At 43.7% G+C, this 576,716-nt stretch overlaps 3 protein-coding genes across 5 annotated transcripts; 2 read left to right on the top strand and 1 right to left on the bottom strand.

The window, feature by feature from the left end:
* Positions 1–102,397: 102,397 nt before the first annotated feature.
* LOC126228348 (F-box/LRR-repeat protein 3-like) lies at positions 102,398–449,088 on the top strand. 3 transcript variants are annotated; one of them, XM_049942297.1, is made up of 9 exons: positions 102,398–102,592; positions 201,088–201,160; positions 409,477–409,589; positions 420,710–420,849; positions 421,823–421,995; positions 435,824–435,959; positions 438,805–439,048; positions 443,405–443,610; positions 446,933–449,088. In XM_049942297.1, exons 3-9 carry the CDS (start codon positions 409,583–409,585, stop codon positions 447,377–447,379), a joined length of 1,353 nt encoding a protein of 450 aa, XP_049798254.1. In that variant the 5' UTR covers positions 102,398–102,592; positions 201,088–201,160; positions 409,477–409,582; the 3' UTR covers positions 447,380–449,088. The 3 variants fall into 3 exon arrangements, with proteins under 3 accessions (XP_049798254.1, XP_049798253.1, XP_049798255.1); XM_049942296.1 differs by having other exon boundaries at positions 409,421–409,589; XM_049942298.1 differs by lacking the exon at positions 201,088–201,160 and having other exon boundaries at positions 409,421–409,589.
* A 50,243-nt stretch (positions 449,089–499,331) lies between these two features.
* LOC126228335 (transmembrane protein 185B-like) lies at positions 499,332–520,352 on the bottom strand. The gene is made up of 6 exons (XM_049942286.1): positions 520,195–520,352; positions 519,904–520,080; positions 519,557–519,764; positions 519,206–519,466; positions 518,977–519,100; positions 499,332–499,722 (listed from the first exon to the last, which is right to left on the bottom strand). Exons 1-6 carry the CDS (start codon positions 520,230–520,232, stop codon positions 499,484–499,486), a joined length of 1,047 nt encoding a protein of 348 aa, XP_049798243.1. The 5' UTR covers positions 520,233–520,352; the 3' UTR covers positions 499,332–499,483.
* A 366-nt stretch (positions 520,353–520,718) lies between these two features.
* LOC126228334 (40S ribosomal protein S3a) lies at positions 520,719–555,115 on the top strand. Its single transcript, XM_049942285.1, has 6 exons — positions 520,719–520,872; positions 535,482–535,585; positions 540,446–540,642; positions 540,731–540,856; positions 541,168–541,329; positions 554,930–555,115. The coding sequence occupies exons 1-6, from the start codon at positions 520,811–520,813 to the stop codon at positions 555,068–555,070; spliced, it is 792 nt and encodes a 263-aa protein (XP_049798242.1). The 5' UTR covers positions 520,719–520,810; the 3' UTR covers positions 555,071–555,115.
* Positions 555,116–576,716: the final 21,601 nt, after the last annotated feature.

Below are 576,716 nucleotides of genomic sequence, written 5' to 3'. Positions count from 1 at the left end.
TCCCTCGATGTCTCAGAACATGTCCTACCAACCGATCCCTTCTTGTAGTCAAGTTGTGCCACAAACTCCTCTTCTCCCCAATTCTATTCAATACCTCCTCATTAGTTATGTGATCTACTCACCTAATCTTCAGCATTCTTCTGTAGCACCACATTTCGAAAGTGTCTATTCTCTTCTTGTCTAAACTATTTATTGTCCACGTTTCACTTCCATACATGTCTACACTCCATACAAATACTTTCACAAACAACTTCCTGACATTTAAATCTATACTCGATGTTAACAAATTTTTCCTCTTCAGAAACGCTTTCCTTGCCATTGCCAGTCTACATTTTATATCCTCTCTACTTCGACCATCATCAGTTATTTTGCTCCCCAAATAGCAAAACTCCTTTACTACTTTAAGTGCCTCATTTCCTAATCTAATTCCCTCAGCATCACCCGACTTAATTTGACTACATTCCATTATCCTCATTTTGCTTTTGTTGATGTTCATCTTATATCCTCGTTTGAAGACACTGTCCATTCCGTTCAACTGCTCTTCCAAGTCCTTTGCTGTCTCTGACAGAATTACAGTGTCATCGGTGAACCTCAAAGTTTTTATTTCTTCTCCATGGATTTTAATACCTACTTCGAACTTTTCTTTTGTTTCCTTTACTGCTTGCTCAATATACAGATTGAATAACATCAGGGATAGGCTACAACCCTGCCTCACTCCCTTCCCAACCACTGCTTCCCTTTCATGCCCCTCGACTCTTATAACTGCCATCTGCTTTCTGTACAAATTGTAAATAGATTTTCGCTTCCTGTATTTTACCCCTGCCACCTTCAGAATTTGAAAGAGAGTATTCCAATCAACATTGTCAAAAGCTGTCTCTAAGTCTAGAAATGCTAGAAACGTAGGTTTGCATTTCCTTAATCTTTCTTCTAAGATAAGTCATAAGGTCAGTATTGCCTCACGTGTTGCAACATTTCTACGGAATCCAAACTGATCTTCCCTGAGGTCGGCTTCTACCAGTTTTTCCTTTCGTCTGTAAAGAATTTGCGTTAGTATTTTGCAGCTGTGACTTATTAAACTAATAGTTCGGTAATTTTCCCATCTGTCCACACCTGCTTTCTTTGGGATTGGAATTATTATATTCTTCTTGAAGTTGGAGGGTATTTTGTCTGACTCATACATCTTGCTCACCAGATGGTAGAGTTTTGTCAGAACTGGCTCTGCCAAGGCTGTCAGTAGTTCTAATGGAATGTTGTCTACTCCCGGGGCCTTGTTTCTACTCAGGTCCTTCAGTGCTCTGTCAAACTCTTCACGCAGTATCGTATCTTCCATTTCATCTTCATATACTTCCTCTTCCCAATATTGAAAAACAGGGAGAAGAAAGAAAGCCTTCACCTGACGGCAAAGCCACAGGCCAGACCAGTTTCACAAAGACCATAGTACTGCACCCAGCAGCTAATGATTGTCAATAGCAGTCATTATAAGATGACATCTACATTTACCTGTTAGTATTGGCATTCACAGTCACCAGTACAAGGAACAGTAAAATAGTGTCTGTCAGCCTGTGGTTCCACAATCAAAGGCACCATTCCCTTCTGCCCTTGTTTATATGCCTCCCTACCCTAATGCACCCTTCCTCGCACAGCTTTAGTTTATTTTCTGTTTTCATCTTCCTCTGGTCATGCATGGTCACTTTCCATTTAATCATGCACAATCAACTCCATCTTTTTTCTTGCTTCCCTCTCTTCACTTGTACACCCGGCAAGTAATCATTGTAAAAAATAATTTAATGTGGTTTTTTTAACCAAGATGAGTGATTTGTGTTTAACTGATAGAATAAATGGTGTCTTATTAAATATGAAAAACGGTACTGTAATTTTAATGCTCTTCATGGTGAATTCAAATGCATGTCATTTTCCTATATTTAATGTTGGAGAACATGATCTCATCTAAGTAATGGTGAATACTATTGTTGCTCTTCATTGCATTTTTGATGTTTGTAAATTTTAAAATTTTTATTGTACTGTGACTTTGTTAGTGCAGTGGCATTATAAGTCAATAAAGATAAATATGTCGAGCACCCTATGCTCCTCCACTATCCTCCTATCCATTCCAGTGCATATTCACCCACGCTTCTTCCTATGCCATCTTACTCATCGACTGTAGATAATATCATATGGAATACATATGTATATACAGTTGCAATAATTTAACTACATGTTTATGCACTATGAAGAAATTTCATGTTATTATGTATTCTTGCAACACCTAGTACACTTGCAGTAGGTCTCCCATCCTATTTTAAGTTTGCCAATGCTAGATAGTGCTGGCTGAGAGTATGTTGAACTCCTGCCACTGCCTCTCTCTTGTCCTCATTTTCATCCCTTCCCATCCCACCATCTCTTGTTCATACCACATGTATTCTTAGTTTTCGTAAAGGAAATAACCTTTAACATGGTGTACAGTTATTTTATGGTTTTATTGTTCATTTTGTTAACTGCCCATCAAAATTTGACACAAGATCCCAGCATCCCTACCATCATGCTACCAAATGGTATGTTATGATAGCTAATTTTGTAAAGGCACAGCACTGTCAGCTGAGCACCAGTGTTACAATTGATAATACTTGACATGATATTCTGAAGTAAGGTTTTTCTGTGGTATGTAAACTTGTCTGTTGATGAACCCCTATGTTTGCTCTTCATATGTTGTACGTAATTTGTGGTTGTATGGCAGCTATGATGTTTTTTGACAGATATTCTGAAGATGGGCATTGCCTAAAATGCATTAATAAGAAAAGTTCAATAACAATTAAGCTCTTGTTATTAGTGACTTAAAATGGTAATAGGGACATGCTCAATCACTCACATAATCGTTGTGGGCCTCTTGTGTGACTTTAGTTTGAACATTTAATCAAACATGGCTTAGAAACTGCAGTAACCTATCAGGATATTATAGGGATGGGATACACTTATTGGTCGAATGCAATAACTATCCCCATTAAATTCCACATAGAGATATATTTCACAGTTAGTCATAAGCGTGTACACAGCTTGAGATACAGAACAGAACTAAAAATTAACGTGGAGGCTCAGCGGAGCAATAAGAGTCCAAAGATGGTGTTAATCGTGGTCCATTCAACCTATCGACTCCACAGAGACCCCCCCTCCCCCCCCCCATGCAGTATGGAGAGTACCACCCACCTGCGAGGCCTGAGTGGAGGTCATGTGGGTGTGAGTGTCGGTAGCAGTCATGTGAGGCAGCATCCGCACAACCGGGATTTCCATCTCGGCCGAGGTGGGCTGCGGAGGCAGAGTGATTGCCTGCAGGTCCGCCTCGTATTCAGTCATCCAGCAGGGCAGACGTCGCGTCAGCTGGCCCGAGAGCAGGCGTGTGGAATGGCCCGCGGTGTGGTGCACGCGAGCCCGCCCCAAATGCAGATCGACTGTCTGAGGAGATGGACACGCAAATTTCTGACGGGTTGCACTCGTGGGGGAGGGACAGGCTATGCACTACACTGACATTGGGCGAGGCTGCGGTGTTTGTTAGGAGCGTAAGCACACTGTCATCGAAGGTGACAACATGTCGTCCACGTGGTGTGGTGGCACGTTGCAGCTCAGGTTGAATGTGGGAGAGCGAGTCTCCGCATTCGGGGAAGTGGTGGCGAAACCCGCACGTGGGGTGGATGGTGACGTGCCTGGAAAACCTGAGAATGGCGATGACAAATCACGGGTAGAAGAAAACATTGCCTTGGGATGAGACAAAGAATTTTCGGGCTTCGTGGCAGAAAAGTCGTCAGGAGGGTCCGACTGAGACGGCAGAGGGGCGTCGGAGTCCACGAAAGTAGGTTTGAGCGTGTGCAATGAAACAGTTTGAGGACGATCTTTAACTGTAATGTCGAAAGTTGTCTCGCCCCGCCAGAGTACTTTAAAAGGGCCGAGGTAGGGTGATTGCAGGTGTTGTCTAACGGAATCATCCCTGAGCATAACGTGGGAGCAAGTGTTGAGTGCAGTTGTCATATAAGTTTCCGGTGGGGAATGGCTGATACGTGGGTGTAGCTGTGCATGTTTGAAGTGAGTGTGCATGAGACAAATGAAATCTGGGAAGGGGGAAAATCCTCGGGTGCTTGAGGCAGGATAAGTTCCCCTGGTAGGACTGGGTTTTCCCCGAAAACGAATTCAGAGATGGTTCCCTGTAAGTCTGGTTTAAAGGTCGAACAGAGTCCGAGTAACACCCAAGGAAGCTCCTCGGACGAGAGGTCACGGAACCTGAGGGCAGTTTTGAGGGTGCGGTGCCACCGTTAAACTAATCCGTTGCTTTGCGGGTGGTAGGCTGTTGTATGAATTTTTTTATTGCTGCGGATGTTACATAAAATGGTGAACAGGGCAGACTCAAACTGCCAACCTCGGTCGGTGGTGATGATGGTCGGGCAACCGAACCTGGCAATCCGTGAGGAGACGAAACTCTTGGCCACAGTTTCAGCGGTGATGTTGGCTAAAGGAACAGCTTCCACATGGTGAGACATGCCGTCGATTGTGGAGAGAATATATCTGTGGCCCTCTGACGGTGGTAGTGGGCCAATAAGGTCGATATGTACATGACGAAATCTTCCTTGCGGAATGTCGAACTAGCCTAGTGGAGGGGAGGTGTGGCGGCCGATTTTCTTGCATTGACAGGAGACGCAGCTGCCTGCCCAGGTCTGACAGCCCCGTTTAATATTTTTCCAAATGAAACACTCGGAAATGAGCCAAGTGGTGGTGCGGACGCCAGGGTGAGCGAGGTTATGCAAGGTGTCAAAGGCTTGCATTTTGGGAGGGAGCAACAGCCACAGGGTGCCGGTAGTAGAATCACACCACACCTCATCCAAAACGCCCGGGAACTTGGCTTTGGTATACACAAGAGATGTGTGAGGATCTTTGAGGACAGCTTGAGATTCCCCGTCGGAGACCTGGAGAGTGGCCGGGTTGCATAAGTCGATGATGCGTGAGACAGTATTGATCTGCGAGAAAACTGATTGGGGATGTTTTCTGTGCCTTTGATGTAGCGAACGCCTATTGTGAATTGAGAGACTAAATCAAAGTGGCGGAAACGCCGAGAGGGTGAGTACTTGCGAGGGTTGTAGAAAGCGTTCGCTAGTGGTTTGTGATCAGTAAGGATGAAGAAAGAACGGCCTTCGACGTTGGGGCGAAAGTGTTTGATGGCGTCATAGACCGCCAGAAGCTCCCTATCAAAAGTGGAATATTTCTTCTGAGCTGTAGACAGTGTTTTAGAGAAGAAATGAAAGGGAGAAACCATGTCGTCTTTGCATTACTGTAGTACTACCCCCATTGCGATGCCACTGGCATCTATAGTGATAAACAACTCGGCCAACTGTTCAGGATTAGCAAGCATCATGGCGTGAGCTAAGGAAGATTTTAGAGCCTTGAAGGCCTCCAGCATAGGTTCAGTCCAGCAAACTGGTTTAAAGGCCGATGTCTGTTTATCCTACAGCGACTCTGTCAGCAAAGCTGCACGGCAGTGGCAGAAGGCAGATGCCAGCGGTAGTAATTTATTGTACCCAAGAAACGTCGGAGTTCGTTGTAAGTAGCTGGAGGCGGCAGTGACGTGACGGCCTGCACAGGGGATTTGGGAGGCTGTATTCTGTCTGTGGAGACGGTGTAACCCAAAAATGTGGCAGAAGAGTGGCGCAATTGGAATTTGTCCTTGTTGGAGTTCGAGGTCTGGAGGACCTTGGATAAATGATTTTCGTGTTCCTCAGCCGAGTTGCTGAAAATGAATTTGTCATCCAGATATGCAAAGCAAAACTCGAACTGCCGTAAGATTGAGTCGATGAAACGTTGCCATGTTTGTGCCACGTTTTTCAGGCCGAATGGCATGAAGTTGTATTGGAACAAACCGAGTGGCGTGATAATAGCTGTCTTTGGAATGTCTTCTGTTGCTGAAGGAATCTGGTGATAGGAACGATTACAGTCAATAACACCGAAGATTGTGGCGCCCAATAAAGTATGAGCGAAATCGTTTATGCTCGGCACTGGGTACTTGCCCATGACAATATGAGCCTTTAAGCGTCTGTAGTCACCTCACATTCGGAAAGAACCGTCGTGTTTGGTGACGAGGTGAATCGGTGAAGACAGTTTCTGTCCGACGGTTGCAAGATACCTGCCTCTAAAAGTTCGTTAATTTGCTGCCGGGCCGTGTGCAACTTATGGAGGCTGAGGCGTCTAACCTTGTGCCTAATAGGAGAGTCGGCATTGGTAACTGTCTTTTGTGTCGTTCTGTCAGTGACGGAAGAAACTGAGAACTGCACACGAGACTGAGCAATGTCCTGACATGAAGTTTTTGGATGAGTGAGGCGCGACGAGGTGTAAGCATTAGCGCAAGTGGGAAAAGGCAGCACAAAAGTCACATGCCTATTACATGAGCGCGGCATATGCATGTTTAGAGAGGTCGGCTTTACGCGGAGCGGGTCGGGACGCGCAGCAACTGTCTGTTGTCAGCCTTGCCTTGGGTAACCAGTGCGGGTGAGAGAGGCATTGGCGTTACGTGGGGAACAGCAATGGCCACTGAGTCATGTGGCGGGTGCACGAGAGAGGGGAAACGTTTATCAACACGTGGCGTGGCTTCCTGCGCGGTGGGCACGGTCATATCACACACGTGACTGTCATTAGAAGCACTGTTTGAAACACATGGCACTGAACATGGTGAGCGCATCGGGGCGGTGCGGTGCCTGCTGGACGGGAATCGTCACAATCAGTTTTTGGACTAACCTGCTGAGTGTCTGAGCTGGTGTCTGCTGGAGAAACACGATTAGGTGGAGGTACTGTGGACTGCAGTTTCAGCAGTGAGGTACGAGACGCAACGAGCTCATTGTAAGTGAATGCTATTCATTGTTTCAGATCGTCATTTTCCCAGCAGAGTTGTGCCACCGATTCGTATTCTGACAGTAGGTTAGAGACGCAGGTCAGAATGTTGCCCGTGAGGGTGGAGCACTCGCATACTAACTCGCATGTTGCAAGAGAAACAGAATGTGAAACATAAGTGCAGGAGCACAGTATCTGAGTGTCAGTAGGATGGTGTAGCACTGCACCCTGAAACATGTTCGAAGAGAGTTTGTAATGTGACAAAAAAATCCACACCGAGAATTGGTTCATCGATGTCGGCAATGTAGAAAGTCAACAGAAAACACAGAGAAGAAGATAGGGGCACCACAACTTTGACAGAGCCTGGGGTTTGTAATGTTGATGCGTTGACAGCTTGTAGAACCGAACTTGTCGGTGAAAAGTTGGGAGGAGCCAACTATGTGGGTACAATACACACGTCAGCACCTGTGTCGACTAGGGAGACAGCCGTGACGAAATGTCGGTCACGTACAAACGACCGTTCAGCCGGGTGGACAAGTGGACAGAGTGCAATGTGTGAGGACGCCTGTGAGGTTCCCCGCAGGACTCGGCATCTTCTAGGTACTGCTGTAGGCGTTTGGGTGCTGGCAAGATAATTGACATTTCTTAGTATCATCACCGAAAATCTTGTGGTACCGACAATACGGATGAGCCGGGTGTGGTGATGGTGGCGACAGTGGCAGCGGAGGAGGCTTGTCCTCATTCATTTGTTCCAGGAAGTATACTGGCACGTATGGTTTGTGAGCGATTCTTGAGTGTTCAGCTGGAGGAGAGAGTGAGCAGATACTGCCAGGTGGTGTAGATGGCGCAGAGGTGCAGCGAGCTCTTCCTCTGCCCACAGATGGCCAGTAAACAGGAGCAGTTGTGCCAACCAGTAGTGAGTGATGTGCTGGTTGGTGTTGTCGTAGCAGTGCATACAGCTGGTCTGTGATGTGAAGACGAGAGCCAATTGACTCGAAGGAGTGTGGTAGCAGATGAATCTGTAGGTCGGTAGGTAACTTGGCCGACAGTACCACCCACAGAGTAACGTCCAGCACTGTATGTTCACTCATAAGTAATCGAAGGTGGTGCCAGAGTTGTAATGGAGTTCGATCCCTCAAGTGCTCCTGGTACAAGATCTTGATGATTAATTCTTGTGGTGAGCAGGTGAGTCGGTCTAATATTGTTTTCTTTGCAAACACATACTTCGGTGGAGCTGGTGGCGAGAGGAGTAGATCACAAATTAAGCCTAAGTGATCGTGGAGGTGCGTGACGAGACATAGGAATTTAGAGTTGTTGTCAGACACATGATGTAAATCAAACAGATGCTCCATAAGTGCAAACCACGATACGGAGTTGTCCTCGTATAAAGGGGGCAGCTTCAGCAGCCGGCCCGGGGGGTGGGACGAATGCGGCTTCGGTGTATCTTGGAAGGCCTGCTGGTCTGTGGTAGGAGGGGCCGGACTAGAGGTTAGAGGTACAGATTTTAAATTGGCTACCTCAGAAATAATGCATAAGGCCGGCGTGGCAGACACAGGCGGAACTACGGGAGAGCTGAGCAGCTGAACGGTCGGAATTGGGGCCCCCGTGCAAGTGGGCGGAGGGAGGAGGGTTTGGTACTTCGTGCAACAACAGTGTGAGTTTTCTGTGCACATCAGGAACACAACCCGTGTGGTCGGACTATAAATTACTGGTGAAAAGTTCCTGGAAGGCGAAGTGCCAAAAGATGTGCTTGAGCCCACATGGTTGAAAAACTGAGCAACAGGTCTGGTGGGTGAGCAAGGGGAATTTGGTGTGTGAAAATGTCCATCTTTAGTTTGTGAGTGAGGCAAAACAGGAATATGTTAATAGCGGTTGATAGCGTGTGTGTTTTGCACAAATGGCGGCGTTGCACACGGCACTACTGTAACCGATGTTGTGGCGCGTTGAGAGTCAAAGTATGTGTGCGAATGTAGATCACTTTGAACATTACACAATCGATTGGTAGTTACACAGTTCTGAAAATTATCCACTTCACATTTCACATGTTGGCGAGCACAGTTCGGCGACATGAAACCTGAGTCCATTGTTTGAGTTAATGGTGTAGCACTCGACCGTTGTAGAACAACAAAGTTTGAGGTTTACTTGGTTGGAGATCGTGAATCACTGTCGATTAATGGAGAGCTGGCCGTTGGCGAAGGATTGGAGTGGCCTGCTTGTCGTAGTTGGGCCTCCACGTCTTCGAACAAAGCATTGGGTGGGGTAGCCATGGTGTCATGCTCATAACCTGTTCATTTACAACACCTGGTGTGGAAGTCGTGGAAGACATAGAAACTTTAGGGTTACCAGTATGGGAACGGTATATGATTATTGGTCAAATGCAATAACTATCCCCATTAAATTCCACATAGAGATATATTTCATAGTTAGTCATAAATGTGTACACAGCTTGAGATACAGAACAGAACTAAAAACTAACATGGGGGCTCGGCAGAGCAATAAGAGTCCAAATACGGTGTTAATCGTGGTCGATATGACCTATCGATGCCACAATATCTTGGCTCTCAAAAGAGCTGCTGTGTTCCAGTTACAATATTTAGCTGTCATTTACCTGTTATTGCTTGTTTAACATTTAGTCAAATATCTACACCAATGCTTGGTGATTCAATCATTAAAATTTTACATTCCACCCTGTTGCCTTGTGTATTTATTTAAATAAAGGAATAATTAAAAATACTCCCAACTCAGAAACAACAGTACTATGTTGTTGGAAAACCTACCATTAATTGTTATGTTTCATGATCCTGCCATTGTTTCACTTTTAACCTTTTTTTAAATTGAATCATTTTACATTTTTTGCTATCTTTAGTGTATTTAAAAATACATGGCAGATGATTCATACAAGCCATTGAAATACTAAGAAGAGGTGAATCACAGCACTCACAGAAATTTCATGGAATGAGTTAATACTGTGTTTAAGATCACTTTACCAAGAACTCTCAGAACAATCATTTAAACTCTGACGTTGCAGTTTACACTGTGTTTGTTGAGATGCAATGACTATTAAAAGATTCTGGCATCTAGAATATTTTTTATTGAAAATGTATCTACAATTTATGCCAGTGTTTATTTAGGCAAATTATTATTTATTTGACCTGAAAGTTCAGTGGTTTCTAGAATACAAGAGATTTGAAAAATATTCCAATTCTTTGACAAAATTTATTTCCTGTATTTGGTTCTCAAGTACATCTTTACTTCAAAATTATACTTACTCTGTACTTTCACTTGGTTCTTTTATTTCACTGTCCCAGTTACCTTCCCAGTACTTTATTGTTTTGACAAATGCCTGCCAAGTCATCCGGCCTAACCTGTTTAACCTGTAACTGGTATGGTGGGGTCTTGTGGACTATAGGAAATTTTGTTTTCCATTTAGTTTGATGTTTGTAACACTGTGACACTACAATCTCAATCTCAGTACCTTTCAGTCCATTTGCTCTGAATTGTTGAACAGATTGGTCATGTTTACAGCACGATAGATTGTGACTACAATTTTTTTTTTAGTTAAGGTGAGACTGACACAATCCTACTGCTTAAGAGATTTCTCTCCTAGACTGAAGTGGTGTTACATTCTCTTAAACAAATGAAAGCAAGTAAACAGTTTGTTAATGTATGAAGATACAAACATATGTGGCCATAATGTTCTGGCTGATCAGTGTACAAATTTATAACAATTAATACTCCAACTTTAGGTAATAGAGCACAGCACGAGTCTCTTTGTTCTACACAACAAATTATTGTTACAGCATTATTCTGTAACTGTGAACACTTATGAAGATTTACTTGTGGTTGGCATCCCATATTTTATACTAGAATACATTGACATATGATAAGCAGACCACAGCACGCATATGTTGTGACAGTGTTTGATCCACATATTAATCGTATATATATTTTAAGCCTGTTTGCTTGCCAGAGAGTGAACATATGTATCCCAGTATTGTTATTCCCAGGATTTTTATATATTTTGCTTTGATGGCAATATCAGTTCCAGAGTGCACCTGAATTTCAAAATCTGTCTTGTGGAATTAAAGTTGATTACTGTTGTTATCTTGTGCTGACACTGAGATGACTTTCACTGAAATACTGAGTTATTTCATTTGTAATACAGTTTCATAGTATTTCTAGTTGTTCATGATCTTTATGTTTGCACGCAATGGATGTAGCATCAGCATACGGAACTATCCTTGAATTTGGGGAGCAGTATTTTGTCATTTACATACATCAACAGAAGAAGTCATCCCAGTAGAAAGCCCTGGATACCTTGTATTACATATCAGTTCACACAGTTCTGTGTGTGTCACTTGCCGTTCTTAACAGTGAAAACTGATTTTTGTTAGATAAGATTTTATTAGACTGTGAGCAGTTATCAGCATAATTATCCAGTTATTTTCCCCAGAGTATTTACTATCTCTCTCTACAAGCAATTGATAGAGATTAGCTAAAAAAAATCTGTACTTGCAGATGGAGGTCCGTCTATATTTAAATTGTGTATCCTTTCCCATCTATAGTTTATTGCCGAAAGTTCAGCGACACCTTCAACACTTAAAGAACTTACATCTTTGGGACACTAATTATTGCCACTTTTTGCAACATTGCCATAAGGCTTGATCTGAAAGATGAGCAGAAATTCTTTGTTAATGGGTGAATAATAAGATTCTTTTTTGGGATACCAGTGCTCAGCAATAACTGAAACATCTGGTTTATTAACACATGTTATGTTGTACACATCATTGTGCTTATCTCCCAGGCTTGTAAAGTTTTGGTGAGTAGCCTTGAACTGGTATTTGGACTGGTGTATCATATCTGCAGATTTATCTCCACCCTGAGTATTAACTAAGTTTGCTGGCTGCACTACCACCACTTTTTTTTTAGCCATAAATATCCTCATTAAGCAAATAAGATGTACTTGTCAAACTGGAAAGAGGACATAAAAAGGCCACACATGTAAAAAATAATAATAAAAAGAAAGATTCCAAAGGAGTTCCTGACAGCTAAACGTAAAACTTGATGTTGTGAAAATTATTGTTTTTCATGTATAAAGAGTATTTTGTATTTCATTTTTGTACTACAAATTAAACTGTTATGTTTTCTTAATTTAAGTAGCCTTTATTAACAATCTTTCGTAAAATAGCAATAATTAAGAATTTGTATTTGTAATGAAAACAGGAATTTTGTGCAATGTTGTTGTTCAGGTCTTCAGTCCAGAGACTGGTTTGATGCAGCTCTCCATGCTACTCTGTCCTGTGCAAACTTCTTCATATACAAGTAACTATTGAAACATACATCCTTCTGAATCTGCTTAGTGTAGTCATCTCTTGGTCTCTCTCTACAATGTTTATCCTCCACGCTGCCATCCATACTAAATTGGTGATCTCTTGATGCCTCAGTGTGCTCCCTGCTGCCGTTGGATAAGCAGCTGCCAGCAGCAAGTCGTATACTCCTAGCTTACTTATTTGTTACATAGTTTAATTCTTAATTTCTTTGCATGTTTTTCGGTACTTGCATTGTTTAATTCATAAATTTCAGGCGTATTATAGTATTTGAGAGTTGTAGCATCACGCTTTAGTACATGAATAGTGTAAATTCGCGTAGTCGTTTGCCTTCTGTTTTGGTTTTGAACGACCAGTGTTGGTTGGCCACAGCCAGTGTGCTCCCTGCCGCCGTTGGATAAGCAGCTGTGAGCAGCAAGTCGTATACTCCTAGCTTACTTATTTGTTACATAGTTTAATTCTTAATTTCTTTGCGTGTTATTGGGTACTTGCATTGTTTAATTCATAAATTACGGGCGTATTATAGTATTTGAGAATTGTAGCATTGCGCTTTAGTATCTGAATAGTGTAAATTTGCGTAGTCGTTTGTCTTCTGTTTTTGTTTTGAACGGTCAGTGTTGGTTGGTCACAGCCAGTGTGCTCTCTGCCGCCGTTGGATAAGCAGTTGCTAGCAGCAAGTCGTATACTTCTAGCTCACTTATTTGTTACATAGTTTCGTATAGGAGGTGTAAATTCGAGTTTTAGTTACTGTAATCGTAAATTCAGGCAGATTGAAGCGCAGTCGGTAGGTCAGTTCATACATTCTTTGCGTGTTTTCCTTGCATTATCTAGGCACAGACTCGTGTTTCAGTCACTGTTGTTCAGCATCGATTAGAATGGACAGGGACTATGATTGCTGTGTTCGGATGAGGGCTGAGTTGGCATCCCTTCGCTCACAGCTGCAGGCGGCACTGACTTCGGTCGCGCAGCTTGAGGCTGTTGCCAATGTGCACTACTGTGGGGAGCCGGACTTGGGTATCACGGGAATGTCAACCTCATCCCATCTGTGCCCAGATAGGTCTGCCGCTGTGGTTGCCCCGGTTGCTGCCCGCAGTGGGGCTGAGCCCTCGCCTGTGGTTGATTGGGAAGTCGTTCCAAGGCGTGGCAGGCAGCAAAAGACGTCCCCGGAGGCTGATCAGAAAGCCTCCCCGGTGCGTCTGACAAACAGGTTTCAGGTACTGTGTATGGGTGAGCCAGATGCAGCTGTCTGCTCTGTTTCAGGGGATGATTCTCAGCGTTCAAGGTCCGGGCAATCGCAGAGGGTGGGCTTATTGGTAGCTGGGAGCTCCAATGTTAGGCTCGTAATGGGGCCCCTTAGGGATATGGCGGCAAAGGAGGCGAAGAAATCCAATGTGCACTCCGTGTGCATTCCGGGTGGAGTCATTCCTGATGTGGAAAGGATCCTTCTGGATGCCATGAAGAGCACAGGGTGCAGCCAGCTGCAGGTGGTGGCACATGTCGGCACTAATGATGTGTGTCGCTTTGGATCTGAGGGAATTCTCTCTGGATTCCAGCAGCTATCTGATTTGGTGAAGGCTGCCAGTCTTCTTTATGAGATGAAGGCAGAGCTCACCATTTGCAGCATCGTTGACAAAACTGACTGCAGACCTTTCGTGCAGAGCCGGGTGGAGGGTCTGAATCAGAGGCTCAGACGGTTTTGCGACCATGTTGGCTGCAGATTCCTTGACTTGTGCCATAGGGTGGTGGGGTTTCGGGTTCCACTGAATAGGTCAGGAGTTCACTACACTCAGCTGGCAGCTACATGGGTAGCGGAGGCTGTGTGGCGTGGACTGGGAAAGTGTGCTGGGAAAGTCCCTGAGCTTCAAGCGCTAATAGAAAGCACAGAAGCTGAAATCATTATAGGTACAGAAAGCTGGCTATAGCCTGAAATAAGTTCTGTGGAAATTTTTACAAAGTCTCAGATGGTGTTCAGGAAAGATAGATTAGGCAGAATTGGAGGTGGAGTGTTTGTGTCTGTCAGTAGTGGTTTATCTTGTAGTGAAGTCGAAGTATATACTCCGTGTGAATTGCTATGGGTGGAGGTTATACTTAACAGCTGAACTAAGTTAATAATTGGCTCCTTCTACCGACCCCCAGACTCCGATGATTTAGTTGCTGAACAGTTCAGAGAAAATTTGAGTCTCGTAACAAATAAATACCTCACTCATACAGTTATAGTTGGTGGGGACTTCAACATTCCCTCGATATGTTGGCAAAAATACTTGTTCAAAGCTGGTGGAAGGCAGAAAACATCTTCCGAGATTGTCCTAAATGCTTTCTCCGAAAATTATTTCGAGCAGTTAGTCCACGAACCCACGCGAATTGTAAATGGTTGCGAAAACACACTTGACCTCTTAGCCACAAACAATCCAGAGCTAATGACTGATACAGATATTAGTGATCACAAGGTCGTTTCTTCCAAATCGACCAGAAACAAATGCAAAATAATTTTATTTAAAAAAGCGGATAAAGTGTCACTAGAAGCCTTCCTAAGAGACAATCTTCATTCCCTCTGAACTGACTACGCAAATGTAGACGAGATGTGGCTCAAATTCAAAGATATGGTAGTAACAGCAATTGAAAGATTCATACCTCATAAATTGGTAAGAGATGGAACTGATCCCCCATGGTACACAAAACAGGTCCGAACGCTGTTGTAGAGGCAACGGAAAAAGCATGCAAAGTTCAGAAGAACGCGAAATCCCGAAGATTGGCTAAAATTAACAGACGCGCGAAATTTGGCACGGACTTCAATGCGAGATGCCTTTAATAGGTTCCACAACGAAACATTGTCTCGAAATTTGGTAGAAAATCCGAAGAAATTCTGGTCGTATGTAAAGTACACAAGCGGCAAGACGCAGTCAATACCTTCACTGCGCAGTGCTGATGGTACTGTTACCGACAACTGTGCCACTAAAGTGGAGTTAAAGAACGCAGTTTCCGAAATTCCTTCACCAGGGAAGATGAATGGAATATTCCAGAATTTGAAACACGAACAGCTGCTAGCATGAGTTTCTTAGAAGTAGATACCTTAGGGGTTGCGAAGCAACTCAAATCGCTTGATATGGGCAAGTCTTCAGGTCCAGGTTGTATACCGAATAGGTTCCTTTCAGATTACGCTGATACAATAGCTCCCTACTTAGCAATCATATACAACCACTTGCTCACCGATAGATCTGTACCTGCAGATTGGAAAATTGCGCAGGTCGCACCAGTGTTTAAGAAGGGTAGTAGGAGTAATCCATTGAACTACAGACCTATATCATTGACGTCGGTTTGCAGTAGGGTTTTGGAGCATATTCTGTATTCAAACATTATGAATCACCTCAAAGGGAATGATCTATTGATACGTAATCAGCATGGTTTCAGAAAACATCGTTCTTGTGCAACGCAGCTAGCTCTTTATTCGCACGAAGTAATGGCCGCTATCGACAGGGGATCTCAAGTTGATTCCGTATTTCTAGATTTCCGGAAAGCTTTTGACACCGTTCCTCACAAGCGACTTCTAATCAAGCTGCGGGCCTATGGGGTATCGTCTCAGTTGTCCGACTGGATTCGTGATTTCCTGTCAGGAAGGTCGCAGTTCGTAGTAATAGACGGCAAATTATCGAGTAAAACTGAAGTGATATCAGCTGTTCCCCAGGGAAGCGTCCTGGGACCTCTGCTGTTCCTGATCTATATAAATGACCTGGGTGACAATCTGAGCAGTTCTCTTACGTTGTTCGCAGATGATGCTGTAATTTACCATCTAGTAAGGTCATCCGAAGACCAGTATCAGTTGCAAAGCGATTTTGAAAAGATTGCTGTATGGTGTGGCAGGTGGCAGTTGACACTAAATAACGAAAAATGTGAGGTGATCCACATGAGTTCCAAAAAAATCCGTTGGAATTCGATTACTCGATAAATATTACAATTCTTAAGGCTGTCAATTCAACTAAGTACCTGGGTGTTAAAATTATGAACAACTTCAGTTGGAAAGACCACATAGATAATATTGTGGGGAAGGCGAGCAAAGGTTGCGTTTCATTGGCAGGACACTTAGAAGATGCAACAAGTCCACTAAAGAGACGGCTTACACTACATTCGTTCGTCCTCTGTTAGAATATTGCTGCGCGCTGTGGGATCCTTACCAGGTGGGATTGACGGAGGACATTGAAAGGGTGCAAAAAAAGGGCAGCTCGTTTTGTATTATCACATAACAGGGGAGAGAGTGTGGCAGATATGATACACGAATTGGGATGGAAGTCATTAAAGCAAAGACGTTTTTCGTCGCGGCTAGTTCTACTTACAAAATTTCAGTCACCAACTTTCTCCTCCGAATGCGAAAATATTTTGTTGAGCCCAAGCTACATAGGTAGGAATTATCATCAAAATAAAATAAAAGAAATCAGAGCTCGAACAGGAAGGTTTAGGTGTTCATTTTTCCCACGTGCTGTTCGGGAGTGGAATGTTAGGGAGATAGTATGATTGTAGTTCGATGAACCCTCTGCCAAGCACTTAAATGTGAGTTGCAGAGTAATCATGTAGATGTAGATGTTGTAGTGCTTTGAGAATATATATGTAAATTCTGAAACCATTCGACTTTCTGCCGTATTGAATACGCGATAATTTAAAGATAAGTGTGAGAGAGGGCCTATTTTCTGTGCAACATGTATCTGTGTGTGCAGGATTGAAAGTTATCGTGGGAAGACAAGAGCTGCATCAGATGAGTGGCACCAATATGTGTTTGCCGGTCGCTTATGGAAGCTGTATTAAAAGAAGAAGGAGTGTCTGTGTAATATTCCATGGTTTTTTGGTACTGTGATTATTGTAAAAAAGACAAATGAACAATTGACCATAGACTTTTACTTACTTCATGTCTTAGCTTTGAATGAAGCAAGACGTATGTCATGTTCAAAAAATGATTTGGACACTTAACTGTGTGTAACGAATTCTAATGTTTGATGACTAAGTTGGCTTGCACAAGTTTAAATGTTTATACGAGAAATGGCAAAGTTGTTTTTTGTGATAGTTGAAAATGTATTGTGATTGAACTGAACGTATTCAGCGAGTAACCAATTATTTCAGAAATAGAGTCTTTTAAATTCCTATAATCAGTGAGAGTCTTTGGAGAAGAAGTTTTTTGGAAGATTGAGCTAGCTGATTATCCAGAGAAGCGGATCAGCTAGACGCATCAAGTAAGTCAACTGATGAGAGGGAGGTGTGAATTTTGAATGCAATCCAGTTTCGCAACACTTCTCGTGTCATCAAAATGTTAGAATGTCTACCAACTGATCCCTTCTTCTAGTCAAGTTGTGCCACAATTTCCTCTTCTCCCCAATTCTTTTCAGTATTTCCTCATTCGTTGCATGATCTACCCATCTAATCTTCAGCATTATTCTGTAGCACCACATTTCGAAAGCTTTCATTCTCTTCTTGTCTAAACTATTTATTGTCCACGTTTCACTTCCATACACAGCTACACTCCACACAAATACTTTCAGAAATGACTTTCTGACACTTAAATGTATACTTGATGTTAACAAATTTCTCTTCTTCAGAAATGCTTTCCTTGCCATAGCCAGTCTACATTTTATATCCTCTCTACTTTGACCATTATCAGTTATTTTGCTCCCCAAATAGCAAAACTCATCTACTGCTATAAGTGTCTCATTTCCTAATTTATTTCCCTTGGCATCACCTGATTTAATCTGACTACATTCCATTATCATCACTTTGCTTTTGTTGACGTTCATCTTATATCCTCCTGGCAGAATTACAATGTTACCGGCAAATCTAGAAGTTTTTATTTTTTCTCCATCGATTTTAATTCCTACTCCATATTTTTCTTTTGTTTCCTTTATGGCTTGCTCAATATACAGATTGAACAACACTGGGGAATAGGTTACAACCCTGCCTCACTACCTCCCAACCACTGCTTTCCTTTCATACCCCTCGACTCTTATAACGGCCATCTGGCTTCTGTACAAATTGTAAATAGCCTTCTGGTCCCTGTGTTTTACCCCTGCCACTTTCAGAATTTGAATGAGAGTATTCCAGTCAACATTGTTGAAAGCTTTCTCCAAGTTTACAAATGCTAGAAATGTACGTTTGCCTTTCCTTAATATATCTTTTAAGACAACTTGCCTCACATGTTCTGACATTTCTACAGAATCTGAACTGATCTTCCCCGAGGTTGGCTTATACCAATTTTTCCATTTGTCTGTAAAGAATTCGTGTTAGTATTTTGCAGCTGTGATTTATTAAACTGAGAGTTTGGTAATTTTCACACCTGTCAACACCTGCTTTCTTTGGGATTGGAATTATTATATTCTTCTTGAAGTCTGAGGGTGTTCTGCATGTCTCATAGATCTTGCTCACCAGATGGTAGAGTTTTGTCAGGGCTGGCACTCCCAAGGCTATCAGTAGTTCTAATGGAATGTTGTCTACTATCTGGGCCTTGTTTTGACTTGGGTCTTTCAGTGCATTGTCAAATTCTTCACACACTATCATATCTCCCATTTCATCTTCATCTACATCCTCTTCCATTTTCATAATATTGCCCTCAAGTACATGGCCCTTGTAATAGACCTTCTATATACTCCTTCCACCTTTCTGCTTTCCCTTCTTTGCTTAGAGCTGGCCTTACATCAAAGCTCTTGATATTCATACACGTGGTTCTCTTTTCTCCAAAGGCCTCTTTAATTTTCCTGTAGGCAGTATCTATCTAACCCCTAGTGAGATAAGCCTCTACATCCTTACATTTTCCTCTAGCCATGCCTGCTTACCCATTTTGCACTTCCTGTCGATCTTATTTTTGACACGTTTGTATTCCATTTTGCCTGCTTCATTTACTGCATTTTTATATTTTCTCCTTTCATCAATTAAATTCAATATTTCTTCTGTTACCCAAGGATTTCTGCTAGCCCTCTTTTTTTTACCTCCTTGATCCTCTGCTGCCTTCACTATTTCAACTCTCAAAGCCACCCATTCTTGTCAATCGTTCCCTAATGCTCTCTCTGAAACTCTCTACAACCTCTGGTTCTTTCAGTTTATCCAGGTCCCATCTCCTTCAATTCCCCCCTTTTTGGAGTTTTAATCTGCAGTTCATAAGCAATAGATTGTAGTGAGAGTCCACATGTGCCCCTGGAAATGTCTTGCAGTTTAAAACCTGGTTCCTAAATCTCTGTGTTACCATTATATAATTAATCTGAAATCTTCCATTGTCTCCAGGTATATTCCACATATACAACCTTCTTTCATGATTCTTAAACCTAGTGTTAGCTATGATTAAGTTATGCTCTGTTCAAAATTTTACCAGGCGGCTTCCTGTTTCATTCCTTACCCCCATTCCTTATTCACCTATAACTTTTCTTTCTCTTCCTTTTCCTAGTAATGAATTCCAGTTCCCCATGACTATTAAATTATTGTCTCCCTTCACTATTATCTTTTATTCATTATTAAACCTACTCCTGTATTACCTCTATTTGATTTTGTATTTATAACCCTGTATTCACGTGACCAGAAGTCTTGTCCCTCCTGCCAATGAACTTTACTAATTCCTACTATAGCTAACATTAACCTATCCATCTTCCTTTTTAAGTTTTCTAACCTACCTATCCACCTACCTCATTAAGGGATCTGACATTCCACGCTCCGAACTGTAGAACGCCAGTTTTGTTTCTCCTGATAACGATGTCCTCCTGAGTAGTCCCTGTCCGGAGATCCAAATGGGAGACTATTTTACCTTCAGAATATTTTAGCCAAGAGGACGCCATCATCATTTAACCATAAAGTAAAGCTGCATGCCCTCGGGAAAAATTACAGCTGTAGTTTCTCCTTGCTTTCAGCCGTTCGCAGTACCAGCCCTGCAAGGTTGTTTTGGTTAATGTTACAAGGCCAGATCAGTCAATCATCCAGACTGTTGCCCCTGCAACTACTGAAAAGGCTGCTGCCCCTCTTCAGGAACCACATGTTAGTCTGGCCTCTCAACAGATACACCCCCCCTCCCCCCTTTCCAATTGTCCAATTGTTATGGTTGCATCTACGGTATGGCTATCCGTATCGCTGAGGCATGCAAGCCTCCCTGCCAACGGCAAGGTCCATTTCTTGGAGTACTAAGGCAACATACGTAGGGGCTACCCTGGAAAAACAATTCTTTCTCCATAAGCATATAGAAGATCTCCGAAACAAAGCCATTGGAACAGCTAAGAAACTTTTCCCCTTTTTTAAAAGCTCAGACCTAGGCACCACAGCCAAATTATGACTGTATAAAGCCACATTCCTTTCAAAAATGCTGTAGGCAGCTCTGTTTGAAGTATGGCTACTCAAACACAGTTAAAGCCCCTCCAAGTAGTACAAAATATGATACTTCGATGGATACTTGGTGCCATCCGTTACACCACAATAGCTGATCTACATAACAAGCTCCACATGGACACTATAAATGAAGCACTTGATGAAATTACATAATAAAGTACACAATGAGAGGCTCAGTATATCATATACGAACATTAGGTTGGACAGTGCCACTCCCATGGTACAGTTACGAAGTACTATGATCATTAGTGCGATGAAAATATGAACTACTACATTAGCTCTGAGGTATCTTATGGACCAAGACACTGCACAACAATATTTGAGTATTTAGTACCACTTTATCATTTGATTCATTAATAAAAATATGCTAAAGTGCTTGCATATTATATGTATAATTTGCAAGCATTTTAGCATATTTTTAGTAATGAAATACTCAAATATTATTGAGGAGTGTGGAGCAGATGACGTTCTGTTGATTAAAACATCTATGTAACAAAAATATTAGCCATCTGAATATGGACATGGTAGCCTAAAACCGGTTATGACACTAAAATAAAATTATTATTATTATTCTGGATTTACAATGTGAGTACATTTTTCCAGCACCTATTCTAGATTACAGTAAGTCACTAATTATTGTTCTCCACTCTTCTCTATTTGTCCATAAATCTTCAGGAATGTTGTTCTTCCTCATTGTTGACTGAACTCCCTGTATACATGTATCAGGTGGTCGTCCCCTTTTTCTTCTTCCAATTGGTACCCAGTCGATTATGCATTTTGGTAGCCTTTCCTGTTCCATTCGTCTGATGTGTCCATACCATTTAAGTTGTTTGTGCTCGATGGAATCAATAATTGAATTTTTACATTTTATCTTGTCTCTGATTACTTCATTTCTTATTCTTTCTCGTCTTGATATTCTTGCTGAACGTCTCCAGAAATCCATTTCTGTGGCTAATAATTTTAATTTCAGTTGCCATTTTGTTGTCCACACTTCTGAACCATATGTAATAATGCTCCTAACTATTGTTTTAAAAATCCTTATTTTGTTATCAGTTGTTATGTGTTTGTCCCAGAGAATTCCATTCAATAAAGAGATTGTCGTCTTTCCAGAATTTATTCTTGATCTAATTTCTTTGTCCTGTTTCCCATCATTTGTAATTTTTACACCTAAATATTTATATTCCTCAGTAGCTGTTATTGTTCCCATCCCTTCTTCTAATATTAAGTCTCCATTCACTCCACCAATTACCATGTACTTTGTTTTATTCATGTTTACATTTAGACCTGATTTTTTATATTCTTGAATCAATTTTCTGGTCATATACTCTATGTCCTCATAGTCTTGGGCTATAATCAGTTGGTCATCTGCAAATTGTAGCGAGTATATTGTTCTATCATTTATTGGTATTCCCATAGCGTGACATCTTTTCTTCCAATTCTGTAAAGTTACTTCTGTATATATTTTATACAATGTAGGTGAGATGCTACATCCTTGACGTAATCCTTTTGTGGCTTGGAATCCATGTGATAGATATTTACCAATTTTTATTTTTGAAATAGAATTTTTATATAAATTTTGAATTGCTTTAATTATTCTTGGATTTATTCCTATTGATATTAAAGCTTTCCATAAACTGGATAAAGGCACACTATCATAGGCTTTTTCTATATCTATGAATACTAAATGTATAGGTTGTGCCCGAACCATTTTTGATCAATTGTTGATCTTCCAGCTCTAAAACCTGCTTGTTCTTCAGCCTCCTTTTCTTTGTATTATTGTTCTAACAAATATTTAATAATTCTTCCATATAATGTACTGAAGGTATTGGTCACTGTTATTCCCCTATAATTTTTACACTCATCTTTCGCTCCTTTTTTATGTATCACTGAAATATATCCTACTTTAAAATCATTTGGGACATCTTCCCCATTTAAACATCTTTCGAAAAGGTTTCTTAACTAAAATAAAACATTTAAAAAGTATTTGTGGCTGGTTGGGCTATTCACCAACTAATAAATAAAGTGAATACACATTCCTACTTGACAGGGACTTCATTTTATGGGGAAGGAAAAACGTCATTTGTGCACTAATAAGAAATACACCACTTACACAAATGGACATAACAAAGAGGACCACAAATCTCCGGAGAAATTCTGGGCAACATTTGAAGCAGTGATGGCCAAGATTGCAAAAAATGACATAAAAAGCTGACTAAGCTATGTCATTGCACAAATCTGCAGAAGAAAAATTATCAGAGAATCATGGGAAAGTTTCCCCTGCACAAGTGTACAAGCAGTGGTGTGACACTCATTGAACTACACCAGCACAACAACCAGAAGATTATGTCAACATCCCTCAGGAAATCCTTGTGAAAACAGAAAACACAGAGATCAACTATACAACAGATGGTACAATTCGAAATAGACCATTATATTTCTTACCCTGATATTCAAATCCCACAGAGGTGTAAATGTTAAGTCTGAACACTACCTATCTCAAATAAAATTTACACTGAAGAAGAGCCATTGAAAAATAGCACACATAGAAAAGTTTGACATGGAAGAGATCATGGAATCCAGTATAAAGCAGGAATGGGAAGGATAACAAACAAATACATGGATAGAATTCTATAGAAAGATCACACAAAAAGCAAATGAACCAGTACAACGGCAAGAGAATATTAAACGCCCATGCTGGGAATCAACATGTAGAAATGTAGTAGAAAGAGGCAACAAACTTTCCAGGAATACAAAAGTAAAAAATCCCCAGAAAGTCTACATCATTACAAAGTGTCCAGAAAACAGGCTAAAAAATGCATTATTAAACCAAGAGAAAGTGCATGAAGTAGCAACGACACTATAGGTGAAAACTCCTTCAGCCACAACACAATAGAATTCCACAGCACTTTCATGAGGTAGGTCTGTGGGTACACACTTCACAACTTGAGCCACAGAAAACAAGGTGGAAAACTCTCACTAACTAACCAAGAGAGCTGCCAGGAACAGGCACATTTTCTTTTCTGATCTTAACTGCTCTGAAATTCAAACATTATTTCCAACATGTACCTATTGATATTGTTTACACATGGATTAATGGTTAAACACTTTGCTGCAAAGGCAACTTTGTGCATATCAAGATTAGCTGCCAGATGAGAAGCTGGCAGAGTGCACTTATGCAGCCTGTTTTCCATCACACATTGTCAACACAGGGTATGACTTGTTAACTAGGGTACTTTCCTTCTTCTAATTATAAATGATGTCAAAGTTATGTATCACCCAGTGTTCTGGAGATCTTATCACCTTTTTTTTTTTTTTAATGACAGTCATTTGCTAGGTATGTGCCCTCATTCTTAACCTGCTGTAAATGTAGTTCATGTCTCCTGGTGAGTGATCAGCACCATCCAATTTACAAATACTCCAGGGTTTTGCATCATAATGATTCGGAACTCTTATTGAGTGTGATTAATGTACAGAAGACCTTGCTATTTTACTGAGTAGAATGCCATCTACAAACATGTAATTATTCCCTTTCTTGCACTGGTGCTAACTCGACATCACAATCTAGTCTCTGAAATTGCATTTGCAGTGTTGTTGCAAACAATTTTGATGAAACTGAATGTGGTTTCTTGACTCCCTTTAATTTTTAACTTTACCAACATAATTTGTGTTGCATTTTTCTTTCAGACATGCTTGACCATACTTGTATATTTATTGTTATACAAGAATATTTTTCAGTTAAGGTTTCAGGTTACATTTTAAGTACCAAAAATAAATTTCAAATACATACTATATTAGGGACACTTAAAGGTAAAATTTTGTCAATTTGCAGCCAACTAACAGTACCATCTGTATTGTTACTGCATAAAGTCAAGCATTGGCTTGCCAGTCAGGAACAAAAGAGAAGACATGGCTGTGAGAAGAGGTCAGACAATCACACAGTGAGCGGACCTCCCACCAGGACAGCAACATGATAGCAGTGGCCCCTATGTGAAGAGGACATAAGTACTGTGACCGACTGGTGATGCCGCAGTTCTATAGCAGCTTTGAGATTAGCCAGTTCAGCAGCAGCTCAGCACTAGCTTGTACTCTATATGTAGCACAGGCTTGGGGTTGTCTATACTGGAAAAGACTGATTATTTTGTATGTCACCCTTTGCTAGCGACACATCTGTGTAAATGCCAGAGTTAAGTACTGTAATTTTCTTTTGTAATAAAACTCATTAATACGACTGATTTGATTGATTGTCTAGTGATCCGATTATGCGGGCTTCGTAGACACTACATATTTGGCAATGACGAATTGAACAAATGCCATAGTGACAACCCAGAGCCTGGCTGCCACAGTTTTTTGTTGTGGGATTGTGAGTTTTGCTGGTGCCTTAATTCTACCGTGTCTTTTCTTTGCAGAGGTGTGTTAACATATTTCATGTGGCTCTTATAGTGTTTTTTCAATTCAGTGTTTTCAGGCAGGCATTGCAGAAATTTTCTTTGCTTGTGTGCTTATTTTTACTGCTTGCAATTGTCTGTTTATGCATTTGTCTATTCCAAAATGAGCAACCCACCTCTCCCACCCCCTGCTCAGGCATCTCATCTGCAAGCGATAGATGCAATGCAGCTAACACAGATATTTCAGTTTCAGACACGGCAGGTTGCCACCCTTCTAAACATGGCACAGCAGTTATTGGTGAACCAAACCACTAATGCTGTGCCACAGACAAGAACTGTAGCTCCGAGTGCCATACTGTCATTTTGCCAGTTTAATGAATTAAAAAGAGGAATGGCTTTAGTGGTTGCAACAGTACAAAGCCCACATTGTTACTCACAAAGTATCAGGTATTGTGAAGCTACATTACTTTTTGTCAATGGTAGGAAGTGTAGTCTTTCGCCTCCCCCAAGGCCATGCCGAGTGAACTTTCCTGTGATCAGGTTATAGGTTCTCTAACTAACTATTATGACCAACAAGTGAATGAGGTGGCAGATAAGCACCAATTCTTTCGTTGAGAAAAAAAGTCAGAACAAATTTATCAGGAGTGGGTAACAAATTTGCAGGAATGACAAGAAAATGCAAATTCAAATGTGCTTGTGGTGCTTTATATTCTGATGTGATTTGCATGATGTGATTGTGTGCAATGTAACTTATGTCAAACTTAAAGAACAGATTTTGAAACAGTCAGATCCACCATTTCATCACATAGTACAAATTCTGATTGAGGTGCCATAGTGGCCGACAAATTTGAGCAGCCACCAATTTGTCTAGTTGAGTTGTCCCTTGTTTATGACTGGCCCAATAGGAAGCAACAGCACGCTCTCGCCAAGCCACGTAAACAGTTCTCTAAAAGAGCAAACGGAATTAAGTCGTGCCCTCGGTGCTATTCACAGCACAAATGCTAAGACTGTTGTCCAGACAAGCATAGTGCTATGCTTGTGGCAAGAAAGGTCATGTACAATCTGTATGTTTGCAGAGGAACAAACATAAGAATTCTGCCCACTCATCAAAATCTAGTTACAATGCCCATGTAATCAATGCAGCACATTCAAAGCCTGTTGCAGGCATTAGCAAAACTAGAAAGCAAACAGTTTCTTCAGGGCAATGCCAGTCCAGCAAACTTTTTGTTTACTTGCATCTTAGTGGAAAATGTGTAAAATTTCAGTTGGACATGGATGCCTCTGTTACATTGGTGAATCATAACACATATGAACTGTTAGGCTCCCCATGCCTGTCCAAAACTAGCACACACCTGATGGCTTACAATGGACAAGACATTCCTATTCTTGGAAAATGTACTTTTCGTGCTGTAAATTCCAATGTTCTACAATCACAGAATTGTGAGAACATATTTAACCTTGATTCATTTGATTTGTTTAGGTTTCAAATTCAGGACAGTGACTGCATTCAATGCAAAAAGCAGAGTAGCTGTCTTGCTGAAAAAATTTCCTAAACTCTTTTCTGAAGGTTTAGGCAAGGTTAACAATTTTGTTGCCCACATTATTATGAAAGAAAATTCTCAGCTGAAATTTTGCTGGGCCAGCATTGTTCCCATAGCATTACAGGGCAAAGTGGCTCCTGAACTTAAAGAGTTGCAAGGTAACAGAGCTATTGCACCCAGAGAAGCTAGTCAATGGTCAAGTCCACTGGTTTTGCTCCCCAAACCTTCAGGTTGCATTCACCTCTGGGTTGAATTTAAGTCTACAGTCAACCCGCAGATTGTGATTTATACTTATCCATTGCTACGCCCAGAGGATCTCATGAACAGATTAGGCATTGGTCACTACTTTTCAAAAATTCATTTGTGCGGCGCATATCTTCAAAGATCACTAGATAAAGAATTTCACACCATGTGTGTTGTGATCAGTCATTTGGGCTTGTTTAAATATTTATGTTTGCCTTTTGGCAGTGATTCGCACTCACCGTTTTCCAACAGTATTTGGAACAGCTGACTGCTCAAGTACCAAACTATTCAAACTATGTGGATGATATTGTCATAGCAGGTCACACACCTGAAGAACACATTGAAAATTTGCATGCTTTGTTTCATGTGTTATCTGATCAGGACTAAAGTGTAGACAGGAAAAGTGCTAGTTTTTTTAAACCTGAGTTGCAGTATCTTGGTTATGTCATAAACAGTCAAGGTGTACATCCTCTTCAGTCACATTTATTATCCATATGTGAACTGCCAGTTCTTCACAGTGTCAAAGAATTGCAGTCAGTCTTAGGAAAATGCCCACTTCAACACATCTGCTGCATCACACAGCCGCATGTGTTGGTCTCCAAAGTTTTGCAAAAAGAAGTGTTGCAGTTATTTCACCAAGTACACTATGGGTTGTTCATATGAAACAGTTAGTGCATCGGCACTGTACTTGGCAGGGTACGGACAACCAAACAGAACAGATGATGTCACAGTGTCACACACATGCAGAAAGTCAGTCTGCTCCACCACAAAAATTCTCTGCTTCACCTAAGTCACAATCACCATGGCAACATGTGCACATGGAATTTGTAGGACCTTTTTGGAACATCCGTTGATTGATTGTGGTAGATTCTTCTATACTCTTTTGCTGTGCCAATGAACTCGACATCATCATGTGGCACAATTTAGGTGTTGTCCTCCATTTTTTGCCTCAAAGGCTTGCATGAAGTCATAGTGTCGGGCAACGGCCCTCAGTTCACATCAAATGAATTTGAAATATTCTGGGAATGCAATGGCATACAGTATCTAAGTAGTGCACCGTTCCATCCACAGTCAGATGGCAAAACAAAACGTTTTGGCAGAACATTCAAGCAGCGGAAACATCACACCACACACATCAGGGATCAAGCATTACAACTGTTTCTCACCTCTTATCATTTGAATCCACGAGACAGACCACAGCCAGGAGAATTGCTTCACGGCCACCACCATCGGACACTACTCTATCTGCTCCACCCTCCTCAGCATGCGGTGCCAAAGGAAGGCCACAAGAATCATTACACGCCACACGATATTGTGTTTTTCAGGGTATTTAGTGGCAGCAGACGGTGGGCGTGAGGTGAGATCCTTGGTGCATGCATGTATCTCATTGCAGGGCCGGCATCAGAATCAAATTTGCAACTGTCATGGGCAGGGTGATCCTTCTGTACCTCTTCCCCCAGATTCACTGATCTGAGGTCAGCACAGCCACGGCAGCTGCCAGAGGGTGTCGTCATGACACTATGGAATGACCTCATGGAGACGGAGCCTGCACCTCCTCCACCTCCCATCATCCTACTGATGAAGCAGGATCCGGCCACACCACAGCAACCGACACCTTCATCATTGTATGGGCCTCAGGAGGTGGATGCATACCCTTCTGGGCATTTTCTGGGGGACAATTGCACCAGTGCGAAGGCCAAAAGGTGGAGTACGACTGGAAGTCTGACATCCCCTGCAGCCACAGCTTCGTATCCAACAGAGAATCCACGCTCCTGCCTCCCCTGCCACTGTTGTGCCCCAAAAATGAAGTCAGTCCATTGCTTTGCGGGGAGGGGGGGTGGGGGGAAATGTTTCAGTGTAAAGTCAAGCACCAGCATGCCAGTAAGGAACAAAAGTGAAGAGACAGCTGTGAGAAGAGGTCAGCCAATTGCACAGTGACCGGACCTCCCTCCAGGACTACAATGCAACAGCAGTGGCCCCTATGTGAAGAGGACATAAGAACTGCAATTGACTGGTGATGTACAGTCTGGAACCGCACTACTGCTACGGTCACAGGTTCGAATCCTGCCTCGGGCATGGATGTGTGTGATGTCCTTAGGTTAGTTAGGTTTAAGTAGTTCTAAGTTCTAGGGGACTGATGACCACAGCAGTTAAGTCTCATAGTGCTCAGAGCTATTTGAACCATTTGACTGTTGATGCCCCAGTTCTATAGCAGCTTCAAGATTATCCAATTTTGTAGCAGCATCTGCGCTAGTCATTTCACTTGTACTATATATGTAGCACAGTCTTAGGATTGTCTATAACAAAAAAGATTGATTATTTTGTATGTTGCCCTTTGCTTGCAACACATCTGTGTAATTGTCAAACTTAAGCATTGTAATTTTCTTTTCATAATAAAATCCATTAATACGACTGGTTTGACGGTTTGTCTAGTGAGTTGAGTATGCAGGCTTCCTAAACCCTATACTTATGACAGAAGATAATGATTAGAAAAATAGTAGATATGTCATATCAGAAAACAGTAGCTGATAACACCAGCATATAACTTCGAAACTGGTGTCCTTCCCGTCTCTATAACCTATCAAGGACATGTATTGTTTAGTGTCACAATGCAGTCTACTATTTCTGTATTTATTAATTTGTGATGTGCAGCTCAATTACTACAAACATTATATGTAACCTTGATATTTTTAGAGCTTGGTCTGTCAATTGTATGTGTATTTTGTGGTAGTCTTGTTACAACTTTGGGCATAGTGCTCTCCATTATTGTTGCCTCATGTCCAACACACTGCATTCACTTCTCAATAATATATTTCAGATCTGTTCATACAATGAGCCATATATCTTTCCATTTGGCTGCTGTCTCCGTTATTCCTCTTATTGGCCAGAGATAATTTACAACTTGTTGTGGGTTGGCAGGAGAGCCAACACCTTAATAATAGAGGAAGCCGAAAGGCACGCGTTTTAGCTCACACAGGCTGGCGTGAGGTCTGGAACAGGTCAAGGAAATTAGACTTTAGCAAAAAACAGATGTAGCTGGTGGAATACTTAACTTTAATCCATAAATGGTGAACGTCGCTCTTGACTGTACATTATTTACAATATTAATAGTAACTGAACATGGTGCCTTGCTAGGTCGTAGCAAATGACGTAGCTGAAGGCTATGCTAACTATCGTCTCGGCAAATGAGAGCGTATTTTGTCAGTGAACCATCACTAGCAAAGTCGGTTGAACAACTGGGGCGAGTGCTAGGAAGTGTCTCTAGACCTGCCGTGTGGCGGCGCTTGGTCTGCAATCACTGATAATGGCAACACGCGGGTCCGACGTATACTAATGGACCGCGGCCGATTTAAAGGCTACCACCTAGCAAGTGTGGTGTCTGGCGGTGACACCACACAACTCATCAACTTCTCTCCTGGTACATATTTCTGTGCCACAGAGAGAAACTGTACATTGTGATTGTTGTCCAATATTGGGCTAAGTTCAACAGTGCCTCCTCCGCAACCACATTTCAAAACTATTCAAATATTGATCCTCTTTCATTTTGATTGTCCTTGATTCAGTGCTATACAGGGTGAGTCACTATCTATTGCCAACTAGAATAACTCCAAAAGTATGATAGGAACTGAAAAGTTTGTGAGATAAATGTTGCATGGGACCATAATATGACATTGGTTTTTTTGTTGAAGATGGGGTTGCTTCAGAAATATGAAGGTCAACTTTGTTCTTTTAAATGGGATGTTATAGTTTGGTACTTATTGTGGTGTCACCGCCAGACACCACACTTGCTAGGTGGTAGCCTTTAAATCAGGCGCGGTCCATTAGTATACGTCAGACCCGCGTGTCGCCACTATCAGTGATTGCAGACCAAGTGCCGCCACACGGCAGGTCTAGAGATACTTCCTAGCACTCGCCCCAGTTAGACAGCCGACTTTGCTAGCGATGGTTCACTGACAAATTACGCTCTCATTTGCCGAGACGATAGTTAGCATAGCCTTCAGCTACGTCATTTGCTACGACCTAGCAAGGCGCCATTACCAGTTACTATTGATGCTGTAAAACATGTACCGTCAAGAGCGATGTTCACCAATTATGGATTAAAGTTAAGTATTCCAGAAGATACGTACGTTTTTTGCTAGTCTCAATTCCTTGTCCTGTTCCACACCTCACGCCAGCCTGTGTGAGTTTAAACACGTGCCTTTCGGCTTCCTCATAGTGGGTTGGCTGTCTTGCCAATCCACAACAGTTTGGTGACGAGGCCAAATCGCGTTCGTAACTATACTGCCCTGATTTACTTGTGTAATGGCTTCGCCACAATCTCCAGTTGTACTGTCCGAATTTTATCGCTTACAGAACCAGCAGACGCAGGCCTTACTGGATGCCCTTGGACAGCTCGTCCAGGGTCAACGTGCAATGCAAAACGATGCGACAGCCACCGCTCCACCGCTCACGCAGCCACAACACGCAGTTGCACCACCTTTTCGTCCTTTTGATGTGGCACTGGAAAGCTGGATGGAATGGTCACGCCAATTTGGATTCCATCTCGCCGCCTACAGAATTCAAGGTAATGAGCGGCAGCCTTATCTCCTTTCGTCCATCGGCGTCCAAAAGTAGCGTGTGATAGTCAAATTATTTCCCCGACGTGACGTAGCAACTCTGTCCTACGACGAACATTTGTCTGCATTAGACGCATATTTCACAGAATCAGTCAATGTAGTTGCGAAACGGTATACCTTCTTTCGCACAAAACGTACGGCAGGTCAGACTAATAGGGAGTGGGTTGCAATCTTGCAAGGCCTTACTACGGATTGTGCTTTTGAGTGTCAATGTGGACTCCCTTATTCAGATAATATGGTGCGTGATGCAATTGCACAGAATGTTTCTGAAGTTCATATACAGGAACAGATTTTGAAACTAGTCAATCCCTCCCTTCAACAAGTGATGGACATATTGGATCAGCAGGACACACTTGACTTTGCTCAGGAATCATTTGAATCTTCGCCACCTGTGTGTCAGGTTAACCGGCCTGCCGGACGAGCTGCACGGAACAGTAAACAGTCCTCGCGCCCGGCCGCGCCAAAGCCGCCTGGCCCTCAGCCACGTGTACCGCGCCAGCAAGCAAATGCAGTGAAATCATGCCCGCGGTGTGCTACTAGACATTCGCGTGAGAATTGCCCGTCACGCCAGGCTATTTGCTTTTTCTGTAATAAAAAAGGACATGTTCAAAGTGTTTGCCAGAAAAAGCTCCAATCAGAAGCTCAAAACCATTCCAGGTCCTTAGCTTCGCGCCGGAATCGGAAGCGAACCGAGGATATTCAGGCTCGCGACACTTCGCCCATGGAAATTCACGTAGTTCATTCCACTCCGCCCAGTGCTACTCTCTCTCACAGTGACTGTGTTCATCCCACAAATAGTGTGCGTCGATATCACCGGAAATCCCGTCAAGTCGCAAGTGATTCTGTACCAGTGTCAGTTCACGTTGCACGAGACAGTCACTCTTGTCGTCAGCAGGACAATAAACTTTTTGTGGACTTGGACATTAATGGCAAAGTGATACCATTCCAGCTCGATACCGGATCTGCAGTTTCATTGATCAATCACGACATGTACAAACAGCTGGGCACACCTCCATTGCGTGCCGCACATGTTAAGCTAACTAGTTATTCCGGACAGAATATCCCTGTGTTAGGACAGTGCAGCCTCCTTGCAACATACAAGGGACAAACAAAACTTGTGTCATTTTACGTCCTACGTTCTTCTTCTGCATTGAACTTGTTTGGTTTTGATTTATTTCAGTTGTTTAACTTGTCTATAGTAAATCCGGTCCCATCAGTGAACCAGACTGTGCCTTCAGCCAGTGTTTCTCGTCTATGTGAAGAGTTTGCGGACATTTTTGCACCGGGCTTTGGTTGCACTAAGAACTATAAAGCACATTTGGAACTGAAATTCAACGCGCAACCGAAATTTTTCAGAGCGCACAATATTCCCCATGCAGTGCGTGATGCGGTCGCAAAAACATTACACGATTTGGAATCACAAGGTGTAATTGAACGTGTGCAGGCTTCTCTCTGGGCATCACCATTAGTAATTTTGCCAAAACCTTCCGGAAAATTGAGACTTTGTGTGGACTTCAAGGCAACAGTGAATCCCCAACTAGTGACTGCAACTTTTCCTTTCCCCGCCCGGAAGATCTTTTTGACAAACTGTGCCCGGGTAAATATTTTTCGAAGTTGGATCTAGCAGATGCGTACTTGCAAATACCGGTGGACGAAGAATCCCAGCGCGTCTTGGTGGTTAACACGCATCTTGGTTTGTACCGATTCAAACAACTGCCAGTCGGGTGTGCATCCGCCCCTGCATTGTTTCAGCAATAACTGCAAACTGTTTGTGCGTCGGTCCCTACTGCAGCAAACTATCTGGACGATATTGTGATCTCCGGAAAGACGGAAGTAGAAAATTTAGGCAATCTCAGAACATTATTTCAGGTCTTGTGACAAAATGGTCTTCGCTTGCGAGAGGACAAATGTGTGTTTTTTGCTCGGGGCTTGCCCTACCTGGGACATGTGCTCAATGCCCAAGGCATACATCCCAGTCCCGAGCACCTCCGTGCCATACAAGACTTGCCTTCGCCGCAGAATTTGAAGCAGCTACAGAGTGTGCTGGGAAAAATCACTTATTATCATCGCTATGTGCGCCACGCCTCTTCCATTTCAGCTCCGCTTCATCGCTTACGCCGTAAAGGTGTTCCGTTCGTCTGGACGACGGAATGCGAACGTGCCTTTCGCCAGTTGAAATCGGCGTTGCTTTCCAATACTTGCCTTACGCCATTCGATCCCCAGAAGCCCCTTTTGTTGATGGTGGATGCATCGGATTTCGGGATCGGTGCTGTGCTTGCGCACAAAGATAGTTCGCACGATCGCCCTATTGCCTTTGCATCCAAACTGCTCTCGTCTGCGCAAAGAAATTATTCACAGATCGAGAAAGAAGCATTGGCTATTGTATTTGGTGTTATGAAGTTTCATGATTTCTTGTATGGTTGTCACTTTACCATCTTCACAGACCACAAACCTTTGACATCGCTTTTTCATCCGACCAAGCCTGTACCTCCATGTACAGCGCAGAAATTCATTCGCTGGTCTATTTTCCTCTCACAGTACCGCTACGATATCTTGTATCGGTCCACTGCTAAGCATGGAAATGCCGATGCGTTGTCCTGTTTGCCTGTTGCTGGGGATAGAGCATTCGATTCCTCCGAACTTGCTTGCATGTTCATTGATTTGGAAACCGATGACGTGGTCGACTCGTTTCCGATTGATTTTCGTCGTGTAGCTACAGCCACAGCTGCCGACCCTGTCCTTGCTACCGTTCTGCGTTTTGTTGCTACGCAGTGGTCCTTGTCAAAGTCACGGATCGGGGATCCGTTGGTTCGCCGATTTTTTGCCCACAAGGAGAGACTTTTTGTACGACGTGGTGTTTTGCTGTTGCGTTCTGATAATGATAAGTCCAGGGTCGTGGTCCCACGTTCGTTACAGTCCTCTGTCTTACGGCTTCTCCACCAAGGACATTGGGGTATAGTGAGAACGAAACAACTTGCTCGTCAGCACTGTACTTGGTTCGGAATCGATGCCACGATTGCGAATATGTGCTCTTTGTGGTGTCACCGCCAGACACCACACTTGCTTGGTGGTAGCCTTTAAATCGGCCGCGGTCCGGTAGTATACGTCAGACCCGTGTGACGCCACTGTCAGTGATTGCAGACCGAGCGCCACCACACGGCAGGTCTAAAGAGACTTCCTAGCACTTGCCCAGTTGTACAGCAGACTTTGCCAGGGATGGATCACTGACAAAAACGCTCGCATTTGCCGAGACGATAGTTAGCATAGCCTTCAGCTACGTCATTTGCTATGACCTAGCAAGGCGCCATTACCAGTTTATATTGAGATTGTAATTATGTATCATCAAGAGCGATGTTCTCCAATTATGGATTAAAGTTAAGTATTCCAAGAGCTCCGTACTTTATTTACTAGAATTAACTCCTTTAACTGTTCCAGACCTCACGCCAGCCTGCGTGAGTTTAAACGCGTCCATTTCGGCCTCCTCTAGCAACACGGTGTTGGCTCTTCTGCCAACACATCACTCTTCTTGCATGGTGTGTGCCGAACAACGATCAGCACCACCGCAGAAATTCTTTGCATGGCTAAAAGACACTTCCCCTTGGCAACGCTTACACATTGATTTTGCTGGTCCATTCTGGAATGCTCGATGGTTGGTTGTGGTAGATTCATTCAGTAATTTTCCTTTTGTTGTCCGGATGTCTTCCACGACGTCATCCGCCACAATCCAAGCGTTATCCGCTATCTTTTGCATTGAAGGTGTTCCACAGAGTATTGTTTCCGACAATGGCCCACAATTCATGTCCGCAGACTTTCAGTCATTCTGCAAGGCCAATGGTATTCAACATCTGACGTCCACGCCATTTTCGCCACAGTCGAACGGTGCCGCTGAACGTTTGGTCAGGACTTTCAAGTCACAGATGTTGAAGTTGAAAGAGTCTCATTCTCGGGAGGACGCGTTATTGCTCTTTTTGTCCTCGTATCACTCTCAGCCCCAAGATGGTCCCTCGCCGGCTGAGTTGCTTCACGGTCGCCCTCATCGCACCTTGATGTCTTTGCTACATCCGCCGCATCAGGTTCCTGTGCAGCGGCAGACACCTGCTTTTGCTCCAGGCGACGTTGTCTACTATCGCCACTATCGAGGTTCACAGCGTTGGCTGGAAGGGCGCATTCTTCGGTGCCTCAGCCGCACGATGTATCTGGATTTGTGGGCCTCTGGTGAGGTGCGTCGGCATCTCAATCAGCTGCACCTCTGTCGTCGCACGGGATCTGCCACACCCGTCTGCTTTCAGCGATGGTGCCGTCCGGTCAGCGCCCTGGGGACCCATCTACTGGCTCGCCTCAGCCCCAGGTGTTACCGGCGCTGCCTTCCATTTTCCCCATGGCGACACGCCGCCACCGCCGCCTGTTCTCCCGCCAGCGACGCACGCAGTGGACGCGTCACTGCAACCACCGGGCGCCTCCCTGGGTCACGCGCCGCCGATCGCTTCCCATGACCAGTTGTCATCTGCCATGGAACTCTTGCCCGCTCCGGACCATATGTCGTCTTCGCCCGTCAGGTGCCCCGGCCCGATGGAGGTCGACCCTTCGGCCCCTCCTGTCTCTCTACGGGCACATACACCGCATGTTGGCGTGCACCCTGAAGCAGGTTTTCAGGCGTTTCCTAGCTCCCCTCAGTCTGAATGGCAGGGTGCGGGTGGCACAGCTTCGCCTGTTGTTAGGCTCCCCACCTCATCGCATACGCCAACATGGGGTCCTCTCCACAGCGGGCGGAAGCCTTGTGCCACAACCATCCGCCGATTTGCAGGGGAGGAATGTGGTGTCACCGCCAGACACCACACTTGCTAGGTGGTAGCCTTTAAATCGGCCACGGTCCGTTAGTATACGTCGGACCCGCGTGTCGCCACTATCAGTGATTACAGACCGAGCGCCGCCACACGGCAGGTCTAGAGACACTTCCTAGCACTCGCCCCAGTTAGACAGCCGATTTTGCTAGCGATGGTTCACTGACAAATTACGCTCTCATTTGCCGAGACGATAGTTAGCATAGCCTTCAGCTACGTCATTTGCTACGACCTAACAAGGCGCCATTACCAGTTACTATTGATGCTGTAAAACGTACCGTCAAGAGAGATGTTCACCAATTATGGATTAAAGTTAAGTATTCCAGAAGATACGTACGTTTTTTGCTAGTCTCAATTCCTTGTCTTGTTCCAGACCTCACGCCAGCCTGCGTGAGTTTAAACGCGTGCCTTTCGGCTTCCTCAAAATGGGTTGGCTGTCTTGCCAATCCACAACACTTATTTTCTGATAGTGGCTATCGAGACGAATACAATGTGTAACAGTAAGGTCCTTGAAGGTCACAAAGGTGGCATGAACGGCCATTTACAGAAGGTGTTCGAAGTAATGACCATTGGTATCAGTGCAGAGTTGCAATCTTCTTATCATGGATTGAGTGGTATTCCTTATCACTTCAGCATTTATTGGAGCACATGCTATGACAATTCTCTCTGGCATAGCATGCGAATAGTAAATATTCACTAAATATGGCGTATTCATCTAATGTGCCACTAACATGTAAACACCATTAGACGGTTTTGCAATACAACAATAATATGAACAGTAAGGCTAGTATCATCAAATCAGGCATATGTGAATAATGTATTCCTTCAAAGAACAAGTCAATATGCTTCTCATTTATAGAGAATGCCAACAAAATTCAGTGAGAACTATAGACTTATACGCTAAAAGATATTCTCAACGTACTCACCCTACATGTCGTACATTTAAATACGTGTTTGGTAAATTGAGAATGACTGGATCTTTAACACACTGGAAACATATCCAGCAAAGGAAAGTTACTAACAAGGAAATGGAAATTGGTACCCATGCCACTGTGGTTCGAGATCCTTGTGTTAGTTCATATCAAATCAAAAAGGAATCTGACATGAGTCAGAGTAGTGTTGTTCATGTTCTGCATCGCCATAAATATCATCCGTACCATATCAGTCTCCACCAAGAATTAACAGGTGTGGATTGTATGCATCACATTGAATTCTGCCAATGGGCTCAACTTCAGATGCAGATGGATGAAACATTTATTAATTTGATTTTATTTACTGATGAGGCTACATTCACAAACCACGGAAATGATTTGCATAACATGCATTATTGAGCAACTGAAAATCCATATTGGCTGCGGCAAGTTGCACACCAAAAACTGTGATCACTGAGCGTATGGTGTGGGCTTCTGGAGGACAGGCCCCTATCTCATCGAAGGAAATCTTAGCGGTAGGAAGTACACCACATTCCTGCAAGAAACATTAGATCTGTTATTGGAAGAAATACCTTTAAGAACAAGGAACAGAATGTGGTATCAACATGATGGGTGTCTGACACATTTTTTGCTGATAGCTAGAAATGAGTAACAGAGACAATTCCCAAAACGTTGGACTGGATGCAGAGGAAATGTGTTGTGGCTGGCTCGTTCACCATACTTGGCACCTCTGCATTTTTTCTTGTGGGGATTCGTAAAAGACATTGTTTATAAAGATGTTCCAACTACACCTGAAGATATGTGAGAGAGAATTGTCAGAACATGTGCTTCGATGAGTGCCAATGTGATAAGGAATACCACTCCATGATAAGAAGATTGCAGCACTGCACTGATACAAATGGTCATCATTTCTAACACCTTCTATAAATGGACATTCATGCCACCTTTTTGACCTTCATTGACCTTCAAAGATCTTACTGTTACACATCATTGGATTCATCTCAATAGCTCCTATCAGAAAATAAGTACCAAAATATAGCATTCCATTTAAAAAAACCAAAGATGACCTTCATATCTCTGAAACAACCCCACCTAGCAACAAAAAAGCATCATATTATGGCTCCCGTTGTCCCATGCAACTTTTGTCCCACAAACTTTTCAGCTCCTATCATACTTTTGGAGTTATTCTTGGTGGCAATAGTTAGTACTACATTCCAGATCTAAAATGACTTTTTTGCTAACCACAAACGTTTCACCTTTTCTGCATGTCTCTTATCCATACATCTTTAGCTTCTAATTTTCTCCACACTGGTTGCATTTTCTGTCATCAAACTCCCGAAATACCCAAAAGATTTTACATCTTCCGAGGCCTTTTCTTTCAAGGATATTTTTCCAGAGCCTTCATGTGTGTTGATTCTCATCACTTTTGACTTTCCTACATTTATTGTCACTCCATACTCTCTGCCCCAATTTTATGATCCTCTACATCATAAATTGTAGTTCTTTCTGTGATTAAGCCAACACTGCTTGATAATCTACATACTTAATTCTCTTTATTGGTTGGTTGGTTGGTTTTGGGGAAGGAGACCAGACAGCGAGGTCATCGGTCTCATCGGATTAGGGAAGGATGGGGAAGGAAGTCGGCCGTACCCTTTGAAAGGAACCATCCCGGCATTTGCCTGGAGCGATTTAGGGAAATCACGGAAAACCTAAATCAGGATGGCCGGACGCGGGATTGAACCGTCGTCCTCCCGAATGCGAGTCCAGTGTCTAACCACTGCGCCACCTCGCTCGGTAATTCTCTTTATTCTTTCTCTTCCTACTGTTATGTATTTTGCTTTTTCTAATACTTGGCCTGTTAGATTTTGAGCATAAATATTGACAAGGATTGTGACAAACAACACACTTGTCTAAATTCTCTTTCAAACCTTGCCTTATCTGTTTCCTCACCTTCCACCTTCTGTCCTCCTCGTGTGCAACAAGCTTTCAGAACCTTCAGCAAGATATCCCAGTCCACTGAGCTGTCAGCAAAACATTCTGGATTGTTCACACCCCCATTAACTTGTAGCCATTCTATGTCCTGTCATCCTTGTTTCGTAGCATCTTGTTCTCCATTTCCTTTCCTGAATCCTAACTGATCCTTCTCCTTGCTTTCCTCAGTTTTTCATTCTAATCTTCTGAATTAAAGATTACACATGACCTCTGTGATATGGCATATGAAATTGTCTTGTAATAATTGCATTCTTTGATGTTGTATTTCTTAGGGTAAAGGGAGTAAAATACTTTCGAGTGGATATTCAGGCCAGTGCCCTGATGTATCATACTGATGAGCTTTGTTAGTCTGGATATTGCTCTTCAGCTGGTATTTTATCACAGCCCATTGCTTTCCTCTTTCTGACGTCTTTAATGGCATTCACTTCACATATCAATATCTTTATTTCGTGGTTCAATTTGTCACATTCCAATTTGTGTCACATTCTTTGCTGTATATGCTCTTCTTGTGTGCCATATAAATTCTTCTTTACTGTTCCTTCTCTTGCTGTCATCTTTTTTATTTTTATTTAGTATACTCTTTTTCTTGAAAGAATCTATTCAGACTTCTTTTTTCCATGAAATTAATTTCCCTCAAGAAGTTCATCATGGCTATAAACTCTGATACAAATAAAAATATGCCCTGCTTTGTTTGGTCTTTGTTAAATTCTTATTCTTCTATACACTGCTTTTAATTACCTCTGTTTTCCAGTTCTTTGATTCTTAAGAGTGTTCTGTCACAAGAGTACATCTACACCACAGGCTGTGCTCACTACATCTTTTTAAAACACTAGCTCCTGCTGTGTGAAGTAATTGCTCCACAGCAAGTGAATAACTGGGTAATTTTCTCACCCAGATCAACTGTCATTGCTGCTATATTACTGAAACACTTTGGTAAAGGTCACTGGGCTCACTGTAACCTGTGAGACATGTTTAAAAGGTCACAACTTTGACACCACTGGACACTACCCTGTAGCAACCTGATTGAAGTCAATAAATTCTGAGATCTGAATATTTTACTATAAACATACAATGTTAACAATCAGGGGACAAGGAAGGAGCTTCCCTGAAGATTGTACATGTAAAGTTGGGCATCCCCTGGACAATGGTAAATACTGGCAGATCCTTCCACACACCGAGCTATGTCTAAAATGACATGTATCAACATCTGAAATGAAGAAAAGGTCCTTTTTAGAGCCATGTTTAACAGTCATCTCTCAACATTGAGGGCATATCAACTGAAAAAGAAGAACTTATATCCAACATATGTAAACTTCATTCCTGTGACTTCCTGTGCCTCCAGGAGACACATAAGGGCCATCACAACACTGTCCAAATAATCCTGGGATGACCTCGGTGAAGGAGTGCCCTCACGACCAATATGGAAATGCTCTATTCATTTGGCCTGGAATCAAAGTACCCAACATATAAGTTAACACCGTTAACAACACTGAAATCTTTTCTGTTACTATCTGAAGCATTATGGTGTCATCAATATATAAACCACCAGGGAAAGGTTTGCTTTCAGCCAACATGTCTATCCACCACAGCTAATGATGGGAGACTTTAACTGTCACAGTAGAGTGTGAGGCAACCAATACACAAATAAGGATGGAGAATTACTGGAAAGCTGGGCAGAAGGACATGAGCTGAATCTTGTCCATGATCGGAAACAGGCTGCGCCATTCAGCAGTGCAAAATGGAAGAGAGGGTATAACCCAGACCTCATATTTGTTTCCAAAACCTTGTCTGGGTCATGCAATAAATTCGTTATCAACCCTATCCCAAAGACCCAACACAGACCAACCATGCTAAGGTTTATACCAGTGATAGTGACACATAAAGTACCCTTTAAAAGATTCTTTATCTTCAAAAGGGCTAATTGGAAAAAAATTGCATACACCTTAGATGTTGAAGGCCAAGGTAGTAGCTATCCCAAAGCCAGGTAAATCAAGAGATGATGTCAACAACTATTGTCCAATATTGCTGCTGTGCTGCTCTTTCAAACTATATGAATGTTTTATCTCACAACTAGAAGCCAAATCATTCCACAACAAGCAGGATTCAGACCTGGTAAGTTTTGCTCAGGCCAGGTCCTCTCCCTAACAAAATACATAGAGGATGGTTTTGAGAAGGGAGAAAAAACTGGTGTGGTGTTTTTTGGCTTATCAGCAGCATACGACATGATAAAACGCAAAATCCTCCTGAGAAAAATTTTCAAAATGATGGGAAACTACCATCTTACTGAAGTTGTGAGATCACTGATCTCCAACAGAAGATACTATGTGTAATTTATGGAGAAAAGAAGTCGCTGGAGGAAACAGAAGAATAGGCGACCCTCTACTTTTCAATCTGTATACAAATGACCAACCAGTTGCACCGACGACAAGAAGTTTTATCTGTGCTGATGATATAGCCACTGCCTACCAATCCAGACCAGTCAGACTGAGAGAAACATAACAGATGCCTCGGAAGTACTAACTGAATATTACAATGGGAACCAGCTTCGACCAAATCCAGCAAAGACGCAGACTTGTTTATTTAATCTGAACAATAAGGAAGCTAACAGGGAATTACAATTGGAATGGAACTCAGTTAAACTTAAACACTGCCCAAACCCAGGTTATCTTGGAGTCACGTTAGATCAAACATTGTCTTATAAGCAACATGTAGAAAAAACTAGAGCGAAAGTCAACACGTGGAATGATATAATCCGCAACTTACCAACTCACACCAGGGAGCAAATCCTGAAACTCTACATGCATTATCCCTGGCATTATGCTTTGCTCCAGCTGAATATGCATGCCCCGTATGGAGAAGATTGACATGTGTCCAAAAGCTAGATTCAGCACCGAATGACTCGTGTCGATTAATTATGGGATGCCTGAAGCCTACAAATCGTGAACTCCTTTATATGTGCCACTAAATGAAAGTCAATCTACAACCAGAGAATTAGTTTGGAAAGAGAAATTGGATGAAGGCAGCCTAAAAAGTTGGAACATTAAAGAAAAACTTCCTGCTGGGTCACAATTGGAATGAAGAGTCTGGAAGAGCATAAATAGGCGTAGGTGTGAAATGGGAAGATCAAAGGATAATCTGTTCAAGTGGGGATACACCGAAGAAGAGCCGTGCCAATGTGGAGGAAAACAAACAATGACAAACCTGTAGACCTGTCCATCCTTGCTGGCCCCATGCACTTTCCAAGAACTGTGGTTGGCCAATGGCGCTGCAGTGAAGCGTGCTAACACTGGAGAGAGATATGAGCCTCGCTATAGACAATAATGACGACTTACGAAGATCGTGAATGTATAAATATTATTTAGTTGTATTTGTAACCTAGTATATACAGCCTGTTAATTAATTACAGATGTAGCTTAGACATGATTAAATAAATAAATGTTAACAATCTGCATAACCTCCACTTGGCACTTTGCAAATACCAGTGAAAATCTCAGTGAAAAGATGTCTGGGTATAACAGGGCTACAATTTGTATGACACAAAATCACATCAGAATCAAACACACTAGTTTCTACAGAAACATTGCAGTTTATTTCAACTTTAATAAACCTTTCCTAGTCAGTCTCCTCCTGCCATTAGCTGTCTGATACCTCCTCGCATTCGACTTCGATACTCCCATCTGCTGCTGCTACTACTTCTACAAAGCTGCTGCTGTAGAATCACGTGGAGTGGGTTTTTAAGGTGAAGTTACCCTGCAAAATGCATACCTGTTCATAACGTGACACTCTCAGGCTTTGCTTGACCTCACTTTGTTTCTCCATGAAGGTTTGGAGCTGATTCACTGAGCTCTATGGTCCAGAGCAACACCTGAAATTTGTTATATAGTTATGCTTCTTGATCCATCACTGCTGTAACCCAAAATGTTTGTCTTGCTTCTGGCTCACAGGTGTTCTCACTGGTCCAGTTCCCTCAACACTTAATAACAACACTACACTTGTAACAAAAATCAACACAAAGAAAACTGCCCTCAAGAGCTCAGCATTTGTTTTGTAGGCACAGGCTTGGCCACCCTGGGCTTCCTGAGATAAGGACTGGTAGTGAGGACTGGCAAGCATTGCAGGTCCTCTGTCAAAGTAAGCTCTGAGAAACCATCAGTGACCACTGTACAGTACAGCAGTGGAACATCGTGTGCTACAGGGAACAGGGACCTGGACTCGATTATCCAGATTGCTAGGGTGGTAAAAGCCTCAGTCTCAGTGGGTGCTCTGCACCAACGAGATGCATGTCTGTTGATGTGGAACAACTGTTAGCAGTCAACCTCTGGGGAAACTGGCTAGCTGCTCCTGGGACTGACACGGAACCCTTGAAATTAAATCCTTCCATTCCCAGCGGAATGGGTGCATCGCTTTTGAGTATCGACAACCGATCCGACGAGAGGATTCGTGTAGCCAGTCCTTCTGACCCAGGGATTTTCCAGAGTGCTTATGTTAATAGCATCAGAACACATGCTACTGGTCAGAATAGGACAGCTTCAAGAAAGTTTCACCTTTTTACATTCAAAAGGTTTTAGAGAACATTGCTGGAACTTCAGAATCTTTCAAGAGACTGTACAGTGCAACACTGTTGTTGGAAACATCTAGTTACCAACAGGTAATGCCTCGGGGAGTATACAATCGAAACTGAACTGCACAGCACCTTGTACTACAGCAAAGCTGTTATGTCATGTAGAGATCTGGTTATATCTGAAAGCTTTGTGGGCCAAAGAAGGCACTGTTGATATGGAAAAATATAATGAAAAGTGTGGATGTCAATCTGATCAAATCAGACTTGTTTATAATTACTTTCAACAATACAAAACTGGCAGAGCATGTCAAGGTAGGTTTTGTCTGCTTCAACATGCGGCCCTACGTCCCCAACCCAGTGTGCTGTTTTAAATGCAGATTCTTTGTGCTCACTGTGCTCGGTTGTGAGAGAGAAGTCACTTGTGGTAAACGTGGTGACGCTGCTCATGAAGGAATTCCTCGTTCATCTGCTTCAAAGTGTGTAAATTGCTCCCCGAATCATGCTCTCTGGAGTAGGAACTGCAGTTCTTCCTTGAAGAAAAGAAGGTACAGGAGGTTAAAACAACAAAATGCATCATACACGGTGAAGCCAAAAGATCTATAAGGCCGTGCAGCCCCCCAAATTCAATTACATCCTTTGTTTCAGCTTTAAACAGCCTGTTTAGAAAACTGCTTCTGCTACACAAGTGGAGGTTGCTAGTCAGCTCTAGTACCAGTGTTTGTCAATGCACTTGTACTGCTGCAGTTATTTCAAAGCTTGTAACTCCTCCCAAAATTTTGGAAAAGGCCAACGTTGCAGAGCTCCCTGCCCCTCCAAAGGTTCACCATGGTCCACTGTCCAGCAGTGCCACTACCACTGCTGCAGTTGGGGGCGCAAAAGCATCCCCAGGCCAAAAAATCAGAGGCAAAGTGTCAATGGCTGACAGAAACAGGAAGCAAACAGTACAAAAATGTCAATGTCATTCCTTCTGACATGTCTCATGATTCATCTTCAGAGCTGATGGAGCTTATTATCAGCCTGGGGCACTGATTCGCTCCCCCAGACTGAGCCTCCACGTACTTGGGCTCTCCTCCCCAGCTGAAAAGACTGGGTGAAAGTGCTACACCCATAATAAATGGGACCTGTACTGCAGTGCAACATTAATGGTTTCAGGACACTTGTGGTGGAACCACAACTGCTAGCACAGAAATGCCCCCTCGTATTTGCAGGAAATTCATTTTAAAGCATATAATGCTTTCTGTGCTACTATGGAGTTATACCCTCTGTTGCAAGAATGACCTGACTGAGTAATGGACCAAGGGATGGGTCACTGTGTTTGTCAGTAATACACACTACTCCTTGCTCTTCTGCTGGATACTGACCTGAAAGCATTTGCAGTTGAAATTCATGTATGTCAGAGGATCACTGTTTGCTAAAACTATCTAAATCTGCAAGATGTCATAGACTTTGAAGGTCTAACATATCTTATAGAACAATTCCCCTGACCATTTCTCCTACTGGTACCTTTGCTTGATCTCAGGGTTGGGTTTGGAGAGCCATGAGTGTTTGAACGCCACAAGTGTCCTGGAGTGGGTGGACTATATCACACAAGTGATCCACCACGCTGCTGACACCTCCATCCTAAGGTCCTCCGGTCATCTTTGGAGACAATGTTGGTGGACTGAGTGTGTGGCTGTGCAACAGTTTGAGTACTACCTAATGGTGTGAAACTTCACAGCCTATCAATTGGCAGGGGCCAAGGCCTGAAATGTCATTAATGTGAGCAAGAAAAGGTCCTGGGAAGCATTCCTGGTCCCTATTTAGTGTTACACTTGTTGTACAATTTAGTATGGGAAGACAGCAGATGGATTTCAAGTAAACACATTGTTTACTAATAGCGGCAGTGCTGAAACAAAGGTATCGCACAACACCATAAAGAGATATTGCCCAGACAATAACAGAGCATTTGCAGTGACGGCTGGGATCTGGCATTCCAACCCTACCACGTGTCTGTAGACATAGGCCTGTTGGACTTCATATCCAGCAATTCTAAGTCTTACAACTGCCCCTTCTCCATGGGGGAGCTCAATTCTGCATTGTCTGAGGCTCTTGATACTGCATATGGTCATGGGCAAATCTGGTATAGCATGCACCCTAGCCTATTGTGTCAAAGAAAATCCTCCTGAAATATCTTAATTTGATATGGCAGAGAGGTCACTTTCCCAACTCGTTGGGAGAGGCAATTTTGACATCTTTCCTCAAACCAGGTAAGGATCAAATCCAAACAGTAGTTATGAGAGTGTCGCCTTAACAAGCAGTGTAGAAAGACTTCAGAACGAATGTTTATCTGTTATCTACTTTGAACGTTAGAGACCAGGCAACTACTTAACCACCCTCAGAGTGGATTCAGGAGATTTCAGATCACTGTTGACAACTTGACACTGCTACGCATGGCTACCAAGCAGGCTTTCCTACATAAACATCATTGTCTTGCTATATTCTTTGACATTAGTAAGGTGTACAACACTAGTTGGACAGCTCCACCAATGTGGCTTTTGTGGCCTCTTCCCTATTTTCATGTTGCTCTACCTATCTAAGCACTTTTTTAAGGTCTGAGTAGATGACATGTTGTCAGATAGTTTTGAGCAAGAGAATGGTGTTTCTCAGGACAGTATTACCCTCTTTGCCACAGCCATAAACAGTATTATGTCTATGGTAAAGAGTCCTGTACAATCTCCTTATTTGTAGACAATTTTGCAGTTTTCTGTTCCTACCCTAATACTGCAACAGTTCACAGTTGCAATTTACAGGAGTGGGCTTCGAAGGGGGTTTTCAATTTTCTGCAGATAAGTGTGTATGTGTGTTCATTGTAATTTCTCCTCATATTTTTCCCTGACTTGCATATGAGGGAAAACATTCAACATTTTAAAGACTCATTGAGGTTTCTGGGCCTCATTTTTGACTCTGTAGCTAAACTACAGGTACACGGTGTATGGATCAGTGAGGTCTTCTTATCTGAAGATCAGTGATGCTGTCCACCATGAGGGGATGAGACTTGCCACAGGTGTTCACCCAACCAGCCCCGTACCCAGTCTCTGTGCTGAGGCTGCGGAACCACTGCTCACTACCCAGTGGCAGCTCCTCATTGTGTGTCAGGCATGCAAGTTTCTTGCTGATCTGAATGCACCAGCCTAGAAAAGTGTTTTTTGTCTATCTCGGGAACACTTTTTCTTTCATCATTCATGAGAATTAAGGTCACTTTGGATCTGTGCACAGCATTTGCTGGAATCATTTGGTGTGGAGGTAGCACAACCCCAAATCCAGGGTTTTAACCCTGTTTACTGTAGAGGCCCAGTATTATTTTAGATTTAGTGCAGTACACATATTTTAACACATTATTTTATGACATTTTAACTGAGCACCATAGCTATGTAGCTGTATTTATGGATGCTCCTAAACAATGGAGCTTTCTCAGTTGCTCTGTTGCATTTCTTGATTGTGTCCTGAATATGTGACACTGGAGCAGGTGCAACGTGTTTAAGAGTGCTAAATGCTTTCTCTGTCCCAACTTCCTGAGTGCCCTTCACACTCTACAATGATGTACCCAGCATATACTGTAGTCCACAATACCCAGGACAAAGTACTCAATCTACAAAGACTGGGGAAAGAGGTTCTTGCTACTGGATACCAGGGTGGATGGATATTGCAGGGAATGAAAGATTGGCTGTGGCAGCCAAGATGTGTGTTGTGATCCTCAGATACTCCAGTGTGTCATCCCCCTACATGCTATCACCTCTTTGTTAAGGTACAGACTCGTGCATGATGGGAAGAAGAGAGATTGGAAATGACAGATATTAAGTTGTGTCCAATAAATTCCAATAAGTGGCCATGGCCTACCTCCTTCCAGCCGTGCGGGCGAGATGAGACCCTTTTTACTTGTCTTCAAGCAGGCCACAGGCATATGACACATGGTGTGTTGCTCTGGTGAGAGGACACTCCAATGATCAGTGCTTGTGGTGTACAGACCACATTGCACTACATTTTACTAGGCAGTCTTTTATTTTAGGACCAAAGGGCAGAAACTTATTTGCTGACATACTTGCCCTCTATTTGCACTGACAATCAAATATCGTGTGGAACGACTTTTAAGTATTTGTAAGTTGTCCGACTTGTTACCTAAAATATTAGGGTGATGTTGTTAATGTGATAGGGTGGCTCGGTCACTCATGTTTCTCGGAAGTGATCACCCAGCCACAAATTCATTTGGATATATTTTAGTTTTTCTTCTCTTACTTAAATTTTTTTTATAGTTTTACATCATCTGAACAACTGTAACTCTAATTTTGATGATGTAGTCTAATGTGATTGTGCAGATGATTACAGGTGAAATGGGGTGAGAGCTAGTGGGATTTTATCTCAGATTGATTTTTATCTCTTTTCTCGCATTTTCTCTATTTTAATCACATTTGTTTCCTCTGATTTTATATGGACACTGATAACATCATTGTTGAGTGCCATAAAATATTATCTCTCTCTCTCTCTTACACACACACACACACACACACACACACACACACACACAAAGAAAACTATGCTTATTACAGCACATGACAGAAAAGATATGGAAATGAAAGCAACAGAATGTTAAACTGAGTATGTTGCACAACACAAATATTTGGGGAATATACTAACTAATGATGGGACGGCTGAAAGAGAAATAAAACCAAGAACTGCAATGGCAAAGCAAGCATTCCAGAAGAAGAAATGCTTATTATGCAACAAATTGCGGTTGGGGTTTGAAAAATATTACTTCAATAGTTTTTATGGAATGTTTTTCTGTATCGATGTGAAAGCTGGACATTGAAGTAGACAGAAAGACACAAAATGTATGCATTCATGATGTTTTGAAGACAATAGAGAAAATAAAATGGATGGATAAAGTGAATAATAGCGAAAGAGCACAGAGAAACAAAGAACTCTCCTAAACTTGAGTATGTAAAGGGGAGCAGACTGTCTGAGATATATACTGTGAGGAAAAGGAGTTATAATAACAGCTATTAAAAGTACAGTGGAAAGACTGGAGAAAATAGGAAGGAGGACATAAATTCTTGGTCAAGTAAAAATGGGGAAGGTTGTCAGGAAGCTGGTAATAGCTACAGCACCTCATCATGATGATGATGGTGGTGGTGAAGATGATTATGACAGTGGCAATGATGACTCGTAACCAAATTCTGCAAACTAATAGAGAGAGGTGATGTCACAGGAAACCCTATAAATCCTGCCAGCAGTGGGGGTATTTTCATTGCCACTTTGTGCTCAGGTTTGTGGAAAACGTATCCAAAGCTGCCGACAAAGACAGTTGTTCAGTAGCTTTGCTGAAGTCAGTGCTTGTCACAGTGAGTACAGTGATATGTGGCACCGCTATCACTATCATTCCAAATAAAATTACTCTCAAGATAGAAACTGGGATCAAATAATGACTCATATGAAAATCTGCCTCTGTCAAGAAAGAAGAGATGATTATAAACTCTGAAACAATGCATGGTTTTGTCTTGTCACATGTTATGGACACAACATATACTATGTGTAAAGTAACCGAATTTAAGCTCAGCAGTATGTTTCTATTTAGTATCACTATGATCATTTTTAATCTGTATTGATTTATAGACATGTTTCAAGAGTATTTTTGGTTGCTTGCATGCTCTGCCCCTCTTCTTTCCCTATCTTACTTTATGCATAGATCATTATATTTCTTACACTACTTATCCACATTCTGTAATTAAGGTTTTAATGTAGGGATGCATTGTACATCTTTGTAGGTAGGATAATCCACCACAGTAAATATAATATTTTTGCTACTTAGTAATTCAGCATGAATGCTCGTAAATGTTTAAACACATTGGCCTTATCAGAAAGTGTAATTTTTCAATTTTCATATACAACTAACTCACTTTACACTCTGAAAAGTCAGTGCCAGTAATAACATCAGACTGAAACCTGAGTAATGTCTGTACTTACATTAAGACCAACTGTAACTAACACACAGTGTTCTACTGAGGAGATGGAAGTGCTTACAAATCACCATTTTAACAACTTGAGGTGATGTAAAACATTTTACTGAATTCTAAGAACTAAACATACCATTCCTTGATTGTTATCTTGATTGGTCTGTTACATAGGTACCTTAATGATGGGACAGAAAAAGAATAAGACATCACTCTGACAAACCTGTGGAATAGAGACAAAATGCAATACCCACCCGAGAAGAATTATTCTCAGAATAGAACAATCATTTATTTTTCTGATCCAGAGGAGGCAGCTAATGTTGTCCAGCAGACATCTGGTGGTTTCCGGTGACTAAGGGTGGCAGTGTGGTATTGGTGTGTAAGACTCACACTCCCCCTTGGCTTTCAAACTTACTTGGAGTTACTTCGCCAGTCTTCTTTCAGGATAGTTCACTGTGATATTCTGCCCAGCTTCTTCTCTGAAGAACAAATGCTACTCTGGAGGAATTTTCTATACTTTTAAATAACTCAATACACTCGAGAATACTTTGAATTCAATCTCACTATATTTCATAACACATAACAGTTTTCATAAACTAAACACTTCCGGGCCGACAGAAGCTATTACAATCATCTTTCTATACATACAGTCTATAAATCTCTCCATGTTTAACAACTGTCCTGACTTTATGGCAGTAAATGAGAGAATGAATGAATAAAAGTGTCTTCTTTTCTTTCAACAACCTTCAAATGTTCACACCAATAATGTTTTATATCTCACAGAGTACGATGCATTTATTCCATGGGCAGGATGTGTAACTTCTCAGGTGGGCTCAGTGACTACTTGCTCATGCCGATTGTCTGTCCAATACACATCCGTCCTGTACACACATAATTGTGGGGCAGTAGACATAGTTCTACTTTACCACACTTATCTCTAAAATAGCATGTGTTCGAGACAGTGGAACCACTGGTGTCTCTAGAATTTAGAAATTCTCAAGATGCTACAGACACTGATGGTTAGGAAGGCTGATGTTACTCTGTTTCAAGCTCACTGGAATTCAGGTATATCTCTCATGGAAATGACAATCTTGATTTGTACCAAATGTATATTCCTGTAATATTAAATTTATTTTTTAGAAAAATTTTCACCATCTTCATACCCTGTGAAGAATACACTCATAGAAAAAAACAATGAAAATAATCAATTATTGATAATATAATGTAAATGGATAGATAAAAAATCTACGCACCAAGTGAAGGTAGGGGAACAAACACACAAAAGGATTTAATGTTTACAAGCTTTTGGAGCCAGACTCCTACTTCTGGCAGAAGAGTTGAAGGGAAACAAAGAGGGTTGAAGGAAAAGGACTGGAGAGGTTTAAGGAAAGGGGTACAGTTCATAAAAGTCACCCAGAACACCTGGTCAGGGTAGACTTACTGGACAGGATGAGAAAAAGAAATACATTGAGCAAATGGCTATTTACAACTTGTACAGTAACCAGATGTCAGTTACAAGAGTCAAGGGGCATGAAACAAAAGCACTGGTTGAGAAGGTGGTGTGATAGGTTTGTAGCCTATTGCCAGTGTTATTCTATCTGTGTGTTGAGCAGGAAGTAAAGGAAACAAAAGAAAAATTTGGAGTAGGAATTAAAATTCAGGAATAAGAAATAACAACTTTGAGGTTTGCCATTGACACTGTAGTTCTGCCAGAGCCAGCAAAGGACTTGGAAGAGCATTAATGGAATGGAAAACCTCTTGAAGGATATAAGATGAACATCGTGAAAGGAAAACAAGGACAATGGAATGTAGTCTAATTAAATCAGGTGATGCTGAGAAAATTAGATTATCAAATGAGATTCTTGGGCCACAAAATAACTGATGAAGGCTGAAATAAAGAGGACATAAAAAATAAAGAGGACATAATATGTAGGTTGCAAAGATGATAAAATTTTTCTGATGAAAACAAATTTGTTAACATCAAATATTGATTTAATAGCCAGAAAGAGAACAGAAGCTTTTGAAATATGGTGTTGCAGAAGAATGCTAAAGATTAGCTGGTTAGATCACATGAGGAGGTGGTGAACAGAGTTTAGGAGAAAAGGAATGTGCAGCACAATCTTACTAGAAGAAGGGATTAGTTGAGAGGACATATTTTGAGACATTAAGGGATGACCAATTTAGTACTGGAGGGAAGGGTGGGGAGTCAAAACTGTAAAGAGAGACCAAATGATGAATACAGTAAACAGGCTCAGAAGGATGTAAACTGCAGTAGTTTTCCAGAGAAGAAGAGGCTTGCACAGGATAGAGTAACATGGAGAGCTGCATCAAACCACTCCTGGGACTGAAGACCACAACAACAACAAATTAGTAAGAGAGCTGCTGCCTCCTCAATCCTACTATATTTACTGTTGTATATTTACTGTAAAGCTGCTCTACATCTACAATAATTTTAGTATTCATTTGACTACAGTGATATTTTAGAAAGACAATATTTAATTAAATCTGTGAATGTTGAGTCCTATTTACAATACGTTACTAGTTGTCATTCAGCTTTATGATGAACACTGCTACCTGCTATGTAATTAAAAGAACTTTTCAATACCCAAATATAGATATTGAGATAATTTGTAAAACTGGTGGATAATTAGTTATTGGTACACATGGCAATGACAGTTAAACAACTCTTTATTTCAATGTGTTGGTATCCAGTGCATTCAGTTTGTTTTATGTCAGTAGTGGGGCTTGGGAATTTTCATTTGATTTTCACTGTCTTTCAAGTTTTCATGCAGTTACAAGCTGTTTCTTTAAAAATAATTTATTGTTTGGATTTTTACCATCCAGAACTCTCACTAAAAATCTGGACAGCATCCTCAGCTGTAACTGTCTACTGTTGTTGTTGTTGTGGTCTTCAGTCCAGAGACTGGTTTGATGCAGCTCTCCATGCTACTCTATCCTGTGCAAGCTTCTTCATCTCCAAGTAACTACTGCAACCTATATCCTTTTGAATCTGTTTAGTGTATTCATGCCTTGGTCTCCCTCAATCATTTTTATCCTCTGCATTTCTCTCCAATACTAAATTTATGATCCCTTGATGTCTCAGAACGTGTCCTACAAACAGATCCCTTCTTCTAGTGAAGTTGTGCCATAAATTCCTTTTCTCCCCAATTCTATTCAGTACCTCCTCATTGGTTACATGATCTACCCACTTGATCTTCAGTATTCTTCTGTAGCAGTACATTTCGAAAGTTTCTATTCTCTTCTTGTCTAAACTAGTTATCGTCCATGCTTCACTTCCATACATGGCTACACTCCATACAAATACTTTCAGAAGAGACTTCCTGACAGTTAAATCTATTCTCAATGTTATCAAATTTCTCTTCTTCAGGAACGCTTTCCTTGCCATTGACAGTCTATATTTTATACCCTCTCTACTTCAACAATCATCAGGTACTTTGCTCCTCAAATAGCAAAACTCCTCTACTACTTTAAGTGTATCATTTCCTAATATAATTCCCTCAGCATTGCCTGATTTAATTTGATTATATTTCATTATCCTCATTTTGCTTTTGTTGATGTTCATCTTATATCCTCCTTACATGACACTGTCCATTCTGTTGAATTGCACTTCCAAGTCCTTTGCTGTCTCTGACAGAATTACAATGTCATCAGTAAACCACAAAGTTTTTATTTCTTCACATACACAAATCGTTCAAGGATTTAGTAGACCTTCTGTGAAAACAGAAGCAAGGGTGTTGGAATTAAAATTGGGATGAGGATTAAAATTCTATAAGAGATGGAACTCTAACTGTAGTAGCCACCAGAAAGATCGCGGGAGGCGCACATTGGCACGGCGCGTCACATGCGGTAGTTGCCGCAAGTAGAGTCCCGTCCACCAGAGGGCACGCGAGAATTCGGACGCGACCTCTGCCGGCGTAACAACAAGAACAACAACTACTACTCCAGCAGCACGGGCCGTGCCCAGTCAGTCAACATCGGGCATGCCTAGGACACAGTCCCGGTCTACGCTAAGTGAAGTGCGACGTAAACGTGAACAGTGTTGCTACACAATTGGCGACGAGTAGGGTCGTTCTTTCGCGTGTTGCGTCGTTGTTCCGGTTTCGCAGTTTCTCCACGGCATGGAGGATTTGGTGCGAGTTTTGGTTGCGCAGCAGACGGAACTCATGGCCACCATGAAACAAGTGCTTCCGGCGTTGCTCTCCACGCCGTCTGCTCCGGCGCAGTTCCCTCCTCCCTTTCCCCCGTATGACGAGACGGCGGAGGATTGGGACGCATATGAACATCGCCTTCGGCAGCATTTCCAGGCGTTTCATGTTGCCGAGGCAGAGGTATGTCGTGCTCTCTTCTTGTCTTGGATATCTCCCTCGCTGTATCAAGTTTTGCGGCAGCTAGCGCCGTTGCAGGAACCCTCGTCCTTGACTTTTGACGCATTGTGTTCGTTGCTGTCTTCCTATTATCGCCGCCGCACGCATGTTGTGGCGGCTAGGGTCGAGTTCTATCAATGCAAGAAACAGCCCCATCAGTCTTACCGGGCGTGGGCCACTACCCTGCACGGTCTTAGTCGCAAGTGTCATTTTGTCACGGAGCAGTCGCGAGAGTCGTATGCCCACGTTATGGTACGCGACGTCATTGTTCGTTCGGCCCCTGATAGGGAGGTCCGGCAACGGGCCTTGCAGTTAAAAGACCCTTCCCTCGAGGAAGTTCTGTCCATTGCTCAATCGTATGAAGTCTCTCACGCGGCAGGTCAACAGCTGGAAGCGTGGTGCGACGTCGCGGAGGTTCAGGGTGGCGCGGCCGCGTCCACTGTGTCCGGGGTGGACGACGTGCGAGCGGTACAATCCGGCCGTTACGGCCGCTCCCGCACGGCGCGTAAGCAGAATTCCGGCCGCCGGCCCCTGTTGCCGTCCTGTGCGTCGTGCTATATACATCACGATCGGTCAGAGTGCCCCCAGCGTTGGGCCGTTTGTCGCAAATGTAATAAAAAAGGTCACATTGCTAAAGTTTGCCGCTCAGCCTCAAAAGCATCGAAGGAAGCAAGTACAGAGGACATGGACGTTGACATTCAGGAAGTTTCATCGGGCCAGGCTCCCGACGCATCGGCCCACAAACTCTTTATTGAGGTGTCGGTTCGGTCGCGCCGGTTACAACTGCAAGTAGATACGGGGGCGGCAGTTTCGTTGTTGAATGCACAAACTTATTCCGACCTTGGATCGCCCCCGTTGGCGCCAGTTTACCGGCGTCTACGCGGTTATGGTAAACAGTTCATTCCCCTACTGGGTCAATTCACTGCCGACGTGACTTACAAATCAGTCACTCGGCCTATTACTTTTATTGTTGCCAATGTGCGCCTCCCGCGATCTTTCTGGTGGCTACTACACTAACAAGACTGATGAAAGATGGAAAGATTTCAAGAATGAAAGGAAAGAAACAACCAAGGCCATAAGAGCAGAAAACAGGAAATATGTCAAATATTTATAATGTCATCTTTCATATATACCATCTGTTTGTCCCATTACATGTCCACTCATGTCCATGCCATTTAATAATTGCATCTTTCACTCCAGGCTATTCTGTAATGACAGTGATTTACCTACTGCATCACCAGGCACAGGCAATTCACGGGACATAAACTTCCTGCCAATAAGCGTTGTGGATATTTTTCTATTGCTTCCACTTTGGTGGGATCAAGTTGTAACCCTTCTGCCACTGGTACATGTCCCACAAACATAACCTCTTTGTGGGGAAATTCACATTTAGCAACTTATAACTTTAAGTTTCCCTGGCACACATAATCGAACACCTCTTCGAGGTTGGCATTGTGCTCTTCTAGTGATAATCCCATGACTGCAATACCATCAAGATAAATGAACACTTTGTTTCATTGCACGCCCAACAGCACAGTATTCATTAGATGCCAGAAAGTGGTTGGAGCCATCTTCAGGTCCTCCACCAGTTTATTATATTCATAATGTCCCATTGGTGTGTTGAAAATTATCTTCTCTCTGTCCTTCTCGTCTATTAACACTCTATAGTAACATTTTTGGCAAGGTCTAGTGTTGAGAAGTACTTCACCTTCCCCAGGCTATCAAGTATCTCACATATTCTGGGCAACAGATAAATCATATTTAATGATATCTCATTTAATTTAGGTAATCTCCCACCACTCACCATTCTTGCTTCTCAATTGCATCTGGGTTCTTTGGTAAGATGATGAGAGGGAAATTCCATGCACTAGTGCTGGGAGAGATATATGCCATCAGCCAACATTCTCTCTGCCTCATGTTGCAGTGCTTCCTGCTGCACTTGTGGGATCTGGTAGGGCCTCTAGTTTTCTATTGTGCCTTCCACCTCTGGCACTGATGGGATTTTATGCATTACCAGTGCAGTGTAAGTGAGCATATCTGCCGATAAATGGAATATATCCTCCTCTAGTGCTACTCTTTCTTCGTGGTTCAAATATGTGGTACACATATTTTCATTTAATAAACTCTGGTGTGATTTTATTCTTCTTTCCCTTTCTGTTGGTGTATGTCAGACTTTATAACTGCTTAGTGTTGGGACTCACTTTGCAAATACTTCAGACATTGGTAACCTGACATCCTGTTCTCTGGTGTTCAATATACTTGAATACGCATTTGGTCTCGAACTGTCACTAGAGCTTTGGTTATATAGACCCCTCGTCTAATCTCCTGTCTTGAAATAGCCACCCTGCATGACATTTCAATTTTTAGGATCTTTTCTTCCTGTGCCCTATAAATACTTCACCATTGTTCTTAGGTGGCTGGTTAATCTTCAGCATCTGTTTCGATAACTTTTTGTCACTTCTCCAGTGCATAGACTGTTGACAGCTTTCTGTTCCTAACTCACTTGAGACAGCTCATGATAGTAAATTATGTGTTTGTCTGATGGTTTGACTCGCACATTTCCCCTTACGAAAAGCTCGGGATGAGCTGTTATCTGTGGGCAGCTGCACAGCTATCGCTTTTGGCAACTGAAGCCACACACTGTTGCTTCAGTTGCCTGAGACTGCAGTCGTGTGTGTGTGTGTGTGTGTGTGTGTGTGTGTGTGTGTGTGTGTGTGTGCGCGCGCCATCTATTTTTGACAAAGGCTTTATTTGTGACAGTCTTTTTGTTGTGCCTATCCGAAACTCAGTATCTCTGCTATATGGTGACTGGCAACTTTCCTTTTCATATTTTTTTTGATACCTATCCCTCTGTATTCATGTCATTCTTCCACCCACTAACCCTCCTGCTGTCCTCCATAAATCACTATGCATTGTATTTTAACTCTGTTAGTGCTCTTTTCATTCTTTGCGAACAAAGGTGCATCTCCAAACATAATTCCTCATTCAAGTTAATTCTACCTTTCCACTGCCGACTGAATTATTTGAATGCAACACTGAAACAGAGTTTTATTCCTAGCAAATTCTGACATTTGTGTAACTTTTATCCTACACCATGAAAACTATGTTGTCCTCTTGCGCGCGCGCGCGCGCGCGCGCGCGCACACACACACACACACAAATAGTATTTGTGACATGGGGTGAAAATAGACATCCAGTTGCAACTGAGCAGCATTTATGCTTCTACAGGGTGGCATACACATACACATGTGAGGGCAGAATGAAAATAAAGGGTCTACACTGCAAAGCATGGCCACCACATTTCATATATATGATCTCTCAGGTATTTTGGCGTGATAGTGTGATTCTAGCAGAACTCCCAGAAGTACAGTATCATATTTCATATTGTTGTTGCCAGTGGTGGTAACATAGAATACTTTAGTACCTGTGTGGAAGCATGGAAGACGGACATGGTGAACTGAAATAATATTTTTACTTGAATCCATACAAATAATTGCTCAGAATAGAGTTATGAGCCCAGTCAACTCTGTGTTTCTGTCTGCATTTACATATCAACATAATAATCATTGTCATTCTATGTCTTCAGCTTCTTTAGTACATCTGCAAAAATGATATTTTTCGCTTTCCACCATCGTAACATTCGGGAGGACGACGGTTCAATCCCGCGTCCGGCCATCCTGATTTAGGTTTTCCGTGATTTCCCTAAATCACTCCAGGCAAATGCCGGGATGGTTCCTCTGAAAGGGCATGGCCGACTTCCTTCCCCATCCTTCCCTAATCCGATGAGACCGATGACCACGCTGTCTGGTCTCCTTCCCCAAAACCAACCAACCAACCAACCACCATCGTAACATTTGATAAAGCATTTCCTGTGAATCATAAAAATGATCAGTTTCACAGCTATTAAAATGGAGTACATATTCTTAAAATGTTTCCTAACGTCTCACAAGTAATTGAAGAATAGAAGTAATTGAACCAAATGATGTAGTCAGGAAGGGAGTAAATCCTGAACAGACCATCTTGGGCTATGTTTAGTTTTGAAGCTTAAAACCAATTTGCCACCTACAAATTTATTTTTGATTATTAAAATTATTGTTTCATTATTTCATCATTCACTTGTGCTGTAGCATCTGATTTTCGTACGTAGCAGTTACCGAATTCCACAAATAACATCTGAGTAAAAAAATATGTAGAATCAAGTGGAATCAGTTTCTTCACTTATAATACAGTGTTCATATTTGTTCTGCTGTTGGCTCAACTTGTGTAACAGCTGAGGCAGCACATATGGTGGAGATATTTCTTTTGAAGTGTATATGTAGTGTTGATTTTTGAAGCTCACAAATAACGGGAACACAAAGAAAGCCACTGATAGTGCACGAGTAAGTGAAGGAACTTGTGTAACCTTCACTTAGGGCCAACATCATTTACTGAACACAATTAACTTCTGTGCTAGCAAATCAGACTTCTCTATTAGTTCACAAACCAAACAATAATAGTTCTTAGCAGTATATTCATCTGAGCCAAATAGAAGTTAATATGGAATTATTGCTGATTAATCGGAATAGACTCCAAGCATTGTGTAGCCAACAAGCAAGCATTTAGTAATTAAAGTTCCGTTAAACTGAGCCATGATGAAACCTCCATGAGCTCTTAAGCCATACCACTTTGCACACAGTAAATAGTCATGGCAGTCAGAATCAACAAGTGGAGCAAGTCAGACAACAGCAGCTGAGGAAGAGACTGCTGCCAGGTGGCCTTACATTTGGCTGCTACAGAAAATCTCATGACTGGCCTATGGTATCGGTCACGTTTCTTCTGCAGGCACCCTTCAGGGTGTTGCAAGCCCCTCTGCCCCTTCCCCTCGTCCATGTTCTCCATAACAAATAACAACATAAAAGATGTAATTTGACAGCAGCCAGATTTTTTGAAGTGAGACAGCTTACAAACAGACAATATCTGGCAGAATGCTGAAACTGGCTGTGATGTTCATCTAATTAATTGTCACACAAAATTAATAACTGGTGATGACAAGGTTCTTCTGCAACGAAAGACAATGTTCAGTGACGTAGTTCATTAATCTTCAAGTGCCTAACTTTGTCCCGCTCTATCTGCTTTGGTGTAATTCACAAATAAAAGTCAATTTATTCCAGAGAAGGTCAATTCATTCATGTTTGTTTAGTGCAGATCTAATTATAAGTATTGTAGCATCAGGTATAAGTTATTCTGTGTGCTAGTATCCACATTAATGATTGACATTCACACAAATTGTGTAAGCTGAGATTTAATACTATAAAATTACTTCTACTCAGTGTGAAAGATTATCCAGTTTATGTCTTCTAATTAACCTTTATACATCAAATAATATACAGGTTAAGCCAACCCCCCACCTTACCTTTCACTTCTCGGTTTTCTGTGGTTCTGTGATCGAATGTTAATGCAGCCAATCTTTACTTCTAGCTCGATACAACTACTGCCTCTGCATGCTTTCCACTGCCAGTGTTGTTGGCATGACATGACACTTTTCCGGCTGAGAGAAAAGATGCTTGAGAATGTTGAAAATTTGGAGGTAAGAGCAAGGTTTGCCAGCTAACATGTTGTGTGTCAAAGAGTAAAAGTGTTAGACACTGCCCTCTCGTAATGAAGGCAATGTTACACATACTGATACACATGTATCTCACTTTCTATACATGACAGGGTTGTTGAAGAAACATTCATTTAAAAAAATTAAAAATTAAATAGGCAAAGGTGGCAAGACGGTTTTAATCTTCAAAAAGTTTACTGCAACTGAGGACCAGTGCACAAGGTGATTAATGTTTTCTGTAAAGTCCATTAGTCATTTCATATAAATATTAGCATTGTTCCATCAGCAAGGTTTGGGCCAGTACTTCTTGCATGTGCTTGTCAGTCGGAGCCAACTGTTCATCTGTAATATAATGGCTCTTCTTCTTCCACTGGCAATATGTCTCAGGATGGGACTTGGCCTCCTCAATAATTTTCCACTTTTCCTCTCTGGACTTCACTGTAGACCTCCTATTACGGCAAGCAACTCGGGCAGTGACTTCAGCTTCATCATTCCATCTCATCCTCAGTCGTCCTCTTGTTCTTCTTCCTCCATGTTCACTGCAGCAGGCTTTCCTTGCAGGATCTGTCTCATCGAGTTGTATTACATGTCCGGCCCATCTCAATCTACACAACTTTATGAACTTGACCACATCATCCTCCTCATAGCAATGATAAAGACCATCATTCTTTCGCCTTCTCAAACTCCCATTTTCATACACAGGTCCAAAGATTCTCCTCAATATACTTCTTTTGTGTGATCTCAGTTTACTTTCACACTGCTTTGCAATTGTCCACGTTTCTGAACCATATGTAAGTACTGGGCATATCAATATTTTATAGAGATGGCACTTAGTATCTTGTGATAGGAGCTTGGATTTAAACTGTCACAGTATTCCAAAATAACATTGATTAGAAACAATATTAGAGAAGGAAAGTTGCTACTCACCATATAGCAGAGATGCTGAGTCACGATAGGCACAACAAAAAGATTCACACAGTTATAGCTTTCGGCCATTAAGGCCTTTCTCAGCAATGTACATGTACACACACACACACACACACACACACACACACACACACATGCAACGAAACTTGCACACACGTCTGCAGTCTCAGATAACTGAAACCACACTGCAAGAAGCAGCACCAGTTCATGATTGGAGTGGCGACTGGGTGGGGGTAAGGAGGTGGCTGGGGCGGGAAGGGGGAGGGGTAGTATGGTAGGGGTGGCAGACGGTGAAGTGCTGCAGTTTAGACGGAGGGCAGGAGAGAAGGTGGGGAGGGGGAGTGGGGGTGGCAGGAAGTAGCAGAAAGTAGAGAAATTAAAAAATTAAAAAACTGGGTGTGGTGGTGAAATGACTGCTGAGTAGTGCTGGAATGGGAACAGACAGGGGGCTGGATGGGTGAGGACAGTGACTAACGAAGGTTGAGACCAGGAGGGTTACGGGAATGTAGGATGTATTGCAGGTAAAGTTCCCATCTGCACAATTCAGACAAGCTGGTGTTGGTGGGAAGGATCCATATGGCACAGGCTGTGAAGCAGTAATTGAGATGAGGGATATCATTTTGGCAGTGTGTTCAGCAACAGGGTGGTCCACTTGTTTTTTGGCCACAGTTTGTCGGTGGCCATTCATGTGGTCAGACAGTTTGTTGGGTGTCATGCCTACATAGAATGCAGCACAGTGGTTGCAGCTTAGCTTGTAAATCACATGACTGGTTTCACAGGTAGCCCTGCTTTTGATGGGATAGGTGATGTTAGTGACCAAACTGAAGTAGGCTCACACCCCTGTAATAGACCTAGATGCAAGACCTGTCCCATACATCCTCCTAACACCACCTACTTCAGTTTGGTCGAGCCCCACACCCACAGTACCATGTAAAATGACACTGGTGGACAACAGACTGCCTACCAGTCAGTTGGTTGTTCATAGAGGAAGTACAAATCCCATGAGCAGGTTCCAAAGCTTTGCGTCTGCATATCAGCAGTCACTGATCCTAAGTCAAGCTTCAGAAATGTAATAGCTAAAATAAAAGGCTTGTCATGAGGTGAATCTCTGTAGTTGGTGAATCTCCTCTCAGTATAGAAGACAGTGTGTAGAGTTGTGTGAATCAGTACCGTACGTTGGTTCGCAGTATGGTAATTACAAATATTTCCTGCCCTCCTCTTAAACTACTTGCCAAAGAACAATGTTGAAAACAGTTTCTGCCAGCATGACATGCACAATTTGTTCTCCAAATGAAAGCCATTACAGAACTGAATTTCGTGGCCTCAAGGATAGTAATATAAGACTGAAAACAGAAAACATAGCATTTAATACCATTCTGGAGAGTCACAATTTTTTATGCTTCAACCTGCTAGTTGCCACCTTTTCGAGTACCCAGACAGTTTGTCTGTTGCTACCAAAGAAGGAATCTTGGTCCTTGGAAACTCACATAAGGCGGGCATTGGTTTTTCCCAATTTTTGTGCTGCATTCAAATGTTATTGTGGATACTTCTTGGTAACTGTATATTACTATGGCTGCAAGATAACTGTATTCAGTTTTAATATGAGTGAGTTCGATTTTGTAAACAAAATAAAAAATTCTTTGTTATTTCAAATTTTTAACATTTTAAATACATTAAAAAATTGTTAAATGCCCTTGCCAACAGGAAATTTTTATGTCTGAAATACAGTCTGACTGCTGCCATTAAGAATCTTGATAATGTGATTTGTGCAATGCTGCAGGACTTTTATGAAGCACTATTTCCTGTTCTGTCATATTTTAAACTGCTACCAGAATACCAAAATCAGTTTCTGCACATGTGGAAACAGGAGGCTTGGAGAGTGAGCAGAATATGGCAAATGTATTTGTGTATTGATGCCTAGTTTTGCTCTTCAGCTTTTTGCTTGTCAGTTCCCTTCTGATTGAGGTGAGTGGCTGTTTTGCCAACTCCTTTCTTGGTCACACATTATAAAGTTATTGTTATAGGTACTTAAGCAATGGAAAATCAAGGATGAAATGTAACAATGTAATGTAAAGGATAGTTGCTACTCACCATATAGCAGAGATGCTGAGTCACACAAAGGCACAATAAAAAGACTGTCACACAATTAACTTTTGTCCAACAAGACTTTTGACAAAATTAGACAAAACACACACACACACACACACACACACACACACACACACACACACACACATCATCAGTCTGTAGTCACATGTGTGCGTGATTTGTGATTGCATGAGTGTGGGCATGTGTGTATGTTGTATAATTATGACTGTGATCACAGACTGGAATACAGGATGCTGGTGTTGGGTTGGCACAAAGAATGGCCTTAATTGTTTCACAATGTCTTGTGGAGTGACAGGGCCATATTCCATGTGGGATGTTTTGTCAGCTGGCACAACTGCCATTACTGGGTGGCACATGAGACTGGAGTTAATGTGGAGAAGACGCATTCTCATCAGAAAGTGACCGTGTGGTGTACAATAACAGTTTCAAATACCATGGGCCTATATCTCCTGAGTGACACAGTGAACGATGAATGCTATCTTCAAATGCTTCACAATTACGTTTGGCCAACAGTATCTGGATGGGAAAATACCAATGACATTATCTTCATGCAAGACAGCACACCACCTCACTTTGCAAATGCCATGCAGATCTGGTTTGATGAGAAGTTTCCAGGAAATTGGCTGGGAAGATGTGGACCTCATGAATGGCATGCCAGCAGTCCAGACCTGACACCCTGTGACTCTCTTTTATGGGGCTGGGCAAAAGAGGAGGTATATTGGACAAAACCTCGCATACCAGATGAATTGGAAGTGTGGATTCAAGAAGTTGTTACCAACATCCCACACAACTGCCTCCAGAAAGATGTGGATTCCATCCCAGGTCATTTGAGGACATAACTGTTGCCTAAATCTAAATTTAATGGACTTTAAACACATGCAATCACATTCCTATATAAAAGTGTACATACTGTATTAATTTCAAGCATATAACTTTGCAAATTATTAGGAAAATGAGGCACTTAAAGCAGTTAGCAAAAAGGTGAATGGCCTTTCAGATCATGATGCACAAATTTTAAGTCTAAAAGATTTTTGTGCTGCAACACATGTTAAATATAGTTACCAACTTTTTAGGAAAGCTGATCCAGTTGCTGTACAGACTTTTTTAAACCTTATCAAGGAACAAGAGTGGCAAGATGTTTATAGTGCTGATACAGTAGACGATAAATATAATGCTTTCCTCAAGACTTTTCTCATGCTCTTTGAAAGTTGCTTTCCGTTAGAACATTCAAAACAGGGTACTAGCACAAACAGGCAGCCTGGGTGGCTGACTAAAGGGATAAGAATATCTTGTAGAACAAAGTGGCAATTATATCAAAACGTTAGAAACAGTCACAATCTAAATGCAGCAGCCCATTACAAACAGTATTGTAAGGTGCTTAAAAAAGTTATTAGGAAAGCAAAAAGTATGTGGTATGCAGATAGAATAGCTAAGTCTCAGGATAAAATTAAAACCATATGGTCAGTCGTAAAGGAAGTGGCTGGTCTGCAGAGACAGGTCGAGAATATAGAATCAGTGCGTAGTGGGGATGTCCGTGTTACTGATAAGTCGCATATATGTACAGTACTTAATAATCACTTTCTGAATAAAGCAGGTGAACTAAATAGAAACCTAGTCCCAACAGGGAATCATATAGTGCTCTTAGAAAAAAGTGTTCAGAGACTGTTACCTGAAATGCTCCTCCATGATACTGACAAGAGGGAGATTGAGTTAATAATTAAATCACTAAAGACCAAGAACTCTCATGGATATGACGGGGTACCTAGCAGAATACTGAAGTATTGTTCCATGTATGTTAGCTCAGTACTTAGCCATATCTGTAACTTTTCCTTTAGGAGTGGTAGGTTTCCTGACAGATTAAAGTACTCGGTAGTGAAGCCATTTTATAAAAAGGGAGACAGGGATAATGTTGACAATTATAGACCTATTTCTATGCCATCGGTGTTTGCTAAAGTTATCGAGAAGGTTGTATATACAAGGTTACTACAGCATTTAAATTCACATAATTTGCTGTCAAATGTACAGTTTGGTTTTAGAAATGGCTTAACAACTGAAAATGCTATAGTCTCTTTTCTCTGTGAGGTTTTGGACGGATTAAATAAAAGGTTGCGAATGTTAGGTGTTTTCTTTGATTTAATGAAGGCTTTTGACTGTGTTGACCACAAAATATTACTGCAGAAGTTGGAACATTATGGAGTAAGGGGAGTAGCTTACAATTGGTTCGCCTCCTACTTTAAGAACAGAAAGCAGAATGTAATCCTCCGCAATATTGAGAGTGGTAATCATGATCAGTCCCAATGGGGCACTGTTAAATGGGGCGTTCGCCAAGGGTCAGTGCTGGGGCCACTGCTGTTTCTTATTTGTATAAATGATATGCCTTCTAGTATTACAGGTGATTCAAAAATATTTCTGTTTGCTGATGACACCACCTTGGTAGTGAAGGATCTTGTGTGTAATATTGAAACATTATCAAATAATGTAGTTCATGATATAAGTTCGTGGCTTGTGGAAAATAATTTGATGCTAAATCACAGTAAGACTCAGTTTTTACAGTTTCTAACTCATAATTCAACAAGAACTGACATTTTAATCAGACAGAATGGGCATGTTATAAGCGAGACGGAACAGTTCAAGTTCCTAGGCGTACGGATAGATAGTAAGCTGTTGTGGAAAGCCCATGTTCAGGATCTTGTTCAGAAACTAAATGCCGCTTTATTTACCATTAGAACAGTATCTGAAATAAGTGACATTTCAACACGAAAAGTAGTATACTTCGCATATTTTCATACGCTTATGTCATACGGTATTATTTTTTAGGGTAATTCTTCTGATTCAAAAAGGGTATTTTTGGCTCAAAAACAGGCTGTTCAAGCTATGTATGGTGTAAGTTCGAAAACCTCTTGTCGACCCCTATTCAATAGTCTGGGAATTTTGACATTGCCCTCACAGTATGTATTTTCTTTAATGTCGTTTGTTGTTAGCAATATTAGCTTATTCCCAAGAGTTAGCAGCTTTCACTCAGTTAATACTAGGCAGAAATCAAATCTGCATGTGGAATGCACTTCCTTGACACTTGTGCAGAAAGGAGTGCAGTATTCTGCTGCATCCATTTTCAATAAGCTACCACAAGAACTCAAAAATCTTAGCAGTAGCCCAAACTCTTTTAAGTCTAAACTGAAGAGTTTCCTCATGGCTCACTCCTTCTATTCTGTCGAGCAGCTCCTGGAAGAGGTAAAAAATTAAGCAAATTCCAGTGTTACATTCTTGATTTTCTTTATTTAAACTAACGACTTGTCGCCTGAATATGTTTCTTATATTTCATTTCATCTGTTTCTACAATCGTGTTATAATTTCATGTATTGACTCATTCCATGACCATGGAGACTTCTCCTAAATGTGGTCCCGCGGAACAATAAATAAATAAATAAATAAATAAAATAAAGTAAAGGAGTTTTGCTATTTGGGGAGCAAAATAACTGATGGTCGAAGTAGAGAGAATATAAAATGTAGACTGGCAATGGCAGGGAAAGCGTTTCTGAAAAAGAGAAATTGTTAACATTGAGTATAGATTTAAGTGTCAGGAAGTCATTTCTGAAAGTATTTGTATGGAGTGTAGCCATGTATGGAAGTCAAACATGGACGATAAATAGTTTGGACAAGAAGAGAATGTGGTGCTACAGAAGAATGCTGAAGATTACATGGGTAGACCACATAACTAATGATGAAGTATTGAATAGAATTGGGGGGAAGAGGAGTATGTGGCACAACTTGACAAAAAGAAGGAACCGGTTAGTAGGACATGTTCTGAGGCATCAAGGGATCGCAAATTTAGCATTGGAGGGCAGCGTGGAGGGTAAAAATCGTAGAGGGAGACCAAGACATGAATACACTAAGCAGATTCAGAAGGATGTGGGTTGCAGTAAGTACTGGGAGATGAAAAAGCTTGCACAGGATAGGGTAGCATGAAGAGCTGCATCAAACCTGTTTCAGGACTGAAGACCACAACAACAACAACAACAACAACAACTTTGCAAAAATAAAATATACATCAATTTCAAATCCTAGTTACTTCCCATGCACCCTGTACATGTAAGAGTGCCACAATACTTGTCTCGCACACTGACAGGCTATTACACTGCCTCATGAGTAGTAAACATGCCCATTTCACAAATCTGGAAACTATTTCTTCAGTTAAGTCCTCAAGAACTGGGGCATTCCAAATCTGAACATGTTAGAAGAATTTCATCCACCTTCCTGGACTCCAGTAGCAAATTGTAACTAGTGAATGACAACAGCCCCAGCACTGATTCATTCATTCATTCATTCATTCATTCATTCATTCTGTTGCAGGCAGCTGTGGAGGGGGGAGAATGTACTCTTTGCAATCCCACTTCCATGTTGAACAGATTGGTGCCCTGTTGTGAAGGACATGCACCTTCATTTATAGAAATCTCTCTGTTTGTCCCAATCATTTTATTTGTCCAATCCTGGTTTTTGTATATTATGCAGAGGAAGGGTAGCATATGTGAGATTGGTTTCTAATATCAGAACTACGCGGTTATAATGCATGCAGCCATGTACTGATCCCAATATGCATTCAACAATTAGTGATGTATATCTGCTGCTGGAAGTCATTTCTTTGAAAGTGTTTAAATCTCTGGCTGCCATTTTTGTGCAAATCACATCATTAAAGTAATATTCTTCAAAGGATTTTATTATTTACATTCTAATATGTTATCAGCTACTCAGTGATATAGTAAGGTCTCATAATTTGTAATTGTTTGAGTTTAAGAACATTTATTACTTATGCACATTTCATTTTGCAATGCCAGATTCAATGCCAGCATAAAGCATCTAATTGCAATCCAGCAAGATGGTATGCAGATGTGCATGTGTCATGTGTAAAGAACGTCACAGGTGCCTGAATCACAATCTAGTCACAATATAAATAATATTTTATTACATTCCAGTTTTTGAAGGATATATATTTAGTTTGTAGAAAAAGACAGATTGCTACACACCACAAAGAAGACACATGAAGTTGCACACAGGCACAATTAAAAAACACTTACTTAAAGCTATTAGCCACAGCCTTCATCAGTAACACACATACACACACACACACACACACACACACACACACACACTCTCCCCCTGCGGGTCCGGGGTAAGAATAGGCCCGAGGTATTCCTGCCTGTCGTAAGAGGCGACTAAAAGGAGTCCCTCCCCCTCAAGGGGGTAGTTAGCGCCTGCGTCCGGAGACGGACGGTTCCACGACCTCTATTTGCGGTCATTTTGCTTTTTCACTTCTCGTTTCTTCCTTTCTTTGGTTGGTTCCTTTCTTTGCTCTTCTCCACCTCACTGTCTTCCTTACTCTTTCCCCTGCATAATCTCCTTGCCTTCTCATTGCCTTCTTCTCCTTGCCTTCTCATTGCCTTCTTCTCCTTGCCTTCTCCTTGCCTTCTCATTGCCTTCTTCTCCTTGCCTTCTCTGGTCTCCGCCTCGGCGTTTGAGACACTGTCCTCTCTCTCTCTCTCTCTCTCTCTCTCTCTCTCTCTCTCTCTCTCTCTCTCCCCCCTTTTTCCTCTTCTTCCTTCCTCCCTGTGCGCACCTGAAGGCCGACCCACGCGTTCGCACGCGTAGCCGGTGACGGGGTAACGCGTAATTCCCCGCCCTGGGTAGACATGTAAGGCACGCGCGTACCCCCTGGTAAAGGCCAGGCCCGGGGAGGGGTGATTGCCTGAGCTGATACCTTCTGACCATGCCGATTGGTCCCTCCGTCTGTTCCTCGGGAGGTGTGACCTGAGGTGTAAACATTCACCTAAGGCGGGAGTGCCCTCTGAGAGGGTCCCCACAAGGAAGGAGCGCGCCATTGGAGACGCTGGCAATCATGGGGGATTTCTCCGCAATGGATTTCACTCCATCTCTCTCGACTTCTGCCCAAAAACGGAAACGTGACCAGCTACCAGTGACAAAAGTACTACCGCCTGCCCCACAGTTCCTCGTCGTTTCTCGATCTGAGGACGGAAAGGATTTTTCCTCTGTCAACCCTTTCGTTATCCAGAAGGGCGTCGATGCCATAGCCGGATCTGTCAAATACTGTACCAGGTTGTGTAACGGTACCTTATTACTCGAAACTGAGAGCGCCTTTCAGGCACAAAAACTGCTTCGGGCCACACTCCTGTACGCAATCCCTGTCCGGGTGGAGGCTCACCGAACTTTGAATTCGTCTCGTGGTGTGGTCTACACTAGATCCCTCGACGGTTTGACTGACGAGGAGATTCAATCTTTCCTCGCTGAGCAGGGCGTGACGGCTGTCCATAGGGTCATGAAAAAGGTCAACAATGACCTTGTACCGACCCGGACACTTTTTTTGACCTTCGATAGTGTTCAGCTGCCATCGCGCATCAAAGCGGGCTACGAGGTTATTTCTGTTCGCCCCTATGTCCCGACACCTACGCGCTGCTACCAGTGTCAGCGTTTCAATCACACTCGCCAATCTTGTTCCAATGCGGCTAAATGTGTCACTTGTGGCAGGGATGCCCATGAGGGTGACTGTCCACCTCCGTCTCCTCGTTGTGTGAACTGTCAGGGTGACCATGCTGCTTCCTCCCGCGACTGTCCTGTCTATAAGGAAGAACGCTGTATCCAGGAAATTCGGGTCAAAGAGAAAGTGTCCACCTCGGCTGCTCGCAAGCTATTGGCTAGTAGGAAGCCCACGCTGCTCCCAGCGGGGAAATACAGTACTGTCCTCGCCTCTCCTCGGACTACCAGGGAGGTGGCAACCCAGACCTGCGATCTGACCTTCAGCACCACGGTCGTCCGTTCGGCCAGTGCTAAGATCGCGCGGTCGACGTCTCCTCTTCGTCCCATCACCCCACAGACACCAGCCCCTTCATCAGCTTCTGCTAAGACGAAGACCCAGAAGTCAGATGCACGGGCCTTCAAGAAGGAACCGTCCCGTGCAGACTTCCTACGTACCTTGACCTCCCAGCCTTCGTCCGGTACTTCCACCAAACGACCATCCAAGAAGGCTAATAGGAAGCACAGTTCTCCTTCTCCGCCACGGCGCATTTCTTCTCCTACGCCACCCAGCGGTTGCCGCCCCAGGCCGTCATCCCTTTCGCCTGGCCGCACTGCTGGTAGCCGAACATCTGGCCGTTCACCGGCGGAGGAAGCTCCCCCTCCCGGCCATCTTCCCAAGGTGGCCGATGAACCTATAGACCCAATGGACGATGACTGTCCGCCTACTGATAGCGGCGGCAGTGCTCGCTCGAAGCCAGGCCCTCAGCGGCCTTCGAGGTGACCCCTTCTTTCATCTTCCTTTTTTCTTACGATGGCACTTATTCACTGGAATGTTCGCAGCATTCGCTCCAACCGAGAGGACTTGAAGTTGCTGCTTCGCTTGCACCGTCTGCTCGTCGTAGCCCTCCAGGAAATGAAGCTACGCCCATGCGATCAAATTGCCTTGGCACACTACACCTCTGTGCGTTTTGACCTACCCCCTGTGGTAGGTATCCCAGCTCATGGAGGGGTTATGTTGCTGGTCCGGGATGATATTTACTACGATCCATCACGTTGCACACCGGCCTGCAGGCAGTTGCCATCCGCATTACTCTCCCCACTTTTACATTTTCCATTTGTACCGTTTACACTCCATCGTCGTCTGCCGTTACCAGGGCAGACGTGATGCAACTTATTGCTCAGCTACCTGCACCATTTTTGTTAACTGGAGACTTCAATGCCCACCATCCCCTTTGGGGCTCTCCAGCATCCTGCCCGAGGGGCTCCCTGTTAGCAGACCTTTTCAACCAGCTCAATCTCGTCTGCCTCAATACTGGCGCCCCTACTTTTCTTTCGGATACATCTCACACCTATTCCCATTTAGATCTCTCTATATGTACTCCCCAACTTGCACGCCGGTTCGAGTGGTATGCTCTTTCTGATACATATTCGAGCGACCACTTCCCGTGTGTTATCCATCTCCTGCAGCATACCCCCTCTCCGTGCTCATCTAGTTGGAACATCTCCAAAGCAGAGTGGGGGCTCTTCTCTTCAAGGGCGACCTTTCAGGATCAAACATTCCCAAACTGCGATAGTCAGGTCGCACACCTCACGGAAGTCATTCTCTCTGCTGCTGAATATTCCATCCCTCACCCTACTTCTTCTCCACGTCGTGTACCGGTCCCCTGGTGGACCGCAGCATGTAGAGACGCTCTACGTGCTCGTCGACGTGCTTTACGCGCCTTTAACCGCCACCCTACAGTGGCGAATTGTGTCAATTATAAACGATTACGTGCACAGTGTCGTCGTATTATTAACGAAAGCAAGAAAGCCAGCTGGGCTGCTTTCACAAGCACCTTCAACAGTTTTACTCCTTCTTCTGTTGTCTGGGGTAGCCTGCGCTGGCTATCTGGCACTAAGGTCCACTCACCAGTTTCTGGCTTGACGGTCGCGAATGACGTCCTTGTGGCCCCTGAGGCTGTCTCCAATGCCTTCGGCCGCTTTTTCGCAGAGGTTTCGAGCTCCGCTCATTACCACCCTGCCTTCCTCCCCCGCAAACAGGCAGAGGAGGCTAGGCCACCTAACTTCCGCTCCTCGAATCGTGAAAGTTATAATGCCCCATTCACCATGCGGGAACTCGAAACCGCACTTGGCCGATCACGGTCCTCCGCTCCAGGGCCTGATTATATTCATATTCAGATGCTGAAGAACCTTTCTCCTGCGGGTAAAGGTTTTCTTCTTCATACTTACAATCGCATCTGGATTGAGGGACATGTTCCCGCATGCTGGCGCGAGTCTATTGTTGTCCCGATTCCTAAGCCGGGGAAGGACAAGCACTTGCCCTCCAGTTATCGACCCATCTCGCTTACCAGCTGTGTCTGTAAAGTGATGGAGCCAATGGTTAACTCTCGATTGGTTTGGCTGCTCGAGTCTCGACGCCTACTTACCAATGTACAATGTGGATTTCGTAGGCGCCGGTCTGCTGTTGACCATCTGGTTACCTTGTCGACCTTCATTATGAATAACTTCTTGCGGAAGCGCCCGACCGCGGCTGTGTTCTTTGATTTGGAGAAGGCTTACGACACCTGTTGGAGGGCGGGCATTCTCCGCACCATGCATACATGGGGTCTTCGCGGTCGCCTCCCTCTTTTTATTCGTTCCTTTTTAATGGATCGACAGTTCAGGGTACGTGTGGGTTCTGTCCTGTCAGACACCTTTCGCCAGGAGAATGGGGTACCACAGGGCTCAGTTTTGAGCGTCGCTCTCTTCGCCATAGCGATCAATCCAATAATGGATTGCCTCCCAGCTGATGTATCAGGCTCCCTTTTCGTGGACGATTTTACCACCTATTGCAGCGCGCAGCGTACGTGTTTCCTGGAGCGCTGTCTTCAGCGTTCTCTTGACCGTCTTTACTCGTGGAGTGTCACCAATGGCTTCCGTTTTTCTGCCGAGAAGACGGTCTGTATTAACTTCTGGCGCTACAAAGAATTTCTCCCACCGTCTTTACGACTTGGTCCCGTTGCTCTCCCATTCGTGGAGACAACAAAATTTTTAGGTCTTACATTTGACAGGAAACTTAGTTGGTCTCCACATGTGTCTTATTTGGCTGCCCGTTGTACCCGTTCACTAAATGTCCTCCGTGTTCTCAGTGGTATGTCATGGGGAGCGGATCGAACCGTCCTCCTTCGCCTATATCGGTCGATCGTCCGCTCCAAGCTGGATTATGGGAGCTTCGTATACTCCTCTGCACGGCCATCCATCTTACGCCGCCTCAACTCCATACAACATCGGGGGTTTACGACTTGCGATCGGAGCGTTTTATACTAGTCCCGTCGAGAGTCTTCATGCTGACGCTGGTGAGTTGCCACTCACCTACCGGCGCGATATACTGCTTTGTCGGTATGCCTGTCTGCTACTGGCAATGCCTGACCACCCATCTTATCGTTCCTTTTTTGATGACTCTCTCGACAGTCAATACGGGTTGTATGTCTCCACCCTGCTACCCCCTGGAGTTCGCTTTCGTCGCCTCCTTCAACACCTTCATTTTTCACTCCCTGCCACCTTTCGAGTGGGCGAGAGCCACACGCCACCTTGGCTCCAGGCTCAGGTTCGCGTCCACCTTGACCTCTGCTCACTCCCGAAGGAGGTTACCCCCGACTCAGTCTACCACTCCCGTTTTGTCGAACTTCGTTCGAAGTTCATTAATGCGACCTTCATTTATACAGATGGCTCTAAGACCAATGACGGGGTCGGGTGTTCTTTTATTGTCGGGGCACAAAGTTTCCAATATCGGCTCCATGGCCATTGTTCGGTCTTCACAGCTGAGCTCTTTGCCCTCTACCAGGCTGTCCTTTACATCTGCCGCCACCGACATTCTGCATGTGTCATCTGCTCCGATTCCCTGAGCGCTATCCAGAGCCTCGGTGATCCGTACCCGGTTCACCCTTTCGTGCACCGGATCCAACGCTCTCATCAGCAGCTGGTGGACGTCGGTTCTCCGGTTAGCTTTATGTGGATTCCTGGCCATGTCGGTATCCCTGGGAACGAAGCTGCAGATGCCGCGGCCAAGGCTGCGGTCCTCCAGCCTCGGACAGCTTCTTGTGGTGTCCCTTCGTCAGATTGTAGCAGGGTAATTTGTCGGCGCATTGTCTCGCTGTGGCATGCCGATTGGGCTGCACTTTCAGACAACAAGCTTCGGGCCTTGAAAGCTCTACCCGTGGCTTGGACATCCTCCTCACGCCCTTCTCGGCGGGAGGAGGTAGTTTTGGCCCGGTTGTGAATTGGCCACTGCCGGTTCAGCCATCGCCATCTGCTGACGGCTGCGCCGGCGCCGTTCTGCCCATGTGGGCAATTGCTGACGGTCCGCCACATTTTAACGTCGTGTCCGAATTTTAACACCCTACGTCTCGATATTGGCCTGCCATGTACTGTAGAAGCCATTTTAGCGGATGACCCACGAGCAGCTGCTCGCGTTCTTCATTTTATCAATTTGACAACCCTCTCAAAGGACATTTGATTATGCTGTTTTCTTTTTTAATCCTATGCCTGTCAGTATGTCTTTCATCGTGTTCTCCGTTTTGTTGCTGTTTTAAAGTTGTGACTCGCGGTGCATTCCTAAAGTAGTCTGGGCGCTAATGACCGTTGACGTTGTGCGCCCTAAAACCACAAAAAAAAAAAAAAAAAAAAAAAAAAAACAACACACACACACACACACACACACACACACACACACACACACACACACACACACACACAAAGGACCTCAAACACACACAGCCACTACCTCCAGCATCTTGGGCCAGAAAACAGCATTACATGGGATGCAAGCAGAAATCTGGAAGGCGTGAGGAAGGGGAAGGGATAGCAGTGTATGAGTGGGAAGAGAGACGAGCAGTGTCTGGTGGAGTATGCAGGGACTAGACTGCCAACAGGCACAGTGTCAGGAGGTTGTGGGGCAGGGAGATGGAGAAAAAAGGAGCAAAAAAGGAGAGGAGCAGGGAAATACAGGAAGATACAATGGCAGAGGGCTGCAAATAAACACGGTGAAAGATGAGAATGGGGAGGAGATGACAGGACAGAGATTTTTGGGTGGAGGGCATGGGGACAGAAGGTTACCATAAGCTGAAGCTGGGAGGAGGAGGAGGAGGAGGAGGATATTGGTGTTTAACGTCCCATCGATAACGAGGTCATTAGAGACGGAGCACAAGCTCGGATTAGGGAAGGATGGAGAACGAGGGCAGCTGTGCCCTTTCAAAGGAACCATCCCAGCATTTGCCTGGAGTGATCTAGGGAAATTACGGAAAACCTAAATTAGGATGGCCGGACGCGGGATTGAACCGTCGTCCTCCCGAATGTGAGTCCAGTGTGCTAACCACTCTGAAGCTGGGATAATTACGTGAGTGGAGAATGTGTTGTAAGGATAACTCCCATCTGCACAGTTCAGAAAAGCTGGTGGTGGAGTGATGGATTCAGATGGCTTGGGCAGTGAAGCAGCCATTGAAATCAAGTGGGTTATCTTCAGCTGCAAGTTGTGCAACAGGGTGGTCTACTTTGCTCTTGGCCACCATGTTGCAAAATATCTTGGCAGAAGTGTCTGATTTAATAATAGTAATAAACAAGTTAATAATATCAAACAATGCAATTCCAGGTTGGAATATCAACAATGTAGGAAAAGACAGGTTGCTAATTACCATAAAGAAGACACATCAAGTTGCAGATGGCCACAATTAAGACATATAAAGCTTTCAGCCACAGTCTTCATCAATATGGCAAGCAGTATGCAGTCCCCAGGTATCTAGGCAATATGGAAGGGATTTTTTGGTGTGAAAGGGATGATAGCTGTCAAAATGCAGGTATTGTTTGTGGTTTAATGGGGACAGAGGTGCATATGAAGCCATCAGAGAGGAGGAGAACAACATCTATTTACGTGGCATGCTAGGTTGGGGAGGTCCACATGAAGCATTAAGTTTCCATTGTTTGATTATTGCTGAATGGCTTTCTTCCATTCTACAACCCTGTTACGTTTTCCTTTGTTACTATTGTCTATAGCATTACTCTTCTCAGTTCTGTTCTTTCTCTTTTTGCCTGTGATTTTTCAGTGTCTTCTAAACTGCATCTACTGCTGAGTCACACTGTATCAACGACCATCTGGGCACAATGCAGACTTCATGACAATGGAGATTGTTGATGCAACATCTAATGCCCCAGATTCTTTCCTCTGGTAGCTATAATTACATTTATTTCTATTGATCCCATTTTATCCCTTATCCTGATGTACTTTATGTTTTGTTTTCCACTCCTGCCTGTGCCACATGAACTTTTGATCCTCAACCTTGCCCATCCCCTCTCCCTCTCTCTTCGCTTATTGCAACACACACACACACACACACACACACACACACACACACGTCTCATTGTTCCTTTTCACCCATGTTTCTGTGCATTTTTAAAGTATTTGTGTGTATTTTTATGTGGTTTCAGTTATTTGTGCGTATTTTTATGTATTTGTCTGTATTATTATGTATCTGTGCGTGTTTTAGTGTGTCTTTATGAATTTTTTTAGCATCTTTGTGTCTTTTCTCTTATCCATCTTCTCTCACAACCATCAACATCTGTTTTGCCCATTTCTGCCTAATTCCTGTTTCCTCTACACCATTCTGCCACAATGGACCCTTTGGACCCTTGCTCCATCTTTCTGAACTAATTTAGAAAAGTATCCTGGCTAAAAGCCAGTCCCACACCCTGTATCTCAAATGCTGCCTAAGCCATGGAATCCACCTCCAACCCCCCCCCCCCCCCCCCCTGCCACCCCTTTTCCAACCCTTTGTCTGGATTCCATCCATCATTTCACAATGACCTACACCTTTTCAGATTCTGTCAGTCCCTGGCCCTCACAAACCTGGTGCTGCAAAACACATTTCCATGGCACAGGCATCACAGAACCATCTCTGCTCCCTCTGCAAGATGCTACTACTCTGCAATGCCTATGCCGTATGTCACATCTCTGAAATTTAATCGCTTGCCCCTCCAGCACCTCTAGGAGCATTCCAGGCATCGCCTCCATAAGTTATCCAACTTTGTGACATCCTACTGCTGCTGTGAAGCACCACTATCCAACCCCTGTCATATCCACAGTGTTCCTCCTTGTCCACACCTCATAGGTTTTCAACTTGTCACATCCCCCAAAACTCCCTACCAACACTCCAGAAAATCCAGAGTCAAAACATTACTGTAACACTGTTGTTAACCTTTCCATAAAAGCCCTCAGCTCCACAGAAGTTTCAGTTCTATCCAAATGCCTCACCTTTCACGCTACACCCAAATTTAAAGATGCTGGACTAGTCAAAGGGCTATTCTCCTTCTCCTGATCCCTACAAGGGAAGAACTTCTTTCCTGCCTGTTGTGTACATAGTTCCGCGTAGTCAGTGCGTACACAACTTTCCCACTAGAGCGTGCCCTGCTAAGCACAACAGCGCAGGCACAGCACTTGTCCGTCTCCGCACTATGGCGCTGCCATAGAGACGGACCAAATTCTGCTTCCGCCGATCCGCGTATTAATATGTAATGCAGCCAATGAGATTACTGCTAATGTAGAACCTTTTCTCCTCACGGATCACACTCACGCAGTGATACCTCAACGTGCGAGGTATTATAACGAGTGTACAGACCTCCGATTAGTCAGTCTGCACTAGTCTGCACTAGTCTGCACTAGTCTGCACTAGTCTGCACTAGTCTCTGCACTAGTCTCTGCACTAGTCTCTGCACTAGTCTCTGCACTAGTCTCTGCACTAGTCTCTGCACTAGTCTCTGCACTAGTCTCTGCACTAGTCTCTGCACTAGTCTCTGCACTAGTCTCTGCACTAGTCTCTGCACTAGTCTCTGCACTAGTCTCTGCACTAGTCTCTGCACTAGTCTCTGCACTAGTCTCTGCACTAGTCTCTGCACTAGTCTCTGCACTAGTCTCTGCACTAGTCTCTGCACTAGTCTCTGCACTAGTCTCTGCACTAGTCTCTGCACTAGTCTCTGCACTAGTCTCTGCACTAGTCTCTGCACTAGTCTCTGCACTAGTCTCTGCACTAGTCTCTGCACTAGTCTCTGCACTAGTCTCTGCACTAGTCTCTGCACTAGTCTCTGCACTAGTCTCTGCACTAGTCTCTGCACTAGTCTCTGCACTAGTCTCTGCACTAGTCTCTGCACTAGTCTCTGCACTAGTCTCTGCACTAGTCTCTGCACTAGTCTCTGCACTAGTCTCTGCACTAGTCTCTGCACTAGTCTCTGCACTAGTCTCTGCACTAGTCTCTGCACTAGTCTCTGCACTAGTCTCTGCACTAGTCTCTGCACTAGTCTCTGCACTAGTCTCTGCACTAGTCTCTGCACTAGTCTCTGCACTAGTCTCTGCACTAGTCTCTGCACTAGTCTCTGCACTAGTCTCTGCACTAGTCTCTGCACTAGTCTCTGCACTAGTCTCTGCACTAGTCTCTGCACTAGTCTCTGCACTAGTCTCTGCACTAGTCTCTGCACTAGTCTCTGCACTAGTCTCTGCACTAGTCTCTGCACTAGTCTCTGCACTAGTCTCTGCACTAGTCTCTGCACTAGTCTCTGCACTAGTCTCTGCACTAGTCTCTGCACTAGTCTCTGCACTAGTCTCTGCACTAGTCTCTGCACTAGTCTCTGCACTAGTCTCTGCACTAGTCTCTGCACTAGTCTCTGCACTAGTCTCTGCACCAGTCTCTGCACCAGTCTCTGCACAAGTTTCAGTGCCTAATAAGATTACCATATTCCTATGAAAGATAAATGTATAGACACTTTGTCAAGTATCAGAGATATGTGAGAATAAGATTAACGTACCAAGACCAAAGGAACTTTAGATTGTCAATTGTAAACAGCATCCAGAATCAAGTTACGTAATATCTATGTTTTTTATTATTTTAATAAATGTGTGTGAAAATTAATCAAGTTCTGTTTAAAGTTGGTCACCGTCAATCTGCTACTCTAAGCGTGCAAGTGGCATTTCTATCGTCTGACCTAATGGCAGAAGGTAAACACACCACGATAAGACCACGAGACATATTGCTGACACTCGCCTACTTCGTTAGAGCGACAAGTCAAATAATCTGATGGTGTGTGTACCGAAGGTCTTACAGTACGCACACCACACCGCCAATCCCTTCAACTGAAACCACCCTAATACCAACACTGAACTCTGGCTCTTCTAGTTCATACGACCTTCCAACTGCAATTCTCCCCTCTCCCACCTAACCACCCACTGGTCACCTACCAAGAATTCCTTACCTCCAGCTTAGCGTCACCACCATTCTCCAGGTCCCTTCCTCAGAACACCAACCTTTCAGTAGAAGAAAGAACAGTCATACGCAACCTCAAAACAAATCCTGAACTAATCACCCTACCTGGCAGAAGGCCTCCTCCAACTGTCTGACTCCTCCACCTGTAAACTTTGACAGATTGATCGCATTCCAGAAGTGCAACACAAACTGCAACCCCTGCTTAAAGCCTCAGGCTCTTCTCAGAACATCTTCCCTGAATCCATTTCCCTCCTCACCACTATGATGCCCTTCACGCCCACTTTCTAAATGCTCCCCAAAATCCACAAACCCAACAATCCTAGATGCCCCATTACAGCTGGCTATTGTGCCCCCACTGAAAGAATTTCAGCCCTCATTGACCAACACCTCCAACCAATTGCCAGTAATCTAGCCTCTCATGTCAAAGACACTGACCACTTCCCTCACTGACTCTCCACCATGCCAAACCCTTTACTTCCTGGATCCCTACTTATCAGTGGTGAAGCCACCTCCCTATACACCAACATCCCTTATGCACACAATCTTACCACTGTTCAACTGCACCTCCCCCAATGTCCTTCAGACCCCAAACCCAACCTCATTCCTTATATACCTTACTAACTTTATCCTAACTTGCAACTACTTCTAATTGAAGGGAAGGTATATAAACAAATCCACAGCACAGCCATGGGCACCCACAGGGCACCCTCCTTTGCAAACCATTTTATGGGTCATCTAGAGGAGACATTCCTAGCCTCCCAAAACACCAAACCCCAAGTCTGGTCAGGTTAATTGATGACATCTTCATGAACTGAACTAAGGGCCAAACACCTTATCTTCGTTCCTTCACAGCATCAACAGCTTCTCTCCCATCTGCATAACATGGTTCTCCTCATCCCTAATGTTGACCACCTCCATAGATGTTGACCTCTTCCTCACTGATGGACCCTTCAGCACCTCTCTCCACATTAAATCCACCAGTCCACCAACCACTAACAGTACCTGCATTTTGACAGCTGTCATCACTTTCACACTAAAAAATCCCTTCCATATAGCCTGGCTTAGCTGAGGATGGTGTATCTGCAGTGACAAAAATTCCCTTGCTCAGTATGCTGACAGTCTTACCATGGCTTTCACAGACACACTTTTGCCCAGACTCAGTCCACAAACAGATTCCGTGCCATTTCTACTCTCAACCCCAATCCTCCCACCACCCACAAGAATCAGCCACAAAGGAGTGTCCCCTTTATCATCCAGTACCACCCCAGACTGGAGCAACTGAACCACATCCTTCACGAGGGCTTTGATTACTTATCATCATGCCCTGAAATGAGGGACATCCTACCTGAGATACTTCCCGCCCCTCCTAAAGTGGTGTTTCGTCACCCACCCAATCTCCACAACATCCTAATCTATCCCTATAATACTCCTAATCCCAACCCCTTTCCACAAGGATCATATTCTAGTAGAAGAAACAGGCGTAAAATCTGCCCAATCCATCCACCTATTCCAGTCCTGTCACAGGTTTATCCTACCCCATGAAGGGACAGGCCGCCTGTGAAAACAGCCATGTGATTTACCAGCTCTGCTGCATTCATTGCACAGCTTTTTATATTGGTATGACTACCAACTAGCTGTCCACCAGGATGAACAATACTGCCAAACTGTAGTCAAGAGCAAAGCTGACCGCCCTGCAACAAGACATGCAGCTGAACATGACACTTTTGATTTAAATGGCTGCTTCACTATCCCAAAATGGTGGATTGGTGGCCATGTGTGTGTGAGGTGTGATTGTTTGTTTGTGTGTGTGTATGTATGTGTGGGTGCACGCACATGTATTGTGTGTGTGTGTGTGTGTGTGTGTGTGTGTGTGTGTGTGTGTGTGTATGTGGGCGCGCGCGCGCGCAGATTGCTAATTACCATAAAGAAGACACATCAAGTTGCAGATGGCCACAATTAAGACATATAAGGCTTTCAGCCAAAGTCTTCATCAATAAGGCAAGCATGTGCGCTCGCGCGCGCGAGCGCACATGCTTGCCTTATTGATGAAGACTTTGGCTGAAAGCCTTATATGTCTTAATTGTGGCCATCTGCAACTTGATGTGTCTTCTTTATGGTAATTAGCAATCTGTCTTTTCCTACATTGTTGATATTCCAACCTGGAATTTGCATTGTTTGATATTTTTTACTTGTTTATTAATATTATTAAATCAGAAACTTCTGCCAAGATATTTTGCAACATCCGTTGTCAAACCAAATGCACAATTGAAACATGTTGTTAATAACACTGAAGAAAAGTTAAAGGACTTCAGTAAACTTGACCGTGTTATTGTTCTGGCTGAAACAAATGATGTAGTATCAGATATCAAGGATTACCAACACACTGTGAACATGCTACTCGCAAAAAATTCGAACACTAAATTGATTCTGTGTACAGTACCCTACAGCTCTGACAGGGCAGACTGGAACAACAGAATATACAAAATGAACACCTTCTTGATGGAATGTCTTGCCCAATACAGTCACACTAATATACTGGATGTTAATCTGTTTTTAAGAAGGACTGATTATACAAAGCATGGACTACATTTGGTGCTGAAAGGAAAAGAAAAACTTTGCAGGAACCTTCATAATTCAGCCATGATTCAGCCCACCACACCGTCACTGATCTCTGTTAACTGTTTGCAACAGGCAGATCAGTCACTCACCAAAACTGTACACTTACAATATGGGAAAATAACAGAAGACAAAACCAAGAAATTAACTCTAAATATGCATATAAGTGACAAGGAAGCAACACAGAAGACATCATCACCACAGATACAAAAATAACAGAAGAAGAAACCAAAACGTTAACAGTAAATATGCCTTCAGTGGAATGAATAAATGGCAAGGAACCAGCACAGAAGACAATATCACCATGTAAAAGACTGAGGAGGAAGCCATACCAGAGTGGATAGAAGTTAAAAACAACAGATCACAACAAAGCACCAGGCAGAGCTTTGCATCCAAACAACATACAAATGATTTTTTATAGCCCAAGAAGAAACCAACCAAGAAGAAGTCCAGGACTCCCAGGAGGCGAAACTCAAGATAGAAATGAAATGAAGACTAGAGCCTACTCTTCAAAAATTAACCAGGCAAGAAATATATCTCTCATAGAACTGAATAATTCTTTAACTATCCTATATTGTAATGCACAGGGCTTAACCAGTAAGCTATATGAGCTAGAGATACTTTCAAGTGGTACACTGAAGGAGATTTCTATCTTGTGTGTAACTGAACACTGGCTGCAAGAAGTACAAAAATGTGCAGTTGGGATTTCAGACTTCCAGTTGATCAGCAGCTTTTGCAGGGAAACATGTAGAAGGGGTGGAACATATATATGTAAGAACAGGTATTAAATCAAAGGAAATTAGGTTTAAAAATGTCTGCTGCATTGGCAGAGATTTTGAATATTGTTTATGTGAACTAACAGATAGTAAAATTATAATTGCATTTTACTTCATATTTATCAAATAGGAAACAAAGAGTGATTGTCTCATCAAATGCAGCAAATTACTATTCAAAATGGAAAACGGTAGCCCAAGGTGTCCCTCAAGGCCCAATTCTAGGACCTATTTTGTTTTTGTTCTATGTTAATGATTTACCGAACAATATAAATGCTCCATCGATTTTATTTGCAGATGACACATCTGTATTAATTGAAAACCAGGAGCCAGAAAACATCCCTCTCTACATAATGAACACAGTGAACAAACTAGAAACATGGTTCCAACTGAGATTGAACATCCCCAAAACCCACATGGTCCCATTCAGAACAAAATAGTCAAAGCCCCAAGAAATTAAAATAACTGAACATTTGAGCAGGATAAATTTACATTTAGTCTTGTGTAGGTTAGGTTAGGTTAGGTTATGTAGCTGTCCTTCACAAAAGGGGGGAAAGAAAAATAAAAGTTTATATTAATGTTAAAATTCATTGTACCAATTAGGCCTAAGTTGTGTTATCCATATGGCAGCAAAAGTGAAAGTACGATAGACCAAATATTCATTGACAAATCAAAATGTGGCTTTAAATCTGAGGTATTGGATACAGGTTATATTGACTTCAGAGAAATCTCATGAGAAAAGTGACAACAGGAGATATATTGAGAGAAGATTAATTGATGATGACAGCATTAGCATCTTTAATCTAATGTAAGAAAAATGTAAACTGTAACATGGTAATGAATAGTTCTGTAGAGATAAAATTCAACAGATTCTTGTCAAATTATGAATACTGCTATGATATTTCGTTCCCTCTGAAGAGAATGAAAATAAACAAAAACTCAAATTCATGGACAACAAGTGAAATCAAAGAGTAATCAGAAAGTCTTAGTATGTGTGCAAAGGAAAATACTACCTTGAAATCATATGTAAAGTGTTATAGGAAAAAGCACAGAGAAGCTATAGTTGCTGCAAAAAAGAAGCATAATGGTTCATATGTCAGAAAGCGTAACAACGAAATGAAATCTATGTGGAAAGTTATTAATAATCACACAGGCAGACATGAAAATGCAAGTAATAAAATCACCATAAAACACAGAAATGAAATTGTGGATAATCAACTTCTAATAGTTAATATATTTAATGATCATTATATTAATGTAGCCCAAAACCTGATCACCACTAAATACAATCCAAAGACAAAGGTAAAAGCTCCAATAAATGAAAGGACAATGTACCTATATCCCGTAACACCCAAATAAGTACAAACGGCTATCAGCAAACTACAATATACTACTGATTATGTTGTCTCTCAACTTGTGGACATAATCAGTGACTCCTTTGGAACTGGTGTGTTACCAAGTAAACTTAACCAGTCAACAGCAATACCAGTTTACAAAAGTGGTGACAAGTTTGACATTAAAAATTTCACACCACTATCATTATTACCTGTATTTTCGAAAATAAATGAAAGAATAATGTATGACAGATTGTTAGACTTCCTAAAACCTGTTTGCAAAGCTATTGAGGACAAGGAACTGATCTGTGGGTTGTTTTTGGACCTTTCCAAAGCATTTAATCTTATAAATCATAATCTACTGCTGTTAAAACTGTATAATTATGGTTTCTGTTGCATTTCCTACAAGTGGTTCAAGTCATATTTAACTGATAGGAAACAAAGAATACAAATTTCTCAGGATGGAAATGTGTACCATTCTGAATATGAAAGAGTTAATTATGGAGTGCCCCAGGGCTCAGTTATTTGGATCATTGTTTTTCTTGATTTTCATTAATGACCTACCACAACAGTTTTCAACACCTAATACTGTTTTATTTGCTGATGATACCAGCTTCATTATCAAAGGGAAGAATGATTATGAGATGTAGCAAAAAATTGACAAAACAGCAGAAGTGGCAGAAAAATGTTTTAAATATAACTGTATAGTTGTCAATGACAAGAAAACTGTATGGATGAACTTCAACCATATAAGGAACAAATATAAGACCAATGTAAAATTCACATTATCGAATAGCCAAATTCAGCAAAAGAATCACACAAATTTTTTTAGAATCGTGTGTGGATGAGCATCTAAGATGGGAAAAACATGTAGAAATGCTTAACAAAAAATTAAGCAAGTACTGTTAGACATTAAGAGTGCTTACAGATTGCTGCAATACGGAAACGGTGTTAAGTGGTTATTACGCATACATGCATAGTCTACTGAAGTACAGTATAGTGTTCTGGGGAAATACCTCTTTTGCAAAGTAGTCTTTTAAGCTCCAAAAGAAAGCTGCAAGATTAATAAGTGATGTTGCTTACAGAGCACCAAGTAGAGCTTTCTTTAAGTAATTAAAAATGATGACCTACCTTCTATATTTATATTTGAAAGTATCTCCTTCATTAAAAACCATCAAGTTTCAGCTTTGAATAGCAAGCTCCACCATTATCAAACAAGAAACAGGAATGAATATCATAGGGAAGTACATAGAAAATCAATATATCAAGACAGTGCTGTTTACAAACAAAAATTCTTTACTGTGCATTGCCACATAGCTTCAAAAAAATACCAAACATTAATACATTAAAAAAAACTAAAAAATCTACTAAGAAACAACAGCTTCTACAGAATTAATTAATACCTGGAATTTTGCTCAAATCTATAGGTCTGCTTCATAACTCTCTGAACAAAAATTCATAATTATCAAACCATTCCTAGATGAAACCAAACTTCTTTTATCTATGTATTTATCTAATTATGTACCTAGCTTTTGTGCCATTGCTACTATGCCTAACTAACTAAAGTACTGATATTTAATAGTTTTAGTTCAATCAACCAAGGCATTTCACTAGCTTTTATTCTATCTGAATATACATATATAATTTTATAATCTAATAGAATCAGAATAATGTTTTTGTTATAAAGATGTGTTGCTATCAGTGATAAGATTTTGTACATGATTTAAATATGTAATTTTTATACTGTTCTGTACTTTGACAAGTCCAATATCATGAATTATAAGTGCGCTAAATAAAATAAATAATAAATAATTTTTCTTTTTATACAGTAACTTTTGTAGTATGAATAGGGAATTAATGTGTAGTTCATATGTACCATCAGACTGTTTTGCTTGTAATAGTGTGATAAGGAATGGATGTACATTTCATGTAAACATCAGACTATTTTGTTTCTACAGCAAGTGCACCAGTGGTGTTAAAAATGCATGTGATATTTTTCATGGAATATTTATTTCCAACATCCTTTTCCAAAAGTTGCTGTAAATATTTAAATATTGGCCTGAAACATTACATTCTTGTGACAGGAAATAGAATTTCTCTTTTAGCATCTGCAGAGAGAAATCACACAGTGGGATAACCGAAATGTCAAGTATTAGTCACTTTGGACTCACAAACAAATGTTCACAATACAGTCTGTAGGTAAAATAACAAAGGAATCTTGAAAATGAACAGGTACTAACTGGTTAGGGAACTGGCTGTTCGTGATGGACCAAGGAATGCTGTCACTGCAATTTAAGATTTGGAAGAACCATATTGACAGAGGGAATAAAGAGGATGGCAGGGAGAGACGAATTTGTTCCTACACACTGTGAACTTCATAGCAGAATGCCCTGCTTTCACCATATTTGGCTTATATCTGTGGCACAGGCACTTTCTCATCAGTAACCTTCAAGTCATGTGGTATGTAAAATATAAAGCAAAAATGTTAGTGGAAGAAGTGGTTGCAAAATTCTATCTGGCTTTGGGTTTTACATTTCATTGGTTATTCAATACACATTTGAAGTTGGTTGTTTAAGTGTGGATGAAATTTACCCAAGTAGTGCAATATGTGTCTAGATACTTCACCGCACAGAATATTCTGCAAGTATTACAGGTAGCAATGTCAATGTTTCCTAGATGATGTCCAGAACTGTCATGAGTATTCTTTGAATGAGCCTTGAGGTATCATTTTGTAGACACATTTCATCAAAAAGTTGTTAAAGTACACATAATTAATTATGGAAATCATTCCTATCATGTTGCAGACTTAATAAGTGCAGAAAATTTTGCAGGCTGTCCAATGTTACCACATTTATTGTTAGCAGTCATTTGTAGAGAAAGAATGGTAATTCATCTAACTGCTAAGACACCCTCAACCAGAGTATCTTTATTAATAGGTCAAAGTGAAAGGGCTACATATTATCATAAAACAGATGGTTCTCAAGCTGTAAGACGTGGGGAAGGTTTTGCGATTTTACATTCTCACCACACACAATGGCTACAATGCTGCTGCTTTTTCTGAGTACTCTGTAAATGTGAGAAGCAAACATAGTGTAAATTGCAAAGCAGTATCCTGAATAGCACTGATCAACTTAGTCCCATGTAGTCTTCTTGAACTGAAAACTTTGCTGCTGTTCAGTTGGCTGCCTCAAGGCTGCTGCACATCTTTAAAATCTCGCCACACTTCATATACAAGTGTGAGTCTCGCTTGCACGATATTCATGTTACATCCTGTGATTTGTCACAGGTGTTGACAGTATTTCACTATCCTGATCTTTATGGTTATAACAGGAAGACTGCGATAAAATGTCAGGAGGACACTTAAATCTAATTCCTTCAGGATAGTGGGACGTGTACAGAACCAATAAACCAAAAACCTAATTTGAGAGCAAGGGGGCCATCATCAGCAGTTTGGACTTTACAAAAGTGATTTGAAATGCTGCATATTTAGCAAATTGTAAATTAAATAATCAACTTTCATGTATGAAGTGAGTATGAAAAATTATAGTTAAGTACAAGCTCAGGCTAGTAACTAAGTAACTGGGTATTTGGCATGTTTAAGAACACTCTGGAACAATCATTACACTGGTGTGCAAAATGTAAGGACAAAAATAGCTTTTGTATGATGTGTCACTGCCAAATAACATAGCTCAATGAAACTTGACTGTGCATAGAAACAACTGCCACTACATAGCACTCAAGGTAACTGAAGGAAATACACAATGAGACAAACAGAAATGACAGTTTTGTTCCAAGATAATAATTACACTGAAATCACTGCAGTTCATGGTCACTGCAGAAGGCAGGACATAGTTCTTAGTAAGATGTGCCCTCACCACAGACAGAACTGCACGCTCTGCCATGCGCTCCTGTGCCGATCATAATTGGACAGTCATCGGTGAATGTGGACGTGTTGCAAAGTGTCTTCCCAACACATCCCACATGTGTGCAATAGGATTAAAGTCCAGGGGATGGACAGACAAGTCCATTTGCTAAATATCGTCCCATCTCTCATTCCGTGTTGTTTGGTGCAGTTGCACATTGACATCCGTAAATAAGTAGTCAGGGCCAAATACCTCCCTGAAAAGACACACATGGGGAAAGAGTACAGCGTCACAATAATGTTGACCACTGAGTGTACTGTGTTCAAAGAGTTGTAGAGCAGCATGCCCGTGCAACATAATCACTGCCCATATTGTAACACCTGGATCACCAAAACTATCACGTTCGACAATGTCAGATGTACCCTCATATGGCAAAAGATAGGAACACACAATGTATCCAGGAACTCTGTTGAACATCATTGTTTTGATGTTCCAGGTGTTACGATCTGGGGTTGGCATAATGTTACATGGGCATACTGACCTTGAAAACTCTGAACATGGTATACTTGCTGGTCAGCATTATTGTGGCAGGTGGAGCAGCTATTGGAACCAGAGAAAATTTGGCAAAGGGACTGGCCTGCGGGTTTCCCCAGCTTAAATTGTATTGGGCACATGTGGGACGTGTTGGGGAGACATATTGCAGCACGTCCACATGCACCCGTGCACCACACGCAAGCATCTAGTATGTCCTTACCAACATACTGACTAGTATAGGACCGTGTTGCAGAACATGCATCGCCATCTGTGTTGATCACAGACCCTATTGAGAACCGTGACCCACCATTTGTAATGTCGACAGAACCATCACGAATCGCAGTGACAGTGTAATCGATGTCTTCAAATAAGAGTGTCATTTCTGTTCACCCCACAGTGTTTCTTTAAGTTACCCTGTGTATTATAGTGTAGAAATTGTTTCTACATACAGTCCAAGTTTTTTCATGTTATTTACCTGGCACTGACACATTGTGCAAAAGATAATTCCGTACTATAGTTTTGCACGTGAGTGTACATGGAAACAAAATACAGAAATTCGTAATGTTCTGAACATCCCCACTCTTTATGAAAATTCCAAAATCACAAGGGAAGCAAGTAAATGACAAGCAAATTCCAAAATATTACCGGTCCGACTTATAGTAAATGATCAGATGTAGATGACAGCAGTAATGTCTCTACTTGTGGAACAGTGCATTCAGACAGAGTATGTTAAGTACATATATAGCAGAGTATAGATGAGCCTTAAAGTGGTATATTGTTACTGGAATGATATTCTATACTTTACCAGTGAATTCACTGCTCTTGACAAACTTACTAGATTAAAACTTTTATCTAGAACAGGCCGTGAACTGAGATCTTTGTTTTTTGTGGACAGTTCCCTATCAGCTGAAAATACTTCACAGCAAACTTCATAGTTCCAGCTTGGCACTAATTCCTGACTACAGACAGGATCTCCCACTAGGCAAGGAAACCGATGTGTTGGAGAAAGAGTTGGCTGGACAGTCACTCATCCTTAGGATGGGTTGAAATATTTGCCAATAATGACAGACTGGTCAAAATCATGCACAAGGTAAGGATTCACCCCAAATATTGGACTTCTGTGGATAATGTTGCCCCACTGAAGCTGAAACCACAACTTTGCCCTACCATTGCCTGAATGCCTCCAATAGGACATTTCAAATGACTCCAGTTTCATCTTCTGTTTATCCTCATGCAGTGCTGCATACCAAAAATAAAGTTTTGTAATTATACTTCACTGGAAACCGACAGTTGACACAACTGTATTTCTTTTGTAGAAAGCCTCTTTGTCTGTTTGAATTTGCTTCTTTTTTAAAAATATTTGCTGCTTTTCAAGTCTTGTACAATTTCACTTCATAGTTACATAAATTATTCTACTATTTCCTAGTTTTTTTCTGGTTGTTACTCCCTTTCTCTGCACTTGAGTTTTGTCTTTCTTCCTGTGGTGTCACCGCTAGACACCACACTTGCTAGGTGGTAACTTAAATCGGCCGCGGTCCTGTAGTACATGTCGGACCCGCGTGTCGCCACTGTGTAATCGCAATCCTAGCGCCACCACATGGCAGGTCACAAGACACGGAATAGACCTCGCCCAGTTGTACGGAAGACATAGCTTGCGACCAGACGTACGAAGCTTTCCTCTCATTTGCCGAGAGACAGATTGAATAGCCTTCAGCTTAGTCCATAGCTACTACCTAGCAAGGCCCATTTGTATCAGTGCTAATAGCGTACTAATATTCAAGAGAGATGTATTCCAACAAGAGAATAAAGATAAGTATTAAACGCATCTACGTACTTTTCCTCTTATTCATTAATAAGTCTCATGTTCCAGAACTTCAAGCCCGTCTGCGTTAGTTTAGCGTGCACCTAGCTACCTCATTGTGTCTATGCTGTATGAAATAGACACAACACTTCCCTTCTTTATTTGGTATTTTGTATTTAGCACAACAAACAGCTACTACTTTTATGTTTATTTTATCCATGTTTGAGATTTAGTGCTTACAAATCTGGCTGATTTTTAGACTGAGATCTGTCACCATTTCTCTTTTACTATTATTCTGAAAATTTCTTCCACACATTTAAAAAAAATCCCATTGACTTGATTTAACAAACACAGAGAGAGACAGGTACAAAACTTCCTGAAAGAATAAACAGTATGTTGGACCATGAGACAAATGCGGAATTGATATATTTGATTAGTCTCACAAATTTTTCTGTTTCAGTTTCTTACTGAACACATTCAAATTTGAGAATGAGAGTTTAATACTCAGGGTTCACTAATTTTAACTGACGGTCTCCATCTTACCCAGGTGAAGCAGTTACAGCTGTACTGTAAGAAAATCTGTGTCATTATTTGTTGATGAAGAATGTCCACTACATTGTTTCATCTTTATCATACCCTTTTTAGATCAATTATAAATACACCATGCAGTAGTTTCCATGTAACTAACAATTACAAAATAATTTTAAATGTTAAATGGTTTGTGCAAATATGATTGTTCCAGTTAATTATGAAATGTATTAGCAGTAAATTAAGTGTTGGCGTGGACGTGTTTAGGAAAATTAGTAAAATATTTTTCATTTCCAAATATTCACTTATTCACCTTTCAACATTTTACATGTAATTGCTGTCATATAATAAATGTCACAGATACATTGTATACACCAATATATACATATATTTGCAAGACAAATTGCCTACATAATATTATATTTCTAATTTTGTAATATATACACCTTTCACAAAATGTAGTCTGTATGATTGACTGATCTGGCCTTGTAACACTAACCAAAACAGCCTTGATGTGCTGGTACTGCGAACGGCTGAAAGCAAGGGGAAACTACAGCCATAATTTTTCTACATCTACATCTACATCTACATTTATACTCCGCAAGCCACCCAACAGTGTGTGGCGGAGTGCACTTTACGTGCCACTGTCATTACCTCCCTTTTCTGTTCCAGTCGCGTATGGTTCGCGGGAAGAACGACTGTCTGAAAGCCACCGTGCGCGCTCAAATCTCTCTAATTTTACATTTGTGATCTCCTCGGGAGGTATAAGTAGGGGGAAGCATATTCGATACCTCATCCAGAAACACACCCTCTTGAAACCTGGCGAGCAAGCTACACCGCGATGCAGAGCGCCTCTCTTGCAGAGTCTGCCACTTGAGTATGCTAAACATCTCCGTAACGCTATCACGGTTACCAAATAACCCTGTGGTGAAACGCGCCGCTCTTCTTTGGATCTTCTCTATCTCCTCCGTCAACCCGATCTGGTACGGATCCCACACTGATGAGCAATACTCAAGTATAGGTCGAACGAGTGTTTTGTAAGCCACCTCCTTTGTTGATGGACTACATTTTCTAAGGACTCTCCCAATGAATCTCAACCTGGTACCCGCCTTACCAACAATTAATTTTATATGATCATTCCACTTCAAATCGTTCCGCACGTATACTCCCAGATATTTTACAGAAGTAACTGCTACCAGTGTATGTTCCGCTATCATATAATCATACAATAAAGGATCCTTCTTTCTATGTATTCGCAATACATTACATTTGTCTATCTTAAGGGTCAGTTGCCACGCCCTGCACCAAGTGCCTATCTGCTGCAGATCTTCCTGCATTTCGCTACAATTTTCTAATGCTGCAACTTCTCTGTATACTACAGCATCATCCGCGAAAGGCCGCATGGAACTTCCGACACTATCTACTAGGTCATTTATATATATTTTGAAAAGCAATGGTCCAATAACACTCCCCTGTGGCACGCCAGAGGTTACTTTAACGTCTGTAGACGTCTCTCCATTGATAACAACATGCTGTGTTCTGTTTGCTAAAAACTCTTCAATCCAGCCACACAGCTGGTCTGATATTCCGTAGGCTCTTACTTTGTTTATCAGGCGACAGTGCGGAACTGTATCAAACACCTTCCGGAAGTCAAGGAAAATAGCATCTACCTGGAAGCCTGTATCTAATATTTTCTGGGTCTCATGAACAAATAAAGCGAGTTGGGTCTCACACGATCGCTGTTTCTGGAATCCATGTTGATTCCTACAGAGTAGATTCTGGGTTTCCAAAAACGACATGATACTTGAGCATGCAGCTTTACTGTATGGTTAAATGATGCTGGCGTCCTCTTGGGTAAAATATTCCAGAGGTAAAATAGTCCACCATTTGGATCTCCGGGCAGGGACTACTCAAGAGGACATCATTATCAGGAGAAAGAAAACTGGCGTTCTACGGATCGGAGTGTGGAATGTCAGATCCCTTAATTGGGCACGTAGGTTAGAAAATTTAAAAAGGGAAATGGATAGGTTAAAGTTAGATATAGTGGGAATTAGTGGACTTCGATGGCAGGAGGAACAAGACTTTTGGTCAGGTGAATACAGGGTTATAAATACAAAATCAAATAGCAGTAATGCAGGAGTAGGTTTAATAATGAATAAAAAAATAGGAGTGCAGGTAAGCTACTACAAACAGCATAGTGAACGCTTTATTGTGGCTAAGATAGACACGAAGCCCATGCCTACTACAGTAGTACAAGTTTATATGCCAACTAGCTCTGCAGAGGATGAAGAAATGGATGAAATGTATGATGAGATAAAAGAAATTATTCAGGTAGCGATTTTAATAGTCATGGGTGACTGGAATTTTAGAGTAGGAAAAGGGAGAGAAGGAAACATAGTAGGTAAATAACGATTGGGGTTAAGAAATGAAAGAGGAAGTCGCCTGGTAGAATTTTGCACAGAGCATAACTTAATCATAGCTAACACTTGGTTCAAGAATCATGAAAGAAAGTTGTATACATGGAAGAATCCTGGAGATACCAGTAGGTATCAGACAGATTATATTATGGTAAGACAGAGATTTAGGAACCAGGTTTCAAATTGATCATTTCCAGGGGCAGATGTGGACTCTGACCACAATCTATTGGTTATGAACTGTAGATTAAAACTGAAGAAACAGCAAAAAGGTGGTAATTTAAGGAGATGGGATCTGGATAAACTGAAACAAGCAGAGGTTGTACAGAGTTTCATGGACAGCATAAGGGAGCAATTGACAGGAATGGGGGAAAGAAATACAGTAGAAGAAGAATGGGTAGCTCTGAGGGATGAAATAGTGAAGGCAGCAGAGGATCAAATAGGTAAAAAGATGAGCGCTAGTAGAAATGCTTGGGTAACAGAAGAAATATTGAATTTAATTGATGAAAGGAGAAAATATAAAAATGCAGTAAATGAAACAGGCAAAAAGGAATACAAACATCTCAAAAATGAGATCGACAGGAAGTGCAAAATGGCTAAGCAGCGATGGCTAGAGGACAAATGTAAGGATGTAGAGGCTTATCTCACTAGGGGCAAGATAGATACTGCCTACAGGAAAAGAGACCTATGGAGAAAAGAGAGCCACTTGCATGAATATCAAGAGCTCAGTTGGAAACCCAGTTCTAAGCAAAGAAGGGAAAGCAGAAAGGTGGAAGGAGTATATAGAGGGTCTATACAAGGGCGATGTACTTGAGGACAATATTATAGAAATGTAAGAGGATGTATATGAAGATGAAATGGGAGATACGATACTGCGTGAAGAGTTTGACAGAGCACTGAAAGACCTGAGCCGAAACAAGGCCCCGGGAGTAGACAACATTCCATTAGAACTACTGACAGCCTTGGGAGAGCCAGTCCTGACAAAACTTTACCATCTGGTGAGCAAGATGTATGAGACAGGCGAAATACCCTCAGACTTCAAGAAGAATATAATAATTCCAATCCCAAAGAAAGCATGTGTTGACAGATGTGAAAATTACCGAACTATCAGTTTAATAAGTCACAGCTGCAAAATACTAACACGAATTCTTTACAGACGAATGGAAAAACTGGTAGAAGCTGACCTCGGGGAAGATAAGTTTGGATTCCGTAGAAATGTTGGAACACGTGAGACAATACTGACCTTACGACTTATCTTAGAAGAAAGATTAAGGAAAGGCAAACCTACGTCTCTAGCATTTGTAGACTTACAGAAAGCTTTTGACAAGGTTGACTGGAATACTCTCTTTCACATTCTAAAGGTGGCAGGGTAAAATACAGGGAGCGAAAGGCTATTTAGAGTTTGTACAGAAACCAGATGGTAGTTATAAGAGTCGAGGGACATGAAAGGGAAGCAGTGGTTGGGAAGGGAGTGGGACAGGGTTGTAGTCTCTCCCAACTGTTGTTCAGTCTGTATATTGAGCAAGCAGAAAAGGAGACAAAAGAAAAATTTGGTATAGGTATTAAAACCCATGGAGAAGAAATAAAAACTTTGAGGTTCGCTGATGACATTGTAATTCTGTCAGAGACAGCAAAGGTCTTGGAAGAGCAGTTGAACAGAATGGACAGTGTCTTGAAAGGAGGATATAAGATGAACATCAAGAAAAGCAAAATGAGGATAATGAAATGTAGTCGAATTAAGTCGGGTGATGCTGAGGGAATTAGATTAGGAAATGAGACACTTAAAGTAGTAAAGGAGTTTTGCTATTTGGGGAGCAAAATAACTGATGATGGTCAAAGTAGAGAGGATATAAAATGTAGACTAGCAATGGCAAGGAAAGCGTTTCTGAAGAAGAGAAATTTGCAAACATCGAGTATAGATTTAAGTATCAGGAAGTTGTTTCTGAAAGTATTTGTATGGAGTGTAGCCATGTATGGAAGTGGAACATGGATGATAAATAGTTTGGGCAAGAAGAGAATTGAAGCTTTCGAAATGTGGTGCTACAGAAGAATGCTAAAGATTAGATGGGTAGATCACATACCTAATGAGGAGGTATTGAATAGAATTGGGGAGAAGAGAGGTTTGTGGCACAACTTGACAAGAAGAAGGGACCAGTTGGTAGGACATGTTCTGAGGCATCAAGGAATCACAAATTTAGCATTGGAGGGCAGCGTGGATGGTATAAATCGTAGGGAGAGACGAAGAGATGAATACACTAAGCAGATTCAGAAGGATGTAGGTTGCAGTAAGTACTAGGAGATGAAGAAGCTTGCACAGGATAGAGTAGCATGGAGAGCTGCATCTAACCAGTCTCAGGAATGAAGACCACAACAACAACAGCAACAACAACAACAACGGCCAAACTTTCAGGAAACATTCCTCACACACAAATAAAAAAAGATGTTATGTGGACACGTGTCCGGAAACGCTTAATTTCCATGTTAGAGCTCATTTTAGTTCTGTCAGTATGTACTGTACTTCCTCGATTCACTGCCAGTTGTCCCAATTGAATGAAGGTAATGTTGTCTTCGGTGCTTGTGTTGACATTGACATTTTCTGTGAACGTTTGGGCAGGCATTGTTGGTGATGTCTTGACTGGGCCCCATGTTCTTCCACCTACCCTCAATGAAGCACGTTATCATGATTTCATACTGCATACTCTACCTGTGCTGCTAGAACATGTGCCTTTACAAGTACGACACAACATGTGGTTCATGCACAATGGAGCTCCTGCACATTTCAGTCGAAGTGTTCGTACGCTTCTCAACAACAGATTCGGTGACCGATGGATTGATAGAGGCAGACCAATTCCATGGCCTCCACGCTCTCCTGACCTCAACCCTCTTGACTCTAATTTATGGGGGCATTTGAAAGCTCTTGTCTATGCAATCCCGGTACCAAATGTAGAGACTCTTTGTACTTGTATTGTGGATGGCTGTGATACAATACGCTATTCTCCAGGGCTGCATCAGCGCATCAGGGATTCCATGCGACGGAGGGTGGATGCATGTATCCTCGCTAACGGAAGACATTTTGAACATTTCCTGTAACAAAGTGTTTGAAGTCATGCTGGTACATTCTGTTGCTGTGTGTTTCCATTCCATGATTAATGTGATTTGAAGAGAAGTAATAAAATGAGCTCTAACATGGAAAGTAAGCCTTTCCGGACACATGTCAACATAACGTATTTTCTTTCTTTGTGTGTGAGGAATGTTTCCTGAAAGTTTGGCCGTACCTTTTTGTAACACCCTGTATTTTAGTGACAATGCTCTGTGCTGCTTTCACAGTTGGAAGACCAGTTCTGAACCCATACTGTGTGGAACATAGCAGTTTATTCGATTCAAAATACTTGCTCATTTGCTGATGGATACAGTACTCTATTATTTTTGAAATTATGTGAACTAGCGAGAGGGGTTGGTAATTTCAGGTAAATCTTTGTCGCCTTTCTTATACACGGGAATTATAACAGAAATTTTTAAACAATCTGGGTAAACACCTTTGTTTCATATCTTATTTATTACCCTGGTTAAGGGGATTAGTATTTCTTCTCTTATATTTTTATGGCATAATTAGATAAACCATAGTAGTCTTCAGCTCTAGAGTTATTGAGCTTGGCTATTTATTTACTGACCGGTCTAGGAGTTACTATGCCCATTCAAATATATTACTGAGCTTCCTGTGTATTGTAGATAGCAATGCTTCTGCCTTTCTCTCATCTTCCTCTATCTTAATGCCACAGACAGCATTGGCAAATGTGCATTTAGTATATGTGGAGGAATTTGTATACTGTGTTTTTCTTTTGGCAGTTTATTTCTGTTTTAATGACTTTCCATGCTGCTTTGAATTTATTTGTGGAATTGAGTATGAATGTGTCATTGGCTTTGCATGTTGCTGTCTTGATTTCAGACCTATAGTGCTTTCTGGCTAGTTTTTACATATTTTTATCTGCTTCACTATTTATTTATTTTGATCCAACATCAACTGATTACAAAAAAAGGTTTTTTTTGTTCGTCTTCTGGAACTAACTAGGGTTACATATTATTGGCTGGCACTTTATCTACACAACTTTTTCTAAATTTAGTTGAGAGAACAGAGTTACATATATGGACTATACATAAAAAATTGTTATTGCCATACTTAGATTAAGGAATCTACAGTTTGTGACATAATATTCATATCCGACATTCAAACATTTACAGTTTGTGGCACAGTCTAAGATCTGAGATTACATATATTTTTAGATAGATGGTCTTCCATCATACGAGTTTACTAAATCTAGAAATTCATCTATTGAATATACAGGATTGTTTAGGAGCCATAATTTTAATTTTGTTTCTAGTTTTGTAATGGGCAATTTGGAGATATTAGGATGGAAGCAATTGAGTAGTTTTATGCCTGAATAGTGAGGGCTTTTCTCATAGAGTGTTGTCCTATGAGAGATGATGTGGGGTCTCTCTCTACCTCTAGTGTTGTGGTCATGTATTTCTTTATTAAGTGTTTTGTTACTGTTTACTGCCATAATGATTATCTTCAGCACATACAGGTTATGAACAATTAGTATTTTAAATTCTTTAAACAAATTTCTGCAGGACTTCCTGGCACATTTCTTTCCCATAATTCAAGTGCCTTCTTTTGTAAGATAAGTGCACTTTTCATATTAACTTTACTGCTGGATCCCCATACCTCTATCCCATAGCTTAGATGGGATTCAAATAGTGCAAAATATATTTGCTTCAGAGTGGCGATGTTACAAAAAGGTGTCAATTTTCTTAGGACATATATGGTAGTACTTATATTTTTGAAAATATCATTCACATGATCAGACCAGTTTAACCCCGCATCAAGTGTCAGGCCAAGAAATTTGGTCGAGTATTGTTTTTTAATGTATTCGTCACTCATTAAGATTTGGTTTTCATGAGTTTTTTGCCTCCCAAGATCAAATTCAATATAGACAGATTTATTTGTGTTTAATTTTAGTTTGTTTTCATTAAAATACTGCAGAATTAAGCCTGCTGCACTATTGGATTCAACTTCGAGCTGCGAATAGCTTGGATTGCAGCATATTAACGTGGTATCATCTGCATATAAGATAGCTGTTGCATGTTTTGTTATGGACTGAATATCATTAACATAAATAATAAAAAGAAGTGATCCTAATATTGACCCCTGTGGAATACCAAAATTTATGCTAATAGACACAAACTGCTTCCTATTTGTCAAGTAGGACCTCATCAGATTATGGGCTGTGCCTCGAATGCCATAGTTCCACAGCTTGTCCAGCAGTATGGTCGTATCAACACAGTCAAATGCTTTTTGTAAGTCCAAAAAGATGCCACATACATGTTCTTTATTGTCTATTGCTTGAGTGACACCTTCAATTAAGTTGGATGCTGCTGTAATGGTGGACGACCCCTTGACGAACCCATACTGCCCCTTAGAAATCAATTTTTTACATACCAGGAAGTTCCAGATTCTTATGTATATAACTTTCTCAAAGATTTTGGATATTATTGGAGGAACAGAAATGGGTCAAAAGTTTTCTACTAGATTCCTGTTTCCTTTTTTAAAAATAGTCACAACTTGAGCAATTTTCAACTCATCAACTGTTGATAAAGGTGATGCAATTTTATGTATACATTTCTTAAGAGTGTCCAGACTAAGACCATCATATCCTGCTGCATGGGAATTCTTTAAGCTACTCACTATTTTAATTATTTCTTCTTTACTTGTTGGCATCAAAAATATACTTCCTGACACTGGTGTTCCTCTGAATTTGTATTTATGTTTTTTAAGCTGATTTTTTATGCTAGAGCCAACAGAGGCAAAGTAATTGTTAAACAGATCTGCTATCTTATTCTGATCAGTTTCTATTGCGCCGTTTATCAGCAAGTGATTTTTAGTTGCATGTTTCTCAGATTTACCTATCTCTCTATTTACTAGTGCCCATGATGTTTTGGAGATATTATTTGAGCTTTGAATGACACTTTCAAAATGTTTCTGTTTTTCCGAAATTAGGAGATCTACATAGTATTTCTGATACTTTTTGAACTCTTCTTTTAATTTTTTATTGCTCAAGTCATTTTTAACTTACATACTCATACCATCTTAGTTTTTCTCTAGCCTCAGTGACTGAAGTTGATATCCAGTTTCAGGTTACAGCATGTGACTTAATTCTCTTTTTTATTAATGGGCAGGCTTGGTTAAGAATGTAGAATAGTTCACTTGAGAATTTTCCGTAATTATGAAGTGTCATTAGACCACTGTTCCAATCCACATTCCTTAGCATATTATTCAAATGAATTATATTTTGGTCTGTATTCATCCTAATATATCTATAGCAACTGTGTGTAGGAACCTTTTTTATAGGAACACTTAGTTCTACTGCATGGTGGTCTGACAAAGCACTAATAATAACAGAAGATGTAAGGTCGTAAAGACGAATACCAGTGATTATGTTATCTATTGCAGACTGGCATGTTTCAGTCTCTCTGGTTGCAGTGTTTATCAGGGTTCTTACATTATATTCAAGCAGAGTATTCTTGAATTGTCTAGTGTGTAACTTATCTGCTAATACATTTATGTTGAAGTCTCCTATAATTACTAACTTGTTCAGGTGTGATATAAAAACATTCTCTATCATGTCACAAAACTTTGTTAAGAAAACTTTGAAGTTTCCACCTGGCAGTCTATATAAACATATAACATAAATTTCATCATTTGGTACTTTTATACGTGCTGCACATAATTCAATTGTTCCTTCTAATGAATATTTACTTACATTTACAGAATTAAAATCAAATGTGCTTTTTACATAATTGACACACCCCCACCTCTGATAGTAGATCTGCAAAACTTATTAGCTAGTACCATGTTTAGAGGTTTAAAAACTTCTAATTTGGCATCAGATAGCCACTGTTCACTAATACCGAGCACAACAGGCATAGTTTCATTTACAAACACGTCTAATTGTTCATATTTCTTGCTCAAGCCCTGTACATTCTGGTGGATTAAAGTTGTAAATACCTTGTTGTATATTTCTCTGCTTTACCGACTTAAATAAGGTCATATCTCTGTGTCTCTTGTGGGCTTCCTACTCTTTCTGGTTTCCACTAAAAAATCATTTAGATGGGATGGAGGCAGTGGCTTCTGTCTGGTGTCTGAAGTTTTTTTAGTTGACAGTACTGGTTCTGCTAATGTTGGAGTTGATTCTGCTGCTATTGTGGATGGTTCTGCTGTTGCAAATGATGGTTCTGTTGCCTTTGCTGTTGATTTTCCTGCTGGTATTAGGGCTGGCTCTGTAGTTGATGGAGCTGTTACTGCAGCTGTTGTTAGTGTAACTGTTCTTGACGTTTTTCCTACTTTTGGTGGAGTTGGTCCAGCTACCACTGATTCTATTGCTGCTGCTGTTACCAGAGGTGGCTCTGCTGTTGATGTAGCTGCTGTTGCTGCTGGTGAGACTTGTCACGATAAATGAGCATAACTGTTCTTAAATTGTTTAATTGAGGTGTGTACTATTCTTTCATTCTTTTGGTTTTGTGGTGAGTGTTATTCTTGTGGGTTCTTTGGTACTGTTTAGGGCAGGTTTCTTCAAATATTTTAGCTGCTACATGTTGGAATTTAATGGTTGACTCATTAGCTTTTATAGCTTCTGTGATTACTTCATCCCAGTCTATTTGTTTTAATGTGGATTTTAAATACAAGAGTTTTTTCCATTTACTCTTATTATTGCTCTACCTGGCTCATCTGATTAGCTTCCTATTTTATTATGTATTGGAAGTTTAAGCAAAAGCCATCATGATTGGAAATGCCTAATTTAATTATGTTGATCTGACTTTCATTTATTTGAAAATTACTGATTATGTTGTCAAGACATGCATTGTGTCTTGTGGGTGTATAGTTTATGCAGTAAATGTTAAGTGCTCTTAATGTGTTAAATAGATAGTTTGCAGTTCTCCTTTGAATTCTAATGTCTATATTTATATCACTGAATATGAAAACTCTGCACTTTTTCTTCTTAAGGGGGAATACTATGAGTTTTTTCAAGATCCTGTACAAACAAGTCCTAATTTTGATTAGGGGTACAATACACAGTTACAACTAATACACCAATACTTGGAAACAATACAGCTGCTGCTTCAAAATATGTTTCAGTGCAGAAACTACTTATATCTATAGCTTCATATATTAATTTCAGTCTCTTACAAATATATATGGCTACACCAAAATGCTTCATGTTTGTTCTACAGTACCCTGTAGCTAGTTCATAACCATTAGGTGCCCTCAAATCTATTTCTGTATGAGATAGCCATGGTTCATTTACCATAAGCGCAGTACAATTAAGTTTTTCCAGCCAATATTGCAGTTCCAAGAGCTTATTTTTCATTGACCGGATATTAATATGCAAAAAGAGTAGACAATTTTCATTGACAGTTGGCACTGACTGTCTGTGAGTTCGACACACCTTCCTCATTTCTGACACATAACTTACCTTAGGCAACTTCTTCTGTTTGTTTTTCTTCTGGTTTTCCTCCCTATTCTGTTTCCAACTAAAAAATCACTCAGATGTTTGGGAGGCACTGTTTTCCGTTTGGTTGGCAAGGTGGTCACATTTTCATTTTTCACTGCTACTTATTGTAGACACTGTCGTTGATGTTGATTCTGCTGATGTACATTCTAATATTGCTATTGCTGGAGCTAATGTTGATACTGTTGTTGCAGCTATTGTCAGTAATGTTGGTACTACAGTTGTTGCTGTTGGCATTTTTGTTTGATCTGCTGGTTGAACTTCTGCTATTTTTGTTAGAGATGCTGCAGCTGAGGTTGCTGTTATCGTTTTTAAAGGTGGTGTTGCTGCCATCGACGTTGAACATGGTGCTTCAGCTGCTACTAAATTTTGATCTGACGGTGTTTCCACAGTCGGTGTAGCATTATACTGACTGGCTGGGTAGTACTGATACCAATTAATTGCCAGTTTCTTCTCTGATGTTTTATTCTGTTTTTCTAGCCATTTGATTGGCTACTACCTGCTTTCCCAACTTGTTTTGATGTTGCCAATGTTCTGTATAAAATCTACAACCAATATTGTTTATGTCAATAATTTGCATATTTCTGAAACGTTTGCAAATGCTCGTATATTGTTTATTTTACACTGTGATTTCACTATTAACACAGGACCATTGGGGTTGGTCGTACCTGTATGGTATATTGCAAACTATTACGTTTGTATAGGTAAGGTGGATCAGGTATCTTTCCAGATTCTGTGTAGCCTCCTCAGTTTCATTTTTATTTACATCGTTCGATCCCTCTAACAGAACAAAAAAGTCATTTTGATTAAGCTTTGCACACTGAGCAGATTGTGCTACCTTCCCTACTTCTGATAGTGAGGCATTTGGCTAAATAAAACTGGTTGCTTTTAGCTGTTTACACTGATTAAGAATATCCGCTACATCACGCCCGTGGCTGTCCGCCAACACTATAATTTTGATTACATTATTTACCGTTTTTTTTCGCACCAAGTTCTCTGATTTGTTCAGGACTGCACTTGTTAATTGCAGAATTTTGCTTGTTCAGGCACTTACTTTGTTCTTCGGGTGTGTTTTGTCTTTTCTGTTCTAATAATGATTCACACTGATGCTTTAAATTATGTATACTTGAATTAACACAGATATAATTTCAGATTTGTCGCGTTTCGCGTAATTCGACCCCAGAGTGATAAATTATTGTGGCTGTGCTGCCTTGTGTGTACATTATCGCAATTAAGCTCCACACTCAACAGAAGTAGATTGCAGATCGTTGTTGACTTCTTCACTGTGAATGGAAGTTACAGGACACGCGGTAATCGCATATATTCCATTACCGGCGGCGTCACATGTCATAAACATCAAGCAGTACCGCTTTTGTGCATAGTGGACGGATTAACCGCTGTGTTCGATAATGACGAACGGTTTTTATTTTCTTGCTGCGACAGGACAATAACTGAAAAGAGCGCCAGAATTTTGATTACTCGCGCTTGTCTGTGGACAGCTACCGCGCCAGCCGCTAGGTGGCACTGTCAACGCCTCCTGGAGCATTAATTGATATGCGAGTATGTCATGTCACGTAGTCTGTTTTGGCTGCGTTCGAGGTTTGTTGTGTCTCGGTTCGCACTACGCAAAAGTGAGCAGTGTTTGTGTTTCTAGTTTTGCCCATTGTTAAGCACCAAACTTGTCGTCGCAGCGCCTGGTGGATTAACGGCTTGCAACTGAGTGTGGGCCGCTTCTGTAAGGTAAGGAACGAAACACGTTAAACAGAAAGTATTTGACATTGGTGTAGTTACTGCTAATAGTATTATTAGAAAGATCCCCTTTCTCGGTGAACCTACACAGTTTTACCGAATTCATCAGATTCACCGCAGGAAACACGTTGCCTTGTAAGCGATGTGGCAAAGTACACTTCTCAACGTAAGAATTGAAAAGTCGCGGTGACAGCTGAGCAATAGCTGTTTATCCACACCAAGATTTAACATTACTGATCACAACCAACACAGTCCAGTACTTTCGTAATACAATCAAACTATCCGCCCAGTAGCATTTTTGAGCACTACAAAGTAAATGCAGTTCTGTTTACAGTTATTAGCAACATAATTTTGTTTCCGTGCGTAAGAAAACGGTGAAACACTGTGCGGAGCCGCGGTATCGTTTCACACGTGGGCTTTATTTTATTTATTTATTTATTTTTTTTTTCCAAGAATTACCGCATAGCGCTGCCTGCCTACACGTGACAGCCGCTCACGTGTGGCGGCTAAACAACAGCCAATCTGAGGCTCACCGCCCCCTATAGGAAAGCTACCGGGTTATTACAACTCTAATGTGTTAGTATTGTACGCACCATCTCCAGACATTGTAAAGAATAATTAAGGAGCATATTGCACGCGGTTGCTGCTTTCTTAATAATTACAAACTAGTTTCAGTTCGCTGCGAAAATAGACAATCATTTTCGGCACTATGTCAACTGTGGCGTTGCAACTTTGGAATCCGTGCATTTGAAGTGTAGATATGGTAATATATGTTCTCAGGGAACCAGTCTTCTTTCCGCCCTTCATTTGTGTAATTACATTCTGAATTCTGTGAAATGGTTGTTTACATACCGCCAGGTGTTTTGTATTTGTAGTGCTGTGTTAAGGGAGTGGTGTCTTCAAAAATAGTTAATCAGAAACTGATAACACCTAACAAGAACGAGAGTTTTGTTTTAAACATGTTGTTTATAAAATACTGAATTGTGGTCTTCGTTAATACCTTATAGTTTATGTACAGTAGATAATAAAAACTGTAATTGGGATACAGTGTAGAATGACTAAATGAATTCTTGTCGAAGGTAACAAATGTTTCACTTGTTGATTAATATTTACACTCTTTATTTAACTATTCATTTGACGATTTGCTCGCTTGTAAGTTCAAAATAATAACATTAGTTCCATGTTGTGTAAAGAAGTTGTTACTTATTTAACTGGTAAACATCGAAAAATCTTTAAAACATATTTGTGGCTGACTTCCACTAACTCAGACAGACCAGTGAAATCACAACGCTTGACTCCAACAAAAAAATTTTAGTCGTTGGTGTTCATAGTGTGATTGGTAAGACCATACAATCTTCATAGATTGTTCGTCTTCGTATTTCCACAGTACCTTGAGTTCTCATTTAAACAGAGCAAATAAACATCGTGGCCCTTTTAAAGATTTTTAGCATAGCTAATCTACGTAAACCGTTACAATTGAATATGCGCTTGAGCAGCGGTGGGGAGTTTCTGACGTGTGTAATGCCTTCGACATTGACGTCAAGTCCCGCTACGTGTATGGCGACGAGATACTGTGATTTGCAACTCAGATCAGTTGATTCGTAACGTATAGACTGCTAAGGTTATAGGAACCATTGTCTAAGGTTACCATATTTTTTTTTTTAAATATACAGTACACTTTCAAGGATAATCCAATATCGTCTTCGGGGACGAAGACGACCTGTACATCCACCAACACGACTTTTGGATCCTGTTTAACTGGAACCGAAAGGGGTCAACAATGTCTTTTTGACTGGAAAATGAATTATCATTGATATTCATGTAAGGAAATGGCATTTCAAAGGGGATAAACACTCATTATTATTTATATAAAACTAGTACAAAGTAGTTAAGACAGAACAGTCATATTTAAAACAATTTAACATTTCTCACAAATCTTTCTGAGATTCGACGATATGTCATATGAGATTCAACGATATGTCATATGTTTCCGTGCGCGGGAAAGTGAAATTACATTGTAGTATTGAGGAATTGGCAATCGTAGATTTCAATGTTACTCACTTTTGAAAAGATACGTTCCATGGGTGCATACGAGCTTGGAAGGCAAAGGATAAATTTTATAACCTTAGGCAGAATTGTTATTGCAATGTTTTTCTCCTTGAATACTGTGGACATTTTCACCCACCTAGCCTGTACTGCTACAGTGTTAGCATTCTATTGACATAATTTTTCAACTATAATTGTTTTAGCATACAAAATTCATCAAACAAGAGAACGGTCTAGCATTACATTAGCTATATCTTGCATTGTTGAAGGACTGGCCTCCACAACTGACGATTTTGATTTCAAAGTAGACCAACGGAAGTCGGTGTCATGTGGAAACTTCTCACTCATGAAACTAAATAATCATATGGTACACTGTAGAACATATTTACAGATCTTGAATATGGCTGCAAAACAGCAACTGCGTTATTCCGAATAGATTGAAAAATCAGCCAACAAATAAAGGTTTATTATCCGTTGAAAATGGCTTTAAAAAATAATTTCTTCAGAAGTATTGGCCCTGAAAATGTATACACCAGTTACAAAATAATTTTTTTAACAAACATTATAACATATTTAAAAAAAATATTTGTGAAGTAAACGTACTCACTTATTACATCACATGAAACCACAATAGATTAGACGAAACCGAGTGGCTCTTGGCATAAACGAAATTGATGAAACAAGAATTATTCCAAGACATGGCTTTAGACAGCGCCAGATTACATATATCATACTTCAGAGAGACTACTTATTCGTAAATGCCCACAGGTAGAGGCTCTTGTCAACATAAACGGTACCTTTCGTCAGAGACTAACCCCAACTGCTACAAATGTACAGACTCAGGCGACTAGGAAATACTGGGCTACAGAGGGCGCTGCATACCTGTTACAAATGCAGTGGGAGAAAGAAGAGCATATATAAGCTAAAACAATCTCACTATAGGAATATACTTCCGCTTAACACTACGGAAGCTTAAACGATAAGAAAAATGGGAAAGCAGTGGGCGTAAGCACTGCGTCCTGCTGGTGTTAAGCAGCATAATTTTATATTAAAGCAATATGACAGTTACTTATAAAAATCCGCTAACAAATGCTACATTTTTGGAGGAATTTTCGTACTTCCTTTATTACAAAATGCTGTTGTTCAGCACAAGCAAGGATTAGTTCTAAGCGCATGTATTTTAGCGCCTTATGTAGCTCAATTTTTCCTAGTTGCTGAGTCTATATTTGTAGCAGTTGGCCAACTCTTACGTAAGGGCCATTCCGTGCCAAGTGGTCTAATATCGAGAAATGTTCCCACATAACCCTCATGGATTTTGATGAAATTTTGTATGAACATTCACACATGTTCTCAATTAACACTGGTAAAGTTTCAGTTTCAGAAATTCAATACTTTTGGAGATACAGTCACTTGTTTAAGACCATAGCACAGCTTTCTATAGTGCGTCCTTGAATTTTCAGCAACTTTGAGATGAGATATCTCTGTAAGTATTTACATGAAAGAAACAAAACTTGGCCATCTTGTACAACTTTTAGAGCTCTTTAAAGTAAAATATTAAGAAAAGGATTTGTGAGCAATTTTCATATACACTCCTGGAAATTGAAATAAGAACACCGTGAATTCATTGTCCCAGGAAGGGGAAACTTTATTGACACATTCCTGGGGTCAGATAAATCACATGATCACACTGACAGAACCACAGGCACATAGACACAGGCAACAGAGCATGCACAATGTCGGCACTAGTACAGTGTATATCCACCTTTCGCAGCAATGCAGGCTGCTATTCTCCCATGGAGACGATCGTAGAGATGCTGGATGTAGTCCTGTGGAACGGCTTGCCATGCCATTTCCACCTGGCGCCTCAGTTGGACCAGCGTTCGTGCTGGACGTGCAGACCGCGTGAGACGACGCTTCATCCAGTCCCAAACATGCTCAATGGGGGACAGATCCGGAGATCTTGCTGGCCAGGGTAGTTGACTTACACCTTCTAGAGCACGTTAGGTGGCACGGGATACATGCGGACGTGCATTGTCCTGTTGGAACAGCAAGTTCCCTTGCCGGTCTAGGAATGGTAGAACGATGGGTTCGATAACGGTTTGGATGTACCGTGCACTATTCAGTGTCCCCTCGACGATCACCAGTGGTGTACGGCCAGTGTAGGAGATCGCTCCCCACACCATGATGCCGGGTGTTGGCCCTGTGTGCCTCGGTCGTATGCAGTCCTGATTGTGGCGCTCACCTGCACGGCGCCAAACACGCATATGACCATCATTGGCACCAAGGCAGAAGCGACTCTCATCGCTGAAGACGACACGTCTCCATTCGTCCCTCCATTCACGCCTGTCGCGACACCACTGGAGGCGGGCTGCACGATGTTGGGGCGTGAGCGGAAGACGGCCTAACGGTGTGCGGGACCGTAGCCCAGCTTCATGGAGACGGTTGCGAATGGTCCTCGCCGATACCCCAGGAGCAACAGTGTCCCTAATTTGCTGGGAAGTGGCGGTGCGGTCCCCTACGGCACTGCGTAGGATCCTACGGTCTTGGCGTGCATCCGTGCGTCGCTGCGGTCCGGTCCCAGGTCGACGGGCACGTGCACCTTCCGCCGACCACTGGCGACAACATCGATGTACTGTGGAGACCTCACGTCCCACGTGTTGAGCAATTCGGCGGTACGTCCACCCGGCCTCCCGCATGCCCACTATACGCCCTCGCTCAAAGTCCGTCAACTGCACATACGATACGGTTCACGTCCACGCTGTCGCGGCATGCTACCAGTGTTAAAGACTGCGATGGAGCTCCGTATGCCACGGCAAACTGGCTGACAGTGACGGCGGCGGTGCACAAATGCTGCGCAGCTAGCGCCATTCGACGGCCAACACCGCGGTTCCTGGTGTGTCCGCTGTGCCGTGCGTGTGATCATTGCTTGTACAGCCCTCTCGCAGTGTCCGGAGCAAGTATGGTGGGTCTGACACACCGGTGTCAATGTGTTCTTTTTTTCCATTTCCAGGAGTGTAGATAATTTGAAGCAAAGTTGGGCGAAAAAATAGCTGTTTAAAAAAAAATGCGAACTTTAGTTTTTTATATCTCCAAAAGTAATTGTGGGATGTACATTAAACTTTGCACGGCATAACTCACCAACACAAGGTCTTGTTGTTGTTGTTGTTGTTGTTGTTGTTGTTGTTGTTGTGGTCTTCAGTCCTGAGACTGGTTTGATGCAGCTCTCCATGCTACTCTATCCTGTGCAAGCTTCTTCATCTCCCAGTACCTACTGCAACCTACATCCTTCTGAATCTGCTTAGTGTATTCATCTCTTGGTCTCCCTCTACGATTTTTACCCTCCACGCTGCCCTCCAATACTGAATTGGTGATCCCTTGATGCCTCAGAACATGTCCTACCAACCGATCCCTTCTTCTGGTCAAGTTGTGCCACAAACTCCTCTTCTCCCCAATCCTATTCAGTACCTCCTCATTAGTTATGTGATCTACCCACCTAATCTTCAGCATTCTTCTGTAGCACCACATTTCGAAAGCTTCTATTCTCTTCTTGTCCAAACTATTTATTGTCCACGTTTCACTTCCATACATTGCTACACTCCATACAAATACTTTCAGAAATGACTTCCTGACACTTAAATCTATACTCGATGTTAACAAATTTCTCTTCTTCAGAAACGCTTTTCTTGCCATTGCCAGTCTACATTTTATATCCTCTCTACTTCGACCATCATCAGTTATTTTGCTCCCCAAATAGCAAAACTCCTTTACTACTTTAAGTGTCTCATTTCCTAGTGTAATACCCTCAGCATCACCCGACTTAATTCGACTACATTCCATTATCCTCGTTTTGCTTTTGTTGATGTTCATCTTATATCCTCCCTTCAAGACACCATCCATTCCGTTCAACTGCTCTTCCAAGTCCTTTGCTGTCTCTGACAGAATTACAATGTCATCGGCGAACCTCAAAGTTTTTATTTCTTCTCCATGGATTTTAATACCTACTCCGAATTTTTCTTTTGTTTCCTTTACTGCTTGCTCAATATACAGATTGAATAACATCGGGGAGAGGCTACAACCCTGTCTCACTCCCTTCCCAACCACTGCTTCCCTTTCATGTCCCTCGACTCTTATAACTGCCATCTGGTTTCTGTACAATTGTAAATAGCCTTTCGCTCCCTGTATTTTACCCCTGCCACCTTTAGAATTTGAAAGAGAGTATTCCAGTCAACATTGTCAAAAGCTTTCTCTAAGTCTACAAATGCTAGAAACGTAGGTTTGCCTTTCCTTAATCTTTCTTCTAAGATAAGTCGTAAGGTCAGTATTGCCTCACGTGTTCCAGTATTTCTACGGAATCCAAACTGATCTTCCCCGAGGTCCGCTTCTACCAGTTTTTCCATTCGTCTGTAAAGAATTCGCGTTAGTATTTTGCAGCTGTGGCTTATTAAACTGATAGTTCGGTAATTTTCACATCTGTCAACACCTGCTTTCTTTGGGATTGGAATTATTATATTCTTCTTGAAGTCTGAGGGTATTTCGCCTGTTTCATACATCTTGCTCACCAGATGGTAGAGTTTTGTCAGGACTGGCTCTCCCAAGGCCGTCAGTAGTTCCAATGGGATGTTGTCTACTCCGGGGGCCTTGTTTCGACTCAGGTCTTTCAGTGCTCTGTCAAACTCTTCACGCAGTATCGTATTTCCCATTTCATCTTCATCTACATCCTCTTCCATTTCCATAATATTGTCCTCAAGTACATCGCCCTTGTATAGACCCTCTATATACTCCTTCCACCTTTCTGCTTTCCCTTCTTTGCTTAGAATTGGGTTTCCATCTGAGCTCTTGATGTTCATACAAGTGGTTCTCTTTTCTCCAAAGGTCTCTTTAATTTTCCTGTAGGCAGTATCTATCTTACCCCTAGTGAGATAAGCCTCTACATCCTTACATTTGTCCTCTAGCCATCCCTGCTTAGCCATTTTGCACTTCCTGTCGATCTCATTTTTGAGACGTTTGTATTCCTTTTTGTCTGCTTCATTTACTGCATTTTTATATTTTCTCCTTTCATCAATTAAATTCAATATTTCTTTTGTTACCCAAGGATTTCTACTAGCCCTCGTCTTTTTACCTAATTGATCCTCTGCTGCCTGCACTACTTCTTCCCTCAAAGCTACCCATTCTTCTTCTACTGTATTTCTTTCCCCCATTCCTGTCAATTGTTCCCTTATGCTCTCCCTGAAACTCTGTACAACCTCTGGTTCTTTCAGTTTATCCAGATCCCATCTCCTTATATTCCCACCTTTTTGCAGTTTCTTCAGTTTTAATCTACAGGTCATAACCAATAGATTGTGGTCAGAGTCCACATCTGCCCCTGGAAATGTCTTACAATTTAAAACCTGATTCCTAAATCTCTGTCTTACCATTATATAATCTATCTGATACCTTTTAGTATCTCCAGGGTTCTTCCATGTATACAACCTTCTATCATGATTCTTAAACCAAGTGTTAGCTATGATTAAGTTGTGCTCTGTGCAAAATTCTACCAGGCGGCTTCCTCTTTCATTTCTTAGCCCCAATCCATATTCTCCTACTACGTTTCCTTCTCTCCCTTTTCCTACACTCGAATTCCAGTCACCCATGACTATTAAATTTTCGTCTCCCTTCACTATCTGAATAATTTCTTTTATTTCATCATACATTTCTTCAATTTCTTCGTCATCTGCAGAGCTAGTTGGCATATAAACTTGTACTACTGTAGTAGGTGTGGGCTTCGTATCTATCTTGGCCACAATAATGCGTTCAGTAAGCTGTTTGTAGTAGCTTACCCGCGTTCCTATTTTCCTATTCATTATTAAACCTACTCCTGCATTACCCCTATTTGACTTTGTGTTTATAACCCTGTAGTCACCTGACCAGAAGTCTTGTTCCTCCTGCCACCGAACTTCATTAATTCCCACTATATCTAACTTTAACCTATCCATTTCCCTTTTCAAATTTTCTAACCTACCTGCCCGATTAAGGGACCTGACATTCCACGCTCCGATCCGTAGAACGCCAGTTTTCTTTCTCCTGATAACGACATCCTCTTGAGTAGTCCTCGCCCGGAGATCCGAATGGGGGACTATTTTACCTCCGGAATATTTTACCCAAGAGGACGCCATCATCATTTAATCATACAGTAAAGCTGCATGCCCTCGGGAAAAATTACGGCCGTAGTTTCCCCTTGCTTTCAGCCGTTCGCAGTACCAGCACAGCAAGGCCGTTTTGGTTATTGTTACAAGGCCAGACCAGTCAATCATCCAGACTGTTGCCCTTGCAACTACTGAAAAGGCTGCTGCCCCTCTTCAGGAACCACACGTTTGTCTGGCCTCTCAACAGATACCCCTCCGTTGTGGTTGTACCAACGGTACGGCTATCTGTATCGCTGAGGCACGCAAGCCTCCCCACCAACGGCAAGGTCCATGGTTTATGGGGGGGGGGGGGGACACAAGGTCTTAGAATATAAAATTTCATTCTCCTATTGCTTTCCATTATTTCACAAATCTAGGGCGAAGTTGACGATTTTTCAAAAAGTGCTAAAAATGGGTATTTTTAGTCAAATTTTTCAAAACAGTGTTTACTCCAAACTCTTCTAAACTATGGTCATTAGAAAGAGCATATTCTAAACTATCTAGAAAAGTGGATTTGGTTTTGCAATGCAAGCATATAAGGCCCTAAAAAGTAGCATCATCAAAGAGGTGCACTAGAAGTTTGAACACATTTTTCTGGCACTCAAATTATACCTGAAACCTTTTATTATGCCTAATAAATGTGTATTAGTGCCTTGAATAATTGAAATAAAAGGATCTTGTAAAGAGGCAATGAGACTGTCAGAAAAACTTGAAAACTATGAGAAGTAGCCCTTCTGCTTTTGTCGTAAGTGTTCATCTGCATATAACTCTTCTCATTTGTAAAAAAAAAAAAAAAAAAAAAAAAAAAAAACTAAAAAAAATAGAGATCATAAAGAAATCAATGAATAATAGAAAATTGTTAAGGCTTTCGTGGCCACTTGTTGACAAACTGCCTATTGGCTTCTGTCTCGGGTTCTTCGGCCGACGTTCATCTAATGATTTTTCTGAAGTTTCGCCAGCACGAGTGGCTGGCATTGTCAAAGCTTCACCCTCCATTTCCGGTGGTGAACTGGAGGCGAGCTTTTTTTTTTTTTTTTTTTTTTTAAATAAAGGATGGGGCCCCTCCACGCCCGCACCAACGTGGTGACCAAACCAAAAGTTCTACTGTCACCTCCGTAAACATGTTAGTTTTTGAATCAGGCGTCACAGGATGCAGGCTGTGATGTTGTCCATGCGTCTGGGTAAGACTACTCATTAACATGGTCCATCAGGAGATAGAAGTGGTCGAAAACGATCGAAGGGTAGCGGTTTTTAAGAGCAGAGGAAAAAAAAGTGCCAAGGCCAGCGCCAAGGGAAAAAAACCTCTGCGACAGTAGGTCGGGTAATAAGGGCAGTAGCGGCTTGCTAGCTGCGACAGAGCATGCAAGGTGAGGGAAGGTTAGCGTGAGGTATCGTGCATCGTTACCTATGTGCTGCGTGGTCGTTAGCGGGGTCAGTCCGGTGCTGCGGCGGGGCTCTCTTGTAGTCTCCTGGGCCGGCCGCAGTGGCTTCCTCCCTGTAACATAAAAGTTCGGCGCGGCAACGCATGCGTTGCTGTTAGGCCCTCTGCTGCACCTTGTCGTCAGTGACTTGGTGCAGCTTCATCAGGCCGGTGCGGAACGACGGCGATTGGCTACCGTTCAGCGTCCTCCTCTACTGCACGGCGCAGGACTTCTGCACAGCAGCTTCGAGCAGCTCCGCTGGTTCAATGAGCTGCGCCGCTTCAGCGTCGGAGAAATGCAGGCCGTTCGCTCTCGCTGTCGCGATGAGGGTCGCTCCCGCGGTCGACGGCGTCGCCACCGGTTCCGCTGGGGCGGCGGTTGTCCTCTTTGCGCCTCTCACCTGCTGTGCTGCTGGAACAAAAGCAGGGATAGGCGCGCGAACGTCCTTCTGCGAGGTCGCAGGAGTGTTCGCAGGTACGACTGCGCTGAGGCCTTGGGCGAAAACTGCTCGCAGTTGCCTCAAGGCCTCTTCCTTCTCTGCAGCCACGGCGGCTGCGAAGGCAGCCCTCTCCGCCGCCATGACGGCTTTGAGGGCCGCTGTGGCCTCCTTCACGGCGGTGCCGAGTTCGAGGTCACATCTCTTCGCGGGAAGGCGAGCTGCGTCCTGGCTGCCCGTTTCCGAGCGGCCGTCCCTGCCCCTGGCAGGTGGATCTGCTGCTGCGCCGTCCCTCAGCTGCGCCGGGCTGTTCTGCGCCCTACGCCGTTTCCGACGTCGTCTTCTCTTCTGCTGCTGCGTCGGTGCGGCCGCGGCCGCTTCGCCGCCCCCGGCACGGCTGCGGCTTGAGAAAGCCGCACAGCCGCGCCAACTGGCGACGTGCGGGCCGCCGCACCGGACACAAGTCGGCAGAGCGTTGCTGCCGCGGTCGCAGGCGCGGCTGTCGTGCTCACCTGAGCACTTGACGCACCGCGCCGCGTAGCGGCAATACTTCGCAACATGGCCCTCGCCCTGGCACCTGAAGCACTGGGGCTGAGGATCCATGGCGGTCGGGAGAGCCTCCGTCGTAACCGGGAAGCCCAGCAACTTCCGCAAGTCGAAGATGTCACTCCCGCCGTCGACCGTTTGCACGGTCACGGCATAGAGCGGCGCCCTCTTCTTGTTGGTTCGGTTGTGCAACCTTGCGGCTGCACTACCAAACCCGGCTCGCAGCAGCCCTTCCCGGACCGCTGCCTCATCACAGCACCAAGGCAACCCCCTGAGGAGTGCCTTAGTCGTCTTCGTCCTTCCGACGGAAGGTGCCTTCTCTCGCGCCGGCGGCGCGTCGACGATGTGGTCGGCCACTGCGACCTTGATCGCCCTGTGGTCGGCCACGTTTGCGGCTCGAACGCAGATCAGCGAGTCTGTATCGACAGACTCGTAGACCACCTCGTTCCGAGCACAGCTCGTCATGGTGTCGAACAGCGCCGTCCACCCACCTTTGCACTTGACGTACAAAGGGGGGACAGGCCGCGACTCGTCTTCTCTGGAGTTCCTTGCACGGTCGGCAGACTCAGTGAGTTGCACAACCGAAGGACCCCTCGTAGCGGCAGGTTTCCCTTGCGCACGCTTCTTTCCCATGCTGCGAGGCGCGGAACACGACAATTTGCACGCGTCGTCAAAACAACGCACGACAATTTGCTCTCCGCGGCGCCCACAGCACGGAAAAACCTCTTCACGAGCTCTCAACGGCCGAGTAAGCGAAGCGCGCAACACCAGCGATGCGCTCACCTCGCCAGCTCAGTGGAGGCGAGCTAGCGGCCGCAGACTATATGTACCTGGCGCGCCAACGTCCGAGGGCTTCTCCGCGGTCATTTCCGGTGCGGTTCTCCTCTTGCTACCTGCGACGGTCGTTCGCTGCAGTACGGGAAGCCAGGATCCGTTTACCTTAAGGCTTCCCTCTTTCTTGTTGAAACTGTTCGCGTGTTTTTGGATTTCTACAGCTTCTCTGAACAAGCGCGTGTGATAGTGCTTCTCTACAGCCAGAACTTCCGTGTCGGCGAATTTTATTACGTGGTCGGTCTCATTCAGTGTGTGCTCTGCCACGGCCGATTTCTCCACCTGCCCCAACCTGCAATGTCGCTTATGCTCTTTGATCCTGGTGTTAATGGATCGTCCAGTCATTCCGAGATAAACTTTTCCGCATGTGCAAGGTATACGGTATATTCCCGACATTGCAAGTGGGTCTCTTTTCTCCTTCGCCGATCTAAGACACTCTTTGATCTTCCTTGTCGGTTTGAAAATCGTCTTTACGCTGTGTTTGCGCAATATACGGCCGATTCTGTCCGTCACTCTGGGAATGTATGGCAGAAAGGCCGTACCCGACATTCCCAGAGTGACGGACAGAATCGGCCGTATATTGCGCAAACACAGCGTAAAGACGATTTTCAAACCGACAAGGAAGATCAAAGAGTGTCTTAGATCGGCGAAGGAGAAAAGAGACCCACTTGCAATGTCGGGAATATACCGTATACCTTGCACATGCGGAAAAGTTTATCTCGGAATGACTGGACGATCCATTAACACCAGGATCAAAGAGCATAAGCGACATTGCAGGTTGGGGCAGGTGGAGAAATCGGCCGTGGCAGAGCACACACTGAATGAGACCGACCACGTAATAAAATTCGCCGACACGGAAGTTCTGGCTGTAGAGAAGCACTATCACACGCGCTTGTTCAGAGAAGCTGTAGAAATCCAAAAACACGCGAACAGTTTCAACAAGAAAGAGGGAAGCCTTAAGGTAAACGGATCCTGGCTTCCCGTACTGCAGCGAACGACCGTCGCAGGTAGCAAGAGGAGAACCGCACCGGAAATGACCGCGGAGAAGCCCTCGGACGTTGGCGCGCCAGGTACATATAGTCTGCGGCCGCTAGCTCGCCTCCAGTTCACCACCGGCAATGGAGGGTGAAGCTTTGACAATGCCAGCCACTCGTGCTGGCGAAACGTCAGAAAAATCATTAGATGAACGTCGGCCGAAGAACCCGAGACAGAAGCCAATAGGCAGTTTGTCAATGAATAATAGCTTCATATTTTTTTGTACTTCTCGAAATTGTAAATATTTACATGTGGAAAATAAAGACCTAGTTTTTGGATTCAATTGTATAAAACATTTTTCCAAAAAAGAATCGGTTTGCTTGAATCATGCATCAAGTGATGTAAATTTTCCAATCAATATTGCAGAGATTTTAATACCTGGGTGTTTTAACCTGTGAATTTTTGTCTTAAAGTTATTAGGGAAACATGTGAAATTGGTTGGTTAAACATCTAAGAGATTTAATTTTGTATTTAATTACACTTAAATGTAGCCTACTACCTTGGTAAATACGTAACCACTAGTTTCACAGAGAAAATTCACAAGATTCACTGTTTTTAGAAAATATAATGGCAACAATTACTTTAACAATCAGATTGTTTCATTATTGTGAGCCTTGTTTGAACAATCAGTGTTTCAGTGGTGTGTTTGCAGCATAGTGAGTGGGTTCTCTTGACTGAGTGTGGCTTGTTAAGTGATTCGTATGACCATCAAAGTTTGTAATCTAATTTACAAAAAATTTGTTTTGTTTGTGTATTTTATAGATATATGTCTTATTAGATTTTTTCATTGGTATTATACATTGTGTATAATTTCATTCAGTAGCAATTTGTCTGAAATTTAAGCAGGTTATAATTTGCACTTAGAGGCCAAATACATTATTTAGTTACTGATTAGAGATGGGTGCAGAAGGGAACAGCATACCTTCCTGCTCAATTGGGCAAGGAGATAGTGGAACAAAATGTCATGTCACTTTCTTTGCCAAAAAAGCTGCTTTAAAATGGTTTGCGGATTTTAGTGATGAGGAAATAGAGTTGTTGGTCCAGCGTTCTGAAGCAAAGCTGGACAATACCTCTTAAGTTTGCCTACACCATGAAGCCCTGTTATTGACATAATATGAGAGATTACAAAAAAATGATTCACTCCCTTTGGGAAGGGGAATCATAATGTTAAGGCAGGAATTCGCACTCTTGATACTGAAACAGCTAATAAGGCTTCTGATATGTTGAAGAAGCAGCTTGTTAATAACATAAATCCAGGTCAGAAAATTTGTTCAGCTTGCAGGACTACCTTAAATAAACACTTGGACGAAGCTTTATCAGCCTCATCATCACATTCTGATGAGGACTTTACACCAAAAGAAGAATTAAACAGTAGCTTATTTTCTATCAGTATTTCACCCCTGAAGAGAACAGTAAGCTACAGAGATAAGCCCCAATATGAGAAGAAGAAAATTCAAAAGGCTCAAAATGTGATTAAAAACAGAATTCTAATGCAATGGGAGTAAACTGACAAATTGAAGATGCTAGTGAAATTAAGGAATGTGGAAACTGTGCCGACTATGCACATTTGCTGACTGAACTGAAAGCCAAGATGCAGAATGCAATTCATAAAGAACAGATGCAAATTTTAACCCTGGCTCCTGTAAGTTGAACAGTCAGACATACAGCAGCTCAGTTCGGCGTGTCCGAAAGAATGGTGAAGAATGTTCGGAAGCTTAAGGCAGAGAAGGGCATTCTGGCACTTCCCGAAAATAGGCAAAGCAGGAAATTACCAGCAGAAGTTGGTAGTTGAGTGCGAAATTTATTTGAAGAGGATGAGTATAGTAGGGTGTGCCCTGTAAATAAAAGATAGTATTTCAGTTAGACTTTTAGATAGAAAGACATACATGCAGAAACGATTGTTACTTTGCAATTTACGGGAAATGTATGTTGTCTATAAGAATATAAATGGTCCAGAAATATGGTTCTCAAAGTTTTGTGAACTTAGACCCAAATGGTGTGTAACAGTAGAACCAGCTGGAACGCATGCAGTTCGCACCCGTGCAATTCACCAAAATGTTAAGCTTATGCTTAGCGGAGCTGGTATACATTAAAATTATAAGGAGATTCTCAGCAAGGCAGTTTGAACTCTAAACAGTGCATGCTACATCGCTGTGAAATGTGTCCTGGGCCCGAAGCTATAGCATCTGAAATTGCCAGCTATTTCCTAGTTCATGAGCCACAGGAAGTTATTGTGTTTAAGCAATGGATACATACCGATCGGGCCACACTGGACACTAAGCAAATGGTAGTGGATGAATTTATTGAAGATGCAAAAAATAAAATATGGAGTCTGTCATGCCATCATTACATTGCCAAGCATCAAAGCTCATCAAATATATAAAAGCACGGTTTGCACAGATATCCCACATTCATTATTTCAGTGATGGCTCCAGTGCTCAATATAAAAATTTCAAGAATTTCCTAAATTTGTGCTATCATAAGAGTGATTTTGGAATGACAGCCGAATGGAATTTTTGTGCTACTGGTCACGGGAAATCACCCTGTGATGGGATTGGAAGTACAACAAAGCGGTTAGCAGCAAGAGCAAGCTTGCAACGGCCACTTAATGGACAAATTCTTACTCCCCTAGATCTGTTTCACTTCTGCTCTGAAAACATTAACGGAATTAAATTTGTTTTCGTCAGTAAAGATTAAATTGAAAAAAATATTGTGTCACAAGAAGATAGGTTTAAACTTGGACAAACCGTAGCAGGCACTAGAGAAAATCATCACTTTTCACCTATTGATGAAACAACAATTCAGGTCAGCAGAGTTTCAAATGATTGTTCATATTTTCTAGCTAAAATGGGTCACAGTAATGAAGGAGGCATATTAATGTCTGCTCTCCAACCAGGGCAATATGTTGCATGCATCTATGAAATCGTGTGGTGGATTGGGAATATCTGTGAGACCTCCACAGAGCAAATGGATGCATTAATAAACTTTATGCACCCACATGGTCCAGCTAATTCATTTTATTGGCCACCAAGAAGTGACAAGTGCTGGGTTCCGGAACACCACATTATTGCAGTTATTCCAGCTCCATCAGTAAATTCGTCTGGCCAGCAATACACCATTCCTCTTGATATTCATCAGAAAATTAATGTAGCATATAAAAGATTGAAATAGGTTAGAGGAAACAATCTAAGGAACCCAAGAATGCCTTCTAATTTTAAACAAGGCACTTAAATAATTTTACTATCAGGCTTGGGAACCTGTGTAAAAAAACCCTTATCAGGCTTGGGATCCTGTGGTGAGGAAACCCACCCGCGGCTGTTGTTGCTAAGCTATCGGGCGTGGCCCCTATGGCAATGGGAATGCTGGTTTTCTCAGGTGAAATGAAACTAGCAGTAGTTAAGCCACCATGGACCATAGCAACTCATTTATACACTTCTTTTCCATCAGTAAGCTGGTGTTGTATAATAATTGTGCGTGTGCGTGTATGTGTGTGTGTGTGTGTGTGTGTGTGTGTGTGTGTGTGAGAGAGAGAGAGAGAGAGAGAGAGGGGGGGGGTGGAGGTGACAATTAAGAAATAACATTGTTTCTATTTTTATTCTTTTGCTATTCGGACTTAAGCTAGGTCCTATTCATCAGGACTTCTTATTTCACTTATCCCAGACATTAATAAACATGTATAAGGCAAAATAAAAGATTTCGGGTATAATGTGAGTGCCACAAAAATGTGTTCAAACTTCCAGTGCGCCTCTTTGATGATGCTACTTTTTAGGGCCTTATATGCTTGCATTGCAAAACCAAATCCACTTTTCTAGATAGTTTAGAATATGCTCTTTCTAATGACCATAGTTTAGAAGAGTTTGGAGTAAACACTTTTTTGAAAAATTTGACTAAAAATACCCATTTTTAGCACTTTTTGAAAAATTGTCAACTTCACCCTAGATTTGGGAAATAATGGAAAGCAATAGGAGAATGAAATTTTATATTCTAAGACCTTGTGTTGGTGAGTTATGGTGTGCAAAGTTTAATGTACATCCCACAATTACTTTTGTAGATATAAAAAACTAAAGTTCACATTTCTTTTAAACAGCTATTTTTTCGCCCAACTTTGCTTCAAATTATCTATATGAAAATTGCTCAGAAATCCTTTTCTTAATATTTTACTTTAAAGAGCTCTAAAAGTTGTACAAGATGGCCAAGTTTTGTTTCTTTCATGTAAATACTTACAGAGATATCTCATCTAAAAGTTGCTGAAAATTCAAGGACGCACTATAGAAAGCTGTGCTATGGTCTTACACAAGTGACTGTATCTCCAAAAGTATTCAATTTCTGAAACTGAAACTTTACCAGTGTTCATTGAGAACATGTGTGAATGTTCATACAAAATTTCATCAAAATCCATGAGGGTCATGTGGGAGCCTTTTGACCACTTGGCATAAGGTACATGTAGTTATGCAAATATTTTATATTGTGACGCCTATTACATTTATATGTTGACAAGAGCCTCTACCTGTGGGCATTTACAAATGAGTAGTCTTCCTGAAGTACGATGGATTTAATGTGGCGCTATCTAAAGCCATGGCTCGCAATAATGCTTGTTTCTTCAATTTCGTTTATGACCAGAGCCACTCGGCTTCATCTAATCTATTGTGGCATCATGTGATGTAATAAGTGAGTACATTTACTTCACAAATATTATTCTTTTAATTTTTTATTATGTTTGTAAAAAAAATTATTTTGTAATTGGTGCATACATTTTTGGGGCCAATACTTCTGAAGAAGATACTTTTACAAAGACCGAAACCATGGTCAAGGGATAATAAACCTTTATTTGCAAGTGGTTGGTTGATTTTTCAATCTACATGTTTACAAATGAATAAAATCTATCTTGAGCTGGTCCGTCACACTCATACAATTTCAGTAATATGGATTTAACTTGGACACTCAAAAAATTCTCTCTCGTATTTGTTACCTTTGCATTTAGTAGCTCATAACAACCTATGCTCCTGCATCACAAATATTCGGCCAAGAAATTTCTAGAATGCTTGTTTGACTGTACGCAAATTATAATCATAATTCGTGCTGCCGTAAGCCAGTACATCTACATCTACATGACTACTCTGCAATTCACATTTAAGTGCTTGGCAGAGGGTTCATCGAACCCAATAATACTAGCTCTCTCTACCATTCCACTCCTGAACAGCGCGCGGGAAAAACGAACACCTAAACCTTTCTGTTCGAGCTCTGATTTCTCTTATTTTATTTTGATGATCATTCCTACCTATGTAGGTTGGGCTCAACAAAATATTTTCGCATTCGGAAGAGAAGGTTGGTGACTGAAATTTCGTAAATAGATCTGGCCGCGACGAAAAACGTCTTTGCTTTAATGACTTCCATCCCAACTCACGTATCGTATCTGCCACACTCTCTCCCCTATCGTGATAATACAAAACGAGCTGCCCTTTTTTTGCACCCTTTCGATGTCCTCCGTCAATCCCATCTGGTAAAGATCCCACACCGCGCAGCAATATTCTAACAGAGGACGAACGAGTGTAGTGTAAGGTGTCTCTTTAGTGGACTTGTTGCATCTTCTAAGTGTCCTGCAAATGAAACGCAACCTTTGGCTCGCCTTCCGCACAGGATTATCTATGTGGTCTTTCCAACTGAAGTTGTTCGTAATTTTAACACCCAGGTACTTAGTTGAATTGACAGCCTTGAGAATTGTACTATTTATCGAGTAATCGAATTCCAACGGATTTCTTTTGGAACTCATGTGGATCACCTCACACTTTTCGTTATTTAGCGTCAACTGCCACCTGCCACACCATACAGCAATCTTTTCTAAATCGCTTTGCAACTGATACTGGTCTTCGGATGACTTTACTAGACGGTAAATTACAGCATCATCTGCGAACAACGTAAGAGAACTGCACAGATTGTCACCCAGGTCATTTATATAGATCAGGAACAGCAGAGGTCCCAGGACGCTTCCCTGGGGAACAGCTGATATCACTTCAGTTTTACTCGATAATTTGCCGTCTATTACTACGAACTGCGACCTTCCTGACAGGAAATCACGAATCCAGTCGGACAACTGAGACGATACCCCATAGGCCCGCAGCTTGATTAGAAGTCGCTTGTGAGGAACGGTGTCAAAAGCTTTCCGGAAATCTAGAAATACGGAATCAACTTGAGATCCCCTGTCGATAGCGGCCATTACTTCGTGCGAATAAAGAGCTAGCTGCGTTGCACAAGAACGATGTTTTCTGAAACCATGCTGATTACGTATCAATAGATCGTTCCCTTCGAGGTGATTCGTAACGTTTGAATACAGTATATGCTCCAAAACCCTACTGCAAACCGACATCAATGATATAGGTCTGTAGTTCGATGGATGACTCCTAATACCCTTCTTAAACACTGGTGCGACCTGCGCAATTTTCCAATCTGCAGGTACAGATCTATCGGTGAGCGAGTGGTTGTATATGATTGCTACGTAGGGAGCTATTGTATCAGCGTAATCTGAAAGGAACCTATTCGGTATACAACCTGGACCTGAAGACTTGCCCGTATCAAGCGATTTGAGTTGCTTCGCAACCCCTAAGGTATCTACTTCTAAGAAACTCATGCTAGCAGCTGTTCGTGTTTCAAATTCTGGAATATCCCATTCGTCTTCCCTGGTGAAGGAATTTCGGAAAACTGCGTTCAATAACTCTCCTTTAGCGGCGCAGTCGTCGGTAACAGTACCATCGGCACTGCGCAGCGAAGGTATTGACTGCGTCTTGCCGCTTGTGTACTTTACATACGACCAGAATTTCTTCGGATTTTCTACCAAATTTCGAGACAATGTTTCGTTGTGGAACCTATTAAAAGCATCTCGCATTGAAGTCCGTGCCAAATTTCGCGCGTCTGTAAATTTTAGCCAGTCTTCGGGATTTCGCGTTCTTCTGAACTTCGCATGCTTTTTCCGTTGCCTCTGCAACAGCGTTCGGACCTTTTTTGTGTACCACGGGGGATCAGTTCCATCTCTTACCAATTTATGAGGTATGAATCTTTCAATTGCTGTTGCTACTATATCTTTGAATTTGAGCCACATCTCGTCTACATTTGCATAGTCAGTTCGGAAGGAATGGAGATTGTCTCTTAGGAAGGCTTCTAGTGACACTTTATCCGCTTTTTTAAATAAAATTATTTTGCGTTTGTTTCTGGCGGATTTGGAAGAAGCGGTATTTAGCCTAGCTACAATGACCTTGTGATCACTAATCCCTGTATCAGTCATGATGCTCTCTATCAGCTCTGGAGCCAGTACTTGCAGATATTAGGTATTCACAGAATTCCTTTAGTCTTCCACCCAAATACTGTATGTATGGAATTTTACACAATGTTTTCTATCGATTGGTAACTTGCCCACTGCTGTTTCTATGCTGTTGTGAATTCCATGTGCGATGCAACCAGTCCCTAGAAGAGATTTTTGAGACTTACTTCTGATTTGCTGAGAATGTTTTCTTTATCTCCTCTCATAACCCCACCATACATAAAATTCGTATTGTCAGCTGAGAGAGACACAAATTTTGACTTCAAATTATGGGCCTGTAGAACCGTTTTCGACGTGCAGTCCATGGAACCATAGCTGTGATATTGACACACAGTCAAGTAGGCTAACGTTCCTTCTGACGGTGCCAGGGCGCTGTCTCAAAGTAAACCTCAACATGGTTTAGCACAATCGAGATATGGGGCGTGCAAGCAGGGGAGGCGGCTGTTCACCATTGTGGTGTATTGTGGAAGCATACAGGTACTTCAACAGAAACCTACCAAAAGTAAATAAAACGAGAACCTAGAAAATAAAGTAATTATTTGACATTTTCAAAATTACAGAAACCAGCATTTTCAAACAATTATGTGTAACTTAAATATAAATCAGCATTATTAATTTATGGCATAAAACGTATTTGCGAAATTTTAATACAAGAGACATTTGTGCGTCCCGATAAAAATTATGGAGACGCCGTACACCTGGGCCAGAAAAGGGAACTGTCCCGTTTTTATGGGCCGTATGGTAAGCTTTCTACTGCAATATAGGAATGGCTTCAGATTTTTCAGTGCAATAATGCCATTTTTTACTATTCGGTCGGTGTCTGAAGTAAGTGATCGTTCGACTCGAAAATTAGGCTGCTTTGCTTATTTTCATTCGCTTATGTCGTTGTTCTTGTGGTCTTCAGTCCAGTCCAGAGACTGATTTGATGCAGGTCTCCATGCTACTCTATCCTGTGCAAGCTTTTACATCTTTTAAGTAACTACTGCACCCTACGTCCTTCTGAATCTGCTTAGTATATTCATCTCTTGGTCTCCCTCCACGAGTTTTACCCACCACGCTGCCCTGCAATACTAAATTGGTGATCCGTTGGTGCCTCAGAACATGTCCTACCAACCGATCCCTTCTGCTCGTCAAATAATGCCACAAATTCCTCTTCTATTCAGTACCTCCTCGTCAGTTACGTGATCTACCCATCTAATCTTCAGCATTCTTCTGCAGCACCACATTTCGAACGCTTTTTTCTCTTCTTGTCTAAACTATTTCTCCATGTTACACATCCAAACACTCCATACAAATACTTTTCGAAAAGACTTCCTGACGCCTAAATCTATATATACCCCATGTTAACAAAATTCTCTTTTTCAGAAATGCTTTTCTTGCCATTGCCAGTCTACATTTTATATCCTCTTTACTTCGATCTTCATCCGTTATTTTGCTTCCCAAATAGCAAAACTCATCTACTACTTGAAGTGTCTCATTTCCTAATCTAACATTGTCAAAAAATTACTCTTTCAACAAATGCGAGAAACGAGGATTTATCTTTCCTTAATCTAACTTCTAAGATACGTTGTAGGGTCAGTATTGCCTTACGTGTTCAAACGTTGCTACAGAATCCGAAATCATCTTCCCCAAGGTCGGTTTGTACCAATTTTTCCATTCGTCTATAAAGAATTCGTGTCAGTATATTACAGCCGTGACTTACGAAACTGATAGATCTGTAATATTCACCCCTTACAAACCTTCTTTCCTTAGAATTGGAATCATGATATTCTTCTTGAAGTCTGAGGGTATTTTACCTGTGTCATACATCTTGCTCACCAGATGGTCGAGTTTTGTCAGGGCTGGATCTCCCAAGGCTACCAGTAGTTCTAATAGAATGTTGTCTACTCCCGTGGCCTTGTTTCGACTTAGGTCTTTCAGTGCTCTGTCAAATTCGCCATCAGTATCATATTTCCCATTTCATCTTCACCTACTGCCTCTTCCATTTCTCGGCAGGGTCAGGGATTTTCACCTGCCTCGAGATGACTGGGTGTTTGTGTTGTTCTCATCATTTCATCATCATTCCTGAAAGTGGCGAGTTCGGAATGAGCAAAGGTTGGGATTGTACGGGCGCTGATAACCGCGCAGTTGAGCGCCCCACGAACCAATCATCATCCTCTTCCATTTCCATAATATTGGCCTCAAGTACATCGCCCTTGATAGACCCTCCCCTGCCGCGCTGTCCCGCCAGCAAGGCAGCCACTAGGCCACAAGGGCCAACTAATGCTGAACGCACTTCCCTGTCTTTCAAAGAAACAGTGTCATGTTCTGGCATTAGACTTAATAAACGTTGAAACTTTCCAGATGGGTCTCAGTCACCGTGGTTTGGGCGGCTGCTTTTAACACATTTTACGACGATCAAAGCTTTGTAACTGTAGAGCAATAATTTGGTGCGATGTGCCATTTGAAACGATGAGACCTGCTTTAAATTCTCGTAAAAGGTAGATGAGATACTAAAATTATCAGCTATGCAGACAGTGTAACACGCCCGGGAGTACTAATGTGTGGGGCGGGGGGGGGGTACCTTAAACTGCTTCTCGTTTCGTGACCGTGCGCCCTGTCCACACCACGTGCCTGGTAATCCCGCGGCGGTCGTACTGTCCTGCTCCACACTGCTGTTGGCTTGCCTGAAATTATCTATCGAAATATGCAAGCGGGTTTAGGGGAGCCACTCAACGTTAAACACAACACTGTCCTATGTCTGGCATGAACATCTCTATTCTGAGACGATGCGGAAACCACAGGTTGCACTGTTTACACTCTAAATCGTAAATGTTTATCCCAAGTAACAATCTTGATGATTAAGAGTCCAAAATATAATTCATACGAGCGTACGTGTAAGCGACACGGCGCGGGTGATTGTTGATGATGCGGAAGGCGAATGATCGAACGAAAGTTCTTACGCTCGTCACACATACAGATATCTGGTAATAGTCCTCCTTGTCACTAGTAATGATATAACACTGTTCGTAAAGTTAATTTTTCAGTTCTCAGTTCTCACTTGTACGAGCGTGCGCGTAACAGTCGCTGCGGGGCTGATTGTTGATGATGCCGAACGCGATGATCGAACGCACGTTCTCACGCTCGCTACAAATCACTGGCACTCTTTTGTGGTAAATAGTATTACTGAGTCACATTTGTTCATTCTTGGAGACCAAACACGGCGCAGATGATCGATACTATGCGACACGCAACGAGAGGATACATAAATACGTTATTAAATCTTTGGTGTGACGTCATAAGCGAGTGACTGCGTGTGAGATCGCTCTCTAAGTTTTCATATATTTTAAGGTTTCAGATACATATTTTAACGGTTTTTGTGATAATACTTACTATATAAGTGACGTATTAGTGGTTTCTTCATTCACCTCTGCCTTTCTTGTGTTGTGACCTGATATTTGTGAGTGTTTCGTATCGAGCAACTTAACCTCTTGTCTGTGTTTACATTCCGCGCTGACCAGTTGCAGCTGTAGCGGCGCATCGAAAGCTAAGTTCTAATTAATTGTTTGTGTATAGTGGTTTATTTAGGAACTTTAGTAGTTTTCAACCGGTGTTCTTGGTGTTTTCTGGTGAAATAATTTCAGGAGAACCTTTTGGGAACTGTTTTCAGTTTCGTTACTGTGTCATTAGACGTTTGATTCTCTTTCTGTATTAGTCTTTTGTTATATTCACATTTGTTGTTTATTAATACTGTTAATAATAGTAGTTACTTCCCTTGTAGAGTAAGTTTGTGATTATTGTAGTCAGGTTTTTAACATCTTCTTATTGTAGTAGCGGAACTTAGAAGAAGTAAAATTTTACCATGAGTGAGAAGTGTGGGCTTTGCCGTAGGTTCGTGAGTAGTGGATTGCGGTGTGAGACTTGTTCGAAGTATTTTCACTGGGGGGGAATGCAGTGGGGAAGCCAGTGGGCATTCTGGTGAGATCCTCTCCTGGAACTCCAGGTTATGTAGCAAGAGTAAGTTGATAGAGGAGCAGGAGCGTAAGATCTGTACCCTTCAGGTGCAGTTGAAAAACGCACAGGAGGAGCTAGATAGAATGAGGAGGGAGAAGGGGGTTGGCGAATGGGAGCTGGCTGTTGGCAAGAGATCTGCTAGGAGAAGAAGATTTTTAGATAGTTTTACTATTGGTGTTTACAATAGATATGACCAACTGTCAGAGTCTAGTGGAGAGGAATCTCTAGTAGCTGTAGATGTAGGAAGTATGCAGCAGACCTCAGTAGTTACTGTGCCTAGAACAGTTGCAAAGTCGAAGATGAAGAAGAAGGTTCTGCTGTTAGGTAGTTCTCATGGCAGAGGTGTAGGCCAGCAGTTGCAGGAAGTGCTGGGGAGTGAGTACCAGGTCACCAGCATTGTGAAGCCTAATGCAGGGTTGGCTCAGGTGACTGTTAACATAGGGGGGTTATGTAGGGATTTTACTAAAGAGGATCAGGTAGTGATTGTGGGTGGGTCTGGTAATAGTATTGATAGGGATGGGGAGTATAACATAAATGGAAAAGATAGCCACTCAGACTGGCAACACGAATGTGCATTTCGTGGAATTGTTTCAGCGTCACGATCGGCCTCATCTTAATACAGCCGTCAGGCGTAATAACATGAGACTTGGGGGTGCGCTGATGACAGAAAGCATGGGTCACATTTCAGTGGTGTCGGTGGAGTCTATCAGCAGGACGGGTTTCACTAGACATGGCCTGCACCTCAACAGGTATGGGAAGGGGAGGTTGGCAAAGCTTATAGGTGACAGCATAGGTGGGGTTGGTAGGATCACTCATGGGAAAATTCCTGCAGTAGTGGGTGTTAGAGCTGCACCTTTTTTAGATTGAAGTCAGCTGATACGTATTCCTGCTTAAGGGAAGTCTCTGTAACAAGGGAATCACTTTTGACAAAGCTTAGGTATCCGAGTAATGAGGGAATTAGTATATTTCATCAAAATATACAAGGTATTAGAGATAAAGTTAGTGAACTACTTATAGATGTTGACTCTGAAATTATTGGTATATCTGAACACTTCTTAAATGAGATAATTCAGAGGCTTCCTCTACCAGGATACAGGTTGGCTGGCAGCTTTTCGAGGAGCTCTTTGCGGTGTGGGGGAGTAGCCATGTATGTGAAAAACGGCGTCCCATTTGAATCAATTGATGTTTCAAAGTACTGCACTGAAAAGGTGTTTGAATGTTGTGCAGGTGTGGTTAAATTTAACGGAGCTAAACTACTAACTGTTGTTATTTATAGATCCCCAGACTCCGATTTCACAACATTCTTGCTAAAGCTAGAGGAGGTTCTTCGTTCACTTTATAGGAAATACAAAAAGTTAGTTATCTGTGATGACTTCAATAATTGTATAAGTGATTGTGCAAGGAAGAGGATGCTGGTAGACCTCTTTAATTCATATAATCTTATGCAAACCTTATTCTTTACAACGAGAGTGCAAGGGAACAGTAGAACAACCATAGACAACATTTTTGTTCATTCCTCATTACTAGAAGGGCATTCTGTTAGCAAAAAGGTGAATGGCCTTTCGGATCATGATGCACAAATTTTAACTTTAAAAGATTTTTGTGCTGCAACACGTGTTAAATATAGTCATCAGCTGTTCAGGAAAGCTGATCCAGTTGCTGTAGAGACCTTTGTAAACCTTATAAAGGAACAAGACTGGCAAGATGTTTATAGCGCGGATACAGTAGACGATAAATATAATGCTTTTCTCAAGACTTTTCTCATGCTCTTTGAAAGTTGCTTTCCGTTAGAACGTTTAAAACAGGGTACTAGCACAAACAGGCAGCCTGGGTGGCTGACTAGAGGGATAAGAATATCTTGTAGAACAAAGTGGCAATCATACCAAAACGTTAGAAACAGTCAAAATCTAAATGCAGCAGCCCATTACAAATAGTATTGTAAGGTGCTTAAAAATGTTATTAGGAAGGCAAAAAGTATGTGGTATGCAGATAGAATAGCTAAGTCTCAGGATAAAATTAAAACCATATGGTCAGTCGTAAAGGAAGTTGCTGGTCTGCAGAGACAGGTCGAGGATATAGAATCAGTGCGTAGTGGGAATGTCCGTGTTACTGATAAGTCGCATATATGTACAGTATTTAATAATCACTTTCTGAATATAGCAGGTGAACTAAATAGAAACCTAGTCCCAACAGGGAGTCATATAGCGCTCTTAGAAAAAAGTTTTCCGAGACTGTTACCTGAAATGCTCCTCCATGATACTGACAAGAGGGAGATTGAGTTAATAATTAAACCACTAAAGACCAAGAACTCTCATGGATATGACGGGGTATCTAGCAGAATACTGAAGTATTGTTCTATGTATGTTCGCCCAGTTCTCAGCCATATCTGTAACTTTTCCTTTAGGAGTGGTCGGTTTCCTGACCGATTAAAGTACTCGGTAGTGAAGCCACTTTATAAAAAGGGAGACATTGATAATGTTGACAATTTTAGACCTATTTCTATGCCATCGGTGTTTGCTAAAGTTATCGAGAAGGTTGTATATACAAGGTTACTGGAGCATTTAAATTCACACAATTTGCTGTCAAATGTTCAGTTTGGTTTTAGAAATGGTTTAACAACTGAAAATGTTATATTCTCTTTTCTCTGTGAGGTTTTGGACGGATTAAATAGAAGGTTCCGAACGCTAGGTGTTTTCTTTGCTTTAACGAAGGCTTTTGACTGTGTTGACCACAAAATATTACTGCAGAAGTTGGACCATTATGGAATAAGGGGAGTAGCTTACAGTTGGTTCGCCTCTTTAAGAACAGAAAGCAGAGGGTAATTCTACGCAATATTGAGAGTGGTAGTGATGTTCAGTCCCAATGGGGCACTGTTAAGTGGGGCGTTCCCCAAGGGTCGGTGCTGGGGCCACTGCTGTTTCTTATTTATATAAATGATATGCCTTCTAGTATTACAGGTGATTCAAAAATATTTCTGTTTGCTGATGACACCAGCTTGATAGTGAAGGATCTTGTGTGTAATATTGAAACATTATCAAATAATGTAGTTCATGATATAAGTTCGTGGCTTGTGGAAAATAATTTGATGCTAAATCACAGTAAGACTCAGTTTTTACAGTTTCTAACTCACAATTCAACAAGAACCGATAGTTTGATCAGACAGAATAGGCATATTATAAGCGAGACGGAACAGTTCAAGTTCCTAGGCGTTCAGATAGATAGTAAGCTGTTGTGGAAAGCCCATGTCCAGGATCTTGTTCAGAAGCTAAATGCTGCTTTATTTACCATTAGAACAGTATCTGAAATAAGTGACACTTCAACACGAAAAGTAGTCTACTTCGCATATTTTCATACGCTTATGTCGTATGGTATTATTTTTTGGGTAATACTTCTGGTTCAAAAAGGGTATTTTTGGGTCAAAAACGGGCTGTTCGAGCTATATGTGGTGTAAGTTCGAGAACCTCTTGTCGACCCCTATTCAAAAAGCTGGGAATTCTGACATTGCCCTCACAGTATATATTTTCTTTAATGTCGTTTGTTGTTAGCAATATTAGCCTATTCCCAAGAGTTAGCAGCTTTCACTCAGTTAATACTAGGCAGAAATCAAATTTGCATGTAGAATGCACTTCCTTGACTCTTGTGCAGAAAGGAGTGCAGTATTCTGCTGCATCCATTTTCAATAAGCTACCACAAGAACTCAAAAATCTTAGCAGTAGCCCAAACTCTTTTAAGTCTAAACTGAAGAGTTTCCTCATGGCTCACTCCTTCTATTCTGTCGAGGAGCTCCTGGAAGAGCTAAACAAGTAAGCAAATTCCAGTGTTACATTGTTGATTTTCTTCATTTAAACTTACGTCTTGTCACCTGAATATGTTTTTTTATATTTCATTTTATCTGTTTCTAATATCGTGTTATAATTTCATGTATTGACTCGTTCCATGACCATGGAGACTTCTCCTTAATTTGGTCCCACGGAACAATAAATAAATAAATAAATTAATTAATTAACGCCACTGCTCATTTCCAATTACTTCTTGATGCACTTTCCTCTGAACCATTTTCCATATGTCATCACTTTACTATAATAGCACTTGGTAGCAACACCTCAACCTGAATACTAACAATGCTTCTACATGCAGAGTTACACACTACACAACATAAGTTTCGTGTCCCGTGCTCCACTCACTAGAGACGCGGCTTCCCGCAAAGATACTCCACAACTAAGCCAGCGATATGACAATACGCTTAAAACAGTTCTACTGAAGTATGATTTTATTCCGGAAAAAATTATACAGACCGTTCTTACACGTAATTAGCGTGAGGGTGGTATGTTTTGAAACATTCATGTATGTAAAGAGCTACATTTCAATTTAGACACCATCAGGATGTTTCTTTTTGGTGCATTTCCCCCCCCCCCCGGATTCTTACTGACAGACCAAAGTAGTATTGACGCAACAGGGCAGCAGCATACAACATGCTGCATTCGAGTACAGACAGGTCAAAATTCGAACGCTATGTGGTAGGACAACGCAGAGAGCCTGTCTTGAGCTGTCTGGAAGGTGACAGATGGAGGGATGAATTGCAATGCCAGCTGCGGACTTTCACGAACTGCACGGCAAGACTCGGGCGCCGTCCGCTTGACCAACTTTGCACGAATCCTATTCGGGTTCCGTCGCGGTGGTGGTAAACGTGATTCGTTATATCGCTAGTAAGTCTTTCAGCCAATATTAAAAAGAGAGAATTAAATTTACGTGCCAAAGTGTTGAAAGAATGGGCAGATGTTCTTGAGAACCTCAGATGTTCGTAAAGGAGTATTTTTTGAATCAGATTTATGTGTTAGCAAGCCCTTTTGAAAATATTTGTATGGAGTACATCAATGTATGGAAGTGGAACATGGACGACAAACATTTTGGACAGGAAGACAAGTTTTTCAAATGTGTGCTACAGACGAATGCTGAAGATTAGATGGGTAGATAACGTAACTAACGAAGAGGTACTGAACATAATTGAGGAGAAAAGGAATTTGCGGTGCAACCTGATTTGTAGAGATCGGTTGATAGGACACATTCTGAGACATCGAGGGATCACAAGTTTAGCTTTGGAAGTAAGTGTAAAAGTCGTAGAAGGGGATCAAGAGGTGAATACAGTAAGCAGCCCCAGATGGATGAAAGTTGCACTAGTTATTCGGAGAGGCTTGTACAGGATAGAGGAACATGGAGAGTTACATCAAACAAGTCTTCGTGCTGAAGACAACATCAAGAGCTGCAGCAAATGAAAAGCAGCTTATTTCTTCCGTGTTTTTACATGTTATTATGTGCCGGTTGCTCACCTGTAAAAAAGAATAATATATGGAATAAATGAAAGCAAAAAAACATGAACAGAAAACATTTAAGTTATTATCTGTCTTACATTTGTTGATAAACTTTTTAATGAGAATGTTCAAAGTGGGAACGATTTCCATCTTGACAAGTTCATACACACTGCATCGCTGATGAATTCACTGTTGTCAACATATCTAGAGTAATCGCCTTACACGCAGTGGTCATTCGTCAAGTCGTTGGAATCTCATTGCAGACCACATGTTTTTCATTATCACTGGAGGAGAAGAAGAAGAAGAAGTCGGAAAGTGTCAGGTCAGGCGGACGTGCTGGATCCTCGAAATAAAACTCTGTCGCTCCCCACCCACTGGCTTGGAAATAAGCGGTCTAACGCATTTCTTACTACTCAAGAATTATGGGAAGGACGCCTATGATGTTGGAAGGACACCATATGACGAGTTCTCAGGGACAATTTTTTTCGTTATTGAGGGTAGAGTATTTATCATAAAACGTGTGTACTCTTCGCCGTTCACTCTACCTTCAATGAAAGAAGGCCCAGTCACGTGCAGGTCGAACATGTCACACCACACATTCTCTTTCGTTGGTTGTACCACTGAATGTTTTTTTTTCTTCTGACCAGTTGTTTTTCAAATTCACGCTCCTTTGATTTGTGAACGTGCTCTTATCTGTAAACAGTACTTTCTACATCAAATTATTGTCTTAAGCCACTGACAATATGCAAAACTATGTTGAAAATCACTGCTGTGTAGCTCTTGGTGTAGAGGAGTGTGCGGTGGATAATATTTATCTCTATTAAAATTATGCAGAAAGTTTCTTTGGCTAGGCCCAACCCTTTTTTGTATTTGACGGGGACGAGCATGCGAACTTATTATAGCAGCCGCAAGAACCGCTATTTCTGCAGCTTGATTGGTAGCAGTCTTCCTTCATACATTTTTTTTGTTTTGTTTTGTTTTTTGTCGCAGTCTCTCGAACTTTTTTGGTGCTGTTAATGAAGGTGGGAACGAGTTGGGTAGCGGCCACTTGGGAACCGTTGTGCATACAGTTGTGCTGCTCTTAATGCAATTTTTGCGATATTCGCCACAAATTGGGCATGTCGGCGAATTAGTAAATAGCATTGTACTCCTGAAAATTGTTTATGCATTACTAACGGTTCGACTGTGTGGATCTTGTAGAAGCAACACGCTGTAAGTTAAGTGCATCATTACTTGTAACATATCAAAGCTGATGTGTGTAGACAGTGGTTCCACTGCACTTGACAGGAGTAGAATTGTCTTTAGTGACAAGTCATGCTTCGAACTGAGGCTCAATGACCAGAGAAGACGCGTCTGGAGACGGTAGTACGCCACTCTGTCACCCATCATATGGCACGACAACCAGGAGTGATGGTCTGGGCTGCAAGTCCGCAGCTCGTGTACTGGTGGCTAGCGTTGCTACCTCTGGATCACGGGGTCCCGGGTTCGATTCCCGGCCGGGTTGTAGATTTTTCTCTACCCGGGGATTGGGTGTTTGTGTTGTCATCATCATTATTCGTGACAGTGGCTAGATTGGATTGTGTAGAAATTGGACTGTGTAAAAATTAGGACTTGGTACGGACGCTGATGACCGCGCAGTTGAGCGCCCCACAAACCAGCCGTCGTCGTCATCATCATCATCATTTTCCTAGTAGGACCCCTTTGGTTGTCATCTGCGGCACCATTATAGCACAGCATTTTCGGCAATATTCTACGTCCCATTTTGTTGGCCTTCGTCGGAAGTCATCGTGGGCTTGAATTTCGGCAAGATAATCCCACCCGCACACGGCTACAGTTCCTACTGCTTGTCCTCGCACTTGCCAAACACTATCCTGGCACGGATCTCTCACAACTGAGAACGTTTGGAGCATTATCGGTGGTTCATTTCGGGACTTCAACGATTTATCGCACCAATTGGACAGAATTTGGCAAGATATCTCTCAGCTCAGGCGGATATTCAGCAACTCTGTCAATCTGTGCCGAGCCCAATAACTGTTTGCATAAGTGCCAGAGGTGGACCAACGTATTATTGACTTGCTGAATTTGTGAAGATCTTTCTCTTGACTAAGTTATCCATTTTTTTCTGAAATTTTAATCATTTGCTTGTCTGTACATGTGTACTAATTTCCGTCACATTCGGATAATTCTTTCGCTTTGCATCGTTTTTTTAGAGTATATTTTTACTTCGTGATAATCAGCAACACGCATAGTTCGAAGATGAATATTCCATTTTATAAAACTAGCGTGTAATGAATTAGTGCTGTTCTTAATGTGATGACCTCTGCGCGCTTAAGGGTCGATGTTTCACTGCCAGGGGCATAGCGTTAGAAGTGACGTTCTGTTGTGGCTGCCGGCGGCGACATAGCAGTCAACGTGTTAAATGAAGTGTTCGATGATTGTGTGAGTGCTTTCAGGTGAGGAACTCCTGGGCGACTTATGGAGAACGTTAGGAAAATATCTTTAGCTGGAAAGAAGTCTGGTGAGTGCTCGGTATGAATGTCTGCCGGGCGGGAGTATCGTCCGAGACTCCGAGACGTGTAAGAGGCCCAGCCTTTGGCTGTCGAGGTGCTGTCATCTGCCCATGTCGGCACCGATGACACCTGTCGCTCGAGTTCTGAGACCATCCTCATTTCGTGCGGGCTGTTGGCAGAACTGGCGAAAGCTGCTAGCCTCGCTCGCGGGATGCAAACGAGAGTACACGATTTGCAATATCGTACGCAGAATTGGTTAGCGTCCTTTGATTTGCAGCCAAGTGGAGGCTCTCAGCCATAAGGCTCCATCGATTTGGTCACGGTCTCAGATGCAGATTTCTCGACGCGCGTTATGAGGTGGAGGATTCTAGGATTGCTCTTGACGGGTGAGAGGTTCGCTACACACGAGTAACAGCTACTGAAGTAGCAGGGTACTTTTGGAGTGCACATGGGCTTTTTTTTTAGGCTAGGTGATAGGTTGATGTAATATGATGTACGCTCGCTTGTCGCTACACGTAGGGCGATATCAGGTTCGTACAAAGCAAAGGCACTTCGGCTGTCGATATTGTACCAATTAACTGCAAGTGCATTCGTAACAAAATTCTTGAATTTCCTGCCCTCCAGGAAAGTTGTCGCTCTCGAATTACTCTCGGAGCCGTGAGCTGGATGAAACTCGAAGCAGACTGCTCCGAAATATCCAATGTGGCATGGAACGTACATCGAAAAGACAGGTCATAGGAGGGGCAGTTTTATTGCAGTCGACAAAAATATTGTCCCTGCTGAGGTTGAAATCGAGTCTAACTGTGAAGTTATCTGGACACGAGGAACCGGCCTAGGTGAACTCAACTTAATCATCGGATGTTGGTACCGGCCACCCGATTCCGCCTAACGGTTGTAGAATCATTCAAAGGAAGTCTCCGCTCCGTAGAGCGGAAATATCCCTACTGTGCAATATTAGTTGGAGGTGACTTTAACCTACTGAGTGTACGGGGATATCTATGAATTCGTTGCAGATGGTGCGGAGAGACAGACTTGTGAAGTAGTTCTGAACACATTTTACGAAAACTGTCTCGAACAGCTAGTTCGACAACCCACACACAATGCAAATATTTTATATCTTGTAGGTACAAACAGCGCTGACGTTATCGACAGTCATATATAGACAGGGAGCGGTGACCGTCATGTCATCATGATGACAGTGGTTACTGAAGTTAATAAATCCACCAAGAAGGTCAGGAGAATATTTGTGCTGCAAAGAGGAGGTAAGCTGTTGTTAGCACCCCACGTAGAAAATGTGTGTGCATCAATTAGTTCTAATATGACGAATTACGTGCAAAGTTTAGACTGACTGTAAATCGACCACTGGAGAAGAATGTGTCCAGTAAGTGGACTAAAGACAGAAAAGACCGACCGTGGTTTAATAACAAATTCGGAAAATGCTGAGAAAGCAGAGATTTTTGGTCTCTTGGGGAGAAAGGAAAAAAAAAAACTTGGAATTTTCGACTGGCAAAAATCATTAGAAATTCGCGCCTTAATAAAAACATTGATTTGCGGAGCATATAAAAGCTTCCAGCGTCATACCTTAGGGAAGGATGTTGCTGAGCAGCCGAGAAAATTGCTGTCCCACGTAAAAATCACTAAGCAGGTCTAAGGTTTGTTTCTGTCCAGTCGCTCGTCGACCACTCTGGTGTGGCAATAAAAGACGGCAGAACGAAAGCCCAAGTTTCAAATTTCGCGTTACAGAATCATTCATGCAAGAGCATCGTGCAGACTTGTCATCAGTTGACAGTCGCACAGGCTCCCTTATGAAGGACACAGAAATAGACAGAAGCAAATGCAACAGGTGGAAAAAAATGCGTCACCGGATACGGACAGAATGCCAGTTTGTTTTTAGACAGAGTACTGGACGGCATTGACCCCTTGCTCTCTCGTCTGGAAAAAAATCAGATTACTTCTGTATTTAAGAAGGGTAAACGAACGGATCCGCAAAATTGCAGAGCTGTGTTCTGGCAGAATTCTGGATATATTCTGAGTTCTAATAAACTGTATAAATAAATTATCTGACGGTAGGGTGGGCAGCAATCTGCGACTGTTTGCTGACGACACTGTGGTTTACGAGAAAGTATCGCCACTGATTGACTGTAGATCGAATTTTTATGTGGTGTGAAGAATAGCAGTTTTCTCTGAACGCCGCCGCACTACTGCAGCCACTGTTGCGTGGAGCTGTTTCTGCCACACCTTTTGGTACAGAAGTGACTTAGTGCTGGGAAACAATCACTATGGGGTGAAGTAGCTCTAGCGCCCTTAAATGTGAGGGTAGGGTGGGAAAATGGTAGCGTGCAATCATAACCCTGAGTGTCCTAGATCAATATCAACTAAATACATGCCCTGCTGGGAAAAAAGTATACTGTTGGCGTAAGACACATCTAGCACGGGATGGGTAGGAGGTGACACACAAAATAACCATAAAGAAAAGATATTATTGAAGAATCAATAGTTGTCGGAGTCGCTGCCTAATAGAGACTTTGATAAGTAAATAGGAGATGCTGGATGATCGGCTTGTCTATTTATAATGCCCACTGAATGTTTTGCCTCTGAAGCTGGTAAGAGACATAGTGCTTCCTTTGTTGTGTCTTCCGTTGTGTTCCGTTTGATAAATCCATACTTAGATTCCCGAGTCATAGCTACTTGCAAAAGACTATGAAAAATGAATTATTTCCCTTTGTACAGTACAACGTCAGTTGAGTAATATCAACTCTTGCTATCCAGCATCCCAGGCAGTTCCTTTTTTCTCCATGGAAGTTTCCAGTTCTCATTACTTAGCTATTGTTTCCACTAGCCGCTGCCAAATGAACCAGATGTCGTACCAGCATCAAATTTGATGTAAACCTGATGTTCACCGCGTTCATTTTTCATCCTACAGAAGACATTACATCGAAACATTAAGAAATGTCTTAGTGCCTCACGCACAGTGCTATAAAATAACGTAGCGTTATTTTAATTTTATGTGACACAATTTTCATGGAGAAGATGATGCGAACCTCTCTGTGACGTGCCCAAGTGTTTTTGGGGCGTGTAATACCATTATTTATATCCTCAAAGCCAGAGGGGTCGTGGGAAACTCTTTGACATACAGCTCAGCCCAGAAACATGCTGAAGTGTTGAGGCTTGGGAGCCATGATTACAATTTATCAGTACCGTTGCTGGAATTGCAGACTGAGTTATGTCCCACACAGGTTAAGCAGCTGGAGCACCGGACTGCCATTGGGGAGGAGCAGGGTGTTTGTGGTTTCCATAAATCTCGGAAGACAAATGTTAGAATGATTGTTTTGAAAAAAGCTCCGACTCAGTACCTGCGGCATCTCTGTCTGGCCCAGTTTTCTGCGTCATCCACGTTTACGGGCAGCAGGCCAGCTTACTGTGTGTGACAAACGATACTCGCGGTACCACGATCATTTCCACCCTTGTCTGTTCCGTGTGTGAGTGATGTGGGGGAAGTGCAAGTATCAATAAGCTTTGCATAAACTCTAAATTCTCTTATTCTTACCGCTGTGGCCGTGCTGTGTCGTACAGCAGATGAGAGAGAGAGAGAGAGAGAGAGAGAGAGAGAGAGAGAGAGAGAGAGAGAGAGCGCTCGACAAGGACTATGTTGCGCTACCGCCTTGCATCACAGAAACATTTCCCAAGTGGACATCCTTCTGCCACATGTTTATATACGCAGACACACAGCTCCACTCAGTAGACAGTTAGTTGCTGAGTACCTCAAGTTAGACAGTACCTCTGGACTAATGTACGTCTGCTGCCACGAAGAGCCACACTGCGCATTATACATTATGTTCATTGCTCTAGCGCTATACCACTGCTTAAAGACGGATCAGTGCATGTGAACATTAATCTATGTTGCTACACACATTACTCATACTACAATGAAGTATTACACGAGGGGCGTTAGATAAAAAATGCAATACATTTTTTTCTCCGCCCATTTCGGTTGAAAAAATGCAGAATTTGTTGTGGGGAATCGCGGAATATTCCCGCTTCAGCCCCTGTAATTTCATGAAATTGAGATACGTGGCGGTGCTATACGTAGTCTTCAAGATGGCGTTTCTGTTCAAATGTGTGTGAATTCCTAAGGGAGCAAACTGCTGAGGTCGTCGGTCCCTAGACCTACACACTACTTAAACTAACTTACGCTAAGAACAACACACACACACCCACGCCCGAGGGAGGACTCGAACCTCCTGCGGGAGGGGCCGCGCAGTCCGTGAAACGGCGTCTCTAACCGTGCGGAGTGGCGGCGTTCCTGTAACTGAGGTCGTTGCAAGCAGAGAGATGATTTCTGGGTTTCTCAGATATTCGCAGGCGCTCACACAATGCCTACGGAGACCTGGCAGTGAACAAAAGCACGGTGAACCTAGCCGTCATCGCTACAGGATGGCGCACGCCTGTCCGATCACCCGCGTGCCGGCCGGAGGCGCACACCTCTGACTCCTGCTGTGTTCCAAGTCTCCGGACAGTCGTTCCAAGTGATGGACGGATCGCAGTGGAACACCTCCCAGCACAGCTGGACGTCTCTGTCGGTACTGCCGACGCACTGGTCCAGCAGTTGTATTCAGTGGGTTACTCGCCGGCTAACAGAAGACCACAAAGAGCAGCGAAGAACCATGTGTGTGGAATTCCTTGCGCTTTACGGGGCTGACGGTGTCTAGTGTTTGCCGGACTTCGTCACGGGTGACGAGACACAGGTCCATCGCTGCAAACTGGAAACAAGTCGGCAGTCGGCGGAGTGGCGCCACAATGCCGCAGCCTCAGCCGGTGTGGTCATGGCGGCGGTCCTCTGAGACTCTCAGCTCGTTATTCTGTTCCATTTCCTCCAATACCGTGCAGCGATCAACTCTCACCGGTATTGCACTACCCTCACGAAACTGAACAAACGACTTCAGCGTGTTCGTCGCCACAAAAATGCAGCCCAACTTTTCCTTCTCCGTGGCAACGCTAGATCTCACACGAGTCTTCGCACCCGAGAGGAGCTCCCAAACCTTCACTGGACTGTCCTCCCTCGAGCACCCTACGGCCCGGATCTCGCTCCTTCCGTCTGTTTGGCCCAATGACGGATGCGGGAAGCAGTACGCCGATGGTGGGGTCAGGTTATTGTCGCGGCAAAATGTTGGCTCCCTCGTCGATCGTGCGCGCAAGCAGGTCCCTCCCAGTAAGGTGGCATAAAGCCGCCCAATTGAACGGAGATTGTTACTAAATAAAGTTTCTTAGTCAAATGAGTGCGGAATGACATGGTCCACTGGACCCCTTAATAAAACCAATTTGCTTCCACAAAAAAATGTGCCCCTCCCAAAACTTCTTTCAGTAAAGCATTGTAAATTGTTGGTATTCCGTGCTGAAATCTATTTTTGTCATGGCGGTGTCTAACCCTACCGAGCCCTGCGACGTTGCTGTATAGTCGCGGCGTGCAAACAAACCACCTCAATAGCAGCAGGTACACTACTGGCCATTAAAATTGCTACACCACGAAGATGACGTGCTATATACGCGGAATTTAACCGACAGGAAGAAGAAGCTGTGATATGCAAATGATTAGCTTTTCAGAGCATTCATACAAGGTTGGCACCGGTGGCAACTACAACGTGCTGACACGAGGAAAGTTTCCAACCGATTTCTCATACACAAACAGCAGTTGACCGTCGGTGCCTGGTCAAACGTTGTTGTGATGCCTCGTGTAAGGAGGAGAAATCACGTTTCCGACATTGATAAAGGTCGGATTGTAGCCTATCGCGATTGCGGTTTATCGTATCGCGACATTCCTGCTCGCGTTGGTCGAGATCCAATGGCTGTTCGCAGGATATGGAATCGGTGGGTTCAGGATGGTAATACGGAACGCCGTGCTGGATCCCAACGGCCTCGTATCACTAGCAGTCGAGATGACAGGCATCTTATCCGCATGGCTGTAACGGATCGTGCAGCCACGTCTCGATCCTTGAGTCAACAGATGGAGACGTTTGCAAGACAACAACCATCTGCACGAACAGTTCGACGACGATTGCAGCAGCACGGACTATCAGATCGGAGACCATGGCTGCGGTTACCCTTCACGCTGTATCACAGACAGGAGCGACTGCGATGGAGTACTCAACGACAAACCTGGGTGCACGAATGGCAAAACGTCATTTTTTTCGGATGAATCCAGGTTCTCTTTACAGCATTATGATGGGGTCGCATCCGTGTTTGGCGACATCGCGGTGAACGCACATTGGAAGCGAGTACTCGTCATCGCCATACTGGCGTATCACCCGGCGTGATTGGTTACACGTCTCGGTCACCGCTTCTTCGCATTGACGGCGCGTTGAACAGTGGACGTTACATTTCAGATGTGTTATGACCCGGGACTACCCTTCATTCGATACCTGCGAAACCCTAAATTTCAGCAGGATAATGCACGACCGCATGTTGCAGGTCCTGTACGGGCCTTTCTGGATACAGAAAATGTTAGACTGTTGCCCTGGCCAGCACATTCTGCAGATCTCTCACCAACTGAAAACGTGTGGTCAATGGTGGTCGAGCAACTGGCTCGTCACAACACGCCAGTCACTACTCTTGGTGAACTGTGGTATCGTGTTGAAGCTGCATGGGTTGCTGTACCTGTACACGCCACCCAAGCTCTGTTTGACTCAATGCCCAGGCGTATCAAGGCCGTTATTACGGCCAGAGGTGGTTGTTTTGGGTACTGATTTCTCAGGATCTATGCACCCAAATTGCGTGAAAATGTAATCACATGTCAGTTCTAGTATAATATATTTGTCGAATGAATATCCGTTTATCATCTGCATTTCTTCTTGGTGTAGCAATTTTAATGGCCAGTAGTGTACTTTCGGTGGTAGGACGTTTTCTTCCTTCCTCGTTTATGTGTTTGATGCCAAGAATACGAGTATTTGGTAAACACTACAGGCTGTTTAGGGCGTTCAGCATGAGGTAATATGTTGTTTGTCTTTTTTGGGATTTACACTGTCAGAATTGTAAGAATAGAGCTGTTCAGAATACCGTAACCCCCATTGCGTGGTAACGTCATTGTAAACAGCTCACTCGAGAATTCCCAGCCACAGCAACTGGCTCTGCCTTTTGGGTACCATATTTACAGACCACAAGGAATTGAGTTGATATCTACTCAGTCTCGACCGTGGGTGGCAATCAACTTCTTCGCTACTTAGAAGGTGTTCCAACTAATTCGAAGACTGAGTAAGGAGAACAATGTTTAACAATAAGATGTATTCTATCAGATCTCACGAACACTGAACCGAGAGTAGCCTTCAGTGACGTTCTGATATCACTTACATGTAAGGGAAACATTGAGGGAGATATCAACCAATGAATGCTGGAATCAATACATACAAAGTTGTAAAATTAATTAAGCGACACCTGCGTTACTGAGGGCTGGAGTAAGTTGAAAACATACGGGAATCCTAACGTGTTAGACTAAGAACTGAACCTATGAGATAACAATGAAGGGCACAAAGACGGCTGGTTGCGGTGCCTTGTTGCCACACGGCAGACGATGCCCTCACCTGACAACTGCGTAACGAGGTCGCGCCTGCCGGTGACGACTGCACTGCGGTCTTCTGCTGAAGGTAATACAGTACCAACAGCTGCAAATAATTAAGTATTCTCTAAATGACCGCATTCGAACTCAGACTCCAGAATACTGTTCCTCATTAGGAATCTATTATGGACTGAATTTTTAGTGAGGGGTTAATTTGCGTTTAAAATTTAGGAAACTTCGAAATAAATCAGGACAACTGAGACATAGTTTATCAATGAGTTAGTAACTAGTAGTAAGTCCAGAATCTACAGTGGTGTACATAGGTTATTAATTACTTCAGTTTCCTTTTTTAGCGCCCTTGCGCATATGCACGTGCTGTGTCATGTGGCAAACGTATCTACTGTCGTTCTGTCGCAATGTACATAATCTCTTTTGAATGGTCTGTAACTGGTTTGTTTCGTACCCCTGTATAACCTTCGTGGATACTGAACGATTCTGTGACAAAATGTGCTCCTCTTCTTTTGACTTTCCCCTCTACGAATTCTTCGTGGTGAGGGTCCCAGACTGACGAATGGCACTCGAGAATGAGTTGTATGGGCTTTTTAAAGCTGCCTCTTTTATAGGTGAATTACATTTTCTAGAAATATTAGGCGAATCTAAAAGTTTGGTATATGCGTTTCTTTCAACTGGAAGAAACACTGAAGTGGCAAAGACATGAAGCTTTACGACTCGCATGTGCCCGTCAAACCGATATTGGACTGTTGGTGACTGTAAATTTGTTGTCTAGTCGGAAGAGTGCCGCTTCAAATTGTATCGAACAGATGGACTTGTACGGGTATGGAGACAACCTCATGAATCCATGGACTCTGCCTGTCACCAGGAGGTTCTATAGTGGTGTGGGGTTACTGCAGTTGGAGTGATAGAGGACCCCTGATACATCTAGATACGACTCTGACAGGTGACACGTACGTAAGCATCCTGTCTTACCACCTGCATAGATTCTTGTCTATTGAACACGCCGACGGACTTGGGCAATTCCGCCTGGACAGTGCGACACGCCACACGTCCAGAATTGCTACAGAGTGGCTCCAAGAAAACTCCTGTAGTTTAAACACTTCCGCTGGCCACCAAGGTACCCAGACATGAAAGCTATTGAGCATATCTGGGATGCCTTGCAACGTGCTGTTCAGAAGAGATCTCCACTCACTCGTACTGTTACGGACTTATGGATAGCCCTGCAGGATTCACGGTGGCATTTCCCTCCATCACTACTTGAGACATAAGTCGAGTCCATGTCACGTCGCGTTGCGGCACATCTGCGTGCTCGCGGGGGCCCTACACGGTATTAGGCAGGTGTACGAGTTTCTTTGGCTCTTTAATGTAGTTTGCTCCTCTGTAAGGCACTCCAGAGGGATACTCGTAGCTGCTTTTTCTAGTGACAGATCACTGATCATTTAATCAAACAACAGCAAGTCTTATGTATAGTGAAGGTTGAGGGGTGTAATCTACTTGAACTTCCTGTAATTCTACGAACTTCCCTCGAAATATTGCCAGGAAATCTGAAAGAAAACAGCACTGTCCGTGAGACATAATATTCTTAAAACGGCAGTGACGATTGTAAAATATTGCAATTGAACCTCATTCTGCATTCTATTCTTGTTTACGTATGCACATAGACAACGTAGAAGTTCCACGTTTTCGGGCGTTCTGTACACTTCCCCCGAATGCCATATCAGTTGTTTTGGTCAGGACCGAAGTGGAGAATAAATCAGAGCTCTCTGTTTATCTAACACGGGGTGGCCACGACGTTGGGATTACTTAGTAACTTCGAACTTCGTACGCCTCTTGTAGGCCGTTAAGACAACATAATGTGCGAGTAGTAAGGTGCGCTAGTCTGACAATTCCGACAAATTCGCAAGAGAAGTTTTACGCGTGTGTTATGTGACTGATGTATCTGTGCGAAGAGAGCCGCTGTGGTCAAGTGGTAGCCGACGTGGCACATCAGCATGTTCGGTCAGAGGTAGCTGCCCTCTGTGATAAAAAACTGAGTGATCGGATCAACGATGCACTTGGGCGGATCAGAGCTCACATGATTTAATTTACATGACATTTGAGAAGTAATAATGCACGTGCATTTTCATGAAGTTGTAGTGAATTTCATATGTCATTTGACTACACTCCTGGAAATTGAAATAAGAACACCGTGAATTCATTGTCCCAGGAAGGGGAAACTTTATTGACACATTTCTGGGGTCAGATACATCACATGATCACACTGACAGAACCACAGGCACATAACACAGGCAACAGAGCATGCACAATGTCGGCACTAGTACAGTGTATATCCACCTTTCGCAGCAATGCAGGCTGCTATTCTCCCATGGAGACGATCGTAGAGATGCTGGATGTAGTCCTGTGGAACGGCTTGCCATGCCATTTCCACCTGGCGCCTCAGTTGGACCAGCGTTCGTGCTGGACGTGCAGACCGCGTGAGACGACGCTTCATCCAGTCCCAAACATGCTCAATGGGGGACAGATCCGGAGATCTTGCTGGCCAGGGTAGTTGACTTACACCTTCTAGAGCACGTTAGGTGGCACGGGATACATGCGGACGTGCATTGTCCTGTTGGAACAGCAAGTTCCCTTGCCGGTCTAGGAATGGTAGAACGATGGGTTCGATAACGGTTTGGATGTACCGTGCACTATTCAGTGTCCCCTCGACGATCACCAGTGGTGTACGGCCAGTGTAGGAGATCGCTCCCCACACCATGATGCCGGGTGTTGGCCCTGTGTGCCTCGGTCGTATGCAGTCCTGATTGTGGCGCTCACCTACACGGCGCCAAACACGCATACGACCATCATTGGCACCAAGGCAGAAGCGACTCTCATCGCTGAAGACGACACGTCTCCATTCGTCCCTCCATTCACGCCTGTCGCGACACCACTGGAGGCGGGCTGCACGATGTTGGGGCGTGAGCGGAAGACGGCCTAACGGTGTGCGGGACCGTAGCCCAGCTTCATGGAGACGGTTGCGAATGGTCCTCGCCGATACCCCAGGAGCAACAGTGTCCCTAATTTGCTGGGAAGTGCCGGTGCGGTCCCCTACGGCACTGCGTAGGATCCTACGGTCTTGGCGTGCATCCGTGCGTCGCTGCGGTCCGGTCCCAGGTCGACGGGCACGTGCACCTTCCGCCGACCACTGGCGACAACATCGATGTACTGTGGAGACCTCACGTCCCACGTGTTGAGCAATTCGGCGGTACGTCCACCCGGCCTCCCGCATGCCCACTATACGCCCTCGCTCAAAGTCCGTCAACTGCACATACGGTTCACGTCCACGCTGTCGCGGCATGCTACCAGTGTTAAAGACTGCGATGGAGCTCCGTATGCCACGGCAAACTGGCTGACACTGACGGCGGCGGTGCACAAATGCTGCGCAGCTAGCGCCATTCGACGGCCAACACCGCGGTTCCTGGTGTGTCCGCTGTGCCGTGCGTGTGATCATTGCTTGTACAGCCCTCTCGCAGTGTCCGGAGCAAGTATGGTGGGTCTGACATACCGGTGTCAATGTGTTCTTTTTTCCATTTCCAGGAGTGTATATACTACTTTAATTTAAATTTTAAAGGGTGAGGGACAAGCTTGGAAAGCCCGAGCCAGACCTCCATAAATAGTTACAGAATGACGTTATTGAGTTATAGAGTAAGTCACAATGTGCCAGACCACAAGACTAATGTACAATTACTCATCGGATGTAGTGAAAAAAAAAGTAGATTAAAAAATCAAGAATGAGCGTGAGTCGAACAGTCACCTCACACACGTTCCTCTTACGAAGCTCGGGCTGGACGCTAACCCTTTTTTTTCCTTGGGGAGTATAACGGGCCTTCAAAAATAAGGCAGGAAAATTGCCACCACCACCATCACCACCACCACCACCACCACTTCGGCCCTAAATAAATAAAGAAAAAACACTTCAGGCATTGGTCCCTATCTAATCCTACTCTCACTATGACTAATCTACAGCTATGAGGGGGGCGACAAAAGATAAAGGAAAGGAAACCACAGAAGAGCCATGAAAATTTAACACAATTAGTTTTGTGATTTTAAAATAATTTATTTTTATTACGTTTTTATTTTTGTTTTTTCTCTTTATATATGAAGTGCGACAATAAAGTAATGAGACTGATTTTCTTTGCAAGATGTGCCAACCCTGCAGGCTTGCTTAGGCACAATATCTTTGACCGTGATCCATAAACTGCTTTTAGTCCAAGCAGCACATCGATGCAACTGCTCAGTTGTGAGTTGTGCTGTTATAAGTTAATGTGTGTTTGTGTCTTTCGTCACGGAAATGGAACCGCATAATATTGCGCAACAGTATGCCATTTCTTTTGGCGTTGAATTTGGTGAAAACGCGACGATAACTTATGGTAAGCTTTAGAAGGCTTTTGGAGAGGAGGTTATGTCAAGAGCTTAAGTTTTTCGTTGGCATAAAATGTTTAGTGAAGGCAGAACGAATATTGAAGATGAAGACCGCAGTGGACGACCATCAGCCTCAAAGACAGATGTCAACTTGGCCAGGTTGCGTGAACTTGTATGATCTGATCGAAGATTATCCGTGAAAATGATTGGGAAAGAACTGAACATCAATCGATAAATGGTTCGTTTAATAACAACTGAAGATCCTGGTATGAGAAAGAGTTGTGCAAAAATGATCTGCATCACGATAATGCGCCATCCCACACTGCTCTGTCAGTACAGCAATTTTTAACCTCAAAACAAATTTCAGTACTACCACAGCCACCTTATTCACCAGATATTGCTCCGTGCTACTTTTTGCTATTTCCAAGAGTCAAAACGGCGGTCAAGGGACACCATTTTCAAACAACACAAGACGTCCAAAAAGCTGTAACGAGGGTCTTGGAGGATATTACAGAAGATGAGTTCCAGAAATGTTACCGTCAACGGCAGAAGCGCTGGAAAAAGTGCGTGCAATCAGAAGGGAACTACTTAGAAGGAGACAGCACTAAACAACTTGACTAAAACGGTAAGCAACATTTTTACACATCAGTCTCATTGCTTTATTGTCGCACCTTATATATGAGCGCCTTGAGCAGTGAGTCCTACGTCGTCCAGCACGTCCAAATGTCTTCTCATTAAGTGCAAGTAGATTCCTTTATTGGTTCTGTTCGGTTCGGTTCGGAGATAGATTCAGATTAGTTCAGATCAGTTTTCGGCTTCTCATGGCATGGACGTTCCAGCTACAAGGTGGATCATTAAAGGTGCTGTCTAAGAAATTAGAGAAGTATTGCTCATAGCGTGCGTTTTGTCTTAGGACGCAGTGTCGTTCGTTAAGATAATTACAATATCCTAGCACTTACTTATGGCCAGAATTAAGAAGGTAACGTATTGTGTGGCCACAGATGCAGTTCAGAGAGTGACTTTTGGTGGTGGGTAAAAAGTCCCCTCCGGGAATAAAAGTGTGTGGATGTCTATCTGAGGCGTGTTTGGCGTGTTTCCAGACATCGTCCACTCCACAGCTGGTGCAGAGGGGCGACTCGGCTAGCTACAGGACACATGTACGTCGGGTCGGATTCGAGAAAGTGGACGCTGACCGCTTTCTATATGTGACCCCACTTATACAATGGATACTTAATTTCGATGGGGTTGGGTGGGCGGCACTATTGTAACACTTGGTAAACTGTTTTCGTCTGAAACAACCGTGTAAGTGGTAAAGACCGGTATGTATAACTGACGTCAAGGAAAAATCGCCTGATATGATAAGAGGTATGGGATGGTCGAAACCAAAACAGGGGAAAACAAAGGAATTGGCGCAGAGTCGTGGAATAGGAGTCCAGTGAGGCTCTGTGGACAACATTGCCAGAGTTCGAGCTGGTAGCATTGTGACTCTGGTCGGTACATGTACTAGTCCCACCCCACCACAGTCCTGTGGGGGTGCAATGGAGTGATACTGCATTGTGAATATCATCCATGAGCTGACAAAGGAGCCCAATGCCATCAACAGACGCCAGGGCACGAGAGTTGTGACCAGTAGTACCTGGACCACGTGTGGTATTTGGCAGGCATGATAGATGTTCACATCTTGGGCGTGTTGGATAATGTCGAGGGCTTATAGCTGGTGATCTGCAAGGCTAGCTCTGATCGTCTGTAGTAAACGCCCACTGTTAATAGCTGCCGATCGACGGAGATCGGCTGTGAATTCAATGCCAAGACATCAAACCATGCGGCAACGCTAAGGGGGGGCAACCCTTCTCTCCAACAGGTATTCACCAGTAAGCAAGACCTTGGATTTTGACACATTGAGGGAGCTACCCGATGCTTCTCTGCTTCTCCATAAGTCGCCATCCGTGTCAGGACTGCTCGAACTTCATTCCCACTGCACAGATAAGGAACGAGGTCGTCTGTATAGGCCATGCATCAGAAATGGTGCCTATGCAACATCATACCTTCTAAATGTTGGTGTAGACCGTGGAGCAGAGGTTCCAAAGCGAAAGCGTATAAATTGGGGAAAGGTGGCAGCCTTTCCGGACAGATCTTGCTATGACTAAAGGTGGCATGAGGCAGCCGTTGTACACGATTCGGGAGGTCGCGCCGCTCAAAAGGCGCAAAATTACAGGGATAAAACTGCGGGGGTAAGCCATACATTGAAGAACTGCCTGCCAATAGGGGTGGTCTACACAGTCGAAGGCCTGGCTAAGGCAACAGGGAGACATAGGTGATGAGCAAATACTATCATGTCTCGGTTACGGCAAAGGGTCATACGGATAATGTTGTCGCCTCCTAGGGCAGTCTGGTCGCTGGAAATGATGTAACATGCGACGTTCTTGAGTCGTGATGCCATCAGCCATGTACATATTTTCATATTGCTGTTAAGCAACGTGATTGGTCGATCGATCGCCTGTGCAGTTTGGGAATGGGTATAATGATGCCTTTGAGAAAGGTTTTAGGGACCACTGTGATTGGGGATATCTGATCTTGCGAACTAGTCGCCCATGTGGAAGCCAACAAAGACTTAAAACTTAGTCAAATTCGATGGAGATATCATCGGGCCCTGGGGATCTGTTATCGTATCCTGCCTTGATAGCACTCTGTGCTCATGTCTTCTTGGAGTTCATGCACCACCTCCACCGGAAGAGTGCATTCAGTACAGCTGCATACAATCTGGCGAAATGATTACGGAGAGGATGGCCGACAGGTTGTTGGGTCTCATGAAAGTGGCCTTCTGCATCAGTGAGACATGGATCAGAACCCTGTGGAGGAGGTGCTACGTTGTTCTTGAGGTATACGATTAGAGGTCCGAGATTGGACTACAGTGCCTTCCAGATGACCGCACACGATCAAGGATGTCTGCGCCTTTGTTCGGTGTACCACCGTCTGCCTGGCTGGCGAAAAAGGGATCGTTTCACAGCCACGAAGAACTGAATAATAAAAGTGCAAGGTATTAGTATGCCATGATTTGGCTTCCTTACCATAGCTCATCAGTGTTTCATGGAGAGTCAGCTTTGCACAGGAGAGCCACCAAGATAATGTGGAGTCATAGGCGTCACGACGATGCCAGTATCGCGTTCACGCTTCCTCGACCGTACGGCGACGCTCTGGGGAGGTCAGGTGGGTGATGTTGAATTTCGATAGACCACAACTATGCCACACATGCTGTCAGGCGAGAGTGATGTCGCAGATGTATGCTTCATGGTCTGAGAAGGCCATGTGCTGGACTTCTGCACGGTGGGTGTCATCAGCAAGCAGTCGGGTGAGGTAGATGTGGACTATACGACTTGATGAGTGAGTGGTGTAAAATTTGTAACCCAGTTGGGTACCGTGGATCTTTGTCGAGGCATCAATGAGTCGCAGGCAGCTGATGACCATTGAGAGAGCTGCACTAGGTGAACGGCGTGGGAGTTGTTCAGCAGGCCCTTGTGTCGAGCTGAAGTCCCCACCGAGCATTAAATCATCTTACGAACCTGTGAAGAACGATGTGACCTCCTGGGCGAAGAATATACACTCCTGGAAATTGAAATAAGAACACCGTGAATTCATTGTCCCAGGAAGGGGAAACTTTATTGACACATTCCTGGGGTCAGATACATCACATGATCACACTGACAGAACCACAGGCACATAGACACAGGCAACAGAGCATGCACAATGTCGGCACTAGTACAGTGTATATCCACCTTTCGCAGCAATGCAGGCTGCTATTCTCCCATGGAGACGATCGTAGAGATGCTGGATGTAGTCCTGTGGAACGGCTTGCCATGCCATTTCCACCTGGCGCCTCAGTTGGACCAGCGTTCGTGCTGGACGTGCAGACCGCGTGAGACGACGCTTCATCCAGTCCCAAACATGCTCAATGGGGGACAGATCCGGAGATCTTGCTGGCCAGGGTAGTTGACTTACACCTTATAGAGCACGTTGGGTGGCACGGGATACATGCGGACGTGCATTGTCCTGTTGGAACAGCAAGTTCCCTTGCCGGTCTAGGAATGGTAGAACGATGGGTTCGATGACGGTTTGGATGTACCGTGCACTATTCAGTGTCCCCTCGACGATCACCAGTGGTGTACGGCCAGTGTAGGAGATCGCTCCCCACACCATGATGCCGGGTGTTGGCCCTGTGTGCCTCGGTCGTATGCAGTCCTGATTGTGGCGCTCACCTGCACGGCGCCAAACACGCATACGACCATCATTGGCACCAAGGCAGAAGCGACTCTCATCGCTGAAGACGACACGTCTCCATTCGTCCCTCCATTCACGCCTGTCGCGACACCACTGGAGGCGGGCTGCACGATGTTGGGGCGTGAGCGGAAGACGGCCTAACGGTGTGCGGGACCGTAGCCCAGCTTCATGGAGACGGTTGCGAATGGTCCTCGCCGATACCCCAGGAGCAACAGTGTCCCTAATTTGCTGGGAAGTGCCGGTGCGGTCCCCTACGGCACTGCGTAGGATCCTACGGTCTTGGCGTGCATCCGTGCGTCGCTGCGGTCCGGTCCCAGGTCGACGGGCACGTGCACCTTCCGCCGACCACTGGCGACAACATCGATGTACTGTGGAGACCTCACGTCCCACGTGTTGAGCAATTCGGCGGTACGTCCACCCGGCCTCCCGCATGCCCACTATACGCCCTCGCTCAAAGTCCGTCAACTGCACATACGATACGGTTCACGTCCACGCTGTCGCGGCATGCTACCAGTATTAAAGACTGCGATGGAGCTCCGTATGCCACGGCAAACTGGCCGACACTGACGGCGGCGGTGCACAAATGCTGCGCAGCTAGCGCCATTCGACGGCCAACACATCGGTTCCTGGTGTGTCCGCTGTGCCGTGCGTGTGATCATTGCTTGTACAGCCCTCTCGCAGTGTCCGGAGCAAGCATGGTGGGTCTGACACACCGGTGTCAATGTGTTCTTTTTTCCATTTCCAGGAGTGTATGTCGTTCATGACGGCAGCTAGAGCCAGACGGTGCGTAGATGTTAATGATACGGACGCCAGATAGGGTGAGGGCCATACCCTGTGCAGTGGCGAGGTATACGACATCCTCTGCAGGGGGCCCATCGCGTAGAATGATGGCTACGCCATTACCAGTGTTGGAGGCGTGATAAACGTAGGCGGTGTACCTGTTAGGCACTTGGAATGTGTGTAATATCAACATCCGCACAGTAGGTGGTATCTCGGAACATGGCCAGTTTGTGAGGGGCTAGGATGGTGGCAAGACTCATTGTAGCGACACGATATTGCTGTGCACGGTCCCTTGAAGTCGATTGAGAATGCGTGATGGAGGCATCCCGAAGATGTAGACTTGCCTGGTCTGCCACAACGGTCATAATTACCGGCAGGGTGCCGGCTCAGGCGCCTGCGTGGGATGCTCTCACTCAGATAAGCTGGTGTTCTGATCCGCTCATTCTTCAACATGGCCCAGGATGCTGACCTCGAAGACATGTGACAGTCGTTTACTGTCAGAGCAGGGAGAGCAGGCGCTACGTCAATAGATGTGGAGGATCTGTCGTCCTTGTGTACTGATAACACTGAGTTCGTATTCTGGATTGAGAGGATTTGTCACAGCATGGGCGTCAGGAGTGGTAGTACGATGTGACTGGACGCTATATGGAAGGTTACCACCAGACATCTGGTCGCCATCTCGCGAGCCCATCTGAAGGAGAGCGTTATCAGAGGGTGTTCGTCGGCGTTTCTTGCACCTCCTGGGCGACCTCTGTTTCCTAATGTGTTGTTCCGAATCCGAACGTGGTTGCCCATCATCCGACGCTATACCTGTCCGGATAAAGGCAGCAGTCGGCACGACATCTAGTTCATCGTCCAGGGTTCGGGCAGGTTTGTTGGCCACGATCTCGAGAGTGAATGTTCCCGGTGTGAGTACTGGGAGTGACGCCGTGCCGGTCTCACAGTCGTGTTGTGTTGCGGTGGGTGGCTTTGACGAGGCTTCAAGCGTGTCCTGAAGTGTCGTGGCAGGTGTCGTGGCACTGTCACTTAGCTGACAGGTAGGAACGTGAACGTCGATGCCAGTGTCTGTATCTAATGTCGGGGTGAACATTTGGACAGGACCTACCGTGACGTGACCCGAGACGTTTCCGTACGGTTGGAAAGCGGCAATGACCTCTTCTTGAGGCACCTCGGACAGGAGCTCCAACACCCGCAAAGTTCCGAGACCGAATCCCGCGTGGTCAACTGTCACTGCACCTACGTGTCCATCAGTGTTTAAATTTTAGTCCGGCGGCGTGTCGTTGAGACAACTTCAGCGTGTAGCGCCTCCGTCGACATCTTGATGCATACACTTCCTGTGATGGAAAAATGTGTTCCTATCACGTCCAGGGGGGGTTCTAACGCAGATCCTCTCGTTTGTTCAACTTCAAAAGCTCTCGATCGTGGATGTTCGGCCTGAAACGTTACTTTGATGGTGGCACGTCGGTAAGAGTGCGCCATGAGGTACGGTCGTAGTGGACTCTGCATAAAGACGAGTGCCGGCGCGCGGGGCAGCCCCACGCGCTGCCGCGGCTCAGAGCCGACTCCTGCTGACTGCTACGAACTCTAACGTCCGGCACCTACGCACATATACGTAAGCCACATGAGAGACCCGTAAAACTTCTCTTCCAATTTGCTCAGAATTATCAGAGCAGTGCATCTTACTACTTGCACATTGTTGTTGTACTGGCCTACTAAAGGTGTACAAAGTCTTAAGCAAATCCGTAATCCCTGTGTTGTGACTAGAGGCCTGCATTATCTCCGATTTTTACCGGCGTGTCCCGCTCGACCCTCTGGCTCTCGGGAGTACGCGGCCGAGCGTCCTCTCCCGCCGGCTGTGGGCAGCCGATCGCCAGCGCTCGGCCGAGTGCGCCAAACGCTCGGCCGGTCGCCAGTAACCGGTGGACTGAGTGCCAGCGAGCCGCGCTTCGTCACACTCCTTGAGATCAGAGGCCACAGCTTCACATTAACCACTCACTTATTTCTTTTACAAAGTCTTTCGTTGTTTACTACCAGTTCTATGAGCTAAATAATACACTTGTATATGTTACATTTGATGTTTGTTAATATGTTGCAGACTACTGGAGTTTCGCCTTTGAAGTTATCATGTATTCCAGTAATTGTAACGTTAAAAACTGTAATGTCTCTATTTAGTATTTTGTTCCGTTCGGTAGACAAACGGGAACACAGTGGACTATGTGTAGCCTATCTCCAAACTCGGCCACGTATACGTTGTACTAACATTGAATGCAGGATCGGGAAGGAATGACGGAGTTAAAAGTAATACGAAATTTTGTTGCACAAACGTTAATTTCTGAACAAATTATGACCTGTAAATAACGTTACAAGTGAATCATGACTATACAATTCGTTTTTCGTCATTGGTGCGTCCTGATACACAGGCGTCATTTGTGTTCCTGGAGCTATTACTACAGCTGGCAGTTTGAACTTCTTCTTGTGAAGTCAATGAAAGTGGAACCATACATTTATAGAGTTTGAGGAATGTTTCCTTCCTTGTGATTACGTTGTATGTTGTGAATACTTACGTAATTGTGATGGATCAATAAGAGATCATCCACCTTGTCTGATACCAGGCACGATCTTTTGCTGGACAGCAGGTGACCGGCCTGGCTACAATTTCTCTCGCTGGCAGCACTGGTGGCAGGAATACAGAGAACCCTTCTGGCTACTACCGACAGCCTTGGAAATAGCCCCGCGTGCGTTTTCCACCACTGCAAAATTTGTTCTTCGGCACAGCTACAGTCGGATTTGGATAGCGAAAGGTACCTGTCGAGTTCATTGGTAGTAACTGTGTGTCCATCTTCGTCGTCCTCATCCGAACTCCAGTCCATCCTGGACATTTTCATGGGAAGAACTTGGTCACTGTTTGCTTGAATGGACTCTAAACATGAATGAAAACATCCGTAAGATATTCCTGTCACCTTCCAATATGCATACACCGTAGTTAGAATTACTGGTTACTAAACGACTATATTTACGGTGACATTTTATATATATATCGCAAAAAAATGGCTCTGAGCACTATGGGACTCAACTGCTGAGGTCATTAGTCCCCTAGAACTTAGAACTAGTTAAATCTAACTAACCTAAGGACATCACACACATCCATGCCCGAGGCAGGATTCGAACCTGCGACCGTAGCGGTCTCGCGGTTCCAGACTGCAGCGCCAGAACCGCGCGGCCACTTCGGCCGGCTATATATCGCACAAATTACATCAAAACGCATTGTGGAATGTTTAAGCTGCGAAACCTTTCCCAAATATCACATTGTAGACGTAATAAATGTTGATCTAACGAAAGATGGCAGATTAGACAAACATTCGTTTACTAATTGGTTTCAGTGAATGAACCTTACCATTTACGGGCAGTTCCGAGTACAATCGTACTCGCATACGCGGCTTGCTTTTCGTCTGCTGTGAGTTTCTTCAAATGACGCCGTGATGGCCATAGAACCGTGGCAACGTAATGGATAGCCTCAATTTTACACTTCTCTGTGATGAAGTATGCTGCCGTGAGCTGAAAAGGAAACCCAATATACATAACTGCACTCTGATAATTCAGCAGTTGTATAAAGGATCGTAACCTATAGAAAGTGTTCTTACCTCGTTGTCACTGTCTATTGGTTCACAATGATGTAATAACAGACTCTTGTACCACGGCAGCACACGTTCCAGCGTTGTTACCTTTGCAGTTTCCAAATCCAAACTCGCTTCTTTAAAGGGGGTTAGAAAAGCGACAACGTCTCGTACGCATCCTTCTTGGAAGGTTTCTAAGAGTGTCGATTGCCCCCGGGATTCTAGCAGATCTCGAATATCGTCGATTTGACTTATGACGGAATTGAGCATTAACAGTATACTGTTCCACCGAGTTACAGCTTCTTGCATCACAGAGTGCCGCAGACGCCCCGAGTGACCCGATCTCTTCAAATAGCCTACTATAGCTCTCGCTGATAGTAGACACGACAGGATTTCAGGGGCTTCGTCTTCTAAAAACGTCTCTTGAAATGTGTGACGAAGCGCAGTCATCAAGCAGTGATCAAAGCAAGGCAAACGGTCGTAAGATCCAAGTGCCTTCTTCATATTAGCTCCTTGGTCGGTGACAAAGTAACATTTCGTAAGACCATTCTTGATAATTCCTAACTCAAGCATCCACTCTTCGATTTCGTGCCGTATGTTCTCTCCTGTCTTAGGTACGTCCGGAAACTCGGCTGTTATCAAAACAAGCGTTTCTAGCTGCCACTCATCATTCACATAATGCGACGTCACAGTCAAAAAATTTTTCTTCTTCTAGTTATCAGACCACAGACCAGCGTCTAAAGCGCACATTTTGTTCTTTAAGGCACATATTAGCTTGGGCACCATTGTCACCCGTATTTTGTCTGCCTTTTCTTTAATATGCTGCGATACAGTGATAGGGTGCGGAAGAACATCTTCTATACTGACTTCGCCGTAAGTGGCGCCAACATTGATGAGCTCCTGCGAATAATTCTTGAAGTCAATCTTACTACAAGTATTTAACGGTAGCAAATCTATTCCAGTCATATCGACCAACCTATCAACAAAAACTTTCTTTATGCTACTTGGTACTGCAAGTGGCCGGTGGACTTCTGCCCCGCATTTACTTTTGCAGTGCCGAATCATACCTGTTGTGCTTGACTGGTACGGAAGTATGGTATCACATGTGGTACATTGCACGAAACCAGCAGAAGCCTGCGTGACAGGATCCACTACAAGTGCAAACGATTTCCAAGCTTCACTTTTCGCCTCCTCTTCCGACATGTCTTTCTTCTTCAGGACTAATGAGCCGCTTCTAATTCTCTCCATAATACTTCTCTTCGTTTCATGAATGGAACGTTTACGACCTATACTTGGTTTATCCATAACGCTGTCTGCGCTGCTCAAGGCCAGGTCGTCAACTCCGTTTACACACGGTTTCTAATGCGATTCGGCACTGTAGAGCGCGCGGCGGTTGTACTGTCACCGGCCGAGATTGTGAGTACGCTCGAGCGCCCGGCAGTGCTCGACCGTCCAACCGATAACCGAGAGGTGGAGCACAACCGGCCACATGGCGCATTAGACGGTCACAGCCGTATCGCAGCGTGGGTCTTTCCCAGCCGTCGAGCAGCGGCACGAAATGGGAAATGCTCGAGCGGTTGTTTTCATCGAAATGCAGAGCTCTAGTTGTGACCTCCCCTTGTAAGGCCAGGTTGGTCAATTAAAAATGAAAATAAACCCCTGCGTTATAAGATGCAATGTAACATTTATGAAGATGACTCTTCTTTACCCCAGCAGGCACTCGACTTTGCTTATTTTTCCCAAGTATATGTATTTTAAATCAGTCAATACTTCCGTGTCTGACCTCTTACTTCCATAAGACAGTTGCGCTGCATTATATGTAGAACTAAAGTTATACGAATCATTCTACGTCGGCACTTCAGATCTTGACGGTCCTTCGCCTCCTCAACTATCTGCTTTCAATAAATCTCTATTTTTATCTTCCATCATCGGATCTCCACGTAGGAGAGGTCAGGTAACTCATTGCCCAGCAACCTTGATCGTGTTCGTCCCTTCCTTATACTGGAATACAGTCCTCCTTCAATTATTCTTCTGGACATTTTGTAATCTGCCATTCTCTCAACATGTCCTAACCAGCTTATTCTCTGAGATTATCAAACAGTCATTTTCTTAGTGGAGAAAGCAGGTGCTGCAACAATAGCTGCAGGGATCTGTCGTCCTCATGTCGGACTAAGACATGAGTTCGTGTTCTGGATTGCGAGAGGATTCCTCACAGGAGGGGCGTCAGGGGTGGCAGTACCATGTGACTGGACGCAATATGGAAGGTCACCGTCAGACAGCCGGTTGTCATCTCGTGAGGCCATCTGAAGGAGAGCATCATCGGAGCCAGATCGTGGCACCCATGGTCTAGGGGACTATTCATTCCTTCTCTTAAGTCCTTATTCTTACTTTACTTTCGTTTTACGAATTCAGAATGGAAGCAATATTTATCTGTTTCAGCCGGCACGCTACACAGTAGCTCAGCATGTTCGGTCAGAGGGTTAGCTCAAAAATGGTTCAAATGGCTCTAAGCACTATGGGACTTAATAACTGAGGTCACCAGTCCCGTAGAACTCTCAAACCTAACTAACCTACGGACATCACACACATCCATGCCCGGGGCAGGATTGGAACCTGCGACCGTAGCGGTCACGCGGTTCCAGCCTGAAGCGCCTAGAACCGCTCGGCCACTCCGGCCGGCAGACGCTTAGCTGCCCTCCGTAATAAAAAACTGAGTGAACGGATAAACGATGAACTTGAACGGGTATCCTGGGACGTCCGCCGCGAAAAAAATGCAGCAAACAAAATCAGAATTAAAAAAGAGGGGGTTGGGTCTTTGATTCATAATTAAAACGTCCTTGATCCCGGATTCGAAATCCGTCACCGCTTATATTTTGATTAATAATAAGCATTGGCGGTCGAAGACATCCGCCATAAGAAGTCATCTCCATTCTTCCGCCCCCCTGCGGGTCCAGGGGTTAGAATAGGCCTGAGGTTTTCCTGCCTGTCGTAAGAGGCGACTAAAAGGAGTCTCATATTTTTCGGCCATTTTCTATGGTTTCACTTGCCAATTTCAAAATTTACAGAAGTGCAGGCCATGTGGGGAAGGACACCATATGTGGTGCACGAGCTATCCATAGAGCCCTTAGATTCCTGAATCTCTTGTCATAGCTTTGCATCTCCACCTGCGACCCAACTATTTGGGCAAGGACACTTTCCGGGGTATGTCATCTTCTTCCATTTTCTCCTGTAGTCTTTCACCTCCATTACAATATTGGATTTCTCTGCGCCCAGTATGCAGCACGGCAGCCAGTCCGTTGTGGTGGGGCCGTCATTTACCCATTTGGTGGTATCCCCCTAACAACACAGGGATGGCACTGCTGATGCCTGAGCTGTGAAGTCCCCATGTGTGCCAAGGAGTAGATGCCTATCTTCCTGGAGCATCAGGACTCCAGGCAACAGCCATCACGCCAGTTGACCTTTGCTGTGGCTGGGTGGCACCCGTGGAGAGAGCCCCTGATCAGAGTGGGTGACATTAGGGCGGGTGACCCACAATGAAGCGGACTAAGTCATCCCTTGCTGGTGACCGTACGGCACCAGCAGTCTCTAAGAAGGGCAAGATCGAATTCAGTGCTGACAGATATGACCCTAAATCGTTTCCCTTCCTCGCTACACTATGGGAGGAACGTAGGGGTACAGAACAAGCCATATTCGCCTCGGATTTTAGTCTGTAGCAGAACTGATGGGGACTCCCTTCTACATATGAAGCCTCAATTTTTCGTTGAACACCTTGAGGAGTAGTTTGGAGAAGTGACAGCGCTGTCCAATATGCGAAACGGCGCAGTTTTGATTCAGACAACATCCCCAGCCCAATCCCGAGCATTACTCGCCTGTTACAAGCTGGGTGATATTCCTGTTTTCGCCAATCCCCATAAAAGCCTCAACATGATCCAGGGGATCATTTTCCATCGCAATCTCCTCTTGCAGTCTGACTAAGAGCTCCGCAGCAATTTATAGCAACGGGATGTTCATTTCATCCGGCGCGTTTACAGGGAACCCAAAGACAACAGGTTTGTTACTGGTGCCTTCATCTTGGTCTTTGAGGATGATTCATTGACTGGAAAGGTCAAACTGATGATTTACTTCTGTGATGTTAAACCATACGTCCCTCCCCCTATGCGGTTCTTTAAGTGCTATAAGTTCGGACTCGTCTTCCCACTGCACTTCCAACGCCACATGTCGAGACTGCAGACGTCCACTGCACCCAGATACTCCATATGCACCTCCTCCCACTTGCATCAGCTAAGGAGAGCATCACTCCCCCTGCTTGCCAGACTGCTCAATACTCCAAAAGGAGCGGAAAATCATGGAGTACAAGACCCTGGACGAATTGACTTGCGTAAATTTTGAAGATTACACCCAATTTGGTTGACGTCGCTACGTCACCATCGCCATCCCAAGTTCCAGTGGTTCCTCACTCTGTGCCACGAACAGTGGGCCCTCTGGGCCACCGGAACACATCTGTGGGCAAATCTTCCTCTGTTGCTCCCAAAGCACCTACTTTGGGAGCTAAGTCCCCCCCCCCCCCCAAATGCAGGGACATCGGTCCCCTCCCTCTCTGCTTAACAGCCTCATCTGGCTCCTCTCACGCACAAGGGGCTTCTTGGGGCCCTCTCTCCCAAGGTCTCAACTAATGCCATGACAGATACTCGCCAGGGGCCCAAGGAGCGAAAAGCTGCTGGACGAAGAGATTTACAGTCTTCCTCCGTGCCTGAAGCTGCTTCGGAGAATTCTTCCCAGCAAACCCCTACAGACAAGCGAGAGAGCAAGCAAAGTAGTCTGCTAAGAAACAGGACCGTCTGGTGGCTCCAACACCACCACTCCCTATCAGTTCTGAATCTGAGGACACAGTGGAGATCTTAGCGTCCCCTGCGGACCTGGATCTCACTGATGCCTAATCCACCATAGAAATGGCTACAAATACTAAATTGGTGGCGGCAGGTGACCCTGAGGCATAACCTGCCTCCTTGCGTGCTTCGTGCCTTCCCAGTCTCACAATTACATCATCCTCCAATGGAATTGCGGCGGTTTTTGCCACCACCTGGCTGAGCTATGGCAACTCTTAAGCTTTACACCTGCTTTCTACATTGCCCTTTAGGAAACCTGGTTCCCAGAAATGTTGACCCCTGCCCTCCGCAGCTATAGGGGATATTACAAGAACTGTAGTGACTATAATAGTGTGTCAAGTGGAGTTCGTGTCTATGTCCTGAACTCAGTATACAGTGAACCTGTGCCCCATCAAACCCCTCTTGAAGCTGTGTAGGAAGTAACTGTCTGCAATGTATATCTTCCCCCAGATGGTGCAGTACCCCTGAACACATTGGATGCACTGATTGATCAACTCCCTAAACTTTTCCTACTTCTGGGAGATTTTATTGCTCATAACTCCTTGTGAGATGGCACCGTGCTTACTGGCCCCAAAACATTTCATTGTGGCACATGGAACATATTCAGCCATTGATCTCTCGGTATGCAGTCTGGGCCTTCTCCCATCTATCCACTGGAGAGCACACGACGACCTATGTGGTAGTGATACCTCCCCATCTTCCTGTCACTGCCCCTGCGTCAGGCCCACAGACGCTTGCCCAGATGGTTTTTAAACAAGGCAGACTGGGACGCTTGCACCTCTGCTGTCACAATTAAATCTCCCCCATATGGTAACATTGATGTTTTGGTTGAGCAGGTAACTACAATGATCGTTTCTGCGGCGGAAAACGCGAACCCTCGTTCTTTAGGGTGCCCCCGGCAAAAGGCAGTCCCTCGGTGGTCGCCAGAAGTCGCAGAGGCAGTTAAAGAGCGTCGGCGAGCTCTACATTGGCATAAGTGGCACCCTTACCTTGAGCACCTTATAGCCTTTAAATGGCTCCGTGCCCGCGTTCGCTCCCACTGCGGATCCTGGGGTTAGAATAGGCCCAAGGTATTCCTGTCTGTCGTAAGAGGCGACTAAAAGAAGTGTCACATATTTCGGCCTTTATGTGATGGTCCGCTGTATGGTTTGACCCACATTTTTCAAAATTTTCCCACAGAGCGAGCCAATTGGGACCTGATATCCAGCACGGTAGCCAGTCTGTTGTGGTGGGGCCGCCATGTACGCTGTCGGTTGTAGTCCCCTGTGCCATTAACTCCCCACATATTCTGAGGAGTAGATGCCCTTCACCCTGGGGCTTTGGGACTCCCGGCAATGGCCATCCTGCCAGGTGGCCTTTGCTGCGGCTGGTGGTCAAACACCAGCAGTCTCTAAGCGTTCATGGGCTCAATTCAACGCACAGAAGTATGACCCCAAATCGTTCCCCTCCATAGCCACACCATGGGAGGAACGCCAGGCTAAGGATGGCAGCGGCTCTTATTCGTCCTGGTACCTTGTATGTTCGAAGGTTGATAGGGAATCTTTCATGACGATGAAGCGTCAGTTTTTGTTGAGCATTTAGAGGACAAGTTTCGGGAGGTGGATGGCTTGTCCGAAATGAGATCTGGGTCAGTATTGATCAAAACAGCATCCTCTGCCCAGTCATGGGCGTTACTCACTTGTGAGTGGATGGGAGATGTTCCTGTAACCATGATGCCCCCCTAAGAGCTTAAATACGGTCCAGGGTATCATATTTCACAGGGACCTTCTTTTGCAGTCCGACGATGAGCTGCGCGCCAGTTTAGAGCGGCGAGGTGTACATTTCGATCGGCGTGTCCACTGGGGTCAGAGGGATAATCAGGTTGCCTCTGGTGCCTTCATCTTGGCCTTCGAGGGCGATACATTACCCGAGAAGTCAAGGTGATGGTCTACTGTTGTGATGTAAAGCCCTATTTCCCTCTCCCAATGCGGTGCTTTGAGTGCTGGAAGTTTGGCCATACGTCTTCCCCCTATATCACCTGTGCTACTGCATTGTAACGCACCCAGTTGATTTGAGAAACAAAGCTATCCAGGAGATTGATAGGGAAGTCCTCTCTCAGGTACTTGTATTGAAAGGGAAGTCATCTCTCAGACACTTGTCCATCTGATCGTATATTCGTAAAATTTTACCTTTCCCGCTCTTGATCAATTAACCGTTAAGGCAATTCATTTCTAGACGAAAATGCTCTTCAAACTACTCTGGTTTAGCGACATAGTTAGAACCAGTACGTTTCTACAGATGTAGAATTTGTAAACTACTTCATCATTGTCAGATTGTTTCAGATATCGTGAAAGAATATACTGTTGCTGATTAATTTCTCTTTGATTATCACTGTCGTGTTCAATAAACTAATGGAAAACGCAATTAAAACATTCATCGTATTAATACAAACTTACTACAGAAACATCACGAAGGCAGTCTATATTAATGAAGTATTAAGTGTCTGTAAGATGATTGTGCCTATTTTAACACGAATTGGTAGTATATTACCGACTTTTGACTTCGAAAAAGTCTGTATTTACTGCATGTCCTGTATCACAGTCAAGTATAGTGAAAATGTGGTCGTTCATAGGTAAAATTATGTATTCACAAGAACAAAAAATATGTCGGCAGAAAACAAAAGTGGCATTACGAATTTTGCAGTACCGTAAGGTTTTCGCTCCGACACTAAGGGGCACTGAAAGTAGCAATACGAATTTTGCTCGAGCGTTGTCTTACGATCCCCTTATTGAGTTTCTATCTGCCTGCTTGTAGCTCTGTTACAAAAAATTCAAAATCTGGCTTTCAGCGAGTCTCGAAACGCGAACGAAAGCCCGTTGCACTAGGTAGGCCAGGACGTTACATCTGAGCTACCGAAGAGGTGCGGCGTCGGTGTATTACTTACTGGCCCAATAGCCGCTATGACAGATAAATAGCAATAGAAGAGACGAGAGTAGTTGTATTTCCCGCGTGGAAGGACTTTCGTGGATTCAAAAGCATTAACTGATACGTTTACATCACATCTCAAGAGAGAATCACTCACATTATTCACTTGAAATGACACGACAATATGAAGTGAATTTAGCAGGGCACTTCTGTGCCATCAAGGAATTAACTCGTCTTTCACAGAGTTGCCACATACATTCTGCGTTGTTGCCAAGTTTCAGTTATACTGCCAGGAACTGCGGATGTGTACTCTGAGTGACCTTGGAAGTGACTATAGCTTCGTCCCAAAATTGTGGGTGGCAAGGGCCGGAATATCCTCATTGTAAGCCAATGAGTCTCGTTCGCATTTCTGTTATTAGGTTTAGGGGCTAGAATGTAATTACTTGTAATACATCGATGCACTAAGTACAAACGAAACGTCATAAATTAATAACTGCGACAATTGTTGGTGTTTTTCTGTCTTAATCGGACCGAAACGTTGAAAGCTTATTCACCAGACGCGATTCCCAATTTTTGGAGCTTCTCCAGTGGTTGAGTTGGCAACGTATCTTTGCTCTAAAATATTGTTATTGAGATCACTGTCATTGGCACACCCGCCAGAAGACAGGCATGACCTGGCTTCTTGTTGTCAGCTTTCCTGATATTATGGTCACACTGCTCTTTGCTCGAGTTTGTCTTTTGGTGGGGCCCAGCCTTTCATTTCTTCGTAGGAAGTTAACAATAAAGGCATCATAACTCGTCACGAGGAACAGCATTGCATAGGAATGCTCAATGAGCGACCTCGTGACATTCAAGCAAAAGTGCAATAATAGTCACTTCGTTGATATTTGTTGTTTCGAATTAGAGCATGCAGTACTCCTACGCCAGACTTCTGAACTTTGCCTGTTGAATGTAAATGTCGCATGATGGTTAAATGGTAATCCATCAGTTATGTCATTAATGGATACTTCCTTAGCCGGCCGCGGTGGCCGTGCGGTTCTGGCGCTGCAGTCCGGAACCTCGGGTCTGCTATGGTTGCAGGTTCGAATCCTGCCTCGGGCATGGGTGTGCGTGATGTCCTTAGGTTAGTTAGGTTAAAGTAGTTCTAAGTTCTAGGGGACTTATGACCTAAGATGTTGAGTCCCATAGTGCTCAGAGCCATTTGAACCATTTGATACTTCCTTAAAGTGGAAAATCGTTCTTGCCAGAAGGGTCTTTGTTGAAACAAGAATAACTTTCTCTGGCGTATTTTTCCCAAAAGCACGCGCTCCACTCATAGTTCAAATCTTTCGACCTGTCTCCTCTGCATTCAGCCCTCTGTTACACCAAAAGTAAATACTGTGTTGCAGATGTTGCACCTTTTTCCACTTGCGACCCAGTTTTAAAACGCTTAACCGTAGTTCATGATTTTCAAGTATGCAAAATGCAATGCTTAACTGCAAGATAACTAGAACCTCAAATTCGAAAATGACAGTTGATACATACACTGACAGCGTGGCGCCGCCTTCACCTGTGCGGCGCCGGATTTCAGACTGCGGGTGGCGTCTGGCTGGTGGCCGGTAGCCGCTGCAGCGCGAGGAAACGCTCGAGCGTAAGCTGTTATGATCGTGACGTACCCACGAGCTGTTCTGCGGAATTGTTTCTGGAAGCCTTTGTTATTACTGGCGGATAGACTGTGAAGCGAATTATCTTCCCTGTTCAATCAGACTCATAGCTTTAGACGAAGGCCAAAATGTGGTATAAAAAATTAAAAAAAAATTGGACGCGAACACGCGACTATAAGTTCAGAATACACGACGATTACCAGTAGACCACAGGCTGACACAACCAGACGTCATCTCGGAAGTAGACAACACTTCCTCCTGACACTTCCGCATCTTACAGTGTTTCTAGATTGTGCAGATGGCCGGACTTAGCGTTGTCAGGGGCGGTCGGTTTTATTGGCCACCTTAAGTGAACGACCAGTGTTGTCAGGGGCGGTCGGTTTTATTGGCCACCTGAAGTGAACGACTCTGACTTACTGTTAGTCTCTGTGGCGGCCGGCCGGCCGCCCGTCAATTTTTATGTCTAAGACTGTACACGTATGTTAATGTAGGACGTCTGTATCTCGGAAACAGATAAAGATATCGAGAAAGGTTGTTAGAGACCAGCGTCTTAAGAATGTTTCGTAAAAATTTCAGCCATTTACTGTGAGTTGTCTTGGAATCCGCTGCTCGGTTTTGGTACCCAAAATCCACGTTTTCCTGGTTTTCTCAGATACCACCATTGCACTAAATAGTGTCTCCATAATCCCCTTAAGACACTCTGTAGACCACATCTGATGCAAAGAGAACCAACCGATTTCCTCTATTTGCCTAAACTGGTGGGTGTATCCAATTTTCAAACTTTGACCTTGTACTGGAGGATAGCCACAGTAAGACGATCCTTGTTACGGGGCGTACAAATAGTTCCTGGCCCAAGAGCTGCCCGAGACACTTGCCCCTGACATTCAATCACCAGTAGAAGGCGAAGTACGGTCCCCGAAAAAAGCCCGTTTGCATGTGCGACATTCAGAGCATGTTAGGTAGTCCGTGCTTTCGCATACACACTAGTATTATAGTCTGAAGGGAAAAAAATCGCAGCACCAAGAAGGAGTCGTGCGACATAAACGAAAGTTGGTAGGCGTGTTTACACATCTGAAAGATGGTGTCTGTTCAGATTTCGCACCAGTGGCAGAAAAGTGGCGCCAGTAGCGGCACTACGACGATGCAAATCAGGTTGGCTTTAAATACACGCTGTAACGCTCGTGAGCGTTAGTTATGTTTTAGATTGGACTTCGTGAGTTGATGTTAATCAGGGATGCCTTTAAAGGCAACAAGGATGGCGTTACCAGGACCTCGGCGAGTTTGAACGAGGCCGTGTATCAGGACTAGGAAAAGCTGTAAATACCTTCTGAGATGTCGCAGAGAGACTTGGCAGGAATGTAACCACTGTACACGACTGCTGGCCGTCGTGCTCGCAAGAGGACCGGGCTCCGGACGATCGCGTGGCGCTACCGACAGGGAAGACCGTCTCGTTCGGTGTACGGCTCTAGCTCCTCGTACTGCATCTGCAGCAGTTGGTACCCAGTGACACAGCAAACTGTAGCAAATCGGTTACTCCGAGGATAGCTAGGCACACTGGAGTTACGGTGTGGCGTGCGATTTCGTATGGCAGCAGGAGCAGTCTCGCGGTTATCCGAAGCACCCTGACTGCAAAACTGTACATTAGTCTGGTGATCCGACCTCTCATTCTGCCATTCGTGAGCAGCGTGTTAGCGAAACGCTCGCCCCGCGAACTGCCGACGTAGCCTAACACGCTGTGCAGTGTGTCGACGTGTTTCCGGGGCCTGCTCGGTCACCAGGTCTGTCTCGAGTCGAGCACACGCGGGACATCGCCGGACGACGACAGCCAGCAAAAACTGTCCCTGTATCGACCGACCGAGTGCAACAGGCGTGGAATTACATGCCCGGCACCTGTACGACACACTGCGTGCTCGTTTGACTGCTGGCATTCAGCATTCAGGCGGATACACCGGTCATTGATGTACCAGCATTTCGCATTTGCAGTGTTTTATCTCGGGCTTACATTGACCTGTGGTCTTGCAATGTTAATCGCTAAATTATGTTACCCGGACTAATGTACTCCCGAAATTGTATTACTCCGCATTAATTATTTTTTGGTGTTGGGATTTGTTTTCCGGTCAGTGTATTTGTCGTTAGCGCGTCGATTAAAAACGGCACTCTGGGTACCTGTGGCTGGCCAGTGCCTTCCTCTGCTCGGCCGAGAGCGCCGGCAGGCAGCGGAGTCGGCCGCGCTTGCGCAACGCGGCGGCTCGGCTCGGCTCGGCTGGGGCTGCCTCGCCGCACGTGCGCTCGCGACGTCACCAACAGCCCTGTCTGGCCGTGACGCCGCGCCGGCCACCCAGAGGCTCACAGGAGCGGAAACGGAAGCGGCTCCGTTCGAGCCGGAACAGCCATCTCTTACTGTTAGTCCTTTCAGACCTGATTATTTTCTGGAGGAAGGAAAACTTGTATTTATGTGGTAATGGTTTTGTAACGATTTTAGATGAAAGATTTATACAAAAATATGTACCCATTTTCTAAACGTACTTGGCTTCATTTTATGGACTAAAATAAGTACCTAAGAAATATTCTCTCTTGCAATAAATAGTAAAATCATCATTCAGTAATTACCATGCAAAATAACGATAACAATATTCGATTATACAGTGGAATACAGTGGAATACAGTGATCAGCCACATCCGTGTATTCTGGATATCACGATCTGCTGCGCACTGCTATATTGACGTGCTGATATTTTCATAGTGATACCCAGCAGTTGGCAGCACTTGCGCTCGATTGAACATTCACAAATGTGTATCTCGTGTTTCCACTGATAAAATATACTTCTTTTGCCGCTGAGACACCGTAAAAAGTTTATGTTCAGACTTGTGGCCCGAGGGTCACAAAGGGTTAAGGTCTGTCCACACGACACCTCTTCTCTCTTGCCTAATCGCAGTCGCACGGCAAAAATAAATAAATAAATAAATAAATAAAACACAGACAAAGATCAGTGAATGGAAAGGAAGCACGTACGCACGGGCGTTCTCGTGCCCACACGTTGCCACATTGCGCAAGCAGACCGCTATACTTGGGAGCTTCTGTTGCGTTTGTTGAGATGCAGGATACAGAAAAAGAAAACACAAAGTCGACACTGGGTAAAAAAAAAAAAACAATCTAAATAACAGAAAAGTGACGAGGTCACAACGAGATTTTAGTTTTTCTACTTGGGTAACTGCAGCGGTAAGGTTGACGGTAAAATTTCGTTAGTTACTAACCGGCGACTTATACACCACTTTGTTCTATTTATTTCCCATATCAGAACAAAGCATTTCAGTGATTATTCGTGTGCGAAATACGTAAGGGAGGTGAAGATTAATCAACTTTCATTGCGTCATTTGTGTTTTATTATTTGTTTACACAACTTTAATCCTGTAATATGATACGTAAATTAACATCCTGCGACTCGATAAATTTCGGAATTTCATAGACGCCAGAATCCACTAAACCGAAGTTTGTTTTCCAATTCTGTATTTTTTGCGGCGTCCATGTGCGTCATTTCCATTTTGTAGTAGTTCGTTGAGGAGCGACACGTACCCCATAACTTCTTTTGCTCAGATGTCGCCACCCTCGGTTGCGCCTTGAGGTCGCCGTAGCACGAATATTCGTCCAGTTTGCATACATTCTTCTCATACATTTCTGGCTTCTTCTTCTTCTTCTTCTTCTTTTTCTCCTACTTATTGCATCTTGTTCTACACTGTAACACGATCGGAGGCTTTTCATCTAATACTTGGTCCGCATCTCGTGGTCGTGCGGTAGCGTTCTCGCTTCCCGCGCCCGGGTTCCCGGGTTCGATTCCCGGCGTGGTCAGGGATTTTCTCTGCCTCGTGATGACTGGGTGTTGTGTGATGTCCTTAGGTTAGTTAGGTTTAAGTAGTTCTAAGTTCTAGGGGACTGATGACCATAGATATTAAGTCCCATAGTGCTCAGACCCATTTGAGCCATTTCTTTTATCTAATACTTGGCGCCAAGAGCAACACGTCTCAAATTTTCATTAAATAATCTTCAGAATCGGCATTCCATACGACTTTTTTCTTTGTCTATGATCATCTACGAGGGTAAGTCAATTATTGTCCTATAACTAGGTATAAAATTTTAATGTAATCAAATAGGAAACTTACAAGAACATCATTTTTCCACATAGTCTCCTTGCTCTACAGAGTCTCCTTGCGTTTTAACGCACATGGTCCATCGTCGTACAAACTTCCTGATGCCTTCATAAAAGAAGGTTCTTGGTTGAGTTGCGAGCCAGCAATACACCGCTTCTTTCACTGCTTCGTCCGAGGCAAATCGACGGCCACTTAATGCCTGTTTGAGTGGACCAAACAAGGGGCAAGATCGGGCCTATATGGAGGATAATCCAGTACTTTAAATTTGAGTTTCTAGAGCGTTTCAACAGTGTGGGCATCAGTATGCGGACGGGTATTGTCGTGCAACAACGCAACACATTTTGACAGCAATCCTCAGCGTTTGATTGGAACTGCAGGCTTTAGTCTGGCAGAAACCATCTCACTGTAACGTACACTGTTTATTGTCGTGCCCCTTTCCCCATAATGTTCCAGTACTGGGCCTTGTGCGTCCCAAAAGACCGTAAGCATCACTTCTCCTGTGAACGGTTTTCTCTTGGAACTTTTTCTTGCACGGCGAATTTTGATGTTTCCATTCCATACTCTGCCGCTTTCTTTCCGGCTCGTAATGATGGATCCATGTTCCGTCACCAGTAATGATCCTGTCCAAGGAGATGTCCCCTTCGTTACCATAGCGATCCAAATGTTTTTTGCAGGTGTCCAAGCGCGTTTGTTTATGCAATTGTGTTAGCTGTTTTGGGACCCATCTTGCACAAACTTTATGAAACACAAGTCTGTTGTGAATGATTTTGTAGGCAGAACCGTGACTAATTTGCAGACGATGTGCGACTTCGTCAATAGTTAATCTTCTAAGAGAATCATTTCACGTGAACACTCAGTGGTTTCTTCATTTGTGGCGATGAACGGTCGTCCGGGTCATTCATCGTGCGTAACGCTTGTCCGACGATTTCGAAGTTTTTTCAATCCATTCGTAGACACTACGTTGTGGCAAAACACTGTTCCCGTACTGCACCGAAAGTCTTCGATGAATTTCGACCCATGATACTCTTTCCGACCACAAAAAACGGATCACTGAACGTTGCTCTTCTTTTGTGTAAATAGACAGCAGAGCAAACATGATTAACAGCACGGCAACGATAACGAAACTAACGTAGCAGCTTGAAAATTGCAAAAATATAATAAAAAATAAAGAGAGCGTGCGACATCAACGTAAAACGAAAGTACTACCAAAATAAACAAAAATATAACTAAATTGCGGATAATAATTGACTTACCCTCGTATAAATTTAAGCATAAACAGACGTTATTGGGCACAAACCAGAAACCGCTTCACGGCATAACCTGCACACACACACACACACACACACACACACACACACACACACACACACACACACACACACGGGCCACAGCTGCCAGTCGTCTGTTAAAAGGAGAACAGAGTTTCACTGACGGCGGGTACCAACGCGCTTTACCCACTGTTTCCATTTCCAGGAAAATATGCACGCACAAATGTATATGTGTAGTTGCGCTTTTGGAAATTTACGCCCATACGCAAATCTGAACAGAAAAAAGGCATTGTGGACGCATCTTTAGTCCTTTGTATCCCGCACGATGGCCAAAACGCGAATAGTTACTAAACAGGCGTCCATTGTTATCCTCTGTAAATACTGAACGCTGGGAGATTTCCCGGGGGCCCCCGTCGTCGAAGGGGTGTCGTGGACTTTCCGACCCGTGACGTCAGCGTGCTGCTCCCGACCTCAAGTATTCTAACTGTAGGTTTTGTACAGGAAGAACAGTGGGGGAGGCTCAGCCGACCGTTTTGTAATTCCAACGTCCCTTCACATTTTATCCAAGATTAGAACTGGCTATGTACATAGTATAGTGGGATGTTTGATAGATTTTTAATTTTTGCCACTTTATTTTTTCAGTTTTTACCTGCTTCACCTTTTGCAGCATTACTGCAGCAAATTATTAAACTTCCGGTTCTCATTTTATGAATTTCAATTTCTCACTCAGTTTTTGTTAAAAAGCCAGACATTTTAAACACCTTTGCAAAACCCCCCAAGTCCTAATACACTTTAAGACAAAAAAAAGGAATAATGGTAATAGGAGGGATATCAGTAGATGTGATGTACATTTACAGACAAATAAATCATTTCAATTTTGGAAAAAAAGCGGATGATGCATTCAAGAGAGAGAGAGAGAGAGAGAGAGAGAGAGAGAGAGAGAGAGAGAGAGCGTCACAAATTGAGGGAATCAATAACGCGTTGGCGCGTTGGATAGTAAAAATCCCGAGCTTATTGGAGGGCCCTGCTCATAACGCTCGAAACGTTCTCAATTGGGGAGGGATCCGGCGATCTTACTGGCCGAAGTAGGATTTGGCAAACACGAATACAAGCAGTAGAAGTACTCTACGCGTGCGGGTGGGCACTGTCTTGCTGAAATGTAAGCCCAACACGGCTTGCACGAAGGACAACGAAATGAGCGTAGAATACCGTCGACGTACCGCTGAGCCCTAAGAGTGCCGCGGCTGACAACCGAGTGGGTGCAGCTACGGCGCCTTCCGGCTGTCGAGCCGCACGGCGGGCTACAGCCTGGTAGGCGGGGCGCCAGCAGACACGCCTTCCGGCCGCGGGGTCCCGTCAGTGACGGCAGTTCTACTCCAGTCGAGAGGAGGATTCCAGACCAAAGGCGTGCTGGAGACGACCCGGACAGCGGTGCGGTGCGACGCCGAGGCCGCGAGCTCCGCGTCACTCCCCTGTGGTCGGCGCCCCCTCCCCAGCACAGCGGTACGTCGGCGGTATTCTGCGCCCTGCCTTACTGCCCATCATCGGAAGCCATCCTGGGCTTGTTGCTAGAATTACTATCAGTAATTCCCCCCTAAGGAGAGAGCTAATAGACAATCACTTTTCGTGGCGTTTTTCTTCTTTCTTACCAAAAACCTTTCGTGTTTCTTGTTCCTCTGTTCTGCTGACTTCTTTCCACTTTCTTTTTTCATTCTAGCGACGTTTTTCTGACTTCTTTCTCTATTTTTTTCCTGTCTGACGTCTCTTTTGTGAAGATGTTACTTTAATCACATCCTCGGTTCCTGTCTGTCTGTCGTCGCCCAATGTATATGTGTGTCTGCAGAGCTTTGTCCTCCTTTCCCTGATGTTTGCAATCATCTCAGTCTGTTCGTGCTGTTCTTTTGTCCGTCTCTTTATACAGATATCCCCTTCCTGAACTGGCCCATATATCCTACGCAGTATTATCCTTTCTCGCTTCTCTGTCTCTCTGATTATCTCTCTTCCCTTATTGCTGGCAAGGCTTGTGGTAAGACAAGTGTATTGATATCTCCTGATATTTAGCACTGATATGTTTTAGTGGTTCCAGCTAAGTCTGCATGCTTTCTGTAGTTCTGTGATCCTCTACTCGTTGGATGTCGAGCTCAGTCCTGTTTTCTTTCTAATCTCTCCCAGGTAATTGAAACATGTACTTGTGTTACCATTCCGTAGTTACTAGTAGTTTCCAGTGGATGTCTGTCTGTGGATTTTGTGTCCATGTGCTTCGTGTTTTTTTCCCCCATATGAGATGTGTAATGTCGTTCTGGATGGGATTACATGTAGTGCCTCTAGAGCTTCTTGAGGCTTCTTTTCCGTTATTTGTTATTGTGGCAAAACCGTCACCAAAGGCCAGGCATTTTGTCATAGTTCTTTCGTTATGTCTTCACAGCTTTACCACATTGACTCCTTTGTCCCGTGCCCTGATTATTTTGCGTAAAATTTAGTTGAATAGAACGGGTGAGAGGTCATGTTCCCGTCTCACTCCTGTTTTGGTTTCGAATGATTTCGACATCTCTTCCACGAATTTCACTATGCATGATGTACTTGCTATTGTTTTCTGGATTAGTTTTATGGTCCTGTCGTTGTATGTAATTCAATGTGATGTTATTCAATTTTATTGATACGTTCAATGAAGATATTCTTTGCAGACAGTGTTGAAAGCAAGTCTCGGTAGCGACTGAAAACTAGTATGTGTCAGTCGGAAATCAAACACAGTCCTTAGATTTGTCGAAGCAGCCTCTGCCGTCAGCAAGTGTCCCGCGTGTCTTGTTAGAGTGAACGGTCACGACCCAACACTTGTTGCCACATCTTGATGGCACACATTGGCGTAAGAGGTCACGTACAAATGGTACTGCTACAAATTACTTATCAGTGAAACGAAACACAGCACTAAACAATTACTTTTACGTGGTCAGGTCCCTATTGCACAGACTGAATTTGATCGCGAAAGATCGCAACGAAAAGAATCAGTATATTAGCAGCTCGAATTCTAGCAACCTCTACGAACTTAGTAATAGGTAGATAAGAACTGACCCACCTTATTTAATTGTACGTAAACAGAAAAAAAATTCCGAAGCGCACTTAATTCCGTTTACAAGACATCTACACTGAAGAGCCGAAGTAGCTGATACGTCTGCCTAATATCGTGTAGGGCCCCCGCTAGCACGCAGAAGCGCCGCAACACGACGTGGCATCGACTCGACTAATGTCTGAAGTAGTGCTGGAGGAAACTGACACAGTGAATCCTGGAGGACTGTCCATCGATTCGTAAGAGTACGAGGGGGTGGAGATCTCTTCTGAACAGCACGTTGTAAGGCATCCCAGAAATGCTCAACAACAATGTTCATGTCTGGGAAGTTCGGTGGCCAGTGGAAATGTATAAACTCGGAAATGCGTTCCTGGAGCGACTCTGTAGCCTGCCTGTTTACGTATCTCCGTATTTGAATACTCGTGTCTATACCAGTTTCTTTGGCGCTTCAGTGTATCATTAAGGAGGGAAATTAGTTTTGTGACAAAAACACAGCTTAGTGTCCGAAAATCGTCGATAATCGTTGGAAATACTTATAAAAATATATCATTTCTTATGACATTTCCATGGAAAATGTATGTTTCAGGACACGGCAGTGACACAATCGACTTGCCGAACATTGTTTATACGAGCGAATGCAGAGATTTGAGGGCACGAAAACTTCTTAGGAGAATGTATTGTTTGTAGATTCAGATTTTCCTATAACTTATAAAATATGTGCTTCTGCAACACAATCTGCCAGACAAACCTTGATAAACAGTCTGGATAACTGGACTGCAAAATCAAACGACACTGAATATAACTAGAGTGTCGAAGATCTGCATTTCATTAAGTACGTATGCCTGTCGGAATTCGTCAGCAGAAAGGTGCGATAGATCCGACGCCTCTATTGAGGATCCTACGGATTGGCGAAATTGAGATGTTTGTTGGTGGCGTACCTAGTCACTGCTACCGTTGCTCCGTGTTCTTGGTGATTTCACCGATTTCTTGAAATTCTGCTGACTGGGGACGCACACACGTCCATCTCAAACTGTTGCCAAGCAACAGCGATAGCCGCTGCAGAGAGCCGTTATTGTTGTTAAATACGTCACGTTGCGATGTGTTATTTACTCTGAGGTGCGCTCTCGCTGAGGTAATGCGATAAGCGATAGGACACCTAATGCAGCTTGGTACGACGCAGAAGCAATCTGCGGTGGTGGAGCGCATGGTAACTGGTTCGGATTGGGACGATGGCGATGCGACCCCGACACGCATCTCTGTTGTATCGCTCGGCGCAGCAGGGAGTGCTGGTTGCCCCACTCCGCCCTATAATACTACTCCGTTTACTTTCTGCGTTTTTTCTTCCTCTACAGTTTTTTCCCTCTACAGCTCCCTCGGGTGCCATGGAATTCATTCCCTGATGTCTTAACGGATGTCCTCTCATCCTGTCTCTTCTTGTCAGTGTTTTCCACATATTACTTTCGTCTGCGATCCTGCGCAGAACCTCGTCATTCCTTTCCTTATCAGTCCACCTAATTTTCAACATTCGTCTGTAGCACCACGTCTCAAATGTTCCGTTTATCTTGTGTTTCGGTTTTCCCACAGTCCACGTTCCACTGCCATACAATGCTGTACTCCAGACGTACATTCTCAGAAATTCCTTCCTCAAATTGAGGCCTATATTTGGAACTAGTGATCTTCTCTTGGCCAGGAACGCTTTTTTTGTCACTGCTAGTCTGCTTCTGATGTGGTCCTTGCTCCGTCCGTCATTGGTTATTTTGCTGCCTAGGTAGCATAAGGATTGATGGTCACGAAGTTACGGAATTCTAAGTTTTCCGCTTTCTGCACCTTCTCGTGATTTTCATCGTTCTCAGATGCACTCTCAGTCTATATTCTGTACTCATTAGACTGTCCATTCCAGTCATCAGATGCTGTAATTCTTCTTCGCTTTCATTCAGGATAGTAGTGTCATCAGCGAACCGTAACATTGATATCCTTTCGCCTTGAATTTTAATTCCATTCTTGAACCTTTCTTTTATTTCCATCATTGGGTTTTCGATGTACGGATAGATTGGGACGAAAGACTATATCCCTGTTTTACACACTTATTCATCCGAACACTTCGTTCTTGGTCGTCCGTTCTTATTATTCCCGCTTGGCTCTTGTACACATTGTATGTTACCCGTCTCTCCCTACAGCTTACACCTATTTTTCTTAGAATTTCGAACATCTAGCACCATTTTACGTCGTCGAACGCTTTTTCAAGGTCGACAAATCCGCTGAACGGGTCTAGATTTTTCTTTAGTCTTGCTTCCATCATCAAGCGCAACGTCAGAATTACCTCTCCGGTAATTTCTTAAAGCCAAATTGATCGTCACCTAATACAGCCTCAAACCTCAATTCTCTTCTCCAGCTTTCTATATATTATTCTTTTTGCGTACAAGATTAAAAACCATGGTTTCTAGATTCGCTTGTGTTATTCCCTATGTAGGCTTTCTCATTCGATTCTAAGGAACGCAGCGGTAAAAAAAATATTTTTTTTCGTATCTTATAATCCTACGTCACAATTTGATAGTGAACTGGTTTTCTTTTCGCTATTGTCCGTACTTATTGTGGTACTTAGGCAGTACGTAAACCACCGGACGTATTTTGAAAAGTTTCCAGTTAAATATGTGACTCCTGGCCAGATTACGTTTGGTGGCTTTTAAATCGTTCGTCGCCGTGTACGATGTACAGCTGACATACTAAAATTGTTTTTGACGCTGGAAGGAGAGCGATACCCCTTTCCATACTCGAGAAAATAGATAAGATACAGAGGATGGGCAAAATAATGTGAGCAGTGGCAGTAATGTGGTGCCTGTGTTTGACTGCCGACAACAAAGGTAGGGCCCGTGTCGCGCTGGGCTGTGCGTGTTCGGCACGGCACGGTACGGTGTAGGCATCAGTGCAGGCTGTTCACGATTAGTGCCCACTTCGTATTCGCATTTGGAGGCCAAGGTCGACGTGCAATGAAAGACCTAACAGAGTTCCAAAGAGTGCTGATTGTGGGGGCCCGATCAGTAATCAAGAAAGCCAACTTATTGAACGTTTCAAGAGCAACTGTTTCAACAGTCATGACAGCCTACACAAAACATGGAAAGACACCACGTGTATACGTAATAGTGGGCTAAAATCAAAACTAAATGACACAGATCGTCGTATGCTAACACGAATTGTGTCAAAACTACACAAAACTACGGCGGCTAAAGTAACTACAGAGCTCAATAGCCATCGTCGAGACCCCGTATTTATCGACACTGTCCGCTGAGAACTCGCTGGACGAGCTGCTATACCGAAACCATTAGTGACGACGCTAAGAAGCGAAGAACCTGGTGTCAGGAGCATATACAGTGTATGGTTCATAAATGGAAAGTCTGAAATAGCGCGTCAGCTACGGTCGCAGGTTCGAATCCTGCCTCGGGCATGGATGTGTGTGATGTTCTTAGGTTCGTTAGGTTTAATTAGTTCTAAGTTCTAGGGGACTAATGACCTCAGCAGTTAAGTCCCATAGTGCTCAGAGCCATTTGAACCATTTTGATAAAAGGAAACCCGTTATATGGTCCGACGACTCAACGTTTCTGTCATGTCTAACATCGGGCCTGGTTTACGTCTGGAGAACGCCAAAAGAAGCCTACAATCCTGATGGCTTGATTCCAGCGGTTAAGCGTGGAAGTGGAAGTGTGGGTAGCCAAATCATGATATTCTGCTGGTCTCATCATTACTCTCAAAGACCCTGTTATAGCCAACGATTTTGTGAACAGTTCAGGTGATCAGGTGCACCTCACGATTCAGATGTTATTCCCCAAAAATGATGCCATATTTCAGGACGATATAGCACCCATTCACACAGCCAGGACAGTACAATCGTGCTATGAGCACCATGTAACTGAACTGCGCGTCTTCCCTGGCCAACACAGTCCCTGGACGTGAACATATAGAACCCTTGTGGGCGGTATTGGAGCGCAGACTCTGGAGCAGATCTCCGCCTCGCTCGTCGTTACAGGAATTAGAAGAGGTTCTATTCGAAGAATGCTATAACATTCTACTGGAGACTATACAGTCGCTATATTCCAGTATTCTAAGAAGAATAAGAGATGTTTCACGGACAAATGGGGTCCAACCCCTTGTTAATATACCATTCTCAAATAGATACAGGTTTTCACATCATTTTTCCTGTCCCCCCTATATCGGAGGCTGTCCGCGGCGAAGTTGGCAGCTACACGCCACACGCGAGGCTATTGCTGCCTATCCTTACTACCGCGTGCTATGCTAAGTAACGGGCTGCCTCGTGTTTCTCTCTGTCGTATGGTGCCGATTCCATCCAAAGGTGGATATGACAGATTTACTGAAATGGAGACAGCAGGAGTTATCATCTGATGGTGCTGACGGGACTTTTTGAGTCTGTGGCTCCCTGATTTCAGGAACCTTTTGCGACAAGCGTAAAAGGAGATCTGAAAGCGTAATTCTCGTGTCTTCTGAATGAGCAGCTGGACAAAGTCGAGAGAAACAAGGCACAATTTTTCGTATCAGTGTAGGTTTCTTTCATTTTTTCAAAAACGTTGTCTAGCCCTACACAGAGTTCACTACCTACTGCTGCGCCTTCCGTGGTGACTCACCTCACTTCAGTGCAGCAACGTTTCTTCTGAATGCTCGTCAGCCTGTAGAGTGTGCCACTTTGCGAAAATGAACAGTTGTAAATGTACAATCCAGGTTTATTAATTTGTAACCATTATCTCTGTATTTACGCCATTGAATAAAGTACCGTACTGTATGGTCTTACAAAAAGTAAGCTTTTCTTGGTGGCATTTTTAAACTCATTCACACATTTGCGCGCCCCCCCCCCCCCCCCCTGCTTAGGAGACTCGCCACTCTTTGCTTGGTTCGTGCTTGGCTACTACTGGGCCTTTGCAGCACTTTTTCCCTTCCGTACTGCATCTCCCTATCCTCTTGCTATTATTTTATTTTTACCCTCCCTTGGGGAACATGTCTGGTGTGTTATTGGGAATGTTGTGCATTGTCTGTCGCTGACATAAGAACAGTCTCACCATTGTTTTTTCTTTCTCTTTTCCTTTCTTTGGTTTCCTTCTCCTACCGTTCCTCTGCATCGGCGTTTGAGGTTCCTCTTGTTCTTCTTCCTCCCTATGCGCTCCTGAAGGCCATCTCACTCGTCCGACGCGTAACGGATGACTGGGTAACGCGTAATTCCCAGTCCCAGGTAAGGTCCAAGCCCAGGGTGGGGTGACTGCCTGAGCTACAACCTTCCCAAATTGCCGTTTGGTCCCTCTGTCAGCACTTAAGGTGGATGCGCCCCCTTGCAAAGGGGGTCCCCAGTTGGAAGGAGCGCGCTACCAGAGACGCTGGAAATCGTGGGGGATTTTCTCGCAATGAACCAATAATCTTCACAATCAGCATCTACGAAACGTAAACGTAATGAGGCTAATGATTCAAAGACCCTTCATGTTGCACCACAGTTCCTTGTGGCCTCACATACTGAAGATGGTCAGTCCTTCGCCATGGTAAATCCATTAATTATTCAGAATTGTGTTGATGAAACTGATAGCCCTGTGAAATCCTGCTCTCGTTTATGAAATGGCACTTTGCTTTTGAAGACAACTTCTGATTCTCAAGCACAACAACTGCTTGATGCCTGGCTTCTCCACAGCTACCCGTTCGTGTTGAGGCCCACTGAACTTCTCCCCATGGTGTTATTTACATTCGGCTGCTCGACGGTCTAACCGAGGCCGAAATCCTATCTTACCTCTCTGATCAGGGTGTCATTGCCGTCCATCACGTAAAGAAAAAGGTAGATTCGTCCTTAGCACCCACCCGAACTCTTTTTGTCACATTTGATAGGGTAGTGCTTCTGTCCAAGATCAAAGCAGGCTTTGAAATGATCACAGTCCAGCCGTACATTCCGAACCCATTGCGCTGCGACCAGTGTCACCATTTCAACCACACTAGAACGTCTTGTTGACACCCAGTCAAGTGTGTAACCTGTGGTATGGATGCACATGAGGGCGCCTCCTTCTCCCCTCTGCATCAACTGCAATGGCGCCCATCCTGCCGCCTCTGGGGATTGTCTCGTGTATCTTGATGAGCGGGCTGTCCGAGAGATCTGACTAAAGGAAAAAGTGCCTTACCCTGTCGCTGGCAAGTTATTGGCTAGTCACAAACCCCTGCGTTCTCCTGTCTGCCACATATAGTTCTGTCCCTGTTACCCCTCGCTGTGTGAAGCACATGGTCACGCAAATGTGCGACCACCATTTCAGCTCTGAGGTATAATCGCCCAGTGTCAAGGTAGCATCACCATCCCCCTGTCCAGCTATGCAACAAGACATCAAACTCTCGCCTCAAGAGGCGAAGCCACCAGCTACAGAACTGGTGGGTCGGAAAAGACAGAAGCAGTACTTTCCTGTCCCTTCAGCCAACCAACACCCAAGTCTTCCACTAACGAAGTCCACCAAAGGCAAACGGTCTTCCCTTTCGCTGACTCTAAGATCCTCTTAGACGGTGTTGCCACGTGATACCTTAGCCCGGCTGGCCTGTGTCGTCGGTGCTCACCACCAACCTTTGTTTAGCGTTGGACTCACGGACTGACTGTACAAGCAAGCTGATGCTTGTGTGGGCCCTATGGAGCAGGATACTCCTGCTTTTGTGCCCTGTAGTAGCGACTCAACGGCTGTTACCCGGCAGCCGCTGAGGTGACACCCCCTACATTTCTTCCTCATAATGACTCTCCTTCAATGGAATGCTCGCGGCCTTCGGTCCCACAAAGAGGATTTATGGCTGCTTTTAGCATCGCTGCATCTGCTTGTACTGTGCCTTCAGGAAACGAAATTGGACCCTCATGACCACTTTGAGCTTTGACATCTACTACTGATTCGTTTTGACCTTCCCCCTGAGGTCAGTATTCCATCTCATGAGGGCGTTATGCTGCTGATATGGGATGACATTAATAGTCAACCCATCTCCCTGAATACCCAGCTTCACGCTGTAGCCATTCACCTTTTCCTTCACCACCTGACTTTCTCCCTCAGCACCATTTACGTACTTCCATCATTCGATGTCAAGAGGGCAGACTTCCTTCAGCTTACTGGTCAGCTACCTACCCCATTTTTGCTACTTAGTGAATTTAATGCACATCATAATCCACTTTGGGTTTCTCCCAGGACCTGTCGGAAAGGTGCCCTATTGGCTGACATTCTTAATCAACTTAACCTTTTCTGCTTAACACTGGGGTACACACTTTCCTTTGAAACGTCTCGCACACCTGTTCCCATTTGGACCTCTCTTTCTGCACTGCCCAGCTTGCCGATACTCTTAAGTGTTCAATTCTTTCTGACAGCTACTCGAGTGACCATTTCCCGTGGGCTATCCATTTACTGACTCCTACCCCATCTGAATGCACAACCAATTGGCAGCTTGTTAAGGCTGACTGCCAGCATTACTCCTCCCTGGCGATGTTCAAAGAACAAGATTTTCCCAGTTGTGGTGACCAGATGGAATATCTCACAAACGTTAATCTTACTGCTGCAGAACGTTCCATTCCTCGCACTCCCCCTTTATCACGCCGTGTCCCATTCCCTTCGTGGACTGAGGCATGCCACGATGCAATTCACGCATGGAGACGTGCTATCCGCGTTTTTAATCGTCCCTACAATGGCAAACTGGATTCATTACAAACCGATGCGTGCAATGTGTCATGGAGTTCTTCGGAATAGCAAAAGTGCTAGCTAAATTTCATTCACTAGTTCTTTTAACAGATTCACCCCTTCCTCTGTCGTGTGGGCCAACCTCCGATGGCTCTCTCTAACCAAGATTCATTCCCCAATTTTCGGCCTGACAGTAGCGGACGATGTTATCATGGACCCTATTGCAATCTGCAACACCGTGGCCCACCATTTTGCTCTTCCCACTATCACCCTGCCTTCCTCCATCGGAAACGAGCGGAGGAGGCTCAGGCAATCAAAGGAGGAGGCATAGGATGGGTGGCCACGCATGACAGACAAAAGGCATGCATACCTGCCAAGGAGAAACTCACGGCGGTAGGACAGTGGTAGTTCAGCAGCTTCAGCATACGGATTCTCAACCGGGCCGTTGTAAAAGATGCCAGTAGCTAAACAGATGCCACTATGGTGGATAGTGTTGAGAAGGCGTATGAGGGATGGCCGTGCAGAGGCATCAACAAAACACCCATAGTAGAGTTTAGAACGGACAAGGGACCGGTACAAGCGGAGGAGGGTGGTTCGATCGGCACCCCAGGAAGTACCATTTAGGACACGTAGGACATTGAGGAACTGCGTACAACGGGCTGCCAGGTAAGAGACATGGGAGGACGAAGAGAGTTTCAACGAATGGTTGGGCAACAGGCCCAAGATGTAAAGATGGTGGTAGAAACCAATTGCGTCGCCAGAAATTCACACAGACGGTTTTATCAGTGGAAAAGCGAAAGCCATTGGCGATGCTCCAAGAGTAAAGACGATCAAGACATTGCCGAAGACGCTGCTCAGTGTGACAGGTCCGTGGAGAACTGCAATAGATGGCAAAATCGTCAACAAAAAGGAACTGGAAATGTGCAGCGGGAGACAGGCCATTATAGGATTAATGGCGACCGAAAAGAGGACGACGCTCATAAGAGAACGCCGAGGCACACCGGTTTCCTGGATAAAGGTGTCCGACAAGGCAGAACTCAAACACATCTTGGAAACTCTGCCTTTTAAAAATTCCTGAAGAAAACAGGGCAGGCGGTCACGGAAGCCCCATGTGTAAAGAGCACAGAGGATACTAGTTCTCCAGCAGGTGTCGTAAGCCTTCTCCAAATCAAAAAAACACGGCCACTCTCTGGGATTTCCGCAGAAAGCTATTCATGATGTGGGTGGACAAAGTAACGAGAGGGTCAACTGCAGAACGCCGCGCTCGAAATCTTAACTGTGCATCCGTCAGTAAATTGCGAGACTCGAGCCACCGTACCAGCCAGGCATGAATCATACTTTCCATCACCTTGCAAACGGAGACAGTGAGAGAGATGGGGTACTCAAGATGAAGAGATAAAGTGTATTAGAATATTGAAGGGGTAATATTATATGTAAAGGGGGATGAAAATTAATAGTCATGGGACACTGGAATACAATCGTAGGGGAAGGAGTAGAAGAAAAGTTTACAGGAGAACAAGGGCTAGGAACAAGGAATGAGAGATCAGAAAGACTAACTGAGTTCTGTAACAAGTTTCAATTAGTAATAGCGAAAACGTTGTTCAAGAATCAAAAGAGGAGGATGTATACTTGGAAAAGGCCAGGTGATACGGGAAGATTTCAGTGAAATTACATCATGGCGAGGCAGACATTCTGAAATCAGCTACTGGATTGTAAGGCGTACCCAGGGACAGATACATACTCAGATCACAGTATGGTAGTGATGAAGAGTATGCTGAAGTATAAGACATTTGTCAGGAAGAATCAATTCGCAAAGAAGTGGGATATGGAAGAACTAAGAAATGAGATACGGTTGAAGTTCTCTAAGACCGTAGATACAGCAATAAGGTATAGCCCAGTAGGCAGTACAGTTGAAGAGGAATGGACGTCTCTAAAAAGGACCATTACAGAAGTGGGGAAGGAAAACATTAGGTTCAAAGAAGGTAACGGCAAAGAAACCACGGATAACAGAAGAAATACTCCAATTGATCAGTGAAAGGAGGAAGTTCAAAGATGTTCCAGGAAACTCAGAAATATAGAAATACAAGTCACTGAGGAATGAAATAAATAGGAAGTGCAGTGAAGCTAAGACGAAACGCCTGCAGGAAAAATGTGAAGACATCGAAAAAGTTGTGATTGTCGGAAGGACAGACCCAGCATACAAGAGAGTCAAAACAACCTTAGGTGACATTAAAAGCAAGGGTGATAACATTAAGAGTGCAACGGGAATTCCACGGTTTAATGTAGAGGTGAGAGCGTATAGGTGGAAAGAATGCATTGAAAGCCTCTATGAGGGAGAAGATTTGCATGATGTGATAGAACAAGAAACAGGAGTCGATTTAGAAGAGATAGAGGATCCAGTATTAGTTAGAATCAGAATTTAAAAGAGCTTTAGAGGACTTAAGATCAAATAAAGCAGAAGGGATAGATTCCCTCAGAATTTCTAAAATCATTGGGGGGGGGGGGGGGGGGGGAGTGACAACAAAACGACTGTTCACATTGGTGTGTAGAGTGTATGAATTTGGTGACATACCATCAGACTTTCGGAAAAGCATCATCCACACAATTCCGAAGATGGGAAGAGCTGACAAATGCGACAAGTATCACACTATCAGCTTAACAACTCATGCATCCAAGTTGCTTACAAGAATATTATACAGACGAATGGAAAAGAAAATTAAGGATGCGCTAGATGACGATCAGTTTGGGTTTAGAAAAGGTAAAGGCACGAGAAAGGCAATTCTGACGTTGCGGTTAATAATGGAAGCAAGACTAAAGAAAAATCAAGACACGTTCATAGGATATGTCGACCTGGGAAAAGCGTTCGATAGTGGAAAACGGTGCAATATGTTCGGAATTCTGAGAAAAATAGGGGGGGGGGTAAGCTATAAGGAGAGACGGGTCGGGTACAACAGCCAAGAGGGAATAATAAGAGTGGATGACCAAGAACGAAGTGCTCGTATTAAAAAGGGTGTACGATAAGGATATAGCCTTTTTCCCTTATTGTTCAATGTGTACATCGAGGAAGCAATGATGGAAATAAAAGAAAGGTTCAGGAGTGAACTTAATATTCAAGGTGTAAGGATATCAATGATAAAATTCGATGATGACATTGCTATCCTGAGTGAAAGTGAAGAAGAATGACATGATCTGCTGAACGGAATGAACAGTCTAATGAGTGCACAGTATGGATTGAGAGTGAATCGAAGAAAAACGAAGGTAATGAGAGGTAGTAGAAATGAGAACAGCGAGAAACTTAACAGCAAGATTGATGGTCATGAAGTAGAGGAAGTTAAGGACTTCTGCTACCTAGGCAGTAAAATAACCAATGACGGACAAACCAAGGAGGACATCAAAAGCAGACTAGCACTGGCAAAAAGGGCATTCCAGGCCAAGAGAAGGCCACTAATATCAAATATCAGCCTTAGTTTGAGGAAGAAATTTCTGAGAATGTACATCTGGAGTACAGCATTGTGTAGTAGTGAAACATGGTCTGTGCGAAAACCGGAGCAGAAGACAATCGAAGCATTTGAGATGTGGTGCTACAGACGAATGTTGAAAATTAGTTGGAGTGATAAGGTAAGGAATGAGGAGGTTCTGCGCAGAATCTGAGAGGAAAGGAATATGTGGAAAACACTGATAAGGAGAAGGGACAGGATGGTAGGACATCTGCTAAGACATGAGGGAATGACTTCCATGGTACTAGAGGGAAGTGTAGAGAGCAAAAACTGTAGAGGACGGCAGAGATTAGAATACATCCAGCAAATAATTGAGAATATTGTTTACAAGTGTTACTCGGAGATGAAGAGGTTACAACAGGAGAAGAATTCGTGGCAGGCCGCAACAAACCAGTTAGAAGACTGATGGAGAAGAAGGGGGAGGAGGTTCGTGTCCCTTTTCCCTGTTACCTCCTGGAGTCCGCTTTCGGCATTCGCTTCAGTGGTTTAACTTCACATTACCTGCAGCTTTCCCTTGGCTTCGTGAAGCAGCCCATGTTAACCTTGGCCTACATTCGCTTCCTGAGGACCCTACTCCAGTCTCTGTCTATCGCCTTCAGTTTTACGACCTTCGCATGGAACTTAGCGATAGTACCTTTGTATACACTGATGGCTCTCCGAGTGACTGTTGGATCAGGTGTGCCTTTGTCATTGGCACCCGTGTCTTTCGATATCGGCTTTCAGCACACTTCCAGCTGAGGTTTTCGCCTTGTATCAGGCCACCGAGTACATTCGGCGACACAGCTTTCCCAATTGTGTTCTCTGCTCAGTCTCACTCAGCGCCTTCCAAAGTCTCTGTGCGCTGTACACTGCTCAACCCTTAGTGCATTCTAAGCCACTGACTGTTAAATATGGAGTGCCACAAGGATCAGTAATGGGTTCTGTTCTGTTCTTACTCTATGTAAATGACCTAAACTTAGCAATGACAGCAGTAAAATATTTCAATTTGCTGATAATACAACTGTTCTAATTACAGGAAACTCAGAAGAAACTCTTGTAAAAAAACATAAGAGAAGCCACTGACAGGGTAACACGTTACTTTGATGACAATGACTTAATAATAAACACTGGAAAAAACTGTAGCTATGGATATATACACACCACAAACAAAAAATCTGATATCACCCAATCTAGAGCTATATGGACAGACAATTGCCAAAACAGCATGTACCAAATTTCTTGGAATCCATCTACAAGACAACTTGAAATGGAAAGCACATATTGAGCAAATGAACAAAAAATTAAGTACTTCTTGTTTTGTGTTACATAAATTAAAAAATTGTACTCTTCAGTCTGTATATTATGCAGTTGTACACTCTCACCTCCGGTATGGGATCATGTTCTGGGGAAATTCAGGAGATGCCATCAAAAGATTCAAAATTTAAAAAAAAAAATTGTAAGAATAATGGAAGGGGTAGATAATCGTAAATCATGTAGACCTTTGTTTCAAAAAAGGATGATCCTGCCACTTCCTTGCATATATATACTTGAAAATATAATGTATTTAAAGCAAAACTTACATACAAAAAGACCACTCATCCAAAACTTACATACAAAAAAGACTACTCATCGCTCAAAATCACACAATCCACAGCTATGACACAAGACGAAAATTGGATGTACAGTGGTGCTCAAAAGTATCCGAACGACCTGAATTGCATTTCGCCTGATTCGCATACAACCCTCATAACGCAGCTGTCTAGCAGGTCCTCTAATCGCTCCTCGCTACAGTCGTTTGACTATTGAAAATGGTTTCCAACAAATCACCACTAGAAAACACTGCTCTGTGTCGCAATAACTCAAGATGTAAAGTAACACCACGATACTACAACTATCAGGGAACACCTTATCACAGATAAGACTGTCCTTAAGGCTTGTAAGCTCACATTTATTACAATGAATGACATACCTGAAATGTTACCACTCTCATTATTACGTCAAATAGGTAACGCACGTAGTAATTTCATCGTATTCATGATTTCCTCTTCAAAGTAACATACCGTACTTATTATTTAACACAGAATAACATTAAAAAATTAAGTTTTTTACGAGCTGTTAGTTGAGAATATGTATGAACTTCAAATGACACGATGAACCGTCTCGTTCTGCATATGGATTCAAACCCAGGTCATGCTGACCAAGAAAAGATTTCGTGACTGACGGAAACTAACAGTCATTGCTGACTAGGCATACAGAGAGTGATATACCTCGAGTTTAGACAGGAAACATCGACTTTAAATTACATAACGTAAACATTTCTAATGGTCACGAATTCCTACCCAGCATCTAGTGTCCCTGTTAACGAACTACGAGAGTTGTTAAATATTGCTTCTTCACAAGTAACTTACTTGAAATGTCGTGAGATAGAGCTTTGTGTGGGACAGAGATTCGAACCCAGAACCTAATCGGGTTGTTCTCGAAGCACAATCAACTGTGTCATATCGGATTTTCTCGGCAGTAGCAAGATGTTTTAACTGAAATGACGAGACGAAACATTAATTTTTTCCTTCCCAGGACTCCAACCCGGCACCTATCGCTGCTACATTCTAGAGAAAACGAACGTTAAGTATAGGTTTATTACACCAGAAACAAACAAACCTATACTTAACGTTCGTTTTCTCTAGAATGTTACACCAGAAGCCCCCCCCCCCCCCCCCCCCAAGAACCATGGACCATGCCGTTGGTGGGGAGGCTTGCGTGCCTCGGCGATGCAGATAGCCGTACCGTAGGTGCAACCACAACGGAGGGGTATCTGTTGAGAGGCCAGACAAACGTGTGGTTCCTGAAGAGGGGCAGCAGCCTTTTCAGTAGTTGCAGGGGCAACAGGCTGGATGATTGACTGATATGGCCTTGTAACACTAACCTAAGCAGTCTTGCTGTGCTGGTACTGCGAACGGCTGAAAGCAAGGGGAAACTACGGCTGTCATTTTTCCCGAGGGCATGCAGCTTTACTGTATGGTTAAATAATAATGGCGTCCTGTTGGGTAAAATATTCCGGAGGTAAAATAGTCCCCCATTCGGATCTCCGGGCGGGGACTACTCAAGAGGATGTCGTTATCAGGAGAAAGAATACTGGCATTCTACGGATCGGAGCGTGGAATGTCAGATCCCTTAATCGGTCAGGTAGGTTAGAAAATTGAAAAAGGGAAATGTATAGGTTAAAGTTGGATATAGTGGGAATTAGTGAAGTTCGGTGGCAGCAGGAACAAGACTTCTGCTCAGGTGAAAACAGGGTTATAAATACAAAATCAAACAGGGGTAATGCAGGAGTCGGTTTAATAATGAATAAAAAAAAAAGGAGATCGGGTAAGCTATTACAAACAGCATAGTGAACACATTATTGTGGCCAAGATAGACACGAAGCCCGCGCCTACTACAGTAGTACAAGTTTATAAGCCAACTAGCTCTGCAGATGACGAAGTAATTGAAGAAATGTATGATGAAATAAAAGAAATTATTCAGATAGTGAAGGGAGACGAAAATTTAATCGTCATGGGTTGACTGGAATTCGGTAGTAGGAAAAGGGAGAGAAGGAAACGTAGTAGGTGAATATGGATTGGGGCTAAGAAATGAAAGAGTAAGCTGCCTGATAGAATTTTGCACAGAGCACAACTTAATCATAGCTAACACTTGGTTCAAGAATCATAAAAGAAGGTTGTATACATGGAAGAAGCCTGGAGATACTGACATGTTTCAGATAGATTATATACAGGTAAGACAGATATTTAGGAACCAGGTTTCAAATTGTAAGACATTTCCAGGGGCAGATGTGGACTCTGACCACAATATATTGGTTATGAACTGTATATTAAAACTGAAGAAACTGCAAAAAGGTGGGAATTTAAGGAGATGGGACCTGGATAAACTGACTAAATCAGAGGTTGTAGAGAGTTTCAGGCAGAGCATAAGGGAACAATTGACAGGAAGGGGGGATAGAAATACAGTAGAAGAAGAATGGGTAGCTTTGAGAGATGAAGTAGTGAAGGCAGCAGAAGACCTAGTAGGTAAAAAGACGAGGGCTAGTAGAAATCCTTGGGTAACAGAAGAAATACTGAATTTCATTGATGAAAGGAGAAAATATAAAAATGCAGTAAATGAGGCAGACAAAAAGGAATACAAACGTCTCAAAAATGAGATCGACAGGAAGTGCAAAATGGCTAAGCAGGGATGGCTAGAGGACAAATATAAGGATGTAGAGGGTTATCTCACTAGAGGTAAGATAGATACCGCCTACAGGAAAATTAAAGAGACCTTTGGAGAAAGGAGAACCACTTGTATGCATATCAAGAGCTCAGATGGAAACACAATTCTAAGCAAAGAAGGGAAAGCAGTAAGGTGGAGGGAGTATATAGAGGGCCTATACAAGGGCAATGTACTTGAGGACAATATTATGGAAATGGAAGAGGATGTAGATGAAGATGAAATGGGAGATACGATACTGCGTGAAGAGTTTGACACAGCACTGAAAGACCTGAGTCGAAACAAGGCGCCGGGAGTAGACAACATTCCATTAGAACTACTGACAGCCTTGGGAGAGCCAGTCCTGACAAAACTTTACCATCTGGTGAGCAAGATGTATGAGTCAGACAAAATACCCTCAGACTTCAAGAAGAATATAATAATTCCGATCCCAAAGAAAGCAGGTGCTCACAGATGTGAAAATTACCGAACAATCAGTTTAATAAGTCACAGCTGCAAAATACTAACGCGTATTCTCTACAGACGAATGGAAACACGGGTAGAAGCTGACCTCGGGGAAGATCAGTTTGGATTCCGAAGAAATGTTGGAACATGGGAGGCACTACTGATCCTACCACTTATCTTAGAAGCTAGATTAAGGAAAGGCAAACCTACGTTTCTAGCATTTGTAGACTTAGAGAAAGCTTTTGACAACGTTAACTGGAATACTCTCTTTCAAATTCTGAAGGTGGCAGGGGTAAAATACAGGGAGCGAAAGCTATTTACAATTTGTACAGAAACCAGATGGCAGTTATAAGAGTCGAGGGGCATGAAAGGGAAGCAGTGGTTGGGAAAGGAGTGAGACAGGGTTGTAGCCTCTCCCCGATGTTATTCAATCTGTATATTGAGCAAGCAGTAAAGGAAACAAAAGAAAAATTCGGAGTAGGTATTAAAATTCATGGAGAAGAAGTAAAAACTTTGAGGTTCGCCGATGACATTGTAATTCTGTCAGAGACAGCAAAGGGCTTGGAAGAGCAGTTGAACGGAATGGACAGTGTCTTGAAAGGAGGATATAAGATTAACATCAACAAAAGCAAAACGAGGATAATGGAATGTAGTCAAATTAAATCGGGTGATGCTGAGGGGATTAGATTAGGAAATGAGACCCTTAAAGTAGTAAAGGAGTTTTGCTATTTAGGGAGTAAAATAACTGATGATGGTCGAAGTAGAGAGGATACAAAATGTAGACTGGCAATGGCAAGGAAATCGTTTCTGAAGAAGAGAAATTTGTTAACATCGAGTATAGATTTAAATGTCAGGAAGTCGTTTCTGAAAGTATTTGTATGGAGTGTAGCCATGTATGGAAGTGAAACATGGACGATAACCAGTTTGGACAAGAAGAGAATAGAAGCTTTTGAAATGTGGTGCTACAGAAGAATGCTGAAGATAAGGTGGGTAGATCACGTAACTAATGAGGAGGTATTGAATAGGATTGGGGAGAAGAGAAGTTTGTGGCACAATTTGACTAGAAGGGATCGGTTGGTAGGACATATTTTGAGGCATCAAGGGATCACAAATTTAGCATTGGAGGGCAGCGTGGAGGGTAAAAATCGTAGAGGGAGACCAAGAGATGAGTACACTAAACAGATTCAGAAGGATGTAGGTTGCAGTAGGTACTGGGAGATGAAGAAGCTTGCACAGGATAGAGTAGCATGGAGAGCTGCATGAAACCAGTCTCAGGACTGAAAACCACAACAACATCACACCAGAAGCGACATGTGAGCATGTTTGAACTAGAAATAATATGACGAAGAGTTCAGTGCTGACTGGTAATCGAACCCCACACGTATCGTTGCTGACTACACACAAAGAGACGTCAGCTACCGAATTTTTCTCCACCAGCAGCTCGGAATAATATCCTTGACCTTACAGTGATCTCGCAAATAGTTATATGTCTCACTGGGAGTCAAAAACGTCAAATATCGTTAGTGTTGACAACGATTGAAAATACATAAAAAATCGAAATTATTATCCACCAGCAGATAGGTGTTCTCATGCTAGAGCTTGATAATACATAATGAAATCTTTATTGCCGGGCCAGGATTCGAACCCATTCACGCGCAATATGTGGAGATGTTGAGGAATCTGGAGTTTTGAACGGACAACTAACTGTAGCCGAGCTGTATTGTCACGAGGGCGGTCTGAGTTGCATTCCCAGTTCAGAACCAATTTTATCGACATACAGAAGCTCAGGTAAAAGATGGAATAAGTGTCCTGTGAGCCTACATAGCGTTTGTTTCGTCACTAGAAATAAATAACTAGTATAAGGAAGGTTACTGGTAATAGGGTTTCTACTCCAGACTTTGTGGCTCAACCTAACGTCTACTTGGTAGAGAAGGAATATCATTTTTAATGTGAATTTCAGACCACAATGCCATTATATCTTCTTCACTTGTTGTAGCCAGAAGAGAATGGAATCTGTCTTCCCTATCTAAAATCAGTGACCGAAGTTGGAATCGAACCTAGACCATAGACATATGAACCTATCATCAGCCCAACAGACCACCCAATCCTCTTCTCAGGGGCTCATTTTTCTATCATAACGCCGTTGTACCACACTGGCTGAGAATTCCGACTCCTGTATCAATTTGCAGCATGTTCAGTAAATTCATTTACTTGGTTGGCCGAATCACCATGAACTAGCTGCCTCGGCTACCCAGTGCATGCATTCATCTTTATTTTGTAATCACCAAAATAAAATCACTTAACTGCCACCAACACAGAACTGCCAACAGTGTAGGATGCAGAAATTAAAATAGGAAGTGTTCCTTTCCGCCGGCCGCGGTGGCCGTGCAGTTCTAGGCGATTCAGTCCGGAACCGCGGGACTGCTGCGGTCGCAGGTTCGAATCCTGCCTCGGGCATGGATGTGTATGATGTCCTTAGGTTAGTTAGGTTTAAGTAGTTCTAAGTTCTAGGGGACTGATGACCTAAGATGTTAAGTCCCGTAGTGCTCAGAGCCATTTGAACCATTTGTTACTTTCCACTTGAGCTACTCTATTGCGCTATCGGTTTGTTGAAAACGTCGTGCAGTGCAAAAGAAAAGGTATAACTGTTTGTCTCTCATAAGTATTGACCTGGCGATATGCATTATCCCACAGCGCTGTGGAATGCAGAAGTTGTGGGGGAATTGTTGTTGGCTTCTGGAGCTGTTATAGCTACGTGTCAGCTAGTGGCGTAATGATATCGCGTGTTCGAGTACATTCACTACTATACTTTTTAAAACGCAATTCTGCTGTAAGCTAAAATTATCAATCTAATGGTACTTGTAACATAATTTCCTTCACTTCTCAACCCAAAATAGTCGTATGAGGAAAAAGGACTAACTTCTGCGACATTTTGTTTATTTCAGGTTTAATAGACAGCCAGACAGTAGATGCATCTCGAAACTTTTGTATTATGTATGGGTAAAGCGCATCGTGTCAAAATACGTCGGAAAAGTATTTTTTACATTAGCTGTCGTCTGGTAGTGGCATTTTATTCTTCTTCAAACCTTGTTTGACAGCTTTAACTCAGAACCAGTTTTATACATGCATGTAATCAATAACTGCATGTGCATTTTCAGACTGTTATAGATGAAATCAGAGAATTCGCATATATCTTTGATGAGTAACTTCTCTCTCATGGCCGGCCGGTGTGGCCGAGCGGTTCTAGGCGCTACAATCTGGAACCGCGCGACCGCTACGGTCGCAGGTTCGAATCTTGCCTCGGGCATGGATGTGTGTGATGTCCTTAGGTTAGTTAGGTTTAAGTAATTCTAAGTTCTAGGGCACTGATGACCTCAGCAGTTAAGTCCCATAGTGCTCAGAGCCATTTGAACCATTTTTCTCTCTCTCATGTTTACTATTGTTTTAAGAACATTAAAGGAAACCTTACGAAAATTGTGAATTGTACTATAAAAAATGAAATAAAACTAACCACGATAACCTTACGACGAAAGTCTGTTTTAATAAAACTAAGTATCTGTACACAAACGTAGCCTCTATCGTCACGAATTGGTAAAATACTACACACTTAGATTTTGATTGGGTCTGTGTTTAATTGGTATGCTGTGTCATACTCAAGAGGTATGCAAATGTGGCATTTCATAAATAAAGTTATGCATTCCTAGAAACTCAAAATTTGCTTGTCAGCAGCGGAAAGAGGCGTTACCTGTTGTGCAGCATTATAAGTTTTTCACCATTGCACTATGAGCCGAAAGTATTTTCTTACGATTTCCTTATCGATGTTTGATCTGACTGCTTGTAGCTCTTCCACAGAAGGCATAAAAACGCCACACTCAGTTACACTGGATCTGCGAACCGTATCAGACACCTTTCCACAGGTCAGCACGTTACCACAGAGCTGGCGAAGAAGTATGTGTCTTAGCTTACTCTTACGAGACCAGTAGTAGCTAGAACTCGTAAACCGCTATTAGAAGGACGAGAATAGTTGCGATTTCCACGCGCAATGACTTTCCTGGGCTGAAAACCGTAAATTTACAATATTTTGTTACACCTCAAGCGATAATAACTCAGATTATTCAATGGAAATGACAGGTAAAATCAAGTGAACTTTGACGCTTAATTCCGTGCACACCGGGAAGTAACTCGTCGATCACAGAGTTGCCAAACATATGTTGCCTTGTTGCCAAATCTCAGTTACAATACCAGCAGGAAGAGGACGAACCGATGTGATCTTACAGCGGGCTGGGAAGTGACCATAGCTGGTGTCTCCAAGTCGCGGCTGCTACGGCCTGGAATATGTAATGCGTCTGATTCGCACTTCTGTAACTAGGTTTAGTGACTGGAGCGTAGTTACTAATAATACTCAGAACTGACTGCAAACTTAGCATCATAAATCAGTAACTCTCATAGTTGTTTTTATATTTCTTTCGTAAGTGTACTCAAAACTAAGAAATTCATTCACAGACGCTTTCGTGCCTCGCCGATAGTCGAGCACAACAAACAAATAAAAATAAAAAAAAAGAATGTGTGTGTGTGTGTGTGTGTGTGTGTGAGAGAGAGAGAGAGAGAGAGAGAGAGAGAGAGACAAAAATCAAAAAGAATGAGAGAGAGAGGGTAAAAAAATTGTAAAGGAATTGAATCATGGTATGTAAAGAAATCTTTCATTAAAATGACACGTTCCACATCATTACGAAATATCGTATTCATGATCTATAATACAAGAATTAATGTAATGTAATCTAATTTAATCATATCATATTGATGACTAGCCGTGAAGGGTCATGAATTACCGAAGTTTTTGCCAATACAAGTAACCATATCTAAACTTGAAAATAAAAGACGACAGTTTTTGTGATAAACCGGGACTTCTATCAAGACCCTTTCGTCCCTGTTAACTAACCACGAAAGATGTCTGATATACCTCTATTCAGAAGTAACAAAGTGTGCATGCATTTAAAGACGAAGTGCATGATGGGAAGTTCTGTGACGGAGATACGAACCCAACACGTAATCGGATTGTCAACTAAGTAAAATCAAATGTTACGTATCGGTTTTTCTTACCAGCTGCTAGGTGCTTGACTCTAAAATAAGGATACAAACTTTTGTGCCCAAGCGACAATCGAACTGCTCACCTACCGTGCATCCACGAATATAGCTTAAGTATCAGTCCCTTACTCACCAATAGTAAGATGTGTGCGTGTTTGACTAGAAGTAACGACACCTATTGCGATTGTTGGCAACACATGAACAGACATTAAAAATGCACGTTAATTTTCACTAAAAGGCCGGTGTGCACGTGATAGGGCTTGAAATGAAATTTTGAATATTTTTGTACTGGATCAGGATTCGGACCCATATACTTACGTTTGGAAGAGACCTAGAGAAGACTGCAGTCTTGAGAAAAGGAACAAAATGATTGAACTAGTTCCGAGAGATTCAGATCCTCGAAAGAGAAGATACGAATTCGAATCACCGTTGCAGCACCAAATTTTTCAACGTCTCTAGTTCAATCAAGTACTAGTAAAGTAAGAGCCCTGTTCCTTTAAATGGCTATCGGTTAATCAAATAAAATAAAATTTTCTAATGTAAGTAAGTTTACTGGCGACTGTATTTCTGTTTACCATGACTTCCGCTATGTCATTTCCCAACGTAAACCGGCTCTGCCTAGTTGGTAATGAAGGAACGTGATGTTTAATGCGGATTCTGGATTATAACATCTTTCTCTTGATGTTACCGGGGGTAAAGTAAATTTGTTTGTCCCTCTTAAAAGTAAATACCTGAACCCACGCATTGCACCTGTGATAGTTCGTTCCGCCAGACCATTGTGGCCACATTTCCCAGCCCCAGGAGTGTGCTGTAACGGATGATGTGCTTGGCTTACAAAATTAGTCACGGTGAATAAACGCGAGACTATTAAATGGTTAAGTAGAAGCAAGCTTCTGAAGCGGAGATTATGCTATTCTCATGTCAGCAGGATGTAAAGAGTCTTCTAGGCATCATAGGCTCGATGTGAAGCCATTTTGAAATTTTCACAAATTCAGCAAATTTCTTAGTTCGAGAAAATCCACTGCGAATTGTGAAGTTACCGGATAATTCGATTATTACCGTCATTATTACTATAATTTTCTTCATACCGCTGCTGGAACACTGTACTTGAAGATCATTTGCTGCCTTTTGGTCATTATAGAAGTAGTTTCCCAAGAACAGGTTCTTTACCTGTCTACGGAATCCTTTCCATGTTAATATCAAACATCAGTAATAACTCGTAGATTACATTAAAACTAAAGTGCTTGATGAAGACGTTACTTGATGACAAAAACGCGCTGCCTTTCTTCATTTACTTGCGCTTAGAAATGGCTATCGAGTACTGCCAAACCAAAAAACAAGAGACCTTACTGCCTTTCGATATACGTCGCTGTCAGTTCTTCCATATGATTTGGTCGACATGACCTGTTTCAAGTTGTGTATGACACAGAATGTTTTAGAAAATCAATAGTTTTCCTTTGCAGTAAACCGAAAAATGTTCATTCTAAGCTATCCAAGTACAAAATTTTCGCAATATTAGTTCAAATTTAATATTTGCTTTTATAATGTAGGAAAGAATTTCACAGTTGCAAAACTCGCATCCGACTCATTGACCCTACACTTAGTCGCTGACCATAAATTCTAGCTCAGAGTGACAACAGATTAAGTAACCTAATGTAGCGAAGACTCTTTGCCAGTGCTCTTTCTCACCGGAAAATACGCAATTCACTCATTGGGCTCCATAAGTACACTGTAACAGTAATTTCTGTGTGTATGCAGTGCATACGTATTAGAATTTAGCGGTGCTCTCCCTTCCACTTCTATATACAATATGCCTGACCTAAACGGGCCTTTTATCATTACAGGCCCTGGGCAGTGCAACATACTGACAACAGTAATGTGCTTATACTGACAACCTGACTGTTCGTTTTACCTGATTTTGTAATAATTGAAATAAAACAACCTCACCTTCCAGTGGGAGACATTTCGTCCCCCTTTTCCTTCTATGAAATTTGTCAGTAAGCTTTTTGCCTTCCAGCCAGTGAAATGCGGCAGAGTACGGCTGGTAAATGATTCACAAACCACGATTTAGTGCCGTTAAAACGATTTATTTAAACGTCACAAGACTGCACATAGGTGCAATCGATTTCGAGGTGCAAAGTGTATGTTATCTTACTTTTGTGACATTTGGGAATAAGTGATTTCCAAAGACTTTTTATTGTAGTGAAATAATCTTTTGTCACAAAGTAACAAGGTAAGTGTTTTATTCGTATCTATTTTGTAGGAAGCTATAATCGTGATGGAAGATTATACACCTGAATGTTTGACACAACTGGTAGGAGAAAACGCCCCATAGTAACCAAACCCTGCGCCTCCTATCCGTATCCTCCTATGACACCAGCACGGGATTCTCCTCCTATAACCCTACAGAGCTGTTCCTAGCACACCTGAGAATTGGCAACATCGTCACAAACATTTGGCAACACTATGACAGTGCAATCACTTCCACGTATGGCACTGAATTGACTCGCTAAATTCGCTTGATATTCCCTTTCCATTTGAATGACTCGTGCTATATAATCCTCATGTAAACTAAGACACTGAGACAGAAAATTCAATTTTTTGCCTAAAGAAATGCTATTCTTCACGTAAGTGACAACTTTTAGTATCTTTCACGATGCGTTATGAGGCTGAGCGACCAATACCGAGATGAGGGCGGGAAACAGGCAGGAGTGTGTCCGTAGCCCGCTGGTACCGCCCGTGTTTCGGGTCAGAACGACTCAATCAGTCGTCAGTTCTAACCGTGGTAGGGGCCACCGTGTGTGAGCTTTTTTTTCTGATATACACTCCTGGAAATTGAAATAAGAACACCGTGAATTCATTGTCCCAGGAAGGGGAAACTTTATTGACACATTCCTGGGGTCAGATAAATCACATGATCACACTGACAGAACCACAGGCACATAGACACAGGCAACAGAGCATGCACAATGTCGGCACTAGTACAGTGTATATCCACCTTTCGCAGCAATGCAGGCTGCTATTCTCCCATGGAGACGATCGTAGAGATGCTGGATGTAGTCCTGTGGAACGGCTTGCCATGCCATTTCCACCTGGCGCCTCAGTTGGACCAGCGTTCGTGCTGGACGTGCAGACCGCGTGAGACGACGCTTCATCCAGTCCCAAACATGCTCAATGGGGGACAGATCCGGAGATCTTGCTGGCCAGGGTAGTTGACTTACACCTTCTAGAGCACGTTAGGTGGCACGGGATACATGCGGACGTGCATTGTCCTGTTGGAACAGCAAGTTCCCTTGCCGGTCTAGGAATGGTAGAACGATGGGTTCGATAACGGTTTGGATGTACCGTGCACTATTCAGTGTCCCCTCGACGATCACCAGTGGTGTACGGCCAGTGTAGGAGATCGCTCCCCACACCATGATGCCGGGTGTTGGCCCTGTGTGCCTCGGTCGTATGCAGTCCTGATTGTGGCGCTCACCTGCACGGCGCCAAACACGCATACGACCATCATTGGCACCAAGGCAGAAGCGACTCTCATCGCTGAAGACGACACGTCTCCATTCGTCCCTCCATTCACGCCTGTCGCGACACCACTGGAGCGGGCTGCACGATGTTGGGGCGTGAGCGGAAGACGGCCTAACGGTGTGCGGGACCGTAGCCCAGCTTCATGGAGACGGTTGCGAATGGTCCTCGCCGATACCCCAGGAGCAACAGTGTCCCTAATTTGCTGGGAAGTGGCGGTGCGGTCCCCTACGGCACTGCGTAGGATCCTACGGTCTTGGCGTGCATCCGTGCGCCGCTGCGGTCCGGTCCCAGGTCGACGGGCACGTGCACCTTCCGCCGACCACTGGCGAGAACATCGATGTACTGTGGAGACCTCACGCCCCACGTGTTGAGCAATTCGGCGGTACGTCCACCCGGCCTCCCGCATGCCCACTATACGCCCTCGCTCAAAGTCCGTCAACTGCACATACGGTTCACGTCCACGCTGTCGCGGCATGCTACCAGTGTTAAAGACTGCGATGGAGCTCCGTATGCCACGGCAAACTGGCTGACACTGACGGCGGCGGTGCACAAATGCTGCGCAGCTAGCGCCATTCGACGGCCAACACCGCGGTTCCTGGTGTGTCCGCTGTGCCGTGCGTGTGATCATTGCTTGTACAGCCCTCTCGCAGTGTCCGGAGCAAGTATGGTGGGTCTGACACACCGGTGTCAATGTGTTCTTTTTTCCATTTCCAGGAGTGTATTTTATGGAGCTGCGAATTTCCAGAAAAAATTCTATATCGAATTGGAAGAAAACCTTTACACATCAAATCCTCTTGGTAGTTCGACTCAGTAAGTTGTGTTAATGGTCATAGATCTTGGCTTTGTGACTGCCAAGCTGCTTCGCAATACCAGCGTCTCTGAAGAAATTCCAATCGACCATCAGCGATACGAATTTCAATATCGTTCTTCACTTAAGACTCACATGCCAGGGTGATAAGTATGAAGGAAATGAACCTTTTGATTACTATAGGACCTCTATGCTAAATTTCCACAGTAGCAATTAGGAACTCCCTGCAGACATTTGCTAACAGCGGCTCTCGCAACTTACTTTTTCTCTTGGTAGCTTCAAATACGGGCAATTTTGTCGCCTTAAATCCAATTGAATATTTTAAATATCACTTGTGAACAGCGTTCACTTCTCCATTAATTAAGGTATAGACCTCAAAACAAGTAATTTGCCTGAGTAGCTATAGAGCAAGTAGACGTTAGGTTGAGCCACAATAAAGTCTGGAGTGGCGACATGTAGAAACTCTATCACCAGTAACCTTCCTTATACTAGTTATTTATTTCTAATGACGAAACAAACGCTATGTAGGCTCACAGGACACTTACTCCATCTTTTATCTGAGCTTCTGTATGTCGATAAAATTGGTTCTGAACTGGGAATGCAACTCAGACCGCCCTTAACGCGGAATTCGATCCCCTCGTGACAATACAGCTCGGCTACAGTTTGTTGTTCGTTCAAAACTCCAGATTCCTCAACATCTCCACATATTGCGCGTGAATGGGTTCGAATCCTGGCCCGGCAATAAAGATTTCATTATGTATTATCAAGCTCTAACATGAGAACACCTATCCGCTGGTGGATAATAATTTCGATTTTTTATGTATTTTCATTCGTTGTCAACATTAACGATATTTGACGTTTTCGACTCCCAGTGAGAGACAGAACTATTTTCGAGATCACTGTAAGTTCAGGATGTTATTCCGAGCTGCTGGTGGAGAAAAATTCGGTAGCTGACCTGTCTTTGTAACAGCGATAGGTGCCGGGTTGGAGTCCGGGGAAGGAAAAAATTTATGTTTCGTCTCGTCATTTCAGTTAAAACATCTAGCTACTGCCGAGAAGATCCGATATGTCACAGTTGATTGTGCTTCGATATCTATCTTCTTAGGTTCTGGGTTCGAATCCCTGTCCAACACAAAGCTTTACCTCACGGCATTTCAAATAAGTTACTTGTTAAGAAGCAATATTTAACATCTCTCGTAGTTCGTTAACAGGGACAATAGGTGCTGGGTAGGAATTCGCATCCGTTAAAAATGTTTGCGTTATGTAATTTAAAGTTGGTATTTGCTAACTGATACTGTCCAAAATCGAGGCATATCACTCTCTGTATGCCTAATCAGGAATGACTGTTAGTTTCCGTCAGTCACGAAATCTTTGCTTAGTCTGCATGACCTGAGTTTGAATCCCTATGCAGAACGTGACGGTTCGTCGTGTCATTTGAAATTCATACATATTATCAACTAGCTGCTCATGAGTAACTTAAATTTTTAATGTCATTTTGTGTTTAGTAATAAGTACGGTATGTTACTTTGAAGAGGAAATCATGAATACGACGAACTTACTACGTGCATTACCTATCTGACGTAATAATGAGAGTGAGCTTACAAGCCTTAAGGACAATCTTACCTGTGATAAGGTGTTCCCTGATATTTTTAGTGTCGTAGTATTACTTTATCTTGAGTTATTGTGATATAGAGCAGTGTTTTCTAGTGGTGACTTGTTGGAACCATTTTCAATAGTCAAACGATTTTACCAAGGAGCGGTTAAAGGACCTGCTAGACAGCTGTTTTATGTGGGTTGCATTCGAACCAGGCGAAATGCAATTCAGATCGTTCGGATACTTTTGAGCCCGACTGTACATGTCTGGGGAGTTATGTGGCCAGCGTAAGTGTTTAAACTCAGAAGAGTGTTTCTGCAGACACTCTGTAGCAATTTGGGACGTGTGGGGTGTCGCATTGTCCTGCTGGAATTGCGCAATCCGCCAGAATGCACAATGGACATGAATGGATGCAGGTGATCAGACAGGGTGCTTAGTTACGTGCAACCTGTCAGAGTCGCATCTAGACGTATCAGGGGTCCCATACCACTCCCACTGCACACACCAGAGCCTCCACAAGCTTGAACAGTCTCATGCTGACATGCAGGGTCCATGGGTTCATGAGATTGTCTATATCCCCATACACGTTCATCCGCTCGATACAATTTGAAACGAGACTCATCCGACCAGGCAACATGTTTCCAGTCATGAACAGTCGAATGTCTGTGTTGACGGGCCAAGGCGAGGCGTAAAGCTTTGTGTCGTGCAGTCATCGAGGGTACAGTAGTGGGCCTTCAGCTCCGACACCCCATGTCGGTGATGTTTCGTTGAATGGTTCGCGTGCTGAAATCTGTTGATGGCCCAGCATGAAATATGGAGCAGTTTGCGGAAGGGTTGCACTTGTGTCACGTTGAACGATTCTCTTCGGCCGTCGTCTGGAACCGCAAGACCGCTACGGTCGCAGGTTCGAATCCTGCCTCGGGCATGGATGTTTGTGATGTCCTTAGGTTAGTTAGGTTTAACTAGTTCTAAGTTCTAGGGGACTAATGACCTCAGCAGTTGAGTCCCATAGTGCTCAGAGCCGTCTTCGGCCGTCGTTGGTCTCGTTCTTGCAGGATCTTTTTCCGGACGTAGCTATCTAGGACGTCTGATGTTTTACCGGATTCCTGATAACCACGGCACACCCGTGAAAAGGTCGTACGGGAAAATCCCCACTTCATCACTACCTCGGAGATGCTGTGTGCCATCTCTTGCGCTCCGACTGTAACAGCACGGTCGAACTCACTTAAATCTTGATATCCTGCGATTGTAGCAACAGTAACCGATCTAAGAAGTGCGCCAGACACTTGTTGTCTTACAAAGGCGTTGCCGACCGCAGCGTCGTATTCTGCCTGTTTACTTGTCTCTGTATTTGAACACGCATGCATTTACCAGTTTCTTTGGTGCTTCAGTGTATTGTAGTGTCATAAAGAAACTTGTAAGGATTACTGATGGTGATTCACGTTGTGAATACTTCATTAATCGACCTCTTCTCTTACACAGGAATCAGGAGCGGTTACCGAGCTTTAGGCTGCGTCCTCTTGCCTCCTGCTGTCCTGTCAACGTATTCGGGAAGGTAAGACAACCGTGACAAGTTTCTCTGTCTACCAGCCAGGAAGCGTCGGATACAGTGACCCACCTATCTCGAGTGGCTTCTACAGACTAATAGGGGATTATAGTAAAATCTAATTTTCTCGAAAAAGAGTTCGAAGTTCATAAAGGAGGAAGAGATTCCGATCAACTGCAATCGTTAGAATACTCCAGTCCGCAGCTCGTGGTCGTGCGGTAGCGTTCTCGCTTCCCACGCCCGGGTTCCCGGGTTCGATTCCCGGCGGGGTCAGGGATTTTCTCTGCCTCGTGATGACTGGGTGTTGTGTAATGTCCTTAGGTTGGTTAGGTTTAAGTAGTTCTAAGTTTTAGGGAACTGATGACCAAAGCTGTTAAGTCCCATAGTGCTCAGAGCCATTTGAATCATTTTAGAATACTCCAGGATATGGAAGTTATATTGATGCACTGCAGTCCAGAAACCTAATAGTTTCCGAGGAATCGGGTAATTGTAAATGCTGTGAGAAGCAAAGCCTTTCTGCTGACCAGGACTGTGGTCACGTGTTTTAAAAGCCTTCGTTCGTGTAAGGGACAACTTTCTTGTGAAGGGGCTCTAATCGCATTCGTAGATTAGTCTGTACTCGACGGCCAGAGAGTGGGAACTGTCTCCAAATATTTTATGTTGTTACGCTAAATTAAATAAATTTTACCATGAAACAGAATTTAAAGGAGGGCCAGGTATGGGCAGGACTCGCGCATTGACGGTTCCGTGCAAACTTAACTGTGTGTGTAGGCAGTTCATCCATTCGGAGTATCGAGGCTCCCGAGGGTTTTTGCCTGTTATCGACACTGATACTGCCGTGATATCGGTTCACACGGATTCTAAGGCTTACGAGGGTAACAAATGACAAAAAATATTTTCTCTTATGATATAATTGCACATTAACGATCTCCGATTTTTCTGTTCGGTTGTATCATTAAAGTTTCCATTTTGCCAAATTTCACGATTCTAGACCGACGGGGAGTATCCTATAGTTTTTGATGAGTGAATTTGCGGGTATCGCAATATGTGACATAAATGGCCGTATCGTTTGGCTGCGTTAACTTAGACGCTTACATTTATTACCCCGCCAAGTGACTGTAGATCTTAATATGTGACGTAAATTTCAACTCGAAACGTCTACACCTTTCTGAGAAAGAACGGATCTTAATAGACGGACGGACAGACAGAAACACAGTCAGATAACAAACGAGAAAAACGATTTTTTTACGTGTTATGGAATTACAAATTTAAAATCTTCAGATTTTTTTCCTTTAGTCGTTATGTGGAACATCGATTCTTGCCAAATATCGTGCTTTTAGGTCAACGAGAAATACCCTGTCGGTTTTGATGAGTGACTTTTTAAGTATCAAATTATATGATGTAAATAACCGTACATTTTGGTTCCATTGACTTACATCCTTCACTTTTTTACATTTCCCAGGGACCATAGACCTTAATATGTTACATACATTTCGAGCTGATACATCTAACTGTTCCTGCGCAAAAGACTGTGCTGTAAAAGACTCGGACGACTTAAGCCAAAACACTGCCGAAGCGCGTGGCACCGGCACCAGGTAGGAAACAGAGGGGGTGTCGAACGGCGGGGCTGCACGAGTGCTCACAGATGTGGCCACCGTGGCGGGGGGACGAGGCTGCCAGCTGACCCGTGCGAGTCAAGAACCAGCACTAAGTGACGATTCAAGGAACGTACTACTACACCCACCCCACTTCTCTTTTCTGTAGAGACTGGGAAGACGAGATTAGCCTAATTACATAGCTCACAGATGCATTTTATGCGGCCATTCTTCGCGCTTCATACGAGAATGGAACAGAAAGAAACCCTATTATGTAGTTCGATGGTAAGTACCCTCCACCATGCACTCGATTTTGTATCCCGCCTGGTAGGTGGCGCGGGGGCCTGCTCCTGTGAACTGCTTCTGCAAAGTAGGTGGAGAGTGAAGGACGCGAGTAGGAGCAGGAAAAGGTGAGCTACTGTACTTCAGTACTGCGTGTAAATTTAAAGCACCTTTACTATAGGAAGAATGTGAATACATAGATTGTAACTTAACTTTGGCTGAGACGAGCACGTAGGTGCGAAGCTGTACATCAATCATATCTAACATCGGCTAGAAGTTACAAAGGCAAAATCTGTACTCACTCGCCCACTATGAAATAGAAACAATGTTGCTTGGTCGTCTATTCGGAATCAAAATGGGCAGAATCTGGAGCATATCTTCTGGTAAACCTTCCGGGATGTAAGGTCGTGGTCCATGAAACTCTTCAGCTCCTAACGTTTCTTCCAGAGCTGCGCTGGACATCTTCAGAGGGGTGTTCCTCCTCCGGTGAGTCTGAAGATGTCCAGCGCAACTCTGGACGAAACGTTAGGAGCTGAAGAGTTTCATGGACCACGACCTTACATCCCGGAAGGTTTACCAGAAGATATGTCATCCGGTCGTGAAAGCTTTCATACTATGATTAGAATCTGGAGCGCCGCTCGTAGAGTTGCACAGCGCCGGCTAGAGGCCGCTGTCGTCGGTGTCGGTGGCGTAGTGCCAACCTAAGAACTTGTACCTACACTGTGGCATCGTAGCTATCGATACCACACTTGACAGTGGTGATGCAGACGTCTTTCCTCCGGCTGTGGGGAGCTGCAGGTCAAATTCCACACGGCATGGCGGGATGACCGTGATTCCCCGTCCGTCATCAAGTGTCAGGTTTTCCGTAGTTTCCCTGTACTGCGTAAGGAAAATGGCGAAGTAGTTGCTTTTGAAAAGGACACCTCCCATTTCATTTGGTATCCGTCCCAGACGGAGCTTCTGATCTGACTAATGACCTCGTCGTCGAAGGGACGTTGTAAACTAATCTTCCCTCTTTCCGTCCCCACTTCAAACTGTCTCCGCCTCCTAAATTCTGGAAGGTACTGCCCAGTGTCTTGTACGGGTCGTGTACTGTCGAATAATCAACCGTGGTGCCAACGTTCCAGTGCGCTAGCTAGTTAGTTACATATTCCACGATTTCTTTGTCTAAACGGCGTAGAAGGAGTTAGTCTATAGGGTATGTGTACATGATCAGTTCCGGTGGATGGCTACCTGGCCTAAATGCCACATTGCCGAAAGTTTAACGTTGTTGTTGTTGTTGTCTTCAGTCTGAAGACTCGTTTGATGCAGCTCTCCATGATACTCTATACTGTGCAAGCCTTTCAATCTCTGAATAACTGCTGCAACTTACATTCTTCGGAATCTGCTTGCTGTATTCACCTAGTGGTCTCCCACTACAATTTTTATCCCTCACGCTTCCCTCGTCCTAAATTGGTGATCCCATGATGCATCAGAGTGTATCCTACAACCTTCCTGTAGCCCGGTTGTGACACAAATTTGTTTGCTTCCCAATTCCACTCAGTATCTCCTCGTCAGCTACATGATCTATCCACCTAATCTTCAGCATCTTTTTGTAGCACCACATTTCTAAAGATTCGTTTCTCTTCATGTCTAAACTGTTTACCGTACATGTTTCACTTCCATACATACCTCGGCTCCATACAAATACTTTCAGAGAAGGCTTCCTAACACTTCAATCTGCGAGAGGAAGTCGAAAAGTATAGGAACTTTGGAGAAAAGGAATATTTATTCTAATGATGGAAAAGTGAAACATGCATTATGTTTCTACATAACCTCCCTGAACGTCAACACACTTTGTGCAACGTTTCACAATTTTTTTGACTCCGTCGGAAGAAAAGGTTTTTGGTTGAACTGGTAATCAATTTTGCACCTCATTATTGACTCCTGCATCGGCTGCAAATCATCTTCCTCGGAGCACTTCCTACAGTGGTCCAAACATATGGAAACCGCTTGAAGCCTAGCCTGGACCTTGTGGCAGATATTCCAGAAATTCGAATCCCAACTACTTCCGTTTGGCAGAATGTGGCCGAGCGTTATAACGCTTCAGGACGACACCTTTTCGCAATTTTCCGCGACGTCTCGATCTGATTGCAGATTTCAGTTTAGTTCGCAACACATCGTAATAATTAAAAAATTAGAGAGATTCGAGCGCCGACGGAGGCTTTCAGACAGTCGTTCTTCCCGCGAACCATACGCGACTGGAACAGAAAAGGGAGGTAATGACAGTGGCACGTAACGCGCCCTCCGCCACACACCGTTTGGTGGCTTGCGGAGTATAAACGTAGATGTAGAATTCTCACTGTTCACGTTTTCGCCTCTTTGGATGAAATGAACGCCTACCATACCTTCCATGTCCCACAATTAATCTTACCAGCAGATGGTTCACGTTCAAATTTCTTCATTTCTGGTGATGGGTATTTCCAAATCGTGTTCGCAGCCTCACTTTGTGGTTCGTGATGATGCACCCCATGTTTCGTCTACAATAACGATTTGCTGTAAAAAAAAAAATATATATATGTTCTCAGTTGTGGACGTCGATGGCCTACCCGATGTTTCCTCGTCACTTCGTGTTCTTCCCTGTTTGAAGCGCGCTATCCGTTCGTACATCTTGCTTCGCGACAAACGGCTGTCACCATACCGCGATTGCATTTGACGAATAATTTTCGCAACTGTATCACCATCCGCAAACAAAAGGCGAATCGCTGTCCTCATTTCCTCCTTGGTGCAGATCGACGATGGAGCTGCCATGTTTCACGGTCTGCAACAATACAACGACTCGCGTGGGAATAAACTTTCTTGGCATTTCCAGTCTACATCTTATACCCTCCCTACTTCGGCCGTCAATAGTTATTCTCTGCCCAAATAATAAAACTTGTCAACTACTTTATCTGTCTCATTTCCTAATCTAATTCCCTCAGCATCACCTGGTTTAATTCTTCTACATTCTATTACCGTTGCTTTGGTTTTGTTGATATTCATCTCATATCCTCCTTCCAAACAATGTCCATTCCGTTAATTGTTCTTCCAGTTCCTTTGCTGTCACTGACAGAATAAAAATGTCTTCAGCAAACCTCGAAGATCGTATTCCTTCTTCCTGAATTTTAATTCCTACTCCAAATTTTTCTTTCGTTTCCTTTACTGCTTGCTCAATGTACAGATTGAATAACATTAGCAATAAGCTACAACCTTGTATGAACCACTGCTCCTCTCATACCCCTCGACTCTTACAACTGTCCTCTGGTTACTATACAAGTTGTAAATTGCCTTTCGGTCCCTGTGTTTTACCCCTGCTACCTTCTGAATTTCAAGGATAGTGTTCCAGTCGACATCGTCGAAAGCTTTCCCTTAGTCTACAAATACTGTAAACGTAGGTTTGCCTCCCCTTAACCTATCTGAAGAGCAGTTGAACAGAATGGACAGTGTCTTGAAAGGAGGGTATAAGATGAACATCAATAAAAGCAAAACGAGGATAATGGAATGTAGTCGTTTCTGAAGAAGAAAAATTTGTTAACATGGAGTATAGATTTAAATGTCAGGAAGTCGTTTCTGAAAGTATTTGTATGGAGTGTAGCCATGTATGGAAGTGAAACGTGGACGATAAATAGTTTAGACAAGAAGAGAAATGAAGCTTTCGAAATGTGGTGCTACAGAAGAATGCTGAAGATTAGATGGGTAGATCACATAACTAATGAGGAGGTACTGAATAAAACTGGGGAGAAGAGGAGCTTGTGGCACAACTTGACTAGAAGAAGGGATCGGTTGGTTGGAAATGTTCTGAGACATCGAGGGATCACCAATTTAGTACTGGAGGACAGCATGGAGGATAAAAATCGTAGAGGGAGACCAAGAGATGAATACACTAAGCAGATTCAGAAGGATGTAGGCTGCAGTAGGTACTGGGAGATGAAGAAGCTTGCACAGGATAGATAGAGTAGCATGGAGAGCTGCATCAAGCCAGTCTCAGGAGTGACGACCACAACAACAACAACCTAGGTCGTAGGATCAGTATTGTCCAGTGTGTTTCTACATTTCTCTGGAATCCAAACTGATCTGCCCCGAGGTCGGCTTCTACCAGTTTTTCCATTCATCTATTAGAATCCATGTTACAGCCATAACTTATTAAACTTGTCAGTTCGATAATATTCGTACGTGTTGGTACTTGCTTTCTGAATTATCACATCCTTCTGGAAGACTGAGGGTATTTCGTCTGTCGCATATAGCTTGCACACCAGATGAAAGAGTTTTGTGATGGCTAGTTGTCCCTTAGGTCTTTCAGGCTGTCAGATTCTTCTCGCATTAATCATATTCCCCATCTCATTTTCATCTTCGTCCTCCTCCGTGTCCATAACAGCGCGCTCGAGTAAATCCCCTCGTATAAACACTCTATTTACTCCTTCCACCTTTCAGCTTTCCCTTCTTTGCGCAGGACTAGTTTTCCATCTGAGCTCTTCATATTCATACTGGTGGTTTCTTTTCTCCAAAGGTCTCTGTAATTTTCCTGTAGGGAGCATATATCTTAGCCCCCTAGTGATATATGCTTCTACATCCTTACATTTGTCTCCTAGCCATTCCTGTTTAGCCATTTTGCACTTCGTGTAGGTCTCATTTTTTAGAAGTTCGTATTCCCATTCAGTTGCTTCATTTACTGCATTCAGTATCTTCTGTGTTACCCAATGATATCTACTAGTTCTCGTCTGTTTACGTACTTGATCCTCTGCTATCTTCACTATTTCATCTTTCAAAGCCACCCATTCTTCTTCCACTGTATTTCTTTCTTCCGTTCTTGTCAACCGTTCCCTAATGCTCTCTCTGAAACTTACTACAACCTCTGGTTCTTTCAGTTTACCCAGGTCCCGTCTCCTAAAATTCCTGCCTTTTTGCATTTGCTTTGGTTTTAATATAAAATTCATAACCACTAAATTGTGGTCAGATTTTACGTTTGCCCCTGTAAATGTCTTACAGTTTAAAATCTAGTTGCGAAATCTCTGTCTTACCATTATATAATCTGTCTGAAACCTTCCGTTGTGTCCAGGTTCCTTCCACGTATACACTCTTCTTTCATGATTCTGAAACCGAGTGTTAGCTCTGATTAAATTATGTTGGCCGCAAAATTCTAACAGGCGGCTTTCTCCTTCATTCCTTTCCCCGAGTATATTCACCTACAATTTTGTCTTCTTCTTCGTTTCCTACTGTCGAATTCCAGTCCAGCATCACAATTAAAATTTGGTCTCCCTTAACTATCTAAATAATTTCTTCTGTCTCGTCATACATTTCTTCAATCTCTTCATCATCTGCAGAGCTAGTTGGCATATAAGCTTGTACTGCTGTGGTGGGTGGTTGATTTTGTGTCTAACTTGGCTTCGGTATTGCGTTCACTATGCCATTCGTAGTAGTTTATCCGCGTTCCCATTTTCTTATTCATTAGTAAACCTACTCATGCATTACTCTTGTTTGATTTTGTATTTATAACGCGGTATTCACCCGAACCCAAGTCCCGTTCCTTGTGCCAGAAAACTTCACTAATTCCCTCTTTATCTAAGACCAGCCTATCTATTTCCCTTTTTAAATTTTCTAACCTATCTGCCCGATTAAGGGATATGACATTCCGCGCTTCAATCCGCAGAACGCCAGTTTCGTTTCTCCTGATGATGAAATCGTCCTGTCACCGGCCGGCGATCCGAACGGGGGACTATTTTGCCTCCGGAATATTTTACCCAAGAGGACGACATCATCAGCAGAGCGGCATGCCCTCGGGAAAAGTTACGGCTACAGTTTCCCCTTGCTTTCAGCCGTTCGCAGTATCAGCACAGCAAACCTTTTTGGCTATGTTACAATGCTAGATCAGTCAACCATCCAGACTGTTGCCTCTGCAACTACTGAAAAGGCTGCTGCCCCTCTTCAGGAACGGTCTCTCAACAGATACCCCTCCGTCGTGGCTGCACACTGTCTGCATCGCTGAGACACGCAAACCAACCCACCGACGCCGAGGTCCGTGGTTCGTGGAATTTAACTTAAATGAACATGTTAATGCAGCTACACTTAAAAGTAGATTTTATTCATGTCGCCAGTTTTTAAATAAAAATTCGTGTATGGAATAGAAGCAGTTACTCAAAAGAAATCATTTTGGGTTAGATGCATTTTATGTCGTGCTTTGCTACGTCTCACATGTGTTATATTATTGGTCAAATGATCAAAAGAAGTTTTTGATGCATACTGAATGCGTGTCTGAGCTGCTGAGAGCTTTGATAATAAATGCTTATGGTCAGTTTTTCTTCTAGTGTTGTAAGTGTGGCTATCTCTATTCTTTTCAAATTACATGGATTATTTATGAGGAGTTTCATTAGCGAGTATTATATGTTGTGAAGGTGCAATTAAAACGTCTAACTCTATGAAGTGGTGCCTATATCACGATCACAGGTGAACACCATATATTATTCTTACTACTCGCCATTTTGCAGTCAGTACTTACTTTCTAAGTGATAAGTTAGCCCAGACAGTATTGAGTGGAAATATGCAAAATATGTGAAGAAGTTGTTTCGTTTGTTTCCAACATTAGCAGTTATGCGAATAGCAAAAGTAGCTGAACTTATTAGTCTGAGCAGCTCAGTAGTATGTTGCTTCCAGTTAAAGATTTTTCAGTGTGTACACCTAAAAATATGTAACGTGCTACTCTAGTGATTGACTCCCGTTCACATGCTTCATGCTTAGTAGTTAAGTTCTAGGGGACTGATGACCACAGCAGTTAAGTCCCACAGTGCTCAGAGCCATTTGAACCACTAATATTGTCTGCCAAAATTAACAGTTCTGCTCCGTGATTATTAAGTGGTAGGTCATTCACATACATGGACTTAATTTTGAACCCTACGGAACATCGTTCTCGGTGTATTCCAATCACTAAATTATGTCCTCCCAACATTATCTGAATCATTCAGCGCAACTTATTGCATTCTGTTTATTAAGTGTTATTGAAACCAGTTGTTTGGAAATCAACCATTTCCATTACGTCTAAGTTTTTCTAAGAGAGTAACATGATCTAAGCAAACAAACGCCTCGGATAGCTCACAAAAAATACCGGCTCTCGATGTTTTTATTATTTAAGGCTTGTCACATTTCACTAGTGAATGTACAAAGAGCGCGGGGCGTAGAATTCTAATAGTCATTTCCGGTTATCTAGGCGAGCGTTTTTACAGTTTCGTCAGCATGTCCGCGCTCGCTGCAGAGGCCTTATATCAGGCCGGAGTTCAAAGGACGAAGACTAACGGAAGGGAATCCAGTTCGTTTGTTCCAGAGAAAACACAGTGATGAAGTTTTTGTGTTACCTTTGAGCTGTTGCATTTGAGCTGCATTCGTGTTTTGTCTCTGTGGAGATCACCTAGGGAGAGTGCTAGGAGCCAGCTGCAGGCGGCGTGGGGTTGGCGGTGTGCGCGCTGCAGCGCACAAGTCGGCCTACAGGACTCTGCTGACGAGCAGAGGGCGGCATGTGCCGTGGCCCGGCTCACTTCAAGAGGAGACACTAGTCTCGGCTTATCCGTAGATACTCGGTCGTTTCTGACAAAATGACGATCCAAGTCTTAGAGGGGCTTAACGTGTCTTTGATTGGTCGGTTGGTCGATTTGGGGAAGAGACCAAACTGTGAGGTCATCGGTCTCATCAGATTAGGGAAGGATGGGGAAGGAAGTCGGCCGTGCCGTTTCAAAGGAACCATCCCGGCATTTGCCCGGAGCGATTTAGGGAAATCACGGAAAAGCTAAATCAGGATGGCCGGACGCGGGATTGAACCGTCGTCCTTCCGTGTCTCCGAGCGAGGAAGTATTTCAACCGAAGCGGTGGCACAGTGTCTGGCGTACCGGCTTCGTAGCTCTGAGCCCCGTGTTCGAAACGCGATTTTTATTTTTGTTTTTCATTTATCTACCCGTGTCTGTAGAAGCTTATTGCACGAATGTTTCCATTGTATGTTGAAGTAACGTTGTCCTGACTCATCTACCGATTGTATGTCCGGTAAGTGAATTTAAAAAAAAATGACAAAATTATTTGAAACTGTTTTCGGTGAAATTCTAGTACACTCGTGTCCAAAAGTAAAGTAACAAACGGAAATTTCGGAAGGTTACTTTTATTTTGCCACAAAATAGTATCAACAAGTGATAGCAAAGTAGAAACAACGAAAAGAATACAGAATGTAAACAAGTGCAACGTGCAGAACAGTAGACGAAAATATTCTTTTTTTTTTTTTTTTCAACTTAACATATTTGCATACGCTGTCCGACAACTGGTTAATGTGCCTACTGTGGGTGTGACCACCTCTGGCAGCAGTAGAGGCCTGACAGCGACTGAGCATGCTGTGAATAAAGTCACCAATGTCGTGTTGAGGCAACAACGGCCATTCTTCCTGCAAGTCTGCTCCCGAGTCTTGGAGAGCGGTTGGTGGATGCTGACGTGATTCAACCCACCCCCTAGTGCATCCCAGACATGCTCTATGGGGTTAAAACTGGGAGAGCGAACAGGCTACGCCGTACGTACAGTATCTACCTTCTGTTTCCAAGAAAACGTCAACCACTCGTACTCTATATGAGGTCGAGCATTACCGTCCGTCAGTGCAGAGTCCGGGCCCACAGCGCCTCGCAACGACCGCACATCAGGTCCCCAGATCTCGTCACAATACTTGACAGCAGCGTAACCTTTCCGATTGACCCGTACAGTTTCATCAAGAGGGGTTCGAGTGGACAACATAATCCCTGCCCACACCATAGCGATCCTCCTCAAAATCAGTCTCCTAAAGTCTTCTGGTCTCGAAATCGTGTTCCACATTCCCTCCATCGAGAACCACTCTCCAGACCAAATCGATACTCCTCCGTGAAAAGAACATTGGCACACTAATTGACTGCACTGGTGGCACGTTGGCGACTCCACTCTAGACGTTCCCTTCTGTGAAGATACGTCAGAGGCAGCTCTCCGACAATAAGGGCCACTCCGTCGAAGCCTTCTCTACACCGTTTGCGTCGATACAACGCGTCCAGTGGTTGCTGCGAGGTCAGATGCCAGTTGCAGTGCAGTACTGAGGCGGTACCGTCGTGCCCTTACAGCCAAATAACGGTCCTCTCTTTCTGATGTCACACGCGGTCGGACAGGCCCTGGTTTTCGTGATACAGTTTCGGCCATCGTGCCACACGAGTTTGGGACTGTCCTGCTTTCAATCTTCGTAAGGCTCTCCACCGCAGAGAGTCTGGTAGGCTTCTTCTCTGTGCCATACTGCAGTGTCTGCCACTGTGGGATGTGGGCCTACCCGGCAACCACTGCTCCGTTTGAAACGTGCCCTGCCCGTTGACCGAGATGCCATCTTCTGTGCAGAACACGATCTTACCGGCATTCGTTCACAATTTGTATGATTATATCGTGAATGATACTCAGGACCGAGAAATAGCTGTTTATTCCTTTAATTTTGGATATCATTGTAGGTTACCTTGATTCATAATCAGTTACAAGAGCCAGTTTTCGGTAAAGTGGTCCTTTATGCGTGATTTTCTGCGTAATTATTGCCAACGCGTGAAATCTTCAGGAGTGCTAACGACGTTTCTTCCCGAGTGGCAGCCATAAGAAGAAATGTCACAGTGGCAAACCTCCCATCACGCGATGCTCGTGGTCTTCGGAATTTCTCTTTCAAATGTTTCTGCGGTCGGTGTCATTATAAGGGAATGCACCAAATCTTCGTGGAGAATGAACATAAGAATAAAATATAATAATTACTATAAGAATTTATATAAGAATGAGGTATAAGAGTATGAGAATTTAAAAATATTGTAACTGCTGTGTCGGCTACTGTTGGAGTGAGCACAGACATAAACGAGGAAGGATAGAAGCCGCGATGGCCGGTGGCAGGAATCCAAAATCAGTAGAGCACTTGATTCCTAAAAAGGGAAGAAACACAACTTATCCTTATGAAGCGGCTTCCTGTGTCTCCTGCATACAGTTATACTGGCACATTATTACTACTCGCTGAACGCAGTCTAAGTATCGTCTTGCTCTTACTCAGTCCCGATATGCCACAAGCCTGCGACCGACCAGCGGTGGGCGGCTCGTTAAGGCAGCGTTGACAGCCGGCGCCGCACTCCTGGGCGCGTGGCGCTCGCCGCTCTTGCCATTGGCGCTGCTCGGTGTGCTGTCCATACTTTAGGACTTCACAGTAACCCATGAAAATACCATACACATTATGTTATATAATACACTACTGGCCATTAAAATTGCTACACCACGAAGATGACGTGCTACAGACGCGAAATCTAACCGACAGGAACAATATGCTGTGATATGCGAATGATTAACTTTCCAGACCATTCACACAAGGTTGGCGCCGGTGCCGACACCTACAACGTGCTGACATGAGGGATGTTTTCAACCGATTTCTCATACAAATGGTTCAAATGGCTCTGAGCACTATGGGACTCAACTGCTGAGGTCATTAGTCCCCTAGAACTTAGAACTAGTTAAACCGAACTAACCTAAGGACACCACAAACATCCATGCCCGAGGCAGGATTCGAACCTGCGACCGTAGCGGTCTTGCGGTTCCAGACTGCAGCGCCTTTAACCGCACGGCCATTTCTCATACACAAACAGCAGTTGACCGGCGTTGCCTCGTGAAACGTTGCTGTGATATGCCTCGTGTAAGGAGGAGAAATGCCTACCATCACGTTTCCGACTTTGATAAAGGTCGGATTGTAGCCTATCGCGATTGCGCCGTGCTGGATCGTATCACTAGCAGTCGAGACGATAGGCACCTTATCCGCATGGCTGTAACGGATCGTGCAGCCACGTCTCGATCCCTGAGTCAACAGATGGAGACGTTTGCAAGACAACAACCATCTGCACGAACAGTTCGACGACGTTTGCAGCAGCGTGGACAATCAGCTCGGAGACCATGGGCCGGCCGGGGTGGCCGAGCGGTTCTAGGCGCTACAGTCTGGAACCGTGCGATCGCTACACTCTCAGGTTCGAATCCTGCCTCGGGCATGGATGTGTGTGATATCCTTGGGTTAGTTAGGTTTAAGTAGTTCTAAGTTCTAGGGGACTAATGACCTTAGCAGTTAAGTCCCATAGTGCTCAGAACCATTTGATTTGCTGCGGTTACCCTTTACGCTGCATCACAGACAGGAGCGCCTGCGATGGTGTACTCAATGACGAACCCGGGTGCACGAATGGCAAAACGTCATTTTTTCGGATGAATCCAGGTTCTGTTTACAGCATCATGATCGTCGCATCCGTGTTTGGCAACATCGCGGTGAACGCGCATTGGAAGCCTGTATTCGTCATCGCCATACTGGCGTATCGCCCGGCGTGATGGTATGGGGTGCCATCGGTTACATGTCTCGGTCACCTCTTATTCGAATTGACGACACTTTGAACAGTGGACGTTACATTTCAGATGTGTTACGATCCGTGGCTCTACCCTTCATTCGATCCCTGTGAAACCCTACATTTCAGCAGAATAATGCACGACCGCATGTTGCAGGTCCTGTAGGGGCCTTCCTGGATACAGAAAATGTTCGACTGCTGCCCTGGCCAGCACATTCTCCAGATCTCTTACCAATTGAAAACGTCTGGTCAATGGTGGCCGAGCAACTGGCTCGTCACAATACGCCAGTCACTACTCTTGATGAACTGTGGTACCGTGTTGAAGCCGCATGGGCAGCTGTACCTGTACACGCCATCCAAGCTCTGTTTCACTCAATGCCCAGGCGTATTAAGGCCGTTATTACGGCCAGAGGTGGTTGTTCTGGGTACTGATTTCTCAGGATCTATGCAAGCATATTACGTGTAATCACATGTCAGTTCTAGTATAATATATTTTTCCAATGAATACCCGTTTATCATCTGCATTTCTTCTTGGTGTAGCAATTTTAATGGCCAGCAGCGTAACTATCTGACACTTGCTGTGATACAGAGATGTAATTTTACAATTAATATAACGTCCTTGTATCTCCTACCTTGTAAGAAGCTTGCAACGGACTTGGGTAGGTAAATGAAAACTAAAATAAAATAAATAAAAACCATAAACGGGTTTCGAACACGGGACGCGAAACAGATAAGCCGCAACGCTAAGCAGTGTGCCACCATTTCTGCTGAGGTTATCGCGACCTGAGACGCCACATAAGACGTTGAAAACTTTGGCCGTCGCTTTCTCAGAAACAACTGCGTGGTTACGGATAAGCCGAGACACGTGTTCGCTCATCTTCACTCCTGTCTCACCGAGCGAGGTTTCTGGGAAATCGGGTTATGGCAGTTGCTGTGTTCTTCTCGTGAGAGTAGCCAGGGAGCTACAGGGCTCTAATTAGTGACTCTGTAGTTGTGAGAAGCTTAACCATGTCTCGCGCTGAAAGCAAGACTGGCGACCTCTACTCGTGCTGTTTATAATGCAGATGGTTGCGTTACAGATTTTCGTTGAATGTGACTTACATGAAACGTAGGTTTCGAGTGTTTGTTTTCATAAAATTCATCCAACAGATGTAAATGCATTCCCACTGCATTTTTATTGTTGCACACGTAAATTGTTCTCACTGAACACTTAAGATTTGTCACTGAGAAGATTTCTACCACGCACCACATGTTTTGATACATACAAAGAGCTTACAAACGTATGAGTATCACAGATGCTATGATATATCGTAACATCTGACGATGATGTCCTATGTTTGTAAAGGATCATATATTCATTTACACAACTGTAATGCTTTTTACTCTAGTACAGAGACATTGAATTTTTGAGTTGATATTGCTAAATTAATTATATATATATATATATATATATATATATATATATATATTTGTTACTTGATCTGCAGATAGGTGTACTAATATTATTTGCTTTGGAAGCTGGAAAGTAATTTTTGGAAATTTTTCAGTAAAGGGGTGTTAGCTAACTCTGTTTGTTCTTTAAGGATATAGTCTGTGGTGCTGTTTTTGTGTGTATGTATTTCTAATTCTTCTACTATATTCATAGTGGCTCCTTTTTCTGCTAAAATTGTTAGGTTGTTCTCAATGTTTCCCACTGAATGGTTTTCTTCAGTAATAAGGGCTGCAAATGCTGATTTGTTCAAGTTACCAAGTCTGAGAGCATCAATATGTTCTTTGTATCTAATTTCAAAACTTCTGCCTGTGTGTCCAATGTAGAATTTTGGGCATTTATCACATTTGAGTTTGTATATTCCTGATTTACAGTAGGGACTCTTGGAGGTATTTACATCATGGATTACTTTTTGTTGTAATTTATTATTTGTGGAAAAGCTGATTGTGATATTTTTCTTCTTTTTAAATAAGTTTGCTATTTGGTATGAAAGTGGGCCTATGTATGGGCGAGTAGCTTATTTAAGTTTGACTTCAGTGGCACACTGATTTGGCTTGACGTGACTGCTGTGAAGTGGATCTGTGGTTTTTGTCTGCATTTTGTTGAGGAGTTTTTCTATCATTGTGAGTTTATATCCATTATTGTGAGCAACTGTGTTAATTATATTGATTTCATTTTGTTGGTCTGTGTCACTCATTGGTACTTTTTTAATTCGGTGTAGCATCGTTCTGAAATATACCATTTTTTGTTGGCGGTGGTGGCAACGAAAATCTGTAACGCAACTATCTGTGTGTAATTATGTATTATTTATATTTTAGGACAATTAATCTGTAAAAAATACACCACATGTCATAAAGAAAGCATGTAAACCGTCTGAGGATGAATCACAACTATTCGAAACCGGTAACGGTACTCTTTCAATAAAGGAACTGAAAGTAAATTTGTGGCTGGTTGCTGTCCTAACACCATCAACATTTGTCTTCAAACAACAGCCACGGTCTCCATCATGTCAACATATGACAAAATTGCAGGTAAGCATATTTTAAAGCACCACATACGAAAAGCTTTTAACCGCCGAGATGTTGTTTCTTTTTCATTTTATCCTGACAAAGCCTACCTAAAACAGTATAGATCTTCAAAGTGCAGGTCCTTTGAAAAAGCATATAGTCATAGTACGTAAGTTATAAAAACCACAAAATACGGGCCTCAGTTGCAACCAAATTTTCGATACATAAATAAATACTGAATTGCGAGAGAATCAAGTAGTAACATAGACAGCAGTCTTGGATGGGGGGAACCCCATCCAGCTACCTCCAAAACCTCATTGCTTCCATGCCAGGACGCGTCGCCGCTGTTATCCGTGCCGACGGAGGACATACCGCTTATTGCATGGATGGTCATAATGACGTTCTGTGCCGGCCGAAGTGGCCGCGCGGTTCTGGCGCTGCAGTCTGGAACTGCGAGACCGCTACGGTCGCAGGTTCGAATCCTGCCTCGGGCATGGATGTGTGTGATGTCCTTAGGTTAGTTAGGTTTAACTAGTTCTAAGTTGAGTCCCATAGTGCTCAGAGCCATTTTTTTTGACGTTCTGTCTGATCAGTGTATGTGAGTATTGGGAAAAGGCGGATTCTAGCGCAAAGTACTGTTATCCAAGATGGTGGCGATTACGTCATCCAAGATAACGGCGATCACGTCAATCTAGATGGCGGATTTTGGCGGGAAGTTTGAATTTTGGTAGGAAAATGCCACGGGCCCCTCGCCCAGAAAAATGGCGCCAGTTTCAAATTCCAACATGATAATGTGTCACACCCCAGTTATCTCTACTAAGCAAAGAAAATGGCGGGAAAAAGGGACTTCTCTTTATTATTTAAGCAATTTCAAATATGTGTGTTCGCCACGGGGTCTTGACTCCAACTGGCATAGTTCATACCGTCGCCACCAGACAGCCCCACTGTGACATCACTCAAGATGGTTGATTTTGGTTGGAAGATACGACACTTGGGCTACCTCCACTAACCTACCCCCCCTCCCCCCCAGAAAATGGCGGGAAGTTCAAATTCCAGTACGATAATGGCGAGAAAAAGCGAATTCCCTTTATTATTTAACCAGTTTCAAGCAGATCTGTCCACCACGAGCTCCAGAGCCCAACTGGCTTCGTTCATGTCCTCGCCGCTAGAGAGCACCCCGTGACGTCAGATCATAACCCAAGTACCGGTATTCAAGATGACGGCACCCACTGTGTTCACCGCAAGTTCCATAGCCCACCTGACTTAGTTCATATTGTGCCCACCAGAGCGCGCTACAGTAAAGTCGCGTGATGACACAAGAGGTGTGCTCTCTCTCTCTCTCTCTCTCTCTCTCTCTCTCTCTCTCTCTCTCTCTCTCTCTCTCGCGTGCGCACTTTATAACCGGAGATGCCCCGCGCCACTGGTCCGCGGGCGTTCGACCATTTACGTCACACACCCTCGGCCGCCACCTCCATACAAGTGATTGACTCCACTCTATTTATTTTCAAACAACTTATTTAATGATAGACTTTGTATCTGCCACACACATACAAAAAATGCACCCTGATGTGCTCGGGGCCATGTTTCACAGCCCACAGACACGCAACCAACTCGTAATTTCAGTACACAATAGCAAACTCCTCCTAAATAACTCTTCACACTGATGTGTAGACACGCTCAGTGCTCGTGAACTGTCCAAATAGCCCACAGCATGGCCTACAGAGCTGCTCACGAAGTAATGCAATCGATGCGTGCAAGCACACTCCACCTCCCCCTCTCCAGTAGAGTATACCGGAGGTGGCGATAAGTGACGCATCAGTCAGATGTCAAACCGCGCACAGGCCCCTGCTCGGCTTCCACAAGCATGAGGTGGCGGCACCCCCATGCCAGTTCCTGCGCGGTACTGAGGCGGTACCGTCGTGCCCTTACAGCCAAATAACGGTCCTCTCTTAACCCTGAGAAATTCCTAACCGCTAGACACCGATGATGACGTGATCGCATGTACGGTAGACGCGGCCGTCAGCTGTCAAAGCACTCACAGACCTCCATATTGTGCCGCGCGCCACAACCCCCGCGAAGTGAGGCAGCCGCAGCCCGGGTCCCGCACGCTCCGTCACAGACCCCGAGCGGGCGTCGTCGAACACTGAAAGTTGCATGCCTCTATACAGTCACTGTTATACTGCCATAGCATTCCAAAGCGCGTTCACGCCAGTCTCATATTCGAGGCACCTCCAGGCGCCACTTGTCTTTACCGTTGAAGGCAGAACAGCGCAGAGCGTGTTGACACACGCGTTCAACCGCACGTACCCGCCCCCAGCGTGACTGACACATCGCCATCTAAAACATTCTCAATGTTATTCTTACGTTACATGACTTTGTGGTATATATACATCAGTCAAGTCCAGCTCTCCCTAATTTTATAGTGTCCCAGAAATAGTTAACGCTCGCTTTCTTGTTGTCTCAGCTCGCATGCGCCAAAATTTCTACCGTAACAGAACCTGTTTACCAAAATATCCTCCCGCACATAACGTGATAGCCTTCCTACTCTCAACATGCATAACTGTTCTCACCGGACGGTCGGTGTGGCCGTGCGGTTCTAGGCGCTTCAGTCTGGAACCCCGTGACCGCTACGGTCGCAGTTTCGAATCCTGCCTCGGGCATGGATGTGTGTGATGTCCTTAGGTTAGTTAGGTTTAAGTAGTTCTAAGTTCTAGGGGACTGATGACCACAGATGTTAAGTCCCATAGTTCTCAGAGCCATTTGTTCTCACCGCTCCTATATCCTACCACAATCAATCGAGCATTCTCACTGGCTCTTATCGTATTTACCAGTCGAATTACTAACGCCGTCGGTATCGAAGCACCAACCGCCATTTCTTTCTGGGGCTTTCTGTCGTTATTTTGCAAAGATTGCTAAATTGCACCGACAGTTCTCTCAATCTATACACCCCCAACCTGTTCTTTCTTTCTACAGGCGCTACACTCAGTGGTAACAAACTATTTTACACTGATCACCATTTGGCACTGACAACTAAACATCGGAAAGTTGTCTACAGGTCATCAAATACGTACGATATTAGCAGGAATATTGTAGTGTCAAACCGATCTCCAACCAGGGAATATATCACCGAGTACCGTCTCGATTTAGTAAACGTGAAATTCATATCCCCCACCATACCAGATCATCCCCTTTACATCAGCGAACCGAAGTCACTCTCAGAACTGACGTGCAAAGACAGGCTCGTTTCCCCTTGATACAAACGCATTACTGTCTCCGCTTTCTTGCTCGGATTTCTGCAGACATCTCCAGACTCGTCGATTACAAGAACACCCGTATTTTCGCTGTACTTCTCGAAATCAAGCACACAGCAGTAGCCTCCCTATCGCTGACGCAACATAATGCACAAGATACAGACTGTAAATTATTTCTCCACAAACACCAAACTGTAGCGAGGTGCAGCGTGCTGTTAACCACTGACTAACTAGAAACGAGTAGAGTAAACTTGAAACCTCCCCTTAGAAAAATTATAAAAGACTGTGCTGATAAACCCCTTAAGTTATTTGATTTTCAAACAGCTGATCAGAACTGAACGTACTCAGACATTTCTCTCTTTACTTATTGTGATCAACACTACACTGACACACAGTATTTTTAGCGCAATGTGCGGCTGGTCCCGGCGGAGGTTCGAGTCCGTCCTCGGGCATGGGTGTGCGTGTTTGTCCTTAGGATAATTTAGGTTAAGTAGTGTGTAAGATTAGGGACTCATGACCTTAGTAGTTAAGTCCCACAAGATTTCACACACATTTTATTTTTAGCGCAACGCAATCTGACTTTCAATAATCCCTACAAAAGAATGGCCGTGACTAACAGTAACCTATACCTTTCATGAATCACTTACCTCACAAAAATCTTCGTTACTCGAACTACTGCAAAACAGCCAGAGCCAATACTGCCAGCTAAATAAAAGATTCTAACTACTGAAAGCACTAATTACTGATAGGCATGGCTAGCAAATGAAAGATTTTGATAGAGAACAATGTATTTACCTCAATAATTTTCAAAAGTTATCATATATATATAGGTCATGATATACAGTATTACAAATTTACTCTTTCTGATGGAAACACGTCCAGATCGTCCGCTCTCAAAACTCCGCCATCTCTCTCCCCACATCCACCACTGCTGGCGGCTCACTTCCAACTGCGCAACGCTACGCGCTGTTCACATCCAACTGCCCAACACTACAATAGCAAATATTCCAACAAGCCACAGACTTCACACAGCACACTCTGATTTTCATACAGAGCGCTACGTGGCGTTACCAACTTAAAAACCTAAACAGCCTACTTACAAACTGATATTCCACTCTCGAATACCGAAGTAGGTGATCTAACAGTTTCCAGATGATCAATATTCTTTACAAACCAACTAGGGTCTTCCCCACATCTAGAGAACAGGCAAACGTGTGTCCAACACACCAGTCGATGACCCCTCAACCAAATAAAGGCACCAAATGTGCAGAAGCAGTCGACCGAACAATTTACATGGGAAGGAATAACACTCCACCGCAAACGCACCATCTTCTCAAAGTTACACTTGATCACGAAAGCTGCCCAGCACATACTAAGTATTAGTTCGCTATTCTGTCGTCTAGAAGATGGCAAAGTTAACTCTGATACATTCCTACAATCAAACAGGCCTCTACATTCTCATGGATGCTGCTGTTAACAAGAAATGTGAATGCCACCACAGACTTTGCATACACAGACACATTCTAGAAAACCCCTCACATATATCTTCTATCATTATACTTACAATTAAATCTTACGATCGCGGTTTCAACTGAACCGTATTTGGCAATGACCGAATTATCGGAAATACACCCTGTTGTCGGCAGTTGTCTGGAAATAGCTGTACCTTCCTTACAACTGGATATACTCTCCCCATTGGTATCGCAGTACTCCAAGTCAAATCCATACCCTCCCTAGAACAGCACATACACATTTCCTTTACACAAACACACATACTTTATAAACCTGATCCTCAAATGCGATCATATCACACACTCAGCACTAATACTAAGTATAATATTACCTCGTCAATAACTGCATGAGACGATAACAAATAATACTAATCGAAAATCAATGATGAGTTTGCATGTTTCTTAAGTTCTTCTTTCGAGTCCACCCTGTCATAGACGTAATCGAGCAGATGTTAAAGAAAAAATCCCCATCCCAATGACTACTGCATATTACTCTCACAAGCGCTCTTCGTTCTACAGGTGCACCCAAGTATCCATGTTAAAACCTATAACCGCTTTACAAATCGAGGTACGACATTACCTCGAATGAGGTGGCGTTTTCTGGACAAATACCATGAAGGTGATCGTAGAAATGTGTGTATTAACAGTCAACGATGCAATCTCGCGGTAAAATCACTGAACTTTGAAAGTGATTCCGCTAAGGAACATGGTATGTACGCGGCATTTGCGACTCCATCCCACCGCACCCAACTAGGTAATTGATTAGTTTTTGCAACGCATTCTGTCTCAAGACCATATCCGAGGTTCCTCGATAATACGCTGAGTTATAGGCGGTGACAGACATTAGTAGTAGATGATGTGCTGATTGAGTTCGTAAGAAGAAAAATGTACACTAACTACTCAGATCTCTAGCGTTACGCTATATCCCCCTGCGGGTTCGGGGGTTAGAATAGGCCCGAGGTATTCCTGCCTGTCGTAAGAGGCGACTAAAAGGAGTCTCCAATGTTTCGGCCTTATGTGATGGCCCCCTCTCGGGTTTGACCTCCATCTTTCTAAATTCTTCCGAAGAGCGAGCCAATTGGGGAAGGGCGCCTTACATGGTGCACTGTATCCGTCGTGCATTGAGACCTTTAGCCGGCTTTTTCGTCGTTGCAATGGTGTCCCGCTCGTTTTCCATCTCTTGGGCGAGGATACGTCCCCGGGTGCGATTCCCACGCTGCAGTCTGCAGTGTTTCTTTTAACTGCGACGACGACCTTGGACAGTTTTGCACCTAAGATCCAGCACGGTAGCCAGTCCGTTGTGGTGGGGCAGCCATGTACCCTCTTGGTTGTAGCCCCCTGACAACACAGGGATCGCTCTACTGATGCCTGCGCCGTTAACTCCCCACGTATGCCAAGGAGTAGATGCCCATCTCCCTGGGGCATCAGGACTCCCGGCAATGGCCATCCTGCCAGGTGGCTATTGCTGTGGCTGGGTGGCGCCCGTGGGGAGGGCCCTTGGTCGGAGTAGGTAGCATCAGGGCGGATGACCCGCAATGAAGCGTGGTACATCTTCTCTCGCTGGCGGCCAGCCACCAGCAGTCTCTAAGCGTTCGAGGGCTCATTTTAAGGGTAACGTTTATGACCCCAAATCGTTCCCATCCCTGGCCACACCATGGGAGGAACGAAAGGCATTGAATGACAGTGAGACGTATTCGCCCAGGTATCTTGTCTGTACCAGAGCTGATGGTGACTCGTTTCTATCCGTTAAGCCTCAGTTCTTTGTAGAGCATTTAGAGGACAAGTTTGGGGAAGTGGAGGGCTTGTCCAAGATGCGGTCCGGATTGGTGTTGATGAAAACGGCGTCCTCCGCCCAGTCGCGGGCCTTGCTCGCTTGTACTAAGCTGGGGGATGTCTCCATAACTATCACGCCCCATAAAAGTCTGAATATGGTCCAGGGCATTATCTTCCACAGGGATCTCCTTTTACAGTCCCTTCGAGGGTGACACGTTACCTGAGAAGGTCAAGGTGATGGTATACCGTTGTGACGTCAAGCCTTATATCCCTCCCCCGATGCGGTGCTTCAAGTGTTGGAAGTTCGGCCATATATGTCTTCTCGCTGTGCTTCCGACCTCGTCTGTCGCGATTGCGGTCGACCATCCCATCCTGATCATCCCTGTGTCCCGCCTCCCATCTGTGTGAACTGTGGTGAGCACCATCCGCCTTGCTCGCCGGACTGTCCATTCTGCAGAAGGAGCGGAAAATCATGGAAATCAAGACCCTCGACCGCCTGACATACGCTGAGGCGAAGCGAAAATATGATCGGCTTCATCCAGTGCGTATGACGTCTTCTTATGCCGCAACTGTCACTCCTGCTCCAGTTACATCAGCTCCAGTTAGCTCTCAGAGTCGAAGGCCCACACCTGCCCCCTTGATGGTGGGGGGCACTAAACTCCCTGTTGCTCCTGCTTCATCTACTTCAGGAGCAAAACGCCCCCAACCATCGGGGACATCAGTTCCCCCTTCCCAGCCGGAGAAGCGTAAGACTTCTTCGGCTACTCTCGTAAGGAAGGGGTCCCTTGGGGACCTCCCTTCGCAAGTTCCGACCGGTACCAAAGCCGACAGCCGCAAGTGGCTCAAACAACCGCCGGTCCCTGGTCGTCGGGACACACGGTCGTCGTCTGTCCCTGAGACTGACCCAGTGACGCCCTCCCAGCCTGAACCACCAAAGGCACAGCGCGAGAAGCAGAAGAAGAAGAAACTCCCCAAGGCTACCGACATTGCGGTGGCACCCATTCCACCGCTTCCTACAAGCTCTGCGTCTGAGGATGAGGTGGAGATTCTGGCGTCCGCTGAGGACATGGATCTCGCCAGTCCCTCGGACGCAATAGATGGCTGTTGTACAGGTGGTGACTCAGTAGCAGCAGGGGCCCCAGAGGCGTAATCTGCCTCCCCAGTCCCTTCACGCCTTTCCCATCCATGGCTAATCCCATCCTCCAGTGGAACTGCAGCGGTTTCTTCCACCATCTAGCTGAGCTCCGCCAACTTATCAGCCTTCATCCTTTCCTTTGCATTGCTCTGCAGGAAACTTGGTTTCCAGCAATGCGAACCCCCGCCCTCCGTGGCTATCGGGGTTATTTTAAGAACCGGGCAGCTTATGAAAGGGTGTCTGGTGGCGTCTGCATATATGTCCTTAACTCTCTTCACAGCGAGTTTTTACCTCTACAAACAGCTTTAGAGGCTGTCGCTGTTCGGGTGTGGACGCCACAGGCTATTACCGTCTGCAGTATTTACCTTCCACCGGATGGTGCTGTCGCACAGCATATCCTGGCTGCTCTGATAGCCCAACTGCCGCCACCTTTCTTGTTGCTGGGCGATTTCAATGCCCACAACCCTCTATGGGGAGGGACTGTCTCCGATGACCGCGGTCGTGCCGTGGAGCATTTGTTGGCTCAGCTCGACCTTAGCCTCTTGAAAACCGGTGCTCCCACGCATTTCAGTGTGGCCCATGGCTCGTTCTCGGCCATCGATCTCTCTCTTTGCAGCCCCGGACTTGTCCCATCCCTCCACTGGAGAGTGCATCCTGACCTGTGTGGTAGTGACCATTTTCCCATCTATTTGTCACTGCCCCAGTGTCATTCTTCTGGGCGCCTGCCCCGCTGGGCTCTCCACAGGGCTGACTGGCCGGGTTTTACTTCCGCGGCAACCATTGAGTCTCCCCCACAGGGTGACATTGACGAGGTGGTCCGTGTCTTAACCACGTCAATCGTTTCGGCGGCCGAGGCTGCCATCCCCCGCTCTTCTGGACTGCCTCGGAGGAAGGCTGTACCCTGGTGGTCGCCGGAGATTGCTGAGGCTATTCGCGACCGTAGGCGGGCCCTTCAGCGTCATAGGCGGCACCCGTCTCTCGAGACCCTCATCGCCTTTAAGAGGCTCCGTGCCTTCGCCCGTCGTCTTATTACACGGCGTAAGCAGGAGTGCTGGGAGTGGTATGTCTCATCCTTGGGCTCCCGTGTCTCCCCCTCGCTCGTGTGGTCCCGGATACGGCGGATTTATGGACACCAGACCACTATGGGTGTCCCTGGGATCTCCTTGGACGGCACTGTCTGCACGGACGCTGTCGCCATTGCTGAACACCTTGCTGCGCACTTTGCTAAGAGCTCTGCGACTGCAACTTATCCCCCCGCCTTTCGCTCTCTCAAGGAGCGAGCCGAGCAGACGCCGTTATCGTTCCGCACGCGTCGTTCTGAAAAATACAATGCTCCTTTCAGCGAGAGGGAATTCCTCGCTGCCCTTGCCGATTGCCCTGATACAGCACCAGGACCGGACTGCATCCACGCACAGATGCTGAAGCATCTCTCCAGGGACTGCCAGAGACACATCCTCACTGTCTTTAACCGCATTTGGAGCGAGGGCGTGTTCCCGTCGCAATGGCGAGAGGGTCTTATTGTCCCCATCTTGAAGCCCGGTGCGGACCCACTGGCGGTGGACAGCTATCGTCCCATTACCCTCACCAACGTTTTGTGCAAATTGCTCGAACGTATGGTGGGGCGGCGTTTGTGTTGGGTCCTTGAGTCGCGCGGTCTCCTCGCTCCTTCCCAGGGTGGCTTCTGTCGGGGCCAGTCTGCCGCGGACAATTTGGTGCGGCTGGAATCTGCTATCCGTACGGCCTTTGCCCGACGTCAGCATCTCGTTGCTGTATTTTTCGATCTGCGGAAGGCGTATGACACCACATGGAGGCATCACATCCTTGCTACGTTACATGAGTGGGGTCTTCGTGGTCGGCTCCCGGCTTTTCTTCAAACCTTTTTATTGCGCCGCTCTTTCCGGGTGCAAGTCGGTGCCGCCTCTAGTTCCTCTTATGTACAGGAAAATGGGGTCCCGCAGGGCTCCGTGTTGAGCGTCTCCTTATTTCTAGTGGCCATTAATGGTCTGGCTGCAACCGTGGGGTCGTCGGTGTCTCCTTCTTTGTATGCCGACGACTTCTGCATCTCATTTAGTCCACGACTACGGGAGTCGCCGAACGCAGGCTGCAAGTAGCCATTCGCAAGGCAGCATCATGGGCTCTGACTCATGGTTTTCAGTTCTCTGCAGCCAAGACTCGAGTTATGCACTTCTGCAGGCGTCGGACGGTCCACCCTCATCCTGAACGTTACCTCGACGGCCACCTGCTTGAAGTGGTGGACACTTGCCGCTTCTTGGGACTCGTGTTTGATGCCCGGCTCACATGGGTTCCTCGTATTACTCAGCTGAAGCAAAAATGCTGGCGGCACCTCAACGCCCTCCGCTGCCTTAGCCACACGTCTTGGGGTGCAGATCGCTGCACGCTGCTGCGATTGTACAGAGCCCTTGTGCAGTCCCGGCTTGATTATGGGAGCCTGGCCTATGGGTCTGCATCACCCTCAGTGTTGAAGTTGTTAGACCCCATACACCACTGTGGGGTTCGGCTTGCAACTGGCGCTTTCCGTACGAGCCCCGTGGATAGTCTACTGGTGGAGGCCGGGGTTCCCCCGCTGCGGATTCGCCGCCAGCGACTGCTCGCCGACTATGCCGTCCACGTGCATTGCTCGCCCGGCCATCCCAATCATCGCCTGCTTTTCCCTGCCGTGATCCTCCATCTGCCCGAACGGCGACCTAGGTCTGGGCTTTCCATCGCTGTCCGCGTCCAGTCCCTGCTGTCGGAACTGGGGTCATTCCCTCTTCTGCCTCCCTTCCGGGTCCGTGCACCTACGCCTCCCTGGTATTTGCCCCGGCCGTCCGTCCGTCTGGACTTGGCACAGGGACCCAAGGACTCGGTTCCGCCTGTGGCCCTCCGTCGCCATTTTCTTGCGCTCCTCGCCTCATTTCCGGGCTGTGAGCCTGTCTACACTGATGGTTCCCTGGTTGATGGTCGCACTGCCTACGCTTTTGCTCACGCTGCCCATGTTGAACAGCGCTCCTTGCCGGCTGGCTGCAGTATTTTTACTGCAGAGCTGGTGGCCATATTGCGCGCTCTTGAGCATGTGCGTTCCTGCTCAGGTACGTCCGTCGTCATCTGCAGTGACTCCCTGAGCAGCCTCCAGGCCATCGACCGCTGCTATCCCTCTTCTCCTCTGGTGTCCTCTATTCGGGAGTCTGTTTCCACCATTACCCGCTCTGGTCGTTCGGTGGTCTTTGTTTGGACGCCAGGTCACGTTGGCATCCCGGGGAACGAACGTGTTGACAGGCTGGCCAAAGGGGCGATCGACGCTCCAGCTTTGGAGATCGGCCTTACGGCTCGCGATCAGCAGCTGGTGTTGCGCCATAAGGTGCTTGGGATGTGGTCTGTTGAGTGGCGTGGCATGACACCCCGAATAAACTGCGGGCTGTCAAGGAGACGACCGATGTGTGGCGCTCCTCCCTGCGGGCGTCTCGCAGGGACTCTGTAATCCTGTGTCGGTTGCACATCGGCCGTACCTACCTGACGCACGGCCATCTTTTGCGTCAGGAGGATCCCCCTCTGTGTCGGTGTGGGTCCCGGCTGACGGTCGCCCACATTTTATTGGAGTGTCCCCGACTGCGCACCCTCCGGCAGTCTTTTAATCTCCCGGGCACTTTGCCTTTGATTTTATGCGACGATGCCTCCATGGCTGACAATGTTTTACATTTTATCCGTGGTAGTCCTTTTTATGGTTCCATTTAGGGGGGTCCTGCACCTTTCCCTTTCTGTGTCTTTTGTCCTCGCGTCTCTCAATATTTGTTGCTGTTTTGGTGTGTTGTCGCATGGTTGACTCTTTCCCTTTTTTTTTTTTTGTGGTCAGTCAACCAGTCTCCGGCCATCTTCTTTTCTTCTGTTTCTTTGTCTGGTGTTCGTCTGTCCTCTTCTTTTCTGTAGTGTTCGTTGCCTAATTTGTGTTCTTTAGTGCCTGGGGGGGGGGGGTCTCCTCCCCCGCCTAGGGGTTTTATCTGATCCGCGACTTTATGTCTCGCCTGTTTTTTTGGAATGGGGGACTGATGACCTTAGCTGTTTAGTCCCCCTTAAACATCCCAGCAACCACCACCGTTACGCTATATGTTACAAATTACTTCCATTCAAACATGTACTTGCATAGGCTCACACCCACAAGTCAATCATATTTCACGCACTCTCATATCTCGAAACGAGTCACCTTTCCTGAACCTAGTCTCTACAGTAAAATTCCAACGTCGTTTTAGTCACCCCCCTACACGTCGTGCAACTGATCCCATTTCTACAGCTTCGCATGTGATCGCTCCAATTTAAGTCAACTGGGCACAAGTCGGAGAAAGACATATCCACCACATTCAGCAACCTCTGTAGAAACAGAACGACCTGCAACAGGACCGTGTTTTGACCATTCAGTGGATATGCACGCAAAAATTACGAACTATAAAAGCTCATACGAATTAAAGTCACCAAGGCACCGGTGCGGGCTCATTGACACATAGCTTCGGTCAGCCTCCAGCGCGGGGAAACAAATTTCACAATACTTCTCACAATAGTGTAGCGTGCAGCCAGCCAACCTTTCCTAGAGGTATAGCCCCTTCCTCACCGGCTCTCACCTCAAACTGCTGCTCCTGCTGCTGCTGATATATGACACGATTCTATTAAACATACAGACGCCGCCGAGGCCACTTTAAAGTTTGATCACCTATACTCTAGGCGAATTATCGTATGATACGCTCCCTCTGGTCCTGTTTTGTTGTCTCAAACACTGTTTTCTAACACGCTTTTGTATAAAGCCAAACATTTCGTTTTTCTGACACGAGTTCCATGCCTGTCTCATGTTCTAAACTAACCTTAAGACGTCCAAATTTACGGCCTATCACAGAAAACTAGACAACGCCATGTGGAAATAATTTTGTTACTGCAACAACCATAATACGCCATACATCTGACTATCTTAAATAAAAACCCACTTACAACATAACGAAAGTTGAAGACTTTTACGGCCTTGACGTAGGTATCCAAACTGATGTCCGAAAGCGAATGACGACCTATACATTTAGACTCGTCTCTCACACAGACGGAATAGCTGACGGCTTTGCGTCCCCTTTCGACTCATTTCTCATATTGCACTCATGTACCCGATCACTGTTTCGCTGCTAGCAACCCCCAGAAGTTGCCGTCCATCCACGAAAACTTTTTCCCCAACTCAAACAAGCCATATCAGTCAATCATTATCTGCTAACCAATGCAGGGATGGGATGGAAAAGACACCATCCATGTACTCTAATAACAAACATCAAACTTGATAGCGCGAACAATTTTACACTAACTTTAAATGGTTCAAATGGCTCTGAGCACTATGGGACCTAACTAACCTAAGGACATCACACACATCCATGACTAAGGCAGGATTCGAACGTGCGACCGTAGCGGTCGCGCAGTTCCAGACTGTAGCGCCTAGAACCGCTCGGCCACTCCGGCCGGCACACTAACTTCAACACCGGCCAATCATGTGACAGCATGTTTCCTCAATTTCAGTATCATAGCTAAACCACCCCTTCTCTACTTTGCGGGTATCATTGTGAATACGGATAGATGACTACTCAGTACGCCCATTTACAGTTAATTCTCGAACACTTAAATCATCAGAGTGTACTAGACAACACTCTACACATTTCTAAGACCTCGAGCGTAGCACTTAATTTAAGATCCATCTCTCTGCGTATGGGAGTCACAGAGCATTCTCCCCGTCTTAGGGTAAAAGACCAACCTCACACAGTCATTGACCAACCCACCCTGCAGCACCGTTAGAGAATTAATCTCCAACCGATCAGAAGAAGAGCGCTACACTCCACGTCTCGTGGATGAATATAGCTTTCCAAGTCCCAACCCATCCAAGTGCACGAGATTTCTCGAGATGTGACCATGTCGAGAATCTTAGCACTCCTTACTGATTTATAGTAACAGATTTCAAAGCGCCGTAATGTAATAGCATACAATTAAGAAGAATAAGAAAAAACTTATTTTTATACGCGATGGCGTTCGAGACGAATTGAGTTGGACACTGGACTCTGGCGGCGACGAAATGTACTAAGCCAGTTGGGGTCTGGAGCTCGTGGTGAAGCCACTAGGTGGCGCCATCTTAGATTACCGTACTTGCGTCATCACCTGTTGTCACTCCTATGTCCTCTAGTGACATCGATATGCAGTAAGTCAGTTGGGCTATGGACTCAGTGGCGAATACAGTTGATGGTGCTGCTACCTCTAATTGCTTAGATAAAGAGTGGTGTATGATTTAGACAGTTTACGATTAGGAAGCAAAGTGTTTTAGATGGATTATTATTTTGACAATTTAGGAGTTGTTTGGCTATCTGGACGTGTATGTATTGCATTATTTATGAGTGATTCGCATGTATGTAGGCTGTGCAATGCGTTATTTTTGATGGTTTACAATTAGCAAGCGTGTGTGTACAGCCTTATACATGAGTTATGAGTTATGTAGGAGTAGTTTGCAGGTCCATATGCTGTGGGGCATGTCAGAGCGTGTGTTCTCTGATACATTACTCCATCCCTAAATAAATTGCGCCCAAATAAATAAAGTACATTCCTTCTTCTCTCCATCAGCATAGTGTGGGCTGAATCCTTTTACCAGCAACCCCTACAAAGAGGTTGCGCCCTGGTGGGTTAGGTTAGTAGTGGTGAGCTTCGTTTGCAATAATTTTCTTAGGTTGGTAGCGAAAGCCCAAGTGACCTTTCTTTATTGCCAAAATTCAAACTCGGCGACAGTTCCTAGGAAGACGTGGGGGTCTGGACCTTGAAAACTAGTTGAAACTAGGTAGTTCAAACTAGTTTCTGGGGGGGGGGGGGAGGGGGTTATGTTAGTGGAGGTAGTACAAGTGTCGTATCTTCCTGCCAAAATCAACCATCTTGAATGACGTCACAGTGGCACGGTCAGGTGGCGGCGATATGAACTAAGCCAGTTGTAGTCCAGACCCTGTGGCGAACAAACATGTTTGAAACTGGTTAAATAAAAACGAGAAGTCCCTTTTTTCCCGCCATTTCTTTGCTTATTGGAGATAACTGGGGTGTGACACAGTATCATGTTGGAATTTGAAATTTGTGCCATTTTTATAGGCGAGGGGGCTGTGGCACTTTCTCGCCAAAATTCAAACTTCCTGCCAAAATCCGCCATCGTGATTGACGTCATCGCCGCCATCTTGAATAACGGTACTTTGCGCTAGAATCCGCCTTGTCCCAATTCTTATGTGCAGTGCACTGGCAGCTAGAATGCTCCGAATTGTGGTGTATAACTGGCAGTGTATGACCTAACTATACCGGTGCTTGAGAAACAGCGTGCTGTAATCTACTCCAAAGGGTTCGTCCACACGTGGAGCAGCCTCTTCTTCATCACGGTAATGCCAGACCGCACACGAGCAGTGTGACATCTGCAGCAGTCGGACGCTTTGGTCTCACTGTCATCGATTACACTCCATACATTCCTGACTTGGCCCCATCCGATTTTCATCTGTTTCCAGAACTTCAAGAAAGCCTTCGAGGATTTGACTTCGATAGTGTTGTAGTGGGTACAAGCAGAGGTGAGATTTTGGCTCTGTCAACAAAGTCAAACATTCTACAGTGCCGGTACCTACACACAGGGCTCCCATTGGGAGTAGTTTGTTCCTCACCAGGATGTGTATTATGAAAAATAAATATTTAGACATAAAGAATGGAGATGTAAAATGTTAATAACATTCGTTTTATCTAAAAAGGTTTAAGAGTTTTCACATAAAATATTCGGAGGCATTGTTTTCTAGCACGCCTTCGTGTATGCATAAGATCCAATCTTGAATTAACGAGAAAGTCACAAACTCTTACAGAAAAAATGAAAGTGATGTGGAAATCGTACGCAGTCGTCAGGATGTGGACCTCCACCATTCCATACCTCAAATCCACGCCTCCGTCAACTAAGTGCCAGGCACCACTGATGCTCTGTTTATGATGTTGCAGTGGTTTAAACCAACGTTATTTCATAAACTGTCTTTTAATTGTAAGGTCATATGGAAAATGGCGCGGTTTTGCCTCAAATGGCTCTGAGCACTATGGGACTTAATATCTGTGGTCATCAGTCCCCTACAACTTAGAACTACTTAGACCTAACTAACCTAAGGACATCACACACATCCATGCCCGAGGCAGGATTCGAACCTGCGACCGTAGCGGTCACGCGGATCCAGACTGAAGCGCCTAGAACCGCGCGGCCACACCGGCCGGCAGGCACGGTTTTGATAAATCTTTATTGCGCAGTTCCCTTGTAGCGGCAGACTTCCTTAACACGCAAGTTATAAGAGTAAAAGCACCGAATACAAAAAGTCTCCAACCATATGTATGTCGTTTCCGTCAATTCATTACAAATATGTTGTTGTTGTTGTGGTCTTCAGTCCTGAGACTGGTTTGATGCAGCTCTCCATGCTACTCTATCCTGTGCAAGCTTCTTCATCTCCCAGTACCTACTGCAACCTACATCCTTCTGAATCTGCTTAGTGTATTCATCCCTTGGTCTCCCTCTACGATTTTTACCCTCCACGCTGCCCTCCAATGCTAAATTTGTGATCCCTTGATGCCTCAAAACATGTCCTACCAACCGATCCCTTCTAGTCAAGTTGTGCCACAAACTTCTCTTCTACCCAATCCTATTCAATACCTCCTCATTAGTTACGTGATCTACCCACCTTATCTTCAGCATTCTTCTGTAGCACCACATTTCAAAAGCTTCTATTCTCTTCTTGTCCAAACTGGTTATCGTCCATGTTTCACTTCCATACATGGCTACACTCCATACAAATACTTTCAGAAACGACTTCCTGACATTTAAATCTATACTCGATGTTAACAAATTTCTCTTCTTCAGAAACGATTTCCTTGCCATTGCCAGTCTACATTTTGTATCCTCTCTACTTCGACCATCATCCGTTATTTTACTCCCTAAATAGCAAAACTCCTTTACTACTTTAAGGGTCTCATTTCCTAATCTAATCCCCTCAGCATCACCCGATTTAATTTGACTACATTCCATTATCCTCGTTTTGCTTTTGTTGATGTTAATCTTATATCCTCCTTTCAAGACACTGTCCATTCCGTTCAACTGCTCTTCCAAGTCCTTTGCTGTCTCTGACAGAATTACAATGTCATCGGCGATCCTCAAAGTTTTTACTTCTTCTCCATGAATTTTAATACCTACTCCGAATTTTTCTTTTGTTTCCTTTACTGCTTGCTCAATATACAGATTGAATAAGATCGGGGAGAGACTACAACCCTGTCTCACTCCTTTCCCAACCACTGCTTCCCTTTCATGCCCCTCGACTCTTATAACTGCCATCTGGTTTCTGTACAAATTGTAAATAGCCTTTCGCTCCCTGTATTTTACCCCTGCCACCTTCAGAATTTGAAAGAGAGTATTCCAGTTAACGTTGTCAAAAGCTTTCTCTAAGTCTACAAATGCTAGAAACGTAGGTTTGCCTTTCCTTAATCTTTCTTCTAAGATAAGTCGTAGGGTCAGTAGTGCCTCCCATGTTCCAACATTTCTTCGGAATCCAAACTGATCTTCCCTGAGGTCGGCTTCTACCAGTTTTTCCATTCGTCTGTAAAGAATTCGCGTTAGTATTTTGCAGCTGTGACTTACTAAACTGATAGTTCGGTAATTTTCACATCTGTCAACACCTGCTTTCTTTGTGATTGGATTTATTATATTCTTCTTGAAGTCTGAGGGAATTTCGGCTGTCTCATACATCTTGTTCACCAGATGGTAGAGTTTTGTCAGGACTGGCTCTCCCAAGGCTGTCAGTAGTTCTAATGGAATGTTGTCTACTCCGGGGGCCTTGCTTCGTCTCAGGTCCCTCAGTGCTCTGTCAAACTCTTCATCTACATCCTCTTCCATTTCCATAATATTGTCCTCAAGTACATCGCCCTTGTATAAACCCTGTATATACTCCTTCCACCTTTCTGCTTTCCCTTCTTTGCTTAGAACTGGGTTTCCATCTGAGCTCTTGATATTCATGCAAGTGGTTCTCCTTTCTCCATAGGTCTCTTTAATTTTCCTGTAGGCAGTATCTATCTTACTCCTAGTGAGATAACCCTCTACATCCTTATATTTGTCCTCTAGCCATCCCTGATTAGCCATTTTGCACTTCCTGTCGATCTCATTTTTGAGACGTTTGTATTCCTTTTTGCCTGCTTCATTTACTGAATTTATATATTTTCTCCTTTCATCAATTAAATTCAATATTTCTTCTGTTACCCAAGGGTTTCTGCTAGACCTCGTCTTTTTACCTATTTGATCCTCTGCTGCCTTCACTATTTCATCCCTCAAAGCTACCCATTCTTCTTCTCCTGTATTTCTTTCCCCCATTCCTGTCAATTGTTCCCTTATGCTCTCCCTGAAACTCTGTACAACCTTTGGTTCTTTCAGTTTATCGAGGTCCCATCTCCTTAAATTTCCACCTTTTTGCAGTTTCTTCAGTTTTAATCTACAGCTCATAATCAATAGATTGTGGTCAGAGTCCACATCTGCCCCTGGAAATGTCTTAGAATTTAAAACCTGGTTCCTAAATCTCTGTCTTACCTTTTAGTATCTCCAGGGTTCTTCCATGTATACAACCTTCTTTCATGATTCTTAAACCAAGTGTTAGCTATGATTAAGTTATGCTCTGCGCAAAATTCTACAAGGCGGCTTCCTCTTTCATTTCTTAGCCCCAATCCGTATTCACCTACTATGTTTCCTTCTCTCGCTTTTCCTACTGTCGAATTCCAGTCACCCATGACTATTAAATTTTCGTCTCCCTTGACTACCTAAGTAATTTCTTTTCTCTCATCATACATTTCATCAATTTCTTCGTCATCTGCAGAGCTAGTTGGCATATAAACTTGTACCACTGTAGTAGGCGTGTGCTTCGTGTTTATCTTGGCCATAATAATGCGTTCACTATGCTGTTTGTAGTAGCTTACCCGTGCTCCTATTTTTATTCATTATTAAACCTACTCCTGCATTACCCCTATTTGATTTTGTATTTATAACCCTGTATTCACCTGACCAAAAGTCTTGTTCCTCCTGCCACCGAACTTCACTCATTCCCACTATACCTAACTTTAACCTATCTATCTCCCTTTTTTAAATTTTCTAACCTACCTGCCCACATCCAAATATCTAGCACACCTCATTGCAGTTTGAAATTTGCTGTTAACTGTCTTTATGATCTTACAATGTTGCCAGTCAGTTGTATAACCTACATTACTCGCAGACAGCAGAAGCAAGTTCCATATCTCATTCACTGCCACTTAATGAGCACGCAGCGCACAGTATGCGTTTTGTCGAAAGAAGGAAGGTTGGATTTTAATGTCGATATTTAAGTCATTACAGTTGGATCATTCATGTGGAGAACAAAGGGACTGTATTCTTATTTATAAGTCGTCATGCCAGCACTCGCCTCAAGTAATTCAAGAAAACCGCTAGAACATGTGTTAGGACGATCGAACGGGGAATCGAACCCTGGTCCTCAAGTGTCCAGTATCTCACCCACTGCACCACATGCTGCCCCCTCCCCCCCCCCCCCCCTAAAGTGACTGACAAATCTAGAGACATGAGAAACAGATCTCATGTTTCTGGTGACACGGTGACGTTTCCTACGCTTGGGGTCGATAAAAAGTTAAGGAGTGAGCACCCATTCAGTGACGGCTCAAAGCAAACTAGTGGACTTCATCAATAAAATATGACGAGTTTAACTGGTTGCAGTCTATTCGACCGGTCTGGTCCCACTGTTCGCTTCTGCTGTGTCAAACTTGTCTCTACATCACAATATCTATTACGTTAACACAGTCCACAATACGGGTTCATACTAATAACAGCCACGAGCCATGTTTTTCTTCTGTTGCCAACAAGTTTTTTGAAGCCATTCACAGATATAAAGATATTGTAGATCTGTACGACCTACCTCAACATCAAATCACGCTCGACTGCCTTTTGGCGATTCTCTAAAAATCTGTAGACGTGCATCTCCCCACCAATTTAAGTGATGTGGGATCACAAAAATAGGGTTTAAATATATACTTCGCAGTAGAATTAAGCTGCTTCAAGGCTAGCAATATTTTAATTTATATTGGTGTTAGCTTAAGAGTTTTTCATTCGCGTTTTTTAAGTCGGAGAGTAGATTAATGTGATAGCAACTGTACCTAATTCCACTATTCTTTCCGCCATCTCAGCAAAGTTAAATAAACTTAATTTTTACCACGCAATTTCAGACTACTGTGGAATGTGTGTAATATGTCTCACAGTACAAGAATTTTTGACCTTATTATAAAACAGGTGTTAACTTTTGCAAGCCTTTATTATTTCCGAAGTTACGGAGAATTTAATATTATGAATAATATTTTAGTAATAATAATTCAGCTGATGTGTTTAGGTTAGACTACTATTTGTGAAACATGGTCCTTTGCCCTCCAGCATTAGTTGAATGGATGTTGGTTTTGAAAACAGCCCTTTAATTGAATTTCAGTATTGCACCTGAGCTACCTTTGTCAGTATGTGATATACATTTTGAACAACCTGTTGTTGTTGTGGTCTTACAGTCCAGAGACTGAATTGATGCAGGTTTTCGTGGTGCTCTATCCTGTGCAAACTTCTTCATCTCTAAGTAACTACTGCAACCCACATCCTTTTGAATTTGCTTAGTGTGATGTGTCGGCAGAAGTGCCGACACCGTGTTGGTTGAGGAGACCGAAATGCACGCTATAAGCTCACGCAGGCTGGCGTGAGGTCTGAAACAGGATACGTAATGAATGCTATAAAGAAAAGTACGTAGCTTCTGGAATACTTAACTTTAATTCATAATTGTAGAACATCGCTCTTGATGATACAGAAGTATTATAGCAATTGAATACGGCGCCTTGCTAGGTCGTAGCAATTGACTTAGCTGAAGGCTATGCTAACTATCGTCTCGGCAATTGAGATCGTTATTGTCAGTGAACCATTCCTATGAACGTCGGCTGTACAACTGGGGCGAGTGCTAGTACGTCTCTCTAGACCTGCCGTGTGGTGGCGCTCGGTCTGCTATCACTGACAGTGGCGACACGCGGGTCCGACGTATACTAGCGAACCGCGGCCGATTTAAAAGCTACCACCTAGCAAGTGTGGTGTCTGGCGGTGACACCACATAGTGTACTCATCCCCTGGTCTCTTTCTACGATTTTTACCCTCCACGCTGCCCTACAATACTAAATTGGTGATCCCTTGATGCCTCACAACATGTCCTACCAACCGATCCCTTCTTCTAGTCAAGTTGTGCCGCAAATTCCTCTTCTCCGCAATTACATTCAGTACCTCCTCATTAGTTACGTGATCTGCCCAACTAGTCTTCAGCATTCTTCTGTAGCGCCACACTTCGAATGCTTCTATTCTCTTCTTGTCTAAATCGTTTACCGTCCATGTTTCACTTCCATACATAGCTACACTCCATACTTTCAAGAAAGACTGACATGTAAATCTATACTCGATGTTAATAAATTTCTCTTCTTCAGAAACGCTTTCCTTGCCATTGCCAGTCACGTTTCATATCCTCACCACTTCGACAATCATCAGTTCTTTTGCTCCCCCAATAGCAACACTCATCTACTGCTGTATCTATTTCCTAAGCTGGTTCCCTCAGCATCACCTGATTTAATTCGGTTATATTCATTCCATTATCTTCGTTTTGCTTTTGTTGATCTTAATCTTAAATCCTCCTTTCAAGACACGGTCCATTCGAATCAGCTACTATTGCCGGTCCTTTGCTGTCTCTGAAAGAATTACAATGTCATCGACAAACCTCAGGTTCGAATCCTGCCTCGGGCATGGATGTTTGTGATGTCCTTAGGTTAGTTAGGTTTAAGTAGTTCTAAGTTCTAGGGGACTGATGACCACAGATGTTAAGTCCCATAGTGCTCATAGCCATTTGAACCATTTTTGTTTCTTCTCCATGGACTTAAATACCAACTCCGAATTTTTCTTTAGTTTCCTTTACTGGTTGCTCAATATGAAGATTGAATAACATCGGAGACAGGCTAAAACCCTGTCTCACTCCCTTCCCAACCGCTGCTTCCCTTTCATGCCCCTCGACTCTTATAACAGCCATCTGGTTTCTGTACAAATTGTAAATAGCCTTTCGCTCGCTGTGTTTGACCCCTGCCACCTACAGAATTTGAAAGAGTATTCCAGTTAACACTGTCAAAAGGTTTGTCTAAGTCTACAAATGCTAGAAACGTACGTTTGCCCATTCTTTAATCTATCTTTTAAGATGGGGGTCAGTATTGCCTCGCGGTCCCAACATTTCTACGGAATCCAACCGATCTTCCCCAAGGTCGGCTTCTATCAGTTTTCCATTCGTCCGTAAAGAATTCGTGTTAGTACTTTGCAGCCGTGGAATTATTATATTTTTCTTGAAGTCTGAGGGCATTTTGTCTGTCCCATACATCTTGCTCACCATATGGAAGAGTTTTTTGTCATGGCTGGCTCTCCCAGGGTTTTCAGTAGTTCTAATGAAATGTTCTCCACTCTTGGGGTCTTGTTACGACTTAGGTCTTTCAGTGGTCTGTCAAATTCTTCATGCAGTATCATATCTCCCATTTCATCTTCATCTACGTCCCATTCCATTTCCATAATATTGCCCTCAAGTACATCGCTCTTGTATAGACCCTCTGTATAGTACAATAAAAAACTTGAAACCCGCCTCGATTGAGAAAATAGCACCTAGTGTTAACCTAGGTTTCGGTGTAGATAACTACACCTTCTTCAGAACAATAAAACCCACAAGTTAACACTACGTGATATTTTCGCAATCGAGGCAGGTTTCTAGTTTTTTAATATATTAACCAACGATTGCTGACGCGCTGCGATGTTGAAGGTTCCTCTGTATACTCTTGCCACCTTTCTGCTTTCCCTACTTCGCTTAGAAATCGTTATCTATCTGAGCTTTCGATATTCATACAGGCGGTTCTCTTTATCTGCAAAGGTCTTTTTAAGTTTCCTGCAGGCGGCTTCTATCTTAACCCTAGTGATCCATGCCTCGAAATCCTTAGCTTTGTCCTCTAGCAATCCGTGCTTAGCCATTTTGCACTTCCTGTTGATGGCATTTTTGTGACATTTGTATTCCTTTTCGCCTACTTCATTTATGGCATTTTTATATTTTCTCCTTTCATCAGTTGTTACCCAAGGATTTCTACTAGCCCTCGTCTTTTTACTTACTTGATCCTCTGCTGCTTCACTATTTCATCTCTCAAAGCTAACCATCCTCCTCCTGTATTTCTTTCCCCCGTTCTTGTCAATCGTTCCCTAATACTCCCTATAACCTCTGGTTGTTTCAGGTTATCCAGTTCCCATCTCCTTGAATTCCCACCCTGATGCAGTTTCTCCAGTTTTTATCCACAGTTCATAACCAATAGATTGTGGTCAGAGTCCACATCTGCCCCTGGAAATGTCTTACTATTTAAAACCTGGTTCCTAAATCTTTGTCTTACCCATTTATAATTTATCTGAAACCGTCCAGTGTCTCCAGGCTTCTTCCATGTATACAACCATCTTTCATGCTCCTTAAACCAAGTATGGTTAAGTTATGCTCTGCGCAAATGTCTACCAGGCGGCTTCCTCCTTCATTCGTTACCCTTTTCCTACTGTGGAATTCCAGTCCCTCATCACTATTAAATTTTTATTTCCCTTCACTATCTGAATCATTTCTTTTATCTTATCATACATTTCTTCATCTGCGGAGGTTGTTGGCATATAAACTTGTACCAGTATGGTAGGTGTGGGCTTCGTGTTTATCTTGGCCACAATAATGCGTTAACTACGCTGTTCGTAGTAGCTGACCAGCGCTCCTATTTTTTATTCATTATTAAACCTACTCCTGCATTTCCCTATTTGATTTTGTATTTATAACCCCTTATTCACGTGACCAGAAGTTTTGTTCCTCCTGCCACCGAACTTCATTAATCCCCACTATATCTAACTTTAACTTATTGATTAGTCTTTTTAAGTTTTCTGACCTACCTGCCCGATTAAGAGATCCGACATTCCACGCTCCGATCCGTAGAACGTCCGTTTTCTTTCTGTTGATAACGACGTCCTCCTGAGTAGTCCTAGCCCAAAGATCCGAATGGGGGACTATTTTACATCCGGAATATTTTACGCAAGAGGACGCTATCATCATTTAACCGTAAAGTAAAGGTACACGCCATCGGGAAAAATTACGGCTGTAGTTTCCCTTGCTTTCAGCCGTTCGCAGTACCAGCACAGCGAGGCCGTTTTGGTTGTTGTTATAAGGCCACATCAATCAATCACCCAGACTGCCGCCCCCTTAACTACTAAAAAGGCTGCTGCCCCTCTTCAGGAACCACAGGTTTGTCTGGCCTCTCAACAGATACCCCTCCGCTGTGGTTGCACCTACGGTACGGCTATCTGTATCACTGAGGTACGCAGCCTCCCCACCAACCATGGTGCATGGTTCATGGGTGGGGAGGGGGGCAGGGGGAGGAAATTATTAGAACCTATCGAGCTGTAATTCATGGTAGCGAAATTCGTGGTGAAGAATTTAACTGCTTTGAAATATGGATTTCGTACAGGAATCCTAAAATACAATTTCAGAAGGACTGTATGGTTTCTGTGGAATCAGCAAGCAATCATTAGTGTAGTACTGTTGTTATAAACATGTGTTGTGCAAAAAAATAGAATTTACATGATATCAGTTTGTGTCTTGATCGACTCTGCTTCCATAATCGATATTTAATTTAGATCTCAACAAAGGGCTACAAAAGGTGTTTGTTTCGTTATCATTGACAGATGAGTTAATTAGTGACTAACTAATGATGCTGGTCGCTCTCCGTTTATCGCAGGACTACTGACGAAGTTTTGTGCCACTGTGCCAGTGGTCCGTATCTGTTTGGCTGGTCCCGGAATGTCGCAGTGACAACACTGTTCGCTCGTCCGTATCGCACCAGCCAACAGCCTCTCGAGCCGTCCGTAGGTCATCGTCACCATGACGCCAGGGAAACCAAACTAAGTGGACGTTCACGAAAAACGGCGCACTTGTATTGACGTACTGGCATGCCTATCGGTTGAGGTGCAACAATGAAACGTCGTTCTTGGTGTAGTTATTACGAGATTGCAAATAATGAACCGGTTTCCATTGTCAAGATAATATTTGCTGTAAGACGGTCCAAAATGACACGCTTTATAAACAGCGAGTATCTTTTGCGATGGAGCTTTTGAATTCGTCTCAGATTTTACAAATGTTTGATTTATTTCACCAGTACGTTAAATGTGTTCGCAATTGCGATTGTGGACAACCATCAGCTGTAGAATGGAATGGCGAGAATGGAAATTTGTGCCTGACCGAGTCTCGAACCCGGATCTCCCGCTTATCGCGAGCGATCGCCTTACCGCTCAGGCCAGAGCCAAACCTCCGTGCGTCCACCGCCTGCACTCGTACATCCGTTGCGTGTATTCCCGCACAGGCGAGACATTTTACCTGAAAGTCGGTTGTCCGGTGTCAGCGTAGAAATACGATATCGCAGTGCTTGTGTGACGAAGCAATGTACCTTTGGACGCGCATGCGTGTCCAAAGGGACTTTGCGTCGTAATCCATAATAACACGAGCACTGCGATATCGTATTTCTAGGGAAAAGTGGAAGTGCTCGACGGAACATGTATTCATTCAGGCAGCCCAAGAAATGTTCGATGCACAGCAGTGACATTCACAATCGTGCTTGTCAGAAATATTCAGCTGTTGCAGTTTAAGCTGTGCTCGGAGGATCCTGCCTAACCACACACTTCGCGAAAAACAGCAAAAAATTTTTGTCCGCCATTGTTATATGTGAAAGCTTTCCTTCATGAGAGATATCATCTAGTAGTCGTATTCCGCAAAGCAAGAATACTTATTATCGCACCGTATTTACTACGGTCTGAGTTTACGTATCGCAGCATGGGCATCGCACTACTAATATTTTGCTGTTGTGTGTTCGGAAACTTCGTTCTGTATTTGGTGAATTCGTATTTACATTTTCATAATATGCAGTGCACATGTTGCCGCACACTAACGATCTTTCCAAATTCGCCGAGACTGCCGGGAAGTTCTACGCCGGTGCACAGAGCGTTCACCATTCACTGGATTCGTACGGTTTACAGCTCCGAGAGAAAATATAGTCACTTAACGCGGGGTATTGTGCATTTTCACCCAGAAGAAAGTGCATTTTTGACCGGGATAACCGGCAAAAGTCCGGTTTTTTTTTTTTCTCGTCCGCGTATACACCCTGTATGTGGCACGAACTTCAGCTTCATAGTGTACCCGTTGCTCAGTAAAAGACAAACAGACAGACGGACGGGCGGACAACGAAGAGGTCGTGTAAGGGTTCCGTTTTTAGAGGTTGAGGTACAGAATCTTAAAAATTCCTAAATTGTCTCAATTTCCCTGGGGTACCATTGCATAAACGCTTACAAAAATACCAAATAGAGGCGGAAATATTAGACGAAAACGAAAAAAGCAAGTTCCTACTCATACCACGAATTCCGTTCATTTCAGCGAACTTACCATTTAACTTTAAAAGGCTCTGATTTAATTTCCAATAAGGTTTGAGTACAGTATGACTGTGAGTAAAGCAAAGGGCGAATATTGCGACGTTGCGGAGTGAATTTAGAAGAATCGTGTTTCTCGCACGGACAACTTTACGTAGCGTGCTCGCGTGTTGAACAACCACAAAACTTACATCGTCTTTGCATCCGAAAGCAAAACATCAGATGTAGTTTACAAGAATAAACTTTGAATTATTTAGATGCTCTACAAATGAGGTGACTAATTGCACATTTTTTCGACTTCAGAAAATAGAAGGTAAGGAAAGATAAAGCGAAGTGGTCCCCTCTCGGATAGTTAGATTTAAAAAGAAAGAGCACATGTTTTTTTAAGCTTCTGTTGCTCGAACACGGTGAAGGACAAAGACCGAAGAATACTGACAAGATATGTATACGGTCGTTTCGTCTTAAATCGCTTCAGACAATTACTCCCAGGCTTGCCGATCATTTAGCCTGTTCCATTTATTTACGTTGAGGGACATCTGACAGTTCTGACTTCAATTGCGGGTCACCTTCGGGTGTTGCTGCACATCGTAACAATTCCTCTGCGACGTGACCTCGCCGCTTACAGCTTTGCCACCTGCGAACAACTGCACCACCGCTCCAACATTTGTGCTACCGTGTACACTATCAGACCTATCGTGATTCGCGAGACTACTTCCGCCTAACATCTCACCATCACTAACAAGGGCTGCTGGGGTTCTGTGACAAGGGGACCGCGCCTACTCGTCATCACCGATTTCGTCCCAATTTACGGTAAATGCAGGACTCGGCCAGAAATGGAAGTCACAGAACTGGGAGCTCCAGATGGCCAAGCGTCCTTAGCATAGTTCCCGGCCTGTGGATGGCGTGGCCGAAAGTATTCCGAGGGTGGTGGAACCGAGTCACTATGGCAAAACTATTTTTATTGTTTTATTTTTTATTTTCAACTTTTGCGTTACTTGCATTGGAAATGACCCGAAATAATGTCCATTATATTGTAGTTATTAACAGTCTCATCAAAGCCGTGTGAAGGAAAGGCAACGGAAAATCTGGGCTAAGAAATAAATTTCCAAGGTAGAATTTAACCTACACCGTTCACAAGGACTCTACAAATACACTCCTGGAAATGGAAAAAAGAACACATTGACACCGGTGTGTCAGACCCACCATACTTGCTCCGGACACTGCGAGAGGGCTGTACAAGCAATGATCACACGCACGGCACAGCGGACACACCAGGAACCGCGGTGTTGGCCGTCGAATGGCGCTAGCTGCGCAGCATTTGTGCACCGCCGCCGTCAGTGTCAGCCAGTCTGCCGTGGCATACGGAGCTCCATCGCAGTCTTTAACACTGGTAGCATGCCGCGACAGCGTGGACGTGAACCGTATGTGCAGTTGACGGACTGTGAGCGAGGGCGTATAGTGGGCATGCGGGAGGCCGGGTGGACGTACCGCCGAACTGCTCAACACGTGGGGCGTGAGGTCTCCACAGTACATCGATGTTGTCGCCAGTGGTCGGCGGAAGGTGCACGTGCCCGTCGACCTGGGACTAGACAGCAGCGACACACGGATGCACGCCAAGACCGTAGGATCCTACGCAGTGCCGTAGGGGACCGCACCGCCACTTCCCAGCAAATTAGGGACACTGTTGCTCCTGGGGTATCGGCGAGGACCATTCGCAACCGTCTCCATGAAGCTGGGCTACGGTCCCGCACACCGTTAGGCCGTCTTCCGCTCACGCCCCAACATCGTGCAGCCCGCCTCCAGTGGTGTCGCGACAGGCGCGAATGGAGGGACGAATGGAGACGTGTCGTCTTCAGCGATGAGAGTCGCTTCTGCCTTGGTGCCAATGATGGTCGTATGCGTGTTTGGCGCCGTGCAGGTGAGCGCCACAATCAGGAGTGCATACGACCGAGGCACACAGGGCCAACACCCGGCATCATGGTGTGGGCAGCGATCTCCTACACTGGCCATACACCACTGGTGATCGTCGAGGGGACACTGAATAGTGCACGGTACATCCGAACCGTCATCGAACCCATCGTTCTACCATTCCTAGACCGGCAAGGGAACTTGCTGTTCCAACAGGACAATGCACGTCCGCATGTATCCCGTGCCACCCAACGTGCTCTAGAAGGTGTAAGTCAACTACCCTGGCCAGCAAGATCTCCGGATCTGTCCCCCATTGAGCATGTTTGGGACTGGATGAAGCGTCGTCTCACGTGGTCTGCACGTCCAGCACGAACGCTGGTCCAACTGAGGCGCCAGGTGGAAATGGCATGGCAAGCCGTTCCACAGGACTACATCCAGCATCTCTACGATCGTCTCCATGGGAGAATAGCAGCCTGCATTGCTGCGAAAGGTGGATATACACTGTACTAGTGCCGACATTGTGCATGCTCTGTTGCCTGTGTCTATGTGCCTGTGGTTCTGTCAGTGTGATCATGTGATGTATCTGACCCCAGGAATGTGTCAATAAAGTTTCCCCTTCCTGGGACAATGAATTCACGGTGTTCTTATTTCAATTTCCAGGAGTGTAGCTTTCCAAAAAAAGGGGCTCTAATTAAAGCGTATACGACTTGGTATACCATTAGTTTGATTTTGATCTTCGAGCAGCCCTTGGCAACTGCACGCTAAGAATTGGTTCCCAGTTCAGGCGAAATCAGTTCATCGAGAGAGAAAAAGAAATCTTATCCCGAGAAGACAAGATCAAAATACATTCGTACATCACCAGCTATCCTCGCCAGTGTTTGGCGAAATGATACGTTACGTGTAGTTTGCAGCCAAATTAAACTGAAGCACCAAAGAAACTAGTCTAGGCATGCGTATTCAAATACAGAGATATGTAAACGGGCATAATACGGCTATATAACACAAAAAGTGTCTGGCGCAGTTGTTAGATAGCTTTCTGCTGGTTCAATGATACTTTATCAAGATTTATGTAAGTTTGAACGTGGTGTTACAGTCGCTGCCAGAGCGATGGGACACAGCATCTCGTAGGTAGCGATGAATTGAGGATTTTCCCGTACGACCTTTTCAGGAGTCTAACGTGAATATCAGCAGTCTGGTAAAACATAACATCTCCGACATCACTGCGGCCAGAAAAAGATCCTGCAAGAACGGGAGCAACGACAACTGAAGAGAACCGCTCGACAGAAGTGCAACCCTTCCCCAAATTGCTGCAGATTTCAGTGCTAGTCGGTGTGCGTTCAACGAAACATCGTCGACACGGGCTTTCGGGGCCGAAGGCCCACTCGTGTACCCTTGATGACTGCATGACACAAAACTTTACGCCTCGCCTGGGCCCGTCAACACCGACATTGGACTGTTGACTGGAAACATGTTGCCTGGTCGGACGAGTTTCGTTTCAGATTGTATGAGCGGATGAATGTGTACGGGTATGGAGACAATCTCATGAATCCATGGACCCTGCATGTCAGCATGAGACTGTTCAGGCTGGTGGAGGCTTTGTAATGATGTGAGGCATGTGCAGTTGGATTGATAAGGTACCCCTGATACGTCTAGATAGGACTCTGACAGGTGACACGTACTTAAGCATCCTATTTGATCACGTGCATCGACTAATGTCCATTGTGCATTCAGACGGACTTGGGCAATTCTAGCAGGACAATGCGACACCCCACACGCCCCGAATTTCTGCAGAGTGGCTCCAGGAACACACTTCCGAGCTTACACACTTCCGCTGGCCACCAAACTCCCTAGACATGAACATTATTGAGCAAATCTGGGATGCCTCGAAACGTGCTGTTCAGAAGAGATCTCCACCGCCTCCTACTCTTAGGGATTTATGGACAGCCCTGCAGGATGCATCGTGTCAGTTCCGTCCAGCACCACATCAGACATTAGTCAAGTCCATGCCACGCCGTGTTGCGGCACTTCTGCCTGCTCTCGGCGACTCTACACGATATTTGGCAGGTGTAGTAGTTTCTTTAGCTCTTCAGTGTATTTGATGAGAGAGAGTCTTTCATGAATGTAAACCAAGTTTTATTTTCTATAGAAATGTTAAAAAGACCATGTAACTGTAAAAATGCTTCGTTTGTAACGTGTGCAAGATGCCAAGGAAACGCATTTCACTTGGTTTTACGATGGATGTAAGCCCAGCACGTGTAAATCATCAACCATAAAATAACAAAAGTATTTAATGTTATATACGAAGTTCTCGTGTACACAATATAACTTTTTAGTGGACATTTATATACAATCCCAAATGTTCTTTTGTCTTTCTCTCTCGTGCCTTTACGAAAATACTAATAAATACAATATATTAAGCATTATTCCGTTTTATATTCAGTGTAAGTAACGTAAAAACTGAAAATGAAAATATGTTTCTGCGTAGGAACTGCACCACACAACCCTCGGATTACCGTTCTGTACTCTTCCCTGTGTGCCGGCTGTTGCCTGGAAACTACGGTAACATAAATGTCTCATTCCCGCCCAACCTGCGCCAAAAATTCTTTCTGTTTCCAAACGCTTGCCCGTCTGCAGCTAACCTCACCCTTCCTGCACTTTTCTGGCCAGGCCCTGCGTACACCTTAAATTTGGACGAAGTCGCTGATGGCGCGTAGGCGCGATCCCCGTCTTGCCGCCGTTCGCTCGCCTCTGCCAGTAGCGGATATTGTTTACTAGGTGACGGTGCGGAACTATATCTGAAGTTTCCCAGAAATCTAGGAACACGGCCCCGATGTGTGCCTACAGCGCTGTGGATCCAGTGAACCAACCAGGGTTGAGGAACTTGAGTTTCTCACCACCTGTGCTCGCGGAATCCGTGTTGACTCCTACAGATAAGTTTTGTCGGTCTCAGAAAATAAAAAGCCTCGAATGCGAGCATAAATCTGTTGCATAATTTTGCACCAAGGTGACTTCGGTGAGACAGACCTGCGCTTTCGTGCATCTTTACTGAGATCCCGAATAAAAACTGCAGCGGTTTGCACCTTTTTCTATCCCTTTTGAACGCTCCATTATGCCAACGACCTACGATAGGTTGTTGCGTATGATCTACACTGAATCTCGTGGATACCTCACCAAGCCCATGGGTCTTTCTTATATCGATCACCTTCGGTTGTTGCTCAGGTCCTGTTCACTAGTTTCTTACCTGTCGTTGTGACAACTAACACTTTTATACATCAAGTGGATTCACAGTTGCGACTAACAACGACCGTCAGCTGTAGAATGTAATGACGACACCGCACATTTGTGCCGGAGCGGCACTCGCACCCGGATATCCCGCCTACCGTGAGTGGTCGCTGATGTATTGGCAGAAGAGCCAACACCGTGTTGCTAGAGGTGGCCGAAATGCACGAGTTTAAGCTCACGCAGACTGGCGTGAGGTCTGGAACAGTTACAGGAGTTGAGTCTAATAAATAAAGTACGGAGTTGCTTGAATACTTTAATCCATAATTGGAGAACATAAACTGGTAATGGCGCCTTGCTAGGTCGTAGCAAATGACGTAGCTGAAGGCTATGCTAACTATCGTCTCGGCAAATGAGAGCGTATTTGTCGGTATATCATCGCTAGCAAAGTCTGCTGTACAACTGGGGCGAGTGCTAGGACGTCTCTCTAGACCTGCCGTGTGGCGGCGCTCGGTCTGCAATCACTGACAGTGGCGACACGCAGGTCCGACGTATACTAACGGACCGCGGCCGATTTAAAGGCTACCACCTAGCAAGTGTGGTGTCTGACGGTGACACCACATTCCTCCCCCGCAAATCGGCGTAGGGTTGTGTTATAAGGCTTCCGCCCGCCGTGGGGAGGACCCCATGTTGACGTATGCGACGAGGTAGGGAGCCTAACAACAGGCGAGGGGAGCTAGGAAACGCCTGAAAACCTAGTCCAGGGTGCACGCCAACATGCGGTGTATGCGCCCGTAGAGAGACAGGAGGGGCCGAAGGGTCGACCTCCATCGCATCGGGGCACCCGACGGGCGAATACGACATCTGGTCCGGAGCGGGCAAGAGGTCCATGTCGGAGGACAGCTGGTCACGGGAAGCGATCGGCGGCGCGTGACCCAGGGAGGCGCTTGCGGGTGCAGCGAAGCGTCCACTGCGGGCGTCGACAGCGGGAGAACAGGCGGCGGCGGCGGCGGCGCGTCGCCATGGGGAAAAATGGAAGGCATCGTCGGTAACACCTGGGGATGAGGCGAGCCAGTAGATGGGTCACCAGGGCGCTGATCGGACGGCACCGTCGCTGAAAGCAGACGGGGAGCGGCAGAACCCGTGCGACGACAGAGGCGTAGCTGATTGAGACGCCGACGCACCTCACCAGAGGCCCCCAAAACCAGATACATAGCGCGGCCGAGGCAGCGAAGAATGCGCCCTGCGAGCCAACGCTGTGGACCTCGATAGTTGCGATAGTATACAACGTCGCCTGGGGCAAAAGCAGGCGTCTGCCGCTGCACAGGAACCTGATGCGGCGGATGCAGCTAAGACATCAAGGTTCGATGAGGACGACCGTGGAGCAACTCAGCCGGCGAGCGACTATCTCGGGGCTGAGAGCGATACGAGGACAAGAAGAGCAATAACGCGTCCTCCCGAGAATACGATCTTTGAACTTGAACAATCGTTCAGCGGCACCGTTTGACTGAGGCGAAAACGGCGCTGACGTCAGATGTTGAATACCATTGGCCTTGCAGAATGACTGAAATTCTGCGGACATGAATTGTGGGCCATTGTCGGAAACAGTAGTCTGTGGAAGACCTTCAATACAAAAGATAGCGGATAACGCATGGATTGTGGCAGAGGACGTCGTGGAAGACATCCGGACAACAAAAGGAAAATTACTGAAAGAATCGACCACATCCAACCATCGAGCATTCCAGAATGGACCAGCAAAATCGATGTGTAAGCGTTGCCAAGGGGAAGTGGCTTTCAGTCATGCAAAGAATTTCCGCGGTGGTGCGGATTGTTGTTCGGCACACGCCATGCAAGAAGAGCACATATTCGTAATCGCAGCATCGATTCCGAACCAAGTACAGTGCTGACGAGCAAGTTGTTTCGTTCACACTATACCCCAATGTCCTTGGTGGAGAAGCCGTAAGACAGAGGACTGTAACGAACGTGGGACCACGACCCTGGACTGATCATTATCAGAACGCAACAGCAAAACACCACGTCGAACAAAAAGTCTCTCCTTGTGAGCAAAAAATCGGCGAACCAAGGGATCCTCGATCCGTGACTTTGACAATGGCCATTGCGTAGCAACAAAACGCAAAACGGTAGCAAGGACAGGGTCAGCAGCTGTGGCTGTAGCTACACGACGAAAATCAATCGGAAGCGATTCGACCACGTCATCGGTTTCCGCATCAATGAACATGCAAGCAAGTTCGGAAGAACCGAATGCTCTATCCTCAGCAACAGGCAAACGGGACAACGCATCGGCGTTTCCGTGGTTAGCAGTGGACCGATACAAGATATCGTAGCGGTACTGCGAGAGGAATATAGACCAGCGAATGAATTTCTGCGCTGTACGCAGAGGTACAGGCTTCTGCGGATGAAAAAGCGATGTCAAAGGTTTGTGGTCTGTGATGATGGTAAAGTGACGACCATACAAGAAATCATGAAACTTCGTAACACCAAATACGAGAGCCAAAGCTTCTTTCTCGATCTGTGAATAATGTCTTTGCGCAGACGAGAGCAATTTGGACGCAAAGGCAATAGGGCGATCATGCGATCCATCTTTGTCCGCAAGCACAGCACCGATCCCGAAATCCGAAGCATCTACCATCAACAAAAGGGGTTTCTGGGGATCGAATGGCGTAAGGCAAGTATTGGAAAGCAACGCCGATTTCAATTGGCGAAAGGCGCGTTCGCATTCCGTCGTCCAGACGAACGGAACACCTTTACGGCGTAAGCGATGAAGCGGAGCTGAAATGGAAGAGGCGTGGCGCACATATTTATGGGAGTAATTTATTTTTCCCAGCACACTCTGTAGCTGCTTCAAATTCTGCGGCGAAGGCAAGTCCTGTATTGCACGGAGGTGCTCTGGACTGGGATGTATGCCTAGGGCATTGATTACATGTCCCAGATAGGGTAAGTCACGAGCAAAAAACACACATTTGTCCTTCCGCAAGCGAAGACCATTTTGTCGCAAGACCTGAAATAATGTTCTGAGATTGGCTAAATGTTCTTCTTCCGTCTTTCCGGAGATCACAATATCGCCCAGATAGTTTGCTGCAGTAGGGACCGACGCACAAACAGTTTGCAGTTATTGCTGAAACAATGCAGGGGCGGATGCACACCCGAATGGCAGTCTTTTGAATCGATACAAACCAAGATGCGTGTTTACCACCAAAACGCGCTGGGATTCTTCATCCACCGGTATTTGCAAGTACGCATCTGCGAGGTCCAACTTCGAAAAATATTTACCCGGGCACAGTTTGTCAAAAAGATCTTCCGGGTGGGGTAAAGGAAAAGTTGCAATCACTAGTTGTGGGTTCACTGTAGCTTTGAAGTCCACACAAAGTCTCAATTTCCCGGAAGGTTTTGGCAAAATTACTAAGGGTGATGCCCAGAGAGAAGCCTGCACACGTTCAATCACACGTTGTGATTCCAAATCGTGTAATGTTCTTGCGACCTCATCTCGCAATGCGTGGGGAACATTGCGCGTTCTGAAAAATTTCAGTTGCGCGTTTACTTTCAGTTCCAAATGTGCTTTATAGTTCTTAGCGCAACCGAGGCCCGGTGCAAAAATGTCTGCATATTCTTCACATACACGAGAAACACTGTCTGAAGGCAAAGTCTGGTTCACTGAGAGGACCTGATTTACTATAGACAAGTTAAACAACTGAAATAAATCTAAACCAAACAAGTTCACTGCAGAAGAAGAACGAAGTACGTAAAATGACACAAGTTTTGTTTGTCCCTTGTATGTTGCAAGAAGGCTGCACTGTCCTAACACAGGGATATTCTGACCTGAATAGCTAGTTAACTTAACATTTGCGGCACGCAACGGAGGTGTGCCCAGCTGTTTGTACGTGTCGTGATTGATCAGAGAAACTGCAGCTCCTGTATCGAGCTGGAATGGTATCATGGTGCCATGAATGTCCAGGTCTACAAAAAGTTTATTGTCCTGCTGACGACAAGAGCGACTGTCTCGTGCAACGTGAACTGACACTGGTACAGAATCACTTGCGACTTGACGGGATTTCCGGCGACGTCGACGCACACGATTTGTGGGACGAACACAGTCACCGTTAGAAAGAGCGGCACTGGGCGGAGTGGAATGAACTACATGAATGTCCATGGGCGAAGGTTCACGAGCCTGAGTATTCTTGGTTCGATTCTGGCGCGAAGCAAAGGGCTTGGAACGGTTGTGAGTGTCCGATCTAAGCTTTTTCTGGCAAACACTCTGAACATGTCCATTTTTATTACATAAAAAGCAAATAGCTTGGCGTGATGGGCAATTCTCACGCGATTGTCTAGTTGCACACCGCGGACATGATTTTAGCACTGCAGTTGCTTGCTTGCGCGGCACACGTAGCGGAGAGCTTGGCGGCAGCTGCGCAGACGGGCACGAGGGCTGTTTACTGTTCCGTGCAGCTCGCCCGGCGGGCCGGTTAACAGACACACGGCTGGCGAAGTTTCAAATGATTCCTGAGCAAAGTCAAGTGTGTCCTGCCTATCCAATATGTCCATCACTTGTTGAAGGGAGGGACTGACTAGTTTCAAAATCTGTTCGTATCATCAGAAACGTTCTGTGCAATTGCATCACGTACCATAGTATCTGAATAAGGGAGTCCACATTCACACACAAAAGCACAATCCCTAGTAAGGCCTTGCAAAGTTGCAACCCACTCCCTATTAGTCTGACCTGTCGTACTTTTGTACGAAAGAAAGTATACCTTTTTGCAGTTACATTGACTGATTCTTTGAAATATACATCTAATGCAGAAAAAATTTCGTCGTAGGACAGAGTTGCTACGTCGCGTCGGGGAAATAATTTCACTATCACACGGTAGGTGGACACTCCTACACAAGAAAGCAAAAAAGGCTGCCGCTCAATACCTTGAATTCTGTAGGCAGCGAGATGGAATCCAAATTGGCGTGACCACTCCGTCCAGCTTTCCAGTGCACCATCAAAAGGACGAAAAGGTAGTGCAACTGCGTGTTGTGGCTGCGGTAGCGGTGGAGCTGCGGCTGCCGCATCGTTTTGCATTGCTCGTTGACCCTGGACGAGCTGTCCAAGGGCATCCAATAAGGCCTGCGTTTGCTGATTCTGCAAACGATAAAATTCGGACAGTACATCTGGAGATTGTGGCGAAGCCATGACACAAGTAATTTAAGCAAGTATAAAGAAGAAGACCGTTTTTACACTCGTCGCCATGTGATGTTTTGGCAGAAGAGCCAACACCGTGTTGCTAGAGGTGGCCGAAATGCACGAGTTTAAGCTCACGCAGACTGGCGTGAGGTCTGGAACAGTTACAGGAGTTGAGTCTAATAAATAAAGTACGGAGTTGCTTGAATACTTTAATCCATAATTGGAGAACATAAACTGGTAATGGCGCCTTGCTAGGTCGTAGCAAATGACGTAGCTGAAGGCTATGCTAACTATCGTCTCGGCAAATGAGAGCGTATTTGTCAGTATATCATCGCTAGCAAAGTCTGCTGTACAACTGGGGCGAGTGCTAGGACGTCTCTCTAGACCTGCCGTGTGGCGGCGCTCGGTCTGCAATCACTGACAGTGGCGACACGCGGGTCCGACGTATACTAACGGACCGCGGCCGATTTAAAGGCTACCACCTAGCAAGTGTGGTGTCTGGTGGTGACACCACAGTCGCCGTACCATTCGGCTATCCGCGCGCGACTCACGGCCAGGCCCAAACTTCCATATGCCGTCAGGCATGGGTCTGCAACCTGTGCTCGTACATCCATTCTGTATATTCTCGTATAGGCGAGAAATTTTACTTGAAAGTCGTTTGTCATGACAGCATTCATGCCCAAAGGAACTTTGCATCGTAATCAGAATGACACGGGCACTGTAATATCGTCTCGTATACAGGGTGTTACAAAAAGGTACGTCCAAACTTTCAGGAAACATTCCTCACACACAAATAAAGAAAAGATGTTATGTGGACATGTGTCTGGAAACGCTTCATTTCCATGTTAGAGCTCATTTTAGTTTCTGTACTTCCTCGATTCACCGCCAGTTGGCCCAATTGAAGGAAGGTAATGTTGACTTCGGTGCTTCTGTTGACATGCGACTCATTGCTCTACAGTACTAGCATCAAGCACATCAGTACGTAGCATCAACAGGTTAGTGTTAATCACGAACGTGGTTTTGCAGTCAGTGCAGTGTTTACAAATGCGGAGTTGGCAGATGCCCATGTGATGTATGGATTAGCACGGGGCAATCGCCGTGGCGCGGTACGTTTGTATCGAGACAGATTTCCAGAACGAAGGTGTCCCGACAGGAAGACGTTCGAAGCAATTGATCGGCTTCTTAGGGAGCACGGAACATTCCAGCCTATGACCCGCGACTAGGGAAGACATAGAACGACGAGGACACCTGCAATGGACGAGGCAATTCTTCGTGCAGTTGACGATAACCCTAATGTCAGCGTCAGAGAAGTTGCTGCTGTACAAGGTAACGTTGACCACGTCAGTGTATGGAGAGTGCTACGGGAGAACCAGTTGTTTCCGTACCATGTATAGCGTGTGTAGGCACTATCAGCAGCTGATTGGCCTCCACGGGTACACTTCTGCGAATGGTTGATCCAACAATGTGTCAATCCTCATTTCAGTGCAAATGTTCTCTTTACGGATGAGGCTTCATTCCAACGTGATCAAATTGTAAATTTCCACAATCAACATGTGTGGGCTCACAAGAATCCGCACGCAATTGAGCAATCACGTCATCAACACAGATTTTCTGTGAACGTTTGGGCAGGCATTGTTGGTGATGTCTTGATTGGGCCCCACGTTCTTCCACCTACGCTCAACGGAGCACGTTATCATGATTTCATACGGGATACTCTACCTGTGCTGCTAGAACATGTGCCGTTACAAGTACGACACAACATGTGGTTCATGCACGATGGAGCTCCTGCACATTTCAGTCGAAGTGTTCGTATGCTTCTCAACAACAGATTCGGTGACCGATGGATTGGTAGAGGCGGACCAATTCCATGGCCTCCACGCTCTCCTGACCTCAACCCTCTTGACTCTCATTTATGGGGGCATTTGAAAGCTCTTGTCTATGCAACCCCGGTACCAAATGTAGAGACTCTTCGTACTGGTATTGTGGACGGCTGTGATACAATACGCCATTCTCCAGGGCTGCATCAGCGCATCAGGGATTCCATGCGACGGATGGTGGATGCATGTATCCTCGCTAACGGAGGACATTTTGAACATTTCCTGTAACAAAGTGTTTGAAGTCACGCTGGTACGTTCTGTTCCTGTGTGTTTCCATTCCATGATTAATGTGATTTGTAGAGAAGTAATAAAATGAGATCTAACATTGGAAGTAAGCCTTTCCGGACACGTGTCAACATAACGTATTTTCTTTCTTTGTGTGTGAGGAATGTTTCCTGAAAGTTGGGCCGTACCTTTTTGTAACGCCCTGTATAGGCCTAATAACACCTTTGGTAGGCTATTTTCACCACCATGAGTACCATGATGAGGTCCAGTTTCCGGGGTGCTGTTTGCAGGTCTCCTTCATATGTTTCAATCAAGATAAACGCTAGTGTTGGCGACACCGTCCGGAGTTCAGTCTCTCGCTGAGTGTGTCCGTCTTTGTAATATCGTTCTGACTTGTTCCTTGTCTCCTCACATACCGAGCCCCTTCAACTTCTGTCTCCAGATTTACGCAAGCTGTCGCAATTGGCACAGTGCTTAACTTAGGCGCAAACAACGTCTGACTTGCTCTACTGCTGTCTTAACCCCAGCCTTCTCTCACCTCGTTGTTCTTTAATGTGTCCACTATAGTTTTCCGTATCGTAGACTTAATTAACTTCATCTTAGATCTGTATATTCGTACCTCTTCGTGGAGGTGTTTCTTCAGCATATGTTAGGACTGATTGGAAGTAGCTGTCTGCTTTTGATGACACTCTGGGATCCCATACAAACGGTCTAGCGTGTTAGTACATACTGGGTGAACGTTAACAAAACCGACAAACTGCAGGGACGGATTGCTGACTGAAAATGGAGGAAAAAAGGTCCTGTAACATGTGCCCGGAAACGCACCGTTGTCACGGTAGATGACACTGACGAATGACAGCTCTTCCGACCATGTGCCATGTGTTCCTTGCGTGTCACATGCTGTGTGATTGACGCAACGTACTATTAGCAGCTGAATACTCTGGTATTCTTGTCGGGAACATTCCGAGATGGTGTTTGTGTACGGCAGGCAGATGGAAACGGTCGAGAGGCAGCACAACTGTATCAAAACAACTACCGTCACAGACACCAACCACATCACACAATATTTCAAGCCCGTTTTGGCCGTTTGTGCTATCGTAGATACTTTCGGACAGACAAACTTACAGGGAGGCGGCAGCCTTTGCGGACACAAGGTTTGAAGAACCAGTTTCAACAGGATATTGAGACGAACCCAGAACAAGCTCCAAGCAAGTGGCCCGCCAACATGATGTAAGCCAGTGTACGATTATGTTTATCCTGCACGACAACTACTACTGTCCCTATCACCTGCTATCCCGTGGAGGCCACTTTGAACACCTGTTGTGACATGGGTGCGATGCAGCTCTGTACTGTGTTCCGGGACGATTTGTTGTCGCATGCACACCGTTCATTTCCGGACACATGTTCATAGAAACTGTTCTCCCTCATTTCCAGTGAACAATCGGTCCCTAAGTAGTGCTGGACGGAATTAACACCTTGAATCGTGCAGAGCTATTCGTAAAATTACGAGGAGGTTGGAGATATCTTCTGAATAGCACGTTGCAAGGCATGCCAGATATGCTCAATAACGTTCGTGTCTAGGTAGTCTGGTCGTCAGCGGAAGTGTTCAAACTGAGGAGAGTGTTCGTGGAGCCACTCTGTAGCAATTAGGGACGTGTGGGGTGTCACATTGTCCTGCTGGAATTGCCTAGGTCCCTCGGAATGCACAGTGGACATGAATGGATGCAGGTGGTCAGACAGGATGCTTACGTACATGTCACTTGTAAGAGTGGTATCTGGACGTGTCAAGGGTCCTATATCACTCCAACTGCACACGCCCCACACCATTACAGTCCCTCCACCAGCTTGAACAGTGCCCTGTTGACATGCAGGGTCCATGGATTCATGAGGTTGTCTCTATAGCCCTACACGTGCATCCACTCGATGCAATTTGAAATGAGACTCTTCCGACCAGGCAAGAAATTCCCAGTCATAAACAGTCCAATGTCGGTATTGACGGGCACAGGCGAGGCGTAAAGCTTCGTGTCGCTCAATGATCGAGGATACACGAGTGGGCTTTCGGTTCCGAAAGCCCGTATCCATGATGCTTCGTGGAATGGTTCGCACGCTCATACTTGATGGCCGAGCATTTAAATCTGCAGCAATTTGCAGAACGCCTGGACTTCTGTCACACTGAACGATTCTCTTCGGTCGTCGTTGGTCTCGCTCTTGCAGGATCTTTTTCTGGCCGGAATGATGACGGAGATTTGATGTTTTACCGGATCCTTGATATTCACGGTACACTCGTGATATGGTCGTATGGGAAAATCCCCACTTCATCGCTGCCTCGGAGAATCTGTGCCGCGTGCACGTGCGCCTACTATAATTCCACGTTCAGACTCATTTCAGTCTTGACAACCTGCCAGTGTAGCATGAGTAACCGATCTAACAACTGCGCCAGACGCTTGTTGTCTTATATAGGCGTTGCTGACCGCAGCGCCGTATTGTGCCTGTTTACATATCTCTGCATTTGAATACGCATGGCTATACCAGTTTCTTTGGCGCTTCAGTGTATATACAAATATGTAATGAGTGAGCGATGGGAGTGTTACGACAGAAATAACTCACAGTTGTTGTAAGAAAAATCTGCAGTTGTTACCAAATTAGTAGTGGTGTTCCGCAGCAGTTAGCTAACGAAGTATCAAAACTAGAAAATAAAATAAGCGTGGTATGAAAATATGTCTACGTGTGATAAATGAAGTGACAGTGGGACATGAAACTTGCGACCAGACGAGGGGAAACGCAGCTTTCGACGAGATAAATGAATAAATTTGGCTACTAATTTATTGATATAAAATTATAGCGTTAACAGTTTTCTAATTAATAACTGTCACATATAAAAACAAAACTGTTTCATTGCAAATTAAATCCTCTGAATTCTGATAACTCCATGAAATATAAATTCTTGGAAGAAAAAAATTTCAATTTATAAAACGAATATTTATGTGCTTGCTGCGGAAAAATGGTCACAGTAACGAATTTGTTAAGTGAAAATATTAGCTACTTAACGTCACTATTTTTGAGGAGACAATTAAAACTTTATGACTACCTTTCGTGTTTAAGAAATGTTACTAGGATATCTGAGTAGTTATTGAAATCAGAGGTTGTGTCTAGTTGGCAGGAATAAGCTTTGGCGACGTCGGAGTGCGTGCTGCTTACAGATGTGGGTGACGTCACTGGGAAGTCCACGGACGCTGGCGCTTCCTGCCGCCGATGGGATGAAGCAGGTCCGCGCTGTGTGAAGGACACGTGATCCGTAGGCACACTGCGGATTACACTCTAAAACAAAAACAAAACAAAACAAAAAAACGAGCGCCACGAAGGAATTATCCGAGTGGGACGAAGATCGGTAGATGTACGTGTACAGACAAATAATGATTACAATTTCAGATACACTGCGCGAGTTATTCGAGATCGAGAGCTTGACAGATTAAGCAAGTCAACAACGCCTTGGGCCAACTACGGCCCTTATGCAAGCAGTTACTCGGCTCGGCATTGATTGACAGACTTTTTGATGTCCTCCTGAGGAATATCGTGCCAAATGCCGTCAGTCTGGCGCGTTAGACTGTCTAAATCCTGAGCTGGTTGGCAGGCGCTGTCCATAATGCTTCAAACGTTATCAAGTGGGGACAGATCCGGCGAGGTAGGGTTTGGCGAGCGTGGAGACAAGCAGCAGAATCTCTCGCCGCGTGCGGACGGAAGTTACGTTGCCGAAATGAGAGCCCAGGATGGCTTGCCAGGAAGCGGGTCATAAGGGCGCCGCGGGATGTGACAACCGAATTGGGCGTGCTGTGAGAAGAAGCGGCACCCCAGACCGCCACGCCTGGCTGTCGGACCATCTCCAGACGCGCCTTCGGCCTGGAATCACGTCGACTGGAGCAGAATTGTCTTCAGTGGCGTGTGCCGCTTCCAGCTGAGCCCCAATGAACGGCGATGGCAGTGACGAGGTAGCAGGCTGACTGCCCGCCAGCCAGCCAGCACTGACCGTCCGCGGCGGCATTTATTTTACAATCGTCCAGTTTACCTGGAATTGTCACAGTGTGTCTGTTTGTACACGTGCATCACGCCTACCGGCGCATTCGTATAGTTCCTTCGTGGTGCGTCGTTGTTTTCGTCTCGGAATGCGTGTGCGTATATCCGCAGTGATAATTGCAACAAGCTCTCGATTATTAATACGCGGATTGTCTAATTCTCGGATTACCTGTACGTTCGGCGATTTATTAAAAAAGGAAAAGATGAAGCCTGAAAAATTCTTCGTGTGACCCACGGTTTACCGCCGACAGATGATACAATACGCTCCGCTCTTGTGATATATATTTGTGGTTGCGAAAATATAGGAAATGATAAAAACATCCCCGACTGTGTAAGTAGCGATGCCTTTGATCCTGGATGTGAACAGCTGAGTGAGCCTTTGCTGAGCAGTGTGTGTTCTGTAGTGGAACAGGGCGAAGGCGAGCTGAATGTGGAAGTGGCTGCCACGCCCACCCAGGCGTGCAGGAGAAATCAGTCTTACTGTCCGGATTCTTTGTGCCTTTGTCCCACATGGGCTCAACGTCGGCATGTTTGTTTACGGATTTGGCACGGCTGAGTTGGTGCGTGGCTGGATGCCATTTCTGTCGCTAGCCCTTTACCTCCTCGGGACGGAATATGTCGCTCCAACTGTGTCGTGTAGCGCTGTTCGTGTGAGAGTAAACTAAAGCTTTCTAAATGTTTACGAATCGTGTAACTGACGCTGCATTTCGCCGTTTCCGTACCACCCCATTACTTCGTCGTGTGTTGTGGAAAACCACCTAAACACGACATCCCCACTGCCCACTACACAGGCCCTCATCGGATTCGACTTGCGGCCGGCGCAACTCCCCGTTGTTGTAACCGCAGGAACAAGCCAAGTGTAATTGCTGTACCTTGAGAATAGTACGTGGGAAGAAGTTAAAGTTGTAGCGCTGGACGCCAGGCATGGCCGAAGGATCAGCCGAGGCGGCATTCAAACTGTTGGACAGCGGCGCTTGATAAGAAAGTAAACAGCCAGCAGATACAAACGAAGGTCTGTGTAGGGACTCAATGATAAGCAATCAATTAAGAACAGAAATCATTCCTGGCTAGAGAGAGAGGTCTGGGAGTGGAGAGAGAAAGAAAGAGGGCTCTTGGTGGGGACAGCGCTACGTCATGATGAGCCAATGAAGGGCTCAGGACGCAGTGCGTGACCATATAGGGAGAGGCGCCTCTATCCCTCCACTCAGCCTCTGAAGAACAATAGCAACAACAATGCTTTAACGATACCAAATAAGGACAAGTTGCCTTCGACGCTACGTCATGCCGAGCGCTGGCGGGGTCGAAGGGGAAACGCTAACAAAACCCGAGAGCACGCTGCTCTGAGGGTCTTGTCGTCTTCTGGTCGAGTAGTTAGAGCGTGATAGCAGCAGCCGACTTTGGCTGAGGGACGGGCTGTAGGCAGGGACCCGGAGATAGTCGCTGGACTCTAACGTAGGGTGCTGGGAAACATTGCAGAGCTTCTGGTAGGCAGTCGGAACGGTGGAGTCAGTCACCGTCTCTGTGTTAGAGTTGGCCTTCCTGTGAATGCAATCACCACGCAGTTAGGGGTGAGCTGTATTCATTCAGAATAAACTGCACTTTGTTAAAGTTATCAAGACTTTAAATCTACCCGCTTCCTAGCCTTGTACCTTCACACCGGGGATTACTACATCTTAGCCAGATCAAAAAGTCTCCCTCTCACTAAGGTCAACCGGCTAAATCCCATCCACGAACCGTGTCGCTCAGTCTCTCGCAATACCCACGCTTGGGGCGCGACACCGTCCCCCGGGAGAGGCGCTTCAACACGCCCGGCTATCCAGGCGTTTTCGCTGTACCAGTGTTTTGACTATGTGAAAATGAGAACCGCCTCCAGAAAAAAAAAAAGAAATGAAAAACAGAGCCAGTTGGACGATTATTTGCCGCCGGTCGCGAGTAGCCGAGCGGTCTATGGCGCTGCAGTCATGGACTGTGCGGCTGGTCCCGGCGGAGGTTCGATGAATATTTCATCTGAAAAGCATTTGTCCAAAAACTTGAGGATTTCCTTTGCAGTGTAATTGTTTTAAGATCTTTCATAGGAACAAACATTCATAGCTTTCGTGACTTCGTAACTTATATGGTATATAAACGTGGGAGATGGTGTATCTTTGTTGTTTTCACCTACGATGGCGCTTTTTTTATTTTTAATTGGAGCACTCTCGACAGCTGAGTTCCATTGCAAAACTTGCTGTGAATTGTCGGTGCTGCCTGTGGACATACGAACCGTGTCAGGTTTTTTGTTGGCAGCAGAAAGTGGCAGCCCGCGAGTGTGCACCGTGTCCTGGCCGGAATATTTTCTGCAGATAGTCAAGCCGCAAACGGATCCACGTGGGCCAACCCTCAGCAAGGCAACTGGGAAGTGTCCTGTGTCGAAAGAAACTTGGAATTTTTTGCTATTTTCGAGATGCTTAGTTCTCACGATACTGTATTCTCCGAAACGTTTGCGATTAATGTATGTAAAAATATAAATCCTTTTAGCAGATGTTGTTTTGTGCGGAAGGACGGGGACGATCATTATGCCACTGTCCCCTCGGACCTGCGGCTCAGGGTGGGCTGCGTGGCCAGAGTGCTGGCGAGAAGTAATCAGCTATCGAGTATTCACTTGGCGAAATAACCGGTTATCAGCCTTAGGCAGTTATTAAAATAACTGCCAATGCTTCTCGTTACGTGTTTGCCACCGTGCGTACGTCGTACTTCATTACTTTCCCTTCGGCCTCTCTCTGTCTAACCAGAAATAATGAATACAATGATCATATCATGTTCTTACTACCGTGGAAATTGGTATTTGTTAATACAGCTGTTTACCGATGAATGCACTTCTAATAGGAACTCGCTCTACCTGGCCATGAATAAATCGCAGTGATGTTAGGATAATCGCACTTCCACGGAAATAAAGATACATAAATACTGGAGATTACTGGTACCGAGAATACTATGCAAACGGAGTCGATTCCTGTTTCTTTTGTGGAGTATGCAAAAGAGGGCAAGCGATGCAGTTTGCAGACGAGCACAGTGAGAGAGATTTCCAAGGCCTGAAAAGAAAGGTAATGTAAGCAAACACGGTTGGTCTCAGACTAAAATTTAATACGTCGTGAGCTGCAGTAATTTTGCAAGCGCTTTTAAAAACCGTAACCAAACTTTTATCACCATCTTAATTTTTCTCAAGTGTAAACCTTGTACACTAATAAACCGCCTCTACTGATTCGTTACCACAATTTCTTGTGTGGTATTTCACTTTGACAAATAGTAGAAATTAAGCTTTAGTTTTTCCCCACATATCTCATTAATCGTAGTTGAAAAAGCACTTATTAAGACTTGTACTTTTAATGGAATCTTTCGTGTACTTTGCCGGCCGAAGTGGCCGTGCGGTTAAAGGCGCTGCAGTCTGGAACCGCAAGACCGCTACGGTCGCAGGTTCGAATCCTGCCTCGGGCATGGATGTTTGTGATGTCCTTAGGTTAGTTAGGTTTAACTAGTTCTAAGTTCTAGGGGACTAATGACCTCAGCAGTTGAGTCCCATAGTGCTCAGAGCCATTTGAACCATTTTTTTTTTTTTTTTCGTGTACTTTACTTTTGAAACTTTAACTTTCAGCAGCTGCGTTCGTATTAGACCACAATCCTTGTCATGTATGAAGCAGTTGTAACCTCTGAAACAGCCTTAACTGAAAGGTTCTGGAAACCCAATCAGCTCAGGATTGCCACATATGCAGGCTATTAACGGTATAACTGCAGATATTTTTATTGTTGTCTGAAGACTGTGTACATCATCGTTTACTTGATTTGCAGACTAATACACTGCTGACAAAGAAATTAGTACGCCCTTTCAGAGTTTCCAGTTCATTTACGCAGATGTTTAGCAAACTCAAGTGGCAGACTCTGCAAGAGAGGCGTTCTGCATCGCGGTGTAGCTTCCTGTCCAGGTTTCGAGAGGGTGCGTTTCTGGATGAGGTATCGAATATATTGCTTCCCCCTACTTATACCTCCCGAGGAGATCACGAGTGTAAAATTAGAAAGATTCGAACGCGCACGGAGGCTTTCCGGCAGTCGTTCTTCCCAAATCAACCAACCGACCTGCCTGCTTCACACGTTTCAACTCACTGAGCCTTCTGGCTATGAGCGTTCCCTATTAAATGGTAGGCATATACGGTGTCTGCTGGCGGACAACGTTGAACCATTATCAGGTACTGGGCTATTCCCCAGGTGGCATACACCGTCGTTTTTCCAGGCGTATTAATTTCTTTTCCGGCAGTGTAGCTCCAGCTATTCGGAGCAGTATCTATTTAGGTTGTTTAGTACCTCCAAGTACGTGTGGCAAGGGCAAGTCATTGACGCTTGTTTTCCCCTGGGCAGCAAGTCAGGTGTTGAAGTGTGGACGGGTGTGCAGAAAATGGTTAACCGGTACTGAAAGGCGTAGTCTACTTAATGGTGCAGGTACGACCATGCAGAAAACAGGTAGTGAATTGCTTGACGGGTTTACTGGAAGAGTATTAGGGTACCAAAATTACGATATCCGCACTTTTATGCCGAACAGCTCAGCTTCACAGTATGGCACAGTTCAGCCGCTGTTGCTGACACTTCCCAATAACCGCTACCTGCTCTGTGACTACTACACCGTTAACAGTCGCATCCCCACTAATTTATATATCAAATACGGAGATATACAGCCGGCACTTGGTTCAAGAATCATAAAAGAAGGTTGTATACGTGGAAGCAGCCTGGAGATACTGATAGGTTTCAGATAGATTATAAAATAGTAAGACAGAGATTTATGAACCAAGTTTTAAATTGTAAGACATTTCCAGGGGCTGATGTGGAGTCTGACCACAATCTGTTGGTTATGAACAGTAGATTAAAACTGAAGAAACTGCAAAAACGTGGGAATTTAAGGAGATGGGACCTCGATAAACTGACTAAACCAGAGGTTGTACAGAGTTTCAGGGAGAGCATAAGGGAACAATTGACAAGAATGGGGGAAAGAAATACACTAGAAGAAGAATGGGTAGCTTTGAGGGATGAAGTAGTGAAGGCAGCAGTAGGTAAAAAGACGAGGGCTAGTTGAAATCCTTGGGTAACAGAAGAAATATTGAATTTAATTGATGAAAAGAGAAAATATAAAAATGCAGTAAATGAAGCAGGCAAAAAGGAATACAAACGTCTCAAAAACGAGATCGACAGAAAGTGCAAAATGGCTGAGCAGGGATGGCTAGAGGACAAATGTAAGGATATAGAGGCTTATCTCACTAGGGGTAAGTTAGATACTGCCTACAGGAAAATTAAAGAGACCTTTGGAGAGAGGAGAATCACTTGCATGAATATCAAGAGCTCGGATGGAAACCCAGTTCTAAGCAAAGAAGGGAAAGCAGAAAGGTGGAAGGAGTACATAGAGGGTCTATAAAAGGGCGAAGTACTTGAGGACAATATTATGGAAATGGAAGAGGATGCAGATGAAGATGAAATGGGAAATAAGATACTGCGTTAAGAGTTTGACAGAGCACTGAAAGACCTAAGTCGAAACAAGGCCCCGGGAGTAGACAACATTCCATTAGAACTACTGACAGCCTTGGGAGAGCCAATCCTGACAAAACTCTACCATCTGTTGCGCAAAATGTATGAGACAGGCGAAGACTTCAAGAAGAATATAATAATTCCAATACCAAAGAAAGCAGGTGTTGACAGATGTGAAAATTACCGAACTATCAGTTTAATAAGTCACGGCTGCAAAATACTAACGCGAATTCTTTACAGACGAATGGAAAAACTGGTAGAAGCCGACCTCGGGGAAGATCAGTTTGGATTCCGTAGAAATATTGGAACACGTGAGGCAATACTGACCCTACAGCTTATCTTAGAAGCTAGATTAAGAAAAGGCAAACCTACGTTTCTAGAATTTGTAGACTTAGAGAAAACTTTTGACAATGTTCATTGGAATACCCTCGTTCAAATTCTGAAGGTGGCAGGGGTAAAATACACGGAGGGAAAGGCTATTCACAATTTGTACAGAAAGCAGATGGCAGTTATAAACGTCGAGGGACATGAAAGGGAAGCAGTGGTTGTGAAGGGAGTGAGGCAGGGTTGTAGCCTCTCCCCGATGTTATTCAATCTGTATATTGAGCAGGCATTAAAGGAAACAAAAGAAAAATTTGGAGTAGGAATTATAATCCATGGAGAAGAAATAAAAACTTTTAGGTTCGCCGATGACATTGTAATTCTTTCTGAGACAGCAAAGGACTTGGAAGAGCAGTAGAACGGAATGGACAGTGTCTTGACAGGAAGGTATAAAATGAACATCAACAAAAGCAAAACGAGGATAATGGAATGTAGTCAAATTAAGTCGGGTGATTCTGAGGGAATTAGATTAGCAAATGAGACACTTAAAGTAGTAGATGACTTTTGCTATTTGGGAAGCAAACTAACTGATGATGGTCGACGTAGAAAGGATATAAATGTAGACTGGCAATGGCAAGGTAAGCGTTTCTGAAGAAGAAAAATTTGTTAATATTACGTATAAGATTTAAGTGTTAGAAAGTCTTTTGTGAAAGTGTTTGTATGGAGTGTAGCCATGCATGTTAGTGAAACATGGATGATAAACGCTGTAGACATGAAGAGAATAGAATCTTTCGAAATGTGGTTCTACAGAAGAATGCTGAACATTAAATGGATGGATCGAATATCTAATGAGAAGGTACTGAATGGAATTCGAGTGAAGAGGAATTTTTGGCACAAGTTGACTAGAAGAAGGGATCGGTTGGTAGAACATGTTCTGAGGCATCAAGGGATCACCAATTTAGTATTGGAGGGCAGCGTGGAGGGTAAATATCGTAGAGGGAGACCAAGACATGATTACACTAAGCAGATTCAGCATGATGTAGGCTGCAGTACGTACTGGGAGATGAAGAAGCTTGCACAGGATAGAGTAGCATGGAGAGCTGCATCAAACTAGTCTCAGGACTGAAGACCACAACAACAACAACATACAGAGAGATACAGTTAGGTCATTTGGTAGTGCGACTTTTTCGCAGTTATTTATAACTAAATAACTTAACCGCCATAGCTGATATCGGAAACTATTTAGTCCGTCCGTAGTACAGACGTGGTGGGAGTCGCGGGCTGTTGGGGGAGCGGCAGTGCAATGCGCGGCCTTGGCCGCTGCCGCAGCCGCTGTCGCGGTCACGTGCGCCCGGGTCTCGTGTCCGCTTACGTAACGCGCAGGCTGCACTGCGACCTACTTCACACAAACTGCGCCGTAGGGACGGTCGTTAGCCGCAGCTCCTACAGCTACACAGTCGAATGGCGGCTGTGGCTGGCTGGCACCACCGGTTTTCGGCTCTACAGATTTTCTCTGCGGCACTTTAAGCTGACTGTTAAAACCGCTGGAAATAACAGATTCTCGGTTTGTTATTGGTATTATTTTCTGCAATAAACGTAGACATCGAACAAGCATTGTATATATCTTCAAACTGATTCAAAATTTTTCAAACAAAATATTCAGTTAAACAGGCAAATAAAAGAACTCAATCTGTCCACTGTAGGCGGCTTTTTTCGAAAAGTGATAAGGGGTTCGTTACTGCAAAAAATCATCAGTACGTGCCACCATTTGGGCATTACGAATAATTAGTGCTAAGGCTGAAAACTGAGGTTGAAGATTCAATTTTTCCTGTCTCTTTGTCCGTTTTCAAGGGACACAGGCAAATCGAGGGATATTATGTAGACACGTGCAGAAGAAAAACCACTTTGTATTTTTATTGCTTATTGTGAACGAATTGTTGTTAAGTATTTAATTTATTACTGTTGTCACAATTCTTTATTATTTAACAGAAATGGCACACACAACTTTAATATTTTAAATCAAATGAAGTATTGTACTTCATTGCCAAGTCACTTCGTAAAGATATTTCCAGACTGGGGTCGTTGCCATTGTGCAACGCAACGGATTTTCGGCGACAGCAGCGAGAAACTATCGTATAGACCGTGTGGGGCACATCTTCCTCACTGCCACATGCCTTGCTCCACGACGCACGGCAACTGAATAGGGCGGGGGACACGAGTTTGTTGCTCGTTTCTGTCGCCATTGGTACTAAGACAGCACTGATCAGTTTCCCCATTTTCTATAGTGACACGATTTTATAAACTAATGGAAATTTTACGAATAAAAATTAGTCTTTTTTTTTCGAAAAAGTTTTATTAGCACTGCTGCTATGGGTAATTGGTATTTCGGATTTTTTCTCGTTTTTTTCGTAAATATAAAAAACAGCTGCTATAACAGAGACCAAACAAATATCGAAAAATACCGGTTACTGACAACTAGAATATCGGTTTCGGTTTTTGCCACGCCTACTAGAAAGCGATCGCTGGCAGCAGCTCCACCAGTCGCGCCCGAGACGGAGGCGCGTCCCGAAGCGACACAAACCTGACGCACTCGCTGTCTCGCAACAGAGTTCCGAAAAAACGCAACTCTCGCTCTCATCTGGTGGCATCCTGGTAGCCGAGCGATTAGGCGAACAGGTGGATGCGCAACCTCTTGTCTTCCTAAAATCTCTCTGCCAAGACTAGGGCTGTAGATAAAATATCGATTTACCAATATTGTCACGTAGAGGAAGGTGTAAGTAGATGAATGACGAAAGCTAACTTCACTTAACGAAAATTTATTCAGCACTTGCGCATACAAGAGAGCGGAGCGAACTACCTCCGAACAGAACACATACGGTATATATATAGCCACACAACATTCCAGTACAATGATTCTTGCCATTTGTGGATACTTCCTGAATGTACTCGAACCTAATATAGAAACTGAAATTGTACAGTTCAGGCGACTTTTTAACTCGTGACCCTCGATACAACATTTTAGTATCATATCCACTACACCACGGTGCTACTCAGCTTCTTCTGCGACATTGCTCCCTCCTTAAGAGAACAGCGTCTCGGTGTTACGTCGTCCTAGTCCGGGAACGAGTCATCGGTCCTGCATACTCCGACTCCCGATGACTGATGTTCGCCCTGGCAATGATCTTCTTAGAACCTCCCTCCGCTACGTTCTTCATTACTTTTCCGCTTGTTGCCTGTCTCTGGAGCTTTGAATTTACCCTGGGTTGCAGGATCCTTGTAGGGCTTCATTCGAAGGACGTGGACCATATCTCAGATCCTTCGTCGTCTTGTGTCGGGGTCGAAATCTTCAACTTCATAAGTAACATAAGACAACTGTCTTACAACCTTATAAGGTCCAAAGTAGCGCCTGAGGAGCTTCGCAGAGAGACCAACCTTCCGAACAGGAGTGAAGATCCAGACGAGGTCACCAGCCTTGTAGACGGCGGTGGCTCGAGTCATACCTTCGGCGATCGTTTTATTGAGCCTGCAGCGTACGGAGTGAGCTAACTGCCGAGCTCAGTAAACACGTGGCCGATGTAGTCGTCGTCCACGTCATCAGGATATAACGGAAGTACAGTGTACATCGTCGTCGTCGCCTCACGCCCATGCACCGGGAAAAATGGCGTTAATCCTGTGGTGTCTTGTTTGGCGGTGTTGTAGACAAACGTCACGAAAGGTAGCACCTCATCCCAGTTGCTCTGCTCAACATTGACCAACATTGATAGCATGTAGTCCAAGGTCTTTTTAAGGCGTTCAGTAAGCCCGTTAGTTTGCGAATGGTAGGCAGTCGTCATGTGATGGGTAATGTTGCACCGACGATTTATCTGTCACAAGACTCGATTGAGAAACTTTCTTTCGATTCGTAATTAACGACCTTGGGGCACCGTGTTTTGGTGGCCGTGCGGTTAAAGGCGCTGCAGTCTGGAACCGCAAGACCGCTACGGTCGCAGGTTCGAATCCTGCCTCGGGCATGGATGTTTGTGATGTCCTTAGGTTAGTTAGGTTTAACTAGTTCTAAGTTCTAGGGGACTAATGACCTCAGCAGTTGAGTCCCATAGTGCTCAGAGCCAGCACCGTGTTTTGATACAATGTCTTCCAGGATGAATTTGGCTACCTCGGATGCTTCGGCTGTTTTCACGGCTTTTGTAATGGCGTAGCGTCTCAGATAATGAGTACAAACAATAATTCATCTATTGCCACTAGCAAACGTTGGAAATCGTCCGAGGAGGTCAATCCTAATACGCTGGAAAGGCGTTTCGACTGGTGGAATTGGTATGACTCGGCCAGGTGGTTTCTGAGGAACTGCCTTTCTTCTCCAGCGCTCTCGACAATGCGACACACAGTGACTGACACTCCTAAATAAACCTAGCCAGAAAAATCTCTTGCGGATTCTATTGTATGTCTTAATAAATCTTAAATGTCCGGCCTCAGGTGTGTCATGGAATTTCTGTAGAACATCTAAGCGCATGTGTTTAGGAATCACTGGTAGCCACCTCCTTCCAAACGGATCAGTTTTTCTTGCAAAGTAATCTATTAACTACCTTAAATTGTCCTTTCACATCCTCTCACCGATTGAAGGCAAGCATAATTTGAGATATCTTGGCGTCCTTCTGCTCAGCAGAGAGATCCTGGAGTGCAGCGAGGCAATCTTCATCAAAGTCTTGATGGTCTTGCACAGGGTTTCTTGAGAGACAGTCGGTATCCTGGTGCTTTCTTCCACTTTTGTACACTATGATAATGTCATACTATTGACGATGTAGTGCCTACTTGGTGAGTCGTCCTGTTGGATCCTTAAGACCTGTCAACCAACAAAGTGAATGATGGTCGATCACCAATTTAGTATTGGAGGCCAGCGTGGAGGGTAAAAATCGTAGAGGGAGACCAAGAGGTGAATACACTAAGCAGATTCAGAAGGATGTAGGCTGCAGTAGGTACTGGGAGATGATGAAGCTTGCACAGGATAGAGTAGAATGGAGAGCTGCATCAAACTAATCTCAGGACTGAAGACCACAACAACAACAACAACAACAACAACTGTGAATGACCTTCCATAGAGATAATGTCGAAATTTGCACATGGCCCAGATCACAGCAGTACATTCTATTTCTGTAGTTGAGTAGTTCCTCTCGGCTTTTGTAAGTGTCCTAGAAGCATAGGCTATAATCCATTTTCCATCCGAAAACTGCACCAGAACGGCGCCAATCTCATACCCACTGACATCCGTGTGTATTTCTGTAGGTACTCTCTCATCATACAGACCAAGTACAGGGTCAGTCGTCAGAGCTTTTCGCAGTACATTGAAAGAGTCTTGTTGAGCACCAACCCAGATAAATTTAGCATCGGCTTGTAACAAACCTTGGAGTGGTCTGGCTTTGACACAAAAGTCTTTGATAAAACGACGGTAATAAGAACACAATCCGAGGAAGCTTCTCATATCTCTAATACTTTTACGAATAGGAAATTCCGTTATAGCTCTCACCTTCTCTGGGTCTGGACTCACACCTTCGTTTGACACAAGGTGCCCAAGTATTTTGATTTCTTTTTCTCCAAAGAGAGACTTTTTTGTATTAAGTTTCAATTCGGCTTGTTGGAGACACTTAAGAACGGCCCTCAGTCTTTTGGTGTGTTCTTCAAATGTCTTTGAGAACACTATAATGTCATCTAAATAACAAAGACACAAGTGGGTGATCCCACTTCAGGTGCCTTAGAAGATTATCTATCATTCGGTCAAAAGTTGCTGGTGCATTACACAAACCAAAACTTAAACTCGTACAGGCTCTCAGGGATGATGAATGCAGTTTCCTCACGATCAGCCTGTTCTACTTCGATTTGCCAGTATGCCGAGTACACGTCCACGGTTGAGAAAAACTTAGCCACCTTCAGACAATCTAGTGCATCGTCAATTCGTGGAAGAGGGTAAACGTTCTTTTTAGTTATCTTGTTAAGCTTCCTGTAATCAACACAAAAGCCCCAACTGCCATCTTTCTTCCTGACGAGAACGACTGGTGACGACCATGGGCTCTGCGAAGGCTGAATGATGTCATTCTTCATTATTTTCTCTACCTCGTCACGAATTATTCGACGTTCTATTGCTGACACACGGTATGCTCTCTGGCTTATTGGTTGATTTCCTCCAGTGCTAATGCGGTGCTTCATCATCGATTTGTCTAACTTGCTCTTCACCTGTGCACTGAAGCATTCACAGAACTCTTGGAAAACGGCGAGTAGCTCCTTCTGTTGTTCCGTAGTGAGATCTGGTGACAGTCGAGCTACAAGATCTTGTCTCGTAATGGTAGCGCTAATTTCGCCTACAGACTCGGCATGGGAGGTTTCTATGACGCTCAGCTGTTCTTCAATTAACGGCTCAGCGTTTGCTACGCACACGCGTCTTGGAATGATCTGCGGTTCTCGGCGACAGTTAACTGTTCACAATTCACCGAATCCGTTCTTAGATGAGACGACAGAGGCTGGGATGACTAAGTTATTCTTCACTGGTATGCTTCTCTTACATTCCACTACAAGATCCATGGGTTGGTGCATGGCATGACACATGACAGCTACCTTTCTGGTGCTGACTGCAGGATTGATCACTTCATCCAGCACACATAGTCTCCACACACTCAGATGCGCACCTTCCTGTCCACAGTATCTCATCTCGTCTAGCATAATCTTCGAGCGACCACAATCTATAATTGCGTGAGAAGCTTTCAAAAGTCACATCCGAGAATGACGTCATGATTACACTTCTGTAAGACGATGAATTCTAAGGGCTGTGTATGGCCACTTATACTCTCACGAATGACTTATCTTGCTGTAGGTTTTACATATTTCCCATTAGCCACCTTCAGCAGAGATGTTTTGCTGTCGACGACTATGGTTGTCTACAACTGGCGACAGTACTTTTCCAAAATGACTGAATATGATGCTCCAGAGCCCACAAGAGCTTGGGCTGGTCGGCCACCCATGAGGATATCGACGTAGTTTCCCATCATTTTTGTAGTGATCGACGGCGGATGATTTTTCTCTTCGGCGGCCTCACCTCCAAGGAAGGTCACACCATTTAGTTTTCCAGGTTGCGGCGGCTAGGTGATCGGCTGGAGCTTCTAAACGGCGATGGAGACCTTGATCGGCGTGTTGGGGAGGGTCCTCTCCAGCGGCTAGCTTGCCATTTTGATATCTATATATCGTCGTGGGTATTGCCGATATATAGCGATATTTCTTGTAAAAGGTGTCCGTATATTGATTTTTATCAACAGCCCTTCTGGGAACAGTAAATGAAGGGCAAGAGGAAGATACCAATTTTCTACATTTTCCGAAAGCATGCAACACTCTATCCGACTGCGGGCTCTTAACCAAAGTCTGAGCATAGGGAATAGTTTTCTCAGAATCAGATACGCGAGTGGTTCGAAGGCTTCTTGAGTAATAGAACTCAGTACGTTCTTCTCGACGCGAACGTACACGAGAGACAAAGATACTGTCAGGAGTGCCCAGGGAAGTGTGAAAGGGCCACCATTATTTCCTGCATACGCAAGTGATCTGGCAGGCAGTTTGAGCTGCTGTCTCCGGCTGTTTACTGGTGACCCTGTTGTGTGCGGCAAGGTGTCGCCGTTGCGTGGCTGTTGGAGAATACAAAATGATTCCGACAGAATTTCTATTGTGTGTTATGAATGGCAGCTTCCCGCAAATGTGAAAAAATAGAAACTAATGCAAAAGAGTAGGAAAAACTCTGTACTTCTAGAATACAATATTAGTAGTGTCGCGATAGACAATGTTACGGCGATGAAATGCACCGTTGAGAACAATTAGGGAATCACGTACATCAACGTCCGATATGTTAACTCTGTGGTCTTATTGCTGGGGGTCAGGTCTTTGCTTTCAGTTAAAATCAATCGCCATCTATCGGCTGTGCCGTGGATTACAGCGTCTGGTGATCCTTCAGAAGGAAGCGAATACCGGTGTCTTGTAGTTAAGCACACAGATTTCAGTTGTTATTTGTGGACGTTGTATTCGACTAGCTCATACAGTGCGATACCTTAACGCGGTGCAAGAGCGGTCTGTTTGGTCCAGAAAGGATGGGCTTGTGGTCGTGGCGCCGCAGATGGGGATGTCTCTCCGTGTGTGATCCACACGTTGGCGTGCACACGTCAGTACACAGGGCGAGTTCGACAAGGTCGCCGACGCATCGGAACCCAACGTGAAGACCGAATCTGGCAGTCCCCGCGTTGCGGCATCGTACGGATACGGCCAGAGCTCTGCGAGACGATCTCATACTAATCACTGGAGCCGCTGTGTCGGATCAGACTGTAATGAACAGGTTAGTAGAAGGGATCTTACGACCCAGCCATCCTGTTCGAGTGGCCTGCTCGACACGACAACCTTGCAGCTGGTCTTCAGTTCTGCCGATGCCATATCAACTGGCAGCTTTGTCACCAGTGACACGTGTTGTTGCCGACCGAGGTGGCCGTGCGGTTCGAGGCGCTACAGTTTGGAACCGCAGGACCGCTATGGTCGCAGTTCGAATCCTGCCTCGGGCATGGACGTGTGTGATGTCCTTAGGTTAGGTTTAAGTAGCTCTCAGTTCTAGGGGACTGATGACCTCAGAAGTTAAGTCCCATAGTGCTCAGAGCCATTTGAACCATTTGACAGGTGTTGTTCACAGACGAGTTCAGATATCCTCTGACGCAAAGTGATGGCGGAGACCCGCGGTGAGTGGTGACTGGCAAATCCACAGATTTCCCAGGTTCTGTGATGATGTGGGAAGGCATCGTTGTTGACAGCCATACGAATCTTGTGGTTATTGGTGATCGTCTTACCGCCAGGCATACGTGGTCACTGCTGCGTACGGTTGTGGCCCTGAATTCCTTCTAATGCCCCCGCCTGTATGGTGGGCGTTAGCATACGTGCCTTGCAAAGCATTTAAGCATAAACATTGAAGTAATCGCCACTCTTCGGCGGGTTCGTGCTTGGCTACCGTAGGGCCTCATCCTTTGCAGCATTTTTTCCCTTCAGTGCTGCATGTCTGTTCTCTTGCTATCCTTTTCCACTCACTTGGGCAACATGTCTTGGATGTTGTTGGGAATGTTCTGCATTGTCTGTCGCTGACGTAAGAACAGTCTCACCTTTGTTTTTCGTTCCCTTTTCCTTTCTTTGTTTCCCTTCTCCTCTCGTTCCTCTGCTTCGGCGTTTGAGGTTCCTCTTTTTCTTCTTCCTCCCTGTGCGCTCCTGAAGGCCGGCCCACGCATGCGGCGCGAAACAGGTGACCGGATAACGCGTAGTCCCCAGCCCCAGGTCGACAGGTAGGGTTCGCACGTAGCCCCTGGTACAGGCCAGGCCCTCAGAGGGGTGACTGCCTGAGCTGCAACCTACCCAAATTCCCGACTGGTCCCTCTGGCAGGTGTTACGAAGGTGTGACCTGAGATGTGAACAGTCACCTAAGCTGGGTGCACCCCCTGTGAAGGGAGCCACCAGGTGGAAGGACCGCGCCAACAAGCTGGGGATTGCCTTGCAATGAGTCAATCACCTTCCGAATCAACGTCTACGAAACGTAAACGTAATGAGGCTAAAGATTCAAAGACCCTTCCCTCTGCACCGCAGTTTCTCATGGTCTCACGTACTGAAGATGGTCAGTCACCACAGTAAATCCATTTATTATTCAGATAGGTGTTGATGCAATTGCCGGCCCTGTGAAATCCTGCTCTCGTTTACGGAATGGCACTTTGCTTTTGGAGATTACTTCTGATTCTCAAGCACAACAACTGCTTGCTGCCGCGGTTCTCCACGCTACTATGTTCGTGTTGAGGCCCATGGAACTTTGAATTCTTCGTGGGGTGTAATTTACACCAGAATGCTCGGCAGTCTAACCGAGGCCGATATCCAATCTCACCTCCCTGGTCAGGTCATCACTGCCTTCCATCGTGTAATGGAAAAGGTAGATTCTTCCTTAGTGCCTACCTGCACTCTTTTCCTCACATTTGATAGAGTGGTGCTCCCGTCCAAGATCAAAGCAGGCTATGAAATTATCGTCTAGCCATACATTCCGAACCTGATGCGCTGCTACCAGTGTCATCGTTTCAATCCACTAGAACGTCTTGTCGACACCCAGCCACATGTGTCACCTGTGGTAGGGATGCTCACGAGGGCGATTGTCCGCCTCCTCCAACCGCAATGGCGGCCACGGGAATGTACTGTGTATCTTGGTGAGCGGTCTGTCCAAGAGATCTGGGTAAAGGAAAAGGTGCCTTACCCAGTAGCTCGCAAGTTACTGGCTACTCACAAACCCTGCATTCTCCCGTCTGGCACCAATAGTGCTGTTATTGTTACCCCTCGCTCCATGAAGGACATGGCCACACAGACATGCGACCTCCAATTCAGCTCTGAGGTTGTGAAATCGCCCAGTTTCAAGGTAGCATCGCCATCCCCCCCTTCCAGCTGTGCAACAAGCCATCCAACTCTCACCTCAAGGGGTGAAGCCACCGGCTGGTCGGCCGGAATGGACAGAATGGACAGGAGTACTCCAATGAAGACTTCCCTCCATCTCTCCAGCCAAACAACAGCCGAGTCTTCCTCTAACCAAAAAGGCTCGAAGAAGTCCGCTAAAGGCAAACGCTCTTCTCCTTCGCCAACTCGAAGATCCTTTTCGGTGGTGTCGCAACGTGATACCTTTGCCCAGCCGGCCCCCATGTCGCTTGTGCGCACCACCAACCGTTTTTCAGCGTTGGTCTCCATAGACCGATCGCACAAGCTAGCCACTAATTCTGTGGACCCCATGGAGCAGGATCCTCCTGCTTCTGTGCGTTGTAGTAGCGACTCTTCACTGGCTGTCATTTGGCAGTTGCCGAGGTGACACCCCTACATCTCTTTCTCATAATGACTCTCCACCAATGAAACGTTCACAGACTTTGGTCCCACAAAGAGAATTTAGGGCTGCTTTTAGTATTGCAGCATTCCCTTGTGCTTTGCCTTGAGGAAACGAAATTGCGCCCTCACGACCGATTCGATTTGACCTTGCCCTGGAAGTTGGCGTTCCAGCTCATGCGGGGCATCATGCTGCTCATATGGGAGGACATTCGCCTTTCCTTCCCCACCTGACCTTTTCCTCTCTGTACCATTTGTGTCCCTCCATCATTGTATGTCACCAGGGCAGACTTCCTTCAGCTTATTGGGCAACTAGCTCCCCCATTTTTGCTACTCGGCGACTTTAATGTGCATCATCCCCTTAGGGTTTCTCCCAGGACCTGTCAGAAAGGTGCCCTATTGGCTGACCGACCTTCTTAACCAACTTAACCTATTCTGCCTTAACACTCGAGCAGACACTTTCCTTTCCGACTCCTCGCACACCTATTCACATTTGGACCCATCCTTCTGCCTTGTCCAGCTTGCCCATCGTCTTGAGTGGTCCATTCTTTCTGACACCTACTCTAGCGACCATTTCCCATGTGCCATCCGTTTGGGACTTCTACCCCATCCCTGTGCGCATCCAAATGGCAGCTTCCTAAGGCTGACTGGCAGCTTCTACCTGGCGACGTTCAAAGAACAAGATTTTCCCCATTATGACGACCAGGTGGACTATCTCACAAACTTTATCCTTACTGCTGCAGAACGTTCCATTCCTCGCACTCCCTCTTTATCACGTCGTGTCCCAGTCCCTTGATGGACTGAGGCATGCCACGATGCAATTCGCGCACGGAGACGTTCTCTCCGCGTTAATATCGTCATTCTACGATGGCAAACTGGATTCATTATAAACAGATGCTTGTAACGTGTCGTCGAATTCTTCGGGATAGCAAAAGAGCTAGCTGGATTTCATTCACTTGTTCTTTTAATAGTTCCACAAATTGCTCTGTCGTGTGGACCACCCTCCAGCGGCTCTCTGGGACCAAGATCCATTCCCTCATTTCCGGCCTGGCTGCAGCAGACGATGTCCTCGTGGATCCTATTGCTATCTCCAACACCTTGGGCCCCCATTTTGCCTAAGTTTCGTGCTGTTCCCACTTTCACCCTGCCTTCCTCCATCGGGAACGAGCGGAGGAGGCTCGGGCGATACCCTTCTGTTCTCCGAATCGTGAGTGCTACAATGCCCCCTTCACTGTGAGGGAGCAAGGTCGTGGCCTCAGTACATCCCCATCCTCCGCCCCCAGGCCAGACGCCCTCCACATTCAGATGTTGCAGCACCTTTCACTTGCGGGCAGAGGGCACATTTCCCGGACGTTAGCGTGAAGCCACAGTCATACCCATACCTAAGCCCAGTAAGGACAAAAATCTTCCTTCTAGCTACCGCCGCATCTCTCTCACCAGCTGCATTTGCAAGGCTATGAAACGTATGATTCGTGCCCTGCTGGCATGGTGGCTCTAGTCTCGCAATTTACTGACGAATAGAGTGTGGATTTCGAGCGCAGCGTTCTGCAGTTGATCATCTCGTCACTTTGTCCACCCAAATCCCAGACCGTGGTCGTGTTTTTCGATTTGGAGAAGGCCTATGGCACCTACTGGAGAACTGGTATCCTCCGTACTATTTACACGTGGAGCTCCTGTGGTCACCTGCCCTGTTTCCTTTAAGAATTTTTAAGAGACTGAGTTTACAAGGTCCATGTAGGTTCTGCCTTGTTGGACGCCTTTATCCAGGAAATTGGCGTGCCTCAGGGTTCCGTCCTGAGCGTCGTTCTCTTTTCTGTCGCCATTATCCCTATAACGGCCTGTCTCCCGCTGCGCGTTTCCGGTTCCCTCTTTCTTGACGGTTTTGCCATCGCCTGCGGTTCTCCACGGACCAGCCTCACTGAGCGGCGTCTTCAGCAATGTCTGTATCGTCTTTACTCCTTGAGCATCGACAATGGCTTTCACTTTCCCACTGACAAAACCGTCTGTGTGAATTTCTGGCGACGCAATCGGTTACTCCCACCATCTGTGGCCTGTTGCCGTTCCGTTCGTTGAAAGTTTCTGAGGCTCATACTCAATAGGAAACTCTCTTCGTCCTCCCATGTTTCTTGCCCGGGAGCTCGCTCGTTGTATGCGGTTACTCAATGTCCTACATGTTCTCAATGGTACTTTCTGCGATGCCGATCGAACCACCCACCTCCTTTGTACCGGTCCCTTGTCCGTTCGAAACTCGACTATGAGTGTTTCGTTTATGCGTCCTCGCGTCCATCCCTCTTACGCCTTCTCAACACCGTCTACCATCATGGCATCCGTTTGGCCACTGGTGCCTTTTACAGTAGCCCGGTTGAGTGTCTGTATACTACCACTGACCTACCGCCGTCACTTTCTCCTCAGCAGGTATGCATGCCGTTTGTCTGCCATGCGTGGCCACCCATCCTGTGTCTCCTTCTTCGATGATTCCTTTGATCGCCAGTATGGGGCGCGTACCTCTTCTCTGTTACCTCCTGGAGTCCGGTTTCGGCACTTGCTACGGCGGCTTAACTTCACATTACCTGCACCTTTCCCGGTGTGTGTGAACCCTTGGCTTCGTGAAGCGGCCAATGTTAACCTTGGCCTTCATTCGCTTGCTAAGAACACTACTCCAGCCTCGCTCTATTGCCTTCGGTTTCATCACCTTCGCATCGAACTTCGCAATAATGCCTTTGTATACACTGATGCCTCTCGGACTGACTGTGGTGTCTGGTGTGCCTTTGCCATTGGCCCAGTGTCTTTCGATATTGGCTTCCGGCACACTGCTGAACTCTTTGCCCTGTATCAGGCCACAGAGTACATCCGGCGACACAGGCTTTTCAATTATGTGCTCTGCTCAGACTCACTCAACGCCCTTCAAAGTCTGTGTGTGCTGTACACCGCCCATCCCTTAGTGCAGCGTGTGCAGGAAAACGGTCACTTGGTCACTCTTGGTGGAACCAGTGTGATATGTATGTTGGCCGGCCGCGGTGGCGGGACGGTTCTATGCGCTTCAGACCGGAACCGCGCGACTGCTACGATTGCAGGTTCGAATTTTGCCTCGGGCATGGATGTGTGTGATGTCCTTAGGTTAGTTAGGTTTAAGTAGTGCTAAGTTCTAGGGGACTGATGACCTCAGATGTTAAGTCCCATAGTGCTCAGAGCCATTTGAACCATTTTATTTATGTGGGTTCCTGGTCAAGTCGATCTGCCAGGAAATGAGGCTGCTTACGCTGCTGCCGAGGCTGCAGTCCTCGTACCTCAGCCCGCGAGTACCTACATTCCCTCCGAATATGTGTTGCCGTCTGTCAGGAAGTGGTGTCCTTTTGGCATCGCCAGTGGTCCTCGCTTCACAGGAATAAGCTCCGGTTTACTAAGCCTCTCCCAGTGACTTGGACGAGCTCCTCTCGGCCCTCCTGCCGGGAGGAGATCGTTTTAACTAGGCTGCTTACTGTGCACTGCCTTTTTAGCCATCTTCATTTGATAAGTGGCGCTACCCCACCACTTTGTACACATTGCGCCCCAGTCTTAACTGACCGCCACTTCGTGACGGAATGCTGATTTTTTAACCGTTTCTCTTCCCGCATTTGTTTGCCGTCTGAGTTATCCGCCGTTGTAGCAAATGACACGCCGGCAGCCGGCCGCATTTTTCATTTTATCCGCCAAAGCAATGTGGCGAAGGCCGCCTGATTTTTTTGGTTTTGGACCTCCTTTTCTGTACGGTGTCTTTTTTAGCCCTTTCTCCACGTGCCTGTTTTTAGCTGTCTTCTCTTATGTCAATTGGGACTGACGTATAGTCGTTTTTTAGCTCCTCTCTGCCTTCGTGTTCTATACTTTTGACTTGGGCGCGTCTGACCCCAGTTGGTTTTTTGCGCCCTAAACCAAAACAATTCCAAAAACCAACATTGATGCCACGGAATGCCTGGCGGTGATTACGACCTAAACCCCATGGTGGCACATACTTGGGAAATGTGCTCATGGTCTTCCTGTTCCATCACAAACTCTCCCTGTCTGCTTATTCACAAGGTGAATAATAAAAAAAAAAAACATGTTGCATTTGATTCACGTAAGTGGTCTACCGGACTTCAAATCCGGCTGTGATTTCCGGCGGCCAGTTTTCGTACTGTCAATTGCACATTCCGCGTAAGGAACACGAAGACGAGATAAGTGAAATCAGGGCTCTTAGGGAAGCACATACAGTCGTCTTTTCCCTCGCTGCATATACAGGGTGTTTCAAAAATGACCGGTATATTTGAAACGGCAATAAAAACTAAACGAGCAGCGATAGAAATACACCGTTTGTTGCAATATGCTTGGGACAACAGTACATTTTCAGGCAGACAAACTTTCGAAATTACAATAGTTACAATTTTCAACAACAGATGGCGCTGCGGTCTGGGAAACTCTATAGTACGATATTTTCCACATATCCACCATGCGTAGCAATAATATGGCGTAGTCTCTGAATGAAATTACCCGAAACCTTTGACAACGTGTCTGGCGGAATGGCTTCACATGCAGATGAGATGTACTGCTTCAGCTGTTCAATTGTTTCTGGATTCTGGCGGTACACCTGGTCTTTCAAGTGTCCCCACAGAAAGAAGTCACAGGGGTTCATGTCTGGCTGATAGGGAGGCCAATCCACGCCGCCTCCTGTATGTTTCGGATAGCCCAAAGCAATCACACGATCATCGAAATATTCATTCAGGAAATTAAAGACGTCGGCCGTGTGATGTGGCCGGGCACCATCTTGCATAAACCACGAGGTGTTCGCAGTGTCGTCTAAGGCAGTTTGTACCGCCACAAATTCACGAAGAATGTCCAGATAGCGTGATGCAGTACTCGTTTCGGATCTGAAAAATGGGCCAATGATTCCTTTGGAAGACATGGCGGCCCAGACCAGTACTTTTTGAGGATGCAGGGACGATGGGACTGCAACATGGGGCTTTTCGGTTCCCCATATGCGCCAGTTCTGTTTATTGACGAAGCCGTCCAGGTAAAAATAAGCTTCGTCAGGAAACCAAATGCTGCCCACATGCATATCGCCGTCATCAATCCTGTTCACTATATCGTTAGCGAATGTCTCTCGTGCAGCAATGGTAGCGGCGCTGAGGGGTTGCCGCGTTTGAATTTTGTATGGATAGAGGTGTAAACTCTGGCGCATGAGACGATACGTGGACGTTGGCGTCATTTGGACCGCAGCTGCAACACGGCGAACGGAAACCCGAGGCCGCTGTTGGATCACCTGCTGCACTAGCTGCGCGTTGCCCTCTGTGGTTGCCGTACGCGGTCGCCCTACCTTTCCAGCACGTTCATCCGTCACGTTCCCAGTCCGCTGAAATTTGTCAAACAGATCCTTTATTGTATCGCTTTTCGGTCCTTTGGTTACATTAAACCTCCGTTGAAAACTTCGTCTTGTTGCAACAACACTGTGTTCTAGGCGGTGGAATTCCAACACCAGAAAAATCCTCTGTTCTAAGGAATAAACCATGTTGTCTACAGCACACTTGCACGTTGTGAACAGCACACGCTTACAGCGGAAAGACTACGTACAGAATGGCGCACCCACAGACTGCGTTGTCTTCTATATCTTTCACATCACTTGCAGCGCCATCTGTTGTTGAAAATTGTAACTACTGTAATTTCGAAGGTTTGTCCGCCTGAAAATGTACTGTTGTCCCAAGCATATTGCAACAAACGGTGTATTTCTATCGCTGCTCGTTTAGTTTTTATTGCCGTTTCAAATATACCGGTGATTTTTGAAACACCCTGTACGAGTGGAACAGGAAAGGGTATGAACAGCAGTAGTAATAGTAGAAAGTGCCCTCCGATATGCACCTTGTAGATGACCTGCGGAGTAGATGTAGATGTAGGTTTCTTCCATGTACTTCGACCCTTATAACAGCTTAAGTATAACTCATCGACAACTTTTGCTCCCAATATTTTATTCTTGCTGACTTTAGAGTTTCAAGGAGTATATTCCCGTCAAGATTGTAGCAGGTTTCGGTAAATCTAGAAATTAATGAATTGAAAATGTATTATGTGAAGAATTAGAAACTTACGACCTCCCTGGAAAATCTACTGAAAAGGCGCTCAACGTACAATAGGCTCTTAATAATACCAGTTTGTTGAACATCTTGCAAATGGTTCAAATGGCTCTGAGCACTGTGGGACTTAACTGCTGAGGTCATCAGTCCCCTAGAACTTAGAACTACTTAAGCCTAACTAACCTGAGGACATCACACATATCCATGCCCGAGGTAGTATTCGAACCTGCGACCGTAGCGGTCGCGCGGTTCCAGACTGAAGCGCCTAGAACCGCTCGGCCACTCCGGCCAGCGAACATCTTTCGCCTCCTTGTTGATTGCTTCCTTCAAAGTTACTCCTCCAGTTCGAATTGTATCTACGTAGATGTTTGCAAACATGCTCTCTAAGCAGTCCACGATGCTTCGAGGCTACGCTAGAGCCCTCTACAATTCGCTATGTTTTTACTTCTGGTGGACGTATCGTACTCTACTTTGGTGCGCCCGTCCACTGCAACTCTGTAGCTGCTTTATTAAATCTAAAACTTATTTTTATCCTTTCATTGATAAATTATGTAATTTGAAATTTTGGATGTGTCAGTTCTTAAAAGCACGGCTTTAATTATCTTGACAAGACCATTTGTTTTTCACAATGTCACTGGATACATAGCTTTCTAAAATGACCTGTCTTATACTTTCTCCATGGTTTGACATTTTTTTTAATATCGAGTTGATCCTCTATGGCCTGCGTAGTAACAACCGACTTCACTCTAGTGTACAGGTCTTGTTCTTGTTCCAGCTTTGACTTCCTGCCAGTATCTCCTGAGCCCACCAAGAAGTGCCTGTTTGTGCTCTTCGGATAATGGTCCTCTCCGTCTTCTGGACGTTGATGCCATTTTAAAACCTTGGTAGCTGTTCACCAATCTTCTAAATTTGTTCCTGTCAGGAATTTCTCTATCTGAGATACCAATCTGTCTAAGATCTTTTTCACATTCTTCGGACCGCCTCGGCCTTGTTTTCTTCGATTGGATGAAACTCCATATTGCTTTTGTTAGTCGGTCACCGTCCATTCTCGTGAGATGACCGTAAAATAACAATCGTCTCTTCTTAATGGATGTTGTGATAGGTTCCGTCTTGCTGTACAAGTCCTCATTTGCTCTCATTCGCCATTGTCCATCAACCCATCAATTACCTAGGATTTTGCTTTGTATACTACGCTCTCGCTTTTCCAGCCGCTCAGCTTGATCTTGTCTATTCGTGGTCAAAGTTTCTGTCGCATATAAGCCCTCAGGTTTTACAACTGTAGTATAATGTCGGAACTTGGCACATATACTCGCAGACTTTTTGTTGTAGGTATTTTTTGTCGGTTGGTTCTGGTCTAACTTCCTCATCTTGACATTAATTGCTTCTTCTTCTAATCCATTCTCCTGGATGACTGCACCGAGATAGCTGATATACTCGTGTCCGATTTTTCCCAGATTGGTGATCATCCATTCACGTCCATGACAGATGTTAGTCATATATTTTGTCTTTTGAATGGAGATCTGGAGTCCAACTTTTTCACCAGTTTCTGACAGGCTATTGATCTTGTTGACTGCTGACTCTATGTTGTTAGCAGGATTTGACATTATTTCTGTACACCACAATAAAACTATTATGCTCAATCTGCACATGTGTTGCACATATATAAGCCTTATTTTTTGCATATTCTGTTATGCACACTACTTATATCTCTGTCACATTTACGGCAGTTTTTCAGAACCACTTGAAAATGTCCTAAAAAAAAGAGCGAAAGTACTAGTGAAATCAAGAAACTTGTCAACAGCAACTGCAACCGTTTCCAAACAGTTCCTGAATCAGCACACTCTCCGAACAGGGAGAAACTAATACGGGGGATTGGTTCTATTGATGTTTCCAATATAGCATATTATTTGCCATTTGTTTGGCTAAAAACCCTATTTCCGTTCAGTGGGGTGGCCTTACGCCACCTTAGTGGAAGGGCCCGTACGCCGGCACGGTGGCGCTCTGCTGGCCGACGCCGGAGCTGTCGCCGCGCTGCATCAGCACTCCGCCCATCATCCACGTACTGCTTGCCCCGGAGGCAACGCTTGGAAACCAGAAGGTGGAAGACATGGGCTGTGGGGCGGACGGGGAACGGCAGCGCGGTGCAGTTCTGCGGGCTCCTGTCGCGTGCGCAGACTTGTCTGGCGCCTCGTGTCGCCTTGCAGGAGGAGAGGTTCGTTCCATTGCTTTCCCGACAGCAACACGGTACACTTCAGGTCTGATCGCTCCACCACCAGGGACGACGTAAAACGCGACAAGTCCCCTCAGAGTCCCAGAAGACCGTCGTCACGACTGTACCAGCTGGGTGTGTAGCTTTGAACTTTTTCTTCGGAGGATAGGTGGTGTGGCAACAGTCCCTGTACAGCCATTTTGTTCCCAGTTCTAAGTGATGAACCCGTGTTTCAACGCTTGTGACGATGTTCGACAAAAAGTCGTCACTGTCAGCCTCGTAACGCGCAAGCAATCCTGCGGAGACGGCCACTCGTTCCAGTTTACAAGTTTCTTCTCTCAGGTGACGAGGAACCCATTGGGCACACACACACACACACACACACACACACACACACACACACACACACACCTGTGAGTAGCGCAACTGGTGGATGGCTGTATCAGTCTAGTGGGGGTTGTTTGATTGTGAACCGTCGATTACCTCGAATGAGAGTGTCCGCACGTTCCAACATTGCAGGAGTCGCAGCTGTTTGCGGACGGCTGGCACGCGGGAGATAGGTTTGCGTTAGTTGTTCCGACGATGAGACGCCTTGCCCAACGACTCACCGAGCTTTTGTTCACTAGCATATTTCCGTAGAAATTCTGCAACCGGCTACGAACATCTGCAGTGTTCCGATTTTCCACCAAATGAAACTCGATGACAGTTCTCTGCTCGGAACGCACCGCCGTTGCAGACGCCATTTTGAAAGCCACATGTCGGAACTTCACGAAATTATAGGGGCTGAAACGGGAACATTCCGCGATATCGCACAACAAATTTTAAACGGAAATTGGCGGAGGAAAAAATTTGTCGAATTAATTATCGAACGCCCCTCGTAAATCCAGAAATGTTATAGATGTGGGTTTGCCTTTCTTCAGTCTGTTCTCTAAGATCAGTTTAATAAACCACGGTTCCAAAATAGTGACAAGAATTATTATTTACAGAAGAATGGAAAAAGTTGTAAGAAGCCCATTTCGGCGCAAGATGAGTTTGGCTCCAGGAGAAAGGAAGGCGGGAAGAGGCGAGGCAGTGCTGACGGTACGAGCAGGCCGCCGCGGCGAGACTGCGTGGGCTGGTCGGGCGGCCGGTCGGCGGGCAGGGCACCGGAAATGGAAACGCAGCCCTGGCGGCCGATGACGAGTGAGCAGGCGGCGCGCACTGGAGAACACCGCAGTCACCTCAAAGAGGAAATTCTCTATCTGCTCCGCGAAAGATACTTCGTGCACCATTCTCATTTCCTCCCTCTCCTCTTCCAGTGGCGACAGGTGCTGGGAGACAGCGACGATTCTCAACTGTCAGAATGACCGTATACGGAGGAGAGCGTACACACATCGATACACGTTATTTCTCCTCCTAAGCCACTGTATCGGTTTCATCGAAACTTAGTACACACATTACTTCCTTTCTAGAAAGAAATACTGTAGGACTAATAACTAGCGAGCTCCTTTTACGGTAGGGATGATAACGTGGAGAGAGAAGGGAGGAGAAGCAGGAGAAGAGATGCACCGAGAGAGGGGCGGCGTGGAAGAGATCGTGAGGAGGAGGGGAACGAGGATGGGACAGAGAGTGGTGGGAGGAGGAGATTGACAGAAAGTTGGGGTGCAGAAATCGTGGGGAAGAGGGGCAGGATGAGATGGACCTCGACTTGGGGGGGGGGGGGGGGAGAGGGGTTGGAGGACGTTGTGAGGAACAGGGGCAGGAGGAGATGGACAGAGTGAGAGGTAGGGAGGGGGGCGATTGGGAGGGAGAGGGGCCGGACAGAGAGACCGAGGGAGGGAGGACGAAATTGTGAGGGAGACGGACAAGGGGTGGGAGTGGGGGAGGTGGAGAACGTGAGGCACAAGGGACTGGTAGAAGACTGGAATAACCGCACAGCTGGGCAACACTGGGTGCTCAGCCAGTCCACAGTCCGCCTCCACCGCCGGTGCATTGACACGGATACAGATTCCGTATAAGCCTATGTCAATACTCGGCAAGTCGCCTTATCGTGTGATGAAGGGGACTCTGGTACCACTAACTGATCCCATCTCCCCAGTTCCACTCTAGAATGATTCTCGGTAAATATCTGTATTAGGCGCAACTTGTCGCCTCTTCTCCCTGTGATCACTGTTCACTTGGCGAGACATGTGGGAGCAGGTAATATGGTCCCAGAACGTACTCTGTTGGAATTTCATTAGTAAACCACTTCGTGATGCACAACGCCTCTCTTGTAGTTACGTCATTGCGGTTCGCTGAACACCTCTGTGATGCTCTGGCGCCCACTTGACGATGTCGTGGCGAAACGCGCTGCACTTAATTGGATCTTCTCTATCTCTTCTATCAGTCCTACTGGTAAAGTTCCCACACAGATGAGCAGTACTCAAAAATCGGTCGAACGAATGTTTTGTAAGACACTTTCTTCGTGGATGAGTTTCATTTCGTTAATTTTCTTGCTATGAACGTCAATGTGGCATCTGGTTTTCGTAGTATCTATTTGTTTTATATGGTCATTGCGCCTAAGATTGCTCCAGATAGTTACTCCTAGATACGTTCAAAAATGGCTCTGAGCACTATGGAACGTAACTTCTGAGGTCATCAGTCCCCTAGAACTTACAACTACTTAAACCTAACTAACCTAAGGACATCACACACATCCGTGCCCGAGGCAGGATTCGAACTAGCGACCGTAGCGGTCGCGGGGTCCAGACTGTAGCGGCGAGAACCTCTCGGCCCCCGCGGCCGGCCCTAGATATGTTGCGGTAATTACTATTTCCAACAGCTTTTCATCAACAGCGTAGTTGTACAGTATCGGATTTTATCTCCTATATGTGAGCAATATTTTACGTTCAGGGTTAACTGCCAGTCTGTGCACCAGTCAGTCGTCTGGAGGTCCGTCCCTTTAGAACCTCTTTCTTCTGTGACTCACTTCTGAATCGCGGGACTGATGATCTCGCCGCTTGGTCCGATAACCCCTCTCAGTTAATCAATCAATCAATCAATCAATCCTCTGGAGGTCGTTTAGTGAGTCACTAGTTGCTGTAAAGCAATGCACTGTAACTATGTTTCCCCTACTCTGTCTGTGTGTGTGTGTGTGTGTGTGTGTGTGTGTGTGTGTGTGTTGGGGGGGGGGGGGGGCGTGCGTGCGTGCGCATATGTGTGTGCACGCGCGTTCCTTTATAGTGTTTCAATCAACTTCAGGTCACCCTATGCCCGCACGTAGATGCCAACGTAAAATTACAAAACACGGTTCTCGAACTGTTCCAGGGTCGAAACACTCTCACAAGAAAACAAAAGTTCTGTCTTCATTCATTGACAAATGATTTTCCTCAGCTTAACGCAAATGGTCTCTTTTGATTGATATTGAAGGTCAACTCAGAAAAATTGCAAAAATGTCAATAACCTGGCAGAAAATCGTAAACGGGAAGTTCACTGAATGCTCAATAAGAGATTCCTTCTGTTATTGGGACATCTACAACTATTCTATATGATGTGATACAGTTCTCCCACTCGACTGAACACTCTATCGCAAGCCCGTGCTCCCACTGGGAGATGGATGCCTGAACAACACGAAACTTGAGGTTCGGCAAGACTGGACTATTTCTAAAGTGCCTTCAGTCTCGCCGGAAGAGTCAGATAGGAACGAATGATGCCAACGGCTACCGCGAGCAAGTCTCCGAACTTTGCGCTGTCCAGTGGAGGTGAAGGCGGCGTGCCTCGCTGCGGCGGAACAGACTGGGTCAGAGCCGGTGCGGAGGTGTACTTGCATTCGATTGTCTGCACGTGGAAAGTTGGCAGCTGGAGCGGCTGTGCGCGCCACCTCTGCGGCGCGGGCTGCGCACTTGTCGGCCCATTGAACTGTCGCTGCCGGCAACCTTCCTGTCAGAGCTGTACTGCAGGGTGGCGTCGGCGCCCGGTGACCTCCGCGGCAAGCCACGTGCTCCTCACTAAACTCTGTAATACGCTTCTTGTACTTCTTTCTCAATGACAAATTTATCTTCGTACTGTGCTCATTAATGCTGTTAGGAGAACTTACCTTATTGCTTGCAAGATACGATTACTATTACGTAACAGGTACCTCTCCAGCAAGTAGGAAAACAAATCCACATTGGCTGTGCGAGTGACAAATTATTGGTTCAAATGGCTCTGAGCACTATGGGACTTAACACCTCAGGTCATCAGTCCCCTAGAACTTAGAACTACTTAAACCTAACTAACCTAAGGACATCACACACATCCTTGCCCGAGACAGGATTCCAACCTGCGACCGGAGCGGTCGCGCGGTTCCAGACTGTAGCGCCGAGAACCGCTCGGCCACTCCGGCCGGCCCTAGTTAATGGGTTTTTGTAAGTGGTAGTGGACAAGTTTTGACAGGCTTCTCCTGAATTCAACATGTTCACAGGAATTCTTCATCATCGTTGTTGCGAAAGTTATGAATCCTCCCCTCCAAGTCGTGATCTTTTGTGAGTGGAGAGGAACGCGAATTAGTCGGCGAGACAGTGTGGAGATGCGAGGCCGAGAGAGAGAGAGAGAGGCGCCTGGTCGCTGCCTGACAGTTTTTGCTGAATCGATGGAGTAAGTGTTGCTTCGTAGCATCTTGGACCCAGTTTTAACTTGCGTTTGCGAGCTGCACAGATTTTGGAAAGTCAATTGCAGTTCCATAGCAGTTTTCTGTTGAATTACTGGTATCCACCATTTGGCAGCAGAACAGTTTGTCCCAAGTCAGTTTTGCTCAGTCGATCATTTACTGTACAGCGCATTATCTAGCTTTCTGTTGTCGAATATAATCTGTACCATTATTGTATTTTGATTAAGCCTCAAGTAAGTGATCACATTTGTCTCAGTTACGAGAAAATACTCACTTTTATTGTGAAGCAATTTAGAGAAAATAAATCCAGCGTTTAAAGGAACTGATTTGTTTTCTCCTTTTTCTCTTGTTCTAGAACAGATCAGGTCAGGTGAACCTGATTGAATAATAAACATGAACAATTTCATCTTCATATCTGGAATGTGCTCTTACGGTATTCTGTTGTTAAACAGGTGCCTCGCCACTTAACAATATATATGAGGTGGGACAATATACACTGAAGCGCCAAAGAAGCTGGTGTAGGCATGCGTATTCAAATACACAGATATGTAAACAAGCAGAATACGGCGCTGTGGTCGGCAATGCCTATATAAGACGACAAGCGTTGGCGCTGTTGTTACATCGGTTACTGCTGCTACAATGGCAGGTTATCAAAATTTAAGTCAGTTTGAACGTTGTGTTATAGTCGGTCCACGAGCAATGGGACATAGAATCTCCGAGGTAGCGACGAAGTGGGGATTTTCCTGTGCGACCATTTCACGAGTGTACCGTGAATATCAGGAATCCGGTGAAACATCAAACCTCAGACATCGCTGCGGCCGGAAAAGATCCTGCAGTAACGTGATCAACGACGATCGAAGACAATCGTTGAACGTAAAATTGCTGCAGATTTGTATGCTGGGCCATCGGCAAGTGACTGCATGCGAACAACTCAACGAAACGTCATCTATATGAGCTTTCGGAGACGAAGGCCCACTAGTGTACGCTCGATGACTGCTCGACACAACGCCATATGCCTGTCCTGGGCCCGTCAACACCGACATCGGACTGTTGACGACTGGAAACCTGTTGTCTGGTCGAACGTGTCTCGTTTCAAATTATATCGAGTCACGAAACCACGGACTCTGCATGTCAGCAGGGGACTGTTTGCTGGTGGAGGCTCTGTCACGGTGTGGGGCGCGTGAAGTCGGAGTGATACGGGACCCCTGACACGTCTAGATACGACTGATGGGTGACACGTACGTAAGAATCCTGTCTGCTCACGTGCATCCACTCGTGTCCATTGTGCATTCCGACGAAATTGGGCAATTTCTGCAGGACAATGCGACACCGCGTACGTCTGAGTTTAAACACTTCCGCTGGCCACCAAACTACCCAGAGGTGAACATTATTTAGCACAACAGGGATGCATCGCAATTTGCTGTCCAGCAGAGAACTCCATCCCTTCGTACTCTTACGAATTTATGGACAGTCCTGCAGGATTCGGGGTGTCAGTTCCCTCCAGCACTACTTCAGTCATTAGTCGAGTCCACGACACGCCGTGTTGCTGCACTTGTTGGTGCTGGCCCCGCTGGCGGGGGCCCTACACGATATTAGGCAGGTGTACTAGATTCTTTGGTTCTTCAGTGTATTTGAGGTAGGATGACAGGTGTCTGATGAGAATAGCACTGATCTGCATTCAATACAGTTGTGAGATCAAAGAGCTTTTTGAAGTAGTGTGACTAGCAGTTTATTAGGTTAAGGAAATATAATGCTTACATTAGTTTTTATATCGTGTAGATTGAAGATAGGTGGAGGGTGGAGAAAAGGGGAAAGGAAAAGGGAAGAGGAAGGGAAGGAAAGGGATGGGAAGGCAGAAGGAAAGGGACTAACGACATAATCTGCATTGGGGCTTTATGCAGAATCAGCGGTGGCGAGAGAGAATGTGTGCCAGACTGGGGCTCAAACCCGGGCTCTGCAGCGTACTAGGCAGCAACGGCAGGCATCGCGCCACCGGGACGCAGTGTCGCTTAGAATTACGCCGGCACGGTCCTCGGCCGACTCTCATTCCGTGTCCTCCGTGCTTCCCACTGGCGGAACGTAACGTGAACCTGCACTCGAAGTTGTCGATTCGTCGCCCATCGTGACGAATTGATTAAATGTGTGGCGCCTGTCCGAAAGAACAGAGAGCACGCATTCGTACGACAAGTTTCCGTATCGTTCGTGTGTCGAGCACGTGAGGCAGGCAGGTAGCACTCTGCACTGCGGGCCCCGGCACCTCACGTCCACGCAAGCCTTCGAGCCAGCATCACATTTCGATGTAAGTCAGCCAATCGGGCCGTTGCGCGCACAAATTCTAACGGCCCGTCAGAGACGGTGTCGCCAAACGTGTTCGTCGTTGCCTAAAACCGAACGAGGGAGCCACACAGAAACAGGACGCAGCGCCGCAGTATCGGCAGGCTGAGCAGCCGCGTGCGCTGCCGTCTACTCTCCGAGAACAGTTGACGTTATTGTCACCTGGCTGGCCGCTACAATTTGCGCGCGCAACGACCAGATTGCTTAACTTCGATGCTAATTAACTCGGAAACTGCGCAGCACGTCGAATTTCGTTCCCGACACTTATTTCTCGACACAACCACCACCGTTCCTAGCTGTTCGGGCTTTCTTTGACCGCCCTGTCCAGGCGATCCGCCGGCCGGCGGGAGAGAGCCGTCTGTTAGGCCCGTCGATATTTTCAAAAATATAGAGAATCCGATAAATCGATATTTCACAGACGTCATTGTGGTCTCTAGATACATCGAAAAAAGTTATCTACATATCGACTCCATCAACAAACTAGGAGCTTGCCTATCCCCCTTAGAGCAAGAATTGAATGGAAAACGGTGCACGCGCACACTTTACGATAATCACGTTGGCAACGGTGGTATGTGGATGTAAGTGGCACAATGAAAGGCGTCCGATGGGGCCGTCGTTCGGTTTCGTCATATACCGCGTTTGTCGGGAACACTTCGTGTCGCACCTACGTTTTTTCATGTTTTTTCATTTGCGCCAACGCCAGCGACCTAGCAGATGTAGTTTCAGAATTGCGTGGTGAAGTTAACCGTTGCAGTTTCTGTCGGTGGCGCCGAGCGCCTACTACGTCAGCATTTCAGCTCATACGTCTCCGCCCACCGAAAAGACCGATCTTGTCATTTAGAGTTTTGTTCATCAGTTTTAGCAACGGTTTCTGAAGAATGCCGATTAAAGGAATACCCCGCTAGGTGCGTTAAGAATTGCTTTTTAGCGCAACTGGTGTGCTATTTCTTCACATCGGAATATCGTCTTATTCCATTGACACCGCCACTCCCAGCGCAACCGGACTTCTTGTTTGTGGCATCTGTACTTGCTTCACACAGTCAAAGAGAAACTCTGGACCTGATAAAAACTCAAGAAGTAGTAAACTCCTTTGCACAGTGAAAGTAAAATTATATTCTAATAAAATTTCAAAAGAACAACTTCAAATATTTATCGAAAATTGCGAAAAAATGTAATAGAAAATGAAAGTATCGGCACCGATGTTGCCATTTCCATATCGATATATCTCTACCATCTGGTGAGCAAAATGTATGAGACTGGCGAAATAGCCTCAGATTTCAAGAAAAATATAATAATTCCAATCCCAAAGAAAGCAGGTGCTGACAGATGTGAAAATTACCGAACTATCAGTTTAATAAGTCACAGCTGCAAAATACTAACGCGAATTCTTTACAGACGAATGGAGAAACTGGTAGAAGCGGACCTCGGGGAAGATCAGTTTGGATTCCGTAAAAATGTTGGAACACGTGAGGCAATACTAACCTTACGACTTATCATAGAAGAAAGATTAAGAAAAGGCAAACCTACGTTTCTAGCATTTGTAGACTTAGAGAAAGCTTTTGACAACGTTAACTGGAATACTCTCTTTCAAATTCTGAAGGTGGCAGGGGTAAAATACAGGGAGCGAAAGGCTATTTACAATTTGTACAGAAACCAGATGGCAGTTATAAGAGTCGAGGGGCATGAAAGGGAAGCAGTGGTTGGTAAGGGAGTGAGACAGGGTTGTAGCCTCTCCCCGATGTTATTCAATCTGTGTATTGAGCAAGCAGTAAAGGAAACAAAAGAAAAATTCGGAGTAGGTATTAAAATCCATGAAGAAGAAATAAAAACTTTGAGGTCTGCGATGACACTGTAATTCTGTCAGAGACGGCAAAGGACTTTGAAGAGCAGTAGAACGGAATGGACAGTGTCTTGAAAGGAGGATATAAGATGAACATCAACAAAAGCAAAACGAGGATAATGGAATGTAGTCGAATTAAATCGGGTGATGCTGCCGGAATTAGATTAGGAAATGAGACACTTAAAGTAGTAAAGGAGTTTTGCTATTTGGGGAGCAAAATAACTGATGATGGTCGAAGTAGAGAAGATATAAAGTGTAGACTGGCAATGGCAAGAAAAGCGATTCTGAAGAAGAGAAAGTTGTGAACATCGAATATAGATTTGAGTGTCAGGAAGTCGTTTCTGAAAGTATTTGTATGGAATGTAGCCATGTTTGGAAGTGAAACATGGACGATAAATAGTTTGGACAAGAAGAGAATAGAAGCTATCGAAATGTGGTGCTACAGAAGAATGCTGAAGATTAGATGGGTAGATCACATAACTAATGAGGAGGTATTGAATAGAATTGGGGAGAAGAGGAGTTTGTGGCACAACTGGAAGGGATCGGTTGGTAGGACATGTTCTGAGGCATCAAGGGATCACCAATTTAGTATTGGAGGGCAGCGTGGAGGGTAAAAATCGTAGAGGGAGACGAAGAGATGAATACACTAAGCAGATTCACAAGGATGTAGGCTGCAGTAGGTACTGGGAGATGAATCAGCTTGCACAGGATATGGTAGTATGGAGAGCTTCATCAAACCAGTCTCAGGACTGAAGACTACAACAACAACAACAACAACAACATATCATGAAAGAGTTATCGTCGGAGTATATCGACATTTGTGGAAATATCGATACATCGACAATTGTCAACGTATCGCGGGAGGTGCGCAAGTGGCCGTGTGGGACGCCGGGTCACGTGAGGCCCGGGGCGGCACGTGACGCAGCGGCCGGCGCGCTGCCGCTCATCGGCCGCTGCACGTGTCGGGCGTGGTGAGGCGGCAAGCAGCTGGTGAGCGCAGTGCTGGCCAGGGTGGAGTTCGTATCGAGAGACGTTTGTTTTCGATATTTTTAGCGTTCCCTGGCTCAGTCTGCGAAAACGGAACCGTTCTAGCACGAGTGCCGACCTTTTACCGTATCTGAGCCACACTGGAAAAGACGAGTATTTTTGGGGTGCCGCTTGCATACTAATTGCATCCCTTGATGATGTTTTGTTACGACGTACCTCAACCTGCGTAAGACACCTGCAGAAGAGTTTGAGCTGGGTTCGGACGAAGGTGATTGTTAGAGTAATAGACACCCAACTCTCTCAATGGATCTATCAGGTGGATTTCGAGATCTTCAAAAAATTTCCGTCGATTCGGTAGTGGCACATCGCCGGCATAAAGAAAACCCCTTGTGGTCGCCCGAAGTGATTCGTCATTCGCACGGATCTTAAACAACAGAAGAACGCTTCCTTGTCGTGAGAGATTTCTTTTGGCACTCCGTCGGCTACACTGACCTTGGACGTCCACCATAAAATCTCCCGTTTTGGAGGAAACTTTGAATAGAATCGATGAAACCACAATTTTTCGTTTTGCTGGACGTCTTCTGTGACAATGCACGGTGACTGACAATGTAATAAGCATTCCTCACAGGTAAAGGAGCTCAAGTCCAGTTACCGCAATTTCCGTTTTAGACCTTATTTGCAAGACCCAGTCGCTGCTTCGTTTGCGGTTGAAAGGCAACAATCGTGTTTTATGTTCGTAATTGAATGCGTAGCACGGTGCATGAGGCGCCGGTAACATCTTTTTACACTTTTATTTGGATTCCGTGTCTATTATCATATGGAAATGTTACACGCAGCAGCTTTACAGCCTCGTCACACGGGAAAAATAGAGTCTGACAAACAATGGCAAAACTGAAGGCGACACATTCGTACCTTGAATGTAAAGATGATGTGTGGCAGAATTGCTAATAGTTCATTTGCGATGGTTTGGTTCTAAATGGAACTGTAATTTTCTAAAAATGAAATAAAGGTCATTTTATTTCGAATCAGTAAATGAAAGTAAATTAAAATTTGACACAAACGTGCCAAATGCCTTATTGTTAAATGAAAAAAATTACATACATCAATAATACTGTTGAATGTCTAACAATAAACAAGTGTTTCGGGTTCTGTGTGATGACTCTCTTTTTGTACAAAATTTAAATTTACCTGTATACTCACATTTTGTGCAATAAGTAATTAAAAATAAAAGATTTTTTCGTAAAATCTGTCATACAATATTTGTTAATAAATGTTTACATGTTATAGTGTAGCCTACAGAGTGCGGGCAAACTGCCGATGGCGATCCCTGATAGGATGAAGACCAAAAATTGTGATACGGACACGTGGGACACGTGGCCGGAAGTGCGTTCCAACGGAGAAGCGCGCACCGGAAGGTGCGGATAGGAGATCTGCCAGTACGGCTTTCAGTCATCGAAAGCAGCCAGTTCTGAATGTTCTCTCTGTAGCAGTGTTTTAGCTCGACCCTCAGGAGGGGAGCACCGTCACGTAGTGGCCACATTACGCCTCGTACCGCCACAGGCTCGCCCTCGACAAGTGCCTGTGAAGCCTTGCGGAAGGATGGCTTGTCCCTCGAAGAGATCGTCAGGGTTGCCCTCTACTGATGGGCCGCTTGCCAGGCGCTGACAGCGGGGTCACTGTCAAATCTCTCTCAACTATAGCTTCAACTGGGTGTACCACTCTTCGAATGCATTTCTAACCTTACGTCCGTATAACCTTTTTGCTCCGTATTCTGTCAGGAGTCGTGTCCTCCAGTTTGTACCCATTAGCAAAGTTACCGTTTACAGTTTGTAAATGAACTACCTGAGCATCCAACTTTGCCCAGGTTTGTGTTTGTTCCAGCCTCGTATTAATCTGTCTTCTCCTTCCCCCCGTGTGTGTCCGTAACCTCCTCTGCCCGTCTTCTCGTCGTCCCTCTTTCTGTCCATCTGTGCCTCCGCCCCCCCCCCCCTTTTGTCCATCTCGTCCTCCCTCCCCGTTTATCTCCGCCTCACTCCTTCGTCTCCTCTCGCTCTGTCCATCTCCTCTTCCCCCTCTCCCTGCCTACCTCCTCCTCCACCCTGTCCATGTCCTCCTTTCTCCTATCCCCCCCCTCTCTCTCTATCTCTCTCTTTCTCCCTATCTCCTCCTCTTCCCTTTCCCTCTCCACATGCTCCTTTCCCCTGTCTCTGTCTCTCTCTTCCTCTTTCCACTCTCTGTCCACATGCTCCTTTCCCCTTTGTCCATCTCCTCCTTCACCTGTTAAGTTCATCTCCTCCTCCACCCTCAGCTCGTCTCTTCCTGCTCCCTTTCTCTGTCCATCTCATCGTCCTCTCTCTGTCCATTTCCTGCTCATTCCTTTCTGTCAATTTCCTGCCCCCTCTCTCTGCCTGTTTCCTCCTTCCCCTGATATGTCCATCTCCTTGTACCCTCCTTTCTCCCCACTTTATCACCACGCTTCTTACCCCCACAGCATTCCTTCCCAAGTGGTTAGTGGTATGTGTACCAAGTCTGATTGAAATCCATCCAGGGATTTAGGAGGAGCTTTTTACACGTGGCTGCGCACATGTCACATATTTAACATTTCTCATACATATTTGTACACACAATTCATCTGCATCTCTAACTCAATGTTTATGACGTCATATCTGCTGAACTATGCGTCGTACAATGATATAATTTTGTAGTTACATTCAGCGGCATATGTTCATACTGCCTGCGAAATGTCTTGCGAATAGAGTTACCAGGAAATAAGTAATATATGTCATGCAGGGTGCGTCAGTTTTTCACGCATCTCGGAGTTTATGAAGTCATGTCTCCTGAACTGCGTATCGTGCAGTGATATATAACTTTGCGGATGCATGTGAATACCGTTCACAAACGGTGTCGCGAATACTGGTACTGGTAAAGAAGTAATAAATTGAAACGTCATGCCTGGCGCAGCAATTTTACTGCTTGAACAGCGAAAATATAGTAAGCGATAAACTTTTTTCCTTTCATCATTTTGTGGGGGTTGTCAGCTAGAAAAAGTTTAGTAAAGGTTTGAAATTATATGTAAATTATGTAGCAAGTCACTAAGTGTTCTCATTATCAAATAATGGTTGAATAAAATTTGGTTATTCGCCCATCGTGGACTTCATTTCTTTTTCATCTCTCCCTCCCCTTTGGTAGGTAGGTGGTTCTTAACCCACAGTGAATCTTTCCAGGTAGTTAGTGCTATGTGTACCGACTTTCATTGAAAAGAGTCCAGTAGTTTAAGAGAAGACGCGAAATATATAGGCTGGCAATTATTGAACTGTATGAAATAAAATCGCCATAACTTCCTAGGTTTGCGTTAGGACATTCAAACTGCACGGTTGGCTGCGGGGCATGATGGGGATTAGTGTAGTGGTTTACTGACGAAGCCCACTTTTATTTGGATGGGTTCGTCACTAAACAAAACTGGCGCATTTGGGGAATGAGAATCCGCATTTCGCGATCTTAAAGTCTCTTCACCCTCAACGGGTGACTGTTGTGTGGAATGTCGAGTCACGGAATAATCGGCGATTCGTTGGTGGCACGGTAGCTACCGAATGCAACGCTTTGGAAGATGATTTCATCCCCATTATCCATTCTGACCCTGATTTCGACAAGACGTGTTTCACGCAAGACGGATCTCGACCCCATTGAAGAAGGAGAGTGTTTGATGTCCTGCAAGAGCACCTTGGGGAGCACATTCTGGGTCTGGGGTACCCATAGGCAACTGGCATGGGCCTCGACTGACTTTTATCTATTGATTTACACGTCATGTTCCGTAGGACCGAATTGAGGAGCAGATCTCCAAGGTCATGGAAAATATCAGTACATGAAATTACAACATAAAAGTAATAACAGATAAAAATAAAATGTTTATGAACCCGAAAAAAGTCGATCCATAAGTTTAATTAAACGCAATCAGCAATACAACAAGAATCAGCTTAATTTTTCAAGCAAATCCTCGAAATAATAGGAGGAGTGCCCCATGAGGAAACTGAGGAAACATGATTTGAAAGCGCGTGGATCACTGCTAAGGTTTTTGAATTCGAGTGGTAGCTTATTGAAGAAGATGCAGATTTGATTTCTACCGATTATTAACTGAGTGAAATCTGCTTATTCTTGGGAATAAGCTAATTTTGTGACAGTAATGAATATATGTATTGAGAAGCCAATGTCATAGTACCCAGACTCGTGAACAGGGGTCGACAAGAGGTTCGTGGACTTACACCACTTATTTCCTGTTTCTGCGCCAAAAATATCCTTTTAGAATCGCAAGAGTTACCCCAAAATATAATACCATACGACAAAAGTGAATGAAAATAACCAAAGTACACTAATTTTCGAGTCGAACGATCACTCACTTCAGTTACCGTTCGAATAGTAAATGTGGCAGCATTAAGTTCAAAAATGGTTCAAATGGCTCTGAGCACTATGGGACTCAACTGCTGAGGTCATTAGTCCCCTAGAACTTAGAACTAGTTAAACCTAACTAACCTAAGGACATCACAAACATCCATGCCCGAGGCAGGATTCGAACCTGCGACCGTAGCGGTCTTGCGGCTCCAGACTGCAGCGCCTTTAACCGCACGGCCACTTCGGCCGGCGCAGCATTAAGTCTTTGAACAAGATCCTGAACGCGGGCTTTCCACGACAGTTTACTATCTATCTATTCTAACACTTAGAAATTTGAACTCTTCAGTTTCACTAATCTTATGCCCATTCTGTGAAATTAAAACATCAGGTTTTGTTGAATTGTGTGTTATAAACTGTAAAAACCGCGTCTTACTGTGATTTAGCGTTAGTTTATTTTCTACAAACCACGAACTTAAGTTACGAAATGCACTATTTGAAACCGAGCCAATACTGCACACAACATCCCTTACTTTAAGCTGGAAACAGAAATATTTTAGAGTTACCTGTAGTACTAGAGGGCATATCATTTATATAAATAAGGAACAGGAGTGGCCCCAACACTGATCCCTAGGGCACCTCCCACTTGGCTGTACCCCACTCAGACCCCACATCACAGCCATTCTCAACATTGTGAATAATGGCCTTCTGCTGTCTGTTGCTAAAGTATGAGGTGAACCAAATGTGAGCTACTCCATGTATTCCGTAATGGTCCAACTTCTGGAGCAATATTTTGTAGTCAACACACTCAAACGCCTTATTAAATCAAAAAATTTGCCCAGCGTTCGAAACCTTTTATTTAACCCATCCAGTATCGTCATATTCCTCGGATCTGAACACATGCCACTCCTCCTTGTGGGGCTTTATTGAAGACAAGATGTACAGCAATAACTCCAAAATCACTGCTGAACTGAAAACAGCCATTCAGGAGCTCATTGACACCATCGATATTCCGACACTTAATCGGGTCAAGCAGAATTTCGCTATTCGTCTGCGCCATACCATTGGCAATGATGGCTGGCATATCGAACATGTCATAACCTAAATCCGAATATCTGTAGTGACGTTTACATGTTGAATAAAGTGTGTGTACGCCATAGTCAGTAACTGATTTACGTTTTTTTTCATACGGTTCAGTAATTTTCACCCTTTTTATACATACAAACATTTTTATAATGTGTGTGAAAGTAAAAAACTTGCTCCTAGTGAGAATCATAGCAGGGACAATTTTTTCCTGTAATTGGTTTGGACTTAACAGTGTTTGAAAGTATTCCAATCTTCAAACACCATTTACAAGAGAAAAATCGAGAAGTTCCCTTTGCAAGACAGCCACCGTGCCACCTGAAAAGGCGAGCCTCGGACTGCGAAAGAATGGGACAGAACATGTCAACTCCGCAGGTGGATGACAGCAGCTGAGCGCCTGCCCACTGTACACAATGAAAGCTGGTCGGTCTGCAAGTTGTAAAACAGTTCCGGATCCAGGATACGAAGATTCGAGCCCAGTATGAAGAAATGGGAATTTAGTGATGATACATACTGCGAATGCAGATACATGCAAAGCTCAGGTCATATGCTTGAATGCCTTCTCTGCTCAATACCCTGCACAGAGGACCACGATATTTGTGCTACCCTGAGTGCCTCGGGGGCTGTGAAGTTCTGAGCACATGTGATATGCAGCTAAAACTTTACCTCGTGTGATTTGTATCCACATTTATGAAAGGTGCAACACCAGGAAGGAGACTGGCGATTACAGTGACATTTATTCCTCAGATGAGGGACGTGCCAATACGCACATGATCAGTATGCTGGCGTAAGCTGTCGCCAGCACACCGGTCGGCAAAGAGGTAGCGCTGGACCGTGCGCGCCAATCACGAGACAGGCCAGAGACACACCGACAAGCAACACACCGCCAACTCCTCTCGACAGAATGTATTTAGGCCGCCGCCGCTGACCGGAGGACCTCACTGACTCACTCTTTCAGTTGGCGTCTGTCAGCATACGCGCGGATCGCGACTAGCTGTGAGGCTAAAGTTTGTAATAGCAAGATTACCGATATTGTCTGCCAGAGGACTATTGCTGATGAGCTTGTACCACAACACATGTAATCAAAGAACCGTATTAATCCATATGGGCATTTGTGTTGTTGAAAGAGGATACCGAACATCTACACTACTGGCCATTAAAATTGCTTCACCACGAAAGATGACGTGCTACAGATGCGAAATTTAACCGACAGGAAGAAGATGCTGTGATATGCAAATGATTAGCTTTTCAGAGCATTCACACAAGGTTGGCGTCGGTGGCAACACCTACAACGTGCTGACATGAGGAAAGTTTCCAACCGATTCCTCATACACAAACAGCAGTTGACCGGCGTTGTCTGGTGAAACGTTGTTGTGATGTCTCGTCTAAGGAGGAGAAATATGTGCAACCACGTTCTCGACTTTGATTAAGGTCGGATTGTAGCCTATCGCGATTGCGGTTTATCGTATCGCGACATTGCTGCTCGCGTTGGCCGAGATCCAATGACTGTTAGCACAATACGGGCTCGGTGGGTTCAGGAGGGTAAGGCAGAACGCCGTGCTGGATCCCAACGGCCTCGTATCACTAGCAGTCGAGATGACAGGCATCTTATCCGCATGGCTGTAACGGATCGTGCAGCCACGTCTCGATCCCTGAGTCAACAGATGGGGACGTTTGCAAGACGCCACTCATCTGCACGAACAGTTCGACGACCTTTGTAGCAGCATGGACTATCAGCTCGGAGACCATGGCTGCGCTTACCCTTGACGCTGCATCACAGGCAGGAGCGCCTGTGATGGAGTACACAACGACGAACCTGTCTGCACGAATGACAAAACGTCATTTTTTCGGATGAATCCAGGTTCTGTTTACAACATCATGATGGTCGCATCCGTGTTTGGCTACATTGCGGTGAACGCGCATTGGAAGCGTGTATTCGTTATCGCCATACTGGCATATCACCCGGCGTGATGTGTTACGACCCGTGGCTCTACCCTTCATTCGATCCCTGCGAAACCCTACATTTCAGCAGGATAATGAACGACCGCATGTTGCATACCCTGTACGGGCCTTTCTGGATACAGAAAATGTTCGACTGTTGCCCCGGCCAGTACATTCTCCAGATCTCTCACCAATTGAAAACGTCTGGTCAATGGTGGCCGAGCAACTGGCTCGTCACAATACGCCAGTCACTACTCTTGATGAACTGTGGTATCGTGTTTGACTCAATGCCCAGGCGTATCAAGGCCGTTATTACGGCCAGAACCGCTCGGTTGTTCTGGGTACTGATTTCTCAGGATCTATGCACCCAAATTGCGTGAAAATGTAATCAAATGTCAGTTCTAGTATAATATATTTGTCCAATGAATACCCGTGTATCATCTGCATTTCTTCTTGGTGTAGCAGTTTTAATGGCCAGTAGTGTAAAACAACACGTTCTCCCTTTCTGCCTGCCGGTACAAGAGTCTAAAGTGGCAACGAGGACACTACAACCAGAATTACAGAATTGTACATGCAGTTTGACCATGAGAGTCTAGTACAGTTTGAAGCTGCCATGTGCTGAAATCAGAACATTTAGATGGCGTGGCACGGAATCAAAGAGTGTTTGATGTGCTGTTGGTTCACAGAGTGCAACGCAGTTTGTAGTCGCATCCACAAAACAGCGACAGTTGCTGCAAGACGACGAGAACTAACAAGCTGTCGATCGACCGTATCCCAGACACTGGAAGCGCTGATAGCCTTTCCAAAATCTTTACATCCGACCGTCCGTTGTCCTTCTGAATTATGCCATGTGAAGCCAGTGGCGGTTGTCCGCTAGCCTCAGCAACAGTTTCTGCCCGATAGTGTTCATCTCGGTAGCGTTTTAACACGTACGCGGCTGTCACCGTACTACAAGCTGAAGTGCGACTCGTCCGAAACTCTATACATTTTGCCACTCATAACGCTAGCGGCGGCTATCTCCTGCCCAGTTAAGGCGTTGGTACTTTTATACTGTGGAAACCGACGCAATGTCATCCGTACCACCAGTGCAGCGCTCAACAGACGGTGTCAAACTGTCTGTGCAAACACATTGTAACCCCCACCCCCCAGGGGCTCGGCACCCTTTGGCTGGTTCTTGCTTGGCTACCACGGGTTTCTTGACGGTTTTGCTGTCTATTGCAGTTCTCCGTGGACCTGCCTCACTGAGCGGCGTTTTCAGCAATGTCTGGATCGTCTTTACTCCTCGAGCATAGGCAATGGCTTTCGTTCTTCCACTGACAAAACCGTCTGTGTGAATTTCTGGCGACTCAATTGGTTTTTCACATTATCTTTGCATCCGTTCGGTGAAAGGACGAAGTTTCTAAGGCTCAAACTCGATATGAAACTCTCTTCGTCCTCACACGTTTCTTGCCTGGCAGCTCGCTGTATGCGGTTACTCAATGTCCTACATGTTCACAATGGTACTTCCTGCGATGCCGATCGACCACCCACCTCCGTTTGTACCGGTCTCTTGTCCGTTCGAAACTCCCCTATGAGTGTTTCGTTTATGCGTCCTCGCGTCCATCCCTCTTACGCCTTCTCAACACCATCCACCATCCTGGCATCCGTTTGGCCACTGGCGTCTTTTGCTCCAGTTGACACTCTGTATATTGAAACTGCTGAATTACCGCTGTCCTACCGCCGTGAATTTCTCCTCAGCAGGTATGCATGCCGTTTGTCTGCCATGCGTAGCCACCCATACTATGCCTCCTTCTTTGATGATTGCTTTGCTCGCCAGTATGGGGCGCGTCCCTCTTCTCTGTTACCTCCTGGAGTCCGCTTTCGCCACTTGCTATGGCGGCTTAACTTCACAGCACCTGCACGTTTGCCAGTGGATGTGAACACCACCTTGGCTTCGTGAAGCGGCCAGTGTTAACCTTGGCCTTCATTCGCTTGCCAAGGACATTACTCCAGCCTCGCTCTGTCGCCTTTAGTTTCACGACCATCGCATGGAACTTCGCGATAGTGCCTTTGTATAGACCGATGGCTGTCAGACTGACTGTATTGTTGGATGTGCCTTCGTCATTGGCACCTGTGTGTTCCTATATCAGCTTCCGGCACACTGCTCAGTATTTACAGCCGAGCTCTTTTCCCTGTGTCAGGCCAGAGAGTACATCCGGCGCTACAGCTTCCCAACTGTGTTCTCTGTCCAGACTCACTCAACGCCCTTCAAAGTCCGTGTGCGCTGTACACCGCCCATCCCTTAGTGCAGGAAAACTGTCACCTGCTCGCTCTTGGTGGAGCCAGTGTGTTGTTTCTGTGGGTTCCTGGTCACGTCGGTCTGCCAGGAAACGAGGCTGCTGACGCTGCTGCCAAGGCTGCAGTCCTCGTACCTCAGCCCGCGAGCACCTGTGTTCCCTCCGATGATCTCTGCGCTGCTGTCTGTCCCTTTGGCATCACCAGTGGTCCTCCATTGACGGGAATAAGCTCCAGCTTCCAGTGGCTTGGACAACCTCCTCTCGGCTCTCCTGCCGGGAGGAGGTCATTTTAAGTATGCTGCTTACTGTGCACTGCCTTTTTAGCCATCTTCATTTTATAAGTGGCGCTACCCCAACACTTTGTACACAATGCGCCCCAGTCTTAACTGTCCACCACTTCCTGACGGAATGCCCATTTTTTAACCGTTTCCGTTCCTGCTTGGGTATGCCGTCTGACTTATCGGCCGTTTTATCAAATGACGCGCGGACTGTTGACCGCGTTTTACTTTTTATCAGCCAGAGCAATATGGCGAAGGCCATCTGATTTTTTTTTTTTTTGTTTTTTTTTTGTTTTGGACCTCTGTTCCTATATGGTGTCCGTTTTAGCCCTTTCTCCACGTGCCCGTTTTTATCTGTCGTATGTGAATTGGGGCTGGTGTATAGTAGTTTTTTTAACTCCTATCTATGTTCGTGTTCTATAGTTTTGACTTGGGCGCGTATGACCCAGTTGTTTTTTGCGCCCTAAAGCACAACAGAACCAAAACATTATCCTCAAGCTGTCGTAGCAGCGTGTCCTGTACGAGCCGCAATGTTAGCGTGCGATAAACCCGTTTCCCGGGGACTAGGCATTCCGGCCCTTTCCAACTCGCTCTTTGACAGACATACCGGCACCTGCTCGAAGGCGTCCACATAGACAGAGCGTGCCATAACAATGACTGTATTGTGTCGCTGTTTTAACCGTTGCGAATTACTACCTTAAAGCTGTGCCTTAGTATTGGGCAACGGTGGAAATTCACTAAAATATTCAGAGACGAGAGGGTGTAGAGTATCTCCTCTTGCTTGGTTCTATAAGATGGATTAATTAGAGGAAGTTCAGCGGTGCAGTGGCTGTTATACCACACTTTCATTCAAGTAAACGGATTTCACACTTTTATTCAAGTAGGCAGTTTACGTTCACATACAGCTCTTTTAGCTCCAGACTAACCCTAACATGTAAGTGTTACTTCTTCGAAGAAAGCGTAATCGTCCGCAGCTCGTGGTCGTGCGTTAGCTTTCTCGCTTCCCACGGCCGGGTTCCCGGTTCGATTCCCGGCGGGGTCAGGGATTTTCTCTGCCTCGTGATGACTGGGTGTTGTGTGCTGTCCTTAGGTTAGTTAGGTTTAACTAGTTCTAAGTTCTAGGGGACTGATGACCATAGATGTTAAGTCCCATAGTGCTCAGAGCCATTTGAACCAAAGCGTAATCTCTTTTTCCCAAGCTTTGGTTCCCCAACTTCTCGGACCGATCAAACTGTGTTACTAACGTATGTTTTGCAGAGACAAATAGCAGAACTGATACTGTTCTACCTTCAGTGTAACTCTAACAGAGTTATATTTTCAGGAACAAGAGCTCGTTTTCAACTAGTTCCGAATACGAAACGGAAATTCCACGTGATCAGTAGTTAATGATTCTAACTTCAATCTTATGCGGAATACGAACTCGAGACAATGTACTGGCAGACATTTGCACATAGATACTCCACAAGTTACCGTACTGTGCTTGGCGGAGGGTACTCTGTACCACTGCTAGCCACTTCCTTTCCAGTTCCTTACGCCCAATCTACGTTGGCGGCAGTAGAGTCGTTCGGCAGTCAGCTTTAAATGCCGTTTCTCTAAATTTTCTCAACAGTTTCTCTAAAAGAACGTCGCCTTGCCTCCAGAGGTTCCTATTTGAGTTCTGTCTACGTAACACTTACGTCTTGTTCCAACCTACCGGTAACAAATCTAGCATCGCGCCTCTGAATTGCTTTGATTTCTTCCTTCAGTCCGACGTGGTACGGATCCCAAACACTCGAGCAGTACTTAAGACTAGGTCGCACCGGCGTCCTATATGCGGTCTCCTTTACGGGTGAACCACTCTTTCCTAAGACTCTCCCAGTAAACGGAAGTCGACCGTTCGCCTCCCCTACCACAGTTCTCACACGTTTGTTCCATCTCACATCGCTTTGCAACTGTTACGTCCGGATATTTAAACGACTCGGCTGTGTCAAGCAGGACACTAGTAATACTGTGTCCGAACTTTACAGGTTTGTTCGTCCCACATCAGCATATTGGCACATTGAGGGCTAGTTGCCATTCATGACACCAACTGGATGTTTTTTCCAGTCGTGTTGTATCTTACTACAGTCACTGGACTTGGGAACCTCATCGTACACCACGACATCATCAGCAAACAACCGCAGACTTTGCGCCCACCCTATTCGCCAAATAATTTATGTATATGGAGAACAACAGCGGTCCCATCACGCTACCCCGGGGCACTGCTGGTGATACCCATGTCTGATGAACACTCCCCGTCGAGGACAACGTACAGGATTCCATTATTTAAGCAGTCTTCGAGCCACTCACATATGTGCGAACTTATTCCATGTGCTCGTACCTCCGTTAATAGCCTGCAGTGGGGCATAGCGTCAAATGTTTTCCGGCAATCAACAAGTACGATATCTGCCTGTTACCCTTCATCCACAGTTTTTAGTATATCGTGTGATAAGAGGGCAAGCTGAGTTTCGCACGAGCTTTTTGTATACTGAATTCCCATCACCTGTCACGAATTCAGTATCAGCTCAGTTTTCATCGCCTTCCTTCTGTGGCGATACTGATACAAGAAGGCTTCTCTTAAACCACTAAAAGCCGTCTCTGTCGCTTGCGTACTAATAGTTTCTTTCATAGAACGATCAGCTTCCACTCCTTCATTCATGAGTGCCCTGTGCCTCTCCCCTCTGGGACTAGTATTATTTTTGTGGTGCGAGTCCCTCAACTAATTACTTCAGTATCGACTGCGAAATACTGTGTGACAAACCTCGTGCCACTAGCGTCAGAGAAATACTATATTCGGAGGGCAGCCGATTTCTGCTTTACTTCGCATGCACTGTCCTGGAGGTAAACCTCACCTGGTTTTGGCAGCTCTATTGATTCCTAATTTCGTATCGACTAAAGTTACATCTTAGTTATGGCTCAAGAAAGCTGGGGTGACTCGCGAAACCCAAGGAATATGTCTCTTTTCGAAAATTGTTTTTTGGCTCATAACCGTATTTACGCCTACGCCCCCCCCCCCTTCCTTAAGGATTATGGTGCATCTATAGTCTCTACCTAAATGATTCCCTTATTCCCTTTCATTTTCTGTTTCTGAAAGACACTACTTCGTTGTCTCCCCTTTGTTCATAGCTGATAATTTCGTTGGAGCCATTGACTTGATTCCTTAAGGATAATCTTGGAGATATGCATTACTATTTAAAACTGTACTTTTTACACGTATTTCAGAGCACCAACTCTGATCCGTAAATTTCTTGTACCAACAACAGTAATATCGAATACAGGTTTGCGCGCTGACACCTGCTCATGGCCCAGCATTGAAATCTGCAGCAATTTGAGGTAGGGTTGCACTTCTGTCACTTTGAGCGATTCTGTTCAGTCGCCGTTGGGCCCGTTCTTGCAGGATCTTTTTCCGGCTGCAGAGATGTCGGAGATTTGATGTTTTACCGGGTTCCTGATATTCACGGTACACTTCATCGCTCCCGCGCTAACTGTAACACCACGTTCAAACTCACTTAATTCTCGATAACCTGCCACTGTAGCAGCAGTAGCCCATCTAACAACTGCGCCAGCCACTTGTCTTATATAGGCGTTGCCGACCGCAGCGCCATATTCTGCCTGCTTATGTATCTCTGTGTTTGAATACACATGGCTATACTAGTTTCTTAGGTGTATGAGTGTAACTACAATTATTACAAGCATAACAATGTATGTAATGGCTGAATAACTTATTATCAAGCGTTTTGAAAGAAATTTCCTCCATTTGACTGAAGATTTTTGTCAATTTGCTTCACACAATCCATGATTTCGGTCTTTTAGTCATTCTCAAGTCATCCTCGAAATAGTATTTATGTGGTCTGATAAACCAGTCATCGTGTTAGAGGATGCGAGTGCGTATCAGAGACACGTAATACGGACGAAACAGTGCGTAGCAACTCGACACTGGCGAACTGTAACACGTGTTCGACAGCCAACTGAGTGCTGTGACCTGCGTTCATCACCTCCATACGTCGACTGACGTTAATATTTAACAAATGGACTCACTACTCCAAATTACTAAGATCATCCTGAAAAGTATGGCTGTATCGTTTTCTTTCTACTGACACCCCAAAACAACCTGTAATGACCATATAACACTTCTTGAAAACCAACTTTGCTATGTATCGTAAAATGATCTCGTGTGGCATCGTGTTGCCTTATTGCATTGACACGTGACTCAAGTTTTTATGTACTTTTCGTGATCATCTGTCATTCTGTCCTACGGTCTAATTCTTTCCCAAGTTGTGTCTATTACTCGGTGTCCTCCTAAAGGCTGATCATCATTTCTTGTATGCTCTGTTTCTTTACTTCTTTGCTATTCTGTGGACTTGCTAGTCAGTCTCCTGTACCGCGTCTTTGGGTTTGTCTTGTATCGAGGTCTTTCGACCTTGTACAAGGTGCGTTCAATAACACACATTTTTTTTCTGAAAGCAGGTTGGTTTTACTTAGGATTCCAATACACCGTATTGTTCCCCAGTCTTTTAGCTACAAAGCCGCTGTCTTTGAACATAATCTCCGTTGAGCAAGACGGCCTTACAGCACCTTACAGGCACGGATTTTAACCCGCACAATGCCGCTGTACAGGACCTCGCTGGAGCCAACGTCTTGCTGCGTCAGTAACCTCCCCGTCATCCGCATAATGGTTCCTGCGTCGTGCGTCCTTCACTGGGGAGACAGATGTGGACGTCGGAAGATGCGAGATCCGGACGAGCAACGCATTGGGCATTCACTTCTGAATACTCTAAATGGCGGACTGGCAGAAGAGTGTGCCAGCACTACCAAGAGAAGTGTCCAGTTGTGCAGCGAGGTGTTCGACTGTGACCCGTCGCATGTTCCTGTACTCCAGGAGTCATACACTGTGTGGTCATAAGTGTCCGGACACCCCGAAAAACATATGTTTTTCATATTAGGTGCAATGTGCTGACACCTCTTGCAGATACTCGCGAGAGAGCAGAATGGGGCGCTCCGCGGAACTCAATGACTTCGAACGTCGTCAGGTGATTGGGTGTCACTTGTGGCATACGTCTGCATACGAGATTTCCACGCTCCTAAACATCCCTAGGTCCAATGTTTCCGATGTGATAGTGAAGTGGAAACGTGGAGGGAGACGTACAGCACAAAAGCGTACAGGCCGACCTCGTCTGCCTACTGACAGAGACCGCAGACAGTTGAAGAGGTTCGTAATGTGTAATAGGCAGACATCTATCCACACCATTACACAGGGATTCCAAACTGTATCAGGACCCACTGCAAGTACTCTGAGAGTTAGGCGGGAGGCGAGAAAACTCGGATTTCATGGTCGAGTGGCTGCTCATAAGCCACACATCGTGTGCGGTAAATACCAAACGACGCCTCGCTCGGTGAAGGAGCGTAAACATTGGACGATTGAACAGTGGAAAAACGTTGTGTGCAGTGACAAATCACGGTACACAATGTGGCGATCCGTTGGCAGGGTGTGGGTATGGCAAATGCCCGGTGAACGTCATCTGCCAGCGTGTGTAGTGGCAGTAGTAAAATTCGGAGGCGGTGGTGTGGTGGTGTTTCTCATGGAGGGGGCTTGCACCCCTTGTTGTTTTGCGTAGCACTATCACAGCACAGGCCTACATTGATGTTTTAAGCACCTTCTTGCTTCCCACTGTTGAAAAGCAATTCGGGGATGGCGATTGCATCTTTCAATATAGTCGACCACCTTTTCATAATGCACGGCCTGTGGCGGAGTGCTTACACGACAACAACATCCCTGTAATGGACTGGCCTGCACTGAGTCCTGACCTGAATTCTATAGAACACCTTCGGAATGTTTTGGAACGACGACTTCGTGCCGGGCCTCACCGACCGACATCGATACCTGTCCTCAGTGCAGCAATTCGTGAAGAATGGGCTGCCATTACCCAAGAAACCTTCCAGCAGCTGATCGAACCTATGCCTGCGAGAGTGGAAGCTGTCATCCAGGCTAAGTGTGGGCCAACACCATATTGAATTGAAGCATTACCGATGGAGGTCGCCACCAACTTGTAACTCATTTTCATCCGAGTGCCAGGATACTTTTGGTCACATCGTGTAGCTGTGAGCGGGAGATCGGACAGGTGTGCGCGACCTCGTTGCGATGGCGACAGACTCCTCACCCGACGACTCGCCCTGCTTTTGTTCACTGTTCACTCCCACGTCTGCAAGCGACTACGAATATCTGCGTTGCTCTGGTTTTCCGCCAAAAGAAAGTCGATGACAGTTCTCTGCTTGGAACGCACCTCCGTCACAGACGCCGCCACATATCGGACGGAACTTGATGAAACTGTAGGGGCTGAAGCGGGAATATTGCACGACGTCCCACAACAAATCCCGCATTCTTCCAACCCAAACTGGCCGAGAAAAGAAGTGTTGCATTACTTACTGAATGTCCCCCGTACATAAGACTGTGATAATTCAGTACTTCAGGACGGTTTCCACAGATAGTGTCTGAAAGTAGTTTTGAGTAGGATTACTTGACAGAAGCTGTGCCCCACAAAAAGTGTTACGTTATTGAATAAGGCTTCATTTTGACTTATTACTAAGGCTGAGGATAATTTCTGAAGGAAAGACAGAATACGAGACTTTAAATAAACAACAAGTCTACTGTTACAAGTCACTGTTTGGGTATCTCCACGACGCGTTTCAGCGGTTTAAACCTCCGTCGTCAGGTGGATTTACATTTATTAGTATAACACGCGTCTGTGTGTTCTGTTACGAGTTTTTGGAGGAACTTGCGGCACTGTCTGCAGTGACCACAGGTTCCTCCTTTCACTGCCCTAACGCATCGCGTGACTATATACTCGAGCCAGTGGCACAAGTTCTTCCAAAAACTCGTAACACGGCACACAGGCGCATGTCATACTAAGAAATGCAAATCCACCTGACGATGGAGGTTTAAACCTTCGGAGCGCGTCGCGGAGGTAAATAAACAGTGACTGGTAACAGTAAACTTGTTGTTTCATTTAATGCCAATAACAGTCTCGGTAAAGCCTAACATTTAGAATGTTCGCATTTAAAGAATACCACAACTTGAACTTGACGAAGAGAGCTGGTAAAGTAATTACAAGTAAGGACATCGGTCTGGAAAGGGGCGTATAATTTCGAGCAGTTTGATGAAGTGGCCGAAAGCTACTTTTATATTTCATCAGAACCAGTGTCTATTACGTGAAAATGTAGGTCGTGATGAGGAAAGTGCCTTCCTTTCGGAGCAAAGGGTGAGGACGACGTGGAGTTCTCGCAGTCGCCCTTTGATTTACGGAGAACGGCAACGGCTCGTGTCGCTGAGCGCAGGCTGGGCCGCAAGGACACGTCAGAGGAGAGGTGGCCGCGTGACGCAGGCCGGCCTCACGTTGTTCCTGCGTCAGGACCTCTCCAGCAGCCGTACGTGGTGCCTGGTCTCGGAATGACGGCTGGACACTGCAGGCGGACTGACTAGTCAGCCAGGTAACTCAGTCCTGAGCAGGCTCGACGGGAACAGAGGAGTCCGCGGGAACCGTCTGGCACACGAAGCATTTCTAAAAAGCGCGAATGCAACGAACTTGTTACATCTGCACATCTAAACTTCAGTATTCTTCTATAGAACCACACTTGAAAGGTTTTTGTGTGTCCACCCTTGTGGCTGCAGGACTACGGCCGTTCACTATTGTAAGAAAATGAAACACCTACAGCCATCCTTATGATGTCGTTTATTGTGTAGTTACCAGTATCGGCACTTCAACGCACGATTTTCAGGCATTGGTTGATACCGAAGGGGTTATGACGATCCGTACATACGATGCATCAGTGGGCAACATAACCGGTTTACGCAGACCGTCTGTAACTGTGACGTCGTCTATCCAACCGCCAACTGAGCTGACAGTTGATGGTACACAGTTACAGATAGTCTGCGTAAACCGGTTATGTTGCCCACTGATGCATCGTATGTATGGATCGTGATAACCCCGTCGGCATCAACTAATGCCCGAAAATCGTGCGTTGAAGTGCCGATACTGGTAACTACACAATAAACGACATCATAAGGATGGCTGTAGGTGTTTAATTTCCGTACAACACTTTAAAAAGTTCTATTCTCCACTTGTTTCGCTGCCGTACAAGGCAACTTTAGACAAAAGACTTCCTTACATTTAAATCTATATTCTTTTAAAGGACATCGTGTTCGCCGTTAACTGTAGAACTTATTTATTTCAATATTGCAATTTCGTCCTTTGGGACATTATCGAGTAGTACTGCAAAAGGTTTTGCTTCGGCATATGTCCACTTCAAAATCCTCCGATATGTATAGTCTACATAGCATAGTCAGAATTAAGAAGTTAATCAAAAATGTATATTCGACGACAGCTTTGTCTCTGTTTCAGTCACGCCTTCTCTTCCCGTTGTCCGCTTCCGTAACTACAGACTGACAATTATTCAACTACGCGAAAAGGAACCGTAAGGTAGTACAAACTCCGGCGTGCACACACTTTATTCAACATGTAATCATCACTACAGATATTCGGATTTATGTTATGAAGCGTTCTATATGCCTGCCATCATTCGCGATGGCCAATCGAGGCCAATCGAGGCCTCTGGGTACCCCAGAACCAGAATGCGGACCCCAAAGTGCACCTCCAGGACATAAAACACTCTTCTGCTTCGTTGAGGTGGAGCTCCGTCTTGCACGAACCACGTCTTGTCGAAATCGGGGGCACTCTGGATAGTGCGTATGAAATCATCTTCTGAAACCTTCACGTACCGTTCGGGAGTCACCGTGCGGTCGCAGGTTCGAATCCTGCCTCGAGCATGCATGTGTGTGATGTCCTTAGGTTAGTTAGGTCTAAGTAGTTCTAAGTTCTAAGGGACTGATGACCTCAGATGTTAAGTCCCATAGTGCTCAGACCCAATTAATTTGCATATCAATTTGATATCAAAATTGCACCACACACAGCTCTATACTTCTATTACCCACCACTTTAGTCAAGTCTCAAAGGAATTACTGAAGTTTAGTTGCTATTGGGAATTGATTTACGTCAGTGCGTCAAGTTGAAAATTTGTGCCGGACTGAGATACGAACCTGGGTCGGCTGCTCACTACGCAGGTGCTCTGACCACAAAGCCATCCGGACACAGTGGTCATCGCGCCTGCGCGGCTCCTCCCACACCCAAATTCTCAACCTGCCCCCAGTCCACTGACGTAGTGCCCCTGCCCATTATCCTCATCACTCGCGGCGTTTCGCTGAATCCCGTACAAGTTCGAGCGGACGTGCATCTACGCTGAAGGGATCATTGGTCAGCCTCGCTTTAATTTTACGCTATATACTACTTGTAGTGTGTCATTTCGTAATGTGTTTCCCTCAGAATAGCTCGATTTGGTTAGGCTGCATTCAGTTACACTTTTTTTACTTCTGTTTCTCTTGTTTTATCTCTGTCGAAGACGTGTTCCATTCCGTTCAACAATGCTGTCAGTTGCTGTGCTGTCTCTGCTAGAGTTGCAGTGTCATCGGCGAACATCATAGGCTTCATTTCTTCTCCGTGAACTTTAATTCCTTTTCCGTATTTCTCCTTCGTGTCCTTTACTGCTTGCTCAGTCTACAGATGGAATAAAATTGGTGATAGGCTACAACCTGCCACGTTCCCTACTCTGCTCCTGCTTCCCTTTCAGGTACTTTTGTTAACTGCAGCCTGGTTTACGTACAACTTGTAGACGACATTCCGTTCCCTGTATTTTATACCTGCTACCTTCAGAATTTCAAAGAGTGTATTCCAGTCAGCATTGTCAAAAGCATTCTGTAAACCTGGACATGTTGTAAACATCGGTTTATATTTCTTCAGTAAATATTGTAAGACAAGTCGTAGGGTCAGTATTGCTCCACGTGTTCCCACATGTATCCAGAACACAAACTGATCTTCCCCGAGGTCGCTTTCAATCAATTTTTCATTTCTTTATAAATAATTCGTGGCAGAATATTGTAGCCATTACTCATTGAACTGATAGCTTCGTAATATTCACATTTGCCTTTTTTGAAATGGAATAGTCTCTGTGATATATATTGTACGGTAGGTGTAACTCTTTCGTAAGGAATGGCCCACTCAGCGATGTACACAATTCCGAGGAAATGTTGGGTGCTCCAGCGACCTCGTTCCCACCTCGGTCTGTGTGTTCTCTGACAAATCTTCTCATAGTATCATCATCTACGTCATCTTCCCTTCCTAGGCGAGGCTGGTTGTTTATTTTTATTTTTGTCGAATGCTATGAAAGAACTGCACGTAGGGGACTGGCGGCTACAATGGACCATGTAAACCAAAAGTGGTATAAACCTTTCGTTGTTGTTTTGAAATAAGGTATAACTGCATATCGTGAAGAAAAAAAAAAGTTTCTAACCAAAATGTCACACAACAAGAAATATTTTCTCAGAATTACAATTTTACACATTAAAAATAGTGTCGATTAGTATGGCCAGTACAACAAAATATAGGTTTCTTAATAAAAAGTGTTTTCTTTATTGACAAACAAGTTAATCTGTTCATATATCAGAAGTACATGATGAAAAAAAATACAGTAGAATAAAAAACCGTCCAACTTGTGATCGTCACATCGCATTAAACTTGTGGGCTGTGGTTTTCTGTTAGTCAGTTCTGGGTGTTTCTTCATGAAGTTTTGGTAGAAATCTTAAGCTGCCAATTACTTTTCCCTGTTAAATCTGTGAGGAAACTTTAATTTTTCTGTCAGTTGGTAAGCCAACTGTTGAAACTGAATCCTGAATATCGTCATTAATCTGGAATCTATATTTATTCGTAGTTTCCTTCAAATGTTGGTTTGGAAAAGCCCACATGAGGTGTCAGAGATGTCTGCTGATTCCCTGCAGTGAGTCGTGAAGTGTCTCCTAATGTCGTGTCAGGCCTCTTTCTGCCTGGCGTAGTGCAGCAACTCGACGTGGCATGGGCTCAACAGGTCGTTGGAAGTCCCCTTCAGAATATTGATCTATGTTGCTTCTATAGCGGTCCGTAGTTGCGGAAGTGTTAGCGGTGCAGGATTTTGTGCACGAACTGACCTGTATATTATGTCCTATAAATCTTCTATGGGATTCGTGTCGGGCGATATGGGTGGCCACATCATTCGTTCAAACTGTCCAGAATGTTCTTCAGACCAATCGCGAACAATGGTGACCCCGTGACATGGCGTATAGTAATCTATAAAAATTCCATCGTTGTGTGGGAACCTGAAATGTAAACGGTCGGCAAGTACCCGAACATAACCACTTCCAGTGAATGGTCGGTTCAGTTGGACCAGAGGACCCAGTCCATTACACGTAAACACAGCCCGCACCATTTTACAGCCACCAGCAGTTTGCACAGTACCTTGTTGACAACTTGGGTCCATAGTTTCGTAGGGTCTGCGCCATACTCGAACCCTAGTACGAGCTCTTACCAACCGGATTCGGGACTCGTCTGACCAGGCCGCGGTTTTCCATTCGTCTAGGGCCCAACCGATGTGGTCACGAGCCCAGGACAGGAGCTGCAGCGATGTCGTTCTGTTAGCAAAGGCACTCGCGTCGGTCGTCTGCTGCCGTAGCCGATTAACGCCAAATTTCGACTCACTGTCCTAACGGATGCATTCGTCGTAAGTGCCACATTGATTTCTGGGATTATTTCACGCAGTGTTGCTTCTCTGTTGACACTGACAACTAAACACAAACGCCGCAGCTCTCGGTCGTTAAGAAAAGGCCGCCGGCATCTGCATTGCTCTTGTGCGTAGTGAGAGGTAATGCTTTAAATTTGGTGTTCTCGGCACAGTCTTGTCACTGTGGATCTGGGAATACTGAATTCTCTAACGATTTCCGTAATGGAATGTTCCGTGCGTCTAGCTCCAACTACCATACCGTGTTCAGTCTGTTAATTCCAGTCTTGCGGCCTCAATCACATCGGAAACTCTCACACGAATCACCTCAGTACAAATGAGAGATCTTTTGTACCTCGTGTAGGCGATACTACCATCATCTGTATATGTGTATGTATGTCGTTATCCCACGACTTTTGTCACCTCAGGATGATTTACTTTCCCGTGTGGGTCTACAAACATTGAAACGATCGGCAGCAGTACATTCGGTCATTTCGCCGTGCAAAACAGTTGAAACCGCTCGCTTCGTTGCAGTATCAGACCATACCCCTCGACCCTCACCGCCAGGCTTCTTGTTCAACCTAGAAACTGCCCCCAGAAAACGAATAAAGAAGTTACTTATATGGTCCATACCGCCAGCCTGTGGTGTGGCCCACACTATCCGACTGACACTACTCAATAAGATATGGCGGAAACAGAAACGCGTTTGTGTGAGCAGTATTTCATTATTACACTAAGCCGGCCGCTGGTGGCCGAGCGGTTCTAGGCGCTTCAGTCTGGAACCGCGCGACCGCTACGGTCGCAGGTTCGAATCCTGCCTCGGGCATGGATGTGTGCGATGTCCTTAGGTTAGTTAGGTTTAAGTAGTTCTAAGTTCTAGGGGACTGATGACCTGAGGTGTTAAGTCCCATAGTGCTCAGAGCCATTTGAACCATATTACAATAAAGTCTAGTTGGAATACTTACTAGTGTAATAACATTACTTCTTATCTTTAAAATTATAAACCTATGCTGAAAATTGTACTGTTAACCAGCTTCGTCACTCAAAGACGTATAAAATTTACTCGTGACCTAAAGTCATAAGCTCAACAGCTACATGTCAAATGGCGTAGTGACGTCTGCTGCGGTTCCTTGTAAGCACTGCATGCGTCCTCTACTTTGCGCCAAACCTGCAAGCACGAAGCGGCAGATACCACCTCCTGTTCCCCCATACAGAGGAAACGACCAACAGGCTCCACTTGTGCCCTTTGGCGTAATACATGTTTCCCCGAAGAGAAGACTTGAGTACAGTGCCTGTAGCGACTACATGGGCGGACGAAACACCCGTACTCGGTGACGTTGGCGAGGTTATCGGCGGCCGCTCTGCGGCTCCGGAGAACCGTGACCTTGTTCGCTTTAGCCGGTTGATGTTATCTCAAACGTGGGCCCCATTCACGTGCGGCCCAGCTTGACTCGGCCGCGCCTTTGCCAGCGTTCGGTCACGGGCGGTCCGACAGTCCGCTGCTCGGCTCCTTTGTGAGGCCCAGTTCGCACAGCAGTGGCGCGGCGAGTGGAGGCCGTGGCGCGGAAGGGACGCCAGCAGTTGGACACTGGGGTGGCGCTGTCAGAGGCACGCGGCGCGAAGGTGCCACGAATGGATCAGAATATGTCGTCTTTATCAGACGAAGATACTGGTGCCCTCCTGTATCTCGAGCAGCGAAGAAAGTAGTAGATGTATCTGTTATGGTTGAAAAAAGAGAGGAAATTAGCTACATCGAAACAATGAAAGAACTTATCGTATATCCAAAGCGTTTCCGGTATTTTACACGATGCCAAAAAACTGTTTCTAAACTGACGGAAAAATCTCAACACTACAGAATAATTAATTCGAAGAAAAATTTCGGGAATAACTTTGTCTAGGTAACATTTACGTGGTTAACATTGAAATGCTGGTACATTAATAACCGGTGTAACCGCCAGAATGTTGCGTGCATCGTGTTGTACAGGTGTCGGATGTCGGTTTGTGGGATGGAGTTCCACGCCTGTTGCACTCGGTCGGTCAATACAGGGGCGGTTAATGCCGGTTGTGGATGACGCTGGATTTGTTGCCCAGTGATGTCCTACAAGTACTGCAGTGGAGACAGATCTGGTGATCGAGCAGCTCGAGGCAACATGTGGACACTCTGTACAGCTTGTTGGGTTACGACTGCAGAATGTGGTTACTAATTTCCCGTCAGGGTGCGTGAGATAACTACGAGAGTGCTCTTGCTGTCATACGAAATCGCACTCGAGGCAGTTAACCCAACGCCATTACTACCGCCTAGTTTCCACCAACTTTCTTCAGGAAACACAACAGACCTCTACTCTACCAGTGAGCTCTCGCTTCACACAATTGAAGCCGCAAATGGCGGTGTTTTAGGGTCAGTGGCATGCACGCTACAGGGCGTCTGTCTCGGGGCTGTCCTCGAAGTAACCGTTTTGTGGAGAAACTGTGTGCCCGACCGAAACTCGAAGTCGGCACCTTTGCCGGCCGGAGTGGCCGAGCGGTTCTAGAACCGCGCGACTGCTACGGTCGCAGACACGGATGTGTGTGATGTCCTTAGGTTACTTAGGTTTAAGTAGTTCTAAGTTCTAGGGGACTGATGACCTCAGAAGTTAAGTTCCATAGTGCTCAGAGCCATTTGAACCATTTTGTTTCATTCACATGTTGACACGAAGGTGGCGCGAGAGAGCGCCACGTCCGCGCAACGACATTTCTGTGTGCGTTGGCGGTAGGGCACACGTAAACGACCAAATTTATTTGTCAAATTCGCTGTTACCTAGCCACTGATGTTTCAGACAAGCCCATACGCGTAAAAACCGAGATCGTCAATTTACCCTCAGTTTCGAAGCAGATACTGTTCGTGTATGCCGTATTCCGATACTAGTGGGAACGGCTATAAATGCAGGTAAATCATTCCCAATATAGACTCTGGAATTGTATTTAATAAAGTTGAAGACGGCAAGACATTGGTCAAGGGAATGATTTAAAATGAGACGGAAATATACACATGAAAACTTGTTAAAGTTAATATTACGCTCGGAACTTGATAATTATACCAACTTTCTGCGAGTGGACGGTGAAACTTTTAATAAATTGTTTGAAGTTACTTCGCCCGCACGTTGAAAAAGAAGACACAAGTGTAAGACAGTTTATTCTCTTATACCTGGTTCTCTGACGGTTCGTTAAAATGCCAAAACGTGGGAACGTATACAGACGGATAAAGTCGATTTTTGAAAATTTTATTGAACTCCTGCTCGTATGTTGTGCGTAGAATATTGATTTCCTTCTCTACACCTTCCTGCGTAGTGCACTACTCCATCGACGTCTAGATACATTCTCCGCAAGCCACTCTACGGTGCGTGGACGAGGGTACCCTGTACCGTTACTAGCAATTCGTTTTCCTCTTCCATTCGGAGGTAGATCGAGTGACACTCAAATTCGACATCAGCAGAGACAATATTTTTGCCAGTTGAAATGAACACTCCCTCTTCAATGTGCGTTTCCTATGTACGTTCCATGACTCGCTAAACATCTCACAGTTTTCTACTTCTGGATTCAGCGAGCTCTCGGTCCCGGGAAGAATTTGAGCACGAGAAATTTCCTGGAGGACTGTAAGTTGCTGAACTTCGTTACGAATACGTCGAGAATTTACTGATAAAATTTTAACAGTTTAACTGTCTTCCGTGTGAACGCGGTTTGTTTCCACTATATGCTAATCATCTGGCGATTGTTGATCAGAGTACCTCTAATTACTGCACTCGTGTGCACTCCACAAGTACTTCCTACCAGAGTAGCTGTTTCCTTTGTGTATTACGTCAAGGGGAGTCTTAAAATTGCCAACCAATAACGCAGATCTAGAAATCTATAGTAGGCCAGACCGTGGCAGGGTCGACAAAGCCTTTGGTTGAGATGCTCCACTCGGCTGCAAACCAAAGGAGCCCAGTCAACCTTGTACTGCTATAAACTGTACGTTCTGCTTGGACCCAGCGGTCTTCACCACCTCCGCCAGCCGCCTGCACCAGATGGAGGCCTCAGAATCAGCCACAACTTGCAGACGACTGCAGTCCCCGCGGTCGATAGCCGCAGCCGAGGCCTCCTCCACATCTCGGATGCATGGGAGGAGCTGTGAGACCTCTACCAGTTTGGTAACTGCCAGTGGTATTTTGTCTTTACCATTCATCGTAGTTTCCATAGTTCTGGAAACTCACGATACAGTGAGATACATTGTAATAAAACTAAACATAGGCATAAACAACGCCCGCCCTCGTGTCAATTTTCCTGTCAATGAGAATTTCCGTGAAACGGTCAAACCTGCTCCGCGTTTAACGAAGATGTCCGACAGTACCATTCAGTTAAAAAGTTTGGCAGACGTAGGAAAATTTGACAGATTGTTTTATCGTTTATGGTAATACTTGCATGTGTTAACATTCGGTGCTGTGCCCACGGGGAGACACGCGTGTAGTGCAACAGCCGTGCTTCCGTTCTCTTCGTGAGGTGCTTTGCTCTGCTACGTCTTACTGCGAATAACTTCACTTTTTCTAACGAATTCAATTTTCCTTTGCGTTCGCGCTTTCCCCGAGTGATGTAACGACAAATGCGCGCAAGATGAAGAGTATTCTCGCGCATCTCCCCCTCGGTGGCTGGTTAATTCCGCGAAGTATAGAGTGAAACCGAATGACTCTCTCAAGTTCCTCAGAAATGAGGACATCGTGGAAATAAGAGGATGATCGGAACAAAACAAAAAGCTTTCGTTCGTACTTCCAACGAATACACGTCGAACAAGAGGAGTGATTGAACGGCCGTTTATGTTCTGATCCCCTAACACTGCGGGAAATTCCACGTCACTTCAAGCAAATGCTTCCTCTTCCTTCTAGGAAAGGTTAAATGGTACGGACTTAGCTTAATGTACTTTTACAGGATTTTCAACACGGTCTGGAACACTCCTGATGCAGTACGTGCCTTGAACTCTTAACATCAAACTGGCGTGATTGTCTCCGGCAGCTTAGAATTTGAAGCGTTAAGTGTAACCCTGTCGGCACTGGTGCAGAGTCTATGCATTTTATATTTTCTTTCGCTGTCAGCAGCCCTACGGGATGAAATATTACTTCGAAATCACACTACAGTTTTCACACACGGTACGCTTTGCCGTGTATATCTCGACCACTGCGTTTGCACAAGTGTTACACTAGAGGTAATAATCACTTCAGTACTTGCGCTGCTTCCTCAGGTCCCGCCGGCTACGGCTTTAGGGGCTGCGAACAGAGCAGACATGCTGATACGAATAGCGCACGTCGCTCTGTCTAGCTGTGGATCAGATGACGCACGCTCGCATGTAAAGAAAAAGACATACACCTATACGTATTATACGCCTTCGCTTGCGTGTGAGGACGCACAGAGAATAGGTGCAACGCGCACACGTCAGAACGCTTCTTGGCAGTCCGGGTTTTGCTAGGGGCAGGCACTTTGCGCCAGGTACTACGTAGTGCGCCCGGCCTAGTGCGTCGACGCCCCGACAGCGACGAAAGGGCGGTGCTTTCAGACGTATAGTGCGCCAGCGCTTGTCAGCAGCTTCTGGACGAGTCCAACACATTGTTCGCTGCGTTCTGGTGAAGCAGTGGCTTCAAGCCACTTGAAGTTCGTGTGCGAAATGACTGCAAAGTGTGCTAAAAGGCGCCAAGTGCGCTGCACTGTCGATGATGTTAAACTGTTGACTGATGCAGTGTCGAAAACATACTGCTGGCTTTCTCTGCGCCTCGCACGGGCATTCTGCGCATGGAGCAGATAAGCAAGAAAGAATTTGTGTCTCGGAATATACGAGAAAGTTTATTTGTTACAACAGTGCGGCGTGCATTCGGAAGGAATTATAGAAAAAAACATCACGTAAATAGAGTACTTTGCATTGTCATCGACAATTGAGGGACAATGTGTAAACAGAAAAGTACCGGCCGACCAACTGTGCCAGATGCAACCGTGGCGAGGATCAGGGGCAATCTCGTGCACAGCCCAAACAGTCGGCGGTTCGCGCAACTCACGAGCTTAGAATAGCGCAGTCAAACGTGTGGGACATTTTGCTACTGCGGTTACATTGCAAATCGTACCGTGTGCAGCACGTGCCGGAGGATTATGGCCGGCGCCTTCAGTTTTGCATCTCAAAGCGGAAAGCTCTTGAGGATGAACATTTCCCCTCCAAGCTGATATTCAGCGACGAAACAGCCGTGCATTTATTTCAGCCATGGCCATTTGTTAAGCGGTGATCCCCCACGACTTTGTGCTCATTGTCATCAGCCCTTGACGCTCCGCCATTTCCTGACACAGGCCCTTGTTTTAATCACGTACGTTCTAACTTTTGTTTTCCGCCAGAGTTGTCGGCCGTTTTAGCGAACGACGCCCGGGTTGTCGATCGCGTTTTACTTTTTATCCGTCGTAGCAGTGTGGCGAACAACATTTAATCTGTAGTTCGGGCCCTCCGTTGTCTCTCTGGCGTATTTCATGGATGTTTCTCAAAGAGAAAGTCCCTGTTTTAGCGTCTTTCCTTCCGTCGATTGGGCTTAATGTGTAATCGCTTTTAACTCCTTTTTCGTCTTCGTGTTCTATGCTACTGGCATGGGCGCGTATGACCTTAGTTGTTTTTGCGTCCTGAAACAAAACAAAACAAACTGCAATGTGGCACATGAACGAAATTCACCGAAGGTTAATATTTTATGTGCATTGTCACGGGGGAAACTGTGCTGGTCGTTTTTCTTCTGTCACGGTTACCTGTTACGTTGATACATTGCAGTTGTGGTTGGTTCCACAACTGAATGCTGACTCCGAGAACTTCATCTTCCCTGCATTGGAGCATAGATGTTCGACGAGCTTGCGCACCGCTAGGTTGGATGTAGTGGACGATGCAGCTCTCTTCCCTCGCCCCCGCCCCCCTAACGCAATGTAGCCTGACCTAATCCTTTGCGACTTTTTGCTTTGGGAGTACAGTGAGGACCGTGTTTACGTGCCCTCCATGGCAAGGACTCTGTAACAGCTCAGGGAAGTTATCAGTGATGCTGTGATGACCATAGAAAGTATGTTACTACCTAACGAACTTGAATACCGCTTGAACTTGTATGACCAGAGAGCCATCTTCGAAAACGAATGAAACTTTTATAGTAGCCACGCATATTACCGGTCTGGTTACTATAGCAATGCTTTCTTTGAACCACTTTCCAGGCAGCACTTCTGGACAGAGTTAATGCGCTTGCGCTTTCATTTTCTGGAAAGCCACGAACTTACGTTTTCCACTCCAGCCGACATACCATATTGTATATCCCTCATTTTTTCTTGAACACACTAGGGAGGGAATTAGGAGAGTACTAGACTGGTGCTTCGAGGTATTCAGAAAGAAGAGAAAGGATTTAGTAAGTAGGTAAAACATATTTACGGTAATTTGTGAAAAACGTGGTACCTACCGGTATTTATTTTCGATTAACACGAAAGAACTGGATTCATACCACGGTTTCATTATGCCTACAATGAAGAGCAACAATGCATTGTTTCAGTACTCCTTTTCTCTCTCAATATTCTGTGGCCTCGCTGTCTTCATTGTCGTCACTATTTTCAAGGTCAGACATTTTCAGTATTACGCAATATGTCGCCCTCGGAACCGTCAATAGCACAAGAAATTCCAGTTGTTTAAAACTCTTCTTAAAGATATCGACACAACATCCGAAACAGGTATTTCAGTGTTCCTTTATCTGGTCTCGTCGATGCATACCATTTTGAATCAAAACTGCTTGTTAAAGAACCAGGGCGACTTCGGCACATCAAAGGCCGCACTGTCACTCCTAATCATCCAATACGCGTTAGTCGGAAGTACTAAGGAAGGCTTCTTATTTTGTTGAGGTTTTTTGTTTCCAGGTTTGTGCTGTTTGTCAGCAATAGTAGCTCATTTGGTTTCACTCTGTCTGCATCTTCTTCACCGCTCTCCCCAACCCCCGGTAGCTGAGTGGTCAACGCGTCAGAATGTCAATCCCAGGGGGCCGGGTTCGATTCCCGGCTGGGTCGGAGATTTTCTTCGCTCTGGGACTTGGTGTTGTGTTGTCCTAATCGTAATCATTTCATCCCCATCGTCGCGCAAGTCGCCGAAGTGGCGTCAAATCTTAAGACTTGCACCCGGCGATCGGTCTAACCGACCGGGAGGCCCTAGTCACACAGCATTTATTTTCTCTTCTTCACCGTGGCCTTCGTCCCGCATCTTCAGAGGGTTGGTATCTTAATTTTCGTGTTTACCAGAGGAGTGTGGACCGATGCCCTCCCTGCGTCTTCCGTTCCAGCCCCCCCCCCCCCCCCCCGGACGGAATTTGTGTACGTGATCTGTTTGCGAGTAGTGTTATCCCAGGTCATTGTGTGCGAACGTTTTCTAAATGTTTGCGAATTGTCGTAATGTGGGTAGCAGCCCGTTATTCAGCAAGTCGGATGTGAGAAACCTCCGGAAAACCACACCCGTGGTGGCCGGCACAGCGGCCCTCGTCATTAACCAGGTGGACGGATTCGATCCGGCGGCGGGCGCGGCTGTCCGAATTCCAGAAGCGGCGCTCCAGCACGCTGTTACCCTTGCGAGTCGACGAGTGTACTGTGAATGCCGTAATATCGTACTATCATGGTTCTTGCTCTCGTTGTGGCCAGTGTCTTGTTTTTGCCTACAATCAAGGAGTGATGCTGCTGTTTACATAGTTCCGCGTAGTCAGCGCGTACACGACTTTCCCAATAAAGCGCGGCCCGGTAAGCACAAGAGCGCAGGCGCAGCGCTCGTCCGTCTCCGCACTACGAGATGGCGCTGCCTTAGAGACGGACCAAATTCTGCTTCCGCCGATCCGCGTATTAATATGTAACGCAGCCAATGTGATTGATGCTAACGTAGAACCTTTTCTCCTCGCGGATCACACTCGCGCAGTGATACCTGAACGCTCGAGGTATTATAACGAGTGTACAGACATCCGATGAGTCAGTCTGCATTAGTCTGCATTTGTCTGTACCAGTCTATAGTCAAGTTTCAGTCTGCGCCTAATAAGATAACAATATTCCTGTACATAGCCATGAAGATAAATGTATAGACAAAGTCAAGTATCAGAGATATGTGAGAATAAGATTAACGTACCAAGACCAAAGGAACTTCAGATTGTCAACTGTAAATAGCATCCAGAATCAAGTTAAGTAAGATTTATGATGGTTATTATTTTAATAAATGTGTGTGAAAATTAATCAAGTTCTGTTTAAAGTTGGTCACCGTCAATCTGCTACTCTAAGCGTGCAGGTGGCATTTCTATCATCTGACCTAACGGCAGAAGATAAACACGCCACGATAAGACCACGAGACATATTGCTGACACTCGCCTACTTCGTTAGAGCGACAAGTCAAATAATCTGATGGTGTGTGTACCGAAGGTCTTACAGTACGCACACCACAGATGCCGTGCAGTAAACCAAATGGAAATACTTTCACAGCGTTCTACCCTCCTTGCATCTATTTGGCGAATAATTACGGTTTCTTTGTACACACCTGTTGTTACCCTTGTTTATTGCGAACCTTCAACGTCCAATCCAGTGCGCGTAAGTCTCTGTTAATTATCGTACAAGTATTTGTAAAAAACATACGAGAAAAAATCCTTTCCGCAAATGTCGGCGACTGTTAATGGTTTGAGGCAGAATGTTCTACTCTGGTAATTCTTCAGTTTCACCGATGACGTATGTGACTGTGTGTTACCGATAACGATTTTAGATGAAAAGTATATCTCGAAATTGAAAGTAACCAGAAGTAAATCCGCATTTTCACGCTTAGTGATAATACTTTCACAGCAGATCCAATGAACGTAAATAAATTTCCGTTTACTTACTTTTTGCGCTAATAACTTGCTGAGCACAATAACGAAAACTGGCTTCAGGTACTGTACTATAACAACCACAGAGTTAACAAACGGGCTCTGAGCACTATGCGACTTCTGAGGTCATCAGTCGCCTAGAACTTAAAACTAATTAAACCTAACTAACCTAAGGACATCACACACATCCACGCCCGAGGCAGGATTCGAACCTGCGACCGTAGCGGTCGCTCGGCTCCAGACTGCAGCGCCTAGAATCGCACGGCCACTCCGGCCGGCACAAATGGCTCTGAGCACTATGGGACTTAACATCTATGGTCACGACCCCGAGATGCGGACCAGAGTTAACAATGTACAACGTTGTGTAAGGGATGAATCACAACCTCGCATAAAAAAACTTCGTGAGGACATAAACACCATCCATCCACAAATACAGTTCACCATTGAAATACAAACAGATGAAAAACAAGTTCGTAGATCGCACCATACACGAGAGAAACAACAGACTTGAGTTCACAATTTACAGGAAACCCACAATCATCATCACCATTATTCATAACCAATCGCTATAACTCACAAAGAAGGCAGCTTCAGATGTGTACTACACAGACTGAACAAAACATCCATGAGCAAACATGATTCCACTGAACTGAATACAATAAAGCAAATTGCACAAGAGAATGGAAATGATACAGAGATAGTAGATGAAATAAACCACAAAATACAAAAACAGGCGACGCGTAATCATGAAAGACACACACAAACAAACACAACAAGACAAATCAGCAGACAGCAACAAACGACATGTAATGCCTTACAACATCAAAGTAACACATACTGTGAGCAATATGCTAAAGAAACAAAGACTCAAGATAGCATACATAACCAACAAAACAATACAAAATGGACCTGGAAGAAATACCACCAACACTGACAAATACAGCCAGTCTGACGTACAGTAACTAACTTGCAATTGTTGTCAATCGTGTGGGTCAAACAAGCAGGAATTTCGGAACCAGGTACACAGAACATATCAGAGCAAAAAATGGCTCTGAGCACTATGCGACTTAACTTCTGAGGTCATCAGTCCCATAGAACTTAGAACGAATTAAACCTAACTAACCTAAGGACATCACACACATCCATGCCCGAGGCAGGATTCGAACCTGCGACCGGATCGGTCGCTCTGTTCCAGACTGTAGCGCCTAGAACCGCACGGCCACTCCGGCCGGCCATATCAGAGCACTCAGAAGCAGTAGCCCGCACTCCGCATTCGCAAATCACCTGAAGCACAGAATCATGACCCAACAATCATTGAAACTGACATAAAGATTCTTAAAACTAGTAACAATATCTACTAAAAATTAACAATAGAAGAAAACTATCACACCCAAAAATCAGTAGTTCAAGGGAAGAAAGTGCTAAATGAATACCCAACACTTTGTAATAAAACCCTCTTTGCCACAATTGAAGAACTATACGAATAACACCTACACTAAAACACCACATAATCAGCCACTACCCTCTCCCGCATACTGCACGACATTCTCTCTACGTGCCTCTCCTCTGAACACACACACACACACACACACACACACACACACACACACACACACGCCAACAACACTTCGGATCCGCGCGGCTCACCCAGGTAAATGTGCCACGAAACAAATTCTTTATTTGTGCGTGGATCATTTTTTACAGTGATATTGGGCACGTCATGTTTACATAAAGTAAAAAATTAGTGAAAATACAATGATGTATATACATTTATGGTCTCACTGTTACATATATTTGCTAGCTACAAAAAGATAGTAAGTGTACACGTATTTTACAGAATTTTCACAAAAAATGTCATTATAAGTGCATTATAAAACGCATCAGTGATAACACATCTCCTTTTTCTGTAAGTCCTTGGACTTCACTCAGCACTACCAAGGAAAACTGAGAAAAAGTAGAGGACAGCAGCATCGGTGTTTTGGCGCGAAATATTATTTCGTACATCTTATGTACTTGAAGTGATTGTATACACCATTTACGTTTGTTGCAGTTTCCCTTTGCAGTGTATACCGACACACTATCTAATTTTTTATTTCGAGATATTCTTTAACACTGCAAATGCCAATATTGATCAGATGTCTTTTCAATTTTCTTTTATAAAGTGACACGGAAATGAAGTCCCGTGCTACTTGACAGAGCGTAGTGGAACAATTCGGAAGAACCGCACCGCCGTACTAGGCAAGGTCTTAATGGAGGTGGTTTGCCGTTGCCTTCCTCCGACCGTAGAGGGGATGAATGATGATGATGAAGACGACACGACAACACCCAGTCATCTCGGGGCAGGTGAAAATCTGTGACCCCGCCGGGAATCGAAGCCGGGAGCTCGTGCTCGGGAAGCGCGAACGCTGCCGCAAGACCACGAGCGGCGGACTATAAAGAGACACACTTTCTGTAGACTTTATACATTGCGGTAAACTGTTGTACAGTATGCGTCCAGTATTTACAGGTTCTTTGTTAATTTTAGGCTCCTTATTTCTATATGGTAGTCGTTTTTTCTTCTTGTATTGTGTTCACGATAATCACCGTTCAGCAACGCAGTGCAGTTAGTTTTCAAGTAGTTAGGCTCCTGTACTGGTACGCCGACGTAGGGTTGAAACACAATCATCAGTCTGCACTACAGTTGCAGTCAGTCAACGTGGATCTGGACAAAGTGAGCAGGGCTTCACTAGCACAGCTGTTTTATCGAAAGAACAGCAGTAGTGCTTCTAATCTTTGCGAGTGTCGACGCATTAAGGAAATACGTAGGGGTCCTGTTTCCGCACCAGGATGGAAAAACGCGATTCGGGAGTTGTAATTAACTAGCGATTTCGGAATTACTCGTGGTAAAGGCCAACGGTCCACAAATTATTGAAGAAGTTGCTGTTACGTTGGTTGAGAATGCTGGGCTGAACGTGCGACCTGGAGCAGCGCACGAGGTGCCTGACGACAGCTGAACCTTCTGCTGGAAGAGTGCTGCGGACAGCTGTGGAGTGGCGACCCTGGTGCGGTTCCAGGCAGGCAGTTTGTAGCAATTAACAACCCTTACCCTTTCACGTGGAAATTAAAATGTCTTTCTTTGGATGGTTTATTTGTCATTTCTCTTCCGTGCTCATACAGATGTTTCCACTGAGTTTCGCTGTCCTACAATCTCTCGTTTTTCGTGGGGGCCTTCTGAAGGACCGAAAATGTAACTACGTTGCACAAGAATGATGTTACATTTGAAGCAATAAACGTATCATATTATAGAGACATGGTTGTAATCAAATTACTAAAATTTACTGTAATAAATTGCTATTCCTGCTGTATCGATAGTGAAATGGAGAAAAACGACCACGAACACCCAGCAGAAGATGGCGCATCGGCTCAAGGTAAACAGGCTTGGCGTATTTTTCAAACGCATCTACCCTACACGATTACACTGCAGTTCACATTTTCGTCTTATCACGGGGTTCGTAGACTGTTTCTCCACCGTTCCACTCCCATATAGCATGTAAGGCAAAGTAAGAGTTAAATCTTTTGGTTAGAGGTCTGACTTCTCTTACGTTCTTCCGACGGTCGTTTCTCCCATTTAGGTGACAATACCAAGTTTCTCGGAGGAGAAAGTTGGTATTGCAATTTGGTAAAAAGATTTCGCCGCAGTGAAAAACGCCTTTGTTTCAGTGATTGCAACCCCAACTCACTTTTCGAATTCGTGACACTTTGCCCCCTCTTTAGTTATAATGCAAATCGAACTGTCCTGTGAACTTTTTCGATGTCGTCGGTCAGTGCCGTACAGTAAGGGTGGCAGTATTCCGGGAGGACGGGCGACCGTAGCGCAGGCGGCAGGCCGCAGGCCGCCTCCTTAGCAGGTTTGTCGCGTCTTGTATGTCTTTCGCCAACAAAATGCAGTCTTCGGTTCGCCTTCCCCACATCATCTTCTGTGTGACGGTTCCAACAGAAGTTTGTTCTTAACTGTAATCCGTAGGTTTTTAGTTCGAGCTACAATCTTTAAATTTTTGTGACCGAAATTTAATGGAATTTTTGTAATATTGGTGTGGAGGACATGAGACTTTTTATTATTTACCATTAAGTGGCCCTTTTCGCACCACGCACAAGTCCTGTATAAATCATTTTGTAATTTGTTTGGAATTTTCGATGACTTCACTAGACGATAAACGACAACACTATATACAGATAACATTAGATAGCTACTCATTTTGCCTCCAAAGTCGTTTAAAAACAGCCGAGGGCGTATAACACACTAGCGCTTTTCATTTATCGTATAACACTCCCTCGATATAACATGAGTGTACTTGATGACTTGTTAGCATTTACTAAGAAATTTGAGAATGCCCTCGAGCCACTCGCAGACAAACTGGATTATCCGATTTTTATCAGTGGACAGCGTAACACGTAATGGAACACGTTTCGGAAAGTAGATGTCACGTGTTTGTCGATGTCGTACGGAGCTAGCTGTGCCAGTACCCGGTGGCGACCGCACAGTGTCTTTAGTTCTCGCACCTGCGTGCTCCGGCGCCAAAGTCCCTCCAGTAACGCCTAATATCGATGCAGCTCTCATTCTACTCGGACGTAAAGTGCGAATCGACAGAAAACGTGATCCGTTGTCAGTCCGACAGCTATTGTTCGTGCTGCTGCATCAGTTGCAATACGAGGCCTCGGCTCTTGTTCCCGACGCTACGGTTTGCGCGGTAGGCAGATGGCCGGGCTTTCGACAGCCTGTAACGTGAAACGGGGCCGCGTGAAGTGGCCGGAAAGAGGCAGCCGCGAACTACACTGTGTGCCCGGACAGGCATTAGTGGACATTTATATGGCCTTTCTGTGCTGGTACTGCGAACGGCTGAAAGCAAGGGGGAAACTACAGCCGTAATTTTTCCGGAGGGCATGCAGCTTTACTGTATGATTAAATGATGATGGCGTCCTCTTGGGTAAAATATTCCGGAGGTAAAATAGTCCCCAATTCGTATCTCCGGGCGGGGGACTACTCAAGAGGATGTTGTTATCAGGAGAAAGAAAACTGGCGTTCTACGGATCGGAGCGTGGAATGTCAGATCCCATAATCGGGCAGGTAGGTTAGAAAATTTAAAAAGGGAAATGAATAGGTTAAAGTTAGATGTAGTGGGAATAAATTAGTGAACTTCGGTGGCAGGAGGAACAAGACTTTTGGTCAGGTGAACACAGGGTTATAAATACAAAATCAAGTAGGGTTAATGCAGGAGTAGGTTTAATAATTAATAAAAAAATAGGAGTACGTGTAAGCTACTACAAACAGCATAGTGAACGCATTATTGTGGCCAAGATAGACACGGAGCCCACGTCTACTACAGTAGTACAAGTTTATATGCCAACTACCTCTGCAGATGATGAAATTGATGAAATGTATGATGAGATAAAAGAAATTATTCAGGTAGTGAAGGGAGACGAAAATTTAATAGTCATGGGTGACTGGAATTCGAGAGTAGGAAAAGAGAGAAAAGGAAACATAGTAGGCGAATATGGATTGAGGCTAAGAAATGAAAGAGGAAGCCGCCTGGTAGAATTTTGCGCAGAGCGTAACTTAATCATAGCTAACACTTGGTTCAAGACTCATGAAAGAAGGTTGTATACATGGAAGAAGCCTGGAGATACTGACAGGTTTCAGATAGATTATATAATGGTAAGACAGAGATTTAGGAACCAGGTTTTAAATTGTAAGACATTTCCAGGGGCAGATGTGCACTCTGACCACAATCTATTGGTTATGAACTGTAGATTGAAACTGAAGAAACTGCAAAAAGGTGGGAATTTAAGGAGATGGGACCTGGATAAACTGAAAGAACAGAGTTTCAGGGAGAGCATAAGGGAACAATTGACAGGAATGGGGGATAGAAATACAGTAGAAGAAGAATGGGTAGCTTTGAGAGATGAAGGCGGCAGAGGACCTAGTTGTTAAAAGGACGAGGGCTAGTAGAAATCCTTGGGTAACAGAACAAATACTGAATTTAATTTATGAAAGGAGAAAATATAAAAATGCAGTAAATGAGGCAGGCAAAAAGGAATACAAACGTCTCACAAACAAGATCGACAGGAAGTGCAAAATGGATAAGCAGGGATGGCTAGAGGACAAATGTAAGGATGTAGAGGCTTATCTCACTAGGGGTAAGATAGATACTGCCTACAGGAATATTAAAGAGACCTTTGGAGAAAGGAGAACCACTTGCATGAATATCAAGAGCTTCTAAGCAAAGAAGGGAAAGCAGAAAGGTGGAAGGAGTATATAGAGGGTCTATACAACGGCGACGTACTTGAGGACAATATTATGGAAAAGGAAGAGGATGTAGATGAAGATGAAATGGGAGATACGATACTGCATGAAGAGTTTGACAGAGCACTGAAAGACCTGAGTCGAAACAAAGCCCCGGGAGTAGACAACATTCCATTAGAACTACTGACAGCCTTGGGAGAGCCAGTCCTGACAAAACTCTACCATCTGGTGAGCAAGATGTATGAGACAGGCGAAATATCCTCAGACTTAAGTAAGAATAATAGCAAAGAAAGCAGGTGTTGACAGATGTGAAAATTACCGAACTATCAGTTGAATAAGCCACAGCTGAAAAATACTAATGCGAATTCTTTACAGACGAATGGAAAAACTGATAGAAGCCGACCTCGGGGAAGATCAGTTTGGATTCCGTAGAAATGTTGGAACACGTGAGGCAATACTGACCCTACGACGTATCTTAGAAGAAAGATTAAGGAAAGGCAAACCTACGTTTCTAGCATTTGTAGACTTAGAGAAAGCTTATGACAATGTTGATTGGAATACTCTCTTTCAAATTCTGAAGGTGGCAGGGGTAAAATACAGGGAGCGAAAGGCTATTTACAATTTGTACAGAAAGCAGATGGCAGTTATAAGAGCCGAGGGTCATGAAAGGGAAGCAGTGGTTGGGAAAGGGAGTGAGACAGGGTTGTATATTGAACAAGCAGTGAAGGAAACAAAAGAAAAATTCGGAGTAGGTATTAAAATCCATGGAGAAGAGATAAAAACTTTGTTTCGCCAATGACATTGTAATTCAATCAGAGAAAGCAAAGGACTTGGAAGAGCAGTTGAACGGAATGGACAGTGTCTCGAAAGGAGGATATAAGATGAACATCAAGAAAAGCAAAACGAGGATAATGGAATGTAGTCGAATTAAGTCGGGTGATGCTGAGGGAATTAGATTAGGAAATGAGACACTTAAAGTATTAAAGGAGTTTTTCTATTTGGGGAGCAAAATAACGGATGATGGTCGAAGTAGAGAGGATATAAAATGTAGACTGGCAATGGCAAGGTAAGTGTTTCTGAAGAAGAGAAATTTGTTAACATCGAGTATAGATTTAAGTGTCAGGAGCCGGCCGCGGTGGTCTCGTGGTTCTAGGCGCGCAGTCCGGAACCGTGCGACTGCTACGGTCGCAGGTTCGAATCCTGCCTCGGGCATGGATGTGTGTGATGTCCTTAGGTTAGTTAGGTTTAAGTAGTTCTAAGTTCTAGGGGACTTACGACCACAGCAGTTGAGTCCCATAGTGCTCAGAGCCATTTTTAAGTGTCAGGAAGTCGTTTCTGAAAGTATTTGTATGGAGTGTAGCCATGTATGGAAGTGAAACGTGAATAGTTTAGACGAGAAGAGAATAGAAGCTTTCGAAATGTGGAGCTAGTATTGAATAGGATTGGGGAGAAGAGAAGTTTGTGGCACAACTTGACTAGAAGAAGGGATCGGTTGGTAGGACATGTTCTGAGACATCGAGGGATCACCAATTTAGTATTGGAGGGCAGCGCGGAGGGTAAAAATCGTAGAGGGAGACCATGAGATGAATACACTAAGCAGATTCAGAAGGATGTAGGCTGCAGTAGGTACTGGGAGATGATGAGGCTTGCACAGGATAGAGTAGCATGGAGGGCTGCATCAAACTAGTCACAGGATTGAAGACCACAACAACAACTTATGGGACGTGTCCGCAATTCGCTTTTATGCCGGCTCCAACTGTGCTGGGAAGACTTCCAGTGAGGTGGCCGAATGTTTTGGAGGAGTGGCAGCCCATTCTTCGACAACCGAAAATAGACGAAGTACGGATGTTGGACGTCGGGGCCTGGAACGAACTCGGCTTTCTAACTTGGCTCAAACGTGTCACACTGGATTCAGGTCGGGGCTGTGAGCAGTTCAGTCTATTTCACAAATGTTGCCTCGCAGGATACATTGTGACGCTGTTGCAAATGATCATTGTGTCCCAACTGCTCGTCTACGGTGTGCGTTACACAGAGCAGTAGGATGTGTAGTAACATTCCACACTCAGAACTTTTGAACGGAATAAGGGGAGAACAGTGCAACCACGAGAAACTCGCACACCTTGTCGCACCCCAGACCCTTCCACGGCGCTGCCACGGAGTACAGCGTGATTCGTCTCTTCAAATCACTCGCTTCCCGTCGTTCACTCTCCAGTGGCGACGCTGTTGGCGCACACGCAGCCTCACTTACTGCTAGCTGTAGAAATGCTGCTGGACCGTTGTATCCCATTCCTTTCAGCTGTCAACGCACAATCGTTGTGATGGCTGGACCGCTGCTAGAAGTTTCGCACTCCTTTTCGACTTTGTGAGCTTTAGGAGGACTGAGATGCCTGTGATGGAACTGCCCCTGAGGTGACATCCAGTGACTAGGCCACGTCCAAGTCACTGAATTCTCGTCGTACCTAGTGGACAATTCCTTACTGAATATCAGTTCAAAAATGGCTCTGAGTTCTATGGGACTTAACTTCTGAGGTCACCAGTCCCCTAGAACGTAGAACTACTTAAACCTAACTAACCTAAGGGCATCACACACAAACATGCCCGAGGCAGGATTCGAACCTGCGACTGTAGCGGTCGCGCGGTTCCAGACTGTAGCGCCTAGAACTTCTCGGCCACTCCGGCCGGCACTGAATAGGAGTGTCCAGGTACTTTTGATCGGATAGTGTAAATCTCTGCCCTATTTTCTTCATTCTGATTCAATATCTTCCGGAAGAAAGTTTCTTTTACTTTTGACAGATGTACAGCATTTCATCGTAAAATTAATCTAGCTGTTTCTTCAACTGACAGTGCGATACTTGTAACGTACGTACAATAGAAATTTTTTAAACAGTTGTCCTTCTCACACCTTATTTCTTCAAACAGGAATTTCAAAAACATTGAACGGTCTAATTTTTGTTTTAATCCGTGATTGAAGGGGCACCATTCTAGCACCAACAAGCCCATTCAGGTGACCAGTAGTGTCTGCAAGGTGATGGCCGGTATTGTCAGTGGGCAGTTGGTATGGTGGATTGAGCCACAGAAGCTAGTAACAGACGTCCAATGAGGCTTTCGTAGACATCGCTGTGCAGTCGACCATCTCGTCGCCCTGTCGACCGATATCGTGGAGAACTGCCTGCCCGAGTGCCAGAGTGTAGCCGCCGTACTTTATGACTTGGAAAACGCACGTGCCACTTCCTCGAGAACGGGCGTCTACGATACACCGCATTAATATAAATAGGGCTTCGGAGGCCGCTTGCCCAGCGTAACTGCGTGTTTTTTTATTTATTTATTTTTTTGACAGTTTTTAACGTAGGCGTGGATCCGGAAGATCGGGGTAACTTCGGGCTGAGCTGAGCGTAGGCTTTGGCAATGGCAGTCGAAGCCAATATCCAGTCTTCCGGCAAGGGTTTCGGGCTCTCTTCGTCGGATCCGTGCAGATCCACATTCTCGAGCATCGACTTGCGCTATTTCGACCAGCTCTTCTCGTGAAGCCTAGACAGCGGCTCACTCTAAGAAGGTAGCCAAGGAGATTGATGGATCCTCTACTTCGCATGTAGTTCATTCTCTGTATTTAAGAACACATTAAATTCAACACAAATGGTCTTTGTTGACCATCAAAAGAAACAGGTAACCAACTTTGTAACTGTTTCCTAACAAGAAAGTAGGTTCATAAGAAAGCGCAAGTATTTCGAAGAACAATAGAAAGGCTTGTCCTCGCTCTCCTTAAGCGGAGCACATTGTAACAGATAAACACTTGAGTTACAGTCTATTGGACTTCACAGTTTCTACAGTCTTGTCAATGAGTCTGACAGAAGAGAAACCGGCCCGCGTGTTGGTTCCGAGGTTCCTAGGCGGCGGCGGCGGCGTGCCGTCTTCTTACTGAAGGATGCAGCTAAAGGTTCGCGGTAGGAGGGACCTCTGTTGCTGACTTACATGCCCTCCGTATTGTTGTGTGGTGTATGCGAAGGACTTGTTCAGGTGGCGCTGCAAGTGACGGTGTCGGAACGTCGTGTAGTCGCAGGGTCTGAGCTGCTAACCGACCCGACAGCGGTGTGTTAGGATGTGGCGTCGGCGATGGGGGGCTTTTGCGACACGCCATTCCCGTTCCCCCTGCCAGAGGGACAGAGGCGAGGCCGAAGCAGGCGTCGCAGTCCTCGACCAGATCACTGGCGCCCACCTGGCTCAGTCGGGACGTGAAGGATTAGTAGGATCGACTTCCATTGGGGTACTGGGCTGCAACACTGGATGCCTCCTGCCCCTTCGACGAGAAGTGTCGAGGTTGCCATGTCCAGAGAGCCCGTCGTCGTGTTGGGCGTCTGGAACAGAACATTGAGATAAAGTTTCAGGCAGTGGAAGAGAGCTGTGCTGCGGTCTGACCTCCTGCGGAGTGGTTCTGTATGATGCCAAAAAAACGAATGGGTGCGTCATCCGGGGAGTGATGACGACACAGTTTTGCCTCTCGGGTGTTAAACGTGCAGACAAACCACTCAGTGATGCCATCGGATGCTGCATGGAATGGAGTCGTACGAATGAGAGAGAAGCCATTCGTGGCATAAAAGGAATAGAATTGGGCGGAGGTGAACTGAGGTCTGTGACAGTGGTTTCGAGGAGACCTTCTAAAACAAAAATGTGTGTCAGGACTTTGATCGTTTGCGTAGCTGAAGTAGATTGGAAACTCCGTGCCGGTATCAGGGACGATGAGCCAGGACGCACCGAGGGAGGGTCCCGCAAAATCGAGACGGATGTGGGACCAGGGTGCTGTCGTAGTGGCCCACAGGAAGTATCGCCGGGCAGCTCGCGTGCTCTGGCACGAGCAGCAGGCGGCGACCGTGTAAGTCGTGGCAGCGCCCGCCCCCACGCCCCTCCAGTTGCTACGTTCCTCTGCCTGCCTCTCAGCGAGGACCACCACCCAGTGGCCCTGGTGGAGAGTGTCGAGGACGCAGCAGAGCGAGCTTGCGTGTCTGGCCGTTGCCGCACTCGATGACGCATTGCAGACCGTGTCGGCACCGCCAGAGTGTCTGGAAGGCGGGATTTGGCAGCGTCTTACGGTTGGAAGGCCATCCCTGGTGGTCGTAGTGGAGGACACGATCGCTGGCTGTGTGGTCGCTGATAAGCCGTTCATCCAGCCTCCTCTGCTGCTGCGTTTGTGAGGAACCGAGTCGAAGTTTGGATCTTGTTCAGTAGGCAGAGTAAGTCTGCATCAGTGTGGTGTGCTGTGGAGCGGAACAGGATCTTACACGTTTAGCTCACCCGTAGGAAAAGGGTCCAGCATTGTAGGTGTCGAGCTGTCTCGGTGGGGATTGGGGCGGTGGACCGAAGCAGTGGGATCGCCGGCTTATGGTCAGTAAGGACGGTTAACTTTTGACCGTGTTTGTAGTAATGAAACGCATTAACTCCAAAGATAATCGCTAAAGCCTGCTCGATTTGACTGTAGTTGCACTGTGCAGCATTCGAGCTCGTCGAAGCAAAAGCAATCGGTCGTTCCGTACCGTCCACTAAGTGTGAGAGGACTGCCCCCACACTGCAGTCACTCTGCAGCGGAGTCTGCCCTGATGTGAATCTTCCTGGCATATTAAAACTCTGTAGCAGACTGATAGGACCTTTGTCTTTGGTGGGCAAGTGCATTGCCAACAGAGCTGCCTGCGCACAACTCACGACCCGCAGGCACTGAGTAAGCCAGGTCTCCACAATGTGCTTTCTTCCAGAAGTGCAGGACAAGTTCTGTCAAGTTTAGAAGGATGGAGATGACGCAATGGCGGAATTAAAGCTGTGAGGATGGGTCCTGAGTCGTGCGCGGGAAGCTCAGTTGGTGGAGCACCTGCCCGTCAAAGACAAAGGTCCCGAGTTCCAGTCCCAGTGCGGCACACAATTTTGATCTGTCAGGAAGTTTCGCTGTTACTGCTGTTAACGAATTGCTCATTCGCTCACACAGTCGACACAACAGCACTCCATTAGGCAATACAGCGACAGCTTTGGGGTTGCCGAGGGTGGCACCAGTATGAAACAATACAGTCGACACGAAGTGTTCAGAATGATGCCCACTTCTGGGGGCCCGAGGTCAACTTATTGAGCCCTTAGTATAGCTGATCTTAGCTTCTGTGGGTTATCAATTAAAAATAAGGTCGGTACATACGTGGCGCGAGGTGCGGCCCACAGTTTGACGACCGCCACAGCCACTTGACGTATTAGGTACCGACGTTTTTTACGTCCTGTGTCGTGCGCTGTGACATTTACGCCCCGCTAATTACAAATGCTGTAAACGACCAGCAGATTTACTGACAAGGGGAGGCCAACGCCTTGAGATAACTGATTTGCTTCAAACTTTGTACACCTTTAGTAGGTCATTAAATCGATATAGTGTGCAAGTAGTTCGATGCATAACTCTGGCAATTCCGAGAAAATCGCAAGACAAGTTTCACATGTGTATTATGTAATTGGTGTATCTGTCCGTAGGTGGCGGACGTTAGCGTTCGTGGGAGGTCAAGTGGTTAGCGTTCGAGCCTCGTAAGACGAACGTGTATCAGGTGACAGTTCGACTCCCGCTCAAACCTTCATTTTTGTAGTACCAGCGTAAATTATGTGATATTAAATAAACTTGCACCTACACTATTCGTTCTTCCTACTTTAGCAACGTCTCACCACTACGCAGGTTAGCTGCCAAAGGCTGCCTCTGTGTCTGCAGCTGGAAGCCTCCAGGTGCAAAGTAGTTCCGAGTACCTCACCAGATAGCATGTATAAGGGATTTAGGAAATCAAGACACGCATACATTTTCAGGAGAGCTCTATGCATTTTTCATTTTCTTGTCAATGGTTATAAATATATTTGTTCTAGTAATTAAATTTAATTAAATATAGTAAGTAGTCAAATAACATGAAATTCACTAAAACTTCATGCAAATATACGTGTTTTTTTTAATTACGTTATTTCTCAAATGTCATGAATTAAATAATATGGCCAGTGATAAAAAAGGATTAAAAATTAAGTTTGAACGGGAGTCGAACGATAGCTTCACACACTTACGAAGCTCGCAGACTAACCACGTGACCACCAAAAACTTAACGTCCGATTCCTACGCACAGATACCTCAGTTAATAATAGACGCCTAAAACTTCTGTTGCAACTTTCTCGGAATTGCGAGAGTAGTACACGACATGTTGTTTTAATGACCTACTAAAGGTGTGCAAAGTAAATCTCTGATCCCAGCCTCGTGGCCTCCTCTTGTGAGAAGTGTAGTAATGTTCCAAAACAGTGTTTATAATGTGCAAGGAAACAAAAATTATTATAGCATCAGGTGGGGAAGACGGAGATTAGATTTCATTTTGGTAAAACAGACGCACGGTACTGGCTGTTCCCTCACTTCACATTGCTCTATGGTCGCTTAAGATACCGGTAGAAGTCGGGCCTGAACTTGCGCCTTCACGACACTACCAGTCTCACCAACTGGGCTGTAGCCGTTACCGAATGTTTTGTATCTTCCACTCCGTTGTGTGTTGTGCGTTGCTCGTTGTTGATCCTGACCCATGACGGGGTTCGAATACGACCCTCACAACACCAGAGGGGTCCTGCGGTCCCTGTGGCCAGAAGCACGGAGCACGAGCGCAGGCTGTGTGTGGGTGGCAGATGGGGCTTCGTGTTCCCCCGCTACCGGTTTTCGGTTATGTCAGTTTTTTCGGACGCCGAGTCTTAAAACCGCTCAAAATAACCGGTTTGTGAAATACCGGATTTTCATGTTAACAACATATCGAAACCGCCATACTGGACGCTACACTAATTTTCAGATGGAAAAGGGATCGTGTGACATAAAAAACAGATAGAGAACTAGATGATGAAACAACGGTGTCTTTTGTTTGAGTATAGCTCTATTCGTTTTCGACCTACGTCGCATTTTTTACAGAACGAGGCAAATGCTGGAGATAACACGTAAAGGTTACAAGCTGTGCTCTAGCTGTTGTTCAGCACATTCTGCAGTTGTTGTTACCGGCTCCACCCAATCCTCATAGGCGGTAAACATGCACCGGAAAGCGAGCACATGCGTAGCAATCCGCTCCCTGAGAGATACAGGGTGTATCAAAAAGAATAATCCAATTCGGCACGTCTGTATTTCTGAAACTATTAAACATATACAATGAATCTTATTTTTTGACGAACGCGAAACTCAAAAAGTTTTTTCTGATTCATACCTTTTCTTAGGCGTTCGATATGGTCCCTTGAGATGCACGTCATATGTCAATGTAGTATTCAGATTGTTCCCTCTCTGTAGCAAGCATGTCTTGAGTTACAGATTCCACAGCTGATGTTATGATGTCTCGGTTCATTCATTGTTGTTGGTAACGGAGGCACATAAACAGTGTATTTGACACTGAAGCGCCAAAGAAACTTGTGTAGGCATGTGTATTCAAATCCAGAGATATGTTAACAAGCAGAATACGGTAATGAATATATAAGACAGCAAGAGTCTGGCGTCGTTATTAGATCGGTTTAGTAGTAGTAGTAGTAGCTTTATTCATCCGTAGATCTCTTTTTACAAGGATGTAGGACATGTTAAAGTACGAGGGTAATCCCAAAAGTAAGGTCTCCTATTTTTTTTATAAGTACATAGACATGTTTATTTCTACAATGGTTTACATCTGCTTACAGCTTGAACATTTAGCTATTTTTTGACATAATCGCCATTTCTGTCGAAGCATTTTTGTAGACGCTGTGGCAGTTTTTGTATGCCCATGTCATACCAGCTGGCTACCATGCTGTTCAGAAAGTTATGAACCTCTTCTTTCACCTCGTCGTCGGAGCTGAATCGCTGGGACCACAATTAACGCTGACAGGTACTGTGAGACTGAAAAAACTCAAACGGGCAATTCAGAACTGGAGAAGAGGAATGTTGAGCAAGGGCGTACACATTCTCCATGACAACACTCGCCCACACATATCTCGGCAAACCGTTGCTCTCCAGCAACAGTTTCAGTGGAACATTATTATCCACCCACCCCACAGTCCTGACTTGGCGCCCAGTGACTATCACCTGTTCCCTAGGTTAAAAGAACATTTGGCCGGAAAGCGATTCAGTTCCGACGACGAGCTGAACTTTCTGAACGGCATGTCGGCGAGCTGGTATGACATGGGCATACAAAAACTGCCACAGCGTTTACAAAAAATGCATCGACAGAAATGGTGACTATGTCGAAAAATAGCTCAATGTTCAAGCTGTAAACTGATGTAAACCATTGTAGAAATAAACATGTCTATGTAATTATAAAAAATAATAGACCTTATTTTTGGGATTACCCACGTATTTACAAATATAGATCAATTTAAAATAAGCTAATTCGTATACACATATATTTACAGACTTCTAGTTAGAGACAATCATTAGATTTACTCCTGGCATAAAATACTTTTTTTTACAAATAACTTATTTAATAATGTAATGCCATATTGTTCACTCGTATCTCACTATCAGTCACTGCACACACTATACACACATTGTTTCATAACTCTTCACTCACTACACACACACACACACACACACACACACACACACACTGGTGATCTCCAGGCCATTTTCTGCACAGCAACTTCCCACTTGCTATCCTGAAAAACTGAGTCAGCATCCCTCCATAATGAGTGAGATGTTCAGCTCAGAAAGAGGAAGAGGTGTTAGTATTGTGCCATGCATAGCTTGGGGGTAAGTATTTCTAGAAAAGAAAAAAGGAAAAAAAAAGAAAACAAAATGGTGTTATGTGGAATGTTGGATATTTTGTAATTGTTATTATTATTATTATTATTATTATTATTTTTATTAGTTATTTGTATAACATTTTTTATCAAACCCCTACCCTGTTTTAGCTAAGTAATCCTTCAATGTATAAAATGTATAGCATAACAAGTAGTTTTTAGCTGCCTTTTTAAATAAGTGTATTTTTGAAATTCCTTTAATCTCTTTTGGTACTTTATTGTACAGTTTTATTCCTTGGTAGAAAATGCTGTTTTGAGTTTTATTTGTTGCATGGTCATGGACAGAGCTGTCTGTGCTGTAATTACCAACGTTATTTTGATGTGTACAACTGACTGGTAAATGTATTCACATGGAACAGTTAAAATTCCCACTGTTCTGGACAGATCTTTACAATGAGCTCGACTAGTATTTTTAGTTATTATGGCTCTTTTCTGGAGTTTGAAAATTGTGTTCAAATTTTGTGCATTTGTTCCCCAAAAAGATTGCCATAGCTGAGAACTGAGTGTACATATGAATAATATGAATAATATGTAACTAAAAGACACTGCATGTTACACACTGATGATAGAATTCTAATGGCATAACATGCTGATGACATTCTGTTTGCAAGTACCTTTGTGTGTTCACACCACTTCAACTGAGAATCAATGTTCATTGTTCCTCTTCAAACTGAAATTCATGGCATTAGTTTTCTTTATATTCAATGTCACTTTATTACTTATTGACCAATTGTAAACTTCCTTATACACTTCATCCCAGCTTTATTTTTCTAGTTCTTTTGAAAAATCATTTATTTTGATTTCTGATAAATGTCGTTTGTAGGCTTTTAGTTTAGGGAATGATTCAATGCCTGACTTTACTGATGTTACTTGACACAGATGGTCTGATAGTCCGAGAATTGACCCACAGGGACATGCCAAAACTTTGAAGGATGTTTATGAAGGTGCTGCTTGATTCATTTATGATGTTAGTGTTGATGTTAATGTCCCCATACAGAATTATGTTGACCTTTGTACTTGAGACTTTATCTAGAACTTCTGTTAACTTATTGAAAAAAGTGTCCACACTACCACTGGGAGATCCATACACAAACAAAATTAATTTCTTGGTGATATCAATCCCTTTTAATTCAATAGCTGATATTTCAAAGTGTTAGTCTTCACTTACGGTATTGAGGTTGTAGTGGACTGACAAGGCAGCCAGTCCACAGTGAAGTAGCCGAAAGGGCACGCGTCAACTCACGCCGTCTTGCGTTAAGTCTGAAACAGGATACGTGATGAAAGCTATAAAGAAAAGAACGGAGCTTAGGTTTACTTAACTTTAATTTCCTTGTGGTACATATCTCTTGATAATACAAGTGAGACTCTCTCCAGATATGGTTAATGGCGCCTTGCTAGGTCGTAGCCATGGACTTAGCTGAAGGCTATTCTAACTGTCTCTCGGCAAATGAGAGAAAGGCTTCGTACGTGTAGTCGCTAGCAATGTCGTCCGTACAACTGGGGCGAGTGCTAGTCCGTTTCTCTAGACCTGCCGTGTGGTGGCGCTCGGTCTACGATCACACAGTAGCGACACGCGGGTCCGACATGTACTAATGGACCGCGGCCGATTTAAAGCTACCACCTAGCAAGTGTGGTGTCTAGCGGTGACACCACAGAGGTCATGCCTTGATTTGAACTGTGTTCCTTTTCTGATATAAATGCATGATCCTCCACCCCTTGAGATAGTTCTGCAGTAAGAGTTTGCCTTTTCATACAGTGATAGTACTACGTGTTGGATTTTTGTGTTTCTACACCAGTGCTCAGTGATACAAATTACTGTGCAGTTCAAAGATTGGAGCCCTACTTCTAATAGTTGTATTTTATTTTCTATTGATTTATTATTTGTTTGATGATTGTTAAGTCTGTCAAATGCACCATGTTACCCTTTCCAATGGTTTGTTTTTCTTTGTGACATCTGGTATATGTCATAAAAAAATGGCTCTGAGCACTATGGGACTCAACATCTTTGGTCATAAGTCCCCTAGAACTTAGAACTACTTAAACCTAACTAACCTAAGGACATCACACACACCCATGCCCGAGGCAGGATTCGAACCTGCGACCGTAGCAGTACCGCGGTTCCGGACTGCAGCGCCAGAACCGCTAGACCACCGCGGCCGGCTATATGTCATATTTGAGGTGTTAAAATCTGTCTTGTGAGTGATTGTTTCAGTATTTTTTAAAAGTACTGGAAATAGTCTTTAGGTAGGGGAACCTGTTGTCTGGATTTATCCTAAAAAAGACCTTTTCCAACCTATGACAACAGGTATTTGTCCATGTGTGGCCCAAAATCCACCCCCTATACTTTCATGAATCAGCTTTACCAATCTTCTCTTCCCAGTCCTGTGTAGGTGTAGGCCATGCCTAGTGAAACTCCATCTGTTGATAGTCCCGATGGGCACCAGAGATATACATGAGCAAAGTTACCTTTACTCAGAGCCATCCCTAACCCGACACTGATTCGCCTCACAGCTCCATCAAGGTGTGGTCGATCATGACATCGGAGCAGCTCAACAAAGTGTACGTTGGTGCCATGAGTCAGGGAAGCTATCTTGTCCAGGTCACCAGCTATGTCATATGCCCCATCCCTGTCGAAACTGTTTCCCGCCCCACTCACTATCACTACATGGTCCTCTAGACCCTAGGTCCTCTAGCACATGACTTAGCCCTGCATTTGGCTTGAAGATACTGCTGGCCTGGTACGCTGCTCCTAAACTCTCCTGTAACTGAGGGCCTACACCTCGCCCATGGCTACTACCTAGCAGCAGCACTTTCTGTTGTGTCGATTCCCTAAGGTCTCGACACAATGAGTGGCTAGGTGCACGCGTAACTAACGCAGACGGGCGTAAATTCTGAAACAGGAGACTGGATGAAAACTATAAAGAAAAGAAGAGAGATTTTAATATACTTAACTTTAATGTAGTCTTGTTCTTGTTGAAATACATCTCTTGCATAGTAGTAAGCAATTAGCAATGATACACATGGCGCCTTGCTAGGTAGTAGCGATGGACTAGCTGAAGGCTATTTAATCTGTCTCTCGGCAAATGAGAGGAATACTTGATAGGTCTAGTCGCAAGCTATGTCGTCCGTACAACTGGGGCGAGGTCATGTCCGTGTCTTGTGACCTGCCCTGTGGTGGCGCTACGTTTGCGAATACACAGTGGCGACGCGCGGGTCCGACATGTACTACAGGACCGCGGCCGATTTAAGTTACCACCTAGCAAGTGTGGTGTCTAGCGGTGACACCACATTCCTCCCCCGCAAATCGGCGAACGGTCGTGAGATAAGGCTTCCGCCCGCCGTGGGGAGGACCCCATGTTGACGTATGCGATGAGGTGGGGAGCCTAACAACAGGCGAGGCTGTGCCACCCGCACCCGGCCATTCGGTCCGAGGGGAGCTAGGAAACGCCTGCAAACCTAGTCCAGGGTGCACGTCAACATGAGGTGTTTGCGCACGTAATGATATAAGAGGAGCCGCGGGGTCGACCTCCATGTGGTCGGAGCACCCGACGGGCGAAGACGACATCTGGTCCGGAGCGGGCAAGAGGTCCATGGCGGAGGACGGCTGGTCACGGGAAGCAAGCGGCGGCGCGTGACCCAGGGAGGCGCGAGGCGGCTGCAGCGAAGCGTCCGCTGCTGGCGGCGCCGGCGGCGGCTGCGGCGGCGCGACGCCATGAGGCAAAATGGAAGGCATCGTCGGTAACACCTGGGGATGAGGCGAGCCAGTAGATGGGTCCCCAAGGCGCTGACCGGACGGCTCCGTCGCTGAAAGCAGACGGGGAGCGGCAGAACCCAGGCGACGACAGAGGCGCAGCTGATTGAGATGCCGACGCACCTCACCAGAGGCCCCCAAAACCAAATACATCGCGCGGCCGAGGCAGCGAAGAATGCGCCCTGCGAGCCAACGCTGTGAACCGCGATAGTTGCGATAATAGACAACGTCGCCAGGAGCAAAAGCAGGAGTCTGCCGCTGCACAGGAACCTGATGTGGCGGATGCAGCAAAGACATCAGAGTTCGATGAGGACGACCATGGAGCAACTCAGCCGGCGAGCGACCATCGCGGGGCTGAGAGCGATATGAGGACAAAAAGAGCAACAAAGCGTCCTCCCGAGAATGCGACTCTTTCAACTTCAACATCTGCGACTTGAAAGTCCGGACCAATCGTTCAGCGGCACCGTTTGACTGAGGCGAAAACGGCGCGGATGTCAGATGTTGAATACCATTGGCCTTGCAGAACGACTGAAATTCTGCGGACATGAATTGTGGGCCATTGTCGGAAACAATAGTCTGCGGAAAACCTTCAATGCAAAAGATAGCAGACAAGGCTTGGATGGTGGCAGAAGACGTCGTGGAAGACATCCGGACAACAAAAGGAAAATTACTGAAAGCATCGACCACAACCAACCATCGAGCATTCCAGAACGGACCAGCAAAATCGATGTGCAAGCGTTGCCAAGGGGAAGAGGCGTTCGGCCATGCAAAGAATTTCCGCGGCGGTGCGGATTGTTGTTCGGCACACGCCACACAAGAGGAGCACATATTCGTAATCGCAGCATCGATTCCGAACCAAGTACAGTGCTGTCGAGCAAGTTGTTTCGTTCGCACTATACCCCAATGTCCTTGGTGAAGAAGCCGTAAGACAGAGGACTGTAACGAACGTGGGACCACGACTCGGGATTGATCATTATCGGAACGCAACAACAAAACACCACGTCATACAAAAAGTCTCTCCTTGTGAGCAAAAAAACGGCGAACCAAAGGATCTTCGATCCGTGACTTGGACAAGGGCCATTGCGTAGCAACAAAACGCAAAACGGGAGCAAGGACAGGGTCAGCAGCTGTGGCTGTAGCTACACGACGAAAATCAATCGGAAACGATGCGACCACGTCATCGGCTTCCGAATCAATGAACATGCAAGCAAGTTCGGAAGAATCGAATGCTTTATCCTCAGCAACAGGCAAACGGGACAACGCATCAGCGTTGCCGTGCTTAGCAGTGGACCGATACAAGATATCGTAGCGGTACTGCGAGAGAAAAAGTGACCAGCGAATGAATTTCTGCGCTGTACGTGGAGGTACAGGCTTGTTCGGATGAAAAAGCGATGTCAAAGGTTTGTGGTCCGTGATGATGGTAAAGTGACGACCATACAAGAAGTCATGGAACTTTGAAACACCAAACACGAGAGCTAAAGCTTCCTTCTCTATTTGTGAATAATTTCTTTGCGCAGATGAGAGCAATTTTGACGCAAAGGCAATAGGGCGATCATGCGAGCCATCCTTGTGCGCAAGCACAGCACCGATCCCGAAATCCGATGCATCTACCATCAACAAAAGGGGTTTTCGGGGATCGAATGGCGTAAGGCAAGTATTTGAAAGTAACGCCGATTTCAACTGGCGAAAGGCGCGTTCGCATTCCGTCGTCCAGACGAACGGAACACCTTTACGGCGTAAGCGATGAAGCGGAGCTGAAATAGAAGAAGCATTGCGCACAAACCGATGATAATAATTTACCTTACCCAGCACACTCTGTAGCTGTTTTAAGTTCTGCGGTGACGGCAAGTCCTGAATGGCACGAAGGTGCTCTGGACTCGGATGTATACCTTGGGCGTTAAGGACATGGCCCAGGTACGGTAAGTCACGAGCAAAAAACACACATTTGTCCTTCCTCAAGCGAAGACCATTCTGACGCAATACCTGAAATAATGTCCGGAGATTCTGCAAATGTTCGGCTTCTGTCTGTCCTGAGATCACAATATCGTCCAGATAGTTCGCAGCAGTAGGGACCGACGCACAAATAGTTTGTAACTATTGCTGAAATAAAGCAGGGGCGGATGCACACCCGAATGGCAGTCTTTTGAAGCGATACAAGCCAAGATGCGTGTTTACCACTAAGACGCGCTGGGATTCTTCGTCCACAGGTATTTGCAAGTACGCATCTGCTAGGTCCAATTTTGAAAAATATTTTCCCGGGCACAGTTTGTCAAAAAGATCTTCCGGGCGGGGCAAAGGAAAAGTAGCAGTCACAAGTTGTGGATTCACAGTTGCCTTGAAGTCCACGCAAAGTCTCAGTTTTCCGGAAGGTTTTGGCAAAATGACTAAGGGTGAGGCCCAGAGAGAAGCCTGCACACGTTCAATTACACCTTGAGATTCTAATTCGGCCAATGTTCTTGCGACCTCATCACGCAATGCGTGGGGAACATTGCGCGCTCTGAAAAATTTCGGTTGCGCGTTGTCTTGCAATTCCAAATGTGCAGCATAGTTCTTAGCGCAACCAAGGCCCGGTGCAAAAATGTCTGCAAATTCTTCACAAAGACTAGAAACACTGGCGGAAGGCACAGTCTGAGTCACGGATAGGACCTGATTTACAATAGACATATTAAACAATTGAAACAAATCTAAACCAAACAAGTTCACTGCACTAGAGGAACGAAGAACATAAAATGACACAAGTTTTGTCTGTCCCTTGTATGTTGCAATAAGGCTGCACTGTCCCAACACAGGTATATGCTGTCCTGAGTAACTAGTTAACGTAACATTTGCGGCACGCAATGGCGGGGCGCCCAGTTGTTTGTACGTGTCGTGATTGAGCAATGAAACTGCAGCTCCGGTATCGAGCTGGAATGGTATCACTTTTCCTGCAAAGTCGAAGTCCACAAAAAGTTTATTGTCTTGTTGACGACAAGAGCGACTGTCTCGTGCAAATTGAACTGATACAGGTCCAGAAGCACTTGCAACTTTACGGGATTTCCGGCGACGTCGACGCACACGTTGGGTGGGACGAACACAGTCACTGTTAGCTAAAGTGTCACTGGACGGGTGGGCATGAACTACATGAATGTCCATGGGCGAAGGTCCACGAGCCTGATTGTCCTGGGTTCGATTCCGGCGCGAAGCAAAAGGCCTGGAATTTGTGTGATTGTCTGATCTTAACTTTTTCTGGCAAACACTTTGTACATGTCCTTTCTTGTGACAGTAAAAGCAAATAGCTTGGCGTGACGGGCAATGTTCACGCGAATGTCTAGTGGCACACCGCGGGCATGATTTCACTGCATTTGCTTGCTTACGCGGCGCACGTGGTTGCAACCTAGGCGGCCGCAGCGAAGTCGGGCGCGAGGGCCGCTTAGCGTCCCGTGCAGCGGGCCCGGCGGGCCGATTAATGTGACACACTGCTGGCGAAGTTTCAAATGATGCCTGAGCAAAGTCAAGTGTGTCTTGCCTGTCCAATATGTCTATCACTTGTTGCAGGGAGGGATTAACTAGCTTCAAAATCTGTTCCCTTATGCGAACATCAGAAACGTTCTGTGCAATTGCATCACGCACCATAGTATCTGAATATGGGAGGCCACATTCACAGGCAAACGCGCAGTCTCTAGTAAGGCCTTGCAAAGTTGCTACCCACTCCCTGTTAGTCTGACCGGCCGTACGTTTTGTACGAAAAAACGTATACCGTTTGGCAACTACATTTACTGTTTCTTTGAAATAGGCATCTAAAGCCGACAAAATTTCCTCGTAGGTCAGAGTTGCTACGTCGCGTCGGGGAAACAATTTCACTATCACCCGGTAGGTAGACACACCGACACAAGAAAGCAAAAACGGCTGCCGCTCTTTACCTTGAATTCCATAAGCAGTGAGGTGGAAGTTGAACTGATCGGCCCACTCAGTCCAGCTCTCGTTATGGGCCTCAAAGGGCCTAAATGGCGGTGCGACAGCGGTGTGTGGCTGCGGTAGCGATGAAACGGCTGCCGCCGCATCGGTTTGCAGCGCACGTTGACCCTGGACGAGCTGTCCAAGGGCTTCCAATAACGCCTGCGTCTGCTGATTCTGCAAGCGAAAAAATTCGGACAGTACATCTGGAGAATGCGGCGAAGCCATGACACAAGCAAATTAGAGCAAGTATAACACAAAGACTGCAACGTGGGCGCGGCACCACTCCTCGTCGCCAAAATATTGTTGTGTCGATTCCCTAAGGTCTCGACACAATGAGTGGCTAGGTGCACGCGTAACTAACGCAGACGGGCGTAAATTCTGAAACAGGAGACTGGATGAAAACTATAAAGAAAAGAAGAGAGATTTTAATATACTTAACTTTAATGTAGTCTTGTTCTTGTTGAAATACATCTCTTGCATAGTAGTAAGCAATTAGCAATGGCCGGCCGAAGTGGCCGTGCGGTTAAAGGCGCTGCAGTCTGGAACCGCAGGACCGCTACGGTCGCAGGTTCGAATCCTGCCTCGGGCATGGATGTTTGTGATGTCGTTAGGTTTAACTAGTTCTAAGTTCTAGGGGACTAATGACCTCAGCAGTTGAGTCCCATAGTGCTCAGAGCCCAGCCAATTAGCAATGATACACATGGCGCCTTGCTAGGTAGTAGCGATGGACTAGCTGAAGGCTATTTAATCTGTCTCTCGGCAAATGAGAGGAATACTTGATAGGTCTAGTCGCAAGCTATGTCGTCCGTACAACTGGGGCGAGGTCATGTCCGTGTCTTGTGACCTGCCCTGTGGTGGCGCTACGTTTGCGAATACACAGTGGCGACGCGCGGGTCCGACATGTACTACAGGACCGCGGCCGATTTAAGTTACCACCTAGCAAGTGTGGTGTCTAGCGGTGACACCACACTTTCTTCTTCTACTAACACTTTGTACATTCCTAGACTTCTTGGCCTCGGTTGAAGTGTGCTGCACATTTCCTACTCCTCGTTCTACCTGAGGCTCTTCTCCACTTAACTCTGGTAGTGGTAGATACCTGTTTTTTTTGTGTTTATGATAAAACTGTCATATCGCGGTCTCTTTCTTCCTATCCTACTACCAGCTGCCATTTCCCAACCACCCTCCTCCCCCCTTCTCCCTTGATCCTTAAGAGTTCCTTCCTTGCTTCCTCCAACTGTGCCTGAAGGGCACAGAGTTTCCTTTCCTGTTCCCCAATCAAAATTTTCCTACTGCATACTCTGCAGTTCCAGGAGAGAGCCTCTTGTGTTCTCCCAACATTCTCCCCACTGCATCCCCCCCCCCCCCCGCCCCCAGTGAAAATATTTCCTACAAGAATGACAACAAATCCCTCTACTCACTACCCTACAACAGCTCCCACATTTCTCACTCATGGTCAGCTTCGAAAGAATAATTAAGTTTAAAGAATGTCTTAAATTTGTCAAGGGCGCGAGATTGGCTGTGTGTAAACAAAAAAACGACACAAAAGTCTTATGTGCGGTGGTTGTTTTTTTGTACTGATTTAGGGATACAATGACAGAAGAATGAATTTGTAACTAATTTGCTTTTAGAGAGTTTACGTTATCAGGCATGTTTGGTCAGGTTTTTAAACGTTTATAACTCGGAAAATTTAGGCGTAGATCGCATCTACCTAACTAGTAAACAATACGAAATGTGTTAGTTAAATACGATTTAGAAACGTTTAATTACACTTTTATTGCGACAATACACACTGATGAAACTAGTAGCAGTCTTTTTTAAAAGAATTTTGCACTACCAAGAGAACTTGAATAGAATATTTTGTGTTTATGTGACGCAAAATTTTGGGCTACGTTGCGATTATCGGGACTTCAGCTAAAGAACAAATTTTTTCAAGAACAAGCGCTGCTGGGACGCTAATGTTCAGTTGTGTGACAAGAACGGACACTACAGCAAATATAAAAAACAAAGAAAATTTAAATAGTTCAACGTGACAGAAGTGCAACTCTTCCGCAAATTGCTGCAGATTTCAATGCTGGGCCATCAACAAGTTGGCTTTTGGAGTCGAAGGCCCACTCGTGTACTCTTCCAGAATGCACCACACACAGCTTTACGCCTCGCCTGGACGCGTCAGCACAGAGATTGGACTTGTTGTTGTTGTTGTTGTTGTTGTTGTTGTCGTTGTCTTCAGTCCTGAGACTGCTTTGATGCAGCTCTCCATGCTACTCTATCCTGTGCAAGCTTCTTCATCTCCCAGTACTTACTGCAACCTACATCCTTCTGAATCTGTTTGGTGTATTCATCTCTTGGTCTCCCTCTACGATTTTTACCCTCCACACTGCCCTCCAATACTAAATTGGTGATCCCTTGATGCCTCAGAACATGCCCTACCAACCGATCCCTTCTTCTAGTCAAGTTGTGCCCCAATCCTATTCAACACCTCCTCATTAGTTATGTGATCTACCCATCTAATCTTCAGCATTCTTCTGTAGCACGTTTGTTGATGTTCATCTTATATCCTCCTTTCAAGACACTGTCCATTCCGTTCAACTGCTCTTCCAAGTCTGGACTGTTGATAACTGGAAAAATATTGCCTGGTCGGACGCGTTTCAAATTGTGTCGACCGGAAGGACGTGTACGGGTATGAAGAGAACCTCGTGAATCCATGGACCCTGCGTGCCAGAAGCGTACTGCTAAGCTAGTGGAGGCTCTGTAATGTTGTGGAGCCTGTGCAGTTGGAGTGATATGGGACCCCTGATACATCTAGATACGACTCTTTTGGGTGACACGTACATAAGCATCCTGTCTGATTACCTGCAAGCTCTGATGTCCATTTTGAATTCCGACGGCCTTGAGAAATTCCAGCAGCACAGTGCGACATCTCATACGTCCAAAATTGCCACAGATTGGCTCCAGGAACATTCTTGTGAGTTAGAACACTTCCACTGGCCACCTGACTCCCCAGACATGAACATTATTGAGAATATCTAAGATGCCTTGGAACATGCTGTACAGAAGAGATCTGCATGCCCTCGCACTCTTACGGGTTTCTGGACAGCCCTGCAGGATTCATGGTGTCAGTTCCCTCCAGCACTACTTCAGACATTAGTCGAGTCTATGCCACTTCTGCATGCTCGCTGGGACCTACACGATATTAGGCCGGTGTACCATTTTCTTTGGCTCTTCAGCGCATTTTCATCCGGAAAGGAAGTTGCTTGAAAATTGTTAAATAGCGAGCGCTAAAAGTGAAAATGGGATGGTGCAGGATCAGGTGGACAAGGGGGATGCGGAATGACATTCTAACCCAACACAGTGTAAGGCACACCGCGGCTCGCGAGCCACATGCTACTGAAATTTCATGGCCAGTCCATGAAAGATCAGAACTGTAGTTAAAATCAGCAGGAAGATCTTCGGCAGCATAACAACGTACGTTGATTATCAACAGAAAAGTCCGCCACCGTAGCTGAGTGGATAGCGCACCGTCTTGTCATGAAGGGGCCTGAGTTCGATTCCTGGCTGGGTTGGCGATTTTCTCCGCTCAAGGACTGGGCTTTTGTGTCGTCTTCACCATTTCGTCCTCATCGACGCGCAAGTCGCCGAAGTGGCGTAACCTCAAAAGACTTGCACCAGGCCATCAGGTCTACCCGACGGGAGGCCCTCGCCACACGACATTTCATTTTATCAACAGAAACGTCTTGAAATGTTTGGCTTCCTTATTAAGAGAGTACACATTTTCCTTGAGAAGGGTATCCACTGTCCAGAACTAACGAACGATCAGTGGATCCAAAAATAGTAGACGTTATGTCTCAACTAAATCAGCTTAATCGTAAACTATATAAGGAAACAATCTTTTCGATATGAGAAGTTAATTTTTTAAAAAAAGCTTTATTCTTCAAACTACATGATACATGTTGACCCACCACCTAATACATTAGTGGGTCCTAATATATATATATATATATATATATATATATATATATATATATATATATATGTTATTTACAATACTGCAGCTCATCTTGATTAGTTACTAGGAAATTTTGTTATTTCTATTTTCGCTGTGGGCATTTCTGGTTCTACTGGTGTCTTGTTCTACGTATTTCTTTTATTGCTACGTTGTTGGTGTTGATATTATTCTGCATCTACTACTTGTGTAACTACTCTACTCTGCCTGCAGCGTTACAGGTGTGCCAGCATGTTATAAACCTAACATGGCCCTGGCACTGGGCTGGTCCAGCATGTTTGAACCGCTGTAGTTCAATGCTAATGTGGTTATTCTATCTTATGCTATGTCTAACCTAATACTAGTTCCTACTGTCATGTCCGGTGAGTGTCTTGATCAGTTTAAATGTGCCCCACCCCCACCCCACCCCCGTAGTCCGAGACGTGGCGGATCCGAGCCGAGAAGCGGCTGGCCGAGTCCACACCGCGGCGGAATAGAACAGGTGTACGGAGTCTAAATCAAGTTTAGTATATTATTGATTGTTCCTTAAAAATTCTTTTAAAACTTTGCTCGATATTTGATTGACAAGTTTGTTTAGGGTTTGAAAATGGTCCTCTTGCCTGAGCAGGTTTGGTAGTTTTTGTCTTACTTGTGCCGCTACATCGCCGAAGAAGTGGCACTCGTACACCACATGGTCTGGGGTGCCCTGTACGGCCCCACAGTCACACGTTGGTGTAGCCCGCTTCCCAAACCGGCATAGGCAGGCCGGGTAGGGCCCATGTCCGGTAGTGGAGTGCAGCAGTCCTCTCGATGGCTTCAAGTACTTGAGCTGTAATCGCTCCACGATGCTGGGCAGCAGTTGGCGCGCTCTACGACCCGTCTCGTCGTTGTCCCACTGTCCCTGCCAAAGTTCTCTCCCCACGTTTAATTTCAGATTTATTCCCTACGTGAATCCCCATTAGTTCAACTATTTTATCCCTCTTCTCCTTTTTTACCCAATACCACGCCGCCTCTGATTGTTACATCAAGAGTCCCGTTAGTACTAATAATGCTCCCCCCGGAGTTGTCCCATATGTCCCTACAGATTGCAAGAGCATATTTCGCTGCACTCTTCTTACGGCCATGGCGGGCATGACCCTCGTGAACCTGTGAGCCCAGACTCCTGACCCATATCTTACAATTGATGTCAGAATACTATTATGCTAAGGTTTTATTAAATCTGGTGGCAGGTGGAAACGTTTATGTCCGATAACAATCAGGTTATTAAGTGTTTCTAGGGATCTTTGCGTCACGGTGTCAATATGTGATGCATAATTCCACCTCTATTCGAAGACTACACCTAGATATAGGGCCCCACGGTGCCAAGAACTGGTGAGCCATCTATTTGCACTGTATGATTCCTTCGAGTTGCCCTTTAAGTAATAGGTATGTGGACTTGCTAGGTGATATTGTCATTTTGGTAGGTATGGTACCATGTTGTTAGGATGGATATGGCCCTTTCGATTTTTAGCGGCTACGACTGCCAGCGAGCAGGAGGAGGTCGTCTGCATAGGCTATGCCCTCTGGCACATCGTCGCGTTCTGCAAGTTATCCAAGAGGGGTTCCATATTAATGTCCCAAAAGAGTGGCCCCAGGACAGAGCCCTGTGGACATCCTTTTGTAATCTTTTTACTGATTCTCCCGCTAGGGGACGATAGCCAGTCCTCCCTTTCCTCACAATAGCTCCTAAGACAGCCATATAGCGGCCGTGGAGAATCCTCCTTCCGCAAGCGGGAGAACGAAGGTCACCACAGGTTGACAAATGTGCCACTTATTCACCAAAATGTATTTGTGTGGGGCTGAGTCACAGGCCTCTGCAGTCAGGTCGAAGGCGTCAGACGCCGATCTCCCCGGCCGAATATCGAACTGCGTGTCACTCATCCCACACAGTATATGGTGTGCTGCTAGTCCGTCTGCTAGCAACCTCTCAAAAAGTTTCCCCAGCAGGTCCAGCAAACAGATAGGCCTGTACGATTTGGCATCCTTTGGATCTGGACCTTTCTTGGTTATTACTACATTTGCCTTTTTCCAAATTGAGGGGAATTTTCTAAGCCGTAGTCACCCATTGTGTTACTTAGTGAGAGGTGCCACCAGCTGGGGGCCAGGAATTGCACCACTTCCACTGTAATGCCGTCTGGACCAGGAGCTTTGCCCTTCATCTGGGCACCCACCTCCTCTTCAGATAAGGGATAAACCATACTGTTGTTTTCGTAGTCCTGTTGGTCTTCTCTTCTAATTCGTTGTTGTACTTCCAAATTATCAACCGTAGGAGGACCTCGGCAGTCTCCTGCCAAGTTTCCGTCATCCGCCCCCGTCCTTCATGGGTGATCTTATCTTTTCACGCACTAACTTGTAAGGGATGTCCCATGGGTCCGTAGCCAATTGGCTTTGCACATATTTTTCCCAGCTTCCCAGCCTGACTGCCCTTAGCTCCTGTTGAAATTGTTCTTTTGCCTCCCTGTATATTTGCAGCCATCGTTGCTTTTCTTCCCTGATGACACTTTGCTGGTAATACTTCCTTGCCCTCCTTACAGACTGGCGCATCTGTCCCAGTTCGGCTGTACATGGTGACAGCGAAGCCGCAACGGCTTTCCTCCTGGTTGGCACAGCGGCTTTCAGCGCCCTGATGATTTCTTTCACCAGCTCCTCGGCGTATTCCTCCACATTTTTGTCACCTTCTGGCAACGTCGGTATGTCACGCTCCCTCGCCAAGCGATCCCAATCAGTCTTGTTATAGTTGAACTGTATTTCCCACACTATGTCCCAGCGGCACTCTCTGTCTCCCAGTGAGAATGTAATTAGGTTATGGTCGCTGGTCGTGATCTGATCCCATACCATCCAAACTGTTATCTTGGTTACGAGGTTAGGCTTCACCAAAGTAACATCAATATTTGTGCCTTCTCCCCCACCACCTATGTAGGTTGGGGCGTGCCCTTGCTTATCGGCGACCATTAGTTGTAATGCCATGACAGTCTCTTCGGTTTTTTGTCCTCGGTTGTCTCAGGTGCCACTGAACTACGGGGGGGACTTGGCATTCGTATCTCCTGTGACGACAAGTCTGCGCCCCCGCAACGCCGTGGCCACTTGAATTAATTTTTCCAGGAATTCATCGATTCCTCTACCGTACTGGAAGTACATGTTGATAATGCACAACACTCCAACAGGTGATTGCATTTCCACGACGTTGCAGTGGTCATCAGAGAACTGTGCGAGAACCGTAGATCTCTGCACCCTGTTGGTGATCATAACTGCAGCTCTTGGTTCCACTCCACTGTGGATTACCTGCCAGTTGACTGCTGTGAAGGGGATTCGCCCAGCTTGGGAGTATGGCTCCTGCAGACAGAGCACATCCAGTCTCCTCTCCTCCACCACTCTTCTGACTAGTTTACTATTATGTGCATTGATCTGTACTACGTTAAAAAGATTCACGTGGAAAATAGTTCTGATGTGGGATTCTGGCCACTTCTTGCTCCAGTCATGCACTAGTCTCCCATTTGTGATGATAGATTGATGATACAGCTCGTCTAAATCAAATTTTTCATTCTGTCTTTCTAAAACTTTTCTAAGTAAGTCTCACTGGGCTCCGAAGTCAGTGGGGAGATTCATCGTTTTGAGCTGTATCCTGCCCACAGCCTCCTACTCATGACCGACGCGCGCCACGTGTCTCAGAGCTGTAGTGAGGACAGCCGGCTCTTCCACGCGCACTAATTGCATTGCGTGTTCTAGGTTTGGGTATACCCTTATGGGGTCTACTCCCAAACCTTTTGGGAAGGATGGATCTGTAGGCGAACTCGTACTGCTTACAATGTTAACTTGTACTCTCTCATGCGTGTTTCATTTCCACTTTTTCGGTTTGCATTTTGGTGAAATTTTGTACTAATTCCCTGAATCTACTGGCCCTCAGTGCATCCCTCAACCCTTTGCTCGGGGACTTTCTCTTAGGCTTCCTGTGTACAGGTACGGCCTCAGCCATAGTCAGTTCTTGCAATGAGCCTTTGTTCTCGCTTCCCCTGTAGGTATGGCAGTTTACTCCTGTGGTGTTGCAGATTTTCTTACCTCTCTGCGTGCATGGGATACATATCCCCGCTTTGCCGCAGGTTTTCCTTGTATGGTCTTCGGCTCTGCACCTGGAGCAAGGCTTCTGTTCACAATGTTTGTGTACATGGTCTAAGTCGCCACAATTGTGGCACTGGGGAACTACTAAATAGTCCCTCACGTTAATTGCATGGAACCCCACGTATATTCTGCCCACAGTGGTGAGCCTGCACCACATATTTCCCGTGGTGCACGACATCCCGATCCCGAGGTGCAGTTTTGAAACGCAGTTTAAACTCATTTTTAAAGGTTTCTAAATTCATATCCTCTTTTGTCGGTTGATTGTCTTATATATATATATATATATATATATATATTCCTGGAAATTGAAATAAGAACACCGTGAATTCATTGTCCCAGGAAGGGGAAACTTTATTGACACATTCCTGGGGTCAGATACATCACATGATCACACTGACAGAACCACAGGCACATAGACACAGGCAACAGAGCATGCACAATGTCGGCACTAGTACAGTGTATATCCACCTTTCGCAGCAATGCAGGCTGCTATTCTCCCATGGAGACGATCGTAGAGATGCTGGATGTAGTCCTGTGGAACGGCTTGCCATGCCATTTCCACCTGGCGCCTCAGTTGGACCAGCGTTCGTGCTGGACGTGCAGACCGCGTGAGACGACGCTTCATCCAGTCCCAAACATGCTCAATGGGGGACAGATCCGGAGATCTTGCTGGCCAGGGTAGTTGACTTACACCTTCTAGAGCACGTTGGGTGGCACGGGATACATGCGGACGTGCATTGTCCTGTTGGAACAGCAAGTTCCCTTGCCGGTCTAGGAATGGTAGAACGATGGGTTCGATGACGGTTTGGATGTACCGTGCACTATTCAGTGTCCCCTCGACGATCACCAGTGGTGTACGGCCAGTGTAGGAGATCGCTCCCCACACCATGATGCCGGGTGTTGGCCCTGTGTGCCTCGGTCGTATGCAGTCCTGATTGTGGCGCTCACCTGCACGGCGCCAAACACGCATACGACCATCATTGGCACCAAGGCAGAAGCGACTCTCATCGCTGAAGACGACATGTCTCCATTCGTCCCTCCATTCACGCCTGTCGCGACACCACTGGAGGCGGGCTGCACGATGTTGGGGCGTGAGCGGAAGACGGCCTAACGGTGTGCGGGACCGTAGCCCAGCTTCATGGAGACGGTTGCGAATGGTCCTCGCCGATACCCCAGGAGCAACAGTGTCCCTAATTTGCTGGGAAGTGGCGGTGCGGTCCCCTACGGCACTGCGTAGGATCCTACGGTCTTGGCGTGCATCCGTGCGTCGCTGCGGTCCGGTCCCAGGTCGACGGGCACGTGCACCTTCCGCCGACCACTGGCGACAACATCGATGTACTGTGGAGACCTCACGCCCCACGTGTTGAGCAATTCGGCGGTACGTCCACCCGGCCTCCCGCATGCCCACTATACGCCCTCGCTCAAAGTCCGTCAACTGCACATACGGTTCACGTCCACGCTGTCGCGGCATGCTACCAGTGTTAAAGACTGCGATGGAGCTCCGTATGCCACGGCAAACTGGCTGACACTGACGGCGGCGGTGCACAAATGCTGCGCAGCTAGCGCCATTCGACGGCCAACACCGCGGTTCCTGGTGTGTCCGCTGTGCCGTGCGCGTGATCATTGCTTGTACAGCCCTCTCGCAGTGTCCGGAGCAAGTATGGTGGGTCTGACACACCGGTGTCAGTGTGTTCTTTTTTCCATTTCCAGGAGTGTATATATATATATTTTTTTTTTGTCCCCTCAACCTTTTTTATTTTAATTTTGTCCTTTGCGGGGTTCACGGTTGTTGTAACGATTTCCTGCACTTTTTCGATGTCTTAACTGGGTAGGGGTCTCAAGAAGACCGCCGTGTCCGGTCTTTTAGACACTCTAGCGATAGTTTCCCCAGTCCTTTGTGGTTTGGTGGGTGCTTGTGCGACCACACCAGCCCATGTTTTGGTTGGCTGTTTTCGGAGTCGCTCATTTGCCATTTCTAATTCCTCTAAACACCCCTCGAGCTTCGCGGCGAGTTCTTTTTAGATTGATAGGATTGCTATGTTACTTACCTTGCCATTCCTAACACTAGAATCCAGTAACTGGTTGATTTTAGTGTGCCAATCTATAACATTTTCTACGTTCTGTCCCAGGCCCTGGGGTAGGAACAGTAAGCGTCGAACACCTCGATAACACACTCGAGTCACCCCCTGTTGTTCAGTTGTTCAACCACAATTGTAGACGAGTGAAAAAGCTGGGAGACCGTCTCTTGCCCCGGCCGGCTCCTGCAGCATGCGGTTGGCGGGGGGGTGGGGGGGGGGGAGGGGGGGGGGAGAACGCAGCTCGCCCCTTGGCCAAGGGCACTCACGAGCTGCCGGGTTCAGCGCGCCGTCGCCAACGCACTGCTCCCCCTCAGTGGCCCCATCGTTCAAGTTACTTTACTCAAAAATAAATTATCTCCTCTTGGTCAAGATTTTGAAACAAATTTTGCTACGAAGGGAGGAAGATTGGAGTCGCGGTCATTAGAGACAGAGTACAAGTTCGGATTACGGAAAGATAATGCAGGAAGTCGACCGTGCACTTTCAACGGAACGATCCCACATTTTCCTGGAGTGATTTAAGGAAGTCACGGAAAACTTGAATCTGGATGGCCGGAGGCAGATTGCAACCGTGTCCTCCGGAATGCGTGTTCAGAGTGCTAACCATTACGCCATCTTCTTTTGCAAGCCTGTTGGAACATCGCCAAGAAAATAATTCTGGTACTGATATGTGCTTTTTCAAAACAACGCTTTTAAATATGAGAGAATTTTTTTTTCAACAGTTTTCAGAAATTCAGCAACAGCAAAGCGAGGTTAGGTATTGCTAAAAGAAACCACTTATTGTTACTGTAACAGAATTAAATTTTTCTTCCTTTATGTTGTTGGCAAATTTGAAATTCATTTCCTGGATGATTTAAAAAAAAACTCGAAATTTGAATGTCTTTGTACTGATTTAGGGAAATTTGAGAAACACACATGTGAACTTTGCTCACAACTCAAGTAGTCTGCTTTGAAACACCTCGAGAAGGAAATCTATTGATTTTTTAACATCTTGAAGGTTACAGGGTGTCCCACTCAAACCTCCAGGATTTCTAAGACCCAGAAAAAAAACCACAGTAGATACGATAATGAAAAATGCACCATATTGTAGAGCATCTCAAAGAATTTATTTATCATCAATACACCTCTACATGTGAACCATTTGTAGCTCGAAGAATATCGAGTCTATATTCAATTTCTTGCCAAGTTCTTTGTAACATTTCCTCTGTTATTGTTGCAATCGCATTAGTGTTACGATGTCACAACGTAGGAATATCGTCCACTTTGGTCGCATACACGCGGTCCTTCGCGAATCTCGACATGGAGAAATCAAGCGGCATAATGTCGGGTCAACGTGGTGGCCAGGCAATGGGTCCTCCGTGTCCGATCCAACGACTGGGAAATTTCCTACCCAGGAACTTGAACAGCCGGCGGAGCTCCATCTTGTTGAAAAATGATGCTGGGTTGTAAGTCTTGTATCTGAGGGTACACAAACTGTTCCAACATGTTCAGATACACTGACCCATGTACTGTTTGTGCTGCAAAGAAGAACGGTCCAACAATCCTTTCGTGCATTAGCCCGCACCAGACCTTTAGTTTAGGGTTATCACGAACATGTTCAATGACAACGTGCGGATTTTTGGAACCCCAGATCCGAACATTATGACTATTAACCCTTCCTGATAGATGAAAGGTTGCCTCATCTGAGAATAAACATTTTTCTAGGAAGTTGGCATCCATATCAATACGCTGCAGCATATCTGCAGCGAATTGTTGTCGGCTTGGTTTGTCATTTGGCGTCAGATGTTGCAGTATTTGCACTTTGTAAGCACACATACGAACACGCTGATGAATTACACGATGCAATGTTGATCGAGGTACATCAGGTTGCCTAGATGCTTGACGAATTGACTTAAGTGACCGTCTGAGAAACGTTTGTCTGATGTCCTCCACTGTTTCTTCTGAAACTCTGTACGGTGCACCGCCAGGAAGTTTCGGAACACTTCCTGTTGCCAGAAACTTCATATACCATTCCTTATTTGTTCTGACATCAGGTGGATCACATTCATACACACGAGGATAATTTCTTTGCACAGTAATCGGCGATTTTGTTTCTGCAAACCACACTACTGCTTGTGCGCGCTGCTGTGAAGTCGCCATTTTCACTTCATGCGACCATACTCTGGCGACGATACTTGGCACTTCTGGCGCGGGATTATAAATTTTTTGAGATACTCTACACTGTGGTGCATTTTTCATTGTCGTATCTACTGTGGTTTCTCTCCTGTGTCCTTAAAATCAGGGAGATTTGAGTGGGACACCTTGTATTCCTGAGTCGCATAATCAGCTGAAAAAACCAGCGTTTGCTGTTCTTTCCTTATTCAGATCTAAATATTCATGCGAACAATTATTTTCAGGCATGAACACTAAGAGTAAATTGAGAAGTGGTGTTATTAGTGAGAACTTGTAATCGTGCGTAAAATTAAAAACAGCATACAAACTTGACTTACCCAAACTTTGAGACGCAAGACCATTGTTCACATTAGTGTTTGTCAGTAAGTGTCATATTTAATTTTATGGATATCGTACAATCTGAAACTGATCTATAATATACTATCGTTATTAAGTATAGTATCATGTATCCCTTAACGTACATATATGGTAAGACTTGAAAAGTTATTTAAAGAGCGTTAAGTTAATTTTAGGGCGTATCATTGAACATTGAAAAAGATACGTTGAGGTGGGTTGGACAACGGTAGAGGATGAGTGAAAGCAGATAGACGAAAGAAGCACGCTAGACGAGTGTGGATGGGAGAGGTGGAAGGGGTCGACCTCCTTCAAAAGCCAGACGACTGGAGCAAAGACAAACTTAGGAGTACCCTGAGTAAGTTACTAACAATGTTTTTAGCTATAAGGTATATGATGAAAAAATTTGAAGACATTGACAGTTACATGTCGGTGAAGCAATTCGTTGTACGCCATACCGCCGATGCTGTGTTTGTACAGAGAGTTGCTGTTTCGTTCGACCTCAACCAATCCTTTCTTTCCCCTATGTTGACATAAAGACACCGTTTCTCGTCACCTGTAACGATACGAGATAGGAATGGTCGGCGTTGTTCACGAGCCAATTGGCGACGAACCAGCAAAGCTGCACATATTGCCACACACTGGTCTTTTTGAGTTTGGCTTAGGGCATGCGCTGCCCATACACCGGGTTTTGAACCTTCCCCATTGCATCCAAATGTCGCAAGATGATCAGAATTCGTGGTATCTGCTTGTTCTCGAGTACACTAAAGTGGATCGTTGTGGATTCATGCGTTTAAATGATCTTCATCAAACAGTTAAGGTCTTCCTGCACGGGTAGAGTTGCTATTGTCAAAACGATCCACCTAAAACTAGGAAACCGTTTTCTTGCCGTGCTCTGTCCAGTGGCATTTTCTCCACATGGGGCTCCATTTTCTAGGGTCAACAGCTCCACTCAGTGTCTCCAAATGCCAAAGTGACTACAGTGAACTACAAATAGAAAATGACAATCGATAAATAAAGAGATAGGAAACGGAATAGCAACATGTAAAACAAAAACGCTACGAAATTATGCACACACATAATGTAATAGACTTAAGTCCGAGAAACGAGGTCCACTCCATCGGGATAGCTATCTCCGTGGAAAAAGGATATCTAGGTATGCCCTGCCAGCTACCTGTGATAATGCGGAGGACCATAGTGCTGAAAGAAAGTTGCAAATGTCACGTCTTCAGCAAGGGCAGCATGTCTTCGTCTACGATTACGAGTTACATTCAGGATGGTGGCGTTGGTAACAGGTTCATAGGTGTTCCCCTCTCCCACCTCATACTAGTCGACTGTTTATTGCTCTGCTCATGGTTGCACTTGTTTGGGCCAGCCTTTAGCCTGCGCTCTCCCGGCGGGTCCCCCTCCGCCACCACGCGATGAGACTCCGCCAGAGGGCGACGCCCACGGCCACTGTGCCCCTCCTGCTCCCAGCCGGGGCGATCGCTGGAGATGACTTTGACAGTTCGTTGCTCGCACCTTGTCGCTAGTTTGCGTACGTCCGCAAGGGGCACATTTGACTTGCAGCTCCTTCCACGTACTGCCCATAGGCGCAGATGAAATCGACAAGTTTCGTGCATATTTAGGAAACCTTTTCTTTTACATAACCCGTACGGATTGCCGGTGGCTGCCGCTTACCATCAGAATTGCTTATTTTTCTGCATCGGGGCGCCTGCATTATCATTGACGCCTGTGCTTCGGTTCATTTGTGAGGACATACACATACGTAACACAACACTTTGCAAACTGGTGGAAATCGCTACGTCTCCACCGAGCGGTGCGCAAGCACGTGTCTAGAAACGTTTCTTAGTTTCTTGCTGCTTTTTCACTTAACGTTATTATTTCTGTACCAATATTGGCTCGAATATTCGGGAAGCGTAATCCGCTCACAAAGGAGGCAGCTTACGAAACCGTCGTCCATCGAATGCTGACGGACAAAAGAATCGCGACACCAAGAAGGAATTGGGCGACAAAAGGAAGCGTCGGTAGGCGTATTTCTACATGTGAAAGATGGTCTGTATTAAAATATAGCGCTAGTAGCGCCACTATGAGGAAGGAAATCAGGTTCGGTATATTCCCCCCAGGGGGTCCACAACTCTTTTGTGGATACGTGCGTAGCGAGCACGGGACCCCGAGCTAATGTGGCCCTCCTTCCTTTCCGGGCTGCATACCTTCCTTTTCCGCATCCTTCCCTATCCCCCATCTTGGCCCCCCCCCCTCCCCTCACCTCTGGCTCTTTCCTTCCTTTGTGCCTACGTCCGGAGACGGACGCTCGTAAATGTAACGCATTCTTCGCCTTCTCTGCTTGTATGTCTTCATCCATCCTTTGTCCTTCTCTTTTCCTTACCTCTTCTCTTTACCCTTTTCTCCGCTGCGGCGTTTGAGACCTCTCTTCTTTCCTTTCCCTTTCTTTGTTTTTCCCTTTCTCTTTCTTCCTCCCTGTGCGTGTCTGAAGGCCGACCCACGCATTTTGGTGCGTAGCCGGTGACGGGATAACGCGTAATTCCCCGCCCCGGGTAGACAGGTAGGACACATACGTACCCCCTGGTAACGGCCAGGCCCAGGGAGGGGTGATTACCCGAGCTGATATCTTCCGAAAGTGCCGATTGGTCCCTCCGTCCGTTTGTCAGGAGGTGTGACCTGAGGTGTGAACAATCACCTAAGGTGGGAGTGCCCTCAGAGAGGGCCCCCCCACAAGGGAGGAGCGCGCCATCGGAGACGCCGGTAATCGTGGGGGATACTTTCGCAATGGTTTCCTCATCTTCTACTATGTCAGCTCAAAGCATAAGTTCAATGAGTCTCAGCCACAGACAGTTCTTCCATCGTTGCCACAGTTCCTTGTTGTTTCTCGGTCTGACGACGGTCACGACTTCTCCACGGTCAACCCTTTCATTATTCAGAAAGGTGTCGACGCAATTGCAGGTCCTTAAAAGTCTTGTTCGAGATTACGGAATGGCACCTTGTTGTTAGAAACAGTCAGTGCCCTCGAGGCACAAAGATTGCTGTGTACTTCACTGCTCCACACCTTCCCTGTCCGGGTTGAAGAGCACCGCACTTTAAATTCCTCACGTGGAGTCGTTTATACACGCTCCCTCGATGGACTGTCTGACGAGGAAATTCAGCACTACCTGTCTGACCAGGGCGTAACGGCTGTTCATAGAGTTATGAAAAGGGTTGACACGAACATCATTCCAACCCGTACTGTCTTCTTGGCATTTGACAGAGTTCAACTCCCATCGAAAATAAAAGCGGGCTATGAAATAATTTCCGTTCGCCCCTACGTCCCAAACCCTACACGTTGCTATCGGTGCCAGCGGTTCAATCACACCAGCGAGTCCTGTTCCAACCCGGCCAAATGTGTTACGTGTGGCAAGGATGCCCATGAGGGTGCTTGTCCACCTCCATCCCCTCGTTGCATCAACTGTATGGGTGACCACGCTGCTTCCTCTCGAGATTGCCCCATTTTTAAAGACGAAAAGCTCATTCAGGAAATCAGAGTGAGGAAAAGGTGTCGACCTTTGCTGCTCGAAAATTATTCACAAGTCGAAAGCCCACCGTGCCTCAGACAGGAAAATACAGCACTGTCCTTGCTTCTCCTCGGCCAACAAAGGAGGCGGCCATGCAGACTTGCGACCTCACCTTTAGTGCCACGGTCGTCAGATCGGCCAGCGCAAAGATCGCCCGTTCAACCTCCCCACTTTTGCCTGCTCAATCTATGGCTCACCCTTCATCGGGTTCTGCTAAATCTCGATCCCAAAAGTCAGACACCCGGACTTCCAAAAAAGAGCATACTCGTGAAGATTTTTTACGTACCCCAACTTCACAACCATCGGTTCCTCCTTCATCTAAACATCATGTTTCCAAGAAAGCTACCGAGCGAGGTGGCGCAGTGGTTAGACACTGGACTCGCATTCGGGAGGACGACGGTTCAATCCCGCGTCCGGCCATCCTGAATTAGGTTTTCCGTGATTTCCCTAAATCACTCCAGGCAAATGCCGGGATGGTTCCTCTGAAAGGGAACGGCCGAATTCCTTCCCCATCCTTCCCTAATCCGATGAGACCGATGACCTCGCTGTCTGGTCTCCTTCCCCGAAACCAACCAACCAAGAAAGCTAATAAGAAACCCAGTTCCTCTCCTTCTCCGCCACGGCGTGTCTCATCTACAGCACCACCTGGCGGTAACCGCGCTCGGCCGTCTTCTGTGTCGCCGAGGCGCACTGCCGGCGGCAGATCAACCGGCCGATCGCTGGTGGCAGGAGCTGCTCCTGAACAACCTATGGATCAGGATCTTTTGCCTTCGGCTGAGTGCCGTTCCACGCTGTCGGTCGCAAGCTCTGAGCAGTCGTTGAGTTGACGGCAACCTTGGTCACATTCTTCCATTTTCTGTCCACCCTATGTCCATTATCCATTGGAAGATCCGCGGCATTCGAGCCAATCGGGATGAATTGACGATCCTCCTACGATCCTACTCGCCGGTCATCTTCTGTCTTCAGGAAACAAAGCTGTGTCCCCACGACCGCTTTGTCTTCCCCCATTTTCAGTCAGTCCGATTTGATCTCCCCTCTGTTGAAGGCACTCCAGCACATGGAGGACTCATGATTCTTCTCCATAATACCCTCCATTATCACCCAATCCCCTTAAACACTTCCTTCCAAGCTGTCGCTGTCCGTCTTTCCCTTTCTGGATACACCTTCTCTCTTTGTACTGTATACATTCCATCGTCCACATCAATGGCACGAGCTGATCTCCTTCATCTTCTTGGTCAGCTTCCACCCCCCTATTTGCTGGTTGGGGACTTCAATGCCCACCACCCGCTTTGGGGATCTCCACATCCATGTCCGCGTGGCTCACTATTGCTAGACGTTTTCCACCAAGCGGACCTTGTTTGCCTCAACACTGGAGACCCTACATTTTTGTCTGCCTCCACGACAAATTTCTCTCATTTGGACCTTTCGGTCGGTACTGTTCCGCTAGCTCGGCGCTTCGAATGGTTCGTCCTTGCTGATACACACTCGAGTGACCACTTTCCATGTGTCCTTCGATTGCAGCCACAACTGCCATATATGCGCCCGAGACGCTGGAAGTTTTCCCAAGCTGATTGGACACTTTTTTCGTCTCTAGCGACATTCGATGACCGTCACTTTCCTACCGTCGACGATGAGGTCACTCATATTACAGACGTTATTCTTACAGCTGTGGAACGTTCAATACCACGCACCTCCGAATTGCCCCGGCGCCCCCCAGTTCCTTGGTGGAACGAGGTATGCCGTGACGCAATGCGTGAGCGGCGACGTGCTCTTCGCGTTTTCCGCCACCATCCTACTTTGGCCTACTGTATCCGCTATAAGCAGTCCCGTGCGCGATGCCGTCGCGTCATCCGCGATAGCAAGAAGGCAAGCTGGACATTCTTTACTAGCTCATTTAACACCTTCACTCCCTCCTCGGAAGTTTGGAGTCGGATTCGACGGTTATCAGGCGCGCCTAGTTTCTCCCCGGTCTTTGGGCTCACTGTCGCGCATGATACGTTAGTGGACCCCGTCGCAATTTCTAACTCATTGGGTCAACACTTTGCTGAGATTTCGAGCTCTTCAAATTACCCGCCAGCGTTTCTCCCGAAGAAACGTGCAGCGGTAGTGCAACCTCTTGCTTTCTCCTCTCAAAATCGCGAAAGCTATAATACTGTTTTCTCCATGCGGGAACTCCACATGAACACTCTTCTTGTCGCTCCTCCGCCCCAGGAACGGATGGTATCCAGATCCAAATGTTGCTGCATTTATCAACCCATAGTCTGCGTTACCTCCTTCGCCTTTATAATCGAATTTGGACCGACAGTACTTTTCCCAGACGATGGCGGGAAGCTATCGTCGTTCCTGTTCCGAAACCTGGGAAGGACAAACATCTCCCCTCTAGCTATCGCCCCATTTCTCTCACGAGTAGTGTATGTAAGGTTTTGGAGCGTATGGTGAATTGCCGTGTAGCTTGGTGGCTGGAGTCCCGCAGTCTTTTAACACCTGCCCAATGCGGTTTCCGAAAGCATCGTTCTGCAGTTGACCATCTTGTTGCTCTCTCCACTTCTATCATGAACAATTTTCTCCGGAAACGCCAAACAGTAGCAATATTTTTTGATCTGGAGAGAGCATACGATAGCTGTTGGAGGACAGGCATCCTCCGCACACCGTTCTCTTGGGGCTTTCGAGGTCGGCTGCCCCTTTTTCTTCGCGAATTTATGGCAGAGCGCACATTTAAAGTGCGGGTGAATACTACTTTCTCCCGTACTTTCTCCCAAGAAAACGGGGTACCCCAGGGCTCCGTGCTAAGTGTTGTACTGTTTGCCATTGCCGTAAATCCAATTATGGACTGTCTCCTTCCCGATGTCTCAGGCTCCCTCTTTGTGGACGATTTTGCGATCTACTACAGCTCTCAACGGCCCAGCCTTCTCGAACGACGTCTTCAAGGCTGTCTCAATCGCCTCCACAGCATCGAAACAGGCTTCCGCTTTTTCCCAGTAAGACCGTTTGTGTTAATTTTTGGCGTCGTACGGAGTTTCTTCCACCATCCTTACATCTAGGACCTGTCAACCTTCCATTTTCGGACGTCGCTAAATTCTTGGGTCTTATGTTTGACAGAAAACTGTGCTGGTCCTCCCACGTTTCCTATCTTTCGGCTCGCTGTCTACGATCCCTCAACACCCTCCGTGTCCTAAATGGTACCTCCTGGGGAGCGGACCGAGTGGTCCTACTCCGCCTCTATCGCGCCTTAGTGCGCTCGAAATTGGACTATGGAAGCGTAGTTTACTCCTCTGCTCGGCCGTCTATTCCTCGGCGTCTCGACTCTATCCACCACCGTGGATTACGTTTAGTGTCTGGAGCTTTTTACACCAGCCCTGTGGAAAGCCTTTATGCTGAGACTGCTGAACCTTCGCTATCCAATCGGCGAGCAGTCCTGAGTCGTTATGCTAGCCATCTGTCTTCCATGCCTGCTAATCCGGCCCATGACATTTTTTTCGACGCCTCCTTGGATGTAGGGTATGCGGGCCGCCCTTCCTCCCTACTACCACCGGGAGTCCGCTTCCGTCAACTGCTCCATTCTCTTTCGTTCCGCTTTCCTAAAACCTTCTTGACAACTTGGGGTACAGCACCGCCTTGGCTCCGTCCCCGGATCTGCCTGCTCTGTGACCTTTGTCAGTTTCCCAAGGACGGTACCCCTTCACTTGTTTATCGTCGGGCATTTTCTGCTCTATGTGCACAAATGAAGGAAGCGACATTTATTTACACTGATGGCTCGAAAACATCGTTAGGTGTAGGGAGTGCCTATATTGTTGGCGACACCCCAAATCGATTTCGGCTTCCCGACCAGTGTTCGGTTTATACTGCGGAACTTTACGCTGTTCTCCAGGCTGTCCAATACATCCGCCGCCATCAGCGGATAGAGTATGTTATCTGTTCAGATTCTCTCAGCTCTCCTCGGTCTCCAAGCTCTCTACCCTGTCCACCCTCTGGTCCACCGGATTCAGGACTGCCTGCGCTTGCTCCACTTGGGGGGGGGGGGGGGCGTCTCGGTGGCGTTAGGCTCCCAGGACACGTTGGTATCTGTGGAAATGAGGCGGCCGATATAGCGGCCAAGGCTGCAGTCTCTCTTCTTCGGTCAGCTATTCGATCGATTCCCTTCGCCGATCTACGGAGTGTTTTATGTCGTCGTGTTGTTCTTTTATGGGACGCACATTGGTCGACACTTCCCCATAATAAATTGCGGGACGTGAAAGCTCTTCCCTGTGCTTGGACCTCTTCCTCCCGAACGCGTCGTCGGGAGGAGGTAATTTTAACTAGACTCCGGATAGGGCACTGTCTTTTTAGCCATCGACATCTTTTAAGCGGCGATCCTCCCCCACTCTGCCCCCACTGCTCTCAGCTGTGGACGGTAAGACACCTTTTAATTGAGTACCCCTATTTTACTGCGTTACGCGCCCGTCTACAGCTGTCGCCTGATATATCGTCCATTTTAGCAGATGACACGAACTCGGCCGATCGCGTTCTCGAGTTTATTAGTGCCAGTGAAATGACGTCAGTCATTTGAAGCTCTTTTTGGGGACAACCAACCCCTTTCTTTAGTGGATTTTTAAGCTTTCCTTCTGCTTTTAGTTTCTCCAATATTTTGAGTTTCGTTCCCATTGCTGCTGGTTTCCATTTTCCTTTGTTTTACCGTTTCCTAAGTCACAGACCGGGCGCTAATGACTATAGCAGTTCTGCGCCCCAAAACAAAACAAAACAAAAAAAAGTTCGGTATAAATAAACGCTATAACGGTCGCGAGCGTTAGTTACCTTTGAGACTTGACATAGTGAACTGATGTTAATCGAGGATGCCTTTAAGGCGACAAAGACGCCGCTAGCGCACCTGATTGAGTGTGAACGAGGTCGTGTAATAAGGGTAGGAGAAACTGGATGTTCGTCCGGCGATACTGCAGAAAGACTTGGCAAGAATTTAGCCACTGGGGTAGTGACGGCCACGTGACTGTATACTCGCAGCGAAACCGGGCTTCTGACGGCCGCGTGGCACTGCCGTGAGGCGGGACCCTCATGTCGGGCTTACGGCTCTGGCGCATCGCACTGCGTCTGCAGCAGCAATCTGAGCTGTAGTCAGCACCACAGTGACACAACGAGCTGTTAGCCATCGGTTACTTCCTAGACAGTTGCGATCCAGACGGCAGGTAGGGTGCATTCCACTGATCCCGAACCACCTCCATTTGTGACTTCAGTGATGCCAAGCGAGAGCTCATTGGAGGGCGGGCTGGAGGTCTATTGCGTTTTCCGATGAAAGCTGGTTCTGCCTCGGTGATGGCCGTGTGTTGCAGCCGACGTGGCAGCGTGCTCGATACACTGCACCTCCACCTGGAGTAATGGTTTGGAGTGCGATTTCACAACGGACACTGCTGCTTATCCCACGCACTCTGACGGCAAATGTGTACTTCAGTCGGATGTGCTGCCACTCGTGGACAGCGTTCCAGTGGGTGTTTGCCAACAGGCCAACGCACGCCCACGTACCCATCGTGCTCTACAGACTGACGGCGTCTTGCCTCGGCCTGCTCGATCACCAGATCTGTCTCCAGACGAGCACGTATCGGACGTCATCGGACGACGGCTCCAGCGTGGGCCACGACGAGCATTAACCGTCCCTGTATTGAACGACCGAGTGCAACAGGCACGGGACTCCATCCCATAAACTGACGTGTAGAATACAATGCACGCACGTTTGCATGCATGCATTCAAAACTCTGGGGGATACACTTTATCGATTAATGTACCAGCTTTTCACATTTGCAATGACTTATCTTGCGCCTACATTAACCTCTAATCTTGCAATATTAATCACTTAAATACACTATGTGATCAAAAGTATCCAGATACCTCCAAAAACGTACGTTTTTCGTATTAAGTGGATTGTGCTCCTACCTGCTGTCAGGTACTCCATATCAGCGACCTCAGTAGTCGTTAGACATCGTGAGAAATGGGGGCGCTCCTCGTAACGCACGGACTTCGAACGCGGTCAGGTGATTGGGTGTCACTTGTGTCATACGTCTGTATGCAAGATTTCCACACTCCTAAATATCGCTGGGTACACTGTTTCCGATGTGGTACTGAAGGGACACACACAGCATAAAAGCGTACAGGCCGACTTCGTCTGTTGACTGACAGAGACCGCAGACAGTTGAAGAGGGTCTATCCAGACCATCACACAGGAGTTACAAACTGCATCAGGATCCACTCGAAGTACTCTGAGAGTTAGCCGGGAGGTGAGAAAACTTGGATTTCATGGTCGAGCTGCTGCTCACGTGTCACACATCAAGCAGGTAAATGCCAAACGACACCTTACTTGGTATAAGGAGCGGAAACATTGGACGATTGAACAGTGTAAAAACGTTGTGTGCAGTGACGAATCACGGTACACAATGTGGCGATCCGATGGCAGGGTGTGGGTATGGCAAATGCCCGGTGAACGTCATCTGCCAGGGTGTGTAGTGCCAACAGTAAAATTCGGAGGCGGTGGTGTTACGGTGTGGTCGTGCTTTTCATGGAGGGGGCTTGCACCCCTGTTTGTTTTCGTGGCACTATCACAGCACAGGCCTAAACTGATATTTTAAGCACCTTCTTGCCCCCCACTGTTGAAGAGCAATTCGGGGATAGCGATTGCATCTTTCAACACGATCGAGGATCTGTTCATAATGCACGGCCTGGCAGAGTGGTTACACTGCAATAACGTCACTGTAATGGACTGCCCTGCACAGAGTCCTGACCTGAATCCTGCAGAGCACCTTTGGGAGTTTTTGGAACGACGACTTCGTGCCAGGCCTCACCGACCGATATCGATACCTCCCCTCAGTGCAGCACTCCGTGAATGGACTGACAAAGAAACGGTCCAGCACCTTATTGAACGTATGCCTGCGAGAGTGGAAGCTAAGGGTGGGCCAACATCATACTGAATTTCAGCATTACCGATGGAGTACGCCACGAAGTTGTAAAAAGTCAATTGCCGGCCGCGGTGGTCTAGCGGTTCTAGGCGCGCAGTCCGGAACCGCGCGACTGCTACGGTCGCAGGTTCTAATCCTGCCTCGGGCATGGATGTGTGTGATGTCCTTAGGTTAGTTACGTTTAAGTAGTTCTAAGTTCTATTTTTGTAAGTCAATTTCAGCCAAGTGTCCGGATACTTTTGGTCACATAGTGTATGTTTGGTAGAAAAATGTAGCTCGAAATTTCATTACAATACATTAATTATTTTTCGATATTCGAATATTTTTTCCGTCAGTGTTTTTCTCGTCAATCTGGGATCTATACCTTATAGGACTGACTGAAAAAATGGAGAAAACCGAAAGAAGAGCAGTGCGTTTCGTTACAGGTTCGTCTGGTAAGTGCGAAAGTCACGGAGACAGCTAACACCAGTCGAAGAGGCTACAAGAGAAACTTCTGCATTCCGAGAGCGTATGTTCCTGGAAGGGACGATCAACATATTGCTTCTTGCTTTCTACATTTCACGAGAAGACCTCGAACGTAAAATTAGAGAAATTCAAACTCACGCCTAAGGTTACTAGAAACCTTTTCTCCCGCAGACTAGTCGGAACAGGAAAGTGGGGGTAGGGGGTGGGGGTGGGGGTTGAGAAGTGAGAGTGATACACAAAGTTCCCTCCGCCACACACCGTAAGATACTTGTGCAGTATAGATGTAGACATAGAGTATTACGATATTACACGAAAAGCTTTCAACAGTTCGGTTTGTAAGATAACCTGTTAAGCTACAATCAGGTCTGTCGCCACACGAATTACCTCGACAAAATTTTGGAGTTGTCAGAGATATTTTCGGAGTATTTGAGTGAAAGAGGCACGGTATAAGGCGTTTGATCATACAGTAGTTGCATGTCGTTTAATTTCTTTACCCTGTTTACCTCTGTATCTTTTGCGTTGACCGTCTCGTCTGGAAACAAACTGGCTACGCCCACTCACGACCCTTGCTGTAGACGGCAGACCCATGCCCGCTGGCTTGCATCCGGTAGTGGTCGGTTCCGCCTCAGCCTTTTTTCCGACACTGTCCGTTGTACGTTACAACAGCTACACAGCAGTACGCACGGGTGGCCACCTCTTGTACGGGTCGGGTTCACTGAATGGTATGGCGAGCTGTTCCCGCAGCGGCGACGAGGAGATCAGTGTCTCTGGTTGTTGCTTTGCTCTGTGTTTCCTGTTGTACGCTTAGGCGGTTGCGTATTAAGGCATTCACCGCTGTAAAGGTATTTTTACAGAAAAAAGAATAGTTACATTGTTGCTCTTCAGCGAGCCATCGGAAACCGTGGGTCCCATGTACACAAGTACTCGGAACACATCCCAGAATAACCACCTAAATGTTGTCGTTGGAATTAGGGTTCACCCCGTGTACTGCGCAAGTCTCCGTACGGTGGTCGGGGGGAGGCGCTTCATACGGGCATCAGCGATTTTCTGTCCTGTTCCGTTAATAAACTGAACGAGAGAAAAATAGTTGTCTGTGTGCCTGTGTTATTTCGCGGGTTGCTTACAGCTCTTCGTACTGTTTCTCGCAACGTCGTATGCAGGATTCCCGATCGTTGTATAAATTCCTTTGTTGCATATCCTCCTCCACCTGATTTTTCCATTCTGTTCACGGTCCTCATTTTCTCTTATATGGAAGTAGCCAAGATTATGACTTTTTTGTCGATCATTCATCCCTGAATCCCGTAAGATACCATTGTAAACGCTGTAGGTGGAAGTTATATCTTCTCGAGCCTTGAAATTCGATATCTTCTCCCCAAAACACCCATTTGCACGGCTTCAGATCTATTATGTTGGTTTGTAATTTCTCAGGATTCTACTTCAAATCAACAAATGCCTTGTATTATTGAGTCATATGACCTTTTTTGTTTTTACTTAATTTTATCCGATCAAGGAATGGAAATCAGTTCAGTGATTCCTTGTTTAGCATGTGTTGTGCTCTCTTATTTCTTGTTTACTGCACCCTGATTTCAGCATATACTTATACTTTTGACACATCGCTATAGCTTTTTCATCTGTGATAATATCATGTTTATTTTCTATAGACATATTTTGTTTTGGAGAAAATTTATTGTTAGTCCGGCCTTGTTGTACAGTTTGACAACTGCTGCGGAAGAGAGACATTGTTGGACACGCAGGCAATGCTGGACGACATGTAACGAAGCACACAGTTAACAGAGGTGGAGTGCTATGTTTACAACGAAATGCTACAGATTTCACCACGTGGGAAAGCGGAATAACAGACATAAATAACGTTCACGTTTGACACAGGTCAGAGACCCAACATAAAGGTCGATACAGCGCCCTCAGTAAGGAATATGCTCTCCTCGGGTGGTAATGCACATTTTGCACCTGTTATTCATACTGGCTACCAAATTGTTGACAAATTCTTCGAGATATTGTCCCAGTCCTATCTCGAGGCAGTTTCCAGTTCTTGTACGGTTCGTGGAAGGGGTGTTTGTTGAGAAACACACGTGTCAAGAGCATCGCAGGCATGCTCTATAGCAAGAAATAGTCCTTACATACCGCCCACTTCCGTACCTCTATTAGTAGTAAAATTTTCTAACCGCCCACTGGTTCCACACTATTAGTGATTTATGAAGCAGGGAAGTAATTTTACATTATAAAATTTATAAAGCAGAGTTACAGTAAATTAAAGCTTAATAATAATCACATAGCAAATAGTTAATGTCAAAAGTTCATGAATTCCTACTGGAAATTATTTTAAAATCCCCACCCTCTGTAGCGAAAGCTTGAATGCTCTCTAGTGGGTGGCAGGGACGAGGTTGATCACAACTGCTCTGCAGGGCTTAGGGCCGGGGTGTACCCACGCCATTCCGTACGTTCAGTATCTACACTTCCAAGCGCGTCAGACATCTGAGCGGTCCTGTGTGGGCAGGCATTGTTGTCCATAGCCAGGAAGTCGGACATATCGCACGCCTAAACAGACGTACCCATTCCAGAATAATGCCACTGTGCTGTATCCTTCTCTAGATTGTCGCACAGATGACAAAATGGTATATATCGAAATAGACGACAGAGGGATAGAGAAACAATTAAAATCGCTCAAAAGAGGAAAGGCCGCTGGACCTGATGGGATACCAGTTCGATTTCACACAGAGTACGCGAAGGAACTAGCCCCGTTCTTGCAGCGGTGTATCGTAGGTCTCTAGAAGAGCGTAGCGTTCCAAAGGATTGGAAAAGGGCACAGGTCATCCCCGTTTTCAAGAAGGGACGGCGAACAGATGTGCAGAACTATAGACCTATATCTCTAACGTCGATCAGTTGTAGAATTTTGGAGCACGTATTGTGTTCGAGTATAATGACTTTTCTGGAGACTAGAAATCTACTCTGTAGGAGTCAGCTTGGGTTTCGAAAAAGACGATCGTGTGAAACCAAGCTCGCGCTATTCGTCCACGAGACTCAGAGGGCCGTAGACACGGGTTCCCAGGTAGATGCCGTGTTTCTTGACTTCCGCAAGGCATTCGATACAGTTCCCCACAGTCGTTTAATGAACAAAGTAAGAGCACATGGACTATCAGACCAGTTGTGTGATTGGATTGAAGAGTTCCTAGATAACAGAACACACCATGTCATTCTCAATGGAGAGAAGCCTTCCGAAGTAAGAGTGATTTCAGGTGTGCCGCAGGGGAGTGTTGTAGGACCGTTGCTATTCACAATATACATATATGACCTTGTGGATGGCATCGGAAGTTCACTGAGGCTTTTTGCGGATCATGCTGTGGTATATCGAAAGGTTGTAACAATGGAAAATTGTACTGAAATGCAGGAGGATCTGCAGCGAATTGACGCATAGTGGAGGGAATGGTAATTGAATCAAAATGTAGACATGTGTAATGTGCTGCGAACACATAGAAAGAAAGAGCCCTTATCATTTAGCTACAATATAGCAGGTCAGCAACTGGAAGCAGTTAATTCCATAAATTATTTGGGAGTACGCATTAGGAGTGATTTAAAATGGAATGATCATATAAAGTTGATCGTCGCTAAAGCAGATGCCAGACTGAGATTCATTGGAAGAAACCTAAGCAAATGCAATCCGAAAACGAAGGAAGTAGGTTACAGTGCGCTTGTTCGCCCACTGCTTGAATACTGATCAGCAGTGTGGGATCCGTACCAGATACGGTTGATAGGAGGGATAGAGAAGATCCGACGGAGAGCAGCGCGCTTCGTTACACGATCATTTAGTAATCGCGAAAGCGTTACGGAGATGATTGATAAACTCCAGTGGAAGACTCTGCAGGAGAGACGCTCAGTAGCTCGGTACGGGCCGTTGGTGAAGTTTCGAGAACATACCTTAACCGAGGAGTCAAGCAGTATATTGCTCCCTCGTACGTATATCTCGCGAAGAGACCGGGGATAAAATCAGAGAGATTAGAGCCCACACAGAGGCATACCGACAATCCTTCTTTCCACGAACAATACGAGACTGGAATAGAAGGGAGAACCGATAGAGGCACTCCAAGGTACCCTCCGCCACACACCGTCAGGTGGCTTGCGGAGTATGGATGTAGATGTAGATGTTCACAATTTCAGAGAAAACGGGATAATTTATTCGAGAGAAAGACCTACAGAAATTGAGAAAGTGAGCAAGGCGCTGGTCTTGCTGTTCGTCGACCGCACTGCTGTCTGGGGCGCCTCCACTCGCGTAACAGGGGCTCAGTTCGAAGCAGGACTCACAACTCGAGACAACTGCACTCCGGTCAACGAGAATCCGGGCGCCGGTGGATGCCAACCCGAGTACGGACCGACAACCAGAACTCGTAGTGTGGGGTGCCATTTCATTCCACCGCAGGACCTGTTCGGTTGTCGTCTGCGGTACCTTGCAGCACAGCCGTACGTCAACCGTATTCTACTCCCCGGTTGGCAAGCGATCGTCAGCTTTCACTTAGTAATCACAACACCGTGCTTTTGCAGTATAAATGGTTCAAATGGCACTGAGCACTATGGGACTCAACTGCTGTGGTCATTGGTCCCCTAGAACTTAGAACTACTTAAACCTAACTAACCTAAGGACATCACACACATCCATGCCCGAGGCAGGATTCGAACCTGCGAACGTAGCAGTCGCACGGTACCGGACTGCGCGCCTAGAACCGCGAGACCACCGCGGCCGGCGCTGCAGTATAAATGTTTTGCAGTAACGACAGTTTGGAAAATGGAAAGAGAAAGTTTCTACGTTCTTTCAAAGTTCCCTCGAAACGCGCGGTAATGACTTCGACTAAAAAGTTTGTACAGACTGAATCCGCTCTAAAAAGAAACCGACGGGATGACCGAGAAGTGCCCGTGGCCCACAGAATATCAATGCTGTGCGCGTTTCAGTCTTGCGGAGCCCACAGCGTTCAGTTTGTAAAGAAGCAACTGCGGCCAGTGTGTCACGAGAGTGTGCTCGCCGGATTCTCCGTTCTGATTTGACGTTTCATCCGGGCAAGCTGCAGATCGTGCAACAATTGAACGAGAAAGATTATACCAGTAGTGATTAGAATCCTGTCAGCAGATTACGACAAAACTTAAACGAGGACAGTGGTTTTCTGGACAAGCTGTAGAAAGCAGATCAGGTCAGTTTTCATTCATCACGGGTTACCTGAATAAGCGTAAGTCAGCAATCGTAATGAAGATCATGAACGCCCTCTAGACGCCGGCCAGGTGACATTAGGGTGTGCAGTTTGGTCACAAGGGGTCAGCAGATCTTACTTACTTTTCCGTGAGTGAAGAGCGGATCATAATGCTCGTAACTTCATATCAGTAAGCTGAGATGTTGCAATCTTTTGTTAGACTTTCGACGAATAATATTCGACAACTTCACGAAACCACGTTTCAGCAGGATGGTGCGGCACCGCACACTGCAAGGCAATCAGTGGTAACTGTGCGAGACTCGCCTGTTAACCGTATCATCTCGAGACTCGTTGACGACATTCCGTGCCCGCCACAATCATCGCATTTGTCCGTTTGTGATTTTTTTTTTTTGTTTTTTTCCTTGGGGGTGCTACCTTGTGTGTCGGGCCTACACGACTCAACCGAGAACCCTGGACCAGCTGCAACAAATAATTCAAGACCAAATTCGTAATGTCGCAGCGGAAATTTTGCAGTAAATGCGGAACCTCGAAAGCAGGTTGGAAGAATGTATATATACAGAACGATGCCACCCGCAGGACGTAAATTTCAAACGTAAAACGCGAGCTGTAATGGTTCAGTTCCTGCTAGTAAACATTTTTATTGAACTTGTTCTGTTTTTTTAGGTGTTTCGAAAGTTCCCATTTTTTGTGTCATTCTGTCGAAGAAGAAGGAAGGTTTTCCAGCATGCGTCGCAGGATAGCGGCAGGATCGTAGGCCGATGGGACACCGGTCTATCGCTGCATTGTTTTGGCCTGAGATCAGACTATTGCTGTACAAATGCCGAGTCAGGAGGGCCATATTCGACGTGGAGCAGGAGCCCAGTGAACCTACACGAATAATGCCTTAGAGAACACACATTTTCCTCAGCCGTGCACTCTTGTAAAGCCACGATAGTTACCTCGAGTCAGGAAATAGATTTGTGTGTAGCAAGACAGTGGGACGAAGTCTCGAGCACCACGGCCTGTCAGAACGGCGACCGTTGTTGCGCATCACCTTGAGCAGCACGGAGAGAGGCGCCGACATTGCAGCTGCCAACGGCGACACTGGACATAACTGGTGCTACGTTTTATTTTTAGACGAGTCCACGTTCTGCTTACAGCATCAGGATGGGTACAATACATTCGTGTGCTGAGACTCCGATGAGAAGGAATTTTGTCAGACCGCTGGATGGGGGGGGGGGGGGGGGGGGGCATTCTACGGGCCCAGCTTGTGACACGATGACTTGGGGTGCCACTACTAAGTATGTAACAGTGTCACCTCCGGTTCGCATACCTGGTAATTTGGACATCAGTCGCTACATTTCCGATTCCTTAAGCCTCGTGGCTCTGCCCTTTGTTCGAGGTCACTGAGGTATTATCTTCCAACTCGATAACACAAGACCGTATTCTGGCCGCAGAGTCTCGACCGACATCGGTACAGATGATGATGGAATGTTGCCCTGACTGAGACGTGCTACAGAGCTCTCAAACAGAAAACTTGTGGCTGTGGCACCACTCGTCAGTCCCTACAGTTACAGTTTGTGAACTCTTTCATAATTTTGGAGCTGCATGGAATGAAGCAGGTATCTGGAAACACTGTTTCCGGCAGGAAAGACACCTCTGAGACTAAATTCCACATCCTGTATACCTCAAAAGCACCCACATATTTAATAATATACTCTGCCTCTGCTCTGCAGCACGTGGTAGTCAGGGCAACATTCCAACATCATCTGTATCGATGTCGGTCGAGACTCTGCGGGCAGAATACGGTCTTGTGTTATCGACTTGGAAGATAATGTCTCAGAGACGTCGAACAAAGGGCCACGAGGCTCCGCCTGACTAAAAAGGGTGGCATCCAGAAGGGGAGGTGGAACCGTAATGAGCTCTCACAGGTTCAGAGGGTATGCGATGTCATTTCAGTGATAGTCAAGTTTGCGTTGAACTTCCCAGCAGTATAATCCCATTTACCAGTATTGGCAGCATGATACCACTTATCAGATAACGTTACACCCTCTCTGTCCTTTACTAATGCACTGATTTAGCTGGGAATTGTGTTGTATCGTTATTGTATTCTTTCCTGAGGCGAGCTGGCCCACAACTGTTAACATCCCGGATGCAGGTGTTGGGATGGAACTGACGCCCGAGCTGGTCCCCCACGTTCTATCGAGGACAGATCTGGGGATTCCACCGGCAACAGGAGTAGCTCAGCATCACGCAGACAGTTCGTAGCGACGCACCGTAGGTGGAGAGCATTCTCGTGTTAAAAAATGGCACCGCGGAAGTGCCACATGGGAATGCAAGATTTTCTTGAAGTACTATTGTGCCGTGAGAGTTCCCCGTCAATCAGTACCAGCAGTGACACGAAATCGTTCCAAAAGGCTGCCCTTAGCATGACGCCACGGGAAACACCGCTACTGCTCTCCAAAACATTGAAAAACTTTCTCCAGGTCGCCGCTGTACTCGCCGACGACGACTGTCTGTGGTAGTGCAGAGCCGCAGTTCGTCACGGAAAACAATGCGACGCCATTTGGCAGCAGTCCTTGCTCGCCAGTCACGGCACTACTCTGAATGCAGTTGTCTGTGCTGCGGTATTAAAGTCAGCCTACGCATTGGACGGTAATTCTCTTCCCCAGCTGCTGCTAGTCTTCGAGCAACGGTTTGGGATGACGTGGAACGTCGCAGGGAGTCCTTTACTCCTCCTCCGATGACAGGCGCAGATGTGAAGGGGTTACGACGTGCTGAGTGCGCGATACGGCAATCCTCCCTCGCGGTGGCCCGTCGTGGCCCGCTGGCACTTGACGACGAGTCTGCCTGCCCTCACGTTCCCACGCAGTCCGACATCGAGCCACTGTCATATCCGAGTGGTCCGAAAAATCTGGTTATTGCACTTTTTGACCAGTGGGCCAAGTGAAGACCCACGCCAAGGGTCCTTTCAAACTGTCAGGTGTCCATAATTCTCACTCGAGTACGCAGCATCTGCGTGGCCCTCACAGTGATCACTCAGCATCTGAGCTAGCACGGCCCACCTGGGCTCGTGATGCAGTTGGCTGGGCGAACTGGTGCTGTTTCTAAAAGTCCTTTGGGGGGGTAGGTAAATTTGGTCCTGACTTGATGGAGCGTCCCCAGGGCGGTGTGAAACTCGCTGTCGTCCTCTGGTTGCCACAGAGGCAAGTTACTCCCTCAGCAGGTGTGGCCAACGGTTGGTCGGCCTCAGAGGCAGCTGCCGGCCCAGGTGCTGGACGAGCCGGTTTGCCGACTGCTGTGCTTTGGAACGGGAGGGGCGCGCAGACTGGCGGAAGGGTCTGTAGCAGCAGACTGGTGACCTCGTGGGCGTGTCCTGTAGGGCAGCCCTTCAGAAGGCGCAAGCCAAGTTTCAGGGCTTTATTTTGAGGCCGGCCGGTGTGCCCGAGCTGTTCTAGGTGCTACAGTCTGGAACCGCGCGACCGCTACGGTCGCAGTATCGAATCCTGCCTCGGGCATGGATGTGTGTGATGTCCTTAGGTTAGTTAGGTTTAAGTAGTTCTAAGTTGTAGGGGAGTCACGACCTTAGAAGTTAAGTCCCATAGTGCTCAGAGCCATTCGAACCATTCATTCTATTTTGAGGCCTCTGGAGTTGTCCAATGTTTGTGACGGCGGAATTCCTCCCACACCAAAGCCATGCTCGCCAACAATGCTCCTACCAGCGCTGATGGGTAGCGTGACTGGAAATGCAGGCCTTCCGGATGCGGGCGGAGGCAAACGCATTCCCCTGTTCCTCCAGTCGTTTCTAAAACTGTGGAGCTTTAGGTGTAACGGATGCGGAGTTGAGTATTAACTGTTAGTCTTTCTCGTTTCGTACTGGGTGGGTAGCACTGTAACACTCTATGTGCACCGTATTCCCAATGCTCAGACCTTCCTTAGCAGTCTACAGGGGGTCACTGTGTGAAATGCTATTCGAAAGTCTAGGAATACACATTTACACGCCAAAGAAACTGGGATAGGACATGCATATTCACAGAGATACGTAAACAGGCAGAATACGGTGATGTAGTCGGCAACGCCTATATAAGACAGCAAGTATCTGGTGCAGTTGCTAAATCGGCTACTGCTGCTACAATGGCAGATTATCAAGATTTAAGTGCACGTGCTGTTGTAGTCGGCGCACAAGCGATGGGTCAAAGCATCTCAGAGGTAGTTCACGAGTGTACCGAGAATATCAGGAATCCGGTAAAACGTCAAATCTCCGACAGCGCTGCAGCCAGAAACAAATCGCGCAAGAACGGGACTACTGGAGAGAATCGTTCAACGCGACAGAAGTGCAACCCTTCCGCAAATTGCTGCAGATTTTAATGCTGGCTCATCAGCGTATGTCAGCACGCGAACCATTCAACGAAACATCTTCGACACGGACTTCTGGAGCCGAAGGCCCACTTGTGTACCCTTGACGACAGCACGACACAAAGCTTTACGCCTCGCCTGGACCCGTCGACACTGACATTGGAGTGTTGATGACTGGAAACATGAGTCTCGTTTCAAATTGTGTCAAGAGGATGGACGTGAACGGATATAGAGACAATCTCATGAATCCATGGACCGTGCATGTCAGTGGGTGACTGTTAAAGCTGATGAAGGCTCTGTAATGGTGTGGGTCCTGTGCCGTTGGAGTGATATGGGATCCCTGACACGTCTAGATATGATTCTGACAGGTGACACGTACGTAAGCATCCTGTCTGATCACCTGCAATCCATTCATGTCCACTGTGCATTCCGACTTGGGCAATTCTGGTAGGACAATGCGGCACCCCACACGTCCAGAATTGATACAGAGTGGCTCCAGGAACACTCTTCTGAGTTTAAACGCTTCCGATGCCTACCAAACTCCTCAGACATGAACATTCTTGATCATCTCTGGGCTGTCCACACCCTCGTACTCTTACGGGTGTATGGACAGCACTGGAAGATTCATGGTGCAGTTCCCTCCAACACTACTTCAGACATTAGTCGAGTCCATGCCACGCCGTGTTGCGTCACTTCTGGGTGGTCGCGGAGGCCCTACATGATATTAGGCAGGTGTACCAGTTTCTTTGGCTCTTGAGTGTAGAATCTGCGTGTTGCCCTTCATCCATGGTTCGCTGCATATCTAGTGGGAGAAGGGCAAGCTGAGTTTCACACGAGTGATACTTTCTAGGTCCGGGCGGATTTCTTGACAGGTGCTTCTCTGTCTCAAGGAAATTTATTATATTCGAACAAAGAATATACTCAAGAATTCTGCAGCAAACCTATGTTTAGGATATTGGTCTCGGGTCCGGTCTCTTATAGGAGTCACATGCACTTTATTTTCAGTCGTTTGAGACTGCGATGGGCGAGAGATTGGCGATAAATGCGTGCTAAGTAAAGGACCAGTGCTGAAGATTATTGTCGGAACTGTATTGTGCAAAATGTGCGTTTCGTGAGCAGTTGAGCGCTTCAGTTCGTATACGCTTGTAGAAGGTAGATCATTGCTTCTTACACAGGAGCCTCCAAGGTATGGTGCAGCGGTATGTTGTGCACGGAAACGCAAACGAATTTACAGTGGAAACGTTCGCAACAGGAACCATTCTATTTCGAAGAAGTGAATCTTCACGGACAGAAATCTTAACAAGAAACTACGTCGTTCAACCGCCTGTGCATGACGGGCAACGGTCGGGCCAGAAAGTATTCTGTTGTGTTTTTGGGGGTTGTTTTTCGTACTATAACTTTTGACCCACTCGTTTGTGTCTTTGATTTATGTCTCTGTGAAAATGAACCGGGATTTTTATTTGAACATCGTCTGTGATCATGATTTCTCTCTACACTGGTCACCAAAATTAAAGCAACAAGCGGAAATTTTGGAAAGTTGCGTTTATTTTGCCAGAAAACAGTATAAAAGGGTGATAGTAAAGTAGAAACAATGTAAAGAATACAGAACGTAATCAACTGCAACATGCTTAACAGTAGACACAAATGTTCTTAGTTTTTTTCCAACTTAGTGGATTTTCACACACATTCTGACAATTGGTTAATGTGCTCAGTATGAGGTGTGACCACCTCTGGCAACCACACAGGCCTGAGAACGACGGGTTATGCTGTGACTGATGTTACTAGTCTCACGCTGAGGCAACGACGGCCCTTGTTCCTGCAGAGCAGCTGACAAATCTCGGAGAGTGGTTGGTGAATGCCAGCTGTCTCCCCAGACATGCTCTTTGCAATTGAAATCGGGAGAGCGAGCAGCCCAGGCCACGTATGTAATATCTTCCGTCTCCAAGAAAACATGAACGTCCGTGCTTCACGAGGGGGAGCATTACCGTCCGTCACGACGACGTCTGAGCGCACACCATCCCATCTCGTCACGATACCTGACAGCAGTTCAACCTGCCGATTCAAGAATGTAAGGTGTGGTAAACATAATCCGTGCCCACACCATTAGTGACCCTCCTCCATCTCGGTGTCAAATGGTTCAAATGGCTCTGAGCACTATGGGACTTAACATCTGCGATCATCAGTCCCCTAGAACTTAGAACTACTTAAACCTAACTAACCTAAGGACATCACACACATCGATGCCCAAGTCAGTATTCGAGCCTGCGACCGTAGCGGTCGCGCGGTTCCAGGCCGAAGCGCCTAGAACTGCTCGGTCACACCAGCCGGCGATCTCGGTGTCTTTCCATAATGTTTTCGTACCGAAATCGTGTTCCACGTTCCCGAAAGACGCAAATCCATCGAGAATCATTCTCAAGACTAACAGGAGACTTATCTTTGAAAACAAGATTGACCCACTGTTCGACCGTCAAGGTGGCATGTCGATGACTTCAGTCTAGACCTTCCCTTCTGTGAAGACGCGTCAGAGGTAGACATCCAGCTCGCCTCCGACAATAAAGACCACTCTGCTGAAGCCTTCTGTGGACCGTTTGTCTCGATACGACACGTCAAGTGGATGCTGCGAGCTCACACGCCAGTTGCCGTGCGCTACTAAGGCGGTACTGTCATGCCCTTACAGCCATATAACGGTCCTCTCTTCTGAAGTCACACGTAGTCGGGCCTGCCCTGGTCTCTATAAACTGTCGTCACATCCGAGAAACAAAAGGACGATTCACATTAAGCCATCGAGCCCGATCAGTTTGCGACTGTCCCGCTTCCGCGCGTCCGCCGCGTCGAGTCTGATAGATGTCGTATCTGTGCCGTACTGCTCCGCCTGTGAGTGTGTACGCAGGCAGCGATTCAGTGCACGGGACTGCCCTGCAGACACTACCGCGCCCGATAGCTGCCCTGACGCCATTGCTGACGCGGTTGTCCGTCGATCGGAATGCCGTCTTACGTGCAAAACACCATCGTAACGAAATCTGTTGACACTTGAGATGATTATATCGCGAATTACACACACGACGAGGAAATAATGTGGAAGCAATACATTGTCGCCGGCCAAACGAATGTGGTTGCAGTGCATTCGTTTCACTCTTATTCGTCTCGGTCTTCCCAGCTTTAAGGATCAGAGACCTTAATCCAGGGCTGCTGAGTATAGTTTTCGTAGAGGTAGTCCACACAGATTAGGCAGAGATTTTGTGAAAAGCTTTCTCAAGATATCCCAGACGTACTTTTTTTTCTTTATTTTGTGTAGCGTTTCTCTCTTCTAGTATGGGGTCAGCTTTTTCAGAATTTGGCAAATTTTTGTTACACTGATCGTCACAAAAAGCAGCTGCACCCAGAAGGATCCGACCGATCCATTGCACACTTAGTGGGGAAGTTTGCACGCAGTCAGCTACGGCAGTGGTTAACTTTGCACGGTCGGCTGCGCACTGGGCGGGGGTAGGGGGTGGGGGGGAGGGGATCGCGTCGTGCGCATCGGTCCGCACGAGAGAGCCCCGACAGCCGTGCCGGCCAGCACGACGGCGGAGGCGGACTACGACGCTAGGGCGACACGTCGACGCGCACCACTCGGAGGCAGACTGGCGGCTGGGGGAGGTGGAGGGGCCGCGGCAGCCCGGCTGGTCGTACCGTCGCGGTGTGCACCGACCACTCGTACGGACACCACCACTGCTGTCGGCGAAAATGGGTACAGGAAGGCAGGCGCGCACGACGTGCAGAGCTCGGACGTCCGCAAAGAGGCAGGACCTACGGATCGTCCTCCGCGCACAGTGGCAACGGTAGGGGCCGTTCGGCGGCCTGTCAGCCCCTCCCTGTAAGTGCTGGCAGCACCGTGGGCGGGCTCGCCGCGGCACCGCGCCTCACCCTCTGGGGGTCGCCAGCGCCGGCCACGGCAGCTGGACCACCGCGTCCGTCTCTCGATATTTCTAAACATATCTGGAATCCGATAACCGGTACTGAAAAAAGGTATATCGAAGAAAGTATCGATGTATGGACGAAAATACACTACTGGCCATTAAAATTGCTACACCAGGAAGATGACGTGCTACAGACGCGAAATTTTACCGAAAGGAAGAAGATGCTGTGATACGCAAATGATTAGCATTTCAGAGTATTCACACAAGGTTGGCGCCGGTGGCGACACCTACAACGTGCTGACATGAGGAAAGTTTCCGACCGATTTCTCATACACAAACAGCAGTTGACCGGCGTTGCCTGGTGAAACGTTGTTGTGATGCCTCGTGTAAGGAGGAGAAATGCTTACCATCACGTTTCCGACTTTCAAAAAGGTCGGATTGTAGCCCATCGCGATTGCGGTTTATCGTATCGCGACATTCCTGCTTGCGTTGGTCCAGATCAAATGACTGTTAGCAGAATATGGAATCGGTGGGTTCAGGAGGGTAATACGGAACGCCGTGTTGGATTCCAACGGCCTCATATCACTAGAAGTCGAGATGACAGGCATCGTGTCCGCATGACTGTAAACGGATCGTGCAGTCACGTCTCGATCCCTGAGTGAACAGATGCGGACGTTTGCAAGACAACAACCACCTGCACGAACAGTTCGACGACGTTTGCAGCAGCACTGACTATCAGCTCGGAGACCGTGGCTGCGGTTACCCTTGACGCTACATCACAGAGAGGGGCGCCTGCGATGGTGAACCTGGGTGCACGAATGGCAAAACGTCATTTTTTTTCGGATGAATCTAAGTTCTGTTTACAGCATCATGATGGTCGCACGGCACAGAGCATCACGGGACCTGCACTCAGCCGTGACGGACCGACGCGGTACTAACGCGTACGTTTTGCGGCCGCATTGCAACATAACCTTCGGTCTTTCAAAGTGGGAAGTGTAATCATTTCTTATGTAATGATAACAATCTTTCTTGTCATTCTGTGTGCAACTCTCTTTATTACAGTCAGTGCATTTTTCTGGGCGGATGCCTTTCCTGATGCCACAGGCGTAAGGGAAGTTGTGCGCGCCATCTGTCTTTGAATCGTGTAAACTTAGTTCTGACAAGGGAACCTCCCCATCGCACCCCCCTCAAATTTAGTTATAAGTTGGCACAGGGATAGGCCTTGAAAAACTGAACACAGATCAATCGAGAAAACAGGAAGAAGTTGTGTTGAACTATGAAAAAAATAAGCAAAATATACAAACTGAGCAGTCCAAGCGCAAGGTAGGCAACATCAAGGAGAGTGTCACATTACGAGCGCCGTGGTCCCGTGGTTAGCGTGAGTAGCTGCGGAACGAGAGGTCCTTCGTTCAAATCTTCTCACGCGTGAAAAGTTTAATTTCTTATTTTCAGATAATTATCAAAGTTCAGGCACTCACACATAATCAACTTCGCTCTCCAAAATTCCAGGACATGTTCAGATTTGCTTGGACATATGCGGGATTTGACGGTCTACGCACGGAAACATTTGAAAACGTAAAAAACATATGTTTTGACAGAGGACAGGGAAAATTGTGCGACTGTGAAACTGTTGCATTGATTTGTTGCAGTTTATGTGACAAACTCTTATGTTTTCATCACTTTTTTGGGAGTGATTATCACATCCACAAGAAAACCTAAATCGGGCAAGGTAGAAGAATCTTTTTACCCATTCGCCAAGTGTGCACGTTAGGTGGGTCGACAACATATCCCTGTCATGTGACGCACATGCAGTCACCAGTGTCGTAAAGAATGTATCAGACGTGTTTTCCTGTGGAGGAATCGGTTGACCTATGACCTTGCGATCAAATGTTTTCGTTTCCCATTGGAGAGGCACGTCCTTTCGTCTACTAATCGCACGGTTTTGCGGTGCGGTCGCAAAACACTGACACTAAACTTATTACAGTGAACAGAGACGTCAATGAATGAACGGACAGATCGTAACTTTGCGAAAATGAAGAAAGTAAAATTTTCACTCGAGGGAGGACTCGAACCAAGGGCCTCTCGTTCCGCAGTTGCTCACTCTAACCACGGGACCACGGCGCCTGTTGGGTTACATTGTCCTTGATGTTGCCTATGTCGCACATGGACTACTCAGTTTGTATGTTTTGCCTATTTTTTCATACTTCCACACAACTTCTTCCTGGTTTCTCGATTGATCTGTGTTTAGTTTTTCAAGGCCTATCCACTGTGTCAATTTATAACTAAATCTGAGGGGGGTGCGATGGGGAGGTTCCCTTGTTAATGTTGTACTTCAACTGTTTGTGTATTGTATTCTCTGAAGCGGAAATTGGGGACCATACCAGCATTTGCGTTAACGAGCCTGAGGAACCACCTAAAAGCCACATTCGGTGTGGCCAGTGCACCAGCCTCGGTCGTTAATCCGTCGCAGGGGGGGATTTTCGATGCGGCTGTGGTGCACGGCCCTGTCTCGCAAGCTGAGCGCTGTGCGGTACGCGACACTGTCAGGCACGAGAAATCCGAGAGACTAGAGTCTAACTGATACTCCCTGTTCCGTTGCATATTTTCATTAACAGCTTCCGCATGCTGCACCGAACGAAAAGTCTGCTTTAGGTTCAAATGGTTCAAATGGCTCTGAGCTCTATGCGACTTAACTTCTGAGGTCATCAGTCGCCTAGAACTTAGAACTAATTAAACCTAACTAACCTAAGGACATCACACACATCCATGCCCGAGCCAGGATTCGAACCTGCGACCGTAGCGGTCGCTCGGTTCCAGACTGTAGCGCCTAGAACCGCACGACCACTCCGGCCGGCCTGCTTTAGGCAGTGGCGCGGCACGGACCTGCTGTCCCGGCCGCGGGCGCGCGTGGACGAGGAAGTGTTTACACCGCCGGTACTCGGGTGTGTTGTTGTCTGACTCGATCGCCATGGCACACAATTTTCGAAAGACTACGCTCCAATTTACGTTCGACAACGAATTTGCCAGACCTAAAGCTTTCGAAATAGAGCGTTTTTTGAGGGAAGAAGTTCGTTTACCTGCTGCAGACATAATTGGAATACACCTGTCCATTGTAAGCAGTATAATGTATGTAAAGATGACCGATGATGCTGCGTGTGAAAGAACTCTCTCCGCTGCTCAAAGAGGATTTAAATTTCGACACTCTGATGGCCATATCAGCGATGTAACAGTAGCTCCTTCAGGATTGGGTGTGAGGGTCATTCGGATCTTTGAATTGCCGTTTGAGGTGCCAGAATCGATGGTTACTGAATCGCTGCGACCATATGGAACGGTACTTAGTCATACGCCTGAACGCTGGGCAAGTTTTAGTACCTATCCTGTGTTAAACGGCGTGCGACAGGTGCGGATCGTCCTTACTAAACATATCCCGTCTTATTTATACATTGGCGGATGTCGAGCTATTGTGATCTACGATGCCGGCCGTGGTGGCCAAGCGGTTAAAGGCGCTACAGTCTGGAACCGCGCGGCCGCTACGGTCGCAGGTTCGAATCCTGCCACGGGCATGGATGTGTGTGATGTCCTTAGGTTAGTTAGGTTTAAGTAGTTCTAAGTTCTAGGGGACTGATGACCTTAGAAGTTAAGTCCCATAGTGCTCAGAGCCATTTGAACCATTTTTTGATCTACGATGGCCAGCCACGCACCTGTTCTGGCTGTGGTGGAGAAGGACATATCCGCTCGGAGTGCATACAACGCCGCGTCGTGCAACTGCCATATGGAGAAGCGTCACAGCGAGAAGTTCCCACGCAACTGCCGATGACGTACGTGTCGGTGGCCCACCGGGAGGTGTTGCCAAGTTCGGAGCGTGACAAGGACGTGTTTATGCAAGAGCAGACCGAGTTACGGGAGCATGGAGGTGACTCGGAGAATGACCTTATACCCACGTCACGTCAGTTGAGGGAGGAACCTTCCGAAAACTCACATGTAGTACGCGACGTGGAAGTAGAGGTCGAGACAGTGGCGCCGGCAACGGACCAACGAACGATCGACGAACACAGTGAGGCAGCAGAGGGCAGGGCACGCAAACAGCGATCGCCTAAGCGTCGCAAAAAGCGTCGCCATAGTTCGGGTGACACGTCCCCCCCCCCCTCCCCCCTAGCCTAGGGGACACGGAAGGTATCCTAGCCGAAGAACTGTCTGACACAGAACACGTGCCTTTAGAGGACGCTGACAGGATTCCGTCAGATGGTGACCGGATGTCCTGCCTTTTAGATGGTCCCTCTTCATTGACACCGACTGACCCAGCGCTGCCGAAGAAGGAGTCAGGGACACCAATGTCCCGGCAGCCACGTCGAAATACATCAGAGGACGTTTCTCGGATGGATGACCACTGCGACTGGGCGGAACCACCCCCAAATGATGACCACTCACCTACAGGATGCACACCACGGAACGACAACAAAGGAGGGCAGCCCGTTGGCGGGCACCTCTCTGAGCACGAATAGTGGACTAAAGCCCTTGGAGTTCTCAATGACATGACACGAGCATGACAACGACAACGAACCAAGCATATAAGGTGGGCACAGTGAACATTAACACCGCACGTTCGCTTGCAAAGATGCAACTTCTCCGGGACATGATTTACGCCACAGACGTTGATATTCTGCTGATGCAGGAAACCTTCAATGCTGCTTTTCCCGACGTGCATGGATACAACACTTACCTAGCGCCGACTCCAGATGGAGGACGTGGCACAACGATACTAGTCCGGGAAGGGATTCCGATGTGTGACCTTGATTACCTTCCTTCGGCTCGGGGTTTGGCTATGACCGTGAACGGCATTCCTATCGTCAACAGCCCGCATCTCGTGGTCGTGCGGTAGCGTTCTCGCTTCCCACGCCCGGGTTCCCGGGTTCGATTCCCGGCGGGGTCAGGGATTTTCTCTGCCTCGTGATGGCTGGGTGTTGTGTGCTGTCCTTAGGTTAGTTAGGTTTAAGTAGTTCTAAGTTCTAGGGGACTGATGACCATAGATGTTAAGTCCCATAGTGCTCAGAGCCATTTGAACCATTTTTGAACCTATCGTCAACATCTATGCACCCTCCGGATCTGACAATCGACAGGCGCGTGCACGATTCTACTCGGAGGAGATTGCCCCCCTATTCCATGGGAGGTATGACCACATCTTGGTAGGGGGGGATTTTAACTGTGTACTCACACTGAAGGATCAAACTCCTAATTTCAGCTCCTGCCACGCATTGAACACGATCTGCCGGGACATGGCCCTTATGGACACGTGGGAAAAGATCCATGGGCAGCGAGAGGGCTACACGTATTTTACTAGCCACTCGGCGAGCAGGCTGGCTCGGATTTATGTTTGACGGATTAAGAGATCACATGTTGGCTGCTGAACGTTGGCCCACAGCTTTTACGGATCACCTTGCATATTTATGCACGTTAACCCTCCCACGGCAGCGGGTCTGGCGGAGTCGTAGTTCCTGGAAACTTAATTCCTCCTTATTGGTGGATCTCGAATGTCGCCAGCGGATCGAAGAAACATGGCAGACTTGCACTCGCCGTCTGCCGCTGCACCGTACGGTTCTTTCGTGGTGGCTGCAGTGTGCAAAACCGGCGATACGAAGAGCTCTCATAACGTATGGCAAGGAAAAAGCGAAATGGCTGCGAGATACACTTGATTATTACTACATGGTGCTCCGCGACCTGTCCTCCAGGGCCCCATCGCCCGAGCGTCAAGCGGAAGTCCATCGCATTCAGGCCTGCATTTTATCGAGCACGAGACGTCGACTGGAGGGACTTTCGATCCGTGCTCGGTGCTTGGACAACGTCGATGGAGAACGTATTGGCATGCATCATGTGTCCCAGGGACACGCGCGTAATCGCCGATCCCTAATCACAGTCCTCCGTGATGACGATGGTCGGTCCTTGACATCACAACAGGCCATTGCTGCTGAGTTTCTGGATCATTACCGCCTCCTTTTCACTGGGACGCCGACGGACAATCGGACAGGAGAAGAAATTTTGCGACAGATGCAAACGGAGGAGGATGGTCCGGATGCAGAGGCGCTATTGGAACCCCTAACGGAAGATGACATCCGAGGCGCACTCGCGAAGGGTGCGGTGCATAAATCCCCTGGACCAGATGGGTTGACACTCGAATTTTACCGCGCATTTGCGGATTTAATGATGTCCCAGATGGTATTGATGTATAATGAGTTATTGAGCCCTGACACGGACGTTCCGTCGCAGTTCATGGCGGGACTGCTTATACCAATACCGAAATCGTCAGCGAGTGTCAGCGCCCATCAATTTAGACCGCTCACGATGCTCAATACTGACTATAAGATCTTTGCGCGAATGTTGACGGCAAGGCTCAAGACTGTAATATCCAAGACAATACCACCAGACCAGGCTTGTCTAGGGGTTCGGAGCAACATACATTCTATCCTCGGCGAATACCGTGACGTAATTTCCCTGACGGAAGCTTGTCGCATGCCAGCGGCGTTCGTATCGGTGGATTTTGATCGTGCCTTTGACAGGATCAACCATGATTTCCTTGACTCGACCATGCGACGCATGGCGATACCACAGGATTTTATTACCGTCCTCATGCGCCTCCTTCGCGGCGCTTCTTCGACGGTGAAAGTCAATGGCAGGGAGGTAGGAAAGATTCCTGTTTGCAGCTCAGTTAGGCAAGGATGTCCCTTGTCGATGATACTGTTTACAATAGCGCTCGAACCATTGATGCAGACTCTTCGACGGACTCTAGCAGGCGTCCGACTCCGTGCGAGCTCCTTCACGTGTCGTGCATATGCCGACGACTTGATGATACTCGTCCGGTCGGAGAACGAAGTAAGTCAGGTGGTTAACCTTCTTACTACGTACGGAGTAGCTGCGGGAAGCAGGGTCAACATTAAAACCAAGATCATGCACATCGGTCGAGGGCTGGACGCTCTGCGCAGTCCGTTTACGACGGTGGACATCTTGCGATGCTTAGGTGTCTTGTTCACCCGATCGCTACGGCAATCAGCGGCGGCGAGCTATCGACGTCTCCTCCAGAACGTCCGACTGCACATACGCAACAATTCACTCCGAACGCAAGACCTGCTCCAAAGGGTGGACTACACTAATGTTCACCTGGCCTCGCGACTGCCGCACTTGGCACATGGTATTGCTGACAGATTAATGGCGGCCTCTGGATACTATGTCAGCCAAGGAATGTTGTTTAAGATCAAATACGAGACTTCAACTCTCCCACACCATTCTGGAGGACTTAACCTCACGGATGTGCGGAACAAGGTTCTAGCTCTATACCTGCGAGCGACGCTACGAACTTGGAACCAACGGTAACACGCCATCACGTCGGCCATCCTGGATGTGCTCCTTCCCACGTCCTTTGAACCACCGGTGGCGATAGGCACAATCTCGCCCTCGTTTTCTCACGTCGCGCGATTTTTTGTTGATTTTAGTTATGTTCAGTTCCGACGCACCGACGAATCCACGATCACGACGGACGATTTATTTTTCCCTGACCCTGTCTTTTTTCCCTCACAAAAAACATCGGCAATCCGATGGATTGGAGGACACGCATCGCACTACGTGCTCTCGCGGACCTTGATATCGGGCATGGACTATTGGCATTATCTACTGGAACAACACGATATCATCCGACGCCACTCTAAATATAAAACGCATTTTGCGAACTTTCTAGGCAGCATGTTTCATAACCCCCCGAAGCGGTGGGGAGTCCCAGGTTTACGTTGTTTCGAGGGATAGGATTTATTCTCAGTGAAGTGACGAGGATGTCACTTCGGCCCTATATTTATTGGCCTTCTTTTTTTATATATGATTTTTCTTTTGGTACATTAAAATTAAGTGAATAAATAAAAAAAATAAAAAATAAAAAGGTGGCGCAGTGGTTAGCACACTGGACTCGTATTAGGGAGGACAACGGTTCAAACCCACATCTGGCCATCCAGATTTAAAGATTTCTGTGATTTCCCTAAATAGCTCCAGGCAAATGTAGGGATGGTTCCTGTGAAAGGGCACGGGAGGCTTCCTCCCTCATCGTTGAGCTTGTGGCCGGTCTCTAATCACCTCGATGTCCACGGCACGTTAAACCCAATCTTCCTTCCTTTTTCCGAATGGTCCGTTGTTACTGTTTCCTCTGCCAATTCCAACTTGTTCCTTTGGTTCAATGCAATTCAACATTTCTCTTAACCAATTTCACTGTTTCATATGGCCACACGTTCTTATTTACACGGTTCTTTTCCTACCACTGATTCGAACTGTGGACTCGCTAGTTATCCGGCCAAAGCGTATTTTTTGAAATGCGCAGTTACATTCCTCTGCATAAAGTGTTAGTTGTCAGCAGTTGCATCGTACAGATATCTTATCGAGAGCTGCGTGAATATTCCTACTGGTCGGTAACAATTTGGAAAATTCGAAAGGAGATCAGAGTCCAGGAGGAAAAAAGAAAAACTTTGTGGTTTGTCAAGGTACTGTAATTATGTCAGACTCGGTTAGTGACTTGGACGATCAGTTGAAGGGAACGCATCGTGTCTTTAAAACAGATTATAAAATGAACATTAAGAATAACAAAACAAAGGTGAGGGACTGAAATGAAGCTAAATCAGGCGATGCCGAGGGAGTTAGGTTAGGCAATGAATTTAAAGTAGTTGAAGAGTTTTGTCATTTGAGGAGCAAAGTGACTGAAGATAACCGATGTAGACAGGATATAAAATGTACACCAGCAATAAGAAGAAAAGAATTTCCGAAAAAGAGAAATTTGTCAACATCATATACAAATGTAAGTTTTGGTAGTCTTCTCTGAAAGTAATTGTCTGGGGTGTAGTCTTGTATGGAAGTGAAACGTGGTCGATCGGCACTTCAGAAAGAGAAGAGATGCTTCTGAAATATGGTTCTACAGACGAATGCTGAAGATTTGAGGAATAGATCGAATAACTAACGAGGAGGTACTGAGTAGAAGTGAAAAAAAGGTATTTATAGCATAACCTGATTAGAAGAATGGATTCATCGATTGAACGTATTCAGAGGCATCGGCGAATGATCAGTTTGGCAATAGAAGAAAGTGTGAGGGATAGAAAATGTAGATGGAGGCAAACAGATGAAAACAGTTAGTAGATTCAGACGAATGTAACTTGCAGTAGTTTCTCGGAGATGAAGAGGCTTGCGCAGGACAGAGTAACGCGCAGAGCTGTGTCAAACCACTCTGCAAAGTGAAGACAACAACAACAACAACAGTTGTGGGTGACACTTGCTCATACATAATTGCGTTATATTCGAACTAACTGAGGTAGGAACTAACATTGTCTTTTATATTACTATGCTATTCTTTCTTTGCCTGTTGTACTTCCAAGATGGGAGAATTCGTTCACGTTTTCGATAGTTTATTGTCCAAACGTATAGCTGTGCTGCATTTCCACCTACTGCGCATTCCTTTACGTTAATTTTCTTGTTGTTCATGTGCATACACTGAGGCGACAAAAGTCATGAAATAGCGATAAACGCACATGCGGCGGTAATATCGCCAACACAAAGTATAAGGGCAATGTATTGGCGGAACTGTCACTTGTACCCAGATGATTCGCGTGGTGAGGCTTCCAACGTGATAATGGCCGTACCACGGGAATGAACACGCTATGAACGCCGCCGCTAGATGCATGGGACATTCCATTTCGGAAATCGTTACGGAATTCAGTATTCCGATATCCACAGTGTCAGGAGTGTGCCGGGAATACGACGGCCTTCACTTAACGACCGAAAGCAGCAGCGTTTTCATAGAGTCGTCAGTGCTAACAGACAAGCAGAACTGCGTGAAATAACAGCAGAAGTCAATGTGGGACCTACGACGAACCTATCCGTTAGGACGGAGCGTCGAAATTTGGCGTTAAAGGGCTATGACAGCGGACGACGGACGCGGGTGTTTTTGCTAACAGCACGACATCGCGTGGAACGTCTCTCCTGGGCTCGCGACCAGATCCGTTGGGCCCTAGGCGTCTGGTCGGATGAGTCCCAACTTCAGTGGTAAGAGCTGTTGGTGGGTTTCGTGTGTGGCGCAGATCCCAAGAAGCCACGGAACCGAGCTGTCAACAAGGCACTGTGCGAGCTGCTGGTGGCTCCATAGTGGTGTAGTCTGCGTGTACCTGGGATGAACCGGGTCCTCTGGACCAACTGAACCGACCGTTCACTGGCAGTGGTAAGGTTCGATACTTGGGGACCATTTTGCACCGATTCATAGGCTTCACGTTCCCAAACAACGAAGTTATGCCACTGGGCCACTACTGATTTCAAGAACATTCTGAAGATTTCGAACAAATGATTTGGCCAGCTAGATCTCCCGACATGTATGGGACATAATCGAGAGGTCAGTTCGGCAGCAAAATCCTGCACCGGGAACTTTTTCGCAATTATGGACGGCTACTGCGGCAGCGTGGCTCGATATATCTGCAGGGGGCTTCCAGTGACTCGATCGCACGCCACGTCGAGCTGCTGCTCTCGGCCGGGCAGGAGGTGGTTCGACACGATATTAAGAGGTGTCCCGTGACGTCTGTCCCCTCAGTGTGTTACAGTGATCAGTTAGCATGTGTCCCTTTCATTAAGCACTCGACATAATAAGTTTTCACTTTCGGCAGACACCGTTATATCGTCAGAAAACTGTACCGTTCTGATTTTCGGTGCATAAATAGTCTAGCACAGTATGGTTAATGTACAAAACGTGAAGTGTCTGCTGCTGGCAGGCACATGTTAAACAGCCCAGGTATAGGGAACAAACAAAAGACAATTCTTCTCCACAACGAAGCAAAGGAAAGGATGGTTCTTCAGTAACAAAATAAATGGTGGTTCGTAAATAACAGAGCCATTTAGACTTACAGAATCGCAAGGTACGTTTCAGTGAACACAGTCTTAAAGTCTGAAGAGCTATAAGTTGAAAACAGTGAATTAAGTTTCTGTAGCCACGGAGACTCGGAGATCTAACAACTTTAGGTTAAAACGGAACACGTTTCTCACTTCAGCTTTACAACCAATATCGAAAACCAAGCTTCAGACAAAAGGAATAAGCAGCTAACAATTCTTACGCTGTACTTCGCTGAAGAAGTACTGAGAGCCAACAGTAATGGAATATCAAAGTCCAGCAAGGATGGAAACTTTCTTTCTGACACTGTCTTATCAGCTAAAAGAACAACAGTATACTATTGTACCAAGTTTCAACGAGCATGACGCTGATCACTTAGCTGAGAAGGCAGCGTGCTGTCCGTAAGTCGATGGCCCTGTCCTTGGCAAAGCGAAGCGTATTGGAGATTTCAGGTTGTTGTCTGCGACGGAATTAATCTTCGGTGCTTTTTTTTTGTCTTGATCGTTATTTGATTCGCCCGGGCGACATGTAGGTTGTGGGGGGGAATGTCAGAGGTACAGACATCCCGCTCTTCAACCAAATGACAATAAAGAATTAGATGGGACGGAAAACAAACAAACAGAGGAGATATTTATATTGAATTTAAAACTTTTTGAAGGTGAAAAATAAAATGGAAGTTTGTAGATATACTAGAGACATGACTTCTTGCACTGGAAGTTAAAAACAGCAATAAAAAATGTAAAATGAAACACAATAAGTGCAATTTAAAAAATTTAAAACATGGTGCCAAGACACTGATATTTAAAAGAAGCACTTTCCTGCCACTAACACACTGGAAGGACCGGCCCTGGTATAGGAAGTCTGTTGTTGGAGGGGAAAAGGTTGGCCGGTGAGAAAGGTGGCGTAAGGATGGAGGACTAGAGCATAGCAGTGGTGGGGGTAGGAATGGCTCCTGGGACAGAAGGTGTGGACGAGAGGGGGGAACTGGTGAGACTAATAGTTGTTGGAAAAAGGAGGATGAGGAAAGAAAGGCAGATGGGGGGGAAAAAAGAGGCTAAGGTGGGGAGGGGAGGGAGAAGAAGCCCTGACAGAGTGGAATGGAGGGGTGCAATCCCCAAGTTCTGCCATTTAGTAGTTCTGGTCTCTTGTGGGCTTTCCGATGGATAGTTAGTAGGTGTGGTTTTAACGTTAACTGCTGCTCGATTTTTAGTCAGATATTTTAGTGTATTAGTTAGCTGTATAGGACGGCCATAAATGGCAAGGTAGAGCTCGTGGAAACAGAAGGTGCAGGTAGTGCATTCCATAATTATTGCCTTCGATTTGGAGGGTTTGATATTGAGGACCCGTCGGTTACGGCAGGGAGTAAACTGATGGAGGTGGATTTAGAGGGATCATTGGGATTTCCGGAGTGTATAACAGAGAGCGAGGGATGCGGTACCGTCAGCATATCGAAGCAGGTGGACTGGTGTAGGTGATTTGAGCATATCGTCCGAGTAGAAGAGATGGAGGAGAGCAGAGAGGACGGAGCCTTCGAGCACGCCTGCAGTGGCAAGGAACGAGCGAGAGTCGGTTTCGTTAATGGCGGGAAAGGACGGGCGATTAGAGAGGAAGGTTTTCCGGAGTTGGTGTGCTGGCCTAAAGAGCCGCCTCGTGTACAGATACGTGGCACGTGGCACGGTGACTGCACGAAGAGGGCGACCTGGCCGGTGTGTTGCTGACGTCCTCCAGTGCTCTCACCACGGAGTTTTGGGGTCGCCAAGTTCCGCGTCGTCTGCAGTGTAGGGCTGAGCTGGCTGCAGCCTGGTTCCTTTGCGGCCAGATGTCTAGGGCGCCACGCAGAATGGGTGTCAGGTGTGGCAAGGAGCAATGCCTCTGCACACTCTGATTTTGGCCACTGGTATCACTGCATCAATCCAGACTAGCACGACGTGCTTCACATAAAGACATACTGGCCACACACCGTAAGGTCACTTGTGAAGTTTAGATGTAGGGATTAGATACCTGTGTGGGTGGCTCCCCGTTTAGACTGACACACTGCATTCTGTGTTTCGAGAATGCAATCAACAATCAAACAATCGAAAATCCGGGATGGAATGTAACAATACTATGAGAAGGAAAGTTGCCACTCACCATATAGCGGACATGCTGAGTCGCAGATAGGCACAACAGGAACATGCACAATATACTCGTCCACCCTTACACAAACCCTGCTCCCAATCCCTTACCTCATGGTTCATACCCCTGTAAGAGACCTAGGTGCAAGACCTGCTCGTACATCCTCCCACCAGCACCTACTCCAGTCCAGTCACTAACATCACCTATCCCACCAAAGGCAGAGCTACCTGTGAAACCAGGCGGCGGCGGATGGCGGGTGGAAGTCTTGAGTACAAGTGCTAAACTACGTGTACACAGAGTTTAGCACTTGTACGCAAGACTTCCACCCGCCATCCTGCTTCTGGTAAAGCGCAATCATTCGCTACGACATTGCAGGGAAAGTTCCCACCTGCGCAATTCAGAAAAGCTGGTGTTGCTGGGAAGGATTGCCGACGGGATTATAAAATGTTGCAGCAGAATCTGCACGATTCAACGCTGAGAATGCCGTTGCCTCTATTAGCAAGTGATAGTGGCCTTGCTGCCTCCGCCGGCCGGAGTGGCCGTGCGGTTCTAGGCGCTACAGTCTGTAGCACGCGTGACCGCTACGGTCGCAGGTTCGAATCCAGCCTCGGGCATGGATGTGTGTGATGTCCTTAGGTTAGTTAGGTTTAAGTAGTTCTAAGTTCTAGGGGACTGATGACCACAGCAGTTAAGTCCCATAGTGCTCAGAGCCATTTGCTGCCTCCCTTCTAGAATAATTACTTGCAGCAAAAATAGGGTGTCAGTGACGCGTTAATTGTCTACGTCTACATCTACACGTGGCAGTGACTACAAGAAAAGGTAGCTATCATTGGGCCACCTAAACAAAACGTGCAATAAAACCCTCGGATGTTGTAATAAATACTGTATTTTCAGGGTAACTTTTGTTTACTGTAGCGCAGTGTAAAAGATAATGCTCAAGTCATAAGTAATAACGTTCAGGAAGAACTTCGGGGTTTAATGAAGAGCCTGTAAAAGCATTAATTCGCATTGATCCACGTCATTGTACTCGAGAACTGGCAAGTGTGATGAACATAATCATTCCGCCATCGTGCGACGTTGCATGGAACAGAGAAGGTTAAAAAATTGGCTGTGTGGGTACCGCATGCCCTGAGACAAAATCACAAAAATCAGCCTGTGGCCGGCCGTACGTGGATCTCTGCCTGCTCATTATCAGTTGGTTCGTGAACAACACCGACTGTTTCCATCATGTGACGAGAAATGGCCTCTTTATGCTAACGTAAGGAAAAGAAAGGAATTATTGAGCCCAAACAAAGCAGCAACTCCCCGTACAAACACAACATCGACGGTATGGCGTACTACGAATTGCTTCCCCGAGGTGTAACCATCATAGCTCACATTTATTGTCAACAACTCAGGCGTCTTGCAGACGCAGTCCGAGAACAACGACCAGAAAGACTGTGTGAAGCGATGCTACCCCGCGATGGTGCCCGCTCGCACCCACCTTATCCACCTAATCTTGCGCCCTGAGATTTTCACTTTTTCCCCTCCACCAACCTCCCAGGAACTTCCTTTCCGGATGCAAACGCGCTCCGAACATGGGTCGACGAGTTCTTCAACTCGAAACCACGTGATTTCTACAGTCCCGTAATCGAAAAGTTGCCGCAGGATTAGCAGACTGCTGTAAATAGTGAAGGAAAACATATTAGTGATGACGAAAGTCTCTGTTATGTGTGTCTGTTGTGTTTATTAAACTTATGGAAAAACTAGCACTCCGTCTTCAGGCCACAAGTGGCCCATCGGGACCATCCGACCGCCGTATCATCCTCAGCTGAGGATGCGGGTAGGAGGGACGTGTGGTCAGCACACCGCTCTCCCGGTCGTTATGATGGTTTTCTTTGACCGGAGCCGCTACTATTCGGTCGAGTAGCTCCTCAATTGGCATTACGAGGCTGAGTGCACCCCGAAAAATGGCAACAGCACGTTGCGGCTCGGATGGTCACCCATCCAAATGCCGGCAACGCCCGACAGCGCTTAACTTCGGTGATCTGACGGGAACCGTTGTGTCCATTGCGGCAAGGCCGTTTATGGAAAAACTAATCAACCGTTATTGTGTAGCATCCGAAATATTCGAACGGTATTCAGGAGTATATCCTGTAAAAGTCTCTTTTTCTCCGCTAGTTCCCCAGGATTAACAAATAAATAGATTCCGCTCTTTGGCATTCGTTGCAGCTGATTTATATGAACATCGTCACCAGATATGTATTTGGTGCGACACCGTCTAGCGACCTGACGGTCTGCTGGTACAGCGCGTACTTGCAGACGGAAGGTCGCCAGGTCGAAGCCTGCTCAGTCTCCTTTTAACTTAGCCTTTACCTCTCACCAACAACGACACGTGGTTCAGTTTCGACGTTAAACTGCAGGTCCCCTTTCCCCGTATTGATAACTAACGTACGATGACGACTCCCAAGTCGCCGAAATGTCGTCCGATTGAAAGACTTACACTAGGCCGTTGAGCACCACAAAATTATTTTAATTATACTCACATCTTCTAAGTGAAGCCGTCTACCTTACAGCATATGAATTTTCTCCGAATCTTTCTGTTTCCGTAGCCTCATCAAGCTCCGAGAAAGTATGAGATTTTTTTTTTAAAGCCGCGCAGAATTAGACGAGCGGTCAAGGGCGCTGCAGTCATGGACTGTGCGGCTGGTCCCGGCGGAGGTTCAAGTCCTCCCTCGGGCATGTGTGTGTGTGTTTTTGTCCTTAGGATAATTTAGGTTAAGTAGTGTGTAAGCTTAGGGAATTATGACCTTAGCAGTTAAGTCTCATAAGATCTCGCACACATATGATTTTTTTTAATTTAATTAATTTATTTATTTTTTATTTTTGAAAAAAAGTACTATTTGAGATACAAATGAAACAAGTAGACTTTTCTTAGCAATTTTATTTTTACACGAAAGACTGTGTTTTAAACTACTTTTCTACATAATTCCCAGCAATATTTAAGGCACTTACCGTATCGTACAACCAATTTTATTTACCATCCTCGTACAAATCTGCCGTCTGAGCATAACTTTCGATAATTTGAACGTTCCTTCAGAAAAGGCTTCAGTCGAGATTCGATGTTAACAAATTACTCTGTATCAGAAACACTTTCCTTACTGTAACTCTTCAGGCTTTCCCGGCGGTCTAATGACATCTTGGGTTGTCGGGTGTTCTGCCGGATATCAGCGTCGTACTTGCACGATATTTCGGTCACGTAGCTCATAACCTTCATCAGGTGCGATCTGAGACTGCTCCTCGAGTTTTTTTTTATATTTATATAGGATGGGGCCCCTCCACGCCCGCACCAACGTGGTGACCAACACAAAAGTTTTACTGTCACCTCCGTAAGCATGTTAGTTTGAATCAGGCGTCACAGGATGCAGGCTGTGATGTTATCCATGCGTCTGGGTAAGACTACTCATTAACATGGTCCATCAGGAGATAGTAGTGGTCGAAAACGATCGAAGGGTGGCGGTTTTAAGAGCAGAGGAAAAAAAGTGCCAAGGCCAGCGCCAAGGGAAAAAAACCTCTGCGACAGTAGGACGGGTGGTAAGGGCAGTAGCGGCTTGCTAGCTGCGACAGAGCATGCAAGGTGAGGGGTGGTTAGCGTGAGGTATCGTGCAACGTTACCTATGTACTGCGTGGTCGTTAGCTGGATCAGGCCGGTGCTGCGGCTGGGCTGGCTTGTGGTCTCCTGGGCCGGCCGCAGTGGCTTCCTCCCTGTAACATAAAAAGTTCGGCGCGGCAACGCATGCGCTGCTGTTAGGCCCTCTGCTGCGCCTTGTCGTCAGTGACTTGGTGCAGCTTCATCAGGCTGGCGCAGAACGACGGCGATCGGCTGCAGCGTCCTCCTCTACTGCACGGCGCAGCCCTTCTGCAGTGCAACTGTGAGCTGCTCCGCTCTTCCAGTGATCTGCGCCGCTTCAGCGTCGGAGATATGCACGCCTTCCGCTCGCGCTTGCGCAATGAGGGCTGCCTTCCTCTCTTCTCGGTCCCTTGAGGGGTCGTATCCCGCAGCGGGCGGCGTCGCCACCGGCTCCTCTGGGGCGGCGGTTGTCTTCCCTGCGCCTCTCACCTGCGGTGCTGCTGGAACAAAAGCAGGGATAGGGGCGCGAACTTCCTTCTGCGAGGTCGCAGGAGTGTTCGCGGGTACGACTGCACTGAGGCCTTGGGCGAAAACTGCTCGCAGTTGCCTCAAGGCCTCTTCCTTCTCTGCAGCCACGGCGGCTGCGAAGGCAGCCCTCTCCGCCGCCATAACGGCTTTGAGGGCTGCTGTGGCCTCCTTCACGGCGGTGCCGAGTTCGAGGTCACATCTCTTCGCAGGAAGGCGAGCTGCGTCCTGGCTGCCCGTTTCCGAGCGGCCGTCCCTGCCCCTGGCAGGTGGATCTGCTGCTGCGCCGTCCCTCAGCTGCGCCGGGCTGTTCAGAGTGGACCTGGTCCAGTATTTATGCCTATGGCCTTCCCCCTCCACCAACGGCTGCAGGCGCTTCCTCTGTGGTCCGCGCCCATTCCCTGCGACCTGCTGGAGCGCTGCTGCTCCGTTTTCGGTCCGCTGCGGTTCTAGGTGTTCCCTCTGCAGTCCGCGCCCACCAAACCCGCTCCTGGGGGTTTCATCTACGGTCTGGGGTACCAAGCGTTCCCCCTGCGGTCCGCGCCCGCTCACCACGACCTGTTGAAGCGTTGCCGCTCCGTTTTTCGTCCACTGCGGCTCTGGATGTTCCCTCTACGGTCCGCGCCCACCAGTCCCACTTCTGAGTGTTCCATCTTCGGTCTGGTGCGCCTGGCAGTCCGTCAGGGGCTCGTTTTCCATCTCCATGTCTCTGGTTTTTCTGTTTGTGTAGTGTTGCAGCTGGCCCCGTTGCTCCTTTAACAATTCCAGAGCCGGATCCCAGGCTCTGCTCAGCTGGTACCCTGTGTCACGGTTCATAAGACCGTCAGCCATTTTAATTTCTATCGATTCTCTTATAACACTGTCCCAAAATCTGGGTGTTTGTGCTAGAATCTTGGTATCCTCATACTTCATGGCATGATCTAGTTCTAGACAGTGTTCAGCAATGGCTGACTTAGTCACCTGTCTTAATCTAGTGTGCCTCTGATGTTCTTTGCACCTGATCTCCACAGTTCTTGTCGTCTGGCCAATGTAGGACATGCCACATTGACAAGGTATATTGTAAATCCCTGGTTTTCGTAATCCCAGGTCGTCTTTGACACTCCCCAGCAGTCCCCCGATCTTGTTGGATGGACAGAAAACACACTTGATATTGTGTTTACGGAGGATCCTACCGATTCTGGCAGAAATAGAGCCAGCATAGGGCAGATATGCCACCTTCTTTGCTTCATCTTGGTCTTCTTCAGGAACCTGTGGTATAGTAGCTGGTTGGAGTGCCCTCTCAATTTGTCTGTCCGTGTATCCATTCTTGGAGAAAACTGTTTTGAGATGTTCTAGCTCTATAGGTAGATTCTCTTGGTCTGACAGGGCCCATGCTCTGTGTACCAAAGTGTTCAGAACCCCATTCTTCTGTGCAGGGGGTGACAGCTGCTGGCCTGCAGATATAAATCAGTGTGTGTTGGTTTTCGGTACACACTGTGGCCAATTGATCCATCTGATTTCCTCTGGACTAGTACATCCAGAAATGGCAGCTGGCCATTCTTCTCCAGTTCCATGGTGAACTCGATATTAGGGTGGCATGAGTTAAGATGTTCGAGAAACTCATTGAGCCTGTCCATCCCATGTGGCCAGATCACGAAGGTGTCATCCACATACCTAAAGAAGCATGTGGGTTTAAATGTGCCCTCTCCTCAAAACTCTCCATAAACATGTTGGCAACCACAGGGGACAGTGGGCTGCCCATAGCTACACCTTCAGTTTGCTCGTAATATTGGTTTCTGTACAGGAAATACGTGGATGTCAGTGTATGACTGAACAGGTCTAACAGAGCACCGTCAAATTTCTCTGCAATCAGTTCTAGTGAGTACTTCAGTGGGACCCTGGTGAACAGCGATACCACATCAAAACTAACCATGATGTCCGAATCTGTGATGTGCAGTTGCTTGAGGCCTTGCAGGAAATCTTCTGAGTTGCGGATGTGGTGAATACATTTCCCCACATATGGAGACAGGAGACCTTTCAAGTACTTGGCTGTTGTGTACGTAGGTGCCCCAATATTACTGACAATTGGACGTAGGGGCACGCCCTCCTTGTGTATTTTAGGCAGACCATACAGTCTAGGTGGCACTGGCGCTTTTTCCCGTAGTTGTCTGATGATCTTATCGGGCATCCCTGTTTCCTTCAAGAGAGCACTAGTCTTCTTGGCCAACTTGTCCGTGGGGTCACACTCCAGAATTCTGTATGCAGGGTCCTCCAGAAGTTGGCGTACTTTCTCATCATAATCCACCCGCTGCAAGATGACAGTGGAGTTCCCTTTAGCCTCTCCTCGGTTGTGATGTTCGATTTCGGCGGCCTGGCCATGGTGAGGGCCCTGCAGGTCTCTCGGCGGACTTCCTCTGCCACATTAGGTGGAAGTGTGGCTGCAACTTGCTCTACTGCACTGACGAAACCTGAAATGGGTACGTTTCTAGGGGTCGTAGCAAAGTTGAGACCCTTGCTGAATACCTTTAAGGTTATATCATCAAACTGTATGCCACTCAGATTCGTCACAGTGCGTGTCTCTTCCATCTGCTGTGCTTTCTTACTCATGCGGTCAAACTTTGCAGATTGGCAAGATGAGGCATTCCTTCTAGCACACTCAGCTAAAGACCTTACTATTACCAGTCTACTTTCGCAAACATCAGTTATCCTGCTGCCCAAATAGCAAACTCATCTATGTTTTAGTGTCTCATTTCCTAATCTTCGAGGATACTTAAAAAAGTAAGTTAGATATTATTATTGCCTTATAAGTAACTTTTATTGAATGCTGCACCACACTTCAAAGTGACACATACACATTATACTATTTTTCAACATAGCCGCCAACTCCCTGTAAACAATAATCACTAAGTTCTACCGAAGGTTTTGACCTCCGCTCGGTGGTCACGGAGGCATTCTAAAACGACTGTGTGAATGTCCTTGTCATTGGAAAACCACTCTTCCCCAATTGTCCTCGCAGCTTGCCGAGAAGATGGAAATCACACGGTGTGAGATCGGGACTATATGGTGGACGTCTGTACATCTCGGTCAAATTTTTGGCTCCATTTCAGTGTGGCATGATGGAACTTTATATTTGGTCCGTATTCTGCCAGAATTTCACGGTGAACTCGTATGTAATTTAGACATTTTGCGCACAAGAACTGCACTGACTCGCATACTTCAACTTTGGAGTACGTTTCCAGTTACCACACTGTTCCACTCACACAGTGTGACGAGTGAGTACATGTTATCTGTATCGTGGCAGGGAAACAGGAAACGTGTACTCTCTTCTCACAGTGCACCACTGTCATCGTCCCGTGTCCTTTGTGTGGTATTACATCTGTAACTTACTTTCTGAAGTCCCTGCATAATTCTGTCAGCATCACTTGGTACAATTTGGTTACATTCCTTTATGTTTGTCCTATTTTTGTCAATATTCGTGTAATAACCTCTTTAAAAGACACGGTCTGTTCCATTCAACTGCTTTCACAAGCCCTTCACCACTTCTCAGAATTTCCGTGTTATCGGTAAACTTCAAAGCTTTTATTTTTTCTCTATAAACTGTAATTTTGTTTACATATTTCTGCTTGGCGTTACATTCTGGGTGTTCTTGACACACCACAGCCCTGGATGGTTTGTACTGTTGTTGCTAATGGACGCCTAGAGGTCAAATTATCCGTGTGTACACAGCTGCACACTGTTGGTTGGCACACTCAAATGAGATGTGTTTGGATTAAACATCTAACACGCTACACGCGCCAGTAGTTATCTCATCATCATAAATACAGAATCGTGGCTGCAGCATAAGTGTACCGGTACACAAATTTATCAACTTTCACATTTGGTCAAGGATTTCATATTCTTATTATTACAGGTAAAGTGTATCCAACCAGGAACATTGTGGTGTGATTGTTTTTACTCAAAATAAATTAATGCAGGAGATATTGGGATTCGAAGATGTCGTAATGTCATTATCGTACAGGAAAATGTGTGTCAAAATTGAAGCCTGAGAAGCAACAACCAAGTTAACTTTCTAGACCAATTGTTTACTGTTCCCAAAAAGTGATTGGTTTAACTTAAAATTCTATAATTTGTAAGTTATTGATTAAGTAAGGATATGAAGACACCAACTATTCTTATACTTTGTAATTTTTCAAAATATTGTTCTGATGATATTGATGTTGGCACAATAAGAAATGTACACTATAAATGAAAAGGCAATGTGCAGTTCTGTTGCATTCTCCTTGGAGTCTTGGGATACTTATGAGCCATAGTTATTAGTAGGCAGCAATCATCAACTGCTGTAGTTGACCACGGCTGACCACAATGAAGCAGACATTCAGTGTCCTGTGTTACACACACCAGTGGTCGAATGTCCAAATGATGTCACGGTGTATGCCAGATCTCCAGATGACATCTTGTGCAGGCAAACCTTGTCATTAGGTGACAATGTGCACTGTAAGATCATATCTTCCTTTCCAGTAAAAAATGTGGTTGTGTCAAAGTTTGAGATCTAGGAGTATGCAATCTACATCTTTATCTGGATCTACTATTTTTAAGATATCATGTGAAACTCACTAGTTTTGAGACAGACTTGTTTTTCACAAGAAAAATAATAATTAATTTTCTAGCTCAAAATTTTCTTTAGGATCCAGTAATAACTAGACACGAGAAGTATCTGTGTGTAATTCTGGGAACCCATTCTTTTACCAGTAATTGATGTTATTTTCCAGTCGGATAGGTTCATCCCCGACAGCTAAATTCAGCTTATATTCTTTACTTCTATCTGGTTATAATTTTGATCATTAAGGCTCACAGCAGTGTTAGCTACTTTTCAAATAATCAAAGCCCATGCAGAAAAAATTGCCTTATATACTGACAGAGCTAACTGAACTGGCAGACATAGTTAACTGTAGATTACTGTGTGTGTGTGTGTGTGTGTGTGTGTGTGTGTGTGTGTGTGTGTGTGTGTGTGTGTGAAATGGAGGAAATAATGCTACTCGTGTGTGTGTGTGTGTGTGTGTGTGTGTGTGTGTGTGTGTGTGTGTGTGTGTGTGTGTGTGTGAAAAATGGAGGAAATAATGCTACTCAACCTATTACCCTACTCGGGTGTCAGGTGTTGGTTTTATCTAATATTTAAAGCAAAGCAATTATGTAGCTGTATACAGACACTGTCAGCTATATATGCACTGGCAGATTCAAAGCCTATTTAATGCAAATCAGCATGATGTGAAATTCATGTACCTGACCCCCAATATTCTCATAAATTATAGAAGGACTTTCTAATAACACAGTTTCACTTTGACTTAGAATATCAGGATATCAGTTTCCTACCTGATGTCTACATGCAACCTACTATAGACTTTTACACTGGAATATAAATCTCCATCTAGACCTTAGATATGAATGTGTAGTGAGTTCGCAATTATTTTTGCTTCTAGTACTGTGGTATTGTTGTTGTAGGAAATGTGCTGCTTCAACATACACTAAGTGCTGAAGCTCGCACTGTTATCTTGCAGCTGCTGGAACCAGCATTTTGGAATTATGGGTCTTCTTCAATACTCAAGAGTCTCATTTGTTGTTGTAAACAGATAAAGTGATTACTACAAGTAGTAGGAAGCAAACATGAGAGGTATGTATACAAAGGATCTTTCTCTCTTGCTTAGTCTGTAGTGTCACACTGTGACAAACTTTTCGATAAATTACCAAATGGGTAAATAGTTGGTTTCATTTTTGCAACATGTAGTCTATAATTCTTTCTTTGATAATTATCATCGTACTGTTCATGTTTCTTAGACTCTCAAGAGGGTGGCTGAAGAAAGTAATTGAGTCTATAGAAATCAAATTAACATTGATTCTACTCATTTTGTTCTAATTACTGCTGACTGTGTTTATTAACATGTCTAACATATCGGTAAATGAGATTATTTAAAAAACTATCACATATATTATTTATGCTGTTGTTAATCCCCATAATCAGTTGTGCTTTCATAGATGTAGAGATAGTAAACCCTTTGTAGTTTGCTAGCTGCAGTTTGCAGTCATCAGAAAACAGTCAGCTCCAGTCAGTGTCATTCAGTTTCTGTCAGTTCAGCTACTCCAAATTGCCCACGTGGCGAGGTTTGTCTCAGAGAGTGGGCATAGCACTCATTAAAATATTAAGAAAGTAGAAGCAAATGTGACAAATTCATGGTATGGATGAAAATGAAGAACTTAAAACAAAGAAACCTGGCAGCTTCTTCTGCTGTTGTGTAATTGGTTTTTTCATTCAATCTGAAAATGGTTTGTTCAAATCCTACCATTGCAAGAATTCTTCATCAGTAGGGGAGGAGTGGTGATATCTCGATTACCAAATTGTGTGCAAGTGCTGTGGACTATATCCCAAACATATATATGGTGTCAGATACAGGGCCAGGTTGAGAACGTTCTTCACCATGAGAAACTTGTCATTTGGTACCTTCCCTCAGACATAAGTTTCCTTTCATTGTGCTCTTGATAAGATCCTTAAAAATTAATTCAAATTTAGTGCTTGTGGAAGTGGGTTGTTTTGCTTTGAAAATAATTACTCAGACATTTCTCTGCAACAAAAATAATCTTTTTCCAGTGCTAAACATTAAAAGAAGAAACCATTTTTTTCCTTTTAAGGTAATTCCTGAGATCTTTAAAAGCTTCTAGCGAAAAAAATTGTTATTATATATAGTGTGGAATACATTTCATAGCAAACATTGACACGGTGAACATATTCATGGATAGAAGGAAGAATGTTCCAGTAAACATGGGTCCACAGAGCCATCTACAAGATAGCTGGGAATGTGGGGTTACATACCGCCACTGACTTATGTATAAAACATAGTTGTACTTAGTGCAAATGTATTTGAAATGAAAATTTTCAGTCAATTCCGCACATAATTGGGCTCAAATTTCAACCATAACCGATCATAACTTACTTAATGTTGGTGAATGTGGTACATACACTATGGGATATAACAGGGCGTCTGATATAATGGATGTGAGCACGTACTGTATCTTGGCCTCCAATATCAGCTAACCTCAATCCTTTGGATTTTTCTGTCTGTGGTTGTCTCGAAAGTGAAGTGTACTGAGCTTCCACTGACACGATAGAGGAACTGGAACACCAGATTGTACAGTCTTGTCGAGATTTGTGAGATGATGTGGGGGAAACTCACTACATAGACGATTGCAGTTTTGCCTCCAAATGTGACGAAGACACGTGGAGCACTTCCTGTAACGAGTACGAATGTGTAGTAATTTGTTACCTGTAATTTGCTGAAGCAGTATTCTCGAGGTCGACCTTGGGTGAAATTTCAGTCCAGTTAGATGAAGACATTGAAAACTTTGCATTTCAAATACCTTTGCACTAACTAGGGCCATATTTCATTACAGATGCCTGTAGCAGCAATTAATCACACATTCTCAATTATCTCACAGATGGATCATCGGCTTCTCCGCATCCACTGAAACACTTCTGCTTCTACGAGTATTATCGTATACTTTCACCTGTTTCAGTTGTAGCTACTAATAATTTCTCACCCTGCATACGAATTACATGCACTGTGGCACCTCTGATGCCGCTCTCAGCAAAGTACCCTCAGCGGTCGCTTGTGTCGCAGGGGCCTTAAACCGGCCCTTGTCACACGGGTTGAGAATGTCAGACTATTGGTGACACTAAGTTAAGTTGGTGTAAACCAGATGGTAGACTTTGGTTTATTGGTAGAATCCTGGGGAAGTGCAATCAGTCTACAAAGAACATTGCTTATAAATCACTCACGTGACTGATTATAGAATATTGCTCAAGTGTGTGGGACCCATACCAAATAAGACTAACAAGGGATTTTGAACATTTACAGAGAAGGGCTGCATGAATGGTCACAGGTTTGTGTGATCTGTGGGAGACTGTCAGCGCTGAAGGATCTGAACTGGCAGACTTCTGAAGATAGATATAAACTCTCTGGAGAAAGTCTGTAAATAAAGTTTCAAGAGGAAGCTTTAAAAGATGACTCCAGGAATATACTACGATCCCCTACATTTCACACACAAAGGGATTGTGAAGATAAGATTAGAATAATTGCTGCATGCAAAGAGGCATTCGAACAATTATTTCTTCCTGCACTCTGTATTTGAATGGAATGGGAAGAAACCCTAATAAATGATACAATGCAATGTACCCTCTGCCACGCACATCACGTCGGTTTACTAAGCTCGAGAGTGTTCTTTGGTGTTACTCGAGAAGATTATTATGTGCTGGTACCGAGTTTAACCTTCCCCCCTTCTTTTGACATCATAATCACTAAGCAGTGTTTCCAACTCACACATAATCTGCACAAAAGAGCTATATTTTCACACAGTTTTTTCACTTGATGATGGAAATGTATTTTCATATGCACAGAAAATAAGAATAAAAAATTCCGAATTAGATATCTCAAATTGTAGGGAACTACTCAGCTGGTAATGCCACTGAAGTTATAACTGTGTGACTCCTTCATATCAACACTCCTGTACTTGTTAGATATTCCTCACACTGTGAATTGTGATGAGGGTTGCATTATAAGAAATCAGAGGTTGGCGGCATATGTTGGCGATGCAGCTGGCCAGTGCTTCACCCGAGCCACTGACGAGCTGAATTACCTGTTTATAGGAAAACCAGAACCCTGGCTTCAAACATTGAGAATACAGCTAAATCTCCTAATAACCAATTAGTTATGTTCCAGTACTGTAACAAATTCCAGAAGAATGGAAAAACTGTTAGAAGCAGACTTCTGGGAAGATCAGTTTGGAATCTGGAGAAATGAAGGAACACGCAAGGCAATACTGAGCCTACAACTTACCTTAGAAGGTAGGTTAAGGAAAGGCAAACATAGGTTTATAGCATTTGTGGACTTGGAGAAAGCTTTTGACAATGTTGATTGGTATATTCTCTTTGAAATTCTGAAGGTAGCAGGTATAACATATTGGGAATGAAATGCTATTTACAACATCCCCCCAGGCGGCTGACGGTTCTTTCGTGAGTTCGTGTGTGGCGCACATGGGGCCCCGAGCTATTGCAGCTCATTTTCCATTCACTAAATGCTTTTCCTTCTCCCTGCTCCCTCCCTCCCTGTCCATGCTCCTTCCCCATTGCCACCTGCTTTCCCTCTCTGTGTTCTGCTTTATGTCGACCTGGCTATTCCCCTGGTTTCCTGTATTGGTTGCAATTTTGTTCCTTTTGTCTGTCCTTTCACCCTTTTGGTGTTTCGGTCCCCACTTGAGGTTTGACCTCCACTTCGAAATTTCCTGTTTTTAGTGTGAGCCATATGGGGAAGAACTCCCTCCCTAGCATCTACAGTGTGGATTCCTCTCCCCTCCCCACCGTAGCCCCCTTCCAACCTGCTAGGTCACGAGTACATGTAGCCAGTCCGTGTGGTGGGGCTGTTATGTACCCACATGGCTGAGCCCCCTGACAACACAGGGATCACACTACTGATACCTGAGCTATTCTCTCACTGTGTATGCCAAGGAGTGGTTGCTTGTCTTCTCGGAGCATCAGAACTCCCGGTAACGGCTGCCGTGCCAGACGGCCCTTGCTGTGGCTGGGTGGTGCCCATGGGGAGAGCTCTGTTCAGAGTGGGTGGTATCAAGGCAGATGCTTGGCACATGAAGCGTATCAAGCTGCAAAAATCTCACATGGCCGTCCCTTCGAATGGTGAAGAATCCTTAAATGCCGTCTTGTATGACCCGGCAGCCTTCCTCTCTCTGTCTACACCATGGGAGGAGGGCCAGGCTAGCCATCTTGGGCTGAAACCTTTTCACTGTTACCTCGTCTGTACTAAGACATATGGGGACACAATCACTGCCAAAAAGCCATTGTTTTTCATGGAAAATATCGAAGCCAGGTTTGGTGAAGTGGAGTCTATTAGTAAGATGCGGTCGGGCTCCCAGTTGGTCAAAGCTTCTTCTGCCACCCAATCCGCAGCTCTTCATGCCTGTGATTGTCTTGGTAATGTCCCAGTGTCTATCACTCCTCACCATTCTCTGAATATGATCCACGGAGCTATTTTTCAAAGGGACCTCACCCTACTGATGAGTAACTCTGGGCTAATCTGGAGCGGCGTGGCGTTCATTTGGTCCGACGTGTGCAGAAGAGTCGCAAAGACAACCACACTGATACTGGCGCCTTAATCCTGGTTTTTGAGGGGGATACCCTCCCAGAGAAGGTCAAGGTTATGTGCAACAGATGTGACGTGAAGCCGTAAATCCCTCCATCTATGCGGTGCTTTCGGTGCGGGCATATGTCTTCCCGCTGTACGGCGATCCCATTGTGTGGTGACTGTGGCCACCCCATCTGCGAGGGAAGCCCTTGTGTTCCGCCGCGTGTGTGTGTTAATTGTGTGGACTGCCACTCTCCTCGATCACTGGATTGCCCGGCTTACAAGAGAGAAAAGAAGATTAAAGAATATAAGTCCCTGGATCGCCTGTCTTACACTGAAGCTCGCTAAAAGTATGAGATACTCCATCCGGTGTCACTGCCTTCAACTGTTGCCTCTGTTACTTCCTCCTCCTCCTCCTCCCCCCCCCCCTCATCCTTACCCCAGCCCAGCCCCACTCTACCCTCCTCCTCCCATGCCATTCCCACGACCTCCTATCAGGGAGTCGCCCCCCCCCTCCCCCCCTCCCCCATCCCGGCTGAAGAGGTGCCCCCTGTCTTTGGCATCTGCCGGTGATCGGGCTCCCTCCCAGGAACCCTCTCCCCTGCGTCTCTCAGGCCAGAAGGATGTTACCACCACTCAGCCACGAGGCGCACCATCTGTGGGCCTCAAGATCGCCCACTCTTTTGGTTCCCTATCTTGCAGACGCCTCTACTTCCCCTGTGTCCTGTCCTCCTCCACCTTAGAAAGAGAAGAAGAAGAAACATAAATCCCAAGACGAGGCGGCCTGGTGCCCCCGGAGGTGCCAACTCCCCTCTCGCACCTGAATCTGACATTTTATTTATGAATGTCACCCTGTCCTTGTCAGTGACAACTACTGACAAAGTGGCCTGACATCCTCCTCGGCTCCTTCATGCCTACCTTGGACTCGTGCCACACGATCATCCAGTGGAACTGCAATGGCTACTATTGTCACCTACTGGAAATGCAACGTCTAGTCTCCTCATATTCTGCGTTCTGTCTTGTTCGCCAAGAAACGCATTTCCATAATGACCACTCTCCCACTTTACGTGGTTATTGGGCGTTCTGTCGGAACTGTGCTGGCCCTGGGGTAGCATCTGGTGGGGTCTGCGTTTTGGTTCACTCCGATGTTCTTGGTGACTTGACCCCCCCCCCCCCCCCCTATCTACCACCTGGGAAGTGATAGCGGTTAGAGTGCAAACGACTCTGGCAATCAACATTTGCAGTGTCTACCTCCCTCCAGGTAGGCCACTTGCTTATGTTGCACTATCTACCTTAATTGAACAACTCCCACCCCCGTTTCTCCTCCTTGGGGATTTCAGTGCCCACCATTCACTGTGGGCGAGTGTCACATCAACAGGTCGGGGTATCCTAATCGACCAACTTATCATGGACTTCAATTTGTGTCTCCTCAATTATGGTTCCCCTACCCACTTCAGTGCCGCTCATGGCACCTTCTCTGCTATCGATCTCATGATCTCCTCCCCTGCCCTCGTGGCTTCCCTACATTGGTCATCCCATGATGACCTTTGTGACAGTGACAACTCCTCAGTGACACTATCGTTCCCCTGCTCCCAGCAGTCAGACAGGCCCCCACATGCTGCTTTCACTGCTGTCCCCCTATCCACTGGGCCCCCTCGTCATCGGCCGGTACTGTGGTGGACCGAGGACGTCGCAGTTGCTGTCGAGGAATGCCGACAGGCACTGCAGTGATTTAAGCGACACCCCTCCTAGACCAATCTCCTCACTTTTAAGTGTCTTTGTGCTAAGGCTCGTTACATTATTAAGCAGAATAAAAAGGAATGCTGGGAGTGCTGTGTTTCCTCTCTGGGGACATATGTCCATTTGTTCCGACTCCATGAGCAGCCTTCAGGCTATCAATCGATGCTACTCTCATCATCCCTAGTCTCTGCCATCCATGACCTTCTCTCGGCCCTTGAGCGTGCCGCCTGTTCAGTCATCTTTCTCTGGGTCCCAAGTTATGTGGGAATCCCAGGGAATGAATTGGCTGACCGTTTGGCTAGAGAATCAGATACTTAACCCCATTTTCCTTTCACGATTCCAGCTGCAGATATGCGGATCTACGTCAAATCTCTCTTTGACCAACAGTGAAATGCTATCTGGAGCACTACTGCTCATAGTAATAATCTCCACCCAATTAAGGAGTCTACTGCAGTTTGGGGCACTTCTTTCCATCCCTCTCAGAAGGTGTCCACTGTTTTATGTCGTTTACACATTGGCCATACCCAGTTCACCCATTGTTTACTCCTACATAACGACCTGCCCCCTGTAGTGAAGTAGAAGTGGATAGTTCCTGTGAATTATTATGGGTGGAGGCTACACTCAACAACCGAGCTGGGTTAATAATTGGCTCCTTTTACCGACCTCCCGACTCAGCAGCGTTAGTGGCAGAACAACTGAGAGAAAACTTGGAATACATTTCACATAAATTTCCTCAGCATGTTATAGTCTTAGGTGGAGATTTCAATTTACCAGATATAGACTGGGACACTCAGATGTTTAGGACGGGTGGTAGGGACAGAGCATCGAGTGACATTATACTGAGTGCACTATCCGAAAATTACCTCGAGCAATTAAACAGAGAACCGACTCGTGGAGATAACATCTTGGACCTACTGATAACAAATAGACCCGAACTTTTCGACTCCGTAAGTGCAGAACAGGGAATCAGTGATCATAAGGCCGTTGTAGCATCCCTGAATATGGAAGTTAATAGGAATATAAAAAAAGGGAGGAAGGTTTATCTGTTTAGCAAGAGTAATAGAAGGCAGATTTCAGACTACCTAACAGATCAAAACGAAAATTTCTGTTCCGACACTGACAATGTTGAGTGTTTATGGAAAAAGTTCAAGGCAATCGTAAAATGCGTTTTAGACAGGTACGTGCCGAGTAAAACTGTGAGGGACGGGAAAAACCCACCGTGGTACAACAACAAAGTTAGGAAACTACTGCGAAAGCAAAGAGAGCTTCACTCCAAGTTTAAACGCAGCCAAAACCTCTCAGACAAACAGAAGCTAAGCGATGTCAAAGTTAGCGTAAGGAGGGCTATGCGAGAAGCGTTCAGTGAATTCGAAAGTAAAATTCTATGTACAGACTTGACAGAAAATCCTAGGAAGTTCTGGTCTTACGTTAAATCAGTAAGTGGCTCGAAACAGCATATCCAGACACTCCGGGATGATGATGGCATTGAAACAGAGGACGACACGCGTAAAGCTGAAATACTAAACACCTTTTTCCAAAGCTGTTTCACAGAGGAAGACCGCACTGCAGTTCCTTCTCTAAATCCTCGCACAAACGAAAAAATGGCTGACATCGAAATAAGTGTCCAAGGAATAGAAAATCAACTGAAATCACTCAACAGAGGAAAGTCCACTGGACCTGACGGGATACCAATTCGATTCTACACAGAGTACGCGAAAGAACTTGCCCCCCTTCTAACAGCCGTGTACCGCAAGTCTCTAGAGGAACGGAGGGTTCCCAATGATTGGAAAAGAGCACAGGTGGTCCCAGTCTTCAAGAAGGGTCGTCAAGCAGATGCGCAAAACTATAGACCTATATCTCTGACGTCGATCTGTTGTAGAATTTTAGAACATGTTTTTTGCTCGAGTATCATGTCGTTTTTGGAAACCCAGAATCTACTATGTAGGAATCAACATGGATTCCGGAAACAGCGATCGTGTGAGACCCAACTCGCGTTATTTGTTCATGAGACCCAGAAAATATTAGATACAGGCTCCCAGGTAGATGCTATTTTTCTTGACTTCCGGAAGGCGTTCGATACAGTTCCGCACTGTCGCCTGATAAACAAAGTAAGAGTCTACGGAATATCAGACCAGCTGTGTGGCTGGATTGAAGAGTTTTTAGCAAACAGAACACAGCATGTGGTTATCAATGGAGAGACATCTACAGACGTTAAAATAACCTCTGGCATGCCACAGGGGAGTGTTATGGGACCATTGCTTTTCACAATATATATAAATGACCTAGTAGATAGTGTCGGAAGTTCCATGCGGCTTTTCGCGGATGATGCTGTAGTATACAGAGAAGTTGCAGCATTAGAAAATTGTAGCGAAATGCAGGAAGATCTGCAGCGGATAGGCACTTGGTGCAGGGAGTGGCAACTGTCCCTTAACATAGACAAATGTAATGTATTGCGAATACATAGAAAGAAGGATCCTTTATTGTATGATTATATGATAGCGGAACAAACACTGGTAGCAGTTACTTCTGTAAAATATCTGGGAGTATGCGTGCGGAACGATTTGAAGTGGAATGATCATATAAAATTAATTGTTGGTAAGGCGGGTGCCAGGTTGAGATTCATTGGGAGAGTGCTTAGAAAATGTAGTCCATCAACAAAGGAGGTGGCTTACAAAACACTCGTTCGACCTATACCTGAGTATTGCTCATCAGTGTGGGATCCGTACCAGATCGGGTTGACGGAGGAGATAGAGAAGATCCAAAGAAGAGCGGCGCGTTTCGTCACAGGGTTATTTGGTAACCGTGATAGCGTTACGGAGATGTTTAGCAAACTCAAGTGGCAGACTCTGGAAGAGAGGCGCTCTGCATCGCGGTGTAGCTTGCTCGCCAGGTTTCGAGAGGGTGCGTTTCTGGATGAGGTATCGAGTATATTGCTTCCCCCTACTTATACCTCCCGAGGAGATCACGAATGTAAAATTAGAGAGATTAGAGCGCGCACGGAGGCTTTCAGACAGTCGTAAAGTGCCCTCCGCCACACACCGTTGGGTGGCTTGCGGAGTATGAATGTAGATGTAGATGTAGATGTAGATGTAGATGTAGATGTAGAATGTGGTTATGGCACCACTGACGATATCTCACATATTGGTGGCATGTCCCCTTCTTTCGACCCTTCGTGTTAAGTATAGTCTTCCTGCTTCCTAAATTTAACATTAGCGCATGATCCACGGATGGTTGACCTGGTCCTCAGTTTCCTATGTGAAAGTGGTTCTCCTTTAGTCTTAGAGCTGGGGCAGGTTGGTTGTGATTGGGGCTCCTTTTGCAGTCTTCACAGTATGTGACCCCATGACTGCCCCCCCCCCCTCCCCCCCTTTTTCCAGTTTTTAGATTTGGTCTCACCTTTTATGCTTATACTGTGTGTGTTTAATGTTCATTCTTTTATAATTTGACTCCTCTGACTGAATCCATTCATTTTAACAGACTCTCTTTCTTATGTAACCCCTTTGGAATTGCAGGACTGATGACCTCACTGTTTGGTCCCATACTCTCTCAATCAATCAATCAACCAATCAATCAATCAATGTATTTACAACTGGTACAGAAACCAGATGACAGTTATAAGAGTTGATTGGCATGAAAGGGAAGCAGTAGTTGACAAGGGAGTGAGACAGAGTTGTAGCCTATCCCCTATGTTATTCAATATGTATGTTGAACAAGCAGTTATGGAAACCAAAGAAAAGTTTGGAGTGAGAATTGAAGTCCAGGGAAAAGAAATAACAACTTTGAGGTTTGCCAATGACATTGTAATTCTGGCAGAGATAGCAGAGGACTTGGAAGAGAAGCTGAACAGAATGGACAGTCTTGAAAGAAGGATATAAGATGAACATCAATAAAACCAGAACAAGGGTAACGGAATATAGTTGAATTAAATCCAGTGATGCTAAGGGAATTACATTAGGAAACAAGACAATTGAAGAAGAAGATGAGTTTTGCTATTTGGGCAGCAAAATAACTGATGGCCAAAGTAGAGAGGATATAAAATGTAGACTAACAATTTCAAGATTCTGAAGAAGAAAAATTTGTTAACATTGAATATAGATTTAAGTACTAGGAAGTCTTTTATGAAGGTGTTTGTCTGGGGGTGTAGCCATGTACGGAAATGAAACATGGATGCTAAACAGTTTAGATAAAAGGACGTTAGAAGCTCTTGAAATGTGGTACTAAAGAAGAATGCTGAAGATAACATAGGTTGATCACATAACTAATAAGGAAGTACTGAATTAGAATTGGGGTGATGGAATTTTTGGCACAACTTGACCAAAAGGTCAACAGATTCCAAAACAAGGGATCAGTTGATAGGACACATTCTTAGATGTCAAGGGATCACAAGTTTCGTATTGTAGGGAACTGTAGGTGGTAAGAATCATGGGGGAAGACCAAGAGATGAATACGTAGGCATATTCAGAAAGATGTAGGTTGCTGTAGTTATTCGGGGATGAAGAGTCTCACACAAGATAGATAACATGGATTTGAAAGCTGTATCAAATCAGTCTTCAGACTGGAGATGACAACAACAACAACAACAACAACAACAACTAGAAATTCCTCAGCAGACCTTATAAATTGCCAAAAGAAGACTGTTACTGATGTAACAGTATAATTACGCTTCATTTTAAAAACACATGTTTTGTATATGATTGTAGGATTCACATGCACGTGTGGATGCACATATGCTTTCTCACACAAGAGTTCTCTCTCTCTTTCTCTTTCTTCTCCTACCAGTGCCCTCTGAGGTGCAAAGTGTTTTAATCAATCATTCTTAATATTCATAATGAATGTGTTTGTTATACGTGATATTCCTTTATTCCAGATTCATCCTCATTGTTTAGCAAACCAAAACGATGTAAGACTGAGACATCTGCCAATGCTGATACGACTGGAAGTGAACCACAAAAGAAGACTAAAACTCTCTCACATTTTAGACTGAAACATATTACGCATTTAAAGGAGGTAAACTGACACTTCAGTATCTGATAGATGTTATTTTATTTCTATCCTAGCAGTATGGACTATAATGAATGCTGCTTATAATAAACTAATTTATTAGGAACTGACTATATTTCAAAATTGTAAGATATGTGCCTTCAGCAGTACTTCTAATTAAAATAAGAGTGTAGAACTGTTACAGCAACCACGATACTTTATATTTTAGTTCATCATGTGCATGCATGACACTTACAAAAAAGAAAAAAAAGAAAAGAAACAAAAAAGAAAATAAAACTGTAAATGTGAACAGCTGTAAACTTCTGTCCTCACTTAGGCTGAAAAGCCTGGATCAATTATGTTTTAAAATTTTTCATTGCTATAGACACACACACACACACACACACACACACACACACACACACCAAACGATAAAGCGCTGGTAGATAGACACAATAAAAAACACACAAACACACGCACAGATTTCAAGCTTTCTCAACCCACGGTTGCTTCATCAGGAAAGAGGGAAGGAGAGGGAAAGACAAAAGGATGTGGGTTTCAAGGGAGAGGTTAAGGAGTCATTCCAATCCCAGGAGCGGAAAGACTTACCTTAGGGGGAAAAAGGGTCAGGTATACACTCGCGCGCGCACACACACACACACACACACACACACACACACACACACACACACCTGCACATATACAGACACAAGCAGACACATCTTATATATGGGAGGTAGCTCTAATAATATAAAATCATTTTATTATTCTTTGTTACAAAAAAGACCTTGGTGTGACAAAAAAGACCTTGGTATGAGAAATGAAAATCAAGGGAGGTACAGAACAGTACCTATGTGCATTATTTAAGCCGTGACATTCCAAGTGAAAATGCATTGAATCTGACCAGATCCTAGATATCATGATAACTTAAAAAAAGGATTTAATAATAAAGGATTTCTCATCAATCTGTTGAAATTTAGTGATGAGCATTGTATCACAGGTTGCACAAAGATCGTGGGAAAATGCCCCCTGCGATATACTCCTCCAGGTGTTTCGGCTGCTACCAGTCCAAGATCTTGGCCATGTGGCGGCAGTATGTTCACACTGGTACAGAGTGGCACAGTGTCCAGAGCTGTGGCAGAGCATTGAGTTTGTTCTCAGCAATCCATCACGGTAAGTAAACAGTTTTTTTGCGTTTGATATAAGTAAACATTTACTGCTACACCAGTACTCTGCAGGCCACCATACAATGTGTGGCATAGTGTTTGTCGAATACATTTCACCATCTCCTCCCTTATTTCCTCTTACATGACTAATGGATGCATAAGAAGCATGACTGTCAGTTTGCCTCTTTATAAACTGAATTATTATTATATTACCACAAAGTTCATGAAATAAGGTGTGCATTTCTCAACTCACCTAGGAAAGTCTTATAACTCACAATACACTTTCTTGAGCATTTATTGGTCAGTTTTGTGATGACCAATCTGAATTTCTTGTGCCAACAGTAAATAGTGAGGACTCCAGATTGATATACAACACCTGAAACTTGCTAAAAAGAAAATATCATAAGCACCTGCCTTTAGTGGTTAATTGTATTACTTTAGGATTTATTGAATAAATTTCAGGTTTGCACCTGTCTTACCCTTCTTCTATGTAAAGCCCCATCATCCACCCTCCCCCACAATCACTGCCTCCCATCCCCCAAAAAATAAACTGTCCTAGATATTGGACAGTTGTAACCGATTCCATAGATTGGTTGGTGATGGTGTACTCACATCTTTGGGTCTTTTTGATTGTTTGCTCACATTACGTTGTTTTTGTATTATATTGTACAACACAAACAACAGCACAGCCACAATGAACCAAAATTTATTCTTCTTCCACAAGCAAATAACAGTTGAGAACAGAGACACAAACATAGAAACAATCCAGGTATGATATAAGCAGTTGCTGACACTAATTATGAACACTATATGAGGGCGAGTGTCTGCTGCACTGTGCTTATAAAGAGGAGGGCGCCGGTAGATGGGGCGGCAGATGCCATTCCAGGTGTACAGGTCACACGGCCTGCCGCAGGTGGTGTCTGGTGTCTTGCCCACTCGGATGCTGTTGGCAGAATATTCGAGGTGAAGCATGCCAAGCGAGCTGATGCTGTGGTACATGTTCAGGTATTATGTACAGGGTTATAACAGGTTTTGCTTGTTTCTGTTGAGCTGGCAGCTTTTGCCCTAGATTTCCCATTAAAGATTTAAAGATGCAGTCTTCTTGTATACAACTTAGCAAGCACATGTCTTCACTCCAGTCATTTGTAGTTTGTTTACAGCATGGCAGTAAAGAACAATGATAAATATATCTGTGTTATCAAGAAACAAGAAATCTTTCTTGGCTGTAATATTTACACCTTCCAAATCTTGCAAATCAGTTAAATGGGTATCACACAGCTGATGTTTGTGGAGTACACATTGATTCTTACAGAAAAGTTGTTTCATCCTCGAAGAACAACATATGTTCCATAATTGTAAGCAAATGTGTCTGTGATAAAGGTACAATATTATGAAATGATCAACATATGTGATGAATGAAGACTGTATATCAGATTTAGACTTGAATTTGGTATTACTTGATCTGACCAATATGGCATTATCACTGTAAGTAATATGTTTATTATTAAAATCTGAAAATCACAAAAAAGTGAATGTATGACATTAAAAAAAAATCCTTTTAATGCACAATTATTTCTCTTTCCATAAGTATCACTCACATTTACAGAAAATGAAAAGCTATAGGAAGCCTATACACTGAAAAATCTGGAAAAACCATCTGTTCATTTATGTGACAATCTTCTGTTCTAAAATTCCCTACTGTTATTATGAATAGAGATTATGGAACAAATGAGTAAATTAGCTTTTCTATAGGTTGTAGGCGGCTCTTGTGGTACATTCTGACAGTTACTGACCAATGGTTGACTTCATTTATATACCTATTCCATTCATTCTTTCATGGATATGAAACATTCGGTTGTGGAATGAGTTAAAGAGAATCAAACAATGGAAAATCCAGGATGGAGTGTAACCATATTGTGAAAAGGAATGTTGCTACTCACCATATAGTGGAGATGCTGAGTTGCAGATAGGCACAATAAAAACACTGTCACAAATATAGCTTTCAGCCACACCTTTGTCAAAATTAGATGACAAACACAGAAATACTCACACGCAACTCGCACACACGTGGCCACAGTCTCGAGCAACTGAGGCAACACTGCGAGCAGTGGCACCGGTGCATATGGTAGTGGCGTCTGGTTGCTGCTGAGGAGGCTGGGGTGGGTAGGGGGAGGGGAGGGATAGTAGGGTAGGGGTGGCAGACAGCGATGTGCTGTTGGGGAGCACACAGAGGTGAGGTGGAAACAAGGTAGGGCAGCTATGTGCAGTCAAGAGGTTAGTCGGAGGGCAGGGGAGAGGGGGGATAGCGGAAAAGGAGAGAAGTAAAAAGACTGGGTGCAATGGAGGAATGAGGCCTGTGTAGTGCTGGAATGGGAACAGAGAAGGGCTGGATGGGAGAGGGCAATGACTAGTGAACATTGATGCCAGGAGGGTTACAGGAACGTAGTATATATTGCAGGGAAAGTTCCCACCTGCGCAATTCAGGAAAGGTGGTGGTGGAAAGGATCCGTATGGCAGAGGCTGTGAAGCAGTCACTGAAATCAAGGATGTCGTGTTTGTCAGCATGCTCAGCAACAGGGTGGTCCACTTGTTTCTTGGCCACAGTTTGTCAGTTGCCACTCATGTGGACAGACAGCTCGTTGGTTGTCATGCTCACATAGAGTGCAGCGCTGTAGTTGCAGCTTAGCTTGTAGATCACATGACCGGATTCACATTTAGCCCTGCCTCAGATGGGATAGGTGATGTTTGTGACTGGACTGGAGTACGTGGTGGTGGTGGTGGTGGTGGTGGTGGTAGTGGTAGTAGGAGGTATGGGACAGGTCTTGCATGTAGGGGTATGAGACATGAAGTAAGAGGTTGGGAGCAGGGGTTGTATAGGGACAAATGAGTATATTGTGTAGGTTCGGTGGATGGCAGAATACCACTGTGGGAAGGGTGGGAAGGATAGTGGGCAGGACATTTCTCATTTCAGGGCACGATAAGAGGTTGTCGAAACCGTGGCGGAGAATGTAATTCAGTTGCTCCAGTCCTGGGAGCCACTGAGTTACTAGGGGAATGCTCCTCTGTGGCCAGACGGTAGGACTTCGTGAGGTTGTGGGAGACTGCACAGATAAGGCGTGGGAGATTTGTTCTTGTATGAGATTGGGAGGATAATTATGGTTTGTGAAGGCTTCAGTGAGACCCTATGTATATTTTGAGAGGGACTGCTCATCACTACAGATGCAATGACCATGGTTGGCTAGGCTGAATGGAAGGAACTTCTTGGTATGGAACAGGTAGCAGCTGTCAAAGTGGAGGTATTGCTGGTGGTTAATGAGTTTGATATGGTACTGATGTAGCCATCTTTGAGGTGGAAGTCAACATCTAGGAAGGTGGTTTGTTGGGTCGAGTAGGATAAGGTGAAGCAAATGGGGGAGAAGTTGTTGAGGTTCTGGAGGGATGTGGATAGGGTGATCCAAATTGCAAAGATGTCATCAGTGAATCTGAACAAGGTGGGGGGGTTAGGATTCTGGGTGTTTAGAAAGGATTGCTGTAGATGGCCCATAAATAGGTTGGCATAGGATGGTACCATGCGGGTCCCCATAGCCATACCTCAGATCTGTTTGTAGATAATGGCTTCAGAGGAGAAGTGATTGTGGGTGAGGATATAATTGGCCACGGTGACTAGGAAGGAGTTTGTCGGTCTGGAACCCATCGGGCATTGGGAAAGGTAATGTTAAATAGTGGTAAGACCGTGGACATTAGGAAGTTAGTGTAAAGGGATGGGCACCATTAGTGATGAGCAGGGCACTGTGTGGAAAAGGACCTGTGGGGGAAATGGTTGGAATCTTTTATATAAGATGGTAGGTTCCACATAATAGGTTGAAGGTGTTGGTTTATGAGAGCAGAAATTCTCTCAGTGGGGGCAGTTGTGACACATGCAAAGTACCCAGAGAGGTAAATCTGCTTCTTCAAGCTGTTGAGTCTATACCCGTTTCAGCTTATGAATGTGAAAAACCTTCTAGCACAGTGAATATCATGGTCAACAGAAGAAATTCCTTGCTTAGCGAATCAGCTAGTATTCTTCTATTTCTAAGCTGCACGAGCCCATCTCTGAGTAAATTTAATACTGAGCCTTATGTGAAATCATGACTGCAGATAGGAAGGAGATTACCAACTGAAACAGACTGAACAAAGCAAGAGTCTAAAGCAGAGGTTCCTGAATATTGTGCTCTCTGGAACCATCTGTGTTAGAGATGACATCCCCTAAATATTTTATTCCAGCTTAAAAGTCACTTGCTACTGAATCTGCTTCAAAAATTCGAATTTTTTCTGTCTTAAATCAATATTTAAAGTTTTGTGAACAAAATGGTAGTTAAATGAATCGATTCAGACATCAGGAACATCTTTAAAAACAAATTTAAATATATGTCAGTATGTGGCAACAACCATGTTTCTGCTGCTGTCGGATGTCAAATGGCGTCATTATTATTTTGCCATTTTGAAAAGATACATTGCGTAATCGTTTTTTGAGTTGGCAGCCGTGTTAGCACACACGCTTTCTGATGCTCCATTGTTTTCCTTTGTATATCTATGGTTTTCGAGAGTTGTTTGTGTTCAAATTTCTGTATGTTGTTGACTTGTTGGTGCTGTCATTCTCGGAAGTAGCTATGCCTCCAAAAAAGTGTTCTGGAACGGGAAAACGTAAGTTTTATGGTAATCGGTTTACTTCGTTGGAAAATAGAGACACTGTAATTACATCCACAAACCAATTGGATGTTATGTTGACTTCACCAAGTGCCTCAAGACAAAGCTAAAATATTTGGGTAGTTTCCAAGAATGATTCCCTATCGAAGTCGCTGGGTCCAAACGATGCATATCGAACGTGCGATCGTAATTCGATCATGCGACTCTGGTGGCGGGCGTTATGAGTATGTTTACATTGGTCACTACAGCAACGACAAAAGAAAAGCGTTACAAAAATACTTTTAATTGCAAAGGAGATGACCTACCTTACCCGTCATCGGTGTTGTCATCATGTGAAAGTCCATTATGGTGGTCTGGATGGATAATTTGGAAGAGTCAAACAACGTATTCATCCTGATACTCATTCATTCCGCACTGTCCGCAATGAAATTGTAATGGTATTTCAGCATTGAAACTGTTCTTACGAAGTTTTACACACTTTGCACCACCACAATCTACATAGTCCCTTCTTTCCTCGTCCAGTAGTACACCTGATATGCCCGCTAAACCCGTTGGGCAGAACAGGTAATAGGGTTGTGGAAAGAGCCAAAGGTTGAGGTCAGTTTCTCCTTCTAATTGTCATTTTTGTAATTTAATAACCTTTACAACCAAAGCGGCACATAGCCGGATCTTTACCAAATGCAACTCTTTCATGGCTGAAGGCCTCCAACAAGAAATCTTAACAAATCAGAAAGATAAAATCCAGTTAAGATAGCAATAAAATAATTTAAAAACCCAAAAAAGCAACATATGCAAGGTGCAACACAAATGGCTGAGGGCCACAATTAAATTTCAAAACTTTAGAATATACACTCCTGGAAATTGAAATAAGAACACTGTGAATTCATTGTCCCAGGAAGGGGAAACTTTATTGACACATTCCTGGGGTCAGATACATCACATGATCACACTGACAGAACCACAGGCACATAGACACAGGCAACAGAGCATGCACAATGTCGGCACTAGTACAGTGTATATCCACCTTTCGCAGCAATGCAGGCTGCTATTCTCCCATGGAGACGATCGTAGAGATGCTGGATGTAGTCCTGTGGAACGGCTTGCCATGCCATTTCCACCTGGCGCCTCAGTTGGACCAGCGTTCGTGCTGGACGTGCAGACCGCGTGAGACGACGCTTCATCCAGTCCCAAACATGCTCAATGGGGGACAGATCCGGAGATCTTGCTGGCCAGGGTAGTTGACTTACACCTTCTAGAGCACATTGGGTGGCACGGGATACATGCGGACGTGCATTGTCCTGTTGGAACAGCAAGTTCCCTTGCCGGTCTAGGAATGGTAGAACGATGGGTTCGATGACGGTTTGGATGTACCGTGCACTATTCAGTGTCCCCTCGACAATCACCAGTGGTGTACGGCCAGTGTAGGAGATCGCTCCCCACACCATGATGCCGGGTATTGGCCCTGTGTGCCTCGGTCGTATGCAGTCCTGATTGTGGCGCTCACCTGCACGGTGCCAAACACGCATACGACCATCATTGGCACCAAGGCAGAAGCGACTCTCATCGCTGAAGACGACATGTCTCCATTCGTCCCTCCATTCACGCCTGTCGCGACACCACTGGAGGCGGGCTGCACGATGTTGGGGCGTGAGCGGAAGACGGCCTAACGGTGTGCGGGACCGTAGCCCAGCTTCATGGAGACGGTTGCGAATGGTCCTCGCCGATACCCCAGGAGCAACAGTGTCCCTAATTTGCTGGGAAGTGGCGGTGCGGTCCCCTACGGCACTGCGTAGGATCCTACGGTCTTGGCGTGCATCCGTGCGTCGCTGCGGTCCGGTCCCAGGTCGACGGGCACGTGCACCTTCCGCCGACCACTGGCGACAACATCGATGTACTGTGGAGACCTCACGCCCCACGTGTTGAGCAATTCGGCGGTACGTCCACCCGGCCTCCCGCATGCCCACTATATGCCCTCGCTCAAAGTCCGTCAACTGCACATACGGTTCACGTCCATGCTGTCGCGGCATGCTACCAGTGTTAAAGACTGCGATGGAGCTCCGTATGCCACGGCAAACTGGCAGACACTGACGGCGGCGGTGCACAAATGCTGCGCAGCTAGCGCCATTCGACGGCCAACACCGCGGTTCCTGGTGTTTCCGCTGTGCCGTGCGTGTGATCATTGCTTGTACAGCCCTCTCGCAGTGTCCGGAGCAAGTATGGTGGGTCTGACACACCGGTGTCAATGTGTTCTTTTTTCCATTTCCAGGAGTGTATTACCATAGACCTTTAAAGGCAGGAGGCCAGCATGTTTAACAACAAGAAATCTTAAAAATCAACGTGACAAAAATCCAATTAAGATGCATGTGTGTGTGTGTGTGTGGGGGGGGGGGGTCTTCAGTCCAGAGACTGGTTTGATGCAGCTGTCCATGCTACTGTATCCTGTGCTAGCTTCTTCATCTCCCAGTACCTACTGCAATTAAGACAGCAATAAAATAATTTTTAAAAAAGCAACATATGCGAAGTGAAATACCAATGGCTGAGGGCCACAATTAAACTTCAAAATTTAAAATATATCCATAATCTTTTAAAGGCAGAAGGCCACAATGTTTAAGCTTGAACGGCAATTTTGAAAAATGAATTTTGCATAATTTTAAGAAAACAAAACAAATAACCATAAGCCTAAAAGTTAAAATAGCTGACAACAGATAATTAAACACCGGTGGCACTCACAAAGTCTCCAGGGAGGTCGGTCTGCCCTCGTTCACTTAGGTGAGAGAGGTAGTGAGCCCAACTACACTTGATCCATTGGAACCCAACAAGGGGACACCCTTGGACTGACTGACAGAACGACTTGCTTGCCACCAAGTGGTACATGAGAACTCAAACACACGAAAGTTACAAAGCACACAACACGAATGGATGTGGCTTGGGTAGTTGAAACTACTACTCAACTTTTACGCCCTGGGTCGGAGAACTACCAAGCTCGTAGCGATCGGACAACTCCACACACACTCAGAGACTGCGCAGGGACTGGCAATGGAGCCAGCGACTGCACCGCGCAGAGACTTCTTCCCTGGTCCACAGCAACTGGCCAAATGCCTGCTGGTCCGTCCCCGACCTCTGCTCCGTCGCAACTGCACTGCTGGTGCGTCTGCCACTCACTTCCAGACACACGACGGCGAAAATACTGGCTCGGACCGAACCGTGCAGAGGAAACACGCCCCCACTGCCTAACGGCATCCCTGTACCAGGAAAGGACCAACCCAAGTTCCGCAAGATGGTAACTGAAAGGGGCCACAACCACTGAGAGGACCAGTTACACGTCGCCCGATGAGACGACCGACCTCTCAAAGCCAGTATGCTGACAACATTTAAAATAACTTATCAAAAAGAAACATCACACGAACTACACTCACAACCTGACAAACACTTGTACGATGACCTGAATGATACACAACAGTAAGTAAACATGCACGAAGGCAAATCGAGTCGCACACACATACAGCTGGCTCGTGAACATTCAGCAAACCAAACGCATCGTCTGGTAGGATGACGGACCGATGATCCACCGAGACCGTGGCCCGGCTCAAATGATGCGTGGCTGCAGTGATCGGGCGAGCCGTGTCGACGCAGACCTCACTGCCACTCCACGACTGGCAGGTCCGGACTGCACTCCAGACATATTCCAACCGACTGGCAGACCCGAACTCGCTATCCGAACTTGTGATGAATTACTTTACAATAGACCACAATAGGGAAGTAATAGCAGTCGAGCAAAGATACTGTGAGACGGGATATCGATACGTGCTGCTAACGCCGCTCACAGTCAGGCAAACCAGCAACTCAGTGACAGTAGTAATTTAAATTAACGTAGTGAGGTGGAAGTACGTTAAAAACAGGGTGTAAAATACATGATGATAGGAAAATGAGCCACACATGGCTACGGCTCAACCTCCCCCCCCTTCCCCCCCCCCTCAAACCAAAACCTGGGGGTGATACGCCGAAATAAACTAACTAGCAGCTTCTAGAAAGTCGCAAGACAGTGGCCGAGAAAGGCCGCAAGCAGAAGGCTCTTTCGGACCCACTGCTGCAGAGGAAACATGCCCACTGGCTACCTGACATCCCTGCCCCAGGAAGAGACTGACCTAAGTCCGGCTAGACGACCAATTCACAGCCATTGCTAAGCCAGCAACGAAAATAGCGAGATATCCACCCGGACTTCAACAATGCAGAGGAAACAAGCCCCAGGCGACCCGACATCCCTACACAGTAGAAGGCACCGTGTTAAGCCTCACAAGATGACCAAAGCTGAAGGTATTATTCGAAGCTGACAACCCAAGAGCTAACACAACTTTAAGACTAGAAGGTAATGTCTGAAAACGGATTATCAGTACTTGCACTCAATCCAGCTGACTCTCACCAGGTTGGGTTCCCTCTAGAAGACAAATAGTGACTTCAAGGCCTCCAATAACCTTAAAGGAAACCGAATTGCCGCTCCTGTCTCTGCGACCAGCACCGATCACTGCCGAAGTGACGTCAACTGGCAGCAGCACACAAATGGGCTACCAATTCTGGAACACTGCCCTCGGTCGGTTGACGCCTTATTGCCGACTCGTAAATGGGATGGCCTTCTTAGCAGGCCGATCTCCGGACTCTGTCTGACTGCCATTATCGTAACTCCTGAAAAAATAACAAGACAAACACTACCATGCCACAGACACAAATGGAAACAAGTAAGGGAAACTGACCACAACTAGGTTGGTAAGCACGAGCGTAACCACGCTCTGCTACCAGTGATACCAGTGGCTGAGGACCACAATTAAACTTCAAAATTTTAAAATATATCCATAATCTTTTAAAGGCAGGAGGCCGCAATGTTTAAGCTTCAGGAGGCCGCAATGTTTAAGCTTAAAAGATAAACTTGAAAAATTAATTTTGAAAAATTTTAAGAAAACAAAACAAATAACCATAAGTCTAAAATTTAAAATAGCTGACAACAGATAATTAAACACTGGTGGCACTCAGAAAGCCTCCAGGGAGGTCGGTGTGTCCTTGTTCACTTAGGCGAGAGAGGTAGTGAGCCCAACTATACTTGATCCGTCGGAACCCAACGACGGGACAGCCACGGATTGACCGACACGACGACTTTCTTGCCACCAATCTCATGATAACTCAAACACACGAGAGTTTGGAAGCACACAACACAAATGGATGTGGCTTGGGTAGTTGAAACCACTACTCAACTTTGATGTCCTGGGTCAGAAGCTCGTAGCGATCAGACAGCTCCACACACGCTCCGAGATGTGCAGGGAGTGGCAACGGACCCAGCCACTGCACCGTGCAGAGACTTCTCCCCTGGTCGACAGCAACCGACTGACTGCATGCTGGTCCATCCCCGACTGCTGCTCCGTCGCGGCTCCACTGCTGGTGCGTCTCCCACTCACTTCCAGACACACAATGGTGAAAATACTGCCTCGGACCCAACCGTGCAGAGGAAACACGCCCACTGGCTAAACGACATCCCTGCACCAGGAAAGGACCTACCCAAGTTACACAAAATAATAATTGAAGGCAGCCAGAAGCACTCAGAGAACCAGTTACACAACGCCCGATGAGACGAACGACCTCTCAAAGCCAGTATGCCGACAACATTTAAAATAACTTGTCAAAAGAAAACACGCCAACTACACTCACAACCTGAACAATACACAACAGTAACTAAACATGCATGAAGACAAATTGGAAGTCGATCCACACATATACAGCCGACTCACGAACGATTAGTGAGCCAAATGCATCATCCTGTAGGATGACCGATCGACAATCCACCAAGACCGTGGCCCGGCTCGTGTGATGCGTGGCGGCAGTGGTCGGGCGAGCCATGTTGACGCAGACCTCACTGCTGCTCCAACCCGACTGCACTAGTGCTGCATTGCCACTCCATGACTGGCAGGTCCGGACTGCACTGCAGACGTATTCCAAACGACCGGCAGACCTGAACTCGCTACCCGAACTCGTGATGAACTACTTTATGACGGACGACAACAGGGAAGTAATAGCATTTGAGTAAAGATACTACGGGAGGGGTATCGATACGTGCTGCTAACACCACTCACGGTCAGGCAAAGCAGCAACTCAGTGACAGCAGTAATTTAAATTAATGTAGTGAGGTGGAAGTACGTTAAAAACAGGGTCTAAAATACATGATGGCGGGAACACGAGCCACGCACGGCTCAACCATATTTGCGATAAAAAGTCGAACAATTTCCTACACTGGATAAACATTGAATTAGATTCTTCCATGTGAGAGAATCGACAGAAGAAATGTCAGGAACATCAGAGATCCCAGTCACTAATGACATAAATCGTCTGGGTTTCCCTAGCAACTCACAAATAATTCGCGGGGGTATGTAATTTAGAGCAAGTAAGGGAATGACAGAAAACAGATAAAAATGATGATCACAAGTAATTGAACAGAACACCTGCCACCGGAGTTGCATGATTGATTTACGATTGCACGTTCAATATGTATCATTTGGACCCAGCAACTTTGATAGGCAATCATTGTTGCAAATTACCAATATTTGAGTACCCAGAGTGACGTTTCTATAAAATACGATCAAAATACTGTAACAGAATGTTTCCATAATTGTTGAATTGAGTGCTTTATGTTCGCTTCTAAAGAATGCTGCTGTGTGTGCACTTTGTGGAAAAGGTGGTATTAAAATCGTCGAAGATTTTGAAGGAAGGAAAGGTATGGCTAGTAAGTTACAAGTGTTTTGTGATTTCTGTGGGGGTAACTAAAACTAGGTATTCTTCTGGATTGCGCAAAGGAAGAGTTTATAACTCAAATATCAAACTTTCATATGGAATGAGGTGTATTGGGAAGGGTAGAAAGGCAGCTCAAACATTTTGTGCTTTCTTGAATTTGCCCCCGCCTACAAGATTTGAGAAGTTCACACAGTTACTTCTTGAAAGTCTTGGTCAAGTGAGTGCTGTTTCAGTGAAGAAAGCAGTAGAAGAAACTGTGTTATGCAATGAAGGTGACACTGATATAGCTGCAGCCTTTGATGGGATATAGCAGAAGTGTGGTCAGCTATCATTGAATGGTGCTGTCACCGCAACATACCTATAAAATTTAATGGTGACTGGCATAGACTGTATGGTTGCAAAGGAAATAACCAGGATCATGTTTGTGTTCAGAATTTTTCTGGGTACAGTGGTGGAATAGAATCAGAGAGAGTTCTCAGAATATTTCAAAGATCAGAAGAGAACTATGGTGTATGGTGTGTGAAATACCTTGGAGATGGAAACTCCAAAGGGTTTTCAAATGTGATGCAAAATATGTCTTATGGAAGAACTGTAAAAATAGAAGAGTTAGAGTGTGTTGGTCATTCCAAAAGAGGATGGTCACATGTTTATGTAAACTAATAAAAGATATGAAGGGGGAAAAGCTCAGTGATGGCAAACCAATTGGTGGTTGGGATCGTCTCTCTAAGGAAGAGGTGGACAAACTGCAGCTCTGTTATGGTTTAGCCATAAGAAGGAATTGAGACAATATTGAGGCCATGAAGAAAGCAATATGGGCTACCTTTTTCCATAAAGCTTCTATGGATGACCATCCACAGCATGGTCTCTGCGACAGTGGTGTAGACACATGGTGTGGGTACAAAAAAGCAATAGCAAATGGTGAGACTTGTGCACACCATCATTCCCTGCCATTTGAGGTATTGCAAGCAGTTAAGCCCACATACAGGGCCCTATGTGACACTAAACTATTGTCACGGTGCTTACATGGAAAGACACAAAATGTTAATGAATGTTTCAACCATGTGATATGGGAATGCCTGCCTAAAACTGTGTTTGTTGGTTTCAATACCGTGAGATTAGGGTTATTAGATGCAATTATTTGCTTTAATGATGGTTTCAATATGAGACAAGCACTGATGGAAATTGATTCCTTGAGAGTGGACAAAAATGGGCTCTTGAGGCAACTAAAGAGGCCAGAATAGCAAAGAGGACCAAGAAAAGGAAGAGAGAAGATGAAGAACACACAAACCAAGAATATTATGCAACTGGAGGGTTTTAAGAACAACGGAGGTGAATAACAGATGAAATGTACCTTTAAACTGAATTTCCCAAGAATCAAATTTTCTGACATGTTAATTTTATTCAAAGAAGAAAAAAACTATTTGAGCTAGAGGTCTGAAATTTTCGTGATATTTCAGGCTACCATTTGGAGAAAAGTAGACCACAGACGCTAGCTTACTATCACCAAGAGGAGAAATATACCCTTATTAATTATAAAAAATTACATTAATTTTGATTGTCTAATTTATCTATTTATAGTATAAAAACTATTGATTGAAATCATTCAATTTTAGTCTACATTTTTAGATAACAGTGTCAGAAATGTGTGCACAAAGTTTTAAGCATCTAAAAAAAGTAGTTAATAAGACTGCAAACATAGACTGGCAGGAAAAATTTTAAATTACTAACCGACATAAATGTTTATATAATAAAGTTTATATCAAAGCTATTCTGATTATTCTTATACCAAAATTTTCATCCTTAAAACACTTTCATTGCCCTAAAATTTCTTTGTATTCAGAGTTTACATTATGTAGTTAGACCAACATTAACTTCATGAAAATTCTTACTGTTTTTCCAGCCATTCACTGGCAAGTTACCTTAAGCGATGGTATTAACAATAAAGTACCATTACCTTGCTTAATGCTATTCACATTTATGCCATCTACATTTGAGTACTTTAGTAAGGAAGCACTTATTAGGAAAAAGCTGGTGCCTCCTCAGTTTTACTATATGGCCATTGTTTATCTGCTATTAGTAGCTTGAAGTTGACTTGACTATAACGAAATTGTTCAAAGAAAATATTTTTTACATCTATAGATGTTGACTGTTATTTGTAAGTACATTAATAAGGGTATTTCAGTTCATTAAAAGCCTAGGTGACAGTAGCAGATGAGTACACAGTGTAGCCCATGTGTGGGTACTACAACCACACGGTTACCAATCAAGAGCCATATTAATCTCTATCACTATCTACTTTACTGTTTGATATCAGATTCCATTGTTGTAAGTTACTGTGAGTTGTGGCTGCTTACTAACTGATAATAATCCTTTTTCAGGTCACACCTGCCACCCACGTCACCTAAGTTAATCGAGTACATTCTGAGGAGGCATGCTCAACATCTCAAATTTGCTGTTTTTAAGACTGATAGTTCAGTAGAATCTGCTGAAATGGCATGCCAGATTTTATCTAGGGTGAGCAATGTCTGAATTAATATTTAGAGGAATAATTTGACTACACACAGAAGCAAACCACTTTGGCAACCTGTGTCTGCAAATTATTCTCTTCCTGACAGCAAAAAAAACAAAGTTTTTTCTCATTGCTACAGTCTTTCTGTACTTTTTTCTTTTACCATTTTCTGTAATTTGAAAATGCTGGCATGTATTTTGAACGATTTCTCCACTCACTTCCCATTTTGTGTATAGAGTTTCTCACATGCTGAACAATTAAGAGACTATATCAGAGGATACAGTTCTGAATACAGGTTTATGATCACATTGTACTTCAGAAAAGAACAGAACAAACTTCTGTAGTTTCAACTGATCATAAGTGTTGATGCAGCAACATCTCATCATTGTAGGTTTAGTGTGTTAATAAATAGCCAAGTATGAGTAGGACTCGCAAACATAAAATGTAAGTTGTAGTCATGTTTTACATAATGCTGCTTTTGACAGGTGATGAATGCACTGAATATTCAAATGGAAATAGATATTTTGTATGTGATGTAATTATAATTTAACAATTGCCAGATTTTTATGGGAAGAGGAATTCCGCCTTACGCAAGACACTTCCCCCTCCCCCACCCACCACCCAAAACAGAAAAAAGGTGTCTTGCATAAGGTGGAATTCCTCTTCCCATTTCATTGCAGGCGTGGACATAACAAGAAGAACTGCAACACCACAAAATTATTCAGATTTTTACTTTATTTGTAGTGTGTAACCTTAGTTTTTACTGAATTTTATGATTCTAGTTCAACAGAAAGTATTCTATAAATTTATGAGTATGAAAGAATGTGACATTGATTACCAATTCTTTTGACTGCATTGACTTACTTTTTACATTATGGATGGACTGTAGACTTTAGTATGTGACATAAATGTGAACTTGATTTGCCAAACTGTTTAAGAAAAAAAGGATTCTTAAACGATGGTCAGCCAGACAGATTGATAAAAAATGGCAAAAAGTATTTTTTGATATGATACAGTTATAAGTTAACTATTTTAGATTTTTTATTTTACTTGTACTGTAAAACCTTGCTTCTTGCCAAATTTTACGATTGTAGATCAACGGCAGGTATCCTATGGGTTCTGACGAGTGAGTTTTCGAGTATCAGAATATGTCACATAAGTGGCCATATCTTTTGATTGAAATGATTCAGAAGCTTAAAATTTTTACACCTCCAAGGAACTATAGACCTTAATATGTGGCATAAATTTGAATGTGATATGTCTGCCCATTTCTGAGAAAGATTCGTAACAATCAGACGCACAACAAAGTGATCTTATAAGGGCTCTGTTTTTACAGACTGAAACACAGAACCCTAAAAATGCACCACTTGATGTCTAAATATCAGTTACTTCATTTTGCAGTCTAAAAGTAATAAAAAGGAGGAATCTTCACTGATTGGTCTTAATCCACAGTTCATTTTAGTATTTTCTGGAAACCTTATCTGTAACCACTCCTGTTTACTTACCAACAATTTTCTTTTTACGCTATACATCTTTGTTACTAAAGCGAACACCACAGGGGACCACGGAATGGTTCCATACAAAAGCGAACACCACACATATTAAGACATTTATCTCACTGGAAGATGAGACAACCAATTACTGTCACGTAGAATGTGATTTTCCACCTGCAGGTGCATGACTGCATCCACTCTTGTGCTTCCTTGTCTGACTGAAACTAACATCCATGCAAGTCTTCCTTCAGGTCACCAAGGATGTACAAAATCACACGGTGGAAGACTTGGGCAGTAAGGAAGATGTTGCAGTGTTTCCCAACCACATTGTTGAAACTTAGCCATTATCATGCATAAGGATGATTCCAGCCAACAGCATTCATGGATGTTTCTCCAAAGTGTCTTCATAGGGCTACACATTGATTGTGGCTACACACTCTAGGAACTCGACAAGCAGAGGCCCCCTCCAGTTGGAGAAGCTCATGACCTTACCAGAATTTGTTGGGACAGCTTTGGATTTTTATACTGGTGGAGGGGGAGGGGGAGGGTCCGGGGGGGGGCCGGTGGGGGGGGGTCGGGGGGGGGGGGATGTTTCCACTGTCGGCTCTGCTGTTTGCGCTCGAGCTGTCAGAATGCTATCAGACAGAATAGTCCTGCTCTGCGATATTGCCCATTCCCGTGTGCCAAATGGATGAAGACCACACTTCAGTGATTTTGTTGGGAAACACAACAGCATCTCCCATACAGCCTGGATCTTTCACTGTGAGATATTCACATCTTTCGTGACCTGAAGAAACACATGTATCGACATCTGTTTCAGTCGGATGAGGAAGTGCGAGAGTGGGTGTGATCACGATCTGTCAGTGGCAGATAGCATTCTGTGAAACAGCAATTGATTGTCTCGTCTCCTAATGGGATAAATGTGTTAATGCATGTGGTGATTACTTTTGAATGGAACCATTCCATGGTCCCATTGTGCAGGTATCCGGTTTTCATTTGACTGACCCTCATATTTTCAAAGTTAAGGTTTGTGACTAGTTACTGAAACTCAAATTTTACAAAACAGCAGAACAATTGGAAGTAAAAATTATCAGCATTAGTTTTTAAAAGTGTTTCTTAAAATAGTGGAATTGAACCAAAAGAATTTATGTGTGAAAACTGTTAATTGTGTATTCAGAGCCTAAACCCATGTACTGTAATTGATCAATGGTTAAGGAAGAACTGACTTGAATTCTATCCTTTGCACTTAAGCTAAATTTAGGATTTGTCACACACATCATTACTTTACTACAATATATGCATCGTTTGGTTAAGGTGATGGATGAGTTATGTATGGTTCTTCTGCTTCTGTTTTTAGCTGGTAAACTGTTCTTTGAAGACACTAGCATTGATTAGCAGTGCACGGCCTGTGTTTTTGGATATGGACCAAGAATCATTTGTCTCTGCACTGACTGTGGTATTTGATCGGTCTCATTCCCTTCGGTCATTAGCTATAGATAACACACCCGTCGATGATCCATCCTTGAAGGCGCTCGCTTCCAGCAGTTCACGTACGCTGCAGCTACTGAGGATGAAGAGCTGTCCTCGTGTTTCTCCAGGTGGTAAGTCAGTTGCTGTATTGCATCTTCTATTTCTGTAGAAGCCAAACATTATACAAAATTTGAATTTATAGTATATAAACAGTGAATTATTCCGTACTGACATTTTTATCTGACATTATTCACTTTTGTAAATACGATCAGCAGTTTATAAGTGAGGCAAAAAACTCGTAACAGAATTCAAAAATGTTAATTATACACGCAAACACATATCAAAATTAGAAGGAAGGTGAGCTTTGGCCATAATTTTGATGATTTATTAACAGCAAAATCGATTTTTGATTACATAATGATCATTTTCAGTGCTTTAGCGTACAAATTAAAGCTCGTAGGCTCTGGTGTCTAGTTATTAGCAGTAACAGAAGCTATGAAGTGATCGTAGCCAATATAATCACCTCACCGTAAAACATCACATCATTTTCAACAATATTATGAAAAGGAAAGTTGCCACTCCCCATATAGCAGAGATACTGAGTGCTGTGCCATTTGGATCCTTCCTACCAACACCAACTTTTCTGGATTGCACAGGTGGTAACTTTCCCTGCTATATATCCTATATTCCCATAGCCCTCCCGACCTCAAGCTTCGTTAGTCATTGTCCTCTCCCATCTAGCCCCTTCTCTGTTCTCATTCCAACACTACACAGCCCCCATTCCTCCATTGCATTCAGTCTTTTTACTTCTCTCCTTTCCCTCTGTCGCCCCCTTCCACACCGCTTCCCTGCCCTCCACCTAACCTCCCGACTGCACACAGCTGCCCTACTCTCTTTCCACCCCATCCAGGTACGCTCCCCAACAGCACATCACTGTTCACCCCTCTTACCATACCCTACTACTATCCCTCCCCCTCCCCACCTCCACCTCCACCTCACCCCAGCATCCTCCTTACTCCCATCCAGTCGCCACTCCCATCGCACGCTGGTGCTGCTGCTCACAGAGAGGCTACAATTGCGTGAGACTGCAGTCGTGTGTGTGTGTGTGTGTGTGTGTGTGTGTGTGTGTGTGTGTGTGTGTGTGTGTGTGTTGACAAGCCATACTCTTGCACTGCCATCACATGTGCAGATTAGGATGATATACTTGAAAAACTGGACCACCACATAATTGACTACCTGTTTATACAAGGGAAGGTCAAAATGCAATATGCAACATTTTTTACCCACTTTGTCAGTGTGTTTAGGAATCTGAGAGATAGAAGACAAATACCTCCAGTATTGTGCACCAGATGTTTGTGTGGTAGAATAGTACTTGGCCTGGAGGCACAAGTGTGAAGCAGCAAGGAGAGATGCTGCAAGTGATGTGGTCATCCCTGCATAAACCGTAACAAACTGTAGCTTGAATTTGGAGGACAGAAGAGCTGAGAAAGTGGAGCTGAGGGGGTATAGGGAACTCCACATGGCCCAAAAAACATCCACAGATGGTGCACATTGTCTGCTAAGAGCTTTGTCAGACTTGTTGATGAGGTAACCATTAAGTGCAACAACAACACAAACTGTCATAGGCATTCAGAAACTGACAACTTCAAAGGTTCATTTGTGAACTTATGCTGTGATCCTGAATGTTTTGTACAGTACAGTGTACATTGCTATGCACAGCAATTTCACTCTGCGAAGGTTGGTGCCCTCAAATACTGAAAAACCTGGCAGATAAGTTAAAGAGGAGAAGCCATCTGTTACTTTCTATGAAGACCTGTGCCAATTCAGTTTGTCCAGTGTCTAGTAGAATTTTCAGACTAAGATAAATGTTAGCAGTTATGTCCCAGTGCAGGCAGAATCTCATTCATAGTCTTATGCAAGGAATTTGGGAGACACAGGGGTTACTGAAAGGTAACCGCCTCTGTGGGAAAAATTTGAAGTGTCCAATTCTCTGAATTACTTTAGCACCAGATATACGTGTATTGTTTTATTCTAAAGCATGTAGGCTTCACTTATTGGGGATGTGGTATTTTGATATGTTGATTGACGACTCCATAGAGTGCTGTGTGCACAACAACCATATAATAAGTAAAATTAGAAGGAAGGACAGCATTGGCCGTAATTTTGACAGTTTATTAACAGCAAAATCAATTTTTGACCACATAATGATCATCTTCAGTGCTTTAGTATACAAATTAAAGCTCAGCACTGGTGTCTAGTTATTAGCAGTAACAGAAGCTATGAAACAATCGTTAACAAACCTTGAAATGTTACTGACCTAGTTTTTGTGCTGCTTAAGTCTGAAGAAATTTTATCATCCCAATCTTCTTCTTCTTATGATTATTAGGTGATTCAGATTTTTAATAATGATGCACAAGAACACACTTGATTTTACTTCTCAGTTCATTCATATTTACTGATACTAAACTTATAATTATCAGCCTGCTCATAATGTGTCATTACAAATTTTACGACACAGGTCAGTAAGCTATATAATCTATGAATGATCTCATAAATTTCAGAAGTGGCAAAAGCCTGACCAATGTAGGTGTTTGTGTTGAGTGATGGGCAATGACCAACTGAAAATCGCATAACAAAATCCAAACACTGACTGATATATATGAAATGGATTTGCAATTGTGAATATGAACAACAATTAGCTATATAAGGGAATTACAACAATGAAAATCTGTGCCGGATTGGGACTCGAACCTGGATTTCCTGCTTTGTGTGAGTGGCCACCTTAACCGCTTTGGATATCTGTTTACAACTTGTAGCTAAACCCAAACTTTTATATGTCGCCACTCATCGTCGCAACATGTTCTCGTACACACATTGTGTAATTCCTGTACAGGAGGGAAATTTGTAATTGAAAGTTACTGGCTAGTATCAGCAGAAAAATATGATATTGCAGTGCCTTCGTTAAGTGTGTGTGTCCGGAGGAACATTGAATTGCTCTTCTTAACAACATAGGCACTGCTGTATCATCACAATGACTTATAATATAACACTGAACATAAAGTGTACACTCGCTGATGACCAGTTACCATCTGGCTGCTGCTTTGTGTGGAAAGCCTATATAAAGATGCACATAGGACAAAAGATTACAAATATTAAAATACATTATGGTTTCTGGATTAACAGAAAAGGGAAAAGGTACTAAAATATATTAGACAGAAAATAGTTTAAATTAACAAGGGTACGGATATCCACAAACTGGTATAATTTATGTGGCATAAGCTTTGGCATGTACATGGATCTACAAAAGCCTGGCAAGAATTTTTTTTCTTTTTTTTAAGTATAATTTTATGCTTTGTGTAATTAATGAAGTAACATAGGTGGCATAAAATTGTATGATAGATTACGGTAAAAAGGAGAAGGTGAATACAAAGTGAAACTACTTGCAAAAACGAAAAGAGAAAATAAGATGACAGAAAAGATTTCGAAATGCAACAGTGACAATAACAAACGTAATTGTTGGGTTCAAATTAATGATACGAATATAGTAGAGGGAAACATTCCACGTGGGAAAAATATATCTAAAAACAAAGATGATGTGACTTACCCAAATGTCTGCTTGTGACTGTGTATGTGTGGATGGATATGTGTGTGTGTGCGCGAGTGTATACCTGTCCTTTTTTCCCCCTAAGGTAAGTCTTTCCGCTCCCAGGATTGGAATGACTCCTTACCCTCTCCCTTAAAACCAACATCCTTTCGTCTTTCCCTCTCCTTCCCTCTTTCCTGATGATGCAACCGTTGGTTGCAAAAGCTGAATTTTGTGTGTATGTTTGTGTTTGTTTGTGTATCTATCAACCTGCCAGCGCTTTTGTTTGGTAAGTCACATCATCTTTGTTTTTAGATATATTTTTCCCAGGTGGAATGTTTCCCTCTATTATATTCGTATCATTAATTTGAACCCAACAATTACGTTTGTTATTGTCACTGTTGCATTTCGAAATCTTTTCTGTCATCTTATTTTCTCTTTTTGTTTTTGCAAGTAGTTTCACTTTGTATTCACCTTCTCCTTTTTACCGTAATCTACCATACAATTTTATGCCGCCTATATATACTCAATAATATGTAACCCACTTCCAAACCATAATGAAGTAACATATTATTCCACAGCATGCAGTCTAGCAGTTAGTGTCACTGCCTCCAGTAAAATGGTAGATATTTCCTTACACAGAGCATTTCCATATAATCTGAAATATCAGCAGTCTGAAAACTATACTGTGAATAATAAAATTTAGTGAAATAGGGCATTAATTAGAATTTAGCAATTTTGTGTAATCATGGTATTTGCCTTATGTGTATAATAAAAAAACTAAAAAAAAGAATTATTTATTTAAAGAGTACAGTGTACCAAGTGGGGCTGTTCCACCTCACTACACCTCAACCTATTTGTAACAGTAATTTTAAGCAGATATTTCCACATACGTCTGTCGCAGGTGTTCTCGCGCTAGCAGACCACTGCCACTGCCTGCGGGAACTCTCGCTCAGTTACTCGTTACTGAGCGACGAACTGCTGCTGGCACTCTCGTCCGAGAAGCACGTGAGCTTGGAGTATCTGCACGTTGATGTCTATGCGAATGGAGATGGGGACAGTGAGGGACAGCCGCCACGACGCATTTCCCCACATTGTTGGCAAGCACTGGTATGTGAAGGCCATGGAAACACTTCATCTCAGAGTTGCAGTTACAACCAACATTAATTATTGACTATATTTCAGCCCCTGCCATTCCCTACAGTTTCTGCCAAGTACCATGGATGTTATTCCTTCATATCTTTAACAAGTGTCCTACAGCCTGTCCCTTCTTCTCATCAGTGTTTTCCAGACATTCCTTTCCTTGCCAATTTTGTGCAAAACTTCATTTCTTTATCTTATTGCTTCTGTAATACCTTATCTCAAATTCTTCCATTTACCTTGGGCACACAACCCAACCAAGAATGTTAGTACAAATTTATAAGACTGTGGTCTGCACACCAATCACCATAACGTACACTGAATGCAACACGATAAGGCAAATGTATGCAAGCAGTAATAACGTGATAACTGAGTGCGAGTGTAATGTGGTATATTACTTTACTTCAATTCTCTTCTTTTCCGGTATCTCACAGCCTGTAGCTCACTTCCGTACAATGCTTTGCTCCAGACACACATTATCAGGTGTTTCTTCCTGAGATTAAGGCCTATGTTTCATAGTAGTAGACTTCTTTTGTTTTTTGGACAGGAATCCCCTCTTTATCTGTGTTAGTTTGCTGTTATCAATGTCCTCCCTGCTTTGTCTGTCGTGCGGTACTTTGTTTCCGAGATAGCAGATTCCTTTACTTCGTGTACTATAATTTTGATGCCACATTTATTGGCTAATCTCATTTCTGCTACTCCTCATTACTTTCATCTTTCTTTGGTTGAGGCTTAGTTCATATTTGTACTCATTAGACTGTTTTTCCATTCAACAGGTTGCTTTCACTTGGGATAGCAATGATGCCAGTGAATCTTATCAGTTACATGATTTCACCATAAAGTTTAACACCGATTCCAAACCACTCTTTCATTATTGTTTTCAGTGCACTGGTTAAACAATAGGGGAGAAGACTGCAACCTTACCTTAGCCCCTTTTTAATCCAAGCGCTTCTTTGCTCTTAGACTCTTATTTTTTACCAATTTTTCTGAGACTTTCAAACATTTTGCTCCATTCCGCATTATCAAACACTATTTACACTGACAAACCGTGTGAAACTGAGGGTTTTATTTTCCCCAAGCGCAGCATCAGAACTGCTTCTCTTGAGTCTTTACCATTCCTAAAGCCATACAAATGTTCATCTAACAAATCATCAATTTTCTTTTCTAGTCATCTGTAGATTAAGCATGTCAGTGAGTTGGAGGCATGAGCTGTTACACTAATTATGTAATAACTTTCACATTTATCTATGCCATGGCACCTCCAGGATTGTGTGGACAAACATTCTTTGGAAATTTCTGGATATCTCAAGTCTCGTAGATTCTACACACTAACCTGAATAATCATTTCATTTCAATTCGACCATTTGATAAAAAAAAAGAAAAAAAAAATCTGAATGAATTTACAAATTTTATCAATGTCTTATGTCTTGTTTCATCACACATATTCACAAGATTTTTAAAGCTATGGCTCTAATACCAAATCCCTGTTTCTTTCTAATCAACATTCTTCTTCTATTGTTTCTGCAGAGAGTGTTTCTTTACTATATTTTTTACAGTTTATGTTCTTTTTACTTGTTTCAGTATTCTACACTAGCTTAATATTGAGGCCTCACCAAATGGTGTTGTTAATACTCTCTGTAGAGTACTGTCCCTCCAGTCTTTATCTGTGTGATATGTCTGTGCAGCTACACTATGAAAGAATAATATTGGCTTCCTCCAGAATGATGTGGACCAGAATATTTTGTGCAGCTGTTGCACCACTCCACTCAGTGACCACTAAATTACCTCTCTGCTATGACCAATGTCTCCTCAATGTATGTACAGACCCTTCAAATCTCACGCTGTCATGTCAATATCAGGTGCTATAATTTTGCCACACAGTTAGCTCTTCCCGTGATTTAGAAGCCCTTTTACATTAAAACCAGTTGAACCCTCAAATGGGATTCTGGTTTTCTGCCTCCTACTCACCTGTGCTTCTGCTTCTCTTCTGGATTTATACTAGTGTCCAGTACTGGGCACACAATCTCACTTTTTTTTTCCTTTCATCAGTGTTCTTTCTGCTTTGAGGCATTCTACTACAACTTCCTCTCTTGTGCGAACCTTGCCATCTCAGAGTAGCTCTTACATCTAACATCCTCAATTTGGATATGGGTGTGTGTGCGAGTGTATACCTGTCCTTTTTTCCCCCTAAGGTAAGTCTTTCCGCTCCCGGGATTGGAATGACTCCTTATCCTCTCCCTTAAAACCCACATCCTTTCGTCTTTCCCTCTCCTTCCCCTCTTTCCTGATGAGGCAACAGTTTGTTGCGAAAGCTTGAATTTTGTGTGTATATTTGTGTTTGTTTGTGTGTCTATCGACCTGCCAGCGCTTTTGTTTGGTAAGTCTCATCATCTTTCTTTTTAGATATATCCTCAATTATTTGTTGCATATAACTAAATCTCTGTCTTTCCCTGTAGTTTTGCAATTTCCAGCTCCTGTAGTACTTTTTGATGTTATGCCCTGATGCCTTAATACATGTCCTGTCACCCAGTTCCTTTTCCTAGGCATCATTTTTCTCATATATCTTTCCTCAATTCATTTTGTGGAAAAACCTTCTAATTTCTCATCTTATCAGTCCACTTCAGTTTAAACATCCTTAGTAACACCATAGCTTGGGTGCTTCAGTTATCTTCTTTTCCAATTTTTTTTGACTCTGCAATTCACTTACATGCAATGCTGTCCTTCTTATGTACATTTTCAGAAATTTCTTGCTCAAATTAAGGCCTGTTTTTGATTCCAGTAGACTTATTTTTGTGAGGGATGCAGCACTTTCATCTTTCTTTGTTTGACTCTTAAGCCAAATTCTGTGACCATTGGACAGTTAATTCAATTCAACAGATCCTCTGATTTTTTCTTTGTTTTGGTGATGGCAGAAGTGTTGCCACTGACATCTTTTCACCCTGAAGTGTACTAACAACCCAAATTTAATACCAGTATTTCAATCATTGCTTCTTCGGCGTGCAGACTGAATAGGAGGGGAGAATTACTTATTTACTTGTGTACATCATGTCATAAACAACTCATTTATTGCAAATTAATTTTTTTTTTTTTTATCTCAGTTACTTCCTTGAACACACTAATTTCTTGTACTTTATGTGACACTGAAAATTCACTCAAATATGATAGTGAGTGACTTTTTTAGCAGCCAATTATCTGAGTTTTCTACTTTTTTTATTTCCCATGTCTGATTTTTAGGTTAACAGTACCTCGCAAATTTTGCATTTCAAGTTTGTAATTCATTTATGTTTTACAGGTTCGTCACTCACCAGCAGTGAACCTCGTGATGTATTTTTTCCGTGTTCCGGCCGGCTGCTTGGAGGCATTATTTGCATCGTACGTACCTGCAACAAATCTGTACTTTGGAGATGGTGTACCTCGCCAAGCCCTTGCTGCAGTTGCGGGTCACTGCCCCCGCCTCCGTGAGCTCGTTGTCGGAGGGGGTGAGCCTCTGACAGAATGCGAGCTGCCGCGGCTGGCAGCTGGGTGTCCCAGGCTCGTTTCGTTAGGACTGGCCGAATGTGAAGTTTCTTGCCGTGCTTTTGTGGAGTTTGTTCGTGTCTGTGGACCACGCCTGCGTGAATTATATGTCACGGAGGAGTGTTTAGTTGAAGATGCAGACTTCGATTTAGCGCGTACCTGTGAAGTTGTGTCTCAGCTTCTTGGACGAGAATGGACTCCAGAATTTATGCCGATGTGGTGAAGCGGGATAACTGTATTTTTTGGTTCACTGTTATTACAAATTAAAGGAGTAAATAGCCACCCAAAATGTATGGATGCAAAACTTTGTACTTTTCATCTATGTAATACCCTTTTATCTGGCTTTATATGACTCCACCTTCCACATGATCGTTTGGGATCCACTGTGGAGCAATCTCGATTATTATTAATGGTAACAATAGGAAAGGATGTGTAGGTTATATGTGTTGTCATTGCTAATCAATCAGAATGGTTGTACTCACATGCGAATTTATAGTGAAACATCTGTGACCTGTGTGTGACAAAATCACAGTTGTTATTGTCATTTGGTTTGCAGTATTCGCCTTTTAATAGATTATTGTTTTAGAGCTTATATTACATTGCTGTTTAATTGAGTCTGGTTTTTCACACAACTTTAAACAAGCTAAATGAAATTTTGCCTTTGAACCAGAACTGCTGCTTAATGTATAGGTGCTTTACTTGAGCAATATATTGCAAACCAATATTTTATTTTGTATGGTCAATGCAACAGTTCTAATCAGTATGCCGTAAGATAAGTAAAATAGTAATTTATTTGTAATTGAATCTTAAACCTGAAAAAGATTTACTTTACTCATTTGACTGAATAGGGTTAGAATATATAATAAGGTACCTGCAATTTGTCTCCAGTAATGTAAGACATTTGAATCTACTTTTTTTTATTATTGATTTTTCTCTCATGCTGTGAGTCACCAGTAGGGGGAGAAAGGGAGGATGTCAATATGGAACATTGTTCAGTTGACAGTAGTTGCACAGTTGTTCTTAGAGGAGGCATTGCCAGGCACACATATTCCTGTTACACACTATTCATGACTTAAAGGGTACATTTACTTACTTTTATAATGTGCATACACATTCTTGATAATATATGTCAGTATGTTGTAAATATGTAGTAAAACATGTTGTGCAGCATGTATTTTTTTTTATTAATGCTGCTTTATTTAGTTCTGTTGTCACAGATACTTCTGGTTCTCATTAAGCTGTCAGGTAACTTCCAAACACCTCATCAATAGTGACCTATATTTTTTTGTAATGTTTAACTTCCCAATATGGACTTCTGCTTACTTTTTGCAGCTGTTTCTATAAATTTCCATATAGCAGCTGAAAAATAATATATTACAGTGAAATAAGTTTTCTTTCTGCATATTTTTCATGAAAGTACCTACTATTATGTCAAATGGAAAAACCATATCTTCAAACAATTTCTTGTGGACTCTTAAAGTAGTTCATCGATGCTTGTACGGTGTTACTGAATACTTGTACATTCCAGGAGCAGAGCAACAGTTGTGCGTGTGGAATTCTTAAAATGTCATGACTGCCTTGGAACTTCACATTTTATTACTCATAAAAAAACAAAAGCATGTAAATCTGCAACTTGCATGCGAAGTTTATTCATTAGAAACAATCGTAAAGATGTTATGCTGGTGTTGCCTCTTTTTAAATATTGTAGCATTTAACTTATTTTGTGATGAGATATTTCAAAAATAACAGCATTCTCCACAGTGGTGTGTATGTACAGACTGAGCTTTACATTGTATTACTGAACTGCTCTGTCACTTAGCGTGTATGAATATTTGTAAATATATTGATTTGTACCAACTGTGAAAGAGATTTTTCTTTATTAAATTTCTTCCTGGATTATGTAGCAATTACAATTACCTATGTTGGCTTAACACATTTAGTATATTGCAATATGTGTGCTCTCCAGCAGCGTCACAGGTAGAGAATTTGCCTGTAGTGTTCACAAGATGCACTCCTTAAATGATCAAATATAGTCAGCATGCCTCAGATTTACAAAAAGTCCCTAACACACCAAAAATGAGATATTCCTGCATCTACCTTGGTTGGTAGGTGGCCACATCTGTGGATTTGTCATTAATATTTGAGACTGCAGGTGGCACTTCTTCATTCCTGTTTTTGCTTTTTTTTAAAAAAAATAGTAATTCTGCGCCCAGAAATATAGTGGTAATGCCCAACATGAAATGCCATAAATTTGTTATTCTCATGTTGAGTGGTTCGTAATTGCGACCTCTCACTATGATTTGGAATAGTTCAGTTTATGGTTCCCACACATATAAGGTTTCAGTTTGTATGAAGTTAATTCTACTGTCCATTAAATTCTTTATTTCACTTGGATGGTGGTCAAAGATTTTTAGGACTGAATACCTGACTTCTTGCTGTACCACACTAAAGCTGTACAATAGACATTGTAAATCATTTCTTCTTTTGTTATTATATTTACTAATGTTCTGATTACATTTATTAATGTTACTGTTGTTTTAAAACTGTGATTGTTGCCAGCAAACTTCATAACATAGAAAGTATAGTGTGATGCTGCTATCAGTATGCTCAATTGCTTAAAAACATTGCACATTATCATTATTATATGATGCTGTACAACAAGACTTTTCTTTTTCCTCAATGATGAGTTATGTCAGAATATGATGCCATAAGACATGTGAATGAAAATAGGAAGAGTAAGTAAACTACTTTTCATTTTCATCTCCAAAATTAATGTCTTGCCCTACCAGTAGGCTAGCCGCTGTGGCCGAGCGGTTCTAGGCCCTTCAGTCTGGAACTGCATGACCGCTACGGTCACAGGTTTGAATCCTGCCTCGGGCATGGATGTGTGTGATGTTAGGTTAGCCAGGTTTAAGTAGTTCTCAGTTCTAGGGGACTGATGACCTCAGATGTTAAGTCCCATAGTGCTCAGAGCCATTTGAACCCTACCAGTACCACAAAATCTCAGTGAAGTGGGTAGTTCCAAAACTAAAATGCACTGAAGAGCCAAAGAAACTGATACATCTGCATAGTGTAGTGTAGGGCCTCTACGAGCACACAGAAGTGCCACAACATGACGTGGCATGGACTCAACTAATGTCTGAAGTAGTGCTGGAGGAAACTGACACCATGAATCCTGCAATGCAGTCCATAAATCAATAAAAGTACAAGAGGGTGGAGATCTCTTCCGAAAAGCACGTTCTAAGGCATCCCAAATATGTTCAATAATCTTCATGTCTGGGGTGTTTGGTGGCCAGTGAATGTGTTTAAACTCAGAAAAGAGATTGTGGAGCCACACTCTGGCAATTACGGACCTGAGGGGTGTCAAATTATCCTGCTGGAATTTCCCTAGACCGTTAGAATGCACAATGGGCATGAATGGATGCAGGTGAATGCTTACGTATGTGTCACCTGTCATAGCCGTATCTAGAAGCATCAGGCGTCCCATATCATTCCAACCGCACAGGCCCCACACCATTACAGAGCCTCCATCCACCAGCTTGAACAGTACCCTGCTGACTTTAAGGGTCCACGGATGTATGAGGTTGTCTCTATACCCGTGCATGTCCATCCGCTCGATAAAATTTGAAACTCGTCCGACCAGGCAACATGTTTCCAGTCATGAACAGTCGAATGTTGGTGTTGACAGGCCCTGGTGAAGGCATAAAGCTTTGTGTCATACAGTCATCAAGGGTACATGAGTGGGTGTTCGACTCCAAAAGGCCATATTGATGATGATTTGTTGATAGCCCAGCATTGAAACCCACAGCAATTTGCAGAAGATGCACTTCTGTCATGTTGAATGATTCTCTTCAGTCGTCTTTGGTCCCATTCGTGCAGGATCTTTTTCCTGCCACAGCTGTGTTGGAGATTTGATGTTTTACTGGATTTCTGATGTCATGGTACACTCATAAAATGCTCTTACGGGAAAATCCCCACGTCATTGCTACCTAGGAAATGCTGTGTCCCATCGCTGCTGCGCCGACTGTAACACCACGTTCAAACTCACTTAAATCTTGAGAACTTGTTATTGCAGCAGCAGTAACTGATCTAACAACTGCGTCAGACACTTGTATATAAGTGTTGCTGACTGCAGCACTATATTCTACCTGTTCACATCTCTCTATATTTGAATATGCTTATACTAGTTTCTTTGGTGGTTCAGTGTATATTTACAAGATGCTAAAAGTGGGTGCACTGTGAGACTAGTATCTTGTTGAAGCCTGAAAGCACTGTAAACTTTTTGCCCATTGTTTTTTTGTTGCATTGCAGCTGAGGTACTGTGTCTGGTGCACTACAATGAGAATTTGACTATACAAGACTTTCAGATAGCTGTCAAGATGACGTGAAAATTCTACGAAATTGTCTATGGGTGAACATGGAGAGCATGCCACCCTTGAGACATTTTTCCTACAGACTCAATTTATGAAAAAGAAGTCACTGGAATTCTGAATATATTAAAATATGCCAAAATTTGGTCCAACCTTACAAGTGTTGAGGATCAGCCCTAGCTTTGAGAGAGAGGGGAAAATTTTTCTAGTGATAATATGTGAATTTCTCTTTGTGTATAATCTCCTCAATCTGTGTTTAGGGTATCTAGCCCTTCTATAAATTTTAATAGCTCATTAATGTGATACCAAATAAGCAAACCTAGCCCAGCTGTTTGATGACTAGCTGGCTTCAGGAGATATCAGTGTCCCAGACCCAGACGTAGATGCTGCCTTGCAGAAATGGTCCTCGTGGTGGCGGTCGGCTTCTTCTGAGTTTGCTGTGTCGGAAAGTCACTGACTGTAGCAGCTGTCTATGAAATGTGGCAATCTGCCACTGCCTTCGCTTGCTTCACTACACTGTGACCAGAATACACCACATGGGTACTGTGGCCTCTAACTCTTTCAGTGTCTCAGGCAGAATGATATCTGGCAGCTTTTCAGGTTAGTGCAAAACTCACATGCAGGATAAGTGAGTGTGGGATATTTATCATGAAATGTCAGTTACTTGTCCTTGAAATTTTGAATATTTTTAGCCACATGTCAGTATACAGGCATTGATTGTGTTGGTAGCTCACATCTGAAATATTTTTTAAGCAAGTTTTAATGCTTGCATACACAATATTGCCAAAACAATGAGTAATCAACAAAATACAGAAAATGTACTTTGTGAAATATAAATTATAATTAGCTGTCCTCCCCATTATAAAAAAGAATAATTCAACAAGAAAAAAAATTTTCTCTCCTTAGTCGTACCATTTATAAGCTCTGTGATGCGACCCAGAGAAAAATGCGATACCTTTTAGCTGGTGTGTATCTGCTGTTTATGTAACCATTGAAAGTCAGCACAGAGGGGGTTAGCACAACACAACTCTGGTGTTGATATCAGCTTTCCCAAACTGGTTCCATCACTATGTAATATGAAAATGAAATGGGAGTTGGGCAGAATATGTAGTAAGAAGACTGGATGCTAGAAGGACCAAGGAAGTTCTTCGCTGGATTCCAAGTGATAAGGAAAGACTGGAGATAATGATCTGGTCATGTGTGAATAGATGATGTGGGCAGGAGTACCATGAATGTTCGAACATACATTGGCTACAGCAGTGCTATTAATTGTAAAAAAATTATATTGGCGCATTTATTTTTGTCAAAAACATTGGAGACAAAGGTTTCAAAATGCCACAAAAATTGGTGTTAACTGCCTCAGACTGGAACACAACTGTATCAAAAACAAGTACACACATTACTACAGAGGTGTGAAAATTATTAGACTCAAGGTTATTTTTTCTTAAAATTAATACATTTTACAGTTTAGAAGCATTTATTTGCCAAATTAAAATACATTAGTACTTTGTGTGCATGCCTTTGTTCTTAATGAGCGGTTCAACATGTCTTGGCATTAGGTTTGTTTATAAATAACTCATCTGCTACCAGTCACGATTTTCTTTATTTTATTTTTCTCACAACGCGTTTCGGGAAATGATTCCCATTATTGAGTGTGTTTTTTGTGTTTGTTATGTCATTCGTATGTGATGTTGTTGATGTGTGAGATTCTGCTTCATTTCGTTGCCTTCACTGCAATATATAAGAAACGTGTGATTTTTAGTTGGTTGTTGAAGTTATTTGCGAAATTTAGAAGAATTTGAACTTACAGTTTCCTTATGGTTCATTTGTGCAGAGTCTCACACACGCTAAACATCACACACAACTTTGTGCACTTTTAAACATTGAAAACATTTTACATAAAAAAAAAACAGTTACTCAAATGCTCCTCAGCAGAGATGACACTATAGGTCTTCCACAGAGTGTGATATGCTTTTGTACAGAGGTTATTTACCTTAACAATTTGGTTCATAATTTACTTACGTCTATTTTACAATTATGCTTATTTCTATGTGTTACTATTTTTATTTAAGTATACTATCGAAACATCTGAAGAAATTCACTGATTCACTTTCAAGTTTTTCATTCAATATTTTATCTACATATTTTCTGTAATGTGAATATATCTCCAGTTCTTCTAGCAAATCCATTTTATGTCCTTTATTTAGTCGGTGGAGTACTTCGACATTTTGCTCTATTTTTCCAAATGGATCTCCTGTATTGTGTACATGTGTTGCTATGGCTGATGTAGTGTGTCTGTTGTCTTTTATGTGCTCTTTGTACCTGGTGTTGAAATGTCAGCCTGTTTGTCCTGGGTAGAACATGGCGCATTCCTGGCATGTGACCTTGTATATTCCAGAGTGTGAGTATGGATCATGCTTACACTTTATATTGTGAATTAGTGTATGTTGTAATGTATTAGATGTAGAGAACCCAATTTTTACTTTGTGATTTTTGAAAATATTTGCAATCTTCTATGATACATTGCCAATGTATGGGATACTAGATAAACATTTGGTTTTCTCTTTTTCTTCTGTGGTGCAGTTTGTACCTGGTGCTTTTTTCACTTTGTCTAGGATTGTGTCAAACCATGGAAGCATTGTACCCATTGGCATCTGCAATCTTTGTCACTGTGTTTATTTCTTGTAGCACGTTTTCTTGGTTCAATGGTATTTTAGTTGCCTTATGTAGCACTAACCTGTAAGCTGCCTGTTTATGGGTATTTGGGTGACATGAGGTTGCAGGGATTGTGGTGTCAGTCATTGTGTTCTTCCTATGAATTTTTAATGTGCATATGTTGTTGTCTCTTGTAAGATTTAGGTCCAGAAAGTTGATGGTTTTATTTTGCTCACGTTCCACTGTAAATTGTATTTTCTCATGTAGATTATTGAAGTAATTTAGAATTGTAGGAGCACCTGTGTAATGGTTTTTTTTTATGTAAAATGTTTTTGATGTTTAAAAGTGTACAACAAGTTGCGTGTGATGTTTAGTGTGTGTGAGACTCTGCACAAATGGACCGTAAGGAAACTGTAAGTACAAATTCTTCTACATTTTGCAACTAACTTCACAAAAAAAAAAAAAAAAAAAAAAAAAAAAAAAAAAAAAAAAAAAAAAATCAACAACCAACTAAAAATCGCATGTTTTCTTATATATTGCAGTAGACAAAATGAAACACAATCTCACACATCAACAACATCACATAGGAATGACATAACAAACACAAAAAACACACTTGATAATGGGAATCATTTCCCAAAACGCGTCGTGCAAAAAATAAAATAAAGAAAATCGTGACTGGTAGCAGATGAGTTATTTATAAACAAACCTATTGTTTTCACAGTCACAGGCTTTCAGAACCATTAAAAAAGTTTTGTTTCTCTGAGTCTTGAGCATGAATTTTTGACATCATCTTGGTTTCATATCTGTCAGAGTTTCTCCATGAGTTGCAACTTCGTTGTAATGTTCATCTTCCTCAACTTCTTCTTAACAATTGCCCACAGATTCTCTAAAGGGACCATATCTGGACTATTTCAAGGCCATGGCAACATTTCTACATTATTTTCAGCTAAGAATTGTGTAACTGATTTAGCTCTATGACACGGTGCACCATCGTGCGTGAACACGATGTCACCATCAGGAAACCATTCCTTCACCTGAGGTAAAAGCCTCTTTCCCAAAACTTTCCTGATTCATAGTGCCTTACACAGTGTAAAGTCAGCCAGTACCCTTTGTTGATATGACACTCCACACCATAACAGACGTGGGATGTTTTATAGTTTGCACTATACAAAGCTCAGAAAACTCTTCGTCAACCATTCTTCGGACATACTGTCTAATTTCTTCACATACGGAGAATATTGACTCTTCAGAAAAGCAGACCTGAAAGGAATAAAGCATTTTAATCATAAAAAGTCTATAATTACAGATGTTACATGCTCATATGAACTATACTGTACATAAGAAAATTTCTCCACGTCTTTGTGGAATATTTTCTTGAAAACATTTATTCATTTTCCAAAAGAAATTTTCTCATACAGATTCTCAACTGCTTTAAATAAAGTTTATTTACCTTGCTCCAGTCCTCCCCAAACTTATTTCTAACTTCATGAGCCCATTTAAGCCTCTTTTCACTCATTGCAGGAGTAAGTTTTGCTTTTTTTCATGGACAATGAGCTGGAAGCCCTGGACTAATAAGCTTTCTGCAGAATGTGGAAGTACAAACATCGACTCTATAGTTCTCCAAAGCCTTCTTTAAATCTTGACTTTTAGCGCTTCTGTTGTCGTTCACCATCTGGACAAGTTTGTGTTGAGCTCTAGGGGAAAGTTTGCACTTGCATCCACACTTTCCTCAACATGCTGGTCTGAAATTATGCCATCTTTCTCTGCTTGGCTAATGCAGCTTACAGATTTTGGTGAAATCTGTAATCTGTTTGCTATTTCTCGCTGTAAATACTGTTTTTCTTTGAGTAACAGACTTATTGTCGCAACTTTTCTTGGTGAAATATCACTTTTTTGATCTATAACCAACAAATACCTGACAAACAAAAGAATTATCCATAACAATAAAAATATTTATATTTTATGGCTAAAATGCAAGTAGAAATATGCATTAGTTATTGTTTAAGGATACATTATACATAAAACCAACCTTAAGAACGTGCCAGCTGAATTGAACTGTCTCCAAAACAGCTGCAACCATGCAATCTTTGCCTCAACTATAACACTTGACTGCTTAGGGAGTGCTGCCAACATTGTTAATAGCAGAGTACTGCCAATATCAAATGTAAATGTTAGCATATCGATGGAAGTGAGCGAAAATGCCAATATCACATGGCTGAATAATTCTAGAGTGGGAGGAACTAGGAAATATCAATATTTTCATTTTGAGTCTAATAATTTTCACACCTCTGTACACCTCTCACATTGAGAGAATTATAATGAAGAATTGTGTCAACAATTTCCATATAAACAAAGAATATATCTGAAATTCTTTTGTTGAGTATTAATAGTGTGTCCAAGGAATAGAAAAGCAACTGGAATCACTCAACAGAGGAAAGTCCACTGGACCTGACGGGATACCAATTCGATTCTACACAGAGTACGCGAAAGAACTTGCCCCCCTTCTAACAGCCGTGTACCGCAAGTCTCTAGAGGAACGGAGGGTTCCAAATGATTGGAAAAGAGCACAGGTAGTCCCAGTCTTCAAGAAGGGTCGTCAAGCAGATGCGCAAAACTATAGACCTATATCTCTGACGTCGATCTGTTGTAGAATTTTAGAACATGTTTTTTGCTCGAGTATCATGTCGTTTTTGGAAACCCAGGATCTACTATGTAGGAATCAACATGGATTCCGGAAACAGCGATCGTGTGAGACCCAACTCGCGTTATTTGTTCATGAGACCCAGAAAATATTAGATAAAGGCTCCCAGGTAGATGCTATTTTTCTTGACTTCCGGAAGGCGTTCGATACAGTTCCGCACTGTCGCCTGATAAACAATGTAAGAGCCTACGGAATATCAGACCAGCTGTGTGGCTGGATTGAAGAGTTTTTAGCAAACAGAACACAGCATGTTGTTATCAATGGAGAGACGTCTACAGACGTTAAGGTAACCTCTGGCGTGCCACAGGGGAGTGTTATGGGACCATTGCTTTTCACAATATATATAAATGACCTAGTAGATAGTGTCGGAAGTTCCATGCGGCTTTTCGCGGATGATGCTGTAGTATACAGAGAAGTTGCAGCATTAGAAAATTGTAGCGAAATGCAGGAAGATCTGCAGCGGATAGGCACTTGGTGCAGGGAGTGGCAACTGTCCCTTAACATAGACAAATGTAATGTATTGCGAATACATAGAAAGAAGGATCCTTTATTGTATGATTATATGATAGCGGAACAAACACTGGTAGCAGTTACTTCTGTAAAATATCTGGGAGTATGCGTGCGGAACGATTTGAAGTGGAATGATCATATAAAATTAATTGTTGGTAAGGCGGGTACCAGGTTGAGATTCATTGGGAGAGTGCTTAGAAAATGTAGTCCAGCAACAAAGGAGGTGGCTTACAAAACACTTGTTCGACCTATACTTGAGTATTGCTCATCAGTGTGGGATCCGTACCAGATCGGGTTGACGGAGGAGATAGAGAAGATCCAAAGAAGTGCGGCGCGTTTCGTCACAGGGTTATTTGGTAACCGTGATAGCGTTACGGAGATGTTTAATAAACTCAAGTGGCAGACTCTGCAAGAGAGGCGCTCTGCATCGCGGTGTAGCTTGCTCGCCAGGTTTCGAGAGGGTGCGTTTCTGGATGAGGTATCGAGTACATTGCTTCCCCCTACTTATACCTCCCGAGGAGATCACAAATGTAAAATTAGAGAGATTAGAGCGCGCACGGAGGCTTTCAGACAGTCGTTCTTCCCGCGAACCATACGCGACTGGAACAGGAAAGGGAAGTAATGACAGTGGCACATAAGGTGCCCTCCGCCACACACCGTTGGGTGGCTTGCGGAGTATGGATGTAGATGTAGAATATGTCCTATACAAAAATTTGTGACATTTTGTGTTTAAACAATTGCCTTTAACATATGTGAATTGTAACTAAAATATTTAAGCATTTCAGTTGCCTCCCTTTAACAAATGTTCAAATTCTGAAGTATTACTAATTTATCCACAAAGATGTCTTTAAAATCATGCTAAAGATTGTAAAATTTTGTAACATTTTTCTGTCTTTGTACACATGAAACTACAAAACTGGCTGACTGAAATGCATATAAATGAAGTTTTGATCTGAATGATTTCATAATTTAGCGTTCGAAATGGGAAGATGAACACTGCCATCTGCTGTTCATTAAATTACTTGAAATGATAGAAAACAGTGATTAATATGTGCAACAGATGTAAGTCAATGTAATAAAAATACTATGAATCAAATATACAGCTAAACATACGATCATGTAATACACTTCCAAAGTGTATCACCTACTTCTGTTATCAGGTATTTTATTGTCCAGTTCTCCTAAGAAGCAAGTTTCATCTCGGTGTGTACAGCTGAAGACTGTAATGCATAGAGAAATGTAGGAGGAGATGGATATCAAATGGCTGAAGCATTTTCCACACTAAGAGTCAGTATGTAAATGATGCCAATGATAACAAATAAAAAATGTGCCCATTTTGAAGTACTTAGAAGAGTGGGAGAGTTATGTAGATTTACACCAAGTTGGGTAGGCCTACACAGTGCCACAGGCTAATGTACTCAACATGATGGGAGTAGTCATTTTGACAGGCCACTGGGTAAGATGCATATTTATTTTCATACATTATTTCACAATATTCTCCACCAAATTAAAATTGGAAAATCTAAGGGGTTATGGAAAAACTATTACATTAAATTTACTTGCAGCTGTGCTGAGATGCATAAATGCCCAAACATAACACATACAAAATGTATTAGTATATATGCATTATGTTGCATCCAGCACTCAGATGAAATTATAATGTGCACAAGACTATGAAGTTGCACAGAAGGATTTTCGTTGAACAAGTTTGTAAATAGTTACCAGCAAACAACATCTGAGAAGAAGCACCCACCATCCTGCAAATGAATGCTGAAAATGGGTGAAGTCAGCACCAGGTTCTTGAGTATCTTGTACAGTTATGGTATCTCACAATGGGTAACAAATGCCACAAGAGTAACCAAACACTCATCTTCAATAATTGACCACATTCTAACAGATATTAACCATAAATTCTGTGAAGTAACTGTTAAAAACCTTGGGATATCAGACCACTTTGGTCAAAGTGCAAAACTTAAAATATCTACAAAGTTACAAGCAAAAGTGCTTAGCTTCAGAAGGGTTTTTTCTAAATCAAAAAGGTGTGAATTTACAACACAGATGACTGGTTAGAAGTATATTCAGGAACACATGTAAATGAAAAATTCAACAAATTCATGAATATATTCAAGTTAAAATTTGAGGAAACATTTCCTAAAGTAGTACATTCTGATGGGGGATCTAGTAGGAAGACTTGGGTAACAAAAGGTATCAGAAAATCCTCTGAAACACTCAAATATCTGAGATCTATCAAAAATGATAAGAGTGACCCAGGCTTCTTACAGTTTTTTCTCAGGTACAAGAGGACATACAGAAAACTGTTGCAGGAAGCAAAGAGAATCCAAAATGAAATGACCATTCAGAACTCAAACAATAAAAGCAGAGCCATTTGGAATATAGTAAAACAAGAAGCTGGTAACTCAAAATCAAAGCAGATGAGCATAAAAATTAGAAATAAAGGTAGTTTAATAGATAATCCTAAGGGCCTGGCAAACTTTATAAACAACTACTCTAGTAATATAGCAACAAAACTGCAAGGAAAGCTTCCTAAAACACAATACACAATGTCAAAGAACTAAGGATCCCACACAATGCTACTGCTACCCACCAATGGAGAGGAAATCAGTAGCATTGTACGTAATACAAGAGTAAATCACCCACAGGTTTAGATGAAATTCCAATGTGTATACTAAAAGACTGCATTAGCAGCATAAAAGAACCCTTAGCAGACATTATAAATGAGTCGTTCTCATCAGGTTGCTTCCCTAATTATCTAAAGCATGCAAAAATTCTTCCCATACACAAAAAGGTGATACAGAAAATACAGAGAATTACAGACCAGTTTCTTCTTTTTCAAAAATAATGGAAACTATAATGAAAAACAGACTTATGGACTACTTAAACAAATACCAACTCCTATGCAAAGAACAGTTTGGTTTCAGGACTGGAAAGGGAACAGGAGCAACTATACAAAAATTTACAAGAGTAGTTCTAGAAGCCCTAGATAAAGGAGAACAAGTAACAGGCATTTTCCAAGATCTCGGTAAAGCATTTGATACAGTTGAACATGAAATACTACTAGGTAAACTTGAAGCAATAGGAATCAGGGGGGTTGTAAATAAATGGTTTAGATCTTACCTTGCGGACAGAGTGCAGGGGTGGAGATATCTCAAATTTCAAGTAGCTCAAATTATTTGCTGAAACATCTTTCAGATGAAGAATATTTGAACATTGGAGTACCTCAAGGGGGTGTGTTAGGCCCAGTACTATTTCTTATTTATATTAATGACTTCCCACAGTTGGTAATACAAGGTGAAACAAAGTTATTTGCTGATGACAGCAATATAATAATTACAGACAGGACACCAGAAATGTTAGATGTAAAAGCTGAAAAGGCGCTTATGGCAGTTCACAACTGGTCAAATAACAACAAAGTAACCCTTAATGTGAAAAAGAATAATAACATAAACTTCTGTATAAAGAAAAAAACCGAATATGACAAAACTTAAAGTTCAAAATGAAACCATAGTGTGTGTAACCAGCACAAAATTTTTGGGTATGTATGTTGATCAACAATTAAAATGGGATGAACATATTAGGATGCTTGGGAAAAAATTAGCGCAGCATGCTATGCCTTACGAATATTAGTCACTGTGTGCAATGGTTCATGCCATAGAATGACATAATTTGTACACATACATTATATAATAAGTTACGGCATAACATTATGGGGTGCAAATGCCCAAAATGTGAAATATGTGTTCAGATTGCAAAAACGAGCTATCAGATTAATGAGCAAGAATCACAAAAGAGCACACTGCAGTGAGCTATTTAAAAAATGGGGTATTCTGACAATCCCAAGTGAATATATCTTGCAAGCTACAGTTTTTATTCACAAAAATATTGAGCAATATTTAGCAAACACCTGCATACATGATCACCAAACCAGAAACAGTAATTGCTTGTATCTAGACAGAATGAATAAAATTAAAACCCAAACCACTATGTTCTACCAAGGTGTCAAGATATACAATAAATTGCCAAAAGAAATCAAAAACGTAAAGGAACACTGTAAATTTAAAGCATTCCTTAAAGAATATTTATTAAAAAATAGTTTTTACTCAATTAGAGAATTCATGCAGCATCAAATTGGCATAAATAAATAATCAGGTTAATCAATTATAAAGTGGACATTCTAGATTGTAATGTACCCATACAGGTGTTGGAGGAGTCTTGTGATCTATTTCTTTTAATTGAAGCAGGTTCTTCTGCATTATGTAATTCAATTATAAATTGTGTGTGTAATATACATATATTTATTATGAATTCATTATATATAGCTTGTATTTCATTATCTTATGTGACAAAATAATGTACATATGTATGTATAATGACGACATCCATACAAAGAAATTTGTTTATGGATGAATAAATGAATAAATAAATGGTGTATAGGCATATGTAGTAGGAACTGTTATCGCCTTATCTTTTTCATTAGTCACAGGGATTAGCAAAAAATCTGGTTCTCAGACAAATGTGTATTGTATAACCATCTTAACATTGCCTTCATGACCTCATCAACATCTAAAAGAAGCAAACAACTGGAAATCTGTTGGTGATATGTCTGTGTTTTAGGGTGAATGTTTTAACCTTTCAAATTTCATATCAAATCCTCTTTCACTCTACAAGCCATTTTATGGTTTGTGATGGAGAATACTTCTGGTGCCAACATCTGTCAAGTGGATGGATAAAAATTCTATTCACCATGTAGTGGCAGAACACACAAATAAAAGACCAGTGACTCCTTCTAATTCTGTGTGGTAAGTCTCCCCTGACCCACAGTTCTCGGCAACTTTCCCAAAACTACCCATTTTCCTAGACCTCTCCATTCCTTTTCCTTCACTCTTCTTCCTTCCCCTTCAACCCTTCTGCCTAAGGAAGAAGCCACTTGTTCTAAAAGTTTGCCAGTCACAACAGTCTTTTATGTGTGTGTTTTGCCACTGCTTGGTGAGTAGATTTTTTATCTATCCAAGTAAATAATTTTATCAATAATTGATTGTTTTCATGGTTATATTAGCAACATCTGTCAAGGATTTTCTGGTGATTCTTGGGATAAGTCTGATGAATATCTTACTATATTACAGGCAGCTTTGTATTGGTTCGGGCTCAAAATATGTGATCGTGTGTCTGAGCTCAAAGGAGCTCATGTTACTGATAAGACTCTTACGAGCTTGGGAGTTAGATGAATGGCAGTCTGACTTGGACACTAGAAGAAGTGTGAGGTGGGTTTACAGCATATACCCACGCATTATGAACAGCTTCCGAGGTACGGTGCACCTGTTAACAGGTCGTGGTCCGTATCCCAAAAATCTGCATCGAGCAGGATGTAGTAATACACAAGTTTGTGCACGTGGAGAGAAAGGTTCTGCTGATCGTGTCATTTTCAGTTGCCCTCATTTCCAGGAAAATGCAAACAATTAGAATGTGATCTGCAAATAATTCTAAGTTACTGAAACTTATGAATTACTTAATGTGATTGCAAATCAAACACTTAGAAGACAGCTGCTCAACTTTTAGTTTATAAGATTGAGTGGATGTGCTGAATAGCAAAATAACATCAACAGATCACAAGATGTATGATGTCCCATAGGACAAATAGAATAAACCAGAACTCCAACAACAAGCTTTCCAAAGGAAAAAAAAATCCTGTAAACATGGGCTCTAAAATGCACATCTTACAAGCTGTGAGCACGTGTTCATTTTTGCTTATGTGAAGTATATCTCATCTACTGAACATATACCCAAATAAGTCGAAGCTTTTAGTAAACACTTACTAAAGATAAAATACAATTAATATACAAGTTCCTCAGGGTAGCATTTTAGGACTGATACTACCCTGAGGAAGTCCTATATTAGTGTATTTTAGTTTTGATAAGGGTTTTACAAAGTTGTAGCTTTATATATAATATAAAATGATGTACCTATATGTATGACCTGTTTAGACTTTCTAGATAACATGACTACAATTCATGGCAATAGGTTGAATTGATATTGAACTGATATCATCATCTTGCTCCTCCCTTCCCTGTTCCATTCACAAATGGTGAATGGGAAGATCAGCTGTCAGTAAATGTCTGTACGAACTCTAACTTCTCACAGTCATTTCAGGAGACATATGTAGCAGCAATTATGTTGCCTGGCCCTTCCTGGAATGTACAAGCTTGAAATTTCAATAGCAGGCTAAGCTTTCCACGATGCACAAACCTTCCCTTGTAATGTCTGCCACAGAGAAAAGTGGGACTACTCTACTTGTTCTTATACCACTTCCGATGTCAATATATTTTTATCTTTTCTGATATATTTTCATTAGTAGTAAATCTACAATTGTTGTTGTTGTGGTCTTCAGTCCTGAGACTGGTTTGATGCAGCTCTCCATGTTACTCTATCCCGCGCAAGCTTCTTCATCTCCCAGTACCTACCGCAACCTACATCCTTCTGAATCTGCTTAGTGTATTCATCTCTTGGTCTCCCTCTACAATTTTTACCCTCTACGCTGCCCTCCAATACTAAATTGGTGATCCCTTGATGCCTCAGAACATGTCCTACCAACCGATCCCTTCTTCTAGTCAAGTTGTGCCACAAACATCTCTTCTCCCCAATTCTATTCAATACTTCCTCATTAGCTATGTGATCTACCCATCTAATCTTCAGCATAGACACATGAAATAGCTAACTTGTTATTCAAAGTGTATTTCATTCAAATTTTGTTATTTACAGGGTAATTTTCAAGCTCCTGATTATAAATATAATAGTACACTGGTGTGTAAAACTTAAGAACAGTTGCAACTTCCACATGATGCATCACTGCCAAGTAACATAGATTGCTGAAATTTGAACCAGGCATAGAAAGAACTGCTGCAGTATAGCAAAGAAGGTAACTGAAAAAAAAGCAACGAGATGAACTGAATTGACACTTCTGTTCAAAAACAATAATTACACTGAATTCACTGCATTTTATGGCAGTCCTCTGGACATTACAATACAAAAGGTATTAATCTTAATAGGGCGTGTTTTCACCACGGACAGCAACGAATGCTCTACAATGCACAGGGTGATTATAATTAAATTTAAATTTTCAAACTGCTGTAGAAATAACACCACTGGTCAGAATGACGTCAAATTGCAATGGAATATTATCGGAGAAGGGAGAAAACTTATGGCAGAAGAAAAATAAATAGTTATAAAAGGTAGCAATAGATGGTGCTGTAAGCATCATAATTTAATAGTAGTTGGCTACAAATGACAAATGAATCATACAACAATGCCTAAGGTGTACGCTTGAAACTAAACGAACTGTACTACTCAGTGTGCATGGGTGTACAGGTGTGATACTGTTAGTTACGTAAGCCCATCCACCATGGCATGGCCATATCAGATCGGAACGGAAAAATCGGTTTTTAATTGTCCTGAGACAAAAGTCTGCATAAAAAGCATGAATCACATTGGTTTTTAATCATCCTGAGTGGCCCCAGCTTATGCGTTGGCTTAAACCTTGACTGTTACTCTGCGTTTAGTTTCCCGTGGTTACTGCGGTTATCCCATGGTTCTTCCTCTTTCTATGTGTGGCATCAGTGATGTGTATTAATATTCGCACCTTGTACTATCTTTCGTCTGGTGTTATAGTTTCCGGCTAGCCGATGTGCAGCAGTCGGTTGGTTGGTGTGGATCAACTAGAAAATCTCTGTGCGGAGCAGTGGGTTTGGGCCCACTGGCTGTCTCTGCGCAGGGCCAGAGTGTGTGAGAGCTGTTCTGATTGCTATGAGGTTCATGCCTCACCGACCAAGGACATCAAAGTAGAGCGGTGATTTAATTAGCGAAGCTAGTCTGTTCACCTTGTGCCATTGGTTTTCATGGTTAGCTGTTGGGGATATTCCTGTGAGCAACAGTGAGTGTTCAAGTTGGTGAAAGTTTTGCCAGCATCCGATGGAGTTTAACTGTATTTTGGTTATTTGAAGTCCAAGTGCACCAGCGGAATTTTTTACCTTGTGGCCGTTAGCATTCCAGTTACCTGCCCTGCCACTAACGTAAAATTCAGGCAGTGTCCTTTCCTCACCGTGTTGTTGCTGTCCAACACATGTGTGTAGTTTTGATAGCTTATGCATACTTGGTTGTGGGTGGCTACGCCTTTTATGTTTTGGCTTTGGAGTTCCTCAGTTGACTGTCTCTTGGTTGGGTTGCCGGCAGATTGGACGTAGTTGAGCCGACTACCTGTCTCCCCTAAGTGAACATTAATATTTCAAGTGCAGACCAACCCATGGAAACTTCTGAATGCTGCTGGCTGTAATGCCTTTTCTTATGGGTGTTTGATTGTGTATTATAATGGCTTGTAGCTGATGGTTTGAATTTGTATGCTTTTAGTTGGTTTTTAAATAATGGGCCTTCAACCAATTTAAAACTGTTACTTACTTGTTAAGTCTTGCACTGTTTGGGCCTTCAGCCTCATTTTAAACATTTTTGGATAAAGCTTTGGGCCTTCTGCCTTTTGAAAATTCATTGTAGTTGTTTTTTACGATCATTGGCCTTCAGCCGCTTTAAAATTTAAATTCCTTACTTGTTAAATCTTAAACTGTTTAGGACTTCAGCCTCATTAAAAAAAAATAATAATAATAATAATAAAGCATGACCTTCTAACTATAAAAATTTATTGTAGTTGTGTTTTGAATCATGGGCCTTCAGCCGTTTTAAAAGTAAAATTCCTTATTGTTAAGTCTTAGCTTGTTTGGACCTTCAGCCTCCTCTTTAAAATTATTTAAAGATAAAGCTTTGGGCCTTCTGTCTTTGAAAATTTATTGTAGTTGTGGTTTTAAATCATGGGCCTTTAGCTGTTTTAAAAATTAAAGAGGTTGTACCCTTAAGCCATAACATTGTGTGACATATTCAATCGATAGTTAAGCTCGGAAATTTGCACTGTAATGTTTGGCCAACTAAATAAAGTTATATGTGTTTGAGTGTAAATGACAGCTGCTCATTTTTGGCCCCTTTCCACAATTCCAACTACCTGTTCTGTCCTGCAGATTTAACCAGGTGTTTCACTGAGGCCAAAAACTGCATAAAAAGCATCAATCACATCGGTTTTTAATTTCCCTGAGGTCAAAAACCGCATAAAAGGCATCAGTGAAATCAGATTATTAATTTGTAAGTGACTGGTGCAAAACATGTTCAATATGCTACCCACCGTTTTCTGCAACAAGTTGAAACTGAGTAACAGCACGTTCTACAACTGATCGAAATGTTTCTGGGGTCACGTTCATAATGTGTTGTGGAATGTGTGCCTTCAATGGGGCTAAGTTTGCAGTCAGAACACTGAACAAAACATCTTTCAGACAGCACCACGATCAGGCATCACACGGATTAAGATCAGGTGATCAGGATGGCCTGGCTGTAGGGGAATGGTGGCTGATAATTCTAGCATTTCTTAAATGGCACTTCAGCAGCTGCTTAACTGGATTTGGAATGTGCAGAGGTGCACCTTCTCGCATAAAAATAATCCCATCGACACATTCACGCTAAGCTGGAATGACACGCTCGTGCAAAGGTACTCGTAACGCTTACCAGTGACGGTACAGCTAACAGGCCCGAAGGCAATTCTCTCTTCGAAAAAATATGGCCCTATGATAAATGATGCTATAAACCTGCACCACACAGTGACCTTTTCAGAATGAAGTGGTACTTGTCGATTTGCGTGCAAATTTTCCATTGCCCATATTTGTTAGTTCTGTGTATTGCTATATCCTGTCAGATGGAAGTGGGCTTCATCTGTCCCCAAAATATTCCACAGGCAATCATTGTGAGCAAGAAATCCAAAGGTCTCTCTTCCTGGCAGATCGACAGGAAGCAACTCTTGCACACGGGTAATTCTGAATGGATAGCAAAGAAGTATGTTTTGTAGGATTTTACACACCGTGCTCACAGGTATATCCAATGTTTCGGCAATTCTCCACGCACTACACGTTTGCACACTGCCTTTCGTCTCCTCCTGCATTGCTGTGGCCACTGCTTCCACTGATGTCAAATCAATTCGGTTCCTCCCTCTACAGGTTGCACACGAAAAGAGCCTGTCTTTTCCAATTTCCAAATCATTTTCTCCAGACCCGCGGCAGTTGGTCTGACTTCATTTTTGTGGATGACAGAGTCGAACGCACTCACGAAAAGATGCACGAGTGGAAGAAGTATAGAGTCACAATAATGTAGACTGATGAGTGTATTGTGGTCAAAGATTTGGAGGTCATTACAACCGTGCACGTTTGCCTCCCCACCACATAACACCAGGATCACCAAAATGATCACGTTTGACAGTGTTCTGCGGTGCATTACGTGTTCCCACACCTCTCCATATGAAGGTGTGTGGAGGCACGATGTTGCACGGGCTTACTGACATCCAAATCTTTGAACACAGTACACTTGCCCACCAATGTCATTGTGACATTTTATTCCTCCCCCGTGTTCATCTTTTTAGGGGTGTATTCAACAACAGATCAGCCTGCCTGTCGGCCCCAATTTCAATCCAAGTGAGCATTGGGGTCACATACTGTAGCACCTCTACATGCACCGACTACCACCCAGATGTTGGTGACTGCGCTGCTGCAGGAGTGCGATACCCTACCACAGGGACAACTTACCAACCTCAAGGCCAGCACGGGTGCACATTACAGAGCATTCGCTGCCATCCATCGTATCGCATATCCTATTAAAAACTGTGTCCCCCTTTTGTTACAAAGCTGATCTGCAGAAAGGAAACATTGTGTGTAAACAAATATGAAGAGTACGAAAATCAAATGCAGCAGCTCGATGTACTTCATTTAATGTACCGAGGGGTTTTCAGTAAGTAATGCAACACATTTTTTTCTTGGCCAGTTTTGGTTGATAAAATGTGGAACTTGCTGCGGGACATTCTGGAATATTCCCACTTCAGCTCCTACAGTTTCAAAAAGTTCCAATACATGCTGGTGTTAGACACAGACTCCAAATGGTGTTTGTAATGGAGGTGTGCTCTGGGCAGGGAACCGTCACCGAGTTTCTTTTGTCGGAAAACCAGAGTATTGGAGATATTCGTAGGTGCTCGCAGAATATTTACGGAGACCCGGCAATGAGTTGTCGGGCGAGACGTCTGTCGTCGTCGTTTGCGCAAACCTGTCCGATCTCCCACGTACCGGCCAGCCACACGTGGCAGAAACTTCTGCAAATTTGGAAAATGTAGACACTCTCGTTCGAGTGGATCACAATCGAACACTTCGCTGGACAACTGGACGCCTCTGTCGGTGGTGCCGAAACACTCGTCCGTCACTCGGGGTAACCGGAGGTGTGTACCCGGTGGTTTCCTCGTCAACTGTCAGAAGCCCAGAAATGGCAATGGAGGACCACTCGCTCATCTGTGCAGAATTGCTTTCGTATTATAAAGCTGATCGTGATGATATTTTGTCAAACATCTTCACGAGTGATGAAACCTGGGTTCATCACATTGAACCAGAAACAAAACAGCAGCCTGTGGAGACTGGTGCCACATCACCTCTCCTCCATAGCAAATGCTCAAAGCTGCACCTTCAGCTGGTAAAGTCGTGATGACAGTCTTCTGGGGCTCTGAAGGGGTTATTCTGTTTGATGTCCTCCCTCAAAGTGCAATGATCAACTCTGAAGTGTATTGTACCTCCCTCAGGGAACCGAAGAAATGATTTTAGCGTGTCTGTCACTACAAAAATGTAAAACAAACATCTCTGTGACAACACAAGCCGTATCACAAGTCTGCACACCTGAGAGGAGCTCACAAAACTTCATTGGACTGTTCTTACACGTCCACTCTGCAGCCCGGATCTTGCAACTTCCGACTTCAATCTGTTTGGCCTAAAGAAAGGTGCACTCTGCAGGAAGCAGTATGTAGATACAGCAAGACCTGCTTTCAGAAAATAATTTGTTACTTTATTTACTGAATGTCTCTCATATGTTCATCAAATCAATTAATAGCAGGAGAACAATCAACAGGTTAATAAATTTAACAACATTCTTGAATTACAATGATCCTGTGACAAAAAGCGCAGTTCTGTATTGCATACTGGTATTCTACGTATATTCCATTAACCCAATCCATTAAGGGCCCCAAATTGATAAGCAAAACTCAAGAATTGGTTGAACAAGTGTTTTGTTAGCCACTCTGGATGCATTATATTTCCATAGTTACAGTCTCTAATGATTTCTCACCAATAATGTAACACTGAAATTCTCCACATTTTCACATACAGGATGTCACAATTATTTGCATGCAGGTTCCAGTGCAAGCACCCACACTGACTACTCCAGGATTTCCTGCATTTCAACGTTCTGTAACGTTTCTATAGAAAAAAGCCTCATTTGTGAACAGACTCGAACAGATTCCAGTTTTATCCTCTAGATCAGCTAAATATACAATGGGTGTTCAATAAGTGTTCAACACATTTTTTTCTGAAAGCTCATTAGTTTTGTTCAGGATTGCAATATTCCATATTATTCCCTATTCTTTTCCGTACAAAATCCATTTTTCAACATAATCTCTTCAATGTGACGACCTTACTGGGACAGCTTGTGTGCCTGCATGGTACCACTCTACTGTCCTACATCGGATCCAATGTCTTTCTGCACCAATTACCTGCCCATTATCCATGAAGGTGTAAGACCTGGCCTGTAAGGTGGATGGTAAAGAACAGTCCAGTAAAGTTATGTGAGCTCCTATCGGGTGAGCAGAATTGTGTGATGCCTTTTGTTATAATGAATCACCTGAATGACAGAATCCATATGTTCCAACATTGCAGGAGCCATAGCTACAGATAGGGGCTCAAAAGTTATGTACTTTTGGTGGAGATGTATATTCACAACTACCCACTTACTGGTTTCTTTTAACCTCCTAACACCTGGTGCAATTGTAATATTTGCTGGCATAACATTGAGGCAACACAGGGAATGGACTTATGTTCTGTACTTACTTCCTCTTCAGATCCTCCGATACCTGCAACTTGTGTGTGTGTGTCAGTTATATTGTGCAAATTACCAATGACCAAAATTAGACAGAGCATGCTTATATCAGTTCTGACTGTGAATCACCTAGATAATTATTGTCCATTGGGTGTGGTCTACATAGTTCCTACACTCAGCACTACATTTCCTGTGACACAACATGTAGACTTGCTACTCACAATGCCTCATACTGTCTGTGCAACATGTTGCAAACCTCTGTGAGAGAAAATGATGCCAACTACCACCCCACACTCTGGGGCATGGGGTTCTGGCTAGTATCTCTCAACATCCACAAATATGGCCTGCTCACTACCCTAGCACAAACCTAAGTTCACATGTCAGACACACACATCTGTGGTGTGGACGCAGCCCAAACTTGCTCGAAAAAGCAACATCTGAAGTGTAGCTCTAAGGTGTAGCCGATCACAACAGCAGAGTGAGACACCAGAAACGCCACCAACAAGCGCAAAAATTACCGAGCCTCAGGACGATAAACAAACTGTAAGGCCGCAATCTGGAGTAGCCAGCCAACTTCTGTCATATAACATCCAACCCGGTAGAAAGAAACAAGGGACACAGCCCTATGTGATCATTTCACAATTATATTGTTTCCAATATAATTCCAATGAGTCTGCAGTCATTTATTACTTCCCTTTATAAATGTAATACTGTAAATGGGCAAATGTGGACATTGCACATCACGGTACAGTTCTCGCAAATTAATACCAGTGTCTTTCGATGGTGCTCACTATTAATAGATGGTAATCACATATCTCTTGCCTCACTGGCCTGCATCAGCACCTTTGTTGACTTACGGTTTAATGTGGCATATGTCATGTATGCCAATCAATTTCTTGGTTTCGATTAATTCCAGTTCCAGTGCATTTTGGTGTGCGATCCTCCGGTTATGCATGGGTCCATTGTAAAAAAAAAAAAAAAAAAAAAAAAAAAAAAAAAAAAAAAAAAAAAAAAAAAAAAAAATTTTGTGTCACAGTAGCTTTTGCTTGTTTGAGAGTGGAAAGGACTTTATTAGAACTTTCTGACCAACATGAAACTTATTGCCTGACAGTTTCTTCCATTCCCTGGCCACCACCTGGATCTTATACACTCCTGGAAATTGAAATAAGAACACCGTGAATTCATTGTCCCAGGAAGGGGAAACTTTATTGACACATTCCTGGGGTCCGATACATCACATGATCACACTGACAGAACCACAGGCACATAGACACAGGCAACAGAGCATGCACAATGTCGGCACTAGTACAGTGTATATCCACCTTTCGCAGCAATGCAGGCTGCTATTCTCCCATGGAGACGATCGTAGAGATGCTGGATGTAGTCCTGTGGAACGGCTTGCCATGCCATTTCCACCTGGCGCCTCAGTTGGACCAGCGTTCGTGCTGGACGTGCAGACCGCGTGAGACAACGCTTCATCCAGTCCCAAACATGCTCAATGGGGGACAGATCCGGAGATCTTGCTGGCCAGGGTAGTTGACTTACACCTTCTAGAGCACGTTGGGTGGCACGGGATACATACGGACGTGCATTGTCCTGTTGGAACAGCAAGTTCCCTTGCCGGTCTAGGAATGGTAGAACGATGGGTTCGATGACGGTTTGGATGTACCGTGCACTATTCAGTGTCCCCTCGACGATCACCAGTGGTGTACGGCCAGTGTAGGAGATCACTCCCCACACCATGATGCCGGGTGTTGGCCCTGTGTGCCTCGGTCGTATGCAGTCCTGATTGTGGCGCTCACCTGCACGGCGCCAAACACGCATACGACCATCATTGGCACCAAGGCAGAAGCGACTCTCATCGCTGAAGACGACACGTCTCCATTCGTCCCTCCATTCACGCCTGTCGCGACACCACTGGAGGCGGGCTGCACGATGTTGGGGCGTGAGCGGAAGACGGCCTAACGGTGTGCGGGACCGTAGCCCAGCTTCATGGAGACGGTTGCGAATGGTCCTCGCCGATACCCCAGGAGCAACAGTGTCCCTAATTTGCTGGGAAGTGGCGGTGCGGTCCCCTACGGCACTGCGTAGGATCCTACGGTCTTGGCGTGCATCCGTGCGTCGCTGCGGTCCGGTCCCAGGTTGACGGGCACGTGCACCTTCCGCCGACCACTGGCGACATCATCGATGTACTGTGGAGACCTCACGCCCCACGTGTTGAGCAATTCGGCGGTACGTCCACCCGGCCTCCCGCATGCCCACTATACGCCCTCGCTCAAAGTCCGTCAACTGCACATACGGTTCACGTCCATGCTGTCGCGGCATGCTACCAGTGTTAAAGACTGCGATGGAGCTCCGTATGCCACGGCAAACTGGCTGACACTGACGGCGACGGTGCACAAATGCTGCGCAGCTAGCGCCATTCGACGGCCAACACCGCGGTTCCTGGTGTGTCCGCTGTGCCATGCGTGTGATCATTGCTTGTACAGCCCTCTCGCAGTGTCCGGAGCAAGTATGGTGGGTCTGACACACCGGTGTCAATGTGTTCTTTTTTCCATTTCCAGGAGTGTAGAAGGCTCAGTTCAGTATATTTTTATTTTGCTCTCCTGTCCTTAGTAGGTAGCTGGCAACTACTCTTATGAGATATCTTGGCTGTCAGTTCTGTAATATTGTAACTGGAGCCAGCATTGAGACATCGTGGGACACCTCGTTCATTATGTCCTGAAAATCTCTCAAGAAAATATCCCACATTGTATGCTACTTTTCACCATGTATTCTAAATAAATTGCGTAGTTGCTTTATTACCCATTCAGGCTCACACAAATCGGGATGGTGTGGTGAGCTGTAAATAGATTGTGTCATATAGGGTTTCAATGTGTCATGCCATCGTGCCGATCGAAACTAAGGATCCTTGTTTGAAATCATTTTATCCGTGCATCCTACCTGTGGCAAGAAATTTACTGCACACAGCCCGTGACACAGTCAAAAGTGTTGCTTTCTACAGTGACACAAATTTGGATGTGAGCTCCACTACCACCATTATGTAGCAGAATCCTCTGTGTGTGCACGGAAGAGGCTCCATTAAGGACTTTGTTAATCACATCTTTTGGTATCACAGGTGCCGTAATGAATCTCCCCCATTACTGTGGACGAATAAAATTCTTTTGCACAAAAAGTAAAACTGCCTAATGGTTGCTTGACTTTGGTCCTTCCACTTTTGCTTTAGTGCTAAGAATGCAGTATCCCTGTCCTGTCTCTCTCAATGCCCTCACACTGCTGGTCACATAATTTTCAAATGTGACTTCACAGATGTAGAACAAGTTGAAATAATTTCCCTCCAATTCATCATTTGCATTTTCTACCAATCCCATAGGTGAGCATGACAACGAATCTGCTACATACGTAACAAAAAAGTCAAATTCTTTGAGATAAAGTATCCATCTTGCTAATCTCTTGTGCACCAGTTTTGCTGTTAATAGGAATTCCAGATTGTTTGCAGATGTCACTGATGTTTGAACACATGTCACTGATGTTTGAACAGATGTCACTGTAATTTACCGTCTAGTAAAATCGTCAGATGATCAATTCCAATTACAAAATGATGTACAGAGAATTTCTGAATGGTACAGAAAGTGGCAATTGGCACTAAAGAAAGAAAAGTGCGAGGTCATCCACATGGGCACTAAAAGAAATCCGATAAATTTTGGGTATATGATAAATCTCACAAATCTAAGGGCTGCCAATTTGACTAAATACCTAGGAATTACAATTACGAGCAACTTAAATTGGAAAGACCACATAGATAATATTGTGGGGAAGGCGAAACAAAGACTGCACTTTGTTGGCAGAACACTTAGAAGATGCGACAAACCCACTAAGGAGACAGCCTACATTACACTTGTCCATCTTCTGCTGGAATATTGCTGCACGGTGTGGTATCCTTACGAGGTAGGATTGATGGAGCACGTCGAAAAGGTGCAAAGAAGGGCAGCTTGTTTCTTGTTATCGCGCAATAGGGGTGAGTGTGTCACTGACATGATACGCGAGTTGGGGTGGCAGTCACTGAAACGAAGGCGGTTTTCTTTGCGGCGAGATCTACACTCCTGGAAATGGAAAAAAGAACACATTGACGCCGGTGTGTCAGACCCACCATACTTGCTCCGGACACTGCGAGAGGGCTGTACAAGCAATGATCACACACACGGCACAGCGGACACAGCAGGAACCGCGGTGTTGGCCGTCGAATGGCAAAAGCTGCGCAGCATTTGTGCACCGCCGCCGTCAGTGTCAGCCAGTTTGCCGTGGCATACGGAGCTCCATCGCAGTCTTTAACACTGGCAGCATGCCGCGACAGCGTGGACGTGAACCGTATGTGCAGTTGACGGACTTTGAGCGAGGGCGTATAGTGGGCATGCAGGAGGCCGGGTGGACGTACCGCCGAATTGCTCAACACGTGGGGCGTGAGGTCTCCACAGTACATCGATGTTGTCGCCAGTGGTCGGCGGAAGGTGCACGTGCCCGTCGACCTGGGACCGGACCGCAGCGATGCACGGATGCACGCCAAGACCGTAGGATCCTACGCAGTGCCGTAGGGGACCGCACCGCCACTTCCCAGCAAATTAGGGACACTGTTGCTCCTGGGGTATTGGCGAGGACCATTCGCAACCGTCTCCATGAAGCTGGGCTACGGTCCCGCACACCGTTAGGCCGTCTTCCGCTCACGCCCCAACATCGTGCAGCCCGCCTCCAGTGGTGTCGCGACAGGCGTGAATGGAGGGACGAATGGAGACGTGTCGTCTTCAGCGATGAGAGTCGCTTCTGCCTTGGTGCCAATGATGGTCGTATGCGTGTTTGGCGCCGTGCAGGTGAGCGCCACAATCAGGACTGCATACGACCGAGGCACACAGGGCCAACACCCGGCATCATGGTGTGGGGAGCGATCTCCTACACTGGCCGTACACCACTGGTGATCGTCGAGGGGACACTGAATAGTGCACGGTACATCCAAACCGTCATCGAACCCATCGTTCTACCATTCCTAGACCGGCAAGGGAACGTGCTGTTCCAACAGGACAATGCACGTCCGCATGTATCCCGTGCCACCCAACGTGCTCTGCAAGGTGTAAGTCAACTACCCTGGCCAGCAAGATCTCCGGATCTGTCCCCCATTGAGCATGTTTGGGACTGGATGAAGCGTCGTCTCACGCGGTCTGCACGTCCAGCACGAACGCTGGTCCAACTGAGGCGCCAGGTGGAAATGGCATGGCAAGCCGTTCCACAGGACTACATCCAGCATCTCTACGATCGTCTCCATGGGAGAATAGCAGCCTGCATTGCTGCGAAAGGTGGGTATACACTGTACTAGTGCCGACATTGTGCATGCTCTGTTGCCTGTGTCTATGTGCCTGTGGTTCTGTCAGTGTGATCATGTGATGTATCGGACCCCAGGAATGTGTCAATAAAGTTTCCCCTTCCTGGGACAATGAATTCACGGTGTTCTTATTTCAATTTCCAGGAGTGTATTTACGAAATTTCAGTCACCAACTTTCTCTTCCGAATGTGAAAATATTTTGTTAACACCCACCTACATAGGGAGAAATGATCATCACAATAAAATAAGAGAAATCAGAGCTCAAATGGAAAGATTTAGGTGTTCCTTTTTCCCCTGCGCCATTCAAGAGTGGAATGGTAGAGAAGTAGTATGAAAATGTTTCAATGAACCCTCTGTCAGGCACTTAAGTGTGAATTGCAGAGTAACCATGTAGATGTAGATGTACTTTATGGTCTGTAAAAATCCTAGTGTCTCAACCAAACAAAAAAATCTAAACTATTGAAACCCCAGACAGAGCCTCCATTTCCATGACTGAATAGTCCTTTCCACACTTCATTAAAACCCTACTACCAAAGGCAACTGTCTTATGTATGATATTTCCATCCTCTTTGTACTCTTGGAAGATAGCAACACTTAACCTGTATAGGTAGTGCCTGCGACCATACAGTGCTCCTGCGATATATTGGGGAGTGATAGTATTAGTGGTGTTAATAATGCTGACTTTTAGAGACTGGGATTCGTGTTTTGCCACAGCATAGCAAGAACATGGAACCTTCTTACCTGTACACTAGCAGAGTCAATGTAGTGACGATGTGTTTACATTTATAATTCTTTTGTCGTTGTGGTCTTCAGTCCGAAGACTGGTTTGATGCAGCTCTCTGTGCTACTCTATCCTGTGCAAGCCTCTTCATCTCCGAATAATTACTGCAACCTACACCCTTCTGAATCTGCTTACTGTATTCATCTCTTGGTCCCCCTCTACTATTTTTATTGCCCACACTTCCTCCCAACACTAAGTTGGTGATCCCTTGATGTCTCAGAATGTATCCTATCAACCGATCCTTTCTTTTGGTCAAGTTGTATCACAAATTTCTTGTCTCCCCAATTCTTTCAGTACCACCTTATCATTTAGGTGATGTTGTTGTTGTTGTGGTCTTCAGTCCTGAGACTGGTTTGATGCAGCTGTGATATACCCACCTAATCTTTAACATTCTTTGGTAGCAATAAATTTAAAAAGCTTCTATTCTCTTCTTGTCTAAACTGTTTATTGTCTATGTCACTTCCGTGCATGGCTACAATCCAGACAGATACTTTCAGAAAAGGCTTCTGAATACTTACATCTATATTCAATGTTAATACATTTCTCTTATTCAGAGATGTTTTTTGCCATCATCACTCTACATTTTATATTCCTTTTACTTTGGCTATTATCAGTTATTTTGCTGGCCAAAAAGCAAAACTCATCTACTTCTTTAAGTGTCTCATTTCCTAACCTAATTCCCCCAACATCACGTGATTTAATTCTACTACTTCCATTATTTTTGTTTTCCTTTTGAAGATATTCATCTTATATCCTCCTTTCAAGATATTATCCAATCTGTTCAACTGCTCTTCCAACTCCTTTGCTGTCTCTAACGGACTTACAAAGTCATTGTCAAATCTAAAAATTGTTATTTCTTTTGCTTGAAGTCTAATTTGTATTTTGTTTCCATTACTGCTTGTTCAATGTACATATTGAACATGGGGGATAGCCTACAACCCTGTCTCACTCCCTTCTCAACCACTGCTTCTCTTCCATGCCCCTCGACTCATATAGCTGCTATCTGGTTTCAATACACTCCCTGTATTTTGCCCCTGCTGCCTTCAGAATTTCAAAGAGATCATTCCAGTCAACATTGTCAAAAGCTTTTTATATGTCTACGAATTCTATGAACCTATGTTTGTCTTTCTTCAGTCCACCTTCTAAGGTAACCCATAGGGTCAGTAGGCCTCCCATGATCTTAAATTCCTCCAAAATCCAAACTGATCTTCACTAAGATTGGTTTCCACCAGTTTATTCAGTCTTCTGTGAAAAATTCATGTTAGTACAGTGAAACTTCATTTATATGTTTTTCAACGGAGTACAGAAAAAAAAGTATAAGTATGAACAACGTATATATGAAATATGGCACCATACTACCAAATTAATTGAACAATACAAATGAAAAATCCAGTAAATAAAAAGTTACATTCTACAAAGTGTATATAGGCTTACTAGGTACCATACTTTATGAAAGATATGAAGAAAAATGTAAACCTCTACACAGAAGAAAATGTTGTTTTGTAAGAAAGTCTGTAATTTTTGCATGTGTTTTCTTTGATGTACCAATAGTGTACACTATATCCTCAAAACGGGGTAACTCTGTCATTATTTCATCAGAAACATTGAGGCACATCACAAATTGTTTGATTATTTCTAACACATTTACTGCATCTGTAAACACCACAGAGGAATACTTAGGCTCTTCTGCATCATCCTCATCATCAGTTTCTTCCTCATCCAGGTCCCGCTATGCACATTGGACTATCTCAGCGATAGTCATGGGTTCTGTAGTGATGAGGTTTTCATCAACGTTCACGTAATCCTCAAATGATGCCCGCTCTTCACGTCAATTCCATTCTTCGTCATTAGGTGAAATATCATCAGTATGATCATTTCCACCATGATCATGGACTTCATTTCCAAATCTGGCTTTTCAGAAACAGTTCTGAATGGTATCGTCTAAAACTCTGTGGCATGTAGCTGCAATGTAGTGCATTGCCTATCAGAAGAAACAAATTCATTAGTAATTTCTTGATGTGTTATTACGCTCCGGTAGCACAACATTAAATACATGGCAAGTAAAAAATCTTGCCTGTAAAATGTTTATTTTCACTTTTTTTTTTTTTTTTTTTGATGTTTACACACCTGATGGCATGCTGCACGAGCATTTTGTGATAATGCCACTTGAAACTATGAATCACTCGAAGGTCAAGTGGCTGGAGGTCACTCGTGCAATTCGCCTGGAAGAATTCCATGGTCACAGTTCTCAAATAGGAAGTAAGGGGAGGATGTACTGTACACTTATCTATGAACACTAAAATCTTATGGCCTGCTGCACCTATTTTTGCATTGACACTTCGAAGCCAGCTTTCGAAAACTTTTGTCATAATCCACAATTTCTCGTTACTAGTGTATTTTATGGGAAACATGACAGTGTTCTTAAAACAACGAGGCTTGGCAAATTTCCCGATCGTAAGTGGGGGGAGCTTCCTACTCCCATCAGTGTTAGGACATAACACCACTGTTGCACGTTGTTTTCCTCTGTGGCAGTTCTCGCCTTTGAATGCCACTATGCAGTCATGCATTACATTGTTACACAAACCTGTCTCATCTGCATTGAAAATGTTTTTAGGAGCATATTGGGATGTCAGCTTTTTCAACGGGTTTCCTGCCAATCTTGCACTGTCTCAGGATCAATACTTTTGCTTTCGCCACATACATTCTGACAGCTGATGCCATGTCTTACCTTAAATTTGTGCAGCCAACCTGATGAAGCTCTGAAATTCGTTTGCTTTTTCACAAAGCACTGGGCCACCAATAGGAATGCCTTCTGCTCTATGTTGCCTGAATCACTACAACAATCAATCTTCCACGTATTCATATTTCCCGGCTGAATGCATGTCTGCTTATTAGTAGAAATTCCGAACACACATGCACTATCATCAATTTCCTTTGCCTTTGCTGCTATAGAATTTAAAGTAGATGCAGAAATTCCTAATCCCTTGGCAATATCCGCTTGCTTTTGATTACTGTTTTCCTTCACAACTCTCAAAATTCGTCGCTTTTCAGCAATAGTAATGCTTTACTTTTTTCTTCCACTCATGTAATCAGTTCTCAGAATAATTGGAAGTACAGTAATATGGTACTGTAGCCTATACAGTATAACATGCAACAATTCTTGTCCAGTTGTGCCCTAGTTCGCAGAAGTCATGTAATTTCGGGAAAACACCACTGCCGTAATAGTAAGCTTCATATGTTATACTGTACTTTCCAATACTGTACAGTCTCTGTATAACATCTGGTTTTTGTGATGACTCTATTATTACAGTTTATACTGTTGTTGTGTATCTGTCAATCGATGAAACAATCTCAAGTCTGTCACATTAAAAATTAAATGTTAGTTGGATTCGGATGCTCACAACAAAGTGACTTTCTAGTTGGCAACCGCGGTGCCGTGTTAATAGATGGGGCTTGGGCCAGTATTATATTATCAGATCTTCTTTGACAATGATCTTTGATGTGACGCACAAGGGGGTATTACACTGTCATCAAATATTTCGTCGAAGTTCCTTCATAATGGCCGACGATGAGTTAATACTATTCTCTGCAGTTCAGTTTTACTTACAGCATCGGTGGTGTAGTGTGCTGATGTTGGCAACACCATCTTCATATAATGCAAATGTTTTGTTATATAACGTTCATTTTATGAGTATAACTAATTTACTGGGCAGACAAGGGTATATATAAGAATCTGTCAACCATAGAGCAAGAACAGATTTAGTTATTTACTTCATGGTGTAATGAATTCCCAGCAATGAATGGTCATTGCCAACATTTCTAGCATTTGTAGACTTAAAGAAAGCTTTTGACAATGTTGACTGGAATACTCCCTTTCAAATTCTGAAGGTGGCAGGGGTAAAATACAGGGAGCGAAAGGCTACTTACAATTTGTACAGAAACCAGATGGCAGTTATAAGAGTCGAGGGGCATGAAAGAGAAACAGTGGTTGAAAAGGGAGTGAGACAGGGTTGTAGCCTATCCCCGATGTCATTCAATCTGTATATTGAGCAAGCAGTAAAGGAAACAAAAGAAAAATTCGGAGTTGGAATTAAAATCCATGGAGAAGAAATAAAAACTTTGAGGTTCGCCGATGACATTGTAATTCTGTCAGAGACAGCAAAGGACCTGGAAGAGCAGCTGAACGGAATGGACATGGTCTTGAAAGGAGGATATAAGATGAACATCAACAAAAGCAAAACGAGAATAATGGAATGTAGTCGAATTAAATCGAGTGATGCTGCGGAAATTAGGTTAGAAAATGAGACGCTTAAAGTAGTGAATGAGTATTGCTATTTGGGGAGAAAAAAAACTGATGATAGTTGAAGTAGAGATGATATAAAATGTAGACTGGCAATGGCAAGGAAAGCATTTCTGAAGAAGAGAAATTTGTTAACATCAAGTACAGATTTAAGTGAAAGGAAGTCGTTTCTGAAAGTATTGGTATGGAATGTAGCCATGTATGGAAGTGAAACATGGACGATAAATAGTTTGGACAAGAAGAGAATAGAAGCTTTCAAAATATGGTGCTACAGAAGAATGCTGAAAATTAGATGGGTAGATCACATAACTAATGAGGTGCTATTGAATAGAATTGGGGAGAAGAGAAATGTGTGGCACAACTTGACTAGAAGAAGGGATCGGTTGGTAGGACATATTCTGAGGCATCAAGGGATCACCAATTTAGTATTGGAGGGCAGCGTGGAGGGTAAAAATCGCAGAGGGAGACCAAGAGATGAATACACTAAATCAGATTCAGAAGGATGTAGGTTGCAGTAGGTACTGGGAGATGAAGAAGCTTGCACGGGATAGAGTAGCATGGAGAGCTGCATCAAACCAGTCTCTGGACTGAAGACCACAACAACAACAACATTCTTGGGGGTATATTCTGGCCGTACTTCACAGCTAATAGCATCCGAAATTTTTTTATAGCTCTCACTTTTTATTCTGTTTTTGCATTCGATATGTTGTAAGCTCAACAGTGCTTCATTTTCCTCGAATATTTCTATCAATTTCGTTATACATGCGACGCACCATGTAAATTTGGGAGTCATATTGATAAACATTGTGTGTCAGACAGCTGCAGCGATGCTAGTGCTCCAAGCGGTTGATTTCTCCATGCAGGAAACATAAGACAAACACTTCCTTTGATCAAATCTAAGGTGGAGCGGTAGATTTGATTAAAGAAAATTTGACCAATACCTAACTTTGTCAAAGTTCCTTATTACACTCTCCTCAGAAATGCTACAAACGCAAAAGACAGACTTACCGTAATAATGCGATTTCTAGCTCCTCTAGTTTACAGTACCAGTATAACACTCTAATGCTGCATCACAGTCTAATATCGGCCTTACCAATCCACTTCCCGGCAACCCACTCTGAAACACTGTATCATAACTTGTGTACACTGTGGATATTTCGCTGGGACATGGAAAGAAAAGTATAAACGAGGAAAACGAATAAGTGGAAAATGTATAAATGAAGTTTTACTGTATTTTGTAACCATGAGCTATTAAGCTGATATTGATAAACATTGTGTGTCAGACAGCTGCAGCGATGCTAGTGCTCCAAGCGGTTGATTTCTCCATGCAGGAAACATAAGACAAACACTTTCTTTGATCAAATCTAAGGTGGAGCGGTAGATTTGATTAAAGAAAATTTGACTATCAGCAACTACTTTCTTTGTAATTGGAATTATTACATTCATCATGAAATCTGAGGGTATTTTGCCTGTCACATACAACTTGCTTACCAGATGGATGGCTGGTTCTCCCAAGGCTCTCAGTAATTCTGACAGTATATCGTCTATTGCCTGAGCCTTGTTTCGACTTGAACTTTCAGAGCTCTGTCTAATTCTTCTCATAGTATCATATCTCCCATTTCATCTTCATCTACATCCACTTCCCTTTCTATAATACTGCCTTCAAGATCATCTCTCTTGTATGTATGGAATGGGTGACAGCTGTCATAATGGAGGTACTGTTTACTCCCAACATCACCACAGCTGAAGCCCAGGCTATCCGTGATCTGAAGGCTGACCGATCCATCGTCATTCTTACGGTGGACAAGTGTTCCACGACCGTGGTACTTGATCATCGGCAGTATGTGCTGAGGGACTGTGTCAGCTTTCAGACAACACTACATACAAAATTTGCCAAGGTAATTCCATTCCTGATGTCTAGGTGGAGCTTCAAGGGATCCTCAGAACCTTTAAGCCCCCTAAAAAAACCTTTCACCTTATTCCATCAACCTCCTGACCCCACCGACACCCCTACCTTCTACCTACTTCCTAAAATTCACAAACCCAATCATCGCAGCCGCCCCATTGTAGCTGGTTACCAAGCCCCCACAGAACGTATCTCTGCCTACGTATATCAACACCTTCAACCCATTACATGCACTCTCCCATCCTTCATCAAAGACACCAACCACTTTCTCGAACGCCTGGAATCCTTATCCAATTTGTTACCCCCGGAAACCATCCTTGTAACTATTGATGCCACTTCCTTATACACAAATATTCCGCACGTCCAGGGCCTCACGGCGATGGAGCACTTCCTTTCACGCCGATCACCTGCCACCCTACCTAAAACCTCTTTCCTCATTACCTTAGCCAGCTTCATCCTGACTCATAACTTCTTCACTTTCGAAGACCAGACATACCAATAATTAAAGGGAACAGCCATGGGTACCAGGATGGCCCCCTCGTACGCCAACCTATTTATGGGTCGCTTAGAGGAAGCCTTCTTGGTTATCCAGGCCTGCCAACCTAAAGTTTGGTACAGATTTATTGATGACATCTTCATGATCTGGACTCACAGTGAAGAAGAACTCCAGAATTTCCTCTCCAACCTCAACTCCTTTGGTTCCTACTCCAAATGCCATGCCACTTTCCTTGACATTGACCTCCATCTGTCCAATGGCCAGCTTCACACATCCGTCCACATTAAACCCACCAACAAGCAACAGTACCTCCATTATGACAGCTGCCACCCATTTCATATCAAACAGTCCCTTCCCTACAGCCTAGGTCTTCGTGGCAAACGAATATGCTCCAGTCCTGAATCCCTGAACCATTACGCTAACAACCTGAAAACAGCTTTCACATCCCACAACTACCCTCCCGACCTGGTACAGAAGCAAATAACCAGAGCCACTTCCTCATCCCCTCAAACCCAGAACCTCCCACAGAAGAAGCCCAGAAGTCCCCACTTGTGACAGGATACTTTCCGGGACTGGATCAGACTCTGAATCTGGCTCTCCAGCAGGGATACGACTTCCTCAAATCCTGACGTGAAATGAGATCCATCCTTCATGAAATCCTCCCCACTCCACCAAGAGTGCCTTTCCGTCATCCACCTAACCTTCGTAACCTCTTGGTTCATCCCTATGAAATCCCCAAACCACCTTGCCTACCCTCTGGCTCCTACCCTTGTAACCGCCCCCGGTGTAAAACCTGTCCCATGCACCCCCCACCACCACCTACTCCAGTCCTGTAACCCGGAAGGTATACACGATCAAAGGCAGAGCCACGTGTGAAAGCACCCACGTGATTTACCAACTGACCTGCCTACGCTGTGAAGCTTTCTATGTGGGAATGACCAGCAACAAACTGTCCATTCGCATGAATGGACACAGGCAGATAGTGTTTGTTGGTAATGAGGATCACCCTGTGGCTAAACATGCCTTGGTGCATGGCCAGCGCATCTTGGCACAGTGCTACACCGTCCGGGTTATCTGGATACTTCCCACTAATACCAACCTATCAGAACTCTGGAGATGGGAACTTGCCCTTCAATATATCCTCTCTTCCCGTTACCCACCAGGCCTCAACCTCCGCTAATATCAAGTTGCCGCTGCTCATACCTCACCTGTCATTCAACATCTTTGCCTCTGTACTTCTGCCTTGACTGACATCTCCGCCCAAACTCTTTGCCTTTACAGATGTCTGCTTGTGTGTGTGTGTGCGCGCGTGCGCGAGAGAGTGTATACCTGTCCCTTTTCCCCCCTAAGGTAAGTCTTTCCGCTCCCGGGATTGGAATGACTCCTTACCCTCTCCCTTAAAACCCACATCCTTTCTTCTTTCCCTCTCCTTCCCTCTTTCCTGATGAAGCAACCGTGGGTTGCAAAAGCTTGAATTTTGTGTGTGTGTTTGTGTTTGTTAGTGTCTCTATCAACATAGCAATGCTTTCATTTGTTAAGTTACATCATCTTTGTTGGTGTGTTTGTATACAATACTCTGCTACATCAATTTCAGTTGACACAAGATGAGTAATGCATTATCATGTTAACTTCAGATTGTTTGTTAAAAACATACTTACACAAGTTGTCTGTGAAAATGCCTTGTAAAAACATAGTAAATGGTGCAATAAATGATATTTTAACATACCCTTCTAATGATAATCCAAATGTGAAAAGAACATTTAATTACTAGAGTACATTAACTTTAAGAAACACCATTACTTAACAATACACTAGTTACACCTCAAACAATCCTGCTATGCTACAGAATCTGGACTTTTAGCATACCACAGACAAGAGTAAATGTACAGGTAGATCCTTTGTCTCATGCATACAAGTGGTTGCCTGATGCAATCTGCTGCTGAAAGTGAGTTATTCAGTCCAGAAGCACTACGAGGTGGAAAAGGTGGGGGTTGGGAGGGAGAATCTCGCATCACAATAAGCACTTTTTTTTCTCCTCGCAGCTGAGACATACTAGCCAATGTGTAGTAGTTTTACCTTGGTTTTTAGACATCAATAATCCATATAGTTATCATATTTTGAAATATTATTTTAAAATCTGTGATTTATAAATCTTAAAAAAATTAAATGGAAGTTCTAGGTTAAAACACAGAATTCCCAGGAATTTTATGAAATTTTTTAAGAGTTACCTTATTTTTCCAGGTAAAATATGAGACCCTGAGCATTCCAGGCTCTCCTGAAAAATCATCACCCTGATATTCTACAGTGATCTGCAGTTTCATTTGAAACATAAAATATTTCCTTTATTATGATTGCCTCAAAGCATTCCTTGTCCCTTCCAACTTACAATTTCAACATTGATGAATGTCTTAACCTTCCGATTTTTCAGTTTGAGATAGGTTGACAGCAACTTCCCATTAATTGCTGGGGACAATACTGAAATAAACGTACAACACTAAATGTGTTGAACATTGAGATGGTAGATAAATCCATTTCTTCGACAGAAGCAAAAGGCCTGAAGTTACTCAAACACTGGATGAAGGGAAGTTACTCAGATGTACCAGACACGAAGACAAACTGTGTGAAGTTGTTGGTAAAAACTGAATGGAACAGACAGGATCAAAACCACAGCAGCAATAATAAGTTAAAGATGAAAATCAAAGATAAATGCAGAATGGCATTAAATAAACAGACAAGTGTGAGTAATGGATGAAAAAAAATTAACTTGCTGCAGTTATAAATTAACCATTTCCAGACTCTTTTCCTTTTCTTGTACTGTGAACCCTTGCTTCTTGTCAAACCTTATGATTCTATATCAATGGGAATTACTAAAATATGGCGTTTCAGTCTTCGATCGCTATACTTTATTTTCAATTACCGGTTTCGGGCTAGCTGCCCATCTTCAGATCATATATTGTAGTTACAGAGTAACATGTCCGTACAGAACACTCGGTTCGCTGTCATAACAGCGTTTCAGTCTTCGATCGCTATACTTTATTTTCAATTACTGGTTTCGGGCTAGCTGCCCATCTTCAGCTAGCCCGAAACTGGTTTCGGGCTAGCTGCCCATCTTCAGCTAGCCCGAAACTGGTAATTGAAACTAAAGTATAGCGATCGAAGACTGAAACGCCATATTTTATTAATGAACGATCGCGGAATTCCCATTCAGACAATTATGTCTAGTTTTGATAAATGGGAATTACCCTGTAGGTTTTGATGAGTGTGCTTACAAATTTCAAAATATGTGACATAAATAGCTGTATATTTTGACTACACCAACTTAGAAGCTTACATGTATCATACAGCCAAGGTATTGTAGACAGTAGTACCTAACATAACTTTCAACTTGATAACTCTACCCATTCCTGACAAAAAGGGTTCTTAACAATCGGATGCACAGATAAACAATGAAGTGATCCTATAAGGGTTCCGTTTTTACCGATTGGTACATGAACCCTAAAAATAGAAAAACAGGGACAGAGGGTGGGTACATAGATACAAAATATTATGTGTTTTAACAAAGAGCAACAAACACAGTGCAAAAGAAATCAGCAAATGAGGAATGGAACAAGGAAGGCTGACAAAAGAAATGTACAAAAAGGGCACAAGCATGTTCAGGTAACTTAGTGATCAATCATGCAGTTGGGACTTCTTTACGACGCTCTTAAGAATTATCAGCAGAATACAGCTGTGCTTATCGCTGAAAGCTTAGCAGAGCAGTAGCGATGTTAGCACAGAATTCTGAACATAACCTGCATGTTGCCTGGTAAGCAAGGAGCAAACTCACACTTAAGTACAGTTTTTGAAAATCTGTTTTGTGTTGTTCTTATCCTAGTCCTGTTAATCTTTTTTTACGGTGCAATTTGTTTCCTAGGCTGGTTTAAATACCACCAGAAGAAAATTAAATAACGTTTCTGCCTACATATAAAATCTTGGACGGAGTAACAACAATGGAACAGGATATATTGCAACTCACTACAAAAAGAATGTGTTGAGTGGCAGACAGGCACATTCAAAAGTAGACTAAGCTCTCAGCCAAGTCCTCCCTCAGAAAGAGAAAAAAAAACATGACCCGAGTGCCCGGTGTATGCGAGTTCTGCACGTATGAATATATGTGTGTTTTTCTACATCTGAGCAAGGACTTCATCTGATAACTAGGACTATTTTCAAATCTATACACATTTGAAGTCCGCTGTATGTTTTTCTATCTTTATGTGATGACTAATCTCGAGAACTACTTTAGGGATTTTGATACGATTTCCACTATTAGACTGAATCACAAGAAAGTTTTGGGTGTATAATTTATTACCACTACGCCGTACATGTTGCCCAGGCATACATACTTAGTGCTACCTGGGGCAGGTTGCTCGTGTACTTTAAATGTGCCTGCCTGTCACTTAGTGCTTCTTCTATGCAGAGAGTAGCAGTCTATCCTGTTCCATTGTTGTAGGCTGAATATTGCATTTCAGTATGCTTAATATAGTTTTTCCTTCACTGTTATCCACTACACTTGCAACACTATGTGGTTTTCAAAAAGTGTTATAGACCAGAGATGGAGAAGGCCTTATGGAGCCAACATTGATAAGCAATATAAGGAAAAGGGTAGAGTGCTACTCACTGTAATGTCGATTACCCACTGTAAAAGGCTACTCGCTGCAAAGATGAAACTCTGAATTATAGACACGCACAACAAAGAGAGAGACTGTTACATACTGAACTTTCGACCATATCCTTCTTCAGAAAAGCGTGCGCACACACACACACACACACACAATGTGTACTCTGGTCCATGCTGCTGGGGTTGGTGGTCATATGTGCTTTAAGTGTGCTTGCATGTGTGAATGAATGTATGTGTGTTTTTTCTTTTCTGAAGAAGGCTTTCATTGAAAGCTAAATGTGTAACTGTCTTTTCACTGAATGTGTCTGCAGCTCTGTGTCATCTATACAGTGAGTAGCAATCTGTCATTTTCCTTATATTGTTGATATTCCAACCTGGAGTTTCCATTGTTCGATACTGATTTAGAAGGAGGAGGAGGGGGGGGGGGGGGGTGAAGGTACATGAATGTATGAAAATGTTATCTGAAACATGGCTGACTATAGTGCTCCACTTGATGGAATTCAAATATCTCTCTTTTAAAATCACATACCATGAAGAATAAGCATAGGCAATGGTCTAATTTGATTGATTATGATAAATACTCTGAAGAAATGTTGGAACACGTGAGGCAATACTGAGCCTACGGCTTATCTTAGAAAATAGATTAAGGAAAGGGAAACCTACATTTCTAGCATTTGTAGACTTAGAGAAAGCTTTTGACAATTTTGACTGGAATACTCTGTTTCAAATTCTGAAGGTGGCAGAGGGTAAAATACAGGGAGCGAAAGGCTATTTACAATTTGTACAGAAACCAGATGGCAGAGTCGAGGGGCATGAAAGGGAAGCAGTGGTTGGGAAGGGAGTGAGACAGGGTTGCAGCCTATCCCCGATGTTATTCAATCTGTAAGCAGTAAAGGAAACAAAAGAAAAATTCGGAGTAGGTATTAAAATCCATGGAGAAGAAAAAAAACTGTGAGGTTTGCCGATGACATTGTAATTCTGTCAGAGATAGCAAAAGACTTGGAAGAGCAATTGAACAGAATGGAGTGTCTTAAAAGGAGGATATAAGATTAACATCAACAAAAGCAAAACGAGGATCATGGAATGTAGTCGAATTAAGTCGGGTGATGCTGAGAGAATTTGATTAGGAAATGAGACACTTAAAGTAGTAAAGGAGTTTTGCTATTTGGGGAGCAAAATAACTGATGATGGTCGAAGTAGAGAAGATATAAAATGTAGACTGGCAATGGCAAGGAAAGCGTTTCTGAAGAAGAGGAATTTGTTAACATCGAGTGTAGATTTAAGTGCCAGGAAGTCGTTTCTGAAAGTATTTGTATGGAGTGTAGCCATGTATGGAAGTGAAACATGGACGATAAATAGTTTGGACAAGAAGACAATAGAAGCTTTTTAAATGTGGTGCTACAGAAGAATGCTGAAGATTAGATGGTTAGATCACGTAACTAATGAGGAGGTATTGAATAGAATAGGGGAGAAGAGGAGTTTGTGGCACAACTTGACAAGAAGAAGGGACCAGTTGGTAGGGCATGTGTTGAGGCATCAAGGGATCACAAATTTAGCATTGGAGGGCAGCGTGGAGAGTAAAAATCGTAGATGGAGACCAAGAGATGAATACACTAAGCAGATTCAGAAGGATGTAGGATGCAGTAAGTACTGGGAGATGAAGAACCTTACACAGGATAGGGTAGCATGGAGAGCTGCATCAAACCCGTCTCAGGACTGGAGACCACAACAACAACAACAACAACAACATGATAAATACGCAGATGTATTCTGTTATGAGTACATTCCAAATGGATACTCCAGCTAGTGACCAGATGAAGTAACTTAACATTCACAGCAGTGCAAAATAATAATAATAATAATTTATAATAATAATGGCACACAATATGGGAAAACCATTTGGCTCTGCCAACCATCACTGTAATATCAGATTCAAAGAACATGAATGTAATCTGTTAGATATGAAGTAGATTGTTATAGTGTAGTTACAGTCTTATTACACACTGATCAGCAAATTAAAAAATTCAATGGTTAAAAAAATAAAAACTCGTTTTATTATACACTTCCAATAAAAATTACTGTGCAATTTATAGGTGCCAAAGAGAACACGTTAGGCTCCAGTAACAAATGAAGAGACAACAATACCGTACAACTATCATTTTACAATGTAGCACAGTTATTTAGAATCTACCAGGACAACATATTCCAACATACTTCAAAAGGCAACCACAATTTTTAAAGTTAAATTTCAACAGGCACTGACAATTCATTTTTATGTAAAATGTGCCCATGGAAATAACAATGCTTTAGCACCAATATCACAAAAAACCATGTGCTTAAAAAGATGTATGTACATTATTTACAAAGCTTTTGTAATCATAGCAATATGAAACACTCTGGATCAATGAACATGTCAAATTGTAAAACATTATAATATGCATGATTAGCACTTACTGCTTTTCATATGTCATTTCATAAACACAGTATGAAAAAGATTCATGAAGTTTAAAATGATGGCCAGGGCTGAAAACTGGCTTATTTTTCAGCAAAAACTTCACGAAATAATATTAAAAATTATTTAGTTTAACACATTACATAAATATTTTTTCAAATAGTTGAACATTTTGCAAATATATCTGGCAAAACTGTGGCTTAGTGGATTAGGAATGCAAAGGCATGTGGTCTTATACCTGCTTGCTCTTAGGAACATTTCTGATGATTGACAATGATGCAATGTGAAAAATCTTAATTCTCACAACACTGAACTGTAACTGGCTGGCTGAATGGTTTCTCGTGATGCACTGAGGCAAAAGATTTCTACAAAATATGACCAGTACTTGGTGAATCCTAAATGTCATTTTGACATTTGTAAGTGTTGGTGATAATGTTGAAGCTAATGTGTCTAAAACAGCCACATATTTGGCAATTACCCATCTTGGAAAATTTCTCTTGACATCAAGGTGTAAGCCCTGATGGAAAGAGATGGGGGAGGGAATCAAGAGACATTGTCAGAGAAACCATCCAGCATTCCCTTGAAACAATTGAGGGAAACCATCTAGAAGATAAATCTGAAACTAGCATTTGACCTGCTCATCCTAAATACAAGGCTAACATCTTAACCACAGATGTGTGTTTAGCCTGTCTTTAGTAGCAAAGCCAAGATAGTAAACTAATTCTTACACTAACACCACAATACATGATTTTTTAACATGCTCATTGGTTCAGAGCTTTTAATAGTTTCCATTATTTTGTACAGTCCTACAAGCAATATACTATTTTACATATTACTGCTTCATAACTTACTATGTTTAGAGCCATTATTAGTTCTATTTTTAAGGCATGACATGGGTAGTTACAGCAAAAAACTTACGTCATGAATACTATCATTTGAGTCACTGTTGAGATTCCTGAGTCAAACATATAAATCATTTAAAAGAAGTATGCACTATATACATCACAAAATGAAAATGAAATACTTAATGCTTCTCTCAATCCTGGAAATCTTAGCCACCAGCTCAAGATGTAAATCATTAAAGAATATAATGCTTCAAATAAACTTGAATATATGCACTACTTCTCAAGTGGAACATAGTATTATGGACTTCTATCTCAGTCAATCATGATACATGCACAATACAGGATCACACTCAGTTCAGTCTAACATAATGATGCACACAGTTTTTCTTGTGCACCCTCCCTGTAGTTCTTAATTGGCAGGGATCAAAAATTTTGGGTTGGTATAATTTTATCTCTGATTCTGCCAACTTTTGTAATCAGACAATATTTTAGGACAGCTGTAACCAATGGTGAAAACTAAGTTTCATTTCACTGTGCTGTGTTGAAACTGTTTATGCAAGTACGAATGACAGACTAATTGCTAGTCCAGCTCGGTTACTGCCTATGACACCTGAATGGAAAAAATGCTCAACAAAAAGCAAAATTTGACTTGTGGCTGCACTTCGTGAGGAAGGTAAAGCTTACTCCCTTTGTACCACTGCTCTGACCACAGACTGGCACTTGCTTCCTCAGCTCTCAGCCTATCTAAAGATAAGCCAAGAAAATATGCTCGTGCTGTACATAGTTTGGTACTTTTCAGACATAACCCACCAATTGTCTAACAAGCCAGAAAATCTTACAGCTGATAAATACTAAATTGGGAACACATTAATTTTTCCTACTACAATGAAGAGTGGGTAAATAACTATAATCTTGTCAGATCCTGTGCTTCCCCCCCCCTTTTTTTATAACATTTTAATTGTGAGGGAAGGCTCTTGGGTGGAAGTGAGAGGCAAGGGAGGGAGGGGGATAATGACTGTACACCAGAAAGGCAAAACTGTTAACCTCTCAATTGTGCTCCATCCATTATCATCTAAAAAACCAACACGATTCAATTTTGTAAGCCATTTTCACAAATCTTTGTCTTTAAGTACCAGGTATGAATTATGTAAAAGATACAAGAATTTGGAGTCTGCATTCTATGTGAAATGTTTGCTCCCTTATTACTGAATGTTTCAGTAAGTAATAACACTTGTCTCGTCATGACCTAATCACATAAATTATGGTGAGAATTGTGTTTATCAAAATTACTTTGGAACGTTCCATAGACTGTCAAAGAATAGTTTATAACCCCCATATCAAAAATTGTGGTTTATTTCAATAAATAAAAGGGCCTTATTCTCAGAAAGAGATTTTTTTCCATATCTTAATACATATAATCGAGGCAGCTATCATATCAAAGCCCAGAAACAGGTTTGCATACGGCAAAACAGGGAAATGAGTTTGTACCAGTACACATATTGTTGAATGAAGGAAGCTTCCCTGGACATGAAGAAGCTAATTCAAAGTTTGGCATGCATCCAGGTGACCTACAGTGATGCCAGAGAATGCCTGTTGTGCACTCCATGAATAAATGCAAAATTTAGTGCTGCGGGGCTGAAGATTCTGATACTAGAGGGGCAACACTAACAGTTTTAGAGATATGTGTCAGTGGATCAGTAACCTAGCTGAAGCTGAAACTTTCTGCTGTAAATTTGTCTCTTCCTTCTAATATACTCCCTCATAAAAAATGCTTCAAAATAATCATATTTTAAAGTTCATGTTATCTATAGTAAAATCAACTGTTTTAGTGTTCTAGTACAATCAAATGTTTTACTAAAGATTTCTGTAAATGAAAAGAATGGTGACAATATGTTTGTGGTTTCTAAAACACAACGCTCTTAAAGCTCTCTCTGGTAACATGTAGGGGAAAGAGGGGCATGTTGCAATAGGGGTAAATTGCAACATCTGCAAAGTCTTTTGAAGTATCCCATCAGGTGCTGCCATTGTGAGGAAGCACTTTCAACTGTGTAGTAACTTCACTGTGATGGTCAGAGTTGGTGCACGAAGATGTTTTTCTTTGTGTTCCCTTTCTCTGATCGAAACGGTCATTGGTGAGTAACTGTTTATAGTTTCAAAAATGCTGTACATATAATAACATGTTCAGTGACAAACATTAAATTTCACAAGTGATAAATAGTTACTTTTTGTAGTTTAACAACATAATAACTGATTTTACTTTGAAGTCATTATCAGGGTGTTTATTTGTGATTTATATGGCAGTGCGAAGCAGAGCGTGTTGCAATGCTGTGTTGCAACTTACCCCGTTCTTGCTTATGTTGAATTTTTTGGATAATGTAATGCTTTTACTTGTTCTTTTATTTTACATTTACTCAGTCTAAATTTTTACTTCCAGGTAAACAAAATGTGTCGTTAAGGACGTAAAACAGAAAAAGGTTTGACACCTTTACATGTGATGCAGAGAGCCGCTACTTTGGCTCTGGAAAATGAGAAAAGGGCAATTATTCTGTAAGAAAAACTGCAAAGGAATTTAATATTTGCTACTGTACCCTCTCTCGATTCATCAAAAAGAAAAAGGAAACAGATGGAAACATTACTTGTGGGTACTCTATCAAACACATGAAAGTGTTTTCAGACAATCAGGAAAAAATACTCAGGGATTATATCGTGAGATCCAGCAAAGGTACGTTCAGGCTGACCAAGGAAGAAGTACGAAAACTGGAGTATCTTTATGAAAAATACTTTAACTTGAAAATACCATCATCTTGGGCACAAAAGCAAATACCTAGGGCCAATTGACTTTCAGGATTTTTGGAGAGAGACAATGATCTTTCCATCACACAATGTGAAAGCACAAGTCCGGGAAGAATGACAGCTTTTAATATAAAAAAAGTTGGGGAGTTTTTCCAATAGTTAGGAGATGCTTCTTCTCAGCACACTCTTCCTCCTTCCAGAATTTGGAACATGGATGAAACAGGCATAACTACAGTGCTGAAGCCAAACGAGATAGTTGCACTCAGAGATCTGAAATAAGTTGGAACTGTGAGCTCTGCTGAATGGGGAGAATCGGTAACAGCAGCAGCTGGTATATGTGCCCAAGGGACATTCATTTCACCCACAATTATTTTCCCAAGAAAAAATTTTGAAGGTCATTTTATCTGTGCTGCCACAGGTTCTGGATGGGTACTGCCCACAGGTTCTGGATGGATGGTGGAGCAATGTTTCGGAATATTTCTCGACCATTGTATTACGCAAACGAGACCAACAAAAGAAGCGCTTGTCCTACTACTGCTTCATCCCATCTCAGGATAGAAGCCATTAATAAATCCAAGAACAGTGGTGTAATGTTTCTATCATTTCCGCCCCACCATTCTCACAAGTTACAGCCCCTTTATGGTCCTTTCAAGATGTGCTCCAGGGGAACTGATGCCTGGTTGAAAGCAAATCCAGAAAACATACTAACAATTTATGACTTGCCTTCTATTGTAAACAAAGGACTTCTCACCACTTTCAAACCAGCAAACAGGATTCTCCGCAACAGGCATATTCCCATTTGACAGGGACAAATTCCAAGAAAGTGACTTTCCTGCATCTTTTGTGAATGACAAGACAGTTCCAGAAGAAAAGCTTTCAGATCCTCTGGCTAAATCCGAGAATGTGGCAAATGCTATAATTCTGTTCCACATACTTCAGCAGAGAAACGTTTTCTCCTGAACACATTCACCCCTTCCCTAAAGCTGGACTAAAGAAAGAGAACAACTATGGAAGAAAGAAGAGGAAGTGTGCTATATTAACAGACACAATTGGGGGAAAAAAAAGGCTCTAGAAATAGAAAGGGAGGAGAGAAGGAAGTAACAACTAGCAGCAAAAGAAAATTGCAGTTTTGTCCATCTTCCAAAGAAGAAGAAGAAAATTATTGTTTGATCTGTGGTGGTGTTTATAGAAAGGGAGAGGAATGGATACAGTGTACTAAGTGCAAATTATGGTCTCACTGGTGTGAATAATGATCTATTCTACATGTGTGCAGACTACGAATATAATTAAGACACTTCTGTCATGTCAGATATTTCAAACTGAGCAGGCTCTTTTCAGTAAAATTTTGGTATGTTGCAACATGCCCTGTTGGTGGGGTAAATTGAAACATGTGACAACCTTTTCTCTATACTTTATTGTAACCATTCTAATAGTGTAATTGGACATATTATTTGTGATTTCTATGAATAAAAGTATGTAGTTTCTCACTACCATTTTCAAATTTAAATAGTTTATAATAAAAAAATAATAAAAATTAATAAATGTTTGTTTCAAGGTGCTCCTATCTCCCTACTGAAAAAACAACTTTTACTCAGCTCATTTCTGATAAAATCTATACTGGTATGAAAATGAGATCTGTTGATAGTACTCTAAATATACCATTCTGATGTCTCCACCAACTAGTATTTTTGTGCACCTGTCTTGAATTCATGACAACAGAGCAGACAGAATGGACAACAGTAATACTGATTTTGAATTCTACCTCAACCCCTAAATGAACTTCACAATAATCAGATCAAAGCACAGAATAGGAATATGAATCCTTAAAGGAAAAAGTTCTTGGGGACACCTACCATTAATGTAGTTCGCTTTCACTACTGGAGAGACTGTCCACTGGTGGATTCTAAATTGTTTCCAATGTTTTTACATTCCTTGGTAAAGAAGCCTCAGTAACAAATTACAGGAGAAAAGATTCGTGGAAGCAAGTGCTGTGCATAAACTCTAATCAGATAATAAAATATGGCATCTAAAAAAAAAAGTGTACTGTGAAAAGAGGCAATGAACGTAATTGGAAAGTGATGAATACAAATGTAACATTTCACTGTTTTTGTAGAATGATTAAAACATGGAAATATTCTGTTGGCACAAAGTTTTTTATAATTCATCTTAAGGATACCACTGTCAGGACAAAAGCCAATGAATTATTGCAACAAAAATATTTCTCCACGTATCTCTGAAAAGTGCTGGGGTAAGGAGGCAGGAATGGGAACATAATGAACTTACTTTTGTTGGAGGTACATCTTAAAACACATGTCTTGTGCATGTTTATGCATATTGCTGTCATTGTGAAGTGTGCACATGTGCTTGCATACAAGACAGCCTGTCAGTGCTGAAGGTTTGGAAGACAATACACTTCTGCGCAATGACATAAGCAGTGAGGATGTAGCATCTAACAACAAGAGGTCCCCAGTGATGGGATCTACTTTTTGAAACCATCTAGATGGTTATATAGGTTATGATCCCAGGTATCACACACAGCAGCCAGTCACCCTGGCAGACCCTCGTTTGTGAGTAACTGACGAAAAAAATTCAGACTGTTGCATGAAATTCAATAGCGTTAAAAAAGTTGCATCATGTAGTGTGGTTGTGTTGTGTAAGGGATAGGCTAATAGCTTCACATGCAGGTGGCAGTAGGTACCAATCTTGCCAAGTGCAGTAACTTTTTTAAATTTTAAATCTTTATCAAAATGACTTGGATCAACATTTTTATTCAATTGATTGATTTAAATATAATTTTTATTTCCATTCCTCTGTCACATAAATTTATTCGTAATATCAACTTCTTCATTTGCTCTCATTTTTCTTCCCATAATTCTTTTTCCACTTGAAATCTTTGTTTTAGTGTGTTTTAATTAATTTTATGTATTAATTATGATTCACTTCTTTTGTCTTGTCGCCTTTTTTGTTCACATTATTGCATTCATTATATCTATTTCTCATTTTGCTTGAACTTTGTTTTACTTATAAACCATTCTTTCATTTAAATATTCGTTTGCATTATTTTGTCCATAGTGCAGTAGGTATTTAGGTTATGTATTAAATGTCTGTATGGCTATTACCATGCAGAAAAAATTGCACATCTGGTGTAATGAAAAATAAATTTTCACATCACTGTACAGTAAACATAAGTATATTATATTGTCCTATGTTTTTTTACTGATGGATTGAAATTTTCAAATTACTGAATATTATAACAAATATAATTGAATTCATATTCACAAAAAATCTGATTGTAAAAAGGATTATACAAAGAAAAAACGAAACAATTGAAAAAGTTCATACAGTGATTAAAATGATGTCACACAGGAACAGAAATAAAAAATTACATCTACTGCACCTGACAAGATTTGAACTCTCAACCTCCTACGCACAAAGCTATTATTCTCTCCACAACACCATGCAGCCAGTGTACATAATAAGACTTTTTTAACAATATTGAGCATAACAGAAAACTCCAATTTTCTTTTCTGTCAATTGCTCACAAACAACTGCCTACCAGCATGAATGGCTGCAGGGTGTGGTACCTGGGATCTTGACCTACATAACTGTATAGATGACTTCAAAAACTTGATCCCACTGCTGGGGGCCTCTCCTTGCAAGATAATAGATATGGAATTCACAACTACAATTTTAAAAATGAATACGCATGCTTCTTGCTTCTACAACACACATCTTACTAACTAGCTAAAAACTTTTTGATCATCACATTTAGCAATTGTTAAATTTTTCCTTCTTACATTAATTATCTGTTACTGGATTTTACACTGAAGCTTAATAATCTCTATTAATCTATGCAACGAATGATGATGCCCTGTCTTATCTTGTGTCACTCATGTAGGTAACCTATGCACAGCACAATAATGCAATTTGTTAATTTAAGCACTGCATCTGCTAAGGAGTTATTTTTTTCTGTTGTAGGTGTCACTCAAGTCATAAACAGTCCCAACATATGCCAATCCGAGGCCGTCAAAGTAGTGAGGTGAGGTAAGGTAAAATGTACGTTAGTTAGCAGTCCATAGCCATGTTACATTATTCCTCTAGTAAGTTATTGTTTAATTTTGTCGTGAACCAGTTAAATGACTGCAATGGTGACTGAGATGTATTTAAACTAGCCTCATCACAAACCCTCAGCAAACTTCTTTGAGAAGCAATATATTAAGCCAAGAGCTTTTTTTAAAGTTCTTTTGCCAATGAAACTCCAGTCAACCCGTTTCAACAACATGACACAAAAGATCATGCTAATACTAGCCAAACTCAAAAGTCATTATGGTACTGCACATGGAAAAACAGGCTTGCAGGACTTAATGAAAATATTGCAGAAGTATGAAATCAGTGTTACCTGAGAACCATTCTTACTGAATGATCAAGAAGGCTGTAATCAATTGGTGGCAATGAAGAGCAAAAGACAACAGTGAATTTCCATTTTCCTTCTCAAGAGCTGCACAGCAGTAAGAGAGGGAAATAAGATATGAATCCTCTATAGCCTTTCTCATCTGATATCAAATTTTAAATGATGCAGCTACAAATAACAGTCTTGTGAGATTTCTTTTCTTTTGTGTAATGTTGTTAACTGGATAAAGGTATATCTGCAGGTTTATTTGAAAATGAAGCATAATTGACATTCTCTGACATGTGTTAAATATGACTGGGGTGTTTAATACCAAGGCTTACTCACATGATGTAAGAAATTTGCAAGATTTGTTTCACGTAGCCACTTGAATTACTTTTAGCCAATGTGAATTTATCTATCTCACCGACTCACTGCCTGTCTCCTTTCTTAATTATAATCCAGTGACAACACTGATTCAGTCATTTTGCTTTCTATTCACATTATTAACTTATAAATTCTAACTATTTTTCTGCCAATGTATATTTACATCAGGAAGCATATTTGATGCTTTCCAACTCAATCACTTTAAAATGATTTTAATGCTACTGACTCACTCCCTTGGAAAAACAGGGATGTGTTCTCTGCTGAAATTCTAGTAACACTGAAGCTATTTCAGCTAACCTTTTTTTGGCGTTAGTTTAAATATATTTATCATCATATGTGCACCTGAGAAGTATGCAAATTAAAGTTTTAAAACTTACATATGGGTAAAAAATTACACATTTCTGCCTAAAATTTTCATCTTTGCAAAAATATTCCTGATATTCAAAGGTCAATAGTAATTGTTCAGCACAGAAATCCATTGTGGAAGCATTTTGGGCACTATTTACCTACTAGTCTAAATGGAAGATATCAGTGTATAAAATAAAATTAATATATAGCACCTCACTGCACTAACACTTTTAAAATACATATCACTCACAGCTGAATAAATAGTCCCTAAATGTAGAAAACAGATCAGTCACTCTACCGGTTTTTTTTAAACAGGTAAAGACATCAGTCAACAATGACGAGGTGCTGAGTCAGCAGCCTCCTTTTTGGCTAGTCTGGCATGTCTATTGATACAACGGGCACAACTGGTTTTAGTAACTCTGGTTTTTTCACCCTCTTCTCAGTTTTCATGTCAGCAACTGAGGTCTCACTGGAACTGCTAGTACCAGCATTAGCTCGGCGAGAACCATCATCACTCTGTATGCTGTACGCTATGTTAGCGTACTCCTGCAGGAAAGGACACAAGCTCAGCAGGAAGTGACAGAAGTCTTTTCGAATTCCAAACCACCCTGTGAATGAGAAGGGGTTTCTTTATATTGGGCTGTGCAATAGGATAAAAACAACACACAATACTGTTAAGGCAAGAATGATTTACTGGACTAATGCAAAAAAACTAAAAGTTGATATTTTTCATAATTATCATTTCTTGTAATATTTACTGTGTGTATATGACTCAGAGTTTGGAAACACAATAGCTTTTGATAAATTTATATGATGTAAGTGACACAAAGTGTGCATTTAGGCTATTTGTACATTTTTTCTTTATTCCTATTAAGGGGCAGTCAAATGAAAATTAGACAGGCAGAAAATAGTAAGTAAACTGTTTATTATTTCAAAAGCAATCGTTGTAACTGTTAATATAGTTATACCTCTGTGAGGCACGACTGTCAATGTCTTGATCGAAAAATGTTTGTGGTTGCCTATAGAACCATGGTTGTACCCAGGCTTCCACCTTTTCATCCGAAGCAAATCAACAGCTGCAGGTGTCTTTCTTATGGCTATGGAAATTGCATGGGGAGAGTTCAGGACTGTATGGAGAACATGTAACTGCTCCCCAGTGAGACTTCTGCAATATATTCAAAGTAACCTGGGGAACATGCGGACAATCACAAACATTTTTGCACGAAGTCATTGATAATCTTGTATCACAGTATGATGAATGTATTAACATTTATGACAATTACTTTAGAAATAATAAACAGTTTACTTACTCACTTTTTTTTCCACATGTCTTGTTTTGATCTGACTGTGCCTTTTAAATCAGAAGGATGTAGGGAAACAGATGAATCAAGCTCTACCCAATACAAATGGGTTTGAGGAAAGGTATGGTGCTACTAGTACACATATATGGATGTAATACATACTTCAATACGTAACATAACATTCAGAGACCAGAAACTGGTTCATTACTTACCACAAAAGAAATATTTTTTTGTAATTGATGCCCCCACAGCTTTCATGTATTTCCTGAAAATCACTCTGTACCACCATACAATGTTCTTAGAAAGTTATTAATGCTAATAAAATCCTACAATGGAAAATTCAGGACGGAAGACCAGATATTGGTCAGCGGTGATCTTGGCTAGCGTGGGTAGTGGAGGTACAGAAGAGGTGTGGGCAGGGGATTAACACTGAATTTTGACAAAGCACACCCAGCTCATACCTTTCAGTGAACTCCACAAGCCATAAAAATAAATTTCTCAAATGATGGAAAACATTTAGTTTTTGAGACTGCACACAGAGTGCATACACAACTGGAAAACCCATTGTTCAGAATTAATGAAGTGGTTTGTTTCAGATATATTTGCAGTATGCATGACAATTACTGTATGTGATCTATAAATGAAGAAACTAGTTTAGTCTGCATACTGTCATTCACTAACAAGTTATGGAATAAATTTAATTTAGAGGTGTCAGTGGTATGCTCTTAATGTCTTTTTTTGTGGTATTGCATGTAACAGCCAATGCACCACTGCTAGAAGTTGTCTGGAGGAGACAGCTGCGTAATGTGGAAATTCCAAATGAAAGTGATATTCAGTGTCAAAGGCTTTTTAGATACTGTCAATAGCACAGCTATTAAGCGTTCAAAGGAGAAGAAGCCGAGGGGGGGGGGGGACTGGAAAAGGACGCAAAGGCACAGGAACTTATTGTGATGCAGATGGAAGTAGCGACACTCCCTCACACACTGTCTTGTATGTCAGCTTGCAAGTGGGCTAAACTGAAGACCATGTGTGAGAACGAGTCTGTGGTGAGCATTCACATGCTTCAACAAAAGTTTTTCCTCATTCAACATTGGTGATGACTCGGTGGTTACAGTTATATCAAAAACAGAAATAATCAACACTAAACTGACACAAGCAGGTGAACCATTTTCAGACAAAATGATTACAACGAAGGTGTTGACGTTACTGCCAGAGAGCTACAGACATTCCTGTTGAGCATAAGGAATCCATCCCCTCTGAGGAGTAAGAACTTAATGAGAAATAAGAAGCTGCAGTTACTGTACGAAAAGAGGTCATCTTAAGTCAGACTGCATATTGCTGAAGTCCAAGAAAGGCAAAAAAGTGCAAGACGTAACTGCTTTTATAAGTCAAGTTCACCTACAAGATTAATGGTTCATTGATACAGGTGCTAGTAAGCATATGTGCAAAATGAGAGAATTGTTTAAGAAATTGGACAGCTCAGTGAAAGTTATTGTGGGTGATGGTAAATTTCTTAATGCGACTGATAAGGAGAGGACGCCTACTTGTCATCGCCAAATTTGTCCAAATTCGTGGTACATGTAGAGCGTGGTGAGACATGAAAGTGCCCTAAGTAGGAACTTAAGATGGCCAAGCATTTAGCAAATAAAAGGAATTCCGATATGGATCACCATGTGCATCTTATCAACTGCCCCTGTGGCAATGTGTTTAGGAAGCAGTGTTTGATTCAGCAGCCACCACGGTTTCTCAGCATGTTCGGTCAGAGAGCTGGCTGGTCTCTGTAAGAAAATAAAAAAAAAAAAAAAAAATGTATTTCTATGTGCACATCAGCATGGGACGCCAGTCTTTACAACAAGCATATTACCTTGCAAACTTGGGACTGCGAACGGTCCATCAAGTGCACACATCATATACAGTGAGTTTAAATTGACCTCGGTGGTGCTGTTGGCACAAACAACACCAGCCCCAACGACGCTGGCCCGAACGGCGGGCAGTTATATAAAGGCCACTACCAGACAATAGATCATCCGTCACAATACATTCAGATTCTGTGTGCGTACTGAGCTGTCAATTGTATACTGTGCTATGAGTACTGTACTCTCTCTCATGGATACTCACTCTGGACATGGTTATTTTCACACTTATTATGAGCATGCTTTGAACTGGTATCACTGTCCATGCTGTGAACTTTGCTGTTGACATTTGCCTTAATCGTCAGACAAAGTTTTGTTGTATTGATTTACAATAGTTAAGTGTCAACGCTAGCCAGGTAACTCATTCATCTGCTTGCTCTTGACTGGGTAATGTGAATATTGCAAGATTAGTGTGCGAATATTCTGGGAAATATCACAATCATTGTATACAAAACAACTGTACCGTAAGAACAATGGAGGAAAATATTGTGGAAAGATTAAAAACATCGGACAAAAGTGAAAATCGTAACGTGCCTGGAATGTCGGTAGATACAGAACAGGAGCCAGATGATAATAGACTCCACAGTGATGTGTCCAAGCGACAATTGAAGATGGCACTGGATTTATGTTTACAGTACTTGACCGAAGAGGATCTGACTGCATCAGAAAGTTCCACAGGAATAACCGAAGAACAGATTCAAATGGCAAATAAAATACACCAGAAAATACTAGACATTTTATCCAAATATATGTTTGTGTGCGACGAGGGATTGATTCGGTTTGAAGATGTCGCTGAAGAATGTGAATATGCAGACATGAAGAGTGGCATTTTGTCAGATGATGATTATGAATCCGGTGTGAAAAAAATGAAAGAAGATCCAGAATCTGTTCCACTGGATTATAAAATAATGGCGGTTAATCTTGCTGAAACACATCCAAAGTGGAAGTTGAAGACTCTGTAAACAAAATGTGCATCTCCTTCAAGCATATGCGGGATATGAAAATTTGGGAAGAACATATTAAACAGTGTGGACAAATATCATACAATTGATTCCTGGACATATGTTCTCTTTATAGAAGCACGGAACTGTAACCAGCAAGTCACTAATAGAAACTTGCAACAATGGGCACTTGCTGCTGTGAGACAGTTTCCAGATTTGGAATTCGAAGCTTCAGCAACGTGGGTCAAGCGGTTTAAACAAATGCATAAAATCCAACAGAGAAATGTTAAAAAATTTGTATCAGAAAGAGATACTGCTATTATTGAAGAAACCCTTGCTGTGGTAGAGTATTTTTGTCGCCAGACTCTAGCTCTTATCCACAACTATGACAAAGACATTGTTATCAACACCGATCAGACAGGTAAGCCAATTGCCTACATCAATCGACATACTCTTTGCACTGTTACGTATAATAGATTTACATTTGTATCTTCTCTTTCCAGGCTGCCAGTATCAGTCGACATATGACCGAGCCCTAGAACACCAAGGGTCAAAAGTGGTGTGCATGAAACAAAAGTATATGAACAAACTAACACACTCCTATACAGCACAATATGCTATGAGCCTTTCAGGAAAACTACTGCCACACACATATGCCTACAGGAGAGTACTGGCTCTTTTGGACACAGGATTAGAAAATCAGTAGATACGTACAGAGCAAAATATACAAATGTTATCACCACTTCTTCAAAATCCGGTAAACTGACAACAGGCTTATACAAAACATATTTAACTGATGTGATGAAGCCCTATGTGCAAGAGAATAAATGTCTTCTGTTGATTGACTCATGGGGATGACAAACAGATCCACAAATATATGATGAACTGTTCAAATATGAAGACGGATTGCCAATGCGCAGTATCAAAGTAATTCCCCCAAAATGTATGCCACTAGTGAAACCCTGTGACGTACTTTTTATCGTTAGGTAAAAAGTCTAAAAAAATTTCAAAACTGCACCTATCTCATTGAGAAAGAAAAAGAAATCACTTCCCGAAAAGCTTGCAAAAACTACATTCCATTACACATCACCACTATCCTCCCATGTAATCAGTGACATACTGCAGTACACATGGTTCGCTGCTGGACTGTGTGACGAAAGAAGCTGTTTTCAGAATGTCAATCAAGTTTGTTTTTCTATGGAGACATTTAAAAAAAAGAATACATGTCACTGCAAAAAGGAGGTGTTTATAACGTGCCCAAGATGCGGTCAAAATTATTGCTTCCCCTGTTTCTTCGATGCATATCACCCCAGTACATGTGATGGATCAATTGCAAAAGAATGGAAGTATTGATTTACATACACGATGTTCCCGTGTAAATTCAGGTAGATTGTAGCGCAGCTGTTAGGCATTTGTACAGGTTAGTTCATACATTCTTTGCATGTTTCCCTTGCATTATCTAGGCATGGACTCATGTTTCAGTAACTGTTGTTCAACATCGATTAGAATGGACAGGGACTGTGATTGCTGTGTTCGGATGAGGGCTGAGTTAGCATCCCTTCGCTCACAGCTGCAGGCGGCGCTGACTTCGGTCGGGCAGCTTGAGGCTGTTGCCAATGGGCACCACTGTGGGGAGCCGGACTTGGGTATCACGGGGATGTCAACCTCGCCCCGTCTGTCCCCAGATCGGTCTGCCACTGTGGTTGCCCCGGTTGTTGCCCGCAGTGGGGCTGAGCCCTCACCTGTAGTCGATTGGGAGGTCGTTCCAAGGCGTGGCAGGCAGCGAAAGACGTCCCCGGAGGCTGATCAGAAAGCCTCCCCGGTGCGTCTGACAAACAGGTTTCAGGTACTTTCTCTGGCTGAGCCAGAGGCAGCTGCCTGCTCTGTTTCAGAGGATGATTCTCAGCCTTCAAGGTCCGGGCAATCGCAGAGGGTGAGCTTATTGGTGGTTGGGAGCTCCAATGTTAGGCGCGTAATGTGGCCCCTTACGGATATGGCGGCTAAGGAGGGGAAGAAATCCAGTGTGCACTCCGTGTGCATTCTGGGTGGAGTCATTCCTGATGTGGAAAGGGTCCTTCCGGATGCCATGAAGAGCACAGGGTGCAGCCAGCTGCAGGTGGTGGCACATGTCGGCACTAATGACGTGTGCTGCTTTGGATAAGGCTGCCGGTCTTGCTTACGAGATGAAGGCAGAGCTCACCATCTGCAGCATCATTGACAGAACCGACTGCGGACCTTTGGTGCAGATCCGGGTGGAGGGTCTGAATCAGAGGCTCAGACGGTTTTGTGACCGTGTTGGCTGCAGATTCCTTGACTTGCGCCATAGGGTGATGGGGTTTCGGGTTCTGCTGAACAGGTCAGGAGTTCACTACACTCGGCTGGCGGCTACACGGGTAGCGGAGGCTGTGTGGTGTGGACTGGGCGCTTTTTAAGGTTAGAAGGCCTCGGGAAAGTACGGGGTGGGCTGCAATCTCAAAGGGTGCATGCCAAATACAGGGTGTGCTTGGATCAAGGGCTGAAATCGTTATAGGTACAGAAAGCTGGCTAAAGCCTGAAATAAGTTCTGCAGAAATTTTTACGAAGTCTCAGACGGTGTTCAGGAAAGATAGATTAGGCAGAATTGGCGGTGGAGTGTTTGTGTCTGTCAGTAGTGGTTTATCTTGTAGTGAAGTCGAAGTAGATACTCCATGCACATTGGTATGGGTGGAGGTTATACTTAACAGCCGAACTAAGTTAATAATTGGCTCCTTCTACTGACCCCCAGACTCCGATGCTATAGTTGCTGAACAGTTCAGAGAAAATTTGAGTCTCGTAACAAATAAATACCCCACTCATACGGTTATAGTTGGTGGGGACTTCAACCTTCCCTCGATATGTTGGCAAAAATACTTGTTCAAAACTGGTGCTAGGTAGAAAACATCTTCCGAGATTGTCCTAAATGCTTTCTCCGAAAATTATTTCAAGCAGTTAGTCCACAAAACCACGCGAATTGTAAATGGTTGCGAAAACACACTTGACCTCTTAGCCACAAACAATCCAGAGCTAATAGAGAGCATCATGATTGATACAGGGATTAGTGATCACAAGGTCGTTGTAGCTAGGCTCAATACAGTTTCTTCCAAATCCACCAGAAACAAACGCAAAATAACTTTATTTAAAAAGGCGGATAAAGTGTCACTAGAAGCCTTCCTTAAGAGACAATCTCCATTCCTTCCGAACTGACTATGCAAATGTAGACGAGATGTGGCTCAAATTCAAAGATGTAGTAGCAACAGCAATTGAGAGATTCATACCTCATAAATTGGTAAGAGATGGAACTGATCCCCCATCGTACACAAAACAGGCCTGAACGCTGTTGCAGAGGCAACGGAAAAAAAGCATGCGAAATTCAAAAGAACGCGAAATCCCGAAGATTGACTAAAATTTATAGACGCGCGAAATTTGGCACGGACTTCAATGCGAGATGCCTTTAATAGGTTCCACAACGAAACATTGTCTCGAAATTTGGTAGAAAATTCGAAGAAATTCTGGTCGTATGGAAAGTACACAAGTGGCAAGATGCAGTCAATACCTTCGCTGCGCAGTGGCGATGGTACTGTTACCGATGACTGTGCTGCTAAAGCGGAGTTATTGAACGCAGTTTTCCGAAATTCCTTCACCAGGGAAGATGAATGGAACATTCCAGAATTTGAAACACGAACAGCTGCTAGCGTGAGTTTCTTAGAAGTAGATACGTTAGGGGTTGCGAAGCAACTCAAACCGCTTGATACGGGCAAGTCTTCAGGTCCAGATTGTATACCGATTAGGTTCCTTTCAGATTACGCTGATACAATAGCTCCCTACTTAGCAATCATATACAACCGCTCGCTCACCAGTAGATTTGTACCTACAGATTGGAAAATTGCACAGGTCGCACCAGTGTTTAAGAAGGGTAGTAGGAGTAATCCATCGAGCTACAGACCTATATCATTGACGTCGGTTTGCAGTAGGGCTTTGGAGCGTATACTGTATTCAAACATTATGAATCACCTTGCAGGGAACTATCTATTGATACGTAATCAGCATGGCTTCAGAAAACATTGTTCTTGTGCAACGCAGCTAGCTCTGCTGTTTCTGATCTATATAAATGACCTAGGTGACAATCTGAGCAATTCTCTTAGGTTGTTCGCAGATGATGCTGTAATTTACCGTCTAGTAAGGTCATCTGAAGACCAGTATCAGTTGCAAAGCGATTTAGAAAAGATTGCTGTATGGTGTGGCAGTTGACGCTAAATAATGAAAAGTGTGAGGTTATCCACATGAGTTCCAAAAGAAATCCATTGGAATTCGATTAATCGATAAATAGTACAATTCTCAAGGCTGTCAATTCAACTAAGTACCTGGGTGTTAAAATTACGAACAACTTCAGTTTGAAAGAGCACATAGATAATATTGTGGGGAAGGCGAGCCAAAGGTTGCGATTCATTGGCAGGACACTTAAGAAGACGCAACAAGTCCACTAAAGAGACGGCTTACAGTACACTCGTTCATCCTGTGTTAGAATATTGCTGGGTGGTGTGGGATCCTTACCAGGTGGGATTGACGGAGGACATCGAAAGGGTGCAAAAAAGGGCAGCTTGTTTTGTATTATCACGTAATAGGGGAGAGAGTGTGGCAGATATGATACGCGAGTTGGCATGGAAGTCATTAAAGCAAAGAAGTTTTTCGTCCCGGCGAGATTTATTTACATTTCAGTCACCAACTTTCTCTTCCGAATGCGAAAATATTTTGTTGAGCCCAACCTACATAGGTAGGAATGATCATCAAAATAAAATAAGAGAAATCAGAACTCGAACAGAAAGGTTTAGGTGTTTGTTTTTCCCGCGCGCTGTTCGGGAGTGGAATGGTAGAGAGATAGTATGATTGTGGTTCGATGAACCCTCTGCCAAGCACTTAAATGTGAATTGCAGAGTAATCATGTAGATGTAGACGTATGCGTTAACTATAATCCCTTTTAAAATGTTTGCAGTCCCACGTTTCATCCTATGCCTATATTTTTTGTGCTTATATAAATTAATAAAATAATCTATATGATGTTGCGATTAATTGTGATGTTAGTAGTGTACGCATTGCCAAGGAGCACTAAAATATTTGCTACCGGGCAGAGTCGTACCTGCGACCCTTTCAATGCAAATCCAATCTCTTACCATTGAGCCAAAGACAGCTTCCTAAACACATTGTCACAGGAACAATTGATAAGGTGCACATGGTGACAGATCCGTATCATAATTCCTTTTATCTCCTAAATGCTTGGCCATCTGGAGTTTCCACTTCGGGCACTTTCAAGTTTCACCACGCCCTACATGTACCATAAATTTGGACGAATTCGGCGATGATGCGTAGGCGACCTCTCTTAGTGAGTGCAGTACTGTGGAACTGTCTGCATGGAATGGGGTTAAGTTTTTCAAAAAAGTACACAGTGGAGTGTTTGTGCCTGAACTGAAACTCAATCCATTTTTGGTAGAAACTATGGTGGACAGAACACTTAGAAGATGCAACAAGTCCACTAAAGAGACAGCTTACACTACACTCGTGGACTGTCAGTCAAGGAACAATGTCAGTTCTTGAACAGCAAAGGTGAAGTTTGTGCATTATCCAAATGCTTCAACAAAGTGTATCAGATGTTGTCTTCCCTAAATGCAATACAATCAGAACTGTCAATGGTTACTATGATGTTTCCAGATAAAACACAGTCTATGGTTGACAGTAATACCACTAGTGAGTTTCAATCTGTCAATATTCATAATGTGTGTAAGTTTAATGAACTTTGGTCTGGTAAATTTGTGTAATTGTGTTGAAAACTTGAGCATCTGATGTACAAAAAATTCGCTATCAGAGAGCATGTAAGAGTTATTTTTGCAGAAAGGAGTGAATTTCGTTGATGACTGTCACTTGTGAAGAGTTTCTGGCAGGTAAATAACATCAGTTTGCCAAGGGCTAATGCAGTACTTGAATCAGTTCATGCAGTCACCTATGGCCTAAGGAGACACATTTACTTGGAGAAGCAAAATATTATTTGCTTTTGAAGGATGACTACTCAAGTTAGCACAAAGTATTCTTTATGAAGTTAAAGGTTTGATCAAGAGTGTTATTGCAAAAGATGAGAGAGAAAATGGTCTAAAAATTAAAGTTCTAAAGAGTGATACTGAAATTGAGTTTATGAATCTGCTTTAGGTAAATTTTTGAGGGATAATGGCATAATCCATCAAAGAAGAACTGTATGCACACCACAGCAAAATGGAAGAGCTGAAAGAGATGTGAGCATCTTGGTTGAAGCTACTCATTCACTGATTTCAGAGATGCCCATACATTTCTGGGCTTAAGCAGGTAAACGACAGCTTAAGTACTAAATCAAACTGGTAAAGGTCCTGTCAGAGGTAAGACTCCATTTGAAGCCTTTTATGGCACAGAATTACCCTTAGAAGTTTTGAAAATATATGAGGTTCATCTGTCGGTTTTTGTTCTCAAACAAAAGAGACTGAAGTTAGACCCCAAAAACAAGATAGGTTTATTTATGGTACATGATAATGATGTGAAGAGGTACATAATATTTATACTTCCCATGAAGAGAATTGAGGTACAGTGAGATGTAATTTTCTTGCTGCCAACTGCATCTGAAAAGAAGAAGAAAACTAGTGTCCCTGTAATAGAGTCATATACTATTTTTCCAACGTCAAAATCCCAAGTGTCATCAATGTGTCCAATGTATAATGCACCCGTTCTACATACTTGAAAATTAGCACACTCGACTCGCATTCGGGAGGACGACGGTTCAATCCCGTCTCCAGCCATCCTGATTTAGGTTTTCCGTGATTTCCCTAAATCGTTTCAGGCAAATGCCGGGATGGTTCCTTTGAAAAGTCACGGCCGATTTCCTTCCCAATCCTTCCCTAACCTGAGCTTGCGCTCCGTCTCTAATGACCTCGATGTCGACGGGACATTAAACACTAACCACCACCACCACATACTTGAAAATGGCCTATGGCAGAAATTCTACAACCATACATGAAATAAAGAGAACGGCAGCTGACGGCATCATGAAATCATATATATATATATATACTATTTTTTGTGATGAAGTGAACATAGATAAAATTTGAGAATCAGAGGGTCAGAAAGAAACAGAAACAAGGATTGGGGTTGTGGAAGAAAACAGAAGTCAGCTTAGCAAAGAACAAGAAATCAGTAACAACAGAGAAGATTCTTTTGAGGATGCAGAGGAAAATGTGGATGATGAGGATGAGAGGCCACAGAATCTGAGATCCAGGAGGAATATTCAACACCCGAATTACTTAGAGGATTATGAGTTGGGCCTGTTGACAGCAGTGGAGGATGATGACCCTAGCACGTAGCCTAAGCAATGTCTTGTAGTGATGCTGAAAATTTGAAAAATTCCATTGCAAGAGAGCTGCAAGTCCTGGAAGTAAATAACACATGAGATTAAGTACGCAAGCCAAATGAGTGTAATGTTATACACACAAAGTGGTTTTCAGTTAAAAAAGAGATGATAATGGTAATATTGTTTCTTATAAAGATTGTCTTGTAGCTAAAGGTTTCCAACAGAGATTGACTTAATTGAAAAATAGAGTCCAGTAGGAAAATTAACTTCAGTGAGATTTTTTTTTCCGAATCAGTTTCCCCACCCATCAATTGGATTCTGTAGTGCTTTTCTCTGTGGAGAGATAGTTGGAGACTTTTATGTTAAATTACCTATTGGATGTTGCATTAAAATGAAAGATAAAGTTTACAAACTCAGAAAGGTTTGAAGCACTCACCCAAAAATAGGAAAATTAAATTCCACACAGTAATAACTGGCTTTGGATTTATAAGAAGTGATTTTCTGTATTGTTTGTCTATAATGACAAAAACCAGCAACAAAACAGGTAGTGACTCAGATTATGGTCCACCTTGTGCAGTGTCGTGTTATGTTGTGTTGCAGATCAGTCTCACAGTAACCATTATGATGTGGAATGTGTCAGAAGAATGTGCACATGAATAAAGGTTTGTTTAAAAAAAAAAAGACAAAAGCTTAAAATTTTTATTACCTACCCCATTCCCCTAAATGGCACAAAATGCACATATTATACCTATAGATTTATTTCTTCTTATTCAAGAATTCATCTATGGTACAGAAGAATGTCAAGGAGATATGATTTCAATTTATTTTTAAAACTGTTACTGCTGTTTGTCAGTCATTTTATTTCATCTGGTAATTTATCGAAAAGTTTTACAGCATCATATTTTACCCCTTTCTGTGCCAAAGATAGGTTAAGTAGAGGGTAGTGTAAGTCTTTCTTTCTTCTGGTGTTATAATCATGAATGTCCCTGTTGTTTTTAAACTGGTTCATGTTGTTGAGAACAAATTTCATTATTGAGTAAATGAACTGTGAGGCTGTTGTAAGAATTCCAAATCTTTTAAAGGGATGTCTACAAGATGTGTGACTATGAGCCCCACACATTATTCTAACCACTTTCTTTTGAGCAGTGAATACTTATTGTCTAAGTATTGTTACACCGAAATATTATTTCGTATGACATCAGAGTGTGAAAGTATGCAAAATATGTTAGCTTGCTAATTTATATATCCTCAAAATTAACAATTATTCTGATTGCAAAAGTTGCTGAATCTAGTCACTTTAGGAGATCCAAAACATGATTTTTTTCAACTGTATGCTCTACCCCAGCTACTGACTTCAGTTGGTGTGTTATATTTATTGAAGAAACTGTACTCCTCGCAGTAGAAAATTGGATGTACTGTGTTTTTTCGAAGTTCAGAGCAAGCCCATTAACAGAAAACCTATTAATAACTTTTCCAAAGACACTATTTACATCATTTTCTATTGGAGTTTCTTTTACTGTACATTAATAATGATGCTTGTATCATCAGCAAACAGTGTCAGTTCAGCTTCCTGTTTCAGATAAGAAGGGAGGTCATTCACATATATCAAGAACTGAAGGGGACCTTGTGGAACATCTAATGTAATTTCACCCCAGTTAGATGAAGTGGGAAACTTCTTTAAATCACTTAAACCATATAAAGAAACTTTTTGCTTCCTGTTCTGTAGGTATGACTTAAACCACTCATATGCTGTTCCATTTATACCATAGAATTGTAATTTCTGTAACATAATGTCAAGGTTTACACAATCAAATGCTTTGGCTAGCCACAGAAAATTCCTATGTGTGACATTTTATTATTTAAAGACTCTATTATGTGGGCAGTGAAATTGTATATTGCTGTCTCTGTGGAACCACATTTTTGAAATCCAAACTGTGATTTTCTAAGTATCCCATTCCTGCGCAGATGGCTAACCACTCCTGAGTACATTACTTTCTCAGCAATTTTTGAAAATGCTGTGAGCAAGGATACTGGCTGGTAATTATTGACATCTGTGATGTTCCCTTTTTTGTAAACTGGCTTGACAATGGCACATTTTAATCTGTCTGGGAAAATACCTTGAGGTAGTGATGCATTACAGATGTGACTCTACATTGTTTTAACATCCTTTAGAGATGTCATCTACTCCAACAGAACATTTATTTTTCAAAGATTTAATGATTTTCCTTATTTCACAAGAGGTTGTTAGATGAAAACTAACCTGATTAGGATTTCCCAAAACTGACTCTTCCATGTACTGCTTGGCTTTTTCTTTTGAACTAATCTCACCAATTTTTTTCACCTATACTTGTGTACTGCTGGTTAAGATGGTCTCATTCTCTTTAATAGTAGTACTACCTACCCCAGTGGTTACTTTTCCTGTCTCTCTTCTAACAACATTCCATACTGCTTTGATTTTATTGCCCAAGTTGTTAATTTCATCTCTAATATACATATTTTTTTTTGATTTTCTGACAACTTTTCTCAGTATTTTACAATGATTTTTACAGTATAAGATTACTTGTGGGTCTTTACTAATCCTTCTGCCTCATACAATTTTCTTTTCCTTACTGAAGACACTGTAATACCTGTTGTGATTCAAAGTTTCTTTGAGAACTGTTTGGTGTTACATTTAGTAATTTTTTTGAGGCAACAGTATTCAAAATTTATCAAGAAATATGTTGCATTTATCACTGGCATTTGACTCATTATACACATTGTCCCAATTAACATTTCTTAAACTTTCTCTGATGTGCTCTATAGATATCAGGTTGACCAGTCTTACACTTTTACCTAATGATTTCTGAACTGTACACCCTGCTCAGTTTTGTAAGTTAATCAGTTGTGCATCATGGGCCAATAATCCATTTATCACAGGGAAAATGTGTTAGTTCTACATCCTCTTGCTGCACAAATACATTATTTATTAGAGTGCTACTGTCTTCAGCTATACATGCAGGGAAACTGATCACTGATTCTAATTTACGTCATTAATAACACTTCTAGCTCACTTTTCCTATCAGAACTGCTTAGAAAGTTTACATTGAAATCACCCCAGATTAATAACTTCTTCTTTTTGTCTGACAGACAGCATAATAGAGAGTCAAACTATTTTATGAGTAGCTCCCAATCTTCTAATGGGGACATGTACACTGTTGCTAATATGAACAATACATTATCTAGCTGTAGCTCACATGCACAAACTCCAAAGTGCTGATCAATACAAAATTTGTTTACTTCTACAGTTTTGTACTTATACCCTTGTTTTGTGTAAATGGCAACTTCTCCTTTATCAATGCTAGATCTGATTTTGCTAAATTATACCCATTTACACTGAGACTTTCCATCCCCACAGTTACATGATGTTCAGACAGACAAAATTTATCAATCTCATTCTTATTTTTGAGATTATCTAAACATACTAACAGCTCATCTACTTTATTTTTTATTCCCCTGATATTTTGATGAAGTAAATTGATACTACCATTAGCTATAACCATATTTACTGTACATGAAGCTTCTTTTATTTTTCTCGATTACTGTCTGTCTGGACTTTGGCTTTAACCTAAAAAACCTGTTGGCTTGGTCCCAATAACCACAGGGATCATCCCTTGTGTGACTGTGGCCCCCTGCTGATAGAGAAGCTAACTTATCTTTCCAATTCCTATTTATGTGCAGGCCATGTATTGTGTATCCCCACTTACCAATAGCATCAACTGGAACACAACTCATGTGAGATTTTGCCAGTGTCTGGAGCATCCTGTTCAGCTCAATGTTGAGATAGATGCCTTACACCAGTGTTTACCCAGGGCTGATCATGTTGCTCTCGTTTTGTCCAGGTCACTCCTAATACTATATCTTCGAATCATAGCCAGGCTGTTTACTGCTCCCCCAACTATAATTACCTGATATTCCTTCTCGAAGTCCCTGCATAGCTGACATAAAATTTCTGCCACCTGGCTAAGGTTAGCACTTGCTTTCACAAAACTCGTGACCTGGTAGCCTTAACCTTTCTCCTGAAGCTACTGGTCTACACTCCTTTCATGACTGCTACCTAGAAGCAGAATTCTTCTTTTCCTATTCTGATTTGACCCTAACCTGTCTGGTTTCTTTAAACTAATATTCTGCTTCAGCCCACATTAAGCTACATCTGTATAAGGCCGTTCTTCCACTACTTCAGATAGCAAGCCAAACTGATTTACTAATGGAATTTCTAAAGGTTTTTCAACAGTATTAAATTACACTTAAAGGCTTTGCATAAAAATCAGGAAATGAAATGAACATGTCATCCTTGTTCATAGGGAAATGAAGGTGATTCACAAAAGGTGCTGGAACTGACCACCCTTGACTTGTAAACTCAGTTGAGCACAACACTGCATATTAGCTGCCAGAACCTCTGGTGTCACTGCCTGGATTTCACAGATGATGTTCTCTTGCAAATCTTGTAAGTTCTGCAGTTTGTTCCAGTAGATCTTGCCTTTTAGGCCACCCTAGAGGAAAAAAATCAGGTGACCTCGGAAGCCACAGTCATTTCGAAATGACGCAGGAAAAATGATTCGACCTCAGCCACGGTCACTCGAAACGTGTGGCATGCAATGCCATCCTGTTGGTACAAGCTGAGGATAAGTTCTTCAGTGTGCAACTGGTTCACAAATTCCTGAAACATTTTGAAGTAAACTGCACATCACAGCAGACTTGAAAAAAACTGGTCCAATGATGCAACGCAGTGATATTGTACAGAACACGCCAATCCTTTGGGAATGCAGGGGTTACTCAACCAGTGCATGTGGATTTTATATTACACCAAAAATGCGTACTGCAATATACCTGGCTTCTGTGCAATAAATTTCTGAAACCAATGGCAAAATGTAATGCATTTGTCTTTGTTGCTGACAACCAGTTTCTGAACAATTGTAAACCCGTATGGATACATGTCCACTTTCTTCACAGATCTGTAAAATATGCTCCAAGACATTCCACATTCCTGAGAGAAATGTCAAACAGACTTTGAAGGAAAGACCAACAATCATAGTTTCACATCAGTGACTTTTTCTTCAGATAATGACAGCTGTCTCCTGCCGTGAGGATCCAACACCGTTCCACTGCTCTAAATCTCCTTCACTAACTTTTGTATGCAGCATTTAGATGATATATGCTGGCTACCAAACCATTCAACAAACATTCACAGTCATGTTTTAAAGAAACCAGTAGTCCAATATTTTTTTCACACAAAACAAGCACTCTTTGACAGTATAGCAATGCATTGTCACTAAACACTGAGCTCCAACCACAGCGACGAGCAGAAATACACTGTTGTGCGAAACAATGTTGCAGAGGGCAATGTTTCCATGTCAAATTTACAAATTACACGGTGCAATTTCAGTGGACTTACTACACATTTGTGGGACCTCTTTTGAGTGGAACACCCTATATTTGTGTGTATGTACTTATTTGCACTGCGGATGTCAAAATGTTTTATGCACCGGCTACTAGAGGTGCTGTTTTATTCTTATTAGGAATATACTTATTCTCAAACTGGTTACCTATTGTTCTTCAGGGAGACTTTTTTTTTCCAGTTCCTTGGTTACGGACTAAATATTCTTGTATTTTTGAGCAAAAAGTCTACATGCATGTAAAACTTTTCTGAAGCTACTGAATCCCAATAAGTTTCCTTTCCTATGCCAAGACGTAAAGTGTTTGTTCATTCCTTCCTCCTATAAAAGTTTGTATTTTGTACACTAGTCAGGTTAGACCTAGACATGCACAATTTAGATGATCAGATAGCAGATGCAGCAGTCAACCCAACAAATACACTTACTTGTTTATGTTGATGATCTGCTGATAACTTCAAGTTCTGAGAGAATTGACCATATAAAAGTTGTTACGGAGGGATAACTTTGAAATGCAGGATTTAGATGTGATTGGCAACTATATGAGAATGAATATTGTTCCAAATTTAAGGAAGGAAACTAATACTATTTGTTGAGGTAGCTTAGCTATCTTCAAAAAGTATTAATGGTTTTTGATATGTCTGACAGCAATTCTGTTTCAACTCCCCTGGAGGAAAATTTCTGATCACAGAATGTTAAATAAAGAATAATCTGAAAATGAAGACAATGAAGAAAAATGGAGACAATGAGAAAAATGTAGAAATTTAATAGTGTTATCGATGTATGTCATGTTATTAGTTAGGTTCCAGACCAGATATTTGTATAGCAATAAATATTTTAAGCAGGTAGGAATCATGTGGAAGCCTGGATTTATGGAATGCTTTAAAACATGTCTTGTATTACATTAACAGAACCACAAAACCGTGTCTGTTATATGCTAGGGATAAAATTTTTATTGATTCTATAAATGGTAATGTCCACTCTGATTGGGCTGGTGACAGTAGTTAGAATGTTTGAAGCTTTGGGCTGTAATGTTTCATGGGCATCTAACAAGCAACCCACAGCATCTCTGTCATAAACAGAATCAGAATTTGTAAGCATGGCAACTAGTGAAGCCTGCTGGCTCAGTAATTTGTATTATTCACTGAGCCGTTGTTTTTTGAAGATAATATGCCAATACTGAGCATTTGCAAGAATCCACTGTTCCATCGTAAACTTAAGCATATAGATGTAAAATTTGTATTTCAAACAATGAAAAATCCACGCTGGAATGTAACAATATTATGAAAAGGATAGCTGGTACTCACCAAATAGTGAAGACGCTCAGTCGCAGGTAGACAACAAAAGGACTGTCCGAAAGTGAGCTGTCTTCATCGGAAATAAGACAACATACACGCACACACTCACACAAATGCGATTCAAAATTTTATTTGTTAGAGAGAAAGTCTCTGCTAAGAAAGTTGTGTTAAGGCACAAATGTGAAACCAGCTGATATTTTGATGAAGTCGCTGGGTAAAAGAAAATTTGAAAAATTTAGAGCCTTTCTACGACTTCCTTAAATCTTGTAAATTAGTTTTTGTAACATTGCTAATTAACATTGAGGGAGGGTGGAAATGGTATAATAGAAATGTTGTTTTAAGATAGCAACACTGCTCCTTTTGGTTTATGTTCACTTCCATTATCAGACATTTTACTTTTGTTTTATTTTATCATTATTTTCTTTTAGCCTCTGTGTGTGCCATTGTCGTCTGCTATTGAGTTGTATGCTATTATATATTTAAAGAAAACTCTATACAAACAGGCTTATTATTGAGCTTCACTGACTAGCCCTGATTACATGAATGATAGTATTTTAAGAATATAGATTGCGTTATGAGAATGATACCTGGTGTTAATTCTTGAATATCCTGCACAGATCTCTTCAAAAAACTGGATATTTTGACAACTACTTCACAATACATATATTCATTAGTGTCCTTTTCTTTACCACTAGTTTTCTTTTGACAAGAAACAGAGAAACACACGAATATAACAGTAAGACCGCAAACAATATCTACAAAGATTTCAAGCGATTAACATTAGTAGATAAAGAAATCAGATACATGGGTACACATGTATAAAGTGAAACGGGTAGCAATAATGATGTTTTACATATTAGCTGGTGGCTGTACAATAGGCCTACAGTTTTAAATAAACAAACATCCTGGCATTCTGTTATGAAATGGCTACAAAAATCAATGAAAAATGTAGTGATGACACTAGTCTGCCATTCTTTTATTCTAAAATTGGTATCTAAGCTCCATGTTGGACACAGAGGAAAGTTCGGTTCGAGTCATCAGCTTTGACCAGTGACATAGGAAACATGGCAAACACCATAAACATTCATTGGCTTTGCCAACTCACAACTAAACTGTTACCTTCCAACCTAACCTATGCCTCGAGTTAAGCTACAAATCAGTGTTTTACCATAACCAGTTTTACGTTTTTACTTTCAAATACATTACTTCGCCAACTATCAGCAAATCTGTGAGTATATGCACCAAAAAGTGACGTGACAGCAGCCATTAACATTATGTCACTGGCCAAAGCCAGAGACTTGTATCAAACATCCCTCTTGACCCCTCCATGTTTATCACAATATTATCTGTACAGGATGACTGAACTTATGAACTTCTTCAAGGCTTAAATCAGGCCTCAGCACAGTCCAGATATGAGTAATTATTGACATCCTGTATTACTCACAGCAAAACATCCAGAAGCAGATTAAATCATAGTGGCTGCCAGCAGCTGGTCAGGTGGGTGTGCAAAACGAGTCAAAATTTGGTCGCCTTCTGACAACATATGCTATGTGATCGAAACTGCTTTAAGATTAAAATCGGAATCTCAGTTGATATACTTACATCTGTTGCCTCCTTTTGCACCAAACGACATTAAAATTAGTGTACAGTATGAAAGGAACAGGGGTGAAACAACACCTACATAACTTAGTGTTATAGCCCCATCTAACTTGTTTGCAAGCAGCACCTGGAAATTAATAGAATGAAATATAATTTGACAACTCCTGTGTAAGCTAAAATGTGAGTTAACAGCTGTTTCAAAAGTAATGTGATATAATGGTGTCATTATTACCTGAAAAATGAGTATTGGTATGACCAGAAATGTATATCCTAAGGCTGAATTAAAAGATGTTCTCCTTTGTTGGGGATTTACTTCAGGGGCCCTAAGCAAAATTCCTGCAAAAATTATTGTATACAACACTCCAACTAATGACAGACACATTAAAATCCAGAGTGGCACGAAAACAACTTCCCAGCTCCACGATATAAATCCATCTAATTTTAGAGCCAGGAATATGAACTGTAGTATATTGACAGAACAGAAAAGTTCAAGCTGGAAAATAAAAAGCAGTGCATTACTCTTTTTTTTTAAGATCAATCTGAAATCAAATCAAACAAAAAATGTGTAATGTCTCTTACTTACCTCAAACGAGCGGTCATGTTTCACAGCCCAGATGCAGACAGCGATTGAAACGATTGAAATAAATATGAGAGGTATGAAAACAAGTATCCACAAATGTCTGTCAGACTCCAGTTTGTCACAAACCAGCAGTTCAAACATTAGAAGAATCAAGTGGAGTGCTAAGCTTATTAGCATTGCTTTGTAGTGCACATATGCTTCACCCTCCAACCTTTTAAAAAATAAAACAGAACATTAACTGAATCGATACGCTACTACGGCTACTTGTCTTTTCAGTTCCGTGTTTACATTCTGCCACTTTGACAAATTTTAGATTTCACACATTACAAAGCAGCAGAGAAGATATTTACCTAAAATGTGGGTACCTCCACCATACATAGCTGCCGACAGTTGCCCCTGAGATAACCATAAATTTCCAAAACCATATTGGTATAAACACTGTCCAGTAACTCCAGATAATTGTCCCATCAAGTCGCAGGGCAAATAAAGCGGTAAAAACCATTAAACACACGTGAACAAGGAACTTGCTGAAATTGAAATGTGACATAAATACTTGGAATTACCACAGCTACTGTGAGAGGTGTCCACAAGGAAAACATAAACAATGACAGCGCCTTATCGAACAAAGAAATATGCTTTACCTTGGATTAAAGTCCTGGAATAAAGTTTGCAGGTTCATGTTCAATTTTTCTGATATCTAGTACGTAGTAGTTACTATCACATGTTTGTTTTGGCTTAAACGTACTTTCCTGTCAAAACAAAGGGCATAAACACATTTTCATTTTTTTTCTAATTCAGCTGACTGCCTATGCATTCATTTTGGTGATATCGACCTAGTAGTAGTGAGAAGAAAACGGCCAAGAATTTTATGATTTATTATTGTTGAGTATTTAGTTGTGATTACAAAATGATACTGTGCATTCACAAGTAAAATATTTTTCAATATATATCAATATTATGATAGTTATAAAGACTACTATATTTAATATGAACTTTTTTGTTCAATGGCTGTTATTTCTTGATGAAGTTATATTTTGAATTAATATATTTCCTAGGTATCGTTAAATAAAGTTTTTCATATTACAGATGTTCAACAGGGATTATTAAAACGGCTCTGAGTTCACCAACTTGAGTTGTGTATCGATAGCACGACGATAGGCGGAAGGGAATTGTCTGCGACAGTGAAACTTTTTGACTCCATGTGCTGAGTCGAGCAAGTAGCTTCCGGCGACGTTCCTTCCAGTTGTACGTGAAATCATGGCGGTGGGCAAGAATAAGGGGCTGTCGAAAGGAGGAAAGAAAGGTGTTAAGAAGAAGATGTGAGTAAACATTATTGCGCTTGCCCCTTTGATGTTGTTATGATGGTTGTGGTTATTTCATTAATATGTCTATGCGTTTTAGTGATTAATCGATGGACGTTGATAATTCTCCAAAGCGTGGATATGCATGTTCCTGTAAGAGAATTATTGCCTTGCTGGGATGTTTTGTTTTATTTATGCTCATGGTGTTTAGCGTTTATATGAATATATCGGTTCGATTAGTAATTAAATTTTAGGTAAAACGGAATGGTTTCATATCTTAAACACTTGTATAGTGTAACATGCGGAACAGCATGAAGTAGATCAAATACTGGTACACTGAATTCCTAATCTTCTCTTGGAGTTTTGTGTTTTAGAAAAAAGAAAAAAAATTCTTGTGCTTTTCTAAACATTGCATTTATAGCGTATTATTTCCGTGGGCATGTTGTCAGAATTAGTCCTACAGTATGTGAATTAAGACAGTGAAAATCATTGTCCTTTCAGTATTTGTAAAAATATCGTAAGCAATGGATTCTTCACCGCTAATTTAATCTGTGAACGAATGTGCCTGTGGATTTTAAATACATCGTCAAGCATATGACAAGATGTTTTTTTGAACCCCACACAAATTCTAATTACTTCCCTTTCTACCAGGAACTCGTATTGTCTAAGTCATCAGTCATCTCAGAATATTATCCTGTAGGACGTTCGTGAACGAAAAAGTGAAGTATATTTACTCGTTTCGTGTTCAAAGAACTATTGAGCCAGTGCAAAACTTGATAATAACTCTATGTACAGTTTTTCTGTTGTGGTTTCATTTGTTTCCTTGACGATCTGCAAAATATACGAATCCAGCCTCTCAATTCACATAAACTGATAGTTAACAGAACAAGAACGGTAGTGGGCCTCATGATGTAACCTTACACAACACCTGTTGTGGTTTCTCACCAAGCATTATGGTGTCTGGCGTTGTATCACTTTAACATTCTGTTGTAGCTTTCCACTCATTAGAATTCGTGATTTGGGAGGAAGATATATGTACATGTCGAATCATCAGGAATCTTAAGCTTCAGTGTGTTGGCCTAATTCTGTAATTTTGTGTTCGGATGTGTCGGTATTACTTCAGCTTTTAGCAGTGTGGTAATGAACTATTTCTCGTGTGTATTTGCTCAAAGATGTAGTGGTCCGTGTCTATTGGATTTACAGCAAATTACCTGATGCCAATCACTGTACTTGGTAGCAGGCATAATCAGTTCTATTCAGGAATGACATAAGACAGCAGTTTGATAACCACTGGTGCATAAAGACTTTCATTAGGGTCTTCACCTAGTACATTATGTTCCTCCATTGGATTAACTGAGGTGGAAGATACTGCTTTGTTGATTCGTAACTGGCAAAATTTTACTTCAGACGGGAGCTGTGTAGTGTGCTGTTGTTGGCAATGATGGTCGGTGAAGTAAATAACTAATGCTGTTCCTGCTCTCTGATAGAGAGGTTCTTGTATGAAGTTCTTCATAAAGTGAACATTTCATAACAAGATGTTTGGGATAATAAGAATGTCATATAGTTCCTAGAATTCGACATTCGTTGCCAACATCGTAACACCATGTCACTGCTGCCGTAAGGAAAATTTAACCCTGGTAATCAAACTGTGTTTTAACTGTCCTAGACCACAGGCCATGCTGCAGGTCAGTATGTCACCACGTTTAAAATTTCGTATTCAAATTTGTTGGCTTAGCCAAAATTTCATTCTAACATAACACAGACTTTGGCTTTGCTATGGAAATGTGTCACCATGATTTACATTCTGAAAACTACTGCAGATGGAAGAGAGAAGTCAGCTTTCTTCGTTTGTGCACTTAGCCTACTTTACACTGAATTGAATGAATGTGAATGAGCATTCTTCATAATGTACAGTATATGCTAGCAGAGTGCAAGAGAACACACTTTGGTGAAGTTCAGTTCACATTTCCATGTGTTTCTTCAGGTTTGCTGGGTATTGGTCATTCAGTGAACTATCAAAAGAAGTCATTATATACTTCCAATCAGGTGAGAGCAGAGTGAATAAGCACAAGCTTTGTATTTATTTTTATTGAAAAGTAACAACACAATAATGTTGCTTGACAGTAAAGTCTGAATCTGTACTATTCTGATTAAAAGTATATGGAAGATCTGATCATTCTCAGTGTGTTCATTGACTATAACTGGTTACATAGCTGAAATGCCACTCTTTGTAGCTTGTGTGGTGGGTTTTATGTACAGGCACATTTCATTAATCATACTTCGACATTAACTTCTTTGAATTTATTCTGTACAGTCCTTGGAACAGCTGTGTATGTGACTTTGGATGTGGGGAACTATTTGAAGTATATGAACTATTCAAATGTGAAACAATTTTAATGTAAATGTCTCCCATTAATAATCAGAATTTCAGTACTGGTATTTCTTCAGGTTATGTTGCTTGTCTACAACATTTCCCTCTTCAGTTATATTTGGAAACTAATTAAGTTTTGGAATAATGTTAAGGAAAGCTGGATCTTGTAATCTGCGCCCCCCCCCCTCTTCCATCTGTTGTCCATATTAAACAATGCCCAGTCCAAGTAATTAATAAACAGTTGTGTTGAGATGCCTGCTGTTCTTGTCTGGGGATCTGATTCTTGAAGTTGAAAATCTAACATCAGGTCCTCATGGTAGGTTCGAACTAAATAATTTGAAAGATTGTTGTTGCAGAATTTTTTTACATAAATACATTTTCCACAGACTTTCTCACATTTTAGTGCTTCATATGGTATTTTGATTTTTCACATTAACAAAGCCAAAATTACATTATTTGCACGTATTATATAGAAATATGTCCGATCACATCAGAGGCAAGCTTACAACTCTCTCTCTGTGCGGAAATAACAATATTCCATACGGTTTACAATTTTTCTTAAACAAATTCTTACTAGTTTTCATTACATTATTAATTTTTATTATTATTCCATAAATGAATACAGAAATACACATAGTAAGCAGTACAGGATTGTGTAATTAGTAATTGAAACTTGTAAGTGTGTAAATAATTCATAATTTCAGATGTTTGTATAAAAAAATAATTTTAGCTGTACATTCAGAACTAGTACTTATTGATTGTAACATAGAAACTAAAATGATTTATAAAGTAATTCTTTTTATTAATTTTAGTTTGAAATATACCATACTGTGAATAAAATTGAGTTTTTAGAAAAGCAACTAAGATAATTTAATCAGTCTAAAATTCAAAAAATGATATTGATATCAACTACTACTGTTCAGAAGGAGTAATACTAAAGGAACATGCGATCTGATTTTAAATTAACTGCCTCTAAGCACTTCACTCTGGTGTCCAAATTTAGACACGTAGGCCTACACTCTTCTTCCCTTAAGCTATTCTGCTTGCTTTGTCAAAATCAGCACAGTCATGCCAACATTTCATCAATCACAGTGTGGCATCATGGCTGTTAGTAGCAAGTGAAACCTGTGGGGCGATCCTGCCAAACTCTACCACATAGCATTTCTGGGTTTGACATGCCATGTTCTCTAATTTTCTCTTCCATTACTTCCTGCTGTGGGCTTTCAAATTATAAAAAAGTGACCCTCAACTACGTACCCACTGACTCCTGGCTGGTTTCATTGTTTAAGGGCTGAGATACGTTGTTGCCGCATTACAAATCTAGTATAGCTGAGTCTACAGTATACAATATGAATATACATACGAATCGAATGCTCATAGGTTCCTCTCACTCGGTGCGCATGTAACATACAAATTTATAAATGAAAGGTTGCAATTAAATAAAATCTGCAGGTACTTTCTTAACGACTTTAAATAATTAGTACAATAGTAGAAGTACTTTTGAGAATGTGGTATATTTCTGCAAAAAACTTAATTGGTGTTGATGGTCCAGCAATTAAATAAAATATAAGTTGAATATCCGAGAAACAATAGATTCCTACTGCACGTAATTAGTTATGAACAACAACATAGCTGTAGACATTCACTTCGCTGTAGAAGCCACGGAAAGCTCAGAAGGGAAATACAGAAGCGTCTGATCTTACCCGTCGGCTTTGACCCATGACGTCACAAATATGGCGGAAACGACAATTCCAATATGGCGGATATAAAAACATCGCATACGTATCATAAACACTGAAATACACAGGTTTCACAAAAATCCTAATGACTCTAACGGGACAAGCGTGGGAAATTGGGGGGTTTTGGGTGGGGAGAAACTAAATATACACAAATGTAGCCACCGACCGCCATACAAAACCACGCAAAACGACGAAAAAAATCAACATCACGAAACTGACCAAAAAACACATTCTTATCCAGAATCAGACACTTCCCTTGACCAACATAGATCTACAGTAACTCCCGATCCCATAAATTAGGATCGAACGCTCCCCTTGACCTATATAGCTCAACAGAATCTCCCGATCCCATCCACCAATACAAAAATAAAAAAAAAAACAACAAAACCATAGCAAACAAACATTTCCCTTAAACCTACATACATCTACAGCAGCTCACGATCCCATAAATTGTGATCGAACACTTCCCTTGACCTATATAGCTCAACAGAATCTCCCGATCCCAACACCCAATACAAAAATGAAAAACCACCACAAACCATAACAAACACTTCCCTGAACCTACATACATCTACAGCAGCTCCCGATCCCATAAATTGAGATCGAACACTTCCCTTGACCTATATAGCTCAACAGCAACTCCCGATCCCATCTCCAATTACAAAAATCGACATACTCCACCAAACATTGAGATTAACCCTTCCCTCCAGCTATATAGCTCAACACCAGTTACCAATCCCATATCGACCACTACCCATGACCTATGATCTCAAACACATCTTCCAATACGAAAACCAATACCAACCTTCACAGCCACAAATCTCAATGAAACACTTCCCTATACCCAATACACAACACATACACACAAAAAAAAAAAAATGGAACTTACCACAAAAAAGTTCAAGCCCCACAACCTAGATTGGCCACCAGAATCACACACACACACACACACACACACGACAAAGAGAGCACTTTACAACTTCGGCAATTAATCCGAATAGCTGTAGAAACTTGATCAGGTCTAACGGTATCTCGCCCATCATCGCTCTCAACCGAACACTATTCATGCGATCTTTCATATCCATTCCTGAACAAAAAACCACAACCGAATACACTCAATAACAAACTCACACAACGTACAGCAATTACCATTACATTAACCATCACACAAAACCGTTAACTCACTAATACAAATTCCGCTTCAAAACCACGAACACAGCACTCACCCCTGAGCAACAGCAAACTGACCCCAACAAACCAAACAAACGTAAACCATGAACACACCACCAGAGGGCACGACAAACATCCCCACGACATCTACAAACACGCCACAATCACAAACAAAACTCCGCGCCGTAATGACGTCACACACCACAACACGCTTACGTCACGGGTCAAAGCCGACGAGTAAGATCGGAGGTTTCTGTTGACCCCTCAGAAGTGCACTAGTCGGCACTGCAAAGTATTTCTATCAGCCGCGACCACGTGCAAACCGCTCCACACTCTCAAAGTCTCTGCCGCAACCGTGTGTCGCGCCGTCACATCCAGAATCACAGTGTCCTGTGTGTAGCGTCCAGAACTCCTCTGTCCTCTCATACTGTTCTACTTCCATCCAGTCTCCCCATTCACAATCACTGTGATTGGCTAGATCACTCCCACCATGTCTTCAAGCCAATGCACATTCACAAACATAATGAAACACTTTCTAAATACTGGGTTTACGTTTAAAAACTTGAAATTAAATAAATATTCTTACAGCTGGACCATATACACGCCCTAACACATGTTATTAAATACATAAACAAATTAAATAGACATATATCAAAGGAATAGCAAGCAAAAGTAGGGCAGTAGCCTAACGTCTCTGTGCTTTCGGAAACACAGTAAATAATTGACCAATTTCTTCATGAATAGCATGTATCAGATACAAACAAAGACATAGATGAATATATTTATAAGCATGTTGCTACTGTTTTTTGTGCCACTGGAGTACGATCAACAGTGATTGGCCACTTTGACCTCCAATAACTCGTGTACTGTTAAAGTTACATGCCTGTAATTTATGCCAATTTAGGTTTACACTAATAGCTTTCTAAAGACATGTTGATTGACAAAATCGGATGAACCATTTAGATTTTGGAAATTCGTTGTTGGGTGTTACTTGTATAATTTAGTCAGATACTAAACTGTAAACTAATAAAGATATTGAAAATATGATGATTACACCATCAGAATCGTTGTGCAAATAATGGTAACATACGTGTTTCTTCTTAAGGTATCATGATTTCTGTGGCTATTATTAATTTCTATATGAACAGTGAAATGTCTGCCATATCTGGCACTCTTGGCATGTCTCCTTCGACACAGCATCACCGTGGAATTCCCAGCCACGGTGTCGGCCTGGACTCCAGAATATGGGGATTGTAATGATCCAGCTGCAGTATGTGTTAAATCTGGCTTCACATTGTGTGACAACAGATATCTGGAAAATATTTGTTTGTGTTAGAAACATTTACCACTATGCTAGCCCAGAAAGTTTTTGTTCAGACCGTATAGGCCATTTGTTACAAAGAATTGAAGGCTTCATTCTTCTTCTGCTTTGTTAAGACCCTTCAGGATCATATGTGGCGTGTTTTGCACATCTTTCTTCCCAATACCTTCTCATTCTCTCGCTTCTTCTGTTAGGATAAGTTTGATTTTGCTGTCCGGCCACCAGTGACCATCTGTAGCAGTTCCGCCTGCTTTTTAGTTCTTGAGTGTGTTGTCCTCGGTGTTGATGTACTGCGCTACACTGGCTGAAAATGGGGTTTGTAATTTGGACACTGACTACTGTAAATAATGTAGCCAACATGTGTAGTTTACTTTCACTTTGCAAACCCCCCCCCCCTCCGAATAATAGTTATTTTTCCAGTGCGCTATTATTGAACTTTCGATAAACCTCATTAATAGTTTGCAGGTGAACCTCCACATACTGCTACAATAGTTTGCAGGTGAACCTGTATGAGCAGTAAAAACATAAACCACATACTTCAGTCCTTCAGATAAATTGAACAGTCACTGTCATTGCTTTAACACGTAGCCTATTGGTGTAACACTTATTTCACTGTATAGTTGATACATTATCATTCTAAGCAACACAGGTTCCTCGTCTGAAACTCGGCTGTGAACTGACTGTCTTGTGACCAAAAATCAGGCCCATATACAGGGATAACACAATGTCTTGCCCTGATTTTTTTTTTTAAGACCACTTACATTAGGAAACCTCAACGTGTGGTCACGTGGTAGCTTGGAGAATGTTAAGAGGCAGTATTCCAGTTCCCACCAGGTGTTTCATAATATGTTCTGTTAAAGTACCCACAGCAGCTTGTATCTTAGCCTTCAGTTCGTCCTGGTGTGACGAAGACTGTCCTTGATACAGCCCCAGAAAAAAAAAAAAAAAAGTCAAGGGGCGTGTCTGGAGAGCAGGTGGCCAGGGTGTTGGACAGTTCCTTCCAACCCACCGATCTGGACATTTATCCTCTCTCCTGACATTATGCCCCTTAACTTTTTTGGTGGAGCTATGTCAAGGACAGAGTCTTCATCGCACCAGTTGCTGACGTTGACGAACTGAAGGCTAGGATACAAGCTGCCGTGGGTACTGTGACAGAACATGTTACGAAACACCTGGTGGGAACTGGAATACCGCCTCAACATTCTCCAAGCTACCAGGGAGCATACGTTGAAGTTTACTAACTTAAGTGGTCTTAAAAAAAACTAGTAACACTAACCTATGTAACAGCATCAAATGTAAATTATTATGTCAAACAGTTATTCTTTAATAAATTGTAATAAGCAGGGCAAGACTTTGTTCTCACCTTCTATATGCTTACAATAATAGGGGCCGAAACCACACATTGTTTGAAGTTTAATTTACAGAAATTACAATTGAAACTTAACTTATTAAATTAACTGGATGTATTGAAAAATTGTGTCTTTATAAAAGTTTCTTCTGCTGAAACACTTAAGCCAAATTATTTGTTTGAATGATGAAATTAAGTTTTGTCAAAAGTAGTGTTTGTGTAATGATATTTGTTAATTACTGTAGAATTAATTCAGGGCTGGTTTTGCTAATGTTTTTGAATAAAGCCAAATAGATACTTTAACATTACTAGTATTTCATCTTCCAAATGTTTATAATTAGTATAGAATTTATATTTGTTTATATGTCAACAATAGAATTAAAGTTATGAAACAATCACAGATTTTGCCCTATAACAAAAGATACTAACTAGGCATGGTCAAAATAAATCAGAAAATCAATTACATACATAAATCTAAGCACAAAATTAGATCTGGTGTTATATTCTTTAAAACTGAGTGCTAATCTTTTTCTTTTATGAAAATGCAGATAATATTCACGTAAAAAAAGAATTCTAAGGAGGCAGATGGCAAAACAAGAGGGGAATTAATTATCCCAGCTTGCTTTGTCACACATCCACCAAACGTTTAAACTTCTCCCTGTCATGTACTACTGCTTGCAGATTTGATTCTCATTGTAAGGGCCTGGAACTTCCTGTAGAAATTTTTTTTTTTTTTTTTTTTTAAAGGATTCCTTGACATCTTTATGCAGAGTTTTTTTTAAGTGCTTTCATATGGGAGCTGTAGTGCTGTAGCATGTCCTATTCAGTGTAATAACATAATTTGAATAACTATTGGAATTTGCGCAGCTGAATAAGTATTAAGGAGAAAAAAGGACATTTTACTAATAACTATATTTGCACATTCAAGAACAAAAAAATTTACAGTGAACACAACAGAATAATTAGCGCACACAAAGAGTGTTAGACAATGCCAAAGAGGTCTATTTTACACAGTGCACTTTGCACCGACACACACGAAATATATTGTTCACATAATTCTAACACCCCTCCTTGAACTTATATTTTGTGTGTTGCTTCCACAAGATAAACCAAATAGTCCCACAATCTTCTCAAACTTCTCCCTTTCCAAGGGTGTGGTCAAAAGGTCAGCTAACATGTCTTCTGTGCGCAGATAGTCCACGGTAATGTTCTGTCGCTCTATGTGGTCCTGAATGAAATGGTGCCGTATATCAATATGTAGCACTAGTAACATCATTTTTAGCTAGGTTTATGGCTCCCTTATTGTCACAGAAGATGGTTGTAGGTTCCTCAATTAAATTGGATTCTATTTCGCTTATTAATGTTTGTAGCCATAATGCTTCCTGCGTGGTGTAAGATAGTGCCATATACTCGGCCTCTACGGTGCTCAATGCAACAGTTTTTTGCTTTTGACAGGACCATGATGTGAGGCACCCCATTAATTTAAAACAGCAGCCAGTGGTGGAGTATCTGTCTCCCAATTCACTCCCCCAGTCCGCATTGCTATATCCCTCTAGTTTTGCGTTACCATCTATATGGTATTTTAACTCATAGTTTGAGGTTCCTCTTAGGTATCTGAATATCCTCTTTACAGCTTTCCAGTGCTTTTCCTTTGGGTCTCTGCAATATCTGCTCACTGCATTGGTGGCAAAAGCAATGTCGGGTCCTGACGTTTGAGACAAATATAACAGACTCCCTACTGCTTCTAAATAAGGAACATTCTTGTCACATTCCACGTCAGTCTCATTTACACTTAACTTCACTCCTACTTCCATTGGAGTACTTATGGGTTTGCAATCACTGATGCCAAATTTCTTTAATTTTTTTCTGTGTATGATGATTGATTTATGCTCAATTCTTGTCTTTCTTCATCCTTAGTAATCCGCATACCTAAATAACGTTTGACTTCTCCCAAATCATGCACCTTAAACTTGGTTTGCAGCTGTTTCTTGAAAATTCTCATTTGGCCTTCACTTTCAGTCAGGGTAAAGAAATCGTCCACCCATATCGCCATTATTATTATTTCTTTCTTTTCTCCCTTTATAGTAAATGCTGGGATCTGCCTTGGATTCCTTCATATTCATATTTATTAGAGTTTCATGTAGACATCGATTCCAGCAACGTCCATAAATACTTTTTCTCAAACGCCAAATCTTTTTACTTTCTGATCTGGTTTTTATGGCTTCCCTTGGTGGAATGACATATATCTCCTCCTCCAATTTCCCATTTAAATATGCCGTTTTAACATCCATATGATGAATTATTAAATTTCGTTTTACTGCCAAGGCTAAAAGATCTCAATGATGCATACTTGACTACAGGTGAAAAAGTTTCTTCGTAATCTACCCCTTGTTTTTGTGAATATCCTTTTACCACATGTCTTGCTTCGTATTTTGATGATGAGCTTTCAGGGTTCTTCAAATTGAATACCCATCTTGCCTGCAGTGGTTTCTTATCTCCTGGCATATCTACCCATTCAAAGGTTTCGTTCTGATATAAAGATTCTAATTCTCTCTTCATCGCTTCTTTCCATTCGTGAGAGTTTGGGCCACTCATTGCTTCTTCTGCTGTTCTTGGCTCATCATTAAAAGACTGCTGTATACATCTCAAAATCCGGATATTCCTTTGGTTTTGGTACACAAGAAGAACGCCTTACATTGTTTTCTTCATTTTTTTCATCCTCTAACTCATTGTCATCATAAATTGTATCCATTTGTCCTTGGCTGTCGTCTTCCTCTTCTTCACTTTCTATTTTCTCACACAAGGTTTCACCTTCTGAACTAGGTGCAGTTGACTTAGTGATTTTGCTCTCTTTTGAGTCCTTTCTATTTTCAAAGAATATTACATCTTTACTTGTGACAATCTTTTTAGTTAATGGATCCATTAATTGGTAGCCCTTTGAATTTTCACAATAGCCTACAAAAATATACTTTTTAGCTTTCGGATCCCATTTTCGTCTTAGCTGTTTTGGAATATGTGCCATTGCATCACACCCAAAAACCCTTATATTGCTTAGATCAGGTTTCTTTCCTATCCATATCTCATAAGGGGTTCTATTCTTTAATGCTTTTGTAGGTGATCTATTGTTCAAATATACAGCTGTTCACACTGCCTCTACCCAAAAATCTTTGGATAATTCAGCATCAGTCATCATGCTCCTTGCTTTCTCAACAATGATCCTATTAGCCCTCTCAGCAACCCCATTTTAAGATGGGCTGTACCTTATGGTAGTTTGATGCCTGATTCCCTTTTCTGCCAGAAGTTTCTTCAATTTCTGGTTAATATATTCTCTCCCATTATCAGACCTGATGATCTTGATCTTCTTTCCCGTCCACCTTTCAACCATATTGCAATATTCCTCAAAGATATCTCTCACTTGGTCTTTAGAACTAAGAAAATAAACATGAGTATATCGTGAGTAATCATCAATAAACGTAAGAAAATAATTACTCCCACCTATGGATTCACACTCCATCGGGACACATACATCTGTGTGGATTAACTGTAAGACTTCTGTGGATTTACTCTTAGTAGTCTTGAAGGGTAACCTTTCTTGTTTTCCCTTTATGAATGTCTCACAGGATCCTTGGACACACTAAAATTCTGTATTCCCTTTGCCATATCCTTTATTATAGACATACTATTTCTATTTAGATGTCCAAGCCTCCGGTGCCATAAAAAACCTTCTGCTGAATATACTGAATCACTAACATTTTTATGTTTACTGTCAATGGTATCCAACTTAAAAATACCCCTTTTGTTACTTGCTGTAGCTATAACTTCACCACTTTCACTGATTACTCTTGCACCCTGCATGTCAAAAGTGACTGTATTTCCTTTCTTGACAATTTCCCCTACAGACAGCAGGTTAGTTGCCACATTTTTCACATAATGAACATTGTGTGCTGTAACCATATCTGATTCACCATTTACACTAACATGTAGATCTAGTTTCCCAGCCAGGTGACACTGGAGCTTGTTGCCATCAACAGTAGATATTCCCATATGAGTCTTATCTTTGATTTCATAAAGAAGTGATTTATCTTTAACAATATGCACAGATGCACCCGAGTCTAAAATACATTCCATATCACGATTACTCATCCCATCAAAAGAATAAAAACATGAGTGCCTTACCTTTGTTATTGGTCCTTCTCTCTGGGCTATCAGTAACATACCTCTTTTGCTGAGTGTCTGATCTTGGGCTTACTTTTTTTTGTACTGAGACACAATATGTCCCATCTTCTGACATTTATAGCACCTCACCGGTTTCTCCTTTTTGTTTTTTGAGTAGAGAGTAGACGCACCTCCCTTCTCCAATGTACAACAGCTTGGAGCACTCTTTACGTCCTGCAGGATTTTCATCTTAACACTGTCGCCTGTGATTGGTATACCCGAGCTTTCAAGTCCTATAATCATAGGTGCATACCTTTCGGGCAGTCCTGCCAACAGCAATGTTCCTATCCATTCGTCAGCGATCTCTAATCTGATGTTTCTCAGTCGGTTCGACATGGTTATTGTTTTGTTAACGTATTTGTCTACTCTCTTACATTTGTCCAGACGAGTGGTAATTAACTCTCGTAATAATCCTACTTTTCTCGTAAGACCACCATCCTCGAATGCACTTCGTAAATTGTCCCAGACTTCTTTCGCTGTAGCAGCTTTTTCAACGTAAACATAATTCACCGAATCAATCAGTAATATCAATTTTGATTTTGCTTTCCTATCTTTATTTGAATAATTCTGATCTGTGGATTTCATTGTCCCATCTACCACGTCCCATAGGTTGTCTAAACGTAAATACGCTTCTACTGCGAACTTCCAGGTTGCATAGTTTTCACGACCTATAAGTCTTTCAATCTGTGGAATTTGTGCCGCACTCATTCTTAACGGTAACTTGCTTTTTATTGCTGTAAAGAACGCCGAAAAATAATGCGGAAAAAAAATTGCGATTGTCTTGTAAGGATAACTCGCACTTGTAAATTGGAACTTTTCCAATACTTTCTCCCTACTATTTTATTAATATACTTATATTATTTTATTATAAGGCTATTTACAATTTGTACAGAAACCAGATGGCAGTTATAAGAGTCGAGGGGCATGAAAGGGAAGCAGTGGTTGGGAAAGGAGTGAGACAGGGTTGTAGCCTCTCCCCGATGTTATTCAATCTGTATATTGAGCAAGCAGTAAAGGAAACAAAAGAAAAATTCGGAGTAGGTATTAAGATTCATGGAGAAGAAGTAAAAACTTTGAGGTTCGCCGATGACATTGTAATTCTGTCAGAGACAGCAAAGGACTTGGAAGAGCAGTTGAACGGAATGGACAGTGTCTTGAAAGGAGGATATAAGATGAACATCAACAAAAGCAAAACAAGGATAATGGAATGTGGTCGAATTAAGTCGGGTGATGCTGAGGGATGTAGATTAGGAAATGAGACACTTGAAGTAGGAAAGGAGTTTTGCTATTTAGGGAGTAAAATAACCGATGATGGTCGAAGTAGAGAGGATATAAAATGTAGACTGGCAATGGCAAGGAAAGCGTTTCTCAAGAAGAGAAATTTGTTAACATCGAGTATAGATTTAGGTGTCAGGAAGTCGTTTCTGAAAGTATTTGTATGGAGTGTAGCCATGTATGGAAGTGAGACATGGACGATAACTAGTTTGGACAAGAAGAGAATGGAAGCTTTCGAAATGTGGTGCTACAGAAGAATGCTGAAGATAAGGTGGGTAGATCACGTAACTAATGAGGAGGTATTGAATAGGATTGGGGAGAAGAGAAGTTTGTGGCTCAACTTGACTAGAAGAAGGGATCGGTTGGTAGGACATGTTTTGAGGCATCAAGGGATCACAAATTTAGCATTGGAGGGCAGCGTGGAGGGTAAAAATCATAGAGGGAGACCAAGAGATGAATACACTAAGCAGATTCAGAAGGATGTAGGTTGCAGTAGGTACTGGGAGATGAAGAAGCTTGCACAGGATAGAGTAGCATGGAGAGCTGCATCAAACCAGTCTCAGGACTGAAGACCACAACAACAACTTATTCCAAATGCAGCCCGGGGCCATAACCTATTGGAATTTGCACAGCTGAATAAGTATTAAGGAGAAAAAAGGACATTTTACTAATAACTATATTTGCACATTCAAGAACAAAAAAATTTACAGCGAACACAACAGAATAATTAGCGCACACAAAGAATGTTAGAAAATGCCAAAGAGGTCTATTTTACACAGTGCACTTTGTGCCGACACACACAAAATATATTGTTCACACAATTCCAACAATAACTGACTATTTGGTAGTAGTTACACAATGGTTACATACTTACAAATGTTTTACTTGTGGGTATTGTTTGAGAGTGTTGACTGCTCTCAAATTTTGACCTTGGTGAAACTGCAGTGTATCACAGCCCAAGGTCCAGATTAGGATGAGGGGTGGTAACTCGGTCGAGAGTTTGTGAAGTCAGCGAATGTGAATACGAAATTATAGATGTGATGACATACTGCTCTCTGTAGCTGGTCACAAATGATTTTGAATGCTTTGAGCTAATGTTGTTCACCCCATACACCCTGTATTTTAATTTAAATCAGTTCCTTTCTGTTCTTATTGACATTTTAACTCCTTATTGTGTACCCATTTCAGTGTAGATCCATTCACAAGAAAAGACTGGTATGATGTTAAGGCACCATCTATGTTCACTGTCCGCCAAGTTGGCAAGACTCTAGTCAACAGGACACAAGGAACAAGTAAGTGGAGTAACTTATTTTTACATATTTTCGTACTACTATTTTTTTTTACCTTCTTTAAGTATAAGTGTGGGTAAGATACTGTTAACATAAAACTATGACAACTTGTAGGGTACTATTATGTAATATGTCATAGAGTTAGGTGCGTGTGACAAGCTTGTTTTAGAAATTTCCTCAAATGTTAAGTTAGCCATAGGTATACCCAGGCCACTGAAACTTTGCACTTTGCGTATACATTTAGAGTTGTGACTCTTGAAATTTTCCCGGCGTATCGAATATTCCATAAGATTTCGGGATTGCAGCCGGATCTCATCGACTTCTTTCCACGATATTTCGGCTGCCAACCTTACAGCCATCTTCAGGCGAGTGTTTGGCACTGGAGATTGCTAGTGCAAGTCGCTCTATTTATACTTAAAAGTGCTGCAGAGGATAAGGAGGTGTTTAAGTCCAGAGCATTTCTCCCATATGTCGGGAACATTTCATCGAAAGTAGGCAGAATTTTAAAGAAACATCGTGTGAAAGCAATCTTCCGGCCACCTACAAAGACTCGTGCTCTTCTGGGCTCAGCCAAGGATGATCTGGGATTACGGAAGGCTGGAATTTATAAAATACCTTGCGAGTGTGGGAAAGCCTACATTGGTCAAACCACACGCACAGTACACGACCGCTGCGTTGAACGTGAGCGCCACACTCGCCTTTTACAGCCCAGTAAGTCGGCCATAGCCGAACATAGTATATCCACAGGACATACTATGGATTATTCGGCCACGAAAATCTTGGCCCCATCGAGATCCTTCTGGGATTCAGTTGTGAAGGAATCCGTCGAAACACGTTTAGCGGAAAATCTCATTAATCGTGATTGCGGCTTTTTATTGAATAAGGCCTGGGACCCGTTGATTTCTTTAATTTCAACCAAAAGAAAACATTTTATGGCTTCTGACATGTCGAGTGACAAGTAATTTTAAATTTAATATTGAAATTTTCCTTTTATTGTTTTGGACACATCTGTGTGCATGTTTTACTTTTTTCATGCATTCGTTGGCGCTCCATAGATGCAGTAATATTGTAGAGGGCCTTGGAATCGACAGGTGGCGCGCATGCTACGGTAACTTGCGCATGCGCGCCTGCGGCACTTTTAAGTATAAATAGAGCGACTTGCACTAGCAATCTCCAGTGTCAAACACTCGCCTGAAGATGGCTGTAAGGTTGGCAGCCGAAATATCGTGGAAAGAAGTCGATGAGATCCGGCTGCAATCCCGAAATCTTATGGAATACATTTAGAGTTAGCAGCATAACGGTGTAACAAGTGGAGAACAAGAAGCATGAGTAACTAGCCGTAGAGCATGAACCAATACTGGGATGGTAGTTGCTTCCGGTCGGGACACCAAAGCTCCCACATTGCTGGTTTGTTTGGTGTGAACATAAACACTGTGCATTGTGTATGGTTTCTACTGTGGGCTTACATTGTACTGTCCTTTATTTCGTTGTGGTTTAGAAAATTCTGATAATCAAGAAAACTTAAGTACTTTGCATAAAGGTGTGCCACTAGGCAGTGAGGTATTAAAGTTACTAGAGAGATCTAGTGAGTTTTACGAGCAGGAGAACATGTTAGTATTAAAGGACAGCCACCAGTTTCTGCCAATAAAGTTTTTGGAGGAAACATCAACATCTCTTGGAATTAGTGCAAAAACAATAGTAAGAGAGGGAGTGTAATTGCACATGTTGAAAGATGTAGACACGAACTGTATTGATTCAGAGGTGTCTGGATTGTATTATATATTTTTAACGACTCGGTGAAAGAACAACAAATCAGCCTCACCTTACCACCAACTTTAAGATTCTTCCAAAACAGGTACAATATGCAGGCATATTTATGCTTATTACTGCAGGAAATACAGAAAAGCGTATCCTATGGTAGCAAAGTTACTATGGCCATTAAAAGAAAGTGAACTTCTCAGGGATGGGAAAAAGTCAGTAAAAGTTTTTGAAAATTATAAATTTCCTCCACAAAGCGGTAGACTAGCATGACGTCTTGTTGTCTTGTTGGAAAAGGCATATAGTGTTAATGGTTGAAGCATATTTTTGCACAAAATTGTGGGCTAACACATTCATTTGATTTGTTTTTGTGATGACCATGAAGACAGATTTGGCGTCGATTCAGACTACGACGACGATGGAGAGATGGATGAAATTGCGCCGTTGTCGCCGTAAAATGAGTGAAAAGCAATGAATATCAGTTATTTATTGCATTGTTGCCATTATAAAAATGTAGGGTGAGATGTTAAGATACAGGTCATTTATTTTGTAAACCATTTACCATATTGGTTAGCATTGTCATAGCAAGTCAAAAACAAATTCGTATATATACTGTTGTTGCTCAATAGCTTACACTTGAGAAAGAGAACAGAAAACTGTATCATCAGCTTTGTGTATAGAGGCAGTTGTTGCAACTTTGCTGTCACAGTATTGCCAGCATAACTTGACGTAATGTGGACTGTCACGTGCAATGTTTTTCTGGCACAGGTATAGAATAAATGCTTGAAATAATTGTGTAATGAAATTTTAAAAAGTGTAAATCAAAGAAAAGCGTATCAGAAGTGAGATTAGCAATGAAGTTAACAATAAATTGGGGACAGTGTACTTAAGTTATTGGTACTTCAGTTATTGGTTAGTAAGGTGCTCCAAATATTGATTTTTTTATATTGCCACAGAAATGAATTCTGTGAAAGAACTTACCTCAGTAAAAAGCAAATAAATAAGCTACTTAACCAATAGGAGTCTTTTGGTGAAAAGATTATTCACAAAATATAAACTGAGCAAGTCAAAACACACAGGGTGTATGTGACCCAGGAGATCCGGGAATTTCTTCATCCGGGAGAAAATCGGGAAAAAAAACAGGAATTTTTTAGAGTTCTGGGATTTTTTGTTTGTTTTTAGTTTTCAGTTAATTTTTGTAATTTTGGCTGGTAAGAAATAATACTCTAACAAAGGATATTACTGCATCCTGCTACAGCAGAATAATACTGCAGCAATAAAACATGAATGACAGGGGGAAAAAAAACTAGTTGCAAAGGAAATGCACCATGTACACAAGAAAACAGTGCTCGTAGAAGTGTCGGCCAGTAGCAAAATGTGTCAAAGGCTTTAGGAAGACTACGCAATGCTTCATACCAACAAATTGCCTCCAATGAGCATGACGTTGTAACTGTTTACATTAGATTCGTGAGAGTAGTTGCAAGTGGGGCCGTGCACATGTGCAGTTGTCGCACATGTTCCTTCTCCCGCTTCTGCCTACAAAAGTGTGGCTGTTAGCTGTATATGCAAGTTGCTACCCGGAAAAATTTTACTGGCGCCCGCAAGCTGCCATATTCACTGGGAGCAAACTGGGGTGTCTGCCTCAGGCGGCAATTTCAGTCAAGCATTAATTGCGTTGCAGAACAATGAAGTTAATTTTTGTCGCTTTGCAGAAGAAATATGGCATTATTAATCTTTTTGGCTGAGGCAGTCAGTTTATTTGAAACGAAGTGTCTAATTCAACACTATTGGCTAGTTTAAACTGTTCACTGCATTTCAAAAGGGCATGTTTTCATCTTCTAGTACGTTTGGCGTTATGCCATAATAAAGAACCAAAAATGAGATAATACAGTACTGGTACTCCCAAGAAAATTTACATCCGAATCTGGACATACGAATGTGCACTTTAAGTCAAATTATGCATTTTAGTATGGTTCACGAAATTCCTCTGATGTCTTGTTTCTTTTATGTCATAATGTAAGATCTTTTAATGTTTTATACATACGAGCATATGGGCTTCCTGCGTCATCGTAGCTGCGCAAGCGCGGTGACGCCTGTTATCTGGCGCTCTCTGGCAACTGTTAAAATGAACCTCTTTCTGACAGGGCGCGGGAAAATATTGCGAATGATTGGTTGAAAAGCTTTACTTTCAAAGTAAATTTCATTTTACGCAAGATGAACAAAGTGCAAGACTGTGCGATGAATTTCTTAAATAACAGAGCATTTGACTCTCATTTAAAAATAAACTATTTGAGGAGGACCATTTAGAAATAATTTCGAGCCCAGAAGATCAGACATTTATGTCGGTATTAAAAATTTCACTGGCGCATTTGTGTGATGACGTTTTTTGCGCGTGTTACACTTTAAGATCCATTATACATGAAAGTTTAGCGTCTCTTGCAGCTTAATAGTCGTCGAGGCAATATTATATGTGAAAGCTCTGCTATTTGTGTGTAAGCGCTGCTTAATAGTGATAATGCTATTTGCTGACTATATCGTGGGTCCTAAGCTCTGAATATCTGCTTAATTGGTTGGCGAGATCACGTGACATGAGGTATGACTGGCTTACAAAAGCACGTTGCAATCTCAATTTCAATTCTTCGGAAAGTAACATGAAGTGTTTGGTTGAATTCGAATTTATACTTTTGTAATACAAAAATAAGCAGCATACATTATCTTTTTTTCTGAGGTTCGTTTTCTATTGGGCTGAGAAATTCTATGCTGGTGTATAAAACCATAACCATAACCATTCAAAGGATTGATTAGTTTTACAGGTCCGAGAAAAAATAGAATGCCACTTAACACGGAAAAAGTGTTTCCACCCGTGAGAAAGTGTGTTTTCAACTGGGAAAAATCTGGGAATTTTTTCCTTGTCCGCCTATACACCCTGAACACAGTTCTCAAACACTAGATTGAAAAGCAGTTACTTGTTTGAGAGAGAGGTTTTAAACAGTTTGTAATGGGTGAAAACTGATCTAATACCATTTTTGTAGTGTGCATACATCATGCTGATTATTTCTTGCCCCTTGTGGCTATAATCTATTTCTTAAAATCAATTATTTTCAGAAATTGCATCTGAAGGTCTGAAAAACAGAGTGTTCGAAGTGTCGTTAGCTGATCTGCAGAATGACGATGATGGTGAACGCTCATTCCGAAAATTCCGCCTCATTGCTGAAGATGTGCAGGGAAGATATGTGCTTACAAATTTTCATGGAATGGACCTAACCACTGATAAGCTTAGGAGTATGGTAAAGAAGTGGCAGGTAGGTCTGAAGTTAACTTTGTGTCTGTATTTTATTAGTGCAGTGAAATATTCACAGAACTTAGATTGAATAATTTTCCTCTTTACAGACATTGATTGAAGCTAATGTTGATGTGAAGACAACTGATGGATATCTTCTGCGTGTGTTCTGCATTGGCTTCACAAATAAAGACCAGATGTCCAACAGGAAAACCTGCTATGCCCAGCATACTCAAGTAAATATATTTAATTACAGAAACAAAACTATTCTACAGTGTGGTTGATGGTAAAACAATTTAGTCTTCGTATTAACAAACTTACTTTTGATGGTCCTTAAGCACAATTCAGTTCTATGCAAGAAACTAACTGCTTAGCATGGCATGCAATTTAAATGCAGCAGTAGTGTCTGAAAAACCATATGAGGTTGGGTTAGTAGTTATTTGAGAAGTACAGGCAATTATATATACAGAATGAGTCTAATCAGTCACTTAATTATTGCCAATTTTATTTAATATGCATATTTCTGATTTATGATGATAATTTGCAGGTCCGCGCAATCCGGAAAAAGATGGTAGAGCTTATCACGCGTGATGTGGCACAGAGTGATTTGAAGGAAGTCGTCAACAAACTCCTTCCTGATTCTATTGCGAAAGACATTGAAAAAGCGTGCCAGGGTACTTACCCTCTCCATGATGTGTATATTCGTAAGGTGAGTTCTGAAAATAATTTCAAAATTGTGTATTGTGAATGTAATCTGCTTTATTTGAAATGTATTTGTGATTGATGTGCAATTGGCACTAAGGCGACTAAGGTTTTTCTCATCTATAACTTCTGATCAATTCCTTAAGTCATTCAGTCATTCAGTCAGGCAGGTGTTTTGTGAATAGAACGCCGAGGAACCGATTGCAGCTGTGAAGTTGCAGCAATGAAGTTTTTTCTATCACAGACACTTCTTCTAGTAACGAGTATGTGATCTTGGAACGTTTGTAGTGAGTTTTTGCTTCGGTATGTTGGGCATATTTTCTGAGTTTGTTTTCAATGAAATTGATTCAAAATACAATGCGTCTGTAAAGTCACGGTGTAATTATGAACACTTGTTGTGGCTAACAGAAATTATAGTATGATGATCAGTTGTATGCATGCACAGGTGATCAGTGCAATACAATGAACAGTGTAGCATCAGCAGAACAAGCCACGTCAGTCGTGATGTGGATGGTACAGAGGAAAGTTCAGTGTGTTCTGTGGATAGCTAAGTTTGAAATTGTTACCAATGTTGAGCATGAATGTTCTTGCATATACAACAAAGCCACCACATAGAAATAACATTAATCGATGAATAAGGAATACTGGCAGTTTGGACAAACTCTGTTCTCTTAGGCCTTTGGTAAGTGAAGATTCTGTAGAAGTTGTATGGGATAACTACCAAAGGAACCCCCCAAAATCAGTGTGTGTATGTGCTCAAGAATTAAAAAGACTGCAATTAATAATATTTCAAAGAAGCCTCTCCTTTTTTGGGTTGCTATCATTCCAACTGATAGACTCAAACGATTCCAGTTTGTTACAGATATGCTTAATGAGATTGACCATGATGATAGGTTTATGAAGATGATTGTGTTTAGCAATGAGGTGGTCAGTCTGTCAGCCATGTGCATTGCTATAACTAGAGAAAATGAGCTTCTGAAAATCCTTTTGCCTACATTGAGTACAAATGTAACAACCTAAGGTGAAAGTGTGGTGTTCGCTGTCTCATGGTACTTAATATTCCCATTTTTGCTTGTGGGGTAACCTTTGAGATGTTAGAATTGTATGCAGAGCCACAGTTTCCAGAAGCTGCCATGTTTAAACAAGGTGGCACTCCTCTACACTACCCTGCACACCAGTGTTCGAGTTTCTGATTGCAAAATTTCCTTGGAGGTGGATAGGAAGGGCTGGTTTTAAGTCATGGCCACTACATTCCCCAGACCTAACACCATAAGATTTTGCATTTGGTTTTATGTGAAGCAACATGTTTAAATGTACTGACGTAAGTCATTTGAAACAGAACCACAGAGGCTGTTAAATTAGGCATCCTTACATTTGTGTTGTGTGGGATGAATTGAAACATCATTTAAATGTGTGTATGCCAACAAATTGAAGCCATATTGAACTGTGCTGAAAAGGGAGGCACACTAGGAGAGTTTCTTTCATTTCAGTTTTGTTTCACATATCTTATCTTGTTTCATTGCTTTTCTGAGAGAGATTAAAACTGCACCATGACTGTAATGACACGCTTGTTATCTTGCACATTGCTTTTAGAGCATGTGGTGTCTTCATAGTGTTAATTTTGTAAAACTTTTTCCTATCTAGCCCGAAGTGTTTTTCTCGTAGATAGTTACCATTCCTGTATTGTTGAATTGAAAGATACGTATTCCGTGCAGTATTGTCAACTGTAAGCAAATGATGCTTGAAAGGTCAAACCGTAGTGATGATAAAATTTTTGTGGTTGTCAGGAGATGTGCCAAATGGAATTTCTCTATTAGGTTACATTGAACTGAAATGTGTGATGTAATGAATATCTTATCTTTAATAAACTCTCTGCATTTTTCCATGTTTCATAATCGTTCGAAACCTCGTTGGAAGGGTAGTATGGTATTTTGTCTGTGGTATATTGCCACCAAGCCGTCATAAATTATGAACTGGTGCAGATTAGTCATTACATACCTTTTTAATGTAAGATCTTCTATATGTTGGTGCAGGCACTAAAACTACTGCAATTAATGTTCTATAAGCTCATATTTGTTCTCTTCCACAGCTTTAATTTCTGTAAATTTTCATTCAAAAGTTGCTTTGGGAGCTACTGCCTGTTGACCTGTGAATTGAAACATATGAAGTAAGTTCTTATTATATTGCTGTTGTTTTGAAAGATTCTCTTTGAATGAAGAGATCTGTTTAGAGTCCCTTAAATGTTCAGTTATTGATTCTCTGCAGTTAATTAACTTTTTGTGACCGCATTGTAGACGGCTTGTTTTCCAGTGTCACATATTTCACAATAATGCGGTTATGTGGCAGTGTTTCTGTTAAATGCCCCTGGCTGTCTTACTTGGAATGTAGCCTCTCCATCTTCCTGACGTCTCCCATGTTTCTACCCCCACTTTATGGCCTCTTGCATGAGCTTCTCTCTCGTCTGCTTCTATTAAATTTAATCTTTAAACTCTGTATCGTGCTAACCTGCCTTTCCTTCATTCCTCACATTTCTGATACATATGTGGGTCATTCCATGTCAGTTCAACCAATTTGAGAACATGTTCCAGCTGATACTCTCAGATTTGGCTGAAATTTAGTACACCAATGCTACCAAGTGTGGAACACTCATGTACAAATTTTTAAGTTCCCCTGCCAATTAGTTCCAGAATTATGGCTTGTGAAAAGTGGCATGACGCAGAAATTGCAATCCGCATCTGGCAATCTATCTTCAGACCCAACTTCAGGTCTTAATAACTTTAGGACTATTCCACACAGTCTAGTGAAAATTTTACCACTCAGTAACATCCGTTTAGAGAACACACTCCATGAATCAAAAACCAACAACATATTTCTGAGGGAAAATAAAAAAACTCCAAAATGTGATTAAAAAAGTGGTATGTTAAAAGGTACATATTGTAGGTGCCCTCTATTCCAAATATAATTCGCTCAAAAAGGGTATAAATTTTTTTGTGGTAAGCTTAATGTGGCCTAAACACACACAGAACTCATCTTGCCCATATCAGTCACACAGTTACATGCACACAAAAATACAAAGATTTGAAAAATTATCTGAAAAACCTGGCTTTACTAAGTGTGGTAGCAGAAAAGGGACAAATGATATCCAAGCCAAATTTCAAACACTCCATAAATAGACCATAATATAATATGTGGCAAAATTTCAACTGGTTATTGCAAGGCATTTGTGTACAATAAAAGTTGACAGATTTATATGGTTAAGTTTCTTTTAAAACACGATTTAGCAAGTAATAGTGATGATGCAGACAGCTTGTTTCAGATAAAGCTGCAGGAATTGTTGGGAACCATTGAGCAACAGAAAGTTAAACAATGGTAGTTTTCAGGGACAGAATGAGTCATTGTTAGGCAGGAACAACAAAGGAAACAAGCAACAATTACAGGTTACTCATATTTTTAAGATTCTAGTTCAGACTGGTCAGTATTGTTGTGGAAAGTCAGTATGGAGGCAGAAGAGTGTACTAGTGGTGCTTTTGTTCAAACAAGTTGCACTATTGGTAGAGCACAAGCATCTGAATGTCATAAAACATGTGGAACAAAATGTGGCATTCGCTTTGTACTGTATGATCTGGATGAATGGGCCAAGATTTGTTCGGTATACACCCTGTGGGCACAAGAAGTACAGTTCCAGGAAACTTTATTGTTTATATCATCATATGAACGTGTTTCTGGATAAGTATTCTTTCCTACAAAGAAGTTGTTTTGATCCATTTCGGATTCATAAGAAGGCAGTGAAGTGTAGCCTCAGAAAAATTGATATAAAATCAGTATTAAAAGTGAATCAGTGCATGGGACTTAACATGAAACCAGAACAAAAGTTATGTTCCAGGTGTGTTACACTGCTAAAAAATGAAGCATATTCTGATAATTTACATGACAGTGACGAAGAGTATCAGCCATCTACAACCACAGCGGATGAGCAATTAAATACTTCAGTGACTGCTCTTGGTTTGTCTCCCATGAAGACACACAAAGTTGGGAAAAGACAGGCCCAGCCATGGTAGAAGAAAACTACAAGAAACTCAAATGGAATTAAAACACAAAATAGCTGACACTAATAGTGGAAGAGGAAGAACTACCTGCTCCAAGGGAACAGAAATCATGACGGAAATGCTCTGATTTGGACAAAATTGTGCACGATTTGAAAGAAAAATGTGCCATATCCACACGCCAGAAAAAAGTAGCTATTTCTTACCCTAGCAGCTTCCAGCTGGTCTATTGACTACACTGCAAAGGAATTCAGTGTTTCTACATATATGGTAAAGCAAGTTAGGAAAATGAAAGCAACCCAAGGAGTGCTTCCAAAGCTTCAGCAGGCTCAGGGTAAGCAATTGAGTTCAGAAATAAAGGTGCTAGTGTTGAACTTTTATGAAAATTATGACTACAGTCGAATAATGTCTGGAAAAAAGACAATGTAATTGTGAAAATAGGAAATGTACGTGTACAAATGCAAAAAAGACTGTTGCTATGCAACATATCCTAACTATATGTAGAATTCAAGGAAAAGTATCCCAATACCAAAGTAGGTTTATCATCTTTTTTCAATCTTCAGCCAAAATGGGTTGTGCCTGTAAGTGCAATAGGCACACACAATGTTTGTGTATGTGAGACCCATCAAAATGCTAAGCTGATGTTTGCTGCTGTAAAGGATTCTGACCTGGATTACAAAGGTGCAATGAAGCTGCTAGTGCAGGGATGGTTGAAAGAAATCATGACTTGAAAGAGTAAGTTTTATTTTATTATCACAGGTGGAGTTTACACACGTTTAATATCTGGAACAAAATTTCTACACACAAACAGTTACATAAATTTTCATCACTGATGTTTGCTATTAAGCGAGACTTATTAATTCAGCAAATGGTTTTCCAGCTCTCGCTATATTAAGCGCAATCTTATAACTTGCACATACCGCTGGGCTATTATTGTTGTTGTCGTCCTGAAAAATTGAAAACAGTGCTCCATAAAATGTTAAATCAGATGACATGATGAAAGAAAGTCGCAGATCTCTCGTGACAACAGCAACTACGACAGATCATCTAGTATTGTCAGATAGCTCTTCTTAAGCTCAGTCAATTTCCCCATCCGCTCAGAATCCGACAATAAATTGTACTCGTTCTTGTGAATGGCCTTCAATACTAAACTTCTGCTGACCAGCGAGAATACTGCCACATATTAAACATTTCGAATTTTCACGATTTTGCACATAGAAAAAAAGATTCTCCCGTTACTTTTAAAAGGTGGCATTTCTCCATTTCATTTCCTTGTTTCACTCTGCATTTTCCGGTTGTTGAAATACAACGTTCACTACGTAGTGGTCGCTTCAAGTAAACTTCCTCAGCTTAGCCTGGCATTACACTGCTGCAACCTGCTGGCTGTTGCCACAGCCCCGGTCGACGATTGCACACGAGCAGCGCACGTGCCGCGCTGTGCGCTCATGAGCTGCATGCAACGTTTGCCTGCCCCTGTGCTAGTGTGTGACATCAGTGCATGCTAACACAGGTGTGAAAAGTGTCCTGGTAAGGCAAATCTTGCAGAACACATGAACAACAAACTTTATGGTCAACTCCTTATGGATGACAATGAACTTGTTTATTATAAACAATGGACACACGTGGATCGCACAAGTCTTGAAACAAAGCAGAGTACAGTGGAAGATTTTGTTGAAATGTTGCCAAAAAATGAACGAACTGACCACACACACCTTCACAGCAACAGCACAATTGGCTCATCTCCAGTTATGTAAGGATAACTTGAAAAAAGTTGAAATTACAGTAATACTAGACTCTTCTAAAAATTATGCATTTATAGTTCAAGATGCCATCCAAGGATATCATTGGGACAACAGTCAAGCAACTCTCCAGCCATTTGCGATGTACTGTAGAGGTGAATCAGGTGATGTGTCCGTCATGAACCTGTGTGTTTTTAGTGACTGTTTAATTCATGATGCCATTGCAGTTCATGCCCCCATTCGCACGGTCATGGCGTATGTGAAAAACAAGCCGCCTCACATGCATTTTGCGAAATACTTCAGTGATGGCACAGCTAGTCTGTACAAAAACAGTTAAAATCTCAATTTATGCATGCATTACCATGATTTTCATTCACGCAGAATGGAATTTTTTCGCGACAAGTGATTGTAAAAAAGTATGTGATGGTATTGGTGCTACCATAAAGCGCATGGCATCACGAGCTAGTCTGCAGCACCCTACAGGTGGTCACATTCTAACACCTCTTCAGTTATTTGCCTGGGTATGGAAAAAGATCTCTTTCATACAATCATTCTGTTTCGAAGGATGAGGTGAAATCAGTCGAAGAGTCGCTAAAAAGCAGTCTAGAACACGTTAAAACTGTTGCAGGCACAAGGAGCCATCATCACTTCTCTCCAGTGGACTCTTAACAATGTGCAGATGAGCAGACTGCCCAGTTATAACTATAGGTTCCTGCACATGTGTCTTCAGTTTGTGACTCAGGATTGAGAAGCAAAAGCAGCAACATACAGCCAGGTTGCTATGTTATTGCTGTTTATGATGACAAATGGCACTTAGGATGTGTTGCAGAATGCTGTAAAGCAGAAGGTGGTGTATTTGTTAACTTCATGGCACCAGCAGGACAAGCAAGATCATTTCATTGGCCATGTTTGGCAGACAGGTGTTTGATTCCTTTTGAACATATTCTTATGACAGTTCCAGTTCCTACCACAGTGTCAGGAAGACATTACAATTTGCCACTCAATGTACAGAGTACAGTAGCTAAAGTGTGGGAGAACTTCTGTTTGAAGTACAATTGACTGGTTTTTAGCAGTTAAGGTGCAGTAAACATTGATAGGTTGTGCTAATCTATGTTGTTGCTTAGTGATAAAACAGTTGTGGGAGAGGATAAGAGGCAGAACAGTTTACTATACATTTTTACAAAATTGTGTTGTGGAACAATGGCCACATCACCAAATACATCTGTGAACTTGCATTGTACACAAATGTTTTGCAATAACATGCTGAAATTTTGAGATATATCATTATGGTCTACTTATGCAGTGTGTGAAATTTGGCTTGGATACCACTTGTCCCTTTTGTGCTACCACACTTCGAAAATCCATGTTTTTCAGGTAATTTTTCAAATCTTTGTATTTTTGTGTGCATGTAACTCTGTGTGACTGATATGGGCAAGATGAGATCTGTGTGTGTTTAGGCCACATTAAGCTTACCACAAAAAAATTTATACCCTTTTTGAGTGAATTATATTTGGCATAGAGGGCACCTACAGTATGTACCTTTTAACGTATTACATTTTTTAATCACATTTCGGAATTTTTTATTTTCCCTCAGAAATATGTTGGTGTTTTGATTCATGGAGTGTGTTCTCTAAATGGATGTTACTGGGTTGTAAAAATTTAATTGGACTGTGTTGAATAATTCCAAAGTTATTAAGACATGAATTTGGGTCTGAAGATATTGCCAGATGTGGGTTGCAATTTCTGCGTCACGCCACCTTCTTTCACAAGTCATAATTCTGGAACTAATTGACAGGGGAAACTAATACTTTGTACACAAGTGTTCCACACATGGTAGAATTAGTGTACTGAATTTCAGTCAAATTTGAGACTGAGCTGGAGCGCCTGGTTGAACTGACATTGAATGGCCCATGGTATATTGCTTGTTATAAAATTTGCTTACTGATTGGTGGTACATTGTTGCATCATACTAAGATTCTTATTCCACAGTAATCCATGTGCTCGCTTTCCGCTTTCACTAATATAACTTAGCATTCGTGCCATTGTCTTCTATTCCCACTCCCCAGGCAGTTGAAACTTCACACAGTCTGTAGTCCTTGCCCTATAATACACTGCCTGATAGAAAAGTGAGGTGGCTAAAAGGGGAGGAACTCAAAAGATTGAGACAGTATGAGATTTTACACGTGGCAGTACAGTCTCACTCAAAGTATGACGTTGCACCGATTTAGTTGGGAAGTGTCATAAGCCCATTGTATTCTTTCCTGAAGCAAGATGGCCCACAGCTGTTATAAGTGGTGCTCGATATACTGGCACTGAGGTGACGATAGCTTCGTTGGTGGTCCCGCATGTTCTACTGGATAATAACTGATGTCTCACCGGCCATCGAAGCACTCGTCAGTAACACAGTTCAGAGATGCATGTGTCGTGTCTATGAGCATTGTTCTGTCGAAAAGTGGCACCACACTATTCTCTTAGTAAAGGTAACATGTGTGAATCTGGAATATTCGTGACATACTGTTCTGTCACCTGTTTCTACAATAGCTACCTATGGTGACCTGAAGTCATATCTGATGGCTCTGCACACGATGACCCCAGGAGTAACACAGTCTCTCTCCAAAACATGAAAGAATTTAACCCCTAGCTAGGTTGGCACCATACTTGTCATTGATGGCCCTCAGGGATTGTGGAGTACACACGTTCATTGCTGAACACGATATGATGCCATTCATTAGCAGTCCATGCTCCTGTTACGGTACTGCTCCAGTTTCTGCTGTTTACATTGTGGTTTTAATAGCAGCCTGTGCACGGGACTGTTACTCCGTAGTCCAGCTGCTGCTAGTCTCAGACCAATGGTGTGAGATGACACAGCGTGCAAGGTGTGTGTTCTCGGATGGTGGGCATGATTTGCTGGAGTTAAGATGTTCGTTGCACAATGTGACGATTCTCTGATGTTTACTGGAACTTCGACAAGTGTGCTGTCCTCACGTTTTTGTGCAGTCAAACAGGCCACTATCGCATTTGGATACCACACAAATCCTGGATGTTATCCAGTTCGATGGGGTGGCCAAATGGAGACCCACAATGAGGCCACTTTCAAATTTTCAGATATAGATAACACTGTCTCACATCAGTACACAGCATCTCTGTGTTACTCAGTGATCACTCATTATTAGGGCCCGGATTTAATGACAGGTCATATTTTTTTCTGACCTATAGGGTGAATTTTAGAACAATTTATACATAAATCTAGGCACTTTACTGGTGAAAAATGTATTTTGATTGTGCATATAGTCATATTTCAACAAATTTTAGTAATATGTCATATTGCGGCTAACTTTTAATATAATAGGTCATATCTCTGTCAACTTCTGCCAAATATGTATATACCGTTTTTCTCATATCTTACGGAACACACAAATAAGAAAATGAATATGTTGCCCACGAGACAATATTTAACGTGCTATTATGAAAGATAAACAGATAAATTAGTACACAGCTTTACTTCTCCAGACTGTAGCAGAAAACCGGTGTACCACAACAGTGGTTTCCCGAACATAAAACATGTTGCGCAGAGTCGACAATATGCTCTCAGAACCAACAAAGGCGGCTTCTGCCGTAATAATCATCGCAGTCTCACAGGTGTTTCCAGTAACCAGTTTGAATACAGCCTTTGCCTTGTTCAACTTGCCTAAAGCAATGTGCTCAGACAGCGCAAAGTTGCGAGGATATGTTGGATAATTTGGAGAGAAGTTCTTTAGTATTGATGGGAAAATATTATTTTGTAAACTGTGTGAAGTTGAAGTTAGTGCAGAAAAGTGCTTTATTGTGCAACAACACTGTAATACTGCTAAACTCAGCAGCTGTGTGAAACGAAGTGCTGAAAATAACAGCAAGCAAACGCTGTTATTTGAACAGACAGATCAGTCGTCAACCGGATTTGTGAGAGATGGTGTCCTGCAACATCTCATTGGAAAAGCTGAAGAATCCATGCTTCAGACAGTTCTTGGAGAAGTACAAAACACATCCAGTTCCAGATGAATCTACACTGAGAATGAACTATTTATCCGTATGCTACAATGATGTGCTCAACAAAATACAAATTACTATTGCTGAGCAAAAGATCTGGCTGTAGATAGGTGAAACTACGGAGATTAGTGGGTGATACATTGCAAATGATGTTCGTGTTCTAAAAGTTGATGGCCCTGGAGATATGTTCATACTAACGTGTGAAGATCTCGATAGAGTAAACAATTTGACCATTGCTATTTTGTTTGACAACTCCATGAAGCTACTGTGGCCGGATGGTGTGAAGAGACAACATTTTGCTGCTTGTAACAGATGGTGCTTCATATATGGCTAAAGCAGCCAAAGGGCTTCAGAGTCTCTACCTCAGCATGGTGTATGCCACTTGCCTTGCACATGCATTGCACAGAGTTGCCGAAGAGGTACTATCAAATTACCTTGTTGTGGACAAATTAATTTCCTGTGGCAAGAAAATCTGTGAAGGCTCTGCTACGGGTGCAGAAATTCAAGGAACAAACACCTTCAACGCCCCTCCCACCTAAACCTGTTTTTACACGATGGGGTTCTTGGCTTAATGCTGCTAAGTATTACTGCACCAACTACACCCAAATAAAGACAATCTTCTGTGAGCTTGATAGCAATGAATCAAGTACCAACAAAATTGTGAAAGAAGTTTTTACAGATACATTGTCTCGAAACTTGGCATACATCAACGCCATTTTTTCAGTGATATCAAAAACCATCAAACGACTGGAAGCTGTTGGCACTCAGCTGTGTGAGGCCCTGAGTATTGTGCAGCATGTGCAGAGTGTGTTGGGTCGAGCCCGTGGTCATGTGGCTGACAAAGTGAAAACCAAATTGGAAAGTGTTCTCCAACGGAATCCTGGATATTCAACACTGTGCAAAATTAGTGACAGTCTTTCAGGGAATGCAGCAACATTTGAAGGTACTGAAACAAAGCTGAACTCCAGTGACCTGGTTGCCTTCAAATATGCTTGTGACGTCTTGTGAAGTGGAGAGGAGCTTTTCCAGGTACAAAACTATCCTCAGTAACCGTAGATCTCTGACAATGGAAAACCTGAAAATGCAACTTGTGATCCAGTGCAACTTTGCAGTTACTGAAGATTGACATAAGATATTAAATAATGTGAACACTTTATATACTATGTAGAAATAAAAACATTGTTTTACTGTTTCGATAGATGATCTTTTCACCGTACTTTGTGTTTAGAAAATAAAACATTCAGGCATTCAAAAACTTGGTGGTGCAAATTAGTCACAAACCTTACAGAAAGAAAGAACTATCCCTGCAATATTTTGAGAAGTGAATTTCGTATTACTTTATGGTGAATAAAAAATTAAACAAACAGTGCTTTAAATAAACTTCTATTAAGTCATATTTTATTTTTTTAAGGATATATTTGTGTACGTTTTAGGTTATAAACGCTTGCATGTTTCATTGTTTTTAGGTAAATCAAAATCCGGACCCTACTGAGAATCAGATGCTGTTCATGCTCCTTAATATATCTTACTAGGCGTGGTAACGATTATGGACATGACCCTCTGGTGGCGTGCAGATGTGGGTGTGTACATGCACGCTCCCATACCAGGTTACGAGGGTTGGAACTTAAATAGTAACAACTATTTATTCACAACTGATACAAAACTTACATGTTTGCGCTTGTTACTGTCCTTCAAAGTAGTCACCAGTGTTGGGTAGAACCTGTTGCCAGCGATGTGGAAGGCGTAGTATACAGTTAGCAGAGGCTCTTCTGCTGATGGTGTGAATGGAGTGGTCTACTGCCTGTCGAATCTCTGGAACAGTTCTAAAGTGAATGCCATGAAGTGGTTCCTTTATCTTCGGAATCAAATAAGTCACAAGGACTTAAGTCCAGGGAGTATGGTGGATGGTACAGTACTTCCCAGTCACATTGACAGAACAGAGCAGCCACAGCTTGCGCTGTATGCACCCGCGCATTGTCGTGCAAAATGATGGGTAGGTTGCACATAAAGGGTCGCCACTTCTTTCACAAAGCTGGTCGCAGGTGATGCTCCAAAAATGAGCAGTAATACTGTGCATTGACTGCCTGCTGTAGAGGAAAGTAATGCGTTACGATAACATCATCAGTCGTACACGAGAATCACCATAATTTTCACTACACTGGAGCTCTGAAGCACTTTAGACTTTCGCAGTGACCCCTGTCTCATCCAGTGTTACAATACAGTGTAAGAAAGCCTCTCCTTCGTACTCATAGTGCACCAAGTGCGTCAGAGCGTCGTAACGCATCCATTTCTGTCAAGTCGTGCGGAACCCATTGTGATGCAATTTTTCACGTGCCCAGGCATTCCTTCAGGATTCGAAGCACAGTTGTATGCGCGCTAATTTGGTTTCGTGGGCGAGCTCACGAATCGTATAGGGTCTATTACTGATGCGACAACAGCATGCACTTCTTCAGAGACGCAAGAACGACATGCCCGGTGTGTTATTGCCTCAGTTGTAGGCTTTTACCCAATGTGCCACTGTTCTGTACGGCAATGCCGATTCCCCGCACACCTTTTGAATACCTTGATGACACTTGTCATGCTGTATGACCTCTGGCACACTCAATCTTTAGCCAACTCAGTTGTTCCTGTTTTGAAAACATAGTGACACCGTTACGTTGGATCACTTGCTCACAAGTGACTGAGTTTCCCTCAATTGTGCGCACATTGGTGATGTGGGACAGAAGAGTCCAGTTGCTTGGAGGTATGATAGGTATGTCGACAATGTGTGCTATGAGTGACAATAGTAGATTCTGTTGCATAGTGTCTCCACAGCAGTGTTGCCATTATTTAAGTTCCAACCTACATACATTGATTCTTGTCGGAGTGTATCTAATTCTGTAGTGTGGCTGTGGTTCTTTGATGAGTTGTATGCTATAGATTCATTAAAATGGTCAGCAGTTACTCTATCATTGTTCCATGCTGTGTGTGAAGTACTTTACTTTGCATTTAGGAAGTTACTGCTCTTCCTTCTCTTTCAGAGGAAGGCAGTTCACTGCAGTGCAGCCGTTCTGCAACTAAAATTTCCATAGTGTTGAAGTTTCCAGTCTTTTATTTAAATGGTGCCTACCTGTGATTGCTGGAATGACTGTTAGTTGTGCACTGATATTGCCTAGGGCATGCCATACTGTGGTTAATGTTCAGTTGAGAATGCTCGGAAAACATGTTTGCATATGATAAATTTTGCAGATAATGAAGTGAAATGTTTTAGGGCAACAATATGATGGCACATATGGGCAAAAGGCGTAAAAAGATAAACGAAACCTTTGTAAATGGTGTGTGTTTGAAGTGTTTTCAATATATTCATATGCAGTAAAAAATAAAATTTCGTGTAAGAGATACTGGTTGTGATGTCATTGTGCAATAAATCCAGTGGAGAGAAGTGAGGTATTAATAATGACCTATACTGCTGTTGAGGATTCGTCTAAATCTGTGACAGTCCTGTCTTAACATTGCCAGTCGAGATATTCAGACCATTATTTATGCATACCTATGTGTTGTGCTCTAGTACATAAAAACTATTGTGATTGTAGTACCTCATTCATAGTTTCGCTTTTTGTTTATTTTACTCATTAGTTTGTTCCACATTCTGGCACCAAAATATTTGATTCTTTGAAGAATTAATTTCAATGACTTCTAGTTTAAGCCACTTTTAATGCTTGAAAATTGTTAATTTGACACCATGTAAATAATGTCTCCTGTTCGGATTCTTTCAGAATTTGTATTAGGAAATTGCTCATTGGTACACTTTGTGTTGCAGGTGAAAGTTTTGAAGAAACCTAAGTTCGACTTGTCTAAACTGTTAGAACTCCACGGTGATGGCAAGGGTGGCAGTGATGAACCTGGTGCTAAAGTTGACCGGCCTGAGGGTTACGAGCCACCTGTTCAGGAGTCTGTATAAGGTTTTGTATTATGTTGGAGTGAATCAATAAAACATGAAAACTGACATTGTTGTACTGTTTTTTCCCTTCTTTTGTCACTGGATGTTTTGAGTTTATATGTAAACATGTAATTCTAAATAACCTGGTTATTTGGTGTAGAATATATAAAATTGTTATAAGGAGTGCAGAAACAGGAAACAAACAAGAAATGTGGCTCAGAAATGAACGTACATGTCTAGCAGTGCTTGCTGCCTGCTTTGTTAAGAATGAGTCAGTGTTGTCAATAAATTGAATTGCTATGTAGCTGGCTGGAAGGATAGTCCGTAAAGTACTCTCATATTAATGACAGTATGGAATTACAGAAAACACTGTATTTCATTCTATAGATATTTCTCCACATAAAGGGATAAATTTTCGCAAATAAAGTGATTCACATAGTAACCTTTAAACTGTCATTCATGTGATAAATCTTTTAACCTTCTGGTCTGTATCTGTTCAGTAGAAATTAATGGATTAAGGTGTGCAGAATAAGTGTTGAAACAACTTCGTTGTTGTTGTTGTGGTGGTCTTCAGTCCTGAGACTGGTTTGATGCAGCTCTCCATGCTACTCTATCCTGTGCAAGGTTCTTCATCTCCCAGTACTTACTGCAACCTACATCCTTCTAAATCTGCTTACTGTATTCATCTCTTGGTCTCCCTCTACGATTTTTACCCTCCACACTGCCCTCCAATGCTAAATTTGTGATCCCTTGAGGCCTCAGAACATGCCCTACCAACCAGTTCCTTCTTCTTGTCAAGTTGTGCCACAAACTCCTTTTCTCCCTGATTCTATTCAATACCTCCTCATTAGTTGTGTGATCTACCCATCTAATCTTCAGCATTCTTCTTAGCACTACATTTCGAAAGCTGCTTCTCTCTTCTTGTCCAAACTATTTATCGTCCACATTTCACTTCAATACATGGCTACACTCCATACAAATACTTTCACAAATGACTTAATGACACTTAAATCTATACTTGATGTTAACAAATTTCTCTTCTTCAGAAACTCTTTCCTTGCCATTGCCAGTATGCATTTTATATCCTCTCTACTTTGATCATCAGTTGTTTTGCTCCCCAAATAGCAAAACTCCTTTACCACTTTAAGTGTCTCATTTCCTAATCTACATCCCTGAGCATCACCCGACTTCATTCGACTACATTTCATTATCCTCGTTTTGCTTTTGTTGATGTTCATCTTGTTATCCCCCTTTCAAGACACTGTCCATTCTGTTCAACTGCTCTTCCAGGTCCTTTGCTGCCTCTGACAGAATTACAATGTAATCGGCGAACCTTAAAGTTTTTATTTCTTTTCCATGGATTTTAATACCTACTCCGAATTTTTCTTTTGTTTCCTTTACTGCTTGCTCAATATACAAATTGAATAACATTGGGGAGAGGCTACAACCCTGTCTCACACCCTTCCCAACCATTGCTTCCCTTTCATGCCCCTCGACTCTTTTAACTGCCATCTGGTTTCTGTACAAATTGTAAATAGCCTTTCGCTCCCTATATTTTATCCCTGCCACCTTCAGAATTTGAAAGAGATTGTTCCAATCAATTTTCCTCTTTCTCGCGCATTTTGTCGAAGATATACCCGTGTCCAGTAGTGCACATGTAGTAACCTCGGTAGTGCACAGTGTTCTGCTTGGATGTGTGTTGATTCATATTGTCTTAGTGTTTTGATTCACTGCTTTGTTTTTAAACATGGCCAAAAAATATAACTCAGTTTTCTTAAAACAATTTTCTGTACAGTTTCCGTGCATTATCAAGTCGAGGAAAGGCCCGTTCGCCTTTTGTACAGTTTGCCGATATTTGTGTATCACATGGTGGAAAAAGTGAAGTTTCCAAACATGTGGAAACAAAAAAAGCACAGACACAATTCGAAGTGCGTCAGTAACAATAAAAAACTGGAATTCAGCGACAAAAGTGAAAGTGGAGTGATAAATGCTGAATGTTTATTTACATCTTTTATTTTAGGATATAATTTGGCGGTTAATTACGCTGACCATGCGAGTCACCTGTTCCGGAAAATGTTCACGGATAGCAGTATAGCGAAAAAATACAGCTGCGGCAATTATCGGAGAAATGGCAAAAAAGGAAAAGGAAGAAATCGTAGACAGTTCGAAAAAATGGCCATTTTCTACTGCAATGGACGGTAGTAACAAAGGGGATGCTAATTTATATCCCATAGTTGTTACCGTTTATAATGAGACGACCCAAAAAATTGAAAGTACCTTATTATCTCTCTCCAACTTAAAAGGAGATTCCACTGGTGTCAACATAGGAACACTTCTTCTCACCACGCTGAAGGAATGTAACATTCCACTCAGCAACTGTTTGTCAATAGGTTGTGACAATGCTCCTGTAATGGTTGGAATGAAAAACGGAGTTTCAGGTCTCTTGAAAAATCATATGCCTAACGTCTTCGTTGTTGGTTGTCCGTCATTTTTTAAATTTGGCAGCAGAAAAGGGAGCTGCATGTCTGCCATTCCAGATTGATGAATGTTTACTGGACATATATTATTTTCTGCAAAAGAGTACAAAGAGAAAGGAGAAACTGAAAGAATTTCAGAAATTATGATGTCGAGATGAAGAAAATATTGAAGCATGTGTGCACCCGTTGGCTTTCTGTGAGCAAATATTTACTTCGGTTACTGGAACAGTGGAAGCCTTTGACCAGCCTGCTCGATTATGAAGTGAAGTCTGGTAAGAAACTTATCATATACCAAACGTGAAACAGTCACCAATTGAGAGTAGTGCCTCTTAAAGAAAAAGAGCTAGTGAATTGCCAATTCCATGTTCATCTATATCAAAAATAAGTAAACAGGATTCCCCAGTTAAGTACAACCTGTCTCGTGAAGAAAGGATTTTTGTTTCTGTCATCAGATTTAAATATAGCTTTGTGTCTGTTTTTGTCAAATGTTATACCTACATTTGACAAAACAAATGTAATTTTGCAGTCAAGTGTACCTCTCATCCATTTACTGCAAGATCTGCTGCTGGACACGTTACAGAATTTGATGTCTAAATTTGTACTACCTACAGTGATTAAATCCTGTTCTCCTTTTGAGGTTGATTACCACAGCAGAAGAAACCAGAAGGATGATTGTGATTTGTCATTGGCAGTTGTACTTCTCAACTTGTGGATTGCCTCAAGCATGATGAGAAGGTGGAATTCTTCGCATCTGTTCGGAAATACTTAATTGCCGCCTGTGACTACATGGTTCACAAATTCCCATTTAAGAGTGAAATGCTGAGGAATGCAACAGTTGTGCAAATCAGATCTGTTTCCAATGCATCCTTTTCTACCCTATTTTGAGGAAAAGTTTCCAGTATTATTGAATGCAGATTCAGGTAAACAGCATGATGCCATAGATGAATTACAATCCCAGTTTTTTGCATTTCAGATATGATATACCGGATGAAATCTTAAGAGAAGAAAGAATTGATGTGCAGTGATCTCTGCTAGGAAAACTAAGAAATGGTAATGGGAACCTAAAATTTGACAAATTAATTCGTGTTATGTTAGGTATTCTAACGGTCCCTCCTAGTAATGCAGAATGTGAGAGGATATTTAGTCAAGTAACTAAAACAAGCACACAGTTTAGATCATCTACCGGTGATGAAAATTTGGAGAGATTGTTGACAGTAAAATCAAGACTACAGTGTGACTGCTTTCAGCAAACCTTCAACAAAGAATTTCTCAGAAAGGCTAAGTCTTCAACATTAAATTCCTTAAATCAATAGAAATGTGAAGTGTGTCATGAAAAGATAATTATACCTGTGTGTTACCATATTTTCTCCATCCTCATCATGTATTGGAAATTCAATTAAAGAGGAAATGATAGACCTTGATTTGAACGGTTTAACAACATTGTTAAATAAGTGAGAACATTAATGTGTATTATCTTGAAACATTTTAATAGGGAATTACTATTTTATTTGGTAACTGTTTTAGTTTGTTAGTACATCATTATTCAGATTGTGCAATGTTTCCTACTGCAGAAGCAGCTTCTACTTCACCTGTGAGAAGAAAGGTGTTGTACATGTTCTCATGATTGTTCCAATGTTTCTCGCTAATACTGCATACTAATAGGCTACATAGCTAGAGGTAAATATGAGAATTTTAAGAATTTCTGTAATGACATCGTTTCCCTGAAAATGTGCAATACTAGCCAACTTTGAACATGCAGAGATATAACGTGAAATCTTACGAGGAGAAAGTAGATGCTGCCCCTGAAAAATAAAAAAGAAGTGGTTGTGTTAAGATTTCAGCATACACTGAAGAACCAGTTGGCAAGCCTATTTTTACAGTTTTCATGTGTGTCACAAAACAGTATGATGGATGCTGTCATACTTTTTTTTCTAATGCCAAAAAAACATCCAAACCTAACAACAATTAGCTTGGCGAAACTACAATTAAGTTTACAGAATCAACATTTTGGGTATTTCCGATGTTTCTATGTTGTTTTGTTTTTTTTAGCCATTATATAGCTTTGTGGCGCCTTAAAGGAAAACTTTTCAGTTGTCTTAGGTGTATACAAAAATGAGCCACAGGTTTTTGATCTTTCATATCTCCTGATTTTTAAAACTGAATCTCCTGATTTTTGGTTTTTGAGAAAAAAAAATTATGTATATATATATATATATATATATATATATATATATATATATATATATATATATATATATATAAAAAGAAAGATGAGACTTACCAAACAAAAGCGCTGGCAGGTCGATAGACACACAAACAAACACAAATATACACACAAAATTCAAGCTTTCGCAACAAACTGTTGCCTCATCAGGAAAGAGGGAAGGAGAGGGAAAGACGAAAGGATGTGGGTTTTAAGGGAGAGGGTAAGGAGTCATTCCAATCCCGGGAGCAGAAAGACTTACCTTAGGAGGAAAAAAAGGACAGGTATACAATCGCGCACACACGTGTGTGCGCGATTGTATACCTGTCTTTTTTTCCTCCTAAGGTAAGTCTTTCCGCTCCCGGGATTGGAATGACTCCTTACCCTCTCCCTTAAAACCCACATCCTTTCGTCTTTCCCTCTCCTTCCCTCTTTCCTGATGAGGCAACAGTTTGTTGCGAAAGCTTGAATTTTGTGTGTATATTTGTGTTTGTTTGTGTGTCTATCGACCTGCCAGCGCTTTTGTTTGGTAAGTCTCATCATCTTTCTTTTTAGATATATTTTTTCCACGTGGAATGTTTCCCTCTGTTATATATATAGCAGTAAAAGAAACAAGAGGAGGAGTAAGAGTTAAAATCAATGGAGAAGAAATAAAAACATTGAGGTTCGCCAATGATATTTTAATTCTGTCAGAGACAGCAAAGGACTTTGAAGGAGGATATAATTGAACATCAACAAAAGCAAAACGAAGATAATGGAATGTAGTCTAATGAAATCAGGTGATGTTGAAAGTAGTAAATGAGTTTTGCTATTTGGGGACCAAAATAACTGATGATGGTTGAAGTAGAGAGGATATAAAATGTAGACAGGCAAATGGCAAGGAAAGTGTTTCTGAAGAAAAATTTGTTAACATCAGGTGCAGATTTAAGAGCCAGGAAATCGTTTGTGGAAGTATTTGTATGGAGTGTAGCCATGTATGGAAGTGAAACGTGGACGATAAATAATGTGGACAAGAAGAGAATAGAAGCTTTCGAAATGTGGTGCGACGGAAGAATGCTGAAGATTAGATGGGTAGATGACACAACTAATGAGGTGGTATTGAATAGAATTGGGGAGAAGACAAATTTGTGGCACAACTTGACTAGAAGAAGGGATCGCTTGGTAGGACATATTCTGAGCCATCAAGGGATCACCAATTTAGTATTTGAGGTCAGTGTGGAGGGTAAACATCATAGCAGGATACCAAGAGATGAATACACTAAACAGATTCAGAAGGATGTAGGTTGAAGTAGGTACTGGGAGATGTAGTTAACCACCACCATCTTTTAAGGTCCTTGTCATTTTTAGTTTTCCACCACTTTCTCCATGCTCCATTTTTTTCTTCTAACTGCTTTGATTTTGGTGTCATCCCACCAACTTGTCTCTCTCTTTTCCAGATGTTCTGCCACATACATTCTGTGCTGCTTAGACTAGTCTCTCTTAATAAACTCCATTCCCTTTCTACACTGCAGAAGACTTCTTTTGGATATTTTTGTGTGATTTTCTATACTTCTCAGCCCTTTCACTATCCTTCAGTTTCGAATCCCTTATCCTCATCACTTTCTTCTGTTTTCAATTTTTCACACCCTGATTCAGTTTCCATTGTCCCACCAGTAATCTATTTTTCTCCATCTGCACTTACACTTGGAATTACCTTCACATTTGCTACTTTCTCTCCCTATTCCCTGTAACATGTCTTTCTCTCTTCATAAACCAGCTGTTTGCTATTCTCATTCCATTCCTCTGGCATAAATCCAAGAGTCTTTCCCCTTCTTCATTTCTGCCTCCATATCCAAGACACCCCAGTGCTTCCTCAAATCCCTTTCTGTTTCTGCCTACCTGTGCATTAAAATCTCCAATCACTATATAAACACTCCACTTGGTGCTCTAACTCATTTTCAAAGTCCACCTTATCTTTTTCACTATATCCCACTTGAGATGCATAAATCTGGATAATTTATAGTGTTTCTTTTTGGAATGTCGGGTTTAAGGCTATGATCCTGTCTGATATGTATCTTGCACTTTCAATACAGCTTTGTACATTCTTATTCACCATCAGTGCCACACTATTTCTTCCAAACCTGTTAGACCCACTCCAGTACAGTTTTCCTCCTCCTCTCAAATTCTTCCCTCCTTTTCCCTTCCTCTTGGTTCCGCTTAATCCCAAAATATCTAACTTTCTCTCTGTTAATATATCTGTCATTCTTCCATTTTTACATCGAGGGTTAATATATTAAGGGTGCCAATATTTAGGTTATTTTTTAGTCCATTTGGTTTCATCATTTTGTACTGATGAATATAATCAGGTCTCCCATCCTTCACACCAGTACTTAAAAGTAATATATGAAGACTTCCCTTCTGGCTTGCTAGGCCTAATGCAAGAAAGGATTTTCTGTTGGGGTTGTCTCCCTTAGCCTTTGGAGTTTCTCCTCCACCACAAGGCAGTGGTTCCCTTCTCATTTAATCCCAAGAAAGGAGGGTAGGCTCATCTGCCAGCTTTGCCGTTCTGAAGTCTTCCTTCTCCGCTGTTGCTGCCATTAAGGTCTTCAACCGTAACCCTTGGCATAGGTTCCGTGTTATACCCCGTGGGGTTGGATGCCTGCCTGAACACAGCTATCCTATCACTCCAGCCTGCTGAAGTATAGGATGCCCACCCCCGTGACGTGGACGTGCCAGATAGGAATTACCCCTGTGGAGGAATAGGGAAGGGGACCCTACCTCCCTGGAGCTGGGTTAATGATTGTGTATGGTGCCACAATCTATAGATGAGTTGTTCTGAAACTTAAAGTGTCATACTTGGAGATTTTTGTGTAATAATTTGTTCGTAAAACTGCTGTTCTTAGGTGTACTGAACTTTGTCTATCTAATGCTTGTCTTTTGTGTGAAGCTGGAAGCAATGTCAGTAAATTCAGTATAGATGTATAAACAAGATATCTTCTGAAAACATTTGGAACAAAAATGATTTTTCAGTATATCCATTGTGGATGATGAACTGTGACTGTGATTTGAATTGGTGTTTATGTGGTAATAAATATGCAACCAGTTGCTTCTTACTATTTATTCAACCATGAACATGTTTTCGAGCCACTGCAGTGTCCTCAGGTGGAGGTGTTACAAACAAGTTGTTGTGGACCAAATGTAGCTAGATGCAGCACTGGGGAGTACACTGCATTGTATCCACATCAGATTGCTTATTAAAACAGGCATTATTAAGCTGTGTACACAAACACAGTATTTAGCTATACTTGGTTTTACACTGATCACAGAATGTGATGAGCCTGCAGTGGCTTGAAAACATAAATTGTAAAAAAGCGATTGGTTGCACAATTATTACCAGATATCATTATCATTTAAGACTGATTATGCCTTTCAGCGTTCAGTCTGGAGCATAGCCCCCTTATAAAATTCCTCCACGATCCCCTATTCAGTGCTAACATTGGTGCCTCTTCTGATGTTAACCTATTACTTTAAAATCATTCTTAACCGAATCCAGGTACTTTCTCCTTGGTCTGCCCCGACTCCTCTTACACTCTACTGCTGAACCCATGAGTCTCTTGGGTAACCTTGCTTCTCCCATGCGTGTGACATGACCCCACCATCTAAGCCTGTTCGCCCTGACTGCTACATCTACAGTGTTCATTCCCAGTTTTTCTTTGATTTCCTCATTGTGGACACACTCCTGCCATGGTTCCCATCTACTAGTACCTGCAATCATCCTAGCTACTTTCATATCCGTAACCTCAACCTTGTTGATAAGGTAACCTGAATCCACCCAGCTTTCGCTGCCATACAACAAAGTTGGTCGAAAGATTGAACGGTGCACAGATAACTTAGTCTTGGTACTGACTTCCTCCTTGCAGAAGAGAGTAGATCGTAGCTGAGCGCTCACTGCATTAGCTTTGCTACACCTCGCTTCCAGTTCTTTCACTATGTTGCCATCCTGTGAGAATATGCATCCTAAGTACTTGAAACTGTCCACCTGTTTAACTTTGTTCCTCGTATTTGGCACTCAATCTGTTTATATCTCTTTCGCACTGACATTACTTTTGTTTTGGAGATGCTAATCTTCATACCATAGTCCTTACATTTCTGATCTAGCTCTTAAATATTACTTTGCAAACTTTCAATCGAATCTGCCATCACAACTAAGTCATCCGCATATGCAAGACTGCTTATTTTGTGTTCACATATCTTAATCTTACCCAGCCAGTCTATTGTTTTCAACATATGATCCATAAATAATATGAACAACAGTGGAGACAGGTTGCAACCTTGTCTTACCCCTGAAACTACTCTGAACCATGAACTCAATTACCGTCAACTCTAACTGCTGCCTGATTATCCAGGTAAAGACCTTTAATTGCTTGCAAATCTCGTAGAACAGACAATAACTTCCTCCTAGGAACCCGGTCATATGCCGTTTCTAGATCTATAAAGCATAGATACAATTCCCTGTTCCACTCATAACACTTCTCCATTATTTACCGTAAGCTAAAGATCTGTTCCTGACAATCTCTAAGAGGCCTAAACCCACACTGATTTTCATCCAATTGGTCCTCAACTAATACTCGCACTTTCCTTTCAACAATACCTGAGTAGATTTTACCCACAACGCTGATTAAAGAGATACCTCTGTAGTTGCTTTTCTGTTTCCATGTTTAACGATTGGTGTAATTACTGCTTTTGTCCAGTCTGATGGAAGCTGTCCCGACTCCCAGGCCATTTCAATTATCCTGTGTAGCCATTTAAGACCTGACATTCCACTGTATTTGATGAGTTCCGACTTAATTTCATCCACCCCAGCTGCTTTATTGCACACAATCTATTGACCATTTTCTCCACTTTCTCAAATGTGGTCCTATTTCCATCATCATTCCTATCCCATTCTACCTCGAAATCTGAAACATTACGATCGTATTTTCAACTACATTGAGCAACTCTTCAAAATATTCCCTCCATCTGCCCAAGGCATCCACGGATTCACCAGCAGTTTTCCTGACCTGTCGAAAATACTTGTCATTTCCTTCTTACCTCCCTTTCGAAGACTGCTAATTACACTCCAGAATGGTTTTCCAGCAGCTTGACCCATAGTCTCCAACCTGTTTCCAAAGTCTCCGTCACCTCCAAAGGTCCGAGGCATTTTGCTCTGATTGTTGCCAGCATCATATTTAAAGTACCAGGGAAGCAGGTTACTAGCCTTACTTGCCCCGAGTCCCATTGGGTTTTACCCCTAACGGTTGAGGGACTTAACCAGTGGATTTGGTAGTCTTTGCCGTATGAGCACAAAGGTGACCACGACTCAGAATATGTCAGAGATGCCCAGCCTTATTCCAAAGTAACTGGTATCCCGACTGTTGGGACCACTTACTTGGCCACTCATACGTTGCCCGTGGTTCATGAACTAGGACATGACTACGGGAACCCACACCATGAACCACAGATAAACACTAAAAAATGATTTAGCCATCCTGTACTACTTTTTACATTTGTGATAACATGCGTTCATAAAGCCAACAAATTGGACATAATTACTGGCAGTAGATTTGTAATATAAGGTGTCAGGGGACAGGTTACTGGAAACATGCTGCTTTCAGTTTGGATTTGATATGCTGCCTCATTAAATTTTTGGTGTTCCTGCAGCATGTTTGTCAATTTTGTGAGGCAGCAACAACAGCAAAACTCCTCTTAAACAAGTGGTCTAAAGTTTTATGTTCTTTTAGTAGTTTTTATTTATAAAATATGGTAGTGAAATGAATCTAGCATAAAAAAGGTTCACAAATTATAAATTTTAGAAAAGAAAATAGGGTAAAATAGCTTGCTGCTGATCCCAAATATGGAAAAGAATGACTTGCACATTTGAGATGTGAACGACACATTAATAGATAATGTGAGGTTGAGAAGAGATGCCACAGTGTGTGGTGAATAAAAATGCATTGTATTACAGAAGGCAGATTAACAGAACAAACCATTTTTCATGCAAATTTTATAATATTTGAGTGAATGTGGTCTGCTTTTTCAGGAGTTGTAAAGTTTTATTTCATTATTTAACGTTGTGGCCAGGTGCCCTTCCTGATACTTCCGGCATAAAGGCCTAATATTGCTGTCTATTCCATCGGTTTTCATTGTCTGAACACCGTAATGGTAAATACCATGGATTACGGTAGACTGCTAGTTTCCGTAGTAGCTGTGGTCAGTTGAAGTTGGACTCATATTACCTGTATGTTAGGTGTGTTGCATGCCTGTCAAGTGTAACCTCATATCGATCTTTCTGTTTGTATGGGATTAGTGTCTTACTAGATTCCCCTGAAAACTGGATGCAGTGAACTGCCTAAAAACTGAGTGAGGATATTAAATGGCGAGGGAACTTGGTCTTCCTATATAGTTACTCTGCTGTATGTTACTTAAAAATGAACAGTATCTATAGCAAAACTGAAATTTTCATTGTTTAATTAAGCTTTTGTTCAAAAATTGTTTGTAATGTTAAACCAAGAGATGTAGTAAAAACACTGGAAACAATACTGGCTTATCATACAGTACTAGAAAACACAATTTCCTCAACAAAAGATAAACCAAATCATTACAAAACAATTTATTAAACATTACTTCAACACTTTGTAAAATGTGTATATAGTTCATGTAAACTGTACTTCCATAAAAAATAATTGCTTTGGTTACATAAAACTGCAAAAGGTAACTGATCAACAAATTTTTATTACTTGTAAAATGCAATTCATATTCTGTAATGATTTTACATATACAGTGGACTAACACTGTGTGGTGTCCTTTTCTAATGCAGTCAAACCCTGCTTTTACGTTTTTCAGTGGGCTTGAAAAAAAGTGGTGTAAAATGTGGGAAATAACTTTTTAAGCAGTAAAAGGACCCCCCACCCCGTTGAAGTTTAGCAATTTATGGTACATGTAATAACAGGCATCAAAATACCTGTTACACACACACACACACACACACACACACACACACACACCTCACATTGTGTGCATGAAACATCACAAAAAATACTTATGTAAATATTTACAATTGACAACAAGAATAAATTCTCAAAACACGTGTTGCTAGACAAAAAAAAATTTAACTGTCATAGTGTTTCATTATTTGAACAAGAACCATTTGAGCAACAGCAAAAGTGTGAATTACTGCTGCATGTGGCCAAACAAAGAAACGTGCGAAATGTACTTTTGAGCTGTCATGATGAGAGTAACAGTTACGAAGTTGTGCATGCACAGTAGAGACTGAAAACTGTTGTGATAGGTCATTTTTCGAAAGGACCTAATCACTCCCATCAGCCACCATTCCAAGTAGATGTTGCCAGTGAAAAAATAATTCTTCAGACTTTTACCGATTCAGACCTTTTGAGTAGTGTGTTATGGCTTCAAGAAACTTAACGGCTTAACATTTGTAAACACTGTTGAAAGGCCAATGCCAAGCCTGTGACGTTTTATGTCAATTATTTCTCCATTAACATTGTTTCATAAAGTGTAAATTGCTGAAAAATTATGAAAACATTAACACAAAATTGTAGACGAATTAACATTGTGAATGTAGGAAATTTGACGGGAGTGATAAGAAATGTTGTAAACAGTAACAAAATGTTATTTCTGGGAACACAACAGCAGGTTTATACTATATGTGCAGAGCAAACATAAATCGGAGTAGTTGCTGGTTCCCAATTTCTCGTACAAATTCATTTGTTTGTTTCCCTACCAATACTTTCCTTAATCCTACTGTCTCCTAAATCATTCATGTAGTGTACCAAACTGTAGTTTTAGTAGAGCGCAGCTCTACTAGACACACAATTAACTCGAATAACTCTTTCGTGAACATTACTGAATCAAATAAATTGTCACACCCACTGAGATGAGGTACAGAAATTCCTTTATCAGTTGTTATAAACTGTTTAGAAAAGAATAGCAAATTAGTTATCCTACATAGCTAATATGCACCATATACTAAACTAGCATTAATGGGCAGGAATATGAAATGAAAAATAGAGAATTCCTTAAGTGATGTTCACTTGATAAGTTTGCTTTTATTTGATTCAGTCTCATTACACACAAAACTGAGTCATATGCAGTCGTAATAGTTCCTTTCAGTTCTTATGAACACAAGAGACTGGCGTGTGATATCCGGCAACAGCAGCAGAACGGCACCCGTGATGCTTTTGTGCCTGACCTGGAGGTGAGGCATCTGTTACAAAGTGTGACAGTTAAGTAAAATTTATTTCATCAGGTCAGAGTAGGCATGTAAAATCAGATTCAAATTAACCACATGGCATCTCTGGTGCCTAGGTTATGAGACTAGAGACCCTGTTCTCTCGTATTAGGCTTGTTCAAGGAATGATCACAACAAGTCATGATCATGTGAATGCACTTGGTGGAGAAATTCTTCAAATTCCAGTGAATCGTGACTGGCCGTAAGCTGTTGGTGCTGTCCAATGAGTAGTCGCAACTGGTCAGAAATTTTTTCTGTCAACTCCAAAGTGTTTAATAACTTTGTTCCAAAAAGATAAGCCTGTGTGTAGGCATAGCTGTCTTATGTTCAGTCTCCTAGACTTCACATTTTAACATGTGGTCTACGGCATGCTTAGTGAGGAAATTTCCCAGCCAGTATGGGTACACAGCATTAGGTATAATGTTTCTGTGGCCGCCAGCAGCCACAAGGTGTCTGGAGCGTGGTTCTACAGCCGTCAGTGGCCACATGGCAGCCTACTAGGCTTCTGCTAGCGTGTTAAAGGGACGTTACATTTCAACCTTTTGAGAATTAATTATATATCCTATTGTACTTATATTCTTGTAAGGGATTTTTCAGCAGAAATGCCATGTACGACGGTTAGAACTTAAATAGTAGCAACTATTTATTCACAACTGATACAAAAGAGTTCCATGTTTGTACCTGTTACTGTCCTTCAGAGTAGTCACCAGCTTTGTGCAGCACCCATTGCCGGCAATGTGTAAGGCGTAGTATACCGTTAGCAGAGCCTGTTCTATTGATGGTGCAAATGGAGCGGTCTACTGCCTGTCGAATCTCTGGAACAGTTCTAAAGCGAATGACACAAAGTGGTTACTTCATCTTCAGAATCAAATCAGTTACCATCACCTGCGACCAGCTTTGTGAAAGAAACGGCGAAACTTTCTACGCAACCCACCCGTCATTTTGCGCGACAATGTGCAAGCGCATACAGCGCGAGTTGTGGCTGCTCTGTTTGGTTGATGGGACTAGGAAGTACTGTACCATCCACCATACTCCCCGGACTTAAGTCCTTGTGACTTTGATTTGATTCTGAAGACGAAGGAATCACTTCGTGGCATTTGCTTCAGAACTGTTCCAGAGATTCGACAGGCAGTAGAAGACTCCATTCGCTCCTTCAATGGAACAGCCTCTGCTAACGGTATACTGTGCCTTCCCCATCGCCTGCAACGGGTTCTACACAAAGCTGGTGACTGCGTTGAAGGACAGTAACAGGTGCAAACATTTAACTGTTTTGTATTGGTTGTGAATAAATAGTTGCCACTATTTAAGTTCCAACCCTCGTATATGAATCTTGGTGTATACAAAGCAAAAGGATTTCTCTATCCATTTTAGAATGGAGATGGCCTTGCAATGACCACACAAAGGACTATCTGCTGAAAAGTTTCAGGTGTGTAAATGTGCATATTGAATACCTAGTTGTAAATCAACAGAAGTGTGCACAGAAATGAAATATTTGCAAAATATTTTGCCCAGAATTATAATTACACTGTCATTAAATCACCACTGAAAGACCTGTTCTCTTTCTTTTTTTTTTGGGGGGGGGGGGGAAGACATTACTTCTTGATAGCGTACTGAAATATGGTCCTGACCACTGAAACTGTTTGTGGCTTTCAAAATAGGTATAGCTTTCCCACATGAAATTAATTCGTTGCCCGAAACTAGTTACTCATTACTTAATACTTAATACCGATAGCACTAGCCTTATGTTCATGGACTGGACAGTATACTCCTAGAGCAACCATTTAAAGCTGGTTCTTGAAATTTTTGTAATAGACTTTCTCGGGATGGTCTGTGACTATCTTCAACAATCTTCTGGTTCAGTTCCTTCAATATCTCTGTGACACACTCCCATGGATTAAACAAACCTGTGGTCATTTGTGCTGCCCTTCTCTGTATACATTCCGTATCCCCTGTTAGACCTATCTGGTATGGATCCTACACATTTGAGCAATATTGTAGAACTGGTCGCATGAGTGATTTGTAAACAATCTCCTTTTGTAGACTGATTTCACTTCCTCCAGGATTCTAGCAATAGACCGAAATCTGCCGCGTGCTTCACTCCCGACAATCTATCTGATCACTGCATTTCATATTCTTAAAAAGTGTTACAGCCAGGCATATGAGTTGGCTGATTCAAACAGTGACTCATTAATATTATAGTCGTAGGATACCACATTTTTTGTTTTGTGAATTACGACATTTTACATTTCTGAACATTTAGAGCAAGATGCCAATCTCTGAATCAAGTAGAAATCTTATCAAGATCTGATTGAATATACCTCTTTCAGATCGTACTTTATTACAGATAACTGCATTGCCTGCAAGAAGCCTGATTTTACTATTTATTTTGTCTGCAAGGTCATTAATATACAACATAAACAGCAAGGGAGCCAACACACTCCCCTGTGGCAGACATGAAATTACTTCATCTGATGGTGACTCTCCATCCAAGATAACATGATGTGTCCTCCCTAGCAAAAAATCCTCAATATAGTCACAAATTGCACTTGATACTCCATATGATTGTGCATTTGTCAATAAGCATAGGTGTGGTTCTGAGTCAAGTGCTTTTCAGAAATCAAGAAGTACAACATCTAAGTGGATGCCTTGATCAAAAGCTTTCAGTATGTCGTGTCAGAAAAGTGCGAGTTGAATTTCACATGATTGTTTTCAGAATCCATGCTGTCTGACACTGAGGAGGTCATTCTGTTCAAGATAACTCTTTAGGTTTGATCTCAGAATATAGTCTAAGATTCTACAAGAAATTGATATAAAGGATATTGGATAGGAGTTTTGTGAATCACTTCTGCAACCCTTCTTGTAGACGGGTGTGACCTGTGCCTTTTTCCAAGAACTATGTATGGCTTTTTGCTTGAGGGATCAACAATAGATTATAGACAGAAGAGGAGCTAACTCAGCCACAAATTCAATGTAGAATGTGACAGGGATTCCATCGGAGCCTGGAGCTTTGTTCGGTTTTAATGATTTCAGCTGTTCAACACCACTTACTTGATTCAGTGGTGCGAGAATTAAGTTGGGGCATTTCTCCAGGATTTTCCTTTGCAAAGGAACATTTGAAAACTGAGTTAAGCATTTCAACATTTGCTTTGCTACCCTCAGTTTTAGTTCCTGTCTCATTCACTAGGGACTGGACACCAGCCTTGGTGCCACTAAGAGCCTTTACGTACAACCAGGATTTGTTTGGGTTCTGTGAAAGATTACTTGACACTAATCTGCTATGGTAGTCATTGAAGGCATCACATGTTGCTCTCTTGATAGCCAAACACGTTTCATCAGCAACTCTCTATCTATAGCCCTATGCTTCGTTTTACACCTATTATGCAGTAAATTTTTTTTAAAGTGACTATATACCATGGAGGTTTCCTCCCATTAGGGACTGTTCTCCTTAGTACATATCTATGCAGTGCATGGTCAACTATTCTATTAAACTTGTGCCATAGTTCCTCTACATGCTCCTTGCCCTGTGCTGTAAGTTTTAAATTGCTCATTGAGATATGACACTACTGTTTTTTTTATCTAGTTTACTGGACATATATAGCTATGTACTTGCTTTAGTTGTACTTTGCTAATCATCGTTGCATCATTATCGCTGACACCAGTTTCAATGTGGACATCCTCAAAGAGGTCAGGTGTATTTATTGCCATTAGATCCAACATATTTCCATCATGGGTGTGGTTCCTGGCTGTCTGTTCTAGGTACTTTTCAGAGAAGGCATTTAGTGGAGTTTCACAGGATGTCCTATCAACACCCACCACTAACAAAACTGTAATTTTCCCAATTAATTGTTGGATGTTTAGAGTCTTCACCAATGATTACAGTACGACTGGGGAACTTACATACAAGTGAACTGAGGTTTTCTCTAAAGTTTTTGGTTGCATCTGGAATAAGTGTGCTGGAAAATAGAAGGGTCCAATTATTTTATGCCCATCTCTGATACTGAATCTTGTCCAAACAATCTCATATGCAGCTTCAATTTCTATCTCAGTGGATCTGAGTTTCTTGTCTAGTGTGACAGATACACCACCTCCATTTCCCATTTACCTATCCTTCCGATATACACTTAAATTTCCCCCAAAAATATCACTGCTATCAATTTCAGGTTTCAGAGCTTCACTGCTTTTCGTGATGCTGGCAATTCGTTGTGAATGCTTTAGCAGTTTATCATTGAAATTTTAATACTCTGACCTGTGGGAGGCATTTCTTCCAATCTTCTTCTGAGTTTCGTACAGATATCGTTATCTGGATTGGATTGAGAGTAACCTAATCTAAGAAACCCTTTTGTACACACCACACACAATCAGCTACCTGAGTAGCAGCCCCTGATACGTAGTGCAGTTCCCAGCCCTACGGCGCAAGTCCAGGAACTTGCAGCCTAGCTTGTTACAGACCGTGGGAGTCTGTGGTTCAGTCCTTCCACTCGACTTCGTCGTAACTGCCGTCTGCTTCACGTCTGCTGTGCAGCGAGCTACCTTAATTTAAGTATTAACTGTATTTTTCTTACTTGTCACTTCTTCTCCCGTGTGTTTTTGCTTTTAGGAAGCTTTAATTGTCGAGTGCTATTAATAGTGTTCCATAGATTTCGTGTTTGTTCTGAATACAGTCAGAGAGAGTCCCTTTAGTCAACCATAGTACCACTAGTGCTAGTGTTTGTTTTCAATACAGTCCAGAGACAGGTAGTGCTATTTTCATTGTTTTCTACAAGAAGTGGCTAGCAACCACAGTTTAGTCAATAAACAGCCACCTTTAGTGAATTAGCAGTTTAGTTAAAAGTTGTTTAACTCTCTTCAGTAAATTGATTCCTTAGGATGGATAGGATGTGTGACTGCTGTGTACAGACGCAGGAGGAGCTGGCCACTGTTCGCAAACAGCTGAGCGTGTTGATGGCTGCGGTCAGCTGTCTTAAGGCTGCTGCCTCGGAGTGTAGCGGCAGTGGGGAGTCTGGTGCGTCGCAAGGTACACCCCAGGTGTTACATGCTTCACCCACTGTCCCTGCTGTCGAGACATCTTCGGGGTACCGGGCGCGGTTGGACCACCCTCCCCCCAAGGGGAGTGGCGGGTTCAGCGGCGCACGAGGCGGAGGGTAAATGTGGAGGCTGGCCGTGTGGCATCGCCCGCTCTGCCTGTGAGTGGACATGTGGCTGCTCCTTCAGCAAGGTCCAAGCAGGCACACAGGGGGAGGGGTTTATTAGTTATTGGGAGCTCCAACGTTAGGCGGGTGATGAAGCCCCTTAGGGAAATAGCGGAAAGGTCGGGGAAGGAGGCCAGTGTTCACTCTGTCTGCTTGCCGGGGGGTCTCATCCGAGATGTGGAGGAGGCCCTACCGGCGGCGATAGAGACCATTGGGTGCACCCGACTGCAAATTGTTGCTCATGTCGGCACCAATGACTCCTGCCGTCTGGGTTTAGAGGTCATCCTCAGTTCGTACAGGCGGTTGGCGGAATTGGTGAAGGCAGAAAGCCTCGCTCGCGGGGTGGAATCGGAGCTAACTATTTGTAGTATCGTTCCCAGAACCAATCGCGGTCCTCTGGTTTGGAGCCGAGTGGAAGGCTTAAACCAGAGGCTCAGACGATTCTGCGGAGATCTGGGGTGCAAATTTCTCGACCTCCGCTATCGGGTGGAGAAATGTAGGGTCCCCCTGAAAAGGTGAGGCATGCACTACACGCCGGAAGCGGCTACAAGAGTAGCGGAGTACGTGTGGAGTGCACATGAGGGTTTTTTAGGTCAGAGAATTCCCTCCCTAGGCCCGACAAGACGCCTCCTGAGATGCGGCAAGGTAGGAGTAGGCAAAATGCAACAGAGAATAACAATATTAATGTGCTAATAGTAAACTGCAGGAGCGGCTATAGAAAGGTCCCAGAACTGCTCTCATTAATAAATGGTCACAATGCCCATATTGTACTAGAGACAGAAAGTTGGCTGAAACCAGACATAAACAGTAATGAAATCCTAAACTCAGATTGGAATGTATACCGCAGAGACAGGCTGGACAGTGAAGGGGGAGGCGTGTTTATAGCGATAAGAAGTGTAATAGTATCGAAGGAAATTGACGAAGATCCGAAATGTGAAATAATTTGGGTGAAGGTCACGGTTAAAGCAAGCTCAGACATGGTAATTGGATGTCTCTATAGCCCCCCTGGCTCAGCAGCTGTTGTGGCTGAGCACCTGAAGGATAATTTGGAAAATATTTCGAGTAGATTCCCCCACCATGTTATAGTTCTGGGTGGAGGTTTTAATTTGCCGGATATAGACTGGGAGACTCAAACGTTCATAACGGGTGGCAGGGACAAAGAATCCAGTGAAATTTTTTTAAGTGCTTTATCTGAAAACTACCTTGAGCAGTTAAACAGAGAACCGACTCGTGTCGATAACATATTAGACCTTCTAGTGACAAACAGACCCGAACTATTTGAAACAGTTAATGCAGAACAGGGAATCAGTGATCATAAAGCGGTTACGGCATCAATGATATCAGCCGTAAATAGAAATATTAAAAAGGGTAGAAAGATTTTTCTGTTTAGCAAAAGTGACAAAAAGCAGTTTTCAGAGTACGTGGCGGCTCAACACAAAAGTTTTGTCTCGAGTACAGATAGTGTTGAGGATCAGTGGACAAAGTTCAAAACCATCGTACAATATGTGTTAGATGAGTATGTGGCAAGGAAGATCGTAAGAGATGGAAAAGAGCCACCGTGGTACAACAACTGAGTTAGAAACTGCTGCGGAAGCAAAGGGAACTTCACAGCAAACATAAACATAGCCAAAGCCTTGCAGACAAACAAAAATTACGCGAAGCGAAATGTAGTGTGAGGAGGGCTATGCGAGAGGCGTTCAATGAATTCGAAAGTAAAGTTCTATGTACTGACTTGGCAGAAAATCCTAAGAAATTTTGGTCTTATGTCAAAGCGGTAGGTGGATCAAAACAAAATGTCCAGACACTCTGTGACCAAAATGGTACTGAAACAGAGGATGACAGACTAAAGGCCGAAATACTAAATGTCTTTTTCCAAAGTTGTTTCACTGCAGTTCCTTCTCTACATTGTCGCACAGATGACAAAATGGTAGAATCGAAGTAGACGACAGAGGGATAGAGAAACAATTAAAATCGCTCAAAAGAGGAAAGGCCGCTGGACCTGATGGGATACCAGTTCGATTTTACACAGAGTACGCGAAGGAACTTGCGCCCCTTCTTGCAGCGGTGTACCGTAGGTCTCTAGAAGAGCGTAGCGTTCCAAAGGATTGGAAAAGGGCACAGGTCATTCCCATTTTCAAGAAGGGATGTCGAACAGATGTGCAGAACTATAGACCTATATCTCTAATGTCGATCAGTTGTAGAATTTTGGATCACGTATTATGTTCGAGTATAATGACTTTTCTGGAGACTAGAAATCTACTCTGTAGGAATCAGCATGGGTTTCGAAAAAGACGGTCGTGTGAAACCCAGCTTGCGCTATTCGTCCACGAGACTCAGAGGGCCATAGACACGGGTTCCCAGGTAGATGCCGTGTTTCTTGACTTCCGCAAGGTGCTCGATACAGTTCCCCACAGTCGTTTAATGAACAAAGTAAGACCATATGGACTATCAGACCAATTGTGTGATTGGATTGAGGAGTTCCTAGAGAACAGAACGCAGCATGTCATTCTCAATGGAGAGAAGTCTTCCGAAGTAAGAGTGATTCCAGGTGTGCCGCAGGGGAGTGTCGTAGTGCTATTCACAATATACATAAATGACCATGTGGATGACATCGGAAGTTCACTGAGGCTTTTTGCAGATGATGCTGTGGTGTATCGAGAGGTTGTAACAATGGAAAATTGTACTGAAATGCAGGAGGATCTGCAGCGAATTGACTCATGGTGCAGGGAATGGCAATTGAATCTCAATGTAGATAAGTGTAACGTGCTGCGAATACATAGAAAGATAGATCCCTTATCATTTAGCTACAAAATAGCAGGTCAGCAACTGGAAGCAGTTAATTCCATAAATTATCTGGGAGTATGCATTAGGAGTGATTTAAAATGGAATGATCGTATAAAGTTGATCGTCGCTAAAGCAGATGCCAGACTGAGATTCATTGGAAGAAACCTAAGCAAATGCAATCCGAAAACAAAGGAAGTAGGTTACATTGCGCTTGTTCGCCCACTGCTTGAATACTACTCAGCAGTGTGGGATCCGTACCAGATAGGGTTGATAGAAGAGATAGAGAAGATCCAACGGAGAGCAGCACGCTTCGTTACAGGATCATTTAGTAATCGCGAAAGCATTACGGAGATGATTGATAAACTCCAGTAGAAGACTCTGCAGGAGAGACGCTCAGTAGCTCGGTCCTGGCTTTTGTTAAAGTTTCGAGAACATACCTCCACCGAAGAGTCAAGCAGTATATTGCTCCCTCCTATGTATATCTCGCGAAGAGACCATGAGGATAAAATCAGAGAGATTAGAGCCCACACAGAAGCATACCGACAATCCTTCTTTCCACGAACAATACGAGACTGGAATAGAAGGGAGAACCGATAGAGGTACTCAGGGTACCCTCCTCCACACACCGTCAGGTGGCTTGCGGAGTATGGATGTAGATGTAGACCTAGAACCAAAGGGCTATGATCAGTTCTGGGGACAATGCTGCAAATTGTGAGCTTAATTGAAACTCCATGTGCAAGGCTGGTCT

This window comes from Schistocerca nitens, unplaced genomic scaffold (assembly GCF_023898315.1).
Source record: "Schistocerca nitens isolate TAMUIC-IGC-003100 unplaced genomic scaffold, iqSchNite1.1 HiC_scaffold_363, whole genome shotgun sequence".
Lineage (NCBI taxonomy): Eukaryota > Metazoa > Arthropoda > Insecta > Orthoptera > Acrididae > Schistocerca > Schistocerca nitens.
This window is presented reverse-complemented; position numbering and strand designations above follow the sequence as displayed.

What these genes read in the sequence shown, in the direction of transcription:
- LOC126228348 (XM_049942298.1), top strand. An exon ending in ATATTACGCATTTAAAGGAG is followed by an intron (nt 420,850 to 421,822) that starts GTAAACTGACAC and finishes ATTGTATCACAG; the next exon opens with GTTGCACAAAGATCGTGGGA. An exon ending in CACATTGTTGGCAAGCACTG is followed by an intron (nt 443,611 to 446,932) that starts GTATGTGAAGGC and finishes TATGTTTTACAG; the next exon opens with GTTCGTCACTCACCAGCAGT.
- LOC126228335 (XM_049942286.1), bottom strand. Translation starts at nt 520,232, where the DNA reads ATGAACCTGCAAACTTTATTCCAGGACTTTAATCCAAG. An exon ending in AACATGACCGCTCGTTTGAG is followed by an intron (nt 519,467 to 519,556) that starts GTAAGTAAGAGA and finishes TTTATTTTCCAG; the next exon opens with CTTGAACTTTTCTGTTCTGT. An exon ending in TACCAATACTCATTTTTCAG is followed by an intron (nt 519,101 to 519,205) that starts GTAATAATGACA and finishes ATTAATTTCCAG; the next exon opens with GTGCTGCTTGCAAACAAGTT.
- LOC126228334 (XM_049942285.1), top strand. Translation starts at nt 520,811, where the DNA reads ATGGCGGTGGGCAAGAATAAGGGGCTGTCGAAAGGAGGAAAGAAAGGT. An exon ending in CAACAGGACACAAGGAACAA is followed by an intron (nt 535,586 to 540,445) that starts GTAAGTGGAGTA and finishes AATTATTTTCAG; the next exon opens with AAATTGCATCTGAAGGTCTG. An exon ending in GCTATGCCCAGCATACTCAA is followed by an intron (nt 540,857 to 541,167) that starts GTAAATATATTT and finishes GATAATTTGCAG; the next exon opens with GTCCGCGCAATCCGGAAAAA.